Source organism: Pinus tabuliformis, chromosome 1_2 (genome assembly GCF_031772625.1).
Source record: "Pinus tabuliformis cultivar Carrire ecotype Pingquan chromosome 1_2, CPIR1, whole genome shotgun sequence".
NCBI lineage: Eukaryota > Viridiplantae > Streptophyta > Pinopsida > Pinales > Pinaceae > Pinus > Pinus tabuliformis.
In genome coordinates, this window is record NC_142298.1 from 157,774,159 (window position 1) to 158,350,874 (window position 576,716).

At 38.5% G+C, this 576,716-nt stretch overlaps 1 protein-coding gene and 2 pseudogenes across 1 annotated transcript; all 3 read left to right on the top strand.

The window, feature by feature from the left end:
* Positions 1-45,159: 45,159 nt before the first annotated feature.
* Positions 45,160-45,560, top strand: LOC149204984 (nucleoside diphosphate kinase 1 pseudogene; annotated as a pseudogene).
* Positions 45,561-118,355: 72,795 nt separating this feature from the next.
* LOC149204985 (uncharacterized) lies at positions 118,356-416,713 on the top strand. Its single transcript, XM_089394859.1, has 14 exons — positions 118,356-118,707; positions 118,798-118,892; positions 146,703-146,861; positions 180,946-181,197; positions 181,344-181,463; positions 231,535-231,615; positions 253,681-253,785; positions 327,231-327,326; positions 327,726-327,779; positions 327,918-328,121; positions 373,003-373,128; positions 403,412-403,477; positions 415,684-415,965; positions 416,080-416,713. Exons 2-14 carry the CDS (start codon positions 118,830-118,832, stop codon positions 416,563-416,565), a joined length of 2,094 nt encoding a protein of 697 aa, XP_089250985.1. The 5' UTR covers positions 118,356-118,707; positions 118,798-118,829; the 3' UTR covers positions 416,566-416,713.
* Positions 416,714-423,349: 6,636 nt separating this feature from the next.
* Positions 423,350-425,996, top strand: LOC149204986 (plastidial pyruvate kinase 4, chloroplastic-like; annotated as a pseudogene).
* Positions 425,997-576,716: the final 150,720 nt, after the last annotated feature.

The following is a 576,716-nucleotide window of genomic DNA, read 5'->3' on the forward strand; positions in this document are numbered from 1 at the left end:
TAACACACTTATTCATTGAATGCCCTTACTCCAAATTGGTTTGGGCCACATGTAATTCCTCTCTTAGCCCATCAATTAATTGGGAGGGCCTGATCGTGGAAAAATGTTGGAGGTATTGGTATCAAAACTAGGCCACTAAACACATAAAATATCTACCCTTGATTGTCAACTGGGGCATCTAGTTAGCTCAGAACAAGTGCATTTTACAAGACAGACACACCCCCCTAGAGAAGATTGTAGCCAAGCGACTGGCAATCCTCTCACACTTTCCTCGGCCCTCTATTAAATCTCGGCCACGATAAATAATAATGGAAAATCTTGATAGATCATTTCCCTAGGGTTTCTTCGATGGTGCCTCACAGGATGCCAACCTCATAAGCGAGGGGGGGTGAGGTTGTTCTTTGTCTCACAAAAGAACATGTTTTTCATGCCAAAATGAGTTTTGGGAGGGGTACAAACAATCTAGTTGAGTTGCTAGTCCTCAAAACCATTTTAGTCTTTACCAAAGATAAGGGATGCTACAGGTTGCAAGTTTATCGTGCTTCATTGATTGTTGTTAACTGGGTCAATTAATGTCATCAATGCCAAAATTTTATTCTTATGTCAGTTTTACAAGATATCTTAAGGATGAAAAGATCATTTACATTTTTTTATTGTGCTCATATCTACAGGGAGAGGAACCTCACAACATACAACCTTTCTAAACTAGGTCTGGACATGGATAGGGGGTCATGGCACATTACAAAATATATACAGCCTAACCATTTCGAGTTTTTTCACAGGCCATTCATGGACAAGGTAACACCCGATATAGTAACAGAAGATTAAAAACACTTTTCAAAATCCATTTTTTGTCTTTCCTTTTTATTTTCTCACTAGCGTGTCACACTTTATGATATGTACACCACTATATATTTTAACAGAGAGGAATATCATATATTCTTGATCATCCTTTTTTGGGACTTCTTCTAGTACTTTGCTTGGTCTTGAGATCAAAATCTCATTTTGATGTATAATCATGCTTATGTATGTTGGCACATATCAGAGACATATTTTGTAGCACATATTGACAGTTTTTTAGAGGATTTTCTGCAAATCCTCAAGAATGCACTTTTGAAGTGCATAAGTAGAATGTAATTTTTGGCTCAAATGAATAAAAATTGTGGTTTTTTTTGCAAGAAAAAATATACACAGTTGACATTGAAATATTTTATTTATGATTCACATTTTTCACATTAAAATGTTAATGCATACCCTTTCATATTAAGAAAAACATCTCTATATGTGTGTGTGTGTGTGTGTGTGTGTGTGTGTGTGTGTGTGTTATTAATATCTTTTAAAATGTTACATGTCAAATCCATAGTAAACATTCAAAGAATTATCAATTTTCTTCATACATTAATTAGAAAGAACTTATTAATGAAAGAAAAAATATATTATATTTATATATTTGATGTTAAAATATTTTACTAAATATGTATACTGAAATATTGGATTTATGGCTCATAATGAACTTGTTTTATTAATATATTTTTGTTTTAAATATTACATGTCAATTTAACATAGAATAAATTAAACAACATATAATCTCAATAGATGTAAATTATTTTTTTTTACTTACAATTATTTTATGTCTATATATAAAGTTGATGTATAATTAAAGTAGAAATTGAAGTATTTTATTTATGGCAGACAATAAATTAATTTTTTTTGCTTACAATTATTTTATGTCTATATATAAAGTTGATGTATAATTAAAGTATGAATTGAAGTATTTTATTTATGGCAGACATTATTTGTTTTGCTCTTAGTATTATTTATTTTGTTAATGTAAACATTATTTTGTTATTTTTAAATGTAATATTATGTGACAATGCCTCACTCTTCAATCTTAACTCTGAATCTATCAAGTTTTGAGAGGGATCAAATCTTTAAGTTCTACACTCAAAAAAAATGTTTGCACTTTGAGATATTTAGTCCCTCTCGACTAATGATAAATGAGAGTTAATGGAAGTAAGTTGGTTCTATATGTAAGTGTTTATTTGGAATATAGTTTATAATATAATATGGTATTATAATATCATATTATATTATAAACCAAATTATATAAATGAGAGTTAGATTTTCATTTATTAAAAAAATAGAGTTATATTAAGAAAAAAAATATAGTATTAAAATAAAACGTATATAAAATATTATAATAATTAATTATATTTAGGTATGCAGTATTTTTAATTACATAAATAAGTTTTAATTTTGAAATATGATTTATAATATAATACCAACATACATCCATCTTAACTTTGGATCGACCAAGCACCGAGAGGGCTCAAATCTCTCTAGATGCAAACCTCTTTCCGAGTGCAAAAATTGCGGAAAAAAATGCATTTCTAGAGGTTTGATTCCTTTTACACTTGGTAGATATAAAGTTAAAATTGACCTACGTTGGTTTTGAGCAAAACACCAATAAAATGTATTAACTATAACAATTTCTTTTTTATTTTCACTCATTTTATAGTATATACATAGTTGACATTGAAATATTGTCTTTATGATTCACATTCTCCATGTTAATACATGCCCCTTCATATTAAGAGGTAGAAAACATCTCTCTCTCTCTCTAGATATGTGTGTATGTGTGTTTGTTATTAATATCTTTTAAAAGTTTACATGCAAATCCATATTAAACATTGAATGAACTACAAATCTTGAATCCTCATACCTTAATTAGAAAGAACTCATTAATGGAAGAAAAACACACTTTCTCTATGTATTTGATGTTAAAATATTTTACTTAAAAATGCATATTTAAATATTTGATTTATGACCCACATTTAACTTATTTTATTTATTAATATATTTTTGTTTTAAATATCACATGTCAAATGAACATAGAATGAATTAAACAACATATAATATCAATAATATTATTTTTACATGTCATTTCTCAGTTCCATATTAAGTAGTGACGAAATTACATATCTCCCTCACAAAAAGTAAACTATTTTTTTACTTACAATCGCTTATAATTAAGGTGGAAATTTAAGTATTTTATTTATGTTCGACATTATTTTTTTGTTGTTAATATTTTTTATTTTGTTATTGTAAGTATTATTTTAATTAATTTTAAATGTAACATTAGGTGAAAACATCTCTCTCATACTAGGTTGTAGAGCTCATCTCGATTAAAAATGATAATATATATATATATATATATATATATATATATATATATATAGATAGATAGATAGATAGATAGATAGAAATATATCATATAAATAATATTATTAAGAATTATCATATATCCATCTTAACTAAGGATTACCAAGTCTTGAGAAGAATCAAATCTCTCCAGGTACAAACATATCCTCAAGTTTTTTACTAAACAAGAAGCTTGTATATTAAGAGATTTGATCCCTCTCGGGGCTTAGTAGATTATAAGTTAAGATGTATCTATGTTGATATGGGGGATCTTAATTTCATTCATTATAGTAATGATAAAATTACATTCTAAATATGCATGCCCTAGATACATTCAAAATAAATATAGTTCAATAGATGGTGCAGTGTTGGTAAGTGAGTGTAAACATTAAATGTTGGCTCAATTAATGAAGATAATATTTTGTTTGTATTCTTTCCGAAGGAAAAAATCTTAATTTAATTCATTATAGTAATGATAAAATTGCATTATGAATGTGCACTCTCCAGATGCATTCAAAATAAATATAGTTCATTAGAGGCCTACAACCCTCTCAAAACATGGAGACAAAAGTATTTTATTTGTTAATGATGTACTCTATGATGTAGAAAAACCAAAAAATCTTCTTGCAAGTATAGACTCTCTAAGAGTTGTGAACATCATAAAGAAACTGATCAAAATAGATTAAAACTATTGTTCAATGTTGATCATTTCCGCCCTTGTAAGTGAATCCCAGTAGGGCCTCTAGCAGAAAATTGTAGTGATAATATCATCATGTTGTTCCAAAACCTCCCAAGACCCTTCTGCCATTAATAATCCTTCTTTGGAAAGGTGGTTTACTTCCTAATTTTTCTCCCTATAGATGTGAGAACATGAGAAAAAATCAAAAGAAATTTTTGCCCACGATGCTTCTTCTAGAATATGATTGAGAGTAATATTCCTGCAATCTTGAATGTTATTTATCTAGTTTACTATTACCATGGAGTCCTTGTATGCTTGGATTTGAGTGCAGCACTTAGCTAAGGGCCTAAGGCAAAGAGGAGCAATTTTTTGTAGGCCAAGGGTTTTGTCAGTCCCTGTACCAAACCCCATTTTCTCATTGAAAAAATGTGAGTATGAGAGGAACATGATGAAACTCCTCCACCCATTATTTTGTCCTATGTTGCAAGATGCACCATTGTTGAAATTGTCATTGCTTCAGTTAAAGAGTGTAAGGCATAGAAGGGTTTGTCTTGGAATATGGCTTTATTATGAGCTAGCCATACTCCCCAACATATAATCAGAGGTAGAGCCTCAAAAGCATGGATAGACAGATTGGAGAGCCAATTTCGTCCAAGTTCTCCCCAAACCTATGACTTGTTGCATGTTTGCGTACTTTCCAAACCTGTTGAAAAAAGGGCAAACCATAAAAATATGCTTTGTTCATTCTTAGTCATTTTTGCACAAGGGATACCAATAGGCCCAACCAGAAATATTGTCTGAGTTATTTATTATTAAAATTGAGAACATTATTTTAGATAAAAGAAAATCATTTATGAACATTATTTTAGATAAAAGAAAATTATTATATATAGTAAATATAAATTAAAATTCATTTTACCATATAAATTAAAATAATTAAAATTCGTTTTACCATATAAATTAAAATAATGATGGTAACCATATTTAAATTTAATTAATAAACACATAAAAACTTAATACTTACAATTAAATTACAATATAACAAGATTCCTAATCATGGATATTCACTCTCACCTTACTATGGATATTATTAACTTGTAAAGAAGTTTGTTACAATACCATGGCTTATCAATACCACATATTCAAAAACCATAACTCATTTTACACTCAAAATATTTTATAAATATTTTATTTTAATTTGTTTTTATAACATTTTTTAATCAAATTTAAAAGCAAAAATGTTATAATTACTTTGAAGATATATGTAAACCCTCTATCCTCACCACTATTATTTTTTTTGTGTGGATATCCCATACAAATTAAGTCAAGGTTCTAATAAAAGTAAAAATGAGAATACTTTTATATAGAGAGATGTGAAATTTGTTGCACTGAGAGGGGTATTCTACAACCCAGTATGAGGGGATGTATAAGTATGTCAAGTTTGTAATAAAATAATAATTAAATTAATGTCTCCCCAAAACAAAACTCAAAATAACCATATAAAAAAAACAAAACAAAATAAACCAACTACATTACAATTTAACACAAAAAAATCCAAAATCCTGCTCTAAAATCTTTTAATATTTCTTTTAATTAAATATCTATGGATATATTAAAATATTTAAAGACATGAATGTTTCCATGTCAAAGTTGTAATATTTGAAAATATTTATTTGATGTAGTTTTATTATAAATTTGGTTATAATGCCATGTAAAATACTTCATTAAATCTAATATTAATATTAAAATATTAATATTATTATTAAATGTAATAATAATGTTAATATATTATCATATTAATATTATTAGGTTTAATAACTTTCGATTACTAATTAGAGGAAATGTTTGCATCTCAAGGGAATTGATCCCTCTTGACGCATGATAGATCCCAAGTTAGATGGATCTACGATGGTATAATATAAATAATATTATGAAGAACCAACATAAATCCAACATAACCAAAGTTATACCAAACTATGAAGAGGAATCAAACCTCTACAAGTGCAAACATTTCCTCAAGTACTCAAAAAGAAGTTTGCATATTGAGAGACTTGGTCATTTTGGGCCCTTATTTAATCTTGAGTTAAGATGAATCTATGTTGGTATGTTGGTTGCGCTGAGTGTTGACACCTAATCCGAAACGGATGAGGTGAAGCTGGACAGTCATCTAGAAGATGAACTGATCCGTTTTTGTGTATATATAAATAATAGTTGTCTAATGAGAAATATCACCAGTTGTCTCTTGCGCTCAGTAATATCTGGAGTTAACCTGGTCTGACATGGTATCAGAGCACAGGTCCCAGAAATAACTCCTGCCTCTGCCAGGTTTCTGCTGCCTCATGAAACCTCTGTCCTGAGAGACTGCCCATCCGTTTTCTCTGCGTGCCTCTGTCCTGGAGACTGCGGATTTTTTATATAACGTTTGCCTGAATACACTGTCAACCCTGCCCCTCTCTGCGCATACACTGGCAACGCTGTCCCTCCATGAATGTATCGGTTATTTCCTTTTATTCTGGGTTTCAAAATATACCGACCTGATGTTCATAAGGTTGATCTTCCATGCCCACAAGAAAATCCTCTGCTGAAACGTATGTTTTCCTGAGATTTGTTCCCATTCGAGTAGCATCTTCTCATCTCTTGGACCACTGTTTATGATGGCATCCACTATAACCTGTATTGGGTTCTGATCAGTAAGGAGATGAATTATTTCCATAGCATGTTTGACTATTCGTACAGCCATCAACTTCTTTCCATTGTTACGCCCGTGCATCATCAAAGAGTTGGTCATCGTTCAACAATAGGGCATTGCGCCTTCCGAAACCGTTTGACTGAGTAACGGCCAGCTGTGTGTGGAACAAATGTTGCATGTTTTTGTGATGAGACAGCTATGTAATCTGCTGTGATAGATCATTAACCTCTACGTCCTCAAAGGTCCAGGAATGCCTGCTGCTTCAATGGCCCGCCGAACCTTCCTCTTATCAATAAACACGGAGTTACCCGGTTCCAAAGCGTGCTCCATGCGGTCTGGGTCCATCCCAAATTCAGAGGGAAGAAATCTCCGTAGTTAAACCTCATCGTTTATTTCAGAGGGAAGCGTGTTGAACCTCATCGTTCTTGAAATATCTATTGAAGACTGCGTTGATAAGACTGCGTTGTATTAATTGAAGACTGCGTATTGTAATGGTTACTGCTTTTTTATAAAAATGCGACTGCGTTTTTTTTTTTTATTGAAGACTGACATTTTTTGCCAGAAACCAAGATGCCATGCAAGGAAGGAAAGCTTGTAAAGTGATGCATAAGAATTCTTAAGGTAACCAAGCAGCGGAGTTTAAAATACAAATGCTATACTTGGAGCGGAATTTTAATCTTGTTAAACAAATACAAATGCCATCTGACAGTGATGTAAACTTGGAGCGGAGTTTTATTACAAATGCCATCTGATAGTATACTTGGAGCGGAGTTTTATTACGCTGTTTTCTTAAACAGTCTTTTGCATTAATATATATATTGAAATGATATATGAGATCCCTTGAGCGCCTTCTTTTTCAAAACATAATGTTGTGGCATAAGCTTTTTTTTCCAGCAGAAGACTTGCTGTGACATAAGGATTTTTTTTCTCAGCAGAAATTTTTTTTCTATCAACAGAAGTTTTTTGGCAGAGATAATTTTTTTTACAGAATGCATTCAATCATTTCAATGGTCGGAATAGTTCTCACTGGCAAGGAGAACTATTCTGAATGGTCTCGGATGGTAAAACACACCCTCATCTACAATGAGCTGTGGAAAGGTGTGTGTGTCGGAGAAGAAGACAGAGACCCTGTGCAGCCCACATCAGACAAAGAACTCGCCATTTGGGAAAACAAGAACAGCAAAGCCTTTGCATTGATCGCAGCATCTGTCAATGAGGAAGTAAGTCGTCATATTTCATCCTATTCCACTGCCTTTGAAGCTTTACAAAAGCTGAAAGAACTCTATGATACACATTCTGCACTTGAAGTTGTTCAGCTCATGATTAAAATCTTCACTCTTGAACTGAAAAATAATGATCCTCTTACTCTTGCATCTGAAATAAAGTCTATAGTGCATGATATTAAATCCACTAAGGTTGAGCTGGATATCTCTCTTATTTCCTTTCTCAAAGCACTCTATCCTACCTACTCTAACTATCTTGAGTCTTTACAAGCAAATGGAAATCTTAAAGATATAACCTTTGACACTCTTGTGAAAAAGTTTGCTGAAAGAGAGAAAGTCTTTGGAAAGAAAACAGTCCTTGAATCTTCTGAAGAGACTGTTTGCCTTGCTCATAAAGAAAAGCAGCCTGCTCAAGATTCTACAAGAGGAAGAGGTGGACGAAGAGGAAGAGGAAGATACTTCAGAGGCAGGGGGGGCAGACATCCTCAAGCAGAAAAGGCAGATCTGCATTGCATTCGCTGCAAACGAAATGGATCACATGATGCTTCTACATGCAAGCTACCATGGGACAAGATTGAGCAGAGAAGAAATCAGCAGAAAGGTAAAACTGATGACTCAGACAAAGGTAAAGCACCTGAATCCGCTCACTATATTGAGGCATAATGTAACATTGGAGTAAATGAAGATTTGTTTAATGCTTCACTTGCTTCTTCGAAAAATGATTGGTTGCTTGATTCAGGAGCAACCTGTCATATGACTCATAGGAGATATTTCTTTGAAGATTTCACTAACAATGTTGATGGAGCAGTATACTTTGCAGATCATTCAAAAATCAAGCCATCAGGGCTTGGCACAATCAAGCTTAAACTGCCTGGTCTTCCAGACTTTCTTCTGGATCATGTTCTATATCTCCCACAGCTGAAGAGAAACTTGTTGTCCCTGGTCCACATCCACCAGCAAGGTCACTCCATTCACATGTTTGATGGCAAGCTTGAGGTAAGAAAGGCATCTAACCACTCACTTGTCATGAGGGGTATAGAAGAAGAAAGACTCCTTAAACTGCAAGGAACCTCTGCTCATGCACAACATTTCTCATATATTTCTCATCGTGAAGAAGGTGCACTTTCATCAAGATTATTATGGCATGCTAGATTTGGACATTTAAACTATGATAGTCTCCGCTTGTTGAAGAAAAATGGTGTTGCTGGTTTGCCTACAATTCCTAGAAAACATAAACAATGTGATGCTTGCATTCTAGGAAAGCACAGCAAACAGTCTTTTCATGATTCACATTCAAGAGCACATAGGAAGCTTGAACTTATTCATTCAGATTTATGTGGTCCAATGCCTGTTTCTTCTGCAAATGGAAATAAATATATCATGACATTTATTGATGATTACACCAGAATGTGTTGGGTTTACTTATTGAAGAACAAATCTGATGTTTTTCAAACATTCAAGAATTTTCATAAGTGGATTGAAAATGATGCACAATCTCATATTGGGTCTATTCGCACTGATAATGGAAAAGAATATACATCAAATGAATTTGAACACTATCTTCGCCAACATGGGATTAAACATCAAACAACTGTGCCTTATAATCCTCAACAGAATGGTGTAGCTGAAAGAATGAACAGAACAATTTTGAATATGGTACGATCCATGATTTTCTTCAAAAATGTAAAGACAATGTTTTGGGCTGATGCTGTTCTATGTGCTGCATATATAAAGAATAGATGTCCATCTAGTGCTATAAGAAACAAGACTCCTTATGAATTGTGGTATGGACATGTTCCTTCGGTAAAACATCTCAGGATTTTTGGTTCCACCTGTTATGCTTTAATACCAAAGGTACATAGAAACAAACTTGGTGCTAGAAGTCGTAAGTGCATCTTCCTGGGGTATTCAAACACATCTAAAGCATACCGCCTTTATGATGAAGTAAATAAGAAGTTTGTTTTATCTAGAGATGTCATTTTTCTTGAATCATCCAAATCTGACAGTGTTGTTGAGCGGCAACTTGATCGCTTGGATAGATTCACAAAACCGAAATCATTCCAAGAGTTTGATAATCAGATTCCACATCTTGAAGGGGGGATTCCTATACTAGATCAACATGTGGAATCTCCTTCTGAAGAACAATCTCCCCTGCATGACACTCCAACAACGGATGATGCTTTAAGTGATGTAATTGATAGAATTGGGAGACTCAATCTTGATTCAGACCCAACTCAATCAACAGAACAGCCTGGACCATCTCAGAAAGGTCCCCCAAAGTGGCTGACAAAGACACTTGAAAGTGTTCATCCTGATGAAATTGGAAAAACAAGAACCAGAAATACAAACCGACAAGATGGAGGTGATGTAGATAACTCTAATTCACATGTTGATATGGATGTTACTTATGATTGTGAATTGAACTTGTCTACAGATTTTGAACCAACTTCCTTCAAAGACGCTGCTTCCCATGATGAATGGAAAGAAGCGATGTAGAAGGAGTATGATGCCCTCATAAAGAATGGCACTTGGAAGCTGGTTTATCCTCCATTTGGAACCAAACCAATTGGATGCAAGTGGGTCTACAAGAACAAGTACAAAGCTGATGGCTCACTTGACAAGCACAAAGCTAGGCTTGTGGCAAAAGGTTTTGCACAGAAGGAAGGGGTCGATTATGAGGAAACTTTTGCTCCCACAGCAAAATGGGCCACCATCCGGACACTCTTTGCACTAGCTGCTCATAACAGTTGGAAAGTCCATCAAATGGATGTAAAAACTGCATTCTTGAATGGAGATCTAAAAGAGAATGTTTTTATGTCCCAGCCTGAAGGATTTGCTGTGAAAGGACATGAACACAAAGTATGCAAACTTGTGAAGTCCTTGTATGGCCTCAAACAAGCACCACGAGCCTGGTATGAAAAACTAACTGAGCATCTTCTGAAACTCAACTTCAATCATTTTGATCTTGATGATGCAACTTTATTTGTCAAGAAAGTTGGCAAAACAGTTGTATATCTTGTGGTATATGTAGATGATCTTTTAATGACAGGGAACAATGAAAGCTATATTGCATCCATAAAGAAAGAATTAGGAAAATTTTTTGAAATGACTGATTTGGGCTATGTTCATTACTATCTTGGCATTGAAGTAACCCAACATCCAAAGTCCATATTTCTTTCTCAAAAGAAATACATTGGAGATTTGTTATACAGATTTGGCATGACAGAGTGGAATCCCCTTTCTACTCCAATGGAACAAAACTTGAAGCTCACATCTACTGAAGGAAAGGAATTTGAGGATGCAACAAAGTATAGACAGCTTGTAGGAAGTCTCATCTACCTCACTACTACCAGACCAGACATTTCATTTGCTGTTGGAATCCTCTCCAGGTTTATGCAAAAGCCTTGTGAGGGACATTGGTCTGCTACAAAAAGAGTTCTAAGGTACTTGAAGGGAACTCAAGACCTTGGAATCAAGTATACACAGGTGGACGACTTCAACTTGATTGGATACTCTGATTCAGACTTCGATGGAGACAAAGAAACTGGGGTATCTACTTCAGGATATGCTATGAGTCTTGGATCGGGAGCTGTCTCCTGGAGATCACGCAAACAATCAGTACCAGCAGATTCCACAACAGAAGCAGAATATGTGGCAGCAGCTGAAGCAACGAAAGAAATTGTGTGGCTCAGGAAAATTCTTGAAGATTTGCAGGTAAAACAAATACAATCAACTCCACTCATGATTGATAACACCTCTGCAATAAAGTTGGCCAAGAACCCAAAGTTCCATGATCGTACTAAGCACATCAATACTAAATATCATCTGATCCGACATCATGTTGAGGCCAAAACAATCCATCTCCGTCATTGTTCCACAAACGAGCAAATTGCAGACATCTTCACCAAAGCGCTTGGAAGAGAAAAGCTTGAAAGATTCAGAACGATGCTTGGACTCACCAACATCCCTTCAGATTAAGGGGGGGAATGTTGACACCTAATCCGAAACGGATGAGGTGAAGCTGGACAGTCATCTAGAAGATGAACTGATCTGTTTTTGTGTATATATAAATAATAGTTGTCTAATGAGAAATATCACCAGTTGTCTCTTGCGCTCAGTAATATTTGGAGTTAACCTGGTATGACACTGAGAGGCTCAATTAAAAAATAATAAAAAGTTAAAAGTATTAAAAAATAATAAAAAAGTTAAAAGTATTAAAAAATAATAAAAAGTTCAAAGTAATATAAAATCCAATATGGGAGAATGATATTGTCCACTCAAAAAGTTAAAAGTAATATAGTGTTCTATATGGAAGAGATATTATAGTGTACGTAAATGAGTGTAAACATTTACAAATTGGCTCAATTAATAATAAAAAGTTAAAATAATAAAAACAATATTTTGTTTTTATATTAAAATCACCAACAAATTTTTAGATAAAAGAAAATTATAATATACATATCACACTAAAATATATGATATATAAATAGTTACCATAAATTAAGATCCATTTTACCATATAAATTAAAATAATAATTTTATTTATAAAGATATTTTCAAAAATTGAAGAGATCAACTTATGCACATTTATGCAACAACACACAATACCAAAAACATGGCAAAGCTTTGAGCAACCACGTAACGAAGACTACTAATAGGTATCAAAAGCTTATCGTTGAGAGACATTTTATTACGTAATAAGTTTTTTTTTTTTTAGTGAATTGTTTATGTAATAAGTTTTTATCAAAAGCCTATCAGACTAGTTGAAGTTATCAAGGTGGCTAGTTTATTCCCTCGTTTTGTGAATGAAGAAGTCAATGAAGACCTGAATTCGCCTGTATCGATGGGGGAACTGGAGGTCATTCTGAAGTGGCTCAAAAAAGACGAGTCTCGGTCCTAATGGATGGTCGGTGGAATTTTATCTTACTTTATTTGATCTGATTGGACAAGACTTGTTAAGGGTGATTGAAGACTGCAGATTGAATGGGAGAATGTATGATGCCTTCAATGCTACATTCATTGCCTTAATCCCCAAATATTATAAGCCCAAAATATTCAATGATTTTAGGCCTATATCAGTGTGTAATTGCATATATAAAATCATAGAAAAGATCATTGCCGACAGAATTAAGCCTATCTTATCTCAGCATATATCCATGGAACAGTTTGCATTTTTTGGAAAATCGACAGATCCACGAAGCTATTGGTATTACAAAGACTTACAGTCCATAAAAGTAACGAATTTGAAAGGCATGATTTTGAAAATTGATCTATCTAAAGCATATGATAGGACTCGTTGGTTGTTCATTCGGATGCCACTAACTCACAATGGCTTTCATAATGATTTTATTAATTGGATAATGTGATGTATAACCTTTGTTTCTTATAGCATAATTATCAACAAATTGGCAACAAATTGTTTCCATGCCTAACGTGGTCTAAGGCAAGGATGCTCGTTATGTCCCATATTATTTCTCTTGGTCATGGAGGGTCTGAGTAGATTGTTTTCTGATGAAAGGAATCAAGGGAGATTCCAGTGTGAAAATTATGGCAAATATAATCTTATCACGTTTACTTTTCGTTGATTATTTCCTCATCTTTTTGAGCGGGGCTATTAGTGATACCACTGTGCTCAACAATATCCTCAAAACATTTTGTAAGGCTACAAGGATGGAGACTAGCCAGGAAAAATCCACTTTATCTGCATTGGGATGTTCTCAATTTGAACTAAACTGTGCTAGACAAAGATTTCCCTACAGACATATGGATTTTGAAGATGGGTTGAAGTGTATGGGCTTTCACCTAAAACCAAACAATTATAAAATTGCAAATTGGACGTGGTTGGTAGCTAAGATTGAAAGTAGAATAAATGTTTGGCATCATCAATGGCTATCGAGGGCAGGTAGAGTGGTTATTATAAAGTTTGTTTTGGAGTCCATCCATGTGTATTAGATGTCTTTATCATGGATCCCAAAGCGCATTCTTCACAAAATTCAACAGATTTGTTGTAGATTTCTCTGGCAAGGAAAAAAGGAAGGTTGACTTTTTGCTTGGGTTAGTTGGGATCAAATTTCCATGCCCAAAAAATGGGGAGGATCGGGGATGAAACACCTTTCATGTTTTTCAAAAGCATTAGCTGCCAAAATGGGATGGCAATTAATCACCACATACATCGTATGGTCACAGGTGGTTACAAGGAAATATATTAACCCACTTCAGGTTGAGGACTAGATCAAATTTCCCTGTTGGAATAGAACAAATGTCTCTTCAATATGGTGTGTTGTATTAAACTCCTTTGAATATATCAGAGTAGGATTAGCATGGAGAGTGCACACAGTGGGGCGAGTTCACATTGGTTTGGATGATTGGTCAGGAAGTGGTAATGTGCACATTATCCCCCCTAACCTGAACCATTTCCTTGAGGAGGTCGGTATTCAGACATTGAATCAAATTGATGATGCAGAAAATTCCATGCTTTTTGGTCAAAAATGGAAGTCTACATAGGAACTTCAGATCCCAGATCAATGGAAACAGGATTGGGTTACCTTCACAAATGCCCTCTCAGAAGCTCATGTGAGATTACAAGATAGGGAGGATGAACTTATCTGGACTCTGGCTCCTCATGGCAGATACACTCCAAAAGATGGATACTCCTTCATTTTCACAGAGCACGAACCTGATAATAGTGTATGGTGGTGGCAGTCACTTTGGAAGCTTAAAGGACCAAAAAAAACAAAGTTGTTCATGTGGTGCCTGTTGCGTAACAAAGCACCTACTGGAGACAATCTTCAACGTAGATCTTTTCAGGGCCCAACATGGTGCATCTTATGCAAGGAAAATGTAGAATCAATAAATCATTTGTTCCTTGAATGCCCCATAACAGTACAATTATGGAATCAAATATATCAGATGTTAGCAATCAATATTAGGTGGCAAGGAGAGACAATTCAAGAAGCTTGGGAATTATGGTGGAATAGGGCTCATCCCACAAAGCTCTGGAATCTGCCCCCTCTGGTATGTTGGGGTATTTGGTTAGGTAGGAACCAAAAAAATTTCAAGATAAAGATAAAAATTGGAATTTCACCTGTTCCTATACAATGGCAACTTATAACTTGATCCCTGAAGATGAACAAAACCAAAGGCACCGGATCATAAGTACAGAAGTCATCGACAAGTCCTTTCCATGGGCTTATTTTGATGGTTCTGCACAACCAGAAGGATGTGGTGGAGGAGCAGTGTTGTATTTAAATGAAGATCATTATTTCAAACTGAAAATGGGGTTAGGGAGAGGTACAAACAATTATGCAGAACTAAACAGCCTTAGACTTCTGCTCATTTTTTCCCTAGAGAAAGGATGTCGACAACTACATATTTTTGGTGATTCAAAAATTGTCATAAATTGGTTCAATCAACAGTCAAATTGTCACGTGCACACACTCAGAAATATGCTGGAAGAAGTAATTATTTTAAAATCACAATTTGACTCTATGATCTGTCGTCATATCTACAGGGAAAGGAATCAAATTTCCGACAACTTATCCAAAGAAGTTGCACAACAACATTTTGGCACTTGGATGATACAAGAACAATTGGGACAGGACTACTATCAGTACTTTCACAAGCCCTTCATTGATCTATAGATACAGGATGCAGATCCAATATGATCCTTCTCAGCTCATAGTTGGACCACTTTTTGCTTATTTTTGTTGAATATCAGATCTCATGTTTTTGTACATATTTATCTAGTTTTGTTTACAACTACTTATATGCATATAGTCACTAGTTATTTTGAACTCTATGGAGTATGTGGAAAATATGGCCACCAGTTTTGAGATATGCTCCTTTTGCAGCATCTACAACATGTAATTTTCAATATTTTATATAATAAAAATTATGATTTTTCTATAGGGAAAAACATTCAAAACCACAAAATGTCTTTTTTACACCTATTCATTCTTCTAACTATTATACCTAAATGGTTCTTGTTGCATACCTTACAAAATACTCCTAATATCAAAATATATTTTCAATACATTATCAAAAAATAAGATTTAACAGGAGATTAATGGACCAGCGTCTAGCATTCCCTTACTTGGTTTTGTTGCTTCGCCTTACACCTTCCTTTCTTAATCATCTATACCTTGTTGCTCCATATTTATTAGATTCTCGTCGCGTGCCAAAACTTCTTTAAGTCTCGTTGTTCTTTGATGGATTCAACTTCTAGTCTTTTTAATGTAATCCCCATAACTACCATTTTTGCTTCCACTATTGGCTAAATTTCCTGATTTTTCAACTAAAACAGATCACATTTTTTTTCTAGGAGCATCAACTTCACCTTTATTTTCTATTTCTCCACTTCGCTTTGACAGTTAAGGAGAATCAAAATCTTTTCCAAACTTTCTTAATTGATCCAAAATCTTGTTGATTATCTCTTGCTTCGAAGCAAGAGGAGTTGGAGCAATACCCTCCATGTTAATATTATTGTTCATTTTTAGTTTTATTCCTAAATGTTTCATTTATCGATGACTCTTCGTGTGAGATGTAGTGGGATTGAAACTATAGGCTTTTCATAATTTTCCCAATAGTGTCCTCCAGCTCTCCTCTTCCAAGGTCACCACTTAGTGGCAATTAACTACTTTCCTATCCTCCTCATAGTGTCGTTGTTGTTATCCTTCTCCATTGATTCCTTGGGATCGCACAAGATTTGCCTTGTTAATTCATTGCAGAGGTTGTGTGCGATCCTTCTTGACATAATTATAATGTTGCTTTGCTTACATCGCTCTGCTCTTTGTGAGGGATTATCCTTCTTCTAGGTGTCTTGTCTAAGATTGTGTTGTAACTCCTTGAGGCATATGTTGTTAATAGATTTGTACTCCAATACCTTCTAGGTTGTGAAGTGGAGCCTTGGATCCACTTAATTCTTAATGAGACTAGATGGTTTTGCCTTAATGCAGGGTTGAAGAAATCTAATTGTTTGGCCTAATATCCCACAACCATATCCAGCATTCTGCTCTATTTGTTTATTCAGATAATTAGTGCCACTTTTCATGGAAGAGGCTTGTAGATTATGATGCCTTGTTCCCGTTCCAGCTTCCCTTGTTCCATGGTAGTACCTTTCTTGCTGAGAGTGTCCACCTCTATGTTCAAATGTCTCTTACATGATAAAACTCTATTGTCTCAAAATGACTCGATTGAATTTCTATCCTTTGAAGAATGAAGGGACAAGAGGGGTTGTTATATTCTCTGGACTTCTTTGCTTGTTTGATAACTAGCATTGAGTTCCTGAAGACCAGCAATTGTCTTATCCTTTGGGCTATAACAAGTTCTATCCCTTGCCACAAGGCGAAATATTCAGTCTACTTATTGGTAGATATACCCAATCCCCATGCAAATTGTAAATTTTTTTGGTCATCGGAGCATTCTGTTACCCCTTCCACTCCTGCCAACCCTTTCATTTTACTATATAAATTAAAATAATGATTTCATAACCATATTAAAGTTTAATTAACAAGCACATAAAACTTAATACTTACAATAAACATACAATATAACAAGATTCTTAACCATGGATATCATTAACTTGTAAATAGGCTTTGTTACAATACCATGGCTTATCAATACCACATGTCTAAAAACCATAACTCAATTCACAATCAAAATATTTTATAAATATTTTATTTTAATTCAATTTTATAATATTTTTATTAAATATAAAAGAAAAAAAGTTATAATTACTATTGAGATATATCTAAACCTTCTATCCTCGCTACTAGTAAAAATATTCCATGGATATTATATCAAGGTTTTAATAATATTAAAAATGAGAATACTTGTATATATACATATGTGAAATTTATATAATATAAATAATATTATTAAGAAACATCATAGATTCATCTTAACTAAGGATCTACCAAGCAATGAGAGGAATCAAACCTCTCGAGGTGCAAACGTTTCATCAAGTTTTGCACTAAAAAATAAGCTTGTATATTGAAAGGGTGCTTGGTAGATCTCGAGTTAAGATGGATTTGTTGGTATAGAGCCTAGTATGGGGGAGATGTTGTAGTGTTTGTAAACTAGCCTAAATCTATCTTAAAATTTGGTCTCTTTTAGCGGTTGGTAGATCTTGAGTTAAGATGGATTTATGTTGGTATAAAGCCTAGTATGGGGGAGATGTTGCAGTGTCTATAAAACAACCTCGATCTATCTTAACTCTGGATATACCAAGCGTCAAGAGCGATCAGATATTTTTTTAATCTAAAAGAGGTTTGCATCTCAAAAAATTTGATCCTTCTCGATGCTTGGTAGATCTAGAGCTAAATAAATTTAGGTTGGTTTAATTTCCCCCTTTAAAGAGCCTATATTCCAAATGAATACCATGGGTTCTAATAAATGTGGAACTCAAAAACCATCGGTAACTTGACTTGGGTTATTTTTATTTTTATGTTTATTTTATTTTGACGGAGTCAAAATGCTTATAAGACATTACATCTCTACCATAGTGGACTGGAGAGCTCATCACAATGAGTGAATATTTAAATGTTGGCTCAATTATTAATAAAAAGTTAAAAGTAATAAAATAAATTATATTTTTATTATTAGAATTATGAACATTTTTTAGATAAAAGAAAATTATAATATACATATCACATTAAAATATATAACATATAAATATTATCGATCTATTTTACTATATAAATTAAAATAATAATTCAATAACCATATTTAAATTTAATTAACAAACACATAAAATCTTAATACTTACAATATAACACTGGTAACATTATTGTTGAATCCATGATAGATCTTTTCCTTAAGCATATTTTGATGGATCTTATCTTGCCTATGTTGCTTATGGGGGAGGAGTTGTTATATACTTATCACAAAACCATTTCTTCAAGTTCAAAAGTGGGATGGGGCAAGGCACAAATAATTTTTTTGAACTCATGAGTTGAAAACTACTTTTGTTGTTCCTATTGAAAGGGATGTTATACTAGAAATCATATCTTTTGGGATCTAAAGAATGTAATCAATTGGTTCAATGACACCTCTAAGTGTCACATGCACACATTGTGTCCCATTATTGAGGAGAAATATTTTAAAACAATATTTCGACTACATTACATGCTGCCACATTTACAGGAAACGAACTCGGACACTTACACCTTATCTAAGGAAGGCACAACTCAGAATATGGGAACATGGCAAATCATAGAGCAAAAAGATGGATAGGTGCATGTTCTCTTCCACCGATCCTTTATAGAGGGCATACATATCGATCCTTGATTTCATCTTTGTATGTCGGTTTCATGGATTCTATTTAATCTTCGTTAAATGCACAAAACCATCTTCTCTTACAGACAGTGTATAATGTTTATAGTTACGGTTTTTATATGTCCTCTCAAAGGAGGAGTTTCAACTATGTTTTTTGTCTAATGTATATATGAGGATAGAATAGTCCATATCTTTTGATAGGACATAACCAGTTTCAGTTGGAATTTTCTTAGTGCAATTCATGCACATTCAAAATGTTATTTCTTGCAAACTAATGAAAATTAGGATTTTTCTTTAAAAAAAAATACTTACAATATAACAAGATTCTTAACCACGGATATTCAACTCCATTTTATCATGGATATTATTAATTTGTAAATAAGCTTTGTTACAACACCATGCCTTATCAATACCACATGCCCAAAAATCATAACTCATTTCACAATCAAAATACTTTATAGATATTTTAATTTAATTTAATTTTATAACATTTTTAATTAAATTTAAAAGAAAAATGATATACTTACTTTTGAGATATATCTAAACCCTCTAACGTCACCAGTACTAAAAATATTCCATAGAGATTAATCAAGCATAGATCAATCTTATCTAAGGATCTGCCAAGTGATGAGAGAAATCAATTCTCTTGAGTTGCAAACCTTTCCTCAAGTTTTGCACACGAAAAGAAGTTTACACCTTGAAAGATTTGATCCCTCTCGAGGCATGATATATTCAGAGTTAAAATGGATCTATGTTGGTGTATTATCAAATTGTATAATTAATTTTTTTTGCATTTTTAATGTAATGATAGTAATATTAATATAGTTGATGTATAAGGGACAAGCTAGATAAATATTTATGCATAGATTTTAAATGTAGCTCTTTCTTACAAATCCAATGATACAAGATACATATCTTTAACATTGTTATTAAAATAATTATTAAATATGGGGTTGAGATTTGGATTATTAGCTTGATATTGGCTGATTGTACCTCTACATGGTTTTAGAATAAAATTTGTTTCCATTGAATGATTTCGTAAACCATTTTTTAGGATGAGTTTTATATTCATTCTTATGCCTTGGCATTACATTCAAAGTTTTGCATTACCCTTGTGCCTTATCATATTCAAAGTTTTATATTTCCACAAGATATGCACCAAGGTAGACTTGTGTTAGGGCATGAAAGATAGTCCTACTCAGTTCTTTGCTTTTATTGTAGTTAAAAATGACCTTTTAAAATTATTTTAGCTCTTCCCAAAATTCCACTCAATTTATCACTTTATTTATGTGATCATAAAGCCCTTGCCCTATTATTACTAAGCTACAAGGTTCTACCTTGATATACATTATGTTCACCAACATGATAAGACCTACCTCCTAAAACTTTGGTATTACATTTTCTACGTATATTTTCATAGCATGTATACCTATTTTTTCTCAAAAACCTTTTGACCACTTTATCAATTTATTTTAAAGCTTATTTCATAAAAAAATAACACTTAAATTATGATTACTTCTTATGTTAAGATCACTTCAAAAAGTTATAAATTTATCTTATTTTCCTCTTCTTCTTTTTTAATGACTAGAGGAATCTGCATCTAGGTCGGTTTCACACTCATGTGACACAATGTCAAATTCAATCACCACCACTATAACGTCTAGGTGCCTATGTACGCCCCCTTATGTATACATGGGTAAATCGGGGGTAGTTGAACCTCAAATATCTTGGTACATAACACTTCATTATCACAACAATTGCCAATTGAGTTGCCCAAGGGGCTTTTCTTTAAATTTGAAGGACATGGGGGTAGGCTTTGATCCACTTATATGTGCACGAGTCACAAGACCATTTTTAATACAGTTTATTTTGGTGCAACCACACGTTAGACCATTACCTCAAGCTGCCCCATGGCTTTAAGGTTAGACCCTCATGTGAATTGAACCTTGCCCAACAATGAAAAATTATTCTCTTTCCACCATTAGATCTAACCACTTTGGGAAAAATTACAAATATATCATTTATAAAAAAAATATAAGTTGTCTCTATATTGCAATAGAAAATTTTACATCAATTTAGAAAAATTACTATCTTAGGCCTGTCATCTTGGAATCCACACTAGAGCCAATGAAGTAGAGAGTCAAGAAATTGCCAAATTCAAGGAGAATCCATGAAAAACAAATACCGCAACCATTTGTTTCCCCACTCACGGGGAGACCGTCAACAAAAGAAAAAATTGATCATTGAGTTGTTTGAAATTCTTTTATTCTTTTTTTCTGGCGAACATAAATCCATCCAAGTTGTCGAGAGCATATTACATGGAGATAATGGCTACGTTTCCTTGAGACATTTCCATTTTCAGAGCATCGGCAATAGTGGTTGCTTCCTTATCACCATTTGAGTGATCTAATTCATGAAAATGTTTATGTTCACTTGTGGAGGAAGCTAGATAGCATGGTTGTATCCCTTTCTTCTCGATCTAATGGATCTAGATGAGAGTGGGGAGATGGCGAAGGAGGAGGAATGATTGTAGAGTCTGTGGGATGATTTGGTGTTGTGGGGGGCTAAGTTGAGGTTGAAGGACTAGATTTGGCTACATTTATTTATTTATTTGCATGTTATCTTACTTGTGAGTTGAGGGATTCTTATATCATTTTGGGGCTTTCCATCCTCTATTATTTTTCTTGGAATAAAGGGGATGAGAATTCCCTTGAGAACAAGGGCAAGCATTCTAGAGATTTCCTATTGTCAATACCTATAGCAAAAAAAATTGTTTTCGTAGTCCACTGGTTGCAAAAAGGGTTATGTTATTCCAATTAATAAAGATGATATTAGGGAACCCTTTGCTAAGATCTATTTCGATGTAGATGCATGCAATGGTTACAATAACCTCTCATTATTTTTGTATTTATCTTAATAAAAAACAACCTAGATAATTTCCTACAGGAGGTAAGAAGTCCAAAGTTAACGAATGCATGGGTATATTAGGATGACTTACCTAAACTAGAGTGGCCAAAACTATCATGGATAAAGGGTTGAATTCAGGGAACCATTGCTAAGGAAACCAGGATCATGGTTGTATCCCTTTCTTCTCCATCTCATGGATCTAGATGAGAATGGGAAGATGGTGAAGGAGGAGGAGGGATTGCAGAGTCCAATGAGTTGGTGTTGTGGGGGGCTAAGTTGAGGTTGAAGGACTACTGTTGTCCATAGTTGCTTTTTGTTGTTGCCCATTATCTTACTTGTGAGGTGAGAAATTCTTATATCCTCAAGGGTCTTTCCATCCTCGATTTTTTTTCTTGGCATTAAGGGGATGAGAATGCCCTTGGGAGGGAGGGAAAGCATTTTAGAGATGACTTGGTTGTTGACAGGACCTACAATAGAAAGTTGTGTTTTTTGTAAGATTCCTAATGGAAATATACAATGATAAATAAAGAAAACATATGAAAAACACACATGGAATTTACACACAGATCAGACACCATAAATATAGCCAAAAATTGTGCTACTCTAAGCCATTTTACTATAAAATCATGGGGTTACAATCTGATGTTTGGAAAGTGTGCACCTATGCTTGCTCAAGGCAAAGCCCAAGTGATGAAGACAAATCCCCAGTTGTTGTGGGTTGATCTCTCTATGGCTCTATGTTGGTCTCCCTTGATAATTGAGTTGTTGGCTGCAAGAAATGACTACTAGGGCCTCCTTCGGTTCTCAGAAAATTCCGGGAAATTAACCCCGAGCTATCCTCCAATAACCCATAAAAACCCACGAAGGAATTGGCCAAATGTTGACCTCAGAATTTCGGCCCAATTTCCCCTAACTCCTCTAGTTGTTGGGCATTTCGAACCACCTATAAATGTTGTTGTTGAATGTCCCAAAAATGGTTGAAATCTCCTGCAAACTCCTCCACAAATCTCAGCGCCAAATTCCTCCTCTCCTAACACATGTGGCATGAAAAAGAATTGGGCAGGCCTTGCGCAATCACTTTTGAACCTCCTCCACACACACACTGCAATGCTCCTAGATCGATCCAAAAATAATGGGAATTCCCTCCTAGGACTGGCACTAGAACTCCACCAAATCAAGGGGTGAGAATCTTGTTTGAAAATCTCATGTGCTCAACATCACATGAAGACTTGGCCTCCAGCTCAAGTGTGCTAGTCAAGGTGAATGCTCAAATGATCAAAGATGCCCAAAATGAGTGCCTCAACCTCTTTTATCATTGTGCCTCCCAATTTCCCATGTGAGGCTCATCCAACGAACTCCCCATTGTTTCCCTCCAAGGAATGTGTATTTCCAATGGTGGTCGTATTTCTCCTTGAGTGGTCCCCACCATCCACCAACATTTCGATTTTCTTCCTTTTCTCCTAAGTTGGGCCTTCCCTTAGCTCTAAAACTCAAGTGGGGTCCTATAACCCACTTTTCCTAAGTGTAAATGCAAAATATGACAAAATTGGAAAAATTGATATTTCCCCTTAGCAATATTGCTAAGTGGGAATATCACAATCCTCCCCGCCAAAATGTTGCTTGTCCTCAAGCAACTGGAAAATGTTATGAACTCGACTCCCCAGGGGTAGCTCCAGCTCATACGCCACCTCCCCAACTCTCCTAGTGACTTTGTACAGCCCATAAAAGTGAGGCTTTGAGCTTCTCAGCCCCCTTCTGTTTGAGTTTTGATTGTATGTATAATTGAAGTCTTAGGAAGACCAAATCCCCAACCTCAAACTTCCTTTCTACTCGGCCCCTATCAGCATAGAGTTTTTGTTGGTTTTGTGCAGTCTGTAGGTAATCTTTGAGAGCCCGCAAAATATCTTGGCTCTTCTGGATCTAATCCTTGGACCTAGGGGCCTTGTTGTCTCCAAACATCACATCAACGAAAGATAATGCATCATAACCATACAAAGCTTTGAATGGGGACATACCTATGGACATGTGGTACATGGTGTTGTAGCAGTACTTGCCCAAATGCAACCACCGTATCCATGCATGTTGATGGCATGTTGCATAGTTGCGCATGTAGCTCTCTAGCCATTTGTTTACTATATTCGTTTGCCCATCAATGTGGGGGTGGTAACTAGTACTTGGAGTGACTTTCGTGTCCACCAGTCAAAATAACTCATGTTTCGAATGACCATGAATCTAAAACACCTCCATGAAAAATAGTTCAACCACCTATGAGGCCTAAGACTGGGCATAAATAGTGAAGAAGTGGGAAGATCCATCGAGATGCTCTCCCATTTCCCCTCAGGGATAGGAAGAGGTAGTAGCAACCCAGCAGGGTGTGTCTGCTCACCCTTGTTCCTTTGGCACGTATCACACTCTTGGACGTGCCTCAAAACATCATCCTTAATGCCCTTCCATTCAAAGTGCTCCTTAATAGCTCTATATGTATTGGTAAACCCCTGATGCCCTGCTAACAGTGAGTCATGGGCAGCCTGCATGATCTTCTCCCTCAACTAGTAGCTGGACACTAAATAAATCCAGTACTGAAAGTAAATCACCTCATTCATCACCCTATACCAGTCGTCCATCATTGCATCATCAAGGACCTCACATGCAAATCGGTCCTTGGAATACTCCAATAACAATTGTGCCCTCCAATCTAGTGGAATGCTCATCAATGAGATGGTGGTCGGCCTCCTAGATAACGCATCAACTACCACATTGTGTTCACCCTTGACATACTCAATGTCAAAGTCATATGCCTGAAGCTTGCTCACCCACTTCTATTGCCTCTCTTGCAGTTGTGTCTTCTCCAAGAAGAATCTGAGGCTATTGTGGTCTGTCTTCACCTGGAACCTGTTTTCCACAAAGTACTATATGCACTTGGCTAGCGCATGCGTGATGGCTAGCATATTTTTTTCATATATGGTGTATAACCTCTCGTGGGGAAGTAGCTTTTGACTCTCGAAAGCTATCAGGTGTCCCCCCTACATCAAGACCGCTCCTACACCCTCCCCTGACGCATCACTCAAGTACAAAGGGTTGTACGAAATCTAGAAGTTCCAACACCAGGAAACTGCTCATAACTTGTTTGAGGCACTCAAAAGCCTCTTGTGCCCCATCTATCCACTCAAACTCCCCCTTCTTTGTCAAATTGGTGAGGGGAGTTGCTAACTGAGAGAAGTCCTTCATGAACTTCCTATAGTAGGTACAAATACCCACTAAACCCCTCAACTTTGTCATATTTCGGGGCACTGGCTAGTCCCAAATGGCCCTGATATTCTCCTCATGCGCTCTCACGCCATCCTCCCTAACAATATGCCCCAAATAGAGCATCTTCATCAATCCGAACTCACACTTGAACAACTTGGCGTAAAATTGTTTCTCCTCCAAAATACGCAACACCATCTCCAAGTGTTGCAAGTACTCCTCCCAGGTACTTCTATAAATCAAGATATCATCGAAAAACACCAACACGAATTTCCACAACTACCCACGAAATACGTGGTTCATGCAGGACTAGAAAGTGGCAGGGGCGTTGGTTAACCCGAAGGGCATAACCAAGAAATCGAACTACCCATAATGACTCTTGAAAGTCATCTTAGGGACGTCATGATCCCTCACTCTGATTTGGTGGTACCCCGAATGCAAGTCTATATTGGAGAAGAACTTGGCCGCTCGCAGCTCATCCATCAACTCATTTATGTGTGGGATGGGGTAGCGGTTCTTCAGGGTCTTCTTGTTGAGGGCCCTATAATCTATGCACATGTGTAATGTCATGTCTTTCTTCTTCACCAGGGCAACTGATGATGCAAAATGGCTAGAGCTATGCCTAACATCCCCAAGTGCCAACACATCATGAATGGCCCGCTCAATCTCGTCCATGTAAGCCTTGGGATTTTTGTATGGGGTGGTAATCATGGCTTGTACCCCCAGCTCTAACTCAATCGTGTGCTCAAATCCCCGGTCAGGTGGTTTCCCTGGTGGTATGTCTCCAAACACCACCGGGTACCTGTCTAAGATGGCTTGTACGTCAAGGTGCAGTGGCATGGCTTGACCCCCAGCCTAAAAAATCCTTAACTCCACTGCCCACTCAATGTCACCATGCCTTAGGCCAACCTCCATGATGTGTGTTGAAACAGTTTGTGGAGGGTAAGAGTGCATGCCCCTAAGGAAAACCAAGTTTCCATCTGGCCCTATAAACTCCATCTCCAACTTACTCTAATCAGTAGTGACTCGAACAAGAGAATAGAGCCACTAGATACCCATCACCACATTGGTGTTTGGTACAACCACCACAAAGAAATGGTTTGTGACTGAATAGTTCCCCATATTCATCGTTAGAGTGGGAACATAGTGTGCACATTGCGTGGTCTTGTCCCCCAGCACAAGGACTAAGAACCCCTCAGACTCCTCGGTCGTGATCCCTCTCCTCTGCACCATTTATGCATCGATGAAGTTCTGGGTGGCCCCACCAAAACTGAGACATGTTGTCCCTACATTGTGCCTCTAGTCCTCAATGTCAAACACTGAGGTACCCCACGTAGGATGCAAGGACCCCTCCTGCTAGCGCGAAAGGGGACCCCTCAGGTGGTGGCGGTGGTGGTGGTCCCCTCTCCACGTGTGCCACGTTGTCATCTCTACCTGCCTCCAACTCTACATCGTCCTCCTGGTCATTTTCAGAGTATACCTTAATGTAGTGGTCCTTGCCCACTATGCATCTATGGCCTGGTGCTCACAGTTATTGACAAGTGAAGCATAGCTTCCTCCTTCAAAGATCTCTTCAGGTCTCCTCATCCAATTGTCCTCGCCCTTGGTTGGATCTCGGTGGTAGAGCACTAGTGTCTCTTCCCCTTTATTGGAACCCTTGTCTGGGTGGTACCAGTGCTCTGGTCCTGGGCAGAGCATCTTGTAAGTCTCGTGCTCTCTTAACTACGTCCTGCAAGGTGGTGGGCATGTTGGACTTCATCAATCCCCTCAGTGGCTCTACTAGCCCCTATATGAACATGAAAACCCTCCTGGCCTCTTATAAATCAGGCATCATCATTAAAAATCTCATAAACACGGAGTTGTAAGCCTCATCACTCCCCGTATGCTTGAGCCTTATGAACTCCCCAAAGTGCTCCTCTGGGTCTCTCCTCTCAAAACGCTCCAACACCCTCCAAGTGAAATCCTCATAGGTTGTAACCCCTACATGCCCCATCATGGTTTGCCCATGGAACCACCAATCATGGGCTTCTCCCTCTAAATGTAACGTGGCAATCTTTGTCATCTGGCTGAGTTGGAAGTAGACATCTAACTTCTCAACCCATTCTTTCGCTGAGCTCTTGGACGAACCATCAAAAGTTAGGAGGAACAATCTCCCCGCAGTGCGCTGCAATTCGGTACCATGTGTGTAGCTTCCTCCACCTTTCCCTTTTCCTTTTTGTTACCCTTTAATTGACAAAAGTCCCTTAACGTAATGGCCTCTCTAAAGTCAGGCCCATAGGATTGACACTCCACAAAATAGTCCCCATGGGCATCTCCTCTTGCCCTTGTGGCCCTCCAACACAGTATTTTAGAAACGTGGGGATAGTGGACATACTTGGTGTACTAGGAATGAGTGGTGTGTTGGGGCCATGAACCCCATGGTAGTGCGAAGTGACAGAGCCCTCGCTAAATTGGAATTCCCCTTGAATCCCTTTGCCCTTGTAGTTGTTGCAAGTTTGTTGCCTCAGCTCCTCAATACCCTTAAACAAATCCTAAATGGACTTAAGAAGGTGTTAGGAAAACTCCTCCTCTTTACTCTTTTTGTCTCCCTTATTATCTCCTATGTTTGACCTTTCAACCTCTAGTTCAACTATCACTGGATCTGGGGTAATTTGTAATTGCCTCTCTCTTCTCATGTACCTCTACCTCCGGTAAGTCACGTTATGTTGGTCTTATGGTGTCATAAACCAATATTGCTCCCACAGGCTGAGCCAAGACTATGAGTTTTGATACCATTGTAATATTCCTAATGGAAATATAATGATAAACAAAGCAAACATAGCAAAAACACACATGAAATTTACACACAGATCATACACCATAAATTGAGCCAAAAATTGCGGTTCTCTCAGCCATTTTATTATAAAATCACGGGGTTACAATCTGATGTTTGGAAAGTGTGCACCTGGGCTTGCTCAAGTCAAGTTAGCAAAGCCCAAGTGATGAAGAAAAATCCCCAATTGTTGTTGGTTGATCTCTCTATGGCTCTGCGCTAGTCTCCCCTGATAACTTAGTTGCTGGCTGCAAGAAATGATTGTTAGGGCCTCCTCCAGTGCTTAAAAAAATCCAAGAAATTAAACCTGGACTATCCTCCAATAACCCACAAAAGAATTGGCCAAATGTTGACCTTGGAATTTCGACCCAATTGTTGAGCCTCAACCTTGCACTCACTTAGCTATCTTCCCAACAGCCTTTTCCCATTCACTTCTTCCTTTTTCCATCTTTTCCTCCATTAACTTGTTCAAATTATTGCATTACATATCTTTTTATCATGGTTTGTTAACTATGCTAATGTTTGACTGTTTGATTAGAATTTTGGAACATATACAGCAATTCCGCAGCTGTTCAGCAATTCCGCAGCTGTTTAGCAATTCCGCAGCTATTCAGAGATTCCTCAGCCTTTTTGTTGTTTGATATACTCCACGTGTCTTCTCAAGGAACGGGCCACATGGGCACGTTGGGATGGATGTACACATGGATCGTATGCTATTGGTTGAGCCAAACCAGTCACGTATGCCCTTGGTCAACGCAGGTGTTCCCTCGGTCAAACGGTCAAGTTCCAAACGGTGGCACGGAAGCCGTGAGCAGCTGAGACACGAAACCATAGTTGGCACTTCCTCCACGCCACGAAGACAGCAAAAGACAGGATCCAAACATAGATTTACTTCCCATGATGACCGTTTCCTCCAAACGTGCACGGAGTTGCCTGCGTGTTGCTGCATAAGTTAATTAGTTAAGACTGCGTGTTGCTGCGTAGTTAATAAGTTAGGCTGTAGTTGCTTAGTTCACGCAGAGGGTAGTTTGCCTCTGTGCTTATAAATAAAGCGTGTGCCAACGCTTATAGATTAGCTTTTTGAATATTGTAAGTGCTGCGCTTATTTTGTTATCAAAACTCTGTTTTAGAAGGTTGTTTCTACAGCACTTTTTTTCACTGTATTTTGACATGCTGGTTTTATAAAAGAAGACTGTTTCTGTTCACCTTTTCGTAGCTGATCTTTAGCTGGTTACGTGGATGGAGGGCCCCCATCTATGACAGCCTGTGTACATAGTGTTTGATTTCATTTTCCTGCCTTCAGCAATTTTTATTTCTTTCATCATGTATAATAGTGTACCATTTGATTTCATGTCATTTCATTTCCAGCATTTATTTTAAACTGATCAGTATTGTTTTCTGCGGGTTTTAACCCAGGATTGTTTGTCTTTGTGTATTTTCTTTATCTCTGATGGTATTTTCAGTTGTCATATTCATAGTTGTTGCCTTTACTCTGTTCTTCTAGCTTAATTTCTAGTTTAGTTTCTCAAGCTGCATGCTAATACATTGATGGTCTCCTTATCATAAGTTGTTCATTTTTAAGAGATCAGAATACTAATAAATTACAGCTTGCTTTGAGTAGCTTTTGGCTTACATCACTAACTCTTTCTTCACTTGTTACACATAACAATGTATGTTGGAAGCAGAATGCTGGAGAAAGGCACAATGGTGTTATAATTTGTCATTTAGAGCTTTATCACTTTTTAGACTTATCTCTAACTACTTCCTAATCGTGTTTTACATAGTACTATATGTTGGAAGCAGAGAGTTAGGAAGAGATGAACATTATCATTGGTTTTTAAAGTGGTTTTCTTACCTTTTTATTTGCAGCAGCATGAGTAGTGACTAGTGCCATTAGAAAGTGGTTCTTTGCTTTCAGTTCATTTCAAGTTATTTATTTCTTTCAATCTCTTTCTTTGCAAAGTTTAGAAGGTAGTTAGGAAACACCAGTTACACACACTCACTCATTTAGAAATCACCTTACACACACTATCACTCATCTGTTTATAAAATCATCACTCCATCTTAGGAAGTTAAATTGACCACAAACAACACCCCCAAACGACAAAAAGATCTAAGAGGTTGCTTAAGTACATATAGTACACCTTCACTTCATCAGCTTACGAGCTCCTGGTTGACAATTTATGATAGCAATTTAGACAACACTAAATTGACTAAACATTTTGGCGTCGTTGCCGGGGAAGTGAAATTAAGTAGCCATATTCTTAGAAAAAAAAAAAACATAAAATTTCAAGGAAAGAAGTTGATAACCTATCAAAGTATACTCTCCTCTTGCACTTCAAAGTGATCTAGAGGATCAGAAAAGAGAAAGTTATTGATTTAGTAGTTTCTTGAGTATGCTCTCTTCTTGCACCTAGAGTGACCTGGAAGATCAGAAAAAGAACTATTAACTTGACTTGAAGAAAAATAATAAAAAAAAAAAATGACATGCATAGAGCTAGAGATTCTAGGGGAAGGTTTTTAGCTAGAGCTCGAAGTTCAATTTTTACAAGTCCATCTGCTTCAAGGGATAGACAAGAGACACCTCCCTTATCTCCAACCGACACTCCTAGTCCTAGAATTCCTGGAATTCAAGAGCCAAGAGTTGACTCTCCCACACCTTCTATTGAATTTGAACCAGGAAGAGACTCTTCTCTTTCTCCTACAGAAAGACCAATTGTAATTGAGGAAGTAGAATCATCTAAAGAAGAAGGAGAAATCTCTTCTCATTCACCCTTTGTAGAGGAACCAGAAGATTTTGAAATCCCTAGGAGAACCATCATGGCAGAGGAAGAAGGAGGTGGTAGAGGTAGAGGTAGAGGTAGAGGAGGAGGAGGAAACAACAACAATAATGGAGGAGGTAGAGGTCCCCTTGGAGGAGGAAATAGAGATGGGGATAATTCATTTGGGTTTCCCATTGTTAATGAGGATTCCCGAGCCACTATGAAAAACATATCGCCATCTGTCCTCCCAAATTTCCATGGGTTAAGAACTAAGGACCCTGAAACATTTTTATTTGAGTTTGAAGTTGTGTGTCGAACTTATGACTACCTGGATGACTCTCAGAAACTCAAATTGTTCCCTTCAACACTGAAAGATCAAGCCTTGAAATGGTTCATGGGGTTACTCACTCAATCCATTAGGTCTTGGGATGAAATGAAACAGACATTTTTGGATAGGTATTTGGACTATTGTATGCCTACTAATCATAAGGACGAGGTATTTAAAATGATACAAAGAGAAGATGAGAGCTTAGAAGATTTACTTGAAAGATTTCAATATAACTTGAAAAGAGCAAAAATGAGTAGCTTGGACGAAGAGACCTTAAAAGCCCTCTTATTAAAAGCCATTAGGGATGAATGGATAGATATCTTAAACATGATGGGGAAAGGGGATATTTCTCAACTTTCACTCAATGATATGGCAGAACTCTGTATCCATCTCTCAAGGGGCAAATCAAAAACTCAAAAAGGGCCTAGAGATCCTTCTCTCCTTAGAGCAAATAAATCTGCAACAGGATCAGTAAGTAGGGCTGAAATCGGCAATATGCTTGATGAATTCAAAACTGACATCTTAGGGAGTCTTAGTGAACAACTAGATACCCTTAAGATTCACAATAAACAAAAAGCAGAAGCTGAGGCTTTAGCCATTTTTTGCCCGAAATGTAGAAAGAAACATGCTTTAAGGGAATGTCCCTTGGATGCACACGTTGTAGAAACATGTGTAATTTGCTCAGAAACTCATGAGACTAAGGATTGTCCTTCAATACCTGGCCTCAAAGCAGTCTTTCAAGAGGATCCAAATACACTTGAATCTCTCTGTTTTATTGCAAGGAGACCTTGGCAAGGGCAACAGAATCAAGGGTTTAACAACTCTATGAATTTTCAATCCCAACCAAATTGGAATCCTTGGCAACAACCTTGGCCTCAACCTCAAAATGCTTTTCAAGCATGGATGCAAAGCATGCAAAATCCTTATGGGAGACTTGCTCAATTCTATCAATATCCTCCATCATTTCAGAATCAGCAGGCTCCACAACTTCCAAATCAAGGTCAACAACTATCATTGCCATACCCTCAACAACAACAACCTCCTCCACAAAATCAAAACTCTCAACTCTCGCTTCAATCCCAGCAGAAGTCAAATCAACTTCCCTCTCAGCCATTACCAAATCCAAATAATAGGAACCCTCAAAATGCTTACATGATGGATAGTCAACCATTCCCTACCTATATGGTTGTTCCTCTCAATGAGGTACAACTCAGATCAGGTAGAATCCTGGATCAACCTTCTACAAGTGTTCAACAACTAAGCATTTCTGAGGAAGAATCTCTCAAAGTCAATGAGGGTTCTGAAGTATCACTTCAAAACCAAAATATCCAAAAAGAAAAAGAAAAAGAATCAACCTCTACAACTCCCATAGTTGAGCAACCTACATCTTTAGCTACACCTCCTTTTCCTGAAAGATTACAAATTGACAAAGGAGTGGAAAAGCAAATATGGGTGCCTGACTATAGTTTTCTAGATGAATTGAAGAATGTCTGTATCAAGATGCCCTTGTTACAAGCCATTAAGGAAATTCCCATTCTTGCAAAGACAATAAAGGAGTTGAGTTTGAAGAAAACAGGAAAGAGAACCAGAGATACCAAAAGGATACATCTAGTTGGAAAAATTGCAGACATTATGATGGGTAAGATTACCATGCAAAAGTATGTGGATCCCGGTAGCCCTATTGTCAAGACTCATATTAATGGGGTTGAAATCCCAAATACTTTGATTGACTTAGGAGCCGCTATCAACATCATGAGTAGACAGACCATGGATCAGTTAAAGCTTCCTAACCTTCTCTTTACACCTACTTTACTGCAACTTGCAGATAGATCAATCATTAAACCTGATGGTGTATTGGAAGACATTCCAGTCTCCCTAGACTCTTGGGAATATCCAGTTGATTTTATGATTTTAACTCCCAAGAACAATCTAGGAGGACATCCTCTTATCTTAGGAAGACCTTGGCTAGCAACAGCTGATGCTTTTATCAGTTGTAGGTCTGGGGACATGTATATATCAGATGGTAATTCCACCAAGAAATTCAACTTGTATCCTCCAGCAAAGGCAATAATAGAAATAGGAGAAGATGAGTGGGTTGATGATGAGGATACCATTCAACCTGTTCTAACCATCTCTGAGATCAGTGAAGATAGTCAAATTCTAAATACATTAGAAAATTTTGAAATACCTTTAGAATATGACTCTACACAGTTTCAGTTAGATGCGGACATTGAATATCTCTCCTCTAGACAAATGTCTCTCTTCTCAATGGAAGAGTTTGGTAGTTCTACAGTTGAAATCCGTCCAGGAAAAACATTGAACATTAACAGAAACTTGGAAAGACCACAACAAGGAGAATTAACCAAACTTTTGCAAAAACATTCCACTGCATTTGCATGGGAATACACTGACATGAAAGGAATCGATCCTAAGACTTGTATTCATCACATCTATATTGAAGAAAACAGCAGACCTATTAGGCAACCACAAAGAAGGATGAATCCAAACCTTAGGGAAATCGTGAAAGAAGAACTCCAGAAATTGCTCAAGGTAAACTTCATTTACCCTATTTCAGATAGCCAATGGGTTTCTCCCTTGGTTATAGTGCCCAAAAAGAATGGTAAATGGAGAGTTTGCATTGATTATCGAGAATTGAACAAGGCAACCTTAAAGGATCATTTTCCTCTACCTTTTATTGATTAGGTACTAGACACTTTAGCAGGTAAAAAGTATTTCTCATTCTTGGATGGTTTTAGTGGGTATAATCAAATTCAGGTAGCACCTGAAGATCAAGACAAAACCACATTTACTTGTCCTTGGGGAACTTTTGCCTACCGAGTACTCCCTTTTGGATTATGCAATGCACCTGCTACTTTTCAAAGGGTTGTATTAGGAATCTTTTCAGATCCAATTCATGATTGTGTAGAGGTTTACATGGATGATTTCACAGTTTATGGTAATACATTTGAAGAAGCTTTGGAAAATTTGGAAAAAGTATTGATAAGATGTAAGGAAACAAATCTTTCTTTAAGTCATGAAAAGTGTTTTATGATGTTTACTGAAGGGATTGTTTTAGGACATCATATTTCAGGAGATGGGATTAAGGTTGATAGATCCAAAGTTGAAGTCATCTCTAAGTTACCTGTTCCAAATTGCCAGAAAGATGTTAGAAGTTTTCTTGGGTTTACTGGATATTACAAAAGATTTATTGAAAACTTCACTAAGATAGCATCTCCTCTTTTCAAATTGCTTACCAAAGACTGTGAGTTCATATGGGATCCTGAGTGTCAATCTGCCTTTGAAGCTTTAAAGACTAGAATATCTGAAGCACCCATCTTAAGGGGGCCAAATTGGAAACTCCCTTTCCACATTTCTACTGATGCTTCAGATACAGCTCTAGGAGCTGTTTTGGGACAAAAGGATTTGATCCCTTATGCCATTTATTACACCAGTAAAAATTTGACTCCCACTGAGTTAAATTATACTGTTACAGAAAAAGAGTTCTTAGTTGTGGTACATGCGATCAATAAGTTTAGACACTACATAACCGGCTATGAAACCTTTGTCCATACTGATCACTCTGCCATAAGATATTTAATGAACAAACCTGTTACTAATGGCAGAGTTACAAGATGGCTTTTACTTTTACAAGAATTCAACATTATTGTGTTAGATAGACCTGGAAAACAAAACACAGTAGCTGATTTCTTGTCTAGAATCCAAAACACTAATGAAGATTCTCCAGTAGAAGATAAGTTTCCAGATGAATACTTGTTTGCAGTAACTACCAAGACTCCTTGGTATGCAAATATGGCTAATTATCTAGTTACAGGGAAGCTACCTCTACACTTATTTCCTAATGAGAAAAGGAAAATCATTCAGGAGAGTTCACATTATTCTTGGATTTCTAATGAATTGTTCAAAACAGGGCCAGATTGTATAATCAGAAGGTGTGTTCGGGAAGATGAAATGCCTGACATCCTTAAGGCATGTCATGATGAACCATGCGGCGGGCACTTTGCTGACAAGAGGACGGCCTATAAAATCCTTTCTCTAGGATATTATTGGCCTTCTCTCTTTAAAGATGCAAAGCAGTATGTTAGAAGGTGTGACAGCTGCCAAAGAGTTGGGAGACCAACTCCTTCAAATGAAATGCCACTACAGCCTCAGGTATGCATCGAACCCTTTGAGAAATGGGCTCTAGATTTCGTTGGACCAATTAATCCACCATCAAAGAAAAAGAAGTATATACTGGTTTGTACTGATTATGTTACTAAGTGGGTAGAAGCCAAGGCATTGCCTTCTGCCACTGAAAATTCAGTTGTTCAATTTCTTTTTGAGGATATTTTCACTCGTTTTGGTGTCCCAAGGGAAATTGTGACAGATCAGGGCAGCCAATTTACATCTAAATTGATGGAGAAGCTGATGGAGGAATATAAGATCAAGCACAGAACATCTACTCCATACCATCCGCAATCAAATGGCCAAGTGGAATCTACCAATAAAGTTCTTGAAGGCATTATCACCAAGACTATTCATCTTCATAGAAGAGATTGGGCGGAAAGGCTTCCTGAAGCCTTATGGGCCTATAGAACTACATGGAGGAACACAACAGGACATTCTCCCTATGAACTTGTTTATGGGAAGGAAGTCCTGCTCCCCATTGAGTTTCAAATCAAGACCTTCAAGATGGCAGTCCAATTGGGAATGAGCCTCTCAGAAGCCCAAAAACACAGAATGAACCAGCTAAATGAGCTAGATGAAATAAGACAAGATGCAATTCTAAGGACCGATCTAGTTCAGCACCAAAGATCTAAATGGCATGATCGTCATATCAAAGAAAGAAAGTTTCAGAAAGGAGATTGGGCTCTATTGTTTGATTCAAAGTTTAAAGACTTCAAAGGAAAATTTCAAACTCATTGGCTTGGGCCATATGAGGTTGATGAAGTCTTTAGTAATGGAGCATTTCGAGTGAAAACTATTGATGAATTTCATACTCCTCTTATTGTGAATGGCCATCGCCTGAAAATCTACCAGAAGCCACTCTCAAAAGAGGAATTTGTCAATTTGTTCAAAGAAGATTCTGCAATGAGGCTGGTGGAGAAGAATTCTTCTCCTCCATCAGCCTAATCTCTGTTTCTTTCAGTTAAAAAAAAAAAAAAAAATCTCTTGTATAAGCCTGAAAACCAATCTTGGATTGGCAGTCTTATGCAGAAAATGTAAGGTGAAAATCAGGGTCACCTGACACTTTATATTTTCCAAAAAAAAAAAAAATCCCTCTTCTTCCATCTCATCCATCTCATTCATTTCATCCATCTCAGCATCTTAATTCCATTCCATTTTTTTTCAGTCCATTCACTCCATCTCATTCTCATCAATAAAGTCCCTATCAGGACTATTTCATTTAGTCAAGCTGTTTTAATTCTCTTGGTGCATGAAGGAAAATGTTGTTGCAAATTCTACAGCTAGGAGCCAATTCCGCAGCTGATATCCGAATTCCGCAGCTAATACACTCTGTCCCTGCAACAAAAATAAACTCTGTTTCAAAAAGGAAAAAGTCTGCAGTCAGAAGTACCAGCATCATTAAAAGGTGAAGACACACAGCATATACAAAGGCAGCAATAAATCAAAGGTTAGCATCATGATTAGCAAAGGAATCAAAATACACGAAGGTATGTTCTAAACCTCTAACTAACAGTTATATCATTATGTATGGTTTTCGGATCATGGTATTAAGCACCTAGTGTAATGATTGAACAAGATCTCCGTTCACTCCTCGTCCATTATGCTGTGTAGTCCACCTCACCTCCGTTTTAACGGTCCCATAATCGCTGTGATTCAAACTTGATACGGCCTGCTCCCTTGCATTAATTCTTCGTACCAGAATGACGTGTCCTGTTACACCACGGCTCTTCAACTAATCATTCCGTAGCCAGGTGTATACAGTTACCCGACGTCGATGGGATTCGGCCGTTCTATCCTTTAATACCTTTCTACGCATGCATAACTTCATTCCTATCGTTGTTCACTCCCTCGATTTCATCGATTTCACTCTCGGTTCATTCACTACTCTATCTCACCGTAAACCTACGCTGCTCCATTCTCCTCATCTCTCCGCTTAAAACCCTGACCAACAGGCTCGCAATTGCATCACGGCCATTCTACTGTAGCCGTAATACCCACTATTGAACACTGTTTTCCCAATTTCCATTACGGCCATTCTACTGTAGCCGTGTAGTTCTCTGTTCCAGCCGTAATTTACGCTGAGGAGCACTGTTTTTCCGTGAAGTCTCTTTCCTCTAGCGTCCAAACAGTATTGTCAGAGCAGCAAGAGAAGTTGGTAACCGAAATGGGCAAGCTATTAAGAGCAGAGCCGAAAGGTTCTAAATTTCTAGACGGTTACCTACAAACAAGGAATGCCCTGCAGAAGGCCAAGTGGTTAAAATTTATTCAAAAATTCAAAGGATACCACAAAGAGGTTACCAAGGCCTTTGCTCGGTCGTTTGATGGGAAAACAAACACTGTGGAGATTGGGGACCTGCAATTCACTGTCACAGAAAGCAGCTTGGCTCAAGCAACTGCTTTGCCTCGTACTGGAGAGCGATGGTTCAAGAATCGAACTGTTGAAAGCCAAGAGTGGAAGAACATATTGAAAAATCCAGGTATGGATACTACTATCTTCACCAAAGGAATACCTGTAAGTAACATTAAAAAGGAATGGACTGCCTTACTTTTGCTAGTGCAGAAATTTTTGACATGTGAAGGCAGATTTGGTACAATGTATGTTTATCACACAAAGATAATGATGCATTTTATGGGTGAACATACCATCAATCTCCCTTATTTCCTGCTGTCTAGTTTAAAGAAAATGAGTGCTACTGTGCAAAAACATGTGGGTAACATTGAGCCACACCTATACCACCATGGCCTCATCAAAATATTAATTGAAGAGCAGTTAAAAATCAGGAAGGACACATGGGAGAAATTCCTTATTAGGAACCATTTTCAGGAGGCGGCTGAAACCTCTGTTAGCTCTCCTAAAGTACCAGCCTCCATTAGCTCTCCTAAAGTGCCCCGGAGAAGTAGAAGAAAAGAAAAAGAAACTGCTGCCCAAGATACTGATGTAGAAGAAACTGTCCAAGAAATCATTGCAGAAACTCTTCAAGAAATTGCCCAAGAAACCGTCTTGGAAACTGGTCAAAAAGAGAAGGAAAAGGGCAGCAAAACAAAAAGACAGAAAAGGGATAAGGGAAAAGCTATTTTGCAAACACCATCCCCTTCACCTGAGCCTTCAACCGAAGAAGATACCCAAACATTAGCTCATAGGCTTGCTCAGCTTCAGGAAACTGCCATCTCCAAGAAGAAAAGCACTAGCATACAGGTAAGAAGAAGTAGAAGGCTCATAGAAAGGAAAAGTGTAATAAAAGGAAAACAGTCCCATTTTGTTGACTTGAGCACACCTGAGAAGAGGCAAATTCAGCTAGACATTGACTCAAGTCCTCCTAGAGAGGAAAGCCCTTTTCAACAAGAAAGAGAGAGCAGCTTTCAAGGGTTTGAATTCAGACCAAGGCAAACTCCAGATATTGACCCTGTTCAGCAAGAAGCATATGACTATTTAGAAACATTGGAGCAATCTGTTGTTGGTCCTAGCACAGTCTTGCCCCTTGAACAGCAGGTTCAATCTCTGAAGCAAGAAATATTTGAACTAGAAGTCCTAAATCGCCACATCAAAAATGAAAATGAAAAATTGAAACAACAAGGTAACGTGGACAAGATGATCCACGACAATACCATGCTTCATTTGGGCCTTTGGCAAAGAAAGAACAGAAAGTTGAAGAGAAAATGCAAGAAGTTGAGCCGGGAATTGATCAACTTAAAATTCAGGTGCTTGGTAAAGAAACCGAGAACAAGTTTGGCAACAAAGAGGAAGAGAAGAAGGTTGGATGTCTTGGCAGAGGCATCCGAGCATATGAATTAAAGGATTATGCAAAGTTTTGGTTGCATGAGGACATGCAACACCCTCAGAGTGGGGGTATGTTGAGCCTCAACCTTGCACTCACTTAGCTATCTTCCCAACAGCCTTTTCCCATTCACTTCTTCCTTTTTCCATCTTTTCCTCCATTAACTTGTTCAAATTATTGCATTACATGTCTTTTTATCATGGTTTGTTAACTATGCTAATGTTTGACTGTTTGATTAGAATTTTGGAACATATACAGCAATTCCGCAGCTGTTCAGCAATTCCGCAGCTGTTCAGCAATTCCGCAGCTATTCAGAGATTCCGCAGCCTTTTTGTTGTTTGATATACTCCACGTGTCTTCTCAAGGAACGGGCCACATGGGCACGTTGGGATAAATGTACACATGGATCGTATGCTATTGGTTGAGCCAAACCAGTCACGTATGCCCTTGGTCAACGCAGGTGTTCCCTCGGTCAAACGGTCAAGTTCCAAACGGTGGCACGGAAGCCGTGAGCAGCTGAGACACGGAACCATAGCTGGCACTTCCTCCATGCCACGAAGACAGCAAAAGACAGGATCCAAACATAGATTTACTTCCCATGATGACCGTTTCCTCCAAACGTGCACGGAGTTGCCTGCGTGTTGCTGCATAAGTTAATTAGTTAAGACTGCGTGTTGCTGTGTAGTTAATAAGTTAGGCTGTAGTTGCTTAGTTCACGCAGAGGGTAGTTTGCCTCTGTGCTTATAAATAAAGCGTGTGCCAACGCTTATAGATTAGCTTTTTGAATATTGTAAGTGCTGCGCTTATTTTGTTATCAAAACTCTGTTTTAGAAGGCTGTTTCTACAACACTTTTTTTCACTGTATTTTGACATGCTGGTTTTATAAAAGAAGACTGTTTCTGTTCACCTTTTCGTAGCTGATCTTTAGCTGGGCCCCCATCTATGACAGCCTGTGTACATAGTGTTTGATTTCATTTTCCTGCCTTCATCAATTTTTATTTCTTTCATCATGTATAATAGTGTACCATTTGATTTCATGTCATTTCATTTCCAGCATTTATTTTAAACTGATCAGTATTGTTTTCTGCAGGTTTTAACCCGGGATTGTTTGTCTTTGTGTATTTGCTTTATCTTTGATGGTATTTTCAGTTGTCATATTCATAGTTGCTGCCTTTACTTTGTTCTTCTAGCTTAATTTCTAGTTTAGTTTCTCAAGCTGCATGCTAATACATTGATGGTCTCCTTATCATAAGTTGTTCATTTTTAAGAGATCAGAATACTAATAAATTACAGTTTGCTTTGAGTAGCTTTTGGCTTATATCACTAACTCTTTCTTCACTTGTTACACATAACAATGTATGTTGGAAGCAGAATGCTGGAGAAAGGCACAGTGGTGTTATAATTTGTCATTTAGAGCTTTATCACTTTTTAGACTTATCTCTAACTACTTCCTAATCGTGTTTTACATAGTACTATATGTTGGAAGCAGAGAGTTAGGAAGAGATGAACATTATCATTGGTTTTTAAAGTGGTTTTCTTACCTTTTTATTTGCAGCAGCATGAGTAGTGACTAGTGCCATTAGAAAGTGGTTCTTTGCTTTCAGTTCATTTCAAGTTATTTATTTCTTTCAATCTCTTTCTTTGCAAAGTTTAGAAGGTAGTTAGGAAACACCAGTTACACACACTCACTCATTTAGAAATCACCTTACACACACTATCACTCATCTGTTTATAAAATCATCACTCCATCTTAGGAAGTTAAATTGACCACAAACAACACCCCCAAACGACAAAAAGATCTAAGAGGTTGCTTAAGTACATATAGTACACCTTCACTTCATCAGCTTACGAGCTCCTGGTTGACAATTTATGATAGCAATTTAGACAACACTAAATTGACTAAACACCAATTTCCCCTAGCTCCTCCAGCGGTTGGGTATTTCGACCCACCTATAAATGTTGTTGGTGTATGTCCCCAAAATGGTTGAAATCTTATGCAGACTCCTCTTGGAACTCCTCCACAAATCTCAACCCCAAATTCCTCCTCTCCTTGAGTCCACGTGTGGTTCGAAAAGGAACTGTGCAGTCACTTTGAACCTCCTCCACACACACACTGTAATGCTCCTGGATCAATCTGAAAATGATGGGAATTCCCTCCTAGGGCTGGCACTCGAATTCCACCGAAGCAAGGGGTGAGATTCTCGCCTGAAATATCTTGTGCTCAATAGCACATGCAGACTTGACCTCCAGCTCAAGCGTTCTAGTCAAGGTGAATACTCAAATGATCAAAGATGCCCAAAATGAGTGCCTTCTCCTCTTTTGTCATTGTGCCTCCCAATTTCCCATGTAGGGCCTAGCCATCGAACTCCCCATTATTTCCCTCCAAGGAGTGTGTATATTCAAGGGGGGTCGTATTTCTCCTTGAGTGGTCCCCACCATCCACCAACATTTTGATTTTCTTCTTTTTCTCCTAAGTTGGGCCTTCCCTTAGCTCCAAAACTCAAGTGGGGTCATATAACCCACTTTTCCTAAGTGTAAATGCAAAATATGACAAAATTGGAAAAATCGATATTTCCCCTTAGTAATATTGGTAAGTGGGAATATCACATTTTTGCTATCCACTAGTTGCAAAAAGGTCACATCGTTCCATTTAATAAGGATCATATCAGGAAACCATTTGCTAAGATCTATTTCGACACAAATGCATGCAAAGGTTACAATACCCCTCTCAATCATATTTGTATATATCTTAATAAAATGACCTAGAGAGTTTCCTATAGAAGCTAAGATATCCTACATTAACAAATGAATGGGCATATTAGGAAGTCTTACCCAAACTAGAGTGGCCAGAGTTGTCATGGATAAAGGGTTGAATTTAAGATACCATTGTTGAAAGGAGAGTCCATAGCAGCCCCAAAACCAAGGTCCTTGATATAAAAAAATTGATAGTCCTCTGGGATTTTGAAAAAAACCACAAAGAATCCCTTTGAACAGAAATATAGATCCATATTTGGGGACTAGGTTTGATGCACCCATTCACGGAGCACGGATGTTGATGGCCAAAGCCCATTAAAATGACAGAGTATGGCACTCCGCCTATAGAATACACTAAAAATATCATATTGGTGATCTTCCACCTCTAATTCAAGAATATCTCCCCCATGTTCTACACTGAATGTTTGCCTTGAAAGATCTTTAGGAGTCGGTTGCAAAAGCCCTGACGTTAGAGCATCTTTAAAGGATCATCGCTGAGAGGAAGAGGGCACACGCTAGCCATTGGCTCCTTTGTTCAGTCTTGAGACTAACAGGATTAAGGCGTCCTTAGCTATACCATAATATTTTAGCAAAAACCCTTCGTGAACTTGTGTACCTCCATGTAGGAGCCACATTCAAACGAAAGGGATTCCTATTCGATCTTGGATGATGACCATAGTTGTTGAAACCCTAATTCAAATATATAATATATTATTAATAATTAAAAGAATAATTTAATTACATAATATATAATAATCGAACGTAATTACTTATTAAAAAAACACTAAATTATACTATTAATTAATTATATATATTTCAATAATATTACATATATATTATACAATGAATATTTAATTTAATAGTATAATATGCAAAATGTCCATAGAGCTTTGGATACACAGTGATCGGGTGCTTGTTAAGACACTCTTTGATGTGCAGTCACTAGTTCAATTGCCCACCTTAACTGCCGTGATATATTGAACATGATAAAGATATAATCATGCCAAACTTACAAAATATATATATGCAAAACATATTAATTATATTGTTAAATTAATTATAATTAAACTATAGTAAGTTATAATAATATATAAATTTAATTATTTTATGTATTATCGAATTATATAATTATAATATTTTGTATTTTAATATAATTATAATAAATTTAATATCCTTAATTATAAAGGGAAAAACTCAATAAATATTTATGCATTACGTTTTAGTAGTATTTTTTTATACAACAAATCCAATAAAACAGATCGTAGGGGGCTGAGTAGTTTGGGGACAAGTAGGAAGTGGTTTTGTAAATGGAAAAAATCAACCCCAAAAGCATAATTTTTTAACCTGTGGTTTGTAAGTGGTTTTTCGGAAGCTTTTTGCCAATTAACATTCGCCCGCCGTCAATAAGTTAGTTCCGTAATATCCCATGGCGATGAACCATCCTTTATATAATTTTAAAACTTGAAAAATAAAGGATACATCAAATAGGTTTTGATTATTTTTTGAAATTTATCGAGAGAAATAAATAAATATTTAAAATTCCCAAGTGGCATGGTAACTTATGAGAGCTATGGCGGTTACTTTATAGGAGAAATAAATAAATATTTAAAACTCCCAAGGGGCATGGTATCTTATTAGAGTTATGGCAGTTACTTTATAGGAATTTTCTTTACATGAAAAATTCAGAGCATGCACGAGGGTCTGGTCGTACGACCATATAATATCATTGATAATGCTAAAGAAAAATTACAATGGTAATTTGAATTTGTGTAAAATTAGAAATTGCATTTAAAAGTGTAAAGTATATTGAATGAGTAGAAGATGTGAGAAATTTATTTCACCACGAATAAAGTCCATTGCTTTGGGTGATGTAAGGTTTTTAAATAATTTAGCTCAAATAGTGATCATTTAAGTTTTTCAAATCCAATAAGAATAACAAGTTTATGAGAGGTTTTTCAGCGAAAATCACATGAGATACCATTTGTCGACGCGTTTCGAACCAAGTCAAGTTGTCTTGACAATGAACCACACTAGTTGGTTCGAAACGCGTCGACAAATGGTATCTCATGTGATTTTCACCCAAAAATCTCTCGTAAACTTGATATGGATCACAGAAGCCTCAACTCTACAAAAGAATAACAAGATTATGAAAGAACCTTGAAACCCGAAAGTATAATGAATATAAAATAAATTTCTCCACTCAAGGATTTACTACATATACCATAAATAGTTATTTCTCAACCCAAAGGTGTAAGAGTGTTTCTCATATATATCCTTACATGTGCATACTAAGATCACCACCCACTACTTTACATTCCACATCCAGGGTTCCATTGTTATTCATGAGTTTAATTGTTGTTTTGATGGTTGAAATAATATCGTATGTTACAAATATGTTATGGAACTGATAAATTTCTTAGACTCGTTCTTAAACCTAAATACAACTCAAGACGCATGTTATATTTCAAAGTTTTATCATTGTCCCTTGGCATCACATTTGGATGGTTCTCATTGCTACTTTTTATGATCACATAATACACTTAGAATCACAAAATTTTGTCCTACATTTGGGATCATATAGTTCTATTATAATGGTTCTTGAATGCTAAAGTGGCTGCATTATCTTACGCAATTGTATTGGTAGTTCTAAGTATTGTTATTTCTTGAGTTAGTCTAAAGCTTGACAATGTTATATTTGTTATGGTAACACTCTGTATCCTAGTCTTTTAATGCTTATTATTGGATCGATGCAAATCTTGGCATTATAATCTTGTTAACTAGATCTATGGGTGAAGTTTAGAGTCTTATCCATGATCTATTTGTTAAGCAAGCCACATAATTGGAAAATTTGTGGTCAACGTCAACTGCCAAAAACATAAGGGAAGTGAGAGAAGTTAGCTATCAATGGTGAAATGACTCCCTATCAAAGCAACTATCAGTGAAAAGAGAAGCTAGTGTGCGCTCCACTCTTGGTTTAATCATTCCAAAACCCACCATAAAGCAACCTTGGCATAGTATGCATTTTCCACATTGTACTGCAAAGTGACATGTTTTTTTAATTTTTTATAGACTACATGCGTTAGACACGCAAGGGAAGGACGCCATGTGACAACTCCCCTTCTCTAAGCATCGTTTCATTCTAAGTTCCCACAACATTTGTCAGAGTCATGGATCAATTCATCAAATTATGCCTGTGAGTGTTGCTAGGTATGATTCTAGTTGTGCGTCAAGGTAGGTAGCATTCTAACTGTGTGTCATTGTATCCCTATATGTGTCAAGAAACCTAGTATTTTCTTGTTGTTTGAACTCTCAGCAGATTCATTATGAAGCAAATCTTCATAGAGATCAAGTCCGATAGCATGTAGCGTGGATTGGAGGGAGAAATTATATCTAGGTTTGAGAAGAAGGGATTTATTTTGAAAAGTCTGAAGATGGTGGTTATAGAGAGATCATTTGCGAAGAAACACTACAAGGATTTGTCTTCAAAGGCCTTTCTTCCTAGATTGGTAGAGTACATAATTTTTGGCCTTGTTGCAACTGTAGGAAAATTATCGGAGCTACAAATCCTGCAGCACCTAACCCCAGAACTATTAGAGGCGACTTTGTTGTAGAGGTTGGAAGGAATGTTATCCATGGAAGTGACACAATTGAGAGTGCAAACAAGGAAATAACACTTGGGTTTCTTGAAGGTTTGGTGGACTGGCATAGCAGCTTGCATACGTAGGTTTATTAGATATTAGCAATGGAATTCTCCAGTCCACCAAGTTTGACTGAGTATTTTGATTATGTCATTTCCAAGAAAAGTTGATTTGTTTTAAGGAGCTTCCATTCATCATTGTCTCTTCCTTTGAGGCTTCTTTATTATTATGTTCATTTTCTAGTATGTGATTACACTGTTTTAGAAACTGGGAGAACAATCTATTTTTAATTTGATTTCAATTTCAAAAATCATATATAATCCATTGTAATAAGAATTGATTGTTGATTTGTTTTAAGGAGCTTCCATTCATCATTGTCTCTTCCTTTGAGGCTTCTTTATTATTATGTTCATTTTCTAGTATGTGATTACACTGTTTTAGAAACTGGGAGAACAATCTATTTTTAATTTGATTTCAATTTCAAAAATCATATATAATCCATTGTAATATTGTTGAGAATTGATTGTTGATTTGTTTTAAGGAGCTTCCATTCATCATTGTCTCTTCCTTTGAGGCTTCTTTATTATTATGTTCATTTTCTAGTATGTGATTACACTGTTTTAGAAACTGGGGAGAACAATCTATTTTTAATTTGATTTCAATTTCAAAAATCATATATAATCCATTGTAATAAGAATTGATTCAAAATATTTACATTGTCTATTCGGGAGCTTCAAATTATATGACCTCAACTATATAAAATAATATTTTTCCAAATGTTTAACTATATTTAAAAAAATTCTTAAAAAGCTGTAATTAAACTACTTAAAAATGTTAAAAAAATCGTTGAATCTTAATTCGATGTGTTGTTGTTGATGATTCTCTACATACAAATCTATATGTTTTTAATGTTGTGCCTCTTCATTGCTTCAGTGATTCTCGTACTCATTGGAAAAAAACAAAACATGTCATCTCGTTTTGTGTATCTAATGTGCAATTAAAATTTAAAATTCAACTTGTAGTTGCTAGTGGCCAGTAGCCTTTTTCAAACTTGTTGATAACGCCAGGTTCCAAACCCACACATCTGGCTAAGAAAATGGTTCCCGAATAGGTGAAAAAGGATAAAATCAAATTGAATGACATCAGAGAGGCCCATTCAACACCAACACCAACAATGGAGATGATGACATTCCTATTATTCTTATTCATGGTGAATCCATTTCCATGGACTCCGTGTTTGTCTGAAGATGGCAAGGCATTGCTAATATTCAAGAGAAATCTCACACCAGATTCACAGACTCTGCTCAGCTCATGGAATGCTTCAGCGCAATCTCTCTGCACATGGATTGGAACTAGTTGTGACAGATTCCAATGTATCTCGATCGTGGGTTTGCCTTCCTTCGACTTGGATGGCACAATCCATCCCAATATCTCTGCTTAGGCTCTCTAGGGAGGCTCGATCTCAAGAACAATATGTTGAAAGGAAATATCCCTCTTTCTCTTGATAATCTCATAAACTTGCAACAACTTCTCTTGGGGACTAATTATTTATCTGGCACGATACATTTCGAGCTCGTAAATCTTACGCAATTGATATTTAGGTCGTTGTTTATTACTAACTTCAACGATTCCATACCCTCCCAGCTGAAGAAATGTCAGAACCTCTCCTTGATCGATTTGGGTAACAATTCTATCGAATCCATCCCTACTGAATTTGGCGATATGCAGTCGCTACAGCACCTGAGCCTGTACTTAAATTTGCTAGCAGGAGAATTTCCTCTATTTCATACTAGATGTAGAAACCTGGAGGCCTTGGACCTCAGCATAATTATCTAGAAGGTGGCATTTTATTGGAGCTGGCTGGATCAAAGTCCATGGCATTGTAGGTGGCCTTGATGAAATCGCCATATTTGACAATCTCTCGTCTTTGATGCTCATCCAAGGGATCCACATGCCTTCCCAATGCTTACATCCTTGACACTCCTGCCATTTCTTCCCCCGTTTTTGCTTGGACGACTTAATGGAATTGTTTAATATTCTATCTTGGGCGATCAACTTTTCAATCGGGTTGTATATCGATCTCACCTCCAGAGCTTCTTTGGATGAATATCCCATAATCTCACTAAGTTATTGATAGTTTTGTTCAAAGGCTCTATTCCACCACTGCTCTTATAATATTTTTTGCATTAATTTCTAGGGATTCGTTTCCATTGGGAAAGGTGGAAATTTTGGAGAGACTAGCTGGGTGACAGTATATTCAAGTACTACAACCCCTAATCTTATTTGCATTAAACAACACAGCAGTATGGATACAAATCCCAACAACTGTTAACAACTTAAGGAAATTTCTCGGCTCACGAACCCTTTCCAATGGTCAATTTTTAACTTGTCTGAGGACTATGAAATTGGGACTTCAGGATTAGTTGGGGTCAACCAACTTCATAGAGTAACACCTTGGTCTTAATTATTGTGCAGAGACATGCTTTATAATCTAATATAGGATAGATGTTGGTACATAACATTATATTTAAAAATAATAAAATAATATTTAGATTAACAAATTAAAAATAGTAATTATAAAAAAATAATGTTGGCCGTAGATAAAATACTTCAAATGTCCAACGTAATTTTACATTAACTTTATACAAAGAGAAAGTAATTAGAAGTAAAAAAATTAATTTTTTAATTGTATGAGGAAAATATTAAAAAGCCTAATTTTATCCTCATAAAACAATTTGCATCAACTTTATATAGATATAAATAAATTGAAAGTAAAAGAATATTAATTTACTTTTTAGTAAAAGGGAGATATGCAATTTCTCCACTATCCAATATGGAGTTTGACAAAATAGTATTATTGATATTACATGGTGTGTAATTCATTCTATGTTAAATTTACATGTAAAACTTCTGCAAATGTTGCATCAACTATATATATATATATATATATATATTAAAGGAACATGTAACTTTTTATATATATCAAAACTGGAAACAAGACAGGTCCTTTACATTCACATATTGCTTTAGTTCAGTCCTTTCCAAAATTTGTTCAAAAGAGTACTTATAGCTACTCTCACTAGTCACTGCTATTATTCTTACCACATTTAGACTATATTTCCTCCAAAAACCTCCACAAAGTTTGACAAAACAACAAAACATAACATAACTATTTAAAAAAAAACAACTACCCAATGCCCGCAAACTCCTCCAAGGAGTTGTCCTCCTGGGCCATATGTTCACCAGTTCCAGCAAAGATATTCATTTTCACCCCGTTGTGTTCCTTTTCATCTTCCTCGCCATCCTGAGTACCAGATGGTGTCATTTCTTCAAGCTCGATGACTTCCTTTAGCATGCCAATTGTTGTTGCTTCCATCTTGACTTCCATGTTGTCGACTTTGAAGTCTAGATTGATCATTTTTGCATTCATATGGTCCACAAACTTCTACAGAAGCTCCCAATCCTTCCTTATTCCATTGAGCTGGTTCATCACAACTATGAATTGGTCACAGGCTTCTTAAGTGATTTTCTCCCCCATTTTTGCTACCATCGCCGTAATGTCCTCCTTGGTCACTGACCCTTGTTCCTCCATAATGTCATTGCTTCCATTATTCTAGAGGATGCCATTTTGAGATAAATTCGTCCATGTATATGAATGACCTTCAAATTTAACTATTTCATCCATCTCCTTATATTTCTAAGCTACTCCTTGTCAATTGTGGTGAACATCCTATTGCATTGAATGTGATTCCCTTGTCTCTAATCAATCTCAGTGCGATCCTCCATCCCTGGAACCACCATTTTGCTCGCAATGCAACTTGAAAATGAATGTTGCAACTTGTATGATGTATTGCCTCTTCATTCACTAGAGTTGAAAATTAATAACATTCCCTTCCCCTTCCACTTGTATGACATCATGGCACTAATTTCGTTCTACCTCCATCTGGGTATGTGACGTCCCATTTGCCTGTCTCGCCTCCTCAAAGGGACCTGCCATGCCTCGATATGATCGATAGGAGGTAGTGGATTGCCATCATTAAATTCTTGATTATTCCATTCCTTGGCTTTGTCCATGCTTCGTATTTTTCCGTTCATGGAACGTGACATATTAGTGTTTGTGCTTGGTCTAAGACCATTATCCATTGTTCTATAGCGACTCTCTTGTTGGCTTGGTCATCTGCCGACTGGTTGTTCTCCCTTTTGACATGGTAAAAATCATAATCTTCAATTTCATTGAGAAGTATCCCTATTCGTTGAATAATGGAGGATAGTTCTGCTTTCTTTTGTTGCTTGATCTTGATGCACCTTTGAATAATGATCATTGAATCCCCAATTATACTTATTTGACGTAGACCCTTTGAGATAGCAATCTTTAATCCTTGCCATAGGGATAAAGCCTCGACTTGATTATTTGAAGCATTTCCCAATCCCCAAGCATACCTTGTCTCTATTTTTCTGTCAAGGTTGTACAACACCCCTCCCACTCCTTCGTTCCCCGTATATATATATAAACTTTTTAGTAAAGGGGAGATATATAATTTCTTTACTACTTAATATGGACTTGATAGAAAATAATATTATTTATATTACAGGATGTATAATTCATTGTATGTTTAGTTTACATATAATATTTAAAACAAAAATATATTAATAAGAAAAAAGTACTTTGTTGCTAGGCATTAGTAAAATATCTCAATATTCATAATTATTTTTTTGATTGGATTCAATTAAAGGAACTTTCAAGTTGGCTAGTGAAGTGTTGAAATACAAGCTCAATGAATTTCAATGCATGAGAGAGTACTAGAAAAAGTAAATGTTTTAGTTTAACCCTTGATTATATTTTAGCATAATAATAATTCAATTTTAATTATTACCAACCTAAATCCATCTTAACTCTGGATCTATGAAGCCGGTAGAGGGATCAAATCTCCTTCACTCTAAAAGAGGTTTGCATTTCAAGAGATTTGATCCCTATGAATGCTTGGTAGATCTTGAGTTAAGATGTGGATCCAAGATAGTGTACAAACACAGACACACAATTTTTTTTAACATATAATTATAATTGTATATAATCATGTAAGTTATAATTAGCTATTTTTAATTTTTTAATATTAAGTAATATATAATTATAAGATAATTATTATTAACTATTTTAATATATGTGAGTAATTAAATACCTCCAAAGGTTAGCTCAATTGGTCTAGAGCCAAATGTGATGTTCTTTCATATTGTTGCTAGTTGGGGCTAGGTACCATAATGAGGGCCAATGGTTAACCCGGTTTATCAAGTTTACCATCCACGAAATGTGGGGAAGTACTCCAACTTCTTAATTATTTAACTTTGAATTATCAACCCAACGCACTGCGTTCTTGGATGGCGTTAATAAATAAAAATAATTATTAATATCTAAGTCTTTCCATAACATATTATTATATCAATTATTTTATAGATTTCACCAAAATTATAGTTAATCGGGTTCTCCATGAAATGGAAATTTATATCTAGATAAAGAGGAGAATAATGGGAAGCAAGAGGTTGAAGCATAATTCAATTTGATCTCCAATTAAGAGAAAAAATAACATGACAATAGGGAAAAGGGTATACTTCCATTTTTTTTTCAATCGAAAAAAGGGCTTTCTTTTCATTAATAAAAACAGAGTACATTCGTTGTGGATTCCATGCATTTTCTATTGATCTTTCCTATCTGAAGCAATGTTTCCTACCCTTACTGAGCCAAAATTATGCATTATGTTTCCATACATTTTCTATGTTTTTCATAGATACCCTAACTTTTCTAATTGTTTTCTTCCATATTCTATCCATTCTTAATTACAAAATGAAAAATTCTATCTATTATTAGTTTTAAAATGGAAATATATTCCTGATCTTTAAGTTCTTTCCTTTCTACAGAGTGGATGACACCTGCATATACATCATAAAACCGTCAAAAAAATGATAATTGCAGTACCTATATGGAATTGATGCACCCAACATTGATAAGTTTGCCATACACATAAGCAACAAAATGGTACTTACCTGTCTCTGAATCAATACCCCTCGTAGAGAGAAGATCGACTACCTGGTTCGGTTCTCTATATATATGAGTGAAAGTAATGCTTTGAAAGTTGTTTCCCAAGATTCTGATGCAGCTCATCCAGTTGGACAGAGTATGGGGATTGAATTGAGCGTAGTCTTTTACCCATTCAATGATGCTCTTGGCATCTCCATGAACGAATATTTTCTCCAAACCCAACCATTTAGCAAAGTTGAGGTCTCTAATGATCTCAGCTCTGTTGTTTGTACCTCGACCTCCCTTCCACCAGAAATGGTAGTATTGACTTGGCTCCAAGATGATGACAACTCCACAACCACACCTTCTTTGTTGACTAGTCCCGTCAAAATATCCTATAGGAAATTTCCCCTTTATATCCTTATATATTGTCTTTTTTTCTTTTTTCTTTTTTTTCATCGTCATCTTGGGGCCACTCAGAAAAATATGTGATAATCTTCAGTATCGCATCCCTAACCACCAACCTCCTCTGTTCGAATATCCATGCATTATGATTGCACCATATTGTCCATATGACATAAAAAGGGAGAGTGTGATGCTCAGGTCGAAACTTGTACCAAAAGAAGAAAATGTTATTTAGAGATTGTATTGATCTCGTGTCATCCAATTTTAATATATCCATCACCCCTGCCCAACCTCCCTAGCGAATGAACATCTAATAAATAGAATATATGTCTCCTCTACACGTTCCCTGCACATGAAGCATATACTCGGGCCTTTAAAGCCTCTTCCTTGTAATCTATCCCATGTTAATACTCTTTTGTGAATGGCTAGCCAACCAAAACATATTAGTTTTTTTTGTATCCCCCACCCCCATGCGTTTTTGAACCATGAATTGATTTGAAATGTATTTTCTGCCTTTGGAAGACGTTTGTATATGTCTTTGACTTTAGGTTGTCCTTTCTTGGTTGGAGCTTCCCACTTCAAACAGTCTTCACCAACTCTATTGCATGCACCTAAGTCATACAAATTTGTGAGAAAAGCTTCACACTCAATTGCCAAGTTGTCGATCAACCCAATCTCTATAGCCCTCTTCCATTTCTGTTTGGAGTTAAACCAGTTGTTCCTACAAGTGATATGAGCATATTTGGTTATGCCCATTTCGTGGAGCGTTGTGAAGAGGGGAACCGCAAGGGAGTGTTTACCAACAAATCCCTTCATAACATTCAATCCGACCTTCACCTGTCTTCTATCTCCCAATTCCCATCACATAAACCCCAACATCCAATGACGGTTTTTTATCATACTGCTCCATACATATGATGATCCCTAGGTCCCTCTAGCCCCCATCCTGGTCCATTTTGAGAAGGTTTGTACTTTCATGTATTTGTCTCTTATTATCTGTGCCAAAATACCATTATCATTAATTTCTCTCCACAAGTTTTTTATGATTAAGGCACAATTAAAGTTGTGTGTATTCAGAATGCCCCACCCCCTTACTTCTGTCAATATTGCTATAGTCATCCATCTTACTAGGTGGATCTTCCCTTTCAATTACGTTCCCGACCATATGAATCTTGCCATTATCTTGTTAATCTTGTGAAAGATCTCCAAAGGTAGTAAAAAGAGATGCATCTAGAACATCGAGATGTTCTAATGGATGGATCTCACTAGAGTTAATCACCCACCTATAGAGATACATTTTTGTGCCCATCCAGTGAATTTCCTATTAAATTTGTCTAGCAACCATTCCCAGTATGTGTTCATGTATTTGTTTGCCTTCAGTTGGAATCCCAAGTATTTGATGCCCTCTTTAATATTAGTCACCGATATCCCAAATAAATTGCAAATCTCCCCGCATCGAGGATCTTCCTTATCATCCATGATCATTATGTGTTCATGCATAGCCCTAATGCCTCGCTAAATGACATAATGATCTGATGTATAACCTCCCATTCATCATTATCGTCCATGCCTCCAAAGAGGAGATCGTCAACAAACATAAGAGGAGTGACATTCATGTTCTTCAATACCTTCATACCCTTTATTCTACCTCTATCTTTTGCCTCTCTCAGCTTGCTGCTAAGGCGGTCCATAACCAATATAAAAAGAAGTGGCAATAATGCACATATTTGATGGAGTCCCTTGTAAGCCCTGAAGAAATAGACCGGGAAACCATTTATTATAATTGAAAAATTTGTTGTTTGTATGCATGCCATTATCTAGCCAATATTACTTGTTGAAATTCCCACCTTATATATAACCATTCTCAAAAACTCCCAGTTAATGCAATCATATGATTTGGTCAAGTCCACCTTGATCATGCTCGACCTCCTTTTTCTGACCTTCAATGAGTGTAGGCATTGTTTTGCTATGCCAATAGCATCCTGTATTTGTTTGCCTTCATAAAATCCAAATTGTTCGGGTGAGATGAATGTAGATAGGGTATTCTTGATCCTCATAACAATCAATTTTGAGATAATATTATATATTGCATTGTAGAGAGAAATTGGCCTATAGTCTGATAGAGTATTCAAGTGATCCTTCTTAGGAATTAATGCAATGAACATAGCATTCAATGCCCCATAAATGTATCTATTGATTCTAGATTCTTCTGTTGCTTCAAGAATGTCTAGAACCATAAGTTCCTAGAAATGGAGAAATAACTCCACTCCCCATCTATCTGGCCTTGGGATTTTTTCTTTCGCAGTAGTCTGCATAACTTCCACAATCTCTTCTTCCTGAATCAATCTTCCCAACATCTCATCTTCCTCCTATTTAAACATCTGGGGCAAATGTTCTATGTTTTCTCGTTGCGTGACATAGTTGTGTTCCCTTGCTTCATATTGGCTCTTGAAATGTCTGAGTGCCTCATGTTATATTCTAATTTGGTCATATAGAAGTTGCCCATCTTCACCTCTGATGCCCCTAATGGAGTTTCTTTGTTTTTTATTATTTGCAAATGCGTGAAAAAACTTGGTGTTTTTGTCTCCATCCGCCACCCATGGTATATCTTCCATTTGAACACCAATAAAATGCGAAAGAATTTGTTGACGGTGCTGGACCCACCAACATGTCAAGGGCATATACCCGGTAAGAAGCCCCAATTAGACCTCAGACCGTTTGGTGTAGGAGTCCCAGCAGTGGGTTGTAAGGTAATGCCTTGACCGCGATGTCGCATAGAGTCAAGTAAGATAACTCTACCAGAAGTAAGGGTGTGACTGATGCAAAGAATCAAGGAATGTGTACAAGAGGTTCCAACACTTTGAAGGGAGAGGAAGGTGAAGGTGAGTTCTAGGTTGAAAGGGACCAATCCCAACTCGGCTAGGAAAACAACACACAAAGGACATGCACAGCTTTCGGCGGAGCAGTCCACTCAGATGCGGCAGTCACAACATACAAGGTAAGATAACACGAACAACACTCACGAATCAATCCAACACGAGTGTGATGGTTGATATAGCAAGGTTCATGAGAAAGGTTTGTTTGATGCTCGACAGATCAATCGACACGGACGGTGACAACATTAACAACATATGAAACACATTAACAACAAGATTCATATAATTGCATACAAATTAATTCATATACAAGTACGTAAGTTAAACAACATATATAATTAAGGCAACCAGAACAGTCCAACTACAAAACAACATATGCATGAAAACGTGTTGGTTCTTATTATTAAAGAATTGTAAGTCACAATCATACAATACACCATGTAAACCTGCTAGCCCCAACAGTGGAACGTTACAGCCACATCCGCCTACTCCTCCAAAGAGATATACTAGCTCTGTGCATTGGAGAAGCCAAGGCGGGTTACAATATTGTCCAATACTTCTTCAAGATAGTCTTAGTAGAAGCTTGGTTGACCAAAAGCTCATACAATGAGTTATGAGGGACTATTTATAGCAAAGGGTGGGGTGACCCTTGACATTCCTTGTTGTGACCATTGAACTACCCTCATGATTCTTCACCTACTCTATGACTGTTACATCCACGCTTGACACTTGACTTACACTTGACATGACCCAACATTACAATGCACATGTACCCATGTGAACAATGGCTTGGACAAGCCAAACTAGACATCATTCAGACCTAGAAAACCATAGAATTCCAACTGCGCAACATCATCATGCTGATCAACAGTGACATATTGATGCCAAGATTGGTAGTCCTTGAAAGTGTCTGTGTATTCTGTTGTGACATTCGTCTGAAACCTGAACCTTGCCTCCATAGCATCTGGGTACATTGCTCGGGCTCCTCTGTCCAACTCGTCTGTGAGTATACGCATCATTGTCTTCAGTATGGCCGAACCAGCAACGTGATTGTGCATGATGTCTGCACTGATAGGCAAGTCTAGGCTGGTAGTAGTGCACATCAACTCGTCGAAGTATGAGTCAAGCTTCTATTGGACTTGCTTCTTGGTCTTCGCTTGAGTAAGGGTCCCAAGTGATGGGATCGTATGAGTGTGCACTATAACCTCCATGCTTTTGAACACTCATGCATGGGAAGCCTGTATGAAAGTGATGATTTATGGTAGGTCTTCATAGTTCCGGATCTGACTCTGGATACGTGCTTGCAGCTCGATCGCATTAGCCTTCATCATTTTTGGCAAGTGAAGTGGGACTCCCTTGTACTTCATCGTCCATGCTCGCATGTTATCAACAACAGTATGTATGTTCTTCAAGATGCGTACTCTTCTCGCACATCGTTGCTGCCATCCGTGGAGATGAACGACTGCTTGATGCATGATACCAAAATTGGAGTAAAACGCTTGCATAATTGTGTCCAAGGACAATACTTCATCCAGTATTGCCTTATTCAGCTCAACTTGGGCGGACATTATCACCAAGTCTCCTCCCTGCTTGGCCACCTGTAGTACCTTCACCATTCGATCATCCTCAGCTATGAGGAAGCGATCACTAGAGCTAGTGGCTTTGACATACACTTTAGTTGCATCGGCCAAAGCAGTTGGGTCCTTGTGCACATCGTTCATGATCACTTGTTCTTCAACTTGCGCAAGGGATGTTCAGTCCTCTGAAGTTGGTACTCTGTCAGGTTGCACAACTCTATGTTGAGATTCATCAAAGGAGTTGTTGTGCATCTCTGCTTCCGGCTGACCACCAAGGATCTCAGTGCCTCCTTGGTCATTCGAGACTTGCTCATCATCTGGATGCATTGAAGCAGGTGAGTCGACCTCTCTGTGGTGAGGCATGAGGTCAATGTCTAGTTCCAACTCCGGTTTCTCCATGTCTGCATCCAACTTTTCAAGAGCCTATTCTATCCCATGAACAAAGTCTTGCCCTTGCGAGGGTTCACCCTGTTTGCCTCATGCCAGTTGTTCAGAAGAATTGACTACTTGTACGGATGCTACTTCGTCTATCTGCACGTGATGCACCCTTGCTGAATCTGTTTTTGTTGCGCTTCCTTCTCATGTTGGCGCAACTCTTGTTCTTTCCAGAGTTGCTCCCTGAGCTCATGCAACTCCCCCTCTGCTTCTTCCATTCTCTTCTTAACCCTCTGCCTTTGCACGATTCACTTGTCACATTGCTGCCTCTTCTGTTGAATATCCATATATGTTTTTTCTACAAGTGCATCTGCTCGAAACTTGCAGCTTTGTTCCTCCTCCATGCGGTTGACAATATTTCTCTTCCCTTTGTCACGCATATGTATGCTTAGCTCTGCTACCTCTATTTTTGTTTCTATTGCTGGTGTTCTCCGTGGTGCTGCTTCATGCTGTCATGCTAACCATTCTATGGTGAAACCGACCTATTCATTGGGTCTGGGGTAATGGTAACAATACCTCCATGACTCTTCCTCAGCCCAATGAAATGCCCCGTCGACCCAATTGAACTGAACTGTCATGCAGTGATCCTTCACAATACAATGTGGGTCATACGGGTTGAAGCTTCGAAGGTTGAACGGGTACTTCTTCATTTGTTTAGCTTCGACATCATCTTGTTTGACCCTCTGGATTTCGTATAACCCAATTTGCAGCGGAAGAGTGGGCCAGGGTGCCTTCTTCCGCTGCAACCTAGTTATTAATCCTGTTGAGATATGATACGCTACTTCCTACATGACAAGCACGTCCAAAGCAAACTTTGGCAGAACATGCAGAGGCTTCTCCGCACTAAACACTTGGATGAATGTGTCGTCCGATGAGGCATACCAATGTGCAATGCCTAACAATGCCCTCATTGCTTCTTCTCACATGTAGGGTGGATCCTGTTCAAATATCAACCTGTACACTGGGGTAACAAGATGGTCAGACATCCGTATGATCACTCCTCTAAAGCTACACTCATAGAATAGCTTGAAATATGTGCTCACAACAGTCTCCGTCGGCGACGATGCCCACCCTAAGCCCGGGAAATCATGTTAGGCACAGACTGCATCTGGAATGTAGGTAGATATGTAAATCTCTGCATGCATGCCTTCAGGTGACTGTCGAGCCTTCGTGACTTGTTGCTTTAGCTGATGAGCCAGTATGTTGAACCAGTTGCATAGTCTTCCTTCCCTACCCAGTTCGTCCAGGGCGACCACCCAACTCTGAGGGAAGGTCTCAGTGCTCGCTTGGCCACTTAGTCAACATGAGAATATGACCAAGTATTGGTATGCCTTCCTCAATATCTTTGTCTTATAGATTTGATTAGGGGTCATCTTAAAACGAGTTGGATCCTTTACCAAATCCTTCGGAATATCTGTGGAGTGGCCTCTATTGTTCGGCAAGTTGAACGGAGGGGTCATGACAGTCATGCACTCATCCATCTGATATATCTCATTGTTATCTCATGCCCAGAAGGCTACAAGCTTCTTCCCACTGACATTGCTCAAGGTCATCGTCTCGGGGTAAGTATCAGAGACGATCCAGTGAATCATGTCCGCGAATGGGAACGCAGGGTATCTGCATGCAATCCGGTACAAGCCGAATTTGTGAATGTTCACGTACACCTCACGATCTTCAATGTCTTCCCCAAAAGTACCTACGAATGTTTCATTCACCTCTTGCCACTTTAGTTTGATGTCCTTGTCTAGATATAACTTCGTATCTTCGTAGATCGACATGCTAGAGGACACTTGTTCAACTGTTGTTCCATCTGCAACACCATTAGTGTCCTGGGATCCTGCTCTCTTAGAAGCCATTGAGACAAATGAACACCTAAATACCTGGAAACAAGCATCATGCATGGCAAGAAATATGTCAGTGAAAACAAAGCAAATTTGGGGAAGGACACAACACATACCTAGGAAACTTATGAGCAAGATTGCGTAAATTTCACTGGAAGGCTGAGTGAATGGCTTCCAGGACTACGCAAAAGGCAATCTAGACTGACTGTGAGGTTGGAATAGCTCCTGGATCAACGAAATGCGCAATTCAGCTAGGCAATTGGTTGCTGGGATTGTGCAATCTGCAATCCCAGCTAGGAAGGACTGCTGGCCCAAGGACAATTTGTGCAAATTCTTGGGCCATGCAGCCATTTCCCTCCAAGAATCTGCAAATCAGTCCAGGAGGCCAGAATGCGCAAATCTGGAGAGGAAGGTGAGCCTTTCTTCTCCAGATTGTGCAATGCAGTGTTGGTGAAGGCAAAGACTGGGCCAAGGTTGGCCCGACTCACTGATGGGCAACTGAAAGCAAGTAAGCCGATGAAATGCATGGTGACACTAAGTGATAGCAGAAGTGACAAATAGTGCATGCAAAACATGAATGGAAGGATTCAACAAACTGATCCAACATGCATGTCAGTGAGGTCATTCGTCAGTTGGGCGAACGTTCGTTCAAAACAGTTTCATGCATGCAACAGCAGTGAGATAGCAACGAAAATTGAAATAGAGTTAGGAAAAGCTATAATACATGTAAAGGACAGCATGCGTCGAAAGAAATCAAGCAAACAACACTCACACAAGCAAATACATAAAAAGCAACAAAAATGTTGCAAAAGACAAGTTGAGGCCACTTACCCATGAATAGTTGAGTCGGATGTGTCAGAGAGTCTTGGATGTATTGTGGGATGTCAGAGATCCAAGATCGATGTGAATGAATGAGCTCTGATGCGTTGAATAAATAAGTTTGGCCTTATGACGTGCATGCCACAAATCTAGGAAAAAGCGACACTTGGAGGGAAACTTATAAAACAACTTTCCATGTAACCCCCGGATGCTAAAAATAGCTCCCTGAATCATGGGATGCCTTTTGTATGTTGCATCTTGCTATTCCAGGAAGATCAAGTCATACATGCATGCAAGTCAAGTTTCCTCAGTCTCGGGTGGAACTAGTCAACTGGACTATCCATACATGCTAGTGCTCAACTGTTTGGGAAAAATGTGCATTCTTGACTATAAGCGGCTGACTGCCCAAGGGGATTGCTCAAATTCTAGGCAGAGCAGCTGACTATTGCCCAGATTTGCGCAAATCCTGGGCTGAACAGACTACTGCTGGGAAAAATTACGCAAATCCTGCTGGGAGGGTTGGCTGGCAGGATTGCGCAATCCTGGAGCCCAGAAGGTTGTTAGAGAGGATTGCACAATTACTGGAGGGAAGGCTAGTTTCCCTCCAGGAATGTGCAATTTTCAAGGGAAGTTGTTCAACTTACAGCTCGACCAAGTCCGGGTAAGCAGCCTGTGAGGGGAATGGATCAACTGTGATTGATAGGTTGCCTTTGAGCGAGGAAACCACTGAGGCTTGAGTACTTGATGAAGCAAGACAAAGTGATGTGTAAGGTTGGTAGGGGAGGCTCCAACCAGGCTAAGGAAAAATTTTGGAGGGTGGTTGTAGCTGCTATAATACTTGGCGACACACTGGTAGAACTCGAGCTCTCTGTTCGTGAAAAATGAGTCTAACACCTCCGGAAGTATTGTTCAGTTCTTAGCTCATCTTGGCCTCACACTAACTTGATGTAAGATGTAGCATCTGCCAGACTCTTGGTCGATTGACACACATTCCAAGCCAAGGCAACACAACTGTTTCAATAGGGGTTGAGGGGTATATAGGTGCACAAGCAGTATAGTCGTTAAAGTCTTAGTTTCATCTCTGGCGTTTCTCCACTATCAGCAGGCCTGGATAGTACCCCGATGTAGTCACATAGGAACACAAGCATGGCTCTGCTGCCAGCGAGCCTAGTCAGTACCCCATCGGAGTTACTTGCATCACCTCCCTGCCCAAGAAGCCTTTCTCTTCTTTCGCCTTATTCATTTTTCATTTTGAATTTTTTTACTTTTCTATTTTATTTTTTATTTTTATTTTTTTTCATTTTCATTGTGCATAACAGTTATTCATTTCAGAGGCGTAAGAGGGATCCCGATTTATTGAGAGCAGAAGAGGTTGTTCCAGTAGAGCAGTAGTTTATTGTATCTTTGACGTGCCTATTAAGGTTTTCCCCCTCACCTTACTCTACTTGACTAAGCTGAGAAGGGTTAACCCAAAAAAAATTGACTAGAGAAAGTGACACTAGTTAGTGCGCAAGTGCTGTGTGTACACCAAGGTTCACTTTGAAGAGTACGTATTTTCCTTTGACGTATCATGGACTAAGAGTAACAAGTTCATCATATAGAGGCAATATGATAGATAACCAAGTAGTGATAGTTGTAAAAACCCTCTTGTACTTTACCCAACTTGTTTCATGAGTCACACATGGTTTCATGCGGACTAACCTACGAACGAAACAAGCGAACGAACTAACAACAAAGCAAAGAAAAAGCATAAGCAAAAATGAGAGCAAAGCAAGAAAACAATCAAGCAATCAAAGCATGAAATCAAACAAGCATGCAAGCAAACAACTAAAATAAAACGCTACTCCTACTCCTACACTAACAGTGCATGGGCCTGATCACGTGAAGTGATACTTCCAATGCAGCCACCAGCGCATTCGTAGACCCATGTGGGTGAAGGCTTGGTCCACGAGTAACCCAGTCGTGCGGACTAGCATACAAGAAAGATATAACAATGAAGACAGCCACACTTCGTGTTTCAAAGTGCCCACGGGACATAAGTGAGTGCATGTGCATGACGGATAATCAGTGGACTTTTCATGGTTCTGTGTGACACTATGTGCAACCTTGAAGCAAAAGCACACTCTTGATTGAGACATGCAAGAAAACGAAAGAAACAAAGACAACTTGCATCACGAATGATTGCTTTCTATGTAAGACTCCTCCAAAGCATGAGCAATGGGATCGTGCAGTTCGAGTGGAGGAAGTGTGACCCATGTGTGAGATGGATCTTCAATGCATATAGATGAGTGATGAGGAGCCTTGGGTGATTGAACAGTTTCATGATCGGAAGTGAGACTAACCCCAAGAGAGCGAGGGCCTGACATAACCATCAGCTCGGGTTGAAGTGCCTTGACAGTCTTGGGTGTCTCAACTTCATCATTAGGTAGATCATCATAAATGAGTGGCTTCGAAAGATCAAATGCAATAGATTCATGATCGTGATAAAAAATGGAAGAAAATGGGTCACGACCGCCATGATCAGAAAAATCGATGAATTATTCAGCATCCTCATGATCAGTGAATCAAACAGAGGGGTAGATGAAAATTGAACGAACGCATCCTCTGTATTTCTGGAAAACACAAATGAAGGATCAAGTGGATATTCAATCAATAACTTATCCTCTCTGTTGTTGAATGATGGAATAGCATCTGGTGAGTCTTGTGAGTGATCAACAATGGGTGCATATGTGGATGAAGACACACACGCAAAATCATGGATGACAGGTTCACCAAAGCAGTTAGGAAAGGATGGAGGGGGCTCGAATGGAAGGGAGTCATCCTTCGCAGAGTGTTGATGTTCAATCTCCCACTCATACTCTTCATGAATGACAGCGCATGTTGGTTGTGCAACACCAACTCTATCAGTGAGTTCTTCCTCATTCACAATAAGTGAAGATTCTTGAATGGACAAACACAAGACAACATCATCCGGAGGAACACCGAAGTGCAAAGATGGAGGTCGAAGAAAAGAGTGCATATGGGAACTCGAAGGACTCACAACCAAATCTGCGCGAAAAACGAGTGGAGTGATGCTGGGAGGGTGTGAAGGATGAAAAAATGTGCGAAGAATATCCTCAGCATCACTGGGCGATGGTGGAACTGTTGAATGAGAGCGAGGCGAACAGTCTGTTGAGACAGTGCCTTCTCCCTCATGGGATTGCACAATTCCATCAATGAAGAAGGTTGAGCGAGGCTTGACATCAAGCTTCCTCTCGGGACGGGCAGATTTCTTAAGATAGTACTCGAACCGGTCCCAGAGATAAGCAAACTTCATATGGTTCATTGGGGCCTGAAACTCCAAGTCATGGAAGCATTGTGAAAAACCAATAACGGATTCATGCGGGGCCCACTGTTGTTGTAATAGTTTCCGGTCAAGATGGTCTGGATCAAAATGATAGAACATGTCTTCAATAAGATCACAGAAGTTCTCACATGAGTGCACGGTGTCAACCAGTAGGTTGAGCACCCAAAGAAATGGACATTCGCGAAGTGTGTATGTGAGCAGCAACCCGACCTCTTCGTCAGTAAACACATCTTCCTCATAAATCAAGGAAAGAAAGTTATGTAAGTGCTCAGGCCAGGCCACTTCGCCTTCACCATCATACGTGTGAGTGGGCAAGAGATTGAAAAGCTTCCCCGAGATGGAGACCTCTTCACGATTCGAAAAACGCCTTGGCAGAAGAAGAATGCAAGACTCCATGAAAGATATGCAAAGGTTCAAAACTGGATGAGAGGACATTGCTTGTCATCACGCCCTCCTTCTAGCGCCAGAAATGTTGATGTTGTTGGACTTGCCAACATGTCAAGGGGATCTCCCTGGTAAGAAGTCCCAATTAGACCTCAGACTATTTGGTGTATCAATTCCAGCAGTGGGTTGTAAGGTAATGCCTTGACCGCGATGTCGCACAGAGGCAAGTAAGATAACTCTATTAGTAGCAAGGGTGTTACTAATGCAGAGAGTCAAGGAATGTGTACGAGAGGCTCCAACACATTGAAGGGAGAGGAAGGTGAAGGTGAGTTCCAGGTTGAAAGGGATCAATGCCAACTCGGCTAGGAACACACCACACAAAGGACATGCACAGCTTCCAGCGGAGCAGTCCACTCGGATGCGGCAGTCACAACATATAAGGTAAGATAACACGAACAACACTCATGGATCAGTCCAAGAAGAGTGTGATGGTTGATATATCAAGGCTCATGAGAAAGGTCTGTCTAAAGCCCGCAGAGTACTTGACACAAAAAGTGACAACATTACCAACATATGCAACACATTAACAACAAGATTCATAAAATAGCATACAAATCAGTACATATACAAGTACGTAAGTTAAACAACATATATCTTTAAGGAAACCGGAACAGTCCAACTACAATAACAACATATGCATGAAAATGTGTTGGCTCTTATTATTAAATAAGTGTAAGTCGCAATCATACAATACACCATGTAAGCCTGCTAGAACCAACAGTGGAACATTACAACAACATCCGCTTGCTCCTCCAAAGAGATGTACTAGCTCTGTGCAGTGGAGAAGCCAAGGCACGTTAAAATATTGTCCAAGCCTTCTTCAAGATAGTCTTAGTAGAAGCTTGGCTGACCAAAACCCCATACCATGAGTTATGAGGGACTATTTATAGCAAAAGGTGGCGTGACCCTTGACATTCCTCTTTTTGACCATTCAACTACCCTCATGACTCTTCACCTACTCTATGATTGTTACATCCACTCTTTACACTTGACTTACACTTGACATGACTCAACATTACAATACACATGTACCCATGTGAACAATGGCTTGGGCAAGCCAAACTAGACATCATTCGGACTTAGACAACCATAGAAGTCCAACTGCTCGACATCGTCATGTTGATCAATAGTGGCATATTGATGCCAAGATTGGTAGTCCTTGAGAGTGTCTATGTGTTCTGTTGTGACATCCGTTTGAAACTTGAACCTTGCCTTCATAGCGTCTAGGTACACTACTCAGGCTCCTCCGTTTAACTCATCTACGAGTATGCGCATCATTGTCTTTAGTATGGCTGGACCAGCAACGTACTTGCACATGATGTCTGCACTGATAGGCAAGTTTGGGCTAGTGGCGATGCGTATCAGCTCATCGAAGTACGAGTCAAGCTCCTGTTGGACCTGCTTCTTGGTCTTCGCCTGAGTAAGGGTCCCAAGTGATGGGATTGTATGAGTGTGCACTATAACCTCCATGCTTTTGAACACTCGTGCATGGGAAGCCTCTATGCTAGTGATGAGTTACGGTAGGTCTTCATAGTTCTGGATCTGCCTTTGGATACGTTTTTGTAGCTCGACCACATTAGCCTTCATCATTTTTGGCAAGTGAAGCAGGGTTCCCTTGTACTTCATCATCCATGCTCGCATGTTATCAACAATAATATGTATGTTCTTCAACATGCGTGCTCTTCTCGCACATTGTTGCTACCATCCTTGGAGATGAATGATAGCTTAATGCATGGTACCAAACTTGGAGTACAATGCTCGCATAACTGTGTCCAAGGACAATACTTCATCCAGTATTGTCTTCTTCATCTCAGCTCGGGTGGACATTGTCACCAAGTCTCCTCCATGCTTGGCCACCTGTAGTTCCTTCGTCATTCACTCATTCTCAGCTATGAGGAAGTGAACAATAGAGCTAGTGGCTTCGGCATACACTCTAGTTTCATCGGCCAAAGCAGCTAGGTCCTTGTGCACATCAGTCACGATCACTTATTCTTCAACTCACGCAAGGGATGTTCTCTCCTCCATAGTTGGTACTTTGTCAGGCTACACATCTCTATGTTGAGATTAATCAAAGGAGATGTTGCGCATCTCTGCTTCCGGCTGACCACCAAGGATCTCAGTGCCTCCTTGGTCATTCGAGACTTGCTCATCATCGGGATGCATTGAAGTGGTCGAGTCGACCTCTCTGTGGTGAGGCATGAGGTCAATGTCCTATTCCAACTCTGGCTGCTCCATGTCTGTATCCAACTGTTCAAGAGTCTGTTCTATCTCATGAGCGAATTCTTGCCCTTGCGAGGGTTCACCCTGTTTGCCTGATGCCAGCTGTTCAAAAGAATCAACTACTTGTATGGGCATTGCTTTGTCTGTCTGCACATGATGCTCCACTTGTTGAATTTGTTGTTGTTGCGCTTCCTTCTCATGTTTCTGCAGCTCTTGTTCTTTCCGAAGTTGCTCCCTTAGCTCATGCAACTCCCTCTCTTCTTCTTCCATTCTCTTCTAATCCCTCTATCTTTGCGCGATTCGCTTGTCGCGCTACTGCCTATTTTTTTGAATAGCCATAGTTGTTTGTTCTACAAATGGATTTGCTTGAAACTTGCAGCTTTGTTCCTCCTCCATGCGGTCAACAATCTTTCCCTTCCCTTTGTCGCGCACATGTATGCTTGGATTTGTTGCCTCCGTTGTTGCTGCTACTGCTGGTGTTCTCCGTGGTGCTGCCTCATGCTACTGTGCTAATCATTCTATGGAAAAACCGACCTGTTCATTGGTTCTGGACTAATGGTAACAATACCTCTATGAGTCTTCCTCGGCCCAATGAAATGCCCCATGGGTCCAATTAAACTAAACTCTCATGTAGTGATCCTTCACAATGCAATGTGGGTCATACGGGTTGAAGCTTCTGATTCAGATTTAAACAGGAACGCAACAAATTATAAAGATAACCATAAACACAGAGCTGCAGCGGAAATAATACTTCATTTCATTAATGTAAAATATTGAAATATGCTTACAAACAGAAATGGAAATAAACCAGCTAGGGCGATGGTAGATTATCTCTGAGAAGAGATGTGGCAGCTACATGCCTCTCAACTGCCTTAAAATGAGGCTCAAGGGCCTTTTTATTATTGAACAATAAGAGCAAACCAAACAACCAAAACCCTAACCTGAGGAGATGTAACACCAAGAGTTTATGGGCCCCGTTGGGGTGAGATGGACAGCTAACTTCCCAGGGTCGCGACTTGGTCATATTATCTTCGTTTGACGTGCATGATAGCCCATTGGAAAGATCTCTCCGAGGACTGCAACGAAAAAGATGATTTTGGACATCAGATCGTTTGCGGTAGATTTCCAAAAAACGTCGTTTAGGGCCTCAAAACGGCTCTGGAAGTTTAGGACCCGAAAAAACTGCTAAAAATAGTAAATTGTGCTACAATTAAGGAAACTGAAAAACTAAAAGAAGAAATGGTGGGGGTCCAAGTGGAATTGGTGGGTGGCCACCAATATCCACCTAGATTATTCCTCTCCCCTTGAGAAGCAATGGTCCCCATTGCATTGAGTTCCTCCATGAGATGAGGGAACTTCTGGTGAACTTGGTCCCTGGTGAAGGAGTTGGCCTGCTTTGACAACTCGATAGAGTTGGATATTCTATTGGCAATTGTGCTTGTTCTGTGTGTCCATTATCCAATTAGTTGCAGCTTATTCCATGCAATCTGGATTTAACTCTGTAGATGTGAGTTGTTCTGCAATGTCAAATGTGTCTAGTAATCGTGGAAAGTTGGCCGAAGGCGGTCCACATTGAACACTGGGTGCAGGCCAAGGAATGGGGGAATGCTGAGCTCAAATGCATTGTCTCCCATAGCCTTGGTAATGGTGTAAGGACCATATCGGAGTGGTCTGAGTTTCCGATAGGTTCCGATAAGGCGTTCCTTTTGCAAATGCAACCAGACTTTGTCGGCCACCTGAAACTTGTGTGGCACTCGATGTTGATCATGTCGCTAATTGTACTTAGCATTTGATTTCTCCATAATATCATGGACCTGCTAGTGAATATGTTGGATGTGCTCAATGAAGCTGTTTGCCTTATCTTTTTCGGACTGGACATGAGCCAAATCTGCGTGAGTAATTGCAAATGGCATGGCCACATCAATGGGATATAGTGGCTGGAATCCCAAGCCCACCTAAAAAGGGTTGTGGCCAGTCAAGCTGTGGAGAGCTCGGTTGTAGTTTTGCTAAACATAGGGGAGGCTCTCGTCCCATGTGCGTGGATGCTTTGAGTTGTACATGCGCAGCATGTGTACGATCATCCTGTTGACAACCTCTGTCCGGCCATCAATTTGAGGATGGAAGGTTGTGGACTTAGTGAGTTTGGTGTCCAGCATCGACCAGAGAGTGGAACCTGTTGTCCCAATATGAGATGATAGACTGTGGGATACCATAGTGTACCCACACTCGTTCAAAGAAGAGTTTAGCAGTGGCTTTTGCTGTGATATTCTTCTTGCAGGTCGCCATAATGGCCATCTTCGAGAACCTATCGATGAACACAAAAACACAGTCATTTCCATGCTTAGTGGAAGGAAGGCCTGACATGTAATACATGGAGATGGATTCCCAAGGTCGACTAAGGGTAGGCAGCGGGGTATAGAGGCCTTGCTTCTTGATGGTCGGTTTGGCAATGGCGCAGGCAGTGCATGATTTGATGTACTTCCCAACATCTTGTCGAAGATTTGGCCAATAGAAATACTTCTGTAGTACTGCCACTGTTTCCTCAACCTCGAAATGCCCAGCAGCCCGATTGTAGTGTGCTTCCCAAATCATCTTGGCACGCTCGCTTGAAGGAACACAAAGGTGACCTAGGTGGCATAATATGGCATCTTGGAGGTGAAAATCTGGAACATGCTAACCCTCCAAGAGTGTCTAGTATGTGTGGCCGAATTCTAGGTCGCTTTTGTAGAGAAGTAGCAAATCAGAAGTCTCGTGCCCACAAGAGTTGAGCACAACGGTTACCGCCGTGATCAGTGGTCGATTGAGGCAATCTGCAACATTATTGGTGCTTCCCTTCTTATACTTGATATTCAAATGGAACTGTTGTAGGTATGTGGACCACTTCTGATGGTGATCATTCTGTAATTTCCCTTGGGTCCGTATGAACTGCAAGGGTCAGTGGTCTCTGTGGATGATTGTTTCCTTCCCCAAAATGTAATGCTTTCATTTTCGGCAAGCCTGCACAATGGAATACATCTCTTTGTCATAAGTGGGATACTTCCAGACTGTGTCTGAAAGTGTCTCACTATGATATGCCACTGGATGCCCGTGTTGAATAAGGACTACCCCAATAGCATAGTCAAACGCATCTGTCTTGACCTCAAATGGTTGTTGCAAGTCTGGTAATGCGAGCACTGGTGCTGAGCAGAGGCGATCTTTCAACTTTGTGAATGCCTTCTGTTGAGATTCAGAACAAAATAATTTTGCTTTCGCTCCTCCCTTGGTGACTTGACTCAAGGGCTAAGTGATATGAGAAAATCCCAACACGAACCTGCGGTAGAAGTTGGAAAGACCTAGAAATTTGTGAAGCTCTGTCAGAGTGGTTGGAGATGGCCAATCCTAAATGATTTAGATCTTGGTTGGATCCACATGCACCCCCTATTCATCAATAATGTATCCTAGATACTGAACCTGGGTCATGCCAAAAATTGCATTTCTCCAAATTGGCACATAACTTGTGTTGTCGTAGTGTTTGGAGAACATGTCAGATGTGGTGGAGGTGCTCTTCCCAACTCTAGCTGAAGATTAGGATGTCGTCCAAAGATACGACTACAAATGAGTTGGTGAATGGAGCAAGATATCATCCATTAGCTTCATGAAGGTTGCAGGAGCATTCGTCAATATGAAAAGCATAACCAACCATTCGAAAAGGCCCTCCTTGGCTTTGAAGGCAGTCTTCCACACATAAGAGGGTTTGATTGGTACCTGGTGATATCCTGAATTTAAACTGATCTTGCTGAAATATTTTCCCCCCTTCAGTTGGTTTAGGAGATCATCAATCCGTGGGATCGGGTACCTATTACAGACAGTGATCTTGTTCAGCACCCGATATTCAATACAGAATCTCCAAGTCCCATCCTTCTTCTATACTAACACAATCGGGCTCCCACAAGGCGATGAAATCGAACGGATGTGACCTTTCTATAGCAGCTCCTGAATCTGCCTCTTGATTTCATCGTTCTCCAGAATGGAGCGCCGATAGATTGGTCCATTGGGCAGCGGTGCACCTGGGTCAGATCAATGGAGTGCTTGACCTGACAGTGTAGAGGAACCCCTGTGGAGGAGGTGAAGATGTCCTCATACTCCTCCACGACCTTGTCCATATGTAGTTGTCGTGCGGAGGGGCCCTATCTGTAGGTCATGGCCACCGTCTTCTTCTTTCCTTGAGGGCGTATCATCAGGAAAACAAATTTCCTGGTTTTGGAAATGAGCTTACTGCATTATTTTGCAGTAACCAAAGAGATGGCAGTAGGCAGTGCTACCTCTGGTATCTTTTACAACTTATTTCCCAAAGTAACAATAACAGCACAGGGCCTTGATTCATACACAGCATGTCGCTTCCACAAGTATGGTTGTCCTAATAATACATCACAAACTTCAATGGGAGCAATGTCACACAATACCTCATCTGTGAAGGGCTTGATGTTGTATGGAAGGCAACAATGCTGGCTCACGCGAAGATCTCGTCCTTGGTGAAGCCACCTGATGGTGTACGTTGTAGACGTGCTGTGGTCGGTAAGCCCAACCACTTCATGACCTGTGCTGAAATGAGATTCATTTGGCTCCCGCTGTCGATAATGAACTGTAGCGGGGAGCCCTTTACCCACATCTGGGAGTGGAAGAGACACTCCTACTCCTCTGGATCTTCGGGTTCCTCCTTCTGGATCTTCAGGTTCCTCCTTCTTGATCTCCATGGTGACAATGGTGGCATTGGGCTCCGCATCGATAATCTGCTTCCCTTTGTCATTCCCCTTGTCGGGTTCTGACTCAAAGTCAGAACATGCATATGATTCTGAAACCTTTAGCTCGACCACCGGTGATTGCTTGGCCTGGCACTCACTTGTGTTGTGAGTGAAGCTATTATGGAACTCAAACCACTTTCCCGTGTCCTTTTTCTGCTTCACGGCATTGTTCTTTGCTTGCAGCTTTGGCAGGTTGTCTTGGGCCACCCCGCCTTGGCTTTGTCCTTTGTTTTGCGGTTTGGGGGCACCTTTTCCTTACTTCAAATTCGTAGATCCAAAGTCTCGCTTCTTCTGTTTAAACTTTTGCTCGACCTTGACGGCATATCGGTATGTCGTGCCGAGCGGGGGGATGTTCAGGAATTCTATTTCTTCATAGATGTACTTGTGCAGGCAGTTGCGGTATTTGAGTACCAAATGTTGCTTTGTATCCTTGATACCCAACTTTGTGCGAAGGGTATGGAAAATATTGGTAAACTCCGGCACGTCTTGGTCCCTTCCCTACCGCAGTGTGGTCCACTTTATGTATTTATCCTCATAGCTTCCGACAAGGTAGTACTGCTCCTTGATGGCATCCCGGAATTAATTCCAAGAGGGTGCGGCTGAAAATAATGAGCCTGTACTTTCATCCTTCTGCTCGCAATAGGTTTCCAACCAGTCCTTGACGTGGGGGGCTGCTTTGAGGAGATCGAAAATAATCTTTTCCTGACTAGAAAAATCATGAACATAAAAATAACCCTCTAGCAGATTTAACCATTTATCGAAGGCATCTGCGTCTATCTAACCCTCGAATATGGGGATGTCAAAATTAACTTGTACCTTAAACAGTGTGGCATTTCCAGAGTAGCTGTTGGAAGCTGACGCGTCGCCCTTGGGTAGCCGCTGAAGGATCTGTGCAAAGTTGTCCATCATCACGTTCCTTGTCGCTCGAGGGCTTCTTCGAGGAAGATTTTGATAGGATCTCCTCCCTCCTCATCTTTCTTTTCATCCGCTATGGGAGGTCGTCAGGATTTGCGAGGCTAGTCTTGCAAAGGTTTGACCAGTTCAAGCCCTAACTCCTTATATCCCGACCTCGTTGGGGACATGCAACGAAAAACAGAGAAAAAAGGCAGACCGCTCTGATACCACTGATCAGGATTTAAACAGGAACGCAACAAATTACAGAGATAACCATAAACACAGAGATGCAGCGGAAATAATACTTCATTTCATTAATGTAAAATGTTGAAATATGCTTACAAATAGAAATGGAAATCAACCAGCTAGGGCGATGGTAGCTTATCTTTGAGAAGAGATGTGGCAGATACATGCCTCTCAACTACCTTACAATGAGGCTCAAGGGACTTTTTATTATTGAACAATAAGAGCAAACCCTAAACAACCAAAACCCTAACCCAAGGAGATGTAACACCAAGAGTTTATGGGCCCCGTTGGGGTGAGTTGGACAACCAACTTCTCGGGGTCTCGACTTGGTCATATTATCTCCGTTTGACATGCATGATAGCATGTTAGAAAGATCTCTCCGAGGACTACGACAAAAAAGACAACTTTAGATAGCAAATCGCTTGCGGTAGATTTCCAAAAAAATGTCATTTAGGGCCTCAAAACGGCTCTGGAAGTTTAGGACCCGAAAAACTGCTAAAAATGGTAAATTGTGCTACAATTAAGGAAACTGAAAAATTGAAAGAAGCAATGGTGGGGGTCCAAGTGGAAAACTGCTAAAAATAGTAAATTGTGCTACAATTAAGGAAACTGAAAAACTGAAAGAAGAAATGGTGGGGTTCCAAGTGGAATTGGTGGGTGGCCACCAATATGCACCTGGATCAGCTTTAGAGGTCGAATGGGTACTTCTTCATTTGTTCAGATTTGACATCCGCTTGCTTGACGCTCTGGATCTCGTATAACCCAATCCGTAACAAAAGAGTGGACCAGGGTGCCTTCTTCTTTCGCTACAACCTAGCTGTTAATCCTATTGAGATATGATACGCTACTTCCTGCATGACATGCACGTCCAAAGGAAACTTTGACAGAACATGCGGAGGCTTCTCCGCACTAAACACTGGGATGAACGTGCCATCTGGTGAGGGATACCAATCTGCAATGCCTAACAATGCCCTCGTTGCTTCTTCTCGCATGTAGGATGGATCCTGTTCCAATATCATCTTGTACATTGGGGTGACAAGATGGTTAGACAACCTTATGATCACTCCTCTGAACCTGCACTCAGATAATAGCTTGAAATATGTGCTCACAACAATCTTCGTTGGTGACCATGCCCTCTCTAAGCCAAGAAATCATGTCGGGCACAGACTGCATCTAGAATGTAGACGGACATGTAAATCTTTGCATGCATGCCTTCGTGTGACTGTCGAGCCTTCATGACTTGCTCCTTCAGCTAACAAGCCAGTATCGGACCAATTGCACGATCTTCCTTCTCTAGCCATTTGGTCCAGTGTGATCATCCAACTCGGAGGGAAGGTCTCAGTGCTTGCTTGGCCACTCACTCGACATGCGAATATGACCAAGTATTGGTATGACTTCCTCAATATATTCGTCTTATAGATCTGATTAGGGGTCATCTTGAAACGATTTGGCTCCTTTACCCAATCCTTAAGAATGTCTCTGGATTGACCTCTGTTGTTGGGACAGCTGAACGGAGGGGTCGTGATAGTCATGGGCTCGTCCATCTGATACATCTCATCATAATCTCATGCCCAGAAGGTTGCAAGACAAAGTGTTGTGTAAGGTTGGTAGGGGAGGCTCTAACCAGGCTAAACAAAATTTTTCTTGGGTGGTTGTAGCCTTTGCAACACTTGGTGACCCACTGGTAGAACTCCAGCTCTTTGAATGGACCTTGTTCGTGAAAAACAAGTCTAACACCTCTGGAAGTATTGTTTAGTTCTTAGCTCATCTTGGCCTCACACTAACTTGATGTAAGATGTAGCATCTGTAGACTCTTGTTCGATTGACACACATTCCAAGTCAAGGCAACACAATTGTTTCGATAGGGGTTAAGAGGTATATATGTGCACAAGCAGTATAGTCATTAGAGTCTTAGTTTCATCTCTGGTGTTGCTCCACTTCCAACAGGCTTGGACAGTACCCTGATGGAGTAACATAGGAACATAAGCATGGTTCCACTGCCAGCGAGCCTGGTCAATACCCTGTTGGAGTTACTTGCATCACCTCCCTACAAAGGAAGCCTTTCTCTTTTTTCGCCTTATTCATTTTTCATTTTGAATCTTTTGACTTTTCTATTTTTTATTTTTTATTTTCACTTTCACTGTGCATAGCACTTATTCATTTCAGAGGCGGAAGAGGGATCTCGATTTATTGAGAACAGAAGAGGTTGTTCCAATAGAGAAGTAGTTTATTGTATCTCTGACGTGTCTATTAAGGTTTCCCCCCTCACTTTACTCTACTTGACTGAGTTGACAAGGGTTAACCCAAAAACAATCGACTAGAGAAGGTGACACTAGTTAGCGCGCAAGCGTTGTGTGTACACCAAGGTTCACTTCGAAGAGTACATATTTTACTTCAATGTATCATGGACTAAGAGTAACAAGTTCATCATACAGAGGAAAGATGGCAGATAACCAAGTAGTGATAGTTGTACAAACCCTCTTGTACTTTACCCAGCTCATTTCATGAGTCACACATGGTTTCATGCGAACTAATCTATGAATGAAACAAGTGAACGAACTAACAACAAAGCCAAGAAAAAGCAGAAGCAAAAATGAGAGCAAAGCAAGCAAATAAACAATCAAGCAAACAATCAGGCAATCAAATCATGAAAGAAAACACTAATCCTACTCCTACACTAGCGGTGCATGGGCCTGATCACATGAAGTAATACTTCCAATGCAGCCACCAGCGCATTGGTAGACCCATGTGGGTGAAGGCTTGGTCCGCGAGTAACCCAATCATGCAGACCAGCATACAAGAAAGATTTAACAGTGAATACAGCGACACTTCGTGTTTCAAAGTGCCCATGGGACATAAGTGAGTGCATGTGCATGACGGACAGTCCGTGGACTTTTCATGGTTCTATGTGACACTACGTGCAACCTTGAAGCAAAATCACACTCTTGACTGAGACATGCAAGCAAACGAAAGAAACAAAGACAACATGCATCACGAATGATTACTTGTAATGTAAGACTCCTCCAAAGCATGAGCAATGGGATCGTGCAGTTCCAGTGGAGGAAGTGTGACCTATGTGTGAGATGGATCTTCAATGCATAGAGACGAGTGATGAGGAGCCTTGGGTGATTGAACAGTTCATGATCGCAAGTGAGACTGAACCCAAGAGAGCGAGGGCATGACATAACCATCAGCTCGGGCTAAAGTGCCTCGACAATCTTGGGTGTCTCAACTTCATCATCAGGTAGATCATCATAAACCAGTGGCTTCGAAAGATCAATTGCAATAGATTCATGATCGTGATAAAAAATGGAAGCAAATGGATCACGACCGCCACGATCATAAAAATCAATGAATTATTCGGCATCCTCATGATCAGATGAATCAAACAGAGGGGTAGATGAAAAGCGAACGAACTCATCCTCTGTATTTCCGGAAAAGACAGATGAAGGATCAAGTCGATCTTCAATGAATAACTTTTCTGGTGAGTCATGCGAGTGACCAACAATGGGTGCATCCATGGATGAAGACACACATGCAAAATCATGGATGACAGGTTCACCAAAGAAGCTAGGAAAGAACGGAGGGGGCTCAGATGAAAGGGAGTCATCCTTCGTTGGGTGTTGATGTTCAAGCTCCCACTCGTACTCTTCATGAATGACAACACATGTTGGTTGTGCAACACCAACTCCGTCAATGGGTCGTTCCTCATTCACAACAAGAAGAGTCCGGAATGGACGAACACAAGATAGCATCATCAGGAGGAACACATGAGTGCGAAGGCAGAGGTCGAAGAAAAGAATGCATATGGGAACTCGAAGGAATCACAACCAACTCTGCACAAAAATTGAATGGAGTGATGTTGGGAAGGTGTGAAGGATGAACAAATGTGCGAACATGATCCTCAGCATCACTGGGAGACAGTGGAACTGTTGAATGAGAGGGAGGTGGACAGTCCATTGAGACAGTGCCTGCTCCCTCATGGGATTGTGCAGTTCCATCAATGAAGAAGGTTGAGTGAGGCTTGACATCAAGCTTCCTCTGGGATGGGCAGATTTCTTAAGACAATACTCGAACCGGTCCGAGAGATAAGCGAACTTCATCTGGCTCCTTGGAGCCTGAAACTGTAGAAATTCCTGCAAATTCTCTATAAATCTACCTCTAAGATCTATTTAGAAAATCTTATTGTAGATTGACTCGATAATGCAATATACCAAAGCAAAATACTATAATCTAATTCTACTATCAATTAGCGGAAGCTGAAAAGATTTGAGGAAGATCAAGCGAAACACATATAACCAGAGAAGAATCAATGCACATGAAACACAGAAAATACTCAGGGGAAAGCCTCAGCTAAAAACCCCACAATTTGTATTATCATACAAGGTGGAAATATATCAAGATTACACAAATCCTTAACTCTCACAGCTAGCCAGCTATCAGTACAATCCTCTTGGATGCTCACAGGTAAACAAGACTTCTCACAAACCTTCTCCTCTGCCCTCCAAGCCTCCTATTTCCTTGTGCAGTTTCTCCTGGGTTATCATCATGTTACCAAGTGTAACACTAATACTATAAAACTGCACAATCCTCAAGGCACCTTGTTCCTTATGCATGCATGAGTTTCCTTTATAGGATAAAACATGCAACTAATAGTACATTGTCCCTGTATTTAATCTCAACTGGGTCTTTCTCTGAATAGACATGCATGAGTTACTGATGAGAGAATCTTCAGTTATCTGGAGTACACTAGTTGGATGCATGCATGCATTAACTCTCTGAACTCAGAATTAGTTCCTCAAACAGTTTGAAACTAATTTAACTGGACTTAACTCAGTTAACTGAGCTAACTAATTACAACTCAAATATAACGCATCCTTATCTCCTTAATTAAGGGATAATATCCTTAATTTAAGGGATAACTGTTGCATGACTTCACAAAGACTTCTAACTTGAATTTCTCCAACTAATTAACTCAAGATAAATTAATTAATTATTTTTCAAGCAGCTAGTGAGACTAAATTCGAATTTTAATTCAAGGACAAATTAAAATTGGAATATTCTTGTTGCCACATTTCAACACTCCCTCTCAACAAGAAAGGGATTATCTGCCACCCTGATCCTGTCTCTATGGAACTCGAATTTACACTTTGACAATGCCTTTATCCAAATGTTAACATCTTGCTCCTCGGTCGAAATATACTACAACAACATGATCCTCTTCGCTACACAGTCTCTGAGATGATGATATCGGATGTCGATGTGCTTGGACCTATCATGAAATACTGGATTCTCAGAGAGTTTGATACAATTGTGATTATTGCAATAGATCACAGTTCGATCCATCCTCTGATCAAACAAACCAACTAGAATTTTCTGCATCCATATGGCTTCACATCCTACCTGACTTGCAGCCATGTATTCAGCCTCTGCCGAGCTAAGTGCAACCGACCTCTGTTTCCTGTTGTACCAAGAAACTGCAGCTGACCCAAGGTTGAAAATCCCTCCTGATGTGCTCTTCTGATCTGATGGACTCCCTACCCAATCTGCATCAGTGAAGCCCTGTAGCTTCACTCCCTATGTACGTCTGTACCATAATCCATACTAAGATGTGCCTCTGAGGTATCTCAATACATGCTTTGCTACCTTCCAAAACATCTTGGTAGGTTGAACCATCGCTTGACTCAGTTGGTTCACTGCATAGCACAAATATGGTCGTGTGTTCACTAAGTACATCATTGAACCCACATGTTGTCTCTACACAGTAGCCTCTACTACTTCTCCTGAAGTAGCATCCTCCTTCCTCCAGTTACCTGCTAGAGGATTCTACATGGGCTTGCACTCTCCATGTGGAATCTCCTGAGTATCTCATTGGCATACTTGCCCTGAGACACAAACAACTCCCCATCCTTCAGCCATACTTCCATGCCAAGGAAGTAATGCATGAGGCCCGTGTCTTTCATCTCGAATTCTCTTACAAGGTCCTCCTTGCAAGACATGATAAACTGATCATCACCTCTTAATACGAGATCATCAACATAAAGTACAATGATCAACTTCTTACCTTTCACCATGAGTGGTATAGGTTTGCATCCGCTTCACTCTTTGTGAAGCCCAACCCGGTGAAGTAGGTGTCTATCCTTGTGTACCAAGCACGAGGTGCTTGCTTCAGCCCGTACAAAGCTCTCTTGAGTCGGCACACATGTGACTCACGATCAAAGGTCTCAAAACCTTTTGGTTGCTCTATGTACACCTCTTCCTCAATCTTGCCATTGAGGAATGCAGTATTCACATCCATCTGATGGATCTTCCAACCCATCTGTGCTGATAGTGCCAACATCGATCTGATAGATGAGTACCTTACTACAGGAGAAAAAGTCTCATCATAGTCAATCCCCTCGACCTATGAGAAACCACAGGAAAAAAATCTTGCCTTATGCTTCTCCACACTACCAAAGCCAATGGGAACTCACAACTGACTTGTTCTCCGGTCTTGGAACCACATCCCAAACACTGTCACGAAATATGGAGTCATACTCCACCATAGCATCAACCCAAATTAGTTGTTGCTTGCTTCTCAAAGGAAGATGGCTCTGTCTCAACACCTTCCCCAACAAGGGCCATGTATCCTCTCAGGTGACCTCATCTGTATGCGCTAAGAAGATGGTTCTCCCATATTCTCTCTCGCATCCGACAACAATCTGTCTGCTTCTCTTGTGCGCTTCCATCCATCTCTAGAAGACTCTGCTTGAGTGGATGTCTACACTGTTGGATCCTCTGCATGTGGATGCTCTACATCAGTCTGAGGCTCCTGCTCCTTAGGAACCAACAGTTCCTCCATAGCCTGTAGTTGGTGCTCCCTCTCAAGGGAAACTCGCATGGCCTTCTGCTCATCAAACTTGAGATCTCTACGAATCACTGTCCTCCGACTGGTAGGCAAGTACACCCAATAGTTGTGGGGTGTATCAGTGTACCCCACAAGTATCCCCAACTCTGTTGTTGGCTCAAGCTTCTTTCGTGCATCCTTTGTCACATGGAAATATACCGATGAGCCAAAGATCCTGAAGTGACCCACATCTGGTCTCTTACTGGAGAAAGCTTCCTTTGGTGTCTTCATCCCAAGTATGTGATGCGGGCTTCTATTATGCAAATAGACCATTGTGTTGCATGCCTCATCCCACAAAGGAAGTGGTAGGCCTTGGTCATGCAGCATCGTCCGTGCTGCCCCTACAATATTTTTGTTCTTCCTCTCGACTACCCCATTCTGTTGTGGGTTATGAGGTGCCGTCAACTCTCGTTTAATTCCTTCTTCTGCAAAGAAGTCCTTAAACTCTTGAGAGACATATTTTCCACTGTTGTCGCTTCTCAAGGCCTTGATCTTCTTCGTTGATTCGTTCTCGACCAAAGCTTTGAATTCACAAAACTTTAAGAAGGTTTGGTCCTTCTTTTGCGTGAAATAAATCCAGAATTTACGAGAATAATCATCAATGAAAATCACATAATACCTTTGCTTCGTTGTGGATGCCATCAAGAATGGTCCACACAAATCAATATGGACTCGCTGTAAGATTACTTCTGCTCGATCGTCTTGATCATGAAAGGAAGACTTGGCATACTTTCCCAAGGTACAACCTTTGCATGTGTCAACTTGCTCAATTTTACCTTTGGGAAGTCTGGTAGATATTTGTTGCATTATATTCAAGGCCCCATGATGCAAATGGCCCAACTGCTTGTGCCACAACTCGCCAATGTCTTGGCTTTGCACCAATTCTGCTTTCGAACTCAATGCTGCACAATCACCTACCTCTAGTTTATAGATATTCTCCACCTGAATCTCGATCCTCTTGGTCTGACCCGTGGCTATGTGTCTTAGGAATGCCTTTCCTTTACTAAAGACGACATTGTAGCCTTTGTCCTCCAACATCGCGATAGATACCAAGTTCTTCTTCAGTCCAGGCACATACTTCACATCTGTCAAGGTGAGAGGAGCTCTATGCTCCCTCTGAAAAGCAACCGTGCCCACTCCTGAAATACTATACTTTCTGTCGTCACCCATCTCTATGCGCATCTTGAGGTCTTTCTCCTCCAAGGTACTGAATAAAATTTTATCGTCAGTCATGTGGAATGAGGCTCCAATGTCAAGATACCAAACACAACCCACCATCGATCACACCATGCATGCGATGAGGGTAAAGTCCATTTCGGACTGAGAGGCTAATGCCTCACCTTCCGATCCTTTCGAGGATCCCTTCTTGGACTTCTTTGATGGGCAATTAGTCACATAATGTCCCATCTCATGACAATTAAAGCATCTCACTCTAGACTTGTCAACCTTCTTCCCTCCATGAGAAGAATTTGATTTGGAATGGGAAGCCTTCCCCTTCTCTTTCCTTGCCTTACTTGCTAAGGCCAGATTTTCTTCATCATCATTCTTGGATGAAGAACCATCTCATGTGCTCCTCCTGATCTCCTCATGCATGAGATCCGACCACAGTCGTTCCCAATCCAACAGTTTCTCCCTTCCATTCACAGAGTCCTGGTAGCTATTCCCACACTACTAAGCTCATCTCTGTAGGTGGTGAGCTTGTTCAGATATGTGGAAATAGTATCGCCCTTCTCCATCTTGATTCTTCAAAGCTTATCCTTGAGCACCAATTTCCTTTGGTTGCTACTGTTCTAGTAGAGGTCCTTCAATGTCTTCCACATTGAAAATGGAGTATCCTTCCCATGGAGAGTTGAGACGATATGGTCTCAAACTCCCTCCAGGATGATCCGTCTTGCCTTCGCCACACACTTCTTCCATTCAGCCAACTCTTGTGCATTAGTTGAAGCTGGCTTTTGGATTTCTTGATCAATGAATTCCTTCAAGCTGTTGTCTTCTAGCCTCCATGCAATCTTTCCATGCTATGTAATTTGAGCTACCATCCAAGGCATACTCGAGTCTCAAGCCATTAAACGCCATTGGCTAACTTTGAAGTATGATAAGAATTCAATTTTTTACCTGCAACCCTGAACTTCAAACTTTAAATTATTTTCTCCATATATTGTTCACAACTCTGATAACCTTTGCTCTGATATCCTATATAAATTCTTGCAAATTCTCTACAAATCTACCTCTCAGATCTATGTAGAAAATCTGATTGTGGATTAACTCGATAATGCAATGTACCAAAGCAAAATACTATAGTCTACTTCTACTATCAATTAGCGGAAGCTTAAAAGATTTGAGTAAGATCAAGCGAAATACATATAACCAAAGAATAATCAATGCACATGAAACACATAAAATACTCAGGGGAAAGCCTCAGCTAAAAACCCCACTATCTGTATTACCATACAAGGTGGAAATATATCAAGATTACACAAAGCCTTAGCTCTCACAGCTAGCCAGCTCTCAGTACAATCCTCTTGGATGCTCACAGACAAACAAGGCTTCTCACAACCCTTCTCCTCTGCCCTCCAAGCCTCCTATTTCCTTGGGAAATTTCTCCTGGGTGATCCTCCTGTTACCAAGTGTAACATTGATCACTCACATTGATCTCACAGCCTGTAAAACTGCGCAATCCTCAAGGAACCTTGTTCCTTCTGCATGCATGAGTTTCCTTTATAGGAGAAAACATGCCACTGATAGTACATTGTCCTTGTCTTTAATCTCAATTGAGTCTTTCTCTGAATAGACATGCATGAGTTACTAATAAGAGAATCTTCAGTTATCTGGAGTACACTAGTTGGATGCATACATGCATTAATTGACTGAACTCACAATTAGTTCCTCAAACAGGTTGGAACTAATTTAACTGGACTTAACTCAGTTAACTGAGCTAACTAGTTACAACTCAAATATAACTCATCCTTATCTCCTTAATTAAGGGATAATCTCCTTAATTTAAGGGATAACTGTTGCATGACTTCACAAAGACTTCTAACTTGAATTTCTCCAACTAATTAACTCAAGATGAATTAATTAATTACTTTTCAAGCAACTGGTGAGACTAAATTTGAATTTTAATTCACAATTTTAATTCAAGGACAAATTAAAATTGGAATATTCTTGTTACCACATTTCAATAGAAACTCCAAGACATGGAAGCACTGCCAAAAACCAATAACGGATTCATGTGGGACCCACCATTGCTGTAATAGTTTTTGGTTAATATGGTCTGGATCAAAATGATAGAACGTGTCTTCAATAAGATCACAAAAGTGCTCACATGATTGCATGATGTCAACCGGTAGGCTGAGCACCAACGAAATGGAGATTTGTGAAGTGTCTATGCGAGTCGCAACCCGACCTGTTCGTCAGTAAACTCATCTTCCTCATAAATCATGGAAAGAAAGTTATGTAAGTGCTCAGGCCAGGCCACTTCACCTTCACCATCATACGTGTGAGTGGACAAGAGATTGAAAAGCTTCCCCGAGATGGAGACATCTTCACAATTCGAAAAACACCTCGGGGGAAGAAGAATGCAAGACTCCATGAAAGATATGCAAAGGTTCAAAACTGGATGAGAGGACACTGCTTGTCATTAGGCCCTCCTAGCGCCAGATATGTCAACGGTGCTGGACCTGCCAACATGTCAAGGGGATCTCCCCGGTAAGAAGTCCCAATTAGACCTCAGACCGTTTGGTGTAGGAATCCTAGAAGTGGGTTGTAAGGTAATGCCTTGACTGCGATGTCGCATAGAGGCAACTAAGATAACTCTGTCAATAGCAATGGTGTGACTGATGCAGAGAGTCAAGGAATGTCTACAAGAGGTTCCAACACTTTGAAGGAAGAGAACATGAAGGTGAGTTCCAGGTTGAAAGGGATCAGTCCCAACTCGACTAGGAACACACCACACAAAGGACAGGTATAGCTTCCGGCGAAGCAGTCCACTCGAATGCGGCAGTCACAACATACAAGGTAAGATAACACGAACATCACTCACGGATCTGTATGAGACGAGTGGGACAGTTGATATAGCAAGGTTCAAGAGAAAGGTCTGTCTGGTGCCCAGCAGAGCAGTCGACACAGACAGTGATAACATTAACAACATATGCAACACATTAACAGCAAGATTCATATAATTGCATACAAATCAGTTCATATACAAGTACGTAAGTTAAACAGCATATATCATTAAGGCAACTGGAACAGTCCAACTACAATAACAACATATGCATGAAAATGTGTTGTCTCTTATTATTAAAGAAGTGTAAGTCACTATCATATAATACACCATGTAAATCTGCTAGCCCCAATAATGGAATGTTACAACCACATCCTCCTGCTCTTCCAAAGAGATGTACTAGCTCCGTGCAGTGAAGAAGCCAAGGCGCATTACAATATTGTCCAAGCCTTCTTCAAGATAGTCTTAGTAGAAGCTTGGCTAAGCAAAAGGCCATACAATGAGTTATGAGGGACTATTTATAGCAAAGGGTGGGGTGACCCTTAACATTCCCATTTGTGACCGTTCAACTACCCTCATGACTCTTCACCTACTCTATGACTGTTACATCCACTCTTGACACTTGACTTACACTTGACTTGACTCAACATTACAATGCACATGTACCCATGTGAACAGTGGCTTGGAAAAGCCAAACTAGACATCATTCAGACTTAGACAACCATAGAAGTCCAACTACTCGACATCGTCATGCTGATCAACAATGACATATTGATTCCAAGATTGGTATTCCTTGAGAGTGTCTGTGTGTTCTTCTATGACATCCGTCTGAAACCTGAACCTTACCTCCATAACATATGGGTACACTGCTCGGGTTCCTCTTTCCAACTCGTCTGTGAGTATGCACATCATTGTCTTTAGTATGGCCAGACCAGCGACATACTTGTGCATGATGTCTGCACTGATAGGCAAGTCTGTGCTGGTGGCAGTGCGCATCAGCTTGTCGAAGTACGAGTCAAGCTCCTGTTGGACCTGCTTCTTGGTCTTCACCTGAGTAAGGGTCCAAGTGATGGGATCGTATGAGTGTGCACTATAACCTCCATGCTTTTGAACACTCGTGCATGGGAAGCCTGTATGTTAGGGATGAGTTGCGATAGGTCTTCATAGTTATGGATCTAACTCTGGATACGTGCTTGCAGCTCGACCGCATTGGCCTTCATCATCTTTGGCAAGTGAAGCAGGGCTCCCTTGTACTTCATCGTCCATGATCGCATGTTATAAACAACAGTATGTATGTTCTTGAAGATGCATACTCTTCTCATACATCTCTGCTACCTTCTGAGGAGATGAACAACTGCTTGATGCATGGTACCAAACTCGGAGTACAACGCTCACATAATTGTGTCCAAGGATAATACTTCATCCAATATTTCCTTATTCAGCTTAGCTCGGGCGGACATTGTCACCAAGTCTTCTCCTTGATTGGCTACCTGTGGTTCCTTCGCCATTCGCTCATTCTCAACTATGAGGAAGCGAACACTGGAGCTAGTGGCTTTGGCATACACTCTAGTTGAATCAGCCAAAGCAGTTGGGTCCTTGTGCACATCGGTCACGATTACTTGTTCTTCAACTTGCGCAGGGGATGTTTGATCCTCCGAAGTTGGTACTCTATCAGGCTGCACAACTCTATGTTGAGATTCATCAAAGGAGTTGTTGCGCATCTATGGTTCCGGCTAAACACCAAGGATCTCAGTGCCTCCTTCGTCATTCGAGACTTGCTCATCATCTAGATGCATTGAAGCAAGCGAGTCGACCTCTCTATGGTGAGGCATGAGGTCAGTGTCCTATTCCAACTCTGGCTACTCCATGTCTACATCCAATTGTTCAAGAGCCTGTTCTATCTCATGACAAAAGTCTTGCCCCTACGAAGGTTCACCCTGTTTGCCTGATGCCAACTATTTAGAAGAATCAACTACTTGTATGGGCACTGCTTCGCCTGTCTGCACGTGATGCGCCCCCTGCTGAATCTATTATTGTTGCGCTTCCTTCTCATGTTGGCGCGGCTCTTGTTCTTTCCAGATTTGCTCCCTCAACTCATGCAATTCCCTCTCTTCTTCTTCCATTCTCTTCTTATCCCTCTGACTTTGCGCGATTCGCTTGTCGCGCTGCTGCCTCTTCTTCTGAATAACCATAGCTGGTTGTTCTACAAGTGGATCTGCTCGAAACTTGAATCTTTATTCCTCCTCCATGCAGTCGATAATATTTCTCTTCCCTTTGTCACACATAGGTATGCTTGGCTCTGCTGCCTCTATTGTTTCTTGTACTGCCGGTGTTCTCCGTGGTGCTGCTTCATGCTACCGTGCTAATCATTCTATGGCGAAACTGACCCGTTCATTGGGTCTGGATTAATGGTAACAATACCTCCATGAGTCTTCCTCGGCCCAATGAAATGCCCCATGGATCTAATTGAACTAAACTTTCATGTAGTGATCCTTCACAATGCAATGTGGGTCATACAGGTTGGAGCTTCAAAGGTCGAACAGGTACTTCTTCATTTGTTTAGCTTCGACATCCTCTTTCTTGACGCTCCGGATCTCGTATAACCCAATCCGCAACGGAAGAGTGGGCGAGGGTGCCTTCTTTTTCTGCTGCAACCTAGCTGTTAATCCTGTTGAGATATGACACGCTACTTCCTGCATGACAAGCACATCCAAAGGAAACTTTGACAGAACATGCCGAGGCTTCTCCGCACTGAACACTCGGATGAATGTGTCGTCCGGTGAGGGATACTAATCTGAAATGCCTAACAATGCCCTCATTGCTTCTTCAAATATCAACCTGTACACTAGGGTGACAAGATGGCCGGACAAATGTATGATCACTCCTCTGAAGCTACACCTGGAGAATAGATTGAAATATGTGCTCACAATAGTCTCCGTTAGTGACCATGCCCACTCTAAGCCCGAGAACTCATGTCGGGCACAGACTGCATCTAAAATGTAAGCAGACATGTAAATCTCTACATGCATGTCTTTGGGTGATTGTCGAGCCTTTGTGACTTGCTCCTTCAGCTGATGAGCCAATATGTTGAAGTAGTTGCATTGTCTTCCTTCTCTAGCTAGTTGGTCTAGCGCGACCACCCAACTTTGAGGGAAGGTCTCAATGCTCGCTTGGCCACTCAATCGACATGCGAATATGACCAATTATTGGTATGGCTTCCTCAATATCTTCGTCTTATAGATCTGATTAGGGGTCATCTTGAAATGAGCTGGCTCCTTTACCCAATCCTTCAGGATGTCTCTGGAGTGGCCTCTGCTGTTGGGCAAGCTGAACGAAGGGGTCATGACAGTCATGGGCTCGTCCATCTGATACATCTCATCGTAATATTGTGCCCAGAAGGTTGCAAGCTTCTTCCCACTGAGCTTGATCAAGGTCATCGTCTCGGGGACAGTGTGAGAGATGATCCAGTGAATCATGTCCACGCATGGGAACGCGGGGTATCTGCATGCAATTTGGTACAAGTTGGACTTATGAATGTTAACGTACACCTGACGGCCTTCAAGGTCTTCCCCAAAAGTACCTGTGAATGTTTCATTCACCTCTTGCCACTTCAGTTTGATGTCCTTGTCTAGATCCAACTTCGTATCTTCATAGATCGACATGCTAGAGGACACCTGTTCAACTGTTGTTCCAGCTGCAACATCGTCAGTGTCCTAGGATCCTGTTCTCTTGGAATCCATTGAGATAGATGAACACCTGAAAGATCTTGAAACAAGAAACATGCATGGCAATAAATATGTCAGTGAAAACAAAGCAAATCAGGGGAAGGGCACAACACGTACCTGGGAAACTGATGAGCAAGATTGCACAAATTTTACTAGGAGGCTGAGTGACTCGCTACTAGACTGCGCAATAGGCAGTATGGACTGAATGGGAGGCTGGACTGGCTGTTGGATCTGCGTAATGCGCAATCCAGTTGGGCAGTTGGCTGCTGGGATTGCGCAATGTGCAACCCCAGCTGGGAAGGACTGTTGGCCTAGGGGCATATTTGTGCAAATTCATGAGACAAGCACCCACTTCCCTCCAGGAATGCACAAATCAGTCCAGGAGGTCAGTGTTGGGCTAGAATGCACAAATCTGGAGAGGAAGGTGACCCTTTCTTCTCCAGATTGCGCAATGCAGCCTTGGTGAAGGTAGAGACTAGGCCAAGGTTGGCCCGACTCCCCAACGGGCAACTGAAAGCAAGTCGATGAAATGCATGGCGAAATAAGTGATAGCAAAAGTGATAAACAGTGCATGCAAAACATGAATGGAAGATTCAACAAATTGATCAACATGCATGTGGGTGAGGTCGTTCATCGGTTGGGCGAATGTCCGTGCAAAATAGTTTCATGCATGCGACAACAGTGAGATAGCAACGAAAATTGAAACAAAGCTATGACAAGCTAGAATACATGTAAACGGTAGTAGGTGTTCAAAGAAATCAAGCAAACAACACTCACACAAGCGAATACACAAAAAGCACAAAAATGCTAAAAAAGACAAGTTGAGGCCACTTACCGTGAAAAGTTAAGCTAGATGTGTCGGAGAGTCCTGATGTGTTGTGGGATGTCAAATCTCCAATATCGATGTGAATGAATGAGCACTGATGTGTCAAATAAATAAGTTTGGCCTTATGACGCGCATGCCACAAATCTAGGAAAAAGCGACACTTGGAGTGAAACTTCTAAAACAAATTTGCATGTAACCCCTGGCTACTAAAAATAGCTCCTTGAATCATGGGATGCCTTTTCCATGTTGTCTCTTGCTATTCTGGGAAAATCAAGTTATGCATGCATGCAATTTAAGTTTCCTCGGTCTCGGGTGGAACTAGTCAACTGGACTATCCATGCATGCCATTTCTCAATTGCTTGGGAAAAATGTGCATTCCTGACTGTAAGTTGGGTTGACTACCCAAGGGGATTCCGCAATCTCTGGGCAGAGCGGCTGACTACTACCCAGATTTGCGCAAATCCTGGGCTGAACAACCTGCTGCTAGGAAAAATTGTGCAAATCCTGCTGGGAGGGTTGGCTAGCAGGATTGCGTAATCCTGGAGCCCAGCAGGCTGTCAGAGAGGATTGCACAATTCCTGGAGGGAAGGCTGGTTGCCTTCCAGGAATGCGCAATTTTCAAGGGGAAGCTTCTCAGCCTGCAGCTGGACCAAATCTGGGTAAGTAGCCTGTGAGGGGAATGGATCGACTGTGATCGACAGGCTGCCTTTGTGCTAGGAAAACACTGAGGCTTGGGTACTTGATGAAGCAAGACAAAGTGTTATGTAAGGTTGGTAGGGGAGGCTCCAACTAGGCTAAGGAAAAATTTTGGAGGGTGCTTGTAGCCACTACAACAAAACTACAAATCTATGATGTTAGAAATGGAAGCTCTTGGATACGGACCGCTCGAGAAATGATTTTGGAAGATAGAAATAGTTTTAAAATACTTTTATAATTAATTTAGTATCCATTTGAACACCAAAAGAAATGGGAAGGTACTACAAATCTATGATTGTATAAATGGAAGCTACGGGTACTACCTGTTTGAGAAATGATTTTTGAAAATAGAAATAGTTTAAAAACAATTATATGTGTGTGTGTGTGTGTACTTATGTAATGCTTATACAACATGAAAGAAGATAAAAAGGAGAACTAAAGGCATTGAAAGGGGTTGGAGTTTGGAACAACAAGGGAGCCAAATCCTACCGAAGGACATTATGGTACATATTGAAGACTGGGCTAGGGGACCATTGATATTGAAGATTTCATTATCTCCTATTGGTTTTATGTACCTTTCTCTTGCAAAACATAAATCTTTTTCCTTTTTAGTGGTTGTAATTTTTAGTGGTTTTATTATAGCAATAGAGATTTGCAGCCTCAAGGGATAGCTTAGTTGGTCGAGTTCATGTTGCTAAGTACCTCACCTATGGGGAGGTCATGGGGTCAAATATCCTCAACGTCCATGGGGTTAGACCTTGCTAGTTTGGCTAGTGGTTAAATCCCTTCAGGTTGATCTTCCTGGATTTTCCTGTGGATGTAGCGGTCACTCAGTGTCCGTGAACCACATTAAAAAAACAATAGAGATTTGCATTTCAAACTTGTTCTTATTGCTTCTCTTATTGTTGCCTTTCAATATTTAATTATATATTGATTGAGTGTAAATACATGGCATTTATGTATATATTTTATTTATTTATGAAGATTTTCAGTGATATTCTATTAAAATACTTTCACACAGGTGTAATATTTATTACTTCCTGCTTTCCTAATGGAAATTTTAATCAGAAAACAAAGTTATACAAATTTAATGGCTATTATTAAACTGATAAATGCATTTGAAGTTTGTCAATGTGTTTCCAGCAAACTATTGACCTCATTTGAATACTTCACATATTTTCTTTGTTTTGAGAAGTGATGAAGATTTCCACCCTCAACAACACCTCTAGCAATTTGTTTCTTAGATCCAATGAGTCCTATAACATTACTTGGTGCCTGAAATATTCTGCTAAACTTTTCGAAAATAAGCTCTATGTATCTGCAATGTGGAGTAAAAGTGCTCACTGGGTAGGTCTCAGTTTCAAATTTATTTTAGCTTTGTTATAACTTGCATCATTTCTTCAACAATTCATTTATGGACTAATCTTTGGGTGTGACATTTGAGGGTTTTTAAGGAGCTTGTTCAGAGTTCAGTATGAAAATATATCATTGTAATAGTTTGGGGGATACCCATTGTATCCCAAGAGCTAGTTTGAGGTCTATAGCAAGGATGATATTTTCCTCCATAGAGTGCCATGGCACTATTTTCTTCATAGAACAACTTTGAGGAACAATAATTCCTCAATGTAAATTGCCTCTACTAGCCTCTCTGGATGGATACTAGAAAAATTCCTTGAAGTGTTCTCACTTCTTCAATCCACTAACGTCTCAATTGATTATTTCCCCACTTATAGCCATTCTCTAGACACCCTTAACTACCTTCTTTCCCTAAACTCAAGTTATACTTGGTAACCTATCCTAACCCCATTACACCTTAGTGCATATCCTTATGCCTTGGTATTGTATCTTTATTGCATATCCTTGTATCTTTAGGACATATTCAACGCGTTTACATATGATATGCACCCAGGTAGACTTGAGTGAGGGCATGAGAGATAGTCCTACTCAACCCTTTGTTCCTCAATGGAGAATGCCTCTATTAGCTTCTTTGAGGATTAGGCAGGTTCCTTGAAGCCTTCTCACTTCTTCAATCCACTAGCATCTCGGTTGACTACCTCTCCACTTGCACCTATTCTTTAGATAACCCTCATCACCCCCCCTTAATTTGGATACAACAAGATTCTTAGAAAATACATATATTGGTAGTTTATACGTGTTACTTGTTTTTCCCCTCCTTAGGTTATTGGACCTAACATGACCTAATTCTTGGAGCACTTTTTCCAACTATAGGATAAAGTTATCATTTTCCACAAATACACTTAATGCCATTGTCCACATAACCTCAAGTTCTGGCTCCATTGATTTAAGGTTAGTTCTAATCAACTTTAGGTTGACTTTTACCATCGTAATCCATGGGAGGAGATGATATGTCAATTAAACCATTCATAGGAGGTGGAGAATGAGGAGCGTTTCAATTTTAGATGCCTTAAATATCGAGAGATATATAGGAGATATCGTTATCTATTCCATGACTTTGGAAAGTCTCTCTCGCTTTATCTCGCTATCTTGCACACACATTCCTGCTTTCTTCACATGTGACTTGGAAACTCATGGACAATAAACATTGAGGAATTATTTTAGAAAACTTGCCCCATCATGTTGATTACCTCTTTCCTTTATCTTACCTTAGTGCATTGATGCACTAGGTTCCATGTAGATTATTTATAATTAGGCACATTGTATATCAGATCAATGAGATTATGCATAACCTCACATTTGGGGGTCAAACAACATATCCATGAGGATACAAAGGCATACCATTCTCATGCAAACCTAATTAACAACCTAAATTGGACACCCAAACCCATTTTAGTAGATGCTTCCACATGATTTCAAATATCAGGATGTCTTTATTGGTTATTTCCAAGCTCCTCTTAGGGTCACCAACTAGAGCTTCTCATATTTGGATAATATCAATATAACATTGTCAAGCAATGTGTTGATGTTTTCTTAGCATTGATGTGGTGTCAAATACTTCTTCTCCCTCACTCTCTACTTCTCATATTCTTTAATGATATATTGGCTATATTTTTTAAATACAATATCACTTATTTACTTATTTTTTCCAAAGAAAATTTGATCAAAAGAATATAAAAGTTACATTATGTAAATTAATTGTTTAATATATTTTATACTATCAACTTTATCATAAAAAAAAAAGTAGGAGTTTTGGGTCCACATCAATAGGGATCAAGTCCATATGATATTACAACACAAAAAAGAATAAACCCATAATCAACAAGAGGGTGTTACAACCCCTAGGTTCTCTATGAGTGTAATATAGCCCACAGGCATTAAGATTAAAAGTCATTCAAAAGGGAGAAGGTAATAGCATTTCCATTCCCTATATTCTCCTCAAATATAAGATCTACCACCATTAGTTTGGTTGTTATGTTCTTTGTAAAAATGTAGCTATGCAACAACATATTTGATATGTTTCAAGAATGGATCTTGGGGCTAGGTTTGATATATAGGTGCTCTTAGTTCATTATATCACTAGTTTAGATTCTTTTTTTTTGTAAGTTGAAAATTTTCATTTATATGACAAAATTACATCGTTGTCCACTCATTAACAAAATTATACTAGCCTCACTGTTACCAGATTTGTTGGCCAAAAATGATTACATTAAGCCAAACAAAAAATTACAGTCGAGAACCAAAGAGGAACACAATACCAGAAAAACATCAAGATCAAGACACAACATACTGCCATTAGGAGTCAGATAAAGTTACCGAAGTAGGATTCTTAGACCTAGAAACAAGTGGAGGTGGCGGCTAAAATTCACAATGAACATGTTTTTCCATATGGCCCAATCAACCATTTAGATGTTCCAAGCTTTCTTGCATGCACCATTGGTTTCATTGGAGATGGGTTAGGTTGTCCCGCATGTGTTATTAGTTTCTTTCGAGGCCATTCATGAAGGAAATAAGTGCATTTTAGTCATCATGTCGTGCCTTTAGGAGTTGTCCAATTAACGTCTTTTGTTGCCTATGCATGGTAAGCATTTCACTTACTAAGCAGAATCTAATACAAAGTGTTTGTCTCGGTGTGCCAACCCTTCCAAGTAGCGATTCACCTCGCGCATGTTATGTCAAATTGGTGCTTGGTGAGTTGTTGGCTCTTCTTGAGCTAGAGCCTCAAGAAGAGGTCGACTAGACTATCCCCTTTCTCTGGCGCCCATATGGGCATGACCACACTGATAAGGCATTCTGAAACTGATTGGAGACCAATGATAGTTGAAGTTACACAATTTACCAGAGAGTGCCCAAAAGGATTTTTTCCACAATCTCAGGAAAAAGCAAGGACCTCAGTCTTAGGGAATGAACCAATGTTGTAGGCCCCTAATCCACCAATGTGACTCGAACAAGAACAACAACCCCCCCTTCAGACATGTACTTAACAACTGGAGAGGATACCATAAACAGAAAGTGCCAAGGCCAATGAACTAAGATCTTGGCCATAATCCCTGGGCGTAAACCATAGACTAACCCTCAAAATGGCTTGTAGTTAAACAAGCATACCACAAAGACCAACATTCAAAGTGAAACACAAGACCCATGGAATTAACCAGTATTGCAGGCCCCCAATCCACCGATGCGACCAAAACAAGTGATCCGTACGATATTGGTGGACACCCACCTATTCCACTTGGATGCTCAACACTGATTCTTTTTGTTTCTTTCAATTTCCTTAATTGTAGCATAATTTACTATTTTTGGCATTATTTTTTTTCGAGTCTTGAACTTTTGGAGTCATTTTGAGGCCCTAAACGATGTTTTTTTGGAAAACTAGCAAATGTGACTAGCTCACATGTTTGTAGTCTAAAGTTGTAGTCCTAAGATAGATCTTTCTAACGAGGTGTCGTGCATGTCAAACAAAGATCGTATGCCAAAGTTACAACCCCGGGAATTTGATGTACCAATTTACCCCAATGAGGCCCATATTGTTGGCACTTTATCTCCTAAAGTTAGGTGTTTGGATGTTAAGGGTTTTCCATTGTTTCTTAATAATAAATAGGTCTTTGAGCCTCATTGTAACACAATTTAGAGGCATGTAGCCACCACATCTCTACTCGGTGATAAGCTACCATTTCCCAAGCTATTTTATTTCCATTTTGTATGTAAGCATTTTTCAGTGCTTTGATATTAATGAAATGAAGATTTATTTCTGATGCATCTTTGTATTTATGTTTAAATCTGTATTCTATTGCATTCTTGCACAAGTCTGGATCAGTGGTATAAGAGCGGTCTTCTCTTTCTCTATTTTTCTTTGCATGTCCCTAACAATGTCGGGGTATAAGGAGTTAGGGCTTGAACTGGTTGAACCTTTGCAATACCAGCCTCACAAACCCTGACGAACTCCCATGGCGGAAGAAAAGAAAGACGAGGGAGCAAGAGATCCTTTTAAAATATTGCTTGAAGAAGTCCTCGAGCGACAGAGGAACATGATGATGGATAAATTTGCCTAGATCCTTAGGCATATGCCCACAGACGATGCATCTTCATTCAACAACCACTTTGGAGGCGCCACTCGCTTCAAGGTACAAGTCAACTTTGACATTCCCATATTTGAAGGCCAGATAGATGCAGACGTCGTAGATCTAAGGTTAAATGTTTTGGAAGGGTATTTTTTGGTTCATGATTTTCCAATAGGGAAAATATTACTTTTTCACTCCTCAAAGTCACCCCCCATGTCAAGGACTAGTGGGAAACCTATTGCGAACAGAAGGACGAGAGAGAACCCTCACTGTTTTCGACCACACCCACTTGAAATTCTTTCTGAGATGCCATCAAGGAACAATATTACCCCGTTGACAGCTATGAGTAAAAGATCATATAATGGACTACATTGTGGCAACAAAGGGATCAAGATGTGCATGAGCTGACAAACCTATTCCATACCCTAATCACAAAGTTAGGTATCAAAGGTTCCGAGAAACATCTGATGCTCAAATATCACAGTTATTTGCACAAAAACATTAAGGAGGAAATGGATTTCTTAGACATCTCCTCGCATGGTGCAACATATCGATATGTTGAAAAGATTGAGCAAAAACTTAAACAAAAGAAGCGAGACTTTGGATCTGCGAATCTGAAGCAAGGGAAATGTGCCCCCAAACCAAAAAATAAAGGAAAAAGCCAAGGCGGGGTGACCCAGGACAACTCATCGAAGCTGCAAGCAAAGAACAACACCACGAAGACAAACGATGGCACATGAAAATGGTGTGAGTTCCATAAGAGCCCCACTTATAAAACAAGTGAGTGTTGAGCCAAGTAGTTGTTGGTGGCCGAGTTGAAGGCTTCTGAGTCAGATGCATTTTCCGACTCTGAGTTAGAACTTGACAAGGTAAATGACAAAGGGAAATAGATTATTGATGCAGAACCCAATGCCACGTGGCCACCACCAAGATCTAGAAGGTTGAGCTCGAAGATCCAGAGGACCGATCTATCGATGCTCTGTTTTGGAGAACAATGAAATCAAGAGACAGATTCAGGAGTTGTTACAGAAAGGGCACATCAAGCCAAGTTCATTACCCCGTGGGAGCCCGATCATGTTGGTATAGAAGAAGGACAGAACCTGGAGGATCTGTATTGATTATCGGGCTCTGAATAAGATCATTGTCTGAAATAGGTATCCAATCCCATGAATTGATTACATTTTATACCAACTAAAGGAGGCTAAATATTTTAGCAAGATTGAGTTGAAGTCCAGATATCACCAGGTACCAGTTGAACTATATGATGTGTGGAAGACTACCTTCAAATCTAATGAGGGCCTTTTCGAATGGCTGGTCATTCCTTTTGGGTTGATAAATTCCCCCACAAACTTCATGCAAATGATGGATGACATCTTGCGGCCCTTAACCAACTCGTTCATGCTAGTGTACCTAGGTGACATCCTAATCTTCAGCCAGAGTTGGGAAGAGAACATACACCATATTCGATAGGTCCTTCAAGCCCTGCGACAACACAAATTGTTTTCCAATTTGGAGAAATGAACTTTTGGCATGACCCAGGTTCAAAATATGGGGTACATCATTGATGAATGGGGCGTGCATGTGGACCCAGCCAAGATACAAGTTATTCGGGATTGGTCAACCCCAACCACTCTAACAGAGCTCTGCAATTTTTTGGGTCTTTCTATTTTCTATCGTAGGTTCGTCTTGGGATTCTCTCCTATCACTTTGCCTTTGTGTCAAGTCACCAAGGGCAGAGAGAAAGAAAATTTCTTTTGGTCTGAATCCCAACAAAAGGTGTTTGTCGAGTTAAAGCATCACCTCTGCTTCGTATCAGTGCTCACATTACCATACCTGAAACAACCATTTGAAATCGAGATAGGTGCCTCTGACTATGCCATTGGTGTAGTACTTACCCAAAAGGGGCATCCAATAGCATATAAAAGTGAGACACTTTCACATACATTCCAAAAGTATCCCACCTATGACAAGGATATGTATTCCATTGTGCAGGCTTGCCGATAATGGATGCATTATGTTCTAGGGAAGGAAACAATCATCCACACAAACCATCGACCCATGCAGTTCATACAAAAACAAGGAAAGTTGCAGAACAATCACCATCAAAATTGGTCCACATATCTGCAACAATTCCATTTGAACATTAAGTACAAGAAGGGAAAAACCAATAATGTTGCATACTGCCTCAGCCGACCGCCAGTTATGGCGCAAACCACTGTGCTCGACTCTTGTGGACACAATACTTTGGGATGGCCACATGTTTACAAGAGTGATCTAGAACTCAACACTACATACGAGATGCTCTTGGAAGGTAAGTAAGTTTCAGACTTTCATCTCGAGGACACACTGTTAAGCCACCTGGGACACCTCTTTGTTCCTTCAAGCGAACATGACAAGATGATTTGGGAAGCACTACAGTCGGTCGCTGGACATTTTTGGGTAGAGAAGACAATGGCAATGCTACAAAAGTATTTTTATTAGCCGAACCTTCGACATGATGTTGGGAAGTACATCAGATCCTTCACTGTTTGTGCCATTGCCAAACCTACAACTAAGAAGCAAGGCTTGTATACTCCTTTATTTACTCTTAGTCGTCCTCGGGAATCCATTTCCATGTATTACATGTCGGGTATTCCTTCTACTAAGCATGGCAATGACTGTGTTTTTATGGTCGTCGACAAATTCTCTAAGATGGCCATTCTAACACCTTATAAGAAGAGTATCATAACAGAAGCGACCGCTAAACTCTTCTTTCAATGAGTATGGGTACACTTCGGGATCCCATAATCCATTATCTCAGATCAAGATAGTTGGTTCCTAAGTGCATTATGGTCAAGCCTCTGGTCATCGTTGGATACCAAGCTCACTAAGTAGACAACCTTTCACCCCAAAAAATGGCTAAACAGAGGTTTTCAACATGATGATTGTGCACATATTGCGCATGTACAACTCAAAGCACCCACGCACATGGGATGAGAGCCTCCCCTATGTCCAACACAACTACAACAGATCCCTCCACAGCTCAACTGGCCACAACCCCTTACAAGTGGGATTGTGATTCTAGCCACTATGTCCCATTGATGTTGCCATACCATTTGTAGCTACTCAGGCAGATTCGACTCATGTCCAATCCAAAGATGATGGGGATAACAAATTAATTGAGAGCATTCAACACATATGCCAACAGGTGACATATTTGGATAGAGAAAATTCTAAGTACAAAGAACGTCATGATCAACATCGAGTGCCACACAACTTCCAGGTGGGCGACAAAGTTTGGTTACATTTGCAGAAGGAGCGCCTCACTAGGGCCCACTGCAAGCTTTGTCCGCTCCGATATGGGCCTTACACCATCACTAAGGTTGTAGGATACAATGCTTTTGAGCTCAACATTCCCTTATTCCTTTCCCTTCACCTAATGTTCAATGTGGACCGCCTTCAACATTACTTTCGACCATTACTAGACACATTAGACATTGTAGACCAACTCACACCAACAAAGCTAAACCCAGACTGCATGGAACAAGACACGATTCATTGGATCATGGACACATAGATTAAGAACACTCGCCAACAGAAGATCTAGCTGTATCATGTTGTCAAAGTTGGCCAACTCCTGCACCAAGGCAAGTGGCTCACTAGGGACCAAGTTTAGCAGAAGTTTCCCATCTCATGGAGGCACTCAACGCAATGGGGACCATTGGTTCCTAAGGGGGGAGGACTGATTCAGGTTGATATTGTTGGCCACCCACCTATTCCACTTGGACCCCCAGCATTATTTCTTTCTAACTGTTTCTTTCGGTTTCCTTAATTGTAGCATAATTTACCATTTTTGGCAGGTTTTTCAGGTCTTGAACTTCTTGTAATATCCCTCCCCTTAATAATAAATAATAAATAATAAATAATACAAAAATAATAATTAATAATATAAATAATAAATAACAATAAATAAATCACTTAATAATAATAAAAATAATAAATCATAAATGTTAAATAATAAATAAGATTAAAAATATATACAAAGAAAATAAATAAAAATAAAAATAGTAATAACCATATTAAAGCTCTAGATAGGAATAAATAAAACAAGGAAACTATAAAAAAAAGGAAATTAAACAAGAAAACTAAAAAATAAAATCAAATGAAAATTGCATGTAGACACATGAAGTGTGTGCATGTGGTTTCCCTCTCAATATTGTTCTATTTAATAGATGGGATGGAGATGAGAGGCATTTCGACATCCCATCTTTCCGAATTTCTATCTTGCATTCTCTTGGGAGAATGATGTTCTAAAGACTTAGGAGTCACTGGCAGTAGTACATTGATTGAGGGCTCGGGGGTGGCCAGTTGTTGCAGATCCTTGCACAATTGAGCCTACGGTTGGGTGGAGAGTCGTCCCCAAACCTTGTTGCCATCCGGCACACTTCGATTACAGGTAATATAGGTATGAACTTATTTGTTTGCTTATGTTTTTAATTAAGAATTTAACTTATTTTTACATTGTACTGTTACAAGCTCGAGCTTGTAAGTAACTGGTCCAATCCTCTCTAGAACCGTGAATGGCCCAACAAATCTAGGTGATAGCTTTGTTCCCTTACCCATCCTAAAGGGACTTTTAAAGGGTTTAATTCTAATAAAAACTTGGCTTCCTTCCTCAAAGTTTCTATCAATTCTCTTTGCATCAACATAACTTTTCTGGGCTTCTTTTAGTCTCTGTTTAATTGTGGCCATTTGTTCTTCCATTTCTTGGAGCATTTCAGGTCCCAACATGAATCGATCCTCTAATTGATCCCAACTTAACGGAGTACGACATGGTCTTCCGTACAAGATTTCGAAGGGAGCTGCATGTATTGAACTGTGGTAACTATTGTTGTATGCAAACTCCACTAAGGGAAGGTATTTCTCCCATTGGTTTTGTTGATCCATGACATACATTCTCAGCATGTCCTCCAATACTTGGTTTACTCTTTCTGTTTGACCATTTGTCTCTCGGTGATATGTTGTACTAAAATTCAGTTGTGTTCCCATAGATTGTAATAGACTTTTCCAAAATCTGGAAGTAAAACGTGTGTCTCTGTCAGATATTATCTTTCGTGGTACTCCATGAAGGCGAATTATTTCTTTTAGGAAAATTTGAGCGATAGCTGATGCTTCAAAGGTGGTCTTGACTGGGATGAAGTGAGCACTCTTAGTTAATTTATCAACCACAACCATAATACAGTCATGTCTTTGGGATGTCATAGGTAAGCCTCCAACAAAATCCATCGAAACAACTTCCCACTTAGTTTCCGGTATATCATGGGGTTGTAAAAGCCCTGCCGGGTGACGATGTTCAGCTTTAACCTGTTGACATTCTAAACATCGAGCCACAAACATTGTTATATCTTTTTTCATTCCTATCCAAAAAAATAGTTGTTTTAAGTCTGCATACATTTTCTGGACTCCTTGATGTGCAGCATATGGAGCTTGATGGGCTTCCTTCATTATTAAATTCCAAAGATCATCATCTTCTGGGACGTAAACCCTACCCTTATATCGTAGCAATCCATCATTTTCTAAGGTGTATTCCTCCCACTTGGTCGCCACAGGTACCTCTTCTTATAAGGAAAATTTTATTTGCTGGTAATGTGGGTCCCCTACTAGATGATCCCCTACTAGATGATTTAGAATCCGGCTCCTCAAGTCTATCTTTAATGACGATATTGAATGAAGTCTAGGTCTCCTGCTTAAAGCATCTGCAACTTTGTTCTCTTTTCCCTTAATATAGGATATCTTGAAATCATAATCACTAAATAGCTCACTCTAGTGTCGTTGTCGAGCATTAAGGTCCTTTTGTGTGAAGATATACTCAAGACTTTTATGATCTGTTCTTAATTCAAATTGACGCCCCATTAGATAATGTCTCCACAATTTCAAGGCCATTACCACCGCTGCTAATTCCAGATCATGAGTTGTGTAATTGATTTCATGGTTCTTAAGTTTTCGAGAAGCATAAGTGATAATCCCTTCATCTTGCATCAAGACTGCACCTAATCCTTCTTCTGATGCATCCGTGCATACAAGAAAGTCCTTGTCCATGTGGGTACTTTTAATATTGGAGCCGTTGTTAGTCGATGTTTTAGCTCATTAAATGCTTTCTCACATTCACTTGTCCATTCAAACTTAACCCCCTTCCTTTGGAGGTGGGTGATGGGATTAGATATCTACGAGAACCTTTCTACAAACCTTCTATAGTAGCCTGCCAATCCCATAAAGCTGAGTACTTCTTTGAAATTTTGAGGAGAGGGCCAAGTCATTATAGTTTCAATCTTACTGTAATCAACTGCAATGCCTTTGCACTAATGGTATGGCCTAGATATTGAATTTCTTTCTCAAAGAAGGAACATTTAGAAAGTTTTCCATATAGCTTATGTTCTCTAAGGAATTGTAGTACCAACCTCAAGTGTTCTAGATGCTCTTCCTCATTACGAGAGTAAATGAGGATGTCATCCAAGAACACTTGAACAAAGCGGTCCAGATATTTTCGGAAGACACTGTTCATCAAGTTCATGAAGGCTGTTGGGGCATTAGTCAAACCAAATGGCATAACAATAAACTCATAGTGTCCATATCGTGTTCTGAATGTCGTCTTAGGTATGTCTTCCTCCTTGATTCTTAGTTGATGATAACCTAACCGTAAGTCTATCTTGGAGAATATTGAAGCTCCTTTTAGTTGGTCAAAGAGGTCATCGATTCGAGGCATGGGGTACCTATTCCGAATGGTGGCCTTGTTTAGATCTCGGTAATCAATACATAACCTAAGAGTTCCATCCTTCTTCTTTACAAAGATCACTGGTGCACCCCAAGGTGACACACTAGGTCGTATAAAACCTTGATCAAGAAGTTCTTTGAGCTGTATACTCAATTCATTAAGCTCTGGAACAGTCATTCGATAAGGTGTTTTGGATATGGGTTCCACTTCTGGTTTCAAAGTTATGGAGAAATCAATTTCTCGAACTGGAGGCAAACCTGGTAGCTCTGGGGGAAATACATTTGCAAATTCAGAAAGTAGTGGGTGCACTTTATCCAAGGACTTCTCGTTGGTTGGAACCATTTCTATTGCATAAACCTTGCACCCTTTCCTCATACACTTATTAACTTTCTTGGCTGATATGAGGCGCAACGTAACATCACGTCTAACCCCTTTTATTACTTTGGTTTCTCCTTGGTCATTTTTTATGAGAACTGTCTTATTATAACAATCCAGTATAGCTTGATGGGATTCAAGCCAATCCATTCCCACAATTAAGTCATACGTCCCGAGAGTCGTACTATATAGGTTCATCTTGGTATCACACCCCCCAATGTTAACACTACAATCTCTTATCATTGACCCTACTGATTACTGAGAGCCTAATGCCATTTCTACCATTCTAAAGTTACTTTGCTCATGAGCTGTCAATCCACATCTAAGTATTGTTGAAGGTGAAATAAAACTATCAGTGTCACCTGGGTCAATTAACACAGATAGAGGGATGTTATTGATCATACCTACAGACTCTACTACAATGGCTTGGTGCTCAGCCTGGCGATGGTTTGTGGCTGCATGAATTCGATGTGGGTTTTGTGATCTTCCTCCTTTTGCTTTATATTCTTGTTGTTTAATCCCTGTTTGATAGCTTGGACAATCTTTTCTATAATGTGGACCTTTACATTGCCAATATTCTATTGGTGCCTGCTTCTTACGTTGTACTTGTCCTTGGTCACCAAATCTTCTATGCCACCCACTATTCAAGTAAGGTTGACCCTTACATCCTCCTGGAGGCGGTCGAGAAGTTGCGCTAGCGATCCGAGAAATAGTGTCTTGTCTTCCCTGGAATCTATATGGTTGCCCCCCAGGTTTATTTAGCCTCATTGTGGAATGCTCCTTTCCTGAATTTCCATCAACCACCATTTGTTTCTTCATATTGATTTTCCTCAGGACTTGTTTGGCTAAACTAGTGGTTGTTGCCATAGTGGTGGGTTTCCACATGGCGACTTCTGCTCGGACTAAGGGGTCGAGTCCATGCAAGAATCTTTCAGCTTGACGTTTATCATCAGCCATATAGTCCACGTGATGGACCAACGAATAAAATTTAGCTTCATAGTCCTCGATAGATCTACCATTCTGTCGTACTTCATGGAAAGCGCCTACTTGTTGGTGTTTGTACTCTTCTGATAGGTACCTAGTTCAGAAGGCTTCCTCAAACATTTCCCAAGTAACTTGCATTGGGGTGACTTGCATCTTCGTTTCTTCATTTACCCACCATAATAAGGCATCTCCTTTTAGTAGACTCATTGATATCTGGGCCTTTTCCCTAGAAGTGTATGCCTTAAAACTAAGTGCTCTTTTGACACCCATTACCCATGCTTCTACTTTTGAACCCCCTTCTAGACCCGTAAACTCTGGTAATTTGGATTTTTGGACTTCTTTCATAATATCAAGTGTTGCTTGTCCATCTTTGGCATTGAATTGAGAATTTAGGTCTTATCTCTGTTTTTGTTCCAATTCCTTTTGCACATTTCCTTGATCTCATCCTTGGCTTGAGATCCAATCCTTAAATATATTGGTCATTTCCCCAAGGGAATGTAATATAGCTTGCTCAGCTGGGGTTCCTATCTCTGAAGTGGCGGGAGGTGGTGTTTCTACCTCAGGGTTGTTTTGGGTTTGTCTTCGACATTTAGGAGCCATAATCTACCCTGTAATATTCAGTTAAATTATACATTACTTTTATGCCAAAAACTACAACAAATTTAGAATATGTCCAAATTTAAAATATACATTTAGTTACTAAATTGAATTACAATACTTAAACCATAAATTATCACAAATTTCGTAGTATAGAAACATGGAGTTTATGAGTTTCATAAATTATCAATAATCACAATACTTAAACCATAATTTTGTAGTATAAAACCATAAAACTTAGAGAATTGGATCAAAGTAAAATAAAACAAAATTTGAATGAGTAAAGCTTAAGAATATTGGTGACATTATTGTGTTAAGAAGGTATTGAATTTTGGAAGGAAGCATTATATGTCACAATAATATTAATTATGCAGATTCATGACTTTAAGTATTTGTTTATGCAATCATTACTTATGTAGAAAAATAAATGGACTGTTTTAAAATAAATTGTTAAACAAGTGTATCTTGAGATTCTTATGACTATTCTAAGAAAATTTATGAAAGCAAACCATCAAGAAATATTCCACACCATAAAGAAGAGACACTGCCACCCGACCCAGAACCGGATCGGATGACTGGGAAGGTTATTCCTCCCCAACACAAAATAAAATCATTTTATTAATTATATGGCCTGCCTGCAAGCGCACCCGCGAAGACAACACCATATCAAATCCCTTAAATTACAATACCTTTAGCGATATTAATTGCTCGGATAAGACATAAATTGCCTGCATAAGACATAAGATTGTAAGCTTGCGGCCATGGCTATGCGTGTTCCTCCAAATTCCATTGTTCCTTTCAATAACAATGTCGAGAAATCTGCACACACTATAAAATCAATAGTACCATTTACACAATCAATAGTACCTTTTCCTCATCCAAGGTAGGTAATTGTTCCTTCAACAATTCCATTTTAACATAAACTAATAATAGAAACTATAACCTTTTATAACAAAACACTTGTAAAGAGGAAATTTATTATTTACAATGTAAGACATTTTATTATACTACTATTATATAACAATTATTATAATCAAAATATTTAACTTACTATTAATAAATTTAAAAATTGCATTTTGATTCATCAAAAATACATTTATTAAAGATACATAAAATAGTATAATAATTTAGCAAATACCTTAAAAATAATAATGCTATACTTAATTATTTTCATTATATTTTAATGATAAACCATATAAACCTAAACAATAATTAAACCTCATGACCCTAAACCCTATAAATCCAATTATTGATCTAAAAAAAAAATCTCAATTGAGACCGTAACAAATCATGTTTTGTTATATTTCTTGTTTTACCATATATTCATAACCATCAAATGTTATAAGAATTGAGGTTTCAGTGTTTCATTAAATAAACTTTTCAGCCACTACATAACTTAACTTTTATATAAATAATGATTTTCAAATATGGGATTTACAATTTACTTTTTATAACATAGAAGCATTGTTGTGTGAACATCGTGAATTGCAAGCTCATGCGTGCCTGCAGCCTGAGGCAGACTGATAAGTGCTCTACCATATTTTAAGTCAAGGCGATTGACGGAATTTGGCATTGCTTCTTCTTTTGGCATTAAACCCATCGGCCAATTTACTATATTTTTCCTGAAACTCGAATCCCTCATGTATCAAGTTAGTATACATACAAAGTGTTTGATGAAATTTGAATGGGGTTTGTTGATAATTAAGGTTGCGTCTCGGAGTAGGACTCTTTGGCAAAGCAGGTGACCTACTGACAAAGTATAATCGTCACCCAAGACGGTTAAGTTTAGATGTTTTGAGCGCCTTCTAGGTTCTTTATGGGGACGCTCTAGGGTGGGATTTTGTGATTGGTGTCGTGGAATTGCCTTTGGAATTCAGATTTCATCCTACGAACGAGGAGTTGGTGGTTCATTAAATGAAGAAGAAGGCTACGATTATTGCAAAACTTGATCTCTATAAGTTTGATCCGTGGGATTTTCCAAGAGATCGCAAGCACCCTAATGGTGCTCGGCACAATAAAGCTGCAACTTCTGGATATTGGAAAGCTACTGGGACTGACAGGCCAATTCTAACATCTTCTAGTAGACAAAAGATTGGAGTAAAGAAAGCTCTGGTTTTTTTTATAGAGGCAGGCCACCCAAGGGCATCAAAACAGACTGGATTATGCATGGATATCGTCTCACTGATGGAATATCAAAGCCAAGCAGATGGGGAAAGTGCATGTCGATTACCAAAATTAAATAAACAAACCAAAAAAATTTCGGACAAAAATGATCGCAGAAACAAATTATCTTTCAGAACCACAATATAAATAAATTTATGATAAACGAGCTTTATCTGATGCCTATCATAAAAACACACACCACTCGGTTTATGTTGTGGTAGAGCCTGCAAACAATTGTCAAAAATGGCTAACAAATTAATGAAAACAAATCAAAATTGCGGAAATCTAGAAACCCTGATTCCAAAGTTTAGTTGTCGTGGAAATTACTCGTAGGAAAGTAAGCATCCTGTAACTTTCAAAAACAAGTCAAGTTAAATATCCTAATTTTTTTTTTTAGATGCCCATAGGTCCTAAGGGTTGAGCCCTGCTCTGATACCATATGTAACAGTACAAAGTAAAAATAAGTTAATTTCTTAATTAAAAACATAAGCAGACAAATAAGTTTATATGTATATTACTTGTAATCGAAGTGTGCCAGATGGCAACAAGGTTTTGGGGACGACTCTCCACCCAACCGTAGGCTCAATTGTGCAAGGATCTGCAACAACTGGCCACCCCCGAGCCCTCAATCAACGTACTACTGCCAGTGACTCCTAAGTCTTTAGAACATCATTCTCCCAAGAGAATGCAAGATAGAAATTCGGAAAGATGGGATGCAGGAATGCCTCTCATCTCCCTCCCATCTATTAAATAGAACAATATTGAAAGGGAAACCACATGCACACACTCCATGTGTCTACATGCAACTTTCTTTTGTTTTTTTTTTTAGTTTTCTTGTTTTATTTCCTTCTTTTTTATAGTTTCTTTTTCTTGTTTTATTTCCTTATTTTTGATAGTTTCATTGTTTTATTTATTCTTATCTAGAGCTTTAGTATGGTTATAACTACTTTTATTTTTATTATTTTTATTTATTTTCTTTGTATATAATTTTAATCTTATTTATTATTTAACATTTATGATTTATTATTTTTATTATTATTAAGTGATTTATTTATTATTATTTACTATTTATATTATTATTTTTGTATTATTTATTATTTATTAGTAAGGGGAGGGATATTTGTTAGGATATTCCGACACATAGGAAATAGTTAAGTTCAACTTGGTCTAGTATAGAGTTAGGTATAGAGTTAGGTAAAGTGTGTTTCTTTACCGTTGTACATTTTGTAACTTACAATCTGACGGTCACGATATGTAGTGATCCGACGGTTCATTCTCTCCTCGGTATTACCGACACTTGATCCGTGGCTTGACACCCGATTGGTCCATGAGTTCTATTTAAAGCGCATGGAGGGTCATTGTTCGGGTAATCCGTGCATGAGAGAAGCTTATGTAAATTTTCATTCTTTGATTAATAAATTGCCTATAGTACCCACGTTGGGACAGGCCGTGGACTGTTTCCCTCTTTGAGGGTTTTAACCACGTCAAAAATACTGGTGTATTGATCTGTGATCTGGTTGTGAGCGGTGTCCTTTTGGTATTCTTTCTGAGGAACTTACCCTGTAAATTCCTACATGGTATCAGAGCTATTTGAGGGCCGCGTCCGTTGGTGATCCAAATCTGAAGCCGGTAGAACTGCATGCGGCTGTCGTTTCCTAGATCTGCTGTTTTTGACTGCTTTCGGCCGAGAGGACTGCTCTGTTGCATTCGGAGCATCTGTTCCAGTGAGGAACCCCTTTCGTTTCACGCGAAAAGGTTTCCGGTAGCCCTAGCTGCGTCATTTTTCAGATCGGGAGGTATACAGTGTTTTTTGCAGTTTACTGTTATTTTCTCTCTGCTTATTTCGGTTTCGGTTTATTTAGCTTTTTTTTAACCAGATCTATACCTTTCATTTCTGCGTATGCTCTTTGCCCTGCGACTCTGTGCGATCTGGGCAAATCAGAAACAGAAAGGAAGGATTTTTCTCATGTGTATGCTCTTTTCCCTGCACCTTAGTGTGATCTCGGAAAATCAGAAACATTGAGAAAAATATTTAGTTTTTCGGCTAAAGCTAACTTTGAGATTTTTTTTAAAATTTCTAGTTTTTTGGCTAAAGCTAAATTCGAGCCACAAGGTTCGTTTTTATTTGCATATTCGTGTTGGGTTTTGTGTTTTGTGTTTTGTGTTTTGTAGGGAAAAAGAGCTTTCTCACGGCAAGCACGCAAACCAAGGCCCCCCCCCCCCCCCTCTCTCTCTCTCTCTCTCAAATTTTTTGTATAGATCAATTGGTTTAAAGCTATTTTAAGAGAGTAGAGGTCTTAGGTTCAAGTCTCCATTTTGTGGGGGCGGATTTTTTCATTCCCGCACATTCGCGCACTTTGCCGGCAACGTCAACAATTTTTTTCAAAAAGCCATAACTTCTTCATCCGGAAGCTTTTTTCAGAGCCGTTTTTTTTAAAACCGCCTATTTGTTCGAGATCTATCCATTGGAACACTTACTTTCAGCATCTTCAGCTTCAATTTTTTTTAAAAATGGAAAGTCCATGCCAAGTCATTCTTGACAGCACTAACTACTTCCAATGGGTAGCCTACATGGAAGATTTACTTAGAAGTAAAGGTCTCTTCAGAATAGCCACAGACCAAGAGAAGAAACCAAAAGATGAAGACAAGGCTGCAAAATGGGAAAATAGACAAGATCAAGCACGTGGTTTGATAGGGATGTCTATTTCTCATGATCTTAGATTCCACATTGCAGAACTTGAGACTCCTCATGAAGCATTAGAAAAACTCGCTAAAGTTTTTGGGATTAAAAATGAAATTAGAGCCCATCAACTTGAAAATGAGTTGCTTACTTTGGATCCTAATAATTTTTCTTGCATTGAAGATTTCTTGTCCAAATTCAAGACCCTTAGATATCTCTTGGAAGGTGTTAAAGTTAAGAAAGAAGATGGTAACCTTATTTATTCCATCCTTACTAAGTTGGGACCAGCCTACTCTGTATTTGTTTCCACTTTCCATTCTAAAAGGGAAGCTTTCATTTGTCAAGGAAAAGACTACAAGGCCCCTTCCTTTGACTTCTTTTGTGATTCCTTAATAAGAGAACAAGAAAAACTCTTACACCTTGGTCTTCTTAATCTTGGAAACTCTTCCACGAAAGCGTTAGCCGCCTAGCAACAACCAAATTCAAAGAATCCTAAGAAGTCATATCCTCAAAAGAATGGTCCTAAACCAACTCAGCCTCAAAATGAAAGATCATTTCAGCAAAATGATAAGACCAATAAAAACAAATGGAAGAAGACTGATAGACATTGTAACTTTTGTAATCGAGATGGCCACTTAGAATCTAAATGCTTTAAGAAGATGGAAGCCTTGGAAGCCGCAATGAAGAAACATAACATCCATGTGGAGCCTACTTCAACTTCAACTTCCGGAATGGCACTTTCTGCATGTCGTTGTCAATCATCTCAGTCTGGTTATGCATTAAATGTATCTTCTTCTTCTTCTCATTCTCATGAGTGGCTCATTGATTCTGGAGCCTCTTATCACATGGCCAAAAACCAAGCCATGTTTTCTTCTTTAAATGATTGTAACACCAAAAATATATATGTTGGTGATGATAGATCTCTTAATGTTGTAGGGACTGGAACTGTTCATCTAGACAATGGTCAGTTTAATGATGTATTATGTGTTCCAACCTTATCCTGCAACCTTCTATGTGTCTATCAGATAACTCATTCAGGTGAAGGTAAAATTGTTGAATTTTCACCTCATGATGTTGTAATCAAGGATCTAAAAGATCCTAAACAGATTCTAGCTACTGGTCTTGCTGATGATTCCACAAGGTTGTATAAGTTTCACAACTTTGGGTCATCAAATCTTCCCTCAGTATTTGTTGCTCATAATGATGAAGTGAGCAAACTTTGGCATGAGCGATTTGGTCACTTAAACTATCGCTCCCTTCAGCATCTATGTAAAGAAAATATGGTGACAGGTCTTCCTATGGTATCTTGCAGAGATGGTGTTTGTTCCGGATGTGTACTCGGAAAACATCATCGGGACAGTTTTGACAAACGTGCCTCTTGGCACGCCTCAGCCCCTTTACAGCTTGTGCACAGTGATTTATGTGGTCCTCTTCCTGTTGCTTCATTCTCTGGCTGCAAGTACTTCTTAACTTTCATTGATGATTTCTCCAGACGCACTTGGGTATACTTCTTAAAACTCAAGAGCGAAGTATTTACCACATTTGTGGCCTTCAAAGCCTTTGTTGAAAAACAATCTGGACATCAAATTCTTAAGCTAAGAACTGATAATGGTGGAGAATATGTTAAAAACACATTCATCAACTTTTGCACCGAAAATGGAATTCAAATGCAACATACTGTTCCATACACTCCACAACAAAATGGTGTAGCTGAAAGGAAAAATCGCACCTTAAAGGAAATGGCTAATTGTATGCTGCAATCTAAAGGACTCAGTCTTAGTTTTTGGGCCGAAGCAATTAATTGTGCAAATTATATAATCAATCGCACTCCTACTAAGGTTCTAGAGAATATCACTCCAGAAGAAGCTTGGAGTTCCATTAAACCAGATGTAAGTCACTTTCGTGTGTTTGGAAGTGAAGCATGGGCCCATATTCCAGATGAAAAGCATAAAGCTTTAGAACCTAAGAGTGAGAAATGTACTTTTGTTGGATATTCTGAAGATGTAAAAGGTTATAGACTTATTCCATTTAAGTCCAAAAATGTTATCATTAGAAGAGATGTAAAATTTGATGAAAATAAATCGGCCTGCGAGCCTAGTCCGACGGATGTGCCACCTCTTCCTATCTCTTCTACTTTTGAAAACATTTCTTCTTCAGATGATGAAAGCGAGGATGATAATCCTCCCCCACCTTCTCAAGATCCTCAACTTCCAAGATGGGTCCGTGCTACTCGGGATGCAGCAGGTGATCTTGCCGGTGATCCTACAGATCAGCGACGTACACGTTCTCAGTTTGAAAGAGCCTCTTCTTTACTGGCTCAAGCTCCAGTAAATCATGATCCTGACACTTTTGCAGAAGCTTCAGGCCATCCACATTGGGAAGCAGCTATGAATGAAGAATATCATTCATTGATGACAAATGATACATGGGATCTTGTTCCTCTACCAAAGGGACGCAAACTTGTTAGATGTAAATGGGTTTACAGAACCAAGTATGGACCAGATGGGAAAGTTGATAAACATAAAGCTCGTCTCGTTGCTAAGGGCTTTTCACAGGTTGAAGGCATTGACTACACTGAAACCTTCTCCCCTGTTGCCAAAATGAACTCTATCCGCCTTGTTCTTTCCCTTGCTGCCTCTTTAAAATGGGAAGTCCATCAGATGGATGTTAAATCTGCCTTCTTGCATGGGGACTTGCAGGAAGAAATCTATATGGAACAACCCATTGGCTTCATACAAACAGACTCCAGCCTTGTTTGTCGACTTAAGAAATCCCTTTATGGCCTCAAGCAAGCTCCTCGGGCTTGGTATGCCAAAATGGATAGCTTTCTTTTAGAATCTGGCTTTTCTAGGTGTCATTCTGACAATACTGTCTACACCAAGAAAGTGGGCAACTCTCTTATCATCCTTGTTCTTTATGTTGATGATCTTATTCTTACTGGTAGTGATCCCAACCTTATAAACCATGTGAAGTCCAGCCTTAAAAAGAAATTTGAAATGACAGACTTAGGACACTTACACTATTTTCTCGGTCTTCAAGTCTTGCAATCCAAGGAGGGTATTTTCCTTTCCCAGTCCAAGTATGCTTGTGATATTCTTCGTCATTTTCACATGGAAGACTGTAAGCCAACCCCTTCTCCCTTTCAGTCTGGAGTCAAACTTTCAGTCTCTTGTACTTCTAAAGTTGATGCTACCTTATACCGTCAACTTGTAGGAAAACTCTTGTATTTAACCCATACTCGTCCTGATCTTTCCTTTGCTGTTGGCCTTGTTGCTCGTTTTATGCAAAACCCCCGTGAAAGTCATTGGAAAGCAGCTAAAAGAATACTTCGTTATGTTCGAGGTACAGTACAGTTTGGGATTCATTACAGTGCCAAAGCAGCTCCTCTGTTAGTTGGTTTCACTGATTCTGATTGGGCTGGTGACCCTGATGATCGGAAGTCTACTGCCGGTTATGTCTTCACTCTTGGTTCAGGACCTATTACATGGGCTTGTAAGAAACAGGCTGCCATTTCTCTTTCGTCAGCAGAAGCAGAGTATCCTGGTGCCGTGGAAGCTAGTAAGGAAGCCTTGTGGCTTCGTCAGATCCTATCAGAGTTTGGCTTTGAGCAGCAGCATCCAACCACACTTTGGTGTGATAATCAAAGTGCCATTCAGCTATGCAAAGATCCAGTCCAGCATCAGCGCAGCAAACACATTGAACTACACATGCACTTCATCAGAAAGCTCATTCATGACCATGTTCTTGAAGTGCAATATTGTTCAATAGATGATCAGGTTGCAGACATCTTCACAAAGGCTCCCACAGAGGCGAAGTTCACTAAACTTCGATATATGCTTGGAGTTCAGGAAGTTGTCACTAAGGGGGGATAGGCTCTAGTGCCTCCTTCCTTCTCCTATTGTGTCATATTTGTAAATCCTTCAATCCTATCCCAAGTTGTTCTTAAGGGGGGATGTTAGGATATTCCGACACATAGGAAATAGTTAAGTTCAACTTGGTCTAGTATAGAGTTAGGTATAGAGTTAGGTAAAGTGTGTTTCTTTACCGTTGTACATTTTGTAACTTACAATCCGACGGTTCATTCTCTCCTCGGTATTACCGACACTTGATCCGTGGCTTGACACCCGATTGGTCCATGAGTTCTATTTAAAGCGCATGGAGGGTCATTGTTCGGGTAATCTGTGCATGAGAGAAGCTTATGTAAATTTTCATTCTTTGATTAATAAATTGTCTGTAGTACCCACGTTGGGACAGGCCGTGGACTGTTTCCCTCTTTGAGGGTTTTAACCACGTCAAAAATACTGGTGTATTGATCTGTGATCTGGTTGTGAGCGGTGTCCTTTTGGTATTCTTTCTGAGGAACTTACCCTGTAAATTCCTACAATATTATAGAGCTGCCATTCCATTTAAGAAGGATGCATAATGTGTTTCATGTTTCTATGCTTAGAAAATATGTACCCGACCCGTCCCATGTTTTGAAATTTGAAAAATTGCAGGTTTCCGAGGAAGGAGTCCTTAAGGTCGAACCATTCTATATACTGGACTGCTGGGTTCATCGACTCAGGAACCGTGAATTTGAGCAAGTCAAGGACCAATGGGACCAATATAGCCCAGGGTTAGCTACCTGGGAAGATGCAACTGTTATTTTTCAAGACTTTCCTTGTTTACTTGATTAAAATGTGTGGAAATGCTTCTTAGTTAACACAGGTACTTGACTAATATGATATAATGATGCACATATAGTTCTTATAGTGATACTGTATCCTTATGATTTGCATAGGATTTATGATGCTACAATATGAGGTTTATTTACACATGGTTCATCTATTATGTAAAGTCATGATATATCTCTGATGCAATATGTGCATATCATAATTTAAAATGGTGAAGCATGTAATAGTTGCATACAAATGACATGCATGAGCATGCAGTTTGTTATTAACAATGATGAATATTCTCATGATGACATAAAATACTTGGCATGTGGATTATTTTCTATGATACTATGATGGTATAGCAAATGCATTGTTGCATGTTGAGTTGTAATGATCGATAGGACTACACATTGGGCCATGAGGGCCAGTTTATTTGATGATCTCGTGCGAGCCCATACGCATGAGGGAGAATAAGTAATACCATATGGGCTGGGGACATAACTCAATCAACACTACATATGCTAGTGGTTCCTTTGTCTTGTGTATAGCTCTTGATGGATAGCTCTTGAAGAGATATGGGACCATCTTGAGGAGGCCAAGTGCTTGATGTTCTAGGCTAAGTGCCTGTTATTAGATTGGGATACCGAAGTTTGGAAGGGATGTAAAGGACTTCGTTGCCTGGGGCTGTGCGCCTTAGTAGTTGTGGAGGGAGTGGGCCAGCCTTGCGAGATGCCTGGGGTCATTGAGTACCGGACCGGATGCCTACCTTGGGGCAGATGAGGTCTGAGTCAGGTGCGAGCCTTGGGGCCAGCCTTGGACTAGGATACAGACCGAGTCAGGCTTATGCCTAGTGCCGAAAGTGGGAAAAATGACAGAGATTCCTTGAGATTTCTCGAGTGTTGGGGACTTTCAATGCCTGCTGGTTATACTAGTTCAGCAGAGGGTGTTGGCAACATGAAGTAAATTAAATAATAAATAATAAAAATAATAAATAATTCAACTTAACTTCGGGACGAAGTTCCTTAAAGTGGGAGAGTATGTAATATCCCTCCCCTTTATAATAAATAATAAATAATAATATAAATAGTAAATAATAATAAATAAATCACTTAATAATAATAAAAATAATAAATCATAAATGTTAAATAATAAATAAGATTAAAAATATATACAAATAAAATAAATAAAAATAAAAATAATAATAACCATACTAAAGCTCTAGATAAGAATAAATAAAACAAGGAAACTATCAAAAAGAAGGAAATAAAACAAGAAAATGAAACTATAAAAAAAAAGGAAATAAAACAAGAAAACTAAAAAAAAAATCATAGAAAGTTGCATGTAGACACATTGAGTGTGTGCATGTGGTTTCCTTTTCAATATTGTTCTATTTAATAGATGGGAGGGAGATGAGAGGCATTCCGGCATCCCATCTTTCCGAATTTCTATCTTGCATTTTCTTGGGAGAATGATGTTCTGAAGACTTAGGAGTCACTGGCAGTAGTACGTTGATTGAGGGCTCGGGGGTGGCCAGTTGTTGCAGATCCTTGCACAATTGAGCCTACGGTTGGGTGGAGAGTCGTCCCCAAAACCTCGTTACCATCCGGCACACTTCGATTACAGGTAATATAGGTATGAACTTATTTGTCTGCTTATGTTTTTAATTAAGAAATTAACTTATTTTTACTTTGTACTGTTACACTTCTGGAGTCGTTTTGAGGCACTAAATGACATTTTGTTGGAAAACGGGCAAACACAAGTTTGTTTGTAGTTGAAAGTTGTAGTCCTCAGATAGATCTTTATAATGAGGTGTCGTGCATGTTAAACAAAGATCGTCTGTATCCCAACGGAGCCCACAATTTTGGTGCTTCATCTCCTATGGTTAGGTTTTTGGATGTTTAGGGTTTCCCATTACTTCTCAATAATAAATAGGCCTTTGAGCTTCATTGTAACATAGTTTAAAGGCATGTAGCCACCACATCTCTTCTCAGAGGTAAGCTACCATTGTCTGAGCTAGTTTATTTCCATTCTGTATATAAGCATTTTTCAGTTCTTTGATTGAGTCGAGAGGCTCATTCTACAACCCAGTACGAGGGGATGTGTAAGTCTGTCCATCTGTCAGTGCCCCTTTAAAATAAAAATAAAAATAAAATAAAATTGTGTTCTATATAGAAAAGTAATGTCGACTATAATTAAAAAAAATGAATATGTTGTAAAGTAAGTAAAAAAAGTGTGAATCAGATGTTTAAATCTTAAACTTTTCAAAAATATTTCAACAAGAGATTTAAATAAACTATTTGAAGATCTATATTATCTAATTTATGTTGATATCAACTTCATATATATCTGTATATATAGAAAATAAGTTTTTATGGTTAAATTTTTTATTTGGTCCTATATATACTCTATTTATCATTCATAAAATAATTTAAACAATGAAAAATAACACATTGTATTTTGCACTCTAAAAAAGTTTGCAGATCCCTCTCGGCTCATGTTAGATCCGTACTTAAGATGGATCTATGGTGGTACTAATGAAATGAAGATTTATTTGTGCTGCATCTCTGTGTTTATGTTTACATATGTATTTTGTTTCGTTTTTGCATAAGTCTAGATCAACGAGAATGACAACCCCCCTCCTCTCAAGCATGTACTTGACTATTGTTGTGGATACCAAGAACATAACATGCCAGGGGCCATTGGACTGATATCTTGGTTGTAACCTCTGAGCGTGAACCATAGACTACCCCCCAAAATGAATTGCCAAAAGCCAAACAAGCCACAAAGACCAACATCCAAGGTAAAACACAAGAGGGGACCTGCCCCAGAGCTGAACCAACATACCACAATAACAAATATTAAAAGTCAGGCTAACCAAGAAGCTTGAATTACCTCCTGAACCAGCCAAATTCAAAGGGAAGAGGTTTACTATAGACCCGCCACTAGTTGGATAATCTTGTGTCCCTTTCCCTCTACACTCAGCAAATCCTCAGATGTTGAGGTTTGTCCAACACAAGATCCCAAACTTTACCAGTAGGCCCTCGCCATTCATTGATTCACATGAAAGAAGGGCAATGCGGCAAGAAACTTCTATACAATAACTTCAAGACTAGGCTTACAAGGCCTCCATATGACTGACCCTTCCACTTCTCATTGCACAAAACCACTAGCATCGCTGAGCAACCACAAAGAAAAATCGTAAGACCATCAAGTGAGTTCCTTCATGAGTTAAGAGGTATTATCACACGTAAAATGCATGGGGAGCATGACACACCACACCCTCCTTTATGGGCCTTGGGATTCGGTGGGGTGACTACTGCCCCCCAACCCCACTAATATTTTGGTCATCCATACTGTTGGGGTATCACTAGTTTAAATTCTTAATACACTTGCATCTTATCAATATTACAAAGAATGTCATGATCAACATCAGGTGCCACACCAGTTCCAGGTGGGCGACAAAGTTTGGTTACATTTGTAGAAGGAGCGCCTCACTAGGGCCCACCGCAAGCTTCATCTGCTCTGATATGGGTCTTACACCATCACTACGGTTGTAGGATACAACACTTTTGAGCTCAATGTTCCCCCATTCCTTGGCTTGCACCCAATGTTCAATGTGGACCGCCTTCAACCTTACTTTCCACCATTAATGGACACATTAGACATTGCAGACCAATTCACATCGACAAAGCTGAACCCAGACTGCATTGAACAAGACACGACTGATTGGATCATGGACACACAGATTAAGAACGTTCGCCAACAGAAGATCCAACTGTATCGGGTTGTCAAAGCTGGCCAACCCTTACACCAAGGCAAGTGGCTCACTAGGGACCAAGTTCAGCAGAAGTTTCCCCATCTCATGGAGGCAATAAATGCAATGGGGACCATTGGTTCCTAAGGGGGAGGACTGATTCAGGTTGATATTGTTGGCCACCCACCTATTCCACTTGGACCCCCAACATTATTTCTTTCAGTTTCCTTAATTGTAGCACAATTTACTATTTTTGGCAGTGTTTTCAGGTCCTCAACTTCTAGAGTCGTTTTGAGGCTGTGAATGACTTTTTTGGAAAACGGGCAAACACAAGTTTGTTTGCAGTTGAAAGTTGTAGTCCTCAAATAGATCTTTCTAACGAGGTGTCGTGCACGTCAAATAGAGATCATGTTTATCCCAACGGGGCCCATAATTTTGTTGCTTCATCTCCTATGGTTAGTTTTTTGGATGTTTAGGTTTTTCCATTATTTCTCAATAATAAATAGGCTTTTGAGCCTCATTGCAACACAATTTAGAGGCATGTAGCTGCCACATCCCTTCTCAAAGATAAGCTACCATCGCCCAAGCTAGTTTATTTCCATTTTGTATATAAGCATTTTTTAGTTCTTTGATTGAGTCGAGAGGCTCATTCTACAACCCAATATGAGGGGATGTGTAAGTTTGTCCGTTTGTTAGTGCCCCTTTAAAATAAAAATATAAAATAAAAATTATGTTCTATATAGAAAAGTAATGTCAACTATAATTAAAAAAATGAATATGTTATAAAGTAAATTAAAAAAAAAGTGTGAATTGGATGTTTAAATCTTAAACTTTTAAAAAATATTTCAACAAGAGATTTAAATAAACTATTTGATGATCTATATTAACTAATTTATGTCGATATCAACTTCATATATATCTATATATAGAAAACAAGTTTTTATGGTTAAATTTTTTATTTGGTCCTATATATACTCTATTTATCATTAAAAAATATAATTTAAACAATGAAAAATAACACATTGTATTTTGCACTCTAAAAAAGTTTGCAGATCCCTCTCGGCTCATGTTAGATCTGTACTTAAGATGGATCTATGCTGGTACTAATGAAATTAAGATTTATTTGTGTTGCATCTCTATGTTTATGTTTATATTTGTATTTTGTTTCATTTTTGCATAAGTCTGGATCAACGAGAACAACAACCCCCCTCCTCTCAAGCATGTACTTGACTATTGTTGTAGATACCAAGAACATAACATGCCAGGGGCTGTTGCATTGAGATCTTGGCTGTAACCTTTGAGCTTGAACCATAGACTAACCCCCAAAATGAATTGCAAAAAGCCAAACAAACCACAAAGACCAACATCCAAGGTAAAACACAAGAGGGGACCTGCCCTAGAGTTGAACCAACATACCAAAATAACAAATATTAAAAGTCGGGCTAACCAAGAAGCTTGAACTCTCTCATGAACCAGCCAAATTCAAAGGGAAGAGGTCTACTACAAACCCGCCACTAGTTGGATAATCTTGTGTGCCTCTCCCTCTACACTCAACAAATCCTCAGACGTTGAAGTTTTTCCAACACCAAGATCCCAAACTTCACGAGTAAGCCCTCGCCATCCATTGATTCACATGGAAGAAGGGAAATGCGATAGGAAACGTCTATACAATAACTTCAAGACTAGGCTTACAAGGCCTCCCTGCGACTGACCCTTCCACTTCTCATGGCACAAAACCGCTAACATCGCTGAGCAACCACAAAGAAAAAACGAAAGACCATCGAGCGAGTTCCTTCATGAGTTAAGAGGTATTATCACACATTTAATGCATGGGGAGCATGACACACCACTCCCTCCTTTATGGGCCTTGGGATTCGATGGGGTGACTACCGCCCCCCAACCCCACTAATGCTTTGGTCATCCACACTATTGGGGTATCATTAGTTCAAATTCTTAATACACTTGCATCTTATCAATATTTTTATCAAAAATTAACTTTACTGAAATATTCAAAACATAAAATTCAGCCCAACTATTATCTCTTCTCTCACATCTCTATCTAAAAAACACACAAGAACCATCAACCACCTATGAAACTTACAACACCTTATATTTCGCTTAAAAAATGATAAAATAGTCTATTAATTAATTAATTATTATTATTATTATTATTTTTTTTATAATAATTTTAATTTATAAAACATAAATCAAACTCCTTTGAAGAACTAGATTCAATATTAACCTAATCTTTAAACATAGAAAGAAATTGTTGAATTAAGGCTTCTGTGATCCATATCAAGTTTACAATAGATTTTTCGGCGTAAATCACATGGTATTTCCCATTATAGTCGTTCCCTGATCTTGAATTATAGTCGTTGGAGGTCTGCTCTGTCTATTTAACATGCATAGCTTGATTTGCTCCTCAACTTGTCCTGATGATGAACCACACTGGTTGGTTCGAAATGCGTCGACAAATGAAATACCGTGTGATTTACACCGAAAAATCTATCGTAAAATAGAAAGAAATTGTTTCAACGTCCACGAGGTTAAAGATAGCATATGAGACAAATTGCTTCTTCATCTGCTTGATGTATTCAACCCTATTTCTGTGAAGCTTCAAAATAAATGTTCCCAACTTCTCGACAAACCTTTCGCTAAATAGATTATCCCAAAAGTTAGTTGCGAGCATATCTCTTTGATATCTTTTTTGTTCTTCCAGAAAAGTGAAAACAAAAAAACATTTCATTTTAGAATGTGAGGCCTTCAAAGACAACATGGAAAGTTATGCAGATATGCTGACAGCTAGCTCTTGGGATAATCTATTTAGCGAGGGGTTTGTCGGAAAGCTGGGAGCATTTATTTTGAAGCTTCACAGAAAAATGGCCGAATACATCAAACAGATGAAGAAACAATCTATCCTATAACCTATCTTTAGCCTCGTAAACATTAAAATAATTTATTTCTTAAATTTAAAAACACTATTTGAAAACCTATTCAATATTTACATCAATCATTTTTAAATTTAAATTAAAAACACTATTTGAAAACCTATTCAATATTTACATCATCAATAACGTACTGTTTTAATCCTACAAATATTATTTTATGACTCATTAGACAATTATTTAATAGAAAATAAATATGTTTATTTTTATTTTATCAATAAGCTAAATCGAACCTCCACTATGGCTGGTCTCAATGCTAGTGAAACTTACATGTTTATAGAGAAAAATCTCAATTTTTTTATGATTTAATTTTTATTATAAATAAAATCTTTGTGTGATGCGAAGGCCTATGAGTCAAAGTATTTTTTTTTTAAGCTGAAATAAGAATCGGTAACTAAAAAAATAAATTACATAAAATATAAAATACAACAAACCCAAGGAAGAAGAGTGCCATAAAGATAAAGTTAACTAAGGGAGAAGAGTGCCATGAAGTTAACTAGCGCTCTGAGCTTTAGGTACTGAGCGAACCGCCCGAGCTCCGGACCAAAAGCCCACAACCTTCTAAACCGTTAAATCTGTCTAATCGACTAGGATCTAAACCTGAACGAAATCAAGAAAACTCTAGAAGTCTTCTAAGTTAGCTTTCGATTATAATTAAAATTACTTTCAGGAAGGTTGTAATGTCATTGTACATTCAACAAAACTAGCGAATGCAATTTGCATTTTGGGGGTGGAAGGAAGTAGCATTTTGGGGGCTTTAACGCTGAAGCTGGCATTCAGAGTCCTTTTTCAGATGTAGAGATCACTTCGACGACTGCCGACGTAAGTAATGGATCATCCTCCCGACCATATATTATTCACCAGAGGTGCGGGTTTTCTGATAAAATTAATTCTTGTTAAACATTTGGGCAGAGAACAAGCAGTAGCATAACAAGGGGCAAGGCATGAGGAAGAGAGATCTGGGCATCCTTATTTTGGCGGCGTTGACCATATTTTTCTCTTTGCAGGTATACAAAACACGGCCATTTTAACCATCTAATTTATACATATTAATTGTTTGGACGTAAACATAGTAATTTTGCCCCTACCATAGAAGATCCAGAGGAGCTTAGCTAATGGAATCCGGCTATTTTAATGTAATTCTGCGAGTGATTTAGCTATATGAGTTTTGGCATTTTTCATTGGTTTTTTGTATTTTTCGCTCAGATGTTCAAACCCCGCTCACACTTATTTTGCATGGGTAATTGTTAGTGGTTTTATTTTGCATATTTTCCCGTTCAGAATATGTCAGGCATTCTGCTCCTGGTGAAATTGGATTTAATATGGCTGGTTAATAACATTACTGTCTTGTATAAGCTTGCTGTGGGCCTTGATTCATGCATTCTTGTATCGGTGGAAATTGATACTTACGATTCATCCGACCTTTACCCACAGGCACAATGTCTTCAAATAAATCACCTTAGCAGAGTAAAGACACATAAAAGCAAATTTTAGGTACTTAAAGGAATTCGGAAAAAAACAGTTTTTTTTTTAACTTCAACTCGGGGTACTTTGCACTGGTTATCAAGTTAGAGCAAATTGAAATAAAATCAAATTTGCTTGATATTTTGGACTACATAAAAATGAAGTTTCTTTGGAATAGATCCCCTGGTGCTTTAGGAGATCGCAAAACACTGTAGCCTAATTACTTCGACTTTAACCTACACAGATTTCTTTAGTCGAATGTTGCACCGAAGGTGTGTGTTTGTGTATCTGAAATTTCTTTTATCTTAGTGTTGTGGGTTCACCTTTATCCCAAGAGAATTGCTTAATGGAATCATTTATAAAATGGACAGGGAAATACAAGATTCATCTTATTTTAGGGGGCATTTCACATGCCCAGATTCTTGAGATTAAATTCTAGTCTTGAGCAGATTAAATTAAACCAATGCCAAATATGGTTCTTAAAGTACTCTCGAGGTCCGATGTCTCCCAGTAAATCACCTTTCTGATAGATTAAATCAGAGAAACCTTGATAATCCTATTCTTTTTCTTAGCTTCACCATTCTGTCGAGAAGTATAAGGAACAATTTGTTGCCATGAGATTCCATGAGAGCGAAAAAAATTGATGGAAGGCATTGCCAATGTATCTCCTTTCCCCATTATATTGGACACTGGAGAATGACGGAGACACTTGATCTCTTGGTTACATTGAGCTTCAACAGGGTTTTTGAATTCATGCAATTTGGCAAACACTTTATTCCTTGGATATAATGGTGTAGATTGATAGAAATTGAGGAAAAATAATTGTTAAAGGTGAGGAATTACTTAGCTTCCCTAAGAGAAGAAGTGGACACAGAACCACAAATATCATTGTGTATTAACTCAAGGGGTCTAGAGGCCCAAATTGAGTTGTCCTTTGGATGATGCTTACCCATTGCGCATTCCTCACAAATGCCATTGGGAAGGTTGATTTGTGGAAGGCCTTTAGTGGGGCAAAGATGATTCATGTGCCTTAAGGATCCATAGTTGGTCTGATTGAGATGAAAGTGCAATAGCTTACTATCAACAAAGCTGGAGGTGAAGAAGACTTCCCAATCTTGTATACATGTTTGGATTCATCACGATGTCTAGAGGCAACAACTTTGAAGCTGTCATTGATATCTTTAACAGCCCATTTATCTTGCGAACATTTCACCTTCTTATTTGTGTGATTAATGTTGTAAATGGAAAGAAGATTTTTCACACTCTAGGAACTTGGAGAACATCTTTTTATTGAGCATGATCAATTTGGATAGTACTACAACTAGAGATTGGGAGAGTTTAACATATGAACGCATTGGCCTCTTCTTTTTGGAAAACATGGAAGTTTACCTCGGAGACTCGTGTACATGAGAAGGGAGTACCCTTAGTGTGGTCATGCTTATGAGGAGATAGCTCACCCAAGTTTTTAAACAAATATCCCTTCTTATGGAACCACTTGTAAGAATGTTTGCTTTTTTATTCTTGAACCTGTAAATGTATGCCTCAGCAGTAGCAAAATCTACATTTTGGGCATGCTCCTGAGGAGATAGCTCACCCAAGTTTTTAAACAAATATCCCTTCTTATGGAACCACTTGTAAGAATGTTTGCTTTTGTATTCTTGAACCTGTAAATGTACTCCTCAGCAGTAGCAAAATCTACATTTTAAGGTTGGAGAGCTTTGTTTCAAGTTTATTGATTTGAGTGGTCTTCAAATCCCAAATCTGCTTTGCATCTTTGTTGTTTATGGATGCCGATGGACAAGATTGGGTTCCACATATAGAGTGATCAGTCCAAGAGGTTCATCTTTCTTTGCACATATAAGATTGTAGCTGTCATCAGTTGCAACTGGCAGTGGCCTCTACAAATACATCCATCCATAAACCTTTATGGTGAAGTTGAGCTGCCATTTGAACAACCCATGCGTGATAAGTTAGCCCTGTCAAGGCAGGGAAAAAACCATTTTCCGTCCATTGATGGCACTATACTAGTGCAAATCTGCAGCAACTCGTGACTGAAATAAGGAGACAAATACATTCATAGACCTTTATTGTGAAGCAGAGCTGCCATCTCAACAGTCCGTGCATGATAGTTGGTGCTGTTGAGGTAGGGCAAATAACAATTTTCTGTCTATGGATGGCACTATACCGTGCAAATCTGCAGCAACTTGTAACTGAAACAAGGAGACAAAAAAGTGTGCGGTCCTTGAGGAAAGGGGGTCAAAGCTGCAACGACTTGCTTAAATTTGCCAGAAAAACCAAGAAAAAATTGTCAAGTAGGGATGCATTGGTGAATATAAAGTTTAAAAACCCTAAAAACTGGTTGCTGTCCAAAAGCATGGTGCCAATATCCCTAATTTTAGATATACAACAGCCTTGAAACAGAGCTGAAAGCTTAATTTCAGATCTGGAAAAGGCCTTAAAGAGTGCTGGATAGATGAGGAAAAATCCATTTTAGTTCCATTTTAGTTCTGATACCATGTTAAAAATCATGAAGATCCAGTGCATTCTCCAACAAACCCTAATCGAATAAGATAAACAAGCTGAAGTATAACAATGCCTTAATGATGAACACATAAGGTTCGTGTGAGTGTCCAACACAAGTGAAATAGCATAGGTTCCCTTAGGCAAAATAACGAAGAAACTCATTTGAATGAGATAATTTAAACAGTCTTGAAACAGAGCTGAAAGCTTAATTTCAGATCTGGAAAAGGCCTTAAAGAGTACTGGATAGATGAGGAAAAATCCATTTTAGTTCTGATACCATGTTAAAAATCATGAGGATCCAGTGCATTCTCCAACAAACCCTAATCAAATAAGATAAACAAGCTGAAATATAACAATGCCTTAATGATGAACAAATAAGGTTCGTGAGAGTGTCCAACACGAGTGAAATAGCATAGGTTCCCTTAGGCAAAATAATGAAGAAACTCACTTGAATGAGATAATTTAAACAGTCTTGAAACCGAGCTGAAAGCTTAATTTTAGATCTGGAAAAGGCCTTAGAGTACCGGATAGATGAAGAAAAATCAATTTTATTTCTGATACCATGCTAAAAACCATGAGGATCCAGTGCATTCTCCAACAAACCCTAATCCAACACGATAAACAAGCTGAAATATAACAATGCCTTAATGATGAACACATAAGGTTCATGAGAGTGTGCAACGTGAGTGAAATAGCATAGGTTCCCTTAGGCAAAATAATGAATAAACTCACTTGAATGAGATGATTTACAAATGAGGAAAGTGGTGTATTTATGCCAACTTCACTAGGGTTAAGGCGCTAGCCCCAAGTAGTATACTAGGCTGACCTTACCATAAAATACAATAAAGGTTAATAATGGGTATAACAACCCACAACCACCCACAAGTTGGCCCATAAAGGGCCTCAACCACCCACATATTGGATTGGAATGTGGTCAGAAGTGAAGATTTGCCAAAATATCTTAGATTGTCAAAAACTTGTTGCATGTGAGTGCTCCCATCCATTAGTTCTATTAATTGTGTGCTTTGGATTGGCCACAATGGGTTATCATTGATTGTTGCCCTGCTTGGGTTCTTTAGGATGCTTTGTTTCGTAAATGGCCAAAGGGATGATTAGCAACTCATGAAACCGATGGACTTTAGGAGTCCTAAACAGGGGTCAACTCCTACACATTTCACGACACCCTCTTATTGCTTTACTAGCCTTGCACTGAGGCCAACAACCACCTAAAGCTTTGGAATGCACAAGTGAGCTGGCGAGTATTCTTTAGGAGATACTATGCTCATGGTCCATTGTTATGAACAAAATAATCTATAAAATAATAAAAAATAAAAAAAATTAATATTGTATAAATTATTTTGTTCATAACATTGCCACCTTCTCAAAGATGCTTTGTCCTCAAAGCATAATGAAATTCTCTTTTATTGTTGCGTATGACACTTTGACATGTGTAGCTTGTAGGTAGTACTATTTTAGCATTGGGGTTTTTCCATTTCCCCTTCACATTTCTTCTTCTTTATTATAATAATAATAATAATAATAATAATAATAATAATCATAGTACCCTTTATACTAGGGAAAAAGGGGCTCCTAGAAATTGGCTAGGTTGGATCCATGCCCATTTTTGCTCCCGAGTGTTGGCCATCTTAAGCTTAGAGTTAGAGGCATCATAAAAGAATTACAAAACAATCTATGGTGTTGCCAATGCTTCTTTCTCCTCTAAAAGGGTCACACAAGTGTTACCTACAAAGTGACCAATTGTTGACTAATCACTTTCATGGCTGTGAAGTGGAATGCCTTTGATTAGATCATGTGCCATTCTATTTTGAAGAAGACAATCGAGAGCTTTTGTAACCATTACATAGAGGGTAGGTCCAAAGGGGCAACCTTATCGGATAGATACTAAATGATCTGTTTCTTCAAAGTTCAGATATAGCTTGATCAATGGTGAGGCTTGTAATGGCTTCCGAGAAGAGAGTTTCCATTGTGTTCACAACAAAAGGGGTCCAATCCTCTAGGGTGAGCATTGCAGTGATGGAAGGATGTCAGTCATTTTTAATGAATAGGGCCTCAAGACCTCAAGAATAGCCCATTTCATACCTTCCCAAACTTCAGTTACATTATCGAGAGTGAATCTTACTCTAATGAGCCAGTTTGCTTAGGCCTAATAATTTTTAGCAAGATGTTTATCATTTGTAGTGCAAAAGCCTTGACTAGGATTTTGTAAGGCACATCGAGTAACATGATCAACTACTAATTGATGATTACTTTGGGGTCTTTGAGCTTCAAAATGAATTTTGTCAAGCCCGTTTGATGTAGTTGCTTATATGCTATATTTGAATATCTTCTCTATAGACTTTGAGCAAATTTGGCCCCACATAATCCCTTCTGAGTTTATAGAATTCGCCTCGGTAGCCGTTAAGGCTAGGAAACTAATCATTGGTTATTTCCTTCAATGCTGCTGCCAACTCATCCAAATTCAATTTTAGATCACATGATATTTTTTGCTCACATGCCAACTTTTTTTGGGATTATGTTAATATAAGCGTGATATACCTCTGAACTAAATCATCAAGTACCATTGCAATTTCTGTATAGTATTTCTAACAACAATATCTCCTTCTGTTGCAGTGTGTTTCTATGAAATTTCTTGGGATAGCTAAGTAATGATATGCTCAAGTTATTTTTCACCCATGGATAGTAAAAGAATCAAAGGGATGAAATCTATTTAAAAAAATGATATGCCAATCATCAATATTGAGGAGCAAGTAGATTTCCATAAAAGACCAAAGGTCCAAACTTATCCACTTACACCAATGGCCTTCTTGAAGTCAGCTTTAAGTTTTCTCATCATGTACTTGTGAAAATCAAAGGCTGGGTTTGAATTAAAAAGGCTCACAATAAAACCCAATTGTAGGGTCTTGTAATCTGACTTTGTTAATGAGCCGTAAAATTTCTTCAAACAATAAACTATTTGATTTAGTAAAGCTGCCTTTCCCCACGTCCTTACAACATCGGTCTTGACAAAAACATGACGTGCAAGATAGGTGACTTTTCTCTTCATAGCATCTTCTAGAATGTATTTGTTTGCTTGATCATTTTCTTCCCAAGGCATCCATGTGCAACAGATCTTTGTAATTCCCGAAAGCATGGTCAGAAATTATAATAGAAAATACCACATAGACAATAGCCGACTCCAATATCAAGATACACAGCTGATGCATTGCTTCTATTGACAAGAAAAGTTTCGTTCTGTTCTTTAATCTTCACTGAGGCTTCATACAATTTTATATCGTTCCTCCTCAGCAAGATCTTTCCAAGTTGATGAATCCCTTGCTCTAGGCACATCGATATAACAAAGACTATAAAAAGAGCTGCAATCTCCACGTGGTGCATACTTGAGGGATTCTTTGTCTACTTCTTCTACCAGTGATCTCTATCAAAACAGCAAGAAGCCCTTCTCAACACAGGGAACAACGATAGACAACATAGACCAACCATTGTGTGAAAATTTTTAAAATCATTCTTTTCTTGCAAGCATTGAAAGTTACCCATCTCTCAACAACTTCAACTATATGATTGGTAAAACTTCTGTAATTATCCATCTTAGACAAATAAAGAAATCCACCACCAATTTTGGACAATGCCCAAGCAATGTTGAATATTCTCTGAACAGTACATTGGGGCAAATAGCCCATCACAATACTTACAAGCATGGCCATAACCCTCTACATGGGAAATGCCAATCTATTACTTTGCATTAGAGAAACCTTTTCCATGTTTTTGGTTATTCTATGAAGAGCTGTGGCCATGGTTAGGGCAAATTTGTGGCTATAGCATGAGGTCCTTAGTTGAAGCATTTCCAACAACGCAGTAAGACAATTTTTGATAATGATAATCACACTGTTGAGAAAAAGGGTACCAAGGAGATGTTTCCTAGTGCTTTCTGCCTTTTGGCCTAGGAAAACACAAGAAAGACCTTTTTTTTTAACCACATGGTGAATCGGTAACTGCCAGTCCTAATCTATGGGAGACCCAGGATCAATCCTCGTAGCTGCCTCTATAACACCAGGAGTACATCCAACCACCTGCAAGTCGGGTATACTAAGATCCTATGATTTTAGCAAGAGCAGACTCACGTGCTGCCAAGACGGGATTGGGGAATCCGCCCCTTTAGCTTCCACCACAGCAGGTCAGTGTACTCAATGATATTTGAACTTCGGTCTCCCAGGCTTCGCCCAAGTGACTTACCACAAGAAATACCTTTTTAATAAGTGACTTTATGAATTATTAAAGACATGTGACTTTTAGTCACTTTATAAAGTTCAAAAATTACTAAGTACTTTATTATATTAAAGTTACTTTATAACGTTAAAGTGACTTTATGTTTTTAAAGTGGCTTCATGAGAAAAAGGTACAAGGTACAAAAACAACTTTAAAGTGACTAGGGTAGTCATTAATAAAGGGAGAGACATGAAAAAGTGGTCAATGGGAGATTAAATCTCCACCCTTGATCAAGGAGAGCTGAGATCTAATCTCAGCCATTGATCATAGGGTTAAGGCTTCACTTCATTATGAAAACTAAATAGGGTGAAAAGGCATAGGGAGCTCATTCATTCTTCGAATGTAGAGTTGGAGAATAGGAGAGGAGAACAGGAGGCTGAGATAACTTCTACCCAAGGAGGCTGAGTTAGCTTCTACCCAAGGAGACTGATATAGCTTCTATTTAAGGAGGCTTATTATTCTTCATGTGCAAGTGTTGAAGAAAAGAGCAAGGAGGACAAGAAGGTAAGGAGGCTGTGAGAGCCATTTGTTAAAGGAGAGAACAAGCTACAGCAAGGGAAAATTATCACTGGTCTGAGTTTCAAGGCTGGTGGAGCAGCACACAGCCCGAGGTAAAAGATCAGAGGCTCCAGCGCAAGTTTCTAGACAGAAAAGGTGGACAGACAACCCGAAAATCAAGGAGATAAGAGGTAGCTTTAGTGAGTTTTTAAGGCACATATCCAGCGCAGATTTCGAGCAAGGGTCTGTGCATTTTTCAAGGCAGTAAGAGCATTAAATAGCAGAACTGACTGCGTGGCTTTTTAGGCAGAGTTTTAACGGTCTGTTGCAAATTTTCCAGGCATGAAAATCTGGCAGAAACATTGGAACTCGAGGAGATTTATCAGTCTGGCACACAGTTCAAGGACCTGTAAGGACTGACTCTGGCTCAAATTTCTAGAGCTGGAGTTGTTTGACAGTGGCACAGAAATTGAGGGCAGAGATTCCTGAACTGTGCACAAGTTCCCAGAGAGGTGCAATTTAAATATGGACTAACGGAGCGACAATTGCTGAAATATGTTCATATTGCTAGAAGAGCCAAAGGCTCAACGGGTCAGGTCCTATTGCAATTACTTGAAATGCGTTTGGATAATATTCTTTTTTGATTGGGTATGGCTCCCATAGGCGGATGGAACAAATTTCAAGGGAGAGATAAGTCCTTTGATGTGTAATTTAATGTTGTAATGATTTCTCCGAGGTAAGCAATAAAAGCACCTCCTAGATTGGTTTTCCCCTTGTGGGTTTTTCCAGGGTCAGAGATTGACCAAAAATATCAGAGGTCATTTATGTGTGCATGCTTGTGTTTCTTATCGGCTGAAAGTGAAAGGCAAAATTATTGGTAGCCTAGAGTGTTTATGTTGAGTTTTATATTCATGTTTAACCGTGAAATAAAGTTTAAACCATGGGGTTGGGCATTAAACATTGTTAATTTTAGGTATGTTTTATGCTTAGAGCAATTGACTTCAATTTTTCATTTTAGCTCAATATCAATTCCAGATTAGCAATCACATCAGTATGATAGTAAAGTGCAGATAGAACATAAACATAAACATCAGAAAACAAGTCAAGACAAGAGGATACAAGATGTGGCACCAACCAGGGACAAACCCCAATGTGGGAAAACCCTTGATCAAGTCTTCTTATATTCTTCAATAGTTCAGCAGAGAGAGAGATAGTACATATACATCAGAAGTCAACACTTTGACTTGTCAAGATCAGACATCAGAGATCTTCACCATGAAGATGACAAGGACTGCAGTTCTGAACTCGGGTGAAGGCAAACATTCTTCAACCGATTCTCCAAGGTGATTCCATCACCATGCTGCACCTAGCTAGCAGTCTGATTCTCAATGCAATAATACCAACCCATGACAATAGCACTGCCCATCTCATATTGCAGCAACATCATTCAGCCCTCTAATGGCTTCAGCAGTATGACAGCTCCATGTATTATGCTAATGATCTGGGACCTCAAATACCCATACGAAATATTGACTGTGGTGTTACGGCCTACGCGCTATAGCACATTTTTCCTCTGCTGCTCACAAGGAAGTCTGTACCTACATACATCATCAGCTCATTAATCTGCCCTCTAACAGTCCCTTTTTGCTGCTCCAAAGGTTTCCAACCAAGATCTTCAACACAGTGACTACATTCACTGTTCATAGCCTTCACCCCTTCCTCCATCCAAGTGACTGTACTCTATACCAAGGTCTGCAACATACAACACTTATGCCCTTGCATTTATGTCAACACAGCCCTAACATATGCAGTCCAAGCATGCTTTGCTGGACAGACTTTAACACATACCTTTCAGCACTCTTCTCCACACCGTACAAGCCATTTTCAGACCGACCTTGTCTGCCTGAAGCTTGACGCTGTCCCTGTCCAAAACGGAGGTCAGATTAGGCATCATATAGCTGTGGTATGACTGCGGCTGGGGCATGCTTGAATAGACTTCCTTTTGACTGCGTCTAGGGCCAGTTAAGGCCTCCTCTTTCCAGCGTATAGGAATCCTCCTCTTGCTGCAAAGAACCCTCATTGACTGCGGATTATATCACCTTGGAGGACTGTGGTTAGTGCAGCATAGAGGCCTCTTGAAACTGCGTATTAGAGGACTGCATCTAGGGCTAGTTAAGGCCTCCTCTTTTCATCGTATAATAGCCTTCTTCAATACTGATGTAGGGCAGCATCTAGTGTGGAATAAGGCCAGCAGTTAGGGTGAATCTGGGCTGTGGCTAGGGCTCTTTTGAACAACGTGTAGGTCTCTCCTTAAGACTGCATATAGGTGCCTTTTAGGACAACGGATAGGGTCTCTTCTAGACCAGCGATTAGATCTCTCCTTGCTGCGTTATGGAGGCCTCCTTCACTGCGTTAAAGCCTCCTCCATGACAGCGTTAAGGTCTAGGGCATCCTCTAGGGCAGCGTATCCTCTTTAGATCTCTCCTCCCACCAAAACCCAAAGATAAGTGGAGAGGAAGAGATCACAAGAGGTGTGTCTAAAATGACTTGCAAGCCACCTTTATTTATAGTGCAATGTTGAGGATAGATGGGGGTAATTTGGTTGTTGGCCGACCTTGATGAATTGTTACATAACCCAAATATATTCATATCTCTATGAATACATGTCGGAATCAGATGACTTTAGATCAATCCTACACCTCTCGATGAGAGGAATCCAAGAAAAATATCAGCTGCCATAAATAAGAAGACCCACATGGATTTTGGCCCTAGTTGCCAATTTTAACACTCCCTCTCAACTAGGGAGAACTCCATCGGCTAATCCATCTGCTAGACTGTACTATCTCTACCATCAACGCAATGCCCTTCTTTGCTCTGCTGAACTATGAAGAAGAAGAAGTGATCAAGAATGCTACTGACTCGAAGTCAGTCCCATATAAAAGAGAGTGTTTCATACCACTCTTAGTGATCCGAAATCAGTTCCAAATAAAGAGAGTGTATCATACCACTTTTACTGATCCGAAATCAGTTCCAAATAAAGAGAGTGTATCATACCACTCTTACTGATTCGAAATCAGTACCAAATAAAGAGTGTATCATACCACTGTTACTGACCTGAAGTCAGTTCCAATTGATCCGAGATCAATATCATCCTAGCATAGGGAGTATGGTAGTTACACGATGCGTCCATCGGTACCACTGTGGTCCCTATCCTCATTTCCTTACTCATTGGCCATATGAGAGGTACTTCCCATGAGTCCCAGACTACATGGGTAGGATGTCTCAACAGGAGAAGGATGAATTACTCATCCTACCTACCTGTCGCTAGGGGTATTCGAGGGGAAGGCTGAACCACTCACCCTGTACACAACAAATCACTAGGGGAAGGCTGAACCACTCACCCTATGACTGTGTCTCAGCAGGAGAAGGATGAACCACTCATCCTGCCTACATAGCAAACCACTAGGGGAAGGCTGAACCACTCACCCTATGGTTGCTCATCGCTCCAAGAAGTACCCCCAAGCCCCCTGGAGTTCCCAGAGCTCAATGTCCATATTATATTGGACCTTCAAGAGAGAGTCTATCCACGACTCCTAGTCGTTCTCGGAAAGTCAAGAATTTGACTTTTCCTAGGGGCTTCATCTGAATATAGGCAACCTGCACATCAGTCCCAAAGTGATGGAACCTTCTTGCTCCATGTTGTACCATATCCCAGATAAAATGGTATCTGATGTCTGAATACTTGGAGCGATCATAGAACACGGGATTCCTCAGCAATCAAATCCCCCTCTGGTTGTCACAGAAGATCACGACGGTATCCAACACGTGTCCAAACAGCTCACAGAAGAGCTTCCATAGCCAAACAACTTCACAAGAGGCTATACTCACAACTATGTATCCGACTCATCGGTGCTCAAAACAACCAATCTCTCCTTCTTGCTCATCCAGGATATCGAAGCAGAACCAACACCCATAAGTGCTCTTGCGATCCTCCACACTCCCTGCCTAATCGACATCAGAATGATCATGCAGCTTCACATTTCCGGTAGTTAATCTCAATCCATGAGAGATTGTGCCCTGAAGATATCTCAAATGATTCTTGGCACCAGTCCAGTGAGGCTCAACCATATATGAGCTCAACATGCTAACTGCAAAACATATATCCGGATGAGAGTTCACCAAGAATGTCAATGCTAGTATGAGTTTATGAAACTCAGAGGCATTTCCCAAATTAGGTCCGTTAGCACTACCGCATAACTTCTTAAAGTTAAACTCCATCGGGGTAGTCACAGGCTTGCAATCCACCATTCCAAATTCGGAATCCAACTCCCTCTGACATTTGTAAATGAGAGGGTTTGTACACATCAGAAAGAGGTCGTCCACATAAAGTACCAGTATGAGAGGTCTGTCATCCACAACCTTAAAGCTATGGTTTGGATCGGTTTCACTCCTAGTGAATCTCAGCTTCATCAAATAGCTATCAATCCTCTCATACCAAGCCCAGGGTGCTTGCTTTAAATAATAGAGAGCTTTTGAACCTGCATGCATGAAATTTCTGATCATGAATCTCAAACCCCTCGGGTTGTCCCACATCTGTGGTCTTGCTATTACATGAGGGGAATGGTCCCCTTGTAAGTTTTCCTTTGGTACATCTTGGACGTGTACCTTCATGCTCTTCTTTAATTTAGGCATCCCTATCGACATCTGTCTCACATCGGGTAGAGCACCTCCGATGCCATAGAAGAGATGTCTCACACGACACGGTCCCCATTGGACTGCCTGCAACTTGATACAAATTGCCAACCCTGAACCCAAGAGTAAAAGCATCTTGAAATTTCCTTTTTCAAATACGTACCTTTTCATCGATGAATGCCACCTTGAAACCTTTGACTTCCATTGCTGAAATGGACACCAGGTTCTTCTTGAGATTGGGTACATAAATAATTTCTTGTAAATGAATCGTGCTACCCTTATTCAATTGAAGGGTAGCATCCCCTACATCCTTTTCGGTATAGGTGGCATTGTCTCCAAGAATAATCTCCAAGATTGTTTCTTTCTTTGTCATATTAGAGAGCGCTTCCTTGTGAATCCAGTGAAGTGCCTTGAGGAACCACTATCAATTTTCCCAACGAGTCTGGTGGAGAGGGCCGACATAATATAATACTTAGAAGCAACATTTGATTCGTCATACCTGGAGTTCCTTGCTTTCTTGAAGAGTCGACCATTTCCTTGATGACCTGCATTCTTTTTATTCCTTTGCCATTGTACTTGTCATTCCCCTGATCATTGAAGATGCCCCTGGAATGATTGTGATCATCATCATGTGATGTGTCCCTTCTATTTGGACACTTCCTCGTAAAATGGCCAAACTTATTGCAAGCAAGGCATTTGCCTTTCCTTCCACCCTTAGTGTACTTGTTCTTTGTAGCAGCTGGTGCATTAGATGGAGGCTCAAGGATTTTACCCTTCATGTAATCCAACACTTCTTACTCTTCCAATGCCAGATTCAGAGACATCTTCCATCCGTGATAGACTTTTTACGAAGCTTGACTTCAGTCGGGAAGAGGGATGAGGAACCCATTTAGCCTTTGACCTTGTCCAACTGCCTTCGGTGATTTCTCTTTCACTCTTGCTTGGGCTTTGTCTTCGCCTCAACTTTGATACCATGTTAATTTTAAGTATGTTCTATGATTAGAGCAATTTACTTAAATTTTTCATTTTAGCTCAATATCAATTCCAGATTAGCAATCACATCAGCATGATAGTAAAGTGTAGATAGAACATAAACATAAACATCAGAAAACAAGCCAAGACAAGAGGACACAAGATGTGGCACTAGTCAGGGACAAACCCCAATGTGGGGAAACCCTTGATCAATTCTTCTTATATTCTTCAATAGTTCAGCAGAGAGAGATAGTACATATACAACATAAGTCAACACTTTGACTTGTCAAGATCAGGCATCAGAGATCTTCACCATGAAGATGACAAGCACTGCAGTTCTGAACTCGGGGGAAGGCAAACATTCTTCAATCGATTCTCCAAGGTGATTCCATCACCATGCTGCATCTAGCTAGCAATCTGATCCTCAATGCAATAATACCAACCCATGACAATAGCACTGCCCATCTCATATTGCAGCAACATCATTCAGCCCTCTAATGGCTTCAACAGTATGACAACGCCATGTATTATGCTAATGATCTGGGCCCTCAAATACCCATATGAAATATTGACTGTGGTGTTATGGCGTGCGGCCTAACACACAATTTTCCTCACAAGGAAGTCTGTACCTACATACATCATCAACTCATTAATCTGCCCTCTAACAGTCCCTTTTTGTTGCTCCAAAGGTTTCCAACCAATGTCTTCAACACAGTGACTACATTCACTGTTCATAGCCTTCACCCCTTGCTCCATCCAAGTGACTGTACTCTGTACCAAGGTCTGCATCATACAATACTTATGCCCTTGCATTTAGGTCAACACAACCCTAACATATGCAGTTCAAGCACGCCTTGTTGGACAGACTTTAACACATACCTTTCAGCACTCTTCTCCACATCATACAAGCCACTTTCAGACCTTCCTTGTCTGCCTGAAGCTTGATGATGTCCCTGTCCAAAATGGAGGTCAGATTAGGCATCATATAGCTGTGGTATGACTGTGGCTTGGGCGTGCTTGAATATACATCCTTTTGACTACGTCTAGGGCCAGTTAAGGCCTCCTCTTTCCAGCATATAAGAATCCTCCTCTTGCTGCAAAGAACCCTCATTGACTACGGATTATATCACCTTGGAGGACTGCAGTTAGGGCAGCATAGAGGCCTTTTGAAGTGTGCCCAAGCACTGTAGCTTTTGTGGTATTGAAGTACACTTCAATGGTATATATGTTTTTGGGCTACATTGTGAAATTGGGTTAAATAGAAGTGAAATATGTTGCCACAAATTCATATTTAGATTTAGTAAGCTTGAAAGTTCATAGGAAATATACCAGGGAAACCTCAAGGTTGAGGTTAAATTTCTGAATTTGCATTTTTGAAATTTCAACATGGTATTAGAGCTGATTGGATTGAGATTGCTTTCTTGTTGATATGAAGGCCAAATTTTAGTTGTTGAACCTAAGAGTGGTGGTTGGGTCATGAAACCGTAGTGTGCTTGAGATGAGCACTTGCACCCATGAAGGCCCAAGGGTTTGATGGGTTGAAACCCTAGTTGCACCTATGGTGAGAGTATGTTTTCACTTGCTAGGTGGTTCAACTTCTTTGATGGTTGTTATGGATTTTTTTAGTGGGCTTTTTTGCTGCAAAATCTAGCAAGCCTTGGAGAGGGATACCTTACAAGCCTATAACTAGACCAAAGTGATAATAATGGGGTAGTGGCCCACTGCTACCATAGTCAAAACCCTGTGCTCTTTACAGATTTTCATTGATGGGAGGAGTCCCGATATATGTGGAGGTCACCTAATGGATACTCTAAGGTTAAGGTATAAGGTGACACAATGAGGCCTTCTATAAGAAACACACTTTAGGCTCAAGGCTCAAATAGGAGGCAATTTTATTTCTTGAAAGAGACCTATTAAATGAGGCATAAGACCTAGGACTTGTTTAGTTTGTTGACTATTGGGGCAGCCAAAGGTCAAGGCAAGGAGAAAGGGTTTCCAATAATGATTTTCTGTGATATTCCTATTTAGTGTTTCACTAAGTGAACATCAAATTTTGCTCAATTTTGGCATAGTGCATTGTTTCACTTAGAAGAAGTGGGCCTAGGGGACCCACATTTAATTTTGGGAATGTGAAGCACCTCAACATTAGAGTTTGATGGAAGTATTGCAAATTTGGTGGAGTTTTAGTGCTGGTTATGCATGCTGATTTGACATAAGATAGAGCTGAATTAGTTACATGATTCAACACATGTCTAGAAAAATAAGAGGGCACAGTTATGGCTGATACAAAATATTTCAGATCTGTTTCATGCTTGGGAAGTGTGCCCAAGCATTGTAGCTTTTGTGGTATTGAAGTACACTTCAACGTTATTATGTTCTTGGGCTACATTGTGAAATTGGGTTAAAGAGAAGTGAAATATGTTGCCACAAATTCATATTTAGATTTAGTCAGGTTGAAAGTTGATAGGAAATATACTAGGGAAACCTCAAGGTTGAGGTTAAATTTTTGAATTTGCATTAAAAGTTGCAATTTTGAAACTTCAACATGGTATTAGAGTTGACTGGATTGAGATTGCTTTCTTATTGATATGAAGGCCAAATTTCAGTTGTTGAACCTAAGAGTGGTGGTTGGGTCATGAAACTGTAGTGTGCTTGAGATGATTACTTGCACCCATGAAGGCCCAAGGGTTTGATGGGTTGAAACCCTAGTTGCACCTATGATGAGAGTATGTTTTCACTTGCTAGGTGGTTCAACTTCTTTGATGGTTGTTATGGATTTCTTTTAGTGGGCTTTGTTGCTGCAAAATCTAGCGAGCCTTGGAGAGGGATACCTTAGAAGCCTATAACTAGACCAAAGTGATAACAATGGGGTAGTGGCCCACTGCCACCATAGTCAAAACCCTGTGCTCTTTACAAATTTTCATCGATGGGAGGAGTCCCGATATATGTGGAGGTCACCTAATGGATATTCTAAGGTTAAGGTATAAGGTGACATAATGAGGCCTTCTATAAGAAACACACTTTAGGCTCAAGGCTCGAATAGGAGGCAATTTTATTTCTTGAAAGAGACCTATTAAATGAGGCACAAGACCTAGGGCTTGTTTAGTTTGTTGACTATAGGGGCAGCCAAAGGTCAAGGCAAGGAGGAAGGGTTTCTAATAATGATTTTCTGTGATATTCCTACTTAGTGTTTCACTAAGTGAACATTGAATTTTGCTACTCAATTTTGGCATATTGCATTGTTTCACTTAAGAGAAGTGGGCCTAGGGGACCCACATTTAATTCTGGGCATGTGAGGCACCTCAACATTAGAGTTCGATGGAAAGATTGCGACTTTGGTCGAGTGTGGGGGCCACCACTAGGGATTTTCGGCCCACATGGAGAGTACGCTCTCATTGGTGCGAAATAGGTGAGGGAAATTCGATGTGGGCCCACATGGGTAGCCTTGGAGGCAAATCGACAAAAGGAAGGAGGGGCTCATTTTGCTCATCATCTATCATTTTCAGAATTTGTCTTTTTGACAACAGCACGTTTGAGCAGTGAGCCAAGTCTACATGTGCTGTTCAGCACACCGGGTGTTTCCGAGTGGAAATCCCAACCCTTGCTTCGATGGACTTCGGGTGCCAGCCCTGGGAGGGAGTTCTACTTCATCCCAATTCATACCAATAGCAAGGAACAAGGTTGCGGGGAAGTGTGCCCCCCCTCGAACGTGCGCCTGAATTACATCCCTTCGGGAGCGACCAGGGGGCGCGCTCCCGAAATCACTCCCACATGGGAGCGAAATTTTCGCTCCCTAGTCTTTTTTGCAATTTTTTTTTGTAGTAAGATTCCAAATGCAATTTTGTTTCAAAGAAATAAATAAATTTTTAGTGGGGCAACCTAATTATCAAGCCTATGGCCTTGGTATTGATATGCGATTCATGGTAATGTTAAATTCTTAAAGTAAAAGTGACATTCTCCTTGATCTTCATTTTCATCCTTTTACTTAAATTTTTAACATTACAATGAAATGACTCAGGATGTTTGAGAGTGGTTCCGACCTCATTGGATTTCATATGGAGAAAGTAGAATTTTAATTCTCATTCAAAATCCAACAGACTTATCAATTTTTCAAGATTTCAAGATTAGGGGGGTTGCAATGTTTCCATTGGATTTTGTCATGTATTAGGGTATGGAACTTGTATTTAATGAAGAGCACCAATCCCTCTATGTACCTTGATGTTAGTGACATTGGTTGTCAAACTCCTCTATCATGACCCTACTAAAAATATAACCATCACTCGAACAAAATCTTGACTTGACATGCTATGTTTTTTCTATCTTATGTTAATGAGGGTGATATTTATGACAAAGATCTTGATTTTCCAACAAGACTAAAAAATTAGACATTTCTCACGACGGCAAGAGACCCAAGCATTAACAGTAGATAATAGATTTACTTGTCTTTTCTAGTGCCTAGTAGTTTTTATAACTGTTGACTCTTTCATATTTATTATGATATTTTTTGTAACAATATATGACAATTTAAGTTTGAACTTTGAAGTTGGCAATTATAACTCATTGGTAATGAATTATGAATATGATGCTTTGTGAAAGTTGAAAGTTGTTTCATTCCATTTCATTTTATAACATTACATTTCATGTTAGATATTATTTGTTGTAATGGTTACACTTAGCTTACTAGTACAACGTTGGTAATCAATAATGATAATGTTATATATTGAATTTTGAAAGCTTGAAACTTTAAGATTGATGAATCATGATTCAAGAGACTCAACATGTTGTATGTTACTAACTTGTGGAGGTGGTTGATGAAGATTATAACTTCTAGATGATTGTTGTTATATGGTTCAATCTATGTTTTTTATATCTAAATCATCATTTTACATGCTTTTGTTGACATATATGCATTAAAATATAAAAAATATATATTATATAAAAAACGCTCCGGGGTTCGCTCCCAAACTAGCTTCTGAAAATGTTGCCCCCGCTCTCGTTTTCGTTCTCGCTCCCTGTTTTTGCTCTCGCTCCCAAGTAACCTTGGCAGGGAATCAAGTTACAGCAGCAGGGAGAGTCATAATAGCACATGCACTGCGCAGTCACAGCTAGAGGCACTCCGGGAAATTGTGGAGATAGGGCAGTTTGAGGAGGAAATTCGGTGGGAAGGCTTGGGAAGCTTTCTAACAGGGGTTGCAGACATTTTTGGGGCATTCAGTAGCAAAATCTTCAGGTGGGTCGATTTACCTATAGCAGGAGAGCCAGTCAAGCCCAAGAGGGTCTGTCTTCATTGTTATATCTTTCATGTTTGCTGGTTCGCACAACCGGGTTGCTCGCGGGCCATGCCTTCACCAACATGGGTCAACCAATGTGTCGGTGGCTGCATTGGAAGTATCACTTCACGTGATCAGGCCCATGCACTGTTAGCTTAGGAGTAGGAGTAGTGTTTGCTTTTGGTTGTTTGCTTGCATGCTTGTTTGGTTACTTACCTCGCATGTTTGTTTGCCTGCTTGCTTGTTTGCTTTCTGCTTTGCTTTCGCAGTTTGTCGTGCTTTTGCTTTGTTTTATGTTTATTTGCTTGTTTTGCGCTCGTAGGTTAGTTTCGCATGAAACTGTGTGACTCTTCAAACAAGGTGGGTAAAGTACAAGAGGCCTTGTGCAACTATCACTACTTGGTTATCTGTCATCATGCCTCTCTATGAAGAACTTGTTAATTTTAGTCCATGATACATCGATGGAAAATACGTACTGTTTGAAGTGAACCTTGGTGAAAACAGAACGCTTGCACGCTAACTAGTGTCACCTACTCTAGTTGGTTGTTTTTGGGCAAACCCTTGGCAGCTTAGTCAAGTAGAGTAAGGTGAGGGGGAAAACCTTAACAAGCACGTTAGAGGTATATATAAAACTACTTCTCTGAAGGAACAACTTCTTCTGCTCTCAATAAGTCGGGATCCCTCTTCCACATCTAAAATGAATAAGTGCTATGCACATGTTATGAAAATGAAAAGTGAAAAATTTCAAAATTTCAAAATGAATAAGGCGAAAGAAGAGAAAGGCTTCCTAAGTAGAGAGGTGATGCAAGTAACTCCGCCGGGGTATTGACCAGGCTCGCTGGCAACAGAGTGATGTTTGTGTCCTTGCGTGACTCCGTCGGTGTACTGTCCCAGGCCTGCTGGTAGCGGAGCAACACCAGAGATGAAACTAAGACTCTGACGACTATACTGCTTGTGCACCAATATACAATCAAAACAACTATGTTGGCTTGGCTTGGAATGTGTGTCGATCGACCAAGAGCTTGGCAGATGCTACGTCTTACAATCAAGCAAGTGTAGAAACCAAGGCGAATAGAGAACTGAACAATACTTCCGGAGGTGTTAGACTTGCTTTTCACGAACAAGGTCCATTCAGAGAGCTGGAGTTCTACCAGTGTGTCGCCAAATGTTGTAGGGGTTACAACCACCCTCCAAAATTTTGCCTTAGCTTCGTTTTGGAGCCTCCCTACCAACCATTGTCAGTAGCATGTCTTGCACTGCCAAGTACACAAGCTTCAGTGGTTTTCTAGCAGCATGACAGCCTGTGCATGATGGCTTGTTTCACTCCCCTCACAGGCTGTTTCTCCGGACTTGGTCCAGCTAGAGGCTGACCAGCTCCCTCAAGAAATTGTGTAATTCTGGAGGGGAACCAGCCTTCCCTTCAGAAATTGCGCAATCCTGTCTGGCAGCCTGCTGGCCTTAGGAATTGCACATTTCTGCCTGTCAACCTTCCTTGGAAAAACTACGCAATCTGACCTAGCAGGATTGCTCAGCCCAAAAATTGCGCAATTCTAGGCAGCAGTCAGCTGCTCAGCCCAGAAATTGTGCAATCCCTCTCGGCAGCCAGCCCAACTTCCTCCCAGAAATTGCGCAAAAGTTATCCTCAGTCAAGCAGGCTGTTGCATGTGCCACTGGGTTGACCGGCTCCACCCGGGACCGAGGAAACTTGACTTGCATGCATGGGCTACTTTTTCCCGAAATAGCAAAAGGCAACATGCAAAAAGCATCCCTAGATTTTAGCGAGGTATTTTTAGCAGCTAGAGGTTACATGTAAAGATCATTTTAGAATCCTTCCTCCAAGTGTCGCTTTTTCCTAGATATGTGGCATGCGCGTCATGAGCATCAAACTTATTTATTTGACGCTTCAGAGCTCACTTATTCACATCGATCTTGGAGCTCTGACATCCCACAACACATCCAGGATTCTTCGACACCTCCAGCTCAGCTATTTCTGGGTAAGTCGGCTTAGCTTGTCTTTTGCAACATTTCTATCTCTTTTTATGTTTTGGCATGTGCGAGTGCTATCTGCGTGATTTTTGTGAACGCTTGTTGTCATTTACATGCATATTAGCTTGTACTAGCACCGTTTCAGTTTTCGTTAGCATCTCACTGCTGTCGCATGCATGACACTGTGTTGCACGAACGATTGCCGATTCGGTGACTTGCTTCACACACATGCATGTGGTTCCATTTTCTGAATCTTGCATTCGTTGTTTGCATGCACGATCATTCACTCCTACTTACACTCAGTATTGCCATGCATTCACATTCACATTTGCTTTCAGTTTCCCGTTGGCGGGTTTGGGTAGCTTTGGCCTGGACTCTGCCTCACCAAGACAACGTTGTGCAATCCTGAGAGGCAAGGCTCTGCCTTCTCAAAAAATGCTCATTTCTGCGCAGTGAATGTCCTCCAGTCTTGCATTACGCAATTTTGAGAGGTAGTGATTGCTGGCCCAAAAAATTCCTTAATGCAGTCACTAGGCCTACAACCCTTGCCAGTTGGAATTGCCCATTGCACAATCCCAATAGCCAGTAGGCCAGTCTGGATTGTGCATTGCACAATTCCAGCAACCAGCCACCCTCCCAACAGTTCGTACTGCCTTTTGCGAAGTTCCGGCAGCCAATCTCCCGGCTTCTCAGAAAAAATTGTGTAATCCTTGCCAGTTAATCCCCAGGTATGTTGGATGTTGTTCCTCAAGTTTGCTTTGGTTTTAACTGACAAATTTCTTTCCATGCATGTCGCTATATCTCCAAATCTAGCAGGTGTTCGTCCGCCTCTCAGCGGTTCAGGATCAATGGCCTCCAAGAGAGTAGGATGAAAGGACACTGATGGAAGTCCAACTAAAGCAACAGTTGAGCGAGTGTCTACAAGTCTATCGATCTATGAAGACACCAAGCTGATTGTAGACAAGGACATCAAGTTGAAATGGCAAGAGGTCAATGATGCATTTGCAGGCACATTTGGGGAAGACCTCAAAGACCGCCAAGTCTATGTGAACATTCACAAGTCCGGCTTGTACCGGATTGCATGCAGGTATCCCATGTTCCCATGCGCGGACATGATACATTGGATCGTCTCACACACTGATCCTGAGACAATGACATTGAGCAGTGTCAGCGGGACGAAGATTGCTACCTTCAGGGCACAGGATTATGAACAGATGTACCATATGTCGAAGCCCGTGATCACCATGGAGACACCCTTCAGCATACCCAACAACAATGCCAACTCCAGAGATATCTTGAAGAACTGGGTAAAGGAGCTGACCAAATTCAGGATGACACCCAACTAGATTTACAAGACGAAGATACTGCGGAAGGCGTATCAATACTTATTACTTGGTCATCTTTGCATGTTGCTTGTATGGCCAAGAGAGCGCAAAAACCTTCCCACAGAGTTGGGTGATCGCATTGGACCAACTAGCTAGCGAAGGCAAAGCATGCAACTGATTCGACATGTTGGCTCATCGGCTGAAGGAACAGGTAACAAGATCTCGACAACTGCCCAAAGGTCAGGAAGCGGAAATCTACATGTCCGCTTACATCTTGGATGCGATCTGTGCTTGTCAGGAGTTCCTGGGCTTGAAGTGGGCATGGACATCGGCGGATACCTCTGTGAACACTTATTGTAAGATGTTGTCCGAATGCAGCTTCAGAGGAGTTATCACACAATTGTCCAATCATTTTGTCACCCCGGTGTACAAGATGATATTGAATAGGATCCACACTGCATGTCGAAGGCAACAATGGAGGCATTGATCGACATAACTAATTGGTATGCCTCACCGTTCGACACCTTCCTATGGATGTACAGCGCGAAGAAGCCTCCGCATGTTTTGCTAAAGTTTGCCTTGGACAAGCTCATCATGCAGGAAGTATCATACCACATCTTGGTAGCACTGACAACTAGGCTGCACCGAAGAAGAAGGCACCTTGGCCCGCTCTTCCATTGCGGATTGGGTTATACGAGATACGAAATGTCAAGCATGTGGATGTCGAAGCAGAGGAGATCAAGAAATATTTGTTTGATGCTCGAAGCTACAATCCATATGACCCGCATTTTCTTATAAAGGATCACTGCATGAGAGTACAATTTCAGTGGATCCACGGGGCATGTCATTGGGCAGAGGACGACCCATGGAGATATTGTTACAAATTCTCCAAGCTTAATGAACCGGTCGACATCGTTGTGGAATGGTTAGCAAAGCAGCATTCCGGAGAGCACCAGCAGTAGCAGCAGCAGAGGTAAACATATCAACACGCGACAAGGGCAAGAGCAAGATTGTCGACAGAATGGAGGAGGAACAAAGCTGCAAGTTTTGAGCAGACCCACTTGTGCAGAAAGCAGCTTTGGCAATAGAGGCGAAGAGGCAACAACGCGACAAGAGGAACGTGAAAAGGTAGAGAGAAAAAAGAGAAAGGAGGAAACAGAGAAGGAGTCGCATGAGTTGAAGGAGCAACTCCGAAAGGAACAGGAGCTGCGAAAATAGGAGAAGGAAGCACAACAATAACAGGTACAACAGGGGGTGCAACATGTACAGATAGATGAAACTGCACCCGTATAGGTAGTTGACTCATCCGAATAGATGGCACCAAGCAGGCAGGGTGAGCAGTCGCAGGAGCAGGACTTTGCTCAAGAGATTGAACAAGCACTTGAGCAGATGGATATGGACATGGAGCAACAAGAGTTAGAGAAATACATCGACCTCATGCCTCACCACCAAGAGGTTGACCCACCAGCTTCACCGGATTCGGAAGTGGAGCAAATCCCAAGCGACCAAAGAGACACTGAGATCCTTGGAGACAATTCGGAGGGAGAGATGCACAACATCTCATTCGATGACACCCAACATAGAGTTGTGCAATCTCGCAGAGTGTCGACTTCGGATGATCATACATCTCTTGTGCAGTTTGAGGAACGAGTGATTGTGTCTGACGTGCGCTAACATCCAGCAACATTGGCCGATGCTATCGGAGCATATGCTAAAGCCACTAGCTCAAGTGTTCGCTTCTTGATAGCAGAGAATGAGAGAATGACTAAGGAGTTACAGACGGCCAAGCAGGGAGACGGCTAAGCAGGGAGGAGAGTTGGTTACAACATTCGCCCGAGCAGAGTTGAAGAAGGCAATACTAGACGAAGTATTGTCCCTTGACACAATCATGTGGGCGTTGTATTCCAAGTTTTGTACCGTGCATAAGGCGATTGTCCATCTCAACGCTTGGCAGTAGCGGTGTGCGAGGAGAGCACGTATCTTGTCGAACGTGCATGTTGCTGTTGATTACTTGCAAACATGGACAATGAGATACAAGGGAGCCTCGTTACACTTGCCCAAGATGATGAAGCCCAGAGTGGTCGAGCTGAAGGTATGCATCCAGAGTCAGATCCAGAACTATGAAGATCTCTTGCAACTCATCACTAGTCTATAGGCTTCCCATGCATGAGTATTCAGGAGTATGGATGTTGTTGTGCACGCACATGCGATCCCATCTATTGGGACACTCACCTAGGCAAAGACAAAGGCACAGATCTGACTGGAGCTTGATTCGTACTTTAACGAGTCGATGCACATAGCCACTAGCCCAGACTTGGTGAACAGTGCAGACACCATGCACCAGTATGTTGTTGGTCCGCACTCAAGACAATGATGCGCATGTTATCAGACGAGTTAGACAGAGGAGCCTGAGTAGTGTACCCGGATGCTATGGAGGCAAGAGTTCGTTTCCAGAGAGATGTCACCTTGGAGTACACGAACACCATCACGGACTGCCGAGCTTGGCATCAGTTCGCTACTATCTACCACCATGAGGATGTCGAAGAGCTGGTCTTGCCTCATTTGTCCGAGTCATAGTGATGTCTTGCGTGGCTTGCTCAAGCCTATTTTGTCTCACATGGGTACATGTGGAGATTGTATGTAATGTTTTGTCAAGTGTAAGTTCAAGTGTCGATAGTTGGATGTAACAATCATAGAGTAGATGAAGAGTCATGAGGGTAGATGAACTATCAAAAAGGGGAATGTTACGGGTCACTCAACCCTTTGCTATAAATAGTCCCTCATAACTCATTGTGAAGGCTTTTGGTCAGCCAAGATTTCGATAGGAGTATCTTAGAGAGAGCTTGGATAGTATTGTAACGGGCCTTGGCTTCTCCATTGCGTAGAGCTAGTATATCTCTTTGTTGGAGCAGTGAACAGTGGCTGTAACGTTCTGCTGTCGAAACTAGTGGTTGGTCATGGTTGTATTGTATGACTGGAACTTACACTTAATATAACAGAGCCAACACGTTTCATGCATATGTCGTATTGTATTTAAGCTATCTTGTGTACTCTAAATGATATATGTATCTGTTTGCTTACGCATACATGTGTAGCTATTTTCTGTATATGTATGTATGAATCTTACTGAAATGTGTTGTTGGTTTAACCATCACTTTGGATTGCTAGCTTACTTGCCTTCCATGTTGTGATGCATCTTTGCTCGTGTGTTCCCTTCTTAACTCCGTGCTTTCACAAGTTTCCAAGGGGTGCACTCACCTCACCCTCCCTGTGTTAGACCCTCTGATGCACCTTCCTTGACTTACTGCATATGTCACACCCTTGCTACCAACAGGGACATCTTACTTGCCTTTGTGCGAAACCGCGGTCAAGGCGATACCGTACGACCCACTGTTGGGACTCCTACACCAAACGGTCTGAGGTCTAATTGGGACTTCTTACTGGGGAGATCCCTTGACATGTTGGTGGGTCCGACACTGTCAACAACATGTTTAATTGTTTGATTGTTTAATTCATTTTTGAGAGGGATTGGTTCATTCTATGTGTGATATATTGAGGGTTTACATGAATGGTCAATTTCATTGATTATCACAAATTGGAGAGAGCTTCTAGCATTTCCCTTTGGGATACTATTGGTTGTAAATCTTGTATAATTTAATTGTGGAGAGGGTGATCCTGAATGTCGTAGTTGGTGTGACGCAAAGGTGTTTGTGAATGCTAATAGGTGATCTTATGTTGTCGATTGTGGAGAGTGGATCTTTCATGTTGTAGTCTTTATATGTGAACTCTTGTTTTGGAGCATGTTGGCATGGAAGAATGTTGTGGACTATCTAACTTGGAGATAGGTTCAAAGCTACACTGGTGGAATTCATGATTGATTCCAGACTAGCATTTGATGGGAATAATGATCAGTGTTAGTGACAAGGTTGTTGGATTTACTTAGATTGGGGGATTAACCTTTATGACTACTCTTGCTTAAGGATTCTCTCAGAAAGAGGGAGGTGACTTAGTTGAGGTCGTTGCTTTAGTTTCTAGAGGTTTGGAGGTGCATGAGAAGGTTTCTTATGCTCACAATTTGATGATAACCCTTTTTGGTTGTTATTATAATCCCTCTTTTTGCTTTAGTATTGCACATGTGATTTTCATCACATGATTCAAAGATTTGCAAGGTTGCAATATGATTCTATCCTTCCAAACATTGGGATTTTGGTAAAAGTGGCTTCTATTATGCATCATGTTCTTCTTGGACTCTTGGGCTTGACATGGAGATAGTACTTCACCTTGATTGGGTGGTGTCTTGGTGAAGGAGATTCAATTTCTCCTTGGTTGATTGTCATGATCATGGTTCATCATATGGTATTCTTCATAGTGCATAACTTGATTGATGGATCATCCTCTTTAGCATATACTTGGATGGGTGTGAAGCTTGTTACATTATTATGGTATTGCCTTGGTATGCTTGTTCATTTAGACAAAGCCGGATCACTTTTCATGACTCTAGCCCTCCAAGGTGCTGGATAATGATAATGTAAGCTAGTTACATGGCACCATATTGTTCTTGTAGCATCCTATTGATTGTGCATGACAATACAATGTCCTAGGATATATATTCTCTTGCATAATTTGGTGTGTTTGGTATATAGATTGCACTTTGACATGATTATTTGATTATTATTATTATTTGGAGAGCACTTGGTTAGTGCAAACATTTTCACATGATATGGGGTTGTCTTTCTTATGTTTTCTTTTGGCTTCATTAGTTTATTTTTGTGGGTTCCTCTTCCTGATTACGTGGGCTCTTTTACCTAAGTCCATTATTTCTTACATAACCTGAAGTATCATGTTCATTGTTCAACATGAAAGGTGCAGGAATTTTCTTCAAGTCTGTGGGAGGGGAAGCAAGAGAGTAAATGGAGAGAAAGCACCAATAACCGGTTCAAAATAATGTACCAGAAAGTGTGGAAGAAATGTCCAAAATATTACAGAAATGATATATTAGCATGTTTTCCATAAAAGCATGGAACTTTGTTGAAGATATAGGTTATAACTTAGTATGTATATAAAAAATAAAATATAGGATTGTTTATGAATCATTTGGCATGAAATTTTTTGCAAGTTTTAATTAGCAAATGTAACATAAGTTGCATTTTCTCCCCGAAAATAAGTTAGCTCTATTTATGGGCATATGAGAGATAAATACTAGAGTATAGTCAATACCTTATCTTGATTCAATAATCTATGGTTAAATAGAACAAGGGATGAGCCTTATAGAGAATTCAGCTGTTTCACATAAATAAACACTTTCATGAGATAAATAATTATGGGAGATCGATGTAAAATGCCATCTTATCTTGGAAACAAGAAATGGGTTGGTTAAGCACTTTCAAAGTCCTGTCCAATACTAGGCAGAATTGGTGAGACACTAATATCTAGCAAGAAATAAAGTGGTATGCCAAGAAGTAAACATAAATAACTGCCTTTAAATTTCAACTAATGGTTTATACAACTCTTGAATTTGTGCTAAGGATCGACTTGATTACAGATAACCATGTATATATTGTCCTGAAGAGTGTAGTTACATTTCTGATGTCATTTGGCAGTGTTTTAGTTTGGAAAGAACACGTAATTAAATCGTAAGTTGCTTTTTTGTCTCTTTTTATTAGTATAATATCCCAAACCTCTATTCACAGAATGCAGGTCTGTATAAAAACTGGAAAGAGCAACCATGCTCATGTGACAACAATACTACAGCCAAATATATTCCATGCAGAATGATAACATTGTTTATCTGTTGCTCTCACAGCATGAAGGAGATTTTACTTTCAGAGAAGCATGGCTTCATCTGGCTGATGATTATCCGTTCAAGCATGAAGCTGAGCGGCTTCCTCCTCCACTAATAGCAGATCTCAATGGTGATGGTCGGAGTGAAATTCTGGTTGCAACTCACGATGCAAAAATACAGGTCAGATATCATACCTTGCACATGATGAACTACATATTGATAATGACAATTGTGATATTTGAAATAAACAACTACTGCGGGAAATTGACAAAATATTCCATCCAAAGTTGCTTCAGTCTTTATTCAATTAATCTTAGAGCATCCCAGTGAATTTAATATTTATGCAAGTGGTCTATCCATTTGGAGTTCTGCTCTGTTATGTATTTGATCATATATTGGTATCAATTAGGTTGGGAGGGATAGAATTGTCATCTCTGTTGAATATACTATTGTTGATGTGCTGTAGTTAGTTGTGCATTTCTTTCTTGGTCTGCTATTCTGTTCTAGTATTTGGGGTGAAGGCAATTTTAGGTGCTTTTGCATTATACAGTAGTCTAAACTCAATGCTGCTTCCTACTTTGAGAGGTAATTCAAGTGTCTTTTTTGACATAGACTTGTCTTTGTGGCTTCATGTTGTATGTGCAGATATAGGCTTTCTAGCACTGTTCATAAAGTGCCCAATTTTGTGAAGGGCATGCAAAATTACACAAATATAATTGAAGCTTAGTTACTGGCCATGTTAATGGGATTTATAATTAAAAATAGTAATCTTCTGTCACTTAGCTTGAAGGCCTTATTATAATCTTTGCAAGCTACAAATGATCATCTACTTTTCTGTTGTTTTATGTTATAGTAATTACATGCCAATTTAATGGATTTCATTTCAACCCATCGTTATCTTCTGTCTCCTAGCATAAAGACCTTGTCCTAATTTTTCGTAAGGTACATACTACAAATGGCCTTCGATTTTCTGTTTTATGTTATAACTCTTAAAAGAGTAAGGTGCACCTATATTATCTTTCACTGAAGGCCTTTCTTCATGTTCAATATATCCTAGTCACTTGGAGAAGTTTCTAGCACATATCAATGCGAGTACTTTTAAGTTTTTACAGCTTAATATTGGTTTCGAGATACCCACCGATAGAGTTGGGTTGGTTGAAACAATCTATCCTTTTGCAAATGTAAATCACAAGGACACACTAGAACTTGAGTAAGAACTTAATAAAAAAGGTAGATGCAAGTCCGTTTGCAGTATAAATAAGGACACTTTACTTCCAGATTCTTGAAATACTTTAGCTGCTTCCATATACAACCTCTCCCCCATTTTTGAGTACCAGATAAATCTGAGGCTGTGACTCTGACCATACTGATATATACCTGGATGATTGAATGGAGTCTGGACTCAATGGGTAGCATGAGATTCCAAGTTGAATATATATGCCAGGTCTCCACTGCTAATGATTGTCCTAGAACATAATGTAAGTAAACCACATGGGGAGTGAGTTATTGTGATGCTGCACAACATTGATACACATGAAAATGGTTCAGCTGACACATCTTATAATCCCTAGCCCTTTATCTGTCTTTGATTCTTTCCCTGTCTCTGTATCACCTCCTGTCACGCTCTGATGTCTGGCTGCTGCTGCCCACCAACTACTGCGCAACTTTGATGCCGCATCTGTGCTGCCGCTGACTCTGCCAAACTGCAGCCAACACTGCATCTTCACTGCCACTACCTCTCATCTGTTGCTGCTGCAACTACAACTATTGCAACTGAGAAACATCCAAAACACTGAATCATCTGTGTTCAGTATGATGCATTTGTCTCTCGAGTTTTTGACTGCTACTTAGCATCCACACTGTCACTGAAGAATCTCTGTTGCTGCTAACTTTGCATTGAACCACCTGCTCTGCTGTCAACACTACACTGCGCTCCTCAGCATTTGACTGCTACTAGTCTGCAACTGTCATTTTGGTACTGACTGCATCAATTGCTACTGAACACTGTGGGCCCCCGTAGCCAGGTAATGATCCATGAGGTAGACTCCTCAAGGACCCTACCCAATCTCTGTAGCTCTCAGGGGCTACAACTCCAAGTCACCCCACCTCACTCCTGGAGGTATGGCTGCCATCATCACTAAGTCTTCCTCCAACCTGGAGGACAACTTGTTGATCTTGACTAATGCCGCCTGCTGGTCCTACTTCTCTTGCTTGTCTTTCTTCCTGAGAGGACACTGAGTATTGTAGTGGCCAAACTCGCCACACCTGAAGCGCTTGACCTTTGACAAGTCTTTCTTTTTCTTCTTCTGCTCCCCCTGCCCCTGACTGGGACCCTTCGATGCAAGGGCCACATTTTCCTCTTCATTCTCGCTCTTCTTGGTCTTGCTGCTGCTATCACTGATGGTGCTCTTTACTAGAGCTCGCCTCAACTCCTCCTGCTACAATTCGACCCACATGCTGTCCCAACTAGGCAAAGTGTCTGCCCAGTGTGCTTTGGACAAACTCTTGCCAACCATTTGAGACACTATTAGTGCCATTCGTACAAGCTCTGTAGGTTGGGGTTCCTCCCCAACGACTGCTAGTTGATCTTTGACCTCCTAATCCGAGTGCGAAAGAGATCTATGTCTTCACACTTCTGCATCATGATGGTTCTTAACTTCTCTTGGAGAAACATCTTCCATTACTTGGAAGAACTCTGATATAGCGTAGAGAGAGCTACCCACATCTCTTTGGCTGTACCTTTGTCTGTCACATGTGAGACTATATGATCTTGAACTCCATCCATGATCAACCGCTTCACCTTTGCCATCTCCTTCCTGTATTCTTTGAGCTGATCTGCATCTTGGGGAACTTCTACAACATTATCTATGTAGGCTTTCAGGGCATATTCATTTAGAAGGAAGGACATCCTAGCCTTCCAGATGGTATAGTTGGAGGTTCCCTCCAACTTATCTGGATTACTAAGCCTTGTCGTGGCCTTCACGAAAGCTGTCGAAAAACTCCCTCTTTCCCTCTGCTTGGATGCTTGGTTGGTGCTCTGCTATATGCATTCCCTTCTGGAGTGAGAGAATATGTACTCAGCTATCGCCAATCTGCTGTTGGAAAAAAACGGATTTCTTGTCTAGAAACCCTCTGAGAGAAATTTTCTTTCTGTTGTGTGTCCCCGGAAAAACCTAATTTGGGAAAACCAGTGCAACAAATGAGGGTTTTTATGGATTTCCGAGTACAATCTATGGATGCCCAACTGGCAATCTAAACAACAAGAAAATCTGGACAAAATTATGTAAGGGAATTACACTTCTTCCACAAGCAACCATGACAACTTTCCTTCAGAAAACTCGTCCCCCTGGACCCTCTGTGCCAGCCTCTGCGTAATGCTTATAGATGCCCTATGGCGTCTAACCTTTTAATTGCCTCTGATGAAGTCATTCTGCTTGTCTCTACTAAGGAAACTGATTCTCCGACCCTCTGGAAGACTTTCTCGGCCTCCGGAAGTTGAATTGATTTTTCCTCCAGCCAAATCGAATTGCTCTTCTGAAGTAAATACACAATCCTCTGTGCTGCCTCACTAGGAATAACTCGGCCTCGTTGTTGTTGCCTCTCCGGATCTGGAAAACTTCTGAGTACAATCTATGGATGCCCAATTGACAATCCAAACAACAAGAAAATCCTGACAAAATTATGTAAGGGAATTATCCTTCTTCCACAAGCAACACCGACACAACTTTCCTTTAGAAAACTCGTCCTCTTGGATCCCGTGTTAGTCTCTGCGCAGTGCTTGCGCAAGCCCTATGGTGTCTAGCCTTTGAACTGCCTCTGATGAAGTCGTTCTGCCTGTCTTTGCTGAAGAAACTTATTCTTCGACCCTTTGGAAGACTTTGCGGGCCTTGGGAAGCTGAATCGATTTTTCCCCCAGCCAAATCAAATTGCTCTTCCAAAGTAATTGCGCAATCCTCTGCGATGCCTCAGTGGGAATAACTCGGCCTCCTTGCTGCTGCCTCTCAGGTTATAGAAAACTTCCTGTGGATCACTGTCTCAACCCCTCATTGTCTCTGCTTCGATATTTGGCTCTCCAGCGACTGTTGCTGCCTTATGGAAATCGATCTGCCAAAGAGATCGAACTGCTGAAGTGTGTTCTCCATCACCACATCGATCCCTTCTTATATCTTCCTGTTGGGACTCCAATGACCAAGATTAAATCTTAATCGATGACTCAGATCATTTCTGGATCGATCTGTGTGAGTTTTTAGACTATTTTCACCTTGGCTTAATTAGTTCTGATTAATTAACCAATTTTCCTAAGTTTAGACCTAGGAAACATTTAAAAATTGGTTAATAATTTAATTAAGTCATTTCTAGGTGGAATTTCTAGAAACGATTTATGGGTTTTGGAGATCTCATGTATTCTAGCCTCTCCACCAAATTTCGTGGCTAGAACACATTCGATGCTACAAAAACTAGCACAAGATGTTTTCAAAAAAGTTTTGAAGTCTTGCAACAGGATTTGCTTCAATGACGAAAGAAGAAGCTTATAATGAATGTGCTCCATTATGGGAAATAGAGAGACTTCCAGGAAATGGAAGTACCTCCCTCACTAGGAGGGAGTGTTGAAATTTGGTAGCATTAGGAGGTACTCTCACATGCCCTTGCTACTGGGTATCTGAGAGCAAAATGCTCATAGAAGTGATTTTACGAGTGTAGGGCTAAGACCCATGGTATTGCACCCTTTCAAAAGCGTAAATTAGAGGCCAATGGAGAGCCTTGGGATCAATTGTGGAGAGGAGAATAATGGATGTTTCTTCTTGATTGGGCTTCTGATTTGCTGAGCAAGGAGCAACAAGCTAGACCTGTAAAATATCCTCTTGGAAATGACCCAAAAATACCATTAGGTTTAATGAGTTTATGGAGTTTTCTTAGTGAGATGTTTTGTCAAACAATCTAATGAAAAACTGTTGTAGGTGCATTTTTCATGCTTTTTTCAATAGAATACATACACAGTGCCAACAAGCTCATAAAAACCAATGTTCCACCAAGACTTCGGTGCAGGGAGACGCGGGTGCGGGGAGATGCACAGGGGGGACGTGTGGGAGTACCCTCAAATTTTAGGGAAATTTCGGGGGTGCGGGGAGATATCGGGGTATATATATATATATATATCTATATATTCAAGTTCATATTCATTGTTCAATAATGAAAGCATAAATATTAAATAGACTAATAGTAATATGGATGCCAATACATTGAAAATTGAAATTTGATCCAAACATAAAATCTAAATTCATAATTGAATTAAATAATGACATACATTGATCCATCCTCATCATTCATTTTGATACATACATCATTCATATGACATACTCATTATTCATCCATACCATGAGATTCAATAAATAAAATTCAATAATGAAATATTCAAATACATTGATCCATATCATTCATTATTTATCATTTTACAATCTACATTGGTTTAACAATTAAATCCATCATTCATCATTTTAGAATCTAAATTAAAAGCAAAACGTACTAGTATATTACTATATACTATATACTCGATACTAAAGTTTTGAGGGGGGATGCCCAGACGCACCCCTTTTGGGGAGTCTCGTACCCCACATTGGGGAAACACACCCCCTTGCGTCTCCCCACGACTCCTCAAAAAGGGTGTTCGGGGAAACGCACCCCCAGTAGACTCCCCAACCCGGGTGCGTGGGGTGAGAGGGGTGTGTGCACCTGACCCTGGGGGACACGTCCCCTTGGAACACTGATAAAAACACTTTAAATCAGCTTCACACGATTCATGTAACACCCATAAATTTTATAGACCATTGTTATATGAAAACAAGATGATTTATTTCATATTTAATAGCTGATATGAAGTTTGTACATATGACAGAAGTAAGGAACTTGAGTTTGCTTCAGCTTATTTGATGTATGGTGTCTCCTATGATTATAGAGGTAGCAACCCTTTCAACCTTCAACACAGAAATGAATGCCCAACAATGGTACTTCCAACAAAGGAACTTTGCCTTGGATGAATGTAAACTGGAGTGGCACGTGCCACAAACAAAGGAATCGCCCCTCAAATACTGATGGATGTAGAAACTTGTATGGCCCACAATAAATCATCTTACTCCATGAATAAGTGTACTTGACCCCTTCTTCACACGAGTGCACTCAGCGACAATTGACGAGATTTGTAACTCTAGTTTGCAAGTGAAACACAACGCTGAAATGACCAAACCTTTCCTTCAGTAGGAGAATGGTTACTCAACCCACAAACTCCAGTTATCAATCAGTGTAGCCACGACCCCCATAGGAAACATATCTCAGCCACAAATGGCCACCAACGGAAGAAGAAAACTCGTGCTCTTGCCAAATAGGAAAAGGAACTCGACCAACTTGTAGAATGAAAGGAACTCTGCTCCCTCTCAGTGAAAACTTTGACCCATCTCAGCTATAGGATATTTAGTTATTGTGGCAGCCAACTCGACTTCAGGAGAATTTAGATTTTGATGCCTTAAAACAAGAGAAACTTGGTCCTTTCTCTCATGGAACTCGACCTCATATTTGGCTTGATACTCAACGTATAAAATAGATATGAAATATCAAATATTAGAAGATAAAATCAACTGATAACACTTTTTACTTCCATTATCTTCTACAAATCTTCTTCTTCTTGGTAGCACAATGGCGAAATTTGAGTGATTCTGCTCTCCAAACCAACTAGGGTGTATAGTTTCAATATTGAAGCTAGTAACGGCAGCTAGGGTTTCTCATCCTAAACTCTTCTCCAGAAGCTCTCAAAAATACATTTTTCTTGAATGACAAAATGTTAGAGTAAGGAGAGACTCCTCATTTTTCCTTTTTTATAACTTAGTGACCACTTTTGCTGCCATTTTACCTTTTTAATTTTATATTGTCACTTTAGAAAATTTTCACTTTATAAATTGAAGGTGACTTTTCATTAACCTAGGATACATCCTGTTTTTCACCTCTTTAACATTTATAATGTTTTTCTTAGGTGAGTCATGTTCCCTAAAATTTTTTCCCTCCTTAGCCTACGAGAACTTATTAGGCTAGATGGGGTTGGAACCTTGTCTTATGCCTCCTAAGTGGTTGGGGACATTACAAGACATGTTGTAGGAGTAACTTGGAGCTAGAAGGTTTTGAAATATGTAACTAGGTTCAGTTTTCATAATGACATGTAATCATGATTTTATGTAATTAATGCAAAGAAGAAAAATAAAATTAATTTTTGTTATGCTTGAGTCACGGGTTTCATGGTCAATGAATTTTATTTTATAGATGAAGCTCCCATTGTGAGCTATTAGGATTGGTCATTAAGTCATAAAGTTTATTGAGTCAATGTCATGTATTGAAAACCCATTTGGGCATGTTACATATTGTAAAAGAGAATTTATTTGAGTCATAAACCCTCCAAAGCTTTGTCACAAGTACTCCATCAAGTTGGCCTTCAAAAGGAGATGGAGATAATTCTAGAAAAGGATGTCGGCCTACACTCTAGCACAAGTCTGCTTAATATCATGGGCAAACTACTATATATAGAGAGGACTCGGCCTCACTTGAAGACCATTCGATCAAGCATCCAAAAACAAGAGATCAAGTGCGAGAAACACGAGAAGAAGCTCATCATCAAGCGAAGAAAGGAGGAGAAGAAGCTGAAATAGTTTTGATCTGTTTTGGGGCAATTACCTTTCACATGTGCGAAGAAGACTAGTGTCATCTACTGTAGAGGAAGCCGAAATCATCACAGTCATCTTAGAAGACCAAATTGAGGAAGAAAGCCAAGTTAATTTACAAGCCGAATTGCAGAAGGAGTCTCCATCTAAGCAAAGGGAATCAAGGGATAAAATTAGTGTTGATTCCTCACATGTGCTGCAACTAGGGTTTCTGAAGAGGCCGAGAGTTGCAGGTCTGAGCCAATAGGCCGAAATCAGAAGGGTAGCCGAGATCTAAGGTGAAGCAAGCAGTTTGACTAGCATTGACTCAAGGAAGAAGAATTCGCTCAAAGAAGCCTTGTGACTTGGTCTTGGAGAGGTTAGTAGGTCAAGGGTCTTGGTCTTGGAATTCATCACTTGAAGATTCTATAAGAAGAAGAATTCGTTTGGGTTTTTCTCTCAACTTGGAGAGGTTTTGGCCTTGGCTGATCGCCTACATCTTGTGTCCTATTGTCTCATTGTTCTATTGTTTTGGTAGCTGATTGATGATAGATGAACACATAATAATAATAAGCACAAGAAGAAGCTAATCAAATGAAGTAAAAATACATCACAATCAGTTATCAAGGAAGATCAATCATCCTTATCCTTTTGCCCTAGATTTCTCAACGGAAGGAAGGGTTGGGTGGTTGTTGTTTTGAGGCTGGGACATCAAGCCACAGTAGAAGGAAAGGCTGCAGGCTTGTTGAGTACTATCCACAACCATAGGGAGGTCCGTTGAGGCCTGTAGGATCCCTGTGTGTGGGCCAAGGGCTATAGGAGGTAGCCTCAGCAGGACGGATCAGCATAGAAGTTTGCAGGTGGTTCGAGGATTTGAGAGGCCCGGCTAAGCCCCTTGGTGCTACAGCAGTATCATAAAGTGGAAACAACAAGATGGTGAACTGCTGTAGGGGTTCTGCGGTATAGGACAACCACAAAAACATTGTTTGAACTTTGCAGGGTAGTGAGGGCTTGAAGGTCTAACCCTCAGCCCAAGGAAATTGACAAGGGTCTTGTCTTGTATTTGGGCATATTTTCCAGGGATTGTAAAGGGCCATTTTCCTTGGTACAGGAGCTCTAAGATTTTTATTAAAGGACTAATAAGAAATCAGTTTTGACAATTAAATTGTGCATTCTGTGTATGATTTAATTGCTGGCATATTCCACTGTGCTAAAGTTGTTTTAAAGTTAGGCATTTCAGTGTGTTTATGTTTTCTGTTTTGTGAAACTGTCAAAACATAGACCAGACCTGGGGTGCATGAAATTCTAACACATTTCAATCTTATAATTATTAGCGATAGTAAAATGTGACCATGGTGGCTGTTGATGCCTCATCAAAGCCCTCACAAATTTGCCTTCCTAGGAAACTAGTAAGAATACCAAGCTGCCCATTTTATACAAACAAAATGTTACTCAAAGATAAGTGAAATGATGTAGAACTTTTTTACTTGCAGGGGTGTGCTTAACGTAAGTCATGTGTCTTGAACATCACAGGGAGTGAGTTGGGAGTCTAGGAGTGTTAGGAGTGGGGTCAGATCGTGATTGGTGCAGCGAAGTGGGGTTGACTATGACAGTGGACAGAGTGGGCTGAGAGCTGTATTAAATGAAATGGAGTGCACCTATAACAACACTCCCATTAGGGAATTGTTTCAATAGCTCACTGCTTGAGCAAATAGCTCAAGAGTGCACCCATCTTGAATGATTTTGTTATCTGTAGTTTGGCCCCTCGAAACTTTGAGGGGCTTTGTTAATTGTCCTCACCAAGTGTCTGAAGCACATTAAATGGGATTCCACATTCATAAATAGCCCTTGGCACTCTTGTTTCAGCTTCTTCCCTACCCTTAACATTAAAGATTTTTAAGACTTTGCTCTCTTGAGCCAAACTTGGAGGTATTGAGTATTCTTGTTGCACTGCTTTCCTCTTCCTAGCTTCTTGAACAATTGTTGGCTCCCTGATGACAGCTGAAGTGCCGCTACCAATTTGGGAGCAAGAAATTTCCATTTGCTGTGCATCATTATAATCTTTTCCATACATTGCCTTTTCTTTTGGGTCTGCTGCTATTGCACAAACCTCATTAGCATTTCTTCCTTAAGCAGAAGATGTGCCTCCATCATTGTGTAAGAGCCCTTTTAGGGCTTAGAGCCACCCCTTGGAACATGTGTAATTTATGTCCCATACTTACAAGGAGAATAATAATTATTTTATCAGCTTGATTTTGGTCCAGGACCATGTCAAATACCACTTTGAGAACCCACAGTTGCTACAAAATCAACAAAGAAAGCTGCCAACTGAAAATAAGAAAACCTAGAACAATTTTCTGTTGAATGGTGTTGTCATTGATGCCAATGCCGATTTTTGAACGCTCATAATATTTATCTGGATTGCAGTGATTGAAGCTCCAAATCTCCAGAAGCCCTGGAAATCCCTAGAAGCCCTGCACTTGTTGAAGTTTGAGGATGAAGATCAGTTGGGTTGCTCCTAAGATTACCATCACTGAATGCTCCTTGTCGTGCCGATTCCAACGGTATATAGCACATCATGAGATCCCTCATGGGTTGCAAGATATGCCCTTAGGAAGGTCAATGCCCCCATCTTGTGGCCAAATCCCCAAAAGGAGATGATGTGGCAACATGCTATTGGCCAGAATATGGCATAAGGATGCTTCGTTGAAATTAAAATTTAAATTTTGAGGACAAAAGAAATTTTATTTATTTAAATTTACCTTGGTCTAAATCTTGGAGTTAAAGTCAAATTCAAATTTAATGTGGTCCAAAATGAGAGGGAAAATTTGGCTCCAATATTAAAATTAAAATTAAAATTTGTTTCATCCTTGTTGGTGAAGTTGGCCCTCTAAGAAGCCCATCCTCCACTATAAATTATGGCTCGTTTGCTCCTCCATGCAAAAGCAATTCTCACGCATATCTCTGAGATGATATGCCGCCCTCAAACAGTCATGAAAATCTGAACAGGCAGTCAAAAGTTTGGTGTTTATTTTGGGTTTTGAGTTTAAATTTTATATTTGGTTTCTGGTCTTTTCGCTGAAAATTATGGAGTACCTCCTGAGGCCTTTTGGCCCAGTTTCTGAAGACAGATTTGTGTATTCACTGAGGACTTACTGTGGAGATTCTGTGCACTAGTTCGGTCCTCCTGCTCTCCAAAGGCTTGGATTTGAAGCTTCTGGCGAACCATTTCAGAACTTGTTGCAGAATGATCTAGTGGCATTTCTGTGCAAGGGATCTGCTCTCTGCATTACATATTCGGCCCTAGAGAAGGATACATGGAATTGGTTGGTTGTTGACTCTTTTTCTTTTCACTGAGACATTCTCGTTGATGATTCTCACTAAGGAAACATCCGTGCCTTAACTAAGGAATAATTTGGAGTATTATTTGAAGCTATACTTATGTGTCAACCTTTATACACATTCTGTGGCTCGACTGTCTGAGTGTTTGAGGTATGTATCAGCTCTCCCAATTTCAATAAAGTCTGTGGTACTTTACCCCTCCAAAAGACTTGCATCTGAGGAAATTTGAACCCTTGAAGCAGTCCTGTAGCTCAATACTGTTGGCCTTTTAATCAATTCAATGGCACAAAGTTTGGGTCTCTAAATCAGTTCTGGGCATTATTTGTTGGGACAATTTGGTGCTTAGGTAAATCTGAGCACCTTTGTTGAGAGCTTGAAAGTTTTGTTGGCCAAGATTTATCACAAACTGTTGGACCATTTTGTGAAACACTCATTGAAATTTTCTGAGCTGGTTGTGTGGAAACACTAGCTGTCCTAAGGACATATCTAAGGATTAACTTGCATTAGGACTAAAGTTCATCCAAACTGCCTTAGAGTAATATGGGGCAGACCTTTTGGTGGTAATAAAACTCTGTCACTGAAATTTCATTGTGATAAAATCAGTAGATCTAAATCTGAAGAAGTCACTCATTGAATAAGGCATGCTTCAAGGATTGAAATCTCAAGTATAATTAGAAGACTGTTGCATGGACATACTTATTCATCAAGTCTGCTACTAGTGGTTTGCTTTAAGGTGTCACATTTCTGAGCATCAAAACTATGGGTCTGTTTTGGGTTATTAAAAATGCTTCACCTACAGTAGAAACCCTATCTTAAAGGAGCAACATCAGTCACAAGTATTGATAACAAAATAAGGGAAGACTGTCAGAAGTTAGATCACTTCAGGCATTGTTGCATCAGATACACATCAGCATTTCAAAGGCATCTAAGGTACATGTTGCATCAGCACTTTGAAGGCGTCTTAGATACACCAGTGATATATTCAATCAGTAGCTCAGAATCCAGATACAACAGTGACACATTGCAGACATGGTGCATTTTTTCTTTGTTCTGATTGAGACTGCTAAGCTGTTATATGAAGGCTAAGATAATGATAATGATCATATGATGAATGTTGCCTTGTATGCTGATTGAGATACAGAGAACTTATGCTGATTGATTGATTCATGTTACTGCTAGGGTCTTAGGCAGCGTGTCATTCAAAGTATGATGTTGACAGAGCTATAGATTATGGGATAGAGTACAATGAGCTGCTAGGGTTGAGTCAGAGTTGTATGCAGCTAAGGTCTGATCTCTTTGGTGAGTTTATTGAAATACTATTGGTGTATGTATGATACTGCTGCTGAAGTTTGTCAGTTGGATGTATTGCTTGTCAATGTTGTTGTTGAATGTGTATAATGGGCAGAACATGTGAAAGAGATTGTCAGTGAATGCATACTGCTGGGGTTTTGTAATTAGCATGTGTTGCTAAGTTGTTGGGTGCTGATTGAGATTTGTGACTGTAACAGTCAATGTATTGTTGAGCAGCATCAATGTGCTGAGCTTGGACCTGAGATTAATATTATTGGCAGATGATATGTGCCTGTATTTGCAGTGCTTCTAATTTGCTTATTGAAACAGGATTATGACCAAATGGTTGATGTATTGTTGAACCAGGGTTATATGACAGAATGATTGATGACAGGTTGATTTAATTTGAGCAGAGGTTTATGAAACAAGGGTTTGATATCTTGAGCAGGAGCAAATCTAATTATTGAGATGTTGTATTACAGTTTGTTTATGTATTGATATTGTTATGAATAAAATATAAATATAATAATAATAAGGAATAGTTAATTAAATAGTAATTAGGTAATCAAGAGGCATGTCCCTAAGGACATGACCATTCATGAAAGGGTACCTGCCTGTGTATATAAAGCAGACCCTCATTTGTAACTCAATCGTTCTCATTTATACATTTCAATATATATTCTTATATCCCCAATGGAGATCTACGTATTCCAAGTCTTCTAGAGTATTTAACTTAAGTACGATCTTTGTTCGCTACATTTGTTATCAGAGCCATTTGATTATCCGGCCGCTCTGCTGCTGCATAGAGAACCAGTCTGATCGGACTCTTGGCCATCAACAATTCGTCAAATTTGTTGTCGGTTAAGCGCTTTGCTACAAGTTTTTGGAGGTTCTCCATTTTCGCTATCAAGCCCTTGGCCATTAAAAAAAATCAATATAAAAAAGGGAAATTTTTTTATAAAAAATATATAAAAAAACGTTGTCAAAAAAAAATTAATATATATATATCTATATATATTATTAAAAAATAAATAAAAAATTTATTAAAAAAAATCAAACATTGAAAAAAAGAGCTAAAAATAAAAATAAAAATTAAAAGATTAAAACAAAATTAATTAAAAAGATAAAATAAAAAATAAAAACACGAAAAATACATGGCCTGTCAGCCACTGCCGCAGGCTGTGGCACCCCGCTGACAGACCACCACAGTCGCCAATGTGCACTCATAATCTGCCCCACGCGATCTTTCTTTTCCATCCAAGTCTTGATGACAATCAGTTGCCAATGACTGCACCGACCGCAACTTTGCTCACCTTTGGAAATTCTTCTGCCTCATGCCCCACTACGCATGAACAATGGTAAAAAGATGATTTCCACAAAGAACAATGGTTTCTTTTCAAAATGTCATTTTTGTTCAGAAGGATATTCTAATTGTCAAGAGTCATTCAAAAATAAAAATGTGGTTTGCAGAAAATGTTACAAAACTTTTACCTTAGTCGAATCTCTAAGTGATGCACAAAAACAATCAATTGCAAGAGATATAGAACAATTGATGACAATATTTAAGCGACAACATACAAATTTTAATAAGGAAACAAAGAAAATGGAATCCAAATTGCAAGTGCAACACCCATCATCACTCTTACAAAACAACGTAATCTATTGTATTGAGAAAGTGCACTTGGAATATCAAGAAAAAGACAAAATAACCAAACTTTGGCAAAACAAAAAAGCGTTACAACAGGAATACGAAGATCTTGTGGGTATGCATTACAAAGAAGTAATGGAAAAGAACAAAGAAATTTTTCGCCTAAGGACCACGTTGAAAAATTAATTGCACAAGTCAGGAAGACTATGGTCACAGAGAAGGAACTCAAGAAACACCTATCCGAACAAGAAGAGGAAAATTTACGTTTAAAGAACATTAATAAAAATTTATTAGAACAAATCAAAAGTTTAAATGATGAAGAGAAGGATATTAAGGTTAGAGTCATCAATTCAGAAAACAAAGAACTTTCATGTCTAAGGAATCATAATCAAAACCTTCTTACACAAATAAATAAGCTTAAATGTGACAAAAAGTCGCTAAATACAAGTTAGAACAACTTACTCAAGAAGAAGTGTCGAAATTCCTAGTCATAACAGTGCAAGTTGAAGATAAGGGAACAGATATTGATCCATTCAATATCACAATTCAAGAAGAGGGTAAATCAGTTGAAGCGAAGATGTACTCAGAAGTTGTAGATCAAGCAATGGAAATTTCAAGTGAAGATTTCACAATTAATCAAGAGACTTTTCTACCTGAAATAAATTAGATTCCTTCAATAAACCATGAAATTACTAAAACAAATTGAGAGATCACATCAAAAGAACTCCTTATTGCCATCCAAATTATAAAAGAAGATATGTCAACCAGAAACAAGTGACTTATGTTTCTAAGAACGTTGATGTCACGATAATTCAACTTGTGATAAAAGTCCATCTCAAGTTTTCAGTTACTACAAGATTCCACATAAGATTGATTTATGATGGCTGGATCCCTTCTCAGTGCGATGCTTTTTTCTTAATCTCTTAAAAGATCATATCATCTTGTATCAAAGAAGATGACAATTCCAAGAATTCGTGGAGATATGAAAGATGCGAAAATATTAAAAGAAAAAGAAACAGATGATACGCCTTGTCAACAATAAGCTTTGAGGACAAAGAATTTTGAAGAGGAAGGCAATGTTATGAATGAAATATAAATATAATAATAATAAGGAATAGTTAATTAAATAGTAATTAGTTAATCAAGAGGCATGTAACTATGGACATGACCATTCACGAAAGAGTACCTGCTTGGGTATATAAAGCAGACAATCATTTGTAATTCAATCATTCTGATTTATACATCTCAATATATATTCTTGTATCCCCAATGGAGATCTACATATTCCAAGTCTTCTAGAGTATTTAACTTAAGTAAGGACTTTGTTCGCTACAAATATTGAGCACAGGTGGATCCAGTTTGAAAATTGTGAAACGTGGTTTGCCGTGGCGAGTTGAAGGTTGGAGCCTTCAAGGCAAGTGGCAGCTTGCTAATTAGGGTGGCATAATGGTGTAAGGAGAGAGAGTGGAGTCTCCTTTAGGTTGGAGCTTGAGAACACTTTAGGTTGGCAGGGTGGTGCTAGGGCAAGTTAGAGACTGCGCAGGGTGTTGGAGCATCCTTCCAGTTGGAGCTAGTAAACGAGGGTGTTGGAGCGTCCTTCAGGTTGGAGCCTGTAAACCAAGGGGTTGGAGCCTCCTTCAGTTGGAGCTGAAAATCTTGGAAGTTGGAGCTTCCTAATTGATGTAAATTATTGAAGACAATAAGAAACGTTGAATGGTTTTTCTCTCGTATGGGTTCCCCCCTAAAAGTCTCTGGTGTACTGTCTTTATTGTTGTGCATTGTTGAATTATGTTCATGACCGCATTATGTTTGATCTGATGCTAATAATAATTAATGCTTTGTAAAATTAAAACCATACTAATTGAAGAGAAACACTGATTCACCCCCTTCTTAGTATTTCCAACAATTTCTTGTAGTCTACAACAATGTTCTGGGTGGAAACCAGTGCTCAAAAAATTAGTAAAACCCTTGCTCTTACAGAATGAAAACATGGTGAAAACAACATGATATGTTTTGGTATATGCACCTGAAAAGGTTTGTTTGTAGTTTGAACACATGAATTTATGATATGTGCAATGCACAAACATTAAACGTGGGGGTGCTTTGAAGTTTCCAACAACATAGGCTTAATCCCAATATATCTAACAGGCCTTTAATAGGGAACTACTCACATGACTACTAATGACCTCCAGATTCGGGCTCTCTCAAGCAAGAGGTGTGGTGAATCTAAACTATTGGAGAAGTAAGGAAGAATCATATAGTGATGCAGATTAAACTTTAGAGTAAGACTGAAATTTTGACAATGACGTTTGGAGCTATGTTGCAGAAAATGCCAAAACATTTCGGAGTTTTCAAAAATGGAGACGTTGGCTGAAACATCATATGTATATTTATATAAAAAAACATAAATAAGTGAATAACACATTATCTTGCAAGAAAAAAGGAATAAGGCCCATAGATGACAATTTAGAAGGAAAACCAAGTCTATATAAACTCTTATAGATGATTAGATGATGCCCGTGTTTCGACTGCGTTTCAACGTTTCAAGTACTGGTACGGTCTAAATGTTTGGTTCGTAGATGTTTCATGCAACATAGGTTTGGAGAAACAATGGTGGAAAATTGAGTGGATGTTGAAAAGGTGAAGACATAGAAGAAAGTGTTTTGGAGAAGGGGCAACTTGAATGAGAGATCTCTGATTGATGTAAATAACAATTGCTTGAAATGAGTGTTATTCTCAAGTAGTTGAAGGTGTATCTCTTGATTAATAGATATTGGAAACATGATTAAACTCTAAAGTTTGCTTGTCTATCTTTGTTTTAAATAACAACAGAGTGGGTTCGGAGCATTCCTATTATGGTCCAATTGTTTGTATGTTTTTTTGTTATGTGCGGACAATTATGGAGACAGCTATGTGTGTAATTAGGAGAGAATTATTTTCCAATTTTGGTTTTTGTTTATCTTCTTAGGTAAAACTTTGCTAGAAAATATATATATTTTTCATTTTGAATATTGTTTCTAAAAAATGTTTGTTCAAATCTATTTTGATGTGTAAAATGTGTGGTTGCTGATCAAATTGGTAAATGCCTTGCCAGTGGTTCCACATTATTGTGACTGTGTTCTACCTCATGTTTTTTTTCCTTGTTGCTGCATTATTATGGGATATGCCTCACGGGGTTGTTATGCATATGGTTTATTAGATTCATGTGATATGCATGCTATTGTCAAGCACAACACTGAGATGGACAATGCTATGCCCACAAAACTTGTATAGTTGTTTCACCGTATCTCTTAGTGCAAAGATCCATCTTGGGGCACTTATCTGCTGGAAACTAAAATGCAAAGGTTCTTTGTCAGATTGGAAAGTTGTTCTGCATCGACTACGAAGCAAACTGAAAAGGTGAAGACATAGAAGAAAGCGTTTTGGAGAAGGGTAAGCTTGGATGAGAGATCTCTGGTTGATGTAGATAGTAGTTGTTTGAAGTGAATGTTATTCTCAAATAATTGAAGGTGGTTCTCTTGATCAATAGATATTGGAAACATAATTAAACTCTAGAATTTGTGTGAAAATTTCTAATCCTCAAGGAACCCCTCCTACAACAAATTTGAATCTACTTCACCTACTTGATTTTAATTACATTCATCAAGTTATTCTTCTGAGTACTTGTTAAAATTGGCAACTAGGGCCAAACTCCATATGGGTCACCTCATTCATGGCCATTGATATTTTCCTTGGATTCCTCTCTCCGAGAGGTGTAGGATTGATCTAACGATCATCCGATTTCTACATGTATTCATAGAGAGGTGAATTTATTTGTATTCTTGATAATTTGTCAAGGTCAGCCAACAAGCAAAACAATGATTTTCACCCCCAGCTTATCCTCAACATTGCATATAAAAGGAGGAGACCTTGTGGCATAATTTCACTCATCTCATCTCACATTCTTCTCTCTCTCCTCTCTTGATTGGGTATGCACAAAATGGGCAACATCTCTCTCACACGTGTGGCTGGAAGAAGGGTTTTCTGATTAGGGCAACGTTGACCTAGGTTGAACGAAACGACAGGGTGTCATTTTGACCAGCGTTTAGTCCTTGATTGCGGATTGGGTTAGGGTGCCTCTCCTTCACAGGCCACATTTTTGAACAACTATTTTGACCACTCTTTGACCACACAGACTAGCATTGACTGTCAAAGAGTTGACCCCATGTTTGACCTGATGTTGACTGAAGTTTGACTAGATTTTCGTATTGTTTTGTGCTGCCTCTTCTTGTTGTTGGAGGCCTAGTTGATTGAGCGTTGACTGGGGTTGACTAGAGGTCAAATCTGACCTGTTTGACTAGCTTTGACTTCGCTGGTTAGGGTTTTGCAGTCGCTGTCATAAAATTACAAAATTGTATATTTGTACTATCTCTCTCTCTTTGCTGAATTATTGAAGAATATAAGAAGATTTGATCAAGGGTTTCCCCACATTGGGTTTGTCCGTGGCTGGTGCCACATCTTGTGTCCTCTTGTCATGGCTTGTCTTCTACTGCTTATATTTATGTTATATCTGCACGTTACTATTATGTTGATGTGATTGCTATTCTGGAAATTGATATTGGGCTAATAAGAAAATTTGAAGTAAATTTCTCTTAAGCATAGTACATACCAAATTTAACATGGTATCAGAGGTGAGGTGAAGACAAAGCCCAAGCAATGCCGGAAAACTAGTGCTACAACTATGAGGGTTTATTATTATGCAGGACAAAACACTGGTGAAATAATCTCACCCTGTCACTGGAGAATCAGTGACTGATCCTTAGTTTTGGGAGGCTCTATGTAACCTTTTGATGGCCTCCGCATTAAACTGTGTCACCCTGGGAAACTTCTATGTCACCCCTCCTAGGTATTACGCTGCCTCTCTGCTCTGGATCTTTTGCTGGCTGAGAATTTGACTTTCTTGCCTGCAGTCTCACACCCTTGCTTTTGGCATCTGAACTTCAAATTCCCTCTGCAGAAACTTGACTTCCCCTCATTGACTGTGCTGCCTTTGCGTCAGCACTACGTAGGCCAACGTCAACCCTCCTTTGGACATCTTCTGTCCTTTCTCTGCCTTGTATTCTCCAGAAAGTCCTCCTAGAATCTCACTGCACCTCTGCTGCAAGATCTCCCAAATTGATTTTCCTCCTTAGAACTTCTCACCTCAGAAAATCGATTTCTTCGATCTCTCTATGTGTGTCTAAATGAACCCCAAGCCTCCTTCTTATACTTTTCCTGTTGAGATTTTAACGGTCGAGATTAAGTCTCTAATCAACAACTCCATTAATATTTTAATTTCCTTAAGTTTAGACTTAGGAACTCCATTAAAAATATTAATTATTTTAGTAAAATACAATCCGGGTGGAATTTCACCAAACGGTTTCTGGGTTCTCTTTAAACTCATGTGCCTTAGCCTCTCCACCAATTTTCAAGGTTAGAGCACTTCCGATGCTACCAAAAACTAAAAGTTTGTTCGTCTATCGTTGTTATAAATAACAACAGAGTGGGTTCGAGGCATTCCTGTTATGCTCCAATTGTTTGTATGTTTTTTTTTGTATGTGTGGACAATTTTGGGGACATTAATGAGTGTAATTAGGAGGATTATTTTCCAATTTTGGTTTTTGTTTATCTTCTTAGCAGAAACTTTTCTAGAAAATAATTTTTTCATTCTTAATATTGTTTCTGAAAAAGGTTTGTTCAAATCTATTTTGATGTGTATAACATGTGGTTGATGATAAAATTTGGTAAATGTCTTGCCAGTGGTTCCACATTTTTGTGACTGTGTTCTACCTCATGGTTATTTTCTTTGCTGTTGAATTATTGTGGAATATGCCGCATATGGTTGTTATGCATTTGGTTTATTAGATTCATGTGATATGCATGCTATTGTCAAGCATAACACCAAGATGGACAATGCTATGCCAATGAAACTTGTATAGTTGTTTCATCTTATCTCTTAGTGAAAAGATCCATCTTGGGGCACTTATTTGCTGGAAATTGAAATGCAAGAGTTCCTGGTCAAATTGAAAAGTTGTTTTGCATCAACTATGAAGCAAACTGAAAACTTGACCTTTTAACTAGCCAACAACAAAACTGGATTGTAGGTCACATTGCTGTGTGCCGTCTCCCATTATAAATGCAAATATTCTATTCCTGGTTTAGAAGTTTCCAATGGTTGGTCCACTGCAGGAGTGTATGTGATCATATGTTTTTTATTGGATGTGAATGCATAGGTTACTTGGTAGATATTAAAAACAAAAGTGTCACTCATTCAAAAGCCCCTGCGCTGTGGGGTGCTTTTTCCACCAGAGCCTAGGAATGTGATTTAGTTGTGGTTTTTAATTTTCTAAATATTACAATGCTTGCAAGCTGCTACTTGCCATTTCAATTCAATCTTAGAATATGTGGAGTGCTTCAGTATTCTATATATATCTATAGGGTTTTGTGCATGGAAAATTTTAGGGGCTAATATTCGCAGGTGGGCTAATTTTCCATGATTTTTCCAAAAAAAGATTTGCCAATTTCCACTTTCTAAAAAAATGATTTGCCCAAATTTTACAATATAAAATTATTTTACCTTAAAAATCGCCAACATTATATAGAGAGTACATATAAAATCATTATAATTTTCAATAATTTTAGAAACAAATCAATAAACATTTTACAATTTGCATATTAGGGACTTGAAAGATTCGCCAATGTTTTTAAACCTCAAGATAATTTTCCATCCTTCAAATTTTCTTTGGTTTTGTGTAGATGTCGTATGTCGTAGGACATGACCATTCATGCAAGGGTATATGCATAGGTATATAAAGCAGACCCTCATTTGTAATTCAACCATCTCACTTGTATTCAAATATTCTTCTATAATTTATTGTTGTCCTATCATGGATGTTTATCTAAGTCACAGGACACGTCCTCCAGGGTCTCGTGTCCCGTATTTTACGTACTGGCCACGAAAACAGCCCTAATACGTGTCGAATACGGTTTTTATCGTGTTCTGGAAAATGGAAAACGTATTCGCCTGTTTTCGTCGTGTCCTGCATTTGGAAAATGCGTATTTCGTTGGTAGAAAACGTGGCCCTAACGTTTTTCGACAGCTTGAATACGTACCCCGCAAGAAAATGTAATTTAAAGCCTAGCTACTCGAATCATAGGTAAATAAGGCCTAACTTCCACAGAAAACCTAATACCTCAACCACCACCAGTGAATGCCTCAGGGTACTAACAAGTCACATGCCAACTATTGTCCCCTGAGATGTACCAAATCTAACAAGGACAGATGTCAGGATTTAGGAAATCCTCCGACACTGCTTTAGACATTCAGGCCAGCTCTCAGGTCTTGGGGGCTACACACTCAACGAATCGGATATCGTTTTGGAATGCAAAGGCAGGTTCAAGAAGATGTATCGTGATAGCTTCAAAAAACTAAAAAAGGCTTGGGAGTGACCAATAGGCCAAAACAACATGGGGATTCAATAGATTTTAGCCATAGAAGTGATATTTTAAACCACAAGCACCATTATTTAATTCTGCATGATAAACAACTCAGGGAAAATGGATTTTCCACTAAGGGAGCGTTGTTTATAAGCCTTTTCCCATAACTGCAAACTCCAGGAAGTAGATTTATTGGCCATTTAAACCAGATCCAACGAATCTCATTGAACACCCATGATGCAAATCAACACAATAAATGCAACAGCAATGGTTGGGAGCTTTTATTTTAAAAGTGCAGCATAGCTATACCCTGATTTACAAACAAAAAAAAACCTTCATTCTAACTTGTAACAGAAATGACACCCAAGCGTTGGGCTGATTTAGCTCTATCCTGGGTTTTTCTTATTACCCATTACATCAACAATGTTCTCAGGAAGAAACAAAATGGCCTTGGGAAAGTTAATTCACCTCTATCCTGTTGAAATTTCAGTCTATGGCAATTAATGCAAAACCAAAATTTCATCTCTTACTAGATGTTTCCCAGATCTGATTCCTATGAACTTTCAGCCTTGGGGTTGATATGAAATATTAATTTGCATTAGAAAACAACAAATATTATTTCACTTCACAAATTAATATGGATAAAAAACTATATTTCGGTATATATATATATATATATATATATATATATATATATAGATAAGGTGTCCCCCGTGTCCTGTTTCCAGGTCGCTGTGTTTCGTATTGAATACTCGTATTCACGTGTCCTCTGTGTCTCGTGTCATGTGACTTAGATGTTTATGTATTTCAGATCTTTTGAAGTAGTCTACTGTGTATACGAACTTTGTTCGTTACATTGGAACTAGAGTTGTTCGGTCCTCTGGCTGCTCAACCACTGCACAGTGCCATGTTTGATCTGGCCTTTCGCCATCTAACTTCGTCAACATTGTTACCGTCAAGATTCAAGTGTTTCACTACATAGTGGGAGGTTCTCCATTCTGTTAGTTTCGCTACTAGGCTTTTGGCCATATAAAAGAAAAAGGAAAAAAATCAATATCAAAAGAAGAAGAAGAAGAAGAAGATTATATAAAAGAAAAGAAAAATCAAAATATAGGGGAAAAAGATTATATGTATATATATATATATATATATATATATATATATAATGCATAGGTTACTCGGTAGATATTAAAAACAAAAGTGTCACTCATTCAGAAGCCCTTGAGCTGTGGGGTGCTTTTTCCACCAGAGCCTAGGATTGTGATTTAGCTGTGTTTTTTTAACTTTTCAAAATATTACAATGCTTGCAAGTTGTTGCTTGCCATTTCAATTCAATCTTAGAATATGTGGAGTGCTTAAATATTCTATATATATCTATAGGGTTTTGTGTAGATGTCGTATGTTATGAATAAAATATAAATATAATAAAAATAATAATAATGAATAGTTAATTAAAAAGTAATTAGTTAGTCAAGAGGCATGTCCCTAAGGATGTGACCATTCATTAAAGGGTACCTGCATAGGTATATAAAGCAGACCCTCATTTGTAACTCAACCATCTCACTTGTATTCAAATATTTTTCTACAATTTATTGTTGTCCTATCATGGATGTTTATATATTTCAAATCTTTTGAAGTAGTCTACTATGTATACAAACTTTGTTCGTTACATTGGTATCAGAGCTATTCAGTCCTTTGGCCGCTCAACCACTGCACAAAGCCATGTCTGATTCGGCCTTTCGCCATCAAACTTCGTCAACATTGTTGCCATCAAGATTCAAGTGTTTCACTACATAGTGGGAGGTTCTCCATTCTGTCAGTTTCGCTACTAGGCTTATGGCCATATAAAATTAAAAAGGAAAAAAATCAATATTAAAAAAAAAGAAAGAAAGAAGAAGAAGATTATATAAAAGAAAAGAAAAATCAAAATACAGGGAAAAAAGATTATATATATATATATATATATAATTAGAAAAAATTATAAAAAAAGATATTTAAAAAATCAAAAGTGTTGACAATAAAAATAAAAAAAAATGTAAAATAAACTATATAAAAAAATTAATTCAAAGAAAAAAAATAAAAAAAAGGCATAAAAGAAAAAAAATGAAAAAAGTATTATTAAAAAAATAATAATAAAAAATAAACATAAAAAATAAAAACAAATAAAAAAGGAAAAACAAAAACGACGCATGCTGACTTACCACATCTACAAACCGACTTACCTCTGACAGTCGCCTTTCACCCTCGAGTGTTTCGACCAACTATCGCACCCTCTATGGCCCTGTCACTGTGCCCAACACTTCCGCATACCACACAACACAACAATCATAGCCATTGCGCCTTCGCTCTTTCGTTGCGACACATCGTTGTCCAGCCACTGCACTTTTCTATCATTCGTTGCCGCTACAGGTCTGTCCTTCATTGCATTCAAAATACCAACTAATACCCTCCTACGACAATTGCCATTTACAAGTGTAGATAGTCGCAACATCTTTAACAGTGTGCGTCTATATCTATCCACCTCTGCGTCATTGTGTTCTTTCAACCTCGTGTTGTCCCAATCAAACTCTACAATTAATTCCAATTTAAATTATAGGCATATGATTACAGGTCTATCCTTCATTGCATTCAAAACACTAGCTAATACCCTCCTACGATAGTTGCTATTTGCAAGTGTTGACAGTGGCAGCATCTCTAATAGTGTGTGTCTATATCTATCCACCTTTGCATCATCGTGTTTGTACAACCTCGTGTTGTCCCAATCAAACTGTATAATTAATTCCAATTTAAATTATAGGCGTATGATAAATTCAAACAACGAATAAGAAAAATGTTGTCGCGCATCCAATCCGCACTCCTGTTTGAGCCGTTTCCGCCTTCCTATCGGAGTTGATCTCGCTTCCTTGACATAATCTCGCCTAATCGACTTACTTTTCTCCACCACATGCTTACTCAAATTAAGTTAAAGGTGAGAGGGTGTGAGAAAGATTCACGACCCTTTGGGATATTTTTGACATAAAGAGCATAAGAAATAATTAATAAAGAAATCAAAAAAAATATTATATATATATTCTAAGGAACCTTCTAGAAGTGAATATTGTGCCAATATCTAGGTCATACAAAGTACAAATATTACAATATTACAAAGGAGAATATAAAAAGATTTTGGTAAAAAGGTAAAAAAATGATTTCCACAAAGAACATCGGCTTCTTTTTGAAATGTCCTTTTTGTTCAGAAGGATATTCTAATTGTGAAGAGTCATTTAGAAATAAAAATGTGGTTTGCAGAAAATGTTACAAAAGTTTTAACTTAGTCGAATCTCTAAGTGAAGCACAAAAACAACCATTCGCAAGAGATAGAGAATAATTAATGGCAATATTTAAGCGACAACATGCAAGTGGAATCCAAATTGCAGAAAGAAAATGAAATCCAAATTGCAGATGGAACTCCCATCATCACTCCTACAAAATGATGTAATCTAGTGTACCAAGAAAGTGCAGTTGGAAGATCAAGAGAAAGACAAAATAACCAAACTTCGTGTAATGTCCCTTCCTAAATTATTTTGGAATAGGATTAATTTCTACACATTTTGGGGCCGATTGTGGAGGTGATGGGGCCCATTTGATTTTATTAGGAGGCTAGACTTAGCAAAAGTTATTTCGATGTGGTTAATTTGTATGTGGGGGCCACCCACACTAGGAGAATACGCATTCCCTAGTTCGATTTGCACGAAGGGGAAATTGATGGTTAAGTGAGGGACCCACGATGGAGGGAAAATGGAGGGAAAAGTGCTCCATGAAATTTATATAAGGAAGGCAACTCTCCTCATTTTAGCATCTTATCTTTTGACATATTGAACTCAACCTTAGTTGCTCGAGCTGCTTAGCCGGGATACTGTGTTGTTTTAGCACACTAGTGTCTCCGAGCCGAGATCTCAACCCTTGCTTTGGTGGACTTTGGGAGCCACCCTAGGAAGGCAATTCATACTACCTTGGAGGAGAGCCAGTGGAGTTTCAGAGTCATATCATTCAACATTTGTCTCAACTAGTGCGCATTTCAGGGGGATGCAGAAGGGGAACACATAGGTGTTGCTTGTGGGTTCATCTGGGCAGCAACTACCAGGGGCGTTTGGGCATTGGAGCTATGGTGGAGGATCAACCTTTTGGGAGAGTTTTGGAGCAAGAGGTTGCTGCATTTGGAGTAGTTCGATTTACAGTCACCTGGGCCTGCGGAGAGAGCCATCACTGGGCTTACATGGGAGTTGGAGGAAGGAATTGTATAGCTGGAGTTGGCCGGGAGAAGTTGGAGATCATTTGGAGGGCCATTTGAGGAGGAGTGATGGAGTTGGGAGAGCAGAGATTGACAGGATTACTCGCAGCAACAAAATTCAGAAATGGAGGAGGGCCAAACTGTGAAGGGTCAATTTTGAAGGTTGGAAGCAAGGGGACTCTTTTTGGGTTTTTTTGGGTTTTGGGCAAGGATCACACTTCTAGTTTTATAGAATTTTTTGGGCAAATCTAAGGGGTCAAACAGGGGTCCCAACTCAGCCAACAACTAGAGGAGCTAAGGGGAATTTGGGCCAAAATTCCAAGGTCAACATTTGGCCAATTCCTTCGTGGGTTATTTTGGGTATTTGGTGGAGAGGCGGGGGTTAATTTCCTGTAATTTTCTGAGCACCGGAGGTGGGGTTTCCAACAGTATCCTTGCAACAGACATCACAGTTTCACATGGGCAGCGCAGGGCATCATTGCAACAGTTATTTGTGCCATTTGGGCTTGACATTTTACCACCTGGTTTTGATCACGCTTGTCATTGAGGCAAGCCCAATTGCACCACTTCCATATTATTGTACTTTCCTCCTAAACTATAATAAAATGGCTCAACTGTTGGTTATTCTTGGACTTTTTATGGGTGTGCACTAAATGTTTCAATTTTATGGTGTTGTTTTTATTATTTGCTTTGCATAGCACTATTTTCCTAGATTGGAACATTACAGTGGTATCAGAGCATGATCATGGCCTAGTTGTGGGAAATTAGCCAGGAGATTATAGAAGCTTTGAGTATGAGTACACAGTGACGGGTGAAACCAGAGACAAACCCATTGCTCAAGGGAAATCCAGTATGCAGAAATTCTGGGGTATAATTCATTGGGATGATGAGAGGTTGGACCAGTTGAGGAGGGTGACCGACCAAACCCATCCTCACCTTTACAACAGAGACGTTAGAGGTGATCAGGCCGTGGGGGTGCAACCATCGACATCATGTGGGGAAAGCCAATCAGATCAGGTTACCAGATCTCCTGAAAAGGAGTAGGCAGGACAAAGACGGTTAGAGGGTGAGACCAGGGGTGCACTTTTGTTGGTGGAGACCTAGCTTTAGATATCAGGAGCCCGAGGAGGAGGTTGAGCATGATGCTGAGAGCCCACAAGATGGTGATGAGCACATCGATATACCCGATGTGGCGCAGGAATTACCTTTATTAGAGACCTCTTTGATAGCCCGAATTGACACCTTGGTGGAGAGGATAGAGCCTACACACATAGAGCCATAGGTTGAGGGGGTGCCACCCTTGGACGAGATGCCAACAGTTGCTGAGGTATCTAGAGTTGTGATCGAGTTTACAGGTGATAGATGCCCACAACAGTTCCACTAGTTTTAGGCTGACCTTCTCGCATTACAAAGGAAGATCACATTAGTGCGTGAGGCTATTCTGTAGCAGAACGAGGAATTGGAGGGCATGAGAATGGTTTGTGCTGAGTCCATGACCAAATTGACTCACGTTGGGGAGCGGTTTGATTCCCTATTGGTGCAGCTAGAGTGCACGTTGGAGCCTAAGGGCAGCGCTCTTCGGGCATACATAGATGGGGCTTGCAACATTGTTAGGTTACCTTGGCCCATTGGACAGATAGAGACAGAGCTACCTAGTCAGATTTTATGTATTGACCAGGACAACGAGATGAGACGACTTGAGTTGCACATGGTGCGGCGCCCGCATGCTGGGGTTGTTCTATGTGCGGGAGTTCTTGCATTCGATACCTCTCTTGGGGTTGGGTGGCGAGAGATTCTAAGTTGGTACCCGGTGGAGTGGGATATGGAGCAGTGTTTTAAAAACCGCTTTTAAAAACCGGTTGTCGGTCTAACCGGCCGGTTAGCAAGCCCGCCGGTCTAAACCGGCCAAAAAACCCGGTTTAAATGCTGATTTCTCCATTTTTTTGCCCTAACCGGTGAAAACCGGCCGGTTTGTAACAAACCGGCCGGTTCTGTCCTAAACCGGCCGGTTTTAGGCACACCCACCATAAAGTTAAAAAAACATATTTTTGACTGTGTTTGAGGGGTTTTGGGGGGGAACTAAGGGTGTTTCAACCCTAACAATGTTGACAATTAATGGTAATGTTAAATTCTTAAAGTAAAAGTGACATTTCCTTTAATTTTCATTTTCATCCTTTTACTTAAATTTTTAACATTACCATGAAATGACTCAGGATGTTTGAGAGTGGTTTCGACCTCATTGGATTTCATATGGAGAAACTAGAATTTTAGATTTCACTCAAAGTTCAGCAGACTTAATGGTTTTCAGGATTTCATGGTTTGGGGGTAAACAATAAATGCAATTAGAGCTCCAAATGATGAGAAAGACTCCTGATCTAGATCCCATTGTGTTGGACGATATTGATCCAACATCAGAATGGGTGGAGGAGACTGAAGAACCTGTGTTTGAGGTTGATTTTGATATCGAGATGGCTTTGGCAGGGGATGAAGCAGATTATGTGGTGGCATCAGAACCAGGATCAATAGCGGCATCAAGGAAAGGCAAAGAACCAATGGAAGGCACTAGTCATGCAGGTCGACAAACTCGTGCTTCCATTACGTCCACTTCTATTGTCATTGGTGGCATTGATATTGAGGTTGCAGATCAGACTGAGGCATCCTCAGACTCTGAACCAGATGATGTCTATGTAGCTCCTAATGATGATCTTGTGTCTAGTAGTGGTGATGAACTTGATGATTGATCATGTGTACACTGTAGACTTGTAGTAGGCCAATGGCCTCATAGCTTGCAGCATTGTTTTTGGACTTTATAGGCCATTTAGAGCCTCATTTCTTATGTATTTTGCTATTTTGTTGATGATATGTATTGCACTCGGTGCCATTTTGATATATTCACCTTTACATGGTATATAAATGAGCAAACTTTGCATATTTTGTCTCTATTGGCTTGGAATCATGGTTTTACATTTTAAAAATAGTTTTGTTTCATTAAAAATTAATTATTTAATGTATTTTTTTTAAAACCGGTTCGTTTAGACCAAACCAGTCTCGGTTAGACCGGTTCCGGTCGGTAAACCGGTTCATTAGGTGGACCGGTCCGGTCACCGGTTCCGGTTTTAAAAACATTGTGGAGATGATAGTGGACCTAGGTGGTGCTCAACAAGAGTTTCCAGGCATAGAGGATGCTAGAAGCCCCGATTGGCATTGGAATCCGGGAGGGACCGCCTATCATTTCCCAAGTATATCGGTTGACTATGATCTAGAGGGTATAGTTGACCTAGCAGTCGAGTGTGTAACTCCGCTAGGAGAGTTTCTGTCAGCACCAGTGGCCAACTAGTTTATGGACAGGCTTCTTGGGTTGACTTGGTACGACGTTTGTACACAGGATTACAGAGTGATCAACACACTCTGGCAGGAGTTTGTTGGAGGAGGTGGCATTGGCAGGCCACCAAATGGCGCCTTGTATGGAGTTGGGGATTCTTCACTTTTGTGGGCACAAAGGACGCAGAGGAGCAATGCAAGGGTAGCATCATTGCTGACACATAGGGAGATTCACTTCTTGGATCCCTCAGGGAGGATTTGGAGTGAAGATCCATTCACCGAAGGGTATGATGATGCGGCGGTGGAGGGGATGATACTGGTCGGGTTTGGGCCGACACATAGGGACACAACTTTAGGCCATCTCATTTGGGATGGGTAGGAGCATCTAGCGTGGAGCATTGGTCTGCAGATGGGCATGGAGACGCATGGGGGAGTGCCTCACATTGCACTGACTACATGCACGGAGTGACCTGTTCAGTGACACAGGCGGGACACAGGACGGTACAGGATGGCATAGCCATAGTCGGGGGTATCCAGTGGTGTACAGGGACAAGTTGCGGCATACAATGGCATGTCAAGAATGCAGTGTTGCTTGGTGGTGTGAAGTGACGCATGGTGTTTTGCAACAGGCTCTTGGAGCGTTGCCTCTTAGGAGGCATCATATGGATAGGGGCATCAGGTGTACCGTTGGATGCAGCTCACCTAGGATTGATGAGGACATTGTTGAGCATCTGGGGACACCACGCTTAGCGGAGACAAGGCTTCGAGGGAGTTATCAGCATATTCGAGGTGGACAGAGTGTCCTCTATAGGGTCACTCTTGGGCATTTCGGCGGAATTTTGATCATACCGTTTGGGACATACCCGCCCATCATCCTCCAATGTTGCTTACAGTCACAGAGTGTTTGGTTGTTTCCCCTTGACACTCTCCATTCAGGCAGCAGGGTATGGGAGGGTCACCCTAGACAGTTGGATGAGACAACGCGTGCGATGAACCTGGAGGAGACTCTTCTTGAGACCCTTGGTAGGTGCACGAGCTGTCGGATACAGGCTTAGGGATGGCATGGTTGATAGCCGAGGTAGCATATATTCCACCCCTGAGCTCACACTTGAGGGACGGTGGATGGTAGACTTCGTCTACAGGAGGGTACCCAGACTCCGAGCAGTGTCGAGGTGTATCATCAGGAGTTGGGATAGCAGATTTCACTGCGTGGTTTGGTAGGAGCAGGGCAAGTTCATAGGCATGAGATCTACTCCTTATACTTGGGGTCCACCCAGGGAATACATACATGGATCAGAGATGAGGGCTAGATGGGTTCTAGATGGTAACGACATTACACAGCGACATCCTCTGAGGAGTGGGAGTTATGAGCTCCTTGTATGTTTGGGGAATCCGGGATCCGGTTGGCGGGCAGATCACTCCACTTTGTGATGAGCGGTGTCATGTCAGAGGATCATCCAATTCACTTTCGGTTTGACACATGGGGGATCACTGAAACCTCCACTGCATGGTTAGGCCATGCTTGTTCTGTTATGGCTCAGAGTTGAGATTGGCAGTGGAGGGGTAGATATTGGCATCATGGAGATCCCTAGGCAGGATGAGCTTGATTCTCATAGATTTTTCGCCACTAGGCCTCAGGAGGGGAGGATACTGTCTACGCACGATGGGGAGTATGTCATAGTCAAAGTAGTGCAGCGTCAGCATGGTGGCACCACTCTGGGATTAGCAGGGAACTGGGGCATCACAACTCTTCACAACTCAATAACCTTTAGGGATGCGCTGGCTACTATAGGGGGAGATCATACAGATCTTCCATTGGGCTTTAGCGAGTCATTGATGGAGCAGGGGACTTCTGGTACTTGCACCGGGTAGGATAATGAGTGGAGTAAGGGGAGCTTCATGTTGGACAGGATGGCCTGGTATCTTGGTATTGAAGGATTCTTTCATATCAGGACAGTGCAGAGGTTAGGCATGATCCAGTGGCACATTTGGGACCCTGGCACATTTTGTAGTGATAGTGGGGAGCAGCAGTTAGAGAGGATTCTTGCTCAAGCATTACTCGAGGACAAGCGATTTTTGGTGCATTGGAGGAGCTTGCCTGGTGAGGATGCTACATGGGAGGACGAGCACATACTTCAACATCCAACACTGAAGTTGCTTGGGGACAAGCAACATTTGGGAGGGGAGGATTGTAATGTCCCTTCCTAAATTATTTTGGAACAGGATTAATTTCTACATTTTGGGGCTGATTGTGGAGGTGATGGGGCCCATTCGATTTTATTAGGAGGCTAGACTTAGTAGAAGTTATTTCAACGTGGTTAATTTGTATGTGGGGGCCACCCACACAAGGAGAATACACATTCCCTAGTTCGATTTGCATGGAGTGGAAATCGATGGTTAAGTGAGGGACCCACGATGGAGGGAAAATGGAGGGAAAAGTGCTCCATGAAATCTATATAAGGAAGGTAACTCTCCTCATTTCAACATCTTATCTTTTGACATATTGAACTCAACCTTAGTTGCTTGAGTTGCTTAGCTGTGTTACTGTGTTGTTTAGCACATGAGTGTCTCCGAGCGGAGATCTCAACCCTTGCTTCGATGGACTTCGAGTGCCACCCTAGGAAGGCAATTCATACTACCTTGGAGGAGAACCGGTGGAGTTTCACAGTCATATCATTCAACATTTGTCTCAGCCAGTGCGTGTTTTTGGAGGACGTAGAAGGGGAACACGTAGGTGTTGCTTTTGGGTTCATCCGGGCAACAATTGCCATGGGAGTTTGGGCATTGTAGCTACAATGGAGGATCAACCTTTTGAGAGAGTTTTGGAGCAGTAGGTTGCTGCATTGGAGCAGTTCGATTTACAGTCACTTGGGCCTGCGCAGAGAGCCATCACTGGGCTCACGTGGGAGTTGGAGGAAGGAATTGTAGAGTTGGAGCTGGCCAGGAGAAGTAGGAGATCATTTGGAGGGCCATTTGAGGAGGATTGTTGGAATTGGGAGAGCAGAGATTGACAAGATTAGTCGCAGCAACAAAATTCGAAATTGGAGGAGGGCCAAGCTGTGAAGGGTCAATTTTTGAAGGTTGGAACCAAGGGGAACACTTCTTGGGTTTTTCTCGGTTTTGGGCAAGGATGACAATTCTAATTTTATAGAATTTTCTGGGCAGATCTAAGGTGTCAAACAGGGATCCCAACTCAGCCAACAACTAGAGGAGCTAAGGCGAAATTTGGGCCAAAATTCCGAGGTCAACATTTTGCTAATTCATTCGTGGGTTATTCTGGGTATTTGGTGGAGAGGCGAGGGTTAATTTCCCGTAATTTTCCGAGCACCAGAGGTGGGGTTTCCAGCAACATCTTTGTAGCTGACATCACAGTTTCACAAGGGCAGCGCAGGGCATCATTGCAGTAGTTATTTGTTCCATTTGGGCTTGGCATATTATGACCTAGGTTTGATCACGCTTGTCATTGAGGCTAGCCCAAGTGCACCACGTCCACATTATTGTACTTTCCTCCCAAATTATAATAAAATGGCTTAGTTGTTGGTTATTGCTGGACTTTTTATGGGTGTGCACTGGATGTTTCAATTTTATGGTGTTGTTTTTATCATTTGCTTTGGATAGCACTATTTTCCTAAATTGGAACATTACACTTCGGCAAAACAAGAAAGCATTACAACAAGAATATGAAGATCTCGCGGATATGCATTACAAAGAAGTAATAGAACAATTATTAAGGCTAAAGTCATCAATTCATAAAACAAAGAACCTTCACGTCTAAGGAATCATAATCAAAACCTTCTTACACAAATAAAGAAGCTTAAAAGAGACAAAAAGTCGCTAAAAGACAAGTTAGAACAACTTACTTAAGAAGAAGTATCGAAATTCCCAGTCGTAACAATCCAAGTTGAAGATAAGGGAACGAATACTGATCCTGTCAATATCACAATTCAAGAAGAGGATATACTAGTTGGAGCGAAGATGTACTTAGAAGATGCAGTTCAAGAAATGGAAATTTCAAGTGAAGATTTCACAATTATTCAAGCGACTGAAAGAAATCAGATTCCTTCAATAAACCATGAAATTACCACAAACAAATTGAGAGATCACATCACAAGAACTCCTTATTGCCATCCAAATTATAAAAGCAGATATCTCAACCAAAAACAAGTGACTTATGTTCCTAAGAACGTTGATGTCACCATAATTCAATCTTGTGATAAAAATCCATCTCAAGTTTTCAGTAACTGCAAGATTCCACAGAAGATTGATTTAGGATGGTCAGATCCCTTCTCAGTGTGACAATTTTGTTTATCTCTTAAAAGATCCTATCATCTTGTATCAACGAAGATGACAACTCCAAGAATTCGAAGAGTTCTGAAAGATGCGAAAAATTAAAATTAAAAGAAATAAATGATACACCTTGTCAACAATAAGCTTTGAGGACAAAGCTTTTTGAAGAGGAAGGCAATGTTATGAATAAAATATAAATATAATAATAATAAGGAATAGTTAATTAAATAGTAATTAGTTAATCAAGGGGCATGTCCCTAAGGACATGACCATTCATGAAAGGGTACCTGCCTAGGTATATAAAGCAGACTCTCATTTGTAACTCAACCATCTCACTTGTATTCAAATATTCTTCTATAATATATTGTTGTCCTATCATGGATGTTTATATATTTCAGATCTTTTGAAGTAGTTTGCTGTGTATACGAATTTTGTTCGCTACATCGTAGCCAAAATGACAGCTGTATTTTTTTGTTTGTGTTATCATCCATTTTTACTATGTATGTACATTGTAATGTTTATATCCATAATTACAAGGTAGAATTGAAGTTCCTGGAAGCATGTGAATATTCACATCCTGGTTTACTTGGCATATTTGGCATGCCAAGACATTATTCTCCACAGAAATGGTACATCGACTTTGGGTGTTAAAAACCGTATAAATTATTTGCCTTAGGGGATTAAATACTAAGGTTTTGTACCGGTATATTTCCCAAGGATTGATTTCTCAAATCATGTCTTGAGATCTAATTATCATTTGTTTAGATGTTTAATGAGGTTGAAATATATTTATAACTGAAATTTAATTTATTGTGATTATAGCTTTATTTCATAAACTGCATTATTTTTTAGTTCACGTGCTGGCATATTTTTTCATAATGTTTTGTGTCATATATTTTGGGCCATAATTAGTTGTATTATTCACTTGCCATTCCTTACATAACTTTTACACCTTGTAACTATATTTATCAGGTATTGGAGCCTCACGTAAAGGGAATGAATGAAGGATTCACTGAAGCACGCCTAATTTCAGAGGTATCTTTGCTTCCAGAAAGAGTTCGTATTTCAGCAGGAAGACGGGCTGTATCAATGGCAACTGGTTTTGTTGATCGGGTGCATAAACAAGGAGAAATAAGAAAACAGATCCTGGTTGTAGTCACAGCAGGTTGGTCGATAATGTGCTTTGACCACAACCTCAAGAAACTATGGGAGGCTGATGTTCAGGTCAAGACATAATATCTCTCTTGCCGAAAACATGTTTTTAGCTTTATAGCAGTATCTTTAGTGATTTTAAATTGGCTGTCTTTCCACATTGCAAAATCATCAGTTTAAGACATTATTTCACTCTAACAGTGAATGCCTTTCTGCAGGAGGACTTTCCACATGGTGCTCTTCACAGAGAGATAGCAATTTCTATCAGTAACTATACATTGAAGCATGGAGATGTGGGGCTAGTAATTGTTGGGGGAAGGATGGAAATACAGCCAAATGTACTACTTATGGAACTCATCAATATTATTTAGTTGTTTTTATGCCAATTACACATTTCTTTTTCTTTTTGTTTGTGTTAGCTCTAGGTTTTCTATGCACTTTTGGGAGTTAATTTTTGCCCTTTCGGTTTGCTATTTTGGTATGTTGTAATTTTCTTTTGGTTAGTAGTGAACATTAATATAATGTTTTTTTGTTTCTGATAAGAAATGTTCAGTTATTGATGTTTCTATTAACCCAACCACATACTGAAATGCCCAAGTATGAATGTTTCTAGTTTCCAAGAAAAAATGTATTTTCATTCAAGGACAGTTAAAAATAGATTCGACATGGTGCATGATGCACAGTTGTCAATACTGTCTGTACATATCACTCAACTGCCTATATTTCTACCCATTATTTATCAGAAAGACAATCCTGAAATTTGCATGTTCAAAGGACTTACATTACGTTTCGTCAAAACACTTACCGAGTAACCAGATCAAATTCTGTGGAAAATTTACATTGGAAACCACGCACAGAAAAAAATTAAAACTCAAAAGCATTGGTAGACTTGGAGGAGACTAAAAGCCCCTCCTGATATTCATCTTCAGTGATCTGATTTTCCATCAACTGTAAAGCATCCTTAGAAATATCAGCCTGAACAAATTAGCTCCCTGTAGATGTGCTTGAAAGATACGTCCTGAAGCTGCCCTGAAACCAGTACAATGAACCTGGAGCTGATTGTTGAACGTCTGGCCCTGCCTGCAACTTCCACATTATTTGTAAACAGTCTGTGGTCTTCATGTTTGGCTCTCTTTGCTGAGTCAATCTCTTTGCAATACTTCTGAATATAGTTTTAAAAACTGGAACCAGGTTTTGAACCGACCACCTATCAAACAGGGGTTTGAATTGGAACAGGATCAAACCAGATTGAACCAAATTCAATGAACTAGAATTAAAAAAAAATACATAAAATAATTACTTTATAATGGAAAAAAATCATTTTTATGATTTCAAACCATGATTCCAATCCGTTAGAGAAAATATGCAAAGTTTGCTCATCTATATACCATGTAAGGGTGCATATATCAAAAAGGCACAGAGTGCAATATGTATCATCATCAAAATACATATCAATGAACTTCTAACTTATAAATGGCCTCTAGAGTCCAAAAACAATGCTACAACTCAAGATTCTAGGCCACTGGCCTACTGCAAAACTCAAATCATTGGTCAACATGAACCAACCATTCATCAAACTTCTGCTTGTATAGTTTTTTCCCTAGCCTTCGCCTCCTCAAACTTGTCACACTTTTCAAGGTATTCTGCTTTAATAAGCCCTATCACTTCATCTGGTGCATCACATGGGATTACATGGCCTCTTATACTAGCCAAGTGTTGCTTCAACCTATAGATGCCCCCCTGCCATTGGGCGCTTGCACTGTTTGCACAACATTTTGCCTTTCATACTTTACCAGTAGTTGAGTTATGCCATCCAACGAAGCACTCCCTCTACACACACAAAAGCGTCGACAGGAACAGCTTAGCGAGGGGGCAACAAAAGATGGGATGATTTTTACGGACTTATTACGGTCAATTACTCAAACAACCTACCACATTATGGAAAGACACCACAGGACTAAATGGGGGAGATAAGTGCTTCATTTTATAACCTCAAAGCCTTATGAGCCGCAGCCAATAACCCATCAGACATAGACAATCCATGCATTCATTACACAGTCAGGTACAGCCAAGACCATTCTAACCGTCCCCCATTAGCCAACTATCCACTAATCTTTATAGCAAATACTCACACCTACGCTTACACTGATCGCATTCTGACCTAGCTTCCTAATGAGTATGAGTACGGGTCAAGCTTATCCTTACTTCCCCTACCTCTCTAGGACAGGTAGAAGAGTATGTCTTACCTTCTGTCTGTCTTTGGAAGTAAGGACAGAACAACCAACCCTTTCTTATCCCGTCCCGCAGTGGAACAACCAACCCTTCTTGTCCAGTAAAAACAACTAGTTAGGACAATTTATGGATAAGTCCCTAAGTACGGGGCTCAAAGCCTTATCTATTCTGGTTGAAGCATCAACAACATCACAATGAACCCATGCAGCATCTTTGGCTTTTGTGGCCATGGTGGATGATGAAATTTCAGATGTGAATGGAAAGAAATTTGCAAACAGAAAAGAACATATATCTAACTATAGCAAAACCTATGATAAATTTCAAAACCAAAAAGAGACATATTTAACCTAAATACAGGGGCTTTTTTTTTTTACTTGAAATAGGAGAAAAAATTAAAGAATAGGACAACAATCAAATCTGAAAATTCAGAGAGAAATCATACCTGGGAATGAAAACTAGCTGCTAAAGCCTCCTCCCAAAGATGCCAACTCCACTAGACAGCGTCACAGCTGCAAACCAGATCCTCTCGACTGAAGCCTTCTTAGGAAACTTGCTCAATTTATTAAGTTGTTTTATGGTTTAGACTAAGTCTAACTTAGAAAAAACGCATTAATTAAGTCAATAATTAATGTTAGTTATTGAGGTAGGACAACTAAGGAAACATAATTTAATTACATTAATGAATTTGTTTTAATCTCAACCATTGATCTTGAATGGGTTAGATTTAATCCTAACCATCCATCACTTTGGAGATTAGGGTTGGGAATTTAGCTCAATGAGAAATTATAAAAGCAAGCCTAAGGAGAGGAAAAAGACACAACAATTGATAGGTATTTGAAAGAATGATTTTTTCAAGGGTTGAAGAGAAAAATAAATGTGTAGCAGTGAAAGGAAAAATTCTGAGATTGAGTGGAGGGTTTCTTAGAAAGGATGCTGTACCAATTTTTGAGCATCAAAATTGCAGGAGTGCCACGCAAGGAGGGCCGCAACTCACACGTGCTCCATGGGTAGAGCAGCTAGGCAGCATGTGCTACATGAGGGTTGATTCGGCAGGCCATGCATGTGGAGGAAGGGCTTCAGTTGGGTCGTACAATTCTTCTGTGGTGCAGATCGGATTTGTAATTTCTTAGGGGCAGAAAGGAATGGCTTTTATGTTTTAAAAGAATCATCATTAACAAAAGAATATCAGGAAGGGGAGCTGCTATAGAGACAATTCTGTCTCATAGACCCTTTATGGACCTTATTGCAAAATGAAAATAGTAACACTTAAGTTTCCTAAAGCTAAACTGCATTTTTCTCATGTCTAGCAGCCAATAATAGAATCTGAATCAACCCTTTTTGAATTGCTTGAGCTTTTTCAGGATTGGCAATTGTAAGGGCTGTACACAATACTATATAGTATAGTTTGTTATGTTTACAAGCTTGAAGCAGCTACCAATATTTATTGTGAATTCTACATTTTTAGCATTATATATAGTTGCTGTCCTAGAAAAAAATGGGGGTATGCTCTAGGCGTTCCAGGGTCGCATCCCTTCGTCTCTGCCGTTCCCCAGCCCCGAGAACCAAGTGCAATATTGGAAACAATTCTATCATGACTTGACAACCTTTCTTAATGTTTCCTATATCTTCAATAAAATCTAGAGTTGTTTTTCTTTATTTTGTTAGATTTAAGCTTAGTTGACCTAGTTGCTCCCTTTTTTATTACCTGTAACTATTGATTACAAACAGATAGCAGTCTGGGTGAACTTTAGTGCAATGCCTTATGATGTTGCATGTGTTGTAGTAGCCTATTTAACCCTCTAGGCTATAGTCATTTGAAAAGGGGGAAATCATTCTTTAATGTTACTTAAGTAACATTAGATAATAATATTCAATTTGGGGCAAATGGAGGGAAACATGTTAGTCACTCAAAATTGAAATTAGGAGGGAAAAACTCCAAAGAGAATCTATAAAAAGGAGAAATGAGATTCATTATGATCATCATGGATTGTTATTCTTTCTGATTTTGGGTTTAGGCTCTTGGAGGGTTTTAAGACCCCTTTTCCTTGATTGGTTTTGGTGATGAAAGAATCCTCCTATCCTCTGATTACATGTGATGTTCCTTTTTCTGGTGTTCCTTATGACATGGTTAGGATGGACTTTCAGGGTTGGAGGTAGACAAGTCACAGGTGTAGTAGGTTTACGTCATTAGCGGGCCCATGGGCTTTTGGAGATGTTTTATGGGGCCTGGAGGAGAACTTGCCATCTTCCATTTATTAGGATTGATTCTGCACAACTTGCTTCTCCTTCCATTGCATTATGATAATTCCCGTAAAATGGGTTATTATTGTGCCTAACTCAATTAATTACGCTTAAGGTGGCATTCCAAGAGGAATACTTGACGGAACACCTTAGTGTAACAACTCCTTGGAACTAGAACGAGAAGGTCTACAGGATGGGATGGTTAGTGGGAATTTTCAATGACATGAAGAGGCATGGTGGAAAATTTACCGTTTTCTCACATTAAAAAGATATTTTAATTAAGGGAAATGTGCTCAATGATTAAAATAATAATAAAATAGGAGTTTCCAGAGGGGTCCATTAGATCTATAAAAAGAGGAAGATGATGCCATTAGAGGACATCTTGGATTTGATCTTTCTTCTTGTATGAGAGGTTTGAGAACCTGGTTCTCTACTTCATTTGTAGCCCCAGGACGGAAACCCTCAGGTGATTCAGTGAGATTGGGCGAGTACCCATCTCCTCTTGGTCAATTCATCCAAATTTCACATGGGCTCTTAGCAGTGGCAGTGGCAGTTCAATTTTGGTGGAGGGCCAATGTAGCAATGTGGTAGATCTTTTGATGGCCATCATGGCAACTATCTTCTATAGAGCATTTATATGTAAATTTCTGAGTAAATAAATAACGCTTTATTATTCTCATTTCTTTTGTCTTTTGCAATTGTCACATTTATGGGTTTCTTGCAAATTTTATTTGTTTTTCTATTGCTTTCACTGGGAAAATTTGTGGAGTAATTTTTGTAAGTAATATCTGGCGAAAATTTGCATTTGGGATATTACAGTGGTATCAAAGTGGGTGTTCTTGCCAGCTCGAGGGTTTGTTGCAGATCAATTTCGAGGGAAGATTGTGATCGAATTACTGAAGTTTTTTCCTTGCAAACCATGAGAATTCGTCACTAATTGATTAAGTATTCAACAATTTCTACTCCAAATTGGTGAATTATTTGGCCAAAAGTTATGAAGGGCCATAAAATTGCATTATTAATGTGGCCCAAGTTATTATTTTGAAAACCCAATTATTATTTTAAAGGCCATGGAGTCGAATAAAGGGGGGCGAGTTATTATCATTTTCGAAGGAGGTGAGGTTAATTAATTGAGGACAAAGGCCAAACTTTTAAGAATGCTGTCCAGTATTTCCGCAGGTGCTGAAAACTCACCGGTTCAAAGAGGGATGATACATGGCCAGGTTACAATTAATTGCAGAAGGAGCTATCAATTTTTTTTTGTTGGCCAAGTTATGGGCATCTGAGGCTGCAATTTTCTTCTATATATTTTCCATGGGATCCAAGCCTGTCAATTCCTCACTGTTTTGGGTGAAGGCGCTTGTTGTATCACCTATTGGATCACTGGATGAAGCGAACAAAGTTCCTTCTTCAGATTAATTACTCCAGAATATTTGGAATACAAAGATATCCATGAGGATACAAATATTATATGAATAATAATGAATATACAATGAGAGTGAGAAGCTTGCTTATATACTTAGCAGGTGTCTTTTCATGGAGAGTCATGTCTCATTTAGACATGCCTCTTCAACCTAATTACTAATTAACTAATAATTATTTATGATTATTGTCATTTACATTATTTTCTATATATTTATTCATAACACTTGAGCTGCCAAATTCATTGGGCCGAGTACGTTGATCCAATGTCTTGGGTCGAGATTCATTATCAAACCACACTGTCAATTCAAAAGAGTTGAACCTCTATCCTTATGCTGGGTCGAGTTTATGATCTCGACGATTGTAATTAGATCGGGGACGAACTAACTGATGAATTTTGTAATCTTGGTGGAGGTTACCATCACGTCCGAATCTCACAATTTTCTAAGAATCGATTTGGTTGCTCGTAATCTGCTATGGTAATTGATCTGGCAAGTGAGTGCATCAGAGTAAGCAAATTCCATTTGGTGTAATGAAGGCCTGTACAATTAACAGAGCAATGTGACCAGATTATCTGTGGAAGCCAAATTAAACGTTGTGTAGAAGCCATTTGAACTGGAGCTGAGTCTGTTGAGTAAATGGATGTGTTTGCCCCCTGTATAAACTGCTGGATGAGCTTCTGTGGTGTTCTGTTTTCATTTGCTGATTAGCACGAGTCCCTAGCATCGCACAGGTCGTGGTTTACAGTTACAAACAAACCACTTGCTGATGTTTGAGTTCGTAAGCCAGAAAGGGGTTGGGGTTTCATTTCGAGAAGTCCTGGCATCTTCTCAAGGTCTGATACAAACTATAAGGGACATGATTTCACCTGATTCCCAAGTGTCTGAACACATAACAGTGTATAGAAAAAAGTCTCAGCATCTCATTGTATGTGGAAATACTATCTTGCACCAGCCCCAGGTTCTTAATCACAAGAATCGCATAGAATTCTGAGTAAGGAGGACCTGTGTATGTACATACTCCAACCTTGTGATCTTGCTGGAAGACACACCTGTAACAGTTTAGAGAGCCTGAGTTGTTTTTCAAGGCATCTCCAATTCAAATTGTCTGTGCTTGTTCAGGGCTGCATTCTACCTTGTATAGGGCTGAGATCTAGTGTGAGTGGGCTGAAACACCTGTTGTGCTTGTTACTTTTATTTTGAAGCTAAACCTGTGATTACGTCCTCATTTCATTGGCTGAGGAAGGGCCATGCTTTGAATTGTTGACTATGTATATGCTTGGAGGCTGTGAGGTTGAAGTCATTAATGCTGGAAAGGTGTGTACTGAACCTGTGCAACATTTATTGTTTAAGTACATCACTTTTGTCTTTGCTGAAAGGTACGAGTCTTGCTATCTGATGAGCATCCACATTCATATTGAAATTTACTTGGTATTTAAGACTTAAGTTCACTGTGTAATGGAATAAATTCAGAAGGGAACCTACAACATTTTGTACACAAATTGTTTGCTAAAATGCATCAATGACCCATAACACAAATTTTTGTGAATGTTCCGAGATTGCCTATCTTGCTGTCAATATTTACCCTATGCTTATATGCTGTGTATTGAGTCAGATGCTGCTGTTGTAATGGTCTATAAATGTCCTGAGGGGTGAGCATAATTGGCTGCTAGATAAGATAAGATAAGATAATTTTATTAATGTCCAACAAATGACCATAATAGGTCAATGGGACTGTCGGTTACAATGATTACATCATGCCAAGCTGGTGGACCAAACGGTCCCCTTTAACATTTCTTTTAAAAAGCAGAAAATACATCTACAATCTAAGTAAATGTAAATGTAGAAGCTAGAAGCTCTCGGCTTTGAAACAAAGCACTGCGATGAAGCAGAGAAGGAGAAGAAGAAGGAGAAGAAGGAGAAGAAGAAGGAGAAGAAGAAGAAGTCTCTTGTCCAGTTCCTACTCCCAACATCCGAGGTCGAGAGAAGAAAACTGAGAGAATTTTATCAAAATCTGCTGTCTTGTGGGCATACTGGGCTGTCGATGTTGTCGCCTGGAGGTTCTAGGGCGCCTCCCAGGGGTGGATCCAATCCTGGAGCACTGGTACAATTTGGTGGGTCGCCCCCCCCCCCCCCCCCTGGGACCACACTGATCTAGTCTCAGTGTCTGTGGGTTGGTCAATGTTTCTTTTGGTGCCCCGCACTGATGGTAGCGCCCTAAAGAAGTCCGTGATCTTCTGCGTGGTGTCCGATCTGGTGGGGGGCTGAAGAAAACGGGCCCGAAATTTGAAGGCCTCCTGGAGATAAAGTGCAAGGCATCTCAGATCAACATATCTGAGGAAGTTGGTCAAAGACTGAGAAGACCAGAAGAGACAATGGAAACGACCTCGAATCTCGTAGTAAGCAGGGCATCCAAAGATGAAGTGTGTCTTTGTCTCTATCTCCTGTAAGTGATAGAGCTGGCAAATTCTATCTTGCCCTATCAATGTGGTGATCTGTCTCCAACTGGAGTCTGTGAGACCTAACTCTGAGTTGCCCGAGGGGGATTCTAAGGGCATGCATCCAATGCTGGAACATGTACTGGGGTCTGATGATGAGCCCCTCCCTGATCTCCAGGTAATGCTCTGTGTAGAAGGCCATTTTTGGACGCAACCCATTGGGAGGATTGGTCCATGTAGTCTGAATGTATCGTCTGTAAATATCCTCCTTAATGATTTTATTCAGCTCTTGCTGATTGGGAAGGAGGTGGCCTGGAGCATTTAGAGATTACTGAAAAGGAGGGAGATGGTTAATCTGGATTCCTGAAGCCTCCATAAGCTCTGTCACACCGGTGTACCAACATTTGGATCAGCCTGTCTGCATACGAGCGATGTTCTCCGAGGAGCAATATGCTAAGTATGGGTATCTGTCACGACCCTTCCTTGCGTTTGCCAATACTCGGAGCTTGTGCAAGAGCGACACTAACCTGAATATCACCTCTAGGCGAAAAGGTTGAGCCCCGAACTCTGCTAGAATGATGTGCTGAGGAACTGTCTGCTTGCACCTAATGAAACGATGCAAAAGGAGGGTCTGGACCTGCTCCGCTGAAGCCCAATCTTACTCTAGGAGAGAGGGACCCTAAATCTTTGAGTCGTAAAGCACTGTGGGGCGAATCAAAGTGTCCATGATGCTCATTTTGGACGAAATGTCCTGGAAATGATGCCAGAAACACTGCCTCCAGAAGGGCTAGAGAGCCATACCCTTCGTTGATCCGAGGCTGAAGGGCTGGCCGCAGGCTGAAGCGAGGCCTTGAAAACTGAACTCCCAAATATGTATAGGTGTTGACAATCTCGATCTCTTCTCCTTTAAATAGGAAGTGGAAGTCCAAGGTTTTCTTGACTCCATTGAAGATAATCACTTTGGTTTTACCCAAGTTCACAGTTAGATGCCTCCCGTCACAAAAAACTGCGAGTGCATCTAGCTGTCTCTGAAGGCCTTCTTGGGAGGAGGCAATTAGGGCAATATCGTCTACAAAGAGGAGGATGGAAATCAAGACCTGATGAAGAAGACACCCATCTATATCCTGGTATGCTCCCATAGGAAGGACTCAAGCTCATCGATATAGATCCCGAATAAAGTAGGAGAAAGGGGGCATCCTTGCTTGACTCCAATGGTGCTTCGGATGAAATCTGACATTCCTCCGACTGTGCGGAGACGGCCAAGGACGACCTCATAGAGGCGCATGATAGTTGTCAGGAGAGTCGAGGAAATGCCAATCTCTGAAAAGATCTTCCCTCGGAACTGAGTCAAAGGCCTTCCCTGAAGTCTACAAAACAGAAATACACTTTAGAGGATTGATGCCTAGCCTCCTTGAGCACCGCACGAAGAGTAAGGATGTGGTAGATCGTCTGGTGGTCTGGGCGGAATCTTGCTTGGCCCTTGGCCCTGAGTTGTCTCTGCTCAAGGAAATGGGAGAGTGTTTTGTGGAGTGCTTTAGCATATAGCTTGGTGAATGTGTGCCCAACCATGATTGTCCAGTAGTTGTTGGGGTTGGAAGTAGGCCCTGACTTGTGGATCGGGTAGCTAATGTGGTGTGACCAACCTTCTGGAAATCCATCTCGAACCACTTGGTTGAAAAGGTCCACCAGATATCCTACTAGGGGGCGAAGTCCATGCTTGAAGAATTCTGCCTGGAAGCCTTCTTCGTCTGCTGCCCTGCTGTTATTCATTGTCCATATTGCCTCTTTGATATTTTTGTTGGAGAAAAGGTGGCAGGAGGTGGGGGGGAAGTAACCTGAATCAGAGGCTGCCCAGGAATGTCATATAGCAGGGAGGTGTGAGAGAACATTGAGGCAGGGTCAAGGTCGACTGGGGTAGGTGAGCACTGGGAAAGGATGGTCCCCCAGAAATCTTTAGGGGAGCGAAGGAGGAGAGTAGAAAGAACCTGTCTCCTATGGGCAATGAAAAGGCGCTTATGTGTTTTTTTTAACATGCTGCTATAGTAGCCTTGTATTGTCACATTTATATTTGACTGATTGTAGTTGAACCACCATTGTTTCCTACATGTTGCTAAACAATGGAGTTTTTAAGATACATATTTAACCAACACAATAGTACAACAGTTGATGATTTAAACCACAATGCTTCTATGGACCAAATACCCAATCAGAACAACAAGTCTTTCTCAAGAGGGGTCTATGCCATTCTTTAGAAAGACAACCGAAAGATGTGCAGAAGGGGCAGGAAATAGGACACAAAATCTTTGCACTTGTGACATATTTGAAAAACATGAGGGTCACAATGAAAGCCCTTTTCAAACTAGATGAATTGGATGCACTTCTTTCTGAAGTGAACTAGTTAGAAGGGAAGAAACTAATTTGGGCTCTAAAACCAACTATTCCTTCTCTCATACAACATAAGTTCTTGGAGGAACTTTGTGAAGGGGTCAGACTTTCAATTACATCTTGTCTCAGTAACATTATGAGGTTGACCACACCGATACCCCTTTACAACGATGATATTATGAGGGGAGTTTTCAATCTGATAGTAGAGACCTTTCGGGACTTGGATGACACTGTGGGACCTACCTTGGGGAAAAAGCTTGAGATTTTAGAAGCCATGGTCATGTTCAGATCTTATGAAGTGATGTTTGATATTGAATGTGATAACCTGATCCTTCAAGTATACCAATACTTCTTCAACATTCAAAAACGACGTCCTGACACGGTAAATGTCAACACTTATTCCATATCTTGTCTTCATGTATGGGAGGCCATGAAGCCATTTGCAGAACATAAAACTATTCATGAAACAATTGGCAGAGGAGGAGTTGTGGAGGATTTGTGGTGACCAACCGTGTAGCAAGAATGAGCTGAGGAGAAAGGGGCTTTGCTTCACTTGCAAGAAGCCTTGGGGACCTGACCATTCATGCTTGGGTGATACAACAAAGATGACTGAGGTAGATCAGGAGGAGGATCCTTCTGACTTTTGGGTGAGGATTCTTCTTTAGTTGAGTCCATGGGTTCTTATGAGGATACCTCTGAGGAGCATGAGCAGTCGTATGGAGTTGTTGACAACAACCTAGATACACATTCTTGTGAGCAGTTAGTAGACCCCATGGGAGACATTCAGGGAGATGCGTCACTTGTGATGATTCAACATGAGCAACATATGGTGGAATGTGGGTCAGATCATGAGTATGATATGCACGATGGGCATGATTGGCCATTTTTGGAGAGCTAGCTAGTGGCTCACATTGAGCCCATGATAGAGGAGGATGAGCAGCCGTTCTTTGGGCCAGTTATTGGCAAGTAGCAGATAGAGGCACAGATATCCAGTAGCGTTGTAGTACTCGCAAATGCTTGTCGTCGGGAGGTGCTAGAGCCTGATAGGGTTATTTTGCTGGAGGAGCATGGAGTTTCTGGTTGGATGAGAGGGGATGTTTTGGAGATAGTGGTGCATCTATCTTTGGGTCTATGCATTGACGAGGTGCATGTAAATGCAGTGGTAGCTAGCAAAGCTGTAGGTTTTCCCAGCAACAACCCTCTCCAAGAGTACATAGACAGGGCGTGCAGCATGGGTTGCCCATTTATAAGGAGAGAGGCAAGGATTCCTAGACATATCTGGTTGATTGGTTGGGGAGAAATGCATGAGTTGAGCATGGTGCAACACAGTGGACTCGTAACATATATAGGTGTGCATACATCCGATCCTTTCCATATGATGGATTGGCGGGATATCATGAGTTGGTATCCTATTGGTGGCAAAATATTCTCATTCGGGAGCATAGTGCAGCTTTGACCCATAGACATGAGGTGTAGTACATGCTCCGATTGGTGTTGGGAGGTAGGCCAACAACTTTCCAACCCTTCAGGCCTGCATCTACATAGTGGGACTGACCTTGGTCTATGCCGAGGGTTGGATTGGAGAGAGGTGATGAGCTGGTACGCGGTTAATGGAGCAAAATTGATAGCCAGAGCTATAACATAGCAGGAGCCATGGGGCATTGATGCCTGTTCTTGGTGGCATTGGGATCTAGGAGGATTTGTTGATGACAGTAAGAGGTTGGTCTGGGATTTGGGCATTGAGGGTTCCGTTGATGGTGGGTTGACACAGAGGCATAACATGACCTAGTGGTTTGCATGGGATCTCGGCATTGGGTCTTAGTTGCATTGGGGCACCAGACTGGTCGGCAAGTGTGGATTGCTTGAGGGCAAGCAATCTTGGGGTGGGAGAATTTGTGATGTTCCTTTTTTTGGTGTTCCTTATGGCATGGTTAGGATGGACTTTTAGGGTTGGAGGCAGATAGGTCACAGGTGCAGGTTTACGTCATTAGCGAGCCTAGGGGCTTTTGGAGATGTTTTATGGGGTCTGGAGGAGTTCATCGGCCATCTTCTATTATCAGGATTGATTCCGCACAACTCGCTTCTCGTTCCATTGTATTCTGATAATTCCTATAAAACGAGGTTAATATCGTGCCTAACTCAATTAATTATGCTTAAGGTGGCATTCCAAGAGGAATACTTGACATAACATCTTAGTGTAACAACTCATTGGAACCAAAATGAGAAGATCTATAGCATTGGATGGTTAGTGGGGATTTTCAATGGCCTGAGGAGGCATGGTGGCCAATTTACCATTTTCCCACATTAAAAAGATGTTTTAATTATGGGAAATGTGCTCAATGATTGAAATAATAATAATAGGAGTTTTTAGAGGGGTCCCTCAGATCTATAAGAAGAGGTGGCCTCCATTAGAGGACATCTCAGATTTGATCTTTCTTCTTGTATGAGAGGCTTGAGAATCTGATTCTCTATTTCATTTGTAGCCCCAACACGGAAACCCTCGGGTGATCCAGTGGGATTAGGTGAGTACTCATCTCCCCTTGGTGAATTCATCCAGAATTCACAGGAGAGCTTAGCAGTGGCAGTTCAGTTCAGTTTTGGAGGGCCAATGCAACATTGTGGCAAACCTTCTGATGGCCATCATGGCAGCTATCTTCTATACAGGGTTTATATGTACATTTCATAGTAAATAAATAAAGTTGCATTATTCTTATTTCTTGTGTCTTTTGCAATTGTTACATTTATGGGTTTCTTTGCAAATTGTATTTGTTTTGCTATTGCTTTCACTGGGAAAATTTGTGGAGTAATTTTTGTAAGCAATATTTGGCGAAAATTTGCATTTGGGATATTACACTACAAGACTGAATTTTGGCTGAGCATAACTTTTTGAGACAACAAAAAAGGCTGGGACTTATCGATTTGATGGCAACAAATTACTTTTTTGGGCAACAAAGTCTTCTTGAGGCCGCAGACTAGTTTTCTCTTGCAGTGAAGATCCTCCTGGAGACAACAGATTGGTTTTTATTACAACGATGTTTCTTTGAGGCAACGAAGGATGGGATGTACAACTGATGTTCTAACTGTGTCTTGGTTAAGGCATCACAGTGACCCACGTCAGCCCTAAAACACACCCACACAGTCCCTTAAACAACTGCGGCTTCCTTCACAAGTATGCTCTCCCTCCACGCTGAAGTTCTGGGCACATATTAGCCCTCAAACAACCCTATGCATGCCTTTTTCTGAGGTGTTAAGGCCTGTGGCCTACCCACACTTCCTCCCTGAACTCACAGCCTGCTTAAACAAAGATACCTGTCCATAAAACATGCCCCAACAGACCTGCATCTTACCTCTCCTATCTCGGCCTTCTTGCAGGTGTAAACAACCCTCCAAACAGTCACGAGAAGCCTCCAAAATAGCCTCCCTCCTTTGTTGAAGTGCGCTCTTTCCTGCAGCCCAAACAGAGGTATAAATTCTTCCATAGCTGAGTTTCTTATGATCCCTTTCAGGCTTGCGTTGCATGGATGGATTGTCTCAAATGAAGCTCACTCATCTTGTATGTATACCATATACAAGGGCTCCCTAAAACGTCATCATAGGGCTTGACAAACTGTCATAAGGATTATTAACATTAAGCCGACCTTGACCTTGTACCACCATGCCCACACATAACTTTCAAAAATTCATAATTCATCAAGGACATCTTGGAATTCGACGATTCTCGAAGCGTTGGATTCTCCTTTCCGCCCCCTATCATCTCATCCCACATGTCCAAAATGCTCTACGGTTTTGGCCCAAATCGCGATGGGATTAAAACCCCAACCTTGGGTTCCAAGCCAACAAGTGGCTATTGTGGTGCTCCACCCTCCAAACCTTGAACCCTAAGGCTTGGAGTACCTCCCAACTACTAAAAAAATCAACAGGTATAGGTAGTGTGGAATTGGGAGAACAATGTTAGTATACAAGTTCATGCAATGTGAACTTTGATAGAGGGGAGGTATAAGCATACAGAGCATTATGGGGGGAATAATGGTTCGCATTCAGCCAATAGATGTGGAAGTCATCTGGGCGAATCCAACAGTGTGGAATATCTTTGGTTGAGTAGAATGTATCCTATTTCTCGAAAAGTTTCAAGGGCATGATACTCAAATTGCCTTATAATTCACCAATACTTTCAATGGAGCGAGTGCTTTAGTCTGCCAACTCACTATCATGGTGAATGAGGAAACCCTCGCGGCAACTACATAGCTTCCATAGATCGATGAAAAGTGGTATACAATTCTTAAAATTTCTAGAGAGAATTGGTGCCCATTCCTGGAGTAACTCTCATTGCTACTAGACCTAAAGCAAGGGATTCAAAGAGAGCTATTACAACCACTGTGGCGGGACATTATCTATTTTGTCCAAAAAATTATTACTGTGAACGCCGTTTCGACATGGTCTACCATTACTATATACACATTTTGATGCATTGAGTTGGAATTAAGGCCATGAATATGGCTTTCTACCTTCTGAGGAGCTTGACAAGAATGGCTTCAATAGTTTGGAAGCGAAGAACCGTAAAACTGTGCTTTTCCATCAAGGTCTTATTAAGATTATTGTCAAGGATGAGATGAAACAAATTGGTATCCCATGGGGACCATTTTCGTAGAGTATGGATACCAAACCGTGGGCAACAGTCCTTCCAATCACCAAGAAATTAGAACTAGGAATAGAAAGGAGCCGACCAATGATAGATAGACCCCAACGTTGGTGCCCTACAAGAGCCTCGTGACATAAGAAGGGTAAGCATATTGCAGTTTATGTCGACATTACCAAGATGATAAGTTAGAACCAATGAAACGGATGTGGCTGATACCCTCGAGGCTGAATCCTCGTTTCAGAATGAAGGTGACTTTCCATCTCAAGATAAGTTTGTACATTTCAATGTTGGGACGACAAAAGACAAACCAAAGAAGCAAAGGACAATAGGTACGGCCGTAATGCCCCACTCCATTCATTTATGTAGTATAGTGTATCAGACCCCGTTAAAACAAAATAAGAGACTCTTGTTGTAGGATAAAAGACTTAGAGCTTGGCCGCGGAAAACTGGGCCGAGGTTTCATTATTTGGACACCCTTCTTGTGCCATTGACCAGGGAAAAGCCCCAGAGGTCAGAGTTGAACATTATTGTTAGGAATGTACCACAAAAGCCCAACACCTTATTAATAACATTTTGGACGATATTGTCACAAAAATATATTATTTTCTTCAACTTAAGCTTGACCTTCCCCAATGGTAGACTAAGGACGAATTATTCGGCCTTGGGATTATAGGCAAGGAAACTCACCGAGATGTTGTTGAAAAGATGAGAAAACGTTGGCTCAAGAGGCCAAGTGGGGACGATATTGTCACAAAAATATATTATTTTCTTCAACTTAAGCTTGACCTTCCCCAATGGTAGACTAAGGACGAATTATTCGGCCTTGGGATTATAGGCAAGGAAACTCACCGAGATGTTGTTGAAAAGATGAGAAAATGTTGGCTCAAGAGGCCAAGTGGGGGGTAGAGATCAAGAAATGGAAGGTCAAGGCCACATAAGAAGAAAAACATAAAAAGATAGCAAGTGATCTAGGGTTATAGGCTGTTACCTGTTGAATACCTTCAAGGGTCTACCTAGTGTTTCTACACCAATGCTGGGTAACTTTTCAACATAGACAAATCTCGGCAGGCCAACCTCATGTAATTCATAGATTTATATTTTAATGCTGAGAACACTGATCAAAATACCTTGTGTGAATTATATCTTTTCAATTTTATTATGGTGGATAACTTGAGGTGGAAACCAAATCTGTTTGTCAGAGACATACAACTTAGGGCCTTGATGTCCTATATAAATAATCTCATTCAGTGGAAGAAGTCCCAATATTTTTATGGGGTGATGGAAACTGCAGTAAGGCTAGTCGTCAGAGAAGAATTCCCTTTGACAGTACCCATCAGAGAATCTAAATATGCTTAGAATAGGCCTTGCAGATGCTGTTACTATCCAACACAATCAAATATTAGCAGTTATAGAGTACTGGTAATTGCTCAGAACCAAATCCCTTAGAGCTCTTAGTGTTGCTCAAGAAATTTGGGATGGACTTCCCAAATCTCTCTAGCAGCAGACCCTTTGGGTTATCCCTTTCAACTTGCCTCTCAATCAAGCCTCTTTTTATACTAGTTCTGTGTTGATATTTGGGGCCAAATGGATCAGGTTACAATTCCATTTCCCAATCATCTGGTGCCCCACTAGGTTTTATCAGGCGCCCACTCATTGGGATGAGCAGAAGGAAAAGACATGATGGCACAAATTGGAACATTGCTTGGGATATTATTATACAAGAGAGTTTGTCCATCCTTCGTACTCATGGAGTGATATACATGCAAGCCTTCTTGAACAGGAAGATGATGATACATGAGGACATGCATTAGGACTAGCAAGGGGGAGATGACGAGCTGCAAAATTGTGAATTTTGTTGCGAAATTACCCACTTTGATTTTGACTAATCCACCCCTTTTTCCCTCAAAATTACTATCAAAACCTTGTACATATACAATGGGGAACATAAGATATGAAATACATGTTTACTACTTTTCTTATTGCGTTTCTAGATTAAGAACTGAAAAATGTTAAAAGTGTAGTTTGATATATATATATATATATATATATATATATATATATATATATATAACTCAAGTAAGTGAAGTTGTGCAACTGATATCATATGATTAATAGGCACGTTGACAGCTGAAAAAAGGAACAAATGGCATCTAAAGGTTTAACCACATGTTATAAAAAGGGAACGACTTTAGTTTGGGCATCTACAAGGAATTCAGAGTATATGGGTGCAATTATTTGTATACCGTTACAAGGATGCTGTGCCCAGGACAATCACAAGTTGGTTTGTTATATGGATTCCATACAAGTTCAAAAAGGCATTTTGTTGTCTAACAATTTGCTGCACTAATAATTGAAGAATGTCTAAGCTGCCTCGACACATTACAGTTGTGACAATGCCGAGGACCAAATGGGTTATTATTCGCAGTATTTCTTTGTTATGTCTACTCCTTATTTAGACAGTCGATGTATCATGTGATAAACTGTTTTGGTTAATGCGACCTTTAATTGCAGATGGTCTGTTGGGACTTAGATTCCCCTTAGTCATATAAATATATGTATTCCTAAACAAATGAAGACAAAAGTGTGTGAACTATACTGTAACTTTGATTGCTTTTAATATAAAATCTTGCCTGTGGATGCGTTGAAAGTTGCATCGGTGAATTTGTGAGATCTTAGGCGCAGGCCAAACCTCAAGTTGGGCCCACTCGAGGTAAGGTCTTGTGTTGTGTTTATTTCTTGTAAGTTGTGTGTTTTACTTAGTTGCAAAATAGATAGAATCGACCGAGTTAATCCATGCAAAGAGTGTGTGTGTTAATTTCATTTTTTGCTGTGTTTATTTTATTGAGTTTCCTTTTTAGTATTTCTTTGGGCCATGTTTTAATTTTAAGTGTGAATGGTGATGATCCCATTGTTGCGAAACCAACAGTAGTTGCTGCAAAACCAACAACAATGCTGAAAAATCAGTAGTGGCTGCTATGAAATGGTAGCCCTGCAGATTCACTTAACCCTAATTGGAACAATGACACTGTGTTAGGTATTGAACTAAGATTTCAATACATAAGACCCCACGTAGCTGGACCAAGGTAGAGAAGTTAGGCTCTGATTGTACTTAGGTTGCGCATCGTCGGTAGGTTTCCTTTTGAATCAAGTTTTCTGCATATAGAATTGATAAGAACTTTGATGCTTGTGTATACAACACCGAGAGCCTCGTAAGTCAAGTAGACCCCGGGTTGATAAATTAAATGACCAATGAATGTTTAACATCACTTTAATTAGACAATAAGTATTCATGTCATCACGACCACTCTGAGGAAGCGAGGTTTGGGAGAAATCTCACTAAGACAGTGAATCATCTTCTCTAAAACAACGAGGCTGGGATCAATCCCTATGAGGCAGCAAACCATCTTTTTGAGGCAGACCAGGTCTGGAACCTAGTTCTGAGGCAATGAAAGCTGGAAGAGGGGCCGGGGCTGGTTGGCAGCAAGGATTTAAGGGAGAAATCAAGGTCATAATGGTAGTATATAATAGTAGCAAGGTATGCCAGTGTGACAGTTACAATTGTAAGTCTAGGAACTACATTGTGTTATTGGAGAAATTGTGGATTTGTAAGTTTGCTAAGTACCCATTGAATTTATAGTGTTGCTAGAGAAATCAAATGTTCTTGTTTACACTATTTGTGCATTCAATAATGTTCACTATTTTAAAGATTGGAGGAGTACTGTCATACTGCTATAAAATACAAGTCTGACATGTGCTCAGTGAAACCCTCGCCCAAATTTCACCCCTAAGGGTAATCTTTCCAAGAGGGATGTCCAACTTGTGAGCATATGATATCTGGTTGTTCCTAGAGGACATGGAAAACTTTGAAGTTAGGAAAAAGAAAGGGTACCTGCAATTCAGTCATGGCAGACAGGGAAGAGAAACCACTGGAAATTAACCCATTCGACATCTTAAGGGAGCTAGCAAGAGTGTGGCAGCAGATGGCTCAATAGATGGCACAAGGGCTGTAGTAGATGGCTCAACAGTTGGCACAAGGGCTGTAGTAGATGGCTCAACTGTTGGCACAAGGGCAGTAGTAGATGGCTCAACTGATGGCATGTGATATTCCTACTCAATGTTTCACTAAGTAAATATCGAATTTTGCTCAATTTTAGCGTATTACAGTGTTTCACTTAGGAGATGTAGGCTTAGGGGACACATATTCGATTTTTGGCATGAGAAGCAAACCAACATTAGAGTTCAATGGAAAGATTGCGACTTTGGTGGAGTGTGGGGGCTACCACAAAGGAATTTCGGCCCACATGGAGAGTATGCTCTCATTGGAGCGAAATTAGTTAGGGAAATTCGATGTGGGTGCACATGGGCGACCTTGGAGGCAAATCGACAAAACGAAGGAGGGGCTCTCATTTTGCTCATTATCTATCATTTTTAGAATTTGTCTTTTGAGAAGAGCATGCTTGAGCAGTGAGCCAAGTCTGCATGTGCTATTCAGCACACCGGGTGTTTTCGAGTGGAAATCCCAACCCTTGCTTCGCTGCACTTTGAGTGCTAACCCAAGGAGGGAGTTTTACTTCATCCCAATTCGTACCAGTAGCATGAGTCGAGTTATAGCAGCAGGGAGAGTTACAACAGCGCAGGGACTGTGTAGTCATAGCTAGAGGCACTTCGGGAAGTTGTGGAGATAGGGAAGTTTGTGGAGGAAATTAGGAGGGAAGGCTTAGGGAGCTTTCTAACAGGGTTTGCAGACATTTTTAGAGCCTTTAGCAGCAAAATCTTTTGGTGTGTCGATTTACCCAGCAGGAGAGCCAACCATACCTAAGAGGGTCGAAATTTCGGGGTCAAGCTTTGGCCAAACCCTTCATGGGTTATTCTGGGTTTCTTGAGTAGAGGCCAGGATTACTTTCCCGGAATTTCTAAGTAGCGGGGAGGGCTCTAACAGCAGATCATTTTAGGCAAAAACACCATTTCTGGGCATTTAAACTGCATCACTTGGGCTGAATTTCTAGCAGATTGGAGGAGGGTGATTCATTGATCATTTTGGGCTTTTGCTAGCTTGCTTAGAGCAAGCCCAGGTGCACTTATTTTAGCATGTTGTTGTACACCTCTTTCCATTAATAAAATGAGTATACAATGCTGTTTTGGATGCAAATTCATGGTTTGATTGTTTGTTCTGAGTCTATGGTGTGGTTGTCTATTTTTCTTTAAATATTCACTGTTAATTTTCCCTTAGAGATATTATAGTGGTATCAAAGCTCATAGACTTGGCAATCTGTGGGAGCAACGCAGTCTATGACACTGGAGGATAGGTGAAACGTAACTTACTGGAGGCAGAGGTATAGAAGCAAGGAACGACAATTAGAGATCACCCTTGATCCTATGACTACGGAACCAGAGGTAGAAGAAACTGACATGGGGGATAATGAAGGAGACAAAAGGGAGGAGGAGAAGAAGTTTGCCCAATTCCTACTGAAGGCAATACAGGATTTGTCTCGAAACATTGAAGGAATGGGCCAGCGAAATGACAATGGCAACAAGGGTAAGGGAGTCCAAGGGGATTTCCACTATGGAGAAGGATCTCGTACCTCACATCACCGTGCATCTCTCCATGCCAACATGCCACTCATTCAGAATACACCCCCTAGATCCACCATTCCTACATTCCCACAATCTGGAGTAGGTGGGTGGCTAGAGCAGGACGAGGCACCTTATGGGGACTATTGCCTGGAGTATCAATCTTATGGGCCTGATTTTGGGAGGGCCATTACTTTCAAATATTTATGTCAGTTGAAGGGCAGCAACAAGCCCAAGGGACAAAGTGGAGGAGGTTACATGCAGGGGACAGATTTGCAACGCATTGTGGGGAGGCTATTTCTCCCAACCTTCGATGGTCCTCCATGAGCTTGTCCAAGGCATGGGTCGAAAAGTTGGATGTGTATTTCCAGCTGAACCAAATGACAGAAGGAGAGGCAATCAAGATTTCCATGTTGCATCTAGAAGGGAAGCCCACAACTGCTGGTTCCATAGATTGACCACGTTGGAACATGCGGGAGTGACTGCATATGATGATTTCATTAGGAGGGTGTTGGAGTGGTTTGAGAGGAAGGATCCAGAGGAGTATTTCAGGAGTTGACGAGGCTCAAGCAGGCCGGGATTGCAGAAAACTACATCTCAGAGTTTTTGCGATTGTTTGTGATGGTGCCTGACTTGTCAGAGTCTAGGAGGATTTTCATGTTTGTGGATGGGCTAGTAGAGCCATTACATAGGTTAGTGAAGTCCAACTGGCCCGCTACATTGCATGATGTAGTTATGAGAGCCCGAAATTTGCAGGATTCCCTACTCAGGGCAAGGGCACCATTACCCCCTAGATAGGGTTTCCAGCAGAGGGGGAAGGACATTAGGGCTCCACCACTGAGAGCCAATCAAAGACGTAGGCAGTTGGATGATGAGTCCTGGAGAGACCTCAGGAGGAGGAAACTGTGCTTCACTTGTCAAGAGTCAAGGGCACCAGGCCATAGGTGTGTAGTGGGCAAGGCCCCCACTATATAGAGGTCTTCTCTGACAACGATGTAGAAGATGAGACCTATTTTGAGATGAGTGGAGAGGACAACGCAACACCGTAGGGCGGAGGAGGACCACCACCAACACCACCACCGCCAAGGGGAGTTTCCTTCACTCCTACGAGAGGTGTCCTTACATCACTACGTGGGGTACCCAAATTCTTGATTGTGAGGATTAGGGGCATTGTTCAGGGGCAGCGTGTCTCAGTTCTAGTGGATAGTGGGGCTACTCACAACTTCATCATTGCTCAGCTGGTTCAGAGGAGGAGCATCACAACTGAGAATTTTGAGGGATTCTTAGTTCTTGTGCCTGGGGATAGGACCATGCAGTGCACTCGTTATGTACCAGCCTTAAAGTGACCATGGGGAACTACTCCATGACAGATCATTTCTTTGTGGTGGATGTACCAGACACCAATGTATTGTTGGGAGTCCAATGACTCTATATACTTGGTGTTGGGTTGCCAAATTAGCATACACTTTCACTCCATTTTCACCTTTATCCTCATTTTGTCATGTTATTTCATCACATCATTATATTTCCATTACCATATCGGTTCATATTTTCATTTTCCAAAGTTATTTATTTTATGTATTTAAAATGAATTTATGATTAAAAGTTAGAAAAATAACATGAATTTATGGAATAGTTTGTCACTTTGTTCTTAAGAGAATTGAGCTCACTCTAAAAGGATCAAAGAAACACTTTATTTCATTATAGATTTTATTTTCATTTAATTACTTAGATGTTTGAAGATTTTCCATTATTAATGAATGAATTTTAGTTTAAATCTTATCAGCATATGAAAGGACAAACAAAGGTCTAAGTTAGGCTCCCTTCCATTTGATATGAGTAGTAATTGAAATTCATTCTCTTTTTCTAGTTTCAAGTGATTTTCTGAATTTCCAATTTTCCAACAATGACATTAATGATGAATGAATTTGTAATGAAGAACAACAAGGACCTCCTTAGTTAGGAGCCTCTTATATTATTTGTTTATGCATCTTAAGCTATTGTCCATTAGTGGTTTTTGATTTTTGTTCATGAAGTAGTATTCTAGAAGGAGGACAAATCTGGTTCTCTTAAGTTAGGAGCCACTTCTCCTGCTTATTACATAATGAATTAGAAATTACTTAGTTAAATTTTATATTTGTAATATGCACTTCTAATTAGTTTATAATTGCATTCCCTTTTTTTTTCCATAACTTATCTTCTAAAGCTGATTATAGTTGCATCTGAGGTCCCATATATTTTGGTTTGTGTCTAAGTTTTACGAAACCCCTGGGTTGACAATTAAATAACAGGGATTTAACAGACAATTAAATCACCCAACACTCGGCAGAGTCACAACAGACTGGAGGAAGTTGGAGATGGAATTTGTAGGGCCAGATGGCAAGACGATGTTGCTTCGGGGGATGCACTCATACCCACCACAAACTGTTTCAGCCCACGGGATGGAGGTTGACTTGAGACATGGAGACGTTGAGTGGGCTATGGAGTTGAGGATCTCAGAGGCTGGGGGAAAGCATAAGCCACCACATTTGGAGATACAGGGTATTCTTGCTAGGTATCCAGTGGTATTTGGGGACATACCATTGGGACAACCACTTGACCGGGGGTTTGAACACATTATCGAGTTTGAGCTAAGGGTGCAGGCCGTCATCACCACCTCTTATCGATATCCCAAGGCTTATTGGGATGAGATTGAGAGGGCCATCCATGAGCTATTGGCACTTGGGCACATCAGGCCCAACTCTAGCCTGTTTGATTCATCAGTTGTGTTAGTGAAGAAGGACGGGTCCTTACGGATGTGCATCGATTATAGGGCCCTCAACAAGAAGACGATGAAGAACCGCTATCCCATTCCCCATATAGATGAGTTGATGGATGAGTTGAGGGGAGCTAAGTTCTTTTCGAAGATTGATCTGCTGTCGGGGTACCATCAGATGTGGGAGAGGGACCAAGATGTCCTGAAGACAACATTTTGACAAGGCTCAAGCAAATCGGGAGTGCAGAAGCCTACATCTCAGAGTTTTTGCGATTGTTTGTGATGGTGCCTGACTTGTCAGAGTTTAGGAAGATTTTCATGTTTGTAGATGGGCTTGTTATCACCACAAGAAACTCTCCTAGGTTGTATCTCAGAGATACTCGGGAACATTACAAACTCAACAAAAATGTTGGAAAATGGTGGATGAATGGAAGGAATGATGCATATTCAAGCCAGATAACCACTTCTACTATGCTTAACCCAAACATGGGTGAACACCCCCAGACTACAAGGCTTTAGACCACCAATTACTCACAGTTTGAGGAACAGGTGAAGATGGAGAATACTGACCACACCAACAGATGCACAAGACCCTGTGATGGCCGGCTGCAACCAGTTAAAAGGTTTGTAAATCTATTTCCATACACACTCAATGATACATACTAGATTTTAACACAGAGGTGGGATGACAGTGCCTCTAATGCAAAACATCAAGAGCACATGAAAAATGCATAACAGGCACAGCCTGGAACAAAGAAGAAGTGGAAGGTGAGCAATTAAAAGCAAAAGAAGCTTGTATTAGCTGAAAATGAAGATCAGATGCTGCAGGTATCATAGTAGTTACAGTGTCCAGAAGTTGAACCATACAACAAAACAATATCCATCAACCCTGATTACCTCTGTGTTCTGGGTATATATAGAGTTTGTCTACAAAGATATTCTGCTATTCCAGGCGTGGAGGGGTCATAATGGACCACCAACCACCTTAACTCTCTCTGATATGGGTCTCTGCTACAATTTGTGTGTCTGCACATGAATTTGACGTTCTCTGGTGTTCTGCAGTCCTTCTCTGAGCAGGTGGAGTGTTGACTGAAAGAAGCCCCATAACTGATTAATGCTTTGATCTGCTCGAGGTCGTCCTTTTTCTTCTCGACCATCCTTTCTTGTTAAATGCAGTTGTTGAGGATTTACTGTGCCGAGAGCTGAAAAACTGGCCACCTTCTTCTCTCGGGTACAATAGACAGGTTATGGACACGAGCAGCATGGCGAAGGTATGGTGGAGAAAGATCAACCGTTGATATGCGTGAATCGACGACGGAGAGCGCTTGCTACAGAGTATCGGGAGGTACGAAATGATCGGACAATCGTGGGCCGTCGGATCGCGGTCAGGCATATCCGACGGCCATCGGGCGGAGGAATAGCGCAAACAATAACATGCGGGGAACGTACGAGTGGGCGGTAAGCGGTTTCCCCGCACCGCTTACGGGAGGCAGGTGGTATCCGTATGTGGAGGCGCGATGCAATATAATTGCGACGTGTGGCATCCACGACGGGCGGGAAACTGCTTTTCCCTGCGCTTTAACGAGCGAGCAGCTCGCGCGAGTGGGGCTTGCGACTACCGTCCCATCGCGCGACGGATGGTTGGAAGGCGAGGAACGTACACGATGTTTAACGTGCAAGGGGAAAAGTGCTGCGGCGACGGGGACCATTGGATCAGGACGATCAACGACTGTAATTAAAGAACGACGAAGCGCTGAGGAAGCGCGGAGTCGTGTAATTGCGAAGGGACGTATGGGCGCGTGTTCATGGGTTAAGCGCCCGGGCTTAAGAAAAAGGGTTATGCAGAATTTCAAAAGAGAACAGGGAAAGCGGAGAATGAAGAGGTTTTATGGATGAAACAGAGGTAATAGGGCTAGGAGAGTATGAGGAAATTAAAGGAGGAGAAGGTGAACGACTGCTGTGAGCTCCCTTTTAGCATGAAACAACACTGCCACACCTATTTTCAATCCACCAAATGTCACAAAATGTAGCAGAGCTAACAGGGCTAACAAAACCATTGTGTGGGTTAGTGAGGTCCAACAAGCCCGCTACATTGCAAGATGCGGTAGGGAGAGCTCGAGATTTACAAGATGCCCTACCTACAACATGTGCACCATTACCCCCTAGACAATGTTTCCAACGGAGGGGGAATGACACTAGGGCTCCACCACTGAGATCCAATCAGGGGTGTGGGCAGCTGGATGATGAGACCCGGAGAGACCTCAGGAGGAGGAAACTGTGCTTCACTTGTCAGGAGCTATGGGCACCAAGCCATAAGTGTGTAGCGGGAAAACCCACTATATCGAGGACTTTTTTGACATCGATGCAAAGGATGAGACCTATTTTGAGATGGGTAGAGAGGACAATGCAACACCTTAGGGGGGAGGACCACCACCACAACCACCACCACTTGGGGGAGTTTTCTTCGCTCCTACTGGAGGGGTCCTTGCATCACTACGTGAGGTACTAGCCTTGATAGGGACCATGGGGAACTACTCCATGACAGATCATTTCTTTATGGTGGATGTACCAGACACCAATGTAGTGTTGGGAGTCTAGTGGCTCTATACACTTGGTAGAGCCACAACAAACTCAAGTAGACCGGGGAGTTGACAAGGCTGAAGCAGACCGAGAGTGCAAAAACCTACATCTCAGAGTTTTTGCGATTGTCTATGATGGTGTCTGACTTGTCAGAGTCTAGGAGGATCTTCATGTTTGTGGATGGGCTAGCAAAACCATTGTGTGGGTTAGTGAGGTCCAACAGGCTCGCTACATTATAGGATGTGGTAGGGAGAGCTCGAGATTTACAGGATGCTCTACCTAGGGCACGAGCACCATTACCCCTTAGACAGGGTTTCCAGCAGAGGGGGAAGGACGCTAGGGCTCCAGTACCGAGATCCAATCAGGGGTGTGGGCAGCTGGATGATGAGACTCGGAGAGACCTTAGGAGGAGGAAATTGTGCTTCACTTGTCAGGAGCTATGGGCACCAAGCTAGAGGTGTGTAGCGGGCAAAGCCCACTATATCGAGGACTTCTCTGACATTGATGCAAAGGATGAGGCCTATTTTGAGATGGGTGGAGAGGACAACGCAACACCTTAGGGGGGAGGACATCCACCACCACCACCAGTGGGAGTTTCCTTCGCTCCTATTGGAGGGGTCCTTGCATCACTGCTTGGGGTACCTAAGTTCTTGACTATGAGGATTAGAGGCACTATACAGGGCAACGTGTCTCAGTTCTAGTGGACAATGGGGCTATTCTCAACTTTATCGATGCTCAACGAGTTCAGAGGAGGAGCATCACAACTGAATACTTTGAGGGATTCTCAGTTCTTGTGCTTAGGAACAAGACCATGCAGTGCACTCGTTATGTACCAGCCTTGACAGTGACCATGGGGAACTACTCCATGACAGATCATTTCTTTGTGGTGGATGTACTAAACACCAATGTAGTGTTGGGAGTCCAGTGGCTCTATACGCTTGGCAGAGTCACAATAGACTCGAGGAAGTTGGAGATAGAATTTGTAGGGCTAGATGGCAGGATGATGTTGCTTTGGGGGATGCACTCATACCCACCACAGACTATTTTAGCCCATAGGATGGAGGCTGACTTGAGACATGAATACATTGAGTGGGCTATGGAGTTGAGGATCTCAGAGGTTGGGGGAAAGCATAAGCCATTACATTCGGAGATACAGGCTATTCTTGACAGTTATCCAGTGGTGTTTGGGGACATACCACTGGGACAACCACTTGACCGGGGGTTTGAGCACATTATCGAGTTGGAACTAGGGGTGCAGGTTGTTATCACCACCCCTTATCAACATCCCAAGGCTTATCGGGATGAGATCGAGAGGGCCATCCATGAGCCATTGGCACTTGGGCACATCAGGCCCAGCTCTAGCCTGTTTGCTTCATCAATTGTGTTGGTGAAGAAGGATGGGTCCTTACGGTTGTGCATCGATTACAGGGCCCTCAACAAGAAGACGATGAAGAAATGCTATCCCATTCCCCGTATAGATGAGTTGAGGGGAGCTAAGTTCTTCTAGAAGATTGATTTGCCGTTGGGGTACCATAAGATCCAGGTGAGGGACCAAGATGTCTTGAAGACAACATTTTGGTGCCATTATGGGCACTTTGAGTTTTTGGTTATGCCTTTCGGGCTGACCAATGCACCTGCGACATTCTAGTCATGCATGAACCACGTGTTTTGTGGGTAGTTGAGGAAGTTCGTGCTGGTGTTCTTTGATGACATACTGATTTACAACTGGATGTGGGAAGAGCATTTGCAACACCTTGGGATAGTATTGCGCATTCTGGAAGAGCAACAATTCTATTCCAAACTGTCCAAGTGCAAGTTTGGGTTGACGAGATGCTCTACCTTGGGCACATCATTGGGGAGGATGTTGTCAGAGTACATGAGGAGAAGATCAGGGCTATTTGGGATTGGCCAGGGCCCCAGAATGTGACTGAGCTAAGGGGGTTCATGGGCATTTGCACTTATTACAGGAAGTTCGTGAAGGGCTTATCCTAGTTGGCTGCACCCCTCACAGACTTAACGAAGAAGGGGGCCTTTGAGTGGACCACTATAACGCAAGGGGCATTTGATCGCCTCAAGGAGGTCATGAGTAGCTATCCGATGTTGGCACTTCTTGACTTCACTTAGCCTTTCGTGTTGGAGTGTGATGCATTAGGAGTGGGTGTTGGGGCCGTATTGATGCAGGGGGTACCCCGTAACGTTTAAGAGCCGGTATCTATTGCCCCATGAGCTACTTTACTCTATCTATGATAAGGAGATGTTGGCCATCATGCATGCGTTGGCCAAGTTCAGGCAATATTTGTTGGCGAACAGGTTTAAGGTCAAGACCGATCACAATAGCCTCAGGTTTTTTTTGGAGCAGAAACACCTACAGGAGGGGCAACAAAAGTGGGTGAGAAAACTACAGGCGTATGACTTTGACATTGAGTATGTCAAAGGGAAGCACAACGTAGTGGCTGATGCGTTGTCCAAGAGGCCAACCACTCTTTCTTTAAATAGCATTGCCCGAGTTTGGAGCGTTTAGTTATTAGTGGAGTGCTCCAAGGACAAGTTTTCATGTGAGGTCCTTGATGGGTTGGTGGCAGATGATCAGTATCGAGTGATGAACGAGGTGATCTACTGCTAAGACCGGATTTACTCGGTACCCAACTCCTCGATGAGGGAGAAGATTCTACAGGTTGCTCATGATTCACCATTATTAAGGCATATAGTGCTGGAACCACAGGCTATTTTGGACATCGAGGAGGGACATCTGCGTAACAGGGTCATCAGGGAGTTTTTGATTTGATGGAGGATTCCACCGGATGAGGATGCCACCTGGGAGGGGGAACAAATACTACAACATCCTTCTTTGCAGTTGCTTGAGGACAAGCAACACTTTGGCAGGGAGGACTGTGATATTCCTACTTAGTGTTTCACTAAGTAAATATCAATTTTTTCTCAATTTTGGCATATGACGTTGTTTCACTTAGGAGAAGTGGGCTTAGGGGACCCACATTTGATTTTTGGCATGAGAAGCACCCCAACATTAGAGTTCAATGGAAAGATTGCGACTTTGGTGGAGTGTGGGGGTCACCACAATGGAATTTTGGCCCACATGGAGAGTACGCTCTCATTGCAGTGAAATCGGTGAGGGAAATTAGATGTGGGCCCACATGGGCAACCTTGGAGGCAAATTGACAAAAGGAAGTAGGGTCTCTCATTTTGCTTATCATCTATCATTTTCAGAATTTGTCTTTTGACAAGAGCACGCTTGAGCAGTGAGCCAAGTCTGCATGTGCTGTTTAGTACACTGGGTGTTTTCGGGCGGAAATCCCAGCCCTTGCTTCGGTGGACTTCGAGTGCCAACCCAAGGAGGGAGTTCTACTTCATCCCAATTCGTACTAGAAACAGTGAGTCGAGTTACAACAACAGGGAGGGTTACAACATCACAGGGATTGCGTAGTCATAGCTAGAGGCACTTTGGGAAGTTGTGGAGATAGGGGAGTTTGTGGAGGAAATCAGGAGGGAAGGCTTGGGGAGCCTTCTAACAGGGTTTGCAGACATTTTTGGAGCATTCAATAGCAAAATTTTTAGGTGGGTCAATTTACCCAGCAGGGGAGCCAGGCTCTAGCCAAGCCCAAGAGGGTCGAAATTCCGGGTTCAAGCTTTGGCCAAACACTTTGTGGGTTATTCTGGGTTTCTTGAGTAGAGGCTGAGATTAATTTCCCAGAAGTTTCTGAGTAGCAAAGAGGGTTCAAGCAACAAATCATTTTAGGCAACAACACCATTTATGGGCATTTACAACACAACACTTGGGCCAAATTCCCAACATATTGGAGAAGGGTGATTCGTTGATCATTTTGGGCTTTTGCTAGCTTGCTTAGAGAAAGCCCATGTGCACTCATTCCAACACCTTGTTGTACACCTCTTTCCATTAATAAAATGAGTATACAGTGTTGTTTTGGATGCAAATTCGTGGTTTGATTGTTTGTTTTGATTTTATGGTGTGTTTGTCTATTTTGCTTTCAATATTTACTGTTAATTTTCCTTTAGGGATATTACATGTCACAAGGGCAACAAAAGATGGCCCAACTTTTTACCCATATTATGGAAAATCTGAGTAATGCAGGTAACAATGTTGTTAATGGATCTAATGGAGGTAGCAAGAGTTTGGCAGAAGTAAGAAACAACCACAATCTTGGTCCCTTTAACATCTCTGCACAAACTAACGCAAGGGCAACAATAGCTGACACCTTATACCTCTACTACCCTTATCTCTACATGGTTAGGGAATAATAATTCAAGGACCTATAGAATAGAATGAAGATTTTTCAAAATATTTCCTATAGTAGTATGCATCACTAGGAGAGGATGTTCGACTAACCATGACCTTTACGGAGTTAAGTAACATTAAGTACAAAATTAGTTCCAACGATCATAACAAGGGCATGCCCCAAAACTATGACCTATTGTGCAAGGTTGGGAAACTATCCAACCCCTCTTTTGATGGGTTACCCAAATACTCGGCAAGGTCTTGGGTTCAAAAGTTAGACACTTACTTCCAACTTAACCCTATGTTGGAAGTAGAGGTTATCAAATTTGCCACCTTGCATTTGGAAGGAGAAGCTTATGAATGGTTGTACCATGGATTAGTCACCGTGGACATTCCATCATTACTTCGTACGTGGAATTCACACAATGATTGATACACCTGTTTGACAGGAAGGATCCAGAGATACATTTCAAGGAGCTAGCACAACTCAAGCCTACCATAACACCAGATGCTTACATTTTAGAATTCTAGTGAGTAGCTATTATGGTGATAGAGATATCTGAACAAAGCCTAATCATGGACTTTACAATTGGTTTAGCCGAGCCACTACGTTGGTGGGACAAGGCCTTCAAACCCACCACCTTACAAGATGCCATCACTAGGACATGAGACATGGCAAATGCAACACCTAAAACTAAATTTCCATCCAAATCACTCATCACTTAGATGAACATGGATAAGAAGCCATTCCAAAGGGAGTGGGCTGGGAAGGATAGGTTGGTTGATGAGACTCAGAGTAAACTGAGAAGGAAGAAATTTTGTTTCACTTGCAAAGAACCATGGGAACCATGTCACAGATGCTTGGGCAAGGGAAAGGTCCACTATATTGAGGGGATGCTAGACAATGATGATGAAGAGGATATAATGCCAACACCAAGTAGTGAGCCTAGTAGTTCAGAGGGGGAGCAATCCTATGAGGAAACTAAAGGGGATGAGAGGCCTTATACAAGAACAACGAATCACAACTTTGGTCGATGGCAGGGCAATTCACAACTTCATTGATACAACTTTGGTGGTAAAGAGACGTATTCCCACATAAGAGTTTGAGTGCTTTAATGTTGTGGTGGCTGATGGGTACAACAAGACATGCACACAAAGGATTACATGCTTGAACGTGACACTGGGAAATTACACATTCACCGATGAATTCTATGTAGTAGATCTTGTAGACGCTAATGTTGTATCGGGGGTACAATGATCATACTCATTGCGAAAGTTTTCAATGAACTAGCAGATAATGGAGATGGAATTTAGGGCCTCAAATGGCAGCAAGGTAGTTTTGAAAGGTATGTCTAATTGCTGTCCTTGCACTGTATCGACTAAGAGAATGGAGGTTATATTAAGGGATGGAGATATAGCTTGTGCAACAAAATGTTTAATTACGAGTCAAAAGTTGTCAGATAACAACCAACAATATCAAGTAGATCTTCAATTATTGCTAAATAAGCACAACCAAGTTTTTGGAGAGATTGCCTCAGGGAGACCTCTTGACTGGGGTTTTGAGCACACCATAGAGCTAGAGGAGAGGGTGAAACTAGTGATTACCACACCTTATGGGAATCCAAAGAAATTCAAGGATGAGTGAGGAAAGGCCATCAAAGCACTGCTAGCCATGGACCACATTAGACTTATTTCGGGTCCATTCGCCTCATCAGTAATTTTGGTGGAAAAAAAGGATGTGCATTAACTATTGAGCCTTGAACAAAATGACCATTAAAAAGAGCTACCCCATCCCCAGAATCGATGAGCTCTTGCATGAGTTGCATGGATCAATGTATTTCTCGAAGATTGATCTTCGATCAAGTTATCATCAAATCTGAGTTCGAGAGTAGGATGTGCATATGACAACCTTCAGGTGCCACTATGGGCATTTTGAATTCATGGTCATGCTATTTGGATTTGTTGATTGTTATAGCATCGAAAGGTATTCCTGCATTAGCCTCCAAAATCGACCCAAAAATATATTAAATATGAAAATAAAAATTATTATTTCTGGCCTTCATGTAGGCCCCATAAGTCAATTCGTTCCTGCCTTGTGAATGGGTGTGACCCTTGGTTAAAACCTGCCCAATTTGACTACTATAAATAGACCATTCAACCTCCTCACTTGGCATCATTTCAAAACATATATAAGAGCAATTAATCATCTGTTCACAGGTGTGAAGGAGCAGAAGAAGTTTGAAGTTGACCACCAAAATCTGAAGTGAAGTTTGACTTGTTGACCAATGTTGACTTTGGCATTTTCTGGTTTGCTTTGACTTCAAATCTTTGACTAGTTATTGGGCATCCTTGACTGGACTTTTGACTGAATCTTTGGGCAGAAATATGGACATGGACTGAACCTTTTTGACCAGTGTTGACCGCAGGACAACTATGATAGTTTGATCGAGTTTTTTGAAGAGATTGTAGAGTCAAAATTCGAACTCTTTGACCATAATCGACCAAAACCAGAACAAACCAAAATTCAGCCTATTGACTAGATTTGAAGTCATATATTTCTCTCTTTAGACTAGTTTTGACTGGTATTGTCAGGCCAGGGTAACTCCAGAATGAATGAGCGGAAGAAAAATTGATTGATTTATTCATTAGCTAACTATCAGTTATATACACAAATATGATGGATCAGTTCATCTTCTTGATGACTGTCCAGTTCACCCATCCGTTGAGGATTAGGTGTCAACATTCCCCCCCTTAATCTGAAGGGATGTTGGTGAGTCCAAGCATCGTTCTGAATCTTTCAAGCTTTTCTCTTCCAAGCGCTTTGGTGAAGATGTCTGCAATTTGCTCGTTTGTGGAACAATGACGGAGATGGATTGTTTTGGCCTCAACATGATGTCGGATCAGATGATATTTAGTATTGATGTGCTTAGTACGATCATGGAACTTTGGGTTCTTGGCCAACTTTATTGCAGAGGTGTTATCAATCATGAGTGGAGTTGATTGTATTTGTTTTACCTGCAAATCTTCAAGAATTTTCCTGAGCCACACAATTTCTTTCGTTGCTTCAGCTGCTGCCACATATTCTGCTTCTGTTGTGGAATCTGCTGGTACTGATTGTTTGCGTGATCTCCAGGAGACAGCTCCTGATCCAAGACTCATAGCATATCCTGAAGTAGATACCCCAGTTTCTTTGTCTCCATTGAAGTCTGAATCCGAGTATCCAATCAAGTTGAAGTCGTCCACCTGTGTATACTTGATTCCAAGGTCTTGAGTTCCCTTCAAGTACCTTAGAACTCTTTTTGCAGCAGACCAATGTCCCTCACAAGGCTTTTGCATAAACCTGGAGAGGATTCCAACAACAAATGAAATGTCTGGTCTGGTAGTAGTGAGGTAGATGAGACTTCCTACAAGCTGTCTATACTTTGTTGCATCCTCAAATTCCTTTCCTTCAATAGATGTGAGCTTCAAGTTTTGTTCCATTGGAGTAGAAAGAGGATTACACTCTGTCATGCCAAATCTGTTTAACAAATCTCCAATGTATTTCTTTTGAGAAAGAAATATGGACTTTGGATGTTGGGTTACTTCAATGCCAAGATAGTAATGAACATAGCCCAAATCAGTCATTTCAAATTTTTTTCCTAATTCTTTCTTTATGGATGCAATATAGCTTTCATTGTTCCCTGTCATTAAAAGATCATCTACATATACCACAAGATATACAACTGTTTTGCCAACTTTCTTGACAAATAAAGTTGCATCATCAAGATCAAAATGATTGAAGTTGAGTTTCAGAAGATGCTCAGTTAGTTTTTCATACCAGGCTCGTGGTGCTTGTTTGAGGCCATACAAGGACTTCACAAGTTTGCATACTTTATGTTCATGTCCTTTCACAGCAAATCCTTTAGGCCGGGACATAAAAACATTCTCTTTTAGATCTCCATTCAAGAATGCAGTTTTTACATCCATTTGATGGACTTTCCAACCGTTCTGAGCAGCTAGTGCAAAGAGTGTCCGGATGGTGGCCCATTTTGCTGTGGGGGAAAAAGTTTCCTCATAATCGACCCCTTCCTTCTGTGCAAAACCTTTTGCCACAAGCCTAGCTTTGTGCTTGTCAAGTGAGCCATCAACTTTGTACTTGTTCTTGTATACCCACTTGCAGCCAATTGGTTTGGTTCCAAATGGAGGATCAACCAGCTTCCAAGTGCCATTCTTTATGAGGGCATCATACTCCTTCTGCATCGCTTCTTTCCATTCATCATGAGAAGCAGCTTCTTTGAAGGAAGTTGGTTCAAAATCTATAGACAAGTTCAATTCACAATCATAAGTAACATCCATATCAACAGGTGAATTAGAGTTATCTACATCACCTCCATCTTGTCGGTTTGTATTTCTGGTTCCTGTTTTTCCAATTTCATCAGGATGAACACTTTCAAGTGTCTTTGTCAGCCACTTTAGGGGACCTTTCTGAAATGGTCCAGGCTGCTCTGTTGATTGAGTTGGGTCTGAATCAAGATTGAGTCTCCCAATTCTATCAATTACATCACTTAAAGCATCATCCGTTGTTGGAGTGTCATGCAGGGGAGATTGTTCTTCAGAAGAAGATTCCACATTTTGATCTAGTATAGGAATCCCCCCTTCAAGATGTGGAATCTGATTATCAAACTCTTGAAATGATTTCGGTTTTGTGAATCTATCCAAGCGATCAAGTTGCCGCTCAACAACACTGTCAGATTTGGATGATTCAAGAAAAATGACATCTCTAGATAAAACAAACTTTTTATTTACTTCATCATAGAGGCGGTATGCTTTAGATGTGTTTGAATACCCCAGGAAGATACACTTACGACTTCTAGCACCAAGTTTGTTTCTATGTACCTTTGGTATTAAAGCATAACAGGTGGAACCAAAGATCCTGAGATGTTTTACCGAAGGAACATGTCCATACCACAATTCATAAGGAGTCTTGTTTCTTATAGCACTAGATGGACATCTATTCTTTATATATGCAACACATAGAACAGCATCAGCCCAAAACATTGTCTTTACATTTTTGAAGAAAAGCATGGATCGTACCATATTCAATATTGTTCTATTCATTCTTTCTGCTACACCATTCTGTTGGGGATTATAAGGTACAGTTGTTTGATGTTTAATCCCATGTTGGCGAAGATAGTGTTCAAATTCATTTGATGTATATTCTTTTCCATTATCAGTGCGAATAGACCCAATATGAGATTGTGCATCATTTTCAATCCACTTATGAAAATTCTTGAATGTTTGAAAAGCATCAGATTTGTTCTTCAATAAATAAACCCAACACATTCTGGTGTAATCATCAATAAATGTCATGATATATTTATTTCCATTTGCAGAAGAAACAGGCATTGGACCACATAAATCTGAATGAATGAGTTCAAGCTTCCTATGTGCTCTTGAATGTGAATCATGAAAACACTGTTTGCTATGCTTTCCTAGAATGCAAGCATCACATTGCTTATGTTTTCTAGGAATTGTAGGCAAACCAGCAACACCATTTTTCTTCAACAAGCGGAGACTATCATAGTTTAAATATCCAAATCTAGCATGCCATAATAAACTTGATGGAAGTGTACCTTCTTCATGATGAGAAATATATGAGAAATGTTGTGCATGAGCAGAGGTTCCTTGCAGTTTAAGAAGTCTTTCTTCTTCTATACCCCTCATGACAAGTGAGTGGTCAGATGCCTTTCTTACCTCAAGCTTGCCATCAAACATGTGAATGGAGTGACCTTGCTGGCGGATGTGGACCAGGGACAACAAGTTTCTCTTGAGCTGTGGGAGATATAGAACATGATCCAGAAGAAAGTCTGGAAGACTAGGCAGTTTAAGCCTGATTGTGCCAAGCCCTGATGGCTTGATTTTTGACTGATCTGCAAAGTATACTGCTCCATCAACATTATCAGTGAAATCTTCAAAAAAATCTTTCCTATGAGTCATATGACAGGTTGCTCCTGAATCAAGCAACCAATCATTTTTCGAAGAATCAAGTGAAGCATTAAACAAATCTTCATTTACTCCAATGTTACATTGTGCCTCAATATAGTGAGCGGATTCAGGTGCTTTACCTTTGTCTTTGTCATCAGTTTTACCTTTCTGCTGATTTCTTCTCTGCTCAATTTTGTCCCATGGTAGCTTGCATGTAGAAGCATCATGTGATCCATTTCGTTTGCAGCGAATGCAATGCAGATCTGCCTTTTCTGCTTGAGAATGTCTGCCCCCCCTGCCTCTGAAGTATCTTCCTCTTCCTCTTCGTCCACCTCTTCCTCTTGTAGAATCTTGAGCAGGATGCTTTTCTTTATGAGCAAGGCAAACAGTCTCTTCAGAAGATTCAGGGACTGTTTTCTTTCCAAAGGCTTTCTCTCTTTCAACAAACTTTTTCACAAGAGACTCAAAGGTTATGTCTTTAAGATTTCCATTTGCTTGTAAAGACTCAAGATAATTGGAGTAGGTAGGATAGAGTGCTTTGAGAAAGGCAATAAGAGAGATATCCAGCTCAACCTTAGTGGATTTAATATCATGCATTATAGACTTTATTTCAGATGCAAGAGCAAGGGGATCATTATTTTTCAGTTCAAGAGTGAAGAGTTTAATCATGAGCTGAACAACTTCAAGTGCAGAATGCGAATCATAGAGTTCTTTCAACATTTGTAAAGCTTAAAAGGCAGTGGAATAGGATGAAATATGACGACTTACTTCTTCATTTACAGATGCTGCAATCAATGCATAGGCTTTGCTGTTCTTGTTTTCCCAAATGACAAGTTCTTTATCTGATGTAGGCTGCACAGGGTCTTTGTCTTCTTCTCCGACACACACTCCCTTCCACAACTCATTGTAGATGAGTGTGTGTTTTACCATTCGAGACCATTCAGAATAGTTCTCCTTGCCAGTGAGAACTATTCCGACCATAGAGATGATTGAATGCATTCTGTAAAAAAATACTTCTGCTAGAAAAAACTTTTGCTGATAAGAAATTTCTGCTGATAAAAAAAAAACTTCTACTGATGTACAATTAAATTGTACTCAAAAAAAGGGAAAATACTTTACTGTTTCTTCAAAACCCTCCAAAGATCCTCACCATATTACATATGTACAGACTACGCATTCAAAACTCAAATGATGGTTGATATATATATGCTGTTCAAAACGCTGGTTGGTTAATATATATATGTCAAGGTACTTTCACAAATAATGCTTTTAGCCGCTAGCACTTTTTTTATTACATGGCAATCAACTCAAATTTTCACAACTAACATTCAATTTTCACATGCCATATGATCAAAGTTTTCTAAACAGCAAAATAAATTCTTCCGTAAACGCATACCCCGCCAATGAAAACAGCAACATTTGAAAATGTTATTTGACACCATTCACCATAAGCTCTCTTCTTCCGATCCGTGGTAAATGAATGCGTTACTGTGGGGAGGGAATAAGCTACGAAGAAGGGGCCATAATAAACACACTAACCCCTTTTAGATAGCAAGAGCAACGCAAGATTCATCTATTTCCTTGCGACTTTAGTTTAATTGACTCCCCGATTAAAAGCGTTTGATCCCAGTATGGGCGATGGGTATCGCGAATTTCATCCACCTACGTCTATTCTGTTGTCTCGGAGGAAGCCTATGCCTTGGGGCGATTGCTACAGCAACTTCAGCAAGCATTACTGTCAACTTCAGCAAGCATTACTGCCAATGGGGAGAAGTATGAGTGCTTTCTACCAAATCATGAAAATAAGGGCTTTAAAGAATCCAATCAACAATACAGCAGTAGCGTTACGGCATTAACCGATAAGCAGAGTAGGACAAAGACACCTGATGAGCTTCTTGAATCATTGAATGGCCAGTGCTTCCTAAGACATGAAGGGTGGTGGTCTTACGAGTTCTGCTACCATGGAAAAGTGAGGCAATTTCATGCAGTGGAGAATGAAATGAGATGACAAAAGACTCGGCTAGGAGTGGATTGAACAATTTACCATTCACCCATGAACAAAACTTCAATCAGCCGCTTTAGAGGAAAATTTGAGTTTTTCCACCAAATCCCGCGCCTTGACCATCCCTGGTTTTCCTGGTGTATACGTTGTGGAGAGGCAGCAAAAAAACGCTCAGGGAAATCAGGCTTCTCAGGCTGTCGAGAATAGAACGGTAATCGAGAGGCGGTAAAACGGATGCGCAGAGAATCATGAGGCGCAGTCAATCAATGATGCGCAGAGAATCAATAATACTCTGGACGGATGCAGTGCTCAGAACTGAGCAGCGCTCAGGACAGTGGAGCGCTCAGAACAGAGATGGGAGTTACAAGGAATCTGGGACCTGCGCTCTGATACCATGTCAGGCCAGGGTAACTCCAGAATGAATGAGCGGAAGAAAAACTGATTGATTTATTCATTAGCTAACTATCAGTTATATACACAAATATGATGGATCAGTTCATCTTCTTGATGACTGTCCAGTTCACCCATCCGTTGAGGATTAGGTGTCAACAGGTATTAAAAGCTTGGGATTTGGCACAAATTTCTAGACAATTTATATCGTAAACCTTGCTGAATATTGAATTCTCCTTAGAAGAAAAGTTGGCTGGGTTTTTCCCAAGGTTGAGTTTTCCTAGGGTAATCTTGTGTCTTTTTTGTGTTTGACTGTCTCTTTATGATCCTATGGTTATTATTGCATTATAGTTGAGATTTCTTATGCATAATTGCTTGATGATATAAGTGACATAAGACAACTTGAGAATACAAATCTTTGGAAGTAGTTATCAAGATTGGAAAATCAATTTCTGTTATAAGAAAAAATCAATAGGGTTGACCAATGCACTAGCCACCTTTCATTCATGCATGAACCATATCTTCAATAAATAGTTGAGGAAGTTCTTATTGGTATTCTTTGACGAACTCATATACAACAAAACATGGGAGGAGCACTTCGAACATTTGGATTAGATTTTGGGTTTTATGAAGGAGCAGTCACTTTATGCCAAGGCATTAAAGTTTGACTCATATCCTTTATTTGGGTCATGTGATTAGTGCGCAAGGGGTATAGCTACATCAAGAGAACATACATGCCATACTAGATTGGCCGACACCTTTGAACCTTACTGAGTTGGAAGGGTTCTTTGGGATTTGTATATATTATAGGCAATTCGTTAAGGGATTCTCTCAGTTAGGCACACCATTGACAAACTTGATGAAGAAAGGGGCGTTCAGGTGGATAGTGTTAATTTGGCAGCTCAATGAAAAATTCCAATCATTGGACTAGATTCCTCATTTTGAAAGGACCAAAGATGACCTTTGAAGCATTGGATTTGGATAAGGGAAAGTGTATTTTTGAAGTGAAGCCCATAATGGCACATTTGATCAGGTCGGCCTAAAGTCAAATTGCCCCTCCAAAGTTGCATATAGATACAAGTGACCTCAAGCTCATTTGGGCATTATCATCACATATAATTTCTTCTTCTTTTGGAGGTTTGTTCTATCTGAAATTGAAGGTTTCACAAGAAGTGTGAAGTTGTCACAGGAAATGCAGAGGTTTCACAGGAAGTGCAAAGCTGTCACAGGAAGTGTGAAGGTTTCACAGGAAGTGCGAAGCTGTCACAGGGAGTACACAGGTCCCACAGAAAGTGCGCATGATGAACAAGAACTATGCGGGTTCCTTTGACTCCTGTTGACTTTGACCAGAATTGCAGATTTGACAGTTTGACCAAATTTGACTTTTGGGCTCCTTTATTGGACTTTGGATATTGGTTTTGTTGGATGGTCAAAGATTTGACTAGGATATTGTTATTGGTGAATTGGATTATTGTAGTCTCTACTAAACATTTTGACAATCTAATAGGAAAAGAATTTCGAAGGGTTTCCCCCCTTGTGGGGTTTTTCCCTTGTCTTTGACCAAATCAGTGTCTCTTGCTGATGTGTTGATTTCCTCCTACTGTCATTGCATTTACTGTTATATCTTCAATTATTGTTGAATACTACAATAACTAATTGTTATTGGAAAAGATTGCTTGTCGAAGGATTGAATTGGGCTAAAGTAATTGAAATAACATAGAGTAGTGGAAAATTAACATGGTACCAGAGCTAAGGTGAAGGACAAGCCCAAGGAGATAAGAGCTATAGCAATCATCTTTGGAAAAGTTGAAGGAGTCGATTTAATCAAGTCAAGATGTCTACCTCATTCTTCAAGGAACCTGAGAAGTTGGGAAACTCATCAAATTTTGTTGCTTGGAAGATTATGTTGGAAATTATAGCTGATGACAATGATGTCCGGGAGTACATACAAGGAAATGTTCCCGAGCCTTTGGAAAATGCTATCACTATTGTCAGGAACAAATACAAGAAAGGTGAGTTAAAAGCAAAGAAAATTGTAGTTGACAGTTTACAAGATCATTTACTTGCCTATGTTGGAAATTTGAAGAAGTCTAAGGATGTGTATGATAAGCTGGCTGACATGTATGAGGTCAACAATTTGAATGAAATTATCTCCTTTAAAGATCAACTCAAAGATATGAAGATGAATAAAGGAGAATTTGTGCAATCTTATATCATGATGATATCCTGTCTTAAAGATCAACTGTAGAGAGTAGGGGAAACTGTAAATGATAGGGAGTTGGTGTTGGTAACCCCTAGAGGTCTCCCTCCTATTTGGGAAACCTTCATTACTACCATAAACAACAACAACAATTTCCCATCATTTGATGAGATCATTGGAAAACTCACTCAAGAAGAATCCAGGATGATTTCAAGAGGGAGAATCAAAACATGGAGGAGAAGAGTCCGTTGCATTTATTACTCAAGACAAGAAGAAAAATGGAAGAGGAAGACCGTCTGGTTCAAATAGGCCCTCACATGAGTCAAAGGACTCTAATAGAAGATCAAGGGATATTGAATGTTACAATTGTCACAAGTGTGGTCACTATGCCCTAGACTGTTTAAGAAAAGAGATGCTCCAAGATTCGACCGAAGCTACAACAACAACAGGTACAATAACAGAAGAAGAAGCGATGATGGAAGAAGGAGCAATGATAGAAGAAGAAGTGATGATAGAAGAAGGCGAGATGATAGAAGAGGGAGAGACGATCAAAGAAGAAGAGATACTTCCGATGATCGTGAAGAAATTCCTCGTCCTCCAAAGAAGATAGGGAACTCCAGGTATGAAAGTAATGTAGCTACTAGTCAATATGAGTACATTCGTATTTCAACCCTTTCTGGTTCCTCTCCTTAGTATTCGTATAGTAGCTAGTTGGTAGATAGTGGGGCTTCTAGACACCTCTCTAGGTATAAGGAAATCCTCTCAAATATGGTTGAGAGGGAGATGAGTTTAAATATTATTCTTGGGGACAACACTTCATATCCAGTGAAGGGATTTGGTACTGTTAAACTTGATTTGAATTTTGGACTATGGAGAATCTGTTATTCTTCATGAAGTGATGTATGTTTCTGATCTAAAGAAGAACCTGATATCTATTTTTGCCTTGGAAGACTAAGGAATGAGATAGCCTTCAGCAATGGAAAGGTCCTCTCTTGGCTGAAGGAATCCCAAAGGAGAAATGCGTTTACATTGGGATATAGAGTTTAAGGACTTTATAGAGTCAATGGAAAACCTCTTCTAGCAATGTTCCATGATACTAACCATCAAAGTGAGCTATGGCACCAAAATCAAGAAAAGTCAAGGGGACCACTCCCCTCTAGCGGGATCAAGATCGATGATAATTCTGAACATAATGGAGTAATTGTGAAAGAACAGGTTTGGAAAGATACTATGATCGAAGAATTGATGATGAAGAAACTTGTTCTGAGATCTCAAGGATAGTTAGATGCAACTTCAAAATGGCTATACAAGATGAAGCATGAAGCAGCATTGAAAAGTTCAAGGAAGAAACATGTGTTGAGCAACCTTAGGGGTTTGAAGTACAGAAGAAGAAGGCTCATGTTTACAGATTGAAGAAAGCATTATATGGTTTGAAGCAAGCTCCCAGAGCCTGGTATGCTCAAATTGATAGTTACTTGGTGAAGCTTGGATTCACAAGAAGTGCCGATCTGAACCCCTACTTCAACCTTTTCTAAGGTATGACTTTGATTTTGGTTTTATATATTGACAATCTATTCTTGACATGTAGTGAACCTTTGATGATTGAGCATAAGGAGTTAGTTTCTAAGTAAGAGATGGAGGATCTTGGTCTAAGTACACTTCCAGAGATATAGAGCAACATGGATTAATTGATGTGACCCTCGTGGGGAATGGTCTGCGCTGATTGAGGATACTTAGCTATGCTCTTTCCCCTTGTTTGAGTTCCCAGGGTGAGGAATTGAGCCTTAGAGCTCCTGTGGTTGAGGGACCTATGGATCATAGTTTTAAAAACCGGAATCGGTGATCGGACCGGTCAACCTACCAAACCGGAACTGGTCAAATCGGGACTGGTAAGATCTCAATGAACTGGTCTTTAAAAAAATACATGAAATACTTGGTTTTTAATGAAAAAACTATTTTTAAGATTTAAAACCATGATTTAAAACCAATAGAGATAAAATATGTAAAGTTTGCTAATCTATATACCAGGGAAAGGTGAATATATCAAATTGACACCGAGTGCAATACATATTAACAACATAATACATAATCAATGAGGCTCTAAATGGCCTTTAGAGTCCAAAAACAATGTTATAAGCTATGGGGTCACTGGCCTACTACAAGTCTCCATATCAGTGACCAACATGATCACTCCTCATCATGATCAAACTCATCACCGCTACTACACAAGGGATCATCAACATGAGCTACATAAATAATCTGGCTGAGTGTTTGAGGACTCCTAAAACTCCTCTGCAACCTTAGTAGTAGTGGTAGTAGTAGCAACAAAAATAGACATCAAAACTACAAATCACTGATCAACATGATCACTCATGAAACTCATCATTGATTGAGCATTACTAAAAATAGGGTCATCAACAAGAGATACATAAACATCATCTCGCTCAAAGTCTTCAGACTTGGATTGCTTAACCTTATAATATGATAGAAATTGAAGTTTAACATGCCTAACTAGTGATTTTGGTTTGAGTGAAGGGTTCATTTCCTTAGCCTTATAATGTGGTAGAAAAAGCTTATCATCCCTAACCAATTATTTTCCTTTGACTGAAGGGTACATTATTGTTAAGGCCATGGTAGAGGAGTTCAACAATCAATACCACCAACATCAACAAAGTTCAAAAAATCAATGCCACCAATAACAAGGTCCTTAAAGGGCTTCATGCTCTTGATCAAACACCAATCTCATACCCTCATGCATGATAGAATCAAGTGGAAACATTGCAAACCCCCAAACCATGAAATTTTGAAAACCATTAAGTCTGTTGAATTTTGAGTGAACTCTAAAATTGTAGTTTCTCCATATGAAATCCAATGAGGTTGAAACCACTCTCAAACATCCTGAGTCATTTCATGTGTTAAAAATTTAAGTAAAACAATGAAAATGAAAAATAAAGGAAATGTCACTTTATGTGTGAGGCAAATGAGAGGGTAGGGGGGGGCATGCTTTTCTTAGATGGGTTGTTTTCGGAGGGAAACAATTCCAAATTTCCCTCAAAATAACATCAAAACTCAGAAAATTGCATTCTGTGGGGTTTGTAGCTGGCCTGGAAATAAACCAGTCGGTTTATGAAGGAACCGACCAATTTATGTGAAAACTGACTAGTTCCTTCATAAACTGGTTGGTTTTTGTTGTTTTTTGTCTAGTTTGACCCTGTCGCCCAATGAACCAGCCGGTTTCAGTTTCAAGCTGGTCAACTTTTAAAACTATGCTCTGGATTTGACAGAGTATACCCTAGTTGGCATTTGTCTTTCCCAATTATCTGGCTAATGGATGTTGGTTTCTTGAGTTAGGCACGATCCTTACCATTTATGGTTAGTGGCATCCCGCTCAAGCTAGTGATGAAGGTATTCTACCACTAACTCTTGAGGGTCAAGTTGGGAATATCAACAGGTAATAGGATAGGCACGATGCTTACCATTTATGGTAAGTGGTATCCCTTCTATTATCGCTAGGCAGTGGGATAAGCTCAATCCTTACCTAATAAGGTAAGTGGCATCCCTTGTATTGTATGTAGGTTTCCTGGGTCGTAGCATTGGCTCCCCGCTGGCAGAGTTTTCTTGGTCGTAGCATTGGCTCCCCGCTGGCAGAGATTCCCAGGTAGCAACATTGGCTTCTCATTGGCAGTTATTCTGGGTGGAAGCAGTGGCTCCCTGATGGATATAGGGGGTGGTAGCTGAAGCTTCCCCATGATTCTTCTTCTTTAGATTTGAGAATGATTTAGCAGATAGAGTCGAGCAAAGATGAGACATGATATGATGACAGGATATTTGCGATGATCACATGATGCAGTTAGAATTTCTCCCTAGTTGAGAGGGAGTGTTAATTTGGCAATTTAGTGACAAATTCCAATAATTGGACTAGATTCCTCATTTCAAGAGGACCAAAAATGACCTTTGTAGCACTGGATTTGGATAAGGGAAAGTGTATTTTTGAAGTGAAGCCCACAATGGTACATTTGATCAGGATGGCGTAAAGTCAAATTGCCCCTCCAAAGTTGCATATAAATACAAGTGACGTCAAGCTCATTTGGACATTATCATTACATATCATTTCTTCTTCTTTTGGAGGTTCGTTCTATTTGAAATTAAAGGTTTCACAAGTAGTGCGAAGCTGTCACATGAAGTGCGAAGGTTTCACAGGAAGTGCGAAGCTCTCACAGAAAGTGCGAAGGTTTCACAAGAAGTGTGAAGGATTCACAGGAAATGCGCAGGTCTCACAGGTAGTGCGAATGATGAACGTGAAGTGCGTGGGTATCTTTGATTGTGATTGACTTTGACCAAAATTGCAGATTTGACAGTTTGACCAGATTTTACTTTTGGGCTCATCTATTGGACTTTGGATATTGGTTTTGTTGGATGGTCGAAGATTTGACTATGGCATTGTTGTTGATGAATTGGATTATTTTACTCTCTGCTGAACATTTTATGACAATCACATAGAAGAAGAATTTCAAAGAGTTTTCCCCCTTGTGGGGTGTTTCCTTGGTCTTTGAACAAATTGGTGTCTCTTGTTGATGTGTTGATTGTCACCTACTGTCATTGCATTTACTGTTCTATCTTCAATTGCTGTTGAATATTGGAAGAACTAATAGTTATTGGAAAATATTGTTTGTTGATGGATTGAATTGGGCTACAGTAATTGAAACAGCATAGAACAGTGGAAAATTAACAGATAGAGGAGTCTGAGAGGGCATTTAACAAGCTCAAAGAAGTGATGAGTTCATGCCTTGTGTTGGCACTTCTTGACTTTAGCCAAACCTTCATATTCGAGTGTTATGCTTTGGGTGAAGGGATAGGAGCTGTGTTGACGCTGAATAAACACCCAATAACTTTCTAAAGTTGAAAACTTTGGGATCCAGTGAAACTTTATTCCTTCGACGATAAAGAGATGCTTGCCATTATGCATGCTTTGACTGAGTTCAAACAGTGCTTGGTAGGGCACAGGTTTGTTGTTAAAACTGATCACAACAACTTATGGCACTTCCTGGAGCAAACAAACTTGAACAAAAAACATCAGAAATGGGTAAGTAAGATTCATGCCTATGATTTTGATATTGAGTATGTGTGAAGGGCAAGAAGAATGTTGTGGTTGATGCACTTTCCAGGAAATCGACCGTGTGCTCACTCATGGAGATCGTATGAGATTGGAAAGCCCACCTAGTGGTAGAATATTCGGAAAACAAGTTTGCTTGTGAGTCAATGGATGGGCTCATCTACGATGATATGTACAAAATAGTGATGAGGTGATTTTCTGTAAAGATAGTTTATATTTGGTCCCTAAATCAACACTCTAGGAGAAGACCATGAAGGCACACACGAGACAACACTTGCAAGACGCCAAGGGTTCTTCAAAACTTACAGGAAGATCAGAGAAATTTTTTCTTGGAAAGGCCTTAAGGATGATGTGTTGAGGCAAGTAAAGGGGTTCATGACTTGTAAGCGGAACAAGCCCAAGCATACTCCTTATGCAGGATTGTTGTAACCCTTGTCAATTCCAGAGCATAAGTGGAAGAGCGTATCGATGGACTTCATCACATGTTTACTGAAGGCACAAAGAAAAGATTGCATCTACGTGATAGTTGACAGGCTGACTAAATTCACACATTTCTTTGCAATTTTAGTAGGTTATAAGGTAGCACAAGTGGCAGAATTGTTCATCAAGGAAGTGTTCAGACTCCATGGGCTGCGTAAAAGAATAGTTAGTGATCGAGATGGGAGGTTTATCGGTGCATTTTGGCAAGAGCTATTCAAATTGGTGTGCATGTAATTGGCCCCTAGTACTAGTTATCATCCTCAAGCAGACGACCAAACAAAGATTGTGAATAATGGATTTAGTGGTATCTGCATAACTATGTGTTAGGACAACAGAAGGCATGGATCAAATTGTTACATTTTGGGGAACACTGCCACAACACCATTTATCATCTATCCCTTGGGATGACTCCATTCAGGGCACTGTATGGGTACAATGCTCCATCATTTGTCAATTTGGCATTTAAGGATAGCAAGGCTCCAAAAGCCAAAGATTGGAGACAAGAGAGCCTTGACATCCTTAAGATCCTTAAGGAGAATTTGTAGGCCGCCCAGAACCAACAAAAGATGTACGCGCACAACTTTGAGATAGAAGGTTTAGTTTTCCTAAGATTCCAGCCATATAGATAGTCATCAATCAAGAAAAGTGGTGTAGAGAAAGTAAAACCAAAATTTTATGGGCCTTTCAAAGTAATTAGACAAATTGGTGAAGTAGCATATGAGCTAGAGATACCGGCAGTTGGAGGGACGAAAAATCCACAATGTTTTCCATGTATCATGTCCTAAGAAGGTAGTTGGTCAACTGAGTACTACTTCTGCCGAGGTACCCCCCTTGGACGAGGAGAGGCAGTTAGTATTGTTAATACAAGCTATCATGGCTGTTTGAGAGAGGGGATTGAGAAGCAGGATGATCTCAAAGTAACTTATCAAGTGGCAGGATTTGCCTGAAGAGAATGCCACGTGTGAAGGAGAATAGATTTTGCAGCACCCGAATTTGCATTTGCTTGAGGACAAGCAATGTCGGGAAGGGGAGACTGTAATGTCCTCTTCAAATTAGTTGCCCAAGGGAGGACATAGTAGCCTATTTAGCCCTATAGGATATAGTCATTTGAAAAGGAGGAAATCATTATTTAATGTTATTTAGGTAAGTTGTAACATTAGATATTAATAGTTAATTTGGGGCAAATGGAGAGAAACTTGCAATAAAAGTCAAATTTGGGGCAAATGGAGGGAAATGTGTTAGTTACTCAACTGAAATTATGAGGGAAAAACCCCAAAGGATGTATATAAAAAGGAGAGAGGAGATTCATTATGATCATCATGGATTGTTATTTTTTCTGATTTTGGGTTTAGGCTCTTCGTTTTTTATGACCTCTATTCTCTGATTGGTTTCGGTGGTGAAAGATTCTACCCTGGCCAATCCTCCTATCTTTTGGCTACAGGACCAAATTCTGGCTAAGCATAACTTTGTGAGACAGCAAAAAGTGTTGGGACTTATCTATCTATGGTAGTGAATTACTTTTCTGGGCAGCGATGTCTTCCTGAGGCTGCAGACTGGTTTTCTAGGCCAGCAAAGATCCTCCTGGAGACAACGGACTGACTTTTATGCAATGTTGTGAAAATCGCGATCGGGATTAAATCGGCGCGGGGAACAAATCGGAAAAATCGGGAAAAAATCGTTTGGTACAAAAATATTCCTTTTTTTTTCAATTTTTTTAATATCTAAACCATCTACAACATAAAATAAATACATTGACACATAAATATGATAAAAAAACTAATATATAAGATGTTTAATATCATTTCTAGCTCTAAAATCACACATAACATTGAATCATGTCCTGAATAGTAAGTCCTGACTCCTGAGTCCCAACTCAGCCTCAAAATATCAACAAAAAATATGATAATGTATCTCATCATGTCATAATGTCATATACAATAAAATGAAAGTCTAATCCTATTGATTTCCTCTGCCCCTCTTGCGAGAAAATGCTACAACTTTCCCTTTCCCTCTAGATGTAGATGCTGGTGCCTGTGCTGGTGGAGATGGCAGTGGAGTCTGATGTGCTCTAGAACCTGAAGAACTAGAAGTAGGAGCTATAGGAGGTAGACCACGTCCTCTACTGGTGGCAGGGGTAGCCCGGGCAGGTGGTGTCACCTGGAAACATTACAATCTCCCAATCCTGAAATCCTGAAAAACTGATAAGTCTGCTGGATTTTAAATGAAATCTAAAATTCTACTTTCTCCATATGAAATCCAATGAGGCTGGAACCACTCTCAAACATCCTGAGTCATTTCATGGTAATGTTAAAAATTTAAGTAAAAGGATGAAAATGAAGATTAAGGAGAATGTTACTTAATCTTCATTTTCATCCTTTTACTTTAAGAATTTAACATTACCATGAATAGCATATCCATACTAGGGCCTAGACTTGATCATTACGCTGCTCCACTCAAAAATTATTTGTTTCTTTCAAAACAAATTGCATGAAAAAACCCAAAAAAACGTTATAAAACTATGCTGTCGCGACCCCTGGTGATTTTTTAAGTTTTTATCGTGATTTTTTCGTTTTTATCGCGACTTTTTCATAAAATCGCGATTTTTTCAGTAAAAATCGGCAACTGGCAATTTTTTTCGTATAAAAATTGCGATTTGATCGGCAGAAGGAAAAAATCGCGATTTTCACAACACTGCTTTTATGTCAGCGAAGGTTCTCTGAGGCAGCAAAGGATGGGATCAACCACTGAGGCAGCAAATCATTTTCTCCGAGGCAATGAGGGCTGGGATCAATCCCACTGAGGCAGCGAATCATCTTGCCTAGGACAGCGAGGCTGGGATGAATCCCTCTGAGACAGAAAACCGTCTTTTTGAGCAAACAGGGTTTGATACCTGGTTCTGAGGCATTGAAGGCTGGAAGAGGGGCTGCGGCTGGTTGACAGCAAAGAGTTAAGGGAGAAATCGAGGTCGGAATAACAGTTCAGGATAGCAGCAAGGTCTGCTGGTGTGATAGCTACAGTTGTAAGTCTAGGAACTACATTGTGTTATTGGAAAAATTGTGGATTTGCAAGTCTGCTGAGTACCTGTTGACTTGGCCTTACTTATAGTGTTGCTGGTGAAATTAACTGTTCTTGTTTACAGTGTACACTATTTGTGCATGCAATAATCATCACTGTTTTAAAAATTGAAAAAATACTGTAATACTGCTATAAAATACAATTCTGTCGTGTGATCGTTGAAACCATGATCCAGAATTTCACCCCTAAATGTAATCTTCCCAAGAGGGATGTCACAAACCCACAACTCAGAGTAGGAATAATATTTCTGAAGCTAACACAATGCAACACAATGCATTTGTTTGTTACTTGGCATGAGAAAGATTTCAAATTGAAGTTAATGTGGCTCCTATGCAAAGTAAATATCAGCTGTGAAGTTGTGAACTGTTTAGTAGAACATATGAAAATTTATATCGTAGTTGTCTTGTATTAGTTTATAATATAGAAATCAGTTTTGGTTATCGTTGTTTCATGGGGTATCTTTTATTGAGATAATCACAACATCTAGATTGGCTTTCAGATGTTCATATTATGGTTTTATTCCTGCTTCTCCATATGCTATTTAGTTTAATGTAGTGATCCTAATAATAAATTAAGCAATTCTTACAAGGCTTATGCACGTGTTTTCTTGGACTGTGGAGCATTTGCTTGAATATTTTTCTGATGTTTATTTGGGTTTTTTTGCCTTCCAGCTTTACCTGGATCCATTTGAAGAAGCAGTGGTTGCTGAAAAGAATGCAGACCGTCATCGAAGAAGCGCAGAGGAGAAAGAGGTGATAGCTTTTTTCATCCTATAGTTAGAGATTTCTTTTTCCAATTATTTTTTTCATTATGTAGCTGTAGTTTGTAACATAAAGAGTTTGCTGTTATATGATCACATATGATTTTTAAAGTTTTTAAGGAAAAGTGAATGATTGGACCATTGATGACTCTGTATGAGTGCAACTTTTATTTTTCTCTAGTTGACAAATCTGTAGTTTAAACTTTTGACGCTTAATTTTTGAAACTTTAACATCACAGCCTGTGGCTATGTAACATATCCCTTGATTTTCAGATAGATCAGTATTTTCTTTGTAGTCACAGATATGTTGCTGTTCTGTGCATAAATAGGCTGTATCTGATTTTCCTTGCAACTAGCTCATGAAATATTGATTATAGAATCTCAGTCTCCTCTCAGCTGGTATATGGACTTGATCTCAACTAGCAGTGTATTGTGACCCAAAGGGGAGAACATGCATACAAATTGCTGGTCTGTGCATACAATTTATTGCCATTCAGTTCTCTGTTGTGAACCTAACAATTTATTGTGTTAAGTGCACACAAATTGTGCTTTTGTTCTGTATGTATAGTTTAAGAATATATTCTTGATTCAGACTAAGTGATACATTATATTAATGTTGTGATTAACAATATGATACATAACAAGTAATATGCTGTGATGCAATAAGTAATATATATAGAAAACATATGATGTTAGAATTGTAGTGTACCATGTATCAACTGTAATATTCACATTAATTTAATGTTCCACAGGGACATGTTCCTGAGTGTAGGGGATGTGCTCCCTGCACTCCTGGGACATCGTACTCCAAGGGTGTGTTTCCCCACATCCCTTTTTGTGGGGGAAGCAATGGGGAATGTTTCCCTCAAAGAATGAGATGCTCTCATGCTCCCATGTTACCAATGTCCCTTTTGAGGAAAAAAAGATGAAAAAGCAAAATAAAAGAGAAAAATTAAAATGAATGTTAACCAATGTTTTAAAAACCGGAACCGGTGACCAGACCAGTCCACCTAATGAACCGGGTTTCGAATTGGAACCGGTCGAATCGGGATTCGTCAGGTCTAAACGAACCGTTTTTAAAAAATACATTAAATAGTTAATTTTTAATGGAAAAAAATTATTTTTAAGATTTAAAACCATGATTCCAAGCTAATAGAAACAAAATATGCAAGGTTTGCTCATCTATATGCCATGTAAAGGTGAATATATCAAAATGGCATCGAGTGCAATACATATCTACAACAAAATACATAACCAATGAGGCTCTAAATGGCCTCTAGAGTCTGAAAACAATGCTCTAAGCTATGGGGAAACTGACCTACAACAAGTCTACATATCAGTGATCAACAACACGATCACTCCTCCTCATGATCAAACTCATCACCACTACTAGACAAGAGATCATCAACATGAGCTACATAAATAATATGGCTTAGAGTTTGAAGACTCCTAAAACTCCTCTACAACTTTAGTAGTAGTAGCAAAAATAGACATCAAAACTACAAATCACTGATCAACATGGTCACTCATGAAACTCATCATTGATTCAACGCTACTTTAAATACATAAACATCATCAACAAGAGATACATAAACATCATCTAGCTCAAAGTCTTTAGACTTGGATTCCTCAACCTTATAACATGATAGAAATTTCTGTATTCAAGCTTCTGTGATCCATAACAAAGTCTTTGCTTAATGTGATTTCTAACGAAAGACTTTGCTTAATCATATAAATTGAAAAGGTTTAACATGCCTAACGAATGATTTTGGTTTGGGTGAAGGGTTCATCTCCTCAACCTTATAATGTGGTAGAAAAAGATTAGCATGCCTAACCAGTGGTTTTCCTTTGAGTGAAGAGTGCATTCTTGTTAAGGACATGGTAGAGGAGTTCAACAATCAATACCACCAACATCAACAAGTTCATCAATCAATGCCATCAACATCAAGGTTCTTAAAGGGCTTCATGCTCTTGATCAAATACCAATCTCATACCCTCATGCGTGATAGAATCAAATGGAAACATTGCAAACCCCCAAACTATGAAATCCTGAAAACCATTAAGTTTGCTGAATTTTGAGTGAAATATAAAATTCTAGTTTCTCCATATGAAATCCAATGAGGTCGAAACCACTCTTAAACATCCCGAGTCATTTCATGGCTATGTTAAAAATTTAAGTAAAAGTGACAATGAAAATTAAAGGAAATGTCACTTTTATTTTAAGAATTTAACATTACCATTAATTGCTAACATTGCTAGGGTTGAGATGTGTCATGAAAATGAGAGGGTAGGCATGTTTTTCTTGGAGGGACTATATTTGGAGGAAAACAACTCCAAATTTCCCTCAAAACAGCGTCAAAACTCAAAAAAATGCATTCTATGGGGTTTATGGTTGCCCTGGCAATAAACCGGCCGGTTTATGATGGAACCGATTGGTTTGACCATAAACCGGCTAGTTCCATCCTAAACCGGCCGGTTAGGACCGGTTTTTCTAATTTTTTGGCAAAGGGAGGGGTCAAACGGAGTTTTTCTGCCGGTTTGGCCCGGTTGGCTAGTGAACCGATGGGTTTGACCAGTTACCGGTTCAAACCGGCCGGTTTTTAAAACAATTATGTCAACCTATTGCATAGGTAGATGAAGGACGTGATGAGGTACAACTTGGGCTGGTTGGTATGCCATTGAGTCTAGAGGATGCAAATGATTCTGTATCAAATAGTGACATTCCCATGGTTGGTATTGTTCTCACATAAATGATCTTAAGACTTAGATCTATATCTTTTGAATATTCTAAATACTATGAGAAATACAATGGCGATAGATGATTTGTAAATCATGATTATTTTTTTGTTGCATCATTGAATGCCATCATCTACGTTCTATTATGTTGCATGGAATGATGTATGTTATTGGCACAATTTTATGTATAAGATTTCAATGATTTATATTTCAGTTTTCATATATTTTAAATTTAAAGTTTTTGTATATTGGGTTGCATCCCATTGGTTGGAGACCCCAACTTTCCCTATGGCATTCCATAGAATTTGGAGGGTGCTTCCACATGTTCCTTGGTGGCATTTCCCTGCACTCCCATTCCACAAACTTGGCGGAACATTGCATTAATTATTGCATTAAACTTGAGTTTTGCACACTTTTTTTAGACTTATTTTTCAATGGAATGCACATCCCGGGGAAACCGTCCAAGTATTGCCCCTCATTTCACGGATGGTACCCCAAGTAAACCGTCTGGTTGAATTTTTGGCAACCTAACCAAGCAGGGAGTGAGGCCCAATAATATCCATAGAGGCAGCCAACCGTTATATTTTCTAACCCTAGCATCTTGTCAGTTGTTTCCTAGAGGATTAGATTTACTGAATAATAACACTGCTGCAATTTTAAACTAAACAAAATAAACAATGGAAACACAATTAAAGAATCAATCTCACAATCGCGACACACAAATTTCTGTCATTTCTAATCTGTCCTCTATTTAAATAACTCGGAACATAGAAGGGCTCCCCTCTTGGGACAATGGCCCACTAAGCTAAGGGAAATACACACCAAGAACCTGAAATTTATCCAACTGATCAAACCCTTTGCAGATCTTGCTGGCTGATCGTATCTCTCTTGCTGCCCTTTGCACCTTCTCGAACTGGTACACTTTAATGGAATTCCTCCTCTTAATCACTGAGACAGTGAGATGTATTTCTCTATATGTCTTGTGCTCACTTGGTGTCTTCTGTGTCTTCTCCTTTAGCCCAACCTTCCTTTTATAAATCTGAGTTATTGACTGAATCAACAACTCTAATATCCAAAGTGATTGATGTTTAAGATTTTAGATCTCAACATGACTTGAGATCAACAGTTGAGATTCATCTAATTCACTAATGCAAATAACCTTTGAATTTTGCTAGATTAAAACACTTTATCTTAGAAAAGTCAATTACTTTAATACTTAAAGTTATTGCTAAGGTCAAGGCTCAATTAGGCGACTTCCGCATGCCTAAACACTTAGGCCTATGTAGAACTACCTGCCTGAGCTACAAACATCAAGACTCCTTCTTAGAGAGGAAGGTACTTCTTGAAGAACCACTTGGAGTTGGCTGTTAATTTGGTCTTGGCACAATGTCCCATGCATCATTTGGTCTTTTGCCTCTTCAAGGACTCTACTTGTTAGTGCTGTGTAGCTTGAAAAATTCTTCGGAGGCCTATGCTTCTCGACTATGCTCCTAGTAGCCTCCACATTCTCCTAAGCTTCCCTCAATGTCTTCTCATATCACTCGTGTATCTTGACAGACCTGGAAGTTGCTATTGACTCCACCCCATCTGAAGGTTGATTCCTTGAACTAGAAGCCTATGCTTGCAGCTCCACCTTTGGAGCCTCCTCCTTGTCCTCTGTCATTGCTATTGGCAACTCATTAGACTTCCTAAATGCCAAGTTCTCCTCGAACCTAACATCCTTGCTTACAACTGTCTTCCATTGTGCTAGTGTGAGGATCTTGTAATCCCTTGAGGTCTCATTTTATGCAATAAGAAGCCCTTCTGTCCTAAAGGCTCTAGCTTCATCCTCTTCTCCATAGGAACATGGATATATACTGGACAACCAGAGATGTGCAAGTGTCCTATCTCTAGGTTCACTCTTGTGAATGCGTTCTCAGGAGTCTTGTTGCCCAATATCCTGTGAGGAGTCCTATTCTACACATACACTACTGTGTTACATGCCTTTGCTCCTGGTGATGTACCATAGCCTTAGCAGAACCGATGATGGATTGATTCTTTCTCTCTGTAACCCCATTTTGCTAAGAGTTGTATGAGATTGTCATCTTCCTCTTAATCCTCGTCTCCTTGCAGAAATCCTTGAAGTTATTGGAGGTGTACTCTCCCATTGTTTGACCTCAAGACCTTGATATTATGTACAAAATATTTACAAATATACAATGCTTGTAAAATAGAATTTTTTGAGAAAATTAACTCTGAATAATGGATCAATGTATTTTTTCAACAGATTAATATTGGCCACACCCTTTAGCGAAGTAGGAATACCATATAAATTTCCCGAAGCACAAACAAGGTCTACCCTTGCCCACAACATGTGAACTTGGAGCCCAAGGACTAGTGTACTTGCAAATCTCTATAATCTTCCTAAAAAGGAATTGTTAGATCATATAATGAATTGGATCACCTAAGATAAATCCAAAATTTACCAATAGAATGCTCCTATCATTGACAAATGAAACAACAATTTATATAGCACTGAAGCACAATATATGATTAGCACATAACTAGCGCGTACCACAGATCAATGAGACAAGGACACCATGAACTGAACCCCAAAGTCTTTTATTATGATACCAAATGTTCCTAGCAGAGCAATGGCTCAATACAAGCATTACAAATTTACATAGTCTAGAACCCGTGTCATCATGAATTGAGAAGCAAAAATAGCTTCTATTTATAGATAAATCCTCCTAGTGGAAAATAATGGCTAGTGACGCACCTACTCAGGCCACTGAAAATCACTTCTAACTATTCCATCTTGTAGATCTTCTTGTTCTGGTTCCAACAAACTATTACACTAAGGTGTTTTGTTAAGTACTCCTTTCAGGATGCCACCTTAAGTGTAATTAACTGAGTTAGGCCCAATAATAACCTTGTTTTTCGAAAGTTGTCAGAATGTGACAAAATGAAATACAAGTTGCGCAGATGATGGAATATGCCAAGCGAATGTCATCGGATCCTATAGAAACTCCTCAAAAGCCCATGAGACATCTCCAAAAGTCTTTGGGCTCGTTGATGAAGTAAACCTGCACCTATGACCTGTCTACCTCCAACCCTAAAAGTCCATCCTAACCATGCCATGAGGAACACCAAAAAAAGGAACATTACAGATTTTCCCATCTTTTGCATTTTACATTTTCTTTCATTGTAGATTTATATGCTTTTATCGTTCTTTCAATTGCATCAACCTCCAGGGCCAAGTTTTCGAGCCTTGACTCAAGGATATGTGGATATAGCAGTGTTGACAATATCGTCGAGATATTGCCGATATTCACAAATATCGCGATATTTTCGGGGAGATGAGATATAGCCGAGGAAATATCGCGATATTTTGTCTCCCCGAAAATATTGCGATATTTCCGAAATGTCAGTGATATCTCGGGAAAATATTGCGCTATGATGCAAAAATATCGCCCAGGCACAGAAAAAAATTGCCGTCGCGGCTAGAAAAGGCCGATTTTGTTTTTTTTTTCCATTCATTTTCATTTTTGATTGCTGGAGAAGGAATGGGAGAGCTATGCGCTTGCTGCCAAGGAGGATTTGACTGTTGAATAGCCATTATCGCCACCAACAACGAAGATTTTGTTGAACTAAGATTGAAGAACAGTAAAACAATTTCATTTCTTCCATTAACAGGTATGTTCAAATAAACCCCTATGTTAATGAATTTTTTGATAGTTTTAGGATTATTCTTGCTTGCCTATTTGCCTACAAACATTTTTTTTTTGGTGCCCTAGGTTTGAGTTAGCTCACTACAAAATTCAAATATGCCAAAAGCCTTGGAGCCATTTTTGGAGTATGGGGAACCTGATGGTGGGACAAATTGGGCATATCTTACATGCAAATTGTGTGGGACAAGGATGATAAGAGGGGTTACAAGATTGAAATACCATCTGGCTAGACTCACTCAACATGATGTTGGGATTTGTACAGTTTCTAGTCCGGAGCTTATACAAAAATCTCTTGAGGCAATTGATGAAAAAGACAAAAAGAAGGAAGAGACAGAAAGAAACAAGGCTGAACGTGCAGGTAGATCTTTCGGGATATCTTCTCCTGATTTTGATGCTGAGGGTAGTGGGAGGGGCTCCACAACATCACCTACAGGCTACTACTGCTAGTGCGAGGTCATCTTTTTTTGTTCCACGAACAGGACATGGATCAGAACCTGGCATAAAATCACTTGTTAAAAAAAGGAGAAGCAAGAAGCAGATAGAGTCATGGGGAGGTGTCTTTCCTTGAGCGACTTACGTCTCAGCATCACCAAAACCAATCCATTTTGGCAGCCAATGTTTATTTCATGTTGTTATTTCTTTATATGTTAAAAAATCTGAAAAAATGAATATATTATGCATTTTTTATGCTTGCCGATATTTGCCGATATTTTCATCGATATTGCAGATAAGATGTTTCTGGACCCTCGCTGATATTTGGGCTTTGTTCATTATTATCTTGGCATTGAAGTAACCCAACATCCAAAATCCATATTTCTTTCTCAAAAGAAATACATTGGAGATTTGTTAAACAGATTTGGCATGACAGAGTGCAATCCTCTTTCTACTCCAATGGAACAAAACTTAAAGCTCACATCTATTGAAGGAAAGGAATTTGAGGATGCAACAAAGTATAGACAACTTATAGGAAGTCTCATTTACCTCACTACTACCAGACCAGACATTTCATTTGCTGTTGGAATCCTCTCCAGGTTTATGCAAAAGCCTTGTGAGGGACATTGGTCTGCTGCAAAAAGAGTTCTAAGGTATTTGAAGGGAACTCAAGAACTTGGAATCAAGTATACACAGGTGAACGACTTCAGCTTGATTGGATACTCTGATTCAAACTTCGATGGAGACAAAGAAACTGGAGTATCTACTTCAGGATATGCTATGAGTCTTGGATCAGGAGCTGTCTCTTGGAGATCACGCAAACAATCAGTTCCAGCAGATTCCACAACAGAAGCAGAATACGTGGCAGCAGCTGAAGCAACGAAAGAAATTGTGTGGCTCAGGAAAATTCTTGAAGATTTGCAGGTAAAACAAGTACAATCAACTCCACTCATGATTGACAACACCTCTGCAATAAAGTTGGCCAAGAACCCAAAGTTCCATGATCGTACTAAGCACATCAATACTAAATATCATCTGATCCGACATCATGTTGAGGCCAAAACAATCCATCTCCGTCATTGTTCCACAAATGAGCAAATTGCAGACATCTTCACCAAAGCGCTTGGAAGAGAAAAGCTTGAAAGATTCAGAACGATGCTTGGACTCACCAACATCCCTTCAGATTAAGGGGGGAATTGTTGACACCTAATCCTCAGCGGTTGGGTGTACCCAGAATGTGAACAGTCATCAAGTAGATGAACTGATCAGTCACATTCCTGTATATAAGCAATAGTTACCTAATGAAATAAATCAATCAGTTTTTTCTGCCAAGTCTGGAGTTACCCTGGCCTGACACTATTCCCAAGAGCAACCAATTTTTTTGCTGAAATCGGTCGTTATCATCGACGACATTGAATAGGTTTGTGGGGTTGTATATTTGTAAGCTAGCTGACCAAAAATGTCTGAGTCTACCAAATCTAGCACTCTCGTAGACTTGGTCTCATTGTAAGGAAATGTGGCCCTATCTTGCTTGCCAAGCGCACACACTTTGCACACTCCTTCCTGCTCCACCCTGATCTCTGAAAAATCATTAACGATTCTCTGTAGCATAGTAAGAGCTCTATAGTAGTTGTCCCATCCTTCGTTGCTAAATCTCACATTGGCTGTCACTCTCATGTACGAGAGCCTTCACTGGCTGTCCTCTCAATTACTTGCCTCTTGTTGGGATCTACTTCTTTTTGTCTAATAACTACTTCACATCCCATGAAGTTGACTTCTAGTCCTCCGTCTGCTATGGCCGGAACTGAAAGGAGATTCTTCTCCAAACCCGATATGTACAACACCTTGTTCACCTCCATGATACATCTAGAGTCCATCTGAATTTAAATGATTCCATTACCCTATACTACATACTTGGTATTATCACCAAGATTTGCATGTATATCTTTGGTCTCCTTGGTCATGTTGATGAAAATGTCTTGAGATCATGTCATGTGACAAGATTTGCACAAACACATTCAAATACTCAACAAATTCATATTTATTATTATTAAAAGATAGAAGATGATTACAATTTGTGGAAGGCCCCTGGCTTTATACTGCCTTGGGTGCCTCTTGGTGAATGGGCATGATCTTTGATCATGCCCTTTGCCCTTTGCCTAATAACTATTAATTAATTAATTTTTTATATAACATTGCCTTCCTCCCCAAAAATGTTTTGTCCTCAAAGCATACGTAACAACAGATGTTGTTGATGAAACGCTTCAGTCTCCCAAAAAGCTTCTTCTTCTGGTAAATCCTTCCACTTGATCAAGTATTCCTTGATTACACGAGATCAAAGCTTGTTTTCCCTGGTGGATATGATACATTCTGCTTTTAAAATGACCCTTCCTTCAACATCTAAGGATTGAAGCGTTGTTTGTGCTGATTGATGGTCAGCAAGTGCCCTTTTATGGCAGGATACATGGAAGACGTTGTGAAAACAACTTTTATCCGGAAGGCTTAAACTATATGCAACTTGACCAATCTTTTTGTTAATCTGGTATGGTCCATAGAACTTTGGTGCCAATTTATTTTTTCCTTTTTGTTTCAAGTACAACCGTTTGTATGGCTGGAGCTTGACAAATACCCATTCTCCAACTTCAAATTCTCTCTCGATTTTGTTTCGATCAGCTTGTTGCTTCATACGGTTTCTTGCATTATTTAAATTTTCTTTCAGAGTTTGAACGATTTTTTGGGTTTCTTCTAGTTGGTTTTTAACAGCTGGTAAATTTGTTTGGATGGTAGCTAGATCCTTCCATTTCAGAGGTTCGTACGCATACAAAGCTTGGAATGGAGTCATTTTGCTGACATATGATACGTAGAATTATACCACCATTCAACGAGATGCAACCACTGAACCCACTTATTTTGTTTATCTGTAGCGTAACAACGTAGGTAGGCTTCCAAACATTTATTGACAACTTCCGTTTGTCCATCTATTTGAGGGTGGTAAGCGGAACTCATATTTAGGTAGGTTCCTATATGATTGAACAATTCCTTCCAAAAATTACCCTTAAATTTGGCATCTCTATCACTCACAATGACCTTCAAAAAACCGTGTAATTTATAAATATTTTTGCAAAATATCTGAGCGATTTGTTTCACTGAGTCCGATTTCTTCATTGCAATAAAGTGAGAATATTTGGTGAGTCTGTCTATTACTACGAAAATCTTATCCTTGCCTTCAGATACAAGTAATCCCTCAATAAAGTCCATCGATATTTCTTCCCATTTCTGATTCAGAATGTTTAAAGGGGTGAAGTAATCCAGGTGTCGTAATATTTTCACTTTTATTTCTTTCACATTTATGACATTCTGCTACATATTTTTGAATATCGCGACCCATCCCCTTCCAAAAGAATGATTGCCGTGCATTGTAGTAAGTTTTAAAGAATCCTACATGTCCGACTGGCAGTGAATTGTGTGACTCCTTGAGTATCTTGTATTTAAGCTTGGAGTTTGAATTACGTTAGATTCTTCCTTTGTACCATAGAATATCATCCTTCCATTCAAATTTTGAGTTGTCTGGTAGTTTATTGATTATTGCAGTTATTTCTGGATCCTTGGCATACTCACTTCGAATCTCATTAAGCCATTCAGGAACAACAACAGAGACTGCAAGTAATGCTGGTTCTTCGTCCTTCCTAGACATTGTCTTTTGCCCTTTTATGTAGTATCTCCATGTCAAAGGCGACAATTTTTTCAATCCATTTTTGTTGTTCTTTAGAAAGTGTTCTTTTGTTGAAGGAGGTGCTAGAGATTGTTATGGTCTGTTCGAATGGAGAACTTACTTCCCAAAAGATATTGTCTCCACTGAGCCAGTGCGTGCATAATAGCGAGAATTGCCTTCTTGTATGTGGACTTAAGACATTCTCTTTTATTGAGATTCCTGCTTTCAAATGCTATTGGATGCCCCTCTTGCATTAACACTGCACGTATACCGAACCCGGAAGCATCACACTCAATGATAAGTGGTTTAGAGAAATCTGGAGTTGCCCATACCGGTGCGTTAGACATAAATTCCTTCAATTCTTCAAAACACCTTCTTGCTTCCTCATTCCATTGAAATGAATTGTTCTTTAAAAGGTTTGTTAGAGGTGCAATTGTATGTGCATAGTTTTTAATAAATCTTCGGTAATATCCAGTCAATCCTAAGAACCCTCTTAGCTTGGATATATTAACTGGTTTGGTCCATTCCTTTATAGCTTTGATTTTATTAGGGTCCACTTTTACTCCTAGGGATATTGTGTTCGAGATATTCTACTTCTTCCTTCCCAAAGGTGCATTTAGATTTCTTGGTGTAGAACTGATGCTCTTTCAGTAGTGTAAGAACTTTATTCAGATGTTGTAGGTGCTCCTTCCAAGTTTTACTGTAAATTAAAATATCATCAAAGAATACTAATACAAACTTCCTAAGATATGGACGGAATAACTCGTTCATAGTGGCTTGGAATGTTGCTTGTGCATCGGTTAACCCAAAGGGAATTACTTTAAATTTGTACTGACATTCGTGTGTTCAAAACACAGTTTTTGGTAGGTCTTCCAATCGGATTCGGATTTCTTAATAACTCGACTTTAAGTCCAATTTTGAGAAGCATTTTGCGCCATGTAATTCATCCAAAATTTCGTCAATAAAGGGAATTGGGAATTTGTTTTTAATTGTTACTTTGTTTAATCCTCTATAATCAACGCATAGCTTGATTGATCCATACTTCTTCCTTACCAATACCACTAGAGTAGCATACAGACTCTTACTTTTCGAGATGATCCCACATTTTAAAAGGTCTTGGATTAATCTCTCAATTTCAGTCTTTTGGTGATGTGAATATCGATACGACTTGATGTTGACGGTGTTTGATCCTGCTTTGACTTCTATTTTATGCTCGATTTCCCTATTAGGAGGCATTTTCATGGGCAGGTCTTGGAATACCTTTTCATGCTTCTGAATTAGCTCTTGTACTTCTGGTGACTCTTCGTTGATCATGTTTGCAGATAACATTTGTAATTGGTGACATTGTGCTACATAAGTTGGTGCTCCTTTTCGAATCATCTTCATCATCTGGGATGACGACACGATTTGATTCTTCGGTGCTTGGAATCAGTATAACTTGTACCTCTGCCCTTCCTAGTTAAAGCTTATGAACTGCTCTTGATGGTTGGCAGAGTAAGTGCCTATGGTTCGTAGCCATTGGATACCTAAGACCACATCTACTCCTCCTAATGGTACAGTGAAGAACGAGGATTCTAAATTAAAGTCTTGACCTTATGGCATTTGCCTACCTTTTCAATCTTCTTACCGTCGGCTACCATCACCTTCATGTTGGGCAAGGGGAATGAGAAAATGTTGAGTCTCTTTGCCATGGTTGCATCTAAAAAATTGTGGGTGCTACCGGATTCGATGAGAACCACTATGTTGTTCTTCTTTGTATTTTAATTTTAAAGTTTGGGGTTGTGATATACCTGTCATAGTTGATAGTGACACTTGCGGAATACTTCCGTCATCTAATTCTAGAGAGAATTCTAGGGCATCTTCTATTCCTTCTATGTTTGATTCGTCATTATTTAGATCATTAGTTGCTTCACAATTATATAGTTTCTTTGATTCTTTTCCTTTAGCACACCTATGTTTAGGGTCCCACTTCTCGCCACAACGTTTGCATCTGCCTTCTTTTATCCTTTGCATTTCAACGCTAGATTTTTCGCCTTCATGAAGGTGCGGTGGAACATATCTTGTATTATCCGTATTCACAGACTGGGCATTCTTTGTCTCGAATATACTTTTTCTGGTTTTGACCACAGTATCTGTTCAAATTTCTTTTCAACAACTTTTGCTTTTTGTCTTGCTACTTCTATTGACATAATGTCATGAAGCTCAAGTTCTACTCGTAGATGAGTTTCAAGTTCGGAGATGTATGATTGAATTAGACGAGATTTTGATAGCCCATGTACTCGTGTTGCTAAGGTCTCTTATTCTCGAGTTCATCCACATTTCCTTTTTGTTGCAATCTGATGAATTGCTAAAAAGAACTCTTCTTCCTTTACACCTTGGAATCTTTTAAAGAATGCATCCTTAAATTTTTTCCAACTAATAGCGAGTGTCGTCTTCTTCCACCACATATACCAATTATATGCTTCACCTTCCATTTTCATGGAAGCGTGTCTAATCTTTTCGTCATCATTGTCGATATCGTAAATCTCGAAATATTCTTCTGCTTTATTCAACCACGCAATGCTGCATTTTTTGTTACCATCGAATTTGGGTAGCTCAATTTTTGCTCTTTGTTGATATGTCGCTAACGGTGGAGTGAAAATAGGGTATTGATTGGTGAATGTATTCCAGAGCTGCTTATTTGAAAAAGTTGTGTTACTATTTCCTTGATGGTGCGTGGATGATTTTTTTGGAGACTCTGTTTTTTCATGAGAATCTGCTAAATTTGTTGAATCTGATGAACTATGCTGTTGATTACCTCCATCATCTTGGAGTAGTTGTTCGGGTGTAACTTTCATCCTGTCACACAAAATGCTCAACATTGACATTGTCTGGTTATGATTCATTTTGGATTTGAGATAATTTTGCCCGAGTTGTTGTTCTATTCGATTTGTCATATCATGTAGCTTCTTGATATCGTTGAAATGTCTGATGACCTTACTCTCGAGATCGACTAATTTTTGGTTGAAATCATCAGAGTGGCTAGTAATCTTATTCTCAAGATCAATCAATTTTTTTGTTGAAATCGGTTGTTATCATCGACAACATTGAACAGGTTTGTGGCGGTGTATATTTGTAAGCCAGCTTAACCTTTCTTTAATTTGAACTATTTCTGTATTTTTATTTTTCTTATTTTTTTTTTTAATATGTATTTTTGTTTTTGTTTCTTTTTTTTTTATATATATATTTAACTATATAGTTATAAACAATATAATTTAATAGTTATAAAGTTTTTATGACTATATAGCTATAACTTTATATAGTTATAAAGTTCATAAAATTAAAGGGGATGACTTAACGCTCGATTGGGAATGAAGGGTTATAAACAATATAATTTAATAGTTATAAAGTTTTTATGACTATATAGCTATAACTTTATATAGTTATAAAGCTCATAAAATTAAAGTGGATGACTTAACGCTCGATTGGGAATCAAGGGGTCAGAACACGACAGATGATGGGGTCGAAGCAAACACAACGCATTGACAAATATATCGGGAGGAGGGCGATGGAGTCAGAGCCTATCAGACGACAGTGTAACGACGGAAGGAATGCGACAGGTGCAGGGCTGGGGATAGGGTTGTGTGGACGAGTGTGACGTGGGATGGTGGTGGTGGGACAGAGTGATGGTCAACAATTCTTGGGAGAACGGAAGGCACGAGACAGACAGTGTAAGGCCTTCGGGCGCGGGCGCGGTTGGGCGCCGGGCGAGTCGGCGTGCACGACGGGCGCGCGGGCGGTTGCGCGGGCGGGCACGGGTGGGCGCGCGCTACAACAATGCAACAAAGTGCGACGATAGAAGTGCGACATAATGTGACGACGAAAAATGGCTAAGGCAAAATGCGATGGCGATTTATAACCCGATGGGTGTAGAGAAGCATGGGCGTGACCGTCATGTATAGAGCGTTCACAAAGTGATGCGTTAACATTATTTTGGGGTTCGGCTGGAGAGCCACCACCCACGCAGACATGCGTATATATTGTAAGCGTTGAGGCTTCATTTGCATCCAACGAAGCTTGGACAACTATGCATAAAGCTTAAGGGTAAAACCAGTGCGCAGATTTGGAGAGGGGTGCGCATAACTCATGCGCATTACTTGAGGGCGCAGTCTTGGAGATACTTAGAGCCGGTCGAGGGTTGGGCAAGGTGTGCCCAAGGTTGTCTTAAGTGCAGATTTGTGTTGGGATTGACAAGGGTGTCTTGGTGGCTCGGGTGAGCACCCGCCCTTCGTGCATGGCGTGCACATGGTTATTGTAAAAGGCTGATTTGTCTATGTTGTAAAAGAAGCTAAGTATTGGCTTGGAGTTTGCCAAGCATTACTTGTGATGATTGTATTATGAAGAAAGATTGATTAATATATATTGTCGGGCAGACTCATTGTTCAGGGAGTTGCCCCTCCCTTTATACTGTGTAATTGTTGTTCTTGTTATAATTGTTAATGATAATGAATGAGTATGGGTGTTCATTGGTATAAAGGATAAACATAATTTTACTTGGTTGCGAAACACAAAATAAGTAAGGACAAGTGAATTACGCGTAGTCCATGAATGTTAGTATTGGTGAAAAGAAAGCGTTCGGTGGTGCCACACCTCGATATAAGCGGTTGGAAGACTATCGCAGGTGTAGGGGCGTGACAGTTGGTATCAGAGCAAGGTTGCTCGTGACGAAATGCAGACATTGAAGCTGAGTCAGGGTTGAAGAAGCTTGACAGTTGGTGATTGAGCAGGGTTGCTCGTAACGGGTACTTGCAGGTGAAGGAAGCTGTTTCACACACAAGTAGAACAAGGGCTGGTTCGTGGTTGCGGGGACTTGGTGAACATGGAGAAGGATGAAAAGGCAGAGATGGTAGATGAACCTACGATAGGTGAGTCTAGCCATAGTGCAGTGAAAGCTTTCCGGTACAAAGTGTTGGAACAGATGAGTCGATGGAGTTCTGACTGGGTTTCGATGAAAGCCGAGAACATGAAGATTCGGGAGAGTTGTTCGGAACTAAGAAGGGAACTTGAAGAACTCAAAAGCCAATGTGGAAGTACGACAGATGTTGAACTCAAGGAACTTGATGAGGAGATCCAACAAAGTGGTCTTGATCTTCAAGATCTCTTTGATGAAAGAGCCCGGTTGAGGAGGGAAAGTGCCAGGGTGGAAGCCGAAATCAAGCAAGTTGAGGAGGAAATAAAGAAGAAGCTTCTTGGTAAGAAGATTGTTCTGATTGAGCAGGAAGAGCTCGACTACATTGACAAGATGGGAACTCACTACCGAGAGCATCCAGAGGACATTCAGAAGTTTAGTTCTATGAACTTGGTCAGTGGACACTTGGTTGGTGCACTTGAGCAAGATGTGATGAAGGGCAAGCTTGAGGGGAGTCAAGTTGGACCAGGATCGGGTTTCTTAGAGGAGCCAAGCAGGGAGGCGAAGTACCTTAGGAGGAATGTCAAGATGGAGCATGAACCAATTGACACTTCTGAGGCCGAATTCTTGAAGAAGGTTGTTGATGTAAGGCGCAAGACAAAGCCAACAAATGGAGGTGATTCCTTGAAGCTAAGTTTTGTGTAGGTAACCGTGAAGGGCAAGAGATTTGCAGCTTTGGTGGATACGAGGGCTACTCATAACTTCTTAAGCAGGAAGGCAGCAAAGTCTTTTGGGAAGAAAGCAAAGATGGAGAGGGAATGGAGTGCTTTCAAAGCAGTCAACTCTACCATTAGAGTTGTTGATGGTGTATTAAAAGACACTCAGGTGAAAGTAGGATCGTGGTTTGGAAAGTTGGACTTGAGGGTTGTGGACATGGATGATCATTCTATGGTGCTGGGGCTGGACTTTATGGAGCTTGCACAAGCCATATCAATGGTGGACCGGGACATTCTCTTGATCACAGCTGAAGGAAGAACCATGATGGTACCGATGAATAGAATAATTTGCTTGGGGTATAGACCAAGGATGACATCTATGGTTTTGTATCCCAAAGATCCGAATGTGAAGCATGAGGATGTGGAGCAAAGAGGACTTGGGAGTGTGACTCAAACAACGAAGGAAAGGAAGTTGACTGACTTCGTTGCAAGAGCTGGGAAGAAGGATGATGGAAGTGAGAAGGCAACCTCACGAACATGGAGACACTTGTTGGGAGCATCTTCTACTGATGATCTTCACAATGGAGTTGCAAGTGAAGGGAGTCCGAGTACTACTTCAGAGGCAATGGTTGATGAGGATTATGGAGGTAGAGATCCTGCTGGGATAGTGGACTTTTGCAGGTATGCTATGGGCATATATGACTTTCAGTTGACGAAGGACAAGCTAGGTGAGCTTGGATGTGCATGTGAGGAGATTGAGATTGTGCACAGACACTTGAGGACACAACATCAATCTGAAACATGGGTGGATGAGAGTCAGGGAGGAAACTTCCTGGCCCTCCTTTCTCTATAAAGTTTAAACAACCTTGGAGAGAGGTTGGTGTGGAGGCCTTGATAGGGAGGAACCACATCAACTTTACAAGGGGCCTTGAAGGAGGCTTCTTTATGACAGGTGCAGGCTTGGGTGCAGATGACCAGATGTTGGGATGGAGTCTACATGAGTTGGGCATCATGGACAACTAGAGTCATGGACATCAGGTTGGAGATATGGAGCATGACAGTTATGCAGGGCATGAAGCCGGTGCATGTGTGGAAGTGTCGTTTATAGGACATTCTATGGGGGAATGCCGAAGCAAAGGATGTTGTACAGATACTGTTGTGGAGATTTAGGAACTAGTGGAGACGTTGTACACTCTTGTGCAACAAACCATGGCTTGAACATGTTGCAGATGAGATGGAGTTTCCATGGACCTGAACATGGATTGATAGATTCTTGATGAGTCCGAGATGTAGCAGAAGTCAGGAAAAGACTTGTGGTGGCATAAGGATGTGCATTCTTATGATTTGGACGTATGGTTGGACAGATCACTCGACTAGTTCGAGTCATGAGGGGTACCAATGTGCAGAGAGATGTTGGCATTAGTCGAGACATGGTAACACATGATACAAATGTGTTGGCATCTGATGAGAGACTACATGGAGGGATGACACATGATGGGGTCGACATGAGATGTTGCAGTGAAGATTGTGGCAGAAGGGTCGATGATCATGGAGCAAGATGGTATCTGATGGAGGACGTACCGTAGAGGTGTATACCTTGGTATGGTTATCTTGGTGGCAGTTGGTCACTAAGGTGAGACATGATGGAGATGGAGTTCTACATATGTTGCAGGGATGTTTGCTTTATGTGGAGGAGTTGACATCATGGATATTGATGCTTGGAGGATGATATGTTGTCGAGGACGACAATGACTTCAGGTGGAGGAGGATGTAAGGCCTTCGGGCGCGGGCGCGGTTGGGCGCCGGGTGAGTCGGTGTGCACGACGGGCGCGCGGGTGCACGGGCGGGCGCGCGCTGCGACAATGCAACAAAGTGCGACATAATGCGACGCGGTTGGGCGTCGGGCGAGTCGGCGTGCACGACGGGCGCGCGGGTAGGCACACGGGCGGGCGCGCGCTGCGACAATGCGACAAAGTGCGACGATAGAAGTGCGACATAATGCAATGAAGTGCGACATAATGCGCCGACGAAAAATGGCTAAGGCAAAATGCGATGGCGATTTATAACCCGATGAGCGTAGAGAAGCATGGGCGCGACCGACATGTATAGAGCGTTCACAAAGGGGTGTGTTAACATTATTTTGGGGGTCGGCTGGAGAGCCACCACCCACGCAGACATGCGTATATATTGTAAGCGTTGAGGCTTCATTTGGATCCAACGAAGCTTGGACAACTACGCATAAAGCTTAAGGGTAAAACCAGTGCGCAGATTTGGGGAGGAGTGCACATAACTCATGCGCATTACTTGAGGGCGCAGTCTTGGAGATACTTAGAGCCGGTCGAGGGTTGGGCAAGGTGTGCCCAAGGTTGTCTTAAGTGCAGATTTGTGCCGGGATTGACAAGGGTGTCTTGGTGGCTCGGGTGAGCACCCACCCTTCGTGCAAGGCGTGCACATGGTTATTGTAAAAGGCTGATTTGCCTATGTTGTAAAAGAAGCTAAGTATTGGCTTGGAGTTTGCCAAGCATTACTTGTGATGATTGTATTATGAAGAAAGATTGATTAATATATATTGTCGGGCAGACTCATTGTTCAGGGAGTTGCCCCTCCCTTTATACTGTGCAATTGTTGTTCTTGTTATAATTGCTGTTGATAATGAATGAGTATGGGTGTTCATTGGTATAAAGGATAAACATAATTTTACTTGGTTGCGAAACACAAACTAAGTAAGGACAAGTGAATTAGGCGTAGTCCATGAATGTTAGTATTGGTGAAAAGAAAGCGTTCGGTGGTGCCGCACCTCGCTATAAGCGGTTGGAAGACTACCGCAAGTGTAGGGGCGTGACAGACAGGGACGAGGTTACGCAACAGACAGGGTTGAGGACAGGGAGCAGCAGATTGACAGGTAGCAACGGATCGATTAAGGACGGATGGTGAGTGAAACACGGAGCTTCCCACAGTGAGTGAAACCATCACAGGGAAGATTCGATGCCTGTGATACCAGATGGCACAAATGCATTCAAATAGTCAACAAAATCATATTTATTATTATTAAAATATAGAAGATGATTACAATTTGTGGGAGGCCCCTGGCTTTATACTGCCTTGGCTGCCTCTTGGTGAATGGGCATGATCAAAGATCATGCCCTTTGCCTAATAACTATTAATTATTTTTTTTTTTTATATAACAAAGATGCTCCACTATCCACAAACTAGACATCTCTCATGATTGTTCTAGAAAGGCATGACACCAAGGCGAAGTTCTTTTCGAACTTTTTAGCCAACTCGTCCATATGTGCAATGGTTGTCTTTCTCTTGCCCTTCCTCTTGTTCGGACAATGACTAGCAAGATGCTTGAACTTAAAACATGCAACGCGCTTAACATTGCTCATTTCCTTCTCGTCTTTACATTGTGAAGGTCGATCTCCACTCTTGTAATGCTTGGCCTTCCCTTTGCCCTTTTTTGCTTGTGCAGGAAGAGCATGCTCCTCTTACTCACCACTTCTTTGCTGTCCTCAGGTTAATGAATTATCCCAGGTCTCTTTCTAGATGAAATCATTCTACAACTGACTCCAACCATGAAGCTATTGGCCAGCCAGGATTCTGTCTAGAAAAGTGGTCCAATGCTTGGTGCATTTTTACCTTTCGAGCTACTTTCACAATCTCTGAATTATTCCCAACCTCCCTAGTAACTGAAAGCTCATCACGAGGCTACTGGAACCTTGTGAGGTAAGATGTTATGGTCTCAAACTTGTTCATTTGATGTTGTTTAATTTTTCTCGTAGCACCATCTTTCTGTTTTCATTTGTGCTTTGATAAACACTGGTTAGGGCTACCCACATCTAACACGCTGTATCATTCCCTGATTTGTGAGGAATTATGTGATTCCTCACACCATCCAAAATTATACCCATTGCTTTCACATCCTTCTGTTTGTGCTCAGCGGCTAGGTTTGGATCTGAAGGAACTTGGATATCTGCGTTCACAAAATTCCACAAACCATTTATTTTTAAAACTATGGTGTTTCGGTCCTTCCAGGCACTGAAGTTAGCAGTCCCATCCATCCTTGTTTCATATCACAAACTACATTGTGATACCATCTCACAAATCGACCATGGCCACAACACCCCAATTTCAAAATTAAAAATAATTATGCTATTGTAAAAAAAAGAAATTCGCTGTTGTGAACCGTAGTGATCTCGGCTCTCTCCTTCAATGTTTTCTAGAGCTTAGATACTATGTTAAATATCTTAATACCAATCCAAATTTACTTTCTAGAAATTATTTATTCCCAACAATTTATTTTATTAAACAATTAATTCTAAATTGTTGAAAAATGAAATCACTGGTATGTTAAGATCCATAAAATTATATGCATTGGAAATAAAATTAAAGAGAGATCAATCACACATTACAATAGATAAACACCCACAACAATTCTCCTTCATTCATTAATTTGGAAAACCAGGGTTTCAACCTACAAAAAATACAAAGAAAAATATAATGACTAGAACCTAGAACTTGGCTCCATTGGAATAATTCTGCCCAAGGAAATTCAGCCAACTGGAAACTAGCCACTTATGAAATTCGGCATGGAGAAAATCAACCCACCTCTCACCAGTAAATTGGCCCCTGTGGCTTGCCCTTTCTCAACCTCTGTGTACTCACAAATCTGTCTCCCCTAGTAATTGCATCTCCTTGTCGCTTTAGCAAGTTGGCCTCTCCAATATCCAGCCATTCGGCCTCTTGGAAACACTGCCGAAATTATTCTTGTATTCTCCTTCCTTCTCCTCAGTCTAACTGGGCCTCTCGCTCCATAGAATTCATTCTCTCTTTCTTGGGAAAATTGCTTTCCCAAAAATGCTGTAGCTGCCTCTCTTCTATCTGTGTCTTCATCTCTCCCTTTGTTTTTCATTTATAATCTTCATCAGGCCCAAATCCCTAACCTTAATCTCCCTTTGTTTTTCATTTATAATCTTCATTAGGCCCAAATCCCTAACCTTAAATCTCCCTTCTAGAAGATATAGGAGATCAATGGTTGAGATTATTTCTAAGTCACTTAAATAGTTTTATTATTTATCCTGAGAAAATGACCTAATAGTCCACAATAACTAATTGATTTTAATTATTGTACTTTTTCTAAGTTAGAGTTAGAAAAGAAGACATTGATACTTAAAAGAGGAAATAAATCATCTCCTACATCCCAAGACACTAAGCCTATGCAGAAGAACTTCTGAAGCTACCATAAGCTTGAACAGTTATTGAATGCAATCATGCCATAAATAACATTCCAGTTTAAGAAATATCTCTATTTTAATTTGTTTGGATCTTTTCACTGTGATGTCGGGCTATAGATAATATGATATATTTGATATGAGTCCCAAGGTATGCTTTATGAAAGCATTTTCGTTGATATAATTGTCTGTGCTCAACTAAGACAAGGGATGGTTTACAGAAGCATCTTCGTTAATATGGTGGTCTCTGCTCAAGAAATACAAGCTTTTCTGTACATATTTTGTGATTTCAATCTAAAATGATTTGCTAGGCTCTGAAAAATTGGACTTCAACGTACTCAAATTCCTAATGTTTCTGCAGCATTTCCATTTATCAAGTTATATTTCAAGATCTCAACAATAGAGAAATTAATAATTATGTTGAAGGAAAAAATACATCTTCTTTTAGTGAACTGTGAGAAAATTGAAATTTGAGATAGCATGTTAGATTTATTGAATTTCTTCTTCCTTGTCTGGCGGGTTTATTTTCTTATGGTGAGATGATGTGCTTCATTGCTAATTGAATAAGACACTTATCCAATATGGTCAAAGATTATTATTTTTGCATGCTAATTTTGCTTCTTCTGATACAGTCTTCTGAGGATTCGAGCACTAAAGGTGGAGAGCAACTAAGGCACTTTGCCTATTATGCCTTTGCTGGGCGTTCTGGCTTACAGCGATGGAAGCATAGGAGTGAGGTAGTACTTTAATCAATGGACTAGTATTAATTATTGTATTAAACAACTATCCTTTTCTTTATTTGTTTTCTTAACATTGTTGTATACAAGAAATAGAGAGAGATTATAGTTGACCGAATTTGCATGATTGTCTTGTAAATGCTTGTAATGAAAGTGAATTTGGGAGGCTAAGAACTTAGAAGTAGTGTAAGAAAACAATTTGACCACCTAAAGCAGCTGAAATGAGGCATGATTTGAAGCTCCAGTGCAATTTTTGGTGAATATTCTTTTGATATCCAAAATATCACTGCCATTCAGTGGTTATAATATTGAGAAACCTTCATTGGCACAAATTGTTTATTCTGTTTACTCTTGTGTATGACTTGAAATTTTTCCGGTTTGTTGTTTGGTGTCATAGGTGTTGAAATCGGTGTTGCAAATATTGGCATCAATAAAAGGTCGCCTGGGTTCATGAACTCGGGACATTAGTAAAATCAGAGAAATATTTGGCAACAAAATATGCTCATTTCTAACATATCAGCAAAATCATCTATTTTTTTATTGTTTTGGAATTTGGATTAAACATTTTGAAAAAAATGTTCTGTTGCTAATAAACTGGAGATGTTTGTGGCATTGGTTGAAATCATTAACCTTGAAGTGCTTTATTCCATGGAAAGCACCATGCAAAGTTGTAAATTTTTCTTGTCCATGATGCGGTTATTCTGCGTTGGCTATTTTTTGAAATTGAGTATTTCAAAAAAATGAGTATCTGGCTATTTCAAACCTCCTTGGAGATGTGGGGATCGGGTGAATTCCCTCAAAGTTGGTCATGGATGCCCGCAAAAATGGGTTATGCTTAAGGGATATTCGGATCTCTAATAACCCAGGACACTTAATGTCAAACAGATTTTGATTTCATAGTTTTTGACATTAAAACAGGGAAACACCAATGTTATTACAAAGACTAAACCGATTTTTGAGCTGGTCGATCCTGATTCCTAAAAGCCAGAATTGGACAGGAACAGGGAAAAAACTGGAAATGAAAAACAGGTCCCAAAAAATACATTGAATATTGAAATTTTGATTAAAAGAAATGTGTTTATGTAAATACATGTTAATCTGTTAAGTTTAGGTATGTTCTATGCTAGAGCAATTTATTTCAATTTTCACAGTTAGCTTAATATCTTTTCCAGATTAGCAATCACATCAGCGTTAAAATAAACTGCAGATAGAACAGAAATATAAATCGCAGAAGACAAGCCAAGACAAGAGGACACAAGATGTGGCGCTAGCCAGGGACAAACCCCAATGTGGGTAAACCCTTGATCAATTCTTCTTATATGTTCTTCAGTAGTTCAGCAGAGAGAGAGATAGTACATTTACAACAGTAATCAATACTTTGACTTATCTAGATAAGATCATAGATCATCTCTACATGAGATCAGTTGAAGACATGCTGCTTCAACTGATTTTCTAGGGTTACTTCTTCACCTATCATTGTGTTGCATCTCGTTATCATGCTGCACCTCACCGTGCTGCACCATGCTGCACCCATCATCACTATGCTGGACCTCATGCACTGCTGTCCCAGTGTTTTAGCACTGCTGTACATAGTGCCACTTCTGCACCATGCTTACTGCTTTCCCAATATACTTGCTGCACTGTACTTGCTGCTGCTCTCCCATGTTGCAGCTGTCCTAGTGTCATTGCAGCTGTTCCATGTACTATGCTGCTGTCCCATAATATGTCCAGCAATAGAGTTATAGAGTCTACACCAACATGCCCAAATAGTTTACAATTAGGCCATGCTGTCACCTACAGCAATATGGTATTATGACAGTAGTTAAAGTGACTGCAACTAGGTCTCTTTCGGCAGTGAATAAGAGTCTTTACAAGACTGATAATGGACCTCTCTTAACAATGGATTGGGGCTGCCTTCAAACTGTATATAGAGCTTATATTCCACTGCTGAAGAGCCCTCCCTTTGCTGCAGATTATGGCTGCACTTTACAGCCATCAAACTGATTCAGCACATACAAGATACATTCCAAGATGTGTGCACTAGCTCACTGTTCTAGGGTAATTAGGCTTCTGCAATTCTGGACTGGTTAGGGCAACCAACCACAATCCTTATCAACCCACAAGCTAACCCAAAATTGCTTCCTCTTGCTGCGGCTGTCCTTAAATAGGATGCTGGCCTCCACGCTGCTCCTTGAGGGCAGTTCGAAGCCCAACGTATGGACTTGTCACCCTAAAACTAGGTTGCACGAAACGAGGAAACAGGTACGAGTTTCTGAAATGGGAAGCGATACGAAACGCGACCTCCCCAAATTTTGGAAACGGGGAAACACGAATATATATATATATATATATATATATATATATATGTGCAATCATAAAGCATAAATGATACATTATAATTTATTACACTTAAACATTAAGATTTAATTTACAGCACATTTACTCATGATTGATCACAAAATGAAAATAAAAATATCGGAATATCCAAAAGCAACCTTTATTATATATCCAAATCTCAAAATCAGCCTTTATTTATATTAATATATGAGGTTGCAAGTACAATAAAGACTATAAGGCTGCAAGAGAGAGATCCAAATCAAGATTTTCTGCATCCACACCCCATTCTTTAGAAGGACCACTGTTGTATTGGGAGTCTCCTCCTACATAGTCGAATGACCTTAGTGCTCTTTATTAAATACAAGTTTCATACCCTAGTACCCTACATGATTTTGATTATTGGGAGTTTTCTCTGCATAGAGGGTTTGGTTCTCTTGATTAAATACAAGTTCCATACCCTAGTACATGATAAAATCCAATGGAAACATTGCAATCCCTCCAATCCTGAAATCTTGGAAAACAGATAAGTCTGCTGGATTTTGAGTGAGATCTAAAATTCTACTTTCTCCATATGAAATCCAATGAGGGCGAAACCACTCTCAAACATCCTGAGTCATTTCATGGTAATGTTAAAAATTTAAGTAAAAGTGATATTCTTCTTTATTTTTCATTTTCGATATTCTCCTTTATTTTTCATTTTCATCCTTTTACTTTAAGAATTTAACATTACCATGAACTGCATATGCCTCAAACTTCCTGATGAATTGCATATCAACACTAGGGCAAAAATTCACTTTTATAACTTTAGACACACATCTAGAAGCAACTAGAAGTCACTAACATACCCTATAAATAAATTAAAAAAAAACACAAGTTAATGATGAAACGTAGGTCATACGGCCGTGAAACGCGTTTCCAGACGTACTGGCCACGTTTCTGTTTCGGGAAACGTGGCAGTACGGCCAGAAACGCGTTTCACGGCCGTACCAAACGCGTTTCCACGTTTCGTACCAGTTTCCGTACGGGAATGGACCTCTGTACCACGTTTCCTGCAGCATAGCCCTAAAATAGTTGTTGCACCCTCCAACAAACCCTCCTTGCCCTCTGTCCTCTAAATGGACCCCTGAAATAGCCCTCAAATGACCTCGCTGTCCAAACTTCTCCTTGCTGCGGCTAGGGCTTGCTTTAGTTGCAGTTAAGGGCCTCTTCTACTTTTCCTCTTGCGGAAAATGTGGCCTTTCCTTGCTACGAAATTATGGCCTCCTTTTTGACAGCGAATAGGGCTTATCGACAGCGGATAGATGACCTTAGATTAGGTCTCTCTAGACTGCATTTTGAGCCTCCTTTAGACAACAGATTAGGGCTCCTTTTGGCTGCGAATTGGAGCTCCCTTTGACTGCGGCGAGGGTTGCCTTCTTTGACTGCGGCTAGGGCTAGATCTCCACTCTAGGACTGCGGCCAGATACTCCTCTTCATTTGCAGCTAGGGCATCATAAGACTTAGGCTAATGTACTCTTATGATCTCTCCTCCCACCAAAACTCAATGACAAGTGGAGAGGAAGACATCACAAGAAGAGTGTGTGCAAATGACTTTCAAGGCACCTCTATTTATACTAAAATGTTGAACACGTGGGGTTTATTTGGTTGTTGGCCGACCTTGACGAATTGTCCCATAACACAAATAAATTCATATCTCCATGAATACTTATCGGAATCGGATGATCTTTAGATCAATCCTACACCTCTCGATGAGAGGGATCCAAGAAAAATATCAGCTGCTATTAATAAGATGACCGACATGGTGTTTGGCCCTAGTTTCCAATTTTAACACTCCCTCTCAACTAGGGAGAACTCCATTCGTTGATTCATATCTCTGACTGTACTATATCACTGCTCTGCTCAGCTTCTCTGAGCTCTGCTCTACTGAATCATGATGAAGAAGAATGGATCGAGAATGTCTCATACCATTCTCTACTGACCTGAAGTCAGTTTTATTGATCTTACATCAATATCACAAGAGAGGGTCTCAAACCACTCATACTGATCCCAAATCAGTTTCATTGATCCCAGATCAATGCAGGTCATCCTAACATAGGGAGTACGGTAGATACAACGATGTGTCCATCAATAGTACTACTAATGGTCCCTAACCCCATTTCCCTCTCATTGATTAGATGAGAGGTACTTCCCATGAGTCCCAGACTGCATGGGTAAGATGCCTCGATAGGAGAACTAATCATCCTGTCCACAGGAGAACGAATCATCCTGTCCCATAGTCGCCACAGGAGAACTAATCATCCCAGCCCACAGGGGAACTAATCATCTTGTTTCACAGTCGCCACAGGAGAACTAATCATCCCGGCCCATAGGAGAACTAATCATCGTGTTCCACAGTCGCCACGGGAGAACTAATCATCCCGGTCCACAAGAGAACTAATCATCCTATACATAATGCACCATGAGGGGAGGGTGAGTCGCCCTGTGGTCGTATGTCGCTCCAAGAAGTACCCTGTGCCCCCCTGGAGCTCCCAGAGGTCAATATGTGCATCATACATGATCCTCATAACAGGGTCTCTGAACGACACCAAGTTCTTCTCGGAAAGTCATGAATTTGACCTTTCCTAGGGGCTTCGTCAAAAACATCGGCGACTTGCACATCAGTCTCAATGCAATGGAGCCTCCTCGCTCATCGACTTACCATATCCTAGATAAGGTAGTATCTGATGTCTATCTACTGGAGAAATCATCGAATATGGGATTCCTCAACAATTGAATCCCCCCCTGGTTGTCACAGAGAATCACAATGGTATTCATTATGTGTACAAACAACACACTAAAGAGCTTCACAACTAGGTAGCTTCACATGAGATCATACTTGTTGCTATGTATTCAGTCTCGGCGGTGCTTATAGCAACTGACTTCCGCTTCCTGCTCATCCATGATATTGAAGCATAATCCAAAGAGAACCAACACTCAAAAGTGCTCTTGTGATCCTCCACATTGCCTGCCTAGTCAACATTCGAATAATCATGCAGCTTCACATTTCTGGCAGTGTATCTCAATTCATGAGAGATTGTGCCCCGAAGATATCTCAGAAGATTCTTGGCACCAATCTAGCGAGGCTCAACCATATATGAGCTCATCATGCTAACTGCAAAACATATGTCCGGACGGAAGTTCACCAAGAACATCAATGCGAATGAGTTTATGAAACTCAGAAGCATTTCCCAAATCTGTTCTGACATCATCACCATATAACTTCTGAAAGTTAAGATCCTCGAGGTAGTCACGGGCTTGTAGTTTATCATTCCAAATCTGGAATCCAACTCCCTCTTACTACTACAAATGAGAGGGTCTGCACCTATCAGAAAAGAGGTAGTCCTTAGAAGGTGTCGGTATGAGAGGTCAATCATCCACAACCTTCAAGTAAAGGTTTGGATCGGCTTCACTCCTAGTGAATCTTAGCTTCATCAGACAACTATCAATCCTCTCATACTATGCCCGAGGCATTTTGTTTCAAGCCATAGAGGGATTTCTTCCACCTGCGTACATGAGATTCCTAATCATGAATCTCAAACTCCTCGGGTTGTTCCAAACCTGTGGACCTGCTATATGAAGGGAATGGTCCCCTTGTAAGATTTTCCTTTGGTACATCTCAGGCATGTACCTTCATGCTCCTTTTGAATTCAGGCATCCTTGTCACCATGTGACTCACATTGGGTAGCGCTCCATAATAAGTGGACCTCCGATGCTATAGATGAGATGTGACAACTGACATGGTCCCCAATGGATCATCCTGCAACTTGATACAAACGCCAACCGTGAACTCAAAAAGCATCTTTGAAAATTCTAGTTTCAAATACGTACCTTTCCATCGATGAATGCCACCCTGAAACCTTTGACTTCCATTGCCGAAATGGACACCATGATTTTCTTGTGATTAGGTACATAAAAGAGATCTTGTAAATGAATCGAGTTACCCTCATTCAGTGGAGGGGTAACATTTCCTGCACCCTTTCCGGGATAGGTGGCATCGGCTCCAAGTATAATCTCACGACTGTTTCCATCTCTTACCAAATTCGAGCGAGCACCCTTCTATCTGATGAAGTGCCTTGAAGCACTATAATCAATAAGCCAAATTCCCACAGAATCTGAAGGAGAGGGCTAATACAAGATAGCTTTATCTTATCAGAAACAACATTTGATTCTCCATACCTGGGGTTCGTTGCTTTCTCTGAAGAGTCGACCATTTCCTTGATGACCTGCATTACCTGTCATTCCTCTGATCATTGAAGATGTCCCTGGAATGATTGTTATCATCATCAAGTGATGTGTCCCTACCATTCGGACACTCCTTCGCATAATGGCCAAACAAGTCATTTGCCTTTCTTTCCACCCTTAGATTCGGACTTCCCAATGAAGTGATCTTTAGGTAGGCCATCATAAGCTTCCGCTGCGCTATTCTTATAATGTTCTCTGCTTCGATTTCACCCTAGGTGAATTTGAAGAGGGATGAGGAATCCATTGATCCTTTTGTCCTTTCCCAATTGTCTCTTGTGATTTCTCTTTCACTCTTGCTTGGGCATTGTCTTCACCTCAGCTTCGATACCATGTTAAGTTTAGGTATGTTCTATGCTAGAGCAATTTATTTCAATTTTCACAGTTAGCTTAATATCTTTTTCAGATTAGCAATCACATCAGCATTAAAATAAACTGCAGATAGAACATAAATATAAATCATAGAAGACAAGCCAAGACAAGAGGACACAAGATGTGGCGCTAGCCAGGGAAAAACCCCAATGTGGGGAAACCCTTGATCAATTCTTCTTATATGTTCTCCTGTATTTCAGCAGAGAGAGAGAGAGAGATAGTACATTTACAACAAAAATCAATACTTTGACTTATCTAGATAAGATCATAGATCATCTCTACATGATATCAGTTGAAGACATGTTGCTTCAACTGATTCTCTAAGGTTACTCCTTCACCTATCATTGTGCTGCATCTCACCGTGCTGCACCATGCTGCACCCATCATCACCACGCTGGACCTCATGCGCTGCTGTCCGGGTGTCTTAGCACTGCTGTACATAGTGCCACTTCTGCACCATGTTTACTGCTATCCCAATATACTTGCTGCACTGTACTTGCTGCTGTCCCATGTTGCAGTTGTCCTATGTGTCACCAAGCTTGCAGCTGTCCTAGTGTCATTGCAGCTGTCCCATGTACTATGCTGCTGTCCCATAATATGTCCAACAACACTGAGTTATAGAGTCTACACCAACATGCCCAAATAGTCTACAGTTAGGCCATGCTGTCACCTACAACAATGTGGTGTTATGATAACAATTAAAGTGGCTGCAACTAGGTCTCTTTGGGCAGTGAATAAGAGTCTTTACAAGACTGATAATGGACCTCTCTTAACAATGGATTGGGGCTGCCTTCAAACTGTATATAGAGCTTATATTCCACTACTAATCAGCCCTCCCTTTGCTGTGGATTATGGCTGCACACATACAAGATACTTTCCAACATGTGTGCACTAGCTCACTGTTCTAGGGTATTTAGGCTGCTGCAATTCTGGATTGATTAGGGCAACCAATCACAGTCCTTAACAACCCGCAAGCTAACCCATAATTGCTTCCTCATGCTGCGGCTGTCCTTAAATAGGATGCTGGCCTCCACGCTGCTCCTTGAGGGCGGTTCCAAGCCCAACGTATGGACTTGTCACCCTAAAATAGTTGTCGCACCCTCCAACAAACCCTCCTTGCCTCAGCCTCCAAGAACAATCACTCTGTCCTCTAAACGGACCCCTGAAATAGCCCTCAAATGACCTTGCTGTCCAGAGTTCTCCTTGCTGCGGCTAGGGCTTGCTTTAACTGCAGTTAAGAGTCTCTTCTACCTTTCCTATTGTGGAAGATGTGGCCTTTCCTTGCTACAGAATTATGGTCTCCCTTTTGACAGCGAACATGGCTTCTTGATGGCGGATAGATGACCTTAGATTAGGTCTCTCTAGACTGCATTTTACGCCTCCTTGAGACAGTGGATTAGGGCTCTTTTTGGCTGCGAATTGGAGCTTCCTTTGACTGTGGCTAGGGCTGCCTTCTTTGACTGCGGTTAGGGCTAGATCTCCACTCTAGGACTGCGGCCAGATCCTCCTCTTCACCTGCGGCTAGGGCATCATAAGACTTAGGCCAGCATATACTCTTAGGATCTCTCCTCCCACCAAAACCCAAAGACAAGTGGAGAGGAAGAGATCACAAGAAGAGAGTGTGCAAATGATTTTCAAGGCACCTCTATTTATACTAAAACATTGAGCACATGTGGTGTTTATTTGGTTGCTCGCTAACCTTGACAAATTGTCTCATAACACAAATAAATTGTTATAAATATAATTCATAACAAGTGACATAAATAAAATTAATGTAAATATTAAATAATCAAATATTAGATATGTTAAATAGTCATTAAGTTAAGTGATAGTCATGAAAGGACACCTGCTTAGGTATATATAGGCGGGTCCTCATTGTAAACATTCATCACTTATACATTTTATATATATTAATAAATTATTATTTAGGCGGGTCCTCATTGTAAACATTCATCACTTATACATTTTATATAGATTAATAAATTATTATTTTAAATACGTCGTGTATTTTTACTTTAAAGCCTCCAAGCTATCAGAATTAAGCTTCAGTAACAGTTTTTATGCTTCAGTGGTATCAGAGTCATGGCGCACAATATAATGATGTGAGTCTTTGAACGTTGTTCACAACACAATGTGCCATTACGTTCACGACCTGAATGCGTTGAGCAGTTTAGTAAAATTCAAGAAGTGTTTTAACGGTTAGAAAAATCACGTGCAGAAGTTTCAACATGTCTAAAGATAAGTTATGCAGAGGAAGACGATAGCGATAGTGAAGGAACGAAACAAGGTGAAGCATTAGATAATTATAATGTCGAAGAGGAAGCTAATGCAGATCAAGATGATGATTCCAATGAAGTTGATCTTGATATGGATGAGAATGACATAGATCAAGATGAAGATCCACATGAAGATGAAAATGATGCCAACAATGATTGTGATGAGAAGGATAGTCAAAGTGGGTATATGAAAACTAGAGAAGAAGACCACTCAAAATCCGAATCCAATTGGGAATATAAAAAAAATTAGCTTATCTTGTTTCTCATTTGGGGCAAAATGAGCTTACAAAGTCTCTCAAAATCCCATGGACCTCAAATATAGAAACGTTGGCTATCATTCAACAACAAAATTCTGATTCTAAACTTGTCCCACATGCAATTCAAGAAGCAACATTATGAGAGTGGGGGTTTCTTTTAGTCAATGAGAAGAATGGGTTGCAGATGTATTGTCTGCAGTACGCAAGGGCTCATGCTAATGCTCCAGAAGGCTATGTTCAGGTCAAGGTTGCTGCAGTTGCAGCTGTATTAAAGAAGAGAAGCTGGGTTGAATTTGTTGAAGTGGAAAGAGAAGCTTTTTTCAATGAGGTGAAAGAAGCTGTTTTTGGTGCTCACACTCTAGCTGGCCAGAGCACAACAATTATTTTTCTAGAGTCATTGGTTTCTGAATTTTCACCTTCAACTGCTAGTGCAATGGGGCTTCCTGCAGAGTTCCATGAAGACTGTCAGGCTTCCCTGAAATTGGGTTATTTGCAGCGATTTTATAGCTGGGCTCAAGAGGATATCATAAAGCCATTGTGTTTGCATCAACCATCAATACTTCAAACATCATCTAATCGGCTCAATCATAATCATAATAATGATAATAGAAATGGTGGGTGCATCAATACTGATGACGAAGACGTGCGTCGACATCTTGCACATTGGGCACATAACTATTGGGACGTTGGGAATGGTTCAGACAATTACACTTATGACTGTGTTTATTTGAATAACTTAATTAATGCTTTAAACAATCACCTTGATATGGTGCATGTAGTGGATGGCTCATATTTCAAACACATGGATTACGCATGCCGATCATGTAAATATGCCTTCCACATCTTCTCCAATGGCAAACATGTTGCAACGATATACGTTGATCAACCTTCCCACACTCCTCCGCCTCATTCCTCTATTATAGATCCTCGTCCTAAGCAAGATTTTGGTGGTGGTGACAATAATAGCACCACAATATGTCCCACATGTCATGGCATCCATTCAGCTGGTGACGATAGTGGAAAGCCGTCTGCATTTCAAATCCTCACTTGGGTAAAAGTGAGAGCCTCAGGATTTCGGAGATGCTCTGAATTCCCGCCACAACTCACAGCCACTTCCACGAACTCCCCTATCGCCATTCCTGTACCTATGTTATGTCCAATCACCGCTGCACCCTGCCCTTTTTCTGCCACTATTCTGCTGCCCCTTCTGCCATCGTCTCTCTGTGCTGTCTCATCCTCTGCTGTCGGTTGTCACATTACCCCACACTGGTCCACTTTTGTGTCCGGCTCCCACATTGTCCACTGCCTGTCCACGCTGCCAACCCACGCTTCAATCTGCCGTCAGCCTTTTCCTGCGTCACAGAACCAACTGCTTGTCTCGTTGTCGTCACCTGCTGCTTGTCCTCACCCGCACCTTTCTCTCTCCATTGCAAAAACCTCATGCAGACGCTGTAGAAAAAAATTGTTGTTAAAAGTATCGAATAGATGTGACGGGTCAGGCGAGTTGTCATCGAATGTGGCAGTGATGTTAATTAAAACTAGATTTATATAATGTAAATCTACGTTAGTTTAATTTAATTAAATTTATATAATATATAGATGATCATAATAATAATAATATAACAGATATATTATGTAATTATAATTTAATTAATTAAATTGTTAAAAAAAAATCTTATTAAAAAAATCAGTATTAAAAAAATAAATCCAAGGGAATATTATTGATGAGCTACATGATGAAACGATGCCTAGATTATATACATCGAGACTATAGACACTAAGGCAAGGAAATCAATAGTATTAAAGCTTTGAGGACAAAGCTTCCAAAGGAAAGGGCTATGTTATGAATATAATTCATAACAAGTGACATAAATAAAATTAATGTAAATATTAAATAATCAAATATTAGTTATGCTAAATAGTCATTAAGTTAAGTGAAAAGGCACGTCTAAAAGACATGCCCAGTCACGAAAAGACACGTGCTTAGGTATATATAGGCGGGTCCTCATTGTAAACATTCATCACTTATACATTTTATATATATTAATAAATTATTATTTTAAATACCTCGTGTATTTTTATTTTAAAGCGTCCAAGCTATCAGTTTTAAGCTTCAGTAATAGTTTTTATGCTTCATAAATTCATATCTCTATGAATACTTATCGGAATCGGATGATCTTTAGATCAATCCTACACCTCTCGATGAAAGGGATCCAAGAAAAATATTAGCAACCATTAATAAGATGACCCACATGGAGTTTAGCCCTAGTTGCCAATTTTAACAGAATTTAAAGTTTAAACCATTAGACACAAATATGCAAAGTTTTCTCATGCAGATATATAACTTAAATAAAGCATTTATATTCTTATATTTTTAATATAGAGTATAACTTTTGCAACATAATAAAATATTTTTATTCGAACTATATCATTTTTTTTTAGTTAAAGCTGAAATTTTTCTATTTATGATTCAGATATTACCGATCTAAATAGTTTGTGCATTCCCTAATCTGCCAGTAGGGAAACCAGATTGGTGGCAATGCATCAATCTCTTGGCTAACTCGTTTATGAAATCTATGTTCAAAATTGAAAACATCCCTCAAACTAACATGTTCAATCTGATAGCCAGGAGATGAAAGGAAAACAACTACTATACTAGGGGAAAAACATAAAAATTAGGTGGATTCAGATGGTCCACCTCGATAGGATCTTGACCCTGCTAGCTGTAGCTCCCTGGAGTTGGTGGAGGATCCAACAACCTTCTCCTTGGCAATTGCGGCAAAGAATGTTACCACTCAAATTAGCAGTGTTGGCAAGGTTCAACCAAGATTGCTACGTGGTAAGCACCAATGTTGCACGACTCGTGCTCGTATAAGATTTGTTTGGCTATTGACTCAGGAATGACATATAAGACTCGTGTAAGACTCGACAAAATACAAAAAAAAACTTAAAATATTGTAAATTTTAAGCACAAAAAAGAAAACGAAACCAATTTTGAGGGTCTCCACAGGTCTTATGCAGGTCATATGTCGTTCTTCGCGGGTTCAATGCGGGTAGTCGAGTTTTATGCGGGTTTTGGTAGGTACGGGTAGAAATCGCGGGTTCTATGCGAGTGACCCATCTCGCTATAAAACTTGTGAAGACTTGCGGGTACTCGCGGGTCCTATAAGAGTCGTGCTACACTGGTAAGCACTATTAGAAGTATGCCCAATGTCGCTTCAACGTATTCCTCTCACTTTAGGCCAACTCACACTCAATGTCACGGTCGTTATCCTTACATAACAATTCAACCAAATAAATAATAGATTGGTGCCTAGATGAAGTATATTGAAGAGGTAGGAATTAGTCAAATACAAAATTCAGATCTGATTTATGATATAACAACAAATTAATATTGCAGACCAGCGATGAAAAAGTGCTCAATATGTGAAGAAAATGAGGTTGAAACACCACAAATTGAGTATGATAACTTCTTACCAAAATAGAAGACAAAATAGAGATGTTATGCTTTTAATGGACCTAAAACTCAAAGAACTTAGTTGGAGTGTTAGTATCATCAAAGACCTTTCCAATGAGCACAAGAACACAATTTTAAGTAAGTAGTATGAAAGATATTCAATCTGCAATCCAACCATCCAGAAAAGAGCCCAAAATTGTGAGAGCTGAAAATTGACTTGGCCAAAAGTAGTGATTATACCTACAAATCATTTTGGACAGCCAATATATGATCTAATAGTAATAATTAGTCAATGAGAAACCTCTTTAGATCAATTATAATGGATACAAAAGATTTATCTTGGTTTTCATGTATCCCAAGGCGAGGGTTTTCCTCTAGTCACTCGCGATTGACATAGATTATTTCCATACCCTATAATCATTTTGAAACACTTGTAAATATGATTAGTACATCAATATAGAGCAAATTAAGGGGGGTCATATAGCCTTAAAGCTTAGATTCAACGGAATGATCAATAATTGAAATGTAAACCACAATTGAGTGAAGATATTCACTATTGAAATATTTTTGGGGATTTTTATAGGAAATAATTTAATTTTTTAAAATATATTATTTTGGAATAAAGATATGATCCTTCTTCCACAAGAGTTAAGGACAGGGAATTATGTCCTCTTTTGATTTGGTATCCCAATGCTTGAGGTTTTGGAATGCTAGGTCAGACATCAAGGATACAACCTGTTGTAGTGGCTATGACCACCCTCCAAAATTTTGCCTATGCTTCGTTTTGGAGCCTCCCTCCTAAGATCCCAACAACTCATCTCGCATTGACACAGGTACTTGTGCTTCTGTTGAGCTTTATCTTTTGCATTATGGCTTGTGTTTTCTTACTTGACTTACTGTCTAATCCACAAGCAGATCCCTTGACTTGGTTTCAACCCGGTTCCAGGCTTGCCTTAGTGAATTGTGCAATACTTGAGGGCAACCAGACTTGCTCTCGGGAAGTCCAAGCCAACGGTGAGCTTGCGACTCCAAAATTGTGCAAAGACAACTGGCAGCTTGCCTTCAGCTGGGAAACTACGCAGAGCATGAGAGGCAGCCAGGGCCACTCAACCCAAAAATTGCACAAAAGCTTCTCCCTCAGCTGCTGCCCGATGCATGAGCCAGTGAGTTCTAATTCTTCCCGGAACTGCGCAATCTCTCCGGGCAATGCATGGCAACTTTTCCTGAAAAAGTAAAAAGAAAAAAGCAAAAAAGCATCCCTAAAAATAGGGATCTATTTTTAGCAGAAGTGACACTTGAGGTATTTTTGGAAACTACCACCAAGTGTCACTTTTTCCTAGATTTTTGGCTTTCGCGCCATAAACCCTAAATCGACCAAATCTATTTAATGGACATTGCCAAAGTTCATTTGCACATTCGATCTCGGAGCTCTGGTATTCTCGAGGAGATCTAGGAACCTTCGACACAATCGTCACAACTTTTCAGGGTAAGTCTTGCTTTTCTAGTCTTTTGCTGCTTTTTTTGTCGCTTTTGTTTGTTTCGCTTGTGAGAGTGTTGTTTTACTCGTTTTATTGAACGATCAATGGCGTTTTGATTTGTTTTAGCTTTTAGAAGTGTTGTTTTAAGTTTTGCATTGCTTTTCCCAAGTGTTGTGTGCATTACCCAATTTTTGCACTAATGGTCGTCGTTCCGGTGACTCTCTCCACATGCTTCATTGTTCTATAGTTTGATTGATTCCTGCACTCGTTTTATTCGCATGCATCATCATTCACTCAGATTTTCACCCACCATCACTTCCACATTCATATTTGCTCGTTTTCATGATCCCATTGAGTAGATCTGGGCTTCCTTGCCCCAGATTTAGGTCCTCCTTGGTATGCATTGTGCATTTTTGGATTTCAAGGCTCTGCCTTGGCTCCAGGAATTGTGCAGACCCTGCCAAGGCCTGGCTCCAACTGCGCACTGGGCAATTCCAGGAGCCAGTCGTGAGTCTTGGCCATTGGGATTGCGCAATGCGCAGTCTCAGCTGGCCTAAGCTTGACTAAACTGCGCATTGTGTAGTTCCAGTCAGCAAGCCCTCCCCATTGGAAGATGAGACTGCGAAATGAACAAAACCAACTGACAGTCAGTCACGTCTGAGAGCCAGTATTGCGCAATTCTTCCCAGTAGATGCCCAGTTTGTTGTTTGGTTTGTTTTTGAAGTGCTTTTGGTTTCAAGCTAACATTTGCATGCCATGAGTGTCCTCTCTGTCTCCAGGTACAACATTTGTTGAGCAACTCTCTAACAGTTACAGGTAACATGGTTTCCAAGAGCACTCCATCAAAGGACACTGCCAAAAGTAGCACTAAGGAAGCAATTGAGCAGGTGTCAGTGAATTTGCCAGTTTATCCAGACACTCAGCCCTTCATTGAGAAGGGCATAAAGTCAACATGGCAGGAAATCAAGGATATCTTTGCAGGGGAATTCAAGGAAGATCTGGAGGATAGACAGGTGTATGTCAGAATCCACCAGTCTGGTTTACATAAGGCTGCATGCAGGTACCCTGCCTCCCTTGTGCGGACATCATCCATTGGATTGTCTCACACACAAATCCAAAGACTATGACATTGAGCAGTGCCAGTGGGACACAACTTGCCACTTTCAAGACGAAGAACTATCATCAGATGTATCATTTACCTCAGCCGGTGAACCACATGGATACACTTTTATATGCCACCCACAAATTTGTAAACACCAGAGATATGATAAAGCGCTGGGTGAAAGAGCCTTCAAAATTTAGAGCGACACCCACTCATGTTTACAAGACATAGTCACTCAGGAAGGCCTACCAGTTCTTGATCATCTTTGCATGCCGATTATGTAGTCAAGAAAGCACAGAGATCTTTCCAGAGAATTGGGTGGTTGTGTTAGACCAGTTGGTGAATGACAGAAGGCCTTTCAATAGGTCGGATCTGTTGACCACTGGAGTGGCACCCAATGATTATATGAAGACTCCATGCCCAAGGATGATCTAGAGGACACTTGTACCATCAGATATCGTTAGTCAACAGAGTTTTTTAACTCTACTTCTATTTTCTCATCATCTTTCTTGTACCCAGATTCCACACCTTACGGGGAATTGTAATAAGTGATACTAGTAATGATGAGTTTTGAGTCTGTAACAAGTCTAGGATGTTGGGACTCAATCAGCAAACGAGTACAGCTTGGAGTGTTTTTTTTTATCTAGTTAATTATCCCTTCTTTTTCAGAGACGGATAATTTTCTAGGTTTTTTCGTTCACGTTTTACCCCAAAGCCGGGGTGACGCTTTGAAGGTTGAGCCCCTGACACATCTTAGTGTCTAGAGTCGATGTATATTACCATACTAGATCACACAAAAAATTTCGTGGAATTTGGTTAGGTCTAGGTAGTCATTTTTTAATTTTTTAGATTTCCCGCAGGTCAAAAATTGCAAAAAAAAAATTGTATTTAAATTGTAATAAGTGTACTCTAGAGAAGTTGTATGGGGTATGAGTAATCAAAATTACACCTCTCACCCTCAACTTTCTACTATGACACACTTTGATGGGTTAATAATGTGTTTTAGACCCTCAAAACTCACTTTTCCTAAGTTTAGTGGGAAATTTAGCAATTAATTAAGTCAGAAATTAAATAAATGGAGAAAAATAAATATCCACACATGCTAAATGTTGTGGAAATGAGGTGGAAAATTATGGAGGAGTTAAAGTGAAGTCCCAAGATGATGTGGACTCCTAAAATCAAGGAAATGACATGTGCTCAAATAAAATCGAATTTCTGGCATTAAATGAAAAAGTTGCTTGGAAATTCGAATTTGTGAAGTTAATGCACATTTGGAAGGATTTGGGAGAATATTTGATGGAGATTTTTGTGGAAAATTGTCCTCACATGGGTTACCACCCATATACATTTGTCATTCCACCATAAAATTCGAATTTGACACGTAAGAGAAGAAGAAAATGAGGTCCACTTGCCAGAATTCGATTTTTACACTTGGCATTGGAGCTCCATTCAACAAATTTGAATCTCTGTGGGATTGCCACTTCATGCCATTTGTTTAATCACTTCTACATTAGGATTGGCTATAATGCCATTTGTCATTGTCATTCTTCATTGGGATTTGCTCCCAACTCTCTGTATAATAGAGCCATGGGCTTTCTCACATTGTATAATATTGTTACTAGCTATTGTGCTTGCGAAAGCACTTTCAGAAATATCGATAAAGACTTTGGGGTTTCATTCATGAGGTGTTTCTCCTTTTCGAGTGTGATTAATTGTTGAGCATTGGTATAATTCCTTTTGCTCATACTTTGATCTAATTTGCTTCCATATGCTCTTGTATATTTGTTAATGTAGAGCTATCTTACATTGACATTTGATTTAGAAGTATGTTCTAGGTATAAAATTCTCTAGTTGGTTTTAAATAAATCTCTAGAGGTCCTTATCATTGTTTATTGCTAAATCTATATGGAACTAATCCTTGATTGAAGTTTTGTAGAGGGAACATCTTGTGGGGATTACAGAATCAAGCATGAGGGGAAGTCTTTGGAGAGACCAACCCACTCTTGATACATTCTTAAAGGAGCTCTCATTTGTTTTTTGAACCTTATAATCTTATTTTACAAAGTGGTTTTGTAGGGATTTCGACACATAGCTTGTACACAAGCCGAGAACTTCTAAATTTAAATTTCTTTTAAAAAACATTGTACTTCATTTCTTTCATTTGCTATCTAAGCGCTTGAAGATGGATAAGTAAAGACGAGAGTTTACTCTCACTCTTTAACTTACCCTTTTGTAAATTATAATTGTACATATACATTTTATCTTGCTGATTTTTCCATTAATACTTAACTTATTTTGCAGTCAATGTTTGGATTGTTTGCTAACGCTTGTGTGTCAGATTTTGAAGAGCAACTTCCCACAACATCTAACAAGTGTTTGCAAGACCTTTGGCAAGTGTTGGGGGTTCGATTTCCAAGGATGTCGTGAGCCCTTTTGAGGCTTCTTTTGGCAAGTCGAGTTCACTAGAGGGCTGCACATTTTCCTCTTTAAGCCGTGGGCATTTGGAGGAAACTCACACCTTGTTTCCTTGCATAAGTTTTGTGAGATCTTGTCACTACTTTCTCAAGAAAGGAGGTCTAGTGTCCAAGTTTCAAGCAATTATTGTGAGGACTCTCCTTGAAGTTTAGTTGAGGACTTTGAAGGACCCTCTTCTCTTTGTAATATTAATAAAAGATCTAATTTTCTTGTGGGAGCTTGGGATTTCTCCCATGGTATCCTATCTCCCCATTTAGAGGGAGGCTTCTCTTGGGTGGATTGACATTTGCATGGTTTAAGCTTTCATACTTCATTCACTTACATGCATGCTTTAATTGGGAATTAACACAACCTCACTATCACATTTCATTAAGTTAAAGTTTGTTACAATTTCATTTGAGCTTTGCATTCTCTATCTCATTGTTGCTTGAAGCTACAAGCTTACACTTTACTTTGGGAAATTCATCTTTTACATGCAAGCATTTTATATTCTTAACAAACTTTGATTCGTTTCCATTTACCTTCGTAAATTGTTTCATGAGCACTTGAATACATGCTTCAATTTTAGGCTACATTGTTATCTTGAATATTGGAGCAATTTATTGTCATTGTCTATTTGAAACAAATTTTACTTGTATCATTTTAATTCATCGATGAAACACATGCAACACTTGTAAGCTAATTTTATTCCTTTATTATTTTAATTTGGGGAATTAATACAATTTGCATTTCATCTAGGCATTTTAGTGTAAGAAGGCTCCAAGCCTCATTAAATTTTTACCTCCAACATAAGTTGGTTGAAATAGACATCTTAGGGATCCTGTGCTCCCTTATTGACTCTTCATTGTGAGATCCATATCATTGGGCGAGGGTGAGGTCTGAGGATTGAAGAGTTAAATTGTAATCTTGTTGTAGAGCTAATTAATACAATTAACCAAGAGCACTTTCCATTACATTTACTTGTCTTTTGATGGTTTGAGTTTTCATATGCAAAGTCTATTCCAAAAGCAGGTATTGTAATTATTTCAAACAAGTGTTTTTTTTTCATGTTTCAAGTCTAATTGCATATTGATGTCTTGGTTTGGCACTTCCTTTATTTTACATTTCCAAGTTAATTACTAATTTTTTGGTTTTGGCAAGATATGTTTCACATGTTTTGATTTATAAAGTTGATTATCTCAAAAGCATTTTGTATCTTACATATCTTGTGCTAACAATTCTTATTTACATTTCAGGGTTAATTTGTTTTCTCTTTTGAAACCATTGTATTTTACTTTGAGCAAATATATCTTTAAATTGTTGAGCAAATTCCTTATAAGGCACTGGTTTTATGGTTTTTTTAATCATATTACTGATTGACATTATTATTTCAAGTTGTTCACTTCATATTTTATCATAAATCCTTAAAAGTAATCCATTTTCACTATAACGCTCTCCTAGAAACTCACATCTTTTAACTTAACTTTTCATTAGGGACCAGCCCCCTTAGCTAACTTAGGAGATAGCTCAAACGAAGAGAGTCTGGATTAGTGTGACAACCCCTTCTCTGAGTTTCCTGCCACCACTACACCTTGTGGGGTTGAAGGCTTTTCTCATTGACTTGTAAGTAGGTGTAGGTGGAACGATCAACAGGATCTATTGGCACTTCAGTTGAAAGTCCATGTGACTAACGCTCAGAATCCGCCCAAGGATGAGCAAGCGAGATTCTACATGTCTGCATATCTACTTGATGCAATCTGTGCCTAGCATCAGTTTCCTGCCATGGTTTGGAAATGGACACCACAAGAGAATGTTGCCAATATTTATTGCAAGTTGCTTTCTGAGTGCAGCTACTGAGGGTTTATGGCGAGGCTAGCTGACCATTTCATCATTCCGGTGTACAAGTTGATCTTTGAGAAGGATCCACCTTGCATGTCCCAAGAAGCGATGGAGGCAATACTTAACATTGCAGATTGGTATGCCTCATCCGGTGGTACCTTCATTAGGATGTTTAGCGGAGAGAAGCCTTCACATGTTCTATCAAGCTATGCCATAGACAAGAGTGTCTCGCTTCACTTGCCCAAAATGATCAAGCTGCTGGCAGAGCTAGACAAAGCAAAGATCTAGAGCAGATCCAAAACTATGAGCAGCTCGCCCCGTTTGTCAATAACATATATGCTTCATATGTATGGTTGTATGAGTTTGGATGTCATGGTGAGAACGCACAGGATCTTGTCAATTGGTTCCCTCACTGAAGCTAAAGAGAAGAACCAAGTCCGAATAGAGATCGATAGGTACATGGAGTAGTTAAGGCCAAAGGCCACCAACGATGACTTGGAGCTGAGCACAGAAAACATGCAGAAGTACATTGGTAGTCCTGCTGTAGTCAAGACCATGTTGTGCATGCTTCAGGATGAGTTGGACAAGGGTTCCAAGACCATATACCTAGAAGCTATGGAGGTAAGAGTCCGTTATCAGAAAGACACTATCAAGTAGTATGGGGACACCATAGCACAATACCAAGCTTGGTATCAGTACGTCACTGAGAGTCATCAAGTGGAGGTTGCCGAGTTGGTCTTTCCCCAAACTTTTGAGTCGTAGTGTTTTGTCTTGTTAGGCTGTCTCTAGCTTATTTTGTCCCACATGGGTCCATGTGGAAAATGTTTATTATTTGTAAATATCTTGTAAGTGAAATTCCAAGTGTTATTAGTGGAATGTGAACAATCACTATGTAATGTAATGAGTTATTTGTAGAGGAAGTTGAAGAGTCATGAGGGAAGTCAAAGAGTCAAAAAGGGGAATGTCAAGGGTCACCCCGCCCTTTGTTATAAATAGAAACTCATAACTCATAGAACATGCTTTTGGGAGCAAAATTTTGGCTAGGCTTAGGCTTAGAGAAGGCTTGGGAGTACTGTGACAAGCCTTGGCTTCTCCACAGCGTAGAGCGAGTATACTTCGTTGGAGGAGCAAGTGGTTTTGATTGTAATGTTCGACTATTGGGGCTAGTGGCTGTCAATGGTATATGTATTGATGTAACTTTCACTTACAATAATAATCACTGAGCCAACACGTTTTCATGCATATGTTGTTATTGTAGTTGGACTATTTTGGTTGCTTTAGCAATGTATGTTGTCTAACTTATGCATTTGCTTATGAACTATTTTGTATGCAATTGTATGAATTTGGTTGAAGGCGTGTTGTTGGATTAAACCGTCACTTTGTTTTGTGGTCTATTTTGCATTTTAGCTTGTGATGTCATTCTGCTTGTGTGTTCCTTTCAGGCTGCGTACTATTAGAGGCTTCTAAGGGACACTTTCTTTTCCCCTCCGTGTGTTTGAATGCCCATGCATTTCACTTGACTTGCTACAAGGTCACACACTTGCTTCTTATCAAAGTCATCATACTTATCTTTGCGCGCTACTGCAATCAAGGCACTACATTTATTACCATCCACTGCTGGGACTCCTACTCCAAACAGTCTGAGGTCTAGTTGGCACTTCTTATTGGGGAGATCCCCTTGAATGTTAGTAGGTCCAACACTGCCAACATTTCTAGCGCTAAAAGGAGGGCGAGATGACAAGATGAGCCATCAAAGTCTGTTTTGAATCTCTGCACATCATTCATGATTTACATCACAATCTCAACCCAAACGTGTTTTTCTCATGCTTCTGATTTTGATGTGTTGGTGGATGTTATAGATGACTTGTCACAATTTAAATATGATGGTGAAAACGGAACATCCCTGTTAACTCACGAAATTTCCTTTTTGGGTTTCTGTGACAGGAATGAAGTCCCCTCGGACGACATTGCCTGTGGGTTGTTCGCTTACACGTTCGAAGGGCGCATTAAGCAATGGTGTCTCACATTGCCTGCAACCTCTATACACTCTTTCAACCATATGTTCAGAGAGTTAGGCCATGCTTTCTTCTTTTATGACCGTAAAGCACTTAATCGCAAAATTTTAAAATTACGAAAAGCACCTAACGAATCTATTGCGCACTTTTATGAACGCTTCTGTAGTTATTGCTTTGAATTTCCAAAAGGTGAAGTTGATTGGAAATTTCTGACTGAAAGATTTCAGTATCTTGTTCACATATCGAAAAATCCACATGAGTTAGAATCTTTCGAACCCCTCCCAGCATACCTTGGTGTTAGAGCTTCTAAATCTGAGATGGACAAGGTTGTTGTCCCAAGTGACCCTCCGTCCCCTTCTCATCAAACAACTCTAGCTCCATAGGACGAGGTGGGAGAAGTTGCGAACCTACTTGTTGAACTGTCACCACCTCCTCCCACTCCACTTGCTTTGGATTTTTGCGCAGAATTGGGCTGCAAGCCTGATGGTTGTCACGTGGTCTCATCCCCTTGACCTCCATCCACTGGTTCCTTTGGTCCTCCGGATTTTGTTGAGCTATGTTCATCCGTTCCGGACTTAACATGCGATGTTCAAGAGGATCAAGTTATGGAAGGAATTGGTGTTGAGAAGCCAACCTGCGCTATCATTTTTTATGAGTATGTGTGGGAATCTGAAGAAGAGGTTGCGGTGAAGGATGACCTCCTTCTGTCCACACCTTGTCTGCTTTATCTTGACATCTTCTGCGATTCCGCCATTTTTTATTTTTCCTGTGAAAATATATCTCCAGATGTTTTTACTTCCGATCATTAACAGAAAACACAGAATGTCAGTGTGTCATTTGATTGCGGAGAGGACAAATCTTTCATCCCGAATCCACTCAATCTATAATCTTTCATTTTCGGAAATTCAAAGGGTGAAACTTTTTGTTTTTCATCAGCCCCTCTTTATCATTCGTCATATCACGAGGATGCCGATGTCCATCTTAAATTTTCTGATCATGGCTGTCGTGATCTTTTCACTCATTTATTTGATCACGATTTTGATTCACCTACTGTTGATCCTTCTAAGCCACCGGTCTTTGATGATCCATCTTTTGATGAAATGGAAACCCTTCAAGCTGTCGAGGCAGTTCAGCTCGAGTTGATCGTCATTTCAGGTTCTCGTAGCCTTGAGGTCTATTCCACTTTCAATCAAAAATCTGTTAAATCACCCCAGGCTCCTCATCACTCTCTTGTTCACATCGAAAATCAATCTAGTTTACAGTTTTCACATCCTCCATCGGAATCACACGATCCTATTGCTCATGCATTGGAGGAGTTATACGTAGCGAGCATTGTTGCGAAACGAAAATTTTCTTCTTTATTCATGTTTGCTCGTTTGTCACGTTCGAAAGTGTGTACATCCTTGTTGTCCATGTGCAATGTGACGCAACACCATGATACGTCTGTAGGGTGCCTTTCATGTGCTTTCAATCGTTTCTTTTTTGTAGGCGCATTCAAACTTCGAATGTTTTGGTTTGCATTGCTTTATTTTCCTTGTTTATTGGTTTGCTTGCATATCTTTCTTGTCAGTCATGCCACCACTTACATGGGTCAACTAATGCACGGTGGCTACATTGGAAATATCACTTCAGGTGAGTTGGCCCATGCTTTGCTTAGCTTAGGAGTAGGAGTAGTGTTTGCTCTTTGTTTTGTTTATTTCCTTTGCTTGTTTGTTTGTTTTATGCACCCGTAGGATTAGTTTCACCATGAAACCGTGTTTGGCTTCTTGAGACAAGCAAAGTGAAATACAAGAGGACTTGTACAACTATCAACCTTTGGTTACCTGCCTATTCCCTCTCCTTATGAAGATCTTGCGTTTCTTTTAGTTGATGATACCCTGATGGAAAATACGTTCCTTTTAGAGTGAGTCTTGGTGAAATCACGATGCTTGCACTCTTAACTAGTACCACCTACTCTAATTGGTTTTCTATATTCGGTTAACCCTTGTCAACTCAGTCAAGTAGAGTAAGGTGAAGGGGGAAAACCTTAACAAGTATGTCAGAGGTATATATAAACATCCTTCTTTGAAGGGACAACTTCTTTTGCTCTCAATAAATTGAGATCCCTCTTCCGCCTCATGAAATAAATAAGTGCTTATGGACAATGCTTTGAAAAATGAAAAATGAAAAAATTAAAATAAAGGCGAAAGAAGAGAAAGGATTCCTGTGCAAAGGGGTGAAGCAAGTAACTCCGTCGGGGTATTGACCAGGCTCACTGGCAGCGGAGCAATGGTTGTGCTCCTGAAGTGACTTCGCTGGGGGTACTGTTCAGGCTTGCTGGCAGCGGAGCAACAACAGAGATGAAACTAAAACTTTGACTGTCTATATTACTTGTGCATCAATATACCCCTCATCCCCAATTTGCAACTGAGTTGACTTGGCTTGGTATGTGTGCTGTCGATAAAGAGAATGGTAGGGACTATATCTTTAACTCAAGCTAGTGAAGAAGCCATGATGATCAAAGAATTGAACAATACTTCCGAAAGAGTTAGACTCGCTTTACACGAGACAAGGTCCATACAGAGAGTTGGAGTTCTGCCAGTGTATCGCCAATGTTGTAGCGGCTACAACCACCTTCCAAAATTTTTGCCTATGCTTCGTTTTGGAGCCTTCCTCCTAAGATCACAACTCATCTCGCACTGACCCAGGTACTTGTGCTATCGTTGAGCTTTATCTTTTGCATTATGGCTTTTGTTTTCTTACTTGACTTACTGTCTAACCAACAAGCCGATCTCTTGACATGGTTTGAACTTGGTTCTAGGGTTGCCTTAGTGAACTGTGCTATCCTTGAGGGCAACTAGCCTTGCTCTCGGGAATTGCACTGTCCAAGCTAGTAGTGAGCTTTCAGCTCCAGAATTGTGCAGAGCTAGCTGAGAGCCTACCTTCAGTTGGGAAACTGCGCAGAGCATGAGAGGCAACTAGGGCTACTCAGCCCAGCAATTGCGCAAAACAAAAGCAAAAAAGCATCCCTAAAAAATAGGGATCTATTTTTAGCAGTTCAGCATGACACTTGAGTTATTTTTGGAAATTGTGGCCAAGTGTCGCTTTTTCCTAGATTTTTGGCCTGCGCATCATAAACCATAAATCGACCAAATCTATCTAATGGACTTTTCCAGAGCTCATTTTCACATTCGATCTCAGAGCTCTGGCATTCTCGAGGAGATCTAGGAACCTTCGACACAGTGGTCGCAACTTTTCTGGGTAAGTCTTGTTTTTCTAGTCTTTTGCTGCTTTTTCTGTCGCTTTTGTTTGTTTGGCTTGTGAGAGTGTTGTTTTACCCATTTTATTGAATGATCACTGGCGTTTTGATTTGTTTTAGCTTGTAGAAGTGTTGTTTTAAGTTTTGCATTGCCTTTCCCAAGTGTCGCATGCATTACCCAGTTTTTGCACTAACGGTCGCCGTTGCGGCGACTCTCTCCACATGCTTCATTGTTCTTCAGTTTGATTGATTCCTGCACTTGTTTTATTCGCATGCATCATCATTCACTCAGATATGCACCCACCATCACTTCTACCTTCAAATCTGCTCGTTTTCATGATCACATTGAGCAGATCTGGCAAACCCTCGCCATTGGCAGTTGGGACTACGCAATGCGCAGAACAAACTGGCAGTCAGTCACCTTTAAAAGCTAGGATTACACAATTCTTCCCAGCAGATGCCCAGTTTCTTGTTTGGTCTATTCTTGAAGTGCGTTTGGTTTCAAGCTAACATTTACATGCCATGAGTGTCCTCTCTGTCTCCAGGTACAACAATTATTGAGTAACTCTCCAACAGTTACAGGTAAATGGCTTCCAAGAGAGCTGCATCAAATGATACTGTTGAAGTAGCATTGGGGAAGCAGTTGAGCAGGTGTTACTGAATTTGCCAGTTTATGCAGACACTCAGCTATTCATTGAGAAGGGCATGAAGTTAACATGGCAGGAAATCAAGGATATCTTTGCAGGGGACTTCAAGGAAGATCTAGAGGGTAGACAGGTGTATGCCAATATCCATCGGTCTGACATACAAAAGGTTGCATGCAGGTACCCCGCCTTCCCTTGTGCGAACATCATCCACTGGATTGTCTCACACACAAATCCAGAGATTGACATTGAGCAGTGCCAGTGGGACACAACTTGCCACCTTCTGGACGAAGAACTATCATCATATGTATCATTTACCTTAGTCAGTGAACCGCATGGATACACTTTTCCATGCCACCCACAACTTTGTAAAGACTAGAGATATTATAAAGCGCTGGGTGAAAGAGCCATCAAAATTCATAGCAACACCTACTCATGTTTACAAGACAAAGTCACTCAGAAAGGCCTACCAGTTCTTGATCATCTTTGCATGTTGATTATATGGTCAAGAGAGCACGGAGACCTTTTCAGAGAATTGGGTGGTTGTGTTAGACCAGTTGGTGAATGACGGAAGGCCATTCAATTGGTCAGATTTGTTGGCTCTTCAGTTGAAAGTCCATGTGACTAATGCCCGGAATCCGCCCAAGGATGAGCAAGCGAGATTCTACATGTTTGCGTATTTACTTGATGCAATCTGTGCCCAACATCAGTTTCCTGGCATGGGTTGGACATGGACACCACAAGAGAATGCCATCAATATTTATTGCAAGTTGCTTTCCGAGTGTAGCTACCGAGGAGTTATGGTGAGGCTAGCTGACCATTTCATCATCCCGGTGTACAAGTTGATCTTTGAGCAGGATCCACCTTGCATGTCCCAAGAAGCGATGGAGGCAATACTTAACATTGCAGATTGGTATGCCTCACCCGGTGGCACCTTCATTAGGATGTTTGGCAGAGAGAAGCCTCCGCATGTTCTACCAAGGTATGCCATAGACAAGTTGGTCATGCAAGAGGTCGCATATCACATCTCCATAGGGTTATTAGCAGGGCTGCATAGGAGGAAGAAGGCACCATGGCCTGCTCTTCCTTTGCGGATTGGATTGTATGAGATTAAGAGCTTGAAAGATGTGGATGCCGAAGCTAAGGAGATAGCGAAGTTTGAGTTTGGTACCACAAAGACTTCAATCCATATGATCCCCACGATATTTGCAAGAACCACTGTGCAAAGGTGTACTATCCATGGATCCACGGGACATGTCATTGGGTAGAGGAGGACCCTTGGAGGTATTGTTACAACTACTCCAAGCTCAATGAACCAGTTAGTATAGCCACAACATGGAAAGCTGCTCTGCAGGCAACAACACCACAGGAAGCAACAACAACAACAACAATAAGTAGCAAACCGACGCAAGACAAGGGTAAGAGGAAGATTGCCGAGAACCCAGAGGCTGAGCAAAGCTACAAGTTCAAAGAAGATCCTCTCATTGAGAAAGCATCTTTGGCAACAGAGGCAAAGAGGCAACAACGCATAAAGAGAGCAGAGCGAAGGAAGAGAGAAAACCAAAGGTTGGAGGAAGCAGAAAGGAAGTTGCAAGAAACATAGAAGAAGTTGAAGGAAGAGCAGGGGCTAAGAAGGAGAGAGAGAAGAGAAGCAGAAACAGGAACAAGAAGGGCAAGGCATGATGACAAAGCAAACAGTGCCCATACAGGTTGAGGAGTCAGAACAATTAGCAGATGAAGAAGAGGGTGAGCAGATGCAGGACCGGGAGCTTGCTTAGTAGATTGAGCAAATGGTTGAACAAATGGACATGGAGTTGGGACAGGAGCCACAAGACCAAGATATTGACCTCATGCCGAGAGTTCCAGAGGTCACCCCTTAGTCTCCACCACCTCTAGTATCAGAACGAGTCCCGAGCGAGCAAGGAGAGGCTGTTCTCCTTGATGATGATCCTGTGATGGATGTGTACTATCTACCATTTGATGAGTTGCAACAAAGGATTGTACAAGCGCGGAGAAAGCATTTCTCGAATGATCATGCGTCACTTGCATTTATGAAGGAAAGGGTGATAGTGTTAGATGTCAGATTGCATCCAGGGGCCATGGCTGATGCCACTATGGATTATGTAGGACCCACGAGCTCAAATGTCAGGTTCCTGTTAGCAGAGAATGAACAGATGGCAAAGAACTTGTAAGTGGCCAGGCAGAAGGAAGAACAATCCGCAGGATCCGCAATGGCAGATATGAGGAAAGCGATACTTGCTGAAGTATCAACTCTTGAGGCCACCATGCATAAACTCTATGACGGATTTGTCACCGTGCATAAGGAAGTTGTCCATCTATATGGTTTCCAGTGGCGAGGCAGAAAGATTGTCCAAACTCTCAGGGACATACACGCTGCTATCGCCCATGTGCAAGAATGGACAATGAGGTACAAGGGAGCCCTGCTTCACTTGCCCAAAATGATGAAGCCGCAGGCAAAGCTAGACAAAGCAAAGATCCAGATGCAGATCCAAAACTATGAGCAACTCGCCCTGTTCGTCAGTAGCATACAGGCTTCATATGCATGGTTGTATAAGAGTTTGGATGTCATGGTGAGAACGCACAGGATCCCGTCAATCGGTTCCCTCACCGAAGCTAAGGAGAAGAACCAAGTCCGACTAGAGATCGACAGGTACATGGAGCAGCGAAGGCGAGAGGCCACCAACGATGGTTTGGAGTACATTTGTGGTCTTGCCGTAGTCAAGACCATGCTGCGCATGCCTCTAGATGAGTTGGAAAAGCGTTCCAAGACCATATACCCAAAAGCTATGGAGGTAAGAGTTTGCTATCAAAAAGACACTATCAAGCAGTATGGGGACACCATAGCACAATACCAAACTTGGTATTAATACGTCACCGAGAGTCATTAAGTGGAGGTTACCGAGTTTGTCTTTCCCCAAACTTCTGAGTCATAATGTTTTGTCTTGTTAGGCTGTCTCTAGGCTATTTTGTCTCACATAGGTACATGTGGAAAATGTATATTATTTGTAAATATGTTGTAAGTGAAATTCCAATTGTCATTAGTGGAAAGTGAACAGTCACTATGTAATGTAATGAGTTATTTTTAGAGGAAGTTGAAGAGTCATGAGGGTAGTCAAAGAGTCACAAAGGGGAATGTCAAGGGTCACCCCACCCTTTGTTAGAAATAGAACTTCATAACTCATAGAACATGCTTTTGGGAGCCAAGCTTTTGGCTAGGCTTAGGCTTAGAGAAGACTTGGGAGTATTGTGACGAGCCTTGGCTTCTTCACAGCATAGAGTGGGTATAGTTCTTTAGAGGAGCAGGTGTTTTTTATTGGAATGTTCTACCATTGGGGCTAGTGGCTGTCAATGGTGTATGTATGGATGGAACTTTCACTTATAATAATAATAAGAATAACTGAGCCAACACATTTTCATGCATATGTTGTTATTGTAGTTGGATTATTCTGGTTGCTTTAGCAATGTATGTTGTTTAACTAATGCATTTTCTTATGAACTATTTTGTATGCAATTGTATGAATCTGGTTGAAGGCGTGTTGATGGATTATCTCGTCAGTTTGTTTTGTGGACTATTCCACATTTCAACTTGTGATGTCATTCTGTTCGTGTGTTCCTTTTAGGCTGTGTACTATTAGAGGCTTCTAAAGGACACACTTCCTTTTCCCCTCCATGTGTTAGAAGCCCCATGCATCTTACTTGACTCGTTGCAAGGTCACACATTTCCTTCTGACCAAAGTCATGATACTTATCTAAGCGCGCTACTGCGTTCAAGGCATTACATTACCACCCACTATTGGGACTCCTACTCCAAATGGTCTAAGGTCTAGTTGGGACTTCTTACCGGGGTGATCCCCTTGAATGTTGGTGGGTCCCGCACCGTCAACACAACCCTAGCATCAAAACAAGACTGATAATAGAGCCAAAATTCTACTAAGAGGGCGTTCCATGAAGAGAATCCTCTAGCCAAACAATCAACAATTATAGAAGATAATATTAATTTACCTTTAGATGGGTAAACGAATCATGTCCTAAGAGAACAACAATACCTTGTATGAATTAAGCGAAAGTGTGAAACGAATCGTAGGCTTTATCTTCCAAGACTTCTTGGGTTGATTAGATTAGCCTTGTGGTAACTTTGTGCTACTCCAAAGTTTGCCTTTGGAAAATATTTGATCAACCAAACATAAAGAGTTCAATGTTGGTGTCCCACTTGAAAAGGTTATCACCCTAATTTTCACCACAAGTTCATGGTCTCAAATTCTCTAATCTACTAAGGAAGACAAGAGTTTGGTAATAGATTAATGAAATAGAGCCACAAAAATCATTATGCAAGTTTTGTTGGATGCCAATTGTTAAGATAGAAAGAGAAGACTATTTAAAGATGTTGTGTAATTCTAGAACAATTTTTATATAAAATGTGGTTGTATGGGGGAGGCCTTGTGTGGAGGAATTGAAGATGGAGATGTGAGATGCCTATTTATACTAGTGAAGGACCTTTTTAGTTGGTTGGGAACTCCCTTGATCTAAGTACCTGCTTAAATAAAAACTGCGTGTTGGGTATAGTGTTTTCATTGGTGACATCTAATGTCATGTCATTTATGTGAAAGGAGGTACAATGTTTTTGTTGTCCAAGGAAGGAGATTGTTGGGCATAGTATGTCATTTCATTAATGTAAAAGGAGGTATGATGTTTTGGTTGTGAAAGAAAGAGATTGTTGGGCACAGCGTGTCATGTCATCAATGTCAAAGAAGGTTTGATGTTTTGGATGTCAAAGGAAGGAAACTGTTGCGCATAGTACGTCATGTCATTAATGTCAATGAGGGTATGATGTTTTGGATGTCAAAAGAAGGAAACTATTGGGCATAGTGTTGCCATGTCAAAGGAGGTACGATATGTTGGAAGATCATTGAGCATTTGATTGACACATCAATGATGTCATGATGCCTTGGAAGATCATCGAGCATTTGATTGACACATCAGTGATGTCAAGGACGTATGATGGCTTGAAGATTATTGATCTTTTTTGTTGAAGTTATCAAAGATCAAATGCGTATGTAGGTAGTTTGGTGAGATAGTCCTCTCCGAAACCTTTCCAATGGCATATTACACTTGGTCAAACTCCTATGGAATGAGAAGATAACCTAGTTTGAAAGTAACATGGTGAAAAACAACAAATTTGTTAAAGTTTGTGCATGTTCAAGGCATATCCATGCATTGGTGAGCAATCATTGAAAGTTGGCGTGTGAACATGTACACTCTTTAATGAACTTAAACACCTCGCACCGCAAGGTAGATTTAGTGGTTATGGATTTTATCTATGGTAGTCGAATGGTGGATTGTGTAACGAATAAAATATATAAATAATATAAATATAATGTAAAAGATAATAATCATAAATAATAATTAGTTAAGTAGTAATTAGGTTGAAGAGGCATGTCTAATAGGACATGACTCTTCATGAAGAGACACTTGCTTGGTATATAAGCAAGCCTCTCGTTCTCATTTGAAAATCATTCGTTCTATTCTTATTCATTTTAATATAATATTTATATCCTTAATGGATATTTATATATTCCATGTTTTCTGGAGTAATTAATTTTTAAGAAGGAACTTTGTTCGCTTCATTTGGTATCAGAGCAGTTCGGTTCTCTAGGTTGCTTAACCGGTGCACATAGCTCGTTCTCCTATCCAAGTCTTTGACTATCGAAATTCGTCAACCTTGTTGCCGTATAATTGGAGCATTTTGCTCAATATTTGGGAGTTTCTCCTTTTCTCTGTTTTCTAGGCCTTTGGCCATAAAAAAATTAACCAAAAAAAATATATAAGTAAATAAATTAAAAAAAAAGAAGAAGAAAAAAAAGTAAAAAAAGTAAAAAAAAAAACAGATACAAAATCTGATACTAAGTATATTTAAAACTTTTTACGTGGAGAAGCCCGTGGTTTTAAAAACAACCCATGGTAATTGCCCATGGTACTTTAAAAAGTTGAAGAAAAAGAACAAAAACAAAAAACAAAAGGAATATGTTTTACTTTTTACGTGGAGAACATTTTAACGGAGGTTTTGAAAACAACCCATGGTATTTTAAAAGTTAAAGAAAAAACAAGGATACAAAAGTTCTTACGTGAAAGGTAAATATTACTTTTTATAGGAGGTTTTAAAAACAACCCATGGTAATAGCCCATGGTATTTTAAAAGTAAAAGCTATTTTGATAACATTGGAGAAAAAGGGTGTGATCGAAATAATTTTAATCGTTCAAATCTAAAGATACTGTACCAAGAGTCACGTCTCATCCAAATTTTTTGAGAAAAAAAATATTATTATAATTATAAAAAAGGATATTATATAAGCCTTATATGATTACATATAAAAGGAAAAGTGGGTCTCAAAAAAGTATATATAAATTTTATATAATTATAATTTTATAATATATATAAATTAAAATTATATAATATATATAATTTGTAATTATATATAAAATAATTATTATTATATAAATCTTTTTATTAAAAGAGTGAAAAGAAGAAGAAGAAGAAGAAGAGAATATTTGAAATATATATATATATATATATATATATATATATATATTAGATTTTTATAAGAGAGAAGTGGAAATATATTTTCTAAATTAAGAATATATAAAATTAAAAAAAAAGAGAAAAAAGAAAAAAAAGAAAAAAGGAAAAGAAAAAAAGGGTTTTATATAAAAAAAAATTATTATAAAAAAAGAGTGATTTAAAAAGGTATTTAATATTTAAAGAGTAAAATGGAGACTAGTAATGAAAGGTTTCCTAAAACCTTTAGTAAAAGTGTTGATACATTATTTAAAATCAAAGGATCACTCACAGGAAGAGATATCATAATCACTATCAGTCCTGCTGAAAAAAGTAATTATGTTAGTCCTAAATGTGCTAACCAATTGGTGATTCCTGAATCAAATATAGTTGAAAAGAATACTCTTGGTGAATATGACAAACAATATGACATAAGCAATTTACACCTAAATATTGGAGATTATACTTTTACCTCAAAATTCACCGTGAAAACCTTACGTTTTTATGATAGTGACATTGTTTTGGGGTTACCTTGGATGGAAACTCTAGGTTCCTTTATTCTAAATACAAAGAAGAAGTTTTTAACATTTTCTTACAAGAAGAAAATAACGCTCCAAGATTTTACACTAAAACCAAATTCAGTAACACCTCAAGAAGGTAAAAAAGTATTACAAAATATGCAAAACGAAATTAATAAAATCACTGTTGACAAAAATGAAGAAGTTTCTCGACTTAAAAACCATAGTGAAAAATTGCTGATGCAAATTAAGAAACTTAAGAAGGATAAGAAGTCATTAGAAAGCCAAGTACAACAACTTATCAAGAAGGAAGCATCAAATGTAGGAATTCAAGTTGATGACAAAACAACAAATATCGATTCAGTGAATGTCACAACTTAGGAAGAAGACAAGCAAGTTGAAGAAAACACGCGCTTGGATGTTGCAGTTCAAACAATGAACATCCCCAGTGAATGTTTCATAACCAACTCAACAACATCTTCGCTAGAAGAAAATATAAAAATTGGCACATGCCCAGTAAGGAAAAATCAAACAAACAAATTTCCATATCGGCATCCGAATCATGAGAACAGACAAATCAACCATGCTACATATTTGAACCAGTTAGAACCAAGACAACAAATTAATGTTTCAGAGAATAATAACGTAACATCAATTCCGTCTTATGCTGACAAGTCGTTACAAAATTTAGTGATTAGAATATTATACAGAAGATTAATCTGGGATGGTCTGATCCCTTCTCAGTGCGACAATTCTGTTTGTCACTAAGAAGATCATATCAGCTTGCATCAACGAAGATGACTGTTCCAAGAGAAAGACTTTCAAAGCCGAAAAAGAGATCAAGCCTTTTTTCGTCGACAAGATTTGAGGACAAAGCTTTTTGAGGAAGGAGGCAATGTAACGAATAAAATATATAAATAATATAAATATAATGTAAAAGATAATAATCATAAATAATAATTAGTTAAGTAGTAATTAGGTTGAAGAGGCATGTCTAATAGGACATGACTCATGTCTAATAGGACATGACTCTTCATGAAGAGACACTTGCTTGGTATATAAGCAAGTCTCTTGTTCTCATTTGAAAATCATTCATTCTATTCTTATTCATTTTAATATAATATTTATATCCTTAATGGATATCTATATATTCCATGTTTTCTAGAGTAATTAATTTTTAGAAGGAACTTTGTTCGCTTCAGATTGTATGCAAACTTGCATGGCAGTTAATGAAGGTTATGCCCCCCCCACCCCCAAATGGCTTCCACATGGATTGTCTCCAGCTAATGAAATGGCGACACGTGGCAGGGGCTAAGTGGTCCACTATGTTTTGGGTGAAGGAGGTGGGTGCCTCAAGTAGATTGGACCATTGGACCCTACAACATGTTGGTGCTTGCATATTTCAGAGGTTGGTGCCTCAATCGGGTTGTAGCCTACAACAAGTTGGCGCTTCAATATCCTTGGGGGTTAGTGCCTGCAAATCTATTTTGGGGTTTGGTGCCTCTAGTAGGTTGGTATTTGCAATTTAATGTAATTAAAGATTGAACAAGATAAATGATTTGTGGCTCTCTCTCGAAAGGATTTCCATGTACAACTAGTGTTTCAATGGGCTGATGTGATGGTGGTATTTGTTGTTGCACTGTTATGTTTACAATTATGATTAATTCTGAAATTCTTTAAATTGTTAAATTGGCCATTACAGAGATTTCTCCCCTCCCTAGCCCCCTTAGTGTAATCATTATTCTAACACTAGGGGTTGGATATTCAATGGAGTGATGGTTGAGGTGTTAGTGCTTTTGGAATGGTTGTGCCTTCTTTAAATGTGAAGTTTTGGGGTGATTACTACTCCATCATGGATTTTCTATCAAGAGTAATTTGCACAAAGTTGGTAATGCTAACATATGTTTTGGAAATATTATCCTGCTAGAGATTTTTGGGTATGGTTTCAAGCTGAATCTCATTTCCATTTCTAGCTCCACTCTCATGAAAGGGATGTCTATTGGAAGGACACTTGCAAATCAATGTTGATAACATCAGCATTGGAAAAAAAGATCAACGAGGGCTCGGAAAACATCCTCTCAGAAACCTTGGCGGAAAAGTCGACAAACCATTGCAAACATTAAAAAATACAAAATATATTATTTTATTTCAAAATTATAAGCATATAGAGCAATTATAATATCAGATAAACACATTGGCACATAAATATGGAGAAAACACTAAAAAATATGATGTAGTGGATGCTAAATTAAAAAAGATACATCAAAGTCGATAATGAATCATGAACTCTCATCATCAATATCACCCTCTAACCATTAAAATAATATAGGAAAATCTTAACATGTTATTTTGTTTGAGTGTTGGGTACATTTTTACTAGGGTCAGAATGGAAGAGTTCAATAGTCAATGCCACCAACATCAAGGTATATAGAGGGCTTGGTGGTCTTGATTAAATGCTAGTTCCATACTTTCTGGATAGAATCGAATTGAAACGTTGCTATCCCCCAAATCCTGAAAACTGTTAAGTCTATGGGATTTTGAATGGGATCTAAAATTCTACTTTCTCCATATGAAATCTAATGAGGTTGGAACAGTTGAAAATGGTAGCTTGAATAGGTACTTCCTCATTGGCAGTACCTAGCATGTGGATGTGTCTGAGCAACGCCCTCTAAGTGACAACATTTTATAAAGTGTACCTTTTGTAATTAATGATTATAAAGTGAAAATGACTTTATATTATAATGGGGGTTGCTTAAGTGATTTAAGTGATATCAACGAGAGATTAAGTCACGTCTGTCGATCTTGTGGGCCAAGAGTAAATGTTGACCCTTGAACATCTTAGGGTTAGTTACAATGAGGCATACATAGAAATTTAATGAGGGTGAAAGCACACATTAATGACTTCTTTATGAGCATTTAATGAAGTGAGAGAGAGCGATTTGTGAGACTGAAGAAAAAGAGAAGGGGTGGCAAAACTTGGTGCAAATACCAAGGGAGTTGGTGCACACATCCCAAGGAGAATGTACAACTTTGAATGGACAGAATTTTACAGATTTAGGTGCAGTCTGTACAGGAATTTATTGTTGGCTGTATAACAGAAAGAAGGTGCAGAAAGCAAGGGCAAGGGTTGGCATGATTTACAACAATCTGCTGTGATTAAATTTGTACTGTTCAGTATAGGAAAAGTACAAGATTGGGCATATAGTTTGAGGCAGTGTTTGTTGCTGCTGTGTATGTCAATCCAAACATATAGAATTCTGCTGGCATAGACTTTGAGGAGAAACTTTGCACAGATTTCAAGGAGAAACAGGCACAATTTTCAAGGTTCTGTGTGTTCAATTTATGAGGTAAGTACTGTATTTAATATTGGAAAATCATTGTAATCTCTGTTTATATTTCTAAGGGCATATAAATAATAAAGTCTCTCCTCTCTATTGGTTTTCCCTTTGGTTTTTTTAGGGGCTTTGCCTAAAAGTTCTATGTCTAGTTTCATGGGTTGCTGTTGTTGTTTCTAAGCTGTAGTTAAGTAAGAGATTCAATGGTATTTTTTTGTTCTAAGTTCAGTTTCTACATTTATGTGTGAGCAACAAATATAAATGAGCAGTAAATTGTGATAAACTTAGTGAAACTTAAAATCGGTGATTGGGACTAATCAATGAATGAATTGAATTGATTTTCATGAGCAAATGAAGCTCAATAAGTAATATAGAGATATTTATAGTAATAGAAACATCAAGTTTCTATTAGGAAATAGAAACAACCAGTTTCATCTAAGAAATTGCTAAAATGATAAAAATAGCAACAACTAATAAGAATGATCATTAAACACTAAATAGCATTATTCTAATACCCTCCCTTAATGCTCAATCTATTTACAACACCGATAGACCCTTTGAATTTTACAAACTTATCAGGACCAAGAGGCTTGGTGAAGATGTCTGCGCGCTGCTCCATTGTGGGAACATATCGCAACTGAACGGATCCGTCTTCAACAAGCTGGCGAATGTAGTGGCAATGGGTTTCCACATGCTTTGTTCATTCATGAAAGACTGAATTCTTGGCAAGTTTGAGCACTCCCTAATTATCACAGAACAAGGGAGTAGGACCTGTCTGGGAAACATGCATATCCGCAAGCATACATCGAAGCCAAACTGCCTCACAAGATGCCTTAACTGCTCCCCGATACTCTGCTTCTATTGAGGAGAGAGCCACTGCCTGCTGCTTCTTACTAGTCCAGGTGACCGCACCGGACCCTAGACTAAACACATACCCAACTGTAGATTTACGGTCATCAACCAAACCTGCTCAGTCAGAATTTGTGTAACCACTGAGTATAGGATCAGAACTTCAAGTGTATAGGAGTCCATAATCAGGAGTGCCACGCACATAACGTAGCACATGCTTTGCTGCGATCTAATGGTCAACCTTAGGAGCTGACATGAATCGGGAAATGTAGCTCACTGCAAAACTGATGTTGGGTCTAGTGGCAGTAAGGTAGATGAGGCTGCCCACTAATTTCCTGAATAAAGTTTCATCCACAAGGGGGGAGGATGACTGAGTTGAAAGTTTGAGCCTTGGTTCCATAGGAGTCATGGTTGGTTTGCAATCCTGCATTTTGAACCTGTCCACAAGATTTTTGGCATACTTGGACTGAGAGAGAAAGATGTTGTTCTCAGTCTGCCCGACTTCAACCCCTAGACAGTAATGAAAAAGTCCCAAGTCTGTCATATCAAAGGTGTTGCATAAGTCTTGTTTGATCCCATGGATCAAATTTGCAGAGCTGCCAGTAATGATAAGGTCATCCACATAGACAACCACAAACAAAATATCATCACCGGTATGCTTGATATATATGTTTTCATCAGATGGGCTCCGCTGAAAGCCATGATCTGTCAGGTACTGATCAATTTTCATGTACCAAGCCTGAGGAGCTTGTTTCAATCTATAGAGAGCTTTAACTAATCTACACACTTTCTATTCTTGACCGGCAACCTTGAATCCTGGAGGCTGCGTCATGTAGACTTCTTCCTGTAAGTCACCATTTAGGAAAGCACTCTTTACATCCATCTGATGAACTTTCCAATTGAACTAAGCTGCTAGGGCAAGGACAAGCCGTATGTTACTCATCTTCACTGTAGGAGCAAAGGTCTCCTCATAGTCAATGCCTTCCTTTTGTGAGAACCCTCGAGTAACAAGACGAGCTTTATACTTGTCTAGGGTTCTGTCAGCTTTGTATTTCACTTTATACACCCATTTGCAGCTGATGGGCTTTTTCCCTGCATGAAGATCAGAAAGGGTCCACGTGTGATTCTTCTGAAGACTCTGGAATTCAGCTCCCATAACCTGTTCCCACTCAGATATACCCTTACCCTCTGAATAGGTTTGAGGCTCAAAAATACTGTGTAGGTTAGCCATAAGAGCAAAATTTACTGTAGACTGCTGTTTGCTCTTATGTCTAGAAGTTCTACCTTCAAGGAGCTCATTATCCCAAAGATCACGAATGGTTTTAGCCCACCATTTAGGCCGGAGAGTAGAGGAATCAATATCAGGAGGAGGTGGAGAAGGCTCAGGGACAATAGGAGCAGCGAGAGGAGGGTTATTTCTGGAGGAAGCTCAGGTAGTGTATCATCAAATACTGATGCTGCATCATTCCCTCCCATCAGGTGGACCTACCGGAAGAAGAACACTGTGAGGCTGATCCTCAGAACACTGCTCAGAAGGAGACTAAAAGAATCCTCTGTCTTCATCAAATACTACATCCCGACTGAAGCTAAGACGACCAGTGGCTACATCTATCAGCCTATAGGCCTTGTGATGATCACTGTACCCTGTCATCATGAGTTTCTGGCTTTTGGAATCCAACTTAGAGTGCTTAGCAGCTGGAATCCAAACCTCTTCGGGAGTCTTCCCCTTACCAGCCTGAGTAGGTGATCGGTTAACAAGATAGACAACAGTAAATACTGCTTTGACCGAGAATTTGTTCGGAACACTCCTGTGTTGTAACATGGAACGAGCCATTTCAACAACCGTACGGTTGCGGCATTCGACAACACTGTTATGTTGAGGAGTGTAAGGTGTAGTTAACTGGCGTTTGATGCCATGAGTATCGCAGAAGTTGGAAAAAGCAGAAGAACAAAATTCCCCCCCATTATCTGTTCTAAGAGTTATGATTATAGCCAGACTCTTTGTCAACTAAGGTTTTAAACTTCTGAAAGGTACTAAATACATCAGATTTATATCTTAGAAAATACACCCACATCTTTCTACTGAAATCATCTACAATAAGCAAAAAATATTTGCAACCAGTAATAGAAGATGTATTCATAGGACCACAAATATCAGCATGAATTAACTGGAGTACCTTAGATGCGCGCCAAGATTCTCCATCCTTGATTGAAGAACGATGTTGCTTGCCGGCTTGATAGGCGCCGCATACTCCCAACTGCGGAGTCTGAATATCAGGTAACCCTGACACAAGTCCCTCTCGAGAGAGATGAGAGAGATACTGCATGTTTAGATGCCCATATCGCTGATGCCACAGAGTGCTGATGGGAGAAACACGAGTTGCTAGAGCCACTTCTGGAGAATCACCAGTGTCAAGAAGCCTGTATAGACCATGATCCTCTAGGCCAACAACAACTGTAAGACTAGTCTCCCTATCGATAATGGAGCACTTGTGCGCATTGAACACTACATCAAGTTGAGGAGAGTTCCTCATAATTTGGCTGACAGATAGATTAATTTTCATACCAGGAACATAGTACACATTCAGGAAGATGAGTGTGCGCCCACCAGACTGGATCTGAACTGTACCTCTACCAACCATTGTGTACTTTTCACCTCCGTCGAATACCATGGAATCACTGAAAGGTGAGAAGTCAATAAACCAGTGATGCCTGTGAGAGAAATGACGTGATGCACCAGAGTCAATGTACCAGGCAGAAGACGAGACATGATCTGAAGACCTTTTAGCCATAAGGGCGTAAAAGGCAGATTCTGTCTGCTTGGAATGTTCTGCAACATTTGTTGTCTGATGGGGTTCTCCTTGTTTCTTCTGTTTAGAAGCAATCCTCTATCGGCAATCATTCTTCATGTGGCTGAACTTGTGACAGTAATTACACTGCACATTTTTCTTCCTAGCAGGATCAAAAGGCTGAGAAGAACCTTTCTGCTGAAAGGACTGAGATGACTGATATTTGGCAGCGAAAGCATTTTCTGAGGAGGCTAATGAAGCACCACTACCAAACTGCTGTTTCCAACGATCTTGCTGTAAGAGTTTGGTGCATAACTCTGGAAACTTTAGATCAACATTTGTGGTGGTAATGTTGAGTGTTTCTATGAAGTGTTCATAAGATTTTGGTAGACTTTTTAGAGTGATAACTACCATGTCTTCTTCCTCCATTGTCCGACCAATGGCTTCGAGCTGATCTCGAATGTCTATAATCTTGTTAAGATGTTCTTGTAAAGACATATGTTCATCCATCATGATGGAGAACAACCGATTCTTGAGAAAGAAAGCTCTGCTCTTATCGGATGTCTCATGCAGTTCCTTCAAATGCTGCCAGATTTCGGCAACTGTCTTGCCGGAAGGAATTTGTGGTCACTGATCATTAGTCACAGAGAGTTTGAGAAGCATAACAACTTTTCGATTTCAATCATCAAATTTATCTTGATTAGTACCAGCTATACCGGGATGTAGCTCTTTGCCCAAAATGAGCTGATCAAGACGCCTATATTAAAAAATGGTCAACATTCTCTGTTTCCAGATGTTATAATTGGTGCCACTAAAGCGTTGATTGCCTTCCAACATCAGATTGGTTAGCGAGGCCATCTGCATGTTTCCCAAGACACGGATTTCAATGTAGATGCCCACTGAACCAGACAAAATCTGATCTAGAAACAAAATATTAAATCTGTTGTCTCAAAAAATCGAGGCACGGAAAACGATGCACTCGAAAAATTCTGACGGCTGCCCAGTTGAGATATTGCAAAACAATCATCAAATTTGCCCACGAAACAAAATCCTCGCTTAACACCGGAACACGTACAACGCTGTTTTAATACTGGAACCAAAAAAAATGCCAAATCAACCGTCGAAGTGGATTTTACGTAAAAAAAATTTGCTAATTGGAAATTGGATTCTGAATCTAGTTGCCCGAATTTGTGGTGCAACTTGTGCTAACTATCACAAAACTTCCGTGTGGATTTCAAACATTCGAAGCAGGGTCGGGCGTCTCCAGGAATCGATTGGATGTAGGAGCGTCTCAAATGCCTGCATAGACTGCGTAGAAGCGTCTCAGATACCTGCGTTTGACTGGTTCCAGGTGTGCGAAACGACGGGGATTCGCCGAAAGTGAGCAGTCACGGGGGATGGAGGACTCGGGGTCGAGGAAGGATATGAATCCTTTCCGTGCTCTCTGTCTGGTTTTCTGTTGTTAGCTGTGCTGGCTCAAGAACAAGATTTGTCGGAAGTTCGAATCTCTGATGGTGCCTAGGCACACGATGGCAGCCCACGAGAATACCGCAGCCACGCTGTTCAGCCTCTCGGCGCTGGACGAGAATAAGACAAAAAATGGTGCCTCTGATGCAATTCCGGCACTGTTGGAGTTGCGCTAAGATGGAAAATTGCGCAAGAAAACCGTAGCCGAAAACTTCCCAGACTCTAGGAATAGGTACCCTCGGATCGAACAGACAATTCAACAACGACGTCCAAAAACAATTGACGCCCAAAAAAAGTTCAGAGTCCAAGAGCAATTTTGAAATGAGCCACAAAGTTTTTCAGGCAATGAAAAATTATTTCGAAAGATACTTGTGCTCTGATACCATAATCAAGGAATGAATTGAATTGATTTTCATGAGCAAATGAAGCTCAATAAGTAATACAGAGATATTTACAGTAATAGAAACATCAAGTTTCTATTAGGAAATAGAAACAACCAATTTCATCTAAGAAACTGCTAAAATGATAAAAATAGCAACAGCTAGTAAGAATGAGCATTAAACACTAAATAGCATTATTCTAATAGGGTCAGTTAAAAACTTACATGGTATTAGAGCCATATTGAACAAGGGGAAACCAAATAAGAAGCAAGAAAGTAGATAGACACGAGGGTTTGTAGGGCTCGCTGAGCTTTACTTGGACTGTGAAGGGAAGAGTACTATTGCTCAATTTACTGTTGGTCATTTGGGTAGGTCATGGCTACTGGGTTCAGATTTGAGGATAGGTTGGATGGGGCAGCTACTTTTAGTCCTTGGAAAGAGAGGATAGTTTTGTTGTTGGAGGAACATGAGTTGTAGGACATTGTTCAAAGGTCTATAGTTGTTACTGCGGACCTAGTACTTTTAGCAGAATACAAGAAGAGTGTTAAAGCTAAGGGGATTCTTATTGATTCCATTAAATACCATGTCATTCCTCATGTTATAGGTAGGTTTTGTTGTCGTTGAGATTGTATAGGCACTGCGACAACAGCTCAGTGCGAGGGTTGTCACTCTAATCCCCGCTCATTCCATTCTAGCTGTCTCCCAATAGCATGCTATGGGGGGTAGTCCCTATGGAAACAAGATGATGAAAGACAAGTTGGGAACCAACTTGTCCGGGAGATAGTTGAGTGGCCTAGATACTCGGTTAAATTTAGGAAGACTTAAGGATTTGATTAGATAGATTTAGAAATGAGATTAGTGCCTTATGGAGTCAAAACTCTTGCTTTTTACAAATTAAGACCAAGTAACTAGATGGACAACCACTGCTTAAATGATTAACTAACCTATATGCTATGCAAATCCTAAGACCTAGGTGTGATGCAAGGCTCTTGGTTAATTTTAAATTAGATGCCTATTCTAAATGGAACCTCCCTCTTAACTGTTTTGAGATCAGTCTTTAGAGTAGGTTGTGGGATGGAAGCCAATGGGAAGCAAGCAGAGGCATGATTAACGATACCTCCCCTTGTGTTCCAAACTTCCAACCACCCAATGCCTTCGACGCTACAGAGACTGTGGCTTTGACGACTGCAAGGTCATTGTGTTAACCACAAAAAATGTGCTGATCCTTCAAGTTAGATGAGAAAGGGTGGCCCTATGAGTCTATCAATGATGCTTATGCTTGGAGGTAAATTATGAGTCCAAGTTGAGCCTAGGATGCTTATGCAATGAAATGGGTGAGTGGGTCTTGAGTTAAGATTGGTTATGTTCTTTAAGTACTTGATGTTAATTACCTTATAGCACGAGTACTTTAATAATGAATTGAAAGACACTCTTAAAACAAGACAAGTGTCAGTGTTAAAGTATGGATCAATGCACAAGATGCTTAGTAATTTATAACGCTTATCTAATTCAACAATGATTACTTGAGACCATTTATGATATGCCAATGACCAATGTTAAGAGATGCTCACTTATAAGTATAACCAATGAAATTTAAGATGCCAAATGCTTAAGATAGACAACAAAGATATCAAAGCTTCTTAAGGTTATGATCTATAACTTAGAGCAATTATCCAATGATTTTCAACTAGATGCTAAACACAAAGATGCCAGTTAGATCCTAATGCTCAAATAACTTAAACCATCAATGAGATTAGAAGATTTAAATCTCAGATATTAGAGTGATTTTAGTGCCAAGTCAACAAATTTTCAAATTTAACACAAGCCAAGCAATAGTTAGAACTAAACAACATAAACCACCATGAGCCAATTTAATCATCAAAGAGCTACCTATTATGAAGTATAGGACAACAGTAAGTATGCCACTTCAAACCAAAGAATTAACAAACATATAAAACTGAATATGACCAATAAGTTGCCTAATGACTTGCCAGTTGGTAAAACAACTTTGCCAATGTAAATTGACGAACTTCTATCCTTCTTATGATGTATTATTCAAAAAGTATCAGATCTGATTATACTTTTTATGCAGAGATATCAGCCACTAGAAATTAGAGATCTATGCCCAAAAATTGATGCGTAATATGTCTAGAAGCTATGATAACATGCTAGATGTCACATCAATCAATTTCATGCCTCTTAAAGTGTTCTTTTCAGATTTATATCAGATCTGATCTAGTGATTATGCAAAGATATTCCAGCAAACAAGTGACTAGATCTAAGCTAAATATTCAATGCCCAAGTAGCCAAAACACTAGCAAATTTACCATGAAATTATTAGGGTGTTTAGATCAGTTAGATATGATTTTAGGGCATTTAATTCACTGCTATGAAATGAATATGACAGCTGAAGCAAAACAGTGACAAAGTGAGGGTTTAGAGAGCAAACCCTAGGCCCAAGGCCTTGAAGATCAGTTGCCCAAAGTGCCAAAAATTTCTACAGTGATTTTTCCACCTGAACACACAAACTTTGAGCAAGATCCTTCTTGCAAAACCCACCAAACTTCAGTCCAAAAAATTTCAGAGATGAGCAGAGGTCAAACTAGGGCCAAGAGGGAAACATTAAGCCTAATAGGGCTAGCGTTGGGGAAAGGAAGGCCCTAAAGGCATAGCAGCTAAGGGAAGAGGCCAAGGAAGGGATGGAAAGGCGAAATGAGGAGGCCAAAGGGGAGAGTGAAGGCTTAGAAGGGCGACCAAGAGGAGGATGGAGGAGGTCGAGGGTAGCAGAGGCTTGAAAGCCCACGACAAGCCCTGTAGGGCAGTCGTCTAGGGTCAAGGAGAGGGGCTGAGGCCTTCTAGGTCGACGACAAGGACAAAAAAGGCCTAAAACCCTCAACACAAGGCAAAGGGAGGAGGCCAAGGCCCTTAGGGGCTTATGGCAAGCCTCAAGGAGGCCAAAAATGATGACACTGGGCCCTCAAAGTGAGACACAGGGGCTGAGGAGGCTAACGCAGGGCTTAGGGAGGGCAGATCAGGGCCCGGGAAGCCCTAAAATTTGAAACCCCAGCTTTGAAAAATTTATTTGCTTCAAATCTTCAATTTCACTGCAAAATTGTCAATTGTTGGCCCTGCAATAATTTTGGGGACTAGATTTTACCCTCAAGGGCTTAGCTGTAACTCAAATACAACTCTTTTCACTTGATTTCACGTGCACAAATGAATTTACAAATATCCAAGAGCCCAATATATACAAAAAATCACAAAACCCCAAAGCCCCAGTTAGAGAAAATAATTTACAAATTATTATACAAATTTATTTACAAATGTACAAATATACGATGCTTTTAAAAGGAATTTTGAGAAATAATTTTTTTAAAGATTTTTTGATAAATGGCTAAGTGTACTTTGGAAAATAAATGTAAGCTAAAACCATAGCGAATTTAGATAAAACATAAAAATATTTAAAGTCCAAACAAGGTCAATTTACTCCCATAGTTTGTGAACTTGGAGCCTAAGGACTGGGGTACCTACAAACTCTATATAATTATTCACGTATAAACCTTTAGAACAACAATGAATCAGATCATCTAAGATAAGCCCAAAACTTATCAATTGAGTTTTCCTATCATTTACAATGAAATAACAATTTAATTAAAATTTAAACCCAATATAGGAATGCTTGTACCCAGCACATATCACAAATAAGTAGATAATAAACACCATGAACTAGACCCCATAGTCTTTATTATGATTCAAAAAACATTTCCAGCGGGATAGTAGCATTACATCGGTTTTTCTGTAGAATTTTCCTAGCCAAACAACCGATGACTTGAGACACAAATGACTTTTAATTTATAGATAAATCTTCCAAGTGGAAAAATAATGGCTAGTTGGTTTGATCATTGTCAAAATAATATCGATCGTCAAAAAATATTTGATCATCTTTTAATCTCCATCGTTGAAAATATTTATTTTTGATGAATTTTCGAATTTCTCATTTAACCAATTTTTTATTAGCTCAAAATTAATTATTTTGAGTTAATTTCCTCCAAAAATTGACCTTGACTTAACCACCAAGGTCCAAGGGTCCAATTTTTCTTGAAATTTCCAATATTACCTTGGTGGGGGCCTCCAAAAATAAATTTCTTTGATACTAATGAATTTTTCTACTTAGAGAATTTAATTTCTCTAAGACTTTAATTTTGACTCTACTTAATTAAATTTCTAGCTTTGGATTTTAATTTACTTTTGCCAGAAAATTTAATTAATCGACACTTGAGGGGATTAATAATTTTTCCACCCTCTAATATTTTAGCCATGGTGTCTAAGTATGAGGGACCATGCACTAAAATATTTTTTCACATAAGCTAATTACAATTCGACCCTCAAAGTGGCAACACTCGTTCAGTTTAGACCCTTAAATAACTCACCCAATTCTGTGACACAATATGATCTAGTAGACCAAGTCATTTGTAATAAAATAATTTAGCCAATTAGCTTAAATTATTCCCAAACCTCTTTTACATAAGACTCAACTAAAACACGAGGACTCACCTAAGACTTTGAAGAAGAATTCCACTCTAGCTCTGGGGTGACGCTGAAGGGATAAACTTTGCCGACCGTTCGTGTTTAGAAACACAAATTAATCAGTGAGACGAAAAACCTCCTAAGATGAAACCCTCGCGAAAATAATAGGCTTACCTAGGTTTTTATATACATACATGATCCTACTAGTATCATTTACATTACAAATTTGCAGAGTGGGTTTACAAGGACTCAATAAACTGATGATTGATGATCCAATCTTCATTGGAAAAAAATTGGGCATATTTTCTTCCTTGGAACTTTGACAAAAAGTGTGCAATAGGTCTAGTGCTTTTGATATGTAATATTCCTAAGGAAATTTTACAATAATGAACAAGGCATGCATAGCAAAAATACCCACAAAAATTCCACATAAATTAGACACCATGAAATAAGCCAAAAACTGCGCTGGTCTGAGCCATTTTATTATAAATGTATGGGGTACAATAGAAGTTTGGAAAGTGTGCACCTGGGCTTGCCCAAGGCAAGCTAGCAAAGCCCAAGTGATGAAATCAACTGCCCCAACTGCTAAATGGCTGTCCCCTCTATAGCTCTGCGTTGATCCCCTAGAAAACTAAACTGCTGGTTGTAAAGAATGGTTGATTTGACGCTCTTCTGGTGCTCAATTTTTTTTTTGTAAAGTTAGCTATGGTCCCTCCACCAATAACCCACCAAAACCTAGAAAGGGTTTGGCCAAATGCTGAACCCAGAAATTCTGCCCAATTTCTCCTCACTCCTCCAATTGTTGGGTATTTTGACCCACTTGTAGATATCCTTGCTAAAGGCCCCCAAAATGGTTGCAATACACAATAAATGCCTCTCCGGAATTTGCCCACAAGCTAAAACCCTCAATCCTTCTTCCTCCAAACTTCCATGTGTGCCACTAGAGTACCATTGTGCAGGCCTAGACAGTCCCTTGTATGAGCTATGTTTGTTCGGCAATCTCCCATGAATTGGAGCCTTGGAAGCACTCCAAAACATCAGCAATTGGTGGCCCTATGCTGTCCCAAAAAGCCCAAAGAATTCCCAACTCTACAACCAACTCCTCCAAAGGCAGTGTACTCCCCTTCTTCGTCCCACTTGTTGACCATCTCCACGAATTCACTTAGAAAACTCTTTGGCCAGATCTGGAATGATGCAAGATAGCTCCTTGGGTTGGCACTCGAAGTCCACCGAAGGTAGGGTGAGATTTTTGTTCGAAAATCTCATGTGCTCAACAACACATGCATACTTGGTTCTCAGCTCAAGCGTGCTAGTAAAGGGTGAATGTTCGAGTGATCAAAGATGCCCCAAAATGAGTGCTCACTCCTCTTTTGTCATTGTGCCTCCAATTTCGCCATGTGGGGCCCATCCTAAGATTTTCCCACTCTCTTTCCGTCCAAGAGTGCGTACTACCAAGTGTGAAGCGTATTCCTTCCGTGGTGTTGAAATTTGATGACTAAAACGTTTCTTGCAATCCCAACTCGGTTTTAATTTCACCTTATCACTCCCATTCAGTTAAATTCCCTTTCCCATAAACATACATTCAACATATAGAATTATGGAAATGAAATTTTCAAATTTTAACACATGGGACTGTCAACACATGTTGAAAATAAATATGGACATAAATAGACGAACAATACCTAAAAAATACACAATTTTTGGTCAATTTAGACCTAGGAAAAACCCCTTCAATCTTCTCCGTGGAAAACTTGTTAAAGAGCTCTTCAAATTTATTTATCTTTCAAGTTCAGGAAATATACATTTGCAAACAAAACAAAACAACAAAATACAGCTTAGCTTTTCAGCGCAAAACCCCTTGTACACTGTGCCCATTTTGCCTCGATTGCCATGCCCACTTGAAGCTGAAAATATCTACTGTATGGATATAGACTATACAGATTGTACTGTACGGATTCCGTATGGACTTACGGATTTCCGATTGTACGAAGTTTCCAAATATTTTGTTTTCTCAAAAACTTCTCTCGAATGGCGTGCAACTCACAACATTAAATGTTGTTTGTACTGTACCTTCTGATGCTTCTATGCCTTGATTTCTGTGCCCAGCTTTGCCTAGAAATCACTCCTTCAACTTGTTGCAACAAATTTCCCCTTCAAAACTTTTCTCCAGCTCTCAACCTCCTTTTTCCAATCTGCTCATGAAGAATGAATGCAGTCTCTCTTTTCTTTTCCCCCTTTTGTTACCCTAAATGACTTTTGGGCAACCCTAAGATTTATTGGCTCAGATTATTTTATATGAAGGGATGAGAATAAATGTGCATTTAATTCTCACTTTCTATTGTACTTTATGTCTAAAGTCACTTTTCACTTTTTAATTTAATATCGACTTTAACACTTATAAAGTCACTTCCACTTTATAAAGTCACACTTAGGAAAAGAATTATTTTGGACAATTTTCCCTAGGTAGAGACTAACCCATGGGAAACCACTTGTCCAAGGTACATTAAAAATCAACACTTCCTGTTATCGAGGAAAGTGTGTCTCACCACACCCATCTTGTCCCTGAAATGGACATGCTTGCCGCTTGGCAAGGACTTCGTGAGAACATCGACCACTTGCTCATCTGTCGATATATACTCCAGCTGCACTACCCCCTTCTGAACATAGTCCCTGATGAAATGATATCTGATGTCAATGTGTTTTGACCTATCATGAAACACTGGATTCTCCGTGAGTTTAATGCAACCGTCGGTCTCAACTCTTGATCAAATAGGCCATACAAGTTGCGAAGCCAAATGGCCTCACAACTAGCCTGGCTAGCAGCGATATACTCAGCCTCAGAAGAGCTCAAAGCAACTGACTTTTTCTTTCGACTGAACAATGACACAATTGCCGAACCCAATTCGAAGCAACACCTTGAAGTGATTTTCCTGTTAGAAGCACACCCTGCCCAATCTAAATCTGTGTAACCTGCCAACCTCACTCAATCTCCCCGCCTATAGTCCAGACCATAATCAACAGTCTCCTGCATGTAGCAAAGAATGTGCTTTGCAGCTACCTAGTGCACCCTTTTGGGCTCAACGATGAATTCGCTAAGTGTGTTCACTGCAAAGCATATATCTGGCCTAGTGTTGATTAGAAACATCAAGGACCCAATAAGTTGCCTATACAATGTGGGATCCACCAAACTAGAATCTGAAGCATGAAGCTTCTTCCAGTTGGTGATCATAGGTGTAGACATGGGTCTACAGTCTACCATCTGAAATCTGCTCAACATATCCACAACATACTGCCCTTGTCATAGAAAGATATGCCTCTCCTCCTGCCACACCTCAAGCCCCAAAAGGTAATGCATCATCCCAATGTCCTTCATCTCGAACTCCGTAGCAAGATCCTCCTTGCAACCAGTAATCAGTCTCTCTGCCCCAGTAATGAACAAGTCATCAACATACAACACAAGAATGAGTGGATTATCCCCTATAACAATGTAGTATAGGTTCGGATCTGCATCACTCTTTGTGAAACCCATCTGCTGCAAGTAAGTATCAATCCTCGAATACCAAGCTCTCGGAGCTCGCTTAAGTCCGTAGAGTGCTCGCCTCAACTGACATACATGGGTCTCCTGCCCAAGTACCTCAAAGCCCTGTGGCTGTTCAACATACACCTCCTCCTCTATAACTCTGTTCAGAAATGCGATCTTCACATCCATCTGATGGATTTGCCAACCCATTTTTGCAGCAATAGAAATAAGGGACCGGATAGAAGTGTACCGAGCTACAGGAGTGAAGGTCTCATCATAGTCAACTCCCTCTATTTGTGAGAACCCTCTAGGCACAAACCTCGCCTTGAACTTCGCAATGCTGCCATTTGTAGGATGCTTGATCTTGTAGAGCCACCTGGAAGTCACAACTGACTTGCCCTCAGGTCTAGGCACCACTTCCCAGACATTGTTCTTAATGATAGAGGCATACTCCTCCACCATAGCCTCTCTCCATACCTTCTGGCTGGGAGCCTCTTCATAGCTAGTAGGCTCAGAGTCAATAATGCTGGTAGCCTTGGCTACACAACTGCAAAACTGCTCAGGTGGCACACTGTCCTTGTTCACCCTCTTCGGAGGACCAATGGACTCCGCTTCATTCAAGATGTCTTGAAGCGACATGGGCCTCCTCTTCCTTGAAGAAGCTTCCCCATGGGGAACCTCATCCTCTGCCCCCAGTCTGGTGAACTTGAAGGTCTGCCAACTGACCCTGGTGTGCCTGTACCAACACCTATCCTCGAAGAACCTGTACCAACACTTGTGCCTGTGTCAACTAAAGTGCCACATGGACTATGTACCAGTGGACTCCCTAAAGAATTTCTTGGTGAACTCGCCACTGGTGCCCCAGATGTCACTGACACTGACATACCTCTTGTACCAGTCGATCCAGAACCTTGAGGTCTAGAAGCGACATGGGCCTCCTCTTCCTTGAAGAAGCTTCCCCATGGGGAACCTCATCCTTTGCCCCCAGTCTGGTGAACTTGAAGGTCTGCCAACTGACCCTGGTGTGCCTGTACCAACACCTATCCTCGAAGAACCTGTACCAACACTTGTGCCTGTGTCAACTAAAGTGCCATGTGGACTATGTACCAGTGGACTCCCTAAAGAATTTCTTGGTGAACTCGCCACTGGTGCCCCAGATGTCACTGACACTGACATACCTCTTGTACCAGTCGATCCAGAACCTTGAGGTCCTGCTCCCGTACTTGACCTCCCTACAGAGAAGTCTGTGACTCTCTCTCATCATACTCCTGTGATCTCCGATAGGCCCTCTCCTCCTCGAACTTCACATCCCTCCTAATCACCACTCTTCATTTAGAAGAAATGAAGATCTGATAGGCCTTCAAAGTCTCACTGTAACCCATAAGAATACCCTTCTTTTCCATGGGTTCCAACTTCGTCCTCTGCGCCTTGGGGATATAGGAATATGTGAGACATCCACAGATACGAAGATGTCCCACATGAGGCTTCTCTCCAGTGAAAGCCTCCTTTGGAGTCATATTCCTTAATACTCTGTGAGGGCTCTTGTTCTGAAGATAAACAACAGTATTGCAGGCCTCAACCCACAAAAACGAAGGCAACCCCTGATAATGAATCATTGCTCTAGCAGCCCCAACAATAACTCTGTTCTTTCTTTTAGACACCCCATTTTGCTGGGGGTTGTGAGGAATCGTGAACTCTCTCCTAATGCCCACCTTTGCACATAAGTTACAAAACCCAACATCGGTGTACTCACCACCATTGTCTGACGTCAAGACCCGAATCTTCCTACCTGTCTGCTTATCCACAAGAGCTTTGAACTCTTTAAAGCGACTGAAGGCCTCACCCTTGGTCTTCAGGAAATATATCCAAGTCCTCCTAGAGTAGTCATCAATGAATATAACATAATACTCGTAACCACCCAAAGACACATGAGACGTACGACCACTAACATCAATATGAATCAAGTCTGGTATACCTGTAGATCTGTTGTCGCTCGCTAGGAATGGTAACTTGGTGTACTTGCCCAATGCACACCCTCTGCAAACCTCATAATGCTCGACACTTAAATCAGGAACTCCAGTGGTGATCTCCCTCAGTACTCCCAAAGCTCTATGATGCATATGTGCCATCCTTCGGTGCCATAACTCGCACAAGTCTCTACTGCTGGTGGTACTAGTGTGAGTGCTACCAGATGTGCTACTCGCCAATGCTCCTCCAATTGAAAACTGAACTTGTATAGTTTCCTAGAGCGGATTCCAATCACTTTGGCCGAAGTGATGGAAGCTCCCCTTGGATGCATCAATACCTGTCCTTCTGAGAAAGTGACGTCAAACCCCTTCTCCTCCATAGCAAACATTGAAATCAAGTTCATCTTCATCCTCAGAACATACAAACCATCCATGACCTTCAAAGGAGGCAAAGACTCCCTCTCAAAGGTCACAGTCCCCACACCAACAACTCTCAAAGTGCGGTCATCTCCTAGTACAATCTCAATATCAAGTGCCCTCTCTGCAAGCTTTGAAAATAACTCCCGTGCACTTGTCATATGGCGGGAAGCCCCGCTGTCTATGTACCATACATCGGATGATGTACTCCTACTAGGTGTAGAAGTACTAAATGCAAAATCCTTGTCAAACTGTGAAGAAAATTGCTCCACCTCTGCTAAAGCTGCAGTACCCTTCTTCCCCTTGTGCTCAACAACACATGCAAACTTTGCTTTCAGCTCAAGTGTCCGTGTCAAAGGTGAATGTTCTGTAGATTTGGGGTAGCATGGGATGTGCTCTAACCACGAAAGTTGGTGGAGAGGCTAAGGCACATGAGATCTCCAATACCCAAAAAGGGTTTGAGCACTCCAAAACTTCAACAATTGGTGGCCATGTGTTGTCCCAAAAAGCCCAACGAATTCCCAACTCCACAACCAACTACTCCAAAGGCAGTGTACTCCCCTTCTACGTCCCACTTGCTCTACAACTCAATGAATTTACTTGGAAAACTCCTTCGCTAGATATTAAATGATGCGAGGCACCTCCTTGGGTTGGAACTCGAAGTCCACCGAAGGTAGGGTGACATTCTTGCTCGAAAATCTTGTGTGCTCAACAACACATGCAAACTTGGCTTTCAACTCAAGCGTCCTTGTCAAGGGTGAATGTTCTGTAGATTTGGGGTAGCATCGGATGTGCTCTAGAAACGAAAGTTCGTGGAGAGGCTAAGGCACATGAGATCTCCAATACCCAAAAAGGGTTTGGGCAGATTCTAAACAGTTTGGGAGATATTAAAATAATTAATATTTTTAATGGAGTCCCTAAGTTTAAACTTAGGGAAAATAAAATATTAATGTGAATTAATATAAAACTGTGTTAGAATGGTCCAAAAGTCATGGATCAAGCCAGATCTAATCTTAGCTATTGATTGGGGACTTAATCTCGGCCGTTGATTTGTCAATGAAAAAAGTATAAGCGGAGGCTTGAAGGTCACTTGGAGAACACACCAAGAGATCAAGATTTCGACTTTCTGGGGCTGGGTTTGTTGAGAAAGTTGAGAGAGTGATCAAAGTTGCAGATGAGGGGTAGTGAATACAAAATTAGAGAGACAGAGATAGCACCAGGAGGATTAGCGAAATAGCCGGAGAGAGGGACGCAGAACCAACCAAAGGTTCACGTAGAGCCAGCGAGGGCTCACGTAGAGGCAGCCAGGAGCTGCGCAGTGCCTCAGAGGGCCAGCGTGAGTGACGTAGAGGGCCAGAGAACTGACGTAGTGCCTCCAGATGCTGACACAGGCCAAGCCAGAGTGATGTTGGGCTAACGCTGGGCCAGAGAGAGCTGACGCAGTCCCTAGAGGCTGACGCTAGGGTTTCATCGGGCAGATTGGAGCTGTGGAGTTGCCGGAGTGTTTATTCGAGGTTTCAACTGGAAAATTTGCTTCCGAGTAGAGAGGTGCTACTGCAGAGATTTTTCTCTGTTGGTTGAGCCGGATTTGGCACCCAAATTGTATTCTGAAACTGCTTAATAAATCAAACCCTCAGATAGCTGCACCGGTTTTCTTGCATTAGGTTTTTCCAAGGACATTAGTCCAAAAACAACGGTGTCATTTGTGGGCTTGTTTCTGTTTCCTTCAGTTGATGATCTGTAATGTGTTGAGCATTTACTTGTATTTATTTTTAGTATTTACATGGTAAATAACTTGTTAATTAACAGAACAAGTAGGGAGGAATAAATTAGTAAAGTACATGAAGGGTTTCTAAATGGGTTAGACTTAGAAACTTCAACATGGTATCAGACCGTGGTTGCAGATCACAGGAGAATTGAGGACATCAACTGAGCGGAGCAACAACGACAGAAAACAGTTGTTCCGAATGACAAAAGTTGTTCCTACCAAAGAAGCAACAAGGAAGGGGGTGATGCAGTGCCTGCATCATTAAGTTCGAGCCAAGAAGTGGCAGTGCAGAGGCTAAGGGAGGTAAAGACAGGCTCACGCTTAACCATGTAGAGGCCAATAGGGCTGACGTAGTTGGCTGAGGACGCTGATTTGCCGGTGCTGCGATTGCGCAGAGTCTAGGAGCTCTAACCTTCAGGTTGCTAGGGTTTAGGAGGCTGTGGGTAAGTTGCAGAGTAGAGTTGGTGGGGTACTGTAGTCAGAACAATACCTAACAGGGCAAGGCCAAGGAGGAGGGAGTTGCTACTGAGGATTTCTAGCCCAGAAATCCGGATCAGTGGTGCAACTGCACTAATGATCAGAGTGGGGGAATCTCGACATTGGCATAAGAGTTTCTAGGAGGGAAATCGAGGCTCAAAGGGAGTCATACCAAGAACTTCCAGGGGGTAGTAGAGGAGCAGCGAGATGGCAGTTAATGGGGTAAGAGATCTAGACAGATTGGACATAGCCTCAAACTTCGTACTCTGGAAGGCCAGAATCCTATCCGTTCTAGATAGGAATCATGTCAAGCACTTCGCCTTGAGGACGATAGCTATCCCAGTTGACCCAGCTGATAACGACAAGTACTAGGGGGCAATGGCAAGGGCCAAGAGCATCATTCTAGACAGGGTCAAGGATCATGTAGTACCACATATTGCCTAAAATGACACGACAAATGAGATGTGGGAGGCCCTAAAGAAATTGTATCGACATACTTCTGTTCAGAGAAGGATGTTCTAGAAAATCAGCTACGATTATACCAGATGCAGAAGGGAGAACATATCGACCCCTTTGTCGGTCGATTGAATGGAGATCTGAGATCCGTTGACTTCCATAGGGGCCATGCCGGATCAAAAATTGATGGTGAGAACAGCCTTGAACGAAGTCTCAATAGATTGGGAGGTGTTTGTCCAAAGCATGCTGGGTAGGGCGACCCTTCCGAATTGGGAGGAAATGTGCGTCGCTGTTCGCCAAGAAGAGATAAGAAGGCTGAGCAAGGCGGGAAGCAATGACAAGGGGATTAGAGTCAAGAAGGAAGATGAGGTGGACGCTGCCCTAGTATCTGAGGGAAAACAGGAGAAATGGAAGAAGAAGGACCTCTCCAAGGTCAAATGCTTCCACTATGGGGAGTTGGGTCATTATGCGACGGAAGTGGGGAGACATCGAGCTGTAGTCAGATAGACTACAGGCAATGAGGGGCAGAATCCTCAAGGTACCTGGCTACGGGAGTCCCGAAGAGGAGTAGCAATACTGGCAGATGTTAATAGAGATGGATGCAGATGGAGCGACAGAGGGAGCTATAGTGCAAGATTCTTAGGACAACGTGAGACAACAATGCGAGAAGCACGGGAGTGTTGCACCAGTACAAGATGGCACAGAGAGGTGTGCAATGGTGTGAGATGCATGGAGTTGTTGCAGCAGCGCAGAGGTCAGAGAGGGAGCACTTGTCAGCGAAAGAGGGAGTTTCAGCATTGAGGGTGTCTCTAACCTGACAGAGATGTTAGAGTTGGGAGATCAGTTACTTACTTCTTAGTAACTGGGTCGCAGTGTAGCAGTTAGCAGTGACAGTGCTATGGGCAAAACGATGCAATAGGATGAGAGGGAGTTGTAGTACGAATGTAGCAGTGGCAGTGGCAGGGCATGGGTAGTAGTACAAGATGCAACAGTGCAAATGATGGGCAACATGCCTAGCATTAACACAAGGACCAAGAGCTAGCTGCCAGCGTATCTGCATAACTTTCCCTGTTGTCTTTTAAGGCCTCACATTCTAAAATGAAATGTTTCTCTGTTTCCACTTTTTCGGAAGAACAAAAAATGGATACTTTTTCCTCCCACACTTCCTTTGGCCTTTTCTAGTGCCCTGTTTCACAATGGAGTTGATGAGAATTAGTCCTTCACTGAGCAATAAGAATTTTGGCTCTCCAAGAGATATTGGCCTCTATGTATGCTTTTGGTTGATGACTATGAGTGAGATTAAGCACTTCAATATAGTAATTTTTCTTTCTTCCTAGCTCCTTATCCCAAGTACGCTTGTGCAAATTTTCCATAACAAAAGCTTTTATCTCTTTGTTGTTTATGGGACACGCGTTCAAGCAAATACCCCATTTACTAAACCATTTGTTATTTCACTACATCCAAGGTTTTGCTCTTGCACAATCTATTATTAAAGACAACTTTAGGCCATCTACCCTCTTCCATTTAAATACCTTATGACTCGCACCATAGCAATTGTTTCAATAGGAGCAATGCCTGTTTCACTTAACAAGATATCATAAGGAACTGCGCTTTTGATCTTAAATTTGTTTGTAATCAAACGCTTCTGAATTTTCTCAATTTGTCTCCACTGCATGTCGGATGTACTGCTGGCCCATAGCTCACAACCATAGAGAATCACTGGAATCACTAGAAACCCAAAAAGAGTTTGAGTGGTTTTCAAGTCCAATAACTCTGTCTCTCTACACCTATTTTGAAAAGCATAAAATGCTCTCCAACCGCCGAAAGTTCTTTTCTTTTTACAACCATTCTAGCTTAGATTTTTGTTGAAGTCAATTTTGAGCCGCATATGAAATTCGAAGACCGGAGGGCCCACATCTCATTAGTGAAAGACAAAGGGTGAATTCAATTTTGAACAATTCCGATACCCATTAAAATGGCCCGAGCAGAATTTTATCAAAATCAATAAATAGTGGGAGCGGTGAGAAATATGAATTATTTTAAAGTGGGCCAAACTTTACACTTAGTGGAGCGGATTTTTTTTTTTTTTTTTTTTGGCAACTTTAAAATTTATGAAGGCCGTATCATAGTATAGCATATTATTTTTAAAGGTGGGCCCCATTATTTTATAAAGCCAAATGTTTTGGCATGGAATATTATTTTAGAGGAAGCTAAATATCTAGTATGGCCAAATTTTATTGGGTCAAAAATTTAAAAGGTTTCCAAAGCCGCAAATATTAATTGGAATTTTCTCAAGGGCGTGAGGCTCAGTTCTGAAGGGGAGAAAGGAACCAGTCAAGGAGAAACCCATTTCGCAGCCAAGAAAGGGGATACGGATTGCTAGTAAGGGGATACGGGTTGCTAGTAAAAAGTCTGCACTTGTCCATCAAAAGTGAAGAGGTTATTTTCCAGTGGACAGGCCATTCGATTCTCGGCCAAGGGAAGTTCAATTTCTGCTGAAGGAAATCTCTGCACACCTGTTGAGAGGGACATGATTAGCCACTTGAACAGAGGATTAATATCTCAAGGAAGTTGTGCCATGAAATTCTGGAGAAAGAGACTCGTTCATATGGCTGTAACAAACCAAGTTTTTACCTGAGTACCATGTGCTTTTTATGCTAGACAAATGAAGTTGTGGGTCAGTGATTGTTCTGCGTGGAAGACTAATTTGTATGGCTGAGTGTGCGTTTTCTCTTCAGTGTGCCTAATGTCCTGTTGTAGTCACGTGAAGGTCTAAGGTGGTTGTTACATTGTTCCGGAAACCATAGACAACATTTTGATCAGAGGAACGAACTAGACACCTTACTCACAAATCTGGGCATGTTGCTGGCCTTCCTGAGCAGTTTGAGGAGAGTATATACCAGCATTGGGAAAGGTCCTTCTTGGGTCACGTGGAGCAGAATATTCATGCTAGACAGTAGACAAAACCAAGCCAGTTACAGTACAATACATATTTCATATATGACCTAAGTTACCAGGATTCGGATACGGATACGGATACGGATCCGGATCCGGATTCGCTAGTTTTTTGAAAATCCAGGATCCGGATACGGCAAGGATACGACAAGTACAAAAAATATAATAATATTAAAAATATAATAAAATTAATAATAGACACAAAATCATCCATTTATATATATATATATATATATATAAAGCTAAATCATTGTCATTCATTTTGTGCTTTTACCATATATTCAAGTTCATCTTTAATTATCTCTTCAAATTAACAAATTGTTGTTTTCTAAGTTTGCATTCATAAAACACCATCATTAGTTTATGCCCACACACCTATATTTTAAGATTATTAAGACAAAATTAAATTTAAATTATATCTATATATCAATATGTATATTTAAATTTGTATAAATTTTATATATCATTTTAAATTTTAAATTAATTAATAAAAATTAGAAAAAAAAAATATTTTAAAATAAAAAATATATGCTCAAATTCCAATCTATAAGTCAAAACTAAATTATAAATAAAAACTAAATTATAAATAAAAAGCAATATAATTTAAAAAATACATACCTATATTTTAAGTTTATTAAGACAAAACTAAACTTAAAAATATATATATATTTGAAATTTGTATAAATTTTATACATCGTTTTAAATTTTAAATTAATTAATAAAAATTAGCAAAAAAATTATATGTTAAAATCTCAATCTATAAGTCAAGACTCAAAATATAGCTCGTAATAGCTCGTAAAATCGTAATATCTCGTAAAAGGGTTTCCAGAAGTTCCCTAATATAATAATAATGAAATATCTATTGCTTAAAGTTTCACTTACTTAAAAGTTGGTCAGTTAATTGATGAATCATTTTAATATTTTAAGGAAAAAAACATCTTTCAAACACGTAGTCTTGATTTCAAATTCATGTGGAAAAAATAAAATAAAAAACGGTTTCCATTCCCTAATATAATAATAATGAAATCTTTAATATTATAAAGTGCAACATATGTCGAAAAAATAAAAATATTAAAGTGCAACATATATCGAAAAAATAAAAATAAAAAGGATTTCCAGTCGCTCCCGTAACCAGAAATTCCCGTTTCCCGCATCGTTTGGCGAATTCGGCACCATTCGACAAAATCCATTTCGAGGCGAATATTCGAATCGATACGAGTGATATCAATATCTGAATCGTTTGGCGAATTCCTCGGGTCATGGGTCATAACACCGCAACTAGGGCAACTTTAAACCCTGCCTGCGTGCTCGAAACTCTGCACGTTTAAAAATTCCGGAGATCGTGTAACTTGAAGCCAAGGTCCGGCGTTCGAAACCCTTGGAAATGTACCACGAATGTCTACAAAGTAAAAAAAACATGGCAAAAAAACTTAGAAATCCGGAAAAGTGACACGGGATCCGTTTCCAGATTTCAACATCCGTTTCTAACAAATATTAATCCGCCACATTCCGGTTCTTGGGCGTATTTACGCGGATCCGGATCCAAATCCGGATCAGATCCGTGGATCCGTGGATCCTGTACCCCAGAGGGCCGGATCCGGTAACTTAGTATATGACTCAACGACATTTTGGAGAAAATTAATAGATTTGAGCAAACCCAGAGATATCTCAGATATTTGTAGAGTGGGATTTACAGTGCAACGTTAGCTAAGCTGGGAGGTAATTCTGAGCAACATATCTGCGTGTGGTACTAGAGAAAAACTAGGCTGCATTCCACAGGGTATGCGAGTTATGTCTACAGCTTACCCACTACCCTAGTGTGAGTTTTCTTCTGTGACTGGCACTTCAAATCTCAGAGTTGTGTATGTGGACTGCCATTGACATGTAAAAGAGAATTGAATCACTTGACTGTTGTTGGACAGAACCAGGTGATACTTATACTGTTGTGGACCTGATTTCTGTAGCAACTGCGGAAGCTGTGTTATTATTATTTTGCCACAGCAGTGAATCCAGGAGGCTGAATATTCCTCACCTGTTCGTGCTTTTCTACCCTTGGATTCATAGAGGCCATCTTATTGAAGATGATTTACCAGAAAAGTAATCTACAGTGGCTGTCATCAAAAGCTCAAAAGTTACCAGGTTCTCTTCTTGTTGTGCCGCTATTGTTTTCTTATTAATGCATAGCTGTTCAGTAAATGTTTTCTTGCTCCATATTTTTGTAGTAGTATTATTAGTAGTTTTGGGGGCAATATAAGACAATTATTTTGGAACATTATTCACATTGGAACTGACAATATATACCTACAGCAGTTGTCATGAAATTGTTTGCAAAAACAGCTCAATGAGAAGCTCAACAAACTCATAAACAGCGGCCTCATTATCACAATTGTTCTTGTCATCATTAAGCCTAACATGGATAAAACCTTTATAAACTCCCTCAAGAAACCAACGGCAGCAAACAACAAACCCTTCTCAAAGGGGGTCTATGCCATTCTTCAGAGAGAACAGCCAAAGGATGTGCAGAAGGAGCGGGAAATAGGACACAAGATTTATGCTCTTGGAACAGATTTGAAGCATATGAGGGTCACATGGAAAGTTCTTTTCAAACTTGATGAACTAGATGCCCTCCTTTCCAAAGTGAGCCAGTTAGAAGGGAAGAAACTAATTTTGGCTCTAAAACCAACTATGCTTGCTCCCATACACCACAAGTTCTTGGAGGAACCTTGGGAAGGGGTTAGACTTCCAGTTGTATGTTATCTCAGTAATATCATGAGACTAATCGCCCCTATAGCTCCTTACAATGATGATGTTATGAGGAGAGTTTTCAGACTGGTGATAGAAACTTTCCGAGACTTGGACAATAGTGCAGGCTCTACCTCTGGGAAGAAGCTTGAGATTTTAGAAGTTATTGCCATGACTAAGACTTATGAAATCATGTTTGATCTTGAGTGCGATGGTTTGATCCTGCAGATGTTCCAATGTTGCTTCAACATTAAGAAACATCATTCTGACATAGTCATAGTGCACATGCAGTCCATCTTATCATCATGTATGAGAGGTCGTGATGCCATTTGTCGGGAGTTGCAGTGTCGATTGGTGTCTGTCTGGAGGAGAGAGCAACTGGTCTCACCTGCTGCTTATGAGCTAGCCGAAAAGTTGGTTGAGGAGAACATTAGGTTGTTCAGGAGACAGTTGACTAAGGATGAGCTACTTAGGTTTGGCGGATTATGCAACAAGTATGAGATGAGGAGGAAGGGACTTTGCTTCATCTGCAAAGGACCTTGGGGACCTGACCACTCATGCTTGAGTGACACTGAGGAGATGACAACAGTAGAGTAGGGATATATTCTTTATGTCTGTTAGGATGAGGACTCTTTGTTGGACGAGTCAATGGGTTTGTACAATGATGCCTATGAGAAGCACAAGCAGTCGTGTGGAGATGATGGCAGTAACCCAGATATGCATCCATGTGTGGTAGAGGAGGACGAAGAGCAGACGATTGTTCCCATGAGGGGAGGAGATCAGGGAGAAGATGAGCGACTGATGATTCAAGTTAGAGAGCACACACAGGAGCATGATTCAGATGATACACACAGTGTGCGAGATGGGCCATTTTTGGAGAGTTAGCTAGTGGCTCATGTTGAGCCCATGATGGAGGATGAGTAGACACCCTTAGGGCCAAACATTGGAGTGGAGCAGACAAATGTGTAGGCAGCCTCCAGGGAGGCAGTATTTGCAGACACTTGTCCTCAGGAGATGTTGGAGATTGATAGGGTAGTCTTGCAGGAGGCTAGTAGATGGCAGGACCTGTTGGAGGTGGCAATGCATCCATCTTTGGGTCTACCCATTGATGAGGTGCAAACAGATGTAATGGCAACTAGCAAAGCTGTAACCCTATCCAGGAGTTCATAAATAGGGTTTGCAACACAACTTGCCCACTTTTTCCCATTAGAAAGAGAGAGAGGCAGGATTTCTTGGACATGTTTTGATTGCCAGGGTAGAGCATCGAGAGTTGAGCATGGACCAGTATCAGCATAGCAGACGTATCCCTTGCACAAGTGTCCATACATTAGATTGACGAGAGATCATGAATTGGTATCCTTTTGATGGAGTATCAACCTTATTCCTGGGCACAATACAACAAAGGCTCTTAGATGAGGAGGTTATTGTATGTTTCAGTGAGCAGTGGGAGGTGGACCGATAGTTCACCAGTGTTTCCATAGCATTAGCCCTGCATCAACAGAGTGGGGATGACCTTGGCGTATGGCCGAGGTTGGATTGGAGAGAGGTGATGAGTTGGTACGCAGTTGGTGGGGCAACATTCATAGCCAAATCTATAGCACAACAGGAGCCATGGAACATTGATGCTCCTTCTTGGTGGGCATTGGGATCCAGGTGGATCTACTAGTCGCAAGTTGAGTCAAAGATGGACATGGAATCCAGGTATTGGAGGATCCAGTCATGTTTCGATAGTTTGGAGGCGTGACGTGGACCAGTAGTTCGTATGGGATCTGTTAGTGTCAGTCTTCCCAGCCTTCCTCCAGTGATCAAATATGCTCTTACAAAGTGGTCTCAGAGTTTCCAAGTCAAATTTTGTCATTTCAAAGAGTTTTCAAGCAAAATTTGGTCACTAGGCATTAGGTCTAGGGTTTGCCTTAACTCCTTCTAAAGTTGTCAAAATGTTGGTCCATGTCACCATTCAGTTGAGTCTATCATCATTCATAGGGTTTTCATTGTCATGTCAGTGTCTAATGAGTCATTTTACATCTTGTTCATGCTTCAGTTGTGCATTGGCAAGGTCATTTCCCTCTCCTAGGGTTTTGAAAGCCAATTTCTCTTGGACGGTCAAATCATCGGCAAAACTTGTTTCCTGATGTTCATACACCTTCCCCTATCCTTAAAGTACCTTATCAAACACTTCCCATCCCTTAGATCCGCCAAATTCCTCATTTTTGCACAAACTCTAGTTTCTAGCTACAACCTGGCAATTTTCTAGGTTGGGCCTGTGTTTTGCCCTTTTGGACCCCTTCCTCTCACTCAATCTCTGAGATTCCACTTTCCCCTGCTTCCTAACATCCCTCCCTACTAACAAAAATTTCCCCAAGAATTTAGAAGCCCCCATCCCCTTCATTTCGCTCCATTTCGACAAAATTCCTTGTTTCACACATCGGGACAAGTCGCACTCAAATGATGTTCCAGAGCAATAAAAGATGAATTTTGGAAAACTGAGAGAGGTTTTTGTCCACAACATGCCAAAGAAGAAAAACCACCTTCACTTTTTGCACAGGTGTCATGGTTTTAGAGAAATGTCAAAATTACAATCGCCGGATCCAAGGTGGTTGGCCAAGGCACAAAAAAGGAGAAAGAAGCCAAATCCCCTCCATATCTTGGCTGAGGCCTCACTGAAGGATCAAGGCACTCAATAGCCTAGCCACAGCTCAAATCCCAAATTTTTTGAGAATTTTGGGTAATTTTGGCATTTTTTGGAAATTTACAGGTTTTGGCTCCTCAACGGGTCTCACCCCCGGTGAGACCCTTTGTCATGACAACTCCTTTTCACAAAAACTCAGCATTTCTAGATTTGTCATGCAAAGTTACATATGCCCATGGATGGACTTGAGTTTTTATGGAGTTTTGGGCCTCCAAAAGGTCAAAATATATGCAAAATTTGACTTTCTGCCACTTTTTTGAACTACAGAAAGCTGTCTTGGGAGAATTGATTTTTGACAGGGCAAATGAACTCCAAATTGAAAAATTCCAGTTGGGTTGGAAAGTAGACTCAAAGACCTTTCCAACGAGCTATCCTGCACCTGATTCTGACACCGGGAAGTGCCTCAAACAGAGCTCCAAAGGGGCGTGACCCGTTGAGCAGGGGGGCGCGACCCGTTGAGCAGACTTTGCCAGATTTCACTGTACAGCTCGGAAAAGCACAGTTTGACTTGGTTTGACTTTTTGGGGTTGAAAATGATTATCTTTGATGTAATTTTTGTAACTCTAAGACACTTTTACTCTTGTTTAACACTTCTAGAAGATTCATTCATGTCAAGGGTAAATATTTAATGAATGGATTGGTTTCCTAGCTTATAGAGGCAAGTTGTTTTGACTGCCTAGATTTTAGTGCTCAGTTTAGAATTAGTTGAAACAGCTCCTAGAAGGATGAGCTCGACCCCTAGAGGCAAGGGAAGAGGTTGGCTTGCCTATATTATGTATTTTCTTAATCATTTTCAGGGGTTGGAAGGTTGGACTCTTGAGGGAGAAGCTATCATTGTATATTTTCACTGTATCTCTGCAATTTTTGGCTAAAGAAGACCAGGGTTTTGCAGTCCTCTTTGGGATTCTTGTGGATTCATGTGTTGATGATGTGTTTCTCAATGTTCTTGTAAGTGTGTTTATGTGAATCATTTCATTTCCTTTACTGCTGCACATTAAACAAATGAAGTGTTAAAGTATGAATTCATGCTAGCCATGCTCTGCTTTTAAATTTGTTTAATTTCAATGTTTTCTACTGTCTAAAGGGAATTCAAAGTCATTGTTTGCTCTCTTTAGCTCCTCATCCTTCATTCCTGATCATCCATCTCAATCTAAGGCATCAATACTGTCTCTTACCTCGCCCCAAAGAACCCCCTGCAGAAACTGTGTCAAATCCCCGCACCAAAAATTGCAATTCCCCAAATTGCCACCAAAAACCCAAAAAACCCCAAATCAACCATTTTGATCAGTTTACTAGCCTAATATCAGTGTTACCTTGTTGGTCATCTCATCCCATTGAAGATCTGCCGAGATTGACCGGAGAGAGCCTTCTCCTGCCCCGTAGGGCTAGCTACGAGGCTAAATGGTTTGATGTAGCCTTGAGGTTTACCTTTCTCAACCTGAGGTGAAATTTCAAGCGCTAACAGGATCCAAGCATTGTGTCTCAGTTTCGTTGGGCCACCAGATTGGTCCACAGATTTGGATTGCTTGAGGGCAACCAATCTTGAGGCGGGAGGACTGTAATGTCCCCATTTTTATTCTTCTTCATAATGCAACTAGGGTGGATTTCCAAGGCAGGGGATGGCTAGGTCAGTGGAGCAAGTTTATGTCATCAGGGGTTCCGATGGAGTTTTGAGGAGTTTTCATGGGGTTTGATGGCATTCGCTTGTCATATATTCATAATTATGAGCAGTTCGATACATCTTGTTTTTGGTTTTGTGACTTTCTGATAATTCTCGTAAAACAAGGTTATTATTGGCATAACTTAATTAATTATGCTCGAGGTGGCATTTCGGGGAGATTAATTGATGGAACACCTCAGTGTAAGAGTTCGTTGGAACTGGAATAAGAAGATATACAGGATGGGATGCTGAGAAGTGACTTCTAATGGCCAAAGGGAGTATGGTGGGCGATTTACCATTTTCCTTTGTTAAAAATGACTTTAATTAGTCATTTAATTAAAGGAAAAATAATTAATTAGAAGGAATGAGCCAAAAGTGATTTAAGTAAAATAAAATAAAAAGGGGTCACTTAAGATAAAGTCAATGGAGGAGCTTCTAGAATAATAATAAAATAATTTAATAAGATGCTCCTAGAGGCTTGGAGATCTATCTATCAAATCTATAAAAAGAGGAGGAGAAGATCATTTGGGACATCTTGGATTTGAGTTTTATTCTTGTGGAGAGGTTTGAGAACCTGGTTCTCTACTTTAGCAGTAAGCCCAGGATGGAAACCCTAGGGTGATATAGAGACATTGGGAGAGCACCCATCTCACCTTGGTGGATTCATTTAGAATTCGCAGGAGCTCTTATTGGTTGCAGTTGCATTTTGAGAGGCCAGATCCAGTGCTATAGCAGACACATCTTGAGGCCAGATCTAGTTTGCACTAGTTGTTTGAGCTTCTTAGCTATTTCTAGCTATTTCATATTGCTATGTCCTCCTATCTTTGGTTGATATAATAAAGCTGTATTTTCATATTGTTGCATTTCTCATTGTTCTTCATGTTTTGATATTTTAATGAGATTTTCATGCAATTTATGGATTTATGGTTTGGGTTTTACATGGCAATCTTCTGATAAGTGCATGGAAATTTTATGAGAAGTGTTTGTTCCAAATTTTTCTCCTTTGGGACATTACAAAGATGGTATTATGGAAAAACTGAGAAGTACCAAGGTGTCTAAAACTGACACAATTGCATCATATCTCGCTAAGATCACTCAAATTAGAGTTGAGTTGGCAGCAGTGGGGGAAACTATTCAAAGTTTAGGGTTGACGAGATCAACCTTGAGTGGTTTTGCTAAGAAATGGGATGTCTTTGTTGATGGGTTTGTTGCACGGGAAAATCTTCTCAGCTGGGAAAAATTGTGGGATGATTTCATGCAGGAAGAAACAAGGAGAGGTTCCAAAAATGAAGGCCAACATGATGGAGATGATGAGGATAATGTTGGTCTTACTGTAAAGGGCAAAGGTAAGATTAAGGGAAGTAGGGTAGCTACCTCTGAGAAGGACATGAACAAGGTGTAATGCTTTGTATGTTAGAAGACAAGTCAGTATGCAAGCCGCCGTCCATACTAGAAGAAGAAGAAGAAAGTGGGTCAAGCATCAATGGTAACATCAACTAAGATTGATGACTTTGCCTAGATATTTGATTGAGAGTTTTCTCTTTTCACTTGTATTTCAAGCAGTGGTAGATTGTGTACAAGGACAATAGGTTATGGCTAGTGGATAGTGGAGCATCCAATCACATGATTGTGATGAGGTTATTGTTTCACAATGTTTCAGTGAGAGACTTAGATTGTAATGTGACTTGTGGGATTAGTACCACGCATGCAATAAAGGGGGTTGGATGTGTGAGATTCCAACTCGAGTTAGGAGGAATTTTGGATGTGGCAGGGATGCTGTTTATTCCAAGGTTGATGGTGGACTTGTTTTCAATATCAAATTTAGAGGATGATGGATATAGAGTTTTGTTCTCGGATGGATATGTTCTTTTATGTTTAGAGGGAGTGGCCTTGGATGCAACAATGGTGCTCGGCTCAAATAGGGTCAGTCTTAGAGGTTGTTGGGACAAATTGTGGATGGATTCAAGGGGATCTTGAATTCAGTTTTAGTGACATAGAGTGGTGGGCGAGAGACTTTGTCTACATCTGTCAATAGACTGAGTTGGTATGAGATGGCATTGGAGGATGGGGATAGATTACCAGATTTGAGTAGAGTGCAGGTAGTAGGAGGATCTTTCAGTTTAGAGGGAGCAACTACAACAGTAGAGAGAGTGACAAATCCGTGAGGAAGTTCTTCTTGAAGTACCTTCCTTGCTAAGAGGGAGCGTTGAAAATTGTAGCTGGGATAGGTACTTCCACATTGGCAGTGCCTAGCATATGGAAATGTTCGAGCAACACCCTCTAGGCAATGACACTTTATAAAGTGTACCTTTTATAATTAATGATTATAAAGTGAAAGTGACTTTATATTATAAAGTTGGGTCACTTAAGTGATTTAAGCTAAGAAACCGGATTCGTCCAAAACCCTTGACGAATCGCGAATCGATCGAATCCAACACGATTCTCTGCGGATTCGTGTCAAGATTTCCGGGCACGTCGTGTCCTCTTGTGGCACGTAGTGTCTAGCAACGGGTCGCGAATTTCCAATCGTGTCTCGAATTTTATGACGAATCCTGGTTTGCGGATTCATTTCGAGGGCTCGGAATTGCGGCTAGGTTAAAAGGGGGCGTGTCTCTCTCAGTTGACGGCTCATTCGGTCATTCTGCAAGTCAGTTGGCAATTGCAAAGGATTGCTCTGTTGCAGTGAGGAGCGGACCGCCCAACGTCCACAGTCCAGTTTAAACTTCAAGTTTTGACTCTCTGAGGTAAGTAGTCCACGGTCTACCAGATTGAGATCTTAGATAACGCATTTCTTTGTATCAAGCTATCAGCGGTGCGGCGTGCCGGTTATAAAATTATAATTTATGAATCATGATGAAATTCGAGTGCGTTGAACGGTTATTATTATTAATAATAACTTCTGTTACGGGTTACTTGTATTTACTATTAATATGAATTCTCAGATTCTGGGTTAAATTGATTGTTGAGTCCAAATGATATGAAATTATGTGTATTTTGCATGCTGTTTACATGAATGAAATCTTTTAAATTTTAATCCATGTTGCTTCAATTCTGCTGCAACATGGTCAAATGATGGTAGTCGAGTAGATGCATAGAACTTCACACACAGGATTAAAAAATTAAACATACGATGATATTGTTTTTATATGGTAACATGGAGAAAAAAAATTGCATGATGACTGCAAGACAAAAAAGCTAGTTGTTAGCAACTTACTTATTATACCAGTATTATTTTAAGGATTGGGTAGGATAGAATTTGTAGGCTTCAACAGCCTAAAGCCCGTCTCATTTGTCATAGAAGCGTGTCAATCAACTTTCCTTTTAAATGAAATGCAACATCCATTATATGCTTTTTACAAGGACAGTATCTATATTTAATATTTATCAATTTTACAGCTTTATTAGAACATGTTCAACACTTTGTTAATGTACATGTAAAGCTCAAGAAATTAAAAACAAAATTTGAGGCATTATTTCTCTTCATAAATAACAGGATGTCAATAAAAAAAAGAGGTTATCAAACAACAAGCATGAATAGACTGGCATAGATCCAGCTTCAACCTTGGCTCTGTTACACTCCTAGAAGGATCAAAGAACAATGAGATCTACACCTCAAGTTTATATCCTTCTTTGCTTTTAAAATATTAGAGATCAGGATGGATCCATGCTGGTTCTAGCAGTGAAGGGCAGGCTGCAACACTCCTGTCCTACAGATGTCCCCAATGTTGACATAGTCACAATTTCCGTGATATCAATCTCAGAGCTTATCTCACAGTATATCGATCTACCTCCTTGCTATATTAATAATTTAAAAATTAATATGTATATTAATATCAGTTGAAATTACAATTCGAATTAGTGTTGATTCTTGTTCATTTCTTTTGCATTTTTAAATTTTGACAGTAGTTTGTTCATTTTTTTTACAGGTTGAGGTAACATGGCTCAATCAAAGGCAGCAAGGAAGGGCAAGAATGTCATGGGTAGAGATGCCCTTCCTCCCCCAATATCATCAGAGTCTGCTGCAAGTAATGTTGAGGGAAGAGGACTTAAAGACAATGATAAATATCAATTGTGGAAATATGTCACAAGAGAGGATGGGCCAAACAACAAGGGAAAAGGAGGAGGCAATGTGCAATGGAAATGCAACTTTTGTAACATTTCTTTCAAAAGCACATATTACCGTGTGAAATCACATTTGTTGGCTATACCTGGTTGTGGGATTGGATCTTGTAAAACTATTACTTCACAAAGGAGAAAAGAATTGAAAAAGGAGGCCAATGTTGGTATGGAACATGTGGCACTGGCTTCAAAATCAAAAGCACCCAAGGGCAAGAATGAAGACCCCCTTCCATTTTTGAGGAAAGCCACCACCAAATTTCCATTTGAGAGTTCTACTTCTACTTGGGGACAAGCATTAAAAAGAAGATCACTTGGTCCAATGGACAAGATTTTCCAAAAAGAGAGACGGGAAGAGCTTGATCTCACCATTGCCTTCTTCTTCTATCAAAACTTCATATCATTTAATGTTGCACGTTCACCTTTATTTGTTGAGATGTGCCGAGCTCTAACTCAAGGGGCTCCAGCAGGGTATGTGCCGCCTGGGTCAGAGAAGCTGAGAACCACATTGTTGACGAAGGCAAAAAAAAGAGGTGAAAAAAATGCTTGAGCCTATTATGGCATCATGGCCAACATCTGGGGTTAACATTGTTTCTGATGGATGGACAGATCCAGCACGACACCCAATCATCAACTTCATGGTGTCTTCCTTGAATGGTCCAGTTTTCCTGAAAGCAGTGGATACACTTGGCGAATACAAGGATGCACAATTTATGGGTGAGTTATTTATTAGAGTTGCTGAAGAGGTAGGTGTTGAATCTTGTGTGCAAATCATTACAGATAATGCACTTGTTTGTAAGGCGGCTGGCATGATTGTGGAAGCTAAATATCCACAAGTGTTTTGGACACCTTGCATTGTCCATTCATTGAACTTAGCACTGAAATCCATTGCTTCTGATGTGCTTTGGATTGGAAGCATTATTGAGGATGCAAGACATATCCGTAACTTTGTGCAAAATCATACAAATGCCCTCACTATCTACAAGGAGTACAACAATCTATCATTGTTGAAGATTGTTGATACACGGTTTGCATCTTCATTCATGATGTTGAAGAGGTTGAGGGAGGTCAAGACTGCTCTTGGGTCCATGGTTATTTCTGAGTTTTGGTCTTTTTGGAGAAAGACAGATCAGGCAGCCTCTAAAAGAGTGAAGGACACGGTACTAGATGATGCTTGGTGGGAGAGGGTAGATCTAATTATTCGGATCATGGACCCTATCATCTCTTTGCTTCGAGTTGCAGATACAGACAAACCCATCCTAGGAGAGGTTTATGAGGGATGGGATTCCATGATTGAGTCTGTGAGGAGCATTATTCTACAGAGTGAGTGCCCCCAGTATGAGACATCACTAGAGGCCTTCTGCGATACCATACATGATATTCTTGTCCGCAGATGGGACAAGAATTGTACACCTTTACATTGTTTCGCTCACTCATTGAACCCCAAATACTACAGCCATGAGTGGCTGAATGGTGGACCTTCCCGCAGATTCCCTTCTCACATGGATGGTGAAATCTCACAGGGGAGGAAAGAGGCATTGAGGCGGATTTATCAGGATAGTGCATTGCTTGCTGAGGTGGAGGATGCCTTTGCAGAGTTTTCCACTGGCACTGGTCGATTTGGAGGTTATGATGTGATTAGAGACAGGGGGCTTAAGAAGCCCTATTCTTGGTGGGCAAATCATGGGGCAACAAGCCCTCCTCTTCAGCAGTTAGCCATGAGGCTCCTCTCTCAGGTGACTTCATCCTCTTGTTGCGAGAGGAATTGGAGCACATATGGGAATTTGCATACTGTGAAGAAGAGTAGGCTTGAGCAGTCCAGGGCAGAGACAATGGTGTATGTGCACACCAACCTTCGTCTTATTTACAGGCAGAGGGAAGAGTGGTTGAGGGGAAAGACAAAGATGTGGGATGTCTTTCCTGATGATATGGGTCTGGACACCACTGTTGAGTTGGCATTGGCCAACATGGATCTCAGTGATCCAGTGCTTGAGCCTGTTAGATTTGATGACTTAGAGGGGTCAACCTCCATACCAGCAGATGCAGAGGCGACTATGGATACAGGGGAGGAGGAGGATGCAGAGGAGAGCAGTGGGGACCATGATGATGGGGACAGTGATGCTGATTCTGATGCTGATTGATGCCTTGAGGCTTGTATACCTATATTTGTTTTATATTTTCTATTTCTATTTGCCATTGGCATTGCACCAACACTACCTATGTAACAGATTTTGATTTGATGACTTAATGAGAAAACTACAGTTGTCAGTGTGTTTATCATTTATGTTTATGTGACCAGTACCACTGACATTTATTTGAATTTTGTATGTACTATGCATGCTAATAGTAATAGCTATAGATGAAGAATCAAATTCAAGATCTATGTTTGAAATCAATAAATTTGTATCATTAATTAAAATTTGTGTAAAAAATATGCTAATATCTAATTTTTAATATATATTTATTATATATATATATTTTTTAATAAAATAATATATAACGTGTCCTAACGTGTCCTGTTCCGGGGGTCAGCGTGTCTCGAATCCGACACCACGAATCCCGAATCCTACGTGTCCCGAATCCCCGTGTCAGGTGACTTAGGATTTAAGTGATCTCAACAAGAGATTAAGTCACGTTCATCGATCTCATGGACCAAGAGTAAACCTTGACAATTGAAGATCTTTGGGTTAGTTGCAACCATTTTAATGAGACATAAAGAGATTTTACGAGGGTGAAAGCACACATTAATGACTTCATTATGAGCATTTAATGAAGTGAGAAGGAGAGATTCGTGAGTTTGAAGAGAGAGAGAAGGGGCAGCAAAACTCGGTGCAAATACCAAGGGAGTTGGTAAGTTGGTACATGCATCCCAAGGAGAAAGTACAACATTGAATGAACAGAACTGTACAAATTAAGTGTAGGCTGTAGAGGCATTAATTGCCTGGCCATATAGAAGAAATAAGGCACAGTTATAGAGGGCAAGGGTTGGAATGATTTACAAGGCAATCTGCTGTGATTAAATTCGTATGTTTCAGTACAGGAAAAGTACAAGATCGGGCACACAGTTTGAAGCAGTATTTATTGCTACGGAAATATGCTGGCACAGACACATCAAGGAGAAACCTTGCATAGATTTTGAGGAGAAGAAACAGGAACAGTTTCGAGGTTTTCCTTTTGGTTCAATTTACGAGATAAGTACTGTATTTAATGCTGGAAAATTTCTGTAATCTTTGTTTATATTGATGAGCACATAAATAATAAAATATCTCTTCTCTACTGTTTTTCCCTTTGGAGTTTTTTCCAGGGGCTTTGCCCAAACTTTCTGTGTCTACTTTCATGGTTTCCTGTTGTTGTTTCTAAGTTCAGCTGTTAAGTAAGAGATTCAATCATATTTTTTGTTCTAAGTCCAGTTTCTGCTTTTATGTGTGAGCAGTAAATATAAATGAGCTGTAAACTGTGATAAATCATAAACTTAGCAAAACTTTAAATCAGTGATTGGGTCAGTTAAAAACTTACAGGAACCACTCTCAAACATCCTAAAACAAATAGTGGTAATGTTGAAAATTTAAGACGATGAAAATGAAAGATAAAGGAGACAAGTGACATTCCATTTTATCTTTCATTTTCATCCTTTTACTTTAAGAATTTATGTTACCATTAATTATATAGCATTAGTAGGGCCTGGACAAATCCACTTGCCCAGCACTTTGAATCCCTTCTAACACTCCACAACAACCCTCGACTACACTCCAAATTGCCTCACAACTCCAACTTCTTGTGTGAAATGACAATAAAAAGGCATTATGACTCGAAACCATAATTTTTTAGTAAACCGTGCAAAAAATCAGAAAAATTGTGATTGTTTAGAAAATCGTGTGGTGTTTATTTAATGGAAAAAATTGCAATTCTCAGGCTGAAAAATTGGCTGGCTGAAAAAATCATGATTTTTTGGCACATCTATGAAAAGTCAGTGATGTTATCAACACGGCTACAAATTACCTGGGCTTTCAATTTGTTTGGTTGTCATTGGCTTTCTGTAGAAGCATTGTTGTAAAGTTGCTGTCAATGAGGTAACTCTTGCCCTTATTCTCAGGTTTCTGTGGAGGTTTAAATAAGAGCTGGCTCTGCTCCTGAGTGTCCAACTCAATGCATTTTGTTATGATGTTGATTCATTCATTGTGGGTGTCGATGGCCATCGGGCTCATACATTGGCTTATAGTTTTCCCTTTATAGCATTTGTTGACTGGAACTTTCCTGGCACCCCTATTGTATGCATGATATAATGGGCTTGAATCTTATTGTACTTATTTGTTCTTCGAGTTCGAAGTAATATATGACACATTTAGGAAAAAAATGTTGTTTTGTGCTTGAAACCATACATGTATGCTTGTAGACTACTACTTACTGTATGTGTTGAGACTCCTTACTGTATTACATAATTGAAAACCGCTTATTTCTGAATATCTAATGCGAATTATTATTCACTTGGCAGGATCTACCACACCATGTAGCTGATTCATCACAGTTGAATCCACAACACAACTACAAGCTTGATGCTCATGCATTGAATGGTCGACATCCTGGAGAGGTGTGTTTTCAGGCTTGTCTAAAGTAGGCTTCTAGTAAATGATTTCATGACAAAATGAATGTGTACAAGGTTGGATGGATGATGGAGAAAAATGTATAACAAACTACAACGATTATCATTTTTATAATTTTCTTTATAAGAATCTGGGCCTCGTCACAATGAAAGTTAGAAAAGAAGAAACCTATTTTGATTTCCTTTTATTTGTTAAAACTGGAAAGGTTGTCTGAGGAGCTTAGAAATTGTGTTGCTGATGCTGATTGTCAATCTTGGTGATGCTAAATTATCACTACAGATTATCTGACTTTTTCTAACCTTCATTGGTGTTAAGTTATTAAATTGATTTCTTCTATGAGCATGCTCCATAGTATAGTTGAAGTGCTGCTTTTGATTGTCTGACAGGTAGAATGCAGGGAGTTCCGAGAATCTATTCTAGGAGTTTTGCCACATCGATGGGTATATTTATTATTATATAAAGCAAGCTTCTTTAACTGCTTTTATTTATTAAGAAAAGTATTATCGCAAGATTGGATGTGTTTGGATATTTTTGTTCCTTTATTGACCTCCGGTATCCAAAACTTGTGAAATCTTCAGGATAGAAGGGAGGATACTCTACTTGAGCTGGCACATTTCAGAAAACACAAAAGGAAATCGCTGAAGAAGCTGCCTGGAAAGAAATCATCATCTTCAATTCACAAGCCAGAGGAAAAACATGTTTTTGGGAAGGATACAACGAAAAAAATTACCAGTGCTATTGACAAGGTAGCAGAGTATGCTACATCTGGCAAAACAAAGAAGGTATCATCTTCTGTTAATGCATGGCTATTAGGTTAGTATATTGGTTGATATATTAATGTTTAAGGTAACCCTCTATATGCTTGTCTGTCTTAAAGAAGTTAGATTTTGGAAAAGAATACTTATTCTTTCTTAGTCGGTCCGTTCGTAATAATACACTCCTAGTCAAGATGTATGCTCTTGAGTCTTGACTGAGTATGTTCATAATAACACACAACTCACAAAGGTAATAGGTGGCATCCTTCTAAGTTTCCCATCATTTCTGTATTGAACGTAGCCTTGTGATAATATCATATCTAAGCATCTATTATCAGTGGTCGTTTTCGATTTTAGGTAAATGTCGAGAGTTTATCATAAAGCATGCTGCTCTTATCCCATTTGCAATTCTTTTTAGCCAAAGTTACCTATAGCCTTGGGGATCCGATGCCACATTTTGTGCTTTGGATACAAGTAGGATTTTGAAGATATAAAACATTGAGTGCGGAAGTACTTCTATCCACTTTTGATTTACCACCTCTTTATAGAATGAAGAAATTAATGTTATTTAATCAAGTGGCTGGCCTTACCTGTTACTTGGGAGTGCTTTGGAAGTAGATGTAGGGAATTAGAGTGCACAGATGGTGTAGAGATGAGATAAGATAGTTTTTTTAATATCGATAAATGATTAAGTAATAGGTCAATATGATTAGAGAAAAGAATTAGTGGCTGTTAAACAATAGAAAGAATCTAAAAGAAATATTTTACTAATAAGCTGGAGAGAAAATTTTACAACTCAAGAAGTTTATTATAAATTTTCAAAAACTGGTGATATGAAGTCTGCCTATGGGTAGGTAAATTATTTCCTTGTGATTTCCTTGCTTAGAAACTAAATTAGTTCACAAAATAAAATACACTGACTGGAATTTTTAACTGGAAATAAAAATAGTGGAAGCAAATGAAAGCAATTTTTCACAATTAAAACACAACAAGATTTTCCCTTCAAGATAATTTCTTCAATGAAATAATTTCCAAGCTTACAAGAGCTTCCTTACTAGGAAAATGGCCATCTCAGAAAACTATAGAAGATACACTAAACTTCTGAAATTAATCTGGGCACTTCTACCACTTATATGGCCCTCCAGAAATTTCTGAATCACCACTCGACCTTGGTTGGCTGCTGCGTGAACTGTACAGGCTGTACAGTCCACATATTTTGTTGCACAGCCGCCCTCAACCTGCTGTATGGCCCACTTTCTCTCTGAAGTGTATGGCCTTCACTAGATCAGATTGCTGGCTGATATCTTCTGTTGCTAATCACTGGTTTTTGTCTTCTTTGAGCCTGAACACTGGATGAAGATTCTTTATCACCTTTGCTGTGTGCTCCTTGAGTCACTGTCCTTTGTGTCCCAATCACACTGTGTCTTTCTTCTTCACCTAGCCTGGTCTTCATACTTTTTAGTCCAGATTGAGGGTTGAGATTAAGTCCCTATCAATGCTCTAGATTCACCTAATTTACTAATGTAAAAAGCTTTACATTTCATTAGATATTAAACTCACATTAATAAATGCTCTTCACTCTAATATTTTGTTTAATTAAACTGAATTACTGGGGTAAAGGCTTTGGATGACTTCCACACGTCTGGCACTTAGATCTGTGTGGATGTACCTGTCTGAGCTACAATGTTCAAACATCAACACTTCCACTTAGTGAGGAAGGTATTTTGCACCACTCCAAATTTGTCTCTATAAAATGTAAGCCTCCCTTTAACCAAGGGTTTATTGAGAATGTTTGCATCCTTCTCACCTGTGGAGCAAGGCTGCAGGGGAGCGCCCCCCCCGCGTGCTCACACCTGCTCCCAAAGCGCACTTCGAACCAAGATTTCAGAAGCCAACTTGGAAGCGGGAGTGGGGAGCGACAATTTTCAGAAGCTTTTGGGTCAGGAACAAATTTTATATAATATATATTTTTATATATTTTGATGCATATATGTCAAAAAAACATGTAGAATGATGAATTGTTTATAAAAAGCATAAAAACATGGATTAAGCTATAACATCAATCATCTAGTAGTTATAATCTTCATCAACTAGAGGTCCACAAGTTACAACATCTCGATTCTCATGATTCATCAATCTTAAAGTTTCAAAGTTTTAAAATTCAATATATAACATTTGTCATCACTAAAGTTGTACTTGTAACCATTATCAAACTATAACAAAGAATATCAAACATGAAATGAAACATATAATTTTCACGAAGCATCGTATTCATAATTCATTACCAATGAGTTATAATTGCCAACTTCAAACTTCAAAGTTTCAAACATAAATTGTAATATATTGTTTACAAAAAATGGCATAATAAATATGGAAGAGTCAATAGTTCTAAAAAATACTAGAAACTAGAAAAGACAAGTAAACCTATTATCTACTACATTTTCCTATTTTCTCGTGGTTTATTGGGAGTCTCCTCCCACATAGTCGGACGACCACGTCCAAAACCAGAAGGCACATGGCTTCCACGTGAGGTTGTAGATGGAGGTGGTGGCAAAGATGGTGCAACTCGAGCACTGCTAGTGGTTGATGGGGGTGGTATGGTTGTTAATGCCGTTGTTGCTGCTTCATTCTCATCTTTTAAAAGTCCTACTTCCAGTTGTTCCAAATGTAAGGCTCCATTGTCCAAATTGTCCTCCTCCGAGTTGTTGTCCCAAGTGACATATGATCTATCATATCGAGCCCAGTCACTATAATGTGTCAACAACCTCAAGTTGTAGTGTACATAAACCAAGTTTTTTCCGCAGTTTCATTGAGGCAATTTCTTTTGACATTGTGGATGAAGCTATAGGTGCTCCAACACCTCTCTGCAAAAGAATTATTAACCATTTGTGAAAGCACTTTAACTGCCAATTTTGTCGAAAACCCCTGGAGCCATACATGTTCCACCACTCAATAGGATACATTTTATCTCTATCATCAATGGCATGCAAAGAACCGGAAACTCTAGTTTGAATGAAGTGTTTGCCTAATTCTCCACGCAATCTGGCACACTCCTCCTTGTTAGGGACTAGCTTGTCTAATGTGGTCATATACCCATTTTGTACCACAGAATCTGTATGGGATTTCTCCTTACCCCACCCCCAGGTGTAGGTTGGGCCAACCAAGATGGAGAGTAGTATTTGGCGTAAGGACATACGCCAAGGCATGTAGTGGAACGTTAATATTATCCCACCTTTTGACTACATGTTTGTGAATATGATCATACAATGTGGGATATTTCAACTCAACAATATCTTTTATTTGCCGTAGCATGCTATCCATTTGCTCCTACACCTCCCCAATCACTGGTGCAGTTGTATTTGCAAAATAAATCATGTTATAAATGGGCTTGGTGAACTTCAAAGCATTCCTCACGTCTACCCAAAATTGACCATCAAGAACGGTGTCCTCCACCTCTTCAAAATCTTCCTTGTCAGATACCATTGCAACCTTGTCCTTTAATATCTGCCATGATTCACTTGATACCATGCTAGCCAATGCTCTCTTACCTTCAAAAGGCGCCTGAAGGTGAGGTAATAACTAGCAAATCTAGTCTTTGCTATATTCAATAACTCCAATCTTGAGTGACTATGGAAAAGGCCATGAGTATTGCTATGATTGGTAATGAATGTTACTATTTTCTTGGCTTTCTTGTGCAATGAACCAATCCATTTGTATTGAGGTTCCTTTATCTTAATAATATCATGCATCAAAAGGTTCGTTGTGTGATCTAAAGTTTAAACACCCAAACCAATATATGTTGGGGTATCTATCTTCAATAATTGCTCCTATTGCGGTAAAATTAGAAGCATTATCAATGATGACTTGGATGACATTGTATCACCCAATACTTTCAATTGTTTGAATAAATGGTTCTGCAATGTTGATGTCGGTCTTAAACTTATCTGAGTAGTCATGAGATGAAAGGAAGATTGCGCCAGTAGCAGACACACCAAGAACACTTATCAATGGATTTCCTTTTACATTTGTCCAACCATCAGATACAATGGATACCCCATATTCATTCCAAGAATTTGTGAATTTACCCAAAGCATTTTTTATTTTGGCGTTTTCCAAGTCAAGTCCCACGGTTCTAGCTTTGTCATACCCAGGGCTCTTGTATCCTTTAGGGGCATCATTGATGGCAACAACCATTTCATGCCAATAAGTTGAGCGAAGAACATTCAATGGTTTGCCACATCCATAGAGAAACCAATTTCTTTTTTTGCATCAACGTCATCCCTACAACCTTGGTCAAGGAGTTATGATGTTGTTTTACTCAAAGGGATGTTTGTGCTGGTGGCTGCAAATCCACTACCATGGGTGGGTGCTGATGGAGTTCTTACAGTTGCTCTATGTGTGCTAGTGGTGTCATGTTCACCCTTTGATCTTTTTGATTCATATTGTGCTTCCTTCTCTTCCCTTATATATTTGGTTCTTTGTTGTGTTGACACATGCACACGTTTTGGTTTCCTATTTGTTTATTCCCATCCCATGCTATTTTCCCACATAGATGCTTTTTGGCACGAGTATATGAACCTGTGTAAGTAGCATAGCAATGGGGCATACAAATTTGGTGGTTCCACCCCCTTTCCCTCCTCCAAGCCTTGTGATGTATTTCCACAAGGGTGTTTGGTCTACCCTGCCTTTCTTCCCATCATCTTCACTCCCATTATCCTTCTCCTCCTCTTCCTCTTGTTACTCCTCTTCTCCAGGGTACCTCTACCACTACCCACTGCTTCATCATTCTTCTTCTTCTACTTCCCAACACCATCATCATAGCAAAAAATGGAACCAACAAGATAAGGCTAAGCCATATGTTGAACCCAAAAAATTGCTTCTTTTTGACAACTCCTTTTCACTCCATTCCTCCCTTTTTGACTTTCATAACTCCAATTTGGGTATCAGTTTACAAGGTTGATAGCATAACAGGTACATAATCATCTTCTATTTCATAAATATCATTTTTATTTATTATTTAACTCAATATTTACCTGAGCTATTGAATTACAATGATTCTGCAGTTGATGTATGTTTCTGTAGCTAAGTCCAAGGTTTGATGGGTTGCAAAGCTTTAGCCGAAGAACATGGCATATGGGAAGATGGCAATTAGTTGGTACAACGATTTGTTCCTACTTTCATAGCCTGGATCGATAAAGAAGACACCCTAGCAGCCCGGTGAAAGCGAAAGTTAACCATTGTAGAAGGCGAACCAGGCGAGTGAGATGCAGATTTTTAGTCCCATGATTTGTTGCGTTGATAGCAAATCATGAGCAGATCATGATATCTTGTCTTTCAAAGTTAATTATAGCTATAATGTCAATTATGCATCAGGCGTAATACTCTGAAACATTTAATGAGAGGAGTTTTATAAATATGCCTCTCGGCATAGTGAACAAAGAGACTTTGAATTTTTTATGTTATAAACACTTTGTTTTAATACAAACTTTGTTTTCGTTCCATTTCTTTTGCTGTGCGATCTCGATGCGTGATTAATCATCTGGTGAAGGCATTATAGTAATACTTGCTTCTCGTAGGAGGCCCCCCTCGAGATAGTAAGGTTTTCTTTTATTTGTGATTAATATTTTATTCTGTGTTTCCTGTAGAACTTTGTTAGTTCATTTAGTTGCTTAAGTTTTGATTTTCGAATATAAGTTTTAGATTGTTTTGCAGCGGGTTCATCTAATCATTTTATTGTTGAGTGAAGCGAGATCTCTTGTGCACATGGACAAAGTATAAGTTAACATAGATTAGAAGCATAACTTTACATTGCAATGATATAAATAGGATTTTCATTTGCAGAGTTAATCTTTCTTCTTGTTAAAGTAGATTTATTTATAAGTGTGATTTTATTGCAAGTGTGATTTTTCTTTCAAGCAAGTGTGATTTTATTTATAAGCAAGAGTGATTTCATTTTAAAGCAAGTGTGTGTGTGAGTTTTTATTTCAAGCAAGGTGAGTGTGATTTTATTTTTAAGTGTGAAGCAGGTGTGAAATTTATTTCAAGAAGAGTGTGATCTTTCTTTTAAGCAAGAGAAATAGAATTGATTCCATTTTTATGAGTGATTTATTTACTTACATAGCTGTAGAGAAACATGTGCATTTTGATATCTCAAATTAAGTTAGGAATTGTGTGAGTGACAAAGACTCTTAGCACATACAATGCACATAGATTTCATCAATTTACAAGCCTTGGTTGATAATTCATGTAAGTAATTTAACATTAATTAAATTACCAAACATTTTGGTGCCGTTGCTGGGGAGGTGTATATAGGAGTTTTTTTCTTTTCATTAAAAGAAATAATAAAAATGATATGCATAGGAAAGAGATTCTAGAGGTAGATTTGTAGGTAGAGGTAGGAGTTTGATTCCAACATCATCACTCACCCCACCACAACCTCGTAGTGCCACACCATCCACCCAAACTCATATTCCATCAATTGCAGGCAGACATAGACTTCCTGAGGTACTTAGATCTGAAATCCAACCTAAATATTCACCAACTTCTTCAACTGAAGCTGTAATAGAAGAAGAAGATCCTACATCCCCAACTGAAGGAGTAATTTTTCTATCTTCAACTGGAGAACAACTTCTAGGACAAGAACTAGAAATCCCTAGTGAAGAGGAAGAAGAAGAAACCTATTTTAACATTCCATTAATAGAAGAACCAAAAGAGCTAGAGGAGGAACTAGAAAATCCAATTTTGGAACCTTACATTAGTTCTGAAGAATCTACAATGGGAGGAGAAGGGGAAGGGGAAGTACATAGTGTAAATGGTGAACAACCTAGGATTGGAGGTGGAAGAGGAGGAAATAGCATAGGTGGAAGAAGAGGAAAAGGAGGTGGTAGAGGAGGTTTAGAACCTTTTGGATTTCCCATCCTCGATGAAGATACCATAGCCACAATGAAAAATATCTCACCCTCCATCCTCCCTAATTTTCATGGATTAAGAATGAGGATCTTGAAACATTTCTCTGAGTTTGAAGTTTTGTGTAGATCGTATGACTACTTGCTTGATACTCAAAAGTTGAAATTGTTTCCAGCCAATCTTATGGATGCAACATTAAAATGGTTTATGGGCTTAAGAGTACATTCTATAGGAACATGGGAAGAAATGAAAACTGCATTCATAGAAAAATACAAGGATTATTATATGCTTCATAATTTTAAAGATGAAGTCTTTAAAATGATGCAAAAAGAAGATGAAAATCTTGAAGATTTCGGTGAAAGATTTGCTTATAATGTAAAAAGGGCTCAAATGCATAATCTACATGAAATAATTTTGAAAACTCTCGTACTAAAATCTATCATAAATGAGTGGATAAACATTCTCAATTTGATGGGTAAAGGGGATATTTCTCAGTTATCATTTGGAGATATTTGTGAGTTATGCATACACATTTCAAGAGGAAAGGCAAGAACTGGGAAAAATTCAAGAGATCCTGTTATGTCTAGGATTAATAAATCTGCAATTGGCACAGTAAGTAGGGCTAAAATAGGCAATTTTCTTGATAACTTTAAAACTGATATTTTGGGGAGTCTTAGTGAACAAATAGATGCCCTTAAAGTACAAAACAAGCAAAACACTGAAAATGCTGCATTATCTATCGTTTATCCAAAAAATAAAAACTTGTGTCATATGTGTAGAAAATCACGATACAATGGAATGCCCTTCAATACTGGGTCTTAAAGCTCTCTGTCAAGAGGAAGTAATGCCAAATCAAGTAGAACCTCTTTGTGTTATTGCCAAGAGACCATGGCAAAATCCACAATCAAATATGACCTAAGGTTTCAACACTCAAACATATGCACAACCATCACAAAGTAATTGGATTGCACACATGCGTTTGCAACCTTGGCCTCAACCTTGGGCACAAGGATGGAAAAATCCTTATGGCAAATACCCTCAATATCCTCAACCTTACCCTGTTTTTCCACCACAATATTTTTCTCAGTCTGTTCAACCCTCTCAACCACAAAATCCAAACCCACAACTTTCACTACCATTTCAAACTATCAGTTCCAACATGTCAAGGGGATGTTATAAGTTTTCTCTGTTTTACTAGTTATTATAGAAGATTTATTAAAAACTTTACAAAGATTGCCTCTCGACTTTTCAAATTGCTTACAAAAGATTGTGAATTCATCTGGAATTGTGACTGCCAAAAAGCTTTTGAAACATTGAAAGAAAAGATTTCTGAAGCACCCATTTTAAGAGGACCAAATTGGAAACTACCTTTTCACATTTCGACTGATGCCTCAGATACAACTTTAGGAGCTATATTAGGACATAAAGATTTAACTCCTTATGCCATTTACTACACAAGCAAAAATCTGAACTATATTGTAACAGAAAAGGAGTTTTTAGCTGTGGTGCATGCCATCAATAAGTTCAGCCATTATATCACTGGTTATTAAACCTTCATTCACACAAATCATTCGGCAATTAGATATTTAATGAATAAACCAATTACTAATGGCATAATTACAAGATGGTTATTGTTATTACAAGAATTCAATATTACTATTTTGGATAGACCTGGAAAACAAAACACTGTTGCTGATTTTCTATCTAGAATCCAAAATGATAATAATGATATTCTTGTAGAAGATAATTTTCCTGATGAATATCTTTTTGTAGTATCTATTAAATCTCCTTGTTTTGTAGATATTGCTAATTATTTGGCTACAGAGAAGTTACCATCATACTTGTCTCCTCAAGAGAAAAGAAAGGTTATTCAAACTAGTGCATCTTATTCATGGATAAATGAAGAATTGTACAAGACATGACTTGACTTAATCATTTGAAGATGTGTTAGAGAAGATGAAGTACTAGAGATATTAAAGGCTTGTCATGATGAACCATGTGGATGACACTTCGCTAATAAAAAAATTGCTTATAAAGTCCTTATCTTAGGATATTATTCGCCTTCTTTTTTTAAGGATGCCAAGGAATATGTTAGGAGGTGGCAATTGTCAAAGAATGGGGAAACCTGTTCCTTCAGATGAAATGCCTCTACAACTTCAGGTACTTATTGAAGCTTTTGAGAAATGGGCTTGGATGTTGTTGGTCCAATCAATCCACCGTCAAGACAAAAAAGGTACATTCTTGTTTGTACAAATTATGTCACAAAATGGGCAGAAGCTAAAACACTTCCTTTTGCCACTGAAAATACTATTGTTTCATTTCTTTTTTAGGATATTTTCACTCGTTTTGGTGTCCCAAGGGAAATTTTGACAGATCAAGGCACTCAATTTACATCCAAGTTGGTACATAAGATAATTGAGGAGTACAAAACCAAGCATAAGAAATTTGCAAGATAATCTTGATTTGAAGTTGGTCAAGGAAGATTTTTCTTCCTCTCCAACTTAGCCTTCTACATTCTTTTTCAAAATAATAATAATAATAATAAACATATATATATAAGCTAGAACTCTTCGTTTTCAACCTGGATTTCCTGTTTAAACATGCCAACAATGTTGGTTTTCATGTTTATACAATTGTTATTTTTTATTTATTTTTTTGTTATTCATATATATATATATATATATTTTGTTATTCATATATTTATATTTATATATATTTTGTTATTCATATATATATATATAAATTATAATATATATATATATATTTTGTTATTCATATATATATATATATAAATATATATATATATATATAAATATATAATAACAAAATATATATTTTGTTATTCATATATTTATATTTATATATATATTTTGTTATTCACACACACACATATATATATATATATATATATATATATATATATATATGAATAACAAAAAAATAAATAAAAAATAACAATTGTATAAACATGAAAACCAACATTGTTGGCATGTTTAAACAAGAAATCCAGGTTGAAAACGAAGAGTTCTAGCTTAGATTTTCTTTTTCTATTCTGATCCGAGTTTCTTTTTAGCCCTTTTTCTCTTTTCAAAGGTAAAGCAGCTATGAAATTTTCAACAATCTGCAGCGCTAATAGAATTCTACAATTGACTTGGTAGATTGCGACCAGGTTAGATGAAGATTATGGCAAACTATTTTCAATGAAGATTGCAGTTGGAGCAACCTGACAACCTACAAAAGACCAATCAAAATCAGTGAGACAAAGGATCAAAGGTATGTAAATATTAAATTATATAATAAAGGTAGAACATTTGAATTATGAAATAATTGATGGGTAACCGTTGCTGTTGCCATACTGAATAATGATTACCCTTAATTATTCTCACACAACTTTGGTTTTAACAAAACTATCTATGTCTTGTCAACCAAGTCAGGAATAAACCTTGATATAATTTGAAATTCACCCTGTCCTCTCCATTCATCATTCCACTTCATGCCGAGACACTTCCATTTCACTTAGCACTGTTTTATTGCCAAGATTGCTGTCACCTAAACCTTGATTCAATACATACTCGAATTCCTTCCACTCCTTAATCTTGTCAAAAGAGCAATTACGGGCTAGGCTTCTCTAACATGGGTTCATTGTAAGATCAGAGCTGAATGGGGTTAAGTTTCTCGAAGGATACCCACAAGTCAAACAATTGTTGCAGCAGGCACGGTGGTTAGAATTTGTGGAGAAATTCGATGGGCACGAGAAAGAGGTAACAAAGTCTTTCGCTAGGGCATACGATGGCATTGAAGCAAAAATTGGGTACGTGAAGCCGGTTTTGACAAAGTCTTTTCTAGAAAAAGTTACCGGATTACCAAGAACCGGAAAGAGTTGGTTGAAGAACAAAAAAATTGAAGAAAAAGAATGGAAAGTTTTCCTCAAGAATCCAGGTATGGACATTTCTATGTTTAAAAAGGGAATACGAGTCACAACTTTGAAGAATAAATGGAGGAATTTGCTACTGATCATTCAAAAGTTTATAACTTGTGAAGGAAGATTCAGTAACATGTTCTTTTATCATGCATGCTTAATGTTGATTTTTTTTAATGGGAATGAAATTAACCTACCATAGTTTTTACTTCATAGCTTAAGAAAGATGTCTGGTAATATTCAAAGAAAGGTACAATCTATAGATAATGCCCCATACCATCATGGCTTAATGAAAATCATGATTGAGGCACATCTGAGAAACATATGAGATAATGGGAAGACTTCTTAATTAGAAATCATTTTAAGGAAGCAGCAGAAGGAGATCCTAGCGGTAAGCCAAGAAGATTAGAAGAAAGTTGCCTATAGAAGATAACTCATGTCCACAACAAGGGCAACATTCAGAGGATGAGACTCCTCTTGCAGATATGTTAGAGAACCTTAAAGAGAAAATTGTTAGAAGAAAGATAGCCAACACTAAGGAAGAAAGTTCATCCAAAAAGAAAACATAGCAAGGGAAAATAGAGCAAGGAAAGGTTAAAAAGAAGCCCCTTATTACTAAATCACCATTTAAACCATCATCTACCATAAGAAGAAGTGCAAGGCTAAATAAAATAGTGCATGAATAGCCTCGATAGTCCCTAGAATTTGTCAATTTAGAGGAAGAAGAAATGGAACCTAGAGTTCCATCACCAATCTCCAATCTAACTAGGAAAACACTTGAAATAGATCCTGTCCAATAGGAAATTTATGATTATATAGTCTTTGGAAAGAAGAGCTATAGGTAAAGTCGTTGCATCATCCTCGAACCAAGAAGAAAATGAAGCAATTCATTCTAATATTTCAGGAGAACTCGAAGTTGAAGACACACTCAAGCAAGAAATTTATAGGTTGGAAATATTGAATAGACATTTGAGGTAGGAGAATGAAATAGTAAGGCACATAATGAAATCCAAAGAACCCAAAATGACAACATCCTGCTACATATTGGTTTATGGTGTAGGAAAAATAAGAAATTGACAGCTAAAAACAAATTTCTTAAGAGGAAGATTACGAGTCTGCAACACACAATTTTGATGACGAAACTGAGGATGGCAGTGACCACTAGAAAGGCAAGGAGGACTAACTTGGATGTCCTTGTTCAAGGATCTGAAGAGGCTCAGTAATAGGAAGGACTTACAAATTTTGAAATTTTGCATGAGTGATCCAGATTTAAACAGGAACGCAACAAATTACAGAGATAACCATAAACACAAAGATGCAACAGAAATAATACTTCATTTCATTAATGTAAAACACTGAGATATGCTTACAAATAGAAAATGGAAATAAACAGCTAGGGCGATGGTAGCTTATCTCTGAGAAGAGATGTTGTGGCTACATGCCTCTGAACTCTATCACAATGAGGCTCGAAGGCCTACTTATTGTTGAGAAACAATGGAAAACCCTAAACATCCAAAAAACCTAACCCTAGAAGATGAAACGCCAAATTGTGGGCCCCATTTGGGTAAATTGGTACATCAACTTCCTGGGGTTGTAACTTTGGCATACTATCTCTGTTTGACACATACAATAACTCGTTAGAAAGATCTATCCGAGAACTACAACTTTGGGAAGAAAAGTGGACCGATGTTTCTCCCAGTTTTCGCAAAAAACGTCGTTTAGGGCCTCAAAACGGCTCCGGAAGTTCAGGACCCGAAAAATTGCTAAAAATAGTAAACTGCGCTACAATTAAGGAAACTGAAAAGCTGAAAGAAACAATGGTGGGAGTTCAAGTGGACTTGGTGGGTGGCCACCAATATCCACCTAGATCATTCATCCCCCCTTGGGAAGCAATGGTCCCCATTGCATTGAGTTCCTCCATGAGATGAGGAAACTTCTGCTGAACTTGGTCCTTGGTGAGCCACTTGCCTTGGTGAAGGAGTTGGCTTGCTTTGACAACTCGATACAGCTGAATGTTTTGCTGGCGAGTGTGCTTGATCTGTGTGTCCATGATCCGATCAGTTGTAGCTTGTTCCATGCAATCTGGATTTAACTTTGTGGGTGTGAACTGTTCTGTAATGTTGGATGTGTCTAGTAATGGTGGAAAGTATGGCCGAAGGCAGTCCACATTGAACACTGGGTCCATGCCAAGGAATGTGGGAATGTTGGGCTCAAATGCATTGTCTCCTACAACCATGGTAATGGTGTAAGGACCATATCGGAGTGGTTTGAGTTTCCGATAGGCTTCGGTAAGGCGTTCCTTTTGCAAATGCAACCAGACTTTGTCGCCCACCTGAAACTTGTATGACACCCGATGTTGATCATGTCACTGCTTGTACTTGGCATTTGATTTCTCCAAAATGTCATGGACTTGCTGGCGAATGTGTTGGATGTGCTCAATGAACCTGTTTGCCTTATCTGTTTCGGACTGGACATGAGCCAAATCTGCATGAGTAGCTGCAAATGGCATGGCCACATCAATGGGACATAGTCGCTGGAATCCCAAGCCCACTTGAAAAGGGCTGTGGCCAGTCGAGTTGTGGAGAGCCCGGTTGTAGCTGTTTGAACATAGGGGAGGCTCTCATCCCATGTGCCTGGACGCTTTGAGTTGTACATGCGCAGAATGTGTACAATCATCCTGTTGACAACCTCTGTTTGGCCATCAGTTTGAGGATGGAAGGCTGTGGACTTAGTGAGTTTGGTGTCCAACATCGACCAGAGACTGGACCAAAATGTACTGAGGAACCTGCTGTCTTGATATGAGATGATAGACTGTGGGATCCCAGAGTGTACCCACGTTCGTTCAAAGAAGAGTTTAGCAGTGGCTTCTGCTGTGATATTCTTCTTGTAGGGCGCCATAATGGCCATCTTTGAGAACCTATCGACGACCACAAAAACACAGTCGTTTCCATGCTTAGTGGAAGGAAGGCCTGACATGTAATGCATGGAGATGGATTCCCAAGGTTGACTAGTTGTAGGCAACGAGGTATAGAGGCCTTGCTTCTTGACTGTCGGTTTGGCAATGGCGCAGGCAGTGCATGATCTCATGTCCTTCCCGACATCCTGCCAAAGATTCGGCCAATAGAAATACTTCTGCAGTACTGCCACCGTTTTCTCGACCCCAAAATGCCCAGTAGCTCAACTGTAGTGTGCTTCCCAAATCATCTTGGCATGCTCGCTTGAAGGAACAAAAATGTGACCCAGGTGGCATAACAGGGCTTCCTAGAGGTGAAAATTTGGAACATGCCGACCCTCCAAGAGTGTCTTGTATATGTGGCCAAATTCTGGGTCGCTTTTGTAGAGAAGTGGCCAATTAGAAGTCTTGTGCCCACAGGAGTTGAGGACGGTGGTTAATGACATGATTGGTGGTCGACTGAGGCAATCTACAACATTATTGGTGTTGTCCTTCTTCTACTTGATATTCAAATGGAACTGTTGCAGGTATGTGGACCACTTCTGATGGCGATCATTCTGCAATTTCCCTTGGGTCTGTATGAACTGGAGGGGTTGGTGGTCTGTGTGGATGGCCGTTTTCTTCCCCAAAATGTAATGTTTCCATTGTCGGTAGGCCTTCACAGTGGAATACATTTCTTTGTCATAAGTGGGATACTTCCGGACTGTGTTTGAAAGTGTCTCACTGTGATATGCCACTAGATGCCCGTGTTGAGTAAGGACTACCCCAATAGCATAGTCAGAGGCATCTGTCTCGACCTCAAATGGTTGTTGCAAGTCTAGCAATGCGAGCACTGGTGCCGAGTAGAGGCGATCTTTCAACTTTGTGAATGCCTTCTGTTGAGATTCAGACCAAAAGAATTTTGTTTTCGCTCCTCCCTTGGTGACTTGACTCAAGGGCCAAGTGATATGAGAAAATCCCAACACGAACCTGCGGTAGAAGTTGGCAAGACCTAGAAAGCTGCGGAGCTCCGTTAGAGTGGTTGGAGAGGGCTAATCCTGAATGACTTGGATCTTGGTTGGATCCACATGCACCCCATGTTCATCAATAATGTATCTCAGGTATTGAACCTGGGTCATGCCAAAAGTGCATTTCTCCAAATTGGCACATAACTTGTGTTGCTGCAGTTTTTGGAGAACCTATCGGATGTGGTGGAGGTGCTCTTCCCAACTCTGGTTGAAGATCAGGATGTCATCCAAGTATACCACTACAAATGAGTTGGTGAATGGCTGCAAGATGTCATCCATTAGCCTCATGAAGGTTGCAGGAGCATTCGTCAATCTGAAAGGCATAACCAACCAACTAAAAAGGCCCTCCTTGGCTTTGAAGGCAGTCTTCCACACATCGAAGGGTTCGATTGGTACCTGGTGATATCTTGACTTCAAATTGATCTTGCTGAAATATTTTGCCCCCTTCAGTTGGTGCAGGAGGTTATCAATCCGTGGAATCGAGTACCTATTACGGACAATGATCTTGTTCAACGCCCGATAGTCAATACAGAGTCTCCAAGTCCCATCCTTCTTCTGTACCAACACGATCGGGCTCCCACAGGGCGATGAACTCAGATGGATGTGACCTTTCTGTAGCAGCGCTTGAATCTGCCTCTTGATTTCAACGTTCTCCAGAACACAGCACCGATCGATTGGTCCATTAGGCAGCGGCGCACCTGGGGTCAGATCGATGGAGTGCTTGACCTAATTGTGCAGAGGAACCCTTGCGGGGGAGGTGAAGATGTCCTTGTACTCCTCCATGACCTTGTCCATCTGTAGTTGTTGTGCGAAGGGGCCCTGTCTGGAGGTCGTGGCACCATCTTCTTCTTTCCTTGAGGGCGTATCATCAGGAAAACATATTTCCCGGTTTTGGAAATGAGCTTACTGCATTGTTTTGCAGTAACCAAAGAGATGACGGTAGGTGGTGCTACCTCTGGTATCCTGTACAACTTATTTCCCAAAGTAATAATAACAGCACAGGGCCTTGATTCATACACAACATGTCGCTTCCACAAGTACGATTGTCCTAATAATACAACATAAACTTCAATGGGAGCAATGTCACATAATACCTCATCCGTGAAGGGCTTGATGTTATATGGAAGGCGACACTGCTGGCTCACGTGAAGATCTCGTCCTTGGTGAAGCCACCCGATGGTGTACGGTTGTGGATGTGCTGTGGTCGGTAAGCCCAGCCATTTCACGACCTCTGCCGAAATGAGGTTCTTTTGGCTCCCGCTGTTAACAATGAACTGTAGCGGGGATCCCTTTACCCACATATGGGAGTGGAAGAGGCGCTCCTCCTCCTCTGGATCTTCGGGTTCCTCCTTCTGGATCTTTGTGGTGGCAACGATGGCGTTGGGCTCTGCATAGGTAATCTCCTTCCCTTTGTCATTCCCCTTGTTGGGTTCTGACTTAGAGTTGGAACATGCATCTGATTCTGAAACCTTTAGCTCAGCCACTAGTGACTGCTTGGCCCGACACTCACTTGTGTTGTGAGTGGAGCTCTTATGGAACTCACACGATTTTCCCGTGTCCTTTTTCGGCTTCGCGGCGCTGTTCTTTGCTTGCAGCTTTGGCAAGTTTTCTTGGGCCACCCCTTGGCTTTGTCCTTTGTTCTGCGGTTTGGGGGCACCTTTCCCTTGCTTCAGATTCGCAGATCCAAAGTCTTACTTCTTCTATTTAAACTTTTGCTCGACCTTGACGGCATATCGGTATGCCGTGCCGAGCGAGGAGATATTCAGGAATTCTATTTCTCCCTGGATGTACTTGTGCAGGCGGCCGCGGTATTTGAGTATCAAATGCTACTCCGAATCCTTGATACCCAACTTTGTGCGAAGGCTATGGAAAATATTGCTTAACTCCGGCACGTCTTGGTCCCTTCCCTGCCATAGCGTGGTCCACTTTATGTATTGATCCTCATAGCTTCCAACAGGGTAGTACTGGTCTTTGATGGCATCTTGGAATGAATTCCAAGTGGGTGCGGCTGAAAATGGTGAGCCAGTACTTTCATCCTTTTGCTCGTAGTAGGTTTCCCACCAATCCTTGATGTGGGGGGCTGCTTTGAGAAGAGCGAAAATAATCTTTTTTCGACTGGAAAAATCATGAACAGAAAAATAACCCTCTAGCATATTTAACCATTTATCGACGGCATTTGCGTCTATCTGACCTTCGAATATGGGGATTTCAAAATTAACTTGTACCTTAAACGGTCTGGTGTTTCCAGAGTAGCTGTGGGAAGCCGATGCGTCGCCCCTAGGTAGTTGCTGAAGGATCTGGGCATAGTTGTCCATCATCACATTCCTTTGAGGGGCTTTAGGTAGGCCAGCCAGAGCAATAGGGTAAGGCGTAACGTATCTCACCAGAAAGTAAGTGAGAGGGTATGAATGAAGTCGCTCGAGGACTTCTTTGAGCAAGATTTTGATAGGATTTCCTGATCCTCGTCTTTCTTTTCATCCGCCATGGGAGGCCGTCGGGTTTTGCGAGGCTGGTCTTGCAAAGGTTCGACTAGTTCAAGCCCTAGCTCCTTATATGCCGACTTTGTTGGGGACATGCAAGGAAAAACAGAGAAAAAGTAGAACGCTCTGATACCACTCATCCATATTTAAACAGGAACGCAACAAATTACAGAGATAACCATAAACACAAAGATGCAACAGAAATAATACTTCATTCATTAATGTAAAACACTGAGATATGCTTACAAATAGAGAATGGAAATAAACAGCTAGGGCAATGGTGGCTACATGCCCCTGAACTGTGTTACAATGAGGCTCGAAGGCCTAATTATTGTTGAGAAACAATGGAAAACCCTAAACATCCAAAAAACCTAACCCTAGAAGACGAGACGTCAAATTGTGGGCCCTGTTTGGGTAAATTGGTACATCAACTTCCCAGGATCGTAACTTTGGCATACGATCTCTTTTTAACGCGTATAATATCTCGTTAGAAAGATCTATCCGAGAACTACAACTTTGGGAAGAGCAACATTAGTCCATGGACCCATGTTGCTCCTAGTTTTCCCAAAAAACGTTGTTTAGGGCCTCAAAATGGCTCCAAAATTTTAGGACCCGAAAATCTGCTAAAAATAGTAAACTATGCTACAATTAAGGAAATTGAAAATCTGAAAGAAACAATGGTGGGGGTCCAAGTGGACTTGGTAGGTGGCCACCAATATCCACCTGGATCAATGAGTACATGCAATGTCTTTCCTGTGGGGGAATGTTGAACCTCAAAATTTCTTCGTTTTGATAACTGGCTTTCACTCCATTCCTCCCTTTTTGAACTTCATAACTCCAATTTGGGTATCAGTTTACAAGGTTGATATCATAGCAAGTACATAATCATCTTCTATTTCATAACTATCATTTGTCTTTATTATTTAACTCAATATTTACCCAAGCTACTAAATTACAGTGATTTTGCAGCTGATGTATGTTTCTGTAGCTAAGTCCAAGGTTTGATGGGTTGCGAAGCTTCAATTGAAGAACATGGAATATGGGCAGATGGCAATTAGTTGGTACAACGATTTGTTGCTACTTTAATAGCCTTGATCAATAAAGAAAACACCCTAGCAGCCTGGTCAAAGCAAAAGTCAACAACCGTAGAAGACGAACTCTGTGAGCGAGATGTAGATTTTTAGCCTCATTATTTGCTGCGTTGATAGAAAATCATGAGCAAATCATGATATCTTATCTTTCAAAGTTAATTATAACTAATGTCAATTAAGGATCAGGCGTAATACTTTGAAACATTTAATGCGAGGAGTTTTATAAATATGCCTCTCGACATAGTGAACATAGAGACTTGGAATTTTTAATGTTATAAACACTCTATTTTAATACAAACTCTGTTTTCGTTCCATTTCTTTTGTTAGGTGACTCGATGCGTGATTAGTCATCTCGTGAAGGCATTATAGTGATACCTGCTTCTCGTAGGAGGGCCCCCTCGAGACAGTAAGGTTTTCTTTTATTTGTGATTAATATTTTATTTTGTGTTTCCTGTAGAACTTTGTTAGTTCATTTAATTGCTTAAGTTTCGATTTTTGAATATAAGTTTTAGATTGTTTTGCAGCAGGTTCATCTAATCATTTTATTGTTGAGTGAAGCGAGATCTCTTGTGTACATGGACAAAGTATAAGTTAACATAGACTAGAAGTATAGCTTTACATTCCTGTGATATAAATAGGATTTTCTTTTGCAGAGTTAATCTTTCTTTTTGTCAAAGTAGATTTATTTATAAGTGTGATTTTATTGCAAGCGTGATTTCCATTCAAGCAAGTGTTTTTTTATTTATAAGCAAGAGTGATTTCATTTTAAAGCAAGTGTGTGTGTGATTTTATTTCAAGCAAGGTGTGAGTGTGATTTTATTTTTAAGTGTGAAGCAAGTGTGAAGTTTATTTCAAGAAGAGTGTGATCTTTCTTTTAAGCAAGAGAAATAGAATTGATTCCATTTTTATGAGTGATTTATTTACTTACATAGTTGTAGAGAAACATGTGCATTTTGATATCTCAAATTAACTTAAGAATTGTGTGAGTGACAAAGACTCCTAGCACATAAAATGCACATACATTTTATGAGTTTACTATCCCTGGTTGATAATTCATGTAAGTAATTTAACATCAATTAAATTACGAAACACCATATACTCATCATGTTTGTTGAATGTTGAGATTATTGTTTGGAAGATAATGAGAGAGGAGTGGGAAAGGGTAGGAAAAGAGAAGAAGAACATCTAGATTCTAGATTCATTGAACATTCAACATATTTTTACGTAAATGTTAGATTGAAAAGAAAAAGAATGGGATTATACCCTATCTCCAACAATCTCCCTTTGGCTCTCTAATAATCTCTCTTCAATCTCCCAAGCTTGCAAGTTCCAACAATCTCACACAACCTACTCAAGCTCAAACCCCCTCTCAAATGCTCTCAGTTTCTCTTTCTCACAAATGAAATGGTGATAATAGGGGAGGGGAGGACGCCTTTTATTGTTTTTCTCCTCCCATTTCCCTCCAAAAAGTCACCCCTCTCCCTTGGCCACACGGGGCTTTTGAAGGGCGAGAGTGAATTTTTTCAAGGGAGTGGTCAGGGGCGATCACTCCTCGTGTTTAAAATTTGTTCTCAGAGCGATGGGGAGTGATATGAGAGCGATACGAGAGCAATCACTCCCAAATTTCTTTTACCTGGAGCGCGCTTCTGAAATTTCCTCCAAACGGGAGGAAATAGGGAGTGCGCTTCCCTAGCGCTTCTAAGCGAAGCATGCTTTGGGAGTGAATTCGAGGGGGGGGGGACTCCCTCGTAGCCCTTCTCCAAACGAAAGCGCTTAGGGAGTGTGTTCCCAAATCACTCTTGTTTAGGAGTGATTTTAGGGAGCACGCTCTCGCTAAAAAGAATTTTCTCCCTCCCTAATGCTTTCACAGTTGGATAATACTTATACAAAGAGGTGTTGGAGCACCTATTGTTGAAAATCAATAGGGCTACAATTAGGGTGATTTCGCTTAGACTTGATCACTGCTTGTGATGTATTTTTACTTTTCTTGATTATTAGCTTCTTTTTTTATTATTATGTTGTTCTTATTATCAAACAACTACCAAAAACATGAAGATCAATAATACACAAGAACACAGGATGTATGCTGCAAGCTAGGGCCAAAACCTCTCCTCTTGAGAGGAAAACTCACAAATATTTTCTTTTCTTATAGATTCTTGAAATGACGAATTCCAAGACCTTTGGATCAAGACCAACACCCTTCCAAGACCAAGTTAGACCTTCTAGATGATGTGCTTCTTCTATCCAAGTCAAACCCTGTCAAATCTCTTCCAACTGAACAACTTCGATCCCCAATTATAGAATTTCGACCTCCACTGCAGGATTGAAATTTTCGGCCCCTGCAACAGTCGCTGCTTCCACATGTGTGAGGGAAATTAAGGCTTCCAAGGCTTCCTTACTCCTTCGCTTGGGCTTCTTCTTCTTCTAGGGCTAGTAGGTGACCTAATAGTCCTTTTTTCCATGAATTTCGACCTTCTTTCTGCAACTTGAAAACTTCGACCTTGTAGCTACAAAACCCTATGCTTATCTTCGCATGTGTGTGTGTGTGTGAGAGAGAGAGAGAGAGAGAGAGAGAGAGAGAGAGAGAAACCAATCCAAAACTTCTTTCTTCTTTCCTTATTTGCTAGCCTTCCTTATTTTTCTTCTTCGCGTGGATGATGAGTGAGTGAATGAGTGTCCATTGGAGATTGAATTCTCTCCTATATATAGGCTTCCAAGGAGGACGATATGCCCTAATGAGGCTGACTTCTTAGCTTCGAAGCCGACTTGGTCTTGGAGGTGTATTTTTACGCTTTAGACACAAAATAATTCTTTTGACATGTTACAAGATGCCTAATGGGGTCTTCGTCATATGACAATGACACTATAGACTTCTTGACTATATGACAAACCCTAGAAGCACACAATGGGTGCTTGACCTATAAGTAAAATGAGTTTGAGCATGAAACCCATGCTACAAAAGATAACAATAATAATTTTTCTTTCTTTTTACAATATACAAGAATCAAGAGTACATTTCATATTTATGAAAACCGAACCTAGTTACATATTTCAATAGAAAAAAGCTACCAAGGAGGTGTTTCCTAGTGCTTTTTTCCTAAGCCTAGGAAAAGTAGTGAACCCACCTTTTTAGTACGACTTTATGAGATTATTAAAGTCATGACTTTTTAGTCACTTTATGAGTTCTTAAAGTACATTGTACTTTATAATATTAAAGTGACTTTATATTCTGATTTTATGAGGCAAAAGGTATATGGTATAACAAGTTATTAAAGTGACTAGAGGGGCTCATTATTGAAGGGGGTGTTGAAGTTTCTAAGTTTACTTAGTTTAGAAACTCTTCATGCACCTTTTCTAATTTATTCCTATCTACTTGTTTTTTTTCTTTAACAAGTTATTTACAATGTAAATACTGAAAATAAACACCAGTGCATACTCAACATATTACAAATCAACAACTAAAAGAAACAAGAACACACCACATGACACCATTATTTTTGGACCAATGTCCCTGGAAAAACCCAATGTGGGAAAACTGATGCAACTATCTGAGGGTTTTCTTATTAAGCAATATCAGAGTACAATTTGGGTGCCGAATTTGACCTACGCAACGGAGAATTTCCTTAGCAGGCATACCTCACAGTTTGAGAGAAATCTCCTGGCTGAAATCTCGAAAAATCCTTCCGGCAACTCCTCAACGCAAAACTGCTCTGCAACCCCAGCGTTTGCCCAAATTGGACTGCGTCAGCCCCTATCTGTCTCATGCTGGCCCTGCGTCAGCCTTTCTTGGCCTGCATCAGCCCCAGGGGACCCTGCGTCAGCTTTTTGGGCCTCTGTGTCTGACACGTTGGCCTCTCTAGTGCTTTGCGCAACACTTGGTTGCCTCTACGTGGTTTTGCGTGAGCCCTTGCTGGCTCTCTGTCACTCTCCTTGGCTGCTGCATTGCTCTCCTGGTACAATCTTTGCCTTCTCTGTTTCTCTGTACTCAATGCCCCTCAGCTGCCCTTCCGATCACTGATTCTATCTCTCTTAGCAAACCTCGCTCTAGAGAATAGAATCACTGATCGCTCTGGTGTATTCTCTAAGTGACACTCAAGCCCCCTCTTATACTTTTCTTGTTGACATATCAATGGCCGAGATTAAGTCTCTACTCAACCACTAAGATTAGATCTGGCTTGATCCATGTCTTTTGGACCATTCTAACACAGATTCATATTAATTCACATCAATATTTTAATTTCCCTAAGTTTAGACTTAGGGACTCCATTAAAAATATTAATTATTTTAATATCTCCTAAACTGTTTAGAATCTGCCCAAACCCTTTCTGGGTATTGGAGATCTGATGTGCCCCAACCTCTCCACCAAATTTCGTGGCTAGAGCACATCTGATGCTACCCCAAATCAACACTCCCTCTTAGCGAGGACTGTGCTCTAGCAATACCCCTCACTGAGTAATACACTGATCATCCGACATTAGTCCCTATGCTGATGCTAGGCTTGCTGCCCACCATCCTCTGCATTGCTGCCTCCTGTATTGCTGCCCATGGTTTTGCCACTACCACTACTGCTGCTGGTCCTTTCTCCTAGCACTGCATATGCATTGCACCTCCTCTCATCATGCTCCATTGTGCTGTCCACTACTGCACTTCAACTCAGTTACTGAGAAGTAAGTAATTGATCTCCCAACTGACCTCCTTATTGGGCTAGAAACACCCTCTGATGCTGAAGCTCACTCTGTCGCTGACAAGTGCTCCCTATCTCTGACCTCTGCGCTGCAACAACAAATCCCTGCATCTCGCACTGTTGCACACCTCTTTGTGCCTTGTTGCATTGGTGCAACACTCTTGCGCCTCTCGCACTACTGTAGCCTGAATGCTTTGCGTTTTCTCGGGACCCCTGCACTGTCGCTCTCTCTGCCGCTCCATCTGCATCGTCTCTACCCACTCAGTCAGTCTTGCTACTCCTCGTCGGGGCTCCCGTAGCAAGGTCTAATCCAAGAGGCTGGGTACCTCAAGGATCCTTCTCCTCATCGCCTGTAGTCTACCTGACTACAGCTTGATGTCTTCCCACTTCCGCTCATGTGGCGTGTGTGCACTCATGGCACAACCATCGTCTGTCAAACTTCCTTCTCTGCACGTGCTGGCGCTACCTTAGTCTCGGAAAACTCTCCCTTACTCGTCTTCCTTGGGCACTGGGTTGCATAATGACCCATCTCCCCACAGTGGAAGCACTTGATCTTGGAGAGATCTTTCTTCTTCCGCTTCTCCTGCTTTTCCTCAGATGCTAGGGCCACATCCTCCTCTTCTTGCTTGACCTTGATCCCTTTGCTGCTTCTACCTGTCTTCGATTGCTGTCTGATCTCTTCTTGGCAAAGAGCTGCCCACATCTCGTCCCAAGGTGGGAGAGTCCCTTTGCCCAGGATACTCTGGACAAACACTTCCCAATCTTTTGAGACAACATTTAGGGTTGTCCACATGATAAGCTCCTGATCCGGTGTCACTCCTATAGCAGTCAACTGGTCTCGGATCTCATTCAGTCCTCCGAGGAAGGTGTTAATCGATTGACCCTTCTTCATCTGATACAAACTCATCTGGTTCTCGAGCAACATTCTTCTCTGCACAAAAGTATGCTGGTACAGGTTCTTGAGAGCCTCCCACATCTCAACAGCTGTTTCCTTGTTAGCTATATGTGGGACCACATGATCCTTGACCCCGTCAAGGATAATGCACTTGGCCCTCGCCATCACCTCTTCGTACTTGTTGTTATCATTGAGGTCAACTGGGATAGCTATAACCTTCAAGGCAAAGTTCTTGATACAATTCCTGTCAAGCACTAATAAGATTCTGGCCTTCTAGACTGCGAAGTTCGATGCTCCATCCAGTCTATCCTGGTCTCTTACCCCCGTGTAGTGCCATAACGCTCCTCCACTTCCCTCTTGGAAGTTCTCTATTCGACTTCTCTGAGTCTCTACTTCTTGTCTGGAAGTTCTCTTTTGGACTCCTTCTGAGTCTTGATTTCCTTCCTGGAAATCTTTCTGCCGCTTGTCGAGATGCCCCCTACTCTGATCGTATTGTGCAATTGCACTGCTGATCCAGGGTCCTCGGCTAAAAACCCTCGGTAACAACTCCTCTAGCCCTGCTTTGTCAGGTATTGTTCTGACCACAATACCTCACCAACTCCACCTTGCATATTTCTGCAACCTTCTAGATTCCAGCAATTGCCTCTCTGTGAACTGCGTCAGCCCTGGGATGCCCCGTGTAAGCCTCTGGCCCTCTGCATCAGCAATGCTGGCCTCTCTGAGGCTTTGTGTAGCTCTCGACTTCTTTTGTGTGGCTTTGGCTGGCTCTGCATCACAGTTCTTGGCTTCTGCGCTGCTAGAAACAACTTTTGTCACCTCGGGACAACTGTTTTTTGCTGCTCGGCTGATGTCTTTTAGTCCTCCTGTGATCTGCAATCATGCTCTTATACCATGTTGAAGTTTCTAAGTTTACTTAGTTTAGAGACCCTTCATGCACCTTTTTTGATTTATTCCTACCTACTTGTTATTTTTCTTAAACAAGTTATTTACAAAGTAAATACTGAAAATAAACACCAGTGGATGCTCAACATATTACAGATCAACAACTAAAAGAAACAAGAACAAACACACCACATGACGCCATTATTTTTGGACCAATGTCCCCAGAAAAACCCAATGCGGGAAAAACGATGCAATTATCTGAGGGTTTTCTTATTGAGCAATATCAGAGTAAAATCTGGGTGCCGAAACTGGCCTACCTAACAGAGAATTTCCTTAGCAGGTATACCTCACAGTTTGAGAGAAATCTCCTGGTTGAAACCTCGAAAAATCCTTCGGCAGCTCCTCAGCACAAAATTGTTCTACAACCCCAGCGTTTGCCCAAATTGGACTGCGTCAACCCCTCTCTGTCTCATGCTGGCCCTGCGTCAGCCTTTCTTGGCCTGCATCACCCCCAGGGGACCCTGCGTCAGCTTTATGGGCCTCTGCGTCTGACACGCTGGCCTCTCTGGTGCTCTACGCAGCACTTGGTTGCCTCTGCGTGGTCCTGCGTGAGCCCTTGTTGGCTTTGCATCACTCTCCTTGGATGCTGCGTTGCTCTCCAGACACAATCTCTGCCTTCTCTGTTTCTCTGTACTCAATGCCCCTCAACTGCTCTCTCGATCATTGATTTTATCTCTCTTAGCAAACCCCGCTCTAGAGAATAGAATGACTGATCACTCTAGTGTACTCTCCAAGTGACACTCAAGCCCCCTCTTATACTTTTCTTATTGACATATCAACGACCGAGATTAAGTCCCTAATCAACAACTAAGATTAGATTTGGCTTGATCCATGTCTTTTGGACCATTCTAACACAGATTCATATTAATATTTTAATTTCTCTAAGTTTAGAGTTAGGGACTCCATTAAAAATATTAATTATTTTAATATCTTCTGAACTGTTTAGAATCTGCGCAAACCCTTTCTGTGTGTTGGAGATCTCATGTGCCCCAACCTCTCCACCAAATTTCGTGGCTAGAGCACATCCGATGCTACCCCAAATCAACAATGGGAGACATGAGAGGTGGTCAATGTGATATTAGATCTCCACCCTTGATCAAGGAAAGGTGAGATCTAATCTCAACCCTTGATCTTAAGGATAGGTCTTCTCATCCTTATGGAGACTAAAAAGGGGGAAGGCAAAGAGGAGATTCATTCTTCTTGTGTAGAGTTGGAAAAGTGAAGAGGAGAAGAGGAGAAGGCTGAGATAGGAAAATTTTGCTGAAGGAGAGACCAATTTACAGCAAGGAGAAGGCAGCTATAGGCACACATTCCTAACAGAGCTGTAGCAAGCAGACTGAGGAGGTTCAACAAGTTCAGTAGCCCGAAAATCGAGGAGATGAGAGGCATTTTCAACATGATTTTAAATGCAAATCCCAACACTGATTTCAAGGCCTATTCAATGCATTTATTGCTAGTTTGACTGAAACAAAAAATCGAGAAGTCAGAGGTCTGACAACCTGAAAATTGAGGAGAAATTTTAGGTCTGGCAGGCATAGATTTCGGGAACAAATCTATTAGACAGGCACAATTTTGAAGGACAAAATTAGTCTGATAGGCACAAAATTCAAGGAGGTATTTGATGAGCATTCGAATGATTTTTGAGGGTCTAAAGTTTGATTGTTGGCATGATTTTCAGGGCAAAAAAGGGCTGACTATGGCATGAATCCAAGGGCAGTGATTGTTGGACACTGACACGAGTTTCTAGACAATACTAGAAAGATCAAGGGGCTGGCCCAAATTCCAAGGAGGGAGATAAGTACTCCTATGTTGTATTTAATGCTGTAAAATTTCTCAGAGATAAAAGCAAATAAAATCCTCTTCTAATTGGTTTTGCCTTTCGGATTTTTCCAGGGTCTGATTGACTAAAAATCAATGTCCAAATTTGTGCATGCTTGTGAAATTTATTAGCTGATGTGAAAGAGCAGTGGTAGCTTTTAGTGTTCTAGTTAATTTTATACTCAAGTTTAAATATCAACAATTAACCATGGGGTTTGGGCATTAAACTTGATGTGCAAAACAACTTGAAACCGGGTGTGGCTACAAGACACAATTTTTCTACATTACAAAATGGGTGTTCAGGAGCAAGATAATCAAAGATGGACAAGTGAGTAGGAATAAAGCAAGATTGGTATGTAAAGGATATGCGCAAGTTTAAAGAATAAATTTTGAAGAGACATTTGCACCTATTGCAAGGATGGAAGCTATTAGGATGTTCTTGGCTTATGCTTGCTCAAGAAAGATTAAGGAATGCCCGATGGCCATCAAATCAACTTTCCTAAATGGGGAATTAGAAGAAGAAGTCTACATAGAGCAGCCAGAAGGATTTATTCTTACATAATAGAAAGACTACGTATGCAGGTTGAAGAAAGCTTTGTATGGTCAAACAAGCTCTTAGAGCTTGGTATGCGTGTTTGGACAGGTATTTACTACAACAAGGATTCAAAAGAGGAAGTGCTTATAACTACTTATATACAAAAGTTGAACAAGACAACTTGGCTATCATTGAGGTTTATGTGGGCGACATCATCATTGGAAGCGACAACGATGGGTTGAGTAAGAAGTTTGCTAATGATATGCAGAGTGAGTTTGAGATGTCATTACTTGGTGAGTTGACCTTCTTCTTAGGACTCCAGATATCTCAAGAAGGTGATGGTATATTTATTTCTCAAATCAAGTACATCAAAGAAATGTTGAAAAGGTTCGAAGTGGAAAAATGTAAACTTGTCAGTACTCCCATGGTGACTGATTGAAGTTAAGTAAGGACGATAAATCCAAGGAAGTAGACTAGAGATTGTATAGATCGATGGTTGGTAGCCTATTGTATGTGTCAACTACGAGAGCAAATGTAATGCAGGCAATTGGATAGGTGGCAAGCTTCCAAGCAACACCAAAAAAATCCCATGTTGCGGCAGTGAAAAGGATCTTCGGATATCTTAAGGGAACAACATATTTTGGCTTATGGCATCCAAAAGGGGATGAACTAACTTTGACAGCGTATACAAATGCAGATTGGGTTGGCAACATTGATGATCGTAAAAGTACCAGTGGAGCAACCTTCTATTTGGGTGATTGTCTTGTATCATGGTTGAGCAAGAAGCAGTCATCAGTCTCCTTGTCCACAGTAAAACTAGAATATATAGCAGTTGTTGGACACCTAATCCTCTATGGGTTGGTGTGGAATGTGAATAGCCACCGGAGTCCAAGAGACGTTGGAAGATGAATCCAACAGTCATGTACAATGTATTATAAATGAACATCTTGTGAATAGTAAATGCAATCTAATGCTTATCATTTACATTTGCTGTTTGCATTCCATGTGAGTTTAACATGGTATAAGAGTAGGCGATATCCCGCCCTGCTCATATTTGAGCAACTTGTTTTGTGGCCTCTCTATGCATGTCAGTTCTGCCATAAGTTCTGCATTTCATGAATGTTTTCTCAGCTAAATTCTAGCTATGATCTCTGCCATGTAACTGCCATTTTCTCTGCTTCTGCAAACCAATACAAGTTGTGCGCTCTTTCTCCATTCCACATTCAAACGAATAGATTACATCCCCAAGAATTTACTCTCTAGTCTCACGGAGAGTAGTTTTAAAACGTGGAAAGCAATGGGCGTAGAAGAATATTTGAGGATTTAATCCATATCACAGAGAGTCGAGGAAATTAAGTTAGAGAGAGTATCCTCCACCACTGTGAACCAAAGCCCAAGCTCTCTAAGTGATATCTATGCGTTGAATGGTGCGTATGGCTACGACAGAGTGTAAATTCTTGGAACTTTGCCAAGAACCATGGTGAACGATGCCCAAAGTGAATGTTGAGAAAATGACTGTGTTTGATTAAATACTGTGGTGATTTTTTTAGGGCCCATCTCTGCAAATTCGTTGGAAGTCATTGAACTGGTATATGTTTTGAAGTTTCTATGGTATATAAAAATCATTGAGTGGCATATTGTGTTGAGTGCGGATTTCGTATACAATACATGTTGCCTGTGCATTAAATTTTTGAAGATTGAATCTTGAAGGGTTGTATTCCTTTGTTTGGGCCGGCATACATTGTGTCATAAATAATTATGACAAATCGTGTTCTTCTAATACATGATAGTCATGAGAAGTATCTATTTGTGTGCTCTTAGCATGTCCATAAAGACTGCCTTGCAATCCATTGAATTGATGTGCTTTTGCCGGTATTGTTTGATATTCATCCCGATTCTCATTGTACATTCCAATATCCCCATATTTGCATGATTCACAGTATTAGCTCATGTCAAAAGGAGGTTCAAAAGCGTTGAGCATGTTTAGAACAAAAAAATGAGTTTGCAATGATGCACCTTCTAAGTTGTTGATACTTCTTTGAAAGATGTGTAAGAAGTGCCTTGTGCTTAGGTGGCAGCCTTGCATAAGATCTCTCCCATCTTCTAACATCTGCTTTTGCTGTATCTGAGTAATTGAGGGATTCTGCAATCGAAACGTCTTCCATTGTTGTCGTTTTCCCTTACACTTTCACCCGCAATTCGATCAGATCAAATAACACAAAGAAAGAAAGGGGCGAAAAAATTCCAAGAACAATGAGAAACACAAATGCGCGACTTTGATGCTATTGAGAGCTTACCCAACGATCGGGATGACGAGAAGGAAAAGAAGGCCAAGAAGGAGCGTTACAACCATGGTGATGACCCTCGACATTAGGAAATGCAGGGATTGAGCGGAATTTCTTATACCCGAGACTATTTTTACGCTGTGAAAAGATAGAAATATCAATACACAACCAGAACACGAATAAATGGAGGTTAAACTTGGTTTCATGGATGTTAAACTTAGGAAACATTAAAAATATAAGTTAATAATATAATTAAGTCATCTCTAGGTGGAATTTCCAAAACAAATTTCTCGGTTTTGGAGATCTCATGCATTCTAGCCTCTCCACCAAATTTTGTGGCTGGAACACATCTGATGCTACAAAAACTAACACTCCCTCTTAGCGAGGATTGTGTTCTAGTGCTGCACACCCTGCTACAACACTTTGTCTCTGTATCATCCTATGTCACGCTGTTGATGTTTGGCCATGTTGGCCACTAACCACTGCACAACTCTAATGCTGCATCTGTGCTGTTGCTGACACTGCTATACTGTTGCCAACGCTGCTATACTGTTGCCAACACTGCATCTGCACTGCAACTACCTCTCATCTCTTGCTGCTGCAACTGCAGTAATTGGAACTACCTCTCATCTGTTGCTGCTGCAACTGCAGTAACTGCAACTACCTCTCATCTGTTGCTGCTGCAACCGCAATAACTGCATTCGGCATACTGAATCATCTGTGTCAGTATGATGCATATGTCTCTCGAGTCCTAACTGCTACTAGCTACTGCATTGTCCACTGAAGTATTTGTGTTGCTGCTGACTTTGCACTGAGCCACTTGCTCTGCTGTCAACACTGTGCTCCTTAGCATCTGATTGCTACTAGTCTGCAGCTCTCTCTGGTACTGAATTCATTAATTGCCACTGATCCATCTTGCTACTAAATACTGTGGGCCCCTGTAACAAGGCATTTGTCTATGAGGACGACAACTCAAGGATCATGCCTAATTTCTACGATTCTGACCACTGATCTACTCATATCGCTGTTGATACTGCTTTGCTGATGCTTCCGCACTGTGGCTGCAACTACTGCAATAATGAGTTTGATCTCCCTAGATCTTGAAGCGCTAGCTTCCATAGGGTTGCTCCCTCTGAAGTTACACTCCCTCTGAGTCTTGATCTCCCTATGGGAAATCTCTCTGCTCCCTCTTGGCAACTCACATTGTCCTCCTGCATTGGAAATTGGATTGCGTAGTTTTGCGTTGGGAATTTTCTGGATGGAACTACATCGACATTCTGTGAGTGGGTAATTCACATTGCTTGTGTCACTACATCTAGCTCTACAACTATCTCACGTGTATTGACTGCAACTAGATTTGCAGTAGTCGTCTAAATGATTGACAGTGCCTGCTGACACTGAGTCTACGACTATGACACTGTGGGCTCCTGTAGCAAAGATGATGGTCTTGCTGCAACAATTTGGAACTGATCTGGCTGATGTCCTTGTTGCAATTGTGCTTGACCCTGCCCATTTGGCACAATGGAGTCTCATATTGTACCTGGATTTGTTGCCCAATTATCTCCTTTCAAACCTAGTCCCTGGCTAGCTTTACCTTTCTTTGCAACTCACACTAGACAACTCACACTTCCTCCGACACTTGTTTCTGGCAACTGGAAGTCGATCTGTTGCCCAAATTTGCATTCTGGCTAACTTGGATGACCTTGTATGGTAATCTCATATAGTCATCCTTGCAAAGATGCAAAATCTGGAAACTCAAAACTAGAGAAAGTAAACCTGGAAGCTCCCTCTCTTCCTTGCTCCACTGCTAAATCTGCTACTCGCACTCCCTTATGGAGTGAGGAAATCTGCTCACAGCTATTGCCAATCTGCCTAGAAAAATTGAACTTTTGGAACTTGAAGTCCCCTGAGAGAAATTTTCCCTCGTGTGTGCTTTTCTCTTCCACCCAGCGCTGATTCTGCTGCTGCAAAACCCTTTGCATCCAACCAAAAATATTCTCAGCAAAAACTGAGTTGTTGTTGCTCCCTCTAACTGCACGAATCACTATCTTGGGCAACTTGACTTTTTTGCAACCCTACAACTGAAGATCAATTTTCTACCCCAGCAATTCAGCCTACCTGTCAATGAATTGCACAACCTCTAGAAATTTCGGCCTGCTACTCCCTTTGAGCAATGAACTTATTTCCTCTGCTTCTGAGCTTCCTGACTGATCACTCACGCTTTGATACCATGTGATTATTTAATCTATCACAACAACTAGAAATTATTTTACTAATTGTTAATTTATTTAACATTTTTTTGCAGTTTGCTACGACAAATACGAAATAATCCACATTGTGATTTTTACAAACAAATACTGCGGAAGAAAAATAGCATTGGAATTTGAGAAAATTTAGCACACACACAAAAATGACATTGTTAATTTTGGACGAAAAGTCCCTAGAAAAACCCAACTTGGGAAATCCAGTGTAGTAGTTGAGGGTTTTATTATTATGCAATAGTGAGAAATTCTGAGTACAATTATCTGGATGCCGAAATCTGGCAATCATGCAGAGAAAAATACTGGCAAAAATACTAGAGGGAAATTACCAATGTTGCATGACTCGTACTCGTATAAGACTCGTCACGCTATTGACTCGTCGACTCGTATAAGACTTGGGAACGACTCGTATAAGACTCGTCAAAATACAAAAAACTTTAAAATATGGTAAATTTTAAGCACAAAAAAGAAACTAATGACAATTCCAATCCTCATAAGTTATAAAAACCACAATATATGCAATAATTCATAACATCATCTCATATCTATAAAAGTACATCTCATATCTATAAAAGTACAACATAACATATTCGATCTTTGGAAGAAAATCATTTAGACACTGAATAAGAAAACGACTGATGATTCCATAATTAAAATAAAAATGTCAGCAAGTTCAAAATTCAAATAAATATGTCATAAATGATAAATGATTGTCTCATAACAATCTTGAGTCTCATCACTCATGGATGACTACACCTACAATAAGCCCTCGTGGAGCTAGTGCTAACATTAGAAGGCTGAAGCAACTGTGAGGCAGGTGTGTTTGGAGTATCCATTTGAGATGGCAAACTAGAGAGATCCTTAGTCTCTTCATCAAGCCAACTCAAATCAGGGGACTCATCCTCCTCGGGGCCAAAAAAATTTGCTAACTTAAAAAAAAAATTGAAAGCAAAAAAAGCTAAATTGAATACAAAAATTTTAAAAAATTTACATGGAAAACATTCAAACAAGGTTCTTGAAGCCTACCTGAAGCTGGGTGTTTCTAATGAAGCCTCCTTTAGCCTCCTCCAAGAGCTCCTTCATTGTGCATTGGAGTCACTCAACACTCATAGAAATTAGGCAAACAACAAATGGAAGGGAGAGGGGTGCTTATCAAGCATTTTTTTCCCTCCAATTTCCTTTTCCCTCCACCTCATTTCCAAAAAAGAAACCAAAAATAAAAATAAAAATAAAAATAAAAAAATTGCTTTTTGAGGGTTGACGATTCCTATGAGGGTCTGATGCGGGTCTTATGGCAAACCCACAGGTCTTATATGGGTAGCCAGGGTTAATAAAATACTTGCCGAGTTCGAGTCTTAAGCGCGGGTTCTATGTGAGTGACCCAACTCGCTATAGAACCTGCCATGACCCGCAGGTACTCGTGGTTCTTATACAGGTGGTGCTTTATTGGAAATTACCCTCACTTCGGGTAGTTTCGACACTGAACGCTTCTGGAAAGCAAGTCAAAGGGTTTGCGCAGGCTCTGCATCAACCTGATGCTGCCTGTTGCAATTGCTGCCCAAATTGACTACTAATCTAGTTGTCCTGCTTGCTGCTGTCTGGGAAAACGTCTCTCCGACACTCTGGGACTCCTTGCCAACCTTTGGAACTGAAGACGTTTGCCCTCTTAAGCGAATCAAACTACCTTCTTGAGGCTTTACACTGCCTTTGTGCAACCTCGTGGAGATATATAGGCCTCTCTGCAAATGTACTCACTGGATCTGGAAAACTTCCTCCAGCCTCACTGCCCTTGCCCCTCACTGTCTCTGCTTTCTCACTGAACCTCGAACTCTCTGGACACTGATTGCTGTTACTCTGGAAAATCGAATTCTCCAAGTGTCTCTGGTGCGTTCTACAAGTGCCCATTGACTTCTTCTTATAGTCCATTATTGGAGTACTAACGACCAAGATTAAAACTTAATCAAGGGCTAGGATAATCTTGAAGTCGATCCTTTTGAGTTTCTAGACTATTCTCACCTTGACTTAATTAATTATGATTAATTAACTAGTTTTCCTAAGTTTAGACTTAGGAAACGTTAAAAAAATAGATTAATAATCTAATTAAGTCATCTCTAGGTGGAATTTCCAGAAACGATTTCTGGGTTTTGGAGATCTCATGCATTCTAGCCTCTCCACTAAATTTCGTGGCTAAAACGCATCTGATGCTACAAAAACTAATAGCAACCTCTCAGGTAATCGTACAACTTGTGCACCTGTCAAATCCACTGAAGGAAATAACTTGGTCACCACAACAAATGGGCCTTTGACCTCAATCCTTCTCTTTCTGCTCAACTTCCCTTGAATTTCCCTGGAACCCCTAACAATTCCTCAATCTTCTTTAGTCAACCAAAGCCTCTCGCCCTCCTCTTGAGTAAATCACTCTCTCAAAAGTGCATAATGGTGTCTTCAACTCTCCATTAGATTCACTTTATCATTACATTAACTAAATAATCCCTAACCCTAATCTCAATAGCTAGGATTAGATCCTAAGCCTCTCCTGAGATCAATCGTTGAGGTTAAATCTAAGTCACTTAAATACTTTTATTATTTATCCCTTGAACTTTTGCTTAGTAGTCCACAATAATTAATTACTCTAATTATTGTGCTTTTCCTAAGTTTAACCATAGGAAAGAAATAATAAAGTCACTTGCTTCGCTAAGAAAGCATCTAAAGAGGCAATCAAACTTCTACATGCTAAGACACCAAGCAAGTTTAGAAGACCTTCACTAGTTATAAAACATCAATACATTATATGTGATAGTTTGGCAAATGTTAGAAACCAACATCTGATAAATGTTCTTGGTGTGCCTTTGAGCGCTGTTGTGTTTCTTGTAGTGCATGACTCCTTGTTAATCACTATGTATTCTCAAAACATTTTAGAACAATTATTGGAACCCATCAATGATGTTGGTCCTTCTAATGTGATTCTAGTAATTACTAATTATGTAACAAATTGTCAGGGAGCAAGAAAAGTCATTGAGAGAATGCATCCTCACATCTTTTTATCTAAGTGTTTGGGGGACCCATTGAACATTTTGATGCACAATATTGTCAAGCATAGAGATTTTGGTTGGATTAATGACTTGTACAAGAGAGGAAATAAACTCATCAAATTCAACTCGAGCATACAAGGATCCATTACGTGTATGTCATTACCCTAGGTTGCAACTACTTAACACTGCACAAACTATATTTGTTAGCTATTTCATCATCTTCAAGTGCCTATTAAGGGTAAAATAAGCTTTGTGTGCTATGTGATGAATGGGATAACTTGAGTATTGATAGGGATGGTGCTAATGCAATGAAGGAAACCGTTCCTGATGGTCATTTTTGGTCACAAGTTAGGTATACTTTGTAGCTCTCCAAGCCAATTTAAACTGATTCAGTTTGGAGATTCAAATTGACTAGTCACTAGGGAGTTGTATGAGTGGGTGGACACGTTGCTAGGCTGGATTAAAGATGTTTTTTCTATCTAAACATGAGATTTTTTATACTCCTATTTAAAACAACGAGAAAACCAAATATTTTTGCGTACACATAAACAGTATCATCCATCATAGCTGTAAGCACTAGGGTGAAGAGCAAACTACTCCATGATGTGAAAACCACTACATGATCTAGAGGTTTAGGGTGTTTATATGAAAGATAGGATAAAGATAAATATAAAGGTATTAATGTTCGACAAATGACCACTAAATTGTATACCTATGGAATCATTGAACACATTTGTCCTTGATGAGGAGTGTGATAGCAAATGCCAACAACTGAGCCAATACATTAGTGGCAACCATGCAATTAGTGCTCAAAAGGAGTCTATCATCTATCGAGTGGTGGAAGACGTATGTTGGTTTTGACCCATAGTGATATTATTTGGTGACATAGGTGCTTTCACAGGTGGTAAGCAATTCTTTCACAAAGGTGTTGGAGCGAATGTTCCACCAAGACTCCGGGACAGGGAGATGCAAGTGCAGGTAGATGCACAAGGGGGGATGTGTGGGAGTACCCTCAAATTTTAGGGAAATTTAGGGGGGACGGTGGGACGTCGGGGTATATACTTTTTTTTCTTTCTTAATATATATTTCAAATTCATATTCAATAATGAAAGCATAAATACAATGATACATACGTAATTGAATTAAATAATGAAATACATTGATCTATACTCATCATCCTTACTAATACATACATGATTCATCCATAGACCACGAGATTTAATAATGAAATAATCCGATCCATATTCATCATTCATTATTCACGATTCTAGAATCTACATTGATTTAAAAATTAAATTTGTCATTCATCATTCTAGATTCTAAATTGATTTAAAATTACAATTCATCATTCATCATTCTAGAATCTAATTAGTACTAAGCAAAATAGACTATAATAGATATTGAAACTTGAACACTGGAATAGTAAATTGGTATAACTAAAACACAAAAATGGTGTAGTGATGAGTTTAGAGGTCACTCTAAAGTACACATAGGGCTTGGTGCTTTTGATTAAATACTAATTCCATACCGTTATACATGACAAAATGCAACAGAAACATTGCAATCCATTGAATCCTGAATTCCTGAAAAACTGTTAAGTCTACTGGATTTTGAGTGAGATCTAAATTTCTACTTTCTCCATATGAAATCCAATGAGGTCGGAACCACTCTCAAACATCCCGAGTCATTTCATGGTAATGTTAAAAATTTAAGTAAAAGTGACATTCTCCTTTATCTTTCATGTAAAAGTGACATTCTCCTTTATCTTTCACTTTCATCCTTTTACTTTAAGAATTTAACATTACCATGAATTGCATAGCATTAGTACAACAATATGGTCAAATACTAGGTTTTCCCTGTCATTAATAATTGTTTACAAGTAAACGTCCCCCCCTGCGTCTGGGGATGTGGGGAAACGCTTCCCTAGACATCGCCCCGTCCCGAGTGCGTGGGGTGCGAGGGGTGTGCGCACCCAACCCTGGGGGACACGTCCCCTTGGAACATTGGTTGGAGCACATACAGTGTGACATATAATGTTAGGAGAAATAGGTTGAATGTAAGCTAGTTAGAGTCTTTTCTGTCCCATTATTGGGAGGAGTCAAAGATGGATAAAAGATATAAGGCTTGGGACAACAATCCAGAGGGGGATAATTTAGAGGATGGAGCATGGGTTTTGGAGCAATTGGAGAATGCTCCTTTTGATGATGATGATGATTGTGGTGAGATGTTGCCTCCATCTATTGCATATGTCATAGGGTTCGCTGAACTTCAACATTGAGGTTCACAATTTTGAAGTTTGTTGAGGTTTGTCAAACCTCATGACAGTTGATTGAATCCATCTACACCGTTGTCTTTGACTTCATCTCTGGCACTGGCTTTGGTACCACTACTAAGTGCAGGCTCATAGGGAAATTGTGGTGGCGTAAAAAGGAAGAGTAGATAGAAATTAGAATAATTATTTCTTCTTTTATGAGTTGAACCTAAAAAAGTTTTGAAGTTTGTTGAGGTTCGTCAAACCTCATGACAGTTGACTGAATCCATCAACACAGTTAAATTTGCCTTCAGCTTTGGCACTGGCTTTAGTGCAACTACCAAGTGCAGGTTCATAGGGAAATTGTGGTGGTGCAAAAAGGAAGATTAGATAGAAACTAGAATAATTACTTTTCGTTTTTTGGGACTTTATATATGAGACTTTAGCTTAGTTTAGTGGTTTGACCTTCCGATCTTCATACTTCAGTAAAATTATTATCTTAGAACTTGTGCAGATGGCCTTTTTTCAATTTTGTAAACATAACTCTTTCGTCGTGTTGATGGTTTACTTCCTATTATATAGTTTAAGATTTTTATGTTTGTTGTAAAAATTTCTCATTTCCCACCCCGGTTTTCAGTTTCACCTTATTTCTCCAAAATAGTTAAATGCCCTTTCCCATATCCATACATTCAACAACTAGAAAATAAATTTTGCTGAAAACACAAATTCTGGAAAAATTATAGAATGCTGGAAAATGCAGAAATAAATATCAGCACATACAAACAACGATTCAACACATTTAAACACAGTGATTTTTGGTCAAGGTGACCCTGGAAAAACCCCTTACAACTCTTGGGGAAAACCAGTTCCAAAGCTTCTTCTTATTTCTAGAAAATGCCTTTTATAGTGAGAATATTTAGCAAAAAATCAGCAAGCAAATTTTACAATTTATCTCGTTTTCTGTGCCTCACAGCGAACTGGAAAAACAACAAAACAGAACAGCAATAAATGCTGTACGGCCTCCTCGATTTTTGTGCCCAAATTTCAGCCTTAAATGCTGCTGTATGGCCTGCCTAAAACTGCCTCCTTCTCCTCCCTGTCCAGAAATCTCGCTTGCTCTCTTGCTCTCCTTCTCTCAATATGCTCATGAAAGAATGAATGACCTTTTCCTCCTTTTCCTCCTTCAATCTAACCCTAAGTGACTTTTGGGGAATCCCTAAATCCAGTGGCTGAAATAGATTGAGATCTAGGGCTGAGATTAAATGCTCATTTAAATCTCACTTTCTATTTTTTAATTCACCCCACTTTAATAAAGGCCCACTTAGTCATTTATTTCCAAAGTCACTTATCCTTTCTAATTTTACATTGACTTTATTAAAGTCACTTTAAAATTAGACTTTAGTAACTTTATCACTTAAAGTCACTTTTAAATTAGATTTGACTTTATAAAAATTATAAAGTCACTTTAAGAGAAAAATTAAATTCTTTTGGACCCTTTTCCCTAGGCCAAAGATCAAAGCCTTAGGGAACCATTTGTCCTCCGGTACCAAATTTCAACGCTCCCTCTTAACGAGGAAGGTGTTCCTCACCACACCCATCTTGTCTCTGAAGTAGGCATGCTTGCCCCGTGGTAAGGCTTCGGTAAGAATATCTGCAACCTGCTCATCAGTGGGAATATACTCAAGCTTCACAGCTCCCTTCTGAACATAGTCTTTGATGAAATGATATTTGATCCCGATATGCTTTGACCTGTCATGAAATACTGGATTCTCCGTGAGTTTAATGCAACTATGATTATCATAGTAAATCACTGAGGTCTCAACGACTGACCAAATAAGCCAAACAACATCTTGCGAAGCCAGATGGCCTCACAACTAGCTAGACTGGCTGCCATATACTCTGCTTCCATTGAACTCAATGCTACTGACTGCTGCTTTCGGCTGAACCATGACACTACTGCCGAACCCAACCCAAAACAACACCCTGAAGTGCTCTTCCTATCAGGAGCACAACTTGCCCAATCAGAATCAGTATAACCTACCAATCTCACTCCATCCCCCTGCCTGTAGTCCAGACCATAATCCACTGTCCCCTGCAAGTACAGCAAAATGTGTTTTGCAGCCACCTAGTGAACCTTCCTAGGCTCACACATAAACTGACTCATCGTGTTGATTGCAAAACAAATATCTAGTCTAGTGTTGACCAAATACATCAAGGAACCAATCAGCTGCCTGTACAATGTGGGATCAACTCGGAATCCGAAGCATGAAGCTTCTTCCAGTTGGTGATCATCGGTGTCGACATGGGTTTACAATCCTCCATGTGGAATCTGCCAAGGGTGTCCACAATATACTTCCCCTGCCCCAGGAAGAAATGCCCCTCCTTCTGCCACACCTCCAAACCCAAAAAGTAATGCATCAAGCCGATGTCCTTCATTTCAAACTCCGACGCAAGATCTCTCTTGCAGTGCTCTATGAGTCCCTCTGCACCTGTAATCACCAAGTCATCCACATACAACACCAAAATGAGAGGCTCCTCACCTATCACAATATAGTAAAGGTTTGGATCTGCCTCACTCTTCGTGAAACCCATCCCCTGCAAGTATGTATCTATCCTGGAGTACCAAGCTCGGGGAGCTTGCTTTATGCCATAAAGGGCCTTCTTCAGTCTGCACACATGGGACTCCTTCCCATGCACCTCAAAGCCCTGTGGCTGCTCAATGTACACCTCCTCCTGTATGAAGCCATTGAGAAATGCAATCTTCACATCCATCTGGTGGATCTTCCAACCCATCTCTGCTGCTATCGATATAATGGAGCGGATCGAAGTATATCGAGCCACGGGAGCGAAGGTTTCCTCATAATCAACTCCCTCTACCTGGGAGAACCCTCTAGCCACAAACCTCGCTTTGAATTTCTCAATGCTGCCCTCTGCAGCATGCTTTACCTTGTAAAGCCATTTGGAAGTAACCACATATTTGCCCTCAGGCCTCGGCACCACCTCCCAAACATCATTCTTCATGATAGAAGAATACTCCTCCTGCATGGCCTCTCTCCAGACCTGTTGGCTAGCTGCCTCCTCATAGCTAGAAGGCTCAGAGTCAAGGATGTTGGTAGTCATTGCCATATAACTAAAAAATCTCTCAGGTGGTCTACTCTCTCTGACCGGCCTCTTAGGCTCAACAACAGATGTGGCATCTCTCAAGGTGTCCTGAAGCCACTTGGGCTTCCTCTTCCCTGGGCGTACTTCTCTCATTGGAGAATGAAACTCCTCCTCCTCATCATCATCAAGAGCATGAACTCATGACTGTCTGTCTACAGTCCTCCTGCCTGCACCTGAACCTGTAGAAGCTGAGGTACCGTGTGAACTGTCCATCAGTGGACTCCCTGGTGAACTGCTCTGCATGCTGCCCGGAGCACCACCCCTCTGGCTCGGCGAGCCACTGCTCACTGACGGACCTGACATCCTCATAGATGTACCTTTGGATCCTCCTGATCCCTACCCACTGAATCCCTGCGACTGACTCAACTGCTACTGAGGGTCTGGCTGATCCAGATACTCTAACTCCCATGATTTCCTAAAGGCCCTGTCCTCCTCGAACTTCACATCCCGCCTGACAACAACTTTCCTCTGTGCAGTAATGTAAATCCGAAAGGCCTTTGAGGTCTCATTGTAGCCTACAAAGATACCCTTCTCTATGGTGGTCTCTAGTTTGGTCCTCTTCTCCTTGGGTATGTAGGAGTATGTAATGCACCCAAAGATATGAAGATGACCAATATCAGGCTTCTTCCCAGAAAAAGCCTCCTCCGGAGTCATGTGCCCCAAGGCACGATGCAGACTCCTGTTCTGCAAATAAACAGATGTGTTGCAGGCCTCTGCCCACAAGAACAATGGCAACCCCTGATCATGTAACATGGCTTTGGCAGCCCCTCTGATGGATCTGTTCTTCCTCTCCGCAAGCCCGTTCTGCTGGGGGTTGTAAGGAACAGTGAACTCCCTCCTAATGCTTGCCTCCGCACAATAGTCAACAAACTCTCCAAGGGTGTACTCTTCCCCATTTTCCGACCTCAGGGACTTGATCTTCCAACCTGTCTGTGTCTCCACAAGAGCTCTGAACTCTTGAAACCGCTTGAAGACCTCACTCTTGGTCTTCAAGAAATAAATCCAGGTCCTCCTGCAGTGATCATCAATGAATAAAACATAGTACTCATATCCACTCAAGGAAACATGAGACATCCGACTGCTCACATCGGAATGAATCAAATCAAGAATCCCGGTCGCTCTATTGTCACTGTTGGGAAAAGGGGATTTGGCAAACTTGCCCATCGCACATCCTCTGCAAGTATCAAAGTGATCAGTACTGAAATCTGGCACACCTGTAGTGATCTCCCGCAAGGTCCTCAAGGCTCCATGATACATATGCCCCATCCTGCGGTGCCAAATCTCACACAGCTCAGAACTGCTAGCTCTGCTGTCGGTACTACTGCTTAATGCCAAAAGGGGCTGGAATGCAAACTTGTACACCTTTGCATGGCGTACACCTATCACTCTAGCTGAATCAACTGCATTGCCCCTGGGATACATCAACACCTGTCCTCCCCTGAGCAGTACCTCATATCCTCTATCCTCCAAAGATGAGACGGATATAAGGTTCTTCCTCATCCCTGGCACATAAAGAATATCTGACACCTTCAAGGGAGGTTTGGACTCCTTTTGAAATGTCAGTGTCCCCACACCGACTGCTCTAAGAACTCTGTCATCACTGAGTACTACCTCTATATCAGTGCCACTCTCTAAAAGCTCTGAGAAGTACTCACGGACTCCTGTCATGTGACGTGAAGCCCCACTGTCCACATACCAGATACCCGAAGATGCTCCGTTAATAGAGGGAAAAGCATGCTCCCTCTGAACTTGTGTGGCAGGTGATTCTGCACTAGATGACTCATACGCAGTGAACCCAAACTCCCGGTCAAAACGATCTGCAAAGTCCTCAACCTCTGCTGAAGCTGCCATGCTCTGGTTCTTCCTTTTCTTCTTCTTCTTCTCCGGATACACAATTGCATAGTGTCCCATCTTTTGACAATTCCAACACTGTTATCCTGTTTACCTTTACCTTTGCCTTTGCCCCCACCATTGCTTGTGGAAGCCTGCTTCTTCCCTTTGCCTTTTTTGCCTTCAACCAACAGTGCTACATCCTCATCCTGCTCAACTGGCTTGGATGTCTCAAACTGACCTTTCCTGATCTCTGTCTGAATGCAATCATCCCAAAACCTCTCCCATGTGGGAAGGGTCTCACGTGCACAAACCCCATCAGCAAAGTTCATCCATGAACGGGGGAGGCCATTCACTACAATCTGCACCAACTCAGTGGGTGGAATGGCCTCTCCAACTGCTGCCAACTCATCTCTCACATTAGTAATCTTTATGAGATATCCAACTGCACTATCATTACCCATCTTAATGGTCTTCAACTTCTCCTTCAGGACCATTTTCCGGTTCTCATTGGTACTCTGGTAGAGATTGGACAATGCTATCCACATCTCATAGGCATTTCTTTTTCCTTTCACATGAGGAATGCAATGGTCTTTGACTCCGTCTAGAATCAGTCTCTTACCCTTGTTGTTCTTTCTATTATAAGCAGCCAACTGAGTGGCATCAGTAGGCACAACAACAGGGTTTTGTGTGGTATGCACCATGATGTCCCAGACTTCTGCCTCCTCAAAGATGCTCTGCATTCTCTCCTTCCAAACGTTGTAATTGGAATGCCCATCCAACCTATCCTCCACCCTCAATCCCAATGACATCCTGTTGCCCTAAAACTGAAAAATAGCACTGCTGTAGTAAGGATATTTGTGAAAAAGCAGCTCGCTGGAATTTTTCCGAGTGAAAAATCAGCAGGCTGTAAAACCAGTTCGAAAGCTTCTTCTTATTTCTGGAAAATGCCTTTTACAACGAGAAAAAATATTCAACAAAAAATCAGCAAGCAAATTTTACAATTTATCTCGTTTTCCGTGCCTTACAGCCAACTGGAAAAACTTGCAAACAACAAAACAGAACAGCAATAAATGCTATACGGCCTCCTCGATTTTTGTGCCCAAATTTCAGCCTTAAATGCTGCTGTACGGCTTGCCTAGAAATGCGTGCAAGCTGCCATAAATATGCTGTATGGATTTCCTCGATTTGCGTGCAGAAAACCCAGTAGTACAGCTGTACGGATTTGCCTCAATTTGCGTGCCAAGTTACAACCACTTGCTGTACAGATTTCTGCTCTTCGATTTCTGTGCACTTGTTGTACGGATATCTAGAAAATCGTGCCCAATATCTGCCTTTCATTGTGTGCTAATTCAGCTGTACGGATTTGCTAAAATGCTGCCTTGGAATGTGTGCCAAGCTGCTGCCTCCTCCTCCTCCCTGTCCAGAAATCTCTCTTGCTCTCTTGCTCTCCTTCTCTCAATCTGCTCATGAAAGAATTAATGACCTTTTCCTCCTTTAATCTAACCCTAAGTGACTTTTGGGGAATCCCTAAATCCAATGGTTGAAATAGATTGAGATCTAGGGCTGAGATTAAATACTCATTTAAATCTCACTTTCTATTTTTTTAATTCACTCCATTTTAATAAAGACCCACTTAGTCATTTATTTCCAAAGTCACTTTTCCTTTCTAATTTTACATTGACTTTATTAAAGTCACTTTAAAATTAGACTTTAGTAACTTTATCACTTAAGGTCACTTTTAAATTAGATTTGACTTCATAAAAATTATAAAGTCACTTTAGGAGAAAAATTAAATTCTTTTGGACCCTTTTCCCTAGGCCAAAGATCAAAGCCTTAAGGAACCACCTGTCCTCCGGTACCAAATTTCAACAATTGTTAACTGCTAGATGATTGATGTTTGAATGACTAATTATTAATCCACCATGGATGACAATTTTAACTTCATAGTAGTCTAGTATTCATTTACAAGTAGCAAAAATATGCACGTTTTCATATATTCTGAAACTAAGCTGGTATCCTGCAAATACTATTATACTAAAAAGTTAAAAAACACACCTGAGACATTCTATTTTTGTGTTTTTTTGGGTAAATGACACTTTTGGTGCTACTGCTTCCGCTCTACATTCTGGCAACCTTGCTGCCAACAAATTCCTATGCATATGACTCTGAAAATGACATGCTTGATGATGAGTATTGTTCCAGTTGACTTGTTTTAACTTTTTGCTTCTGAAGCATAATCTATATAGTATAAAGACACTTATATATTTTGAGGATGATCATTGATGTGATGTAATTGGAATTTATGTAATGTAGTCTATAAAAACTATTAATCTACTCTAATTTTTGGCATTATGCATTATAATTTACTTGCTTGTATTTCTTATTAACTTTTTGTTAAGGTTTAATGTTCATATACACACCCAAACAAACAATTTAATTTTCCAGTTTCTTAAATGTTGAGGAGGTTGATCTCCAGAACTATTTTTGTTTCAAAGGTTTTTCCGATTTCTTTCACATTTCTGGCTACTGGGTCTGATTAAAATAATTGAGTTGCATCTTAATTACTTTACGGTATCTGCTACATAGGTTTTCTACCCACTTCTGTTCTCTGCAAGCATACTTCACAGTAAGCATTGTTGATTGGAAATAGGGCTTTGTGAAAGAATATTTAGATTTTATTTTAGAAAGGTGCATTAATGGATCTGCAACTTTAAAATTTTATTCTTGTGGTCAAATTTAACCCATAATGATTCCAATTTATCAGTTTCCTTATATTAATTATTCTATTTGCAATTTGTTCTATATTGAGAATGTCTGGTTGATTTCTTATTTTGTGTTATCTTAATGTCTGCAGAAGAATCTTTATGTACCCATAATAACAAATTATACTCAGCTCTGGTGGATGCCTAATGTAATTGTAGCACATCAAAAGGAAGGAATTGAAGCTATTCATCTGGCCACTGGGCGGTTAGTCTGCAAGGTGATTTTCTTTCCAAAAAGTATTTTGCTGGTTTACTATGCCTAAATTCAAGATGGAAGTCTTTTGGATAGTATTAGTTTTATTTGGCATTTACTTTGTTATGCACTTATCAGCTGACTGGTATTTGTTAGAGAAATACCTATATATAAGAGGTTGAGTCCTATGTGGATTTTCGCGGGGTAGTGATTATATGGTCAGTCCAATGTGACCCACAACTGGACAAGGGGATAACTTCTAAAGGGATATGTTATTAGTGTTGAAATTTTCTGATGTTGAAGATTTCACCTCTTTGACTAGAGTTTTTACAGATCTTATTCCTGTGAATTTTAAGCCTTAGTGTTGTTATGAAATAGAGTATAAAACAGAAGTGGAAGGAGAACATCATTCCACTTTCTAACAGTCCAATCTACTGGGCAATCCATGAGAAATTGTACAACACTGTCTAGATAACCTTCAGCTTTCTTGGGCGACCTTTTCCACATAAACCAGATCTAACTATTCCCTTTTACAGCTTTTATAAAAGAAGTCAAAAAAATATATAGTAGCAGCAAAACAACCATTAAATTCTTCAATGGTAATGCCAAATCACTAAATAATTTGTCATTCTATTTATGTTAAATCAACAAGACATTCCACACATTTTGGACAAGACAATCTGGTGAGAAAAGATATCAAACTGTCTAAATATGTTTCCGCTCTCTTGCACAACTTATTCTGTGTAAACCAGATCTGAAAATTCCCTTTTACAGTGTTTATGACGGAGGTGAAAAATATTATATGGCAGCAGCAAACAACTCTCAAATTCTGATGTCAAATCACGTAACCAATTATCCTTTTATTCATGTCAAATCAACAAGACATATATAGCTCTATAGTATAAATAACAATATATGAAGAAGATATATGGCAGAGAATCAAATCGGGAATTGCACATGTTTTAGACAGATGAAGACTTCATTAATGTGCTCAAGGTGGAGTCCATGTACGTACGATGGCCTTTTCTCAAGGCTAGTTCAAACCACTAGCTCTCAAAACCATAGCTAGGGAAAAGAATGAAAACCCTAGCTCAACCAAAGAGCTCCAACATACAAGAATCATTACAACAATTCCTCCAAGGTAAGATGTCCTCTTACATTCCTTCTCCAACAAATATACCTTATTTCTTTATCATAGAACCCTAATTTCAAACCTCTAGGGGATGAACCCTAACCCTAAACTCCCAAGATGCTTCAAGATACTCCGAGATGGCAAGAAGCCCTAGTGACTCTAAGAGAGGGATAGAGATCAAGAATAAGTGGAGAAATGTCGATTTGGGGTAGCATCGGATGTGCACTAGCCACAAAAATTGGTGGAGAGGCTAAAGCACATGAGATCTCCAATACCTAGCAATGGTTTGGGCAGATTCTAAATAGTTTGGTAGATGTTAAAATAATTAATATTTTTAATGGAGTCCCTAAGTCCTCTGGAGCCTAACGCAGGGCAAGCCAGGGTGACGTTGGGTTGACGTTAGGCCAGGAAGGGCTGACGTAGTCCCTAGAGGCAGATGCTGGGGTTTTTGTCGGGTAGAATGGAGCTAGGAGTTGCCAAAGTGCTTATCCGGAGTTTCAACCGGAATATCTGCTTTCGAGTAGAGAGGTACTACTGCCGAGATTATTCTTTGTTGGGTTAGCCGATTTTGGCACCCAGATTGTATTTTGAAACGGCTTAATAATTAAAAGCCTTAGATAGCTGCACCGGTTCCCGCATTGGGCTTTTCCGAGGACATTGGTCCAAAAACAACAATGTCACTTGTGTGCCTGTTTTGTTTCCTTCAGTTGATGATCTGTAATGTGTTGAGCATGTACTTGTATTTATTTTCAGTATTTACATGGTAAATAACTTCTTAATTAATCAAAACAAGTAGGCAGAAATAAATCAGAAAGTACACGAAGGGTTTCTAATGGGTTAGACTTAGAAATTCCAACATGGTATCAGAGCGTGGTTGCAAATCACAGGAGCACTGAGGGCATAAGCCAAGCAGAGCAGCAATAGAAACAACTGTCCCGAGTGACAGATGCTGTTCCTAGCGGAGAAGCAGTAAGGAAGGGGTGACGCAGTGCCTCCGTCATCTAGTGTGAACCGGGAAGACGATCAGCACAGTGGCAAAGGGGAGCGGACTCGACCTACGCAGTGCCCAGTCATCTTTCTCAGTCAAGAAGTATAGACGCCTGTTGCCAGGAGGTGTGGACTTTGTTGGTGCCGGGATTGCGCAAAGCCTAGAAGCTCTAACCTTTAGTTTGCTAGGGCTTAGGAGGCTGTGGGTAAGTTGCAGAGTTAAGGTGGTAAGGTACTGTAGTCAGAAGAATACCTAACAGGGCAAGACCAAGGACGAGGGAGTTGCTACCGAGGATTTCTAGCCAAGAAATCCGGATCAATGGTGCAGCGGTACTAAGGATCGGAGTGGGGGCATCTCGACATTGGGAGAGGGGTTTTTAGGAGGGAAATCGAGGCTCAGAGGTAGTCACATCGAGAACTTCTAGAAGGGAAGTAGAGGAGCAGTGAGATGGCAATGAACAGGCTAAGAGACCACGAGATATTGGATGGAGCTTCAAACTTCGTAGTCTGGAAGGCCAGAATGTTATCCGTTCTAGACAGGAACTGTCTCAAGCTCTTCGCCTTGAGGACAATAGTAGTGCAGTTGACCCAAATGATAACGATAAGTACGAGGATGCAATGGCGAGGGCCAAGAGCATCATCCTTGACAGGGTCAAGGGCCATGTAGTACCACACATCAATGTTGCACGAAGCGCCTCCCCCCCCCAAAGCCTCGAAGCGCGTCCCGTACGGAAGTGCCTAGGAAGCTTGGCCAGAAGTGCGCTTCCGAATTTTTTGCCACTTCCTGGAAATTCAGAAGTGTGGTACGGAAGTGCCGAAGTGCGCTTCGGGCGTCGGAAGCATGGCGCTTCGAAGGAGGAAGCGTACGCTTCCCATACGCTTCCAGAAAAGCTTCCGGAAAAGCGTCTAGAATTTTTTTTTTTCAATTTTTTTTTAATTTTAGGTGAGTTTGCTTGTTGGGGGTGGGTCCACCTTGGGTTAGGGTGACGAATGAAGGCAAAAAAAAATATAAATATAGCAGATGCTCCCTCATGGTAATGTTAAATTCTTAAAGTAAAAGTGACATTCTCCTTTATTTTTCATTTTCATCCTTTTACTTAAATTTTTAACATTATCATGAAATGACTCAGGATGTTTGAGAGTGGTTCCAGCCTCATTGGACTTCATATGGAGAAAAGAGAATTTCATATCCTATTCAAAATTCAGCAGACTTAACAGTCTTCAGGAATTCATGATCAATGGGATTGTGGCATTTCATTAGATTATATCAAGTATGAAGGTATGCGATTAGCATTTAGTCAAGAGCACCAAGCCCTATATGTACCCTAGTGTTGGTGGTGTTAATTGTTGAACTCCTTTGTCACGCGGCACACCCTTAGCAAAAAATTACCTTTCAATCAAGTCAAAATCATCGATCAAGCATTGTAAACTTTTTCTACCATATTTTAAATCTTGAATTAGGTAGTTTGATCAAAATTGGGCAATGTTGACTAATATCCCTAGACAATCGAGGTAGAGGCAAAGGCTAGACAAGAGGAGAAGAATCTAGATTCTAGATGGTTGATGCATCTAAATGGTTGATGCTTGAATAATTAATCATTAATGTACAATGGATGTTATATCCATCTTGATTTATGCAAAAATATGCATGTTTTCATGTCTTCTACAACTAATTTGGTATTTGGGATGTTTGTTTTGAGTATAAATGCAAAAAAATATTATATATATATAGCAGACACTTCTGTAGACACTTGGCTTCCTAGATTTTTGGAAAATGACGCTTTTGCGTCCCCGCTTCGTGCAACATTGCCACACATTGCCGAGAGGAATACGAAAAATGAGATGTGGAAGGCCTTAATGAAGTTGTATCAGCATACTTCCATGCAGAGGAAGGTGCTACTAGAAAATTAGCTGCGGTTATACCAGATGCAGAAGGGATAACAAATCGACACCTTCCTCGGTCGATTGAAGGAGATCTGGGATCAGCTGACTTCCATAGGGGCCACGTCGGATCGAGAATTGATGGTGAGAATAGCCATGAACGTAGTCTCAGAAGACTGGGTGGTGGTTGTTTAGAGCATACTGGGCAGGACGACCCTTCCAGATTGGGAGGAAATGTGGGTGGCTCTTCACCAAGAAGAGATCAAAAGGCTAAGCAAGGTGGGAAGCAACAACAAGGGGATCATAATCAAGGAGGAGGAAGAGGAGGATGCTACCCTAGCATCTGAGGGAAAGCAGGAGAAACAAAAGAAGGACCTCTCTAAGGTCAAATGCTTCAACTGTGGGGAATTGGGTCACTATGCGAGCCAGTGTCCTAGGAAGAAGAGCAAAGGAGAGGTTTCCGAGACCAAGGCTGCGCCAATAAGGGCAGAGAAGGAAGTGGAGACAGATGATGACTGTGCCATGAGTGCTTACATGCCACTTGAGCGGAAGTGGGGAGACATCGAGCTGTAGTCAAACGAACTACAGGCGATGAGGGGCAGGATCCTCGAGGTACCCAACCTCTTGGATTATACCTTCCTACGGGAGCCCCGAAGAGGAGTAGCAGCACTAGCGGATGTCGGTAGAGACAGATGCGGATGAAGCAAGAGAGGGAGCTACAATGCAGGAGTCCCAAGACAGCGTGAGGCAGCAGTGCGAGATGCATAGAGTTGTAGCAACAGCCAGAGGTCACAGAGGGAGCACTTGTCAGTGACAGAGGGAGCTTCAACATCGAGAGTGTTTCTAGCCTGATGGAGATGTTAGAGTTGGGAGATTAGTTACTTACTTCTCAGTAGCTGAGTTGCAGTGTAGCAGTTAGCAGTGGTAGTGTTATAGGCATTACGATGCAGCATGATGAGCGGGGTTGCATTGCAGATGCAGGAGTGAAATTGGCAGGGCCATGGGCAGCAGCACGAATGCAGAGGGCACTGCCATACAGATGCAGCAGTGGCAGCGGTAGGGCCATGGGCAGTAGCGCGAATGCAGAGGGAGCTGCCGTACAAATGCAGCAGTGGCAGTTGCAGGGCCATGGGTAGCAGTACATGATGTAGCACTACAAAGGATGTTGGGCAGCAGGCCTAGCATCAGCACAAGGACTGATGTTGGATGATCAGGGTGATGCTCAGTGAGGAGTATTACTAGAGCAGAGTCCTCGCTAAGAGGAAGTGTTGATTTGGGGTAGCATCGGATCTGCTATAGCCACAAAAATTGGTGGAGAGGCTAAAGCACATGAGATCTCCAATACCGAGAAATGGTTTGGGCAGATTCTAAACAGTTTGGGAGATATTAAAATAATTAATATTTTTAATTGAGTCCCTAAGTCTAAACTTAGGGAAAATAAAATATTAATGTGTATTAATATAACACTTTGTTAGAAGGGTCGAAAAGTCATGGATCAAGCCAGAGTTAATCTTAGCCGTTTTTTAGGGACTTAATCTCGGCCATTGAAATGTCAACGAGAAAAGTATAAACGGAGGCTTGAGGGTCACTTGGAGAACACACCGAGTTGATCAAGATTTCGATTTTCTAGGGTAGGGTTTGCTGAGGAAGTCGAAAGAGTGATCAGAGTTGCAGCTGAAGGGCAGTGAATACACAAGTAGAGACGCAGAGATAGTACCAAGAGGATTAGCGCAGAAGCCGGGAGAGGGACACAGAGCCAGCCAGAGGTTCACGCAGAGCCAGCCAGGGCTCACAAAGAGGCAGCCAAGAGATGTGCAATGCCTCATAGAGCCAGCGTGGGTGACGCAGAGGCTCTAAGGGCTGACGTAGTGCCTCCAGAGCCTGACGTAGGGCAAGCAAGGGTGACACTGGGCTGACGTAGTGCCTCCAGGGGCTAACGCAGGGCAAGCCAGGGTGACGTTGGGCCAGGAAGGGCTGACGCAGTCCCTAGAGGCAGACACTGGGTTTTTTGTGGGGCATATTGGTGCTAGGGGCTGCCGAAGTGCTTATCCAGAGTTTCAACTGGAATATTTGGTTCCGAGTAGAGAGGTACTACTGTTGCGATTATTCTCTGTTGACTGAGCAGCTTTTGGCACCCAGATTGTATTCTGAAACTGCTTAATAATTAAAACCCTCAGATAGCCGCACCGGTTTTCCTGCATTGGGTTTTTACGGGGACATGGGTCTAAAAACAACGGTGTCACTTGTGTGCTTGTTTTGTTTCCTTCAGTTGACGATCTGTAATGTGTTGAGCATGCACTTGTATCTATTTTCAATATTTACATGGTAAATAAGTTGTTAATTAATCAGGACAAGTAGGCAGAAATAAATCAAAAAGTACATGAAGGGTTTCTAACAAGTTAGACTGACAAATTCCAACAAGAGAAAGAGAAGATTAGTGCACTTTGTTCTCTAGGTCACATCTCAACTTAAGAGTGATTATAAGAATGAACCCTCTTTCTCCTCTATTTATGTGAGGGTTAAGGGAGGCCAACAATACAATACAGCCCCAAGCTATTACAAGAAACCTACATTGAGTACTTTTAGTCCAATACAAACAACCTACATTGAATACTTAGTCCAATACAAGTGCTCCTCTCTAAATCAAGGCTACTTGGGAGCGGGAGCAGAAGCGGGGAGCAGGGAGCAACATTTTTAAATGCTCCTAGTTTGGCAGCAAATCGAGAGCGAATTTTTATATAATATATATTTTATATATTTTGATGCATATATGTCAACAAAAGCATGTAGAATGATGAATTAGATATACACAACATAAAAACATGGATTGAACCATATAACATTAATCATCTAGAAGTTATAATCCTCATCAACCACGTCCACAAGTTAGTAACATACAACATGTCGAGTCTCATGATTCATCAATCTTAAAAGTTTCAAGCTTTCAAAATTCAATATATAACATTTATCATCATTGATCACTAAAGTTGTACTTTTAACCATTACCATTACCAAGTAACCAAACTATAAAAAAAAATATCTAACATGAAATGAAATGTTTCAACTTTCAACTTTCACAAAGCATTATATTCATAATTCATTACCAACTTGAAAATTCAAACTTAAATTGTCATATATTGTTTACAAAATTTATCATAATAAATATGAAAGAGTCAACAATTATAAAACGTACTAGAAAATAGAAAATACAAGTAAATCTATTATTCACTGTTTCCTCTTGCTGCCACGAGAAATGTTTAATTTCTGAGAAGGTCGTGGTGGTCTACTGCTATTGGGAGTCTCCTCCCGCATAGTCGGACGACCAGAACTAGAATCCACATGCCCTCCACGTGTGGATGTAGATGGAGGTGGCGACATGTTGGAACTTGAGCACTGCTACTAGATGGTGGGGATGGCATGGCTGGTGTTGCTTCATCATCATCTCTTGGAAGTTCTGTTTGCAATACTTCTAGATGTAGAGCACCATCCTCCAAATTATCTTTTTCTGGGTTGTTGTCCCAAGTTTTATATGATGTATCCTTATGAGCCCGATCACAATAATGACTTAACAACCTCAAGTTGTAGTGCACATAAACCAAGCTTTGTGCCCGGTTTTCATTGAGTCTATTTCTTCTCACACTATGGATAAAGCTGTAGGAGCTTCAACACCTCTTTGCAGAAAAAGTATTTACAACCTGTGAGAGCACTTCTTTTCCAATTTTGGCAAAAGTCCCTGCCTGCCATATGTTTGCCACTATGTGATAGCATCAAATCTATCCCTATCTTCCATTGCATGGAAAGAACCAAACACTCCAGTGCTAGTGAAGTATCTTCCTAATTCAAGATGCAGATTAGCGCACTCCTCCTTGTCAGGTACCAACTTATCTATTGCTTTCATATATCCTTGTTGTACCTTTGGACGGGTTTGGCTTTAACCCCACCCCTAGGTGCAGGTTTTCCCAACCAAGATGGAGGGTAGTATTTTGGCATAAGGATATACGCTAAGGAATGTAGTGGAAGATTAAGTTTATTTCACTGTGCACACACATTTGTGAATAATATCATACAAGTCGGGATCTTTTTCCTGAACAATATCTTTTATTTTCCCCAACATGTTATCCATCTGCTCATACACCTCCCCAATCACTGGTGCATTTGTATCTGCAAAACGAATCATATTATAAATGGGCTTGGTGAATTATAAAACATCCCTCACACGTCCCCAAAATAGACCATCAAGAGCACTGTTCTCCACCTGTTTAAAACCTTGCTTGTCAACTACGGTTGGAGCGCTGCCCTTTAATACTTGCCATTGTTGACTTGATACCATGCTAGCCAATGACTCTCTTACCTTCAAAAGGTGCCTGAAGGTGAGGTAATAGCTAAAAAATCTAGTCTTCGCAATCTTCAACAACTCCAAACTTTAGTGACTGGGAAAAAGCCCATGTATATTGCAATGATTTGTAATAAATTTTATCATTTTTTTGCCTCTATTGTACAAATCACCAATCCATTTGTATTGAGGGTTTTTGTTCTTAATAATATCACGCATCGAAAGGTTGATTGTGTGAACCAAACACAGACCAAAATATGTTGGGGTATCTATCCTTAATAATTGCTCCCGCTGCTTTACAATTAGAAGCATTATCAGTGATGACTTGGATGACATTGTATGGGCCAATATGTTCAATTGTTTGAAGTAATGGTTCTGCAATGTTGATGGCAGTCTTGAACTTTTCTGAGTAATAATATGCTGAAAGGAAGATTGCACTGCATTTAGACACAACAAAAACACTTATCAATGGCTTGCCTTTTACATTTGTCCATCCATCAGATACAATGGATACACCATGCATATTCCAAGAACTTGTCATTTGACCCAAAGCATGTGTTATTTTTGCTTTTTCATGATCAAGTCCCACGGTTCTAGCCCTGTCATACCCAGGGCTCTTGTATCCTTTGGGGGCATCATTAATGGCGGAAACCATTTCATGTCAATAAGGTGAGCGAAGAACATTGATGGTATTCCACATGCATCGAGAAACTTGATTTTTTTTTAATCCACATCATTCCTACACCCTTCATCAAGGAAATTTGATATGTTTCTATGCCTTAAAGGGGTGTTTGTTCCTATGCCTCCATATCCACTACCATGGGAGGATGTTGGTGGAGTTTTTTGTCTATGTGATTGTGGGCTATTGTGTTCAAAGTCACCCTTTGATCTTTTAGATTTTCGGCTTCCTCCTCTTCCCTTATGTATTTGGCTCTTTGTTGTGTTGTCACACTTACACAAGTTTTGATTCCTATTTGTTTAACTACATCCCATGGTCTTGTCCCACAAAAGTGCTTTCTGACACGAGTGTATGAACCTGTGTAATTGCTTTTGCAATGGAGGCATGTAAATTTAGTGGTTCCAACCCTTTTCCTTGCTTCAGGCCTAGAAACCTATTTCCACAATGGGGTTTGGTTTGCTTTCATTTTTGTGCCCTCATCTCCACTCTCCTCTTTCTCCTTACCAAGGTAATCCTCCTCTCCAGGGGATTCAAATCCACCATTACCCACATATTCTTCATCTTCATCATGATCAACTCTCCTCCTACTCTCCAACACCATAATAACAAAAAGGAACCAACATCAAGAGAATGCCAAGCCATATGGCCATGATGTTTGAAGTTTTGATTCTTTGAAATTTGGTGGAGTTATAGTTTCTTGCCTGTAATAAATGGACGAATGGGAATGGGAAAGAGAGAAACGAACATTTTCGTTTAACAATGAACATATAAAAAACTCAAATGCTAGATTAGAGTCAAGATCCTACCTCTTTGGCTTTCAATCTGAAGCTCCAATCTTCCTTGCAAGCTGTTGATTTGGGGTAGCATTGGATGTGCTCTAAGCCTCAAATTTTGCAGGGAAGCTTGGACACAGGTATTGCAAAGAACCCAGAAAGAATTTTGGGAAATTCTACCTAGAAGTGATTTTATTAAAATAATTAATATTTTTAATGGGGTTCCTAAGTCTAAACTTAGGAAAATTAAAATATTAATGGGTATTAATCTAATCAAGGGTGAAACTTTTAGAAAATGCCACAGATCAAGCCAAAATGATCTGAGCCTTTGATTGTGATTTAATCTAGGCCGTTGGTTGTCCAACAGGAAGATATAAGAAGAGGCTTGAGGGTCATTTGGAAAATACACACTGAGAGATCAAGAGATCGAATTTCTGAAGTGAGAAGTTCTCAGAGGAAATTTGATTGAGTAGATTTCTTGCAGTTGAGGGGCAGGGATAGTTGGGGTTGGAGTATCTTCTTTGGGACCCCGAATACTTAGCAAAGAGGTAGAGAATCACCTATGGAGGCAACACAGACCAAGGAAGGACTGATGCTAGGCCAAGAGGGCCCACGCAGTGCTTGACACAGAGCCAGAAAGGCTAGCGCAGAGGCAAAGCTGTCTTCCAACAGAAGCCCAAAATTTGCCAAGGAGCTGTCGGGAGGGTTGACGTCAGAGCTCTAGGAGGCAAGGAGACCCGACGCAGAGTTGACGTACAGCCTCAGAGAGCTCCAAGTAGGCCCATGCAGTTACTGCGAAGGGGCAACACAGTTGTAGCTGGGGACAATTAGTTCAATTGTCGGATCAGCTGGGATTTGTCGGGTGGAGTGAGGTAATCTCACTAAGTTTTCTGCCAGTGTCTTTTTCTCTGTTACTAGATTGCCAGAAGGGCATCAAAGTTGTATTCAAAAACTACTGCTTAATAATATAAATCCCTTAGAGCGACTACATCGGTTTTCCTGCATTGGGTTTTTTAGGGGACATTTGTCCAAAAATAACGATGTCCATTGTGTTGTATTTTCGTTCTTTTTTAGTCTCTTGTTTATGCATATAATGTAATTAAGGGAAGGCTGCAGTAGTATTTACTTCGATATTTTCCATAGTACATAGTAAATAACTTGTCTGGATTAACAAGTAGGAGAAGTAACATCAGTTTGCTGTAGTAAGAATTCCGGTTGTGGAATTTTCACACAAGCTCCTCAAGCTCCCAAGCAATCCTCTCAATCTTTCTCTCAATCTTCCTCCTCAACTCAAGCTCCAATTCCAAAAACCCTCTTTTATTCTCTCAATGTGCAAATGGTGATTTGTGGGAGGGGAGGAGGGCCTTTTATTTCTTTTCGCCCTTGCCCTCCGTCCCTTTCCTGTCACGCGACTGTCCAATTCGCCCATGGGGAGCGATTTTTTTAAGGTGGGAGTGGTCGCTCTTGACCGCTCCCCGACCGTTCGCACCTTAAAAAAATCGCTCCTGGAGCGACCAGGAGTGGTCAGGGAGAAACTACTCCCTTTGTTCGCTCCCAAAAATCTAGGGAGCAGTTTTTTTCCATGGGAGGATAGGGAGAAAATTTCGAGAGTGTGCTCCCAAGGTCGCTCTCTAGCGGAGAGTGCTTTGGGAGCGGGTTGGAGGGGGGGAGGGGGAGGGTGCTACTCTGCAACCCTACTCTAAAGTACATATGCCATGATCCAACACGATGTTGTATACAATAAAGACTTCAAAATGATGTAGCTATACAAGGTACGTCCACACCTCTCCAACACAAGCTTGCATGGATTCCAGTTGATCCTTTTAAGCAATGTACTTCTTTGGGTTAGTAACCCCTTGTGAGAACATTGTTGTAGCTCAAGTGTCCTTGAGCCGTCTCCAAGTCTCAAAATAGAAAGATCCCATGCCATCTAGTGTTTGACGCCTCCAAGATGCAGAATGCTTCTCCTTCCAAGATGGGCATTCTCTAGGCAAGTAATTTATGTCCCTGTCCATTCCATAAAACCATCAAAAGGTGGAGTCGTGACCTACTTGGATCCTATGGGCTATTGATAGAAAATAATGGGGTCAATAGAATACAATAAATAATAATTAAATAATTAAATAAAGGTGGCAAAAAATCACTTTAAGAAAAATAAAGTAACCCATGGCTTTTTGTAATGTCCCCAAATTTTGGATTATATTCTGATGTGGTTAGGGAGATCTCTAGAGCTTATGTTAGCCAGGTCATTGGAGCAAGATTACATTATTGGTGGGCACAAAGGGTTTTGAGTTTTATGGGGGCTGACTGGGATCGCTTGCCATCTTTAATCATCATTATCAATTTTACATAGTTTGATCTTGGTTTTGATGCATACTGATGATTTCCATAAAATAAAGTTATTGATAGGCATATTTTAATTAATTACGCTTAAGTTGTTGTTTTGGGATGATTATTTGTTGAAATGATCGTTGGAATCGAGACGAAAAGATCTACAAGGCAGGATGATAAAAAAGGGCCTTGGGAGGGTAGTGTGATCATGGTGGCAGTTTAAGCATTTTCTAGAGATAGAGGTGATTTTAATTAGTAATAAAAAGTCAGTTATTAAATAAAAGGAGAAAAAGGGTTTTTATGTAATGGGTAAATAAAAAGGGGTAACAGTAAGGAGGAAAATACAGTAAGTGGCTTATTAATAAAATAAAAAAGGAGACTTCTAGAAGATTGGAGAAGATTCGACAAATTCTTATAAAAGGGGTGAGAAGGCCATTTCTCTCACATTTCAGTTTGATTATTTCGTGATGATTGTTTGAGGCTCAAGCGAGTCTAGATCAAGGGGTTCAGGCTTTTAGCTCTCTAACTAGTTTCAATGGACACCCATTGCCACCCTAGTTGGTTCTCAACTGATTTCGGTGGACTTCGAGTGCCTCCCTAGTTGGCTTGTGGGAAAATCTTATAGGTTTTCCATATGTGCTTAAATTTATAGGTAATCTTGAAGCAACTACTTAGAAGGTCAAATCGCTCTTCATTTTCCGAAAATTAATTTGTTGCTTCCAGGCCAAGTTATATTTTCCAATGTGGAAAAAGTCGAAGTCAGGATTAATTCGGCAAGGGTCCAAAAGTTGAAAAACTCGGCAAAGTCGGGAGTTTTTTGCAAAAGTTGGCAAAATTAAAAAAACACAAAATTATTCATTTTTTTAATTTTTTTTTTAACATCTAGAGTATCCACAACATCAAATAAATGCATTTCCACATAAACATGTAAAGAAAGCTAATATATAATATGTATATGAAGTCCAGTGCTACATCACATATCAAAATAGTGAATCAACTCCTGAATTTTGAGTCCTGTCTGAGTCTCAACTCTCAAGAGTCAAAATATCAACAAAAAATATTATAAATGTACATCATGAGTCATCTAAAATTCATCAAGTAATCACTAATCAGTCACTGAGATCCTCTTCCCCTTTTACGGGAATAGGGAATGGCTTTGCCTTTTCCTCTAGAGGAAGAAGACCCTGCCCTTGGGAATACAAAATCAAATGGACTCAATCGTCCTCTAGAAGCCGATGGAAGAGGTGGCCTCTGTGTTATGCTGTTGCTGCTGCCCATCCTAGATGGTGTCACCTCCTCCTCAGCATCCTCATCCAGCTCTGCTACTGCCTCCTGACCTTGCTAATTGGTAGATGTACGTTTACCGGCATGGGATGCAGATTGCTGTGGATAAGTTTGTGCAGAGTTGGATGCTATAACACTTTTAAATGTGCAATTCCATAGTTGGGTTTCTAACTTTCTATACCTCTCTCTTGGTATCATCTAGGGCATGGGCATATATTGTAATGGACTTGGTAATTTGGGAGTGTTTTAAGTTATTACTTTGCTCCTCCTTTGTTCTTTATGCTTAATATGTTGCCTCTTGTTACAGCTAAAATGTTTTTAACTGGCTTCTTTTTAAAACAGTATGGTAGGTGTTACTACCGGCAATGTTGAATACTTGGCAAATGCTATCAACGAGGTCACAAAGTCATCAGAAAAAGAGATGAAAGTTGGTGCAATTTAAATCTAATTTTTGGAAAGCATCACAATTTTATTATTGCATCATCATATGAGAATTTTAGATCTTAGTTTGATTTTTGTGCTAGTGCACTACCATTGGAGACACCTTTGAATAAGTAGTGTATTGGTTAGGCATGGTCATTCGCAAACTTAGTTTTTGTACTCCGTTTTAGGGGTACAGTAGGTTTCTCATGATAGTGTAGGATAAACGTTTGCTAGTGCATTGCTATTAGAGACACCTTTGAATAAGTGGACTATTGTTTAGGCATAGTCATTAACAAAAATAGTTTTGTACTCCATTTAAGGGGTGCAGTCGGTTTCTCATGAAAGTGTAGAATACAGATTTGAGGTTTTTTTTATGGACGTTTCCTTTTATGGTTGTATTCTGTCAAGAGGACAATTCACATACTTGTGTACTTTCCTTTCTCAAAAAGTGGGATGTTATTAAAATTAAATATCTTTGGAAAACTATAGGAATATATGTTACCTTCAACAATAACAGATGCACTTAATCAGCTCCCAAATCTGACTTATATGGTTTGGAAATTTGTCTCTGTGCACAATCGTCCAACTCAGCCACAAGAAAGGGTTTAAAGTTTTGCTACACGGGTTTTTCTGTCAGCGAGTTAAGGGTTTGGTGTTAAGTTATAAACTCAGAACTGTTTAACTGTGACTGTTGAGTGTTGACAATGGACTGTGGACATACCTTGCCGGCTCCTCTCCACGCAATGGCAGTTGCAAATGGAAGTTGGATTTGCCAATTTGGAATGTAACCCTCGTTCTCTCGATTCTCCACAGTAGCCAAAACAACGAACAATGAAAACGCACAGCAAAAACTAAACTGAAATCACCCTTTGCGGCTCTTTATCCACGAAAAAAAATTCATGCTGATTTTTTCCATCGACTCACAATTAAATTGGGATTATTTCGATAAAATCACGATTTTTCGTTTATGAAAAAATCGCCAAAAAGTCACCCGATTTAATCCTTTTGCACAAAAAATCGTAATTTTAGGAATAAATCTCGATTTTTCGGGACTTTTTCCACATTGTTATGAATTATTATTTTCCATTTCTTTCACGAGGGCCTAGTTTCCCATTGGAGATTGAATTCTTTTGCCTGGGGTTGAGATCGATTCACCAGAATATTTGTTAGAGGTTTGATCCATTCACTGGAGCTGAGTAAATTTATTGGAGGTTGAACTTATCTTCTGTAGAGGTCGATTTTCTCATCCATTTTCTAGAGGCCGAGTGTGCCATATTTAGGCCAACTTTATTCTCTTTGGAGATTGTGATCATTCTGAAGAACAAGTTTATTGCTGGGGACGAGATTATCTATTGTTATCTATTGGAGGCCGATTTTGCTGGAGCCGTGATCATTTTGCTAGATGCCGAGTTTTTCATCTGGGCAATTAAATTGTGGCTAGGCTAAGTTACTTGTTGGGCAGAGATCATCATTATTGGAGGTTGAATCTAGTTGAAGATCAAACTTATCACTAAGGTTCAAGTTCACTTTTCAGAGCGCCCAGTGCATTTCTGGGAGGCTGAGTATCACAGGTTTATCAATCAACATTTTGTATGTAAACCTTTGTTTCAGCTTAGTAAAACATTGGTTCTGCTGTTGACATATTTCTGCTATTTGTGTTTATTTCTCTGTTCATAGAGTGTTTGACAAAATGATTGTTCACAAAGTGTTTGTCAAAATATGTCAAAGAAAAAATTAAAAGTTTGGTGAATTAAATTAGCATATTTTAGAAAAGAGAATATTACATTTTTGTTTACCACCCACGGATTTTGAAGGAGGAAAATATTATTCAAAGGAGAAAGAGGCTCATGATTGGGGTGGGAAGAATTATTGGTGAATTGTCAAGAGCTTGAGTGGCTTATTGTGAGAGGGAAAAAGCCACTTTCTTTTCTCAGTTTCGGTGTTGAGATATACACCCTTGCTGGTGGCGGTCAATTTTGGTGGTTGTAAAGCCACCCTTGTTGATGTTTTGACATTGAAGGGAGATCAAATTGGCTATTAAGGGGAATGCATGTTGAAATTTCTAAGTCTATCCGTTAGAAATGTTATCTGTATTCTTCTGGTTTATTTCTCCTACTTGTTATTGTTGGCATTATGATACAGGTATTTTCCTTGATGGCAACTCACTCAGATGAAAGCTCACAATGCAACAAGTCAACAACAAAGAATTACAGATCAGACTACAAAGAATGAAGAAAGAGAGGTATACGCAGGTTCACCTTGTCCAAGCTGCATATACATGCAGGTTTACTAAACAAAAGGAGCGTATACGTACACACGCACTTTCACAGAAGGAAAAGCGCGTATATCTTGGAAAAACAAAGTTTTTGGTCCAAGGTATTTCTTGGTCCAAGGTATTTGACCCAAGGTAATTGGTCTGAGGTATTTGGTCCAAGGTATTGGTCCTAAGTAGTTTTGGTCCATGGTATTAAGAAAGGCCTAAAACAATATAAGGAGGAGAAAATCATTAGGCCAAGTGTGCAAGTATTTTGAATATCTTATGAGGTGTTGGATCATATATGCAGGTTAATGAGCTTCTGATGGTTTGCTTGATCTGATCTAAGGAGGCACCTTTATGACTGATGAAGGTTGATGGACCAGGATCATAAATGCTTAAAAAGTGTTATCATTATGTGGTTGGATCTTGAACAATGTAGATTTGAATATTGACACGTGGTTTATTCTGTAAATGTGATGATCTGGGTATGATTGAAGTCTGGAATAGTAGTGATGTTTTAAGTTAGCATTTACAGATCTATACGTAGGTTCGCTTTAGTAAAAGTGTGTATACACGCTGGTTCAACACATGGAAGTACCGTATACCTTATGAAGCATGATGTTTGAAGTTTTAGTTGTTTCTGTTTGCTTTTACAAAGTTCTGGGTTCTGCTTTGTGTTCTGGTCACTGTATTCTAGTAATAGTGTTCTGCATGATCAAATTGATTGATTGTGATTTGCTTCAGTGATGATGGGTTGTCAGTGATTGATTGATTTAGTTGTGGTTGATTCAGAAAGTGACGATTGAGTTTCAGTGATTGGTAGATGCAAATGTATTTGATGGTTGTATTGCAATGATGATTTTCTGAGTTTCAATGTTGTTGATAGGTCCAATATGAAAATTGGATGAAACGTGGCCTTTAGATTGTGGTGTTGTGTTCTAGGAGCATCCAGTCGGAAAATTCATGAAACGTGGTTCCTGGTGGAAGAGTGGAGTTTTCTGTAGGTTGGCACCTATGTACTAGTAAACATATTGGCTAAGTAGCTGGAGAACGAGAGAAGATTGTAGCCTTCTGCAGGTGGATGCCTGCATACTGGTATGACTCTGCACCAGTACAAGATTGTAAACAGATTTTCTTATTATGAAAAGAAGGTAGAGACGACAGCAATAGGTGGTTTTTGCCCACATTGGGTTTCCACCTTATATCTTGGTGTTCATGTGTGATGCTTTATTTTGCTTTTACTGCACTATCTAATAAATCTCTGATATACTGGTTTAAGCTCAATACATGATAAATTGTCTAAATCAAAAGTTCTTTGCATGTACGCTGGTTGCTTTAAGTACAGTTGCGTGTAGACGTAGTTCACTTCGCTGAAGTAGCGTATATATAAATCTATTTGGGAAATATAATTATAGATCTGGTAATACTGATTCACCCCCCTCTCAGTGTTATTTCCAACAATTGGTATCAGAGCAGATCCTTCAGAAAAAGCTTGATCGCTTGAAGGGAGATCCATCGACATTACTAATCAAGAAAGCATGGGATCTATCAGACCGCAAATCTTCGATGGGAGAAACTTTGTTTATTGGAAAATAAGAACCACAACCTATCTACAATCGTTTGGAACGAAGCTTAGAAACTAGAGACTCATCAAATTTTGCTGCTTGGAAGATTAGGTTGGAAATCATATTAGACAATAATGATGTCTTGGAGTACATGTAAGGAAATGTTTCTGAGCACCCGAAAAATGCTCTCACTGCTGCCAAGAACAAGTCACAAGAAAGTTGAGTTAAAAGAAAGAAAATTATTGTTGATGGTTTGCATGATCATTTACTTGTGTATGTTGGAAATTTAAAGATATTTAAGGATATGTATGATAAGCTAGATGACATGTATGATGTTAATAATTTGAATGAAATCATCTCCTTGAAAGATCAACTCAAAGACATGAAAATAAATAAAGGAGAATATGTACAATCCTATGTCATGAGGATATCTTGTCTTAAAGATCAATTGTAGAGAGTTGGGGAAATTGTACCTGACAAGGGTTGGTGTTGGTAACCCTTAGAGCTATCCCTCCTGTATGGGAAACCTTCATTACCACCATAAGAAATAATAACAGTTTCCTGTCATTTGATGATATTGTTGGAAAGTGCACTCAAGAAGAATCAAGCATTTTTTCGAGAGGTAGGATTCCAAAGCATGAAGAAGGAGAACCCCCTACTTTTGTTGCTTGTGACAAGAAAAAGAAAGGAAATGGAGTTTCGTCAAGCTCAAGGAATCCTACTCCCCAAACTGTTGGAAATATTGAGAGGGGAGGGTGGGGAGGTGGAGGGGAATCAATATTGCTTAGCAATTAACACTTGTAAATATTTTCAGAGAATTAGTTAATCTTCAATTATTATTAATGTTTATGTAGTAATAACAATAAATAAAAGAACATAGTAGACACCGGAATTTTAGGTGGAAAACCCCCTTTGGGTCAAAAAACCACCAAACGCTTTTCTAATAAATTCTTTAATCTTCAGCCCCAACTGAAATGAAGGCAACAACTTTCTAGAATTCTATAAAATAATCTCTCTCCAGCTCCCACTGGAAGGATGCCCCAACGCCCTGGTTTCTTCAATAGTCAACTGAATGGATGCCCCAACATCCTATGAAAAGTGCTCCCTTTGTGACCTCTAAGCTGTTGCAACACTCCATGCATCTCGCACCGTTGCACACCTCTCTGTGCCATTCTGCACTAGTGCAAAACTCTTGTGCCTCTCGCATTGTCTTAGGTTTCCTGCACTGTAGCTCTCTTTGATGCTCCATTCGCATTTGCCTCTACCCACTCAGCCAATCCTGTTACTCTTTGTCGGGGCTCCTGTAGCAAGGTCTAATCAAAGAGGTTGGGTACCTCAAAGATCCTACCCCTATCCTAGCCTCCTTGGGATTGTCGCTCCACATCGCCCCACCTCCTACTTGGAGGTATGGATGCATGTGATCTCTCTGCCCACTTGGCTCGAAATTTCTCCCTACTGGAGGTATCTGCATGAGTGGATGCCTCCACTCAGTCTCTTCCCTACTTCTCCAATTGTGGCTCCTCCACAATTGTCTGAGACTTCTTCTAGGTCTGCATGTTGAGCGGTAATTTACTCTCCCTCTCAACCACCAAGTCTCTAACCTTTGCCTTGCTCCTCAAGGCTGTGCATGCATCTTGAACTTCAAGAGCATACGGGTTCTTAGATAGCACACGAATCTGTTTCATCTTTCCTGCCGCCACGGAATTTTTTGGAAAAAGTGTCGATTTTAAATCAATGATATCTCCCTCATCCGAACTCCGATTCAACTGACACTTTTTTTGTATTTGGGTCTTTTTCCACAAGGAATCTAGATCTGCTATTTGTTTCTGAAAATTTTGCACAAAAATTTTCAGATCTGCTTTGAAAACTCACGGCCCAATTTTTTTTTTTTTTTATTAATTTTACTTCGAATTCTCTTCTTCGTATACTGTTCACTGCTTTGATCACCTTTGCTCCGATACCATGTAGAATTTCCCACTGTAGATCACCTGATAATGCAATGTAACTAAAGAAAAATACTTGATCTACTTCTACAAACAAACTTACGGAAACTTAATCGAATATGAACAAGGTCAAATAGAACACACATAACAGATGAATGAGAAATCAATCACACATGAACATAGAAGAATAACCCGGGAAAAGCCTCAGCCTAAAACCCCAATTTCTGTATTATCATACAAGTGGAAATATGTCTGGATTACACAAAGCCTTAGTTCACAAGCTATCTAGCTCTCAATACAATCCCTCTGCTGCTCATAGACAGTCAAAGGCTTCTCACAAACCTTCTCCTCTGCCCTCCAAGCCTCCTATTTCCTTGCACAGTTTTTTCTGGGGTCTAGTGCTTCCACTTGTGTGAATTCCCACCTCACATTGCTCACTTGGCTAAGTGGTAATTGCGCAATCCTGAAGGAGATAATTCCTTTTTCATGGATGAGTTTCCTATATAAGAAAAATCCTCCCACTGATAGTACATCGTCCCTTCCTCTAATCTCAATTGGGTCTTTGACTGAACTGACATGCATGAGTTATTTATGAGAGAATATTCAGTTACCTGAAGTGCAACAGTTACATGCATGCATGCATTAACTAACTGAACTCACAATCAGTTCTACAAACTGTTGGAACTAATCTAACTGTACTTAACTCAGATAACTAAGTTAACTAATTACAACTCAAAGTGAAACTCATCCTGATCTCTTTTAATCAAGGGATTACTTTCTCAATCAATGGAGAAACTGTTGCATGTCTTCACATAGACTTCATTTTGATTTTCTACAACTAATTAACTCAAGATGAATTAATTAATTATTTTGCAAACAATTGCTAAGATCAAATTCGAATTTTACTTCTCAATTTTAGTTCAGGGACTAACTAAAATTGGAATCTATCTCGAAATACTATTTATAGCAATGCTATTTTTAGCATTTTCCATTTTTTCATTTCTTGTTGCTATGTCCAACACTGGTACTTGAAATGCTATTTATAGCAATGCTATTTTTAGCATTTCTTGTTGCTATTTCCAACAGAATTGTTCAACAAATGGCTTGAGCTTATGCTAGATGAATTTGGAAGTCCTGCAACCATCTGGGGCGAAGCTGCATTCGCTGCCGTAATTATTCTCAACCAAGCAAATGTTCGGATAAATAGCACTCAAACTCTACATGAACTTTGGTATGGTAAGACTCCTACTGGAAAATACTTTAAAGTTTTTGGAAGCAAATGTTATATCAAAAGGACAGATGAAAAGCTTGGTAAGTTTGAGCCCAGAGCAGATGAAGGTATTCTTCCTGGTTAATCTTCTAGAAGTAAAGGATATAAATGTTATAATAAAAGACTTGAGAAAATCGTTGAGAGTGTTGATGTTGTAGTTGATGAAACATGTAAAAATTCAAAACAGATTAACACAAAATATTATAACAATGAAGAAGATGGGGATTATTTTCTCACATCAAATCAAAATCATATTGAATAAGAAACCAATGAAGCACCAGAAGAAGAGATAACGGTAGAAGAAAAGACTCCGTCCAGGTAGTTTCAAAAAAATCATCCAGAAACTCAAATTTTAGGGGAAAAAGGCAGGTGTACAGACAAGGAGAACTATTACAGGGACCTCAAGCTATCTAGCATTACTATCCTCCACTGAACCTCAAAATGTAAAAGAATCATGCAAATATGAATGTTAGATCAAGGCCATGGATGAAGAACTTGAGCAAATTCAAAAAAATGATAGTTGGGAATTAGTTCCTAGACCTCATAATAAAAATATTATAGGAACTAAATGGATATTCAAAAGCAAGCTAAATGAAAATGGAGAAGTCATTAGAAACAAGGCCATACTTGTTTATAAAGGGTATACTCAACAAGAAGGTATAGATTTTGAAGAAACTTTTGCACCTGTTGCCAGACTTGAAGCCATAAGGATGTTTCTTTCTCTTTTTAGCTTTCAGAAATTCAAAGTATACCAAATGGATGTAAAATCAGCCTTCTTGAATGGAGATTTAGAAGAAAAAGCTTATAGTGAACAACCAGAAGGATTCATTTTTGGAAATGATGCAAAACTTGTATGCAGACTCAAAAAGGCCCTCTATGGTCTGAAACAAGCTCCAAGGGCTCGATATTACCGCCTTGACAAATATCTACAACAAGGTTTTACAAAAGGTTCAACAGATAGCAATCTATATACAAAGATTGAAACTGATAAATTGCTAATTATTATTGTTTATGTTGATGATATCAGTTTTGGTAGCAATGAAGAATCCATGAGTCAGAATTTTGTTTTAGTAATGCAACAAGAATTTGAAATGTCCTTGCTTGGTGAACTTACCTATTTTCTTGGTTTACAAGTTCAACAAAATAAAGATGGTATTTTTCTTTCACAAACCAAACATCTCAAACAAATCTTGAAAAGTTACGTAATGGAAGATTCTAAACTTGTATGTACCCCAATGGTAGCAGGATGCAGTCTCAGCTCAAATGATGAATCAGCAGCAATACATCAACCAACTTATAGATCCATGATTGGTAGTCTACTATATCTAATAGGTACCCGACCTGATATCATGCATGCAGTAGGAATAGTCGGAAGATTCCAAGCAAATCCAAAGGAATTTTACCTTCAGGCAGTCAAAAGAATTTTCAAATATCTTCAAGGAAGTCAGGACTTTGGTTTATGGTATCTTAGAGATGCAGATCTTACTCTTCATTCATATATAGATGCAGATTGGGCAAGAAGTGTTGATGACAAAAAAAACACTAGTGGTGGTGCATTCTATATGGGTTCTAGGCTAGTGTCTTGGTTCAGCAAGAAACAAAGATCAATTGCTTTATCTATAGCTGATGCAGAATATGTGGTTGTTGCCTCTTGCTGCACACAACTACCTTGGATGATGCAAACCTTGCAAGACATTCAGATCACATATACTCCACCCATCTCCATTCTATGTGATAATACAAGTGCCATCAGTGTTTCAAAGAATCTAGTCATGCACTCCAAGACCAAGCACATACCCATCAATTACCATTTTCTACGTGAACAAGTGCTTGAACAAAAGGTCAAATTGGAGTATGTTCCCTCCAAAGAACAGGTTGCTGATATATTCACTAAACCTTTGCTCAGAGAAACATTTGAATATCTCAAACAAAAGCTGGGAGTAGTTGCTGCAACATGTTGCTGTTAAGTCTAATTTTTTAGAGAAAGGTTATTATACGTGTGTTTCATGAAGTTGAGTTGCGTACACACGCGAGTTTTTGTGGGACAAGGAGCATATATGTTTTTTAGTCAAGAAAAATAGTGGGGCAGGCTCTGATATGGGTGATCTGTCTATGTTGATGATCACAGTCTATTGATATGCTCTGTTCATTAATTTTATCTAACTGACAAAGATGCCTTGATCATTGACTTGTTAACAATGCACAGGTAGCAGAAGTTCAGGGGGAGCATTAACCTTCACTCGCATTTTGCATTGTTGGCATTATGATTGTAGAGTCCAGTTATCGCTTCAGATATTTATACTTTTTTTTGCTTAAGTCATGTAAAAGTCTAGGGTGTGATATGTCTTCTCATACATTTGAATGAGTCCTATTAGACAAATGATGTAATTTGTATCCCCACTTTACATGGGATGGATGATGTAACTATATTTCTGTTATGTATAAACAATTGGTATATCCCACTTGATTGGGTGGATGAGTCAAATTTTGTATATCCCCACTTGATTGGGAGATGGATGCATGTATGAGTCATTGGTGATAGGAAAGTCATACACACATAGTTGAGTTATAGAGTCATGTTATTCTTTTGGAGAATTTTTGCAGACTATGCTTGTGCTTAGGGGGAGCATGGATGGTTTCAGTATATCTCAACATGTACAAAGGGGAGCTCAATCAGATAATTCAACATGTACTCAGGGGGAGCATGAATAGCATAGGGGAGAGAATATCTTGGTCCACCCTTTTCCCTTAATGTCAAAGGGGGAGAGTGTATTGGAGTTGTTGTTGCCATCAAGTCCAAAGGGAGAGATTGTTGGCATTATGATACAGGTATTGTCTTTGATGGCAACTCACTCAGATGAAAGCTCACAGTGCAATAGGTCAACAACAAAGAATTATAGATCAGACTACAGAGAATGAAGAAAGAGAGGTATATGCAGGTTCACCTTGTCCAAGCTGCGTATACACGCATGTTTACTGAACAAAAGGAGCGTATACATACACATGCACTTTCACAGAACGAAAAGCGCATATATCTTGGAAAAACAAAGTTTTTGGTCCAAGATATTTCTTGGTCCAAGGTATTTGACCCAAGGTAATTGGTTCGAGGTAGTTGGTCCAAGGTATTGGTCCTAAGTAGTTTTGGTCCATGGTATTGAGAAAGGCCTAAAACTATATAAGGAGGAGAAGATCATTAGGTCAAGTGTGCAAGTATTTTGAATATCTTATGAGGTGTTGGATCATATATGCAGGTTAATGAGCTTCTGATGGTTTGCTTGATCTGATCTAAAGAGGCACCTTTATGGCTGATGAAGGTTGATGGACCAAGATCATAAAGGCTTAAAAAGTATTATCATTATGTGGTTGGATCTTGAATAGTCTAGATTTGAATACTGACGCGTGGTTTATTCTGTAAATGTGATGATTTGGGTATGGCTGAAGTCTGGAATAGTAGTGAAGTTTTAAGTTAGCATTTGCAGATCTATACGTAGGTTCGCTTTAGTAAAAGTGTGTATACACGCTGGTTCGACACATGGAAGTAGCGTATACCTTATGAAGCATGATGTTTAAAGTTTCAGCTGTTTCTGTTTGCTGTTATAGAGATATGGGTTCTGCTTTGTGTTCTGGTGACTGTATTCTTGGTATAGTGTTCTGAATGATTAGATTGATTGATTGTGATTTGCTTCAGTGATGATGGGTTGTCAGTGATTGATTGATTCAGTTATGGTTGATGCCTACATATTGATATGAGTCTGCACTAGTACAAGATTGTAAACAGATTTTCTTATTATTAAAAGAAGACAGAGATAACAACAGTAGGTGGTTTTTACCCACATTGGGTTTCCACCTTATATCTTGGTGTTCATGTGTGTTGCTTATGTGTGATGCTTTATTTTGCTTTTACTGCACTGTCTAATAAATCTTTGATATACTGGTTTAAGCTCAATACATGATAAATTGTCTAAATCAAAAGTTCTTTGCATATACGCTGGTTGCTTTAAGTACAATCGCGTGTACACACTAGTTCACTTCATTGAAGTAGCGTATATATAAATCTGTTTGGGAAATAAAATTATAGATCTGGTAATACTGATTCACCCCCCTCGTAGTATTATTTCCAACAGTTATTTACCAACAAGTTATTTAAACATATAAACATCAAAATAAACACAATACAGTCTCAACCATCTACAGATCAACAGCTGAAAGAAATAGCAAACGCACAAGTGACATTGCTATTTTTGGACAGCTCATCCTTGGAAAAACCCAATGCGGGAAAACTGGTGCAACAATTCTGAGGGTTATATTATTATGCAGTATATCCTCGAGTACAACATGGTGCCAGACTGGCTCACCCGGCAGAGAAAAAATAACTGACAGTAATACCTCTCTATTCGGAAACAGGTATTCAGAAAACTTGCCCCATGAAACCCTCTCCAACAACACTGAAGCACAACGTCATCCCTCTTGCCCTCTGCGTTAGCCTCAAAACCCTTTGCGTTAGTCCTCCGAGGAACTGCGCAGCCTCTAGGACCCTCTGCGTCACTCCTGCTGCCCTCTGTGTGGATGACACAAGCCCTCTAGCCTTTGCGCTGTCTCTGCTAGGCTCTGCACGGCTTGCTTTGGCTTCTGCGTCTGCCCCTCTGCCTCTGCGTTGGTCTCTTTGCATTGTCTGCCTCTCTATCTAGTACTCACTGTCCCTCACTGCTGATCATTGATTCAACTTTACTTAGAAACCTCGCTCTAGTAAATCAAATGAATGATCACTCTGGTGTATTCTCCAACTGACCCTCAAGCCTCTTCTTATACTTTTCCTGTTAGTCCTTCAACAAATGAGGTTATATCTCTAATCAACGACAAAGATTAGATTTGGCTTTATCCATGACTTTTGGAACCTTCTAACCCAGTTTTATATTAATACCCATTAATATTTTATTTTTTCTAAGTTTAGACTTAGGAACTCCATTAAAAATATTAATTATTTTAATATCTCCCAAACCGGTTAGAATTTGTCCAAACCATTTCTGGGTTTTGGAGATCTCATGTGCTTTAGCCTCTCCACCAATTTATATGGCTAGAGCACATCCGATGCTACCTCAAATCAACACTCCCTCTTAGCGAGGACTGTGCTTTAGTAATACTCCACATTGAGCATCAATTTGATTATATGGCACGTGTACCTGTGCTGATGCTAGGCCTCCCCGCCCAACATTCTCTACACGGCCGCATCTTGTATTGCTGCCCATGGCCCTGCCATTGCCACTGCTGCATCCGTACAACAACTCCCTCTGCATCCGCACTGCTGCATCCGTACAACAACTCCCTCTGCATCCGCACTGCTGCTGGTCCTTTCTCCCAACACTGCATCTGCACTGCAACCCCCTCTCATCATGTTGCATCGTACTACTGCATTGCAACTCAATTACTGAGAAGTAAGTAACTGATCCACCCAACTACTGACAACCTTGTCAGGCTAGAAACACTCCCGATGTTGAAGCTCCCTCTGCTGCTATCAAGTGCTCCCTCTACAGCCTCTGCTCTGCTGCAACAACTCCCTGTATCTCGCACCGCTGCAAACCTCTTTGTGCCATCCTGCACTGTTGCAACACTCTCCGTGCCTCTCGCACTGCTGCAGCCTGCTAGCTTCGCGCTGCCCAAGGACTCTTGCACTGTAGCACTCTTTGCGGCTTCATCCGCATCTGTTTCTACGGACATCCGCCAATCCTGCTACTCTCTCTTCGGGGATCCCATAACAAGGTATAATCCAAGAGCTTGGGTACCTCAAGGATCATGCCCCCCATCGCCTGTAGTCTTCCTGACTACAACTTGATGTCTCCCCACCTCTTCTTTAGAGGTACATGAGCACTCATGGCACACATATCAGACAAGATCTTGGCCTTCCAGATGACGAAGTTGGGTGCCACATCCAACCTGTCCTGATCCCTCAGTCCACTCATGGCCATCTCTTTGCTCCCCCTATCGACTCCTTCGAGTCTCTACTTTCCTGTGGAAGTTCTCTCTTCGACTCCCTCTGAGTCGGCACTTCCCGTCTGGAAGTTCTATGCTAGACTCCCTCTAAGTCTCGATTTCCCTCTCAGAAATCCTCCTGCAAATTGTCGAGTCACACCTCTCCGATCTTCTGTGCACCTGCAACACTGATCCGGATTCCTTGGCTAGAAATCCGCCTCAGTAGCGACTCCCTCTACCTTGGTTTTGCACTGCTAGGTACTGTTCTACCCACAACACCCCACCAGCTTCACTCCTTGCAAACTGCCCACAACTTCCTAAACCCCAACAATCAAAGGAATGAGCCTTTAGGGTCTGTGCAATCTCAACACTGGCTGAAATGCTCCCCCAGCCAACTGCGTCAACCCTCCTGGTCTCTGTGTGGCTCTGCATGAGCCTTTTTTGCCGTCCTCAGCCTCTGTGTTGGCCTCTCTCTGTCCCGAATTGATGATGCAGTCCCTCTGCATCAACCCTTCTGTCACTTTCTGCAAGGATCAACTTTTGTCACTTGGGACCACTGATTCTACTGCAAATGCTCTGCTTTAGTTGATGTCTTCAGCGCTCCTGTGATTTGCAACCACGCTTCGATTCCATGTTGAAATTTCTAAGTCTATCCGTTAGAAATTTTATCTGTATTCTTCTGGTTTATTTCTTCTACTTGTTAATTACCAACAAGTTATTTGAACATATAAACATCGAAATAAACACAATACAGTCTTAACCATTTACAAATCAAGAACTGAAAGAAATAGAAAACACATAAGTGACACCATTATTTTTGGACAACTCGTGCCTGGAAAAACCCAATGCGGGAAAACCGGTGTAGCAATTCTGAGTGTTATATTATTATGCAGTATATCCTTGAGTACAACTGGGTGCCTGGTTCACTCGACAGAGAAAAAATAACTGGCAGTAATACCTCTCTATTCGGAAGCAGGTATTCAGAAACCCTGCCCCACGAAACCCTCTCCAGCAACACTAAAGCACTGCGTCATCCCTCTTGGCCTCTGCATCAGCCCTTTGAGGCACTACGCAGCCTTTGGGACCCTTTACGTCACTCCTACTGCCCTCTATGTGGATGATGCAGGCCCTCTGGGCTCTGCGCGGTCTCTGCTGGGCTCTACGTGGCCTACTCTGGCTTCTGTGTCTACCTCTCTACCTCTACGCTAGTCTCTCGATACTATCTCTGCTTCTCTGTCTAGTACTCATTGCCCCTTGCTGCTCATCACTAATTCGACTTTACTTAGCAACCCTGCTCTAGTAAATCGAATGACTGATCACTCTGGTGTATTCTCCAACTGACCCTCAAGCCTCTTCTTATACTTTTCTTGTTGGTCCGTCAACGGCCGAGATTACATCTCTAGTCAACGGCTAAGATTAGATTTGGCTTGATCCGTGACTTTTTGAACCTTCTAACCCAATTTTATATTAATACCCATTAATATTTTATTTTTCCTAGGTTTAGACTTAGGAACTCCATTAAAAATATTAATTATTTTAATATCTCCCAAACCGGTTAGAATCTGCCCAAACCATTTTTGGGTCTTGGAGATTTCATGTGCTTTAGCCTCTCCACCAATTTTCATGGCTATAGCACATCCGATGCTACCCCAAATCAACAATGCATAACCATCAAAAAGAGGCTGATCCATTGTCTATCTAGGAGGCTGTGTTTGTTCATTTTTTTAAGGACCAAGTTTTTATCCTTTAGAGAAGTGAATTGGCCTATGGAAGGAGGGCCGAAATGATCCACTGTTGAAGCCCCAGATTGCCTAAGCAGCTAGTGCAAATTGCAGTAACGAATCAATGAGGCCGAGTTAATTAATTTGGTAGTTGAAGTTGTGTTCCTGGGCCAAGTTAACAAAGAGTTTATTGAGGCTGAATTCATTAGTGCGAATTAGTAGGGTCTGGGAAATCCATTTCTGTCAAATTTGTGTGGACTGAATTACTGCCTTGGAGGAGTGAGTTTATCCCTCTCGTGGTTTGAATCGCTGGTGCTAACCGAGTATTGTCAGAACAGGCCAAATTACAATTGTTTTGAGCCTCTATTGGGAGGCCGAGCTACATTTGCACAAAGGGCTGCATACAATTAGAGGCTGGAATTATTGTAGTTGTGAGGCCAAATTGCTTTGAAGAGGGCTGAATTTTGCATTTTCCAGGAGGTCGAATCTCTCTTTTTTAGGGATGAGATATGAAACAAGCAATTTCAGGGAGTCAACCCACCAGGTTTTGGTCTCAATGATGTTATGTAAAATTCCTGCAGAAATCCATTAATGAAAGAAGCTAGGGTTTTACAATGGAGGTCCACACAATATTCATGATGGTGCAAGGAAGAGAGAAGAGTAGATAGAATGATAGATATCAGAAAATTGTTTCTCCTCTTTCATGACTTTATTTGTCATAGATGATGGATTAGTGTTTTGGACCTTTCGGTCTTTATTCTTCAGTGTGTAGATGAACTATTTTGTAAAAATTCCTACTTTGTCATGTTGGTAGTTTCTGGATAACATATTTCAATGATAGGTTAATGGTCTACTTCCAATTATATGGTTTAAAAATTTGTATGTTTGTTTGTAATTGGTAGAATCTATATGGTTGATACTGGAATGATTAATCAATGTAATATGGATGTTGTTTCAACTTTCTATCTTCATTGATGTACAAATATGCATGTTTTCATATAATCTGCAACTACTTTAGCATTCAGGATTTTTTTTTTGTATATGCACACACACACACACATGCTCTGTGCCCAAGTATTTTTGGAAAATGATGTTCTTGATGCTCCCGCTCCACCCTGCTCTCTGGCAACCTTGGACAGGGTTTCTTGGGAGGGATCACATCCTTCCAAATATCTTCTGAATATGCCAAGTGGTCTGCCTCAGAAGGTAGTGTACCCAAGAAGGCATCCTTGAAGCTTGACATATTCTCATAGAGACTCCGCTTGACTCCACTGCTCCATGCATATATACATATATAAAGAATTATATTTTATGATTTAAAATCAACAACATGGCAATTCTGATTTGGACAAAGCTTCCTGAAGTGGAAGACAACTCACATTTTCTTTTCAGAACTGCTCACTAGGCATTCTCTTTTTAATTGTTTTAGTTGCAAGTCTTTACATTCTTTAGGTTAAATGCAAACCAAGGATGTGTATGAACATCCGATCTTATAGTTGGAATGATGATATATATGTGTGTGTGTGTATTTATTTGGGTTTGTCAATGTTCATTTCCTTAATTGGTTTGAAACAATGTGAAGCACATTAGTGTATCTTATATATAAAAATAATCTTATTTTTGGTTAGAAAATGTTTGTCTGCTTTGGAATCTATTATTTTAGTAAGCATATGTCTTCCTGACACTTCTCGGAGAAATGCTATTAATATGTTTCTTCTAATACAAACTAAATATTTATCTAATAGCTTGGTCAATATTTCAGCTTCATCTGCAAGAGGGTGGCCTGCATGCTGATATAAATGGAGATGGAGTGCTAGATCATGTTCAGGTATTTTTGTTGTATTTGTTGTTCATATTGATTTTGAATCATTGGAGTAGTTTTTCTTGATCATTTTAATAATATATTTTTCCAGGTTACAGTAATGATTTTTTAGTGAAGTATCAGGACCATGATATTAGAACCAATTAAATTTCTTCTATGGATGTCACCCGGCTTCACCTTTTGTTTTTCTTTTCGTCTTGATCTCTTTTAATTTTACAATGGACCCACTCTCCACTCCCAGTAATAATTCTATTTATTAAGCAGATAATACTTGTTACAAACCTGAAAAACTTATACATTCCATGCTTGTAGACATATTTGTGATTGGTCAGCCTGCATTATTTTAAAGAAATTAGTTTTTGGAAGCCTTGTAATGTGATCACATGATTATATATTTTGGTCCTTAGCAACCATAGGGCCTGTATAAATAAAATTTGGTACACTGCATTTGTTCTCTAGGTCAAGGATTGGTTTTCTGTACAGAATTCTCAGCATTTGGCTGGCTGCCCATAGCGATTAAATGCAGGCCTTTTTGGAGCAAGCTGTGTACCAATAATATAGAAAATTTACAACCCCTTATAGAAGGCAGAAAAGTTGAATTTTAGCATCAGGAAACAGCTAATAACAGTGGCAGGAAAATAGAGATTTCTCCCTTCGATATCTGCCGGTAAAGCTAGATGGCGTAGGGTAATAGAGATTTCATCCCTTCGATATCTGCCGAGTAAAGCTAGAGACCAACAGTCTGCTTTGCTTACTCTCTCAGCAGTGGTCAATTACTTAGTCAGTTATTCAACAAGTCTCCATTCATTTTGTGAAATATATCAACAAATATGAATTTCTTTGTCTATAACAGAGTAGTCCTTAAAGGCGAGATGTTGAGAGCATTATGTCCTCTCTTATGTCTCTTTGATGCATAATAAGTGCCTCTCTCTTTTTCTGTGGCTTAAAACGAATTGATGGTCAGGGTTGGGTGGCAGGTCAATTACTTCACCTTCAAACTCCTCTTCGCTTCCTCACTTGGCAATTTGATAGTCCTGGGTGGAGTGTCTATGATAGTGCTGCGGGGAAGCAACCCCCCTACCCCACCACCACCACCCCCCCCCCCCCAACAAAACCCCTCATTCCTGCTCTCAAAGTGCACTTTGAACGAAAGTGCTCAGGGGGTGACCGACCCCTGGAGCATGCTCCTGAATCACTCCCATATGGGATCGATTTTCGGGAGTGTGCTCTCGCAAATTTTTTTTCCGCTCCCTAGTTTTTCTTTGCAAAATTTTTTTTGGTCTTTTGTTCAACACCCCTGTAAAAGTATGTGACAAAGCTAGTGAGAAGGAAAAGTGTTGGAACAACAAATTTTAAATGCTCCCTGTGAAATTATAAAAGCTGTTGCAGTTAATTGGTTATTATTCACCTATCAATTGATTATTTGTCTTCTGCAACTAATTTCGACAAATACTAAATAAAATACCACTGCAACTTCACAGAAAATAAATGGACCACAGGAACTGAGAAAATTATTGCACACACACAAATAATCAACACCAATATTCTTGGAGAAATGTCCCTGGAAAGCCCTAGTGTGGGGAAAACTAGTTCTGCAAATGAGTAATTTTATTGATTTTTCAACAAAATCTATGATGGAGAAATTACAATCATTTTCCGTAAATAAGCAAACCTCTGGGAAATTAATATCGTCACTTCTACAAGCCGATATACCCTCCTGGAAGCAATTTGGCCTCCTTTGATCAATTCTGCCTCCCTCTAGATCCTGAATTGGTCACACTTGCAGCCTTGGCTGATGCCCTTTGGAAAACTTGCACTGCTAGGAAAATGAACTCAACCTCCAAAGGCATACTCACTTGCTGATCTGAGATTGCCTGTGCATAACTCTCTTGTGCTGAACTTTGTAGCCAAGGCAAACCTATAAGAATACATGGTAGCTGAGCCGATATCCTGGATGGGGCTCCTATTCCAAACAGTGTGAGCTCTATTTGGGACTTCACATTGGGGAGACCCCCTTGGTTGATGGATTTCCAGCACTGTCAACACAATTCCACTGTAAAACAACTTACACTAGTTCATATACTTGTGTAAAGAAAACATCTCTACAAGATTATGCAATATGATGAGAATAAGACTAGTGGGGGGGGGGGGGGGGGGCGCGGGGGCGCCAAGGCCCCCCCACACCTCCTCTCTAGGGATTGGGATCCAAACACAATTGAAACAAGACCTATGAGCCAGGAAGATAATCAGACTCCACAACCAACATGATGAGGATCGAGATGTTGTAACTTGTGGACTTGTGGTTGATGAAGATTATAATGTATAACTACTATATGATTGATTTTATATGGTTTAATCCATGTTCATATGCTTTTTATAACTAATTCATCATTCTACATGCTTTTGCTGACATATATGCATCAAAATTGTTAATTTTAGATAACAATGGTATGCTCTATGCTTAAGAGCAATTTTACTTCAATTTTCTTATTAGCCCGATATCAATAACCACATTAGCAATCACATCAACATGACAATAAAAAGTAGATAAAACATAAACAATAAAAGTAGAAGACAAGCCAAGACAAGAGAACACAAGATATGGCGCCAACCAGGGACACACCCCAATGTAGGGAAACCCTTTGATCAATTCTTCTTATTATTCTTCAAAAGTTCAGCAGAGTGAGAGAGAGTACAATATGTAATATTCACTTGCCCAATCACACTGAAATCTGCCCCAACAAACAACAGCTACAAAAAGCCCTAATCAGAAAGTCAATGTTGGTCAATTGGGCAAAATTTGACCTCCAAAACAACTCGATCACAGTTGGTCAACTTGGCCTCCAACAACAAATCAAATCAGCGCAAAAACAGTGCGAAAATATAAAGTCAAACCTAGTCAATGCTGCAATCAAACCCTTCTGCAGTCAATATTGGTCAAATATTACAATCTACCTCATTTTCTGTGCCCATAAATGAGCTTTCCCAAATAGAGATAACCCTCAGAAAACTGCAGTCAAACGGTCAATGTTGGTAAAAAACCCTTCCTGCAACTTCAGTTAACGCAATAACAACACTGTCCTTCTTCGTACGTGTGGAGAGTTGCCTCAGAAATCCGTACCCAATCAATGAAGGAGAGAGAGATAAGTGAGTGAGTGAAGTGTCTAAATGAGGAGGAGGCACCTTGTATTTATATGCAAACGTTGAGGATGAATAGATGTGATTGTTGGGCTTCTGAGCCTATATTAGTTTGTTGGCCGACCTTGACAATTTGTCCATAAACAAAATAAATTCATAATTCCATTTGTACATGTCAGAATGAGATCATCTATATATCAATCCTACACCTCTCGGAGAGAGGAATCCAATACAAATATCAGCTACCTCATATGAGTTGTCCAAGGTGAGGTTTGGCCCTAGTTTCCAAATTTAACACTCCCTCTCAACTAGGGAGAACTTCACCTGCCAAACTGTTTGACAATCTGTATCATCCCTGTCTCTGCTCTGCTCTGCTAAACCGTGGAGAAAGAAGAAATGATCGAGAATGTACCATACCATTCCCCACTGACCCGAAGTCAGTCTCTGATAATTGAGAGTGTGTCATACCACTCTTAATTGACCTGAAGTCAGTTACCAGTGATCCTAGATCAATATCATACATCCTAGCATAGGGAGTATAGTAGTACACACTGCGTTCATCGGTAGTACTATGGTCCCTATCCTCATTTCCCTACTCATTGGCTAGATGAGAGGTACTTCCCATGAGTCCCAGACTACATGGGTAGGATGTGCCGGCAAGAGAAGGTGAACCACTCATCCTGCTCATATGCCATAGGAGAAGGTGAACCACTCATCTTGCTCATATGCCATAGGAGAAGGTGAACCACTCATCCTATGCATATCTAACCATGGGGTATCACAGGGGAAGGTGAACCACTCACTTTGTACATCGTTCACCATTAGGAGAAGGTGAACCACTCACCCTATGGTCGCTCATCGCTCCAAGAAGTATGCCAAGCCCCATGGAGCTCCTAGAGGTCAAGATCCATCTCATATGGGACCCTCATAAGAGGGTCTCTCCACGACTCCAAGTCATTCACGAAAGGTTAAGAATTTGACCTTCCGTAGGGGCTTCGTAAGAATATCAGTGACCTGATCATCAGTCCCAATATGACGGAGCCTTATTGCTCCCCGTTGTACCATATCTTGGATAAAGTGGTACCTGATATCAATATGATTGGAGCGGTCATGAAACACGAGATTCTTAGAAATACGAATCCCACTATGGTTGTCGCAATAGATCACGATGGTATCCAGCACATGCCCAACAACTCACTAAAGAGTTTCCTCAACCAAACAGCTTCACAAGAGGCCATACTAGTAGCAATGTATTCAGCCTCAACGGTGCTCAAAGCAACTGACTTCTGCTTCTTGCTCATCTAGGATATCCAAGCAAAACCTAGAGAGAAGTAACATCAAGATGTGCTTTTGCGATCCACCACACTGTCAGCCCAATCTGCATCAGAGTAACCATGGAGCCTCACATTCTCAGCAGTGTATCTCAGTCCATAAGTGATTGTGCCCCAGAGATATCTCAAGAGATTCTTGGTAGCAATCTAATGTATGTGGTGATGCTCAACCATAAACTGACTCAATGTATTCACTACAAAACATATTTATGGACAGGAGTTCACCAAGAACATCAAGGCCCCCATGAGTTGACGATACTTAGAAGGATTTCCCAAATCGGGCCCAGCAACACTTCCGCATAACTTCTTGAAGTTAAGTTCCATCGGAGTAGTCACGGACTTGCAGTCCACCACCCAAATCTTTCAACTAGCTTCACGATGTATTTTCATTGAGAAAGGAAAATCTCACCTAGCTATTGCCAGACCTCCAACCCTAGGAAGTAATGCATCAATCCTAGGTCCTTCATCTCGAATTTGAAAGCCGACTCCCTCTTACATTGATGAATAAGAGGGTCGGCATCTGTCATAAAGAGATTGTCTACATAAAGAACCAAGATGAGAGGTTTATCATTCTCAACCTTAAAATAAAGGTTTGGATCAACTTCACTTGTTGTAAATCCCAGCTTCATCAGTTAGCTGTCGATCCTTTCATACCAAGCTCGGGGAGCTTGCTTCAACCCATAGAGGGCTTTCTTCAATTTGCATACATGTGTCTGACGATCTTGAACTTCGAACCCCTCGGGTTGTTCTACATAGACTTCCTCCTTAATTGAACCATGTAAGAAGGCGGGTCTTGACATCCATCTGGTGCATATGCCATCCTTGCGTGGCAGCAAGGGCTATAATCGAAAGAATGGTGATATATCGGGCAACAGGTGCAAATATCTCGTCATAGTACACATCTTCCTTTTGAGAGAAGCCTTGAGCAACAAATCTAGCCATGAACTTTTCAACACTTCCATTAGCTGCATGCTTGATCTTGTAGAGCCATTTCGAGGTGACAACGGATTTGTCTTTGTGTCTAGGGACTACATCCCAAACATCATTCTTCATAATCGATTCATACTCTTCGTTCATAACATCCTTCCAAACTTGGTGCTTTATAGCTTCTTTGAATGTGCAAGGCTCAGATTGAACAATGGTGCTATTGCAGTCAAGTACCCTTGGTACCTATTCGGCTTCCTACTTTCACGAAACGTCCCCCTAGGTGCAACATGTCTCTCGACATCTTTGAGATTTTCCTTAAGCCATGAAGGTCTCCTTTTTGAGGAGGGCTCATGAGGGGGTGGATCCATTGGTCCTTCAGCATCAGGCATCAACTCATCCCGCGATTCTCCCTGCTTTCCTGAATTTGCTTCTTTTTCCTTCCTTGGAATAGGAAGGTTAATAATCTTCCCAAGGGCAACATCCTCATCGAAGGTGACATCATGACTTATCTCCACTTTTCTTTGACCAGGCACATAGATTCTATATGCTTTAGAAGTTTCACTGTGGCCCACAAATGTTCCTTTCTTCCCAGAAGCATCCAATTTGCTTCTCTTTTTTTTTTCGGCACATGAAAATATATGGGACTACCAAAAATTCTAAAGTGAGAAGCATCAGGTTGCTTACCAGTGAAAACTTCTTCGGGAGTTTTGGAGTCCAATGCTTGATGAGGGGATATATTTTGAACATACACGACAGTGTTCGCAACTTCGGCTCATAAGAACTTTGGAAGGCTTTGATCATGAAGCATGGCACCAGTGGCTTCTACGATATAACGGTTCTTCTTTCCAACAACATCATTTTGCTCAGGAGTATATGCGGTAGTAGTCTCCCTCTTAATGCCAACGTCTCTACAATAATTATTGAACTCATTTGATTCATATTCGGTTCCATTATCGGTCCTCAATATTTTGATCTTCTTCCCGGTTTGATTTTCGACCAAAGCTTTGAAAGATCAAAACCATGAGAATACTTCGTCCTTCTTCTTCAAGAAATATGTCCAAGTCTTGCGAGAGAAATCATCCATAAAGATAGCATAATATAAATATCCTCCCAATGAGTTCACGAGCATCATACAAGATAGATCAAAATTAACCAATTGCAATATGTTAGTAGTCTTGCTATCACTTGAGGGGAATGGTCCCCTTGTATGATTTCTTTCGGCACACCCTTGACAAACACCTGTCACCATCTTTCTCACATCGGGTAGAGCCTTATAATGTAGATGAGAAAACCTCTGGTGCAATAGTTTGGATTGAAGTGATGTTTCACAAGACATAGCTCCCAATGGACTTTCCCCAGCTTGATATACGCTATCAACCATGAATCCAAGTGTAAATGCATCTTTGAAATTTTTATTCCACACACATACCTTTCCATTGATGAATGCCACCTTGAATCCTTTGTCCTTCATCACTGAGATAGATACCAGGTTCTTCTTTAGATCGGGTACGTATAGTACTTCTTGTAGATGAATGGTGTTACCTTGATTCAATTGAAGAGTAACATTCGCAACTCCCTTCACGGGATAGGTGGCATTGTCTCCAAGGATAATTTCCAAATTTGTATCCTTTTCAATCAGATTTGAAAGAGCTTCCTTATACCCAATGAAGTGCTTTGAGGCACCGCTATCAATCAACCTATTTCCTAAAGTGTTCGGAGGAGATGTAGTAGAGAGGGCAGATATGAGATAAAATTCTAATTGTCAAGAATCATTTAAAAATCAAAACGTGGTTTGCACAAAATGTTACAAAACTTTTACTTTAGTCGAATATCTAATTGATGCACAAAAACAATCTTTAACAAGATATATAGAACAATTAATGGCAATATTTAAGCAACAACATGCATATTTTAGTAAGGAAACAAAGAAAATGGAATCCAAATTGCAAGTGGAATGCTCATCATCACTCCTACAAAACGATGTAATCCAGTGTATCGAGAAAGTGCAATTGGAAGATCAAGAGAAAGACAAAATAACCAAACTTTGGCAAAACAAAAAAGCGTTACAACAGGAATATGAAGATCTTGCGGATATGCATTACAAAGAAGTAATGGAAAAGAAAAAAGAAATTTCTTGCCTCAAGGACCACGTTGAAAAATTAATTGTACTAGTCAAGAAGACTAAGGTGACAAAGAAGGAACTCAAGAAGCACCTATCTGAACAAGAAGAGGAAAATTTATGGTTAAAGAACCTTAATAAAAAATTATTAGAACAAATCAAAAGTTTAAAAGATGAAGAGAAGGATTTTAAGGCTAAAGTCAACAATTCAGAAAAAGAAGAACTTTCACGTCTAAGGAATGACAAATCAAAACCTTTTTACACAAATAAAGAAGCTTAAAAGTGACAAAAGTCACTAAAAGACAAGTTAGAACAACTTACTCAAGAAGAAGTATCATAATCTCCAGTCATATCAGTCCAAGTTGAAGATAAGGGAACGAATATTGATCCAGTCAATATCACAATTCAAGAAGAGGATAAACTAGTTGAAGCGAAGATGTACTCAGAAGTTGCAGTTCAAGCAATGGAAATTTCAAGTGAAGATTTCACAATTAATCAAGTGACTTTTGTACCTGAAAGAAATCAGATTCCTTCAATAAACCACGAAATTACCACAAATAAATTCATAGATCACATCACAAGAACTCCTTATCGCCATCCAAATTATAAAACTAGATATCTCAACCAGAAACAAGTGACTTATGTTCCCAAGAACATCGATGTCACCATAATTCAATCATGTGATAAAAATCCATCTCATGTTTTTAGTAACCAGAAGATTCCACAGAAGATTGATTAGGATGGTCAGATCCTTTCTCTGTGCGACGATTTTATATATCACTCCAAGGATAATATCAACTTGTATCAATGAAGATGACAATTCCGAGATGAGAAGACATTCGAAACAAAAAAGGGATCAAGCCTTTTCATCAACAAGCTTTGAAGACAAAGCTTTTTGAGGAAGACAATGTTATGAATAAAGTATATATATAAATAATGATTAGTTTATTAGTAATTAGTACTAAAAAGGCATGTCTAAATGGGACATGACCTTTCATGAAGAGGTACTTGCCTAGGGTATAAAAGCAAACCCTCACTTCCATTTGTATTATTCTCATTCATAAATTTCAATATATGTTATTGTATCCTCAATGGAGATATTTATATTCCAAGCCTTTTGGAGTATTTAACTTGAAGTACGAACTTTGTTCGTTCTAGCATCCCACTCTTCCCCATTTTGGAAAGGTATTCATGTGATTGATTGAATGGTTGGATGATTTAGTTTTGTCGCTTTCACTATCATTAATTTTTATTTCATGCAACATAGTTCAAACAAAAAGTCTCTAAACTTCACATGCAAATTATTTTGAGTCTTATGAACTAATTTCATCTATTTTGAACATTCCTTTTCCTTGCAATTAACTATTATTCATAGCTTGTTCTATTACAATTTCATTTTCCTATTTGCTTGTAGTTCCTCATAAGTTGCTCTTGTTCTTTTTAAAGCATCATCTATTTATGGAAGCCGTCTTTATCATAAAGTTGAGCAATTTCAATCCTCTCATATTCTTTCTTTTTTGCGCTCATAATTTAGCTTATCTTTTTAACTTGCTAGTTCCATTAGATTTTAGTTCTTCTGCACTTAAAGAAATTAACCTCCAACTTAACTGGTTGTATAGTTTAATAGGGTCCCTTTTCACCCATCTCTTTTGCCAATCTTGGATACGGTAAACACTCGACTTGATAAATTAAGTTGGGGGAGCCCAGTGTTGGATCTACTTGTGAGTGGGATGATTTGTGAAATCAGGTGGGTACTCATTGAAGCTAAGCTTCCCCACATTGGATCTCCTTGCAACTATCCTTATCTTTGCTAGGATAAATTTTCGAGGAAAAGTTTCACATTAGATTAGGTGCAATCTCTCTCTAATTTGCACTAACTCAAGAGACAACCCAATTAATTCTAAAATTAACCAAGAGGCAATTCATCACACTTTATATTTCGTGTTGTGTACGTGATTGAGTTGTCATTACTTTTGTTTTACAAGTTTATTTACAGATTGACAAATTCTTATCTCAAAGCTCTTTATTTTAAGCAACTTTTATTTTAAAGCTCTCCTTTCAAGTACTTTGCTTTCTGGTCTTTTCATTTCCAAGTACTTTACTTTTCTTGCAAGCATCTATTTGGATTATTGGCACTGTTCCCTTTATTGATCTTATCTTGATATTGTTCAAGTATTTCATTCATTTCTTTGGCAATCTCATATATATTTTGTCATGAATGATAGGTGATACTTATGTACTTGTGCAATCATTTCTTATTTTGAAGCACATGTGATGGTCTATCTTGTTAATGGTGAATTGTAAATTGGTTCCAAGTCATATTAACTCCTAGAACTTGTTTAGCATAGCACTAATCAAGCCTTATTTTTTTCTTTAGGGACTACCCCCCTTGACTTCGCTAGGAGTTAGCCTAGACGGATGAGTTGGGAATTGGGTGACAGCCCCAACTTACAACTTGCCCCCAAGGCCACACGAAGTGGAGTTAGAAACTTTCTCCACAATAATCCCAGGTGGAATTGGGTGACAACAAGCCCAATCCTCCGTGAATTAAAACATTGAATCTGAACTGTGAGACTTAAGCCTACCATTACCAGCAATATTTTAAAAATGACTAGAAAAACCTGAGTCATGAGACTCTAGCTTAGCTTCCTTGTCGTCCAATGGGATGGTGTGCTTCCAGTTAGGAATGCTGGTTTCTCCTCTGCTACTGAGTAGCCATACGCATGTTTATTGTCTGAGCAGACAGTTACAGTGTCTAGGTTGTGGATTTCTTCTTGGAGAAAATAATATTTTTTTTTTCCATTGTTTGGAGGATGTCTAGAATGTGCTCCAGGAGGGGCTGTCCTTCTCTGTTCTATTGTGGTGTGCCAATACAAGTCCATTATTCTATTGTTTTCGATAATTCTCCTGCGTGAGATGCCTGTGTTTGCGGCCAACTTCTCTATTTATTTATCCACTATCTGACTCTGGGTGTTTTGCCTCTACCAACAGACCCTGTTCTTGAGCTTACCCAGCTATTGCATAGTAGCAAGCTTGTGCCTGAAATTAAACCCCTCGGGCGTCTGCTAAATGCTTGTTATCTGTGAGTTGCCTGTGGGTGTATGAAGCGGCTGGGGCCTTTCCCTTAATGACTTGGGGCTTTGGGGGTCTCCCCCTGCCTATTCCTCTGGATTGGGTGGCCTCCATCCCATCCCTTTGGTCACCAAGTTTTCCGGGCTCAGAACCATGTGTAGTGGAGTTCAGATCATTTTCGATGTTTCTTTTACTGACCAAACAGGAGTAACTTGTCAAATGGTGGGCAATGGTGTCCCTTGTCTCCTTTTTGGAACGTATAGAAAACATCCCATCAATATTTCTGAGAGGAATCAGTAATATACATGCTGCTTCTGCAGTTTTCCCTCACGTGTGTCATTAATCATCACGGTGAGTGCAAGTGCGAAGCTACATCAGCTTGGGTACAAGGCCATTGATGAAAACCACATGCTGTCTTGTTGCAGATACTGGCTTGGGAAAAATAACTACTGTAAATATTCCGCATAGCAAGCACCTCCGCTTTGCTGTGTTTTTTCCTATCACAAGGGATAATTGACCCTGCCACTCCGTCCAGCTGAACTAATCTCTTCTTGTTGGGGTTTCTACATTCTAAGTTTTCTTATTTTTATCCTTTCCAATCATAATTATTACAAAATAAAACTCGTACAACTTGATAAAATAAACCCTCACTGTACGAAAACAACCATGAAAATAGGTGATAGAAGCCAGAAGGATATTTGAAGGCATGTTGTGGGCAGCTGTCTAGTTCTCTCATTCATATAGCAGGGGATTAGGTGGTTCCAGTGGAACAAGATGTACTTTTTCACTTATTGTAAACCTTAAAAAGTCTGTTACCCCATAACCATTTGCTCCCCTTTCTGTATTCTATAGCTGCTTTTTGTTTCTGGTAATGCAAATTGAATCCATTTGTGTTATACCATTTAGTACAACAATTTCTTTTTAAGTGGAAGACAGACTCTTAGCCTTTAATTTCGTGATTAGATCACTTAATGAGAAATTTGATGCAGATTTCGCATCTAAGACTCACTATTTCTTCCTTAGCCAACTCACAATATTAGAAATTTGAAGACAGGTTGTGGAATTAGTTTCTACCATATGCTGTTGTGTTCAGGTGACCCTTATCGAGTAGGAGATTCAATTCTTTCATTTCATAGTCGAGATGTTTGAACATATAAACTCCTCATATTCAGGTGACCCTTTTCCCACCATACAGCTTTCCAGATATTTCAGGCACAAAATTATTCACTTTAATGTCATGGGAATAATAGAATCTTATTAAATCTGCTGCAGTTCAACCATGTACATTGTAATGTGAAAGAAACTTGTTTTTCCTTGTAGGCTTGTATCAATATGCAATCCTTGTGCGTTTAGTCAAGTCATGCTTCTTCACCCTATATAATTTTTTAGATGGTTGGATTTTACTTCAGTGGATTGTATCTTGTTGGAAATGGGAGCAGAGTAAATGCAAACTATTTCAAAAATTTTTATGTCTCTTGGAGCTTTATTATTTCTTCTATTGTAAATCTGGTGTATATTTGAAATAATTAAGTTGCACTATCAAAAAAATTATGATACATATACTAGTCGTTTAAGTAAATTGATTGATTATTTATCTTTTGCAATGGTGGTGGATTTTTCTGCAGGCTGTTGGAGGAAGTGGTACTGAACAGACTGTAGCAACTGGAACAATGGAAGTACTGAAACCTTGTTGGGCTGTAGCTACTTCTGGAGTTCCAGTGCGAGAGCAACTTTTTAATGCCTCTATCTGCAGGCATGGCCCATTTGGTGTATCACGAGCTTTTGGTCGCACTTTTGATGCTACTCCTCTAGAGGTAGCAACGCCTATCCTGATTCCCAGGAATGATGGACACAAGCATCGGAAAGGAAGCCATGGTGATGTAATATTCCTGACAAGCCGAGGAGAGGTATATCTCTATTACTCTCTAATTTGTTTCTCAATCAAGTTTGAATTGCATCATCTTCATTTAATTTTATTATTTCCCTTTGGATTTAAAGGTAATCAGTATTTTGTTTCGCAGGTTACTTCTTATTTTCCAGGCATTCATGGCCAGGGTGCAATCCGAAGATGGCAACTACTAACTGGTGCTACCTGGTCAAATTTGCCTTCACCTGCGGGTATTGTTGAAGAAAAGGTTATCCCCACTTTAGAACCTTTGCCACTGCATGTTCATGGAACCCATAAAGCGATTCTGGTTGCAGGAGAACAGGAGGCAGTTATTCTTTCCCCAGATGGTAGTCAGCTCACGTCAATCTTCTTGCCATCTCCACCTACCCACCCCATAATATATGGTGATTTTTCAAATGATGGCTTGAATGACCTGATTCTAGTAACTTCTGATGGAATTTATGGATTTGTGCAAACCCGACAACCTGGTGCCCTCTTCTTCAGTTCCCTGGTTGGTTGTTTGATAGTTGTCATGGTTGTTATACTCATCTCTCAACATTTTAACTCGACAAACTCAAAACCAAGGCCCTTTGAAAGAAAGAGCACTGACCCAAGGTAATATGTGTACTGTGAGCATATTTTGGATGAAGAATAATCTTTTTGTTCTTTGATAGAAAACAACAAACCCTTATTATGGTTACACATGTAACATGTTGAGTGATACATGCATTTATGAGCAAGGATTATGGGAAAAATTTATTTCCTCAGGTGTAAGTTGTTAGTCGTTGAAGTTCTTTGAGTTTTTAAAATGTTGTAATTGTGTCGTAAGACTTTCGGGGGATAGCATCTTTTCTGGGCTGCACCACTTTGGATAAGTACAAAAGATATGAAGTGGTTTTTACTAGTGTTTCATGGGAAGCGCGTTCCCCACCCTAGTGTGCCCCCAGGGTGGGGGACGTGCTTCCTCGCTCTCCCACGCAACTGAGATGGGGAAATGTTTCCACACGTCCCTTTTTTTGGGGAAACTCCGGGGGAACTCTTTTCTGGTGACAAAAAGTGTCCCCCTTGCGTCGCCTCAATTTTTTTTGTTAGTAACAATTAAAAACGTAAAAAACTAAAATGACCCCCCAATTTTTTTTGCTAATAAGAACTAAAAACATAAAAAATTAAAGAAATTACAAATTTTAACATAATTAAAAAAATGAAAATAAAAACTAAAGGCTTTAAAATATAACCATTCACATGTCATTCATTTCTTATTAACGCTACGATTTTACCTTGCCACCTGACATTTTCCTTTTGCTGTTGCTGAACATTTTACCTTGCCACCCAAGATTTTCCCGCTGCCACCGCTCAACATTTTCCATCTACAAGTTGTGATTTGGATTTACCATTGATAGTGTGTCTGAGACATTTGGAGTTGTAATTTTTATTTTGTGACTTGGAGCTGCCAGATTGGCGCTGAAATTTACTATTTAGTACTTTTTGAGAAATTTACTAGTATTTTACTGCTTTCTATGTCTACTTTTAGTTTAATATTCTATAACTATTTTAGACTTCAACATAATGGCATTGTTATATGATAAATATACTTTTGATGTGCATTGTGTAATTTCAATTGTCAAATGATTAATATAATTTAGATGTACCTTGCATAATATTAATGCCCTTTGCTAAATGATGAATTTAGATAAAACATTGCATAATGTCAAATGATTGATTCAATTTAGTAATTTACTTTTAGATTTACAATTTTATATTAATAATTGCAGAAATGTCAAATGATAATTCTGATTCATAATAGTTTAATACAAAATGATGATCAAATTTAGATGTACATTTCATAATTATTAAGATTTACTTTTCACTTAGTTATTGGCATATTGTTGGGATTTTTTTTTAATGTATTAAATTTTTAATAATTTTATAATTTTTATGGCTCTGACGTCCCCCCATTTCCCCAAAAATTCCCTAAATTTTGGGGTTACTTATATATGCCCCTTTGTGTGTATCCCTGCTCTCGCGTTTCCCCATTCTAAATACTCAGTGGAACATTGGTTTTTGCAAAGTGAAATTTTGGTGCTGTAAAACATATGTAATTTTTTGTCTTACCCTCTTTTTTTCATTGACTGTAGTTTGATGGGTGCAAATTTGATTCAATTATTAATAATTAATGTGCAAATTTCACCTCAATGATTGACCTGGCATTACGAACATGCTATTTAGTGAAAATAATTCTTACATTTTCAAACAACATATTACAGAGCTTGGATGGGATAAAACAAGTAGAAGTTGGTTAACAAAACATAGGAAACATAAATGAGCAACACTATTGATGTTCTTTTGAAAATAATTCTTACATTTTCAATCAACATATTACAGAGCTTGGATGGGATAAAACAAGTAGAAGTTGGTTAACAAAACATAGGAAACATAAATGAGCAACACTATTGATGTTCTTTTGAAAATAATTCTTACATTTTCAATCAACATATTAGAGAGCTTGGATGGGATAAAACAATTAGAAGTTGGTAAACAAAACATAGGAAACATAAATGAGCAACAATATTGATGTTATTTTTAAGGGACAATACTTCAGGAAAGCTAATGTTGGTTGAGGATTTATCCAAAATCTGGCGAGCCATATTGAAAATTGGTAGACTATCTCGCCATATAAGGTGTTTAGTGAAAATAATTCTTACATTTTCAAACAACATATTACAGAGCTTGGATGGGATAAAACAAGTAGAAGTTGGTTAACAAAACATAGGAAACATAAATGAGCAACACTATTGATGTTCTTTTGAAAATAATTCTTACATTTTCAATCAACATATTAGAGAGCTTGGATGGGATAAAACAATTAGAAGTTGGTAAACAAAACATAGGAAACATAAATGAGCAACAATATTGATGTTATTTTTAAGGGACAATACTTTAGGAAAGCTAATGTTGGTTGAGGATTTATCCAAAATCTGGCGAGCCATATTGAAAATTGGTAGACTATCTCGCCGTATAAGGTGTTAAGCAGAACACATCGGTGTGCTAGATAAAAGACAGAGAGGAAACATGACAAAAAAAATACAACCATGTATCTGTATTCGTTGTTGTGCATCAAAATTATTACATTCATGGACAAATGCTTTTATAATTCCCTATGATCTATGTGTACATTACATGGGTTTACTTGATATGATATACATGTAAATATTTTGGAGAGAGAATTTAGAAAATTATTTTTTCTAATTGTATTTTCGGCTTGTCACCTTATATGTTGACTCAAATTTCAAGTGTAGACATTTGTTGGATGCGGAATTAAATTATGCATCCAACGATTGCCCATTACGCATATACCCACATTGGTAAAAATTGACGAGACATTAAAAAATGTGTTGAACATGCTTTTTTAATGTATCTTCAATTTTTATCAATGTGGGTATATGTGGAATTAAATTATGCATCCAATGATTGCTCATTATGCATATACCCACATTGATAAAAATTGAAGAGGCATTAAAAAACATGTTGAGTTTTCAATTTTTATCAATGTGAGTCTTCTCAAAATTATGCATAAATGAAATTTGAGTAAACCTAAAACAAAAAATACAATAAAAAAGTAGTTTTCTTCTTTTCTGTCCAAAATTCATAACTCTTATTTTATCATTTTATTATTTTTCCATAGGACACTTTTGAGCTGAAATTTCATCTAATGTGTAGGGGGATTAAATCTTACAACTAGTTGAGACATTTTTGCAATTTGGACGTTGTTAAAGGTTTTAAACTATGCTAAGGAGACATGTTGGAATGCATCTAAAATGGTGTCCAAGTATATCAAAGGTAACTCATAGTGTGGTATTGTACTCTAAAGAATGTCGATTACATATTGGATGGTTTTTGGATGTATAATGGGCAAATGATATGGACGAAAAAACATCCACATTAGGTGATGCTTTTGATAGTAAATCAATTTCATGGGCAAGTAAAACGAAACCTCCATTGGCTCTTTCAAAAACATAAACAAAATGCAAAGCATTGTTTGGAGTAACATGTAGAGTAGCATGGTTATGTAGGATTTTATGTGATTTTAAGCTTCAACAGATGTCACTGACAACTTTACACTATGAAAAATGAAGTGTAATCAATATGCCAGAGTATCTAGTTTATCATTAAAAAAATAGAACACATCAAAATTCACAGTCATCACATCAGTGAAAAAGTGAAAAATAAAGAGATATAACTAGTTTATTGCAAGGGCCAAGATCAAGTAGTAGATATCTTCACTCAGGCACTCAACAAGGAGAATTTTAGAAATTTTGAGCTATTAGGACTAATGGAAAACGATATAAACTTTAAGAGGGGGTGTTAGGTATTGTAATGTTTATTTTATGTAAAGATAATAAAGGTGATGTATGTAAGAATAATAGTGTAATATAATTAAGTGAGAAATAAATCGGATAATAAATGGCATTTATGTTATGTTAATGAGATTAGTTGAACATTTCCCAAGAAGAACAACGAAACTTGTTTGCTACAAATACAAAATATTTATGTCATTTATAAATGCAATGCATAATATGCTATCTATTTTTTTTCTCTCTTTTGCCGTTTTACATAGTTTAGTTTAATATTGTTGCATTACACCAACTTGCCTATCTAAACTAGACAAAGGCATTACATTATCATCTTTGATAACCCCTAATTTTAATCCACCTCAAACTACAACTTGAGAAGTTTCTATTATATTAAATCCATGGTATTGTAGCAGTAGGTTAGTCTTGTAAATATTTCACCATGCTTCTGATAGAGGTTCGTTACCATGTTATTTGTACAAGTTGATGTAGATTAGTTGTAGGAAATTCTGATTCAAACTATTCTTTTGAATAAGTTTTAGACCTATTTAGACTCCAAACCGCTGAGTTTGGATACAAACTACTCAAACTAGTTAACTTAGACTTTGAACTAGTGGTTTTCAAATTACCCTGACTTGTATTGACAATGCCGGTCAAGTTACTTGTACAAGTTGGTTTAGATTAGTTGTAGGAAATTCTGATTCAAACTATTCTTTTGAATAAGTTTTGGATCTATTTACACTCCAAACTAGTGGGTTTGGATACAAATTAGTCAAACTAGTTGATTTAGAGATTGAGCTAGCGGGTTTCTAAGTACATTGACTTGTATTGACAATCCAAAAACACGCACTAACAAAATAAAGGAAGAATGAAAGGGATTTTTTTGGGTATTGTATTTAAATTTATATTTTAATTAATGTCCCCAACTTCTAATAAGTTGACATTACCTTATACTATTAGAGAACACCATACTTTGTTCCTAAATTCACGACGTCACAAATATAATTGTGGAAATTGAGTTTGAAAACTACAATATCAAAAAAACTTGTAACAAAGATGAAAGACCAAAAAAACATTCAACTCCAACACTCCCTCGGAGACACTTTTTTGTTACAACTATAAATTATTTCCTAAAATCCATGTAGGAATAGATGAGATCCCAAGAGGTCCTAATCAAGCATGAAATAAACTTTGGATTCAGAATGTTTAGAGAAGGAGAGGGTTTCTTTGCTTGCTGAAATTGATTGAAGTGCTTTAAGTCCGTCACAAAAGAGTGTCTAATAAGGAGAAATGACTTTAACATCAGGGTGTTGGGGTGAACCCCCATGCCCTCCTTTTTCTGACCATCGTGGCCATGGGCACTTCATTTCTTCATGTTACACTCAGCTGAAAGGATTTTAACCTAGAGTGTGCTTGGATTAGGGGTGTTCAAACCAACTTGGTACTCTCCATCTTAGTAATGTTCTTAGGGGATCATCTTAGAGCTCTTGAATAAAAGAGGTGTCTTTCTACTTTCCACATAGAAATCTTATGGATGTTGATCTCACCCCATTTTAATTAGCTAAGATCAAGTACTCTAGGGAGTAAGTCATCATAACCAAGGAGAGGGTGTTGGTAGTGTTTTGGTACCTTAGAGCAATGATTTGGAACTTGCTCCCCTTTGAGTGGTCTCATCCTTTGTCCATGAGCCAACCAAGGAAACAAGGCTATTTTCTCTGTCCTTTACTTGTTGAAAATTGCAACATGGCATTTTCCAATTCTTTTGGGAAACTTCACAACATAGTTAGGCCTGGAGACTGTTAGCACATGTGCCTTTTTGTCACTTCTCATTTCATGTTTTCATTTTCGGCAGAGCCATTTTCTTCACTGCCCTATTGGTCACATCCTAAGATGAAACACATGGCACCCAAATGAATGCCAACAAGTGCTTGTTGATGTTGAAGACAAATCCAAGTGTCTAGTGAAGTGCAAGTCATTGCCAAGTGAAGGGGTTTTCTGAAGAAGTAAGAATGCCATCTGTTGAGAAAAAATGCGAAGTGCTTGTCAATCTAACACAAAGTATCCAGATTGCAGACTACCCTCTTGGCACATGGTCTCAATGTGATTTTATCACAGTGATGGTTACCATTTGATGAATTGCATATGTTCGAATCTAACTCCAACAGGTTTCGTGTGATGCCGGGTTTACAAAGTATTAATGATGGACGTTGCCAGCTAAACAGAGACTGGGGTTTTCGAGATTACTTGAATGTTTATATTAACAAATCTTGCATCCTTTTCTAGTATGATGGTAGGTTTTGCGAAGACATTCTACATCAATCACCACGAGAATGCTCCATGGCGGTAGAAAGGAGAAGTTATTATAAATGTACACCCAAATCGTCAAATTGTTCCACTCAGATCATTTAAAGAAGGATCAATGCTTGATTTGTCGACAAAAGGTTTCTGATATTACACGCATTTTTTTGCGACAATGGTCTCTCTATTACAAGGGAAGATGTTATAATACGAGGGGATAAAGCTATAAATGTGTTCTATGTCAGAGATGCATCGGGAAATCCAGTAGACATGAAAATTGTTAAAGCTATGAGAAGAGAAATTGCCCATACATTTCTGCAAGTGAAAAGTATCATGCATGCTCGGGAAATGTTAATAACATCAAACTTGGGAAGATGTTATAATACGAGGGGATAAAGCTATAAATGTGTTCTATGTCAGAGATGCATCGGGAAATCCAGTAGACATGAAAATTGTTAAAGCTATGAGAAGAGAAATTGCCCATACATTTCTGCAAGTGAAAAGTATCATGCATGCTCGGGAAATGTTAATAACATCAAACTTTATTAGATTGGAATTCAGTTAAGTTTAAATTGGTTACGCTTATTGAAGCTGGAATGAGTTGGGAATAAGTTTAACTGTATCGGTTGTTAAACTCAACATCAAATCTCAATTTTCGTTTATGCACCTGAGTCTTATGGGAAAATCTTATGGGAAAATCCCCATGTTATTTGGGGTTGAATTTCCTTTTAAAAAAAAGACGATTTAAGGTCGTTATAAGTATGTCTCCCATGGGCGTGAATCCTATCTCCAAGTTCCTATGGAATCAGGAGGTGAATCTACTTCAAGAGTGTAATCTGAAACTAGAAGATTTGAATTTGCTTTGAAAGGGAAACATGAGGGAATCAAGAAAGGACTTGCCAATGTTGCTTTCAGAAAACAAAGAGATACTGTTCAAAACTCAATGCATAAGATATCCTCTTCAAATGCATTCTCGAGAAAACATATGATTAATGCTTTGCAGGATTCGAACAAGTAACCGGATTTAGATTCTTCTGCTTCAGGAAATGCAAACAATGATCTTTCACAGACGAGAAGTACAAAACTGAAGAAAAACAGAAATTACAAACACCATCCTTATAGTGAAGCATTTAAATCCATCTCCATGCCCTCAGATGCTGATGATGTATCAAACATAACGCATTTGGAATTCTCTGATGCACATGACACTTCAGAAGATGAAGATGCAAACTATACAGCCTTCCTGAACTCGTTCTCAAAGGGGCTTGTTGAGGATCAAAAGGTTGTGCTTGTCCAAGTTCTTGATAAGTTGGAGGTTGTGAGATTGCATGCTTTGGCCTTGGAGCAGTGGAATGTAGTACGTCTAAAAGAGTGTCACAGATTTTATCGTGCCAGTACAACAAATCTCATACATTATGTGGCTCTGCGGTTCATTGATATTCATCAACTTCAAGATGAACTTTCCATTCTCGGTCTTTCAAATATTGACGGAGTAAATGCACACATCATGGCAAGTTTAACGTCAGTTGTCCAAATCTTACAGAGTCTGACTTAATCACCCAAAACAAATAGTGAATGAAAATTTGACAATAAGGTCCAAACTCCTGGTAATGAAGTTGCATTGAAAAGAAAACGTATTAGTGACCTGCAAAACTCATCACTGTGTGCTAATGGGAAGACTGAAGAAATTCCATTACTTGCAATGAAAAACCATGCACGCTATAATGCAGAATTACTTTTTGGACCATCTGTTGAGGGTAGGAACTCTCATATTATGGTTACAGTTGGTAGTGAAGCTGCTGAAAATGAGGACCTTATTTACAATCTAATTAATTATTAAGTTTGGAGTTAATTTATTTCGAATAAATTGGGCACGTGATAATCCAGATGTATGGAAGTGTAGAATTGAAAATGTAACGAGTTCTTCTCAGATGCTGGAACAACCATTGCAGGGTGCTGATGGATCTTGTTGGACCAAAGCTGAGAACTGGTCCCTTCAAGCCTGGTCCAGATGTTAAGAAGATCAAACCATTGAAAGATGCCAGAGGAGTTGTTATTTCTCCAGCATTAGATTGCATTGCTCCTCCAGAAGTGGAGCCTCCGCCCCATAGATCTCATGTTGCTGTGGTGCCTGTGGATGATAGTCTATGGATCAGAAGCCTAGAGGTTGGTGATATCCTAAAGTTTGGTGATGCGAGAGGCAAAAGGCGCTTGTTAAAGATCACTGAGAAGTTCCCCACATCCTCTGATATTGGTTGTTGGGTTGAATGCTTTGAGACAACATATGTGGAATCAGGGACAAAATTTAATGTCAAAGGAAAAAAATAAAAATATAGGGAGATCTTGCGGTGGAGTGTGGGTGGGATAAATTAGCAGAGCTGTAGGGAGAAATTTTGTCAATTTGTGATGCTGACCATATACTATCCATCTGGGCAACCTAAGTATTAGAAAGCCTTGCTAATCCAGAACTACCAACAAGAGCATAAATTACAGATGCGGCTGTTGGTTGGAGGTCTGATTGTGTGATGCTGAAAAATGGCAGGCACATCATAAAGGCTTTGTTAACATTAAATTCTATATTGAGGAACACTTCTATACAACAACCCAAGTTGAAGCCAATCTTAAAGCCCCTATTGTTTTCTAGCCTCTTTTGAAATACAGAAAATGATGATAGCCTTTTGTGTTGCTTATCTTTTGCTTCTCACGTGCAGTGAGTATGTATTTGAATTCTACAAGGAAAGTTTCAGAATGGCCAAGGTTTTGCAAGATTGATTCAGAGGTTGTACAAGGGATTTACTGTGTTTTTTTTTACTCTTTAAGCAGTTAACTTCAAGAGTAGTTTCCCATAAAACGGGGATGAAATTTTAAAATTCGAGAGAGGTTATTGTCAAGCATGGACCAAAGAACATTAAATTCTTTCAATTTTCTCGCATGCATCACAGATTGGGAGATTCGAAAGAATCTTTGGGCCCTATTTTCTGGGGTCATTTTTTCTTGTCTTAGGCATGTTTCTTTTAAATGCAGATTCCAGAGAGCTAGAGATGATTTTCAAAAAACCGAGAGAGGGTTTTCTTCAGAACGAGTTCATATACAAAAACCTCCTCCAGTTTTGTAACACCTATCAAGGTTCAAGAGATATGAGCTCATCTTTTACCCCTATTTTTCAGAAAAGCTGGTCCATTTTTCATGGCAGACAGTTCTAAAACTCAGCATAACTGTTTATATTTTAGGCAAGTGGTTGGAATCAACCTCCTGATCTTGGGGATGGTTTCTTCTATATATTTTTTGTAATTTCAATGTAAAAGGGTTGTTGAGGGTAGAATAAAATAGAGATTTTTCTTTTGTAAACAGTGGAGTTTCAATTCAAGTGATTAGTATAGAAGTACAAAGCTCTTTTTCTCAAGGATTCTCGTGTCATTAGCTATTGGTGATGTTTTTCTTCCAGTGTTTATGTGTTCTTATCTAAGATATTTGTAAAACATTTTCTTTTTCCATTATTTGAATGAAGATTATATGTGCAGAATTCATCCAAAGTAGATGCTCTGTTTCATTCCTTTCAGATAATGTCAATGTTTTCTTCTAAAGTTGAGCATAGAATTCATCCCTGAGATGCTCTATGTTTAATGGGTTGTGCTCCTTAATTCCTTTATCATATACTACAACAGATTAAAAGATCTAGAAGTCTCACATCTTACCCTTGTCATAAAATTGCTTTATAACCAGTGATTGTTCACTTTCATCAAACAGAGTCCGCGTCCAATGGACCTCTCCTTTACCCTGCGACCAAAATTATAAAACCAATTTCTTGATCGTAATAACTAGCATAATATCTCAAAACAACAAATCTAAATCCAACAGAGAGATCCCTCTCTGAAGTTGGAAGGGCTAGATTCCAACTTTGCAAGCGGTTTTGTGGTTACATCTGGGTTTGTCTGTAACGAATAAAATATATAAGTAATATAAATATAATGTAAAAGATAATAATCATAAATAATAGTTAGTTAAGCTAGTAATTAAGTTGAAGAGGCATGTCTAATAAGACATGAATTTTCATAAAGAGACACTTGCTTGGTATACAAGCAAGCCTCTCATTCTCATTTGTAAATCATTCATTCTATTCTTATTCATTTTATTATAATGTTTATATCCTTATGGATATTTATATATTCCATGTTTTTTGGAGTAATTAATTTTTAGAATTCCGCTTCATTTGGTATCAGCGCAGTTCGGGCCAAGTTTTTGACTATCGAAATTCTTCAACTTTGTTGCCGTAATAATTGAAGCATTTTTCTCAATATTTGTGAGTTTCTCGTTTTCTCTGTTTTCTCCGATTCAAGTCTTTGAGTATCGAAATTCGTCAACCTTGTTGCCGTAATAATTGAAATCATTTTGCTCAATATTTGGGAGTTTCTCCTTAGGCCTTTGGCCATATAAAAAGAATTTAACCAAAAAAGAAAAAGAATATATATAAGTAAATAAATTAAAAAAAAAGAAAAAAAGTAAAAGAAAAAACAAAACGGATTCAATCTCAAGTATATAACTTTTAAATCTCATACCAAGTATACCAAGTATATCTAAAACTTTTTAATCTCATATACCAAGTATATTTAAAACTTTTTACGTGGAGACCAAGTATATTTAAAGCTTTTTACGTGGAGAAGCTTGTGGTTTTAAAAACAACCCATGGTAATTGCCCATGGTATTTTAAAAAGTTAAAAGGAAAAAAAAAGAAATTGCCCATGGTATTTTAAAGAGTTAAAAGGAAAAAAAAAGAAAAACAAAGTATTTTAAAAGTTAAAGAAAAAAAGTAAAAGTAAAAAACAAAATGGATTCAAAATCTCATACAAAGTATATCTAAAACTTTTTACATGAGAAACCGTGGTTTTAAAAGCAACCCATGGTAATTGTCCGTGGTATTTTAAAAAGTTCAAAGAAAAAAAAAAGAAAAACAAAGTATTTTTTTACTTGAGAATTGTCATTGTCCGTGGTATTTTAAAAAGTTTAAAGAAAAAAAAGAAAAACAAAGTATTTTTTTACTTGGAGAAGCCCGTGGTTTTAAAAGCAACCCATGGTAATTGCCCATGGTATTTTAAAAAGTTCAAAGAAAAAAACAAAGAAAAACAAAGTATTTTAAAAGTTAAGAAAAAACTTTTTACGTAAAGTATTTTAAAAGTCAAAGAAAAAAGTAAAAGTAAAAACAAAACGGATTCAAAATCTCATACCAAGTATATTTAAAACTTTATACGTGGAGAAGCCCATGGTTTTAAAAGCAACCATGGCCCAAAAAAAGAAAAACAAAGTATTTTAAAAGTTAAGAAAAAACAAAACGGATTCAAAAACTCATATGAATTAAAACTTACGTGGAGAACCCTGTCGTTTTAAAAACAACCCATAGTAATTGCCCATTTTATTTTAAAAAGTTAAAAAAAAAGAAAAACAAAGTATTTTAAAAGTTAAAGAAAAAAATTACGTGAAAAGTAAATATTACTTTTTACATTTTACAGGAGGTTTTAAAAACAACCCATGGTAATAGCCCATGGTATTTTAAAAGTAAAATATATTTTGAAAGGTGTGATTTAAATAATTTTAATCCTTCAAATCTAAAGATTGTGACGGAAGGTTGTGACGGTACCAAAGATTGTGACGGTACCAAGAGTCAAAAAGCTCTTACGTGAAAAGTAAATATTACTTTTTACATTACCAAGAGTCAAAAAGCTTTTACGTGAAAAGTAAATATTACTTTTTACATTTTACATGAGGTTTTAAAAACAACCCATCGTAATAGTCCATGGTATTTTAAAAGTAAAATATATTTTGATAACATTGGAGAAAAAAAGGTGTGATTTAAATAATTTGACGGTACCAAGAGTCAAAAAGCTCTTACGTGAAAGGTAAATATTACTTTTTACAGGAGGTTTTAAAAACAACCCATATAATAGCCCATCGTATATTAAAAGCAAAAGATATTTTGATAACATTGGAGAAACAAAGGTGTATCTAAATAATTTTAATTCGTTTGACAATACCAAGAGTCACGTCTCATCCAAAGAAATATTATTATAATTATAGAAAGGATACTATATCAGCCTTATATAGTTACATATAAAAGGAAAAGCGGGTCTCAAAAAAATTATATATAAATTATATATAATTATAATTTTATAATATATATAAATTAAAATTATATAATATATATAATATATAATTATATATATTAAAAAAAATATTATTATATAAATTTTTTATAAAAAGAAAACAAAAAAAGAAGAAGAGAATATTTCAAATATATATAAATATATATTAATATTAGATTTTTAAAAGAGAAGTAAATTTAAAAAAAAAAAAAAGAAAAAAAAATATGGAATCCCTGAGTTGGGAACAAAAAAAATCAATCGCAAAAGATATAGAACAATTAATTACAAGAATGGAGCGAAGGGCTGAGGAGAGAAAGAGAATGAATTCCTTTTTTGATTCTCTATATCCATCATCACTTCCACAGAATGATGTTATCTAGTGTACCGAAAAAGTGCAGTTAAAAGATCAAGAAAATGACAAAATAGCCAAAATTCAACAAAGCAAGGAAGTGTTAGAATGCAAACATAAAAATCTTGTGGATATACATTACAAATAAATAATGGAAAAGGATGAAGAAATTTCTCGTCTCAAGGACCACGTCGAAAAATTGCTCACACAAGTGAAGAAGACTAAAGTCTCAAAGAAAGAACTCAAGCAGCATTTATCAGAACAACAAGAAGAAAATTTGCATTTAAAGAACATTAATAAAAATTTATTAGAACAAATCAGAGATCTAAAAGATGAAAAACTTAAAATTTAAAACACTGAAAATAAGGTTGATAAATCAAAAACCAAAGAACTTTTACGTTTGAGAAACCATAATCAAAGTTTGCTCAATCAAACTAAGAAACTTAAGGAGGATAAGAAAACATTAAAAGATAAGTTGGAACAAGTCACTCAAGTAGAATTGTCATAATCTCTAGTAGCAACCGTTCAAGTTGAATGTAAGGGAACGAATACCGACCCCGTGAATATGACAACTCAAGAAGACAAGTCAGTTGAAGAAACGACACATGTAGATGTTGCAGTTCAGATAATAGACATCCCAAGTGAATGTTCCATAACCAATTCAACAACATCTTCGCCAGAAGAAAATTTGAAAACTTTATATCGATATCCGAATCATGAGAGTAGACAACTCAACCATGCTATGTATCAGGACCATTTAGACGAGAAACAACAAATTGATGTTCCAGATAATAGTGATGTAACCTCAATCCTGTCTTATGCTAACAAGTCGTTACAAAATTCCAGTGATCAGAAGATTACATAGAAGATTAATCTAGGATGGTCTGATCCCTTTTTAGTGTGACAATTCTGTTTGTCTCTAAGAAGATCATATTAGCTTGTATCGACGAAGATGATTGTTCCAAGATAAAAAGACGCTTGAAGCCAAAAAAGAGATCAAGCCTTTTGTCATCAACAAGCTTTGAGGAAAAAGCTTTTTGAGGAAGGGGGCAATGTAACGAATAAAATATATAAATAATATAAATATAATGTAAAAGATAATAATCATAAATAATAGTTAGTTAAGTTAGTAATTAGGTTGAAGAGGTATGTCTAATAGGACATGACTCTTCATGAAGAGACACTTGCTTGGTATATAAGCAAGCTTCTCATTTTCATTTGTAAATCATTCATTCTATTCTTATTCATTTTAATATAATATTTATATCCTTAATGGATATCTATAGATTCCATGTTTTCTGGAGTAATTAATTTTTAGAAGGAACTTTGTTTGCTTCAGTCTCATTGCCTTGGGAAATTACGGAGTGATAATAGAGACATCATCTTTCTCATAAAGGAACATGTCAACCCACATAGACAAACTTTTGTTTCACTCGCACCACTTAGATTCACCTTTTTTGAAAAAAGATATTCTTATTCATTTTAATATAATATTTATATCCTTAATGGATATCTATATATTCCATGTTTTCTGGAGTAATTATTTTTTAGAAGGAACTTTGTTCGCTTCAGTCTCATAACAAAGACATCATCTTTCTCATAAAGGAACATGTCAACCCACATAGACAAAACCTTTGTTTCACTCACACCACTTAGATTCACTTTTTTTGACAAAAGATGTTTTGATGGGCATTAGAGAAATTTTGAGGTCTAAAATGGGCCTCAAAACAAAAATGTACAACCAAAATCATCTTTATAAGAACCAATAGGATTCAAGATGATGATGTCAACGATGGGGGATGATCCACCATTTTTGGAGTAAAAAAATAAAAAATATTAAAAAATAAAATATAAAAAAATTGTTTGTTCAATTCATATTTTTAACTTATCTCTTTATGGTTTTCCTCAAATTTTGAGCGGTCCATCAAAAGTTTTTTTGTATTTCTCATTTTTCATTTAGTAGGGTCCATCAAAAGTATGCAACATGGGTACTCTTTGGATGATGAATTAAATTACGCATCTAGCAAGTGCTCTTGTTCGAAATTTGAGTAAAATTGTAGGGAGATAGTTGAAAAATTAGTTTTTTCCTTTTTTCCCTCTAAAATTTGTTGGTGTAATATAATCTTATTTTATTATTTCCACTTTTATTTTATAATATTCCTTAGGAGGCCCATTTTGGACCTCAAAATACCTCTAATGGTTGGAGGAGTTCGTGGGGTCACATTCCTCATCTATGACTTTGTTTAGAATAGAGTCTCCACTTTGGCCTTAGAAAATCATGTTGGGTTTTTGGTGGCCCAAATTTGCACGAGCTACTCCACCAAGATGTCTACATTGTAGTTTGTTATTTCCCCTTAACTCTAGTCACAATTTTCACCCTATATGGAGTTTGATGAGGACCATTTCTTTGAACTTTATGTAAACATTTCCTGCTACTCCCCACCCTATCTTTAGAAATTGCCCCTTCACACCCTTCCGTCACTTTTGATCACTGACATGATCATAATGAAATATGAGATTCCCTCCATGGTTCTTGAGGAGGAAACCCTTGAGTCACACAATTCAACAATGAACAAATACCCCAACCCATAGTTTGAGTGCAATGTAGATTTGGTTCAATGAGAAATGGAAACTTCTCCATGAACAACTTTGTTTCATGTTCATGTAGGGACCACCTCCATCTATATATTATCATTACATCCTTCATTGTAAAAAGCAAGATTTCCTTTCAATGAGGAGACATGAAATTTGTGTGGCCCTTTATCGTTGTCCTAAAACCTTTTAATGCACCCTTTTCCCTAAACACCAACTTGCATACCTAAACTAGAAAAATGTGTTACATTATCATCTTTGATAACCCCTATTTTCAATCCACCTCCAATTATGACTTGAGAAGTTCTATAACATTAAATCCATAGGATTGTAGCATTAGGTTAGTCTTGTAAATATATCAACATGCTTATGATAGAGGGTTGTTACCATGTTATTTGTGCATGTTGGCTTAGATTAGTTGTAGGAAACTCTAATTCAAATTGTTATTTTCAATAAGTTTTGGACCTATTTAGATTCCAAACTAGCGAGTTTGGATACAAACTAGTCAAACTAGTTGATTTAGACTTTGAACCTATTGGTTTCTAAGTACTAACAATCCCAAAAAAACACACTAACAAAATAAAGGAAGAAAGAAAGGGCTTTTTTTGGGTATTGTATGTAAATTTTAATATTGATTAATCTATCCAACTTCTAATATTTGGCATGTACCTCTAGTTATACTCTCGTAAAACACCATACTTTGTTCGTAAATTCATGGCCTCACAAATATAATCGTGGAAATTGAGTTTGAAAATTACAATATCAAAAAACTTGTAACAAAGATGAAAGACCAAGAAAAAATTCATCTCCAAAATCACTTAGAGACACCTTTTTTGTTACAACTATAAATTTTATCCTAAAACCCATGTAAGAATAGATGAGATCCAAATAGATCCTAATCAAGCATGAAATAAACTTTGGATTCACAATGTTTAGAGAAGGGGATGGTTTCCTTGTTTGCTGAAAGTGATTGAAGTGCTTTGATTCTGTCACAAAAGAGTGTCTAATAAGGAGAAAATACGTTAACATTAGGGTGTGGAGGTGAACTTGTCGTGCACTCCTTTTTTTGACCATTGTGGCCATTGGCACTTCATCTTTTCATGTTACACTCACTCAAAAGAATGTTAACCTAGAGTGTGCTTGGATTGGGGTTGTTTAGGCCAACCTGGAACTCTTCATCTTATTAATTTTAATTAGCTAAGCCCAAGCACTCTAGGGAATAGGTCGTCTTAACCAAAAGATGGAGAGGGTGTTGGTAGTATTTTGGTACCTTAGAGAAATGATTTGAATCTTTGTCCCCTTTGGGTGGTCTCATCCTTGGTTCAAATAATGAGCCTACCAAGGAAAGGCGGCTCATTTTATATGTCCTTTACTTGTTGGAACTGGAACATGGATTTTTCAACTTCTTTGGGGAAACTTCACAACATAGTAAAGCTTGGATACCTCATCTTTCTCATAAAGGTACATGTCAGCCCACATAGAAAAAACCTTTGTTCCACTGCTACCGGTTAGCTTCACCTTCTTTGACAAAATATGTTTTGATAGGGCTGGAGGAGTTTATGGGGTCACATTCATCATCTATGACTTTGTTTAGAATAAAGTCTCCATTGTGGCCTTAGAAAATCATGTTGGGTTCTGGTGGCCTAGATTTGCACGAGTTGCTCCACCAAGATGTCTATATTGTAATTTTTTGTTTCCCCTTAACTCTTGTCACAATTTTCATCCTACCTAGAGTTTGATGTGTACCATTTCTTTGACCTATATGTAAAAATCTCCTACTACTCCCCACCCTATATTTAGAAATCATCCCTTCACACCCTTTTACCACTTTTGATCACTGACATAGCCATAATGAAATATGAGCTTCTTTCCATGGTTCTTCGGGAGGCAACCCTTAAATCACACAATTCAATAATGAACAAGTACCCCAACCCTTGTTGCTAGTGCAATGTAAAGCAAGTTCAATGAGAAATGGAATCTTCTTCATGAACAACTTTATTTCATATTTATACAGGGACCTCCAACTATATATTATCATTACATCATTTATTGTAAAATACAATCTTTCCTCTCAATGAGGAGACATGAAATTTGTGTGGCCCTTTATCATTGTTCTAAAACTTTTTAGTGCACCCTTTTCCATAAGTACCATGTCCTCTCCCCTGACTTGAATCCTTAGTCCATGTTTTATGACATAGCTATGAAATCCCCTATCAACATCACTCCCCCCCCTTATTCTTTCCTCTGTAAGGTTCTTGGGGATGAAACCCTTGACTTATACTTCCACATTCAATAACAAACAACCACCCCAAAATTAGGTTCTAGTGTGATCCAAAGTTGGTTCAATAAGGAATGAAAAGTACTTCATAAACAACTTTATTTCATATAAATATAGGCACCTCCATATTTAAACTAACATTACCTCCTTTGTTTTAAAAAGTTAGCTTTTCTATCAATGAGGAGACATGAACTTTGTGTGGCCCTTTGTCATTGCCGTAAAACCTTTTAGTGCGCCCTTTTCTTAAGAATCATGCCCTCTTCGCTTACACTGATACTCGGTCCATGTTTTCCTATATGAGCTCCCTTTATGACATACATAAGAAACCCCCCATCGGTATCACCTCTCCCGTTATTCTTGTCATATCTTCTCATGATAATACATCAAGGGAACAATTAGGGTTAAATTAGTGCCAATAAGGCGACTAACAATGCATTATGGGAATTTTGAAGTCTAAAATGGGCCTCCTAAGGAAATTATAAAGTAATAGTGGAAATAATAAAATAAGATTAGATTACATCATCAACTTTTAGAGGGAAAAAAGAAAAACTATTTTTTCACCTTGTATTTTCAATTTATCTCCCTATGGGTTTACTCAAATTTCAAGTGGAAACACTCATTGGATGTAGAATTTTATTCCTCATCCTAGGCGTACCCATGTTGCATACTTTCTATAGACCCTGCTATACAAAAAATGAGAAACATGAAAAACGCTATTGCAATAACGTTTTTTCATGTATTTCTCATTTTTCATGTAGCAGGGCCCATCGAAAGTATGCAACGTGAGTACTTCTTGGATGAGTAATTAAATTTTGCATTAATGAGTACTCTTGCTCGAAATTTGAGTAAAACCTTAGGGAGATAACTTGAAAATATGAGTTGAAAAGGTAGTTTTATTGTTTTATTGTTTTATTATTTTTTAATCTTTTTACTCTTTTACTCCAAAAATGGTGAATCATCCCTCATGGTTGACATCATCATCTTAAATCCTATTGGTTCTTATAAATTTTATTTTGGTTGTACATTTTTCTTAGGAGGCCCATTTTAGACCTCAAAATTCCCCCAATGAAGGCTTCGAAGTATAGTTCTTAAACATGTAAATTTGGCAGCTGAGTGGCAAATTCCAATCATTAGACTAGATTCATCTTTCCAAGAGGACCAAAATTGACCTTGGAAGCACAAAATTAGGATAAGGAAAGGTGTATTTTTGAAGTCAAGCCCACAAGTAAACAAATCGTGATAGGTAGCTTAAGGACAAATTGCCCCTCCAAAGTTGCATATAAATAGAAGTGACCTCAAGCTCATTTGGACATCACATCACATCTCATATTCTCTGTCTTGTTTTAATTGGTTCATACAGATCTAAGGCAACTTATCTTCACACGTGTGAGGGTCCTTAAGGTAGCTCTGTAATTTGTGCATTGACTTTCCACCTAGAATACTTTGACCAATGTTGTCTTGGGTGATTTTTGGATTATTTGAATTCTCTTTTGGCAGGGATATTTCTATTCTTCTAGGCTGCATTGGTTGACACATAAATCAAGGTGATCTGGGCACTTTGACTTGGATTGACCGTAGGGATAAATTGCAGACTTTTACCGCATAAAATCTCTCCTTTTATCAAGTGCGTGGATTGTTAACTGAGCTCTTGAAGGACAAATTTGACAACTGACTTGGGAATGGTCAGGGCATGTTGATGTTGTTGACTATTCAGAATTGCAAACTTTATAACAATTGACTTTTTCATCATTGAAAAAGTCAAATATGAAGAACATGGCTTTTTCAACTTCTTTGGGAAAACTTCACAACATAGTTAGGTTTGGATACCTCATCTTTCTCATAAAGGCACATGTCAACCCACATAGACAAAACCTTTGTTCCACTAGTACCACGTAACTTCACCTTCTTTGACAACAAATATTTTGATAAGGCTGGAGAAGTTTGTGGGGTCACATTTGTCATCGATGACTTTGTTTAGAATAGAGTCTCCATTGTGGCCTTAGAAAATCATGTTGGGTTTTGGTGGCCTAGATTTGCACAAATTCTTCCACCAAGATGTATATATTGTAGTTTTCTATTTCCCCTTAACTCTCGTCACAATTTTCACCCTACATGGAATTTGATGCAGACCATTTCTTTGACTTACATGTAAAAATATCTTGCTACTCGCCACCCTATATTTAGAAATTGTCCATTCACACCCTTTTACCATTTTTGATCAATGACATAGCCATAATGAAATATGAGACTCTCTCCATGGTTCTTGGGGAGGCAACCCTTGACTCACACATTTTTCATAATGAACAAGTACCCCAACCCTTATTTCTAGTGCAATGTAGAGCTAGTTCATTGAGAAATGGAATCTTCCTCATGAACAAATTTATTCCATATTCATACAGGTACCTCCATCTATATATTATGATTACCTCCTTTATTATAAAACACAAGCTTTCCACTCAATGAGGAGACATGAAATTTGTGTGGCCCTTTATCATTGTCCTAAAACCTTTTAGTTCACCCTTTTCCCTAAGCACCATGCCTTCTCGCCTTACTTTAATCCTTAGTCCATGTTTTACCTCCCTTTATGACATAGCTAGGAAATCCCCTATCACTATCACTTCCCCCTTCTTCTTTCATCTCTAAGGTTCTTGGGGAGGAAACACTTGACTTATACTTGCACATTCAATAACAAACAAACGCCCCAAAATTTGGTTCTAGTGTGATGCAAGGTTGGTTCAATGAAGAATGCAAAGTTCTTCATAAACAACTTTGTTTCATATAAGTATAGGGACCTCCATATTTAAACTACCATTACCTCCTTTGTTTTAAAAAGTGATCTTTCTTATCAATGAGGAGACATGAACTTTGTGTGGCCCTTTGTCATTGCCCTAAAACCTTTTAGTGCACCCTTTTCTTAAGCATCATGCCTTCTCCCCTTACAAGGATACTTGGTCCATGTTTTCCCATATGAGCTCCCTTTATGACATACATAAGAAACCCCCCATCGGTATCACCTCTCCCCTCATTATTGTCATATATTCTCAAGATAATAAATCAAGGGAACAATTAGGGTTAGATTAGTGCCAATAAGGCCACTAACAATGAAGGTTTCGAAATATTGTTCCTCAAACATGTAAATTTGGAAGCTGAGTGACAAATTCCAATCATTAGACTAGATTTATCTTTCCAAGAGGACCAAACTTTGTTGAAGAATCTAGGGAAATCAAGGTTAATAAGATTCTTCTTGCCATGATAACTATTTGTGAGGTATTTTAACTTTTTCTTCTTAGCACAATCTTCACTTGTTATTATTAGACTGTGTCTTCTTAGTTCATCAAATAGCTACCAAAATAAAGGGACAAGAATACAAGATGTTGGCTTTTTGCCAAGGCCAAAACATCTCACTCTTTGAGAGGAAAACCGACACAAAATTCTTCTTATAGAGATTCCAATTGACGAATACCAAGAGCATGACCCTTGACCTATTAGCCACTCCAAGACCAAGACACCAATCGTCTTCCTTGTCACTGCTGAGATCATCATCATTGCTGCACCACTGAGGCCACCACTCCTGCACCACCAAAATCTTCATTACTACTGCAACACCATTGTTGCACCTTCACCGAGGTCTTCATCATAACAACTAGATCATTTTTGTTGCACCATTGCTTCTCCTTCACTGAGATCTTCACCTTGTGACTAGTCTCCTTCAAGATCGAGATCATAACTATGTTAAGATCATGACTGCACCTTGAAGTATGTCAAGGCTATGTGTGCTATACCAACTTCATAATTGAGATCTTAACTACATCTGGAGGTATGCCGAGATAGAGTGTTCTCTCCCTACACCGAGATCATCCTTGTCACAACTATGCCAAGACTGTACCTCTGTGGTACCCATCCGAAAGTGTCTCACTGTTTTTGCCATCCGAAATTTCAGAGGTGTATATGCGAAGATCTCAGGCCTGTACCCATCTGAAAATCTCATACTTTCTCTGTTGTACCCATTCGAAGTGACTTACTGTTTTTCCATCCAAAATTGCAGGTACATATGCGAAGATCTCATTGTAATTACCACTGAGATTTCAGTGGTATGTTGAGATCTTGAACCTTCCCTTTTGCGCAAACCCTAGATGGGTATATATAGTGGTTTTCCTCCATATTTATCCGACATGAACCAATGAAGAGTAGTGTCATTTCGGGTGAGCCGACATGAGTGTATTTAATTCCTTTTTCACACCGACATTAATAGGATTCTGCTTGTCTTTTTGGAGGGATTTTCTAGACACTAGGTTGACTCATATATATTTTACATTTGCTCAATAAGAGCTCTTCATGACATTGACCCTTTGACTAAATAATAAATCCTAAGGCTCTCAATGAGAGCCACTAATATATAATCCTCTTGCTGATTAAACCCATGCAGCAAGGCTTACAAAAATAATTTTATTTATTTTATTTCATCATTTACAAAGATCATGTCATTATGAAGAACGAACCTAGTTACAATTTCTACAACAGTCCCTCTTAAATAGGGAGGTTTTCATAATGGTACTTGGTCATTCTCAATTTGAAGAATTTATCATTAGAAGAATCAGATTGGTAACCCATCTATATAACATCATAGTAACCAACATTGTTTCCACAGCAAGGCCTTGACTGACAACTCTATCTCTCAACCGATTAGAGCACAATGTTGGTGAGTCCAATGATTATAGACACCTTCATCATTGTCTCTCAAGGTACACACCCACCCAAGTGTTCATGGAGTATGACCTTCTAGGACTATTCTTGCCCTCAAAGAATATCGGTCCTCTTTCCTACTCTTATCTTGGATTCCCTACACATCCTCAAAGAGCATTCGATGCCAAATGATTACCCAATCCTTCCATTCTTTCTTCCAAGATGAAGACAAGAGAGTTGTGTCTATCTCTCTATCTCAATTAGGGAGGATATGCCCATTCTTGTAAAGGAATGTACCCAAGTTCCCTCTGATCAGGAACTTGCCCAAGCTCCCTCTCAATTAGGGACTTGCCAGAGCTCCCTCTTAACTAGGGACTCTCCTTTTCATCAACAACTTCTTCTTCGTGGGTCCTTCAGCTGCTTGATCAATATCCTTCTTTGATGTCATGAAATTCAGTTGAGGTTCTTCCTTGTAGGGCATTTAGCCATCCATCACTTTTCTTCTTGGTTTGTCATGTCATTACTTTCTTCATGGAAAGTGGCCTTCTTGATACATATCTGGAACCTTCTTCATATGGCTACTTCTTCTTCATCATGTGTCTTTCAGGAATTTCCATCCACCACATGAATGCTAGTTGTACTTGCACTTACAACTCTTGTTCTAGTAGCCCTGCGTGAATTCATCCAGATATTATTCAAGAAATCAAAACATAACATTAAATCAAATAGTACCTCACGAGATGACTCTTCATCATGACATCTTCCTGTAGGTATCAATATCCCACATACATGTTGACACATCTCCCAAAGATATCCATTGTTAAGGGTCTTCATCTTTTTCCAGCAGAGTCTTCATATCTTTAGGGGAGATTTCCTAGTCAAGTCTTTTTGGTCTTTTGGATGTTCATTTCCTTCATCATGGTTGCATATCTCATGTTTTCTTCCTTCCTCACAAATTCCATTCCGAGGAGTTTTCAATCAAAGTTTCTTTATTCTATTCAACCACCTCATACTTCATAGTAGGACATATTATGTTGACTTCATCTAGTGTGACTTATGCCTTCCTGCATCTTTTCAGAGGAGGAGATCCTTTTTCTCTTGATCATTCTTGTTAAGATAGAAGTAATGATCCATGCTACCTACAACCATATGACATGAGATTATAATATTAAACACAAGCATACATACCTCATTTTACCTTTAGGTCATCTAGGCTTATTCCAGCAGCTTCTTGCAGTCTCCATGATTATATAGACAAAACCCTTGCCATTGTATACTATTGTTGTAGACTGGTCTGTCAAACTTTGTTGTAGGTTTTGAAACAAAAATCCCTTCAACTTGCTTTGATGCCCTTCTTGAAAATTGATCCTTGAATATCTCTTTTTGCTGCCCTTCCTATGACTTCAACACCTTACCTATGATACCATGTTGAAGAATCTAGGGCAATCAAGGTTAACAAGATTCTTCTTGCCATGATAACTATTTGTGAGGTATTTTAACTTTTTCTTCTTAGCACAATCTTTACTTGTTATTATTAGAGTGTGTCTTCTTAGTTCATCAAATAGCTACCAAACTAAAGAGACAAGAACAAAAGGTCTTGGATTTTTGCTAGGGTCAAAACCTCTCACTCTTTGAGAGGAAAACCCGTACAAAATTCTTCTTATAGAGATTCCAATTGACGAATACCAAGACCATGACCCTTGACCTATTTAGCCACTCCAATACCAAGACACCAATTCTCTTCTTTGTCACTGTTGGGATCATCATCATTGCTGAACCATTGAGGCCATCACTACTGCACCACTGAAATCTTCATTACTGCTGCAACACCATTGTTGCACCTTCACCGAGGTCTTCATCATAACAACTAGATCATTTTTGTTGCACCATTGTTGCTCCTTCACTAAGATCTTCACCTTGTGACTATGTATCATTCAAGGTCAAGATCATAACTATGCTAAGATCATGACTGCACCTCGATTTAATTGAGATCTTAACTGCATATAGAGGTATGCCGAGACAAAGTGTTCTCTCCCTGAACCGAGATCATTCTTGTCACAACTATGCCAAGATTGTACCTCTTTGGTACCCATCCGAAAGTGTCTCATTGTTTTTGTATATGCGAAGATCTCAGGTCTGTATCCATCCGAAAATCTTAGACTTTCTCTGTTGTACCCATCCAAAGTGACTTACTATTTTTCCATTCGAAATTGCAGGGAAATATGCAAAGATTTGACTGTAATTACCACCGAGATTTCAGAGGTATGCCAAGATCCTGAACCTTCCCTTTTGCGCAGACCCTAGCCGGCTATATATAGTGGTTTATCCTCCATATTTAGCTGACATGAACCAATGAAGAAGTGTGTCATTTCAGGTGAGCTGGAATGAGTGTATTTAATTCCTTTTGAAGGCTGACATTAAGAGGATTGTGCTTGTATTTTTGGATGGATTTTCTAGACATTAGCATTAGGGGAATTTTGAGGTCTAAAATAGGCCTCCTAAGGAAATTATAAAATAATAGTGAAAATAATAAAATAAGATTAGATTAGATCATCAAATTTTAGAGGGAAAAAAAAAACTATTTTTTCAACTTGTAGAGGGAAAGACTCGTTGGATGAAAAGTTTGATTCCTCATCCAAAGTGTACCCATGTTGCATACTTTCAATGGAACCTGCTACATGAAAACATTTTTCATGTATTTCTCATTTTTCGTGTAGCAGGGTCCATCGAAAGTATGCAACATGGGTACTCCTTGGATGAGGAATTAAATTTTTCATCTAACGAGTACTCCAAGTTTAAATTTGAGCAAAAAATTGGGGAGATATGTTGAAAAAGTAGTTTTATTATTTTGTTATATTTTAATGTTTTTAATTTTTTATTCCAAAAATGGTGAATCACCCCCCATGGTTGACATCATCATCTTGAATCCTATTGGTTCTTATAAAGTTTATTTTGGTTGTACATTTTTCTTAGGAGGCCCATTTTAGACCTCAAGATTCCCCTAATGGTTGACTCATATATATTTTACATATTCTCAAGAAGATCTTTTCATTACATTGAATCTTTGACTTAATAATAAATCCTAAGGCTCTCAATGGGAGCCATTAATAAATAAACCTTTTTCTCAAGAAACCAATGAAGCAAGGTATACAATTTTTTTTTTTTTTTATTTCTTTTATTTCATCATTTACAAAGATCATGTCATTATGAAGACTAGACCGAGTTACACTTTTTTCAACAAAATTAACCTTGGAAGCACAAAATTTGGATAAGGAAAAGTGTGTTTTTGAAGTCAAGCCCACAAGTACACAAATTGTGAAGGTGAGCTTAAGGAAAATTTCCCCTCCAAAGTTGCATATAAATACAAGTGACCTCAAGATCATTTGGACATCACATCACATATCATCTTCTCTATCTTGTTTTGATTGGTTCATACAGATTTGAGGCAACTTCTCTTCACACGTGCGAGAGTCCTTAAGGTAGCTCTGAAATTTGTGGGTTGAATTTCTTCCTGGAAGACTTTGACCAATGTTCACTTGGGTGATTTTGGCATGATTTGACTCCGCTTTTGGTAGGGATATTTCTATCCTTCTAGGTTGCATTGATTGACACATAAACCGAGGTGATTTGGGCACTTTGACTTGGGTTGACCGCAGGGATAAATTGCAAACTTTGACCGAATCTCTCCTTTGACAGAGTTTGACTGGACTTTCTTTGATTGTTTTGCGCTGAATTTGACCAAAATTTGAGGCCGAGTTTGTGGAGTTTTGACTAAGCTCTTGAAAGACATATTTGACTATTGACTTAGGATTGGTTAGGGCACGTTGATTACTGTTGACTTTTCAAAATTGCAAACTTTATAATAGTTGACCATATTTGACTTTTTCATCATTGGCATAGTGGATCTTGGTTGGTTGATTTTTTGGATAAGTCAAATCGTTGACTTTTACTCTTGTTTATGGATTTGGCTCATTGTACTTTGCTAAACATTGAAGACAATTTAATAGAAGAAGAATTTTCAAAGGGCTTTCCCCCTTGTGGGGTTTTTTCCTTTGTCTTTGAACAAATTGGTGTCTCTTGTTGATGCTCTTGATTGTCTCTTATTGCCATTTAATTTACTTTTATATCTTCAATTAATGTTGATTATTGGAAGAATTATTTGTTATTGAAAATATTGCTTATTGAAGAATTGACTTGGGCTAAATTAATTGACATAACATAGAACAATGAAAAATTAACATGGTATCAAAGGTAAGGTGAAGGAGAAGCCCAAAGGAGACAAGAGCTAGAGCAATCATCTTTGGAAAAGTTGAAGGAATCTATCTCAATAGTTCAAGATGACTACCTCATACTTCAAGGAAGCTTAGAAACTAGATACTCATCAAATTTTGTTTCTTGGAAGATTAGGTTGCCAAATCATATTAGATGAAAATTATTTCTTGAAGTACATGTAAGGAAATGTTCCTGAGAACCCAAAAGATGCTCTTATTGCTACCAAGAAAAATTCAGAAGAAAGGTCAGTTAAAAGCAAGAAAATTATTGTTGATGGTTTGCATGATCATTTACTTGTCTATGTTGGAAATTTGAAGAAATATAAGGATATTTATGATAAGCTAGCCAACATGTATGATGCTAACAATTTGAATAAAATCAACTCCTTGAAATATCAACTAAAAGACATAAAAATGAATAAAGGAAAATATGTACAATCTTATATCATGAGGATATCTTTTCTTAGAGATCAATTACAGAGAGTTGGTGAAATTGTACTTGACAAAGAGTTGGTGTTGGTAACACTTAGAGCTCTCTGTTGGAAAATACAGAGAGGGGGGAGAGGGGGGGGGGGGGGGGGTGCGGGGGATGAATGAATATTCCTTAGCAATTAACACTTTTAAATATTTTCAGAGCATTAGTTAATCTTCAATTATTATTAATGTTTATGCAGTAATAACAGTAAATAAAAGAACATAGTAGGCACAAAAATTTTAGGTGGAAAACCCCCTCTGGGTCAAAAGCCACCGAATTCTTTTTTAGTAAATTCTTTAATCTTCAGTCCCAATTGAAATGAAAGCAACAACTTCCTAGAATTCTAGAAAAGCATTCTTCTCCAGCTTCCACTAGAAGGACACCCCAACGCCCTGGTTTTTTCGGTAATCAACTAAATGGATGCCCCAACACCCTAGACCAACCTACCACCCTGAAGTGTTCACAGGCTCCAACCTATAGGTGACTTCATGCACCTACCTAGCACATCCCTACCACCCTATAATGACTGAAATGAGACAAGAATGTGGAATCCTGTACGAGGGACAATGATCCATGATACAATATGATTTACAATGATATTGACCAAACACCCAATCACACTATGACCTGCAACCCAACCATGACATCATCACAGCAGAGACTCCTATACCTCCCAACAATTCCTTTTCGACTCTAGGCATATTGATTCTTTTGCAATAATGAGTCTTCCTATGATGACACTTTTACAAATGACTCTTTTACAACTTTACAATGATGGCTCTTGACCTTAACACTTCTTCACAATATATGGATGGCTGTCATGTCTTTAAAGGATGTCCCACTGCAATGCTTCCTTTGATTTGATACTTTATCTCTTGAATGCTCGCTTGATGTTGTCCTTGAATATTCTTCTACCTACATGCAAATTTTCCTAGCCAAACCCAATCTCAAAAAGAAAAACAAAATACCCTTCAACTTACCTCTGCCCGCAAAACACATGTAAGTGCATAATAATGAATAAATACAAATTAAAATTACAATGCGTACTTGAAATGTTCTTGTCACTTTTGTTGTTGACTTGTTGCAGTAGTAGACAAAGACTCCCACTCTTGATATAGGCCTGCATTCTATGCAAGACTATATCCAAAACTGACCTAAAGATATATACAATAGAAACTGATGACAAACCCTAGACTTGTGATGAACCAAGTTCTAAGTACAACAACAAAGATCATTCTATCAACTATGACAAGACAAGTAACATGAACTCACAACATCATATATATTTAGCAGAGTCGGTGTTGGATCAAATGTGTAGTATCAAGAATAGGACATCTGAAATTTGGTATCAAAACTAATTGTGACATATAAAGACATAGAGATATAACCTAGACCCTCTATATACTTATGTTATCATGCCAAAACATATGTCAGAGATGATACTCAAAATTCAAATGTAAACACTAATCATACATACCTTACTGTAGGAGACTTATCCTTGACTGTTGATGTGTGGTCCTTACTGTAATGATCCTTCAATGCATGCTTTTTCTTGCCTTCTACGAGCTCGATATTGAATCTATTGTATCTATGTAATTTCATATCTCTAGTGTCTAAAATTTCGTTCTGTGGTATCCCTTTGAGTCCTCTTTTCAACCCCATAGGTCCGATCAAGATTAGATTCTTCAAGAAAGAATTATGCCCAAAATCCCACGATGACCTAATTATAGGTTGGTTCAGTAGAGCGAACTTATACGAAGTGCCACGTGTCACTGTTGCGACCTTCAGCCCTAAAAATGCTACTCAATAAACTTCAATCCATCCTCTTTCTGTGAATATTTACGAAAGTTGAATCCAATGCTCAAAGGGAAAGTTATGATGATTTTCCCAACATCACCTGTTTTACATGGAATTCAAGAGCCTACAAAACCCTAAATTCTTCGGATTATATCTCCGCAAATATAGTGAATCAAGATATGAAGTTTGGTCACACGATTCATTAAGATTTTGTCTCAAATGGGTTTTAATTTCATCTTATGAAGCTTCGTATAAACAAAGTTATAGCGAAAATTCCACGATGACCTGTTTTAAGCCACAAAATCCCTACTAGAGGAGGATATGAGGGTCATTTTTTATATGAATGTCTTGAGTTGAGAGGGTCCTCAAAAAGTGAACGTTGGAGGAATTTTAGGAGAAAAAAAATATTATTAATTATTGATTATTCAATGACCACAACCAATTATGAGTGCCATGCCACAACCCCATAGGGTTTCAGCCCACTAACTAGGGTTACTAACTTCAAACACAAATAACTCTCAAACCGCGAAGAACTGGGAGGCGTATCATATATCAACAGAAACATCTCAATGAGTAAAATCCATAAAGAAAATATTTGACACAAAATAATATAAGTTGTCAAGTCAAAATTCCCTAGCAAGATCAGGGTAGCCCCTGGTGCTGCTTGGGTTGATATCAATGACAACCACTGATCAACAATCTCTCCCTTTGGCATTGATGGCAACACAAGTACTCCCCCTACGATCATGACACCTCTTCCTATTGCCTTCTCTCCCTCTTTGTCATCAATGGAAAAGAGTAACTCCCCTTGACAAACAACCATCTTGCGGACCTGTACACACCTACACTCCCCCTTTCTACTTGAGTAGATAAGAGAAAGAGTCTAATGAAAACTTGGGAGAATACAAAGCTTTTGGCGAAGATACTCAAATGTTTCACGAGGTAATGGTTTGGTAAATATGTCAGCAATTTGTTCCTTTGTGCCAACATATTCAAGCTTGATATTCCTTTCGGCGACCTGCTCTCTAATGAAATGATATTTAATCAGAATGTGCTTCGTTTTGGAATGCATCATAGGATTCTTGGAGATATATATGGCACTGGTTTTATCGTAAAATATGGAAATAGGCTCATCAAACTTAACTTGAAGATATTGCAAAGTTTTCTTCATCCAGAGAACTTGTGTACAACAAGCTACTGTTGCGATATATTCTGCTTCTGCTGTGGATAACGAGATTGGAGACTGATTTTTACTTAACCATGAAACAAGACAACCACCTAGATAAAATGTTGCTCCACTGGTACTCTTACGATCATCAACACTTCCTGCCCAATTTGCATTGGATAACCAGATCATTTCCTTTGGGATACCATATACCATATTCTGCTATGCCCTTAAGATATCGAAGAATTATTTTGAAGGCAATAATATGAGATTATTTTGGTGCTGCTTGGAATCTTGCAACTTTTCCAACTGCCTACATCACATCAGGTCGGGAGTCTGTCACATATAGGAGACTACTAATCATGGATCTATACAACCTTTGGTCCACATCCTTTGATGAATCTTCTAAGCTTAACTTGCAACCTATTATCATGGGGGTAAGGACTGGCTTGCAATCTTCCATCTGGAACTTTTTGAGCATTTCTTTGATGTAGTTGGTTTGATATATGAATATTCCTTTATCATGATGAGAAATCTGAAGCCCCATAAAGTATGTCAGCTCGCTAAGAAAAGAAATTTCAAACTCACTTTGCATTTTTGTGGAAAATTCTTTACTTAATCTGTCATCATTGCTTCCAAAGATTATATAATCCACATATACATCGATAATCATTAGGTTATATCGATCCACTTTCACATAGAGATTGTTGTCAGTGCTTTTTCTTGAATCCTTGTTGATGTAGATACCTATCAAGACGATCATACCAAGCCCTAGGAGCTTGCTGAACACCATATAGTGCCTTCTTTAATATGAAAATGTAGTTTTCTTTGTCAGTGAGCAGAAAACATTCGGATTTTTCAATTTAAACTTCTTCTTCCAATTCATCATTTAGGAAGGCTGACTTAACATCCATTTGGTAGACCTTGATTTTTCTCAAGCATGCATAAGCAAGAAACATCTTGATAGCTTCCATTCTAGAAATGGGAGCAAATGTTTCTTCGAAATGGATTCCTTCAACTTGTGCATATACTTTGCAGACTAATCTTTCTTTATTCCTGGTAACCTGTCCATCCTCATTGAATTTGTTTCTGAAGATCCATTTAGTTCCAATAACATTTTTATCCTTTGGTCATGGAACCACTTCCCAAGTGTCGTTCTTCTCAATTTGATCCAGTTCTTCATTCATAGCTGCTACCCAGTGTTCATTTTGACTAGCTTCCTCAAAATTGTTAGGCTCAAAAGTCGCTAAAAGGGCAAGATAGGCTTGCTGTGATGAATGAAGTTGTTGACTTCTTTTGGTTCCAATTCCTTCATTTATGTTGCTGATAATTTGATTTGACAGATGATTATTTTGATACCATTCTTTTGAACCTTTTGGAGAAACTTCTTGTACATCCCGGTGATCATTTCTTATTTCTTCTTGGTTGATTGGTGTTTCCTTATTTGATTGGTCTTGTTCTGGAGCTTCATCTTCATCCTTCAATGATTCTACCTCAATCCCCTCATATTTGATTGAAGAGACGATCTCATTGTTATCCTTTAGAACACTGTCTTCATCAAAAGTAACATTTATACTTTCAACAATTTGTTTTTACCTTAGACTGTAGCATCTATAAGCCTTTATTTTGCGTGAATAACCAACAAAAATACCTTTGTCAACATGGGAATTGAACTTGCCCAATTTTTGGTCTTCTCTTTTGATGTAGCATTTACTTCCAAATGTTTTTAAGTATTTGACGTTAGTTGGTCTTCCTTTCCATAGTTCGTATGGAGTTATGTTACAATTGTTCCTGAGCAGGCCTCTGTTTATAAGGAATACAACAATATCAATTGCTTGAATCCATAATTTATCATCTGAGTTTGAGTCTTTTAACATGGTTCTAGCCATTTCCTGTACGGTTCTGTTTTTTCTTTCAACAGCTCCATTTTGTTGTGGTGTTTTGGCTGTTGAGAATTGCCTTTTTATTCCATGTTCATCATAGTATTCCTGAAATTCTTTGGACGTGAATTCTCTGCCGTTACCCGATATTAGACATTTGATCTTCAAATCGGTTTCATTTTTGACCAGTTCCTCGTAGATTTTGAAACATTCGAATGCCTCAGACTTTTTCTTCAGAAGACCGACGACTAACATAAAGTATAATTCATTGTCTAAACCTTTTGTTCTCATAGGACCACATAGATCAATATGTATTAATTCCAATGGATGTGACACAAAATGTTCCTTTGTCTTGAACTCGACTTTTTTCTGTCTACCATGCTGACAAGATTCACATATTGTATTGGTAGGCTTTGATATTTTCAGCATTTCTCTAACTTCTTCCTTTTTGCTGACCTTGACCAAATTGTCGAAATTTATATGTCCCATTTTTTTGTTCCATAACCAACTCTCGTCTTCTTTTGCTAAGAAACACCCTGTAGGTGTCTCATCCAAAATATATATGTCATTTGGATCTCTGTTTGTTGTATCCACAATTTTACCAAACTTGCCTTTCCTTATTTCACATTTCTTCAAGTTGAATAACATCGTGTGTCCTTGATCGAACATCTGTCCAACATTGAGCAGATTGTGATTCATATTTTCAACCAGAAACACATCCTTTACTAATGCATCCTTGCTTCCATGAGTGACCATACCTCCTCCTATGATGTTTCAAGACCTACCATTTCCAAAATACATTGTTCCATCCTTCTTTTCTTTCAAGGATATGAATTTATTTGTATCTCCAGTCATGTGCGTTAAGCAATCACTGTCAACATACCATACGTTTCTATTGCTTTGAACCTTGAGAGCAAGAGCACATCTTTCAATCTTCCTTTTCCATACTTGTTCATTCTACTTTTGTGAGAATTCCTTTGAAGAAATTCTAAGTCTACAATATTTAGTCAAGTGTCCAAAATTGTTACATTTGTAACATTTGACATCATCTCTCAAATGATCAAATCTGTTGATATTCTGCTAAATTATGGAATATCCATTTCTGAGAGATCTCCTGGAATTATATTCATTCCAAACATACATGGGACATTCTGAAGCTCTATGTCCAAACCTTCCACATGAATAATAATGACCATAAAAGATAGCTTGATACCTGGGAGGAAATCTTCTTCGAGAATTGTCTTCCAAGGTTCTTCCTGTGAATCTTGATCTCTCAATCTAGCTGGGAGATCTACCTACTTGGTAGATTTTACATATCCATCTTCTTTAGTTTTCATAGAAGGACTTGACTCCTTTTCGAATTTTTCTTTGTAACCAAGACTAGTCTTGTCGCTGCATGATCGCTAGTTGCTGATGAGTTTGTCCAAATTATTTGAGCTATTGGCATAGTTTTGAAGACTTTTTCCATTTTTTACTTCCTTTCGTAAAGACATGATTTAAGCTTCCAATGCTTCTCTTTCGTTGTTGCTTTCCTTTAATTCTTTCCTAAGCGATTCTTCAATTTGTTTGTATTCTTCAACCTTGATTTTAAGATTTAGGACCTATTTCCTTTGTGTCTTTAATTCGTCTTCAAGAGTGTTGACGTGCTTCTTCTCAGCCTTGAGCTCTTTGATAACCCTGATCACTTCGTTTCGAAATTAAATCTCAGTCATTTCTTTTTCTTCATCTCCTTCTTTGTCAGGAGCCTCTTGCTTATTGTGCTTGGCCATAAACAATACTCTTCCATTGAATTCTTCTTCGTTATCACTATCTTCTTTGAATGAGGAGCTATTTTCTTTGGAGAAGAAACTTTTCTTAAACCATTTCTTCTTGCCTTTCTTGTTGAACTTCCTGGGACTTTTATTTCCTTTCATAACAACCTCATTTTTTTGAGGGCATTTGGTTGCAAAATGCCCAACCTCACCAAAATGAATACATATTAATGGAAGTTTACCTTTAACTTTTCTCGTACCTGTTCTCATTTTCCATGAGAAATAGGTAAACTCTTTATCTGAGAATTCTTCTTCATCTTCTTCCTTTTCCTCATCATTATAATTGCAAGATTTTGCTTTCGGAGTTTGCTTGTCCTTACTATTCTTCTTGGATGTAGAAAATGTTGTTTTTAAGTGAGATGTGCCATCCTCTTCTTCAATAATTATTTCATATGCCATAAGAATTCCATGAAATTCATCTCTGTTGAGATTGGTCAAATTTGATCTATCTTCCAACACAGATACCTTAGGGTTAAATCTTGTTGGCAAGGTTATGAGGATCTTTCAGACAACAATTTTCATTTCAACAGGTTCTCCCAAACCTTCCAATGTATTTGTTGTTTCATCAACAAGCTGAAAGTATGTAGCAATATCTTCATCTTCCCTCATTTTGAGTTGCTCAAATTTTTCCCTGAAAATTTGAACTTTTGCTTCTTTCACCTTTGAGTCACCTGCATATATATTTTCAAGCTTTCCCCATACCTCTTTAGCAATTTTTCAACTTAATACCTTAAGATAGATAGATTCAATAATCACACGGATAATAAGATCTTTAGCCTTTGCATCATATACCATATTTTTCTTAACTTGTTCATCCTGAGTCGGTGTGAAGTCTTTGTCAATGATTTCCCATACTTTGTATCCTTGCGCCAGCAAATGAACCTAAATTCTTCCACTCCAAAGTGCATAGTTATTTCCATTGAAAAAAGGAACTCTATTCTTAGTATACTCCATGACCTCCTTCCAGTTGTTAGACTGCTATTGAAGGAACCAAGCTCTGATACCAATTGTTGGAAAATACTAATGGGGGGGGGGGGGGGGGGGGGGGTGAATTAATATTCCTTAGAAATTAGCACTTTTAAATCTTTTGATAGAATTAGTTAATATTCAATTATTATTAATGTTTATGCAGTAATAACAGTAAATAAAAGAGCACAATAGGCACAAAAATTTTAGGTGGAAAACCCCCTCTGGGTCAAAAACCACCGAACACTTTTCTAACAAATTCTTTAATCTTCAGTCCCAACTGAAATCAAAGCAACAACTTCCTAGAATTATAGAAAATCATTCTTCTCCAACTCCCACTAGAAGGATGCCCCAATGCCTTGGTTTCCTTAGTAATATGCCCCAACACACTAGACCAACCTACCACCCTAAAGTGTTCACAAGTTCCAACTTGTACATGATTTCATGCACTTGCCTAACACCTCCCTGCCACTCTATAATGACTGAAATGAGACAAGAGTGTGGATTCTCGTACCAGGGACAATGATCCATGATACAATATGATTTACAATGATTTTGACTGAACACCCAATCACACTATGACCTGCAACCCAACCATAACATCATCCCAACGGAGACTCTTATACCTCCCAACAATTCCTTTTTGACTCTAGGCAGATTGATTCTTGTGCAATAATGACTCTTCCAATGATGACACTTTTACAAATGACTCTTTTTAACTTTACAATGATGCCTCTTGGCCTTGCCACTTCTTCACAATATACGGATGGCTATCATATCTTTAAAGAATGTCCCACTGCAATTATTCCTTTGATTTGATACTTCATCTCTTGAATTCTAGCTTGATGCTGTCCTTGAATCTTATTCTACCTGCATGCAAATTTTCCTAGCGAAATCCAATCTCAAAAGGAAAAACAAAATACCCTTCAACTTACCTCTGCCTGCAAAACACACGTAAGTGCATAATAATGAATAAATACAAATTAAAATTACAATGCGTACGTGAAATGTTATTGTCACTTTTGTTGCTGAATTTTTGCAGCAGTAGACAAAGACTCACACTCTTGATATAGGCCTGGACTCTATGCAAGACTATATCCAAAACTGACCTAAAGATATATACAATAGAAACTGATGACAAACCCTAGACTTGTGATGAACCAAGTTCTAAGTACAACAACAAAGACCATTCTATCAATTATGACAAGACAAGTAACGTGCACTCACAACATCATATAGATTTAGTAGACTTGGTGTAGCATCAAATGTGTAGTATCAAGAATAGGACATCTGAAATGTGGTATCAAAACTAACTGTGACATATAAAGACATAGAGATATAACTGAGACCCTATATATACTTACGTTGTCCTGCAAAAACATATGTCAGAGATGATACTCAAAATTCAAATGTAAACACTAATCATACATACCTTGCTATATGAGACTCCCCTTGATTGTTGGTGTGTGGTCCTTACTGTAGTGATCCTTGAATGTATGCTTTTACTTTCTTTCTAGGAGCTCGATATTGAATTTGTTGTATATATGTAATTCCAGATCTCTCGAGTCTGCAATTTTGTCTTGTGGTAGCCCTCTGAGTTCTTGTTGCAACCCCACATGTTCGAGCAAGGTTGGATTCTTCAAGAAAGCGTTAAGCCCAATCTCCCACGATGACCTGATTATAACCTGGTTTAGTAGAGCGAACTTGTACGAAGTTCCACGTGTCACTGTTGTGACCTTCGACACTGAAAACGCTACTAGAAAAACTACAGTCCGTCCTCATTCTGTGAATATTTATGAAATTTGAATCCAATGCTCAAAGAGAAAGTTATGACGATTTTCCCAACGTCCATTGTTTGACATGGAATTCGGGAGCCTGCAAAAACCCTAGTTTCCTCAGATCATATCTATGAAAATATAGCGAACTAAGATTTGAAATTTGGTCACTCGGTTCATCAAGAGTTTGATTCAATTGGGTTTTAATTTCAGCTTCTAAAGCTGCACAACGAAAAGGTTATAGTGAAAATTCCACGATGACCTATTTTAAGCCACAAAATCCGTACTAGTGGAGGATATGAGGGTCATTATTTATATGAATGTGTTGACTTGAGAGGGTCCTCAACAAGTGAATGTTGGAGTGATTTTAGGAGAAAAAAAATATTATTAATTATTGACTATTCAATGACCAAAACCAATTATGAGTGCCATGCCACAACCCCATAGGGTTTTAGCCCACTAACCGGGGTTATTAACTTCAAACACAAGTAAGTCTCAAACCGTGAAGAACTAGGAGGCATACCATATATCAACGAAAACATCTCGATGAGTAGAATCCATCGAAAAGATATTTGATGCAAAATAATATGGGTTTTCAAGTCAAAATGCCTTGCAAGATCGGGGTAGCCCATGGTTATGCTTAGGTTGACATCAATGACAATCACTAATCAACACTCTCCCTCTTGTTTTGGAAACCTTCACTACCACCATAAGAAATAACAAAAAATTCCTGTCATTTGAAGCTGAGCAACTACTCGAGAGATTTTCGATAGTGATTTTTTGTAGTGAGCGGTAGGGATAGTATCTGAAGGCAAATATTTCCCGGTCGAAGAATACTCAACAGAGAAGGCAAAGGGAGTTCCATCAATGACAGTGCACAACCAGAGGGGTTGACGAAAGGCCACGCAAAGGCAACACAAAAGCCGAAGGAAGTTTGAAATTTTCTGAAGGAATCCATTGCATAAGCCGGGAGCCAAGGTGTGAGACTGGGAGGCAAAAATTGAAGTTCCAAGGTATCAAATCAATCACCTGGAGGAGTGACATTATCCCCAAAAGGTTTGATGCTGGGATGATGCAGATACTGTACAGAGTTAGCTAGGGGCAGTCATTCAAGGGCTAGATCAACTAGGATTTCCAGTGATAGTGTGAGGTAAAATCATATATCTCTCTGTCAGTGATATTCTCTTTTCACTGGATTTTCGGGAAGGCATCCAAAAGTTGTATTAAAAAATTACTACTGCATAATAATAAAAACCCTTAGAGCTGCTGCACCGGTTTTCCCGCATTGGGTTTTTCCAAGGACATTTGTCCAAAAATAACCGTGTCAATGTGTTGTATTTTTTCTTGTTTAGTTTCTTGTTTCAACATATTATTCTAAATAGTGAATGCTTCGGTTGCATTTACTTCGATATTTACCATTAAAAAACAATAAATAACTTGTATGGATTAACAAGTAGGAGAAGTAACATTAGTTTGTTGCAGTATGGATTTCAGGTTTAGGAATTTTCACCTTGTATCGGAGTTGCAGGTGAAGCAACAATAACAAAATTGGAAGACGCAATGCTAAAGGAAGAAGGGAATTCCAAATTCCTGCAGAGGCAACAATTCGAATCCCCAGAGGGGTTGCGTAGTTTAGACCAGGAGGGCTATTTTTTTTATGGTAAATCTCTCTCTGAGTGAGTTGACAGAGAGGTAGGATTTCTAGATCGAAATTTGTTAGTGGAAAAGGGAGTAGCGAAATAAAAGCTTCAGCAAAGAGGGGATTTTCTGGTGGGACGCAATTTTCTGTAGGCAGTTGCTGGGCAGAAAGACGTCAGAAGGAAGAGAGAGACACGGTTGAGGGAATTATTTCTCAGAGGACTTCTAGCCAACACATATGAATTATCACTAGCTAAGCGACAATGGAGAGGGGAAAATCTACAAGCTCCAGAAGGGAGTGCGTAGGTTAGTCCAGTGCTGCATAGAGGAGAGATGAGGCTATTAGATTGTTTCAATTGGAAAATATGGCAACCAATAGACGAAGAGATCAGGATAGGTTGGATGGGGCATCCAACTATGTTATCTAGAAGGTAATAATGTCATGCCTTATGGATGAGCATTTTCTCAAAGTCTATGTCGACTATGTGGTAGCTGAGCCCACAGATCCAGATCGTCTCAAGAAGTACAAGGGAGAAATGGTGAATACAAAAAGAATGATCCTTGATGGAATGAAGGATCATATACTCTGTCACATAGTTGACATAAACAATGCCAAGGATATGCGGGATGCATTGTCAATGCTGTATGAGGGATCTTCCGAGCAGTGAAAGATGTACTTGGAGCAGAAGATGAGATCTACGTAGATGCAGAAGAGGGAAAACATTGATCTGTTTCTCATGAAGCTTCAGGAGACCCAAGATGAATTGGCAGCTGTGGGGTCAACACCTCAAGGTTCCGAGATGGTAAGGTTGGCCCTAAATTCAGTATTTGAGGAGTGACAAGTCTTTGTCCATAACATCCTGGGTAGGGCGACTTTTACAAATTGGGATGAGATGTGGGAAGCTCTTAAGAAAGAGGAGTTGAGGATAGATTTGGTCAAGTGTAAACTTGACAAAAGCAACAACAGTGGGTCGAAGCCCAAGGAGGAGGATGAGAATGTATCCCTCGCATCCAAGGGGCAGCAGGACCAACGAAGGCAGAAGAAGGATGTTTCAAAGATCAAATGATTCAAGTGTGGTGAATTCTGTCACTATGAAACACAATGTCCTCTCAGGAAGAAAGACAAAGATGAGAAGCATGATCTGAAGGTTGCAGCTGTGAAGATCGAGGAGGATCAGTTTTCCATGACATCCGAGATACCTCCAGGAGGAAGGTGGGATGATTTAGAGTTGTAGTTCGAAAGAACCACAGATGGGAAGGATCCTTAAGGATCCCACCTCTTGGATCAATTCCTTGCTACAGGAGACCAGAACAGAGTTAGTAGGATGGACAAGGCTAGTTGGTGCAGAGGAGTGCCGGAGTGATAGTTGCAAAGGATAGTAACACCAGAGATTGAGAAGCGTAGATCAAAGTTGGCAGCAGTGCAGATGGCACAGAGCAGAGGTGAACAACAATGCAGAGGCTTTAGAGGTTCTGCCTAGAGACTAGCAATAGTTAGACTCCAGCAACGAGATGCATCATACTGAACACTATTTTAGTAATTTGGGATAATTTTCCATTGTTGATGCAGTAGCAACAACAATTGGAGAAGGTTGCAGTGCAGCTGCAGTTGGCAATGGCAGTGCCAACAACAACACGAATGCAGAATTGAGAAGGATTTTTAGTACGGATGCAGTGTTGACAGTGGAAGGGTCAACAATAGTACAAATGTAGCATTTACATAGTAGTTAGTGGATAAGATGTCAGACATCAGTGTTGCAGATGGAGATGTTACAGAACATAGTGATGCTTTAGCAAGTTGCATTGCTAGAGAACATTCCTTGCTAAGAGGGAGTGTTGGTTTCTGTTAGCATTGTATGTGCTCTAAGTCTCAAATTTTGCAGGGAGGCTTAGACACATGCATTCTCCAATACCTAGAAATAGTTTTGGGAAATTACACCCAAAGAAAATTTTATTAAAATAATTAATAATTTTTAATGGGACCTTAAGTCTAAACTTAGGAAATTAAAATAATTTATGGGTATTAATCTAAACTGTGGGTGAAACTTCTAGAATAAGGTGGAGATCAAGTTAATATGATCCTAGCCATTGATTATAATCTAATCTAGGTTGTTGATTGATCAACGAGAGGATTATAAAAGAAGGCTCGATGGGCAATTGGAGAATACAGAAAGGAGAGATTAAAAGTTCAATATTTTGAAGCAGAGTAGTTGTCGAAGAGATTTTCGATAGTCATATTTTGCAGTGAGGGGCAGGGATAGTATTCGAAGGGAAATATTTCCCGGCTGGAGAATACTCAGCAGAGAAGGGAAAGGGAGATCCAACAGTGGGAGCGCATAGACACAAGGTCCGACACAGAGCCAGGCAGGGCCACACAGAGGAAACACAGAAGCCAAGAGGAAGGTTGAAAATTTGCTGAATGAATCGATTGCAAAATCCGAGAGCCGAGGTGTGAGATTGGGAGGTAGAAATCGAAGTTATAGGCATCAAATCAATCGGCTGGAGGAGTGACTTTGTCCCCAGAAGGTTTGACATTGGGCTGACGCAAAGACTATGTAGAGGTAGAGTAGAGGCAGCTAGGAGTAGTCATTCAGGGGCTGATCAACCAAGATTTCCAGTGATAACGTGAGGTAAACTCACAAATCTCTTTGTCAGTGATATTCTTTGTAAGTAGATTGTCGGGAAGGCATCGAGAAGTTGTATTCATAAATTATTACTGCATTATAATAAAAACCCTCAAAGCTTTTTCACCGGTTTTCCACATGGGTTTTTTCCAGGTACATTTGTCTAAAAATAACTGTGTCATTGTGTTGTATTTTTCCTTGTTCAGTTTTTTATCTCGACATATTATTTTAAATAGTGAACACTGCAGTTGTATTTACTTCGATATTTATAGTAGAACAAAGTAAATAACTTGTATGGATTAAAAAGTGCGAGAAGTAACATCAATTTGCTGCAGTAGGGATTCTTGGTTTAGGAATTTTCATAGTCCTCTCAAATTTGGTTGAGAGGCAAACAAGTTTGAAGATTATTCTTGGAGAAAATACTGAATTTCCTATAAATGGTTGTGTATTTGTTAAATTTCATTTGAACTCTGGGGAATTTGTTATTCTTCATGAATTGATGTATGCTCGAGAACTAAAGAAGAACTTGGTATCTATTTCTGCCTTGGAAGATGGAATGAGAGTAGCCTCCATAAAAGGAAAAGTTCTCACTTGGCCGAAGGAATCTTGAATGAAATATGCCTTTACATTGGGATTTAGAATATGACTTTATAGAATCACTAGAAGACCTCTTCTAGCAATGGTCCATGACATTAATAATCAAAGCGAGCTATGGCACCAAATATTGGCACATCTACATCATGAAGCTATTCAAAAATTGAAGAAGTTGGTCTCTGGGACCCTGATGTTCAAGCTCGACATGATGGAGTATGTCAAGGTTATGTTAGTGGGAAGAAGATAAGGGGACCATTTCCCTCTAAAAAGAATAAGACTAATGACATCTTCCAACTCATTCATTCAGACTTATGTGGACCAATGCCCATGCATTATCTTGGTGGCCATCTTTACTACATAAATTTCATTGACGATTTCTCCAGGAAGACATGGAAATATTACTTGAAGCATAAGGATGAGGCCATTTATATGTTCAAGGACTTCAAGACTTTAATAAAAAATAAATCAAGGAATAAAATTAAGATCTTTGGATTTGATAATGGTGGAGAGTGCATTTTAAATGATTTCATAGACTTTTGTAAAAAGAAAGGTATCAAGAAAGAGACTATTGTACATGTTGACGGTGTTGGACCCACCAACATTCAAGGGGATCTCTCCGGTAAGAAGTCCCAACTAGACCTCAGGCTGTTTGGAGTAGGATTCCCAACAGTGGGTCGTAATGTAGTGCCTTGACTGTGGTAGCACACAGAGACAAGTATAATGACTTTGGTCAAAAGAAAGTGTGTGTCCTTGCAGCAAGTCAAGTGAGATGCATGGGGGTTCTAACACATAGAGGGGAAAATGAAGCACGTCCCTTAGAATCCTGTAATAGTATGCAACCTGAAAGGAACACACAAGTGGAATGACATCACAAGTTGGAAGGAAAATAGTCCACAAACCAAAGTGATGGGTTAATCCAACAACACGCCTTCAACTAGATTCATACAATTGCATAAAAAATAGTTCATAAGAAAATGCTTAACCTAAACAACATACATTGCTAAAGTAACCATAATAGTCGAACTGCAATAACAACATATGCATGAAAACGTGTTGACTCAATTATATTATTATTAAGTGAAAGTTCCATCCATACATACACCAATAATAGCCACTAGCCCCAATAGTGGAACATTACAGTCAACACCACCTGCTCTTCCAAATAAGTGTACTTGCTCTACGCTGTGGAGAAGTCAAGGCTCGTCACAATATTCCCAAGCCTTCTGTAAACCTAATCCTATCCAAAAGCTTGGCTCCCAAAAGCCCGTTCTATGAGTTATGAGGTTCTATTTATAACAAAGGGTGGGGTGACCCTTAACATTCCCCTTTGACTCTTTGACTACCCTCATGACTCTTCAACTCCTTTACAAATAACTCTTTACATTACATAGTGACTGTTCACATTCCACTAATGACACTTGGAATTTCACTTACAATATATTTACAAATAATATACATTTTCCACATATACCCATGTGGGACAAAATAGGCTAGAGTCAGCCTAACAAGACAAACACTATGACTCAGAAGCTTGGGGAAAGACCAACTCGACAACATCCTCTTGATGATCTTTGGTGACGAACTGATACCAAGCTTGGTACTGCGCTATGGTGTCCCCATACTATTTAGTGATGTCTTTCTAGAAACGAACTCTTGCCTCCATGGATTTTGGGTATATATTCCTCGAACCTTTGTCTAACTGATCTTAAAGCATGTGCAACATTGTCCAGAAAACGATGGGACCACAAATGTACCTCTGCATGTTTTCTGTGCTCAATTGCAAGTCATTGCTAGTGGCTTCTCACATTAGCTGCTCCATGTACCTGTCAAACTCCAGCCAAACTTGGTTCTTCTCAATGGATTGGGTGAAGGAAATAATTGAAGGGATCCTCTATATCCTCACCATGACATCTAGACTCTTGAACAACCGTGCATAGGAATCCTATATGCTACTGATGAACGGAGGGAGCTTCTCATCATTCTAGATCAACATCCAGATCTGTGCTTTGTCTATCTCTGCCAGTGACTTCATCATCTTATGCAAGTAAAGTGGGGCTCCCTTGTATCTCATTTTCCATTCTTGTACGTGTGCAATGGCAACATGTATGTCCTTGTGAGTTTGGACAATCTTTATGCACTAATGTTGAAAACCATATAGATGGACCACTACCTTGTGTATGGTGACAAATCCATCATAAAGTTTCCGCTTGGTGGTCTCAAGAGTTAATACTTCAACAAGCATCAATTTCCTCATCTCTGCCATAGCGGATCCTAGTAATTGTTATGCCCTCTACCTAGTCGCTTGCAAGTCATTTGCCATCTGATCATTCTCTACTAACAAGAACTTGACATTTAAGCTCATGGCTTCTACATAAGAGTTAGTGGCATCAACTATGATAGTTGGATTCTTTCTAATATCTAACACTATCAATCGTTCCTTCATAAATGAATGTGATTCATGATCGTTCGGGAAATTCTTTCTTCGTGCTTGTACAATTTTTTTTTGCAAATCATCAAAGGATATATTGTACACATACATCAGCGGATCATCATCAAGAAGAACAACCTCTCCTTTCTTGCTCAGGACTAGTTACGGTACTGGAGGTGGTGGAGACTATGGGGCGACCTCATATTCTCTCGGTATGAGATCGGTATCTTGGTATTGTGGCTTATGTGCCAATGCCATGTCCATCTTTTCAACCATTTTCTTAATATGCTGAGCAAGTTCCCGATCCTGCAATTTCTCACCCTATTCTTCATCTGCTGCTTGTTCTAACTCTTCAGCCTATATTGATGTAGTTTGCTCTATCATTGCACCATAGCCTTCTTCTTGTTCTGTTTATGCTTCTCTTCTCTCTCTCTCTCCTTCTTAGCTCTTGCTCTTCCTTCAACTTATTCTCTATTTCCTGTGACTTCCTTTCTGCTTCCTTGAACCTTTTATTTTATTTCTTCCTTCACTCTACTCTCTTTATGTGTTTCTGCCTCTTCACCTCCATTGCCAGTGCTGCTTTCTCAATGAGAGGATCTTCTTTGAACTTGTCTCTTTTCTTAGCCTCTGGGTTCTCGAAAACCTTCCTCTTGCCTTTGTTCTGTGCCGGTTTTCTACTTACTATTGTTGTTGTTGTTGCTTCCTGCGGTGCTGTTGTCTGTAAAGAAACTTTCTATTCTATAGCCTTGCTGACTAGTTCATTGAGCTTGGAGGAGTTGTAACAGTACCTTCAAGGATCTTCCTATGCCCAATGAAATGTCCCATGGATCCATGGATAATACAAATTCGCACAGTGGTTCTTGCATATACAGTGGGGATCATACAGATTTTAGTCTTTGGTTCCAAACTCTAACTTTTCTAAGTCCTTGGCCTCGACATCCGCATCCTTCAAGCTACTGATGTTGTACAATACAATCTGCAAAGGAAGAGAAAGCCATGGTGCCTTCTTCCTCCTATGTAGCCCTGCTAATAACCTTGTGGAGATGTGATATTCAACTTCTTGCATGACCAACTTGTACGTGGAAAATCTTGGTAGAACATGTGGAGGATTCTCTCTGCCAAATATCCTGATGAATGTGCCACTGGGTGAGGCATACCAATCTGTAATGTTAAGTAATGTCTCCATTGCTTCTTGGGACATGCAAGGTGGATCCTGGTCGAAGATCAACTTGTACACTAGGGTGATTAAATGGTGAGATAGCCTTGCCATAACTCCTTGGCAATTGAACTCAGAAAGAAACTTGCAATGAATATTGATGGCATGCTCCTGTGGTGTCCACATCCAACCCATGCTAGGAAACTGATGTTGGGCACACATTGCATCAAGTAAATAAACGAACATGTAGAATCTTGCTTGCTCATCCTTGGTAGGATTCTGGGTGTTAGTCACATGGAGTTTCAATTGATGAGCCAATAGATCCGACCAGTTAAATGGTTTTCCATCACTCACCAACTGGTCCAACAGAACAACCCAATTCTACAGAAAGGTCTCTGTGCTCTCTTGACTGTACAATTTGCATGCGAAGATGATCAAGACTTGCTAGGTCTTTCTGAGTGACTTTGTCTTGTAAACATTATTAGGCGTGGTTCCGAAATTTGATGGATCCTTCACCCAACAATTTATGATATCTCTAGTATTCACATTACTTTGGGTGGCATAGAAAAGTGCATCCATCGAGTTCACCGGTTGAGGTAGGTGATACATCTGATGATAGTTTTTTGTCCTGAAGGTAGAAAGTTGTGTTCCTATGGCACTGCACAATGTCATCGTCTCAGGATTGGTATGTTATAAAATCTAGTGAATGATGTCCCCACATGTGAAGGTCAGGTACCTGCATGAAACCTTATGTAAGATTGACCGGTGGATGTTGACATAGACCTGTCGATCTTCTAGATCTTCCTTGAAGTTCCCTGAAAAATATCCTTGATTTCCTACCACGTATCTTCATGTCATTCTTAATGAACAACTGAGTGTATTTATAAATTGGTAAACTCATTGACACCTACTCAACTCCATCCCCAGTGCTACTTTCAACAAAATCATTTGATGCAACTCTTTTGGAAGCCATGTTATCTATAACTGTGGAGAGTTGCTCAGCAACCGTTGTACCTAGAGAAAAAGAGGACACTCATGGCATGAAAATATTAGCATGAAAGAAAAATCACTTAAAGAACAAACCAAGCAACAAGCTGGGCAACTGTTGGGAAGAATTGCGCAATCTTGGCTCTCAAAGATGACTGACTTCCAATTGTTTTGTGCATTGCGCAGTCCCAACTGCTAGTGGGGAGGTGCTACTGACTAGAACTACGTAATGTGCAGTTTAGTCAGGCTCAGACCAGTTGGAATTGCGCATTGCGTAATCAAAGTGATGAAGGCTCATGACTGACTCCTGGAACTATGCAGTGCGCAGTTGGATCTAAGTGTTGGCAGCCTCTGCGCAAATTCTAGAACCAAGGAAAAACCTTGAGATCCAAAAATGCGCAGTGCATGCCGAGAAGAGCTAGATATGGTCTAAGGAAGCCTAGATCTGCTCAAGGGAAACACGAAAATGAGCAAATATTAAAGTAGAAGTGAAGGTGGGTGCATATCTGAGTGAATGTTGATACATGCAAACAAAATGAGTGCAGGAATCAATCAAATTGAATAACAACGAAGCATATGGAGAGAGTTGTCGCAACGATGACTGTTAGTGAAAAATTGGTTAATGCATGTGACACCTAGGAAATTCAATGAAAAACTTAAAACAACACTTATACAAGCTAAAAAAAAATCAAAACACTAGCGGTCATTTAATAAAACGGGTAAAACAACACTCTCACAAGCCAAGCAGACAAAAGTGACAAAATAAGCAGCAAAAGACTAGAAAAGCAGGACTTACCTGTAAAAGCTGTGATGACTGTGATGTAGGTTCCTAGATCTCCTTGGAAATGTCAGAGCTCCAATATTGAATGTGAAAATGAGCTCTAGCGACATTCATTAAATAGATTTGGTCAGTTTAGGGTTTATGACGCAAAGGCCAAAAATCTAGTTAAAAGCGACACTTGGCGACAGTTTCCAAAATAACTCAAGTTCCACCTTTGGAATACTAAAAATAGATCCCTATTTTTGAGGGATACTTTTTCACTTTTTTCTTTTCGCTTTTTCAGGAAAGGCTACCATGCATGCTCGGAGAGATTGCGAAATTCCAAGGAGAACTGTGCAACTCGCTAACACATGCATCGGGCAGCTACTGAGGGAAAGCTTCTACACAATTCCTGGGTTGAGTGGCTCTGGAAGCCTCTCATGATTTGCACAATTTCCCCACTAAAGGCAAAATACCAATTGGGTCTGTGCAATTCTGGAGCTGAAGCTCACTATTGGCTTGAACTGTGCATTCCCCGAGAGCAAGGATAGTTTCCCTCAAGGATTGCACATCTCACTAAGGCAAGCCTGGAACTGGGTTGCAACCAAGTCAAGAGATTGAATTGCAGATAGACAACAAAGAAAGTTAAAAAACACAAGCCGTAAGTAGAAGATAATACTAAATTAAAGCACAAGTACCTGGGTTGATGTAAGATGAGTTGCTATGATTTGAGGAGGGAGGCTCCAAAACGAAGCATGGGAAAAATTTTGGAGGGTGGTTATAACCGCTAAAACAATACCTTATAGTCCATAACAAAATGGCCATGAATGAAATAAAGAACGTCTATTTTAGAAGTTTCAAGAGCTATGCTCCATGATTAAAATATGCCAAAGTTCCTTTGGGGAGAAGCAAAAAATACATCGATATATATTCAAAACAGGTTCCTCATCATTCATTGGACAATAGAACTCCTGAAGGAGTATTCACAGGTGTTAAGCATGACATCAGGAATCTCAAGATATTTGGTTGCCCTGTGTATTTCCATGTGCTGAAAGACAAAAGGAACAAGGTAGAAGTCATCAAAAGAAAAAGTATGCTTGTTGGGTATTATGAAAATTCTAAAGCATTTATAATATATATCCTTGATTAAAGAAAGATTGAGATTAGCAGGGATGTAACATTTGATGAAGATGATTCCCTTGGAAAAGAAACAGACCTTCCTCCGCCTCCTCCTCTTGAGAAGAAAAATGATGATATGGATATTATACAAGGTCCTTCTTTGCTGTAATCTGAGAAAGACATTGCTGATGATCCCATGGAATCCATGGACCACATGGATCCTCCTCCATGTGATCCCCTTGTTAGGAAGAGGTCACTTTGTTTTCGTGACACATTACAAGATGTTGAAAGACAAGTTGTTTCCCATGGAACCATTAGAGAAAGCAAGAAGTCATGTAGGTACCAGGGATATATTATAGCGATGAGTAAGATGTTTCATGTTAAGCCTCCCACCTTTGAAGAAGTTGTGAAACATCAGGTCTAGAAGGATGCCATGACCAAAGAATATGAATCCATTATGAAGAATGAAATGTATAAATGTTGTGCTGAGACCAAAAGGAAAATATGTCGTGACTTCAAAAAGGCTATTAAAGATCAAGCATGGAGTTGATGGAAGCATTGAGAAATATAAGGAAGTGGCTAGAGGATTATACCAGGAATAGGGAGAATATTATGATGACTTTTTTTCTCGTGTGGGCCAATATACCACCATTCGTTCAATAATTTCCCTTGGTGCAAGTCAAGGATGGACCCTTGACCAAATGGATGTGAAGACAATGGTCCGTCATTGAATACGACAAGAATAAGTGTATGTTGAATAACCATAGGGTTTTGAAGTATATGATAGGAAGACTCATGTATGTATGTTGAAGAAAGCATTATATGGTCTAAAGAAAGCCCTTGGAGCCTGGTACTCCTATATAGATAGTTACCTAGTGAAGCTTGGATTCAAGAGAAGTAATGTTGACCCAAATCTCTACTTCAAAGTGGTCCAAGGTATGCCTTTGGTTTTGGTTTTATTTGTTGAAGATCTATTCATAACAGGTAGTGAGCCTCTAATGATAAAGCGTAAGAGGGAGTTGGCCTCTGAATTCGAGATGAAGGACCTTGGACTCATGCACAACTTTTCCTTGAGGTGTGGCAAAGGCCCACTGGGATTTTCCTTTCACATAGAAAATATATTGTGAAGTTTCTAGAGATATTTGGAATGGAAGAATGCAAGTACTTGGCCACATAGATGGAAATGAATTTCAAGAAGCTATGTGAAGAAGTTGCAGGACCTGATCTGGCGAATCCATCTGAGTATAAACAATTAATTGGGGCTTTGATGTTATTGGTAAACCCCTGTTCGGACATATGCTTTGTAGCGAACACTTTGAGTCAGTGCATGACTAAGCCTCTTCATGCACATTGGGTTGTTGTCAAACATATTCTGAGATATTTTCATGGGACGATTACCCTTGGTTTGAGATATATTTCTGAAAATATAAGACTTCATGGATATACCAATGTTGACTGGGCAAGAAATGTTGTTGATAGGAAGAGAACTTCAGGATGTTGTTTCAACCTTGGATATGCCATGATATCTTGGAAGAGTAGGAAACAAAAATCTATGGCTTTGAGTACGACTAAGGTAGAATATATTCCCGCTAGTATGGCTAGATGTGAGGTAGTTTGGTTGAGAAATCTCTTTGGAGAGTTGTTTGAGTAGGTCCTGGAGACTACAGTGATATATTGCGACAACCAAAGTGGGATCTAATTGGTAGAGAATCTCATATTTCATGACAAGTTGAAGCATATAAAGATCATGTTTCATTACATTCGAGACATGGTGCAGAGAGGAGCCATGAGACTCCATGAAATATCAACATATGAGAAAATAACATATATTCTTACCAAGGCTTTTCTCAAAGGGAAGTTCTTGGTCTTTAGAGAGTAGCTTGGACTGTTGGATGTGATCCCTTTGGATAAGGGTCTCTGCTAATCAAGAAAAATGAGCATAACTCTTCCCCCTTGGTAGAGCTCCCAAGGTGGGAATGGAGTGTTAAGGGCTCCTGGGGTTGAGAGATCTCTAGAAAATAGGTGTGTGTGATCCCTACTATTATAATTGGTCGGGTATCTCCCCTATTGTCACTATAGGGTGGGTGTGATCGTTGTCTTACATGACAAGTTGGGTATCTCCCCCTATCAGGATTAGTAGAGTATATCCTGGTTGGAATCATACCTAAAAGCTAGGCTTGTTGGGATTGTCCCACCCCATATGGCCAATAGGTTGAGGAACCATGGGACATGTGATCCTTACCTTTGGTAACTTAGTCACGTATCTCACCCAAGCTCGAATTATGATGCAAGTGTTCTACCACATGACTCTTACGGGTCATTGTTGGGAAGCTTAGTAGGAAATATGATAGATGTGTTCCTTACCTCTTATAGAAATTGATATCTCACCCATTGATTACATAATGGGATGGTTGTGATCCTTGCTCAGTAAGTTGTATCTTGCATATTGCTTGATATAGGGTGGTAGTTGTATCTCCCCTATGATTCTTCTTCTTTAGTTTCGAGAATGATTTAACAAATAGAGGTGAGCCGAGGTGATCAGAGATGAAACATGATTTGATGACAAGATATTTGTGATAATCATATGATACAGTTAGAATTTGTCCCTAGCTGAGAGGGAGTGTTAATTTGGCAACTCAATGACAAATTCCAATCATTGGAATAGATTCCTATTTCCGGGAGGAAAGTGTATTTTTGAAGTCAATCCCACAAGTACACAAATTGTGAAGGTCGACTTAAGGACAAATTGTCACTCCAAAGTTGCATATAAATACAAGTGACCTAAAGCTCATTTGGACTTCACATCACAACATCTCATCTTCTCTCTCGTGCTTTGATTGGTTTGTACAGATTTGAAGCAAATTCTCTTCACACGTATGAGGGTCCTTAAGGTAGCTCTAAAATTTGTGGGTTGACTTTTTATCTCAAAGACTTTGACTAGAATTGACCTGGGTGATTTTGGCATGATTTGACTTCACTCTTGGCAGGGATATTCATGTTCTGCTAGGATGCATTAATTGGCATAGGAACCAAGGTGATCTGGGCACTTTGACTTGGGTTAACCGCATGGATAAATTGTATACTTTGATCACAAAAAATCTTTCTCCTTTGACCAAGTTTGAATGGAATTTGTTTGACTCTTTTTGTATGACTTTGACCAAAATTTGAGGCCAATTTTGTGGATTGTAGACCAAGATTTTGAAGGATAGATTTGATTGTTGACTAGAGACTGGTTAGGGCATGTTGACTATTGTTGACTTTTTAATAGTTTACTATATTTGAATTTTTCATCATTGACATATTGGATCTTGGTTGGTTGATCTTTTGGATAAGTCAAAGCCTTTAATTTGAATATTTTTTATGGATTTGGCTCATTATACTCTCTGCTGAACATTTGAAGGCAATCTAATAGAATACGATTTTTCAAAGGGTTTCCCCCCTTGTGGGGTTTTCCCCTAGTCTTTGACCAAATTGGTGTCTCTTGTTGATGCTCTTGATTGTCTCTTGTTGATGCTCTTGATGCTCTTCATTGTTCTATGTTCAATTACTGTTGATTTTTGGATGAATTAATTGTTATTGAAAAGATTGCTTAATTAAGAATTGAATTGGGATAAAGTAATTTACATAGAATAGAACAATGAAAAATCAACAAAACATGGCATCTAACTCATACATTATTTATTTAACCATGTAATTTCTATGGTTTCCTTAATGCTTGGACCCAATAGATCACCCACTCAATTTCCAAATGAAGGTCCAATTCTGATTCAAATAATTATTGAACCATCATAGTTAGGCATAATTTCTCAAAGTTATATGTTATAGTTTTTCATCAGTGACTTTTAGATGAGTTAAAGAGTAGACATGGTGACACTAAATGGATCACTAGTGTGTATCCCAAGTACTAGACAATGGATCACAATATTAGCGCTAAGGGTCATTATTGAGGATGTTTGCCATTTCTCTTTGAATGTACTTTACCATTGTAGACTTTTGGAAAGAATTTGACAGTATTGGGAAAGAATATATTTCAAAGGCTTTGGGACGCTAGCATTTTATACCTTCCATGTTACATTCATGAGACTTTATAAGTTAGTTATTTGTCATCTCCATATGGCACAAAAACTATTCAACTTCATTTGGAGTGCCATTGAGGTCAAGTAGGGGCACCCATTCTTACCAACCCTTTTTAGTATCTACTTTTGAGTTGGAATCTTTATTTTGAAAGCACATTTAGGGCAAGAGTGGGTACCTTCTACACGATGTTGATCTCTCTACTTATTTTCACTAATGACTTGATTCTTTTTCCTCGCTAACTTGAGGGATTACAAAGACATGTTGGCTAGCTTTTGCAGTCTCTAACAATTAATAATCAATATTGGTAAAAATTAGGTTGTGTGATCTCTTGCACCTATACTTATAATTTTATGAGAAATATATTGAGATTATGACATCTTATACCTATTTGGGTTTCTAGTTTTGAAGACCTTAGTTTAGCATGCAATAAGCCTTCCAATAAGTGGTCATATCTAGAAACCTTTGCCCCATTCAAGTACTCATTATAGGATTTGATCAACCTACTATTGTTTAAGTAAGACTTGAACTATGTCGTTCGTGATGGCATATATACAAACAATACATTTAGGTGACTTGGTTTTCTAATGTAGAAGAATTAGAGCTTCCAATTCATCAAGTTTTATGGAGACAAAGCTCCAAGCAAGGTTCCAACATGGAAAATGAATTTTATTTCCTTATTATATATTATTTTAATTTATTTATTTCTAAAACAACTATGGATAGAGATAAGACATAATTGATAACATTTTAGTGTGAGAATCTTCCTTGAAAATTATGAGAGATTCTATGGATAGGTTGAGTGACTTTAAAATTTAAAAAAATATGATTTATGGAGTGATTTTAGGATTTAGGAAAATATGATTTTTTGAGCAATTTATGGGTGATTTATGGAGTTGTTTTAGGATTTAGAAAATATATTGCATTTATTAATTCTACTTATTATAAGCCTACATGCAATGAGAAGGAATGGCCAAATGAATGTGAATTCAAGCCATAGAGAGTGAATAGAGAGAATGAATGCCTCTGAGCATATGTATGTAGAAATCTACTTTAATGAATGAGGGTTCATGCATAATTGCAAATCTAAGAATTCTATGTGAAGTATGATATGATTATTTGATTTCAAAGAAAGCTTGGAAACTTGTTTTGTGATTGGCATATTAATCCATTCCAATACAATTTGTATCATTGAATTAGCAAAAAATTGTGGATAATTAGTTTTGTGACCGTTGGAAAAGATATCATTGTTTGCTATTCTTAAGATTGGAGGTTTGTGGAAGTGAACATAGCAGGAAAAGTCAATTTTCCTCATCAAGTGGTATTAGAGTGGGATAATACACTCAAATATGTTTGCAGATAGTAGCAAGGAAAGAGTTGGTAGCAACAAATGATATGATAATTTTGGCAAAGGAATTCTGACAGATAACACAACTGTGATGGAGGAAGAAGAGTGACTGCAGAAACTTGAAGAGCAAGGAGTGTTCGAAAGGGGTTCTAGAGGATTGGGCAGTGAAAGCTCGCAAAAGAAGAGGAGAAGATGAATATGACTATTGATAGTCATTTGAAGAATTTAGAGGGAAGCCACAGAGATGTCAAAGCAGTTGGAATAAATAAAATGAGTGATGAAGAATACAAGAAGGAACTCATTGAGATAAAAGCATGGTTGAATGTGTTTACAAAGCCACTACAATAGAATGAGGAGAATAAGAGATATGGGTGGAACCTTATGAAAAGGGTTAAATTTCCAATTGAATGATTATGGGCCAAGAAGAAAAGGTAGAAGCTGAGACATAGGCTGAAGGAAGAAATCAAAGTTACTGAGTGTGGGAAGGCAATTCATAGGGGCGAACCTGAGACAGGAGAAATCCTTGAAGAGGATGATGACGAAGTTAATGGAGATTTTACGTTTGAGACATAAAATGAGGCTACAAAGCCTTTTTTTTTCTTCTAATGATTTATTTATGGTTGCAGGTATTATTGTAGATAATAGACAATCTTTTGAAACTGTCATAAAAAAAGAGGAAGATAGAGGAGAACATAGTTCAAATTTTGTTCTCAACAGAGAGGAGGATAAATACTTGAATGGGATGGTTATAGGGAATGATGAGCCAAAGGTAGAGATAGATTTTGGTCTTCAAACTAAGTGTGTGCATATAGGCGCAACATAAGTGATTATCGATTTTCAAATTGATGCAAGTGGAATAGAAACTAAGGGTGAACAATTTGAAAAATTTGTTGTGAACAAGGATGGAACAAAGTCAAAGGATGAAGATTTTGTTGGCAGCACAGAGATAGAGCTCGATCAACAAATTGAAGTGAGACAGAGAGTTCAAAGAGAAACTTTACTAGTGTGGAATGAAGTTACAATTATGTTTGGATGGATGGATATTTTGTTTGTTTTTTTGGTGGGAAAATTTTAACTTGAAATAGTGAGCAACAAAATTGTGAAAACAAATAGTTTGTATCAAGGAAGGAAAAAGCATAATTATAGTGGAATTCAAGATGAAACAACAATAAAACGACATGAAAAAGCCAATGATCAACAAAAAAATTATGTTTGGGATCAAGGAAGACGTTAGCAACAACAACTCATGGTCAAGAGATAATGAAATGTTTTCTACCTTGGGAGTTTGATGCAGGAGCATTAGAGCTTCCAAATTGTCAAGCCTTTTGGAGAAAAAGCTCCAAATGGGGTTTCGACATGGAAAATGAATTTTGTTTCCTTATTGTAAACAATTGTAATTTATTTATTTCTAAAACAACTATGGATATAGATAAGACAAAATAGATAATATTTTAGCGTGAGAATCTACCTTGAAAGTATGAGAGATTTTAGGGATTGGTTGAGTAACTTTAAAATTTGGAAAATTATTATTTATGGATGATTTATGGAGTGATATATGGAGTGATTTTAGGATTTAGGAAAACTTGATTTATGGAGTTATTTATGGGTGATTTATGGACAAATTTTAGGATTTAGAAAATATATTTCATTTCTTAATTCTACTTATTGTAAGCCTATGACAAATGAGAAGGAATGGCCAAATGAATTTGAAATCAGGCCATAGATAATGAATAGAGAGAATGAAAGCCTATGAAAAATGAGAAGGAATGGCCAAATGAATATGAAATCAGGCCATAGATAATGAATAGAGAGAATGAAATCCTATGAGAATATGTATGTATAAAGTTAGTTCAATGAATGAGAGTTCATGCATAATTGTGAATCTAAGAATTCTATGTGCCGTGTGATCTAATTATTTGATTTCAAAGAAATCATGGTAACTTGTTTTGTGATTGTCATATCAATCTAATCCAATAAAATTTGGATCATTATATTAACAAAAAATAGTGTATTATTAGTTTTGTGACTGTTGGTAAAGATATCATTTTCTTTATTCTTAAGATTGTAGGTTTGTGGAAGTGAACATAGTAGGAAAAGTCCATTTTCTTGCATCATTTTCACCCCTAGAGGGTCTTGGCCAAGGATGGATTTATACTTAGAACACTTCTTGGAGCTATGAGATGATATCATTATCCATCTCTATTTATATGAAGATACTAGATGCATTCTTGTAGGACCATCCTTCACAACAACTAGTGGGCATTAGAGAAATTTTGAGGTCCAAAAGGGGCCTCAAAACAAACATATACAACCAAACTTAGCTTTATAAGGACCAATAGGATTCAAGATGATGATGTAAACCATGGGGGATGATTCACCATTTTTGGAGTAAAAAAAGTAAAAAGATTAAAAAATAACTACTTTTTCAACTCGTATTTTCAACTTATCTTCATACGGTTTTACTCAAATATCGAGCGGGAGCATTAATTGAATACAAAATGTAATTCCTCATCCAAGGAGCACCCATGTTGTATACTTTCGAGGGATCCTGCTACATGAAACATGAGAAATACATGAAAAATGTTATTGCGATAACATTTTTTCATGTATTTCTCATTTTTAATCTAGCCGACTCCATTGAAAGTATGCAAAATGGGTACTCCTGGGACGAGGAATTAAAATCCACATCCAATGAGTGTTCCCACTCAAAATTTGAGTAAAATCGTATGGAGATAAGTTGAAAATACGAGTTGAAAAAGTAGTTTTTTCTTTTATCCCTCTAAAATTTGATGATGTAATCTAATATTATTTTATTATTTCCACTATTATTTTATAGTATTCCTTAGGAGGCCTATTTTAAGCCTCAAAATTTATCTAATGATCCTACAAAATTCAAATAAATATTGATTACATAAGCTACAATGAGATATGACCTATCATATTCGTCACTTTATTATAAATAAATAAAGATACATCTCATTTATCGGGGCTTGTTTTGATGACATTAGAGGTCACTACCACTGTCAATCCCAGTACTCATGGAGTTACCTCTTTAATTTTTTTTGATATCCCAACTAGTGATTCCTTGTTCTCTCCATGAGAGAAATGATCCAATGCATATCCCATTTTTTTTCTCTCCTTATCTCAACTTGAGAAATGCAAGAGTATAACTTCATACTTTTAGGCTTGACCCATCTTATTTGGGCAACAAATAATTAGTAGATATACATGATACTTTAGATCCCTGATTGGTGAGACCCTAGGTTTCTTCTTGGGTCTTTTCGTGAACTTTCCCAATAAGACACTAATATATTTGAGGCGTGAGGAGTTGTTGTTTTAGGTCACATATCATGCATCACCAAATTGGCAAACATACAATTTCTAGATAGATCATAAGCTAGGTTTCACCTCATTGCTAAAGTAGCCAAGATTCTATTAGGAGTCTTTTTTCAACCTATGATGGTAAGAGAGACAAATCCATTGATCTAATGTCTCCCTTAAGATTGTATCTATAGGTCCCCTCAGCCATGAACATTCCTTAGAAGATATCATTCAAATTTTCATTGACCCTTTCATAGTGATTGATAATAGAAAGTGAGTCTCTCAACCCTTCTTGTTGTTAGTGATCAATGCAAACAAATTTTGACATCCTTTCTCCATTTCTTTTTGATATATTGCTAATGTTTTTAGTTACTAATTCACTTTTTACATTAGTACATGTACATTATTTCTCAATTGTGAGCATGTATGTTTTATCTATATACTAAATTTTGTGCTCGTCTTTGTGGGTCTTTCTTTTAGTATCAATATTGGATTTGCATTTGCACATCAACATTGTATTCACCATATATCTACTTATTAATGCCTTGATCTAATTTTGTTTTGATTTGTTGTACAATAGTACAATTATCTTATTTTATCTTGTTAACTTTAAAGGGTTGCAATTTAGCTTTATTTGTCTTTTGGTTTTATTGAAGTAAATTTTAGAATTAAGTTAAAGTATAAACTTGATTTTAGGACACTTCTTGATGGAATCAGACCCATTTAACTTCATAAAGATAAAATATAAAGTATGGTGTTTTCCAATTTTCATGATAGTGAACAACCTTTTCATCATTTCAACATATGTCCAAAATAAGACTCATTACCCCTTCCTCATGGAACCCTTGAGTTTGGAATTTCCATTTTTCTATTTTCACCCTAACATGCAATATATATGAACAAACATTGCATACTTGGGGTGATTTTTCTACTGATTTTGATAAATTTGGTTCTTGCATGACTATTAAGAATATATATTGATAGTCTCCTACAAAAAACTTATAATTATTATTCAAAGATTACAAAGAGTTGATAACATTTCAAACTTTACAAAATTATCAATAAATGTCAACATTTTTCAAGTTAAGCCATATTATCTTAATTTTTCACATTCATCAATTACATGTGATATTGAGTGATATCAAAGTTCACTATAGTTCTTGGTGTGAAGTTCTGAAGTTCTTTCCTTAACCAAATGTCGACTCTTTTCCACTTGGTTTGGAAAAAATCCCTCAAAAAATGCAATTAATTTTGTTTATATACTTGCGCTTTCCATCTCTTTCCCTGTATGATCAATCTATATCTATTTTCATTAAAAAGATAAATTCAAAATATGATATTTAGAAGAATGAAAAATATTTACCTTTATTCATTGTATTACATTGAATGTCAGTACTTCTCATTGCTTTTATGCTTGACATTGGATGTGCCATCACTTTGAACACCTTCACTTGGTATTGCTAATGAAATAAATAAAACCTAGAGAATTGGAGGCCATACTTGTTTAAATCAACATCATTAATTCCAAAAACTCCTAGGGGCACATTATAAACCTACTATAACTGTAAAGAGGTCATAGATTGATAAGGCTAAAAAAAACTAACATTCTTAAAAATATAATGTCTAAGTGTAAACTTTTTCCAAGCCTATATCAAAAAAAGAATTGTAGTGATGAAATTATTGTGGAAATTACTATAAGAATCCATTTTTTGAATGAGTTGATCCTAGGTCAAATATTTCAATCTTTTAAGTTTCCTTGATAGTCATTTTTGGTTCGTAGCTGCATTTGAATATACGGGTTTAGGATTTATTCTATCAACAAGTCTCAAGGCCCTCTTTTAACAAGTTCATTTACATCTTATGTTTCCATAAACGAAATATGTTGTCATTAAATATCTCAATAGTTCTTCTAGTCTAAATTGGAAGAATTTTCTAAAAACCATCATCCCCAACACCCCAAATTCACTTATTACTAACTCACCTTCAAGGAGGCCATGTAACGACAAAAATTCGTATACACAACGGAAATATTTAAAATACTTCAAAGATGTAAATGTTATTTGTAAGACATGTAACTTTATATTGAATATTGTATATTGAATTGATGTAAGATATGAGATGATTACAAATGAGAATGAAGGTTTGCATATACACCCTAGGCAAGCACCCTTTCATGAATGGTTGTGTCTCTAAGATATGCCTCTTCATTACTATCTAACTAACTATTAGTTAATTAATTATTCTTATATTTATATTTATTATATTTATATTTATTATATTTATATTTATTATATTTATATGAATTATATTTATAACATTGCCCGTCTCTTCAAAAAGCTTTATCCTCAAGGCTTACTGATTAAATGTTGGATCTCTTTTTCTAATCTTCGTGGAATTGTCATGTTTGTTGTTACAAGATGATATGATCCTTGGAGCGATAAATAAAATTGTCGAATTGAAAATGGATCTGACCATCCTAGATTAATCCTCTGTGAAATATTCTGGTCACTAGTTATTTGCATTGAATTGTTATCATCGGATTGGATTATGCAAACTTTAGTATTCTTGAGAACATAAATCTGTTGTTTTCATTCTAAGTGATATTGGTATGTAGATTGTTTGGAAAGTATGATATTATGATTCAGATGTTGATAAGGAGTTCTTCTGGTTGGAATTTCCCTTATCATGTTAGTGGTAGTTACCTAATTTCCTTCAGGTGTTGTTGTTATTGAGCTGACATCATCATTTAGAATGTCCATCGTTTGAACTACAACTTCTGAATATGTTTTAAATTCTTTTAATTTCTCATCCTCTTGAGTTGTGATATTAGTTGGATCGGTATTTATTCATTTTTCTTCAACTTGGACTGAAACTGCTGGAGACTTGAATACTTCTTCTTAAAGTTATTCTAACTTGTCATTTAGTGACTTCTTGTCACTTTGAATATTCTTAAGTTGCATAGGTAGGGTCTGGTTATGATTCCTTAGATGTGAAAGTTCGTCATTTTTTGAATTGTCGACTTTGTCCTTATCCTTTTCTTTATTTTTGATCTATTCTAATAACCTTTGATTTAGAGTTTTTAAATGCAAATTTTCTTCTTCCTTCTTCGACAAATTCTTGTTGAATTTCTCATTAGAACTTTCGTTCTATTTTTTTAATTTTTTCCTCTTAATCTTGGAATTTTTGACCTATTCAAGTAAATTTTTATTATGGTCTCTAAGGTGCAAAATCTCTTCATTACCTTCTGTTGATTTTTCTTGAAATTGATCTTCGAAATATTTATATTTCTACTCTGATGCTTCATTCTTTTGTTTAAGTTTGGTGATTTCTTCATTTAACTATTTTATTTTCATTTGCTCATTGTCTTGATTTTCTTCTGTACTAAATAATCTTTCATACCTTGGACATCTTAGATTGCACTTTTTTTAAATATAAGTATATCCAATTTCATTTAAACAAAATGGACTTCTAGTCCAAAATAGTGGTTGTTGTGTGGAACTCATCTTATTTACTTCATTATTTTCAAATTAGGCTCCATTTTTTTTGACTTGATAACCTTCCTTGGTAGTTATTTATTTATTTACTTTTATTATATATATATATATATATATATATATATATTTATTTATCTATTCTCAACAGTTAGTTTTTTATTCTTAAACCATCTTCTTTATATATATATATATTGTTACACACACACACACACATATATTCTTTTTTGAAAAGTTACAACCCTAGTGAAACATGGTTATTCACCTTTTTAGGGTATAATATAAAATATATGTCCACTTACGTGCCTTTGACTCGGTGAATTTTCTCCACGTAAAAATTAAAACATATCATTCACATAAAGAGATTTAGTATTCCATTTGTTCTTCTTTTACCTTGAAAATACCATGGGAAATTACCATGGGTTGCCAAAATCACAAGCTTGTAAACCACGTAATGAAGAATCAAGCTAATCTTATCTACTCTTCCTTCTCTTACGTATAGCTTTAAATATATTTGGAAAGATTCCATTTTGAATTTATCATGCACTTTTTATCAATAATGTAGAAATTTCATATATATATATATATATATATATATATATATATATATATATATATATATATATATATATATATATATATTTATATATTATATATATATATATATATATATATATATATATTCTTTCAAAATTTACATCGGACTATTTTTTTTTTACAAGCATTAAAATGTCAATGGCCAAAGGCCTTATTTTTTTTAATTATATCTATATATATATATATATATATATATATATATATATGACTATTTTATTTTATAATCTTTTTTTTTCTAATTTTTTTTAACTCTTGTTTTCTTTTTCTTTTTAAAGTGGCCAAGGGCCTAACCAAAAATAGAAAAACTCCAATTTGTGTAGCGAAACACTTCAATTGCGTGACAAGTTGATGACCAAAGGTTGGGATCTACCAATGTGGCTCTCATACCAATGTAATGACCAAAAGTCATATACGCAACATAAATCTTTAAAATACTTCAAAGACGTAAATTTCCATTGTAAGCCATGTAACTGTATATTGAATTGATGTAAGATATGAGATGATTACAAATCAGAATGAGGGCTTGCTTATATACCCTAGGCATGTGCCCTTTCATGAATGGTCACGTCTCTAAGACATGCCTCTTCATTACTAACTAACTAACTATTAGTTAATTAATTATTAGTATATTTATATTTAGATGTATTATATCTATATGAACTGTATTCATAACATGCCACTACATGCATTCATTAAGTCAATAAGAGGATCCACTTCAAGTCTAAGGGATTAGTTCACTTTGTTATGTTGGTATTTAGCTACTTTTGTGTTAGTAGGTATCCAATCCATATTTCCATGTGTTTAGTGCAATGATACATGCAACATATTTACTAGGATGTGATCCACCTATATGGAAGGCTTGGAAATAAAAGAACATCCAATTCCATCCATCACAAAAAACAGAGGGCATATAACGTTGTAACTAAATTTTGTTGGCATTGAAAATAAAAATAAAAATTCCATTTCCAAGGATCAAATTTTCATTAAGTGATGTTTTCATTTCAATAGATACAAAAAATGCATGTCATTTTTGTTGCTTCTATTGAAGAAAAAAAAAATGTTGATACAAATAAAAATAAGACATATCACTACTAGGATTGATTATGAGTCATTTGAATGACAAGAGAAAATCTCACCACTATATTATGATGAAAACAAACATATAAAATAAATTGAGAAAATAATTAGAAAACAAAATTTAAGGCCACCCACCCTATAATTCAAATGTAATAATCAACAAAGAAAGTGAACAATGTGAATTAGATAATAAGATACTTAGAAGGAAAGAAGAACAAAGTGAGATGACATTTGAGATATGTTTGTTATATATCTACTATCAAGTAGCTTTTTTGGTGAAATAAAAGGCAAGATACCATATTTTCTCCCTTTGTCTCTCTTCAAACTCAAAGTCAAAGACAGACACATAAGGAGGAAAATAATTAGTATGTTTGAGTATCAGAATAATCTATTATATGACTATTTCCAATAAAATATCTACATGGAAAAAACAGACAAGAGCATATTGCACTAGCTTAGAATCAAATCTTACAATAGATTGTAGATAAAATATTGATTAATGTTTAATAATAGGTCATCCCATTGATAAGCATCTGAACAAGCTACCACTCTTCCTAGATGGCCACTCCTTCCATGAGTTTGTAAATGTGTAGGTTAACGATTGAGATTGAATGAGTTGTAATCAACCATACTTATTTTCTTTCTCAAATTATTTTATATTTTCCTCCTAAATTCTCTTTCCTTTCTTTGTGATTATACATGTTTATCTTTTTTCATAAATTTTCATTTAAATATCGCATTAACATAAATGGTGGCTCATTAACAAGCTTAAAATGCTTCTCCATCAAGATAAACAATCCAAGTTGGGGAACTTGTTACCTAGCCAAGGATGGGTTGGGTGGATGTTATAATCATAGCTTTGGCCTCCATGTTACATTATTGAAATTAGTAGCCTTGATTGTATGTTTCCATAATGATGTGAATGAATTAAGGTCGGGGAAATGAATATCTAGCGAATTTGGATTCCTATGGAGCCAACTCCCAAAATTCCATCCATTGTTGGAGATTCACCAAATACAATTTCACTTTCATAACTTGCACTTGGATGTACAAGAACAAGTAAACATTGATTAGAGATCCATCTTACTAGGTGAATATATCGAAATAATAAATTTTAAACACACATTCATATCATTTTTTCTATATAAAAATAAGATCTCTATTTTAAAAGGTTGTCGTGTTACTTGGTATTCTAACAATGGAAGGGATCTCACTTACAAGGAGAGTAGACTTCTAGCTAACATACCCAAGGAGAGGCCAACCGCACAGGTTTAAGACTCATTCATGACTCACTTGGCAAAGGGACAAAATCAAATCAAGTGATTGATCTAAGGGACAAAAAATTCACTTGGTATTCTAACAATGGAAGGGATCTCACTTACACGGAGAGTAGACTTCTAGCTAACATACCCAAGGAGAGGCCAACCACATAGGTTTAAGACTCATTCATGACTCACTTGGCAAAGGGACAAAATCAAATCAAGTGATTGATCAAAGGGACAAAAAAAACACTTGCTTTGTCAAACTCTCATGTACTTCAAGTCTTTCCCAACAAGAAGCTTTCTTAGAAGTAAGGACTAGGAAAATACAACTTTATTAGGATTATAATAAAGTATTTCTAGTTTAAGTGGCTCTAAAACAACTAGGTACACTACTTTAAGCCTAATCTCTAAAGTTTTTTCATCTTGGAATCAAGAATTAGCATGAAAACGAACCACTGATACACATCAACTAATTTATACTTCATGAAAATTTTAGAAAAATTCCACTTTATTCTCTTACCACATTGTTGAACATGATACTCCCAATTTAAGGAAAACATCACGAGTCACTAGATTCTATACCCTCTCAAGAAAAGCTTTGTAAACCTTGATAAAAAAATCCTATTCTTATATATTCTCATAACTCTCGATTGTGGGATTATCCATCAAAGAGGTCCACATATTTCACAATACTCTTCTTGAATAACCACTTGGATAAGAACCAAAAAAAGTTTGGCAAAGCTTTTCCTTGAAATAATATGAAAGTGGATCATGAAATGAAATTTTCATTGAATGATATCCGTATACATAGATGTCAAGCTAGTATTGATAACTCCCAAATTTGATGATTTTTCATTTATATGGATTGGTATATAACATTTGAAATGTCCTTTAGTTTCATCTTCGAAGGTCGGTGCGACTCCTCCTATTCACCTATATAGAGTGACTCTTCAAATTTAAAATATTTACAAATTAGTTAAAAATACACAATCCTAAAGGATTATGTGTCCAAAATTCCCTCCTCTACGCTGAGGGAGTGTGTTTATGAGCCCAAGCATCATTCTGAATTTTTTAAACTTTTCTCTTCCAAGTAATTTGGTAAAGACGTCTGCAATTTTCTCATTTGGGAATAATATATTAGATTAAAATTATTTGCCTATACATGATATCAAATCAAATGATACTTTGTGTTGATGTGTTTGGTTTAATGATGGAATCTAGGATTCTTGGCCAACTTGACTACAAAACTATTGTCAATTAGAAGAAGAGTATAATTCACTTGTTTCTCCTGCAAGTCTTGAAGAATTTTCCTAAGCCACACAATCTCCTTTGTTGCTTATGTAGCTGAAAATTATTCTACCTTTGTAATGGAATTCACTAGAATTAACTATTTGTGTGACCTATAGGAGAAAAATCTAATCCAAGGCTTAGAATATATCCCGAAGTAGATCATTTTCTTTATCTCTGTCAAGTTCCGAATCAAAATTTCTAATCAAGATGAAGTTATCCATTTGTGAATATTTGAGTCTGAAGTCATGGAGTTCCTTTCAAGTACATTAAAACTATTTTTACAGTAAACCAAAGTTATTCACAAGACTTTTGCATAAATTTGGAAAGAATTCTGACAAAAAATGGAATATTTGATTGGTAGTGGTAAGGTAGATAAATTTCCCACAAGTTGCATGTACTTGGTTGCGTCCTCAAATTCATTCTCTTCTTTTGATGTGAGCTTCCAGTTTTGTTCCATTAGAGTAGATAAATGATTGCAACCAGTCATGCCAAACCTATTAAAAAATTCTCTAGTGTACCTCTTTTGGGTGAGAAATATATACTTGGATGTTGATTCACTTCAATTCTCAAGTAAGTAGTGAATATTTCATAAATCTATCATCTCAAATCCCTTCTTCAAATATTTCTTTATGGATGAAATATAGTTTTCATTGTTCAATAGATCATCTAAATATACCGCAACATATAAAATAACTTAGCAAAATTTCTTGAAAAATAGAGTTGCATCATTGAGATTATAGTTTTTGAAATTTAATTTCAGAATATGCTCAATTAACTTTTCATACCAAGTGCACAATACTTGTTTTAGGTCATATAAAGATTTGATGAGTTTGGATACTTTCTATTCTTATCCATTCACAACAAAATGTTCTTATTGAGCGTAGGTTTTAACCTTTTATAGTTAATTATTGTGAATATATTCTTAATTAAAATAGAAAGGATGCAATGGAAAACACACACATTAACACATAGATTTAATCCGGGAAACCAAAACAGGTATGGGTTTCCAGTTGAAGATCCTTGTGTTAATGTATGTGTTTGTCATTGCATCTTTTCTGTTTTAATTAAGAATTTGTTTGCATAAATTAGTTCTACAAGGTTAAATCCTACATTTTGTATCATAGTAGTTTTGGCTTCAACGGGGCACCTTTGTGACTAAGGGGTATAAATTAGACCTATGGTAGACCCTGTTACAGTGGGATATCTATGAAATTCATTCTTGTGGTGAAAGGAAATGGTGAGTAGCTCAAAGATAGTGATCCATAAATTAATGGGCATAATTTTGAGTTGTGGAAGCTCAAAATGGAATACTTGTTGGTGGACAGAGTTTAGAGGATCATTGTGGATCTAGGTTTTGCATCGACGAGGATGTCAATAGAAGACTAGACCAAGTTGGATCAAAGGAAAATAATGCAATAATATTGTGTCTCTAATATTTAGTGTGCATGTATCATGGAAAACTACAACAAAGGCTCTGTGGGATAAATTAGGGGCTTTGTATCAATCTACATGCATGGTGAACAAATTGGTCCTATAGAAGAAACTATATAACATGATGATGAATGATAAGGACTCAATCAAAGTGCATTTGAACACCTTCATTGTAACTATGGTAAGTTAGCTATTATATGTTGATATCAATATTTTAGATGAAGATAAGTGTATTAATTTTTTATAGTCTCTACTAGATTGATGGGATGGTCTGCTTATTTCCTTAGGGTCTAATGAAACTACTATAAGGTTTGATGAAATAGTTTCATCCTTGTTATCAAAGGAGATGAGACAATAAAACATGGAAATCCAAAATGGAGATTCCTTGTTGGTAAGAGGACCCTCCTAGAATAGAAATAAAAATAAGTCCTTTATTGGGAGATATAAATCTAGAGGAAGATCTAGATCAGCCAGAAAGTTTGTAAAGGTATGTTGAAGATGTGGAAAAAGAGGGAATTATAAAAATTATTGTAACTCCAAAATTGTTGATAAAGGGAAGGGATTTAAGGATGCTGCTTACGCAAAAGAAAAATCCTCCTCTAATGAAGAAGGGGATTTTTACTTTTCTTCTTCAAGTACACACATAAATCATGAGGCATGACTAGTTGACTTAGGTGCATTCTTTCATATGAATTCTCATAGGGAGTGGTTTTCAAGTATAAAATATTCGATGATGGTGATGTTTTCTTAGGATATGACTCGATAGTTAGAATCATAGGAAGAAGAAAATTTAATTCGAAGCTCATGGGTGGATGGATTAGAACATTCCTTAGTGTTTTGCACTTCCCATGATTAGCCATAAATTTAATTTATGTAAGCAAGATGAATGATGTAGGTGTAAAAATAGTCTTTGAAAAGGACACTTATAGAATGGTTTGAGGAGAAATGGTATTGGTGAGGGAAGTTTGGATTAGAGCTATATATAATTTGTGGGGAAGTTGTTATTGATGGGTGCAATAGTTCCATTTTTCCTGAGAGTCGATAAGAAGAAGGAAAATATATTGCAACCTTTGGAGAAAAGTATATGCTACAACAACAAATAATGGGACATATTGTAGAGAATGGCATTTGAGTACTACACAATAATGGTATAGTAGAAGGTATGCCTAATTTATCAATATATTTTGATTTATGTGAACATTGTTTACATGGGAAGTAGAATTGAGTATGAATTAGAGTAATTTTGAGGTTTAAAATAGGCCTACTAAGGAATATTGTAAAATAATAGTGGAAATAATAAAATAAGATTAGATTACCTCATCAAATTTTGGAGGGAAAAAAGAAAAAAACTATTTTTTATACTCCACCTGATTTCCATTCATATTTTTCTTTTTCTATTACTGATGATGATTGTAAAACTACTAGGAGGCAGTGGATTTAGAGGATGGAAAGCTTTGGAAAATTGCCATGGTTGAGGAAATGGTAGCCTTGGACAAGAATGAGGCTTGGGATCTAGTGGAGCTGTGAAGTGGAATAAATTTCATGAGTAGAAAATGAGTATTTAAGAAGAAGTAGAATGCAGAAAGGAAGCGTAGATAAATAGAAAACTCATTTAGTTGTAAAGGGATATTCCTGAGGTAGAGCTAATAGACTTTGGTGATATTATTTCTCTTATTTTCAAGTTAAATTCTATCCGATTTATTTTATCATTTACATATTTTATTTTTAGTGTGTAGTTTTATTTGAATATACAAGTTTAAGATTTAGTCCATCAACAAATTTCTAGGCCCTCTTTTAACCAGGCCATTTACATATTATCATTACATCCTTCATTGTAAAAAGCAAGATTTCCTCACAATGAGGAGACAAGACATTTGTGTGGCCCTTTGTCATTGTCCTAAAACCTTTTAGTGCACCATTTACCCTAACACGAGGCTTCACTCAATGAACCTTTGTCATATCATGTGCATTTGGGGCATATTAAACAATACCCTTAATTTGGCTACATATGGAAAAACCTCTAAAAATCACATTATTTAACCCCCTACCAATACAAACCCAATACACCTTCCGAATCTAAAAAACCCCTACTTTCACTAAATATTGTAGGTCTGTTTATTCATTAACATTTTTTATACCCCTTTAATATGTTTTTCCTTAACTTTGACCTCCATTTTTTATATTTCACAAAATAAAAACTTTTACCCCCTATATATCCCCCATTGATATATTATGTCATTTTAACCTCAATATATATCCCCCAATACGAACCCACGTGGTATGATATTGCTCCCCCAGTGAAACCCCCGTGTTCCCTAAGAACCAACTTGCCTACCTAACTAGACAAAGGTGTTACATTATCATCTTTTATAACCCCTAATTTCAATCCACCTCCAACTATGACTTGAGAAGCTTCTATTACATTAAATCCATAGGATTGTAGCATTAGGTTAGCCTTGTAAATATATCACCATGCTTATGATAGAGGGTTGTTACCATTTTATCTGTGCATGTTTATTTAGATTAGTTGTAATAAATTTCAATTCAAATTGTTCTTTTCAATAAGTTTTGGACCTATTTAGACTCTAAACTAGTGGGTTTGGATACAAACTAGTCAAACTAGTTGATTTAGACTTTGAACCAGCTGGTTTCTAAGTACCTTGACTTGTACTATCAATCTTGAAAACACACACTAAAAAAATAAAGGAAGAAAGAAAGGACTTTTTTGGGTATTGTATTTAAATTTTAATGTTAATTAATTTATCCAACCTCTAATAAGTTGGCATGTACCTTTAGTTATACTCTCATAAAACACCATACTTTGTCATAAGTTCATGACCTCAAAAATATAATCGTTGAAATTGAGTTTAAAAATTACAATAAAAAAACTTGTAATGAAGATGAAAGACGTGGAAAAAATTCATCTCCAACACTTAGAGACAATTTTTTGTTACAACTATAAATTTTATCCTAAAATCCATGTAATAATAGATGAGATCCTAATAGGTCCTAATCATGCATGAAATAAACTTTGGATTCACAACGTTCAGAGAAGGGGATGGTTTCCTTGCTTGTTGAAAGTGATTGGAGTGCTTTGATTCCGTCACAAAAAGGTGTCTAATAAGGAGAAAAGAATTTAACATTAGGTTGTAGAGGTGAACCCCTCATGTGCTCCTTTTTTTAACAATCATGGCCATTGTCACTTCATTTCTTCATGTTACACTCACCTGAAAGGATGTTAACCTAGAGTGTGCTTGGATTGGGGTTGTTTAGGCCAACTTGGAACTCTCCATCTTATTAATTTCATTAGGGAATCATCTTAGAGTTCTTGAAGAAAAGAGGTGATTATCTACTTCCGATATCAAATCTTTATGGATGTTGATCTCACCCAATTTTATTTAGCTAAGATCAAGCACTTTAGGTAATAAGTCATTATAACCAAGAAGGAGAGGGTGTTGGTATTATTTAGGTACCTTAGAGCAATTATTTGGAACTTTGTTCCCCTGGTCTCATACTTGGTCCAAATAATGAGCCTACCAAGGAAAGGGGGCTCATTTTCTATTTCCTTTACTTATTGGAATTGGAACATGGCTTTTCAACTTCTTTGGGGAAAATTCACAACATAGTTAGGTTTGGATATCTCATCTTTCTCATAAAGGCACATGTCCTCCCACATCGACAAAAAAATTGTTCCACTAGTACCACTTAGCTTCACCTTCTTTGACAAAAGATGTTTTGATAGGATTGGAGGAGTTCATGGGGTCACATTCATCATATATGACTTTGTTTAGAATAAATTCTCCATTGTGCCCTTAAAAATCATGTTGGGTTTTGGTGGCCCAGATTTGCACGAGTTTCTCCAACAAGATGTCTATATTATAGTGTGTTATTTCCCCTTAACTCTCATCACAATTTTCACCCTACATTGACTTTTGTGGGGACCATTTCTTTTACCTATATGTAAGAATATCCTGCTACTACCCACACTATATTTAGAAATTATCCCTTCACATGACCCTTTTACCACTTTTGATCACTGATATAGCCATAATGAAATATGAGATTCTCTCCATGGTTATTGGGGAGATAACCCTTGACTCACAATTAAATAATGAAAAAATACCCAAACCCTTGCTTCTAGTGCAACTTAGAGCCAATTCAATGAGAAATGGAAGCTTCTTCATGAACAACTTTATTTCATATTCATACAGGGACCTCCATCTATATATTATCGTTACATCCTTCATTGTAAAACATAAGATTTCCTCTCAATGAAGAGACATGAAATTTGTGTGTCCCTTTATCATTGTCCTAAAACCTTCTAGTGCACCCTTTTCCCTAAGTGTAGGTTTTAACCCTATATAGAAATTACCTACATATGAATTCTAAAAACAGAAAATAAACAATGGCGAGAGCATAAAACATAAAAACATATATACACAAATATTTTCCCCTGGATCTCAAAACTGAGACAACTAGATTGATTTTTCATTATGTTCCTCTCAATGTTACAATACATATATATACATGTCAAAGCATCCATAAAGCCCAATCCATTAACCCTGGATTAGAGCATAATGTTGGCATTATTATACAGGTGTTGTCCTTGATGGCAACTCACACAGATGACAGTTGACAATGTAATATGTTAACAACAAAGGATTATAGATCATACTCCAGAGATTGAAGAAAGAGATGTATATGCCGGTTCACTTTATCAGAGTAGCCTATACATGCGGGAACACAGAACAAAAAGCGTGTATACATACACACACTTTCACAGAAGGAAAAGCGTGTATGAGATGGAAAATCAAGTTTTTGGTTCAAGGTATTGGTCCTAAGTGGTTTTGGTCCAAGGTATTGGTACTAAGTTTTTTTGGTTCAAGGTATTGACAAAGGGCCTAAAGCTATATAAGGAAGAGAATATCATAAGGCCAAGTGTGAAAGCAATAATATTCTAAGGAATACTTTTATCTGAATTATATTTGAAGTTGCAGGGCTATGTTTGGGACTAGATCTGAAATGTTCATGTGCACCTTGAGTTCAATATTGGATCAGGAATCATGAGACTTGAAATGACTTATTCTTGAATGATCTGATATTGGTTGAGACTAGATATGTTGTTTTTTTCCTGTTCTATTTGTTATCTATCATGATATGGGCTTTTCTGAAGTCTGAAATTATAACAAAGTTCTGAATCAATATTTACAGATCTGTACGCAGGTTCTTCTCAGCCAAAGTGTGTATACACACAGGTTCGGTTCTTTCAAGTAGCGTATACAAAAGAAAAGCTTCTTTTTTAGATCTGACAGATTTATTTGATAAAATTATGTTGTTTTACTGCTGTCTGTCAAAGAAGTCTTCTTAGATTTGAATGTAAAACTGAATGCTTAAGGAGGGCGGCATTTGATTTATTGATAATATAAGTGAGAAGAAGTGATCTCTATCCCTGCTTGTGTAAAGCTCTGTAAGTTGACAATAGATATTCAACATATTGCTGGTTGGTACAAACTTGATTCAAAAGTTTATGTTTGCAGTAGTTTTAAAGGTATACACAGGTTTAATTCACGGAAGTAGCGTATACACATAGTTTGGGTTTAGCCAAGTAGCGTATACACTCTAATGCATGATTTTTGAGGTTACAGATGGTTCTGAATGATGATGTAGGGTTCTGGGTTCAGCACAGTGTTCTGGTGACAGTGATCTAATTGTTCAGATTAGCTGAATATTGGTTGATGCAAAAACGTTGATGGGTCCAATATGAAAATTTGATGAAATGTGGCCTTCAGATTGTGGTGTTGTGATCCAGGAGTATCCAGTCTGAAAATTCATGAAATGTGGTCCCTGGTGGAAGAGTGGAGTTTTCTATAGGCTGACACCTACGTACTAGTAAACATATTGGCTAATATAAGAGCTAAGGGGTTGTAGCTCGCTTCGAGTAGAAGTTGGAGAACGAGAGAAGGTTGTAACCTTCTGCAGGTAGAAGCCTGCGTATTGGTATGAGTCTGCACCAATACAAGATTGTAAATAGGTTTTCTTATTATCAAAAGAAGACAAATACAACATCAGTAGGTGGTTTTTACCCACATTGGGTTTCGACATCAAATCTTGGTGTTCATGTGTGTTGCTTATGTGTGATACTTTATTATGCTTTTATTGCACTATCTAATAAATCTCTGATATATTGTTTTAAGCTCAACACATGATAAATTGTCTAAATCACAAGCTCTCTGGATATACACTGGTTTCTTTAATCATAGTCGCGTGTACATGCTAGTTCACATCACTGAAGTAGCGTATATAAATATGTTTTGGAAATAAAATTATTGATCTAATAATACTGATTCACCCCCTTCTCAGTATTATTTCCAACAATTGGTATCAGAGCAGGTCCTTCAGAAGAATCTTGATCGCTTGAAGGGAGATCCATGAACATGAATAATCAAGAAAGTTTGGGATCCATTAGACCACCAATATTCAATTGGAGAAATTTTTTTTATTGGAAAATAAGAACCACAACCTATCTACAATCTCTTGGAATGGATGTTTGGGAAATTGTGGAAGGAGGATATACATTTCCAACAACAATTCTTACAGATGGGTAGGTAAAAAGCAATATGTAACCAATTCCAAAGTTGTCAATACTTTATTGGGAAGTCTGTCACAATCAGAGTTTGTCAAAGTCATGCAGCTCAAATCAGCCAAAGAAATATGGGACAAAATCGTTTAGAGCTATGAAGGAGACTCTCAGGTAAAACATGCTAAGCTTCAAACTCTCAGAATTCAGTATGAAACTCTTAAGATGCATAGTGATGAAAGTATAGCTAGTTACTCCTTACGTATAGATGAGGTTGTTAATTGCATGAAGAATCTGGGTGAAGAAATTAAGGAGGTTACCTTAGTTGAGAAAATTTTGAAATCCTTGTCTACTAAATTTGAATCAAAAGTGTCTGCCATAGAAGAAAAATAGGATCTGCAGAATATTACTATGACACAGCTTCACAAAATCTTAAATACTTTTGAGATGAGAAAAGGAGGAACATCAGATATGAGAGAAGTCGCATTTAAAGCTTCAGCAAAAGGAAAGGAAGAACACAATGAATCAGGACACATTTTAGAAGAAGAAGATGAGGTAAACTTTGTCAAGAAGCTTCAACGAGGTTCTAGAAGGTTTAGAGGTAAGCTACCTTTCAAATGCTTTGCTTGTGGCAGAGTCGGTCATTATGATGCCAGATGTCCTCATAAAGATAAATATGAAAAAGGAAGGGACTATGCAAAAGGGAATAGAAAACAAGTTGTGAATAAAAGGAGTTACTATACTCATGAAGATAATGATGGTTTATCTAATAGTGATGAAGCTGAAACTGGACAAGATTACAAACTTCTCATCGCTTATGATAGCAATGACTTTTGGGATAGTTTAGAAGAGGATAGTGATGGTTTATCTAACATCGATGATTATAAACTTCTCATGGCTTATGATGATGATACTTTTTGGGATGCTTTAGAAGAGGAAGACTTTCATGAAGAAATCTCTAAACTCAAAATCTGTTTATAAGAAAAGAATATGATTATAGATACTTTGACATACCAACTTGGTGAAAAAGAAAAACATAATGAAAAACTAGAATGTGAAATTGTGGGTCTAAGAAAGGATCTTGAGAAAACGAAATCTTTCAATCTTAGATTCGCTAAAGGATCAGAAACTTTAAATGAAATTATCAAAGTTTAGCGTTCTCCTCTAATAAAGACAGGTCTTGGATATATCGAAGAAACATCTCAATCACAGAAGTTGTTAGCCTCCACCAAAAGCTATCTTGATGCAAAAAAGACCAGTGAACAGTATGACAATTGTCAACAAAGGCATAAAGTTGATCACCAGGTAAATCATACTCAATTTACTCCAAGGATGAATAGAAGCCACAACCAACCTGAGGAAAATCATACTCAATTTGCTCCAAAGATGAAGATCAATAGAAACTACAATCAACAGGCAACTAGATTCGATAGTCGCAAAAACTTCTTTAATGGGCAATGTTTTTCATGTCATAATTTTGGGCACAAAGCTGCTAAATGCGTTGCTTACAAAACCATCATGACTAGAGAAGCACGAAATTAAAGGAATGTAACAGGGATCAAGAGAAGTTTCTATAATAACTTTTCTCCTCTTGAAAATGAATTAGAATGCTCAATCTGTAACAACTTTGGTCATGAAGAATCTGAATGTAGGAGAAAATTTCAGCAAACACCTTAAAAGGAGCAAATGCCATTAAATCCCAAGATATGGAGAAGGAAAGAATCTCAAACAAAAAGATGTGGTATAGCCTTGTATGTAGAAGGACAAGAAAATCAGTGGTACATTGACAATGGATGCTCCAAACACATGATAGGTGACAAAGAGAAACTTCACTCATATAATGCCTTAGAAAAGGAAAATAATGTCTCATTTGGAAATGACACTCCAGCTGTCATAAGAGGTAAAGGTTTTGTTTTCTTGAAAGAAAAGGTTGAAGCTGGAAATGTTATGTATGTAGATGGTTTAAAGCATAACCTGTTGAGTGTCAGTGAAATGTGTGATCAAGGAAATGAAGTGGTGTTTTGATCAAATGGATGTGTTGTTCGTGAGCTTGATACAGGAGAGATTGTGATCAAAGGTACATTAACTCCAAACAACTTATACATACTCAAGGGAGGAAAACAACATTGCTATCTAAGAAAAAATGATGAAATCTGGCTGTGGCATAGAAGATTGGGACATCTAAGATTTTCTAAAATAAAGAAAGCATGCAGATTCAAGGCTGTTCGTGATCTTCTAGATATCGTCATCCTAGAAAATACAATATGCAAACCATGTCAAACCGGTAAGCAAACCAGAGTTCACTTCATGGAAAAAGAAGAGTCAGATAGTAAGCCTCTTGAACTTGTCCATACTGATTTATGTGGACCAACAAGGAAAAAGTCACTTCGTGGAGAAGAAAACTTTATTTTGTTCATTGATGAATTTTCTAGAATGTGTTGGATAGGTCTTCTAAAGCATAAAGATGAAGCATTTGAAAATTTCCAAGCCTTCAAAGCTTTGGTTGAAAATGAATCAGATCAAAAAATCAAATGCCTCAGATATGATCAAGGAGGGGAATTTACATCGGATGAATTCTTTGAATTTTGTAACAACATGGAATAAAAAGGCAATTCTCCACCACAAGGACTCCTCAGCAAAATGGTGTGGTAGAAAGAATGAATAGAATAATTCAACAAATGGCTCAAGCTATGCTAGATGAATCTGAAACTCCTGCAACCTTCTAGGGTGAAGCTGCATTCGCTGCCATGACGATTGTCAACAAAGAAAATGTTCGGGTAAATAGCACTCAAACTCCACATGAACTTTGGTATGTTAAGACTCCTACTGTAAAATACTTTAAAGTTTTTGGAAGCAAATGTTTTATCAAAAGCAATGATGAGAAACTTGGTAAGTTTGAACCTAGAGAAGATGAAGGTATTCTTCTTGGTTATTCTTCCAAAAGTAAAGGATATAAAAGTTATAATAAAAGACTTGGGAAAATTGTTGAAAGCATTGATTTTGTAGTTGATGAAGCATGCAAAAATCCAAAACAGATAAAATCAACAGAAGATTATGACAATGAAGAAGATGGGGATTATTTTCCCACATCAAATCAAAATCATATTGAAGAAGAAACCAATGAAGCACCAGAAGAAGAGATAATGGTAGAAGAAAAGACTCCGTCCAGGTATGTTCAGAAAAATCATCTAGAAACTCAAATATTAGGGGAAAAAGAGGCAAGTGTACATACAAGAAGAACTATTATAGGGACATCAAGCTATCTAGCATTACTATCCTCCATTAAACCTCAGAATGTAAATGAAGCATGCAAAGATGAATGTTGGGTCAAGGCCATAGATGAAGAACTTGAGCAAATTGAAAAGAATGATACTTGGGAATTAGTTCCTAGACCTCATGATAAAAATAATATAGGAACTAAATGGATATTCAAAAACAAGCTGAATGAATATGGATAAGTCATTAGAAACAAGGCCAGACTTGTTTGTAAAGGGTATGCTTAGCAAGAAGGTATAGATTTTGAAGAAACTTTTGCACCTGTTGCCAGAATTGAAGCCATAAGGATGTTTCTTGCTATTTCTAGCTTTCATAATTTCAAAGTATACCAAATGGATGTAAAATTAGCGTTCCTTAATGGAGATTTAGAAGAAGAAGTTTATATTGAACAACTAGAAGGATTCATTCTTGGAAATAATACAAAACTTATATGCAGACTCAAAAAGGCTCTCTATGGTTTGAAACAGGCTCCAAGGGCCTGGTAATACCACCTTGACAAATATCTACACCAACAAGGTTTTACAAAAGGTTCAGCAGATAACAATCTATATACAAAGATTGAAATTGATAAATTGCTAATTATTATTGTTATTTTGATGATATCATTTTTGGTAGCAATGAATAATCCATGAGTCAGAATTTTTCTTCAGTAATGCAGCAAGAATTTGAAATGTCCTTGCTTGGTGAACTTACCTATTTTCTTGGTCTACAAGTTCAACAAAATGAAGATGGTATTTTTCTTTAACAAACCAAATATCTCAAACAGATCTTCAAAAGGTACGGAATGGAAGATTCCAAGCTTGTATGTACCCCAATGGTAACAAGATGTAGTCTCAGCTCAAATGATGAATCAACAGCAATACATCAACCAACTTACAGATCCATGATTGACAGTCTACTTTATCTAACAGGTACTTGACTTGACATCATGCATGCAGTAGGAATAGTTGTAATATTCCAAGAAAATCCAAAGGAATCACACCTTCACGCAGTCAAAATAATTTTCAAATATCGTCAATGAACTCAAGAATTTGATTTATGGTATCCTAAAGATGTAGATCTTACTCTTCATGCATATACAGATGCAGATTGGGTAGGAAATGTTGATGATAGAAAAATCACTAGTGGTGGTGAATTCTATATGGGCTCCAAGTTAGTATCTTGGTTCAGCAAGAAACAAAGCTTAATTACTTTATCTACAGATGAAGCAGAATATGTGGCTACAGCATTTTGCTGCACACAACTACTTTGGATGATGCAAACTTTGCAAGACATTCATATCACATGTACTCCACCCATCTCCATTCTATTTGATAATACAAGTTCCATCAATATTTCAAAGAATCCAGTCTTGCACTCCAAGACCAAGCACATACCCATCAAGTACCATTTTCTACGTGAACAAGTGCTTGAACAAAAGGTCAAATTGAGCATGTTCCCTCCAAATAATAGGTTTATGATATATTCACTAAACCACTACCCAAAGAAACATTTGAATATCTCAGACAAAAGTTGGGAGGAGTTGCTGCATCATGTTATGAAACCAGCTCAAGAAAAGACAGAAAAGATAGATCAACGCCTTAGAATTTAGCCTCTTCAAGGGGGAAACCTCCTTTACATTACATAAATGAACAATTCTTGGATGATACAAATGAAAATACCTTCTTTCTATATATAGGAGTCTAAGGGGTCATAATATAATCAGATCCAACATAACAATAATAATGTAAGGGCCAATAATAACAATAGTGGGCTTCTATGGGGCACAATAGTAACAATATGGGCACTACATGGGTACATCAATATAATAAGGGGTTGTACTAATAACAATAAGGGGTTACACTAGTAGTATAAGGGCCTAACATGCTCCTCTCCTTCAAAAAGTGTTGTCCTCAACGCTTGAGTAGTTATTGATGCTTCTGTATAAAATTCTTGTCCTCCCATGTGGAATCTTCAGTGAGTAAGTTCTTCCACTTGATGAGATACTCTGAAATTGATCGATTTCATAGCTGTCAGATTCTTGTTTCTGTGACTTCTCCAGGTTCCAATATGATTTTTCCTTCCTCTTCAATTTCTAGCAATGTTGTTTGAATTGAGATCTTTTGCAACTTTTGAATAAGTGGCCATACTTCTTCATCCTTCTTCCATTCATCCCTTGCTTCATTTATCCAATCTGGTTGGATAATAGAAATAGCACAAAACAATGCTTCCACATCCTCATCCTTTCTGGAAAGTGCATTTGCAACAAAATTTTGCTTCCATTTTCTATAAATGATGTCAAAGTCATAACCCAACATATTTGTGACACATTTTTTCTGTTCTTCTAAAGATAATAGTTGTTCTCAAAAGTATTTAAGACTATCACGATCCATTTTTACCTTGAAGTGTCTTCCCATTCGGTAAGGTCACCATTTCTTAAGTGCATGTAGTATTGCCAACATTTCCTTCTCATAAATAGCTTGCTTGAGATGTAACAATAAAAATACCCAATCACCTACATCAAAACATTTTTCACTATGATGTTGATCTACCTGTTGTTTCATTCGATTTTTCACCAAAGTGGCGTTATCCTTTAAAAGTTGGAGAACTTGTTGTTGATGCTCGATGTGATATTTCACTGCTTGAACCTTTTTCTTCTTGATATGTCCTTCTATCTTTAGAGTTTGAGGAGTGGTAATTTCTTCCAATCCTTTACAAGATATGGTCGGATTCATTTCTTGATGCTTGATGTGATCTTTCACTTCTTGAAATTTTTTCTTCTTGATATGCCCTTCTATCTTGATAGTTTGAGGAGTGGTAATTCTGACCAATGAATTACAAGATATGGTTGGATTCATTTCTTCTTTCTCGATGTGATCTTTCACTTCTTGCACCTTTTTCTTCTTGATATTTCCTTCTATCTTGCGAGTTTGAGGAGTGGTAATTCTTGCCAATGCTTTACAAGATATGGTCTGATTCATTTCTTCTTTTGCTGGGGTTGGGTCCTGGCGTATATCCTCTTCTTTTGATGTTTCTTGATCCTTTTCTTCCTCCTATTCATACTTTATGTAAAATAATTTCTTCTCAGCACACTTATGACCTTTAGTGCATTTTATATCACAATTGTAACAAAGCCCTTTTTTTCTTTTTTCTTCCAATTGTTGTGGTGTAACCCTTGTAGGTTGTGGAAGGCTAGAAGAAAAAATACTTCCATCTTTATAGTTGTGAGGGGTAGACTTCCTTGTTGCCATAATTTTACATTCCACTATGTAACAAAGTCCTTTTACTCTTTCCAATTGTTGTGGTGTTGCTCTAAAGAAGGTGTTGCTCTTTGTATCCTCATAATATGCTATCATTTCCTCCGTAAAAATTGACCACGTAACAAGTTGTTTACGAGAACAAAGCCCTTCATACCATAAAAATTGATCTAGTTTTAAATATGAAGATGCAATACATACCTTTTGTAACAGTGGTACACCATGTAGATCCAAATATTTCTCCATTTGAAGTATCCAATTTACCGGATCCTTTCCATCAAACTTCCTCGTCTTGCTTTTTCTTGATTTTAGGAGCTCGATCTTGAAACAACTGTAACTCAGTACTTTTGGATCTTTAAGTTCTGAAATTGCAACCTGCAGTAGCCCTCTGTGTCCTCTTTTCAATGCCACAAGTCTGATCCAAATTAGATTCTCCAAGGAAGAGTTATGCTAAATATCCCACAATGACCTGATTATAGACTAGTTTAGTAGAGCGAACTTGTACGACGTGCTATGTGTCACTGTTTCGACCTTTGGCTCTAAAAAATATATAAAGAAACTATAGTCCGTCCTCTTTCTTTAAATTCTTACGAAATTTCAATTGATGCTCAGAGAGAAAGTTATGACGATTTTCCCCAGGTCACCTGTTTGGAATGTAATTCAAGAGTCTACAAAAAGACCGATTTCCTCAGATCATATCTTTGTAAACATAGCGCGAAAAGCTCTAAAATTCGGACCTGAGATTCAGAATGATTTGTTCTCAAATGGGTTTTTTTTTAGCTTCTGAAACATCATAGAAAAAAATTTATAGAAAAAATTCCACGATGACCTATTTGGAGCAGCGAAACCCTAGAATCCAAAGCTCTGATACCAAATGTTATGAAACCAACTCAAGAAAAGATAGAAAAGATAGATCAACACCTTAGAATTCAGCCTCTTCGAGGGGGCAACCTCCTTTACATTACATTAATGAACAATTCTTGGATGATACAAATGAAAAGACCTCCTTTCTATATATAGGAGTCTAAGGGGTCATAATATAATCAGAGCCGACATAACAATAATAGTGTAAGGGCCAATAATAACAATAGTGGGCTTCTATGGGGCACAATAGTAACAATATGGGCACTACATGGGTACATCAATATAATGAGGGGGTTGTACTAATAACAATAAGGGGTTACACTAGTAGTATAAGGGCCTAACACATCATCATGCTGTTAAATCCAGTTTTTTTTTTTCCAGAGAAAGGTTATTATACTCATGTTTCATGAAGTATAGTCACGTACACATGCAATTTCTGTGGGTAAAGGAGTGTATATGTTTTTCAGATAGGAAAAATAGTGGGGTAGACTCTACTATGGGTGCTCTGTTTGATGTTGATGATTATAGTCTATCGATATTCTCTGTTCATAAATTTTTATCTGACTGAGAAAGATGCCTTGATCATTGACTTGTTAACAATGCACATGTAGCACAGGTTCAGGGGGAGCATTAGCCTTCACGTGCATTCTGCATTGTTGGCATTATGGTTGCTGAGTCCAACTATGGCTTTAGATATTTATACCATTTGTTACTTAAGTCATGTAAAAGTCTAGGGTGTGATATGTCTTCTCATACATTTGAATGAGTCCTATTGGACAAATGATGTAATTTGTATCCTCACTTTTCATGGGATGGATGATGTATTTATGTCATGTATAAACAATTGGTATATCCCCACTTGGTTGGTGGATGAGTCAAATCTGGTGTATCCCCACTTGGTTGGGAGATTGATGTATGTATGAGTCATTGGTGATAGGAAGGTCATACTCACCTAGTTGAGTTATAGAGTCATGTTACTCCAGTATATTCTGCATGTGCTAAGGGGGAGAATGGAACTCGCATGAACGGTTTAGTACATCTGAGCATAGGGGGAGCTTAATTAAAGAATTCAACATATACTCAGGGGGAGCATGGACAAAATAATGTATATCAAAGGGGAGAATATCTTGGTTTGCCTTTGCCCTTGATGTCAAAGGGGGAGAGTGACTTGGTGTTGTTGTTGCCATCAAGTCCAAAGTGGGAGATTGTTGGCATTATGATACAGGTGTTGTCCTTGATGGCAAGTCACACAGATGGAAGTTCATAATGTAACAAGTTAACAACAAAGGATTATAGATCAGACTCTAGAGATTGAAGAAAGAGAGGTATACGCTGGTTCACTTTATCAAAGTAGCGTATACATGTGGGAACACAGATCAAAAGCACGTATACATACACACACACTTTTACAGAGGGAAAAGCGTGTATGAGATGGAAAATCAAGTTTTTGGTTCAAGGTATTTGGTTCGGGGTATTGACCTTAGGTATTTGGTCCAAGGTATTGGTCATAAGTGGTTTTGGTCCAAGGTATTGGGACTAAGTGTTTTTGGTCCAAGGTCTTGACAAAGGGCCTAAAGCTATATAAGGAAGAGAATATCATAAGTCTAGGTGTGCAAGAAATAATATTCTAAGGAATACTTCTATCTGAAGTATATTTGAAGTTGCATGGTTATGTTCAGGTTTAGATCTGAAATATTCATGTGCACCTTGAGTTCAATATTGGATCAGGAATCATGAGACTTGAAATGACTTATTCTTGAATGATTTGATATTGGTTGAGACTAGATCTGATGTTTTGTGTCTGTTCTATTTGTTATCTATCATGATATGGGTTTGTCTGAAGTCTACAATTACAACAAAGTTCTGAATCAATATTTACTGATCTGTATGCAGGTTCGTCTCGACCAAAGTGCGTATACATGCACGCTCGGTTCTTTCAAGTAGCGTATACAAAAGAAAATCATCTTTTTCAGATCTGACTGATCTATCTAATAAAATTCTATTTTTTTACTGTTGTCTGTCAATGAAGTCTTCTTAGATCTAAATGTAAAACTGAATACTTAAGGAGGGTGGCATTTGATTGAATGATTGTATAAGTGAGAAGAAGTGATCTCTGTCCCTGCCTGTGTAAATATCTGTAAGTTGATAGTAGATATTCAACATATTCATGGTTGGTACATACTTGATTCAAAAGTGTATGTTTGTAGTAGTTTTGAAGGTATACACAGGTTTAATTCATGGAAGTAGTGTATACACAGTTTGGGTTCAACCAAGTAGCGTATACACTCTAATGCATGACTTTTGAGGTTACAACTGCTTCTGAATGATGATACAGGGTTCTAGGTTCAACACAGTTTTCTGGTCACTATGATCTGATTATTCAGATTAACTGAATATTGGTTGATGCAAAAGCATTGATGGGCCCAGTATGAAAATTTGATGAAACGTGGCCTTTAGATTGTGGTGTTGTGATCCAGGAGTATCCAGTTTGAAAATTAATGAAACGTGGTCCCTAGTGGAAGAGTGGAGTTTTCTATAGGCCGGAACCTACGTACTAGTAAACATATTGGCTAGTACAAAAGCTATGGGGTTGTAGCTCCCTTCCAGTAGAAGCTGGAGAACGAGAGAAGGTTGTAACCTTCTGCAGGTAGAAGCCTACGTACTCGTATGAGTTTGCACTAGTACAAGATTGTAAATAGATTTTCTTATTATCAAAAGAAGACAGAGACGATAGTAGCAAGTTTTTTTACCCACATTGGGTTTCCACCTTAAATATTGGTGTTCATGTGTGTTTCTTATGTGTGATGCTTTATTCTGCTTTTACTGCACTATCTAATAAATCTCAGATATACTGTTTTAAGCACAACACATGATAAATTGTCTAAATCACAAGTTCTCTAGATATACATTGGTTTCTTTAATCACAATTGAGTATACACGCTAGTTCACTTCACTGAAGTAGTGTATACAAATCTATTTGGGAAATAAAATTATTGATCTGATAATACTGATTCATCCCCCTCTCAGTATTTTTTCCAACACATAACCATAGCTCCCTTGATTGGATCTACAAAATACCATGGACATAAAACCATCATGCCCAAAACATGTGTGAAATCCATGGACAAAACCATAGGTAGGTACACTCACCTAATACCTCCTGACTGGGGGACAACCACCCCCCTTATGAACCCTTGGCGGCACCTGGCGCAACATACAAAGGGTGCTACCACCCCCTTGTGACCCCCCTGCTCGTGGGGTAGTCGTGGAAAGAATATAACACAACCCAACATTCTCCCACTTGTTTTTTTCTTTCCATAGGGGGTCATAGGAGAGCTTAGTCATTGATCCAACCCTGCAACGCCCATTGTTTCTCTACACCAAGAGAACTTCTCAGTACTCACAAAATTTTTCAATGCATCTGTAGTATTATTCAAAGTGTCCACCTTTACTAGCAACACCTTTTTGTCCTTAACCATATCCCTCACTAAGTGATATTGAACATCAATGTGCTTTGTCTTTGAATGATAAATAGGGTTCTTTGTTAGGAAAATTGCACTTTGGCTATCACAGTCTATCCTTATAGCTCATTCTACTAACCCCATACTTGAAGACACTCTCTACAACCAAACTGCTTCCTTGCTTGCATGAGTGGCAGCCATGTATTCTACCTTTGTAGTTGAAAGTGCCACTACAAACTGTCTCTTACTCATCAAACTGACTGCACCTCCAAATAGGTTCAACACATACCCACTTGTAGATATTCTCTGATCCAGATCTCCAGCCCAGTCTGCATTAACAAAGCCACAGATGTCCAAAACTCTATCCAATCCTAGTATTCCTTGGTATCACAAACCATAATCACTAGTGCCACACAAATACCTAAAAACCCACTTCACTGTTGTCCAAGGCTCCTTCCCTAGTTTTGACATAAACTTGCTCAGTACTCCCATTGCATGTACAATGTATAGTCCAATACATACCATTGCATACATCAAGCTACTGACTGTACTTGCATATGGAACATGGTACATTTCCTCTTCCTCTTCTTGTTTCTTGGGACAATGTTCAACAAATAAATTTACACCTACAAGAATAGGAACCTTCACCGATTTACTATCCTGCATATTAAACCTTTGCAGTATTGTCTCGACATACTTCCTCTAGTTTAACCAGAGCTTCCTCTTTGCTTGATCTTGTTTAATTTCCATGCCCAAAATATAGTTTGTAGCACCAAGATCTTTCATGTCGAATTTGGGGGACAATTGGGTCTTCAAGTCTTGGATAATTTCTTTGTCATTTCCAACCAACAACATATCATCCACATACAAGACCAGATAAATAACATGGTCACCAATTAATTTAAAATACACACAATGATCTTCTTTTCCTCTGGTGAAGCCAAGTCCCCATATAAATGTATCAAATTTCTGATACCACATCCTTGGTGACTGTTTTAACCCATACAAAGACTTTTTTAACTTGCATACCAGTTCTTTCTTACCCTTCGCCACAAATCCTTTAGGTTGCTTCATGTAGATCGCTTCTTCTAGATCCCCATGAAGAAATGTTGTCTTCACATCCATTTGTTCTACCTCAAAATGAAAAGCAACAACAACATATAAAAGTAATCTAATATAAGTTACCTTGGAAACATGAGAAAAAATATCACCAAAATGAATTCCTGGCACCTGGGAATAACCTTTTGCTACCAACCGAGCTTTGTGTTTCTCCACTTTTCCTTTTGCATTCATCTTCTTCTTAAACACCCATTTGTTTCCAATGGGTTTCCTTCCAGCTGGCAACTCCACCAGATCCCAAGCCTCATTTTTGTGAAAATATGCCATTTCATCAACCATGGCCTCTTTCCAGAGTTTTCCATCCTCTGAATCCATTGCTTCCCTCACAGTTCTGGGATCATCATCAGTAATAGATAAAGCAACATTTGAATAGAAAGCAGATCTACTATACCTTTCTCGCTGCCTTCTTTCTCGAACCAGTCTTCTCATAGCCAGAGTTTGTGGCTCTTCATCTTCTGATTCCTCTTCTGTTGTAGAGTCTGATTCTTCCTCGTTTAGCTCAAAATATATGTTCTCAAGTTCCTTTGTTATGACTTCATGTTTAATAACATCTTTCACCTCTCTAAACAACACATCTCAACTGTACACAACCTTCCTTGTTTCTGGGTTCCAAAGCTTATAACCTCTTAATCCATCCTTATACCCAATAAAGATGCACTTTTCAAATTTACTATCCAACTTTGTCCTTTTCTACTTTGGAACATGTACATATGCATCACATCTAAATACCCTCAGACATGAAAGAGAAGGTTTCTTAACAGTCCATACCTCTTGTGGAGTCTTATCCTCCAACGATGATGAAGGTGATATGTTGACTAGGTAACATGCAATCTCCATCACCTCTACCCAAAATTCCTATCCTAACCCGACACCACTGATCCTGCTTCTTTCCCTTTCCATCAATGTCTTGTTCATTCTTTTTGCAACTCTGTTTTTCTCAGGTGTGTATGGAGTAGTCTTCTGTCGTGCTATACCACACTTCTTACAAAACTCTTCAAATTCCTTCTTGCAAAACTCTCCACTGTTATCTGTCCTCAACACCTTTATCTTCTTCTATGTCTGGTTTTCCACCAAAGCCTTAAATTATTTCTCTCAAAGACTTCAAATTTCTTCTTGAGGAAATATATCCATGTATTCCTTGAGAAGTCATCTATAAATGATACATAGTACACAAACTTTCCCAGTGATGGAACTGACACAGGTCGTAACACATCATTGTGCACAATCTCTAATATATGTTTCGCCCTCTTACCACCAGAGGGGAAACTTACCCAATTCTGCTTCCCATATACACAATTTTCACAAAAATCAGAATACAGAGAGCTACTAGACATACCTTCTACCATACCATTACCATGACGTATTTGAAGGCCCTTCTCTCCAATATGTCCAAGCCTTTAATGCCATAGCATGGTCTTTTTTCCAGAGACCACTAGATTTTATGCTCCACTTTCAGGAACCACAAAACTGTTGCACCCATAATAGCAGTGCTACCTTGAAGCTTGTACATAGTTCCAATCCGAACTCCCCGCATCAATACCAGTGCTCCCCGAACCATCTTGTAGGTATCTTTCTCAAACACTTTTTTTACACCTGCATCATCTAACTTGCTACAAAAATCAGATTTCTCGCCAATGCAAGAATATGTAGAACAACCATAAGTGTTCTAATCCTTCCACCTTGCAACTTCAACTTGACTTTTCCGTGACCAACAATTCTATACTTCCTGTCATCCCCTAAGAAGACATCACCACCATCATATTTCTCATACTCATAGAACCACTCCCTATGGGGAGTGAAGTGAAAGGATGCACTTGAGTCAATCAACCATGCTTCATGATCTACATGTGTACTTGAAGAAGAAGCCAAGTACACATCTGCACCTTCATCTAAGGTGGTTTCCACTTCTGTAGAAGGAGCATCATCATATCCATTTCCTTTCTTAGGAGATTTATATTTACAATCTCTTTTGAAGTGCCGTTACTTTCCGCATTTCTAGCACACCCTTACAAGTTTTCCTAGTGATTTAGATCTCCCACTTGAGGACTTATTTTTGTTTCTATTCTAGGACCATCCTCATACATACAAGGCATCACGATTCTAGCCATCCATATTTTTCCGTATCATCTCCTCTGACAGTAAGGATGATACCATTTCATCAAAATACAAACCAGTGGCATTGCTACCTATTGCAACAACCAGACTATCCCATGAATCTAGTAGACAACACAACAAACTGATGCACTTATCTTCATCTTCATCTGAAATTTTAATATCAATAGATAATAACTGACTTACCACAATATTAAATGCATTCATATTCGCTGTCACCAAGTCTCCATCTTTCATCCTCAAGTTATACAACTTTTTCCGTAGGAACAATGTATTCACTAGAGACTTAGATTGGTACAAAGTCCCTAACTTGGCCCACAAAGCCTTCGTTGAAGCTTCCCTTGATACATTTAACAATACTGAATCTGAGACACATAATTGTATTGTGCTCTTTTTCTTTCAATCCAACTTTTCTCAATCTTCAACTGACATTGTTGTTGGTTTAGTACCTGTATTTACTGTGATACACTAATCTTTATCCACTGGCATATCCTCCATCTTGAGTTTCCACAACTCAAAGCTATGACCATTAAATTTCTCGATCTCTATATTTCCACTTCTCGCCATCTTCTTTCTCCACAAGAGTCAATCCAACAGATCTCCCACTGAATAGGGTCTACCACAATCCCGAGCAAAAACCCCTCAGCAACAAAGGTGTCCCCTTGAAGCCAATACAACTTTGATACCAAATGTAGGTTTTAACTCTGTACATAAATTACTTGTATATGAATTCTAAAAATAGAAGTTAAACAATGTCGAGAGAATAAAACATAAAATAGATGTACACAATGATTTTCCCCTGGATCCCAAAACTGGGACTACCAGATTGATTTTTCATTATGTTCCTTTCAATGTTACAATACATATATACATGCCGAAGCATCCATAAACCCCAATGCATTAAACCTGGATTATAACATAACTGTAGTTCATGTTTTACCTCCCTCTATGACATAGCTAGGAAACATCCTATCATTATCACTTCCCCCTTTATTCTTTCCTCTCTAAGTTTCATGGGGAGGAAACCCTTGACTTATATGTGCACATCCAATAACAAACAAATACCCCCAAAATTGGTTTTAGTGTGATGCAAAGCTCGTTCAATTAGGAATGCAAAGTTATTCATAAACAACTTGATTTCGTATAAATATAAGGACCTCCATATTTAAACTACCATTACCTCCTTTGTTTAAAAAAGTTATCTTTCCTATCAATGAGGAGACATGAACTTTGTGTGGCCCTTTGTGACTTCCCTAAAACCTTTTAGTGCACCCTTTTCTTAAGCATCATGCCCTCTCCCCTTACCAAGATACTTGGTCCATGTTTTCCTATGTGAGCTCCCTTTATGACATACATAAGAAACTCCTCATTGGTATCACATCTCCCCTCATTCTTGTCATATCTTCTCAAGATAATACATCAAGAGAACAATTAGGGTTAAATTAGTGCCAATAAGGCCACTAACAATGAAGGATTTGAAGTCAAGTTCCTCAAACATGTTAATTTGGAAGTTGAGTGACAAATTCCAATCATTACACTAGATTCATCTTTCGAAGAGGACCAAAATTGACCTTGGAAGCACTGAATTTGGATAAGGAAAAGCATATTTTTGAAGTCAAGTCCACAAGTTACACAAATTGTGAAGGTCAAATTAAGGACAAATTGCCCCTCCAAAGTTGCATATAAATACAAGTGACCTCAGGCTCATTTGGACATCACATCACAACATATCATATTCTCTCTCTTGTTTTGACTGGTTCATACAGATCCGAGGCAACTTCTCTTCACACGGGTGAGGGTCCTTAAGGTAGTTCTGAAATTTGTGCGTTGACTTTTTACCTGGAAGACTTTGACCAATACTGACTTGGGTGATTTTGGCATGATTTGACTTCACGTTTGGCAAGGATATTTCTATTCTTTTAGGCCACATTTATTAACACATAAAAAAGGTGATCTGGGCACTTTGACTTGGGTTGACCGTAGGGATAAACTGTAGACTTTGACCGCAAAAAATATCTCTCGTTTGACCGAGTTTGACTGAACTTTCTTTGATTGTTTTTGGCTAAATTTGACCAATATTTTAGGTCGAGTTTGTGGATTGTTGACTGAACTCTTGAAGGAAAAATTTGAATATTGACTTAGGACTAGTTAAGGCATGTTGAATGTTGTTGACTTTTCAAAATTGCAAACTTTATAAAAGTTGACTAGCTTTGAATTTTTCATCATTGGCACAGTGGATCTTGGTTGATTGATTTGTTTGATAAGTCAAATATTTGACTTTTACTCTTATGGATTTGGCTCATTGTAATTTGTTGAACATTTGAAGGCAATATAATACAAGAAGAATTTTCAAAGGGTTTTCCCCCTTCTGGGATTTTTCCCTGGTCTTTGAACAAATTGGTGTCTCTTGTTGATACTCTTGATTGTCTCTTATTGTCATTTCCTTTATTGTTATATATTCAATTAATGTTGATTATTGGAAGAATTAAATTTTATTGAGAATATTTCTTATTGAAGAATTGAATTGGGCTAAAGTAATTGACATAACATAGAAAAATGAAAAATTAACATGGTATCAAAGGTAAGGTGAAGGATATGCCCAAAGGAGACAATAGCTAGAGAAATCATCTTTAGAAAAGTTGAAGGAATCTATCTCAACAAGTCAAGATGACTACCTCCTAATTCAATGAAACTTAGAAACTGGAGACTCATCAAATTTTGCTGCTTGGAAGATTAGGTTGGAAATCATATTAGATGACAACGATGTCTTGGAGTACATGTAAGAAAAAGTTTCTGAGCACCCGAAAAATTCTCTCGCTACTACCAAGAATAAGTCACAAGAAAGTTGAGTTAAAAGAAAGAAAACTATTGTTGACGGTTTGCATGATCGTTTGCTTGTGTATGTTGGAAATTTAAAGATATATAAGGATATGTATGATAAGCTAGATGACATGTATGATGTTAACAATTTGAATGAAATCATCTCCTTGAAATATCAACTCAAAGACATGAAAATAAATAAAGGAGAATATGTACAATCCTATATCATGAGGATATCTTGTCTTAAAGATCAATTTTAGAGAGTTGGGGAAATTGTACTTGACAAAGGGTTGGTGTCGGTAACCCTTAGAGCTATCCCTCCTCGTATGGGAAACCTTCATTACCACCATAAGAAATGATAACAATTTCTTGTCATTTGATGATATTGTTGGAAAGTGCACTCAGGAAGAATCAAGCATTTTTTCGAGAGGTGGGATTCAAAAGCATGAAGAAGGAGAACCCTCTAGTTTTGTTGCTTGTGACAAGAAAAAGAAAGAAAATGGAGTTTCATCAAGCTCAAGGAAGCCTACTCCCCAAACTATTGGAAATACTGGGGGCGGGGCGGGGTGGGGGGGGGGTAAATCAGTATCCCTTAGCAATTAACACTTTTAAATATTTTCAGAGAATTAGTTAATCTTCAATTATTATTAATGTTTATGTAGTAATAACAGTAAATAAAAGAACATAGTAGACACAAGAATTTTAGGTGGAAAACCCCCTCTGGGTCAAAAACCACCAAACGATTCTCTAATAAATTCTTTAATCTTCAGCCCCAACTGAAATGAAAGCAACAACTTCCTAGAATTCTAGAAAATAATTTTTCTCTAGCTCCCACTGGAAGGATGCCCCAATGTCCTAGCTTCTTCAATAGTCAACTGAATGGATTCCCCAACATCCTAGACCAACCTACCACCCTGAAGTGTTCACAGGCTCCAACCTGTAGGCAACTTCATGCACAAGCCTAACACCTCCCTGCCACCCTATAATGACTGAAATGAGACAAGAGTCTAGATTGCCATACCAGGGATGACGATCCACGATACAATATTATTTACAATGATTTTGACGAAACACCCAATCACATTATGACCTGAAACCCAACCATGACATCATCCCAATAGAGACTCCTATACCTCCCAATAATTCCTTTTCGACTTTAGGAAGATTGACTCTTTTACAATAATGATTCTTCCAATGATGAAACTTTTACAAATGACTCTTTTACAACTTTAGAATGATGACTCTTGGCCTTGACACTTCTTCACAATATACGAATGGCTGTCGTGTCTTCAAAGGATGTCCCAATGCAATTCTTCCTTTGATTTGATACTTCTTCTCTTTAATTCTTGCTTGAAGTTGTACTTGAATCTTCTTATACCTGCATGAAAAATTTTCCCTACGAAACCAATCCCAAAACAAAACAAAATACCCTTCAAGTTACCTCCTCCTGCAAAACACATGTAAGTGCATAATAATGAATAAATACAAATACAAATTACAATGCATACTTGAAGTGTGCTTTTCAATTTTGTTGTTGAGTTTTTGCAGTAGTAGACAAAGAATCTCACTCTTGATATATGCCTGGACTCTATGCAAGAATATATCCAAAATTGACCTAAAGATAGATACAATACAAATTGATGACATACCCTAGACTTGTGATGGACCAAGTTCTAAGTACAACAACAAAGACCATTCTATCAACTACGACAAGACAAGTAACATGAACTTACAACATCATATAGATTTACCAGAGTTTATGTTGCATCAAGAATATGTAGCATCAAATGTGCAATATCAAGAATAGAACATCTGAAATGTGGTATCAAAACTAACTGTGGCATATAGAAACATAGAAATATAACCGAGACCATGTATATAATTACGTTGTCCTGTAAAAACATATGTCAGAGATGATACTCATATTTCAAATGTAAACACTAATCATACATACCTTGCTATAGGAGACTTACCCTTGACTGTTGATGTGTGGTCCTTACTGCAGTGATCCTTGAATGCATGCTTTTTCTTTCCTTCTATGAGCTTGATATTGAATCTATTGTACCTATGTAATTTCGGATCGCCAGGGTCTGAAATTGCATCTTGTGGTATCCCTTTGAGTCTTCTTTCCTACCCCATAGGTCTAATCAATATTGGATTCTTCAAGAAAGAGTTATGCCCAATCTCCCACAATGACTTGATTATAGACCGGTTCAATAGAGCAAACTTGTACGAAGTCCCACGTGTCGATGTTGCGACCTTCGTCCTTGAAAATACTACTAAAAAAACTACAGTCCAGCCTATTTTGTGAATATTTATGAAATTTGAATCCAATGCTTAGAGAGAAAGTTATGATGATTTTCCCAACGTCACCTATTTGACATGGAATTCGGGAGCCTACAAAAATCCCAACTATCTAAGATCATATCTCCGAAAATATAGCGAAACAATATCTAAAATTTGGCCACGAGGTTCATCAAGATTTCCTCTCAAATGGGTTTTAATTTCAGCTTCTGAAGTTTCACTGAAAAAAATTTATAGCAAAAATTCCATGATGACATGTTTGAAGCCACAAAATCCCTACTAGAGGAGGATATGAAGGTCATTATTTATATGAATGTAAGGCTCCTCAACAAGTGAACGTTGGAGGGATTTTAGGAGGAAATTTTTTATTATTAATTACTGACTATTCAATGAACACCACCAATTATGAGTTCCATGCCACAACCTCATAGGGTTTTAGCTCACTAACTGGGGTTACTAACATCAAATATGAATATCTCACCGTGAAGAATTACTTGGTGTGCCATATATCAATGGAAGCATATAGAGTAGAATCCATATAGAATATCCTTGACTTAGAATAGAGTAATTTATCAAGTGAAAATTCCCATGCAATATCGGGGTAGCCCCTAGTACTGCTTAGGTTGACATCAATGACAACCACTGATCAACACGAACCTCTAATAGAAGGAAGGGAAGGTAAATAGAATTGTTTCACATTGAATGATACAATTGTCACAAGAAAGGTCATTATGTTAGATATTTCCTTGAGAAGAACAATGCTCCAAGATACAACACTTGAAGCAACAATAGCAGGTTCAATAATCGAAGAGGAAAACATGATCAAAGGAATGGCCGAAATTGAATAAGAAGAATAGCTTCTCTGAATGATTGTGAAGAAGACTAGCATCCTCAAAATAATTCATGAAATTCTAGCTATAAAAATAATGTTGCTACTAGTCAATTTGAATATATTCTTATTTCTACCCTTTCTAGTTCTTCTCCTCTAAATTCATATGATAGTTAACTAGTAGAGAGTGGGGCCTCTTAGCATTTCTCCTGGTATAGAGAGGTCCTCTCAAATTTGGTTGTGAGGGAGATAAGTTTTAAGATTATTCTTGGAGAAAATATTGAATATTCTACAAAGAGCTTTATATCTGTCAAATTTAATTTGAACTCTAGGGAATTTGTTATTCTTCATGAAGTGATGTACGTTCCAGAACTAAAGAAGAACTTGGTATTTATTTCTTCCTTGGAAGACAAAGGAATGAGAGTAGCCTTCATAAGAGGAAAAGTTCTCACTTGGTCGAAGGAATCCTAAATGAAATATGCCTTTACATTAGGATCTATAGTAGGACTCCATGGAGTCACTCGAAGACCTCTTCAGGCAATGCTCCATGACACTAATCATCAAAGTGAGCTATGGCACCAAATATTGGCACATCTACATTATGAAGCTCTTCCAAAATTGAAGAAGTTGGTCTCTCGGATCCCTAATGTTCAAGATCAACATGATGGAGTATGTCCAGGGTATGTTAGTGGGAAGAAGTTAAGGGGACCATTCCCCTCTAACAAGAATAATAGTAATGACATCTTCCAACTCATTCATTCTTGCCTATGTAGACTAATTCCTGTGCATTCTCTTGGTGGCCATCTCTACTACATAACTTTAATTGATGATTTCTCTAAGAAGACATGGATATATTACCTGAAGCATAAGGATGATACCTTTGATATGTTCAAGGAATTCAAGAATTTGATTGAAAATCAAACAAGGAAGAAAATTAAGATATTTAGGTTTGACAATGGTGGAGAGTACATTTCAAATGATTTCATAGAATTTTGAATAAAGGTAGGTATCAAGAAGGAGACTATTATGCCCTATAATCCCCAAAAAAATGGCCATGACTGAGAGAAAGAACATGTCTATTGTAGACGTTTCCCGAGCTATGCTCCATGATTAAAGGATGTAAAAGTTCCGTTGGGGAGAAGCAACAAATACATCGATATGTTCAAAACAAGGTTATTCATCATTCATTAGACAATAAAACTCCTAAAGATCTATTCATAGGTGTTAAGCCTAACATTGGGCTTCTCAAGATATTTGGTTGCCTTGTGTATTTCCATGTGTTGAAAGACAAAAGGAACAATTTGGAAGCTATCAGAAGAAAAAGTATGTTTGTTGGGTATTGTGAAAATTCTAAAGCATTTATAATATATATTCCTGATCAAAGGAAGAATGAGATTAGTAGGGATGTAACATTCGATGAATATGTTTCCCTTGGAAAATAAAGGGACCTTGCTCTGCCTCCTCCTCTTGATAAGAAAAATGATTACATGGATATTCTATAAGGTACTTTTGTGCCATAATCTAAGAAAGACATTGCTGATGATCCCATGGAACTGATGGACCCCTTGGATCCTCCTCCATGTGATCTCCTTCCTAGGAAGAGGCTACCTTGGATTTGTGACACATTACAAGATGCTGAAAGACATGTTATTTCCCATGGAACCTTTAGAGAAAGATTGAAGTCGTGTAGGTACCAGGGATATGTTGTAGCGATGAGTAAGATGATTCAAGCTAAGCCTCCCACCTTTGAAGAAGTTGTGAAAGATCAGGTTGGGAAGAATGCCATGGCCAAAGAATATGAATCCATTATGAATAATGACGTGTGGGATGTTGTGTTGAGATCGTAAGGAAATTATTCCATGAACTTGAAATTGCTATTGAAAATTAAGCATGGAGCTGATGGAAGCATTAAGAAATGTAAGGCAAGGTTCGTGGCTAGAGGATTCTACCAAAAATAGGGAGAATATTATGGTGACTTTTTTGCTCTTATGGCCCGATATACCACCATTTGTTCAGTAATTTCCCTTGCTACAAGTCAATGATGGACCCTTAACCAGAAGGATTTGAATACAACATTCCTTCATGGACTACAACAAGAAGAAGTGTATGTTGAAAAACCATAGGGTTTTGAAGTATATGATAGGAAGACTCATGTGTGTATGTTGAAGAAAGCATTATATGGTATAAATAAAGCCCCCAAAGCTTGGTATTCCCATATAAATAATTACCCAGTGAAGCTTGGATTCATGAGAAGCAATGTTGACCCAAACTTCTACTTCAAAGTGGTCCAAGATATGCCTTTTCTTTTTTTTATATGTTGATGATATATTCTTAACAAGTAGTGAGCCTCTAATCATTGAGCATAAAGGGAGATGGCCTCTGAATTTGAGATGAAGGACCTTGGACTCACACACAAATTTCTAGGCCTTGAGGTGTGGCAAAGGCCTGATGAGATTTTCCTTTCACATAGAAAATATGTCATGAAGTTGCTAGAGATATTTGGAATTGAATAATGCAAGTCCTTATCGACACCAATGGAAATGAATTTCAAGAAGCTATGTGGAGAACTTGCAGGATCCAATTTGGTGAATCCATCCGAGTATAAACAATTAATTGGGGCTTTGATGTTCTTGGTAAACCCCCATTCGGACATATGATTTGCAGAAAACACTTTGATTCAATTCATGACTAAGCCTCTTCATGCACATTGGGTTGTTTTCAAACATATTCTGAGATATTTGCATGGGACGATTACTCTTGGTTTGAGATATAATGTTGGAAATGTGAGAATTCATGGATATACCAATGTTGAATGGGAAAGAAATGTTATTCATAGGAAGAGCACTTCAAGATGTTGTTTCAACCTTGGATATGCCATGATATCTTGGATGAGTAGAAGATATAAGTCTGTAGCTTTGAGTACGGCCGAAGCATAATATATTGCCACTAGTATGGCTAATTGTGAGGTAGTTTTGTTGAGAAAGCTCTTTGGAGAGTTGTTTGAGTAGGTCCTGGACACTACAATGATATATTGTGACAACCAATGTGGGATTTGATTGGCATAGAATCATGTATTTCATGACAATTTCAAGCATATAGAGATCATGTATCATTACATTTGAGACATGGTGCAGAGAGGAGTCGTGAGACTCCATGACATATCGACAAATGAGAAAATAACAAATACTCACAAAGGCTTTGATGAAAGGGAAGTTATTGGTCTTTAGAGAGAATCTTGGACTGATGGATGTGACCCCTTCAGATAAGGGTCTCCGCTAATTGAGAACACTAAGCATAACTCCCCCCTTGGTAGAGATCCCAAGGTGGGAATGGAGTGTTAAGGGCTCCTGGGGTTGTGGGATCTCTAGACAATAGGTGTGTGTGATACCTACTCTTATAATAGGTTGGGTATCTCCCATATTGTTACTATAGGGTGGGTGTGATCCTTGTCTTTCATGACAAGTTGGGTATCTCCTCCTATCAGGATTAGTAGAGTATACCATAGTTTGAGTCATACCCACAAACTAGGCTTGTTGGGATTGTTCCTCCCCATCTAGACAATGGGTTGAGGAGGCTTGGAACATGTGATCCTTACCTTTGGTAACTCAGGTATCTCACCCAAGCTCGATTATGATGTAGGTGTTCCACCAAATGACTCTTATGGGTCATTGTTGGGAAGATAATTAGGCAATAAGATAGATGTGATCCTTACCTCTTATAGCAAGTGGTATCTCGCCCATTGATTACATAATGGGATGGTTATGATCCTTGCTTAGTAAGTTGTATCTTTCTTATTTCTCGATATAGGGTGGTAGTTGTAGCTCCCCTATGATTCTTCTTATTTAGATTCTAAAATGATTCAATAGATAGAGTTGAGCTGAGGTGATAAGAGAGTAAACATGATTTGATGACGAGATGTTTGCGATAATCATATGATACAGTTGGAATTTATCCTTAGATGAGAGGGAGTGTTAATTTGGTAGCTCAGTGGAAAATTCCAATCATTGGACTAGATTCCTATTTATGAGAAGTAAGTGTATTTTTGAAGCCAATGCCACAAGTACAAAGATTGTGAAGGTCGGCTCAAGGACAAATTCCCCCTCCAAAGTTGCATATAAATACAAATGACCTCAAGGTCATTTGGACATCACATCACAACATCTCATCTTCTCTCTCTTTCTTTGATTGGTTTGTACAATTTTGAGGCAACTTCTCTTCACACATATGAGAGTCCTTACGGTAGCTATGAAATTTGTGTGTTGACTTTTTGTCTGTAAGATTTTGAATAGAATTGACTTGGGTGATTTTGGCATGATTTGAATTCGCTCTTGGTAGGGATATTTATTTTTTTCTAGGATGCATTAATTGGCTTAGAAATTGAGGTGATATGGGCACTTTGACTTGATTGATCGCAAGGATAAATTGGATACTTTGATCACAACAAATATTTCTCCTTTGACAGAGTTTGAATGGACTTTCTTTGACTTTTATGGGATGTATTTGACCAATATTGGAGGCCGATTTTGTATATTTTTAGCCAAGCTCTTGAAGGATAGATTTTGTCGTTGACTTGGGACTGGTTAGGGCACGTTGACTATTGTTGACTTTTAATTGTAGACTTTATAATAGTTGACTATATTTGAATTTTTCATCATTGGCATATTGGATCTTGGTTGGTTGATTTGTTGGATAAGTCAAAGATTTGACTTTGACTCTTGTTTATGGATTTTCTCATTGTACTCTATGCTAAACATTTGAAGGCAATTTAATAGAAAAAGATTTTTCAAAAGGTTTTCCCCCTTGTGGGGGTTTTCCCTGGTCTTTGACAAAATTGGTGTCTCTTGTTGATGCTCTTGATTGTCTCTTATTGTCATTGTGGTCATTATTCTATCTTCAATTACTGTTGATTATTGGAAGAATTAATTGTTATTGAAAATATTTCTTAATTAAGAATTGAATTGGGCTAAAGTAATTGGCATAGCATAAAACAATGAAAAATAAATGAAACATGACATCTAACTCGCACATTGTTAATTTATTTAACCATGTAATTGATATGATTTCCCTGATGCTTGGACCCAATACATCATCCTCCCAATTTCCAAATTATGACCCAATTCTGATCCAAATAACCATTGAACCATCATAGTTAGGCATACTTTCTCAAAGTTATATGTTATAGTTTTTCATCAATGATTTTTAGATGAGTTAAAGTGTATACATGGTGACACTAAAGGGCTCACTAGTGTTTAGCACAAGTACTAGACAATGGATCACATATTAACGCTAAGGGTCATTATTGAGGATGCTTTCCATCTCTCTTTGAATGTCCTTTACCATTGTATACTTTTGGAAAGAATTTGATAGTACTGGGAAAGACTCTATTTTGACATTGACATTTTACACCTTCCATGTTACATTCATGAGACTTTATAAGTTAGCTATTGGTCATCTCCATATGGCACACAAACTATTCAAATTCATCTTGAGTACCATTGAGGTCAAGTAGGATTGCCCATTCTTTCCAACCCTTTTTAATATATACTTTGATGATTTGGAATATTTATTTTGCAAGAAAATGTAGGGCAAGAGTGGGTACCTCCTACACCATGTTGGTCTCTCTACTTCTTTACACTAATGACTTGATGCCTTTTCTTGCCTAATTTGAGGGATTACAAAGACATGTTGATGTCTTGGCTAGCTTTTGCAACCTCTAACAATTAGTGATCAATATTGGTAAAAATAAGGTTGTGTGAGCTCTTGGATGTATACTTCTACTTTTGTGAGAAAGAGATTGAGATTATGACATCTTATACCTATTTGGGTTTCTAGTTTGGGATATGTTGGTTTTTCATGGAATAAGCCCTCTAGCATCAATGAAATAAAGTGTATGGTTTCCTTTATCTCCTCCAACAATAATGTTTCCATGTAAAATTATATGACATCTCATCCAAGATACAATTCTTGGACATGATAATTAGACCCACAGTCCTCTATAGACTGGAGATTTAGGGATTTACCTTGCTATAGATTGATTGGCTAGGAAAAAAGTGCTTATAATTTTCTTCTTGGGTGCATCATCTGATGAAAATAGATTATAATCCAACACATTATGAAAGGTGTGTTTTGAGCCCAATATTTTCACATTGAAGCGATTAATTTCATGGTATTGGCATCCAACTTCTAGAAAAGAAAGATATCCCTATCTATCACTTTATCCTCTTAGGGCATTTCCTCAACCTACACCACAAAGCACACTCACATTTAGTACCTAGAGGCATCTTGAATTCTCTAATAAGTGGTCATATCTCGAAACCTTTGCCCCATTCAAGTGCTCCTTATATGGTTTGATGCATCTACTACTGTTTAAGTAAGACTTGAACTATGTAATTTGTGATGACATATATAGACAATACATTCAGATTACTTGGTTTTCTAACGCGGGAGCATTAGAGCTTCCAAGTCATCAATATTTTTGGAGACAAAGCTCCAAACGGGGTTTCAACATGGAAAATGAATTTAATTTCCTTATTGTAAATAAATTTAATTTCTTTATTTCTAAAACAATTATGGATAGAGATAAGACATAATTGATAATATTTTAGCATGAGAATATTCCTTGAAAAGTATGAGAGATTCTATGGATATATTGAGTGACTTTAGAATTGAGAAAAATATGATTTATGGAGTGATTTTAGGATTTAGGAAAATCTGATTTATCGAGTGATTTATGGGGTGCTTTAAGGATTTATAAAAGATATTTCATTTCTTAATTCTACTTATTGTAATCCTATGGGAAATGAGAAGGAATGGTCAAATGAATGTGAAACCATGCCATAGAGAGTGAATAGAGACAATGAATTCCTTCAGCATATGTATGTACAAAGCTACTTTAATGAATGAGAGTTCATGCATAATTGTAAATCTAAGGATTCTGTGTGAAGTGTGATCTGATTATTTGATTTCAAAGAAAGCATGGAAACTTGTTTTGTGATTGACATATCAATCCAATCCAACACAATTTAGATCATTGAATTAGAAAAAAATTGTGGATAATTGGTTTTGTGACTGATGGAAAATATATAATTGTTTGTTATTCTTAATATTGTTGATTTGTGGAAGTGAACATAGTATGCAAAATTCAATTTCCTTACATCATGGGGTATCAGAGCAGGAGAATCTTATCAAATGTGTTTGCAGATAATAACGAGGAAAGAGTAGGTAGAATCAAATGATATGATAATTGTGGCAAAGGAATTCTGACAAATAACACAGCTGTGAAGTATGAAGAAGAGTGGCTGCAGAAAATTGAAGAGCAAGGAGTGCTCAAAAGGGGTTCCAGAGGAGTGGGTAGTGGAATCTCACAGAAGAAGAGGAGAAAATGAATATGGCTATGGATAGTCATTTCAATAATTCAGAGGGAAGCCACAGAGATGCCAAACCAGCTAGCATAAATAAAATGGGTGATGAAGAGTACGAGAAGGAACTTGTTGAGATAAAAGCACGGTTGAATGTTCTTACAAATCCACTACAACAAAATGAGGAGAACCAAAGGTATAGGTGGAACCTGATAAAAAGGGTTAAATTTCCTATTGAAATATTATGGGCCAAGAAGAAAATATAGATGCTGAGACACAGGTTGAAGGAAGAACTCAAAGCTACTGAGTGTGAGAAGGTAGTTCAAAGGGGAAAACCTGAGCAAGGAGAAATCCTTGAAGAGGATGGTGACAAATTTGATGGAGATTTGATGTTTGATACATCAAATGAGGCTATAAAGCCTTTTTTTATGATGATTCATTTATGGTTGCAGGTATTATTGTAGATGATGGACAATCTTTTGAGACTGTCATAAAAAAAGAGGAAGATAGAAGAGAACATAGTTTGAATTTTGTTCTCAGTAGAGAGGAGGACAAATACTTGTATTGGATGGTTATAAGGAATGATGATCCAAAGGTAGAGATAGCTTTCAATCTTCACACTAAGTGTGTCCATGTAGGTGCAACATAAGTGATTATCAATTTTCAAACTGATGTAAGTGGAATAGTAACTAAGGGTGAGCAATTTGCAAAATTTGTTGTGAGCGAAGATGGAACAAAGTCAAAGGAGGAAGATTTTGTTGGAAGCATGGAGATAGAGCTCAATCAATAGATTGAAGTGAGACAAAAAGTTCAAAGAGAAAATTTACAAGTGTGGAATGAAGCTACAAGTATGTTTGGATGGATGTATATTTTCTTTGTTTTTGTGGCGGAAAATTTTCACTTGAAATAGTGAGCAACAACATTGTGAAAACAACTAGTTTGTATCAAGGAAGGAAAAAACATAATTATAGTGGAATTCAAGATGAAACAACAATACAATGACATGACAAAGCCAATGATCAACAACAAAGTTATGTATGGGTTCAAGGAGGACATTAGCAACACAATTCATGGTCAGGAGACCATGAAATGTTTTCTACATTGGGAGTTTGATGTAGGAGCATTAGACATTCCAAATAATCAAGCCTTTTGGAGAAAAAGCTCCAAATGGGGTTTTGACATGGAAAAGGAATTTTATTTCCTTATTGTAAACAATTTTAATTTCTCTATTTCTAAAACAACTATGGATAGGGATAAGACAAAATAGACAAGCTTTTAGGGTGAGAATCTACCTTGAAAAGTATGAGAGATTTTAGGGATAGGTTGAGTGACTTTAGAATTTAGAAAAATATGATTCATGGATGATTTATGGAGTGATTTTAGTATTTAGGAAAATTTTATTTATGGAGCGATTTATGGGTGATTTATGGAGTGCTTTTAGGGTTTAGAAAATATATTGAATTTCTTAATCCTACTTATTGTAAGCCTATGAGAAATGAGAAGGAATGGCCAAATGAATATGAAATCAGGCCATATAGAGTGAATAGAGAGAATGCAAGCCTCTAAGAATATGTATATACAAAGCTAGTTTAATGAATGAGAGTGCGTGCATAATTGTGAATCTAATAATTTTATGTGAAGTGTGATCTAATTATTTGGTTTCAAAGAAAGCATGGAAGCTTGTTTTGTGATTAACATATAAATCCAATCCAACAAACTTTGGATCATCAAATTGACCCAAAATTGTGGATTATTAGTTTTGTGACTACTGGAAAAGATATCATTTTCATTATTCTTAAGATTGCAGGTTTGTGGTAGTGAACATAGCAAGAAAAGTCTAATTTCCTCCATCATTTTCACCCCTAGAGGGCCTTGGTCCAATATGGATTTATACTTAGAACACTTCTTGGAGCTATGATATGATATCATTATCCATCTCTGTTCATATGAAGATACTAGATGCATTCTTGTAGGACAATTCTTCGCCAACGACTAGTGGGCACTAGAGAAATTTTGAAGGAAAGAAGGGGCCTCAAAACAAAAATCTACAACCAAAATCAACTTTATAAGAACCAATAGGATTGAAGATGATTATTTCAACCATAGGGGGTGATTAACCATTTTTTGAGTAAAAAAAAAAAAAAAAAAAACTATTTTTTCAACTCATATTTTCAACTTATCTCCTTGTGGGCCTCAAAACAAAAATCTACAACCAAAATAAACTTTATAAGAACCAATAGGATTGAAGATGATTATTTCAACCATAGGGGGTGATTAACCATTTTTGGAGTAAAAAAATAAAAATAAATAAATAAATAAATAAATAAATTTCGAACTCATATTTTCAACTTATCTCCCTGTGGTTTTACTCAAATATCGAGTGGGAGTATTCATTGGATGAAAAAATTAATTCCTCATCCAAGGAGTACCCATGTTTTATACCTACGAGGGACCCTGCTACACGAAACATGATAAATACATGAAATTTTTTATTGTAGTAACTTTTTTCATGTATTTCTCATTTTTCATGTCGCCGACTCCAATGAAAGTATGAAAAATTGGTACTCCTTGGATGAGGAATTAAATTCCACATCCAATGAGTGATCCCACTCGAAATTTGAGTAAAATCATATGGAGATAAGTTGGAAATACAAGTTGAAAAAGTAGTTTTTTCTTTTTTCCCTCTAAAATTTGTTGATGCAATCTAATATGATTTTATTATTTCCACTATTATTTTATAATATTTCTTAGGAGGCCTATTTTAGACCTCAAAATTTCTCTAATTTTCCCACAAACTTCAAACAAAATATTGATTACATAAGCTACAATAAGATATGACCTATCATATTTGTCAATTTATTAGAGAGAAATAGATATACGTCTCATTTATAGGGGCTCGTTTTAATGACATTAAAGGTCACTACCACTGTCAATACCAGTACTCATGGAGTTACCTCTCTAATTTCTCTTGATACCCCAACTATAGATTCCTTGTGCTCTCCATGAGAGAAGTGATCCATCACATATCCCATTTTTCTCTCTCCTTTTCTCAACTTGAGAAGTCCAAGAGTGCAACTTCATATTTTTAGGGTTGACCCATATTATTGGGGCAACAAATAATTAGTAGATATACATGATACTTTAGATCCTAGATTGGTGAGACCCTCGGTTTTTTCTTGGGTATTTTATTGACCTTGTCCTATAAAACACTGACATATTTGAGGCGTGAGGAGTTTTTGTTCTAGGTCACATATCATGCATCACCAAATTGATAAACATACAATTTCTAGATAGATCATAACCTAGGTTTCACCTTGTTGCTAAAGTAGCCAAGCTTCTATTAGGAGTCTTTTGTTAACCTATGATGGTAAGAGAGACAAAGCCCTTGATCTTATGTCTCCCTTAGGATTGTATATATAGGTCCCCTCTGCCATGGAAATTTCTTAGAAGATATCGTTCACCTTTTCATTGACCCTTTCATAGCGTTTGATAATAAAAAGTGAGTCTCTCAACCCCTCTTGTTGTTAGCGATCAATGCAGACAAATTTTGACATCCTTTCTCCATTTATTTCTAATATAGTGCTATGGTTTTTAGTTCCTAATTCACTTTTTACATTAGTACATGTACATTATTTCTCAATTGTGAGCATTTATGTTTTAGCTATATATTGAATTTTGTGCCCATATTTGTGGGGCTTTCTTTTAGTATCGATATTGGATTTTGTTTTTTCACATCAACATTGTATTCCCCATATATGTACTTATTAATAACTTGATCTAATTTGTTTTCATTTGTTGTACAATAGTACAATTAACTTATTTTATCTTCTTAATTTTAAAAGCTTGAAATATATCTTTATTTGTCTTTTTGTTTTATTGAATTAAATTTTAGAATTAAGTTGAAGTATAAAATCTATTTTAGGATACTGCTTGATGGAATCATACCCATTTAACTTCATACAGAGAAAATATAAACTAGGGTGTTTTCCAATTTTCATGATAGTGAACAACCTTTTCATTATTTCAACATATGTCCAAAACAAGACCCAGTACCCCTTCCTCATGGAACCCTTGAGTTGGGAATTTCCTTTTTTTCTATTTTCACCATAACATGCAATATATATGAACAAACATTGTATACTTGGTGTGATTTTTCTATTGATTTTGATAATTTTGGTTCTTCCATGACTATTAAGAATATATATTGATAGTCTCCTACAAATAAAGTAAGCTTGTCATTAATTATTACTCAAATATTACAAAGAGTTCCTAACATTTCAAACTTAACATAATTCTCAAAAAATGTCTACATTTTTCAACTTATGCACTATTATCTTATGTTTTCACATTCATGAATTACATGTATCGAGTGATATCAAAGTTCACTATAGTTCTTGGTGTGACATTATTCCCTCAACCAAATCTCCATTCTTTCCCACTTTGTTTAGACAAAATCCCCCAAAAATGCAATTAATTTTGTTTATATACTTCATCTTTCCATCTCTTTCCTTGTGTGATTAATCTATCTCTATTTTCATTTAAAAAAGAACTTCAAAATATGATATTTAAAAGAATGAAAAAGCATTTCCTTTATTCATTGTATCACTTTGAATGTCAGTACTTTTCATTTCTTTTATGATTGACATTGGTTGTGCCATCACTTTGAACACCTTCACTTGGCATTGCTAATGAAAAAAATAAAATCAAGAGAATTGGAGGCCATACTTGTTTAAATCAACATCATTAATTCCCCAAACTCGAAGGGACACATTATAAACCTACTATAATATTAAAGAGGTCATAGTTTGATAAGGTTAACAAAGAAACAAAACAAACATTCTTAAAAATATAATGTCTTTTAAAAAAATTCCAGGCCTATATCAAATAAAGAAATGTAGTGATAAGACTATTGCGGAAATTAGTATAAGCATACAATTGTTGAAGGAGTTAATTTTAAGTCACATCTTTCATTCTTTTAAGTTTCCTTGATAGTGATTTTCAGTTTGTAGATGTATTTTAATATATGGGTTTAGGATTTAGTTTGTTAACAAATATCTTGGCCCTCTTTCAACAAGATCATTTATGTCTTATGTTTCCATAAATGAAATATTTTACCATTAAATATATCAATAGTGTGTTGGTCCAAATTGGAAGAAATTTCTAAAAACCATCATCCCCAACACCCCAAATTAACTTATTAGTAACTCACCTTGGAGGAGGCCACTATGTGCATTCATTAAGTCAGTAAGAAGATCCACTTCAAGTCTAATGGATTAATTCAATTTTTTTATTAATTTTGTTGGTATTTAGCTACTTTTGTGTTAGTAGGTACCCAATCCATATTTCCATGTGTTTAGTGAAATGGTACATGCAACATATTTACTTAGATGTGATCCTCCTATATGGAAGGCTTGAAAATAAAATCACATCCAGCTCCATCCATCATAAAAACAGAGGGCATATAACATTGTAACTAAATTTTGTTGGTGTTAAAAATAAAAATAAAAAAACTAATTTCCAAGGATCAAATTTTCATTAAGTGATGTTTTTGTTTCAATAGATATAAAAAAGACATGGCATTTTTATTGTTTCTATTGAAAAAAATAAAATAAAAATTGTTGATACAAATAAAAATAGGAGATATTACTACTAGGATTGAATATGAGTCATTTGAATGACAAGAGAAAATATCACCACTTTACTATGATGACAACAAACATATAAAATAAATTGAGAAAATAATTAGAAAACAAAAGTTAAGGCCACCCACCCTATAATTCAAATGTAATAATCAACAAAGCAAGTGAAGAATGTGAATTAGATAATAAGAAACTTAGAAGGAAAGAAGAATAAAGTGAGATGACATTTGATATATGTTTGTTATATATCTACTATCAACTAATGTTTTTGTTGAAATAAAAGGCAAGATATCATATTTTTTCCCATTGTCTTTCTTCAAACTCAAATTTAAAGACAGAGGTATAAGGAGGAAGATAATTAGTATGTTTGGGTATTGTAATAATCTATTACGTGACTATTTCCAATAAAAGATGTACATGTAAAAAATGACAAGAGCATATTGCACTAGTTGAGAATCAAATATTACAATAGATTGTAGATAAAATGTTGATTAATGTTTAATTATACCATCCCATTGATAAGTATTTTAACAAGATACCACTCTTCGTAGCTGGCCTCTCCTTTGATGAGTTTGTACATGTATAGGTTAACAATTGAGGTTGAATGAGTTGTGATGAACCATGCTTCTTTGCTTTCTCAAATTTTTTATATTTTCCTACTCAATTCTCTTTCCTTTCTTTATGATTATACATGTTTATTTTTTTCATAATTTTTCGTTTAAATATCATAATAACATTAATGGTGTCTCATTAACAAGCTTACAATGCTTCTCCATCAAGATAAACAAGCCAAGTTGGGAAGCTTGTTACTAGCCAAGGATGGGGTGGTTGGATGTTATTCTCATAGCTATGGCCTCCATGTTCATTGAATTCTTGAACTTGGTAGCTTTCTTTGCGTGTTTCTATAATGATGTAAATGAATTAAGTCAGGAAAGAATGAATCTCTGGGGAAATTGGATTCATTGTTTATGGAGCCAACTCCCAAAATTCCATCCATTGTTGGAGATTCACCAAATGCAATTCCACTTTCATACCTTGCACTTGGATGTACAAGAACAAGTAAACATTGGTTAGAGTTCCATCTTACTAGGTGAATCTATCGAAATAATAATTTTTAAACACACATTCATATCATTTTTTCTATATAAAAATAAAATCTCTATTTTAAAAGGTTGTCATGTTGCTTGGTAGTCTAACAATGGAGGGGATATCACTTCCAAGGAGAGTAGACTTCTAGCTCACATACCTAAGGAGAGTAAAACCACACAGGTTTGAGACTCATTCATGACTCACTTGGCAAAGGGAAAAAATCAAATCAGGTGCTTGATTATTTCATCTTATTGCAAAAAAGTCACTTGCTTTGCCAAACTCTCATGCACTTCAAGTGTTGGCCAACAAGAAGCTTTCCTAGAGGCAAGGACTAGGAAAATACAACTTTATTAGGATTATAATAAACTATTTCTAGTTTAAGTGGCCCTGAAACAACTAGGTACACTACTTTGAGCCTAATATCCTAAGTTTTTTCAACTTGGAATCAATAATTAACATGAAACTGCACCATTGATACACATCAACTAATTTATACTTCATGAAAATTTTAGAGTAATTCCACTTTATTCTCTTACCAGATTGTTGAACATGGTACTCTCAATGTAAGGAAAAGATCACGAATATCTAGATCTTATACCCTCTCAATAATAGACAAAATCATATTCTTATATATGCTCAAAACTCTTGGTTGTGGGAGTATCCATCGAATAGGTCCGCATATTTCACAATACTGTTCTTGAATATCCACTTGGACAAGAACCAAAAAAAAAATCAAAGCTTTTCCTTGAAATAATATGAAATGGGATCATGAAATGAAATTCTCATTGAATGATATCCATATACATAGATGTCAAGCCAGGATTGATAAATCCCAAATTTGATGATTTTGCATTTATGTGGAATGATATATAAAATTTTAAATGTCCTTTACTTCCATCTTCCAAGGTCGTTGTGACTCTTCCTATCCACCTATCAAGAGTGACTCCTCATATTTAAAATATTTACAATTCATTTACAAATTAGTTACAAATATACAATCCTAAAGGATTATGTGTCCAAAATTCCCTTCTCTAAGCTGAGGGGGTGTTTATGAGCCCAAGCATCATTTTGAATTTTAATTTTTTTTCTCTTCCAAGTACTTTGGTAAAGACGTCTGCAATTTTCTCATTTGGGAATAATATCTTAGATTAATAATATTGGCCTCTACATGATATAGATCAAATGATACTTTGTGTTGGTGTGTTTGGTTTGATCATGGAATCTAGGATTCTTGGCCAACTTGACTGCAAAACTATTGTTAATTAGAAGAAGAGTATAATTCACTTGCTTCTCTTGCAAATTTTGAACAATTTTCCTAAACCACACAATCTCCTTTGTTACTTATCTAGCTTCAACTTATTCTACATTTGCCAGGAAATTCACTAGAATTGACTTTTGTGTGACCTCTAGGAGAAAAATCTGATCCATGACTTAGAACATATCCTAAAGTAGATCATTTTATTTAACTCTATTAAGGTCCGAATGAAAATTTCTAATCAAGCTGAAGTTATCCATTTGTGAATATTTGAGTCTGAATTCATGGAGTTCATTTCAAGTACTTTAAAACTATTTTTACAGTAAACCAAAGTTATGCACAAGAATTTTGCATAAATTTGGAATGAATTTTGACAACAAATGAAATATTTTATTGGTAGTGGTAAGGTAGATAGACTTACCAGAAGTTGCATGTACTTGGTTGCGTCCTCAAATTCATTTTCTTCTTTTGATGTGAGCTTCAAATTTTGTTCCATCAGAGTAGATAAATGATTGCAATCAGTCATACCAAATGTATTCAACAATTCTCCAGTGTACCTCTTTTGGGAGAGAAATATATACCTTCGATTTTAAATCACTTCAATGCTCACGTAGTAGTGAAGATGTCATAAATCTATCATCTCAAATCCCTTCTTCAACTCTTTCTTTATGGATGCAATATAGTTTTCATTGTTCAGTAGATCATCTACATATACCACAACATATAAAATAACTTTACAAAATTTCTTTAAAAATAGAGTTGCGTCATTGAGATTAGAGTTTTTGAAATTTAATTTTAGAATATGTTGAGTTAACTTTTCATACTAAGTGTGCAATACTTGCTTTAGGCCATATAAGGATTTGATGAGTTTGCATACTTTCCATTCTTATCCATTCACAACAAAATGTTCTAGTTGAGCGTAGGCTTTAACCTTGTATATTTAATTATCGCGAATAGATTCTTAATTAAAATAGAAATGATGCATTGGAAAACACACATATTAATGCATAGATTTAATCCTGGAAACCAAAACAGGTCTTGGTTTTGGTTAAATCCTACATTTGGTATCATATTAGTTTTGGCTTCAAGGGGGCACCTTTGTGACTAAGTGGTATATATTAGACCTATGGTAGACCCTGTTACAATGGGATATCTACGGAAGTCATTCTTGTGGTGAAAGGAAATGGTGAGTAGCTCAAAGATAGTGATTCGTAAATTAATGGGAAGAATTGTGAGCTTTGGAAGCTCAAGATGGAAGACTTGTTAGTTTACAAAGTTCAGTGGATCACTGTGGATCTAGGTTTTGCATCGACGAGGATGCCAATACGAAACTAGACCAAGTTGGATCAAAGGATAATAGTGCAATACTATTGTGTCTCTAAGATTCAGTATTACTAAATTTATCATGGAAAGCTACAACAATGGCTTTGTGGGATAAATTAGGGGCTTTGTATCAATCTACATGCATGGTGAACAAATTGTTCTTGTAGAAGAAACTATATAACCTGATGATGAAGGATAAGGACTCAATCAAAGTGTATCTGAACGCCTTCAATACTATGGTAAGTAAGCTATTATATGTCGATATCAATAATTTAGATGAATATAAGTGCATTAGTTTGTTATAGCCTCTACTAGACTCATGGGACGATCTGCTTATTTTCCTAGGGTCTAATGCAATTGCTATAATGTTTGATCAAATAGTCTCATCCTTGCTATCAAAGGAGATGAGATAGTAAAACATGGAAATCCAAAATGGAGATGCCTTATTTGTAAGAGGACAATCCTAGAATAGAAATAAAAATAAGTCCTTGACTGGGAGATCTAAATCTAGAGGAAGATCTAGATCTCCTAGAAAGTTTGTAAAGGTATGTTGAAGATATGGAAAAGGAGGGAATTATAAAAAAGATTGTAGCTCCAAAATTGTTGATAAAGGGAAGGGATTTAAGGATGCTCGTTATGCAGAAGAAAAATCCTCCTCAGATGAAGAAGGGGATTTTTACTTGGCTTATTCAAGTACACACATAAATCATGAGGCATGGATGGTTGACTTAGGTGCATTATTTCATACAAATTCTCATAGGGAGTGGTTTGCAAATATAAAATATTCGATGTTGGTGATGTTTTCTTAGGATATGACTCGATAGTTAGAACCATAGGAAGACGAAAAATTAATTTGAAGCTTATGGGTGGATGGATTAGAACATTCCTTAGTGTTTTGTACTGCCTATGATTAACCATAAATTTTATTTACGTAGGCAAGATGAATGATTCAAGTGTAAAACTGGTGTTTGAAAGGATACTTGTAGAATGGTTTGAGGCCAAATCGTATTGCTAAGGGGAGTTTGGATTAGAGCTCTATATAAGTTGTTGGGAAGTTGTTACTAATGGGTGAAATAGTTCCATTTTTCTTGAGAGTGGATAAGAAGAAGGACAAGATATTGCAACTTTTGGAGAAAATTAAATGCTATGACATCAAATACTAGGACATGTTGGAGAGAATGGCCTTCAAGTACTACACAATAATGGTATGGTAGAAGGTATGCCTAATTTATCTCTATATTTTGATTTATGTGAACATTGTTTATATAGGAAGTAGAATCGAGTATGCATTAGAGAAAATTTGAGGTTTATAATAGGCCTCCTAAGGAATTGTATAAAATAATAGTGGAAGTAATAAAATAATATTAGATCACCTCATCAAATTTTGGAGGGAAAAAATAAAAAACTACTTTTTCTACTCCACCTGATTTCCATTCAATTTTTTTTTTTTTTTTTCTATTACTGATGATGATCCTAGAATTGCTAAGGAGGCAATGGATTTAGAGGATGGAAAAATTTGGAAAATTGTCATGGTTAAAGAAATGGTAGCCTTGGACAAGAATGAGGTTTAAGATCTAGTGGAGTTGTGAAGTGGAAGAAATTTCATTGGTAGAAAATGAGTATTTAAGAAGAATTTGAATGTAGAAAGGACGAGTAGAGAAATAGAAAACTGTAAAGGGTTATTCTTGAGGTAGAGCTAATAGACTTTGGTGATATTTTTTCTCTTGTTTCCAAGTTAACTTCTATTAGATTTCTTTTATCATTTACATATTTTATTTTCAGTGTGTATCTGTATTTAAATATATATGTTCAGGATTTAGACCATAAACAAATTTCTAGGCCCTCCTTTAATCATGTCATTTACATCTTATGTTTCCATAGATGGAATGTATTACCATCAAATATCTCAATAGTGTCTCTAAGTTTAGGCTTTTGTGATTCATAATGTTTTGATGCAATTCTTCCAAATTGATCATAATGAAAAAAATTTGGGTTGACGTTTCAAACCAACCAATATGGTTCATCATTAGGACACTAATGAAAAATTTGGTTTGTCCAAGGGATTAAATGATTAGATATGTAAAAGAAGTGTGCAAAAAAATTGAAGACAAACCAATAATGGTTAGACACCTAAACTAAACCTTATAGAAAGTCAATAGCCAACAAAAAAAAATATAGTGAAAGAATACTAATATAATATAAACAACATTAATAAATAAACCCTAAAATATTAGACTAAGTAATAACTTGTAAATAACTAATAAAATTTAATATTTATTAATGTTAAAATAAAAATAAAATACATTATATAATATTAATACATTATATAATTATTAATATAATATTACTACATGATCACTAAAAATGTTATAAATAAAAATTAAAAATAAATAAGTAAATATTAAAAAATATCCATAATATAAATTTAATATTTATAAAATCATTAAAATTAAAATTAAAATTAAAATTAAAATTAAAATTAAAATTAAAATTAAAATTCAAGAGTGGGCCTAATGGTTAAGAGATTGTGTTTCCTCCTAAGAGGTCACAGGTTCAAAACCAGAGAGGGGTACAATATGTATGCTTTCGTAGACTTAACAATCAAATCGATGTGTGGAGGTGGGTCCCTTGTCCCACAAAAAAGGGGTCCTCATACACCAATTTGGTTTCTGGCTTGGCTGTGACCTTAAAAATGGATATTCTTATTATTATTATTATTATAATTTTTAAGATATATAATATTTAATACAAGATTATAAAGAAAAATGTCAACATAATAATATAAAGCTCAGATATATATATATATATATATATATATATATATATATATATATATATATAACAAAAAATTGTAAAGAAAAAGGTCAACATAATAATACAAATCTAAATAAAGAGGGTCCACAAAGTAAGGCATGCCAAAATATAAAAAATAATAAATATCTTATTATAATAATAAATATATAATAATGTGTATATAAAAAAGGATTTATAATATTCTATATGTAATTGACCATTTATCTCTAAAAGTATAAAGTGATGATAGGATGGTTGAAAAAAATTGACAAGAATAGTGTAACAAAGAAAAAAATAAATATTTATACATCTATAAAAATTATATGAATAAAATATAAAATATAAAATATAAAATATAAACAATGAAATTAAGGTCATAACAGATGAAGAGTTGTATTTATAAATAAAAATAAATAAATAAATAAATGGATGGGCCAAGATAAAAATAAAAGGTATATTAGAGACCTTGAAGAAAGAACAAAAAGAAGAAGAAAGGGGAACAAACATTAAGCAAAAGATGAAGCAAGGGTAGGAATCTGACTCTTTACTATTTTTCAACCATCATCTCTATTAAGATTGTTGGTCTGATTATCAATTTCAATAACCTCCCTAAACTTTCTATGATGGAAATGATCAATCTTGGCAGTGACCTTGAACTCCTCAATACTAATATAGTGTTTGGTTTTCTCGGCATGCTTGGATAAAGCCCAAAAGAAGTACTGGCTATGTTTGATGTTAGCTACATGTGTATGCTAGTCTAAATTGGAATTTCTAAAAACCAACATCCCTGACAACTCAATTCACTTATTACTAACTGACTTTAGAGGAGGCCACCACATGAACTCATTAACTTAGTAGGAGGATCCACTTCATGTCTAAGGAATTAGTTCAATCGGTTATTAAGTTTTTTGGTATTTAGCTACTTCTGTGTTGGTAGGTACCCAATATAGATTTCTATGTGTTTAGCACAATAGTACATGTAACATACTTACTAGGATGTGATCCACCTATATGGAAGGTTTGAAAATAAAACATCATTCACTTTCATCCATAACAAGAAATGAGGGACCTTTAACATTGTAACTAAATTTTGTTGTTGTTGAAAATAAAAACAAAAATGGCGTTTCCAAGGATCAAATCATCACTAAGTGATGTTGTTGTTTCTATTGATATTAAAAAAATAATGCATGTCATTGAACTGTTGTTTCTATTAATATAGAAAAAAATAATTATTGATATAAATAAACAAATAAGAGATATTACTACTAGGATTGAATAAGAGTCATCTGAATGAGAAGACGAAATCTCACCATTATACTATAATGGCCACAAACATATGAAACAAATTGTAAAAATAATTATAAAACAAAAGGTGCCACCCACCTTATAATTCAAATGTAATAATCAATAAGGAAAGTGAACAATGTGAATTAGATAATAGGATACCTAGAAGGAAGGAAGAAGAAAGTGAGATGCATTTGAGATAAGCTGATTATATATCTACTATCAAGTAGCTTTTTTGGTGAAATAAAAGGTAAGATACCATATTTTCTTCCTTTGTCTCTCTTCAAAATCAAATTCAAAGACAAATGCATAAGGAGGAAGATAATGAGAATGTCTATGTATCATAATGATATATTATGTGCCTATTTCCAATAAAATGTGTACATGGAAAAAATAGAGCAAGAATATCTTGCACTAGCTAAGAATGAAATCTTATAGTAGATTGTAGATAAAATATTGATTAATTTTTAATAATACCATCCCACTGATATGTATCTGAACAAGCTACCACTCTTCCTAGATGGCCTCTCTTTCCATGAGTTTGTACATACTATAGGTTAATGATCTAGGTTGAATGAGTTATAATCAACTAGATTTATTTGCTTTCTCAAATGCTTTTATATTTTACTCCTCAATTCTCTTTCCTTTCTTTATTATTCTATATGTTTTTTTTCATGAGTTTTTTTAAATATCATATAACATAAATTGTGGCTAATTAACAAGCTTACTATGCTTCTCCATAAATATAAACAAGCCGAGTTGGGGAACCTTTTATCTAGCCAAGGATGGGGTGGGTGGGCATTATACTCATGACTTTCAACTCCATGTTCATTTCATTCTTGAACATGGTAGCCTTCTTTGCGTGTTTCCATAATGGTGTGAATGAATTAAGGTAAGGTAAGAATGAATCTCTAGGGAAAGTAGACTTTTTAGGCCTTGAATATGCCCATTTTTCCATGGCACAGTACCACTATTTCATAACCTAAATTCCAACATTTTTTACTCATTTCATACCGCAATTTCACAACTTGCCACCAATTCACATCTTACACTTTATGGTTAATTATCATTAGTTTTATTGAATTTTCAATGATTAGAGATGATTTTTCCACGATTTGAGAATTATGGTTTTGCTAAGTTCATTTATCACAGGGTTCCATTGTTGAAATTCCTCACAAGTCAATTAAACTAGTTGCTATAGGAAAAATACATAATGCAAAATTACTGTAGGTGAAAATATCAAATTTATGATCAAATGGAGAATATTCTTGAGATTCTGACACATGGGTTTTGTTCATAGTACCCTCATTCAGATAACCCAGAAAACATTTGGAAATAATTGTCATTATGAGGAAGTTATGATCAGGTGAATCTTAAGTACATAAATAGTGTTGAATTCTGGGTTTCACTGTTTCGACCACAACTACTTGGAGGACCACGATTTGATGAATTTATTTGTGTTAAACAAGGAAACAGTTCCTCCATCCTTTCCATGATCAGGATGAGCCCAATCGTGACCCATTCAAAGGCTCTACAGAAGTTGCATGCAGCCTCTTTTAGCGTGTTGTTGTTAGTCAAATGGTTATGCCTTGTTTTTCTCATCAACTGAATTGTATAAAGCATGTATGTTGTAGCAGCTATGGGGGGGAGTAGTAAGTATTCACAAAGAGTAGAATTTGTAGTAATAGGTAATTGTAGCAATAGGAGCAGTAGTAGTAGAGGTTGCATGATACGAATCTACATGGTTTTTCTGCACGTGAGGTCTAAACAGGAAGGAGACTCTGAAGGAGTTGAAGCTCTGCCCTCAACAAATATTGGATGATGTTGTATTTTCCATTCGAATTTTGAATTTTAATACACAAATTTTCTTTAGGTTTAATTATATGTAGGTATTATGGTTTGTTGTGATTTTTAAAGTAGATTGAGTTAATCTAGGCTTGCTCCAGGAGTGGTAGGGGCCCACCACCACTAGAAACAAGTCCTGTAGCTGAATTAGATCATAGAGATTATGTTGATTTGAATTTAGAAGTATAATATTCATTTGAAAGGTTGTTAGTTAGATCTCAGAGATATCATTTCATTCTGTACTTAAAATTTTTATTTCATTTCCGTAAGCTTGAACAAAATGTTGTAGATCTCGTTTTCAATCATTAGAAATTAGCAAAGGTTGTGTTGAATGATGATTTCCTGTGTATGAATAGTTTCTTTGATATATTTGCATGACTTAGAACATTCAAAGATTGTTTCGATTCTAAATATTGTTTCCTTTTAGATTTGAGTAATGATCTTGTCATGAATCGTTAAGGACTGTGTTAATGATTTTTTTTGAAGCATGAAGGATGTTTGAATGCAAATTCTGAAACCAATTATGTAATCGTGTATAATATTGCATTCTGTACTTATACAAAGTTATTTTGTACTTATACAGGTCCTGTAATATCATGTTTTATATATGTCCAATGATAATATGACGAGATGTTGATGGTTGTAGCTTAGTTATGAGATCCATTAGAGTTGAAGTATGGTTGGATTGAGAGTTCTAGGTTAATGCTTTCTAAGCTTATTTGCTTCAATTTTAAATTAGAATAAAATTGATCTTTAAATGCGTGAGAACATCAATTTGAAGTTTTTAGTTTCCTTTGAGTGTCTGAGAGTTGAATGTTCGGAAAGTTAAAAGACTAGTTTGAATTCTTATCGGCTTGCATCCTGTGACATAGACTTAGTGATTACATTTGGTTTTGTTGGATTGCCTATCTTCCTTAGTTTAGAATCACTTGGATTAGAATTAGTTTTGTTTAATATTGAAATTAGCATAAGCTTGATACTGAATGGTAATGAGTCTTGTTTGATTTCAGATTTCTAAATTTTATTGTTTGGATTGCAGCTAAGTTTTATTTTCATTAAAATCAAGTTTTGTTTGATTTACTTTAATTATAATGAGATTAAAATTGTTTAGTGATATGTACTTTGTAATTAATTCAGGAATAGGACTAAGAATTGATCTTAGAATTCACGATGTTAGTTTAGGTTAGACGCTCTGATCTTGCATTACATGTTCTTATGCCTCTAAGTCTTATGACCCCGGATTGATTATTTAATGTTGGAATTACAACGCATATAATTTCCTCAACAAGAATCATTGTGTATGTATATCACTCCCAATATTCTATCAATTGTTGGAGATTCACCAAATATAATTCCACTTTCATAGCTCACACTTTGATCTACAAGAAAAAGTAAAAAATGATTAGCTCTCCATCATACTAGGTGAATCTATCAAAATAATCATTTTTAAGCACACATGCATATCATTTTTTGTGTATAAAAATAAGGTCTCTATTTTAAAAGGTTGTCGTGTTGGTTGGTAGTCTAATGGTCGAAGGGAGCTCACCTCCAAGGAGAGTAGACTTCTAGCTAACCCACCCAAGGAGAGGCTAACCACATAGGTTTGAGACTCATTCATAGACTCACTTGTCAAAGGGACAAAATCAAATCAAGTCCTTGATTATTTCATCTTATTAAAAAAAGGAAAGTTGCATTGTTCTCATGCACTTCAAGTGTTTGCCAACATGAAGCTTTCTTAGAAGAAAGGACTAGGAATTATTGAATTATAATAAAGGATTTCTAGTCTAAGTGGCTCTCAAACAACTAGGTACACTACTTTGAGCCTAATCTCCAAAGTTTGTTCAACTTGGAATCAAGCATTGGCATGAAACTAAGCTACTAATACACATCAACTCATTTCTACTTCATGAAAATTTTAGAGTAATTCCACTTTAGTCTCTCACCACATTGTTGAAGAAGGTACTCCCAATTTAAGGAAAATATCATAAGTCACTAGGTCCAATACCCTCTCAAGAACAGGCTTTTATATCTAGACAAACAAAATCATATTCTTATATATGCTCTTAACTCTTGGTTGTGGGAGCATCCATCAAAGAGGCCCACATCTTTGATAATACTCTTCTTGAATAGCCACGTGGGTAAGAAGCAAAAAAAGTTTAACAAATATTTTCCTTGAAATAATAGGAAGGGGGATAATGAAATGCAATGCTCATTGAATGATATGCATATACATAGATGTTAAGCAAAGATTGATAACTCCTAAATTTAATGATTTTGCATTAATGTGGATTAGTATATAACATTTGAAATGGCCTTTGGTTTCATCTTCCAAGGTCGGTGTGACTCTTCTTATCCACCTATCAAGAGTGACTTTTCATATTTCAAATATTGACAATTTATTTACAAATTACTTACAAATACACAAATCTAAAGGATTATGTGTCCAACATTCCCCCCTCTAAGCTAAGGGGGTGTTTATCAGGCATAAATATGAATTTTTCAAGCATTTCTCTTGAAAGTGTTTTGGTTAAGATGTTTGCAATTCTCTCATTTGTGGAATAATATCTTAGATTGATAATATTGGCCTCTACATGATATTGAATCAAATGATACTTTGTGTTGATGTGTTTAGCTTAACCATGGGATCTGGGATTCTTGTCCAACTTGACTACAAAATTATTGTCAATTAGAAGATGATTATAATTCATTTGTTTCTCATGTAAGTATTCAAGAATTTTCCTAAGCCACACAATCTCCTTTGTAGTTTCTGTAGCTTCTACATGTTTTACCTTTGTCATGGAATCTGCTAGAACTAATTGTTTGTGTGACCTCCAAGAGACAACTTTGATCCAAGGCTTAAAATATATCCTAAAGTAGATTCTTTGTTTTCTTTGTCTTTGTCAAAGTTTGAATCAAAATTTCCAATCAAGATGAAGTTATCCATTCATGAATATTTGAGTCCAAAGTCACAAAGTTCCTTTATAGTACTTTAGAACAATTTTTACAACAAACCAATGTTCTTCACAAGGCTTTTGCATAAATTTGGAAAGAATTCTAACAATAAATGAAGTATCTAGTTTGGTAGTGGTATGGTAAATAGATTTCCCACAAGTTTTCTATTCTTGTTTGCATCCTCAAATTCATTCTCTTCTTTTGATGTGACATTCAATTTATTTTTCTATCAGATTAGATAAAGGATTGCATTCAATCATGCCAAACCTACTCAACAATTCTCCAATATACCTATTTTGGGAAATAAATATATACTTTGGATGTTGAGTCACTTAAATGCTCAAGTAGTAGTGAAAATGTCCTAAATATATCATGTTAATTCCCTTCTTCAACTCTTTCTTTATGGATGCAATATAGTTTTCATTGTTCAATAGATTATTTACATATACCACAACATATAATTAAATTCCTTTGCCAAATTTATTGAAAAACATGGTTGCATCATTGAGATAAAAGTATTTGAAATTTAATTTTAGAAGCTACTTAATTAAATTTTCATACCAACCTCACAATGCTTGTTTTATGCCATATAAGGATTTGATGAGTTTTCTTACTTTCTATTCTTATACATTCACAACAAAATGTTCTTGTTAAGTGTATGTTTTAACCTTATACAATCAATTGTTGCAAATAGATTCTTAATTCAAACTGAAAAGATGCAATGGAAAACACACACATTAATATAGATTTGATCCTAGAAACCCAAACTGGTTTGGGTTTCTAGGATAATATATCTGTGATAGTGTGTGTGTTTTCCAAATCTATGGCACCAAATGTTGTATTTAACCTGCAGATTTATTTTTCGCAAACAAATCCTTAATTAAAATTGAAAAGATGTAATGGAAAACACACACATTAACACAAAGACATTATCCTGGAAACCCAAACTGGTTTGGGTTTCTAGGATAAGGTATTTGTGTTATTGTATGTGTTTCACATTACATCTTTTTGTTTTAATTAAGAATCCATTTGAAGAAATTAATTCTACAGGGCTAAATGCAACATTTGGTATCATAACAATTTTGACTTCAAGGGGGTGCCTTTGTGGTTTAGATCATACTTGTGTAGACCATGTTATAGTGGGAGATCTAAAAAGTGATTTTTTTGTTGAAATGAAATGGAGAGTAGCTCAAATATAGAGATTGAGAAATTAATGGGTAGAGTTTTGAGTTATGGAAGCTTAAAATGGAAGACTTGTTGGTTTATAAAGATCAATGGATCACTACGGATCTAGTTTTTTCATTGATAGGGATGTCAACGGAATACTGTACGAAGTTGGATCAAAAGGAAAAGAGAACAATGATGTTGTGTCTCTAAGATTCATTATTACTAAACGTTTCATGGAAATATACAACAAAGGCTTTGTGGGACAAGTTAGGGGCTTTGTATCAATCTAAGTCCTTGGTGAAGAAACTACTCCTGCAAAACAAGTTGTATAACTTGATGATGAAGGACGGGGAATTTGTCACAGAGCATTTGAATGCCTTCAATATTATCATAACTCAACTATTATATGTTGATATTAAGATTTTAGATGAATATAAGTGCATCAATTTCTTATGGTATCTACTAGACTTGTGGGATAGTTTGGTTGCTGCCATAGGTAGTAATGCAACTACTTTAAGGTTTTATGACATAGTCCTATCCTTGTTATCAGAGGAGATGAGACAAAAAACATGGAAATCTAGAATGGATATGCCTTGTTTGTAAGATGATGCTCCTAGAATAGAAACAAAAATAAGTCCTCAAGTGGAAGATATAAATCTAGAGGAAGATATAAATCTTTAAGAAAGTTGTTAAAGGTATGTTGGAGATGTGGAAAATGAGGGCATTATAAAATATTGTAGATTTAAAATTGCTGAGAAAGGGAAGGGGTTTGAAGATGCTCCTTATGCATAAGAAAAAACCTCTTCAGATGGAGGGGATGTGTACTTAGATTCTTCAAGTACACATGCAAATCATGAGGCATGGTTGGTTAACTTAGGTGCATTCTTTCATATGAATTCTTATAGGGAGTGGTTTGTGTGTATTAAAGATTTGATGTAGGTGGTGTTTTCTTAAGATATATCTTAATGACTAGAATCATAGGAAGAGGAAAATTTAATTTGAAGCTCATGGGTGGAAGGATTAGAATAGTACCTAATGTCCTGTGCATCCTAGGATTATCCAAAAATTTTATTTCTCTAAGCAAGACGAGTGACACAAGTGAAAAAGTCATGTTTGAAAAGGATACTTAAATAATGGCTCAAGGAGAAATGGTATTACTGAGGGGAGTTTCAATTATATATATATATATATATATATATATATATATATATATATATATATATATAGTTGTTGTCAGAAGAATTGTTATTTATGGGTGCAATAGTTTTGTTGTTCCCGAGAGTGGATCCGAAGAAGGAAAAACTATTGCAACTTCTGGAGAAAAGACTATGCTATAGCATCAAAGACTAGGGCATATTGGAGAGAAGGGCCTTTGATTACTAGAAAATAATGGTATGGTAGATGGTATGTCTAATTTATCTTTGGATTTTTATTTCTTTGAACATTGTTTATATGGGAAGAAAAATTAATTAAGATTCTTCTTTGGTTTAATGAGGCTAGAGGGAATATTAAAATGAGTGCATAATGATGTGTTTGAACCTGTTTCAATACCATCACTGCGTAAATTTGTGTATAATGTCTAATTTATATATGAATCATCAAGGAATACATGGATTTATCTCCTTAAAAAAAATCTGAATTGTTTTAGAAATCCAAAGAGTTTAAGGTTCTTGGGGAAAATTAGACAGAAAAGAAAATTAAGGTGCTGAGGATAGACAATGATGGAGAAGTATGCAGGAATGAATTTGAAGAATTCTGTAATGAATGTGGTATAGAAAGGAAAAATACTACTCCCTACACACCTCAGCAAAATGGAGTTGCAGAAAGGATGAATGGGACATTGATAGAGAAAGCAATGAGCATGCTTAATGTTGCTAGGTAAGAACAAGAATTATGGGCAAAGGAAGTGGATATTGCATGTTACATGGTAAATAGATCACCCTCATCAATGTTGGATGATAAGACTCTACATTAGGTATGGACTGGTAACAAACCTTGTCTTAAACATCTCAAGGTATTTAGTTATGATGCGTATGTACATGTTCCAAAGGAGAATAGGAGTAATTGTTGGGAACGGGTTCCTCCAAGGGCAGTTTTGGGGCTAAAAGCCCATGTTTTGGGATTATTTTGTAATAAAGTTGTAAAGTTTCTGCATTTTGTGGTCGCAGAGCACGAAGGTGTCAAGAGTCATAAAGTGTTTTCCACCCTTATTTTGTAATGTGTCAAGTCGGCTGTAAAGATCCACCCATTGTCCGCAAACCATGGGATTGTATAAAAAGGAGCTAAGTAAGTAAGCTCTAAGAAGGGAAGAAAGGAAGAAAGTAGAGAAGTAGAGTGGATAAGTCTAAGTGTTATTGGGTCTTAGCATAGATAGAGGCTCTGCAGCTGAGTGCGCAGAGGCCTATGGTGGAAATTTGTAGCTGAGTGCATGGACCCCTGCAACTGTGTGCCCAGGGAGGATAGAGTCTATATTAAACTGGAAGATATCAATAAAGAGAAATATTATGCAATTACTGTGTATTTAGTTCCTGTTAATGCATCTAATTATATTTTGTTTTGGGTTTAATGTACAATGTTTATTTGATGTGAGAATATATGTGATTATATCGGTTAATTGAATGCAAGTAGAGATATCAGTTTACACAACGCTAACTGTGATTGATTAGTAAGATAAGTAAAATCCTTAGATAACTTGGGAACCTATATAATATATTGTCACACACTAGTATAAAATAGATAATTAATTACTAAAAAAATGACTAAAATTTGCATATAAACGACTATTTTTTAGTCAATGACAAATAGTGGCTAATTTACAGTATCTTATAATGTGACCAACGTTTAGTCGTTTTTAACTTAGTCATTAATTGGTTGTCCCAATTTGATCATCTAGTAATATATTTAGTCATAAATTTGGTCATTAATTTAGACATTAACTTAGTCATTTATTGTCGCACTTAATGACCCAACACACAACAAAATATACTACTATATGATCAACTGAAGAAATCAATTAATTACCAAAGAAATATGACTAAAATGTTGGTTGTGTTATAAGATACCATAAATTAGCTACTGATAGTTATATATATGCAAATTTTAGTCATCGTTTGAAACCAATTGATGACTAAAGAAATATGACTGAATTTCGGTCGTGTTATAAGATACTATAAATTAGCTACTACTAGACATATATATGCAAAATTTAGTCATCATTTGTAATCACAAATTTATCATTTACGACAGTCATTTATCTTTTTTTTGTAGTTTCATATTTAATATATAAGAAACTTATTTAGTAGTTTATGTTCATTCATTTACTTTCATTAATAATCATTATAAACGACTAATTTAGTTGTATATTCATTTTATTTGTGTTCATGATTAATCAATACACTACAACAGAAAAAGACATTGGTGACGGTTGAAAAATGTCACCATAAGCGCATTGGTGACGGTCAAAACAACCTATGTCACCAAAAGTATAAGTATTGTGATGAATTCAAGGTCTATCACCAATAATTATTTATAATGACGGATGGTGATCGTCACCATTTCATATGAGCAATGATGACGAGTCTTAGCTCTCGCCACCAAAAAATTGAACATTGCCAAAGGTGGTGTCGCCAAAAGTATAGGTGTTGTGGTAACATTCAAGGTCTGTCACACATAATGAATATAATGATGGATAGTAGACGTCACCATTTCATATGAACAATGGATTATTGTGATGGACCCTTCATGGCTATCACTATTGACGCATATATATGGTGACATTCATTGACCATCACCATTTCATATTTTGGTGAGGGTCAAAAAATGTTACTATAAGCTCATTGGTGATGATCAAAAGAGTCTTCATCACCAAAAATTAAATGTCACCAAATTCCGCATTGCCAAAATTATAAGTTTTGTGGTGACATTCAAGGTCTATCACGAATAATTTGTACAATGATAACTAGTGACCATCACCATTTCATATCAACAATAACAATTTATGGTGATGTATCTTTCATGACCATCACTATTGATGCATATATGGTGGCCTTCATTGATCATCATCATTTAATATTATGGTGAGGGTAAAAAAAATAGAATAAGCTCATTGGTGATGGTAAAAAAACCTCCATCACCAAAAACTAATCGTCGTCATTCCATATGAATATCAGGGCATGATGGAATCGAACCACCAACCTCCTGCTTGTAGTGCTCTTCCATTGAGCTAGCACCCTTTAAAGAATTAGACTTTAAAAAATTAGACCTTGAAACTTTATAAATTGTAAATTCTACAACTTTAAATAAACTAAAACTTTGTAAAGTCATGGAAAATATTTTACTAAACAAACAAAATAGCATCAAAGTTGCAAGTTCCTACCTAATAGTTATGGAAGTTATGAAAAATGGGTGGAGAGAAAAAATAGTTACATATAAGATACTCAATATGTTACATCGAATACTCAATTAGAAGTGAAACTTGGAAGACATTTATATCCTAGAAATGAACTATAATTATCAAATCTAAGATATGCAGTTACACCAAATATTGATTTCTCACCTTGTGAATCATGTAAATATGTTGTGATAACATAACAATATGTCTCTAAAACACTGGTTTGTATGCTGAAAAGGAAAAAAATAGTGATTATATATGATGCAATTATGAATAATGAGCTACATGCTTGAATCATATTGGCTATGGGATATAGAAAACTAATTGGGAGCGTTATCCAAGCAATCCCTTCTATGGATAGAAGTGATCCATCTAGCCCAATGTGTGGGTCTAGTAACAATTGTGACAAATAAATAAAACTTCTCTATCCTAGATCAATATGAAAAATTAGGCTCGCTCCTTGCTTGATCTTTACGTCTGAGTACCTACAAGAAAGATCAAAGTAAAATACAAGATAGAAGAGCATACAAAGTATATATCAAACATAAACTACTTGATATATCAAGAAGCATCAAGCTAAATGTATAACTATTTAGACATTTATGGAAAGTGAATATTAGATGTACATATTAATGAATTAAAAAGGGAACCATACAACCATTGCCTTGATGTTGGAGACCTCCTTTTGGTGGATGTGCAAGTCTAAGCCAAGACTCTTCAAGCACTCCTTCTCCAAGTTAGATGGGCATAATTTAGGCATAATATCAACATAGGAATGCAGGCAATCAATGACCAACCCATTTAGAAAAGTGAAGAATGGATTTATAGTGATGGAGAGGAGGCCAGAGATCCACCAAAGGGGGAAGAAGGTCCTTAGCCCAAATTTAAGATCCCTAAAGGTAGGATCAAAGGCTTTAAATGGTAGTACTCGGCCATATATTCATCCAAAAAATACAACCTCGTCATTCTCGAGGCTTCTAGTAAGAAAAATTTTTGCTCCATTTTTGGAGAAACTGCTTGAAGAGGACCAGTTCAAGCAAGAGAAAATATTTTGCATTACATGTTTTTCCAAAATTACTTCAAGACATTAGTTCTCCATCTCTTCAGGGATGTATTGAGCATATAATTCATGGTGAATGAGTTTACACAATTTTTTCGCTTTATGACATTTGTGACGATAGTGGCACATAGGATGACAGTTATGGTATAGAGTTGGGAATGTGACAAAATATTGTGTAACACGGAGTGCTTCTCATTATTAATTAATTCAAAATGTCAAAATAGAATGATCAATAACAATAATATTGAAATGTAACCATTAAATAGATGTTAAAATGTAAGCACAAAGTTTGGCTAATATCCATTACACCAACAAAATATCCAAGGGGCATTCAAACACTTCCAAATCCACACCAAGCACGATTATCCAAAGATGCAATTGCATGGATAAAAGGAAAGCACTCTCTACCTCTTAATGATAACTATGTCGTTCCACAAGTACTTAAACTAGCAAAGGGGTGTGAAGACAAGAACCCAGGAAACAAGAGCTACACAATACAAAAATGCACTTCATCCCCCCTCTAGCTTTAGAATAAATTTAGAGGAATAACAAAAAGATCCATAGAGAATAGGATTAGAGTGGGAAAACTAAACACGATAAGAAAAAAAAATAACCAACAACAAAATCTCCTAATTTGAGCATGTGTCGGCATGTAATCAAATATTAGAGGAAACAAAAAAACCTAGCATGATTGATTATGCACTTGATAAAATGGCATTTATTTCTTTAGTAAAAAGGAAGAAAATCCCAGCCTCTTTTCTATTGTCATTTGGAATAAGTCATGTATGTATGGAATTGGGGTTTTGTGCCACAATCTATGTTTACTCTTCAACATTAAAATAAGATTTCCCAAATTTGTTTCTAAATATGTCTTATTTGTTTGAATTTGGGCCAAACCTAGTCAAATCTTGTCAAGTTTGGACAAGATGAAATAAAATTAATTATGTTTTCCTAAGCTAGTCAACAAGCTTGACTCGAGATTTTGAAAAGGAAGTTTGATAGAAATGATTTCTCTGACATATTTGGACAAGTTTTCTCTTTTTGTATGTCTTGAAGAGAGAATATGAACTAGCCTCTTCTTACCATAATGTGGCTAGATAAGCAAGACAAATCAGAACCAATAGTATCCACTAAGAGATCAAGTGAGGGGCATTTATTGTGCCAAAAGATGCTCAAAACTTGCATCTGACTCCAGTCATTGTTTTTTGTGTTGTTGCATCTGTAAGAACAAATGAAATTTGGCTACTAAAGGGGCTTGAACACTGATATGGGAAACTTCAGCACCTCACTTTTACCAACTAGGAAAGCCACTATTTCGGAATTTATTTTAATTGTGGAGTTTTATGCCAATTTTCTATTGGGAAATCCAAATCAATCTTCTTTTTTAGACTTTTCCTAATGTGTCCTTGGTCCATGTCTTGTGATTGTGCTCTCCACTGAGATATAAAATTTTGAAAACTCATCTCTTGAATCAAAAACTTGTACCATAATATAAATAGGCAATTCGTGTCTTCCAATTCAAAGGATAGCTTAATTGAAGATCTGTCTCCATATTTTGGCCTAGATATGAAGTTGTACATGTTAACTAAAAATTGGTCGTACAGTTTACAATAGTTGAGCAACCTTTTAAAGGGTGGTCCGAATTTGAATTCATATTCACAGCTAGAGGATTTCTAGCTATAGGGGGGTTTCCCGTCATTTCTGATATGCAATTTGAGTTCAAATGAAAAACATTAGATCACAGAACAAGGTTTTGAATATATTGATGATTAATAAGATGGATCTCAATTACAACTAGTCATTGCTCATTGGGTGAGGGATTCCTTTACTTGCACATAAATGCATGAGTTCTTGCAAATGATGGAGAAGTTCAGTAGGGAATTCTAATTATAATCATATATCCTCTAACTCAAATATTTTTCTATTATGTATTAATGTGGAATAAAAATGTTTGGGATGAACCAACTTTCACTTCAAACCATAATCATCAATGGACCATATAAGCAAAAAAACCAAGAGCTTTATTAACCAAAGCTTCTTAACATAATAGTTTGAACATGATATCTTGGATTGTTTTAAAATTACAAAGAGTAGTAGAGGATACACAATGAATCATGACTCATACTCTTTCTCTACTCAAAAGTATTAAGAGGAAGAATTCTACTACATGAAATAGAGATACAAACTAATCAATAACAACGTTTAGTTGCAACATTAATATATAAGCCTGATCTATAGAAAAGGGAAAATTATGAATGGCACAACCATCATTACCTGGAGGTTGTAGTACCCTCAAAGATAATTTTTGGTCTTGTTGCAAACTTTGGGGGATTAAACCTCAAAAACTCCACGCCCCTAAGGAAGAATTGTCTCCCCTTATTTACAAATTTTACAATATCCTCAATGTATATTGTTTTGGAAAAGTATAAAATGATTATATAATTTCTAACGCTCATCATTTGGAAAATTCAAAGTTTATTTTCCAATAAATATATATTATCCCTTTGATCAAGTCAAAGATGATCATCATTGCTCTTATCCATTGGTAATCAAGGAAGTAATTTGTAGCCCTCAACATTAATCTCTTTTACAATGTCAAAGATGAAAATCCTCCTCCTGGGCAGTAATCGTTGAAACAAAAGTTCCCAAACCATTAGCTATCCTACCATGCAATATGTCCTGTTTGAGTTTGGAAAAGTCAAACTTGATCACTAATCCCATTCTAAGAGGTCTTTGGAATGGGCAATTTGTCAAGTTAGCCTCTATGATGATTTTTCGTCATGCCATTTTTGAGGGGACACTAACTCATATTGCTTGCTAACACCATATCCTACCTTGATTTATACTCCCATCAACAAAAATATTATTTCTGTAAGATACTTTTCTTTTTACCTATTATTTTCATAGTACGAAAATGTCCACTTACATTACAAAATGCATGCCATGTCCATAAGTTGGAAACCTAGAGGATGGTAAGGAAAATGGATATCCTATATGCCATGAATCATCATATTCCATACTTATGATGATCCCCAAAGTGTCAAAATTGCATGTCAAGTGGAAAAACTGCATTTCTCAAGTTAAAATATGTGTTACAACATGACCTGATTGCACACAACCTCCAATAGATGTACCTATAGAGAATTCATAAAATATAGTGCTATATTATTTCTCCTTGTGCATATTCCTACACTTCCATAATTCTAATTTACACCTTCAAGTGAGGGTACTAAGTCCACCAAAAAAATTTCACTGATTTACCTCGTCTTGTGTTAAGTGCAAGTAGTCTTTAGCAACATGCATGTCTAGGGCTCACTAAAGATCAAAATTGTGATTCTTTAATTTTTTGTGGCTCTTAGAACATTATTGATCTTTTTACATCGTTAGAGTTTCACTTCCAATCCAAGAAGTCACTATTGTCCAAAAATACCGGGAAGCTGCCAAATCACACAACATGATAAATCAGGCTAGGGAGCCTTTAGAATTTTATATGCCACATGCATCACCCAACGACATTTTTTCTATGGTTCATAATGAGGAAAATATGCATGAAATGGTAAATTGTTCCACCCCATGAACATACACACAAATTGAAGTAAATAAGGCATCTATATCAAAATATTTTTCAAGCCATGCCATAAATAGTTAAGACAAGATATTGTATTAGCTATGACACACTTCCATTATAATCTTGAGAGAATATTAGTAGTCATGTTTCAAGGGGAAAACTTGGGATGAAATGTGCAGGAATGAACCCCAAATTGTTGTTGATATCAAATAAAGTAGACTATGGCTATAATTCATTGTTTTCCTCATCAAAATGGTCTTATATACAAATTACAGGTTGTTGCACAAACGCAAGGGTAAATCCAACAAAAACATGTTAAAGTAGAAAATGTTACCTCTTGACCCTGCTATTCCACCTGCAATCACGTTGCAATCTTTACAAGGGAATATTCTACACTAAATGAATAGACAAATACATAGGTCGACAAGTGCAAATTTATGAGGGGTGTTGCACAATTTGAATTATACATCCACGAGTTAATCTCTCCTTCTAAGCAATTACAACCATAAATGCACAATCAATGAATGAAAAGGGAATAAATAAACATGAAGAAATGAAGGGGAAAAGAGGTATTTATAATTTTTTGGAGCATCTTGGGTTGGTCCAAGTTGATGTGCATGGGTTCAGATTAATTCTCTCTTGTGACATTGTTTTGCAACACCCAACACTTTTCAAAAATCTATAATGTGGCACCTACCACTTACAAAAATCAAATAAGGAGATTTTCTCCTAATAAATAGAACCCACGCTTATCCATTTTAACAAGTTGTACTTACCACTTCACTGTGGTTATCCAGGGGGTTAACATGTTATGAAATGTGGCTATGTATCATAGAAGAAATAGAAACTAAAGATATGAAAATGATTACTTTTATTAATGATGGGGTTATCAAATACATTGACATCAACCCTCTTTTATTTGGCTAGTAGGGAGTGGAATAACCTGACTACTTTTCTTAATGAAATCTATTAAAGTAATGCCTATCATAATTAGATATCAAGGCCACTTATATGACACACCTTCATTAAATTTCATTGGACCAGACATACTAGATCATTATACTCCACACCCCCTCTTAATGCTACAGTACTAAGTATTAAATCTTGAGAGAGAACAACAATATAAAATCAAAATAAAAACATATTAACCAACTTCTCTCCTCTACATATTTGGAATCCTGCAATTACATAACAAAGTTGTCAAACTCAAACTTTCAAATATTCAACTACCTGGGACTCTCCAAGACTCAACAACTTGAGAAGCATACTACATTATCTAAAATTTTAAATTCTACAGCTTAGGCCTTATAGGTTGAAATTATAGCCTATGGGCTTGTAAGTTTGTAGGTTGACATTATAGCCTATGGGCTTGTAGGTTTGTAACCTGTAATGTCCACCTATAAGCCTACAAGCTAGAATGTTTTCCTAAATACCTATAACCTAACACCACACTTATAAGAATGAAATGGCTTTTGAATATGTATGGAATGAAAAAGAATGATGAGAAAAATGTCAATTACACCTGCATCTAGTTCAAGTCTGCGTAAGATATGGTATTCATAGTACATGGATATGCTATTCATAGTACATACTAGTGCTCTACCAACTAGATTTTTTTTTTTTTGAAAATTGGGCCTTATTTATAATTGCCAAGGCTATCTCATTTCGTTTTCTACACTTATGTTTCATCCTGAAGCAGCCTCACATAAAAAGATTAAATAAAGCAATGTTTGCTTCATCTTCAAAGGCCGTAAAGTAACTTAACGAAAGGCACAATAATTTGGTATGCATACTTCATTCACTGTGAATATTTTTCGATTTCTCATGATCCAATGGCCATTGCACATCACTGATTCAACATTTTCGATTCTCATGCAATATACTAGGTTGGAAATGCTGCATAGACTGAAACATGAATGCATTAAATTGAAGAACTTTAGCTATTTTAAAATATTCTGATATTTTTATTCAATTTTGATATTTCTATTCTCAGTAAACAGATCGAAAGATCATTGGCATAAAAAACAAAAAAACAGGAGCCAAAACAAAACCAAGATAACCCAACAGCAAAACCATACAGGCATATTCATCTCATGCTCAATTTCACTAAACTACAGCATTGTGTCTTGTTCTATAGGTTACTGCGGTGATTTACTTCAGCACACTAGACTCTCAGAATCGAATAGAGGACCAAACCAAACCCTAGATGAAGCCAATCGTAGAAATTGTATTTGAAGTTTAGAGGTTTGATACCTGGAAAAATAAACATCTCACTAGACTCTCATAATCGAATACAGGACCAAACCAAACCGTAGATGAAGCCAATAGGTAGAAATTGCATTTGAAGTTTAGAGATTTGATACCTGGAAAAATAAGCATCTTTTATTTGAAGTTGAGAGATTTGATACCCGGAAAAATAAGCATCTTTCGTCTAGTGCAATAACAGAAAATTCTCAAAGAAAAAACACACAATTACTCCTGGAGGCGGAGCTCAGCGAGATCTGGAAGACACCTACTTCAAATTGAAAGGATAACCCAATTGAAGATCAAGTTTAAAATGAATTCTCAAATCTATGCGTTCCAAAGTAAGGACTATGAGCAGATCCAGTAATTTTGACGCTAATTTCAGCAATCCAACCCTAATCTGAAACATGCAGATGCTCTTGCTCATCACCATTTTCACTCCTGTTCATGGGTTTCATGGGAAATCTGGCAAAGAAATAAAAACATTTTGACGCTAATTTCAGCAATCCAACCCTAATCTGAAACATGCAGATGCTCTCGCTCATCACCATTTTCACTCCTGTTCATGGGTTTCACAGGAAATCTGGCAAAGAAATATAAACACGGGACGTAAAAAAATTAATTTAATAGATGTTTGACATCCGTGGTCACCGAAATTTAATTTAATAGTTGTTTTACATCTCATTATTATTATCATTAGATGGAGTGAATGGTAAGAACACGTGCCTAGGTGTCCATTAGAAAATTCATCTTTGGTATACCCATAGGCCCCGTCATAGCCATGGCTCAAACTAAATATGGTATGTTTTTCACAATTTGGCCAGTGGTAAAGTCATGGGGTAAATTTTACTTTGTTAAAGTAAAATTAAATTTTTATGATTTTGGGGTTAAGTTAGGGACATTTATGGTTTTGTTTATAATATTTTAATGTGTTTCAACCCAGTGTGACTCAAATGTGTAAATATGTTATGTCCTCAAAAAAGAGGTATGGTAAATAAATAAACATATAAATAAACTAGAGGTATGGTAAATAAATAAAACCTCATTTTATACTTATTCCAGATGCATGGTAAATAAATAAAAAAATTAAATAAACTAGAGGTATAGTAAATAAATAGAACTTATTTTTATATTTATTCCATAAACTTCTTTATATGTACAAAAACTCAAAATTAAATGAAGTCTATGGGCTAAATACTATGGGACAAAGTATTATTAATACCATGAGCTAAATACCATGGGTCAAATACCATATTTGTAAAAGAGGTATGGTAAATAAATAAATATAAAAGAAGCATAAATACTATGGGCGAAATACTATATTTGTAAAAGAGGTATGGTAAATAAATCAAAATATGTCAAATAGGATTAAAAATCAACATAATTATATACCAAGCCTATGGGTAAAATAATTTGGACCAAATTATTATTAATGTCATGCAAAAAAACATTATCAAACCTAATATTGATATTAAAAGATTAATAATGATATTATTACTAAATCTAATATTCATATTAATATAGTATAATATTAATATTATTAAATTTAATAACTTTGGATTAATACAATATTAAATTTGCTATATTATAATATATATTAATATATCATTATATATGTTAACTCTAGTTATCTATGGAAAGGAAGAACAAAGGAAGAGTGATAGAGGTGGAGAGATATGGGGAGTCACAAGGGAGAGATAGAGATAAAATGAAGGAAATCGGAGAGGACGAATGAAGAGAGAGAGGGAGAGGGGTGAGAGAAGTAGATAACGATAATAGAGGGAGAGGGAGACATAAAGATGGAGGTGGGAGAGAGAACGAGAGAGGGAGGGAGATAGTGAGAGGATTGGAGGGAAGAGAGAGAGAGAGAGATGGGGAAAACAGAGAGGGAGTAGGAGAGAAAAGGAGAGAGGGGAAGGATGAGAGAGAGGAGAGAGGGAGGGATAGAGAGATGGTGTTGGAGGGGGAGAGAGGGATGGTAGAAGAAAGACATAGAGTGTGAGAAGTGGAGAGAGAAACAGAGTGACACGGGAGAGATGGAGAGAGTGTGTATGTTTAGGGGTGAGATAAAGAGACAAAGGAGAAATGGAAATAAGGGGGAACAGAGGGAGAGAGAAGGATAAAGGGAGGGATATAGTAACACAATTAGAGAGAGAGTGTGTGGTGGGGGAAGAGAGAGGATTAGAGGGAAAAGAGAGAGAGAGAGCGTGAGTGATGGCGGAAGAGAGAGAGAGAGAGAGAGAGAGAGAGAGAGAGAGAGAGAGAGAGAGAATGGAGGGGGAGAGAGATGGATGTAAGAATAAAGACATAGAGAGAGAAAGGTAGAGAGAGAGGGAGTGATAAGGAATATGGAGAGATAGTGAGAGAGTATGACATGAGGGGAGAGAAATATAAGCGAGGGAGAGGGAGAGAGAGAGAGAGAGAGAGAGAGAGAGAGAGAGGACGAGGGAGTGATAGATAGATATATTGGAGAAAGAGAATGTATTTTTTGGGGGTGATATAGAGGGACAATGGGATATAGAGATATAGATGGAAGGTGAAGAGAGGAAATAAAAGAGAGATGGAGATGGGGAGGGAGGGACAAAGAGTTTGATATATATCAAGTGAGAGAGCGTGTGAGTTTGTGAGGCTGAGATAGAAAGACAAAGGAGAGATGGAGGGGTGAGATATGAAATAAATTTTCTTGCACTAGATGCATTGATTTTAGTGTAGATGGTGATTTCTAATCCTATTTGATTTCTTGCACTATATGCATTGATTTTAGTGTAGATGTTGATTTGTAATGATATTTGATTACTTGCACTAGATGCATTAATTTCAATGTAGGTGATTTCTAATCCTATTTGATTGCTTGCACTAAATGCATTGATTTCAGTGCAGATGGTGATTTCTAATCCTATTTGATTACCTGCACTAGATGCATTAATTTCAATGTAGATGTTGATTTCTTATTATATTTGATTACTTGCACTAGATGCATTGATTTCAATGTACATGATTTCTAATGCTATTTGATTGCTTGCACTAAATGCAATGATTTTAGTGTAGATGTTGATTTTTAATCTTATTTGATTGCTTGACTAGATGCATTGAATTCAATGTAGTGTTGGTTTCTAATCCTATTTGTGTACTTGCACTAGATGCATTGATTTGAGTGTAGATATTGATTTCTAATCCTATTTTCTTACTTGCATTAGATGCATTGATTTCATTGTAGATGTTGTTTTCTAATCTTATTTGATTGCTTGCATTATATGCATTGATGTCAGTGTAGATGCTGATTTATGATTTTATCTAATTGGATGTATGATGGTACATTAAGTTTAAAGTGATTGGATTAAAAATGTGCATTGATTTTGGTGTAAGGACAAAAAAGTATTGACAATATATATTGAGATTTATGTTATAGTAATTTAACCTATTAATATTGGAGAGAAAGTGAGACATGATACAATGTTTACTACAACAGCTTGAGCTAAAGATTTAAATGGTTTACGATTTCAATTATCCTTTTCATATAATCGATATGAAAAGATGAAAAAACTAACAAGGGTGACAATAAGAATAGTACAAGAAAATAGTTTGAGATTGATCACAATGAAGACTATTTGTAATTGACTACATTTTTTTTATTCAGATTTTATATCATTAAGCATTATTACATTGTCATTTTGCATTCAAAACTTTTATTTCATCATTTTTCATTATTAAATTTATTAACAATATTTATCATCTCAACAAACTGAGGTAACTAAGAAAATTTAAAATTAAAATGACGAGATAAATCTCAGACATATTTAACATATTTAAAATCATTATATTAATATTAGATGTATTTACATATTATTGATAAAATTAATCATATGTTTAATAGATTTTCCTTGGCAGCACCAGACAAAAACCAACATAGATCCATCCTAACTCTGTATCTATCAAGCACCGAGAGGGATCAAATCTCTCGAGGTGCAAACCTTTCCTTAAGTTTTGCACTAAAAAAAGAAGTTTGCACCTCGATAGATTTGATCCCTCTCGATGCTTTTCTCAATGACTATCATGACCACCACATTTTCACTCTAATTTAGTTTTTAACAATTCAATAAATAAATATACACAGAATGAGAAAATGTGTATGAATGTGGAATAAAAACTTAAACCTAGGAAATTGGTCCTTTTTTACTATTAATATATGGTGTTGGTGAAGCTATAACAAAGCCTCCTTGACCCAATCAACCACTGACTCCACTGGCCTTTTGATATCTTCAACCTTGATCAACTTTTAGAGACCCCACAACTTGATTTGACTTATATATATATATATATATTGGTTTAGTAGTGATTGCATAAAAGTGTTATAATTTTAGCATTATATATGGATTCATGGATCCCTTTAAGGGGGTCATTGAATCAATCTACCTAAATTTTAACACTACAGATGGACTCAGAGACCCCTTTGTCTCTAAATTTATAAACACTATAGATGGATTCAAAGAAAGGGGTCTCTGAATGCACCTGCAGTGTTAAAATTTAGAGACAAAAGGATATTCATAATTTTAACACTATATGTGTATTCAGAGACCCCTTTGTCTCTAAATTTTAACACTACAGATGGATTTAGAGACCCCTGTAGTGAAATGTAACACTTCAGTATCAAAATTGCAATTTTCCATTTCTAGAGTGACATAATTAAAAATTACTAACATAAATGACTAATTCATATCCTTGTTGTACTTGTTATTTGGTCGTATTTTTATTCTTGGGCTATAATAGCCATTTACATTAATCATTATTAATTTTTTCACTTTATATCTAGTCATATATTTTAATCCTCCACTAAATTAGTCATTTAAGTTAGTCACTTTTAGTTTAGTCACTTATTATCTAGTCATATTTTTTATCCCTAGACTAAATTAGTCATTTAATTTAGTCATTATTAGTTGAGTCACTTAAATTTTCTCAAATGTGGTAGTAATTCACTCGAAATAATTGCGGTGACTAACATTTTTAGTCACCTAGACACTAATTTCATCATTTTCTACTAGTGATAGTTGCACAAAAGTACCTGGACCACAAGTTAGGGCTACTTGAAGGTTAATCATACACATTCATGGAGATATTGAAGGGCAGAATAAAGGATAGATTGATAGAGCCCTAAGGCTTAGTGACCTGTGCGAAAGTAGGGCAAAAGGTATAAACCGACATCATGACCATCTCAGGGTGCAGAAAATTGGTTCTATCATCCTCCCTTACTACTTCGAGTGAGACTTCTGTCTGCACTCCACGGGCAGATGCCGAAAGGGCCAGTAGTGTAGGGATTTGTTTAGCTAACTAACACTGAACTTGGGTTAGGGCCCACTAAGCCAACAAATGGTTTCGTTGCCAGGACCATAATCTGCATGAGAGATGTGTGATGTTGTATCACTAGAATCCAACTAAGAAATAGATTGAGGATTGGTTGGATAGAAAGATCCACGAATTCACAACGTAGGAGAACAAAAACCTGCGGCTGACAAAGGAAAAGTGGCTAGACAGGTACCTGTATACAGAAATCCATGAGATCTTTTTCTATTCCTTTCTAGTTGAGTTATACGAGTGGATCACAAAGCTAGGGATAGACAAGGAAGGTAGAGGCTTGCTGGTCCTATTGTCTAGATCCCAAAGCTAGTATAGAGACTGGAAGCTTCTGAGAATAATATCGCCTGTGTTGTTGATCATTGGCTCGACTATATAATATGAGGATTTGTGACTAAATTTGTGGTCGATACCTCAGTCAGTTACAGTGAGGTGGAGTGGCGCTTTTTCAAAGGTCCGCAAGGTAAGTACTTGAAGTCTTTAAATACTTGGATTAAGATGTTATTGTGCAAAAAATGCATTATGCACCTACCTTGATGTTTGGAGCTACGCGAAGTGGAAATAATTACAGGAACAAAGGAAGAAAGGGCCCTGAATATAGCTCATTGATTTCACCTCCTTTGAGTAATGAAGAGGGAGTAGTGCGGGCTTCTCCGCGAAGTGCAGTTCAGTTGATAAAACAAGGATTCCCATGACTGCCACCTCCACCTACACCACCTCCAACTTCACCACCATGACATGCGAGTTTTCCCAAACCACCACCACCTCCACCACAGTTCAATATGGCAAATTCAGCGAAGATGCCTTCATTTAAGGGCTTGGGAAATGAGGACCCGAACTAGTTCTGGTTCATCGTAAAAGTTGTATGGGAATCTCAGGGCATCACAGACGATCACATGAAGAAGGCAACATTGGTTAGTGATTTACAGGATCGTGCACTAACTTGACACGCGAACCCCTAACCAGAGTGCTGGGATGGCACGAATAGGCTTTCAGGGGCACGGGCGAGGCCGAGGTGGAGGAGGACCTAGCAGGGGTCGGGGACAAATGATCTGTTACAATTGTGGAGGACCAAGACACTATGCCCATGAATGCACTAACCCAACTTGTCTGTCGTGGAAATATTGTACTTAGTTTGATCATGAGATGAAGGATTGTCCTACACTGATAGCGAGGATACATGACAAAGGGGTGCTACCACCGCAACTGACTAAGAACCTGCAGATGATGAGGGCTGGGCATCGCGAAGTGGATCCAAATATGAATATAGTGCTCCGAAGTCGGATTGCAACAAGCGATGATAATGGGAAACAACCAGAAGACAATGCATGGGTTCACAAAGCTCCAACGAAGGAGGCCGAATTTGATTTGGAGTGTGCACACGAAACATTTATGGAAGCAAAAAAGAGCTTCACTGAGGCCTCTACCTCAGGGAGTCAGGATAAGCCTATTCAGGAAATGGACCCTTCTATTCTTACGACCTTTCTAGAGACTTACATGAAGTTGCTGTGTGATAGAAAGGCTATGAAGGGGTTACATGAACTAATAATTAGATGCATTAAAACTGATCTTAGTGAACTGTGCATGGTACAGAATATTGGTAAGCATAAGGCAAGGATAGAGAGTGATATGAGACCCACCACACAGATAGGAGAATATGAAATGGATCAGGTTATTCTAGATCTAGGTGAGATGCAAATATTTTGCCAAATTAGAGTTGGGAGCGGATGGGGAGACCCACACTAAAGTGGTCTCCGATTCAGTTAAGGATGGAAAATCAGCAGAAAATCATCCCCATGGGACGACTGTAAGGAGCAACTGTAGATATTGAAGGTGCGAGTGCATTGGATGACTTTGAAGTGATATAAATTGTGGTTGATAGCAACCCATGCCCCGCACTCCTTGGCATTGATTGGGTTACTAATATGAACGGGGTAATCAACCTAAAGAAGTGAAAGATGATAAGCTTCGCGTAATAGTACCGCTAGATCCTACTAAATGATCGTGCTATATTGAACCAGCCCGCAATTACGAAAGCAATCACAATTTGGATTACATATGTAAAATAACAGCGTGAGACCAAGATTGGGTGAATCTGATAGCGGATGGATGAATTACATGGGATTGCGAGAGTTCATGCACCTCAGACTCGGATGAAGAATTAGAGCGCTGGCAGAATCGTCTACATGAAGTAACTACGTTGAGACGTAACATGATGAACCTGTTGATGTGCTGTGTGTCATCAGAGGTATGAAATATGTCCACTTATGATGGCTTGAATGATGTGGATGTGTTTTTGGATGCATTTGAGAGGGAAGTACCAGAGAAGCAGTGCTTCCCAGCTTTGAAGTGGGCACTGTGCGCTACGCCTGCAAGATGGTGGGGTATGCAAAAGGGTGGTTTTGACGACTCACGCGAGTGTAGGAGGATGATGAGAACATGCTTTGGGAAGTCGAAGGTACGAGTGATAGACAGGTATGATGGGAAGGACAATTTGCATGCACATTTGGCCAAATGCGCTAAGGCCTATGGCACGAAGCCCCAACCTGAATGGGTTCACTTATTTTGTCATAGCTTGGATGTCATCTTGATGAATTGGTATGTGGAGACAGAGCTCCGCCATGAAATAATGACGTTTAGCTTTGAATATGGGTTTGACTGTATTGACGAAGTGCTACAAGAAGTTAAAGCAATAATCTTTAGGATACCACAGGATCCTTTGGATCTGATTCAACCTAATTGGACTACTCAGCTAAGCCATTCAATGGAATTTTATAACATGACAGTCGAAGAAGAAGACAAGGACCCTCGAAATATTGATATCCCTGAAATCGAGGGTCACCATGAGGTCGAGGGACCGTAGATCGAGAATCCTAATGTAACGGCACCGCTGAAAACAAAACGGGTAAATATTGGTATGGAGGTAAAGCCCAAATTCATGAAGATTGGAGATTACTGGGATGAGGTGATGGTAGATAAGGTCATTGAATTTCTCTGCGAATACTAAGATTTGTTCCTTACCAAGTTTATAGAGTTAAAGGGGATAATAGGAGAGCTGGACGTTATAAAGATCACATTAAAACCTGACACAAAGCTGGTTAAGCAAATACCTTACCATCTCAATCCGAAGTATAAGGATAAGTTTCACTTAAATTTAGATACGATGCTCACGGTAAGCATCATTGAGTTTGTAGAAGAATCTGATTGGGTGAGCCCGATGGTGGTACATGAAAAGAAGAAGAAAGATGAAATAAGGATATGCGTAGATCTCAGGAAGTTGAATGACGCTTGCATGCATGATCCTTTCCTGACTCCATTCATTGATGAGGTATTGGATAATGTATGTGGCCAGGAAGAGTACTCCTTCACTAATGGGTTTTCTGGGTACCATCAGATCAAAATCATGCCTCAAGATAGAAGCAAGATGTCCTTCGCGACTAAATGGGGATGTTTTCAGTCCACTATAATGCCTTTCTGATTGAAGAATGCGGCTACGATTTTTTCACACGTGTTAGAGCCTAGATTTACCTCAGGCTGAGGAAGGTAGGATCAGGGTCAACATCAAACCACGCTTAACTTGGTAGCTAGCCCTACCAGGTCAGGAGAGGGATCTTTTCGGGTCAATCTCAGCAAATTATGATCAATGAGGGCTTGAGATGACTGATAGAAATACTGATCTTAGGCTAGGTATATGTGTGAAAAAGTTTGATTGAATGAAATGATGTTTTTGTTGGCTCAAATAGAAAGGTAGGTTTTGGGTGTGAGGATTGAGGCCCAATCTTGTAGAGGTCTCAATGGGGCAAGGTAGGCAAATTATTTTGGCACTTCAAATCGAATGAGATGGAGGGATTAGACAGGTGAGGAGTTGAAGAGGGAAAGAGAAACCATGGGTCCTCTCCAAATAGCTGAAAACATCAAGAAACTAAAGCAAACCTCAAGTAGAGCACTGCAATTTCAATGGATTCTACTTACATTCTTGTTTGTTTAGTTAAGAAGAAACAAGATAGAGAATGGCATATATGAAATACAAGAAAATTCACAATTACAAAGAAAAGCACTGTACCAAGACAAATTGCTACATGGATCCCAAAGAGTGCTGCAAATCCTGGTCTCAATTCCTTAGCCAAAACACTAATATGAATGTACAATGGAGCTCAAGGCTTTCTCAAAAGTCCAACCTTCTACCAAAATCCAACCCCTACACTATGAAATTCATAAAATATATATATTTTCTCATCCTTGTACTAAGGGATTGAGCTCAACCATTTTCTTCAAAATAGAATCAGTTACATTAAACTTGGGCCGAATTTATGAAAATAGGTGTTGAAGATGAACTCATATCTCCTAAACCATAGCACCTATTACAAAATTGAAAGAATTTTTGGTAGATAAGGTCATTCTAGAGGAAAACCTCTCTCAAATTTGGGAAATTCGTTTCCAGTTTCTCGCAATCTGTTCCACAAAATCATCTCTAAAACAGAAAATCATTAAAAATTTAAATATGTGAAAATGAGCTGTAAAGATCCAGTCACATATCCCAATCCATGACACCTGTGAATAAAATGAAAGAGGTTTTTGTTATATGGCTCATGGTTAACAAAAAAATCTTTGGATTTCTCAAAATTACTTTCCATCTGTTGTAAAATGGCCTCACACTAAAATGACTAAAACAATAAAAAATATGAAATTTTGCTTTGTTTTAATGTAAGCTCCAAATATCACTATATATCTCCCACATAGTAGCACCTGTGCATAAAATGAAGGAATTTTTTGTTATTTGGTATGTGATGAACAAAAACCTCTTTCACTTTTGAAAAATTCCTTACCATTCTTTCAGAAACTGATTTTGTACTAAACTTGTCATTGTGTGCAACAACTGACCTCAAAACATGCATAACCAAGAATCACTGATTCATTTCGATCATATCTTCTAATCTAGAAATTGGATATGGGAGCATGATATACCGTTGGAAATATTTTTTTGATATTCTTCTGATGGACATACTTGTGACATGTTTTGTGTTGAACATCATGTGCAAAACATCTAACAAAACCAGACATAATAAGAGCTCATGTTGATCCCTGGTGATAGGCTGCGAAGACTGGAACTAACATTGGCTCCATTGGGGATGGCAGCTCCTTGGAGGTGCCAAGAACTACAGATCTCTGGAAAGTAGACAGTGCCTCTTCCATTGGGCATACATGGTCAAACAACTGCAAACCCAAAACAACTCATACCAATCCAAAAACATATACATACTGCAACTTGTACATAAACAAATATCGAAAACTGAAATGCTACCTTGGGTAGCTTATTTATGTACAAATCTACCCTACTTTTCTACAAAATTGATAGATCAAGTAATGTTGTAATGCCATATCAACCAATCAAGTAATTATGACAAGGATGCTGCTTGAAAGTGCTTCAACCATGACACAAATGTAAATGATGACAGCCATACATGCACATAACGAGTTTTGTTATGTAAAAGACAATTTGATCTATCATTCAAACTGAAAAAAGTTTCCATGTGCATTGCAATAGATCGTGAAAACCATACTTTGTTTGCTGCCCCAACTCCTCAATCCATGCTTCCAGTTGTAAACTATCAATGCAAATATCCACGGGCAGCCCTACCTTCTATTCCTTCTACTGAAAAAGGTCCCCAAAGAATGGGACTCGACAGTCCAGATCCTGGGACTGTATTTGGGTCTCCAATTCAATTAGATCTCCTTCAATTTTGATGGCAAAATATTGAAAAAAATGAGCTTAACTTCATGGCTGCATCGACAGGATTTCAGATAAGAAGAAAGAGATGAAGCAAAGTTCTCATATACCTCATCATCTGTGCACATATCTTCCCATTCTCTAAAACCTTGAATAGAGGGCACCTCTATTTTGAATTCTTCCTCTTTCTCCATCCATGTTTCAAGAAAGATATGCCAAAAATCTAAAAAGGACTTAATAGATTTGATAGGAAAACCTTCAATCCATTTTCTACATTTTCCTTGAAACGAATCAAAAAACAATCTAATGAAGACATCTTCCTTTTTAACTCTAAGAATGTCCACAAATGTTTTAAAATTTTCTATATGTTCTAGAGTCAAAGTTAGATCTTCCCCATTGAATTTAGGGCCATTGCTCAAAATGTATGCATCCTCAAAACATGCATAACCAAGAATCACTCATTCATTTCGATCATATCTTCTAATCTAGAAACCGGTTATGGGAGCGTGATATATATTTGGAAATATTTTTCCGAGCTTCTTCTGATGGACATACTTGTGACATGTTTTGTGCTGAACATCATGTGTAAAACATCTAACAAAGCGAGACATAATAAGAGCTCATGTTGATCCCTGGTGACAGGCTGCAAAGACTGGAACTAACAGCGCGTAGCCATTGCTGCATTCAAAGCCTTCATTCATAAGTTTCTGGAGGTGTAATTTGATGACTGGACTATGTTTGGGTTGGTAAAATTCCATGTGGCTAGTTTGCGCTTAATGCTAGATACTTGTCGAAGGTACCAGATTGCCTCAATCTAAAGAGATGTCTGTTTTGTGTTCCTTTTGGGACCCTGCTAAGTCACGTGGTTTTTAGACATGGACTGATGATAGGTCCCTTGAAGATCACAGTGATACTTAACTTAGAGGCATCTTGGAGTGTGAAACAACTGCGCACAACCATGGGACATAGTGGGTACTACAAGAAGTTTATAAAGGGCTATGCCTAGATCACCACGCCTATGGAGAAGCTCTTGAAAAAGGATGTCACGTTTGGTTGGAACGAGGACTGTCAGAAAAGCTTGGATGTGCTGAAAGGAAAAATGGTCACCGCGCTGATTTTAGTCTTCTTGGATCGGAAGGAGTTTCATGTACATGTAGATGCGTCATGTATAACACTAGGAGTAGTACTGACACAGGCCGACAGAGGAGACTTGGACTATCCTATAGCGTTGGCAAGCAGGAGGTTATCTAAGGTTGAGAAGAACTATTCCACCACTGAGCATGAAGGATTAGGCATGGTATACGTGCTCCAAAAATTTAGACACGATTTGTTGGGTGGACATTTTAAAATGTATACAGATCATTCTGCGTTGAAATACCTATTCAATAAGCCTGTGCTATGGGGGAGAATTTGTAGGTGGTTATTTTTGTTCCAGGAGTATGATTTTCAAGTTATTGTGAAGCCTAGATGACTAAAAGAGGGACTAGACCATCTGTCACACATCGAAACGAGGGAAGAGCCCACTAATTTGGAGGAGGATTTTCCTGAAGCGCAACTCTTTCCAGTGCACGTCGCGGATGGTCAATTTGAAGACATCATACACTTCCTAAAGACAAGAACTACCCTGGAAGGCTACACCATCCAGCAGAAAAAGGCGTTAGTGGTGCGCCTAATAGATTTTTCTGTCATTGCTGGACATCTATACAAAATGGGGTCTGATGAAGTATTGCGATGAAATGTACCAGAGTTTGAAAGAAGAAATATCCTCACGTATGCTCATGGGGATGCCGCAGGAGGCCATTATGTAGGAAGAGCGACCACGCATAAGATTCTGCACGTAGGGTTGTGGTGGCCAACCCTCCATCAGGATTCCAAAGCCTACTGCAGGGCGTAAGACGTGTGTCAAAGGACTAACAGGCCATCATGGAGAGATGAACTACCCCTAAACCCATAGATGATGTTACAACCTTTTGAGAAATGGGCCATAGATTTTGTGGGACCCATACAGCCCCAAGGAAAGAAGACAGGAGCACGGTACATTATCACCGCAACTGAGTATTTGACTCGATGGGTGGAGGCACAACTTGTGAAGGAATACATGGGCGTGGCCGCTGTGAGCTTTCTCTTTGAGTATGTACTGATGCGATTTGGGTGTCCAAAGGTTTTGATGAGTGTTCACAGTACACACTTTCTGAAAGAGACGATCAATGCGCTGACAGAGGAATTTCAGGTATATCACTAGAAAAGCATGCCTTATCACCCACAACCTAATGGGATGGTGGAAGAATTAAATAAGGTGTTGGAGAACACGTTGACCAGGGTTTGTAACACTCAGCGAAGTGATTGGGACCTACGCATACTCGCAGTACTATGGGCCTATCGAACGACATGCAAAAAGTTCACTAGGTAGACACCCTTTAGGCTTGTATATGGTGTTGAAGCAGTGATGCCCATGGAATACATTGTGCTTAGTCTATGCATAGTAGCACTCACGGGTATGACAGATCGTGGAGCCCTAGAAGAAAGACTCATGCAACTTGCTGAGCTTGAGGAAGAAATCTTTTTGGCTGGATTTCACCAACAGGTCCAAAAGCAATGCAAAAAAGCATGGCATGATTCGCACACTAAATTGCACACCTTTAAGGTAAATGATCTAGTTTTGTTATATGACAACAAGTTTGATCAATTTCTAGGGAAATTCAGAATGCACTGGCTAGGGCCCTATGTCATTAAGGATATTACCAATGGTGGAGCAGTTCAGTTAGTTAAATTGAATAGAGATCCCTTCCTAGGAAAGGTAAATGGCAGCTGATTGAAGCCATACACCAGTGATTCGACTAGATGACTATATGAAGGTAGCATAGTCTTAGTGCTCCAGGCAGTTGAAAGGAGGTGCGAGACTATAAAATACACTACCCGGGTTGGGGAACTGCATGATTGGAGGATTGTTCGGAACAAGGCAATGTCACAACATCTGCTATAGCGCAAAGATAGTTGCGCTACCCAGGGAAAAACCATGTAGGTCAGCCAAAAAGTGACCGTTAAAGTCACTGTTCATGATTTGACGATGAGAATGCGGCCAAATGGAGTGGGTGGCCGACATTTGAGACAAAATTTATGGCCGAGATCCTTGGAAATCTACTACTAATCCGACATTAATGAACCAAATGTGGGGGGAATGGTCAGATTTGAATTTAAAATGGCCTATAAATTACAGGTGGAGGCCCAACGAAAAACACTTGGCATTTTGAACATTGAGTTGGTGAGCTCTTAGACATGTATGATTCGCACATTCTTCAAATAATTTCTTGACTGCCTAGTGTTTGATCGATTTCTAGAGTCCAACTGCAATTTCATCCGTTATTTTATCCTAGGATCCAAAGCTATGGACACCGAAGTAGTGACAACCGAGGGGGTTGTGCCTGAGGTTGTTATGGAGGTAGAAGGAGCTGCTCTAGAGTTTGCAAAGGTACTAGCTGAAGTCCCCAAATCACCACAGACACCTAGGCCGAAGCCTATCCCGACCAAAGAGAGTGCAAAGGATAAGAAGGGCAAGCAGGCTATGATACTGATGCGCGTCACCTAGAAGAAACCCACAGAAGGACAAGCCCACCACAAAGGAAAAGGGCAAAACCATTAACTTGGTGACGGAGGAGGAAGAAATTGAGGACATTCCGATGGATGATGAGGATTTGGGGGTGGAAGTGGAGGACGTTGAAGTCAAGGGTTCTGACCCTATCACTAAGTTTCCCGAATACGTCCCTCCGTGCAAAGGCAAGACCAAAGTGCCAGAGGAAATCAATGAAAGCAAGGTCACCCTACACATAACTCTGTTGCCAGATCAGATTGTCTTTGAAGGAGCACACTTGGGGTGGGTTCATCTATTGAAACTGGAAGATTGGGACTTAACTGACAATGAGAAGTTCCTGCACTTGGAGATAGAGCAACTAATGCACCGCATTGTCCACAAAACCACCTGGATGACTGCATTGGAACTGCGAAAGTGGCTCAGGGGTGTAGACAAAGCAGGTCTACTCAACCTGCTATGGGTGTCGAACTACAACCACACACCCATTATATTATTGGTCATCAAGAAGTTTCTATGCTTGGTGCATGATGGGTGTCTGTGGCTAGAGGAGCTGATACCCATCACCGACAAGCTGATCCATAGGATCATGCGGCTGCCTTATACAGGGGAGAATTCAACCATGATGTTTGGAAGAAAAGGTGGTGAGCAGGCCCTCGTGAAGGCCATGAAGGAGAAATTCAATCTCATGAAGAAGTTGCACGACTATGCCATCTCGAGTATCTGCGACCCTGTGCTTAAGGTGGCCACGTAGATCCTGGCAGGGAAAGTTATGTGGAAGTTTTGCGTAGATGAAGTCTCAGCACCTGTCGTTGCTCTGGCAGCGTAATGCGCAGAAGGAGTCCAATTTAATTGGGTGGGCTATCTTTGCGGTGATTTCCTTGCGAATTGTCGCAAGGCATAAGAGCTCAGCAAGACCTTCCACTATGTGTGGCTCTTGCTGTCCATTGTGCTGGTAGCCAGGGAGCTGCCAGAAGACAGTCAATTGCCCTTAGTCACGTCGAACCTACTAGAAGAAGCGAAGTACGCTTCGCAATGGGAAACCAAGGATGATCAACGTATCAAGGATAGAAAGATGTTTTGGATCTTGACGGAAATGAACATATGCATGGCTATCAATCGCAAATCCCGATTGTCACCTACTATGTTTGGAAAACTGCAGGAGTACATGGAGTTCAAGGCAGAATTTTAGCGCGTCACGATCAGGGCACAGAAGGACCCTGAGAAGAAGTGGCATGAATTGCCTTACTTGGCAAGACGCGATTGATGTAGTTCTTGATTGCTGGCTGGAAGAGTGGCGCATTGCCTTAGACTTGGAGGTGGGGTCGAGAAAGTCCACCATGTAGCGCAAAAAGGAGGAAGCCAAGCTCAAGATGATGCAACTGATTAAGAAGAGGAAAAAGGAGGCCATTGACAAGTCCCAGGTAGAGCGTGATGTCGCACAACAGATGGAAAGGTAGATAGGCGAAACAAAGCGTGGCTTTGACAAAGGTGCGAGGTCGCCTTCACCCAAAATAGAGGAAGAAACAGACAAGCAAACAGAGCAGCATGGAGTGGACCCACAGATGGTGTCATACCACATCAAATGTCCAAGAGAACAAGAAAAAGTGGGGCCACGGAAGAAATCCAAGGCTAGTAAGACACCTCTGGACCCAATCACCCTAACAGAGGGAGATTTGATTGACATTGGAGACACAGTGCGGGATGTCACCACGAAGGTACTATAGCAGTTCGAGCAGCAGCAAAAACAACTATTGGGGGCCATCCAGATGGGTTTGCATGAGTCGCAGATCCACGCATCACAGGCTGGCACAATGTCCACCAGCCTTGTTATTGGTACTTTAGAAGCGACCAAGATGCTATGTGGGAAGGACTCCCAACGATAGTGCTGCCGATGGAGCACTGACCACAGAAAACGAAGTTGACAAACCCACTGTTAGCACCCTCAAGGGAGTGGGATTGAACTTGGAAGTGCTTCCTGGTGAGGTGCTCCACCTACTACATGATGGGGTGATCGCAGAGCTAAGGGTCCGCGAACAACGTGCTTTGCAGGTAATTAATGAGAAGAAGATTAATAATGTACAGTTGACCCTGTAGTGGGACACCGCCCTCACTTCCATGGTGGAACTTACTAACACAAATATGCGCATGATTAAGGTCATGAGGGACTCTTACTGAATGGTCCCCAAATTGGCCATTCCTGAGGATGTGGAGGTAGATGAACAGGTCTACAAGCTTGCTATAGGGGTGTGTGATTCCCAAATAGATTTGGCTAAGGTTCAACTGGAGTTGAACCTATAGTTCGAAGATTTACAGTTGAAGGCCTAGCCTTCAACTCCGCCGAAAGTAAAGGAGCAGCGCGCAACTGCTGTCACAGAGGCGATAACGGCTATAGATAGTGTAGTAGCAGACTGCACATGGCTTTTTGAATAGTAGATTGAGGTCTTGACAAGTTTGCAGGAGGATCCTAATGTACAATGGCTAGAGACAGAGGCGCAAGAACTGTAGCAGTGCTATGACGAAGTAAAAGGTACAACGCGCACCGTTGCTCTCACATAGAGATTGGAGAAGCTGCAAGAGGCCAAAACATTGAAGGAACAGGTAGATGCAACATAGCACAAAGAGGCAGCATTGAAGGTGTGCTTGCAGCCCTGGTTGGACAAAGCTTATTCGGTCACAACCTCCGTTTAAGGCAAGATTTCTAATCTACAAGTGATTCAACGGATTCTTCAAGTTGATAGTTCAGGACTATCGACGGAGCAGTTGGTTGAGGAAGTGAACCAGGTGGCTGCACAATGCACCGACGAAGTGGAAGTCATATAGGTTGTGTTGGGAGGTCTTCCTACTAAGATATTTGCACCCACAGAGTGACTCGAGGGCGAGTCACCATGTTTGTGTTGGGGGCCTGTTGGGAACAGGTTCCCCCAAGAGTAGTTTTGGGGCTAAAAGCCCATGTTTTGGGATAATTTTGTAATAAAGTTATAAAGTCTCCACATTTTGTGGTTGCGGAGCTTGCAGGTGTCAAGAGTCATAAAGGGTTGTCTGCCCTTATTTTGTAAAGTGTCAAGTCAATTGTAAAGATCCACCCATGGTCCGTGGACCATGGGATTGTATAAAAAGGAGCTAAGTAAGTAAGCTCTAAGAAGGGAAGAAAGGAAGAAAGTAGCGAAGTAGAGTGGAGAAGTCTAAGTGTTCTCAGGTCTTAGTGTAGGTAGAGCCTTGCCGCTGAGTGCACAAAGGCCTAGGGTGGAAGTCCGCAGCTAAGTGCGCAGACACCTGCAGCTGTGTGCGCAAGGCGGATAGAGTCTGTATAAAACTGGAAGATATCAGTAAAGAGAAGTATTCTGCAATTACTGTGTATTTAGTTCCTGTTAATGCATCTAATTATATTGCATTTTAGGTTTAATTTACAATGTTTATTTGATGTGTGAATATATGTGATTGTATCGGTTAATTGAACGCAAGTAAGTATATCAGTTTATGTGACGCTAACTGTGATTGATTAGTAAGATAAGTAAAACACTTGAGATAACTTGATAACCTATACAATACATTGTCATAGCTATGCGAAAGTACTTGGACCATGGGTTAAGGTTGCGCAAAGGTCAATCGTACACCTTGAATGTGGAGGTACTGAAGGGCGAAATAAAGGATAGGCTGACAGAGCCCTAAGGCTTAGCGACCTGTGAGAAAGTAGGGGCAAAGGGTATAAACTGACATCACGACCATCTTAGGGTGTGGAAACTTGGTTCCAACATCCCCCCATACTGCTTCGGGTGAGACTTTGGTCCGCATTCCTTAGGCTGATGCTGAAATGGCCAGTAGTGTAGGGATTTTTTGGCTAACTAACACTGAACCTGGGTCAGGGCCCACTAAGCCAACAATAACCTAGATAAGAAATCTTAAAAGTGTATCTATATTGGATATAAAGATGACCTAAAAGGTTAAAAGATTTGGAACCCAAAAACTAAGAAGGAAGTGTATAGTTGATATGTGGTATTTCCAAAAGTCAAATATGTTCTTAAAAAGGAAGTTCAACGAAGGGGGAAAGAACTAGAAAATATAGAGTTTGAATTGAACGATGATGAACCAACCTCTACAAAAGAACATGAGTTAGAAGAAGAAGAACCAAAGAATTTGAAACTAAGGAGATAAGTTCATGAAAGAAGGAAGTTATAAAGGTATAATCCTCTTGATTTTCATTCAAATTTTTCTTTGTTTATTACTGAGGATGATCCTAGAACTGTTAGGTAGGTGGTGGATTAAAAGAATGGAAAAATCTAGAAAATTTCCATGGTTGACGAAATGACAATCTTGGACAAGAATGAGGCTTGGGATATAATGGATCTTCCAAGTGGAAGGAATACCATTGGTAGAAAATGGATGTTTAAGAATAATTTGAATGCAAAAAACGCTGAATAGAGAAATAAAAAGCTTAGTTAGTATCATAGGGTTATTCCTAGGTAGAGGGAATTGACTTTGGTGATATTTTTTCTATTGTTTCCAAGTTAACTTCTATTAGATTTATTTTATCTGTTGTTGTTTATTTTGATATTGAAGTAGAATATATGCATGTGAAGACAACATTACTACATGGGGATATGGAATAATAAATATATAGGAAGCATCCAAAATGATTTGTTGTAAAAGGAAAGCAAGAGTTGGTAAGCAAGATGAAAAATTCCTTGTATGGGTTACAAAAATCACCAAGGATGTGGTATCAAAAGTTTTATACTCATATATTGGGATTTGGATTCATAAGAAGTGAATATGACATTGTGTATTTCAGATTAGTTGGTGATCGTTTATTTATTTAGTCTTGTATGTGGATGGTTTGTTGCTAATTGGAAATGACAAGGAAATCATAGAGGAAGTAAAAACTAAGCTGTCCTCTAAATTTGACATGAAGGATCTCGATGCTACAAACGTTACCTTCAGCATGGAAATTAAAAGAGACCAAGAAAGCAAAAAAAGATGGTTAAGTTAGAGAAAGTATGTTGAAGCAATATTGAAAAGGTTTAGTATACATTAATATAAACCACTGAAGGTACCTATTTCTGCAAGTGTAAATTTATATGCAAATTATTGTCCTAAGACAGTTGAAGAGGAAGAAGACATGTCCCATGTTCCATATGCTAGTGTTTTTGGAATATTGGTGTATAAAATGGTTTGTATTAGTAGACATTGCACATGTAGTGGGAGTATTGAACAAGTATATGTCAAATATCTGAATTTAGGATTCTCTGATCCGTATTATGAAAGTTTAGGGATCTTTCGATAAAAATCACATAGGAAACTTTTTGTCGACGTGTTTCAAACCATCTAGTGTGGTTCATCTTCAAGACAAGATGAAAAATAAGATCATGACATCAAATTAAATAGGTGAAGAGAGATGATATCTAGCGATTAGAATATAACAACTAGTTTTGACTAAAGAATTATCATTCAAACTTATAAACAAAATAATTTTTATGTAATGAATTGAATTAATATTATTGGTTGTAAATGGTGGATAAGATTAATATTACTAATATTACTAGTTTAATAAAAACGAAGGTCAAATAAGGTCAAATTTAATTATTCTAAATAATAAAACTCATAAACAAAATAAATAATAATAAGAAAAAATCAGTGAATGAATAGATAAAATAAAATATAAAAAAATAAAAATATAAACTAAGTCAAAATGATGAATCAACCGAAAGGGAGGTCCTAGGATCAAAAAAATCCTAAAGATTGGTTTTCAGGGGTACACCTTTCATTTATCCAAGGAACCACAAACAAGATTGCTAAGATCCTGAACAAGCATAAGGTTTATTCGACATTTAGGCCCCTAAACATGATCCAAATCTCCCTAAGATCAATAAAGGATCATGTGGACCCCAAAGATGGGAAATGTGTTTATATCAACCCATGCTCTTGTGGAACTCTGTACATTGGTGAAATTGGCTGCTTACTTAATCAAAGGATTCATGAGCACGCAACTAACATAAAAAATGGAAGGTCTCGCTCCTCCTCTTTGGCAAAACATGTAGAAATTGAAGAAGCCAGGGTCATTGCAAGGATTGATCATTTTCATCACAAGAAGTTTAGGGAGGCCTTGGAAATTGAAAGGACGCCTATCAATCTAAATAAAAACAATGGTTGTAGTATTGGCAGGTGTTGGATCCCTTCCCTGCCTTCCTAATTTTTTATAATGTATATGTGTGTGTGTGTCTATATATATATATATATATATATATCACCATTTTTTGTTTTTCTATAGCACCTCTCTTTTGATCAAAATTCATCATTTTGATTTAGTTTATATTTATATTTTTTATATTTTATTTTATTTATTCACTCATCGATTTGTCTTATTATTATTTATTTTATTTATGACTTTCATTATTTAGAATATTAAATTCAACCTTATTTGACCCTTGCTTTTATTAAACTAGCAATATTAATAATATTAATTTTATCCATCATTTACAACCAATAATATTAATTCAATTCATTATTTAAAACTAATTTTGTTGAGAATTTTGAATGATAATTCTTTAGTCAAAACCAGTTGTTATATTCTAACGACTAGATATTATCTCTCTTCATATATTTAGTTTGATGTCATGATTTGGTTTTTCATCGTATCTTGAAGATGAACGACACTAAATGGTTCGAAATGTCACATCGACAAAAAGTTTCCTATGTGATTTTTACTGAAAGATCTATCAACTTTCAAAGTATATGCCAAAATCGGGAAGGAACATTGGAAAAAAGTAAAGACGGTTTTTAGGTACCAAGGAAGATCTAAATTGGAAAGGGTGTTGAACATGCATGCCTTTGTTGATGTAGACTGAGCTAGAGATCTGGATCACAAAAGATCTATAAGTGGTTATGTATTTAAGCTATTTGGAGGAGAAATTAGTTGGATGAGAAAGAGATAGGATATTTTGGGACTCTAAACTATAGAAGTTCAATACATGGAAGTCACTAATCCAAGCAAGGAATTAGTATTGTTATAGAAATTGTGTTGAAGCATTGGGTTGGTACAACAAAATGTAGCAATATATTGTGATAGAAAGAGGTAATGATAGATTGTGATGTTCAATACCAATTCACGAGAGATATGATTGAAGATAAGAATGTCCTACAATAAAAAGTGGACACTATGAAGAATGTTGCAGATTAATTAAAAAAATATGTGAGCAAAGATAAGTTATCTTGGTGTGGAGAAATAATGGGAAATATTGCTTTGGATTTTTAATCATGTACTCTTGTGATCCCTTATGTGCAATGAAAACAAAAAGTGGGAAAATATTGGGTATGTTTTATATTTGTTGCATCACTATCCCTATGTGTTGAACAATGCACTATGCATAGTAGGGGGGGGGTAGTAATGACCCTGGATTGTTTTTTTGGGTGGTCTTCTGTGTCTATCTTGGTTATTTTTAGCACATAGTTTTGTTAAAAGTTGTTTTTTGGTGCATGGTGGTTTTTTCCATGGTATTGTAGTTTCAACAAAGGAAATATGGTTGTATTATAATCCAGGGTAAATGGATTGGTGGTTCATGGATGTGACTAGATATATATGTTGTATTGTATCACTTTACACAAGAATATATATTTAAAAAAATATTATTAGTTTTCCTAGTTTGAGTTTCTAGGATAAAATATTTGTGTTAATGTGTGTGTTTGTCATTACATATTTTATGTTTTATTGAGAATATCTTTGTAGAAATTAATTGCAGAGGATTTAAACCTACAAATTTCACGTGCTTCCCTACCTAATGAGAAGTCCCTCCCCACTTCTTCTTCTTGTTCAAGAATGTAAAGTAGACACTTTGCTAAAATATAGGAGTGATAACTTAACTCTAGGAATAGGTTTTCTCCAGTACTAATAGTTTAAATATCATGAAAATGATAAGGTAGGATAGTATATAGAAGGATCATTAAAGAAATCCCTTAGAACCCCTTACTTTTTCCCACTTGTGGTATCATAGCCTCTATAGATGCTCATGTCTCTTGGTCATCAACATTTAATTAGTTACAAAATTAAAATATTTACAATGTTTACACCACCATGATTAATATACTTCATGGTGATCAACAAAATATAAAAATATCCATGTATAGTTTATAACAATTTTAGTTATAAATTTTAGAAGAAGAAAAATTGGGATATTATATTTTAGGCCATTAACTGATACATTAACCTATTTACTTATGATGAAAAGAAGCTTTATTCTAAAATTAATTTTAAGTGTTACTTTAAAACAAATAAGATTTTCTATGTCTTACAAGAAAACTAGTATCCATTTTAATCATACTTTGACTACCATTAATGAAGTACTGTGTTTTTTAACAACATATAACTTTAATCTCATTCATCCTGAAGGAAGTTGTTAATTGCAAGGAGTTGAAGCCTCGCCTTTGGATGCAAAGGAAGGTAATTAAGAGGGGGATCACACCACAACCACGTCGCTCATTCCCCCACTTCCCCCTCCACCCCACACACACAAATAGATGGAATAAGGCACATGCTTATGGTGCAAGGTGGTAATGGGTGATTATATGTGGCTTGAGAAGTGGGTTTTCCTTGGCAGAAAACCACGCCATGGTTCAATATGCCATTAAAAGCATCGAGAACTATGGAACAAGAGGAGAAGGCAGGGGCACAACATGGAGTGAGGTGGTGGAAACTTACATCTATGAATTTAAGACAAGTTTCTATTGCATGGCAACTTTGGAACAATTTACATTCTAATCTAGTGTCTCTTTAGAGTTGGAGACATGTTTTCCTTTCTAATTTCATCCATATTATTCCTTGAATTCACCATTTTGGTATGATTTTCTTTCTTATTACACTCTTAGTATGGCTTTTCTCCTAGTGGCATTCTTTCTTGCCATGCCAATAATCCTAGGTCTTATTTTGCATTTGGGAACTCATCAAGATTTGGGCTATCTTCCATTTGTTTCTAGGAGTGGGGTGGTATCTTCAGAGGGGATTGGAACTCTTAGGATTTTCTTTAACTCTTCAATCTCTCATTTCTCTCTCATTTTAGTGTTTCTTTTGTGTATTTTTTTTGGCTCCTTGGTTTAGTTTTCCTCTAATTTGTTTAGGGACATTTTTTGAGTATAGGCATGGTATTCTTGTGGAGTTCAATATCAGTATTTTCTTAGGAGAACTTACATGTTTTTCACTAAGGTTCAAAGGGGTTGGGTGGCTTATATTGTCCTAATTATTAAACTATTATTTTGTACAAATATTTGTTGATTATATACTTTTCTCTACTTGGATGGTTTGGGAATTCTTTCATTTTATAGCCACTCTTAGCATAAAGTTTGGGGTAGTTATTTCTCTGTCTTCTGATGAGTCTATGGTCATTGTTTGGATTCTCTTTTCTCTACATGAGGGTTTTTTCTTTTTTTGAGTGGCCTCAAGGTTTTAAGAAGGAGTAGGTCCAACTCTTTAGTTGAATCTTGTGTCACAAGTGATTCTATGGATTAGTTCTTTTTCTTTTCGGAGCATGAAGTAGGAAGGCGATGGACGAAAGGACGAACCCACCGATATATATGAATTCAGATTTATAAAATTTGAGATCCGGATATATGTGTGGAGCGGGGTTTTCCCGTGTATTTCCACGCTTCTATGTACTATGTTAAAAAGTATTGATTGGGGTATTTTTAGGCTAAAATGATAATGAAACACTTCTGATAGTGTAATGGCCCCGATAGCTTAAGTGGTCCCGTTTTTAAAGGAAAAGCACCTAATTACGCTTCGGACATGCATATGTGGACATGGAGCTTTAAAGATTTATAAGGGTGAAATAGTCCCGATAAGGTGTTAGGGTGTAGCAGCGATATGGTTGCATCATTTTTGGTGTCAAAGCAAGAAAAGGGAAGAAAATTTCTTGTGAGAAGGATGTCTTGCTTATGAATATTTATGATACAAAAGGTATGAAAGTTGCATCAGTTGAACAAATGACAATGTTGGGCACAGAACTACAACAATAAGACTATAGAAGAACCTTTGGAAGTTGTTAGAGTTTGTAGCAGAACCTCATTCGAGCTGAGGCTTGGAATAGATAGGGACAGGGGAGTCCTTAAGAGAAGTGAGTGGAGAAACCACAGAGAGAGAGAGAGAAAGATTGCTCAGTGAAAGTTCTAAAGAAAGAGGACTTGGAGACCAAGCAGAGGAGAAGCTTGGTGAGAAGATCAACTCAGAAGGAAGTTGATTGGTTGCAGGTATAGAGCTCTCACAGAAGAGAAGATGGCTATGGAAAGTCATATGGAAGGTTCAGAAGAAGGGTACAAGATGGATGAGAAGGGTGCTCAAACAATCCATAGGAAACAGATGAGTCAAGCAGAGATTGACAAGGAAATGGTTGAGATAAGAGAAGAAATCGATGTGTTAGTGATGTTGCTAGAGGAGAACCAAAGACAAGGTTGGGTCTTGAAGAGGAAGCCAGTGAAGTGGCCTAAGTTGCAGAGAAGGCTGCAACAAGAACAGGTAAAGTGGTTGATAGAAAACCTTAGAGAAGCAAAAATAGAAATAGAATTTTCCATTTATAGATCAGAACAAGGAGAAATGTTGGGTGAAAAGGATAATGGGAGATCAGCTGAAGATCTCATGGACTATTGGCATAGTTCAGAATAATTAGAAGATATGATGACAAGGGAAGCAGATGAGGCAATGAAGCCTTGTGGTTTTAATTCTCATAGTTTGTGTATGTTTATAGGATATGCAGAGGATGATGGAAAGTCTGGTGAAACTGTCACAAACAAGAATGAAGCTCTTGAGGTGAAGTATGATGGAGGATGCCTTTTAGAGGAAGAAGGTGCTGATTTATTATAGCAGAAAGATTTCATAGATGAAATTCTGTTTGGTGTGAGACAGACAGATGAAGTTGATATGGACCAGAAGTCTAATGAAAATGCCATAGTGGTACTACAAGAAGGTAAACAAATGAATATGTTTAATGCAATTGATGAAAGAACTTTGCAATAGGATAGTGCAGAAAACATGATAACTTAGAAGGATTGCTAGGAAAAGAATGAAGCTGAGAATGGAAGTTGTGATGAACTGATGGAGATATTTCACATGGAAATAGAATTCTTGGAAAGATTGATCAAGGAACCTGAAGAAGAAATGAAGCTTTCAGAACCTAATAGAGAAAAGGATATGGTTACTATGCATGATAAGAATGAAATGTCTCAAACATTTATAGAGTTAAGTAAATGTTCAGACTCTTCAGTTAATGATGTGACTGTAGTTATGGAAGACAACATTAATAAATATGATGCTGAAATCAGAGAAATTGAGTAGAGATTATTTGAAGGTGAAATGGAAGATCAGGAGCAACAAGGAATTTATGTCCTCAAAGACATGAAGGAGACACAAGGATTAATCCAATAGGATAAAGATGGAAGAAACCAAAAATTTAAAAGATATGATCATCTACATGAGAGTGAGTTTGAGGAAAGCATTAGATTGCAGAAATATAGCATCTGGTAGCAAAATGAAGAACAAGAGATTAGTCCGACAGTACAAAGAAAGACAAGTAAAGACCGAAGATACAAATGGAGAATGAAGAAAAGGGTCAAGTGGAAGCTATTGCAACAGAGGTGGAATGGCAAGTTGATGAACGAGTTCAGGGAACTTGAAAAAATTCATATTGATTTGTTGGAGAAGGAGAGACTCAAAGGAATGGAGTCACAGCAAGGAGGATCTGTTGAAATCTAGAAAATCTATGATGGATGATTGGTGCTTGAAGCATCAAAAGAGGATGAAGGATCTTGTATTTTAAAAATTAATAATTGTTGCGTGTTTGCAGGTCATGTAAACTTGAGGGAAGACAAGCAGTTATTGGAAACTATCAAATCAACAGGTGGAAAGATGACTACCCACAGTCATATGAAGAATAAGGAGAAAAGTTACAGTCAAGTGAAGGAAGATGTCCAGTCAGATGACATCCAAAAGATAATTCAAAAGGAGGATGGCAAAGGAATTATTGAGATCAAAGGAATGTTTGGAAAGAAAGAGATCCATTCATATGAACATAGAAAAAAGAATTTTCTCAGGAAAACTGATGAAGATAATACAAACCAAATGGAGAATCTTATGAAGACCTTGGTGTCTCATCGTTTTGAAACTAGTATTTTGTGTGTAAATGCAGGATACATTGAAGTAAGGAAACTGTTTAATGTTGTCATAAGGGAAAGGAAAAGCAAAGATATGATTTTTTACAAGTTAAAGGAAGGAAATTCACATAATCTTATGATGCGGAGGAAAGAACAACTGTTAAACATAGCTGTAGTGAATTATGCAGATATTAGACAACTATTGAGGACTGAAGTCAGAGGAGAATAGCTACTGAAGGTTAATATAGAGGACTTGGCAGATATTAAATAGTTATTGAAGATTATTGACCTTGAAGAAAGCTAGAGTAAAGAAGGAATATATGGAAAAGAAGTTTTCAGAAATATTGGCATAATGAGGAAATAAGGTAAGGCATATATGTATACTAAATTGGTTGATTCTGGTGAAGATTTATATGCAGAAACAAGGCAATGTGAAATCAATTCAAAACAAGGAATTGATTCTGAAGATCAGATCGAAGTAAGGAAGAATGAGATCGTCTCAGAAATATGGAATGATGTTGAATCTATAGTATGGAATTGTTGAACTGGAGATGAGTTCAAGGGATTATTGTAACAAGAATACTATTGTACCACAAAACGTTATTGATGAAGAAGAGGCTGAACATGACATTTCAGAAGCAAACAATATGATGCCATGATCCTTAAGGGTGCAGAAATTAAGTTACTAGAAGAAGAGGTATTCCAAGTACCTAAGAAAGCAGGAAGAATTCTTAGTTTTCAAGAAATTTGTGGAGTTGAAGGTATACTGAGAATTGAAGTAAGAAGAGGTGAAGCCATGAATGAGAAATCAGCAAAAGGAACTGAAATTGTTGGAGGGGATCAATGGAGAAGGCATTTGTACATTTCAGAAATGTAAATGGAACAATATTGGCTCATGGATTATGATGTTCTTATGCAAGAACAAATCCAATTGCAAGAGAATAGTATTCATCATCTAAGAAGTGAAGTGGACAAAGAAATTGATGAGTTGTGGAGACTCATACGACAACATTCCAGTAAACTAAATAGAGGACAAAAGAAGGAAGGAAGATTGGTTGGAAAGAATGATACAGGTGAAGGTAATGGTAGACTGCAAATTAAATTGTGGAAGCCTCACATAAATTGTGATGATGAGCAAAAAGCAGTAAGATACATGAAAAAGGCAGCAACAGAGAATGAGAGCATAACTAGTGGGGCAATACATCATAAAATATGGAGATCAAGAGAACAACAAACAATAGCAGTAACCAAGGACACAGTACCAAACAAGTATAGGATCCAGGAGGACACAAATCAGAATCACATTATCAGGAGATCATGATTATTTTTAACCTTGGGAGTCTGATATAGGAGCATCTAGGCCTAGCCAAAAATTTGATGGTGTGGTCACATGTTGTGGATAATGAAAGTTTGGAGGAAGACTTGGCTGTTTAATTTTATTAATTGTAAAGTATGTAAGTAGTTAATTATTGCCTAATTATGAACATAATTAAGAAATAAGTGGCAAGTGATCCTCCCTGCGTGGAGATCAAACCAATTAGCTATATTGATTAGTTAGAGTAGGATTTTATTTCTTAAAATATAGTGAATTCCTTCATTTGTGGAAGGAAACTGTTAGATGAAACATATATGTAATTTCCTTTCTTTTCTAGAAGGGGGATCGAGAGGGGATAGAGAGAGAAGATTCACAAAGGAATTGTAAGCCTACAGGTAGATTAGGAATAGAGGTCACTAATTGAAGAATCAAGCGAAAGAAGAAAGATTCAAAAGAGAAGAATAGTGTGTGGATTGTAATTGAAACAGAGGTCTTTTAATTTGTGCAATCAGTGAGGGCGAGACTCTGTGATTATCTTATTATGAATGAATGGTTGCTGTGTTTATGATTGATTATCGGGCTTGCGGAAACCCTTGTATGCTTTCAGATTCTTTGTATTTAGCCAAGTGAATATCCCTTTTTTTTGTTATGTTTAAACACCTAATCATATGATTAATAGAAGTCAGGGATTTATTTTAAATATCATTGTTTGATGTGGATCGACGAAGTCTATTTACATAGTTTTGGTCCTGCATGTAATAATCCCATTTACACTAAGAATTGTCACAAAACACAAACTAGATTTGAAATTTTATAAAAGGTAGCTTATATCCATATCGGGTTCGTAAGAATATCGGATCGACACTTTAGAGTGAACAGAGCCTCGCTATGACTATGTGATATACAATTAAATCGTAGCCATTAGATCATGATCAATCATGGCCATTGGATCGCGGAAGCGGTTTCACAACAGTGAAGTGGTTTTTAGGCGAGTGAAAAGCCTTAAGCTGTATTGAAGGATAATCGGTTGATTCCATTCACCCTTCGACATGTAGTAGTGAGGGTGAATAGGGAAACCGCTTTATCGGGCGGTTAATCCCCGTATTAATTTTCTGCTTAAAATAATATGTGGGTCGTCAAATCCATTATGTGTAGATCGACGGTGGAGAATCGGCGCGTCAATTTAATTATTCAGAGTAAATGTGGACCATTGGATCGGAGGATGTGTCAAATGGTGGAGATCAGTTGATCGGGGATCGATGATTGTAGCGCGCAGTAGGAAGGCGATGGACCAAAGGATAGACCCATCGATATATGAACGTGGATGTATAAAATTTGAGATCTGGATGTATGTGTGGAGCGGGGTTTTTCCGTGTATTTCTGCACTTCTATGTACTGTGTTAAAAAGTATTGATTGGGGTTTTTTTAGGCTAAAGTGATAATGAAACACTTTCGATAGTGTAATGGCCCCGATAGCTTAAGTGGTCTCGTTTTTAAAGGAAAAGCACCTACTTACGCTTCCGGCATGCATATGTGGACATGGAGATTTAAAGATTTATAAGGGTGAAATAGTCCCGATAAGGTGTTAGGGTGTGGTAGCCATATGGTTGCATCAATAAGTGTTGAAAAATCAATGATGGTTTTTCTTCCTTGATGCTTATTGGTTGGCCCCTCTCAAATAAGTAACTAAAGGGTGGTAGATCCATGCTTGATAATATGGATCCACTTTCTTTCTTCATTTTGGTATCCACAACTGTAACATCAATAGCGAATGAATCAAACTATTGGTTAGCAACACGAATTTTCTTGTAAATTAAGCTGGCAATCAATTTATTTATGGTATTTTTAATTAAAAGTCAGTATAGATTTATTTTAAATACGGATTTAATGAGCTGAGAGGATCTAATTTATTCACATAATTGTTTTTTATAAATTGATATTATTTAAATATTTTGTATAGTTATTTAATTTTTATTTTTTAGTTTATATTTGGGTTGACATAAGCAAAAATTCAACTTTAATAAGGAAAAACAGAATTACACATCACACTGAGCTGTAAAATAAGTCTCTAAATTCAATTA

Coding starts and splice junctions, on each gene's coding strand:
- LOC149204985 (XM_089394859.1), top strand. CDS start 118,830: ATGAGGAAGAGAGATCTGGGCATCCTTATTTTGGCGGCGTTGACCATA. Junction 118,893..146,702: donor CCATATTTTTCTCTTTGCAG/GTATACAAAACA, acceptor TTGCTCTCACAG/CATGAAGGAGATTTTACTTT. Junction 327,327..327,725: donor ATGGTCGACATCCTGGAGAG/GTGTGTTTTCAG, acceptor ATTGTCTGACAG/GTAGAATGCAGGGAGTTCCG.